At 42.5% G+C, this 576,716-nt stretch overlaps 2 protein-coding genes and 2 pseudogenes across 2 annotated transcripts; 2 read left to right on the top strand and 2 right to left on the bottom strand.

Moving 5' to 3' along the window:
* Positions 1-85,088: 85,088 nt before the first annotated feature.
* LOC138094955 (actin-related protein 3-like) lies at positions 85,089-89,907 on the bottom strand (annotated as a pseudogene).
* A 33,076-nt stretch (positions 89,908-122,983) lies between these two features.
* Positions 122,984-176,914, top strand: SH3GL3 (SH3 domain containing GRB2 like 3, endophilin A3). Its single transcript, XM_068991154.1, has 8 exons — positions 122,984-123,049; positions 127,089-127,161; positions 129,530-129,673; positions 134,693-134,826; positions 138,928-139,086; positions 145,784-145,887; positions 149,093-149,202; positions 176,712-176,914. Exons 1-8 carry the CDS (start codon positions 123,041-123,043, stop codon positions 176,912-176,914), a joined length of 936 nt encoding a protein of 311 aa, XP_068847255.1. The 5' UTR covers positions 122,984-123,040.
* Positions 176,915-195,712: 18,798 nt separating this feature from the next.
* Positions 195,713-196,314, bottom strand: LOC138094954 (6-phosphogluconolactonase pseudogene; annotated as a pseudogene).
* A 62,938-nt stretch (positions 196,315-259,252) lies between these two features.
* Positions 259,253-568,862, top strand: ADAMTSL3 (ADAMTS like 3). Its single transcript, XM_068990959.1, has 28 exons — positions 259,253-259,339; positions 259,841-259,960; positions 317,711-317,838; positions 340,096-340,141; positions 349,334-349,570; positions 357,956-358,082; positions 386,411-386,485; positions 396,961-397,118; positions 409,138-409,249; positions 412,957-413,095; positions 414,672-414,722; positions 415,768-415,972; positions 419,956-420,103; positions 422,527-422,611; positions 438,543-438,832; positions 453,686-453,815; positions 461,924-462,116; positions 462,210-462,389; positions 479,518-479,671; positions 491,832-492,903; positions 500,129-500,256; positions 502,651-502,779; positions 526,549-526,731; positions 537,705-537,888; positions 540,346-540,550; positions 548,238-548,338; positions 566,639-566,853; positions 567,859-568,862. The coding sequence occupies exons 1-28, from the start codon at positions 259,253-259,255 to the stop codon at positions 567,963-567,965; spliced, it is 4,989 nt and encodes a 1,662-aa protein (XP_068847060.1). The 3' UTR covers positions 567,966-568,862.
* Positions 568,863-576,716: the final 7,854 nt, after the last annotated feature.

Raw genomic sequence — 576,716 nt, 5'->3', positions numbered from 1 at the left:
AGTTCCCAGACCAGGGATCCAACTTGTGTCCCCTGCATTGGAAGGCAGATTCTTAACCCCTGGACTACCAGGGAAGTCCCAAGACAGGTATTTTTATTTCCAGTTCACAGCTGAGCAAATTGAAGCTGAGGCAAATTAAATAGCTTTTGCAGCATCCCTCAGCTAGTAAGAGGCACAGCCTGGATTTGAACCCTGGTCTTCTGGCTCTCATTGCCAGCCTCCTGGCCTCTGTTATCTCTGGCAGAGCGACATAAAAACCACAGGAAGAATGAGGGAGGAGGCGGGAGGAGGAGATCTCACTAAATCACATTTCTGGGCGGTGGGACGCCAAGGAGGATCACTCTGTTTATTTGCTCTCAGTAAAGAAAAAATTCTGAATGTTCAGCACAACTGGACTTAACATTAAGACCTCTTTCATTAAATTGCACCATTTCCTATAAACAGTAATTTGTCCTCAAACGTTCCCAGGGTGGAATAGACACAGAACAGACACATACTGAGTCCCTCTTCGATGTGAAGACTCTCGGGGACAGTTTACAATTAACAATTCCTGTTAAGAATGCACAGGCTTTCCTTGGAGGACTTTGAAATTTGTAGGCAAGATCATAAACAAACAGCTGCCTTTTAAGAACAGTGAGAGGCCAGAAGAGAGGAAGAAATTCCCTCCAAAGAACACCACTGGGACAGCCCTTGAGAGGTGGACTAGCACGTGAGCGGGGCCTGAGAATCATTCAGCCTGAAAAGGTGGGGAAGTAGTGGTTCAGGTGACTTGAGGAGGAGAAAGCAAAGGACATTTGTTATGGAACCATGACTGTCAGTGGAGCTGGACTGAAGGAAGACAATGACTGGGTTCTCCAGCACATCTGACTGCCGTGCCTAGCTCTCGGGCTAGAGCTGTCCCTACACACCCCTCTGTTTATGCAATCTACCTTCTCCCAAGAAGCTACCGGAGGGAATTATATACCTGGCAGTTTGAGAACAAAGGTAAACGAAGGGCAGACACAGCCTGAGGTCACAGAGTGAGCTGGTAATAACATCACAGATTTCTAAAGGGACGGGTAGTCTGGTTGCAGCTGCAAACGCCTACAGGGAGGAGGTAGGCACTTGCTTGGGTTCCAGCATTCTCCCTTTAACATGCTTTTCCTGATGATAGCAGCAGATTTGGTGCACTAGTGAGTCCTTCCACACAACCTGATCTGATTTGATTCTCAGTCAACCCAAACCTACAAGGGGCTGCCTCCCAGGGACCCAAGATCACCTCCAAACAGCTAATGCCTTGGACAAACACACTTCCTACCCAGGGTTGCTAGGTCCTAAAACCGTTGCTGATTTTGGCTCTCTTTAGAAGATCGAGACATTTCTGGACTCAATTTGAGGGCACTATTACAGATAGGAATTTAAAGAACCATGCACTTGCAGGAGGTGACTATGTATGTATCTACTAGGCAGTGTGCTTTTTTAAAACAAATTATTTATTTATTTTTGGCTGTGCTGGGTCTTCATTGCTGGACGGGCTTTTCCCTAGCTGTGTTGAGCGGAGGCTCCTCTTCATTGAAGTGAGAGGTCTTCTCATCGCAGTGGCTTCTCTTGCTGCAGAGCACGGGCTCTAGGGCACAGGCTTCAGTAGTTGCAGCACATGGGCTCAGTAGTTCCGGCTCGTGGGCTCTAAAGCACAGGGTCAATAGTTGTGTCCATGGTCTTAGTTATTGCACAGCATGTGGGATCCGTCTGGCCCAGGGGTCGAACCTGTGACTTCCGCATTGGCAGGCAGATTCTTTACCACTGAGCCACGAGGGGAGCCCTGCATTTTGTTTTAAAAACAGAAACTAATATAGAACTCAGAGTTCAGTAAAGTGGTCTGTGATAAAAAGTTAACAAGTCTACGTTTGAACAGAATCAGAAACCAGATGCCAAGAACTTGTGTCTATTCTCCTAATAGAAAATAAGCTTCCTGGGAGCATGGTGGTGTCTATCTGGTTCCCTGCTGAATCTCCAGTGCCTACAACAGTTCTGCTTAGTTACTGCTTGAATTACTGAATAAGTCTGGGTGGTAGAAATGACCACATGGCCTCTTTTCCCCTCCTCACTCCTGAGGCTGGCCAGAAGTGTTCAGTTATAATAGATTGCAACGCATCCCATTATCCTCTCTGCTCCTGTTTTAAGTCAGTGGTTCGTGGGCTTTTCCATGAGAAAACTGGAGTCTTAGCAACATAAAAAAGCATGTACACACACAGATCCTCACTTACTCACTCACCCTCAGAAATGTTGCAGAGACTGGCAACACTCAAGTCACTCTGTTCATAGGTTTACATCAGATTCTAGTGCTCAGTGGGGAAAACCTGGTGGGGATTCCTGTTCACACTGGCTGCAGTGAGAGTGCCTGACTCCCACAGTGACAAAAGCTGACCAAATACCCAATAGCCAGCAGTTCTGTGCCCAACTCCTGGGCATACAGGCTCTAATTCATGCCTCATGCCAGCCAATTGCTCAAACTGATCTTGCCAGGCACAAGAATTTCTCTGCTCCCTATTTAAAAATAGTCCCCCAAATATACTTCTCATTAGATTTATTTTTATTTCACGTCATTCTGCAATTTGAGCTAGCACACACAGCACGGAATAATTAAACGTGAAGTCAGACCGTGCCTGAAAAGTTAGCCCCGTTGCTCTGAGTCATCACCCCCTCAATTCAGCTAACAGACCTTCCTCAGATGCAGGGTCCATGGGGAGGGCTGAGGCAGGAAGACAGGACTGGAGAGGCGGGGGTCAGCTTGGAGTTTCCCAATCAAACCTTTTCCCTCCCCCACCGCCCTCTCCTCTTGTTGGGACTCTCTTAAAGCAGTCACGTCTTCTATGAAAGGCAAGGCCTGTCTGGACACGAAGCTGCCACGGAAGGTCCTCCAGGCAAAGCTTCCCATAGACGGTTTGGCCAAATTCATAAATTAAGTTGAAAATTTGATCCTGCTTGCTGCCAAGCGGGGCTAATTAATTTCTGTAGAGACTGATGAACAGGAAGCACACTATTCACATTATTTCATCAACAATTAATTCACTAAGCTCAGATTCATTAGCTTCCTGGCATCCACCATCCCAAACAGTGTTGGAAGGTGTTTGTGGTGGGAACCCGGCTATTTTAAGCCTCCTGGAGAACACCTGAGGCTTAGCTGCCTCCTGGCAGGTGACTTCACCCTCCCCTGGAGAGGACTCATTAGGGATTGTTTTGCAGCCCCGGGAGGCAGGCCTGGGTGGTGCTCCATTCCTTCCTGGGATGTTCTGGAACTTTGTGGCCTCCCTGGCAGGGATAAGCCATGCTCTGGGCTTCATATTAATCGCTGCTTCACTAATGAGCTTCACAGATGCCCTAGGGTGCTCCCAGGGACCGGAAGCTGGAGGGGAAGGAGCTCCAGCTCAGGCGGATTCAGGGCTTCAGGTTAGTCTCTTTAACTCCACTTGTCCTTCCTTCTCAGATTCTCTCCAGACCAGAAGCACTGTGTTCTAGAGCCAATGTTCCCCAAGTCAGAGCCATTCATCAATCAGCAGGCACTGGAGGCAATTATGGGTGCAGTTGGGGAAGGCTTCCTGGAGGAAAGAAAGAAAGTGAAAGTCGCTAAGTCGTGTCTGACCCCATGGACTATACAGTCCACGGAATTCTCCAGGCCAGAATACTGGAGTGGGTATCCTTTTCCTTCTCCAGGGGATCTTCCCAACCCAGGGATCGAACCCAGGTTTCCTGCTTTGCGGGCAGATTCTTTACCAGCTGATCCACACAAGGGAAGCCCAAAATACTTCACATGAATGTAAGTTCCACAAAAACAGAGACCCTGTCTATTTTGTTCCCAGATATACTCAGCTTTATACCCAACTTCTAGCACAGGTCCTGACACATAGTAGCTGCTTAACAATTGTGAGAGACGGGAAGAAAGGAAGGGAAGGAGAGAGGAAAGGAAGAGGGACAGAAAGGGAAAGGTAATGATCTAAGCTGAAAACTGAGATGACTCTGAGCTACTCACAGGTAGGAGAAATGGGTGAGATGGCAGTCAAAGGCACGTTGTACAGTTGTACAGGCTGTGCACTGCACATTTTGGGGCACAGTTCAGATCTGTGTACTCAGATCTAGAATTATGCAGTATGCAGCCTGCATTGCTACAGACAGCAGTCCTAGCAACAGAGGGATAGAGTGTTTTGGGTCGACGGTGCAACATGTGCAAAGACTTGGAAGTAAACAAGGAAGACGAGGCGTGTTGAGTAACTAAAGAAAGTCACATTAGCTAGAAATCTCCTTCAAGGTGGACACTGTATTTTCTGCTTCTCAGTGTCTTCCATAGCGTATCTCACACAACAGTGGCAGGTGAGGAATGGTCCCTGAATTTAAGTAACCCTCGCCTTTCCTGTTAGTATAGGTAGAGGGCACCCAGGACTCCATACTGACGTCAAGCCCTGTGGCCTTGCCCAGTGCCATAAGCAAGCTGCTCTCTCTTTCGGGGACCCCAGAGGTGAGACACTTCCAGGCATTGTGCTATGGCCCTAGCAGGAGACAGAGGTCTTCCAGTGGTTCCAACTGTCCCCATTTTCTTCTTAGAACTGGGAAACTTTTAGGTAATTGCTTGAGTTTATTTTCATTGTACTATCTCAGAATGTTAGAGCCATAAAGAACTGTAGAAATTGTTTTGTCCAGTCCCCACTTTACTCTTGAGGAGACTGTGACTGGGAGAGTGAAATAAAACCACGCAGGGCCACCCAGTTACTTGGCAAAGGGGCCAGGGCTTCACCCTTGTCCTCTGGAAGTTCCTGCATTTCAAAAGCCAGCATTCCTCCCCCTCAGTGCCTGCCTGACAGCAGGTGAGGTGTGCTCAGTGGTCCCGGCCAGCTTTGAGTCTAAGCCAAAGTGATGAGCCCTAAGTGGTGCTGTGTGGCTCCGTCCTTGCCGTGGGGCTCCCTAGAACCTTATCCTGCAAGCTTCTGGACCTCAGAGAGTGTATGGAATGCAGATTGGCCAGATGGGCATTGTGGGAAAAAATATGAAAATGTTTGGGGAGGGCCACTTCCAACAACCCCAACCCTCCCAAGGAACCTGCAAGGTGTCTGCATTGGATAGGAACTTTGCCTGCAACCCTGGTTAGGTGACAGTGGGCATCCTCATTCAGGCTGAGGAGGAGTCATAAGAAGCCCTGCAAGGACATACTCCCACAAGCCAGCCACAGGCGTGCACACAGGAAGATGATCAGATCAGTTCACCTGGCCAGGCTCCACCCTTGTGACAAGCAACAGCTGAGGAGAATTCTGGCTCTCCTTTTTAGCAGTGGTCATATACATGATGGGGCTTCTCAGGTGACTCAGCGGTAAAGAATCCACCTGCCAATGCAGGAGACATGGGTTCGATCCCCTGTCCCGGAAGATCCCCTAGAGAAAGAAATGGTAACCCACTCCAATATTCTTGCCTAGGAAATCTCATGGACAGAGGAGCCTGGTGGGCTATCGTCCATAGGGTTGCAAAAGAGTTGGATGCTACTTAGGTCCTGAACAAAAACAACAACATACACATGACATCCTCTCTGTTCGTGAATTTCCCTTTCAGTCTCTCATAGTACACTATGGCTAATCAGGCATGGGCCCACAGGGCAGGCAAGTCAGAGTACTTAAAGCCACCCTCTTTAGAAGGCTTGACTTGCTGGGACCCTGTGTCCTTGGGAGAAAGCACTCCCATGTCATCCCAGGGAAAAGAGCCCCAGAAGTGCATCACTACTTCCCCATTCCCCCTGGGTGCGCTTAGAAGCAGGACTTTACTGAGGCTCCAGTACTGGAACATTTTGCAAAAAAAAAAAAAGTTCACTATTGCTCTCTCACCACTACAAACAGGAACAGAGGTTGTGTTTCAAAGTTGAAATTCTTCACTTAAGGAAGGTTGAATAGGGTTTCCCCAGTGGCCTAGTGGTCGGGAGTCTCTCTGCCAGTGCAGGGGCCATGGGTTTGATCCCTGGTCCAGGAAGATCCCACACGCCGAGGCATGACTAAGCCGGTATGCCACAACTACTGAAGCCCACACGCTCTAGAGCCTTTGCTTCACAAGAGAAGTCTCTGCAATGAGAAACCTGTGCACCGCAATTAGAGAGTAGCACCCTCCCCCCGACACTGCCACAGCTAGAGAAAGCCTGTGTGCCGAAACAGACCCAGCTCAGTGAAAAACAAATAAATTAATTTTTTTAAAAAAAGTTGAACAAGCCAAAAATGGGACACTTAGCTTTTAGGGTAACAAGGCCCTTCTTTACCAACTCATAAAAATGGGTGAAGTCTGCATTCATGCTAAAAGCTGTGCCAGGGTGCCAAGCAAATGCCAGCAAACTTTAAGAAATTTCTGTCTGACCGAGAAAGTAGCAAAACCTTGTGGGAGGAGTAGAAGAGATCCTGGACACCATGAACGTCTTCTAGTTGGAAGGGGTAAAAGTTGGAGGGAAGGAGAAGAGACCCAGGGCTAGGGCTTGAGGTTTAGAAGCGGCACGAAGCCAGAGGCTTGGAAGAGTGGGAGGAGATAGGGGGAGGGTACGTTTGAAAGAGCAGATGTCCAGCCAGCAGCCCCCAGAGGCACATCAGGCAAATGTGAAGGCTGCTGTGCTGGAAGGTCCGGTGCAAAGGCGGCGTCATTCAGCCCCGGCCCCTGGAGGCCCAGAGGTCTTCTGGGAGCAGGGCCCAGGGTTACAGTCCAAGGAGAGGGTTGGCAGGAGAGGAAAGCTGTTTATGCACCAATCCAGGGCCCTGCATGGAGAATCCAGATGCCAGGATCTCTGCTCTCTCTCCATTTACTTAGGTCCCTGGGCCACTGAATGTTTCCCAGTTACAAGATCAAAGAGAAAACCAAATCAAATAGCAGCATTAAAACCAAGCCAGGCAGGAGGAGGATCGAGAAACTTTGAACCTCCGGTTTTGATTTTTGACTTGTGGGCGATGAGGAAACAGATCTGAAGAAAAGTCTGGTTGTACAAGGATGAAATACCCAAAGAGGAGGAGATGCCATAAAATAAGGATAATGATATAATAATAGTAGCAGCAACTAACATTTATTGAACAGCCACTAAATGCCAGATGCAAACTTCTAAATGCTTTAATCCTTACCAAAAAATTCAGGCTTATTATTATATATATATATATATCATTATTATTACTACCCCCCCCATTTTAATAAATATGGAAACGGAGGCTCCGAGAGATTCAGGAACTTACACAAGGTATGAGAGCAAGATCACACTTCTGAGAAATATTTACTGCAAAAAAAAATACATTTTATGCAGTATCCGCTTTATGCTCTCTATAAAATTCAGGAATGCTTTCAAGACACAAAACCTGAGTTAAGATGAAAGAAAAAAATAGGAAGGAAGCCGGATGACATAATGATAAAATGATGTGAATCTGACATGTTATGGTGGAATTTGAAGCCTTAGAAGCCATAAAGAGCAGAATTTATACTGGAGAAAATGAACGTGGAATCCGTTTCTTTATCTGTTGAGGGCATGGAGGGGAGGAGGGGTGACAGGGAATGGTGTTTAGGTTGAGAATCATGAGATGTCCAGGCCCAGGACTCGGTTCTTTCATTGGAAACATTGACGCATTTTCATCCGTCTGGAAAGATCTGGATTTGATCCCACCCAAGGAAAGAGGATCAAACCAGATGACTTCTTTGTTTGCTTTCCAGCTCTTCCATTCTGTGAGTTTTTCTTCTATCGACAAGCATAAATGGGTCCTACCAAAAGTTAGGTTTTTTGATAGTGACTTGGGGTGGGGGTGGTGAGGCTCTTAGATCTATTTACTTTTCTCCTATTAAAAAAATTCCAGTTTCTTCTCTGGGGCCCACACCTCCCCCACTCTGAGCGTCTGAACTTTGGGTGGGTCTCCTTCCTTGCTTCCAGCTCTTGGAGATGGCACTGGTAGCCTTCTGCTCCCTTTTCACAGTGGGATTTCAAGCTGAGCTTTAGCAGCTGCCTTCTGACCCCAAGGGGAGATACTGTGTGAGAACAACATCAACACTCTGGAAGAACAGAGCTGTGTGGAGTACTAGTAATATCGGTTGGCCCCTGCATTAAGTTGTGCCTGACACTTAGCACTACGCCAGGACTATCCAGTAACATCAGCCAATAAATTCTCTTTTTGCTTAAGCCAACTTGAGCGGGGCTTTCTATCACTTGTAACCAAAAGATTTCCAACTGATTCGATTGAGCAGAATAAATCAATAATAAGAGTCTAAAGGCAAGCTTACTTCTCTGAGGAACTGTGGCTGCTGGATGTAGCATTAATATTAATATTAGCTCATGAAAACATTCTATCTTAAGATACTTTTCAAGAACATCCAACAGAAGGAAAATCAATGAGCTATCCATAAAGGTCATATACATAAACACGACTTCATTCATGTGTGATTTTGGCATTTTAAGTGCCCTGAGGGCTCCCTTCATAACCTTTGACCCTCAGGGTCTCAAAAACCAAATGAAATAAGAAATGGAACAAATTGAAGGTGACATGACTTGTTTCTCTACCCTGATGCCAAGTCTACCCAGTTTGAAGACAAATCTGTTGTTTTCCAAATCGGTAGAAATGCTCCATCTCCCATTAGACATTCTATGGGCTTGTGTTAGAAAGAAAGGTAAAAAGAAGACAGTCTCGTTTGTCCATCTAACACCCTCCCCTGACTCTGTTCCCATGTTCTGGACATATTGCCTCCTTCCATTCTCTTAAGTTTGCTATGATTTTTCCTGCTTTTTCCTTCACATATGTTTTCCTTCATAGCACCTACTGTTGTTGGCCATAAAATGCTTCTTGATATTCATTGAATGTCAGATTCTTTCTCAGTGAAGGTCTGCACGCAGTGGCTGCATAGGTTTTAGCCTCTATACAAAGGGCAGCCAAACAAGAAAGCAGTACTTTTTGAATAAGTGAAGGACTATTGTATGAATGACTGCTTGTTGTATTTTGGGGGTTAAAAGAGGTGAAGGAGTGAGTTTTTTCATGCATTACTTTTGATTGACGCTTTTTTCTTTCTCTAAGGCTTTTTCTTTAATAAAAGGTTGATTTTGTCAACCGATTTAGAGCTTTGATTTCATCAGAGGAGGGGAGAGGAGGTGAGGATGCTCAGAACCCAAGGGACGGAGGAAGGTGGGACTTGGTGCTGCCTAGAAACTGGTTCTGTGGGTTGATTCCACTTCTGAAAGGGAATCTAAACAGCTGGTGCCAGGAGTCAACACAGCTGGTGGGTGGTTCAAATTCTGATTTAGAGTAAAAGGACATTAATACATCTATCCTGCTCAGAATTTCCCAATTGGTCATTATCTGGAGACCTCGGAGAGCTACGAAGGGAGTGGAATGTGAAGCAAACATACACCAGCTTTCTTTAAAAAAAAAAAAAAAAAAAAACACGAATGATGCCTCATCCAGTGGGGGAATATTATGTATCCATTAAAATAGTTTATGTGAAACATGATTATGCTATAGCATGAAGTCTAAAAACAAAAATAAGAAAACAGAAAAGGAAGCAGGACTCAGTGTTGCAGCTACAGAACAATAACGACTGGGCTGATAAATACACCCAGCCTGGCAAGGCCTGGCTTGCCTCCCCAGCAGCATCTCTTATCAACCCTCCTCCCAGAGGCCCCTGCCCTCTGCCCTCCAGCTATCCTGAACCCACATTTCACTCATGCCTTCCTCCCATCACCATCCCTCCCCTTGCCTGGACACCTCCCTTTGACTCTCCAGGTCTCAAATGTCTCTTCCTCTGGAAACCCTTTCCTAAACCCAGAGTCTGACTGAGGAAGAGTGCCGAGGTCAAGCCCCTCCAGTGTATACTTCTGGGTCATCACACTCACAGGGTCTCTCTCCATAGGCTGTGAGTTCTGTGAGGATGAATGGGCCATTCTTGTCCCATGCTTAGCACTCAGCACAGTGCCAGGCACAGGGTCTCAAGAACTATGTTGACTATAAACCTTAAGGAAATAGGCCAAAATGTTGCCAGTGGTTGCCTCTAAAGTAAGGCAACTCATGCTCATTTGTTTTCTTTCTTTCTACTCTTTTTTTTTTTTTTTACAGTTTTCTATAATAAGCGTGGGGCTTCCCAGATGGCGCTAGTGGTAAAGAACCCCGCCTGCCAGTGCAGGAGACGCAAGAAACAAGGGTTCGATCCCTGGGTTTGGAAAATCCCCTGGAGGAGGGCATGGCAACCCACTCCAGTATTCTTGCCTGGAGAATCCCATGGACAGAGGAGCCTGGTGGGATACAGTCCATAAAGTTGCAAAGAGTCGGACACGAATGAAGCTACTTAGCACACATACCCACACACATAATAGGCATGGCTTACATTTATGATAGGAAAACAATAGTAACCTTTTCTGTTGTTGTTGCCTGGCATGTGGGGTCTAGTTCCCCAACCAAGGATCTAACCTGGGGCCCCTGCATTGGGAGCACTGAGTCTTAACCACTGGACCACCAGGGACGTCCCAATAGCACGCCTTTAACTGTAAAATATCTCAAGAAGGCCTGAACTGCAGCAATACCAACACTGTTTTCTGTTTTCATAGGAGAACGGTGGAACTTCATCTACATTTTTTTGGTCTTTAAGGCAAAACATACAAATCCAGGAGGAGTGTCCTGTGGCCAGCAGTCTATGCAGGGCTCACTTCTGACATTCTCCCAGCCAAGCTTCCTATCCTGGCCACCTCACCCTGCCTGGGACAGGCTTTTTTGACTCTGTTTCCAGCAACAGAACAGGCATTAGTCTTAGCAACACCTTGCTGAATGCCTTGATACCAGTTTTAGGAATAAAATGAACTTTGATTGATGCAAAGTACGATATGTTTTGTGCCAGTCTTCTAGAAATTTGGGAAGGCATGCCAGGGAAAGTTTCCCTCTGCCTTAGAAACAATAGCACAATTGGTAGGTGTGTGAAGGTAAAGTTATACTCTAATCTAGAGGTAAGATTTGAAGCACCCTCAGGACTTCACTGGCAGTCTGATCTAGTGGTTAAGACTCTGTGCTTTCGATACAGGAGGCAAAGTTTCATTTCTGGTCAGGGAACTGAGATCCACATATTGTGTAGTGCAGCCAAAAGAGAAAAAGAGCAATCTTAATCTTCTAGCAATGATTAATTACAAAAACAAGCAAAAAAAAAGAAAAAGGAAAATGATAAAGAGAATGCTCATTTGCACACGCTAGCAAGTTCACAAGGGCCAGGCTGTCCCATTCATGCCCTGGAAACCCCCAAGAACATGGCAGAGCCTCCCTCGGGGTCTGTTTTTGGGGACTTTGGATACAATTCTAATGAGCACAGTCTGGGCCTGTAAAGAATCTCAGATCATCACGTCCTAGGGGTGTTTTCCACAGGGGCACACTGCCTGCCACTGCAAAGTCACCCAGTACTTGGCTATAATAGCACAAAATAAAGGACAAGACACCAGCACTAGAAGCAGCCTTTAAAGAGCATCTAGTGACATCCACCCCTCCTTTTACAGAGAAAGAAGCACAATCAGAGAGGTTAACAAGTCTGCTCCAAGTCACACAGCAATGAAAGTAACCCTGTGATATAAAATTAACAAAGAGGATGCTCCCAGCCTCCTGGCTCCCCGAGCAAAGGTAGCTGTAATTTAGGGTCAGCATGACCAAATGAGATCGAGGCAGGCAGGGGAGTGAGGGGAGTGAGCCTTATATTTCAGGGTGCTTCCTAACAAAAATTCTTTTTATAATTTTTAATTGGTTCTGAAGAGTGATTATCCTCAGTTATCTGAAATACTGATTTCTAGGCTATGTCCCAGTATTGCCAGACAGATAAAGAACTCCTTAAATGGTTACTTACTTTTTTCTCTCTATTATTGCTAAATGAATTCAGTACCCCCACCCCCACCCCCACAACACACACTGAGATTTCCAGGGGATTCCACTGGGCAGACTGGGTACTTTATGAGGGCAGGGTCCAACTTGCCCATTGTTGTACAGTGCCTGCAGCTGCGCTTTTTCTGGATGATTGAATAAATGAATGAACAAATGAGTGAATATTCAAGATTCAGTAGTCAAGCTGTCCTATTTAACTTTTGATGTAGCACACCCATGTCTTGAGGCCAATTCTTAAAATCCATATTGTAGATGCATTTGGTATGACAGGAAATAATTAAAACACACCATAAGCATTGAGGGAATGCTTGTCAACGCTCATTTCTATAACCGACAAACAATGTGGAAACTGCATTTTCCCCTGTAAACCAGGGTGTGCTGACATGTGGGGAAAAAAAAAACTCACCTTCAACACAATATGTAAAACCTAGTTGGGAAGAAAGAAATCACAGAAAGTAGTGACTCTCTGTATTTTTGATTCAAGATTTACACACATGTAGTTTTATATTTGGGCTTCCCTGGTGGCTCAGAGGTTAAAGCGTCTGCCTGGAATGTGGGAGACCTGGGTTTGATCCCTGGGTCGGGAGGATCCCCTGGAGAAGGAAATGGCAACCCACTCCAGTACTCTTGCCTGGAGAATCCCATGGAGGGAGGAGCCTGGTAGGCTACAGTCCATGGGGTCGCAAAGAGTCGGACACGACTGAGCAATAACGAAGGAAGGAAGTTTTGTATTTGGGCTTCCCTGGTGGCTCAGACAATAAAGAATCTGCCTGCTAATGCAGGAGACTGGGGTTTGCTCCCTGGGTGGGGAAGATTCCCTGGAAAAAGGAGTTTGGTGGGCTAGGTCCATGGGGTCTCAAAGAGTCGGACATAACTGAGCAACTAAGTACACACACAGTTTCGTATTTTTTTTTTTTTTGCAAACTTACCTTTTCTTCCCTGGGTAGCTGTCAAAAACATTTTCCCATTCAGTTCTCTTATTTAGCACCTCCTAAAAATAAAACCTATTATTTCTTTTAATGAGCAAAATTTGGGGATCCCCTCCTTCTACTCATCTTCATATTCTCTGAAACTACAAATTAAATCAGGATGCACCTCAGGTCTAGACTCTCGCAGGTGTCATTTGAATCACAGATTTAAGCTGTTTACATCCCACATCATTTTATTTATCCTTCAACATCAGGGCTCTGTTTAATTAAAAAATTCTCTTTGGTCCTCCTGCCGAGATTGTGCCATCTCCGTGCGAGGCACAGAGGTGGTTTTGCTCGAAATTCCATCTCTGCCTCTGTCTGCTCTGACAGAACACTTCTGGCCGCCCAAATCCTGAGCTTGCTTTCCTTGAGTATCGGGAGTCTTGAAAACCACAGGCGATTGCCAACGACGTCTCCCTTTTACAAGCTGTTCTCCAAAGGCTAACGCTGATCTTCCCCAGACGCTAAATCATAACCTTCGTGTTTTTCGTATTTCACATTCTAGCCGCAATTTCAACATCCCATCCCCGTGACATTAGGGAATGATAAATCAGCGGGCGGGACAGCTCCCCTGTACAGACTGGTACGGGCGGACCGGCTCTGCCAACGCCCTCACTCCGGCCAGATGTCGGAGCCCCGCGGGGTTAACCCTTTCCCATAGCTCAGCTCCGCCTGGCCAACCGGAAACTTCCCCAGGCAGCTGTATTTAACAACTAACACAGGTTTTGTTTCTCCTCTTTTTAAACGTTCCTCCTTTTTGTCTTTTCCCTCCTTTCCTTGCCTTGCCAAGCCCAATAGAGACAAATAAAAATGCTATCGAACCACGTCTGATGTAAATGTTTATTTTTTCTTAAATCAGTCTGTATTAAAACCACTTTGCCCTGTCCTCTTCAATGATTAGTATTAGAGGAAAATAAGGGTGGAAAGACTTTTTTTAAAAGTGAAGAAATACTTAATCCTAATGTTTTGTTGCTGTTGTTATCTTTTAAAAGTAGCTTTATTGAAGCATAATTTACATTCCATTTTCAAAATGGAATTCATCCATTTTGCCAGGACCATGCAGTGGTTGGGTTTCCCCCGTGGCTCAGGGGTAAAAAACCCGCTTGCAGTGCAGGAGAGTGGCAGAAGCCATGGGTTTGATCCCTGGGTCGGGAAGATCCCCTGGAGAAGGAATTGGCAACCCACTCCAGTATTCTTGCCTGGAGAATCCCATGGACAGAGGAGCCTGGTGACTAAGCAACATGCAGTGGTTTGGGGTATATTTATAGAATTGTACAACTGTAGCTGTAATCTAATTTTAGAACATTTCTATTTCACCCCCCCCCCCCAAAAAAAAACCTGTTAGTGCCCATTTGCAGTTACTTCTGTACTGACCCCTGCCAGACCCAGGTAACTGTTAATTTACCTTCTGTCTCTATAGATTGCCTTTCCTAGGTATTTCTTGCAAGTGGAATTATACAATAGGTGGTCTTTTTTGTGTGGCTTCTTTCACTTAGCCTAATGCTTTTGAAATTCAGAGCTAATGGCTTTTATAAGAAGGCGGAGCCATTTGAAATGGTCAGACTGTCCCAGGTACTATAGAATCTAATATGCACACGCTAAGTGTGCACTCAGAGTACATGCTGTGTAGACGTGTTGCATGAAATAAGGTGAGAGATTCACTCCTCTGTTTAGCTTTAAGTTCTAAGGTATGGTGGTTGGTGGGGGGTGGGGGGTGGTACTGTCAGTCATGGGCCACGTGCAAAGACAGAGCATTTCAATTAGTAGTTGGTATTGGTTTTGTTTTAGAGAGAGTAAAATCCAAACCATTCAATTCACCTGTTATTTAAATAACAGATCAAGGCCAGATAACTTTATTAAGAACTGGAGCTTTAAAACTCTCCCCTTTTCATATCATCTAATAAGATTAAGAAGAGGTGGCAAGAATACACAGAAGAACTATACAAAAAAGATATTCATGATCTAGATAACCATGATGGCGTGATCACTCACCTAGAGGCAGATATCCTGGAATGCGAAGTCAAGTGGGTCTCAGGAAGCATCACTATGAACAAAGCTAGTGGAGTTGATGGAATTCCAGTTAAGCTATTTCAAATCCTAAAAGATGATGTTAAAGTGTTGCACTCTATGCCAGCAAATTTGGAAAACTCTGCAGTGGCCACAGGACTGGAAAAGGTCAATTTTCATTCTGGTCCCAAAGAAAGGCAACTCCAAATGTTCAAACTACTGCGCAGTTGCACTCATCTCACATGCTAGCAAAGTAATGCTCAAAATTCTCCAAGCTGGGCTTCAACAGTACATGAACTGTGAACTTCCAGATGTTCAAGTTGGATTTAGAAAAGGCAGAGGAACCAGAGATCAAATTGCCAACATCTGCTGGATGATCGAAAAAGCAAGAGAGTTCCAGAAAAACATCTATTTCTGCTTTATTGACTATGCCAAAGCCTTTGACTGTGTGGATCACAACAAATTCTGGAAAATTCTTAGAAATGGGAATACCAGAACACCATACCTGCCTCCTGAGAAATCTGAATGCAGGTCAAGAAGCAACAGTTAGAGATGGACATGGAACAACAGACTGGTTCCAAATCAGGAAAGGAGTACCTCAAGGCTGTATATTGTCACCCTGCTTATTTAACTTATATGCAAAGTACATCATGAGAAATGCCAGGCTGGATGAAGCACAAGCTGGAATCAAGATTGCTGGGAGAAATATCAATAACCTCAGATATGCAAATGACACCATCCTTATGGCAGAAAGCGAAGAAGAGCTAAAGAGCCTCTTGATGAAAGTGAAAGAGGAGAGTGAAAAAGTTGGCTTAAACCTCAACATTCAGAAAACGAAGATCATGGCATCTGGTCCCATCACTTCATGACAAATAGATGGGGAAACAATGGAAACAGTGACAGACTTTATTTTCCTGGGCTCCAAAATCCCTGCAGATGGTGACTGCAACCATGAAATTAAAAGACGCTTGCTCCTTGGAAGAAATGCTATGACCAACCTAGATAGTATATTAAAAAGCAGAGATATTACTTTGCTGACAGAGGTCTGTCTAGTGAAAGCTATGGCTTTTCTAGTAGCCATGTATGGATGTGAGAGTTTATAAAGGAAGGTGAGTGCCGAAGAATTGATGCTTTTGAACTGTGATGTTGGAGAAGACTCTTGAGAGTCCCTTGGACTGCAAGGAGATTGAACCCGTCAACTCTAAAGGAAATCAGTCCTGAATATTCATTGGAATGCTGAAGCTGAAACTCCAATACTTTGGCCAACTGATGCGAAGAACTGACTCATTGGAAGAGACCCTGATGCTGGGAAAGATTGAAGGTGGAGAAGGGGACGACAGAGGATGAGATGGTTGGATGGCTTCACCGACTCAGTGGACATGTATCTGAGTAAGCTCCAGGAGTTGGTGATGTACATGGAAGCCTGGCATGCCACAGTCCATGGGATCACAAAGAGCCGAACATGACTGAGTGACTTAATTGAACTGAATAAGATTATATATATTACGGCACTTTGCATAGTGAAATGATATACTCGCAGGGAAAGTATTTTTTATGCTAACTAATATATATCGTTTAAGGAGTAAGAAAGAGGAAGTAACACAGAAGAGGAGGTCGAAGCCAAGCAAAATGAAGAGAGGAGTGAAAAAGAGGTTGAGGTTATTTGTGGGGCCATGAAAGGGGGTAACCTGTCTCTACCTGACCCAGTTATATTCTCGGCAGTTAGTGATGACTTTGCAGCTTTTTGACTGCTCTTTCAAATTTTCATCATTGAATATTTGCAACAGCTGCCCTGACAAGGAACCCTTTGCCCACCTAACAGTTATGGCCAGCGTGTTGATTCACAGCCGTGGCTGCACATCAGAAGACCCTTTGGAGCTTTTAAAAAATTGTTTGTTTATTTGGCTGCTCTGTGTCTTCGTTGCTGTGTGTGGGCTTTCTCTAGTATCAGAGAGCTGGGGCTACTCTCTTGTTGCAGTGTGTGGGCTTTTCACTGGGGTGACTTCTCCTGTTGTGGAGCACGGGCTCCAGGGCACACAGGCTTCAGTAGTTGCGGTACATGGGCTTAGTTGCTCTGCATGTGGGATCTTCCTGTATCAGAGATCCAACCCGTGTCCCTGACATTGGTAGGAAGATCTTTACCACTGGACCAACAGGAAAGTTCCTCTGGGGAGCTTTTAAACTCTACTCATGCCCAGGTTGGATCCTAAATCAATTACATCAAAGTCTCTGGAGGTAGGGCCTGGGCGTATTTTTGAAAAGCTTCTCCAGGTGATTCAGTTTAGGGCCAGGCTAGAGAATCAGTGGGCTACACAGAGCAGTGCCTGTCAAATTTATATGCTTATAAATTATGTATGAGCTTTGTTATACTGAAGACTCTGATTCAACGGATCTGAAAAGGTGGCCTGAGACCTTTAGAACAAGCTCACAGGTAATACTGATGCTGCTGCTCCTCAGCCGCACACTGACTGGTGAAGAGCTAGAGAAAAATCCAAGATTTTTTGCATGCACGGGATGTTCCATCATCTGTCTCTGTTCTGGACTAGCAGCGTTAGCATTACCTGAGAACTGACTAGAAATGCAAATCCTTGGGCCTTACCTTAGATTCATTAAATCAGAAATTCTGGGGGCAGAACCTAGCAACAAATTGTTTTAATATGCTTTACAAAGGCCTGTATACTCAAAGCTATGGTTTTACCAGTAGTCATGTATGGACCATAAAGAAGGGTGAGTGCCAAAGAGTTAATGCTTTCGAATTGAGGTGCTGGAGAAGACTCTTAAGAATCCCTTGGGCAGCAAGGAGATCATGGGAAGGACTGATACTGAAGCTGAAGCTCCAGTATGTTGGCCACCTGATATAAAGAGCTGACTCTTTGGAAAAGACCCTGATGCTGGGAAAGATTGAGGGCAGGAGGAGAAGGGGACAACAGAGGATGAGATGGTTGGATGGCATCACCGACTTGATGGACATGAGTTTGAGTAAGCTCCAGGAGCTGGTGAGGGACAGGGAAGCGGGCATGCTGTAGTCCATGGGGTCAGAAAGAATCAGACACGACTTAGTGACTAAGCAACAGTGATAATCATTTTATAATTCTGTGTTAGTAAATCAACCATTGTATACGTATATTCCCTCCCTCTTGGACCTCTTGGACCTCTCTCTCATTCTACCCTCTATTCCACCCCTCTAGGTCATCACATACCACTGATCTGCGCTTCTTGTGCTTTACAGCAACTTCTCACTAGCTAGCTATTTCACACATGGTAGTGCATATATGTCTATCCCAGTCTCCCAGGTCTTCCCACTCTCCCCTTCTCCCCACCCCTGCCCCGTGTCCACACGCCCAATTTCTTCACCTGCTTCTCTGTTCTTGCCTTGGAAATAGGTTCATCTGTACCATTTTGTCTAGATTCAAGAGCAGTAATTTTAGATCAAGCATAATAACATGTGCCATCTATATTTTATTTCAGGACTGGGGGCACATGTAAAGTTAATTATGATGGTCTCTAGTAGAAACCTTGTGAATTAGAAGCACTACTTTGTTTAGTTTCAAAGTATGCACAAATGTGGAAGGCTCCAGGTGGTGGCTTCACGGCGGGAGGAGGGACCTGGGAGCCTGGCAAGTGTCCTAGCTCTGCCACTGACCAGGTTTCAGGGCCCCCTGGCCTTCCCAGGAGGCTCAGTGGTAAAGAATCCACCTGTCAAGCAGGAGATGTGGCTTCTATCCCTGGTTTGGGAAGATTCCCCTGGAGGGGGAAATGGCAACCCACTCCAGTATTCTTGCCTGGAGAATTCCATGGACAGAGGAGCCGGGCGGGCCCCAGTCCATGGGGTCACAAAGAGTCGGACATGACTGAATGACTAAGCACAGCACTCATAAGCACAGCACTCATACATAGGGCTCCCTGTCACTCGTGCTTATCTGCAAAGGAAGATGCAGTCTCAGATTATTAGCTCTAGAGATCTGTTCTAGCTCTAGTTGTTAAACTGTAAGTTAGGACTCCAGATGCTCTTTAAACTGAAGGGAAAGCCTGACTTCAGAGATGTTTTCTCCATTAAAAAAAAAAAAAAAACCTTTCCATTTTACAGAAAGGGTTAAGTATCTAATATGCCCTAAAGCATCAAGGGCTTGTCTCGGCATCCCTTCCTCCTTACCCCTGATGAATTGCCTGACACTTCCCTGATCTTGCAGCTCTTTTCTTTAGAAAATAACATTTGGTTCCTGTCATGGCAGAAGCCTGGGCTTTGCTGATTTAAGGCAATAAAGGAATGTGACAGAAAATTTAAATGCTCTCATATCTATAAAAGTATGAAATACAAATGTTAATATAAAACACTCTACATTGCCTCGTTATGTACAATAGAGTTATCTCTAATTGTGAGCGGTTCAGTTACTATTTGTTCATACCTAATTCTCTTAAGGAAGTGCATAACTTGGATGGAGTTACAGTTTTCTACACTTTTAGGCCGTATTAACTCAACTGTCACCTTGAGGTTCAGTTGTTCAGTCACTCAGTCCTGTCTGACTCTTTGCGACCCTGTAGTCTGCAGCACTCCAGGCTCCTCTGTCCTTGGGATTCTCCAGGGTTCTTTTTATCAGTAGTTCAATAGGTTTAGCAGGCAATGACCAGAGTCCCCTGTCTGTCTTCAATTGCTTTCTTTGCTAAACTAGGAATTTCACATCTTCCTTCCTTCATGAATTCAGTGAATATTCATGGGATGACTTCTGCATGGTAGACTCTGTGCCAGAACCTGGAGTCATTGGCCCGTCCCTGGTCAGGAAACTAGATCCCACAACTAAAGACCCTGCATGCCACAGTGAAGACTGAACATCTTACGTACCAAAACTAAGACCCTGCGTAGCCAAATAAAATTACAAACAAAAACAGTGAAAGTTCAGCCTAGTAACTGAATTTTTGACAGATCCCATTAACTCTTATACTTTCCCTAGTAGGTTTCTCTCCCATCCCAAAGGCAGCTATTCCAAATGTCTCCCAATTCCTACTCAAACTCCGTCCTACTTTCTTATCAGATATTTTCCATCACCTTCCTAGGGCAAACAGAGGCCATGAATGCAATTCTTTTGGCTTTCCTTTCCTCTGCAGACATACTCAGTCACCATAACTTCACTCATTCTCATCTAGAGCTACCCATTTATTTTTTCTGCCCTTGTTTAAGCCCCAGCTCAAATATCACTTCCTGTTTAATACCATAAGAATAATGGGAAGGGGGTTCATGTTTGGGAACACATGTACACCCGTGGTGGATTCATGTCAATGTATGGCAAAACCAATACAGTATTGTAAAGTAAAATAAAGTAAAAAAAAAAAAAAAAAAAGAATAATCACAATACCATCACTAACAGGTAAAAATCTGGTCCTGGGCTGAGCATTGAACAGGATTTATCTCAGTTTCATCCTCACAGAAAACTATGAGGAGGGCATCATGTCCATTTGGTAGACAAGAAATGAAAACTTAGGTTCAGTAACTTGCCTTGCTTTGTGTGCATGCTCAGTCTTGTCCAGCTCTTTGCAACGCCGTGGACTGTAGCCCACTGGCCCAAATTCTGTCCCCGGAATTTTCCCAGCAAGGATACTAGAGTGGGTTGCCATTTCCTACTCCAGGGAATCTTCCCAACCCAGGAATTGAACCCACGTCTCCTGCATTGGCAGGTGGATTATTTACTACCGAGCCACCCGGGAAGCCCAGGTTAAGTAATTTACCCAGCATTAGACGAGGGTGGAGATGGGTTTCAAGCCTGGATCTGCCTGGAACTCAGAGTCCTGCTTCCAAGCAGGGGATGCAGTCTCCGGGGGCTCCCCCAGCCCTGTCATTTGTCTCCACCCTGTGCACACACATCCTCTCCCCACACCTGCTAATGCCGTCTGTCTCCTGTCTGTTTTCCCCACTGAACTGGGAGCACCCAGGGGGGAGAGACTCTATCGGATTCATAATATCCTCCCCATTCTGCCATTCCTGTTGCATGGAGGCCACCAGTGGAGTTTTACTGACTGAAGGGATGAGGTCTGACCCAGCAGAAAGCAGGGCTGTACCAGAGACTGGTCTCCAGCAGAGTGGTTAGTCTGCTATGAGGTGAGCAGTGGCAGGTATGGGGTTTGCTGTGCTGTGCTGTGCTTAGTCGTTCAGTCATTTCCAGATCTTTGCGACCCCATGAGTGGAGTGGGTTGTCATGCCCTCCTCCAGGGAATCTTCCCAACGCAGGGATCAAACCCAGGTCTCCCTCACTGCAGGTGGATTCTTTACTGAGCCGACAGGGAAGCCCAGTATGGGGTTTACCTCCCTGCATTATTTACCGTTTATTCAACAAATGTTTCTTGTGTGTCTTCTGTGTGTCAGGCACTGTTTTAGTTGCTGGAAACACAGTGGGTGAGCCAAGCAGACAAAAAAATTCCCACCCTCAGGAAGCTGATATTCTAGCAGCGCAGGCAAATGAGTTTGCCAGGCACTTTGCCCACATTTCCAGTCCCCACTTCTTTCCCAACCCTAGGTTGGGGTGCTTATTAGGTGATTCCTTGTCAGACATTCTCAGATCTCCTAAGAGTTACATCTCCTGTACTTACTGCTCAGGCTAAACAGCTGTGTGCACTCAGTCGCTCAGTCTTGTCCAACTCTCGTGACCCCATGGACTGTAGCCCACCAGGCTCCTCTGTCCATGGGATTTTCCAGGCAAGAATACTGGAGTGGGTTGCCATTCCCTTCTCCAGAGGATCTTCCTGCCCCAAGGATCGAACCCTTGTCTCCTGTGTCTCCTGCATTGGCAGGCAGATTCTTTACCACTGAGCCACTGTGGAAGCCCAAACAGCTGAAGAACCACAGATAAGGGCAAGTACTGAACAGACAGTCTATAGGCTCAAATGTCCCCTCCCTGCAAAACCTCTACAGGTATCGTCCTCCACAGGGTTCTTTTGTAGTCTGGATACATCATGATCCATTTCCCATTTTTCTGTGACTATTAAGTTGTGAGCTGAGTTCCTTGGGAGGGCGAGAAAGAGTGCTTTAAAAAAAAAAAATTTGTTTGGCTGTGCCGGGTCTTAGTTGCAGCATGCAGGGTCTAGTTCCCTGACCAGAGATTGAACCCCAGACCCCTGGATTGGGAGCACGAAGTCTTAGCCACTGGACCAGCAGGGAAGTCCCAAGAGTGCTTTTGGAGTCATGTCCTATTGGGTCAGGGGGCCTTCGCTTCCCCTCTTCTGGGTGGAGAGCACCTTGGGTGCTGGAGCTCACCCATCTCCTCCTCACCCCAAGCCGGGGATGGGAAATGCTCCTGACCTCTGGGCCTTTCCAGGACTGGATGAGGTGGGAAACTGCTTCCGGATCTGGAAGCAGCTGCTACAGTGATTCCATCAGGCCATCCATCGGTCCCCAGTCTGACTAGGGGTTCTCGCACGCCTGTTTCAGAAGAGATCACAGACAAGGCATGAAGCCTGTGCAGGGTGTATGCCACCTTAAGCCCTAGGAGAGAAAGAAAGGCTCTTTGCTCTGCCACACGCCTCAGTGCACCATGCTGCCTGGTGCCCAGGAGCCTCCTCCACTCTGCTGGGGGTGGGGAAGGGAGAGGCTCAAGCGCTGGCCTCTGCCCTTGGGTGCTGATCACCCCTACCTGAGCCACCTGGGGCCTGGAGGGAGAGCCGGAGATGCTACCACCTTTCTCAGGAGCCCCCAGCCTCTGCAGGACGATTTCAGAGCCCCGAGCCCTGGATCTGCTACTGATGGCACATTCCAGGCAGAGCCACTTGCCCAAAGTGTGCAACCCAGCCCTCGGCCCTGGTCCTGCAGTCCCCTCCTTCTCCCTCCGGCCCATCCTTGTCTCCAAAAGGAAGTTTCTATGCTGGGTGTGTCCCGATCGCTGATTCCAGAGTTACAGAAAATGACCCATCCAGGGTGAGGGTTGGGAGTGAGTCCTGGTCACAGACACATGCCCAGGGTCCTCCACGTGTCACCAGACAGGCGCCCGCCCTGCCCTCTGGGCTAATGAGGGCCACCTCTGGGTGGAATCTTCTCCCATTGCACGTGGTTCCCAGGTTCTCCTAGGCATCCATGGAAGGGCCCCAGAAACCTAGTACCAAGGGGTACAGCAAGGCGCTGGTCTAGCAGCGGCCTGACTGTGCCAACTCCAGCCTCTGGAGTCTGTGTTCCCTGTGCCCTCCTCTGAGGGCCCCTCAGGCAGGGTGTCTGGGCCAGGACACTGCCTTTCCCAGACTAAGCCTGGGACGGGCGCTCCCCAGCACCGTCAGCATGAGGTCATCCTCCCATTAGGGATTTCCTGTCACTTCAGTTCTCCCTGGAGACCGTCACCACCCTCCGCCCAGCCCAGGGCTCCCAACTCACCTTGGGGGCATTCATTACAGGCAGTGCCAGCCCTGCCCTCCAGGCTTCATCTGCACTGCAGATGCGGGACAGGTCTCACCGCGATGGAGAAAGTGAAGCCCTGTGGGTGAGCCCATTCATTGGTGGGTGTTCTCTGCACCGGACAAGCCTGCTTTCCTGAGCATTGACCCTTCTGTGTCCCATCTGGGGTTCACCCTTTGGTGCTTGGCAGAGGTCTCCGGGGAGACTAAGACCTGTTGGCAACAAGGTGCCTTGGGGGCCACAGTAAGCACACAGCTTCCTTGAAGTGAGGAAACTGCACGAAGCAAACTCTGGACAGCGTCAGAAGACGCAATTATCAGGTGAATCTTAGGCTAAGAATGTGGGGATTCACCACAACCTCTGTCTCTCCCTAGTCAGATGGTGGTGGCACAAACCCCTCCCTGCTAGGATGTGGTTGAGGGCAGGGAGGGAGAACCTGGCTGTGTGCTCACACTGATTTCCAGCACGCTGTGCACACAGTAGGAACACAGCAAACCTCTGTCCACTGTTAAAGCTATGATTTTTCCTAGGGCTTATTTGCTCTATCAGTTCTGGCTAAGGGAGGAGGCAGGGGTCTTGAGGTGGTGGGTAGGGAACTGAGGAGGGTGGGATGAACTGAGAGACTGGGATTGACGTATATACACTATTAATGTGCACATTGTGCTCAGCTGTGTCCGACTGTTTGTGACCCCATGGACTGTAGCCTCCCAGGCTTCTCTGTCTGTGGGATTCTCCAATCAAGAATACTGGAGTAGGAAGCCGTACCCTCCTCCAGGGATCTTCCCAACCCAGGTATTGAACCTGCATCTCCTGTGTCCCCTGTATTGTGGGCAGATTCTTTACCCACTGAACCACCTGGAAAGCCCATACAGTATCGATACTTTATATAAAACAGGTAAATAATGAGAACCTACTGTTATTGCACAGGAAACTCTACTTAATATTCTGTGATGACCTATATGGGAAAAGAATCTAACAAAGAGTGGATATATGTATATATATAATTGATTCCCTTTGCTATACAGTAGAAGCTATTAATAACACAACATTGTAAAGCAACTATATGCCATTGAAATTTTTTTTTAAATAGTGTAGGGAATATCTAATGGCTACAACATCTTTGATACAGAAAGACTGATAAAATTTAAAAATTATTTTTTCCTAATTAAAAAAAAAGAAACAGCAGGCTGTTTGGGACTGGATCAGGACTCTGAGGGGTACATTAAAGGGAGGGCTGAAGGCAGGAGTAGACGGAGTGTTTTCAAGAGGTGGGGGTGGTGGTGGAGGTGGAGGAGGAGGGATTCTGGGGGATAATTAGGGCCCAAGTTCAAAACGGGAACAGAATGGGAGAGGGGGACTTCTCACTCTGGCGGGGGCTCAGTAGGTGGGGACACCAGGCACCTGTGCTGCACTGGGGCTTGCTGTTATAGAGTTCCAGGCTCTAGCGTCTTGGGGTGTGTGTCCTGGTTGGGCTGGCCCCTTTGGTCACAGTGTCACAGTCACAGGCGCCCCCAAGTGGCTTCAGAGCAGCACACCTGAAGGAGGGGATGGAGTTCAGGAGAGCATCTGTGGTACGCCCCCCGCCTCCTCTAAGAAATTAGAGCATCTGTGGTACGCCCCCCGCCTCCTCTAAGAAATTACGTGCCGAGGCTTTGAGGGCGCCAGGAAGATGGCTCAAGATGGGTCAAGAGACACTGAAACCAGATGAGTTTTTGAGAATGTGTCCCCATTTGTATCTACAGACTTGAGAAATCTGAGAAAGCTGGAATATTTAAGAATATAATATTTTATTCCCCCGTATTTCTCGCTTGTCCTCCCCTCGGAGGCAAAGAATCTGTGCAGGAGACCTGGGTTCAGTCCCTGGGTGGCTCAGAGGGTAAAGTGTCTGCCTGCAGTGCGGGAGACCGGGGTTCAATCCCTGTGTCAGGAAGATCCCCTGGCGAAGGAAATGGCAACCCACTCCAGTACTCTCGCCTGGAAAATTCCATGGACAGAGGAGCCTGGTAGGGTCCATGGGGTCGTGAAGAGTCGGACACGACTGAGTGACTTCACTTTCACTTTCTGATTACAAATCAGTATTTGTTTACAAAGAAAATTTGGACAATACTTGGATTTCCTTGGTGATCCAGTGGTGAAGACTCTGCACTTCCAATGCAAGGGGCAAGGTTTCAATCCCTGGTAGGGGGACTAAGATCCTGCATGAAGTGAGACATGAACAAAAAAATAAATAAATATATAAATAAAATGGTTAGTACTTTAAACAAAAGAAAACTGGACAATAATATACAGAAACCACAGAAGGAAGACAAAAATGACTCAAAAGCTCATCCCCAGAGGTAACTACTGTTTATAATTGTATATTATACATACTGTTTTTAACTTACTTTATCAACTTAAAACTGTATCATGAATCTCTTCATATCTGTAGGTCTGCTCAAAATTATTTAACCAGTTCTTCTGTTGGACATTAAGGTGGCTTACAACTGTTAGCCACAAAATAAAGCTGTGATGAATAGCCCTATAAGCAAATTTTGTACATATACACAGTGAGTTTCTTAGGATAAATTCCTAGGAAAATAATGACTGGTCGAATAATGGGCACATTTTTAAGGCTTTAATACACATTGCCAAATTGTCTTTCAGAAAGGCGGTTTCAATTTAGACTCCTGCCTACAAAGTATTGGAATATCTATTTCCCCACAATCTCACCAAAATATGGTATTATCAATCTTTAAAAATCTTTGTCGGTTTGAAACTAGAAAGAGATAATGTTTAGTTGTTTAAATTACCATTTCTTTGATTTTTAATAAGAACTAATAATACATCTTTTCACTTTTTAACTTCCTATGTAAATAGCCTGTTTGTGTCATCTGTTTATTTTGTTGAATTTTTATTATGTATCAGATATTAGGGTTTTCTGCTTGATGTGTTCAGCTTTCTTTCGTTAATTTTCAGGAGCTCTTGAAATAGTATTATTAGCCCCTTGCTCATCATGCTTTGAAGACTTCATTCCTATAGCTTTAAGCTTTTTTCCTTATAGTAATTTTAAATATTTATTTAGTCAGAATTGTCAGCTTTGTTATATCAGGAAAGGTTTTCTCCTTATCAACAATATAAAAATATAATTGTCTATTCTCATTCATTTTTTATTTTCTCACTACATTTCAATCTTAATTCTTTAATCCCTCTTGTATTTATTCTGGTGTCTAACATAGTTAAAAACCTAACTTTTTTTTTTTTCAAAAGTTTGGCCAATTTTCCCAACATCTTTGATCGTACAGTCTGTCTTGCCCCCAAAGATTTAACACATGATTGTTTTGATTAATCCTCTTTTAATTTTCCTATTTATTAGCCATTTGCATTTCTCTTTTGGTGAATGGTCTGTGCATGTGCTTTGTCTATTTTTCTATTACTGCCTTCATCTCTTATGGATTAGAAAGGATATTTTATATATCGAATCACAAATTCCTTTTAGCTATTATGTTGCAAATGTTTCCCCCAGTTTGAACTCTAAGAATTAATTTTCTGGCATAGAGGCTTTACATTTTCTCTAGTCATATTAATCATTTAATTTATGATTTCTGATTTGGTTCTTGGGTTTGGATAAGCCTTTCCCTTGCCAAGATGGCACAATCTGTCACCTAGAGTTTACTTAGCTTTGTTTCTTCTTTCCTTCCTTCCTTCCACCATCCACTCTAATTTATTTGTAGTTTATTTTAATCCATTATATTGGGCAACAATCTAATTTTGTCTTTTCTCAAAAGAGTTACCTAACAGTCCCACTCTTGTTTATTGAATGGTCTTTTACTCTCTTATTTGAAATGTCACTTTTATCATAAATTTTTGCATGCAGCAGGTCTTACTCCTTGCTAACATCCTGTCGCTGCCCTGCTTTTAATTCTGAGAATGCCATCCTACAAAACCCTTGTCCTGCATCATTCTAGCCTTCCCCGCTTACTGCTTCTCCTCTCTGGATGCAGAGAGCTGCTGGGGAAATTATTTAATTCTGCTGGTTGCCGTTACTCGAAATCCACAGTTTTCCATCTTAGCTGGACCCTCAACTTTGCCTTATAGGCATGTCAACTCCCTTGCCCAGTCTTGTAATAGCCATTACCAAAGCTCCATCTGCTTTATCCTTTACCCCATCACCAGCAGATAACCTCAGATTCTATCTGAAAGTGTGTGTTAGTTGCTCAGTAGTGTCCAACTCTTTGTGACCCCATGAACTGTAGCCCGCCAGGCTCCTCTGTCCGTGGAATTCTCCAAGCAAGAATATTGGAACGGGTAGCCATTGGAGTGGGTACTCCTCCAGGGTATCTTACCGACCCAGGAATTGAACCTGGGTCTGCTGCATTGCAGGCAGATTCTCTACCGTCTGAGCCACCAGGGAAGCCTCTATATGAAAACATATGTTCTATCGGATCTTTCTCAATTCCGACTCACCCACTAGCTCTTCCTCCTTGAGGAACCAATCACTGTTGGTATTTACTGAGTGCTTATTCTGTGCTGGGCACTCTTTTAGCCACTTCACATGTGGTTCATCCTCACAACTGTATGAGGTGGGTCTTCTTATTATCCTCAGATAACAGGAAAAGAAAGATGCCAAGTTATGTAATTTGCTTCAGGTCATGCTACAGCAATGACTGACAAGTAGGATTCAAATCCTAGTTATGCCTTGATTGTTCAAGCTCTTGACCATGATCCCTTTTCATCTTCACATGTGTTAATGGATGGGGAGGGTGGACTACCTTGGTTTTAATCTTCCTTCTCTGGTGTGTTAGTAACATCATTCATTTCTTCATTGATTCAGCTCCTCCACAAATACTCAAACTCCTTCACTGTGCCAGCCACTCTGCTGAGGATACAGCAGGAGGTAAAACCAGACACAATCACCATTCTCTTGAGGCTGACAGTCTATTGGAAAAAGAAATTCACCAAAGCATGACACCCACACTTAAACACACAAACACATCCCATGTAGGTGTTTCAAAAGAAAGGAACATAGTTCTTTGAGAGTGGACAGGAAAGGCTTGAGGAGCAGGGGGTGAGGGTGTTAGGAGAGTGCCTTCCTGAAAAAGTGAACAGTGAGCTAATAAGCTCAGAGCAAAGGATGAAGAGGAGTAGATTATGCAAAGGGCAGGGACGGGCAGGATCCAGGCAGAGGGCTGTATATGTCAAATGGTTCTCTACATGTTTAGTGAAATGTTGTGAGAGGTTGCTAGGCAGACACTCATAGACACAGGGCCTTGCTAGGATCTCCACCCAGGCTCAGCCCATGGCTGCCCCAGGCCATGTCCCTGAGTAATGACCTTGGACCTGGAAGGTATGAAAGGAAGGAGGTGAGCTCTCCTTCTAGTTGCTGTGTTGTGACTGCAGCTCTTCTGGCAGTAACTTGTGCCCAGATCTGATGCCAAATGATAGCATTTGTCCACAGACTCTCCTGCCTTTTCACAGTGTTAACACCTTTTATTGAAAGAGCCGTTATGGTTCTCTATGGCAGGGTCCCCAGCCTCCAGGCTCGAATGCCTGATGATCTGAGGTGGAGCTGATGTAATAATAATAGGAATAAAGTGCACAATAAATGCACTGTGCTTGAATCATCCCGAAACCATCCTCTTGCCCCTGGTCCATGAAATACTTGTCTTCCACGAAACCTGTCCCGGGTGCCAAAAAGGCTGAGGATTCCTGCTATGGGACGAGGGCTATCAGTTTACAAGGCAAATGTGGGCGTCCCTTGTTTTCAGGTGCAAGGACTTGTGTCACTGAGGGACACTACTCATTGCCTGTCCCACTCCTTGCTCTTCTTGGGAGTGGAGTTCAGTGTCTGCTGAGTCACTCAGTCCTGTCCAACTCTTTGTGACCCCTGTGACCCCTGCCAAGCTCCGCTGATCATGACATTTCCCAGACAAGCATACTGGAGTGGGTTGCCATTTCCTTCTCCAGGGGATCTTTCTGACCCAGGGATCGAACCCACGTCTCCTGTGTTCCCTGCACTTGCAGGTGAATTCTCAACCACTGGACCACCAGGGAAGTCCCATGAATTCCTTTTTGTAAGAGAAACAAGCTGTGTCTTCTCTGTCCTTGCTGTGGAGGAAACATGACCTGGTGTTTCTGGAACCATAATAAGCATACTTAGGTTCAAATTCAGGTTTAGGAGTCAGCTCATCCTCTCAGCCAGAGAGGATAAAAGAGCCAAGACAGAGGGGAAATATCCATGTGGCAATCATGTCTTTATTTATTTTAAAAAGAGTTATCTTGGACCCCAGAGATTACATTTTTTAAAATCCATCGCAGGGCTCTGGCATGGACCCTGTTGTATAAAATACACAGGGTGGGGATGTTGCTGGAGAAGTGGAAGTCCTCTGAAGGGATGTAGGGGAAAGGTAGACCATAGGCCTTCTGAGACCTTAGTCATCATTAGTGGCTGGGATGCTGATGTGTCTGAGAAACAGCAGGGCTGCTGCTGCCAAACAAAACCAAATTTATCAGCAAATGGGGCATTGCTATGACAGTTTCCAATACAGGACACATTAAGTACTGAATATCACAGGCCATAGCCAAGCCTCTTCCTCCTTTTATATGGTCCCCAGATCCCATTCAGTTCCTTATGCAGTATGTATTTACTTCAAGAGGAGCATTCCTGATTCCCATAGAGTCTAGGTTTCCATTTTAGCTTGAATTTAGAGTTAAACATGTAATTTGTTTGCTCAGCAGTAGTCTTTGATACAGATGTTTATCTTGTCTGGAAAGTGTTTGGAGGTATGAAGCAGCCTCAGAAGTCAGCTGGGCCTGTCTCTCTTCCAGAAAAGGAATCCCCTCTGTATAAGTTCAAGGTCAAGAAAGAGAAAGCCCAACTCAAAATAGCTCAAACAATAAAGGGATTTATTGGTTTTTGTAACTTGTAGAGCAGAAGGAGGGCTGGCTTCACCCAGTAGCTTAGTGAAGAAATTATGGGTGGTGTTTCTTGCCATCTCTGTGCTCTGACTTCGTCCTCTTAGGAAGCGTTAAGTGTTAGTTGCTTAGTCGTGTCCTACTCTTTGTAACCTCTGTAGCCCACCAGGCTCCTCTGTCCATGGAATTTTCCAGGTAAGAATACTGGAACGGGTTGCCATTTCCTTCTCCAGAGGATCTTCCCGACCCAGGGATCAAACCTGTGTCTCCTGCATTGGCAGGCAGGTTCTTTACCAGCTGAGCCACCAGGGAAACCGCATCATAAAGGATACACTACAACTAGTTAGTCCACCTCCAGCTTCCCCTTGCCAGCAGCATCCAGTCAGGGCACACCTGAAACCTTCTGTTCTCTCCCACCGTACAGCTTACTCACTTCTCTGCCTGCCTTTGAATCTCTGCCAAAATGCATGTGATAGTAGTTGATTCCCTTAGCTGAGCAGATTCAGCATAAGTAGCCTTTGCTTTCTTCACTTGTTTGGGCTTCGTTTACTTCCACTGAGTAGATGCTCAGTAATTACTGCGGGAGAAAGAAAAGAATGAAATATAGTTAGGAAATCTAAGTAGATATAATTTTCCCCCAGATTTATTGAGATATAATCGACACGTCATTGTGTAAGTTTAAGGTGCACAATGTGGTATACGTAAATAGATATAATATTTATTTGCCAATTGCACTTCAATAAAACTGGAAAAAACCCACATTAAAAGAAGAATGGAGATGCAGATATAGAGAACAGACTGTGGACACAGAGGAGGATGGAGAGGTGGGATGAATTGAGACAGTAGCATTGATATATATATACTCCCATGTGTAAAATCGATAGCTGGTGGTAAGTTGTTATTCAGCACAGGGAGCTCAGCTCAGTGCCCTGTGATGACGAAGAGGGATGGGATGGCAGGTGGTTGGGTGAGAGGAGGGCTCCAAAGGGAGGGGATATAAGTATACATAATATGGCTGATTCACATCGATTCACATTGTTGTATGGCAGAAACCAATGCAACGTTGTAAAGCAATTATCCTCCAATTTAAAACAAATAAAAAATAAAATAAAGGAGACAAAAAAGAAATAAAGAAGGAACTAGGTAATCTCTGTTCCTTTGCTTAGACGGACTACTGGCTTTTAGGCATTAGATACAGTTTTGGCTTTTGTTTCAGGGTAGCCACTTCTTTAAAGTGTTAAGAAGTGCTTTTCATCAGTATTTATTTAATTTTTTCCTTGAAATGTAGTTCCTTGACTTCTGTAGAAATTGACAGAGTAAAATAAAAGCACATGGTCTTCCTTTCCCGTCTATCATCAAATATCCATTACGATAGGCAAATAGAAAAACAAATCTCCCTCAGCTTCAGGAACGTAGGGTAAAATTAAACATGTGTCAGAATCTAGGAGGAGTAGATACTACATACAGCTCTGTGGGGCTGGATTAACAGCTAATTCCTCCATGCCTTTGATTGTAAAACAATGCCAGGTGAGACCCAGCCTTGGCTGCTCTCCACACCAACAGCCCCTAACTTATTGCTTTGCCAGCAGGACTCACCTGGCCTGTCTAGAGGTGTCTTGCCCTCTGACACATAAATGACTACACCCACCAGAGACTGGGGAGGGGAGCCAGGGAAGACTTTGTCATTGGGAGAGGATGCCAGAGCTGAGAAAAAGGAGACCGCTAAAATCTGTCCGTCAGGCTTCCTCCTGGCCTCATGCACAGGCAGGACTTAAAATCCAGAATCGTGTTCTGCTTCCCCCTCCATATCCTCTGAAACAACAGCCACAGTCACCAGAGGGAGCTTCTTCCGGGCGTGCTGGGTGTGGGCTCTTTGAATTGCCTGGAGAACTGGGATGGAGATCACCTCCCCACCCCAATTCCTATTAGGTGCAGAACAAAGGTCAGGAAACCTGCCCTCAGCCCCAGGTGTGAAAGGGAGATGGAGCCTCCCAGGCATGCTGGCCACTGTCCACCTGGAGACACTGTTTGTTAAAGGGTGGAACACCGGAAAACAGAGCTTTGTGTAAGAAAAACAAAAACAAAAAGCAAAAAAACCCTCTAGCATTAAAAGACACATGTGACAGTGAAACTGAGGAAAAGACAGACCCTTTTCCATTCACTCTTTCCTAATTAATTGCTTTGTCTGCCTGGTGCACGGGCTTCTCTTTGCGGCGGCTTCTCTTGTTTCGGAGCGCAGGCTCTAGAATGCATGGACTCCAGTAGTTGCGGTGCGCTGGGTGTGGTTATGGCACCTGGGCATAGTTGCTCTGAGGCATGTGGGTTCTTCCTGGACCAGGGAATGATCCCATGTCCCCTGCACTGCCAGGCAGATTCTTAACCACTGGATGATCAGGGAAGTCTCTCCATTCAACCTTTTATCTTAGCTCCTGGAACTGGGTTTGACACATAACTCATCACTTCATAAATATGTTTTGAAGACTGAGGGTAACACAAAAGCAGTTTACAAAGAACTTGCTCTGTATTTTTAATAAATAGCAGTCCTTTCATCTCTTAAGACTGATCAGGCCATGGAAAGAGAAGAATGCAGTGTCCAACTCACCTGAAACATGGTGTTTTGATTCACTAGTTCTGGGGTGGGGCCTGGGAGTCTGCATTTCTAACAATGGTCCAAGCAAGCCAGTGCTGCTGGGGTACATCAGAGCAGTAAGAAACTAACAAGGACTTCCCCAGTGGTCCAGTGGTTAAGAATCTGGATCTTCCAATGCAGGGGATGAAGATTCAATCCCTGGTCAGGGCATTAAGATGCCGTAGGGCTACTGAGCCCGTGTGCCACAGTAAAGAGCCCTCGTGATACGACTAAGACCCCATGCAACCAAATTAATTAATTTAAAAAAAAGAACAGTTTGGGAAGTAGCTCCACGCAGGAAGCGTGAACTCTGTTGCCATCTCTCCGCATCACGATGGACAGCTCACTTCGCATGAGACACAGAAAATGCAAATGATGGTCCAGTGTAGAAACCAGTTACTCTAGAAGTTAGAGAAGATACAGAAAACAATGTATAGTTCCATTCAAATAAAAAGGAAATGATATTCTTGGGCCAGCCTTGCTATGAAGGAACAAAAGCTTTTCATCACGCTTTGATTAAAGGTAAGGCACTTCCTTAATCTGGACCCGTGGACTAAACAGCTGGTCAGATCCCAGTTTGGAAAATTATTGCCAAATGTCGCTGACTCTCCCTTACCAGGCTGGTTCTACACTTTGGTTGGAATTCTGTGCTTCGGACAAATGGATGCTGAGGCGATTACTTAGCTTCACTTGACACTGCAGGCCCTGGGACTTGTGCGTGATTATGGCTAAAACCACCGGTAATGAACACTTCCAAATTATGACTCATTCCGCTGAGCTGACTCTTCACAATGTCTGCTCAGCCTGTTACAGTCCTGATCACCCCTCTTGTCATCTGACTTGCAGACGGATGCCTGATCTCCTTTGATATACTGTACATGACATCCCAACAAACCCTTCTCTTTAATCAAAGGCATCAGACATATGCCACCGTCAGAAGTTGGGTGGGGTGAACACAGAGCAGATGTGTTCCTGCAGGTCAGATGGAATGAGTGGATTTGCAACATACACTTGGCATAATCTTTAAATTAACCCTGGGATCTAATTTTAAAATAAAGCTCCACTTTTTTTTTTTTTTTTTTGCACAAGGCAGAGACATTGTAGCCAGCAGCTTTTAACGGCAGTGAGAAAGCAGAAGTCCTGAGATAACTTTTCATAAATCCCTTTAGGAGGACAGCATCACATATGAAAATTCTTGGGCCACAGAATCTCACCTTTTAAAATATCTAAAGAAAAAACTCAGTCATGTTCAAACACCACAGAGGATATGTATCTATTAATTTTATTTATTTAAAAATTAATTAAAAAAATATTTTTTTGGCCACACCACATGGCATGTGGGATCTTAGTTCCCCTACCAGGGATTGAACCCACGTGCCTTGCATTTCTACATTGGAAGAGTGGAGTCTTAACCACTGGACCATCCAGGAAGTATCTGTATCTGTGAAATTTAAATCAGCCTTGCAAATAAAGACAAATACATTACTGACCATGCATATTAATTTTTAAAATAATGTATATTTATTATTTATTTATTTTTGGTCTTCATTGCTGCATGTGGGCTTTCTCTAGTTGCAGCAAGCAGGGGCTGCTCTCTCATTGTGGTGCACGGGCTTCTCACTGCAGTGGCTTCTCTTGATGTGGAGCATGGGCTCTAAGGTGCTCAGGCTCAGTAGGTATGGTGCACAGGCTTAGCTGCTCCGAGGCATGTGGGATCTTCCTGGCCCAGGGATTGAACCCAAGTCCCTTGCATTCACGGACTGATTCTTAACAACTGAACCACCAAGGAAGTCCTACACATTAATTTTTAAAAATCATAATGCCAGATGTATGCCTAAAGTGGGATGAAAAGAAGTATTGTTTTTTTCTAACAATTCTGTAGCTTTTTTTTTTTTCTTTCAAAAAAGGAGCAGGTACTCAGCAAAGGGTCTGTACTGATGATTGTGCTCAAGAAGTGCTAGGATGAGATGCAGATGGTGAGCCAGAGGCTGGACTAATTATTTGGCAAGGGCCCCTTTTTTGGTTGTTTTATTTTATTATTGAAGTGTAATTGCATTACAATATTGTGATAGTTTCTGCTGCACAGCAAAGTGAATCAGCTATATGTACACACTTATCCCCTCCCTCTTAAGGCGCCCTCCCACCACCACCCGCCCCTCCCCCCGCCCCTCCCCCCACCCCCCCACGGCCCCACCCTACCCCTCTAGATCATCACAGATCACAGAGCATCAAGCTGAGCTCCCTGTGTTATACAGCAGCCTCCCACTAGCTATCTTTTTTGCACATGGTACTGTGTATGTCAATGCTACCCTCCCAATTCATCTCACCTTCCCCTTCCCCACTGTGTCCACATGTGGCAGGCTCCCTTGTAAACCTGTGATGTCTGAGGTTCTGTGTCTGAGATAGCCACCCGTTTCCTTCACTGCAGCTTGAGGCTGCTGGGTGTGGTCAAGGAAGGGCCACACTGGATGTGGCTGTTTGGGTCTGGTTCCCTCCCACCTCACCCCACCCACCCTGTAACCAGCCTGCTCATGATACCCAGCGCTGCCCGCTGAACCTGCGCATAGCAGACTCCTCTCCTGCCCTGCACCGCCTCTTCTCCCAGCTCCCCTTCCCTGGCTGATGACACCCGCCCCTTTCAGCCCTTCCCTTTTGGCCATCCATATCACTTCACAAAGAATCGGACACCACCAGGTGACTGAAAAACACCAATAAAAGACAGTCACTTCCAGAAAGGGAGAGAGCAATCAAACTGCTCTCCAAGAATTCTCTCCTTTACCTACAAACGAGCTCCTCGTTTCCATCATTCTCACTCTGGGGAAACAAGGGGAGAAATAGAAAGACTATATTCTTTGTTTATGTAGATTTGAATCCTAGCTCTGCCACTACTATCGGCTGACCTTAGACACCAGTCTGTACTTAGTTACAAAGCAGGGAAATGCTGGCTATAGTTAGGGAAGTGTTCAGTCAAAACTCAGCAAGTCCTAGTACTCAAAGGCAGAGGAGAGGATAGATATCCTCTGCCCAAAAGGTGAACCCAGACCCTGTTGGGAATAAAGCTAACGTAAAATGCGTATCTCAGAGATCTTTGTGGCCTTTCCTGAAGAGCAGAAGGACCAAACCCCTTACGGTCGGGGTCAGAAGGAAGACTGTTACACTCTTGGAGGATACAGTAAGTCCCCTACATATGACCCTCCAAGTTGTGAACGTTCAAAGATGTGAATGTGCGCTGGTATGTAAGTTTGTTGATGTGCATGCATCCTCTACGCGTGGTTGTGCTTGTGTGTACACTACTGTACAGGACTATATGGAGGACAGTATGTCAAGCCCCAGCTGTCCAGAAGCATTCTCTGCCCCAAAGGTGAACCCAGCCTGCTGCTGCTTCTGTCCTGTACCAGCATCATGAGATTTTATCCAGTCAGCATTTCCACAGGACCAAAATCGCCAGCAAATGAACACAAACTCTTAATGCTCAATTATTTGTTTGTAGACAAGATGACACTCGAAGCCACAGAATAGAGTGAGAGACCCAACCATACTCATGCAAAGGCACCGTACGTTTTCCAGAAGACCATGGTCAATAGTGGGAAATGCCTGCTGGCAGGAAGCTTTTAAATTGCTGAGACCATTATGTACAGCAGACATGATTTGAGCCAACATCTCTTAGAGTCAACATATGAATGGATAATGGACTCTGTGAAAAGAAGGATCAATGAGGTACTGCAATCTGTAATCAGAGAGAGATGGACAGATGCCTGGGGAGACAGTCGGATGTTGGGATTACATCTCACCCAGGTTTTTATGAAAGCCTGGAATTGGGAGTAAACAGACTGGCTATAAAGTTCAGCAGCTTTAAAATGTTTCAATCTTTTGTAAGATTTCAGTTTAAGGTAGTAGTTCTTTCTTTAAATTAATTTTGTTGGACTGTAGTTGCTTTCTAATGTTCTGGCAGTTTCTGCTGTACAGCAAAGTGAATAAGCTGTATGTTTACATATATCCCCTCTTTTTTGGATATTCTTCCCATTTAGGTCTCCACAGAGCACTGAGTAGAGTTACTTGTGCTATATAGTAGATTCTCATTCGTTCTCTATTTTATACGTAGTATCAGCAGTGTATATATGTCAATTCCAATCTCCTAATTTATCACCTTCCCTTTTCCCCTTTGGTTTCCATATTTGTTCTCTACATCTGTGTCTCTGTTTCTGCTTTGCAAATAGGATCATCTATACCATTTTTCTAGATTCCACATATATGTGTTAACATATGATATTCGTTTTTCTCTTTCTCACTAAGGCAGTGGTTCTTACCCAGAGGCAATTTTGCCCCTGGGAGGACATCTGGCACTATCTAGAGAGATTTTGTCACCATTGGTGGGAGAAGCTCTGGTCAAAGCCAGGGATGCTGCTAAACTTTCATAAAGGAGAGAATCTCTTCCACTCTCCATCACAACAAAGAATTATCCCGTCTAACATGTCCAGTGGTGTTAAGGTTGAGAAACCCTGGCATAACAGACAAACAGCATGAAAGATTTTTAGAAGGGGTGATAATCCACAACTCCTTGAAATAGATTGTGTACCCTAGAGTGTGAAGTTGGACCTTCCTGAGGAGTAAATAGGATGTGTCCTCTATAGCATACATCCTAAGGAAGAGGGAGAGAAGCTGTATTCTTGTTGTAAAACTAGGCTTCAAGACAAAGCAGAAAGAAAAGACATGAGAAGGCAAGCAGTCCCTATAATCAGTTACATAGTTTATCTTGGTCATGCTCTTTGTTGCTAGCTGGCTTTCATAAAATCAATCACTTTTGAGAATCTTGCATATACAGTAATTGAGAAAAAAGTTATTAATGAGACATAAAGAATGTTGTCATCAGCCCATGTGGGCTGCTACAGATCTCTTGGATCCAGGTTCAAAGACAGAAGGGAATACCGTAAGAGCCGGGCTATTGCACTATCCAGATTCCAACACAAGTTGCATAGCATTACAGTGTTGGAAAGCCTCATTTTCTTTGGTGTTTGGATCAGGAGCCCAGCTCGGACTTGTGACAAGCTCACATTTCCACCAACAAATGCCGGGGTGTCTGCCCAGTATCACTTCTAGCTTTTTTACTATACCTTCTGCAGCACATGAAAGAAACTCATCTATGTTCATGAGTCATAAAATAAACTAGGTTTGGGAACAGGGCAGAATTTTGTCTCATTTCAAACATATCTTAGGTTTTTAGATGTCCATGAATAAACTGATTTAACTACTTACCATTTAAAAATTTTTTAATTTTTATGAATTTTTATTGGACTATAGTTGCTCTACACTGTTATGTTAGTTTCTGCTGTATAGCAAAGTGAATCGGCTATACATATGTGCTAACTCACTTCAGTCATGTCTGACTCTTTGAGCCTCCGTTGACTGTGTGCCTGTCAGGATCCTGTGTCCCTGAGATTCTCCAGGCAAAGATACTGGAGTGGAGTGCCATACCCTCCTCCAAGGGATCTTCCTGACCCAGGGATTGAACCCGCATCTCTGCGTCTGTTGCACTGAAGGAGGATTCTTTACCCCTGAGCCAACTGAGAAGCCACCCCCTGCCCCTCTGCCTCTGGCCTCTTTTTTGGATTTCCTTCCCGTTTAGGTCACCACAGAGCATTGAGTAAAGTTCCCTGTCTTATACAGTTGGTTTTTTTTAGTGATCTATTTCATACACAGTGTTCAGTTCAGTTCAGTTGCTCAGTCTTCTGACTCTTTGCAACCCCATGGACTGCAGCACACCAGGCTTCCCTGTCCACCACCAACTCCCGGAGCTTGCTCAAACTCATATCCATTGAATCAGTGATGCCATCCAACCATCTCATCCTCTGTCATCCTCTTCTTCTCCCACCTTCAGTCTTTCTCAGCATCAGGGTCTTTTCCAAGGAGTCAGTTCTTCGCATCAGGTGGCCAAAGTATTGGAGTTTCAGCTTCAGCATCAGTCCTTCCAATGAATGTTCAGGATTGATTTCCTTTAGGATGGACTGGTTGGATCTCCTTGCTGTCCAAGGGACTTTCAAGACTCTTTTCCAACACCACCATTCAAAAGCATCAGTTCTTTGGTGCTCAGCTTTCTTTATAGTTGAACTCTCACATCCATACCTGACTACTGGAAAAGCCATAGCTTTGAATAGACAGACCTTTGTCAGCAAAGTAATGTCTCTGCTTTTTAACATACTGTCTAGGTTGGTCATAACTTTTCTTTCAAAGAGTAAGCGTCTTTTTATTTCATGGCTGCAGTCACCATCTGCAGTGATTTTGGAGCCCCTCCAAATAAAATCTGTCTGTTTCCATTGTTTCCCCATCTATTTGCCATGAAATGATGGGACCAGATAACATGATCTTAGTTTTCTAAATGTTGAGCTTTAAGCCAACTTTTTCACTCTCCTCTTTCACTTTCATCAAGAGGCTCTTTAGTGCTTTCTGCCATAAGGGTGGTGTCATCTGCATATCTGAGGTTATTGATATTTCTCCCAGCAATCTTGATTCCAGCTTGTGCTTCTTCCAGCCGAGCGTTTCCCATGATGTACTCTGCATATAAGTTAAATAAGCAGGGTGACAATATACAGCCTTGACGGACTCCTTTTCCTATTTGGAACCAGTCTGTTGTTCCATGTCCAGTTCTAACTGTTGCTTCCTGACCTGCATACAGATTTCTCAGGAGGCAGGTCAGGTGGTTTGGTATTCCCATTTCTTTAAGAATTTTCCTCAGTTTGTTGTGATCCACACAGTAAAAGGCTTTGGCATAGTCAATAAAGCAGAAGTAGATGTTTTCTGGAACTCTCTTGCTTTCTCGATGATCCAGCGGATGTTGGCAATTTGATCTCTGGGTCCTCTGACTTTTCTAAATACAGCTTGAACATCTGGAAGTTCACGGTTCATGTACTGTTGAAGCTTGGCTTGGAGAATTTTGAGCATTACTTTGTTATTATGTGAGATGAGTGCAATTGTGTGGTAGTTTGAGCATTCTTTGGCATTGCCTTTCTTTGGAATTGGAACGAAAACTGACCGTTTCCAGTCCTGTGGCCACTGCTGAGTTTTCCAAATGTGCTGGCATATTGAGTGCAGCACTTTCACAGCATCATCTTTTAGGATTTGAAATAGCTCAACTGGAATTCCATCACCTCCACTAGCTTGGTTTGTAGTGATGCTTCCTAAGGCCCGCTTGACTTCAAATTCCAGGATGTCTGGCTCTAGGTGAGTGATCACACCATCGTGATTATCTGGGTCATGAAGATCTTTTCTCGTACATTCTTCTGTGTATTCTTGCCACCTCTTCTTAATATCTTCTGCTTCTGTTAGGTCCACATCATTTCTGTCCTTTATTGAGTCCATCTTTGCATGAAATGTTCCCCTTTTATCTCTAATTTTCTTGAAGAGATCTCTAGTCTTTCCCATTCTATTGTTTTCCTCTATTTCTTTGCATTGATCTCTGAGGAAGGCTTTCCTATCTCTCCTTGCTATTTTTTAGAACTCGGCATTCAAATGGGTATACCTTTCCTTTCCTCCTTTGCCTTTCGCCTTTCTTCTTTTCACAGCTATTTGTAAGGCCTCCTCAGACAGCCATTTTGCCTTTTTGCATTTCTTTTTCTTGGGGATGGGCTTGATCACTGCCTCCCATACAATGTCACAAACCTCTGTTCATAGTTCTTCAGGCACTCTGTCTATCAGATCTAATCCCTTGAGTCTATTTGTCATTTTCACTGTACAATCGTAAGGGATTTGATTTTGGTCATACCTGAGTGGTCTAGTAGTTTTCCGTACTTTCTTCAATTTAAGTCTGAATTTGGCAATAAAGAGTTCATGATTTGAGCCACAGTCAGCTCCCAGTCTTGTTTTTGCTGACTGTATAGAGCTTCTCCATTTTTGGTTGCATTGAATATAATCAGTCTGATTTTGATGTTGACCATCTGGTGATGTCTTGTAGTCTTCTCTTGTGTTGTTGGAAGAGGGTGTTTGCTATGACCAGTGCATTCTCTTGGCAAAACTCTATTAGCCTTTGCCTTGCTTCATTCTGTACTCCATGGCCAAATTTGCCTGTCACTACAGGTGTTTCTTGACTTTCTACTTTTGCATTCCAGTCCCCTATAATGAAAAGGACATCTTTTTTTGGGTGTTAGTTCTAGAAGGTCTTGTAGGTCTTCATAGAACTGTTCAGCTTTAGCTTCTTCAGCATTACTGGTTGGGGCATAGACTTAGATTACCGTGATATTGAATGCTTTGCCTTGGAAATGAACAGAGATCATTCTGTCATTTTTGAGATTGCATCCAAGTACTGCATTTCAGACTCTTTTGTTGACTATGATGGCTACTCCATTTCTTCTAAGGGATTCTTGCCCACAGTAGTAGATATAATGGTCATCTGAGTTAAATTCTCCCCTTCCAGTCCATTTTAGTTCGCTGATTCCTAAAATGTCAACATTCACTCTTGCCATCTCCTATTTGACCACTTCCAATTTGCCTTGATTCATGGACCTAACATTCCAGGTTTCTATGCAGTATTGCTCTTTACAGCATCGGACCTTGCTTCTATCACCGGTCCCATTCACAACTGGGTGTTGTTTTTGCTTTGGCTCCGTCTCGTCATTCCTTCTGGCGTTGTTTCTCCATTGATCTCCAGCAGCATATTGGCACCTACCGACCTGGGGAGTTCATCTTTCAGTGTCCTATCTTTTTGCCTTCTCATACTGTTCATGGGGTTCTCAAGACAAGAATACTAAAGTGGTTTGCCATTCTCTTCTCCAGTGGACCACATTTTGTCAGAACTCTCCACCATGACCCGCCCCTCTTGGGTGGTAACAGTGCATATTTGTCAATCCCGGTGTCCATATTCACCCCATTTTCCCCCTTGGCATGCACACATTTGTTCTTTCTGGTTTTGTCTTTATTTCTGCTTTGTAAATAAGATCATCTATACCAATTTTTTCAGATTCCACATATATGTGTTAATTTGCAGTATTTGTTTTCTCTTTTTGACTTTCTTCACTGTGTGTGACAGTCTCTAGGTCCACCCACATCTCTACAAATGGCCCAGTTCATTGCTTTTTATGACTGAGTAATCATCTATTGTATATATCTATGTACCACATCTTCTTTATTCATTCCTCTTTTGATGGACATTTAGTTTGTGTCCATGTCCTGGCCACTGTAAATACTGCTCCAGCGGGTCTTCTCGACCCAGGGATCGAACCCAGGTCTCCTGCATTGCAGGCAGAGGCTTTAATCTCTGAGCCAGTAGGGCAGACCCCCAGTGAACACTAGGGTGCGTGTATCTTTTGGAATTATGGTTTTCTCTGGGTGTACGTCCAGGGGTGGGATTGTTGGGTCATATTTTTAGTTTTTTAAGGAACCTCCATACTGTTCTCCTGCCTACTATTTAAAAGGGGATTTATCTTCACTTTTCTGCTAAGTTCTGAAGAATTGTCTTTGCATCTTTCCAAGTCTATTCTCATACCTGATTTGAATTGGATAGCTCTTGAAGTCTTGTTGTATTAGCTCTCCCTGCTTCTGTAATTTCTGTTGAGTTCCTTCTCCATCCTTGGCTCTCATCCAGTGACTACAGGTTGGGTATTTAATAGGATGTCCCTTGATTTGGGTCAATGGTGTTTCCACTGATTAAATTTAAATTTTTAATGTTTGGCAAACATGCCCCAGGTGTGATGTTGTGTTATTGTCTGTGTATCGCCTTAGGAGGGACATAATGTGAGTTTGCCATAATATTGGTGATGTTAACTTTGATCACTTGGTTAAGACAGTATCCACCAAGTTTCTTCTCTGTAAAGTTCTATTTTACCCTTTGTAATTATGGGAGATATTTGAGGTTATATAAATATCCCTTTATATATTAAACTTTCACCCACTAGTTCTAGCATTCACTGATAATTTTAAAACAATTATTCTTCCAATTGTTATTTCTTCTATGCATAAGGAAGAGCTGTCAGCACATATTTATTTATATCAGAGTGCACATGTAGATTTTGTATTTTATTCTATGGGTTAGAAGTCATCCAATTTGATGCTCAAATGTTTTCTCATGATTATTTAACTTGATTCCCAAGTTATTTGAGGTTTAGCAAGTGGGGATCTTGTCAGGTAGGCTTCTGTGTCCTTTAAATATGTTCCCACTGTTTTTAAAAAACATATCCATATTTTCTGGTGGGATGAGATGTTTCATCTCATGGTATATTGTACCATATATTGTATATTGTACCATACCTTGCTCCATTCCTGGAATCAGCTCTTTTCCAAGAAGCCATTATCCTATTATAGAAGAATAATTTGAAATCACATGTGGGTCCTGGGAGTGTTCGTTGCTACTGGAATCATTGCTTCTAGGCCCTCCAGCTCTCAGGGCTGGGAAAAATATCAATCTCTAAATCAAAAATTTTATAAGGCATTCATGCTGATCTTTTTATTCAGTCCAACACTACAGGGTTTATTCTAGTCTTCCTGTTGCCAGGTCTTTCTTCAGATAGATGTATTGTGATTATTTTTCTCCCACCAGGTGGTTCTCCATTTCATCTACTTAATGATGTCTTTTTAAAATTTTTATTTATTTATTAGGCTGTACTGGGTCTTAGTTGTGGCACGTGGGATCTAGTTCTCTGGCCTCTGCCCAGAGAGTGAACTCAGACCCCCTGCGCTGGGAGCAAGGAGTCTTAGCCACTGGGCCACCAGGGAAGTCCCTCAGTGGTGTCTTTTGATAAGCAGAATATTTTTATTTTGATGTCATCCAGTTTGTCAAAAATTTCTTTGTGTTGTGTGTCTTTTACAAAAAATATTTGCCTATTCTCCTGGTTTTTCATCCTAGAAAATTTGTAGTCTTAACTTTCATGTTTAAATCAATGATCCATCTCATATTAATTTTTTGTGTGGTGTGTGATTGGAGTCAAGATTCGTTTTTTCCCACATGTTCATCTGATTGTTTCAGCTCCTACTTACTGAAAAAAATTTATTTTCCTCCACTGAATAGCCTTGGTGCCTTGGTTGAAAATCAGTTGTCTTTATATGTGTGGGCCTATTTCTGGACTCTGTTCTCTGCCAGTAACCTATTTAACTGTTCCTACATTAATGCTGCATTCTCCTGATTACTGTGGGCTTATAGTACATTTTTAAGAATAAATGTATTTATTGTTGGATTCATTGGCTCTTCATTGCTGTGCATGGGCTTTTTCTAGTTGCGGTGTGTGGACTTTTCATTGTGGTAGCTTCTCTTGTTGTGGAGCATGGGCTTCTAGGGCACACAGTCTTCAGTAACCCTGCAGCAGGTGGAATCTTCCCCAGCCAGGGATCAAACCTGTGTCCCCTGCATTGGCAGGCAGATTCTTAACCACTGGACCACCAGGGAAGTCCTATAGTACATTTTGAAATCAAGTTGTGTGTATCCTTAAGCTTTGTTATTTTTTTAAGATTCCTGTGACTACTCTAGGTCCTTTGCATTGCCACTTATAGTTCACTCATCTATTTCAACAAAAAATGTCCTTTGGAAATTCAATTGGAATTAATCTACAGATTAATTTTGGGGAGAAATAAACTCTTAACAACAATGTGTCTTTTAATGTATAAACTTTGGTTTGGACTTTGACCCTTTGAATTTCTCTCTCATGAAGTCTGTGTGCATGTATGTATATATATGTATATATATTGGTCAACTCTACTCAAAAGGAATTTCTTTACTCTTCTTCCATTGAGCTGAAAACTTTACCTGCGAGCACTTAACTTCCTGGCTCAGAAGCGGGGAGGTTATGTATTAAAGATAAGTTGATTTTGGGAAGAGTTAGTGGTAAGAATGAATAGGAGGGATGTCCCTGGTGGTCCAGTGGTTAAGACTCGTGCTCCCAATGCAGGGAGCATGGGTTTGATTCCTGGTCAGGGAACTAATATCTCATATACTGTGGTGTGGCCAAAAATGGGAATAGGAGAGAGAGGCATGGACTCTTCTCTCTGTACTTGTAGGGAGCATAGGCTATGGCTTTCCTGTATGAAGGTCCAGTGTGGGAAAGGGGTGGTTAGAAATGGGAAGGGGAGCATCTAGAGCTAAGATTAGGGAATTCTGGGAGAGAGATCAATTGTATACATTTGGCTAATAACTGGTATCTGAAGAAGCTGAGAGAAAAAATAGCCATCTTAGGCAGATACATCCCATGTAAATATATCTTCCCCAAAAGAACATATGTCCCATTCAGGGCTCAGCTGAGTCTTTGGGTCTGAAAGATAAACAGACTTTCACTTCTCAGGTCTGGTCACTGGGGTGAATATTTCACTGTAGCAGAAAATATGACAACGATAACATAATATAAAAATGGTATACGGGACTTTCCTGATGGTCCAGTGACTAAGACTCCACGCTCCCAGTGCTGGGGGCGGGAGGGTCAAGTTCTATCCCTGTTCAGGGAACTAGATCCTATATGTTGCAACTAAGAGTTCACATGCTGCAAATAAAGATCTTGCATGCGTGGCGTGCTCAGTCGCTGTTGTGTCCGACTCTTTGCAACCCGCATGGACTGTAGCCCACCAGGCTCCTCTGTCCATGGGATTCTCCAGGCAAGAACACTGGAGTGGGTTGTCATTTCCTCTTCCAGGGGATCTTCCCGATCCTCGGATTGAACTGCATCCCTTGCACTGGCAGGTGGATTCTTTACCCGCTGAGCCACCTGGATGCCTCAACAAAGATCAAAGATGCCGTGTGCTACAACTAAGACCCAGAGCAGCCAAATAAAAAAAAATAAAAAGCTACTATTTATTGGGCACCTGTTCTGTGCTAGGCCCAATACTGCCGTTTTCCATAGGTTTCATTTTTTCAACAACCTCTGGGGATAGATAACAGTTAGTTGTAGTTGACAGATGAAGAAGTTAAGGATTTGAATAGTGAAGTGTACTGGGGCCACGTAGGTAGAAGTAGAAGAGGCCTTTCAGTAACTCCCACACCTCCTCGTCTCTGCACATAGCACTGATCTACACTCACGTTAAATCTCACAGCCGTGATGCCCCTGAGGCCTCATCACACTGAGGGAAGCCCTGCTGACGTCTAATCTACCTGCTTGGCAACTTCTTTTCTCCATAAATCTGGACAAAGGCCAGGGTGAGCTTCTCTGTCAGATTCTGTCTCCGCTGTGCCTTCATTAGTCCAACGGAGATGGAACACTGTGGCCATCAGGACTGGAAATTAGGCTTGGGAAATCCCTGGTGGTGTTGAGGCCATTATCACTCAGCCTGGGTTGGCTTCTGAGCTTTTAAGTGCATTAGAGCACTCTGCATTGACTCGATGGGCTGCTCCATGCTGGTTGACTTGTCAAATTACCTCTCATTTGTACAGCTCACCTGATGTTGCTGAAGCACTTTCCTGGCATCGGGAGCTGCTGGTCCATCCTGAGGGATCTGGGGACTGAGCCTTGTTTTACAGAAGGGGAAGCTGAGACCTGGCTGTATTGAGTAAGTACGTATTCAGTCTCCCTCAAATGCTTCATGTTTGTAACTGGAGTGATTGTTTTTTTCATGTGGCTGAATCTCACATTTCAGTATAGATAGCTTAATGAGTCTCCGAGTGAGGCTATGTTTGGGGGATCAAAGTGAAGCAGAGAGGGGATGATTCTTTCATTATAGCATATGGGTCCTGTTTGTTGTTTTTGTTGTTAGTCACTAAGTTGTGTCCAACTCTTTTGTGACCCCATGGACCACCAGGCTCCTCTGTCCATGGGATTTCTCAGGCAAGAATACTGGAGTGGGTTGCCATTTCCTTCTCCAGGGGATCTTCCTGACCCAGGGATCAAACCCAAGTCTCCTGCATCTCCGGTACTGCAGGCAGATTCTTTACCACTAAGCCACTGGGGAAACCCTTAGATGTTTGCTACCTCTCATAGCATCTACTACATGCTAGGTTTGGAACTAGACAGACACTTAGCATGGAATCTGAAGGGGATATACAACCAGGCACAAAGCAGAGTCTCCAGAAATGGTTCAGGCCAAAAGAACCCCAACAGCTAGCAGTTGGGGCTGGGCATCAGTCCCCCAAAGTTCTAGGAGAGACACACTAAAGATGGGAGTCCAAGCAGCCCCCTCAGTGAACTGGACCTCATATTGGAGGTGGAGCCAAAGCTGGTGGGAATTCCTTGTGTTGAGCCAGTCTGCCAGGAGCAGTGACCTTATTTTAAGTCCCTATCCATTGGAGGCTTTGCAGTTGGCACAGTGGTAAATGATCTCACTGCCACTGCAGGAGACGCAGGAGATTCGGGTTTGATTGCTGAGTCAAGAAGATCTCCTGGAGAAGGAAATAGCAACTCACTCCAGTTTTCTTGCCTGGAAAAACCTATGGGCAAGAGGAGCCTGGTGGGCTATGGTCCATGGGGTCACAAGAGTCAGACACAACTGAATGACTGAACAACAACATCCATTTTGGGAAGGGAGCCTGACAACTTCCTACCTAAGTCTGTCATTCTGAGATACAGGAGTCAGACTGAGCTTTTCAGTAGGGACAGTAGGAATGAGGAGCTTGGAAGGGCCAAGGTCAGGGGATGAGACCAGGGCTCATGGGTAAAACTTTCTAGGTCTACAAAGTTGGGAAAAATGGTGTTTCTGACTGCTGTCCTAGAATCCAGATGACCTTTCCAGCTAGTTGTATCTCTTTACCACTCTCTGAAGCCAGGAATCTCTACTGCAGTGAAGTTCTAAAAATGTAGAAATATAAAAATAATTGTGGGGAGTTCTGCAAAGGCTGTTTCTTCAGTACGGGCCCTTCGGTTGGCCTGGTAGGAGGAGGCAGCTCTGAATGAGGAGTATCTGTAATCTATATTTTGAATAAGTCAAAAGGAGATTCAGAGGCAAATAGAGGATTGAGGCTGGCGGCTCTGACAGTAATGAATCCACCTGCAATGCAGGAGACCTAGGTTCGATCCCTGGGTTGGGAAGATCCCCTGGTGAAGGAAATGGCAATTCTACTATTCTTGCCTGGAGAATCCCATGGACAGAGGAGCCTGGCAGGCTACAGTCCATGCGGTCACAAAGAGTCAGACTTGACTGAGCGACTAACACTTTCAGGGGATGGTGGAGACAGTTTTACAAACACCAGGAAATCCATTGGCACTCGACCCTGTTCAGGGCCATATGCAGAAGGGAAGGAAGTCTCCAGCACATCAGCTTCTGTGTAGGATCCTCAAACAGACTCCCTCTAGCCTGTCACCCAGGTCCCTTGCCTAGACATTGGCCCAGTCTTAGGACCCAGATTTTGTGCTCTGAGATTCTGCTCATTGTTCCTCAAATTCTTAGCCCTGGTTCTTTTGGTCCAACTCCCTGGCTACCCCCAACTCCACCCCTTGTTCACCATCACCTGTCCTAGTTGCTCTCCTGGAACTTGACCACCTGCTGTCTGGGTCCGTTCCCAGCCCTCTTCCCACCACTCCATCCCAGTGAATGACTACACAACATGAAGTTGGACTGCTGCTTGTTACAAGTAAGACTTTGACATTGAGAAACTTCTAAAAGCCGGCCACCCAGGGAAGACAGGGCTTTTGTACCTAATTTTAAGGTCATCCAGTGGTTTGAATACCACACTTCCACTGCAGGAGGCACAGGTCTGATCCCTGCTTAAGGAGCTAAGATCCTGCATGCTGTGTGTAGCCAAAAAATAGAAAGAAAAAAAAAAAAAGTTAATTGATGGAACCTAGAAGCTGGAATTTTTTTATGTTTCTTTGACTTTCTCTTTTGGAGTGGACAGTGAAATTGTGGTACCTTGAGAGATAAATAATTTCAAAGAACTTGTAGATTTGATTTAATAATCTAGGACCCTGGGGGTCCTAGATAGGTCCTATCATCTAATGAGAAGTCCGCATATGTATGTTGACTCTATATCTCTCATGAAGAGCTCTCAGAACTCAAAGGTAGGGGCTGATCCAGCAAATATCTTAAATTTGTGAAACGTGTGTCTTTCTCTTCACTTCCTTCTCAGAACTTTCCACAGTGTCTAGAACTCTACTCAATTCATCATAATGGACTAAGGCCCACTAATGATTTCATTATAACTTAATTACCTCTTTAAAGACCCTATCTCTAAATACAGTCACATTTCTTAAAAAAAAAACAACAACATTTATTTGGCTGTGCTGGGTCTCAGTTGTGGCATGTGGGATCTAGTTCCCTGACCAGGGATTGAGCCCAGGCCCCCTGCATTGAGCCTTATCCACTGTTCCATGAGGGAAGTCCCTACAGTCACATTCTGATGTACTCGGGGTTAGGACTTCAGCATATGAATTTGGGGGACAGATTTTTACCACCTCTTCCCACACCCCAGCCTTTCTCTGGCACCCAGAAAGTTCAGTGGCTTCTACAAATGGTATCTTTTTATATTAGTCTATTCCTACTTGGATGATGTTGGTATGTAGAATTTTTAGGGTCTAGTTGTATTAGGTATTGAAGTTCATTGTTGGTGATGTGTTGCAAATATTTCCTATTTGTCTTTTTGTTTTCATCATTTAAAAAACCACATAATTAAGAAATGATTGCTTTCGGATATTGAGTGATAGTTGGAGCTTTCTCTTGTGATAGAGATGAATATAAATAAAATGGCAGAGAATGTTAAGGAGATTGGCATAGCTGGCATCTGAAAATACCAGATGGAGGACAGACATGGCTGAAGCAGGTATGCCTCTCTGGGGCCTCAATTCCCCCGAATTCTGCCCTGTTATGGGATAAATGCTCCCCCTTCATCCACCTGCCTGTCCTCTGGCCCATGCTAATAATAACCTTTGGAAAAAATAGGCTTAAGCTTTCCAGCACTTCTATTTTTCTCTACTCAGGAGCATAGTATAGGAAATCTGGGGTAAAAACCATGAGCAAGACTATAGTTAACTATGGTTTTTCCTGTGGTCATGTATGGATGTGAGAGTTGGACTATAAAGAAAGCTAAGTGCCAAAGAATTGATGCTTTTGAAACGTGGTGTTGGAGAAGACTCTTGAGAGTCCCTTGGACTGCAAGGAGATCCAACCAGTCCATCCTAAAGGAGATCAGTTTTGGGTGTTCTTTGGAAGGACTGATGTTGAAGCTGAAACTCCAATACTTTGGCTACCTGATGCGAAGAGCTGACTCATCGGAAAAGACCCTGATGCTGGGAAAGATTGAGGGCAGGAGGAGAAGGGGGACACAGAGGATGAGATGGCTGGATGGCATCACCGACTTGATGGACATGGGTTTGGGTGGACTCTGGGAGTTGGTGATGGATAGGGAGGCCTGGTGTGCTGCAGTTCATGGGGTCGCAAAGAGTCAGACACAACTGAGCGACTGAACTGAACTGAATTGACATGTCAATTTTTCTAGTTTTCTATCCAAGAAAGTGTGGCCCAGAATACAGATGGTCTGATGTTTGTGGGGGGAGTGGAGGGGACAAAACTGGAAAATCATTAGTTGCCCTCCTGCTCCCTACCTGGGACTGTTAGATCTGTGCACAACCGGAGGAGATGCATTATTCTCTGAAGGAGGGTCATCTTGAGGGGAATATTGATTTTGACCACAGCTATCCCTGTCTCAAAAGTCATTTCATGTTTGAAAGAAGTGATATAGTTGATAAATGAAGATAAAAATATCTCTACTCGATATGACTTAGCAATCATCATATTCTGTCTTTTAAAAAAATAACCAGCTGGAGTTTCTATTACTGTTGCTGCTTCTAAAATGACCCTTTATGGGAGGGTTCTGGGCATTTATCCCAAGAGGCTGCCTTGTTTCTAAAACTCTTCTTAAGTGCAATGTCCTTTGAATAAAGTCCACACCCTTTGAGGCTAAAGCAGAATTTCAGAAACCCCCCCAAAGCCTTAGAAGACAGGTAGGAAGTCAGTTTTGCAATTCTGTAGTGACAGAAGTTGACTGATGCTCAAGCTAATGAAGCTTAAGTCTCAGAGTCTCTAGCTTGTTAGGGTCTCTTCTCGGGGTCAGCAGGTTCCCCTCCAGGACTAAGTGGAGAAAGCAGCCACCCCAGCCTACCTCTGCTAGGCCGCATGCTTGAGCTGCATGTCCGTCCTCTACGTGTGTCCTGTCCCGCCTTCCTTCTGTGCTAGGAAGCCACTCCCCATGCCCCCCACTCAACACCAGTAACACCCCAGGCCCTCACTCCAAGCTATTGAAGAGACCAGGAGTGCAACTGGTTGTTATTGTTTAGTCACTAGTGTCTGACTCTTCTGTGACCCCGTGGACTCTAGCGTGCCAGGCTCCTCTTTCCATGGGATTTCCCATCAAGAATACGGGAGTGGGTTACCACGCCCTCCTCCAGAGGATCTTCTAGACTCAGGGACCAAACTCGCATTTCCTATATTGGCAGGCAAATTCAGGGGCATTTACAAAAGGCTCTGAAGTTGAAGGCAGCTATTCTGAATTATCAACACTAAAAAAACAGATTTCCATTAAGCATGCTAGAAGAAATACTGAATTACTTTTCTAGTCTGTCGATAGAGAACAATGTCACAAAATCAGTATCATATGAACAAGCACTCAAAGTGTATGAAGCCCAGAAAGGGTAGGAAAAATGTATCATAGCGTTGTGTCAAGCAATTAATGAATGATAGTGATTTAAGTAATTTTCCTGAATTGTGCCGGTTACCACTTTATTGCCTCTCAGTTCCTACCCAGCCTCCTGTGCTCTTCTTTGTCATACTAGGGGGACCATGTAAACACTGCTCCTCCATTTGCTGGTATCGTATCAAGCGTTGCTCCAGAAGGGTGCTGGAGGGCTGCTGGAGGACAAAGATGCTTCTCGTTTCCTGCTTCTGGATTTTCCTGCCTCTCTTCTTGCTTCTGGGGCTTATCCTCATGCAAGTTTCAGGGCCACCCCAGTGGGTGGTTCCAGTGGTTTCTGCTAGCACTGCAGCCAGCTTCTGGCAAGGCTCCCAGGCACCCAGCAGGAGAAATACCAACAAGCCTCGCTGGTGCCCTGATGGGCAACTTTCCAGTACATTTCCCTGCAGAAGCTTTTCAGGAAGTTCCACTCGCGTCGTCAGGAAGTGTAGTCCACAACCCGGCACATGGTTTATTGCTTGTCAGACCTGGCCGAGACACCTCAGTGAACTGCTCCACCATCCAGTGGGCCACACCCATACACCCTCTCCATGAAAGTCTGAATCTCAGCCCTGGTGGGGGTGGGACAGTGGGGAACTCTTCCAAATATTTTGTCTTTGTTTTTGGTATTAAGTAAAAAAAAAAAAAAAAAAAAATCATTGCCAAGATTGATGTCAAGGATCTTACCCCTGTTTTCTTCTAGTTTTATTATTTTAGATCTTACATTCAAGTCTTAAATCCATTTGAGCTGATTTTTGTGTATGGTGTAAGATAGAGAGAGGTCCAATTTCATTCTTTTGCATGTGGATATCCAGTTTTCCCAGAACAATTTATTGAAGAGACTGCCCTTTCTCCATTCTGTATTCTTCACTCTTGTTTCATAGATTAATTGATCACAGAGGTGTGGGTTTATTTCTGGCTCTCTATTCTGTTTCATTGATCTGTGTGTCTGTTTCCCCCCCCAATACCATATGCTTTTGATTATTATAGTTTTGCAATATAGTTTAAAATCAAGAGGTGTGATGCCTCCTAATTTGTTTTTCTTTCTAAAGATTACATTGGCTATTTCTGGTCTTTTGTGGGTTCATACAAATTTCAGGATTGTTTTTACTGTTTCTGTGAAAAATGCCATTGGGATAGTGATTGCACTGAGTCAAGTCTATAGAACATTTTGGGCACTTTGGGTTGTATGGACATTTAAACAATGTTAATTATCTACACTGAGAATTAAAAGATATTGTTGAAAGAATTTGAAAGACAAATAATTTGGGAAAATACTCTGCTCTTGGATTGGAAGAATTCATAGTGTGTGTGTGTACACACATATAACTATTATTTATTAAAAAAAAGAAAATTCTGTCATTTGTGATAACATGGATGAACTTAGAGGGCATTTTGCTGAGTGAAATTAGACAGAGAAAGACAAATACTTCATGGCACTACTTGTATGTGGACTCTGGAAGAAAGTTTAACTCATGGAAATAGAGCAGAAATGTGGTTGCAGAGGGTTGGGAGGAATAGGGAAAGGTTCGTAAAAGGGTATAAACTTTCATTTATAATATGAATAAGGTTTGAGGATTTATGTATATATGTCCCAATCACTATAGGTGATAACACTGTATTGTATAAATGAAATATGCTAAGAAAATAGAACCTAAATATTCTCATTAAAAGGATAAATATGTGAGGTGAAGGATAGATATGTTAATTAACTCAGTGGAGGGATCCTTTCACTATATATATATATTATATATATATTATATATATATATATAATATATATATATTGGAGAAGGCAATGGCACCCCACTCCAGTACTCTTGCCTGGAAAATCCCGTGGACAGAGGAGCCTGGTGGGCTACAGTCCACGGGGCTGCTAAGAGTCGGACATGACTGAGCGACTTCACTTTCACTTTTCACTTTCATGCATTGGAGAAGGAAATGGCAACCTACTCCAGTGTTCTTGCCTGGAGAATCCCATGGACAGAGGAGCCTGGTGGGCTACAGTCCACGGGGCTGCTAAGAGTCGGACACGACTGAGCGACTTCACTTTCACTTTTCACTTTCATGCATTCGAGAAGGAAATGGCAACCTACTCCAGTGTTCTTGCCTGGAGAATCCCAGGGACAGGGGAGCCTGGTGGGCTGCTGTCTCTGGGGTTGCACAGAGTCGGACACGACTGAAGCAACTTAGCAGCAGCAGCAGCATATATATATATATATATATATATGTATGTATAAAATCATCACATAGTACACTTTAAATATCTTAAAATATCTTATGATGGAAAAGGGGAAACAGGACAGGAGAAATAGAAAACAGATATCAAGATGGTAGCTATAAATGCAACCATATTGATGATTAATTAAATGTAATGTTTTAAATACTCCAATTTAAAGTCAGAGATTATCACATTGAATTAAAAAAAAAACTATATGCCATCTACAGGAAACCTGCTTTAAAATAAAGATATACATGGGTGAAACCTAAAGGATGAAAACCTATCCTATGCACACATTCATTAAGCACCCCCAAAGCCTGCCTAGTTGCTGTCGTAGCACATGCACAAGACCAGCTCTGTTTTGTCCATAAATTTGCCATTCCTCTCTAATTGTACCACACAATGAAGCTGTACACTTGTAGTATCTCCTCTGGGAGGCCTGGATGGGAAGTGACTTCTATGTTGCAAAATAAGGTCTAATCCCAGTCCTCAGCTAACACATCCATTGCTACACAGGGCGTCCTTCCAGTAGCTCTAACTCAGATATCACTGTTGCTTCTACATAAACCCTTTTCCCCTCCAAGCAGCATTACCATTCATTCTGGGGATATTTTACCCCTGAAAACCACTGTTCAGCTGCCAAGGCAGGAACCTCTTGGCTAAGTTTTATGAAATTCAAATGGGCACAGCAGGCACTGCACCACACTTCCATCATCCCAGACATCTATGGCCTTTCAGCTGGAAGGAAGGACGGAGCCACCAGTAAAGCAAGTCAGTCTGACTGGTCAGCTGCGAGGCCGTCTCTGTGTTGTGGTCTCTTAAAACCCCTCTGTCAGACTCTGAAGAAATCCACACATCTGCTGGTGATTAGGGGAGCAAAGAGGTGGTCTAATCCCCTCTCCATCCAGAGCACACGTACACCTAATTCTAAAGAATGTCCAACGAATTCCTTTTAAAAATGTAGCTTGATTCTTACTGAAGTGATATGTGCACACAATTTTACAAGTCAAATAATACCCCACAACTTACAGGAAAGGAAGCGCTCCTTCTCCCCAGCCTGCCTGCACCCTACTTTTTGCTCCCCATCTCCACCACTCAGAATGCATGCTTTTGAACCATTTAGCCTTTTCTTCTCTTTCTCCCTTTTTGAACATTGCTATTTCTACATAATGTGTATATATTACTAGTTATAATTTTTTAAATTTTAGAAGTAATTTATTGACTTCCTACTACTGAAATACTGTTATGACTTCAATCCTCTGGCCCCTGGCATCTATTGATACCCATGTATTGGGTTGGCTGAAAAGTTTGTTTGGGTTTTTCATTGGAATGAATTTTCTGCCCAACCCAATACTTTGTGACTCTATGAATTTGACTATTCTCAGTACCTCATATAAATGGAATCAAACAGTATTTGTCTGCACCTAATGTGTATTGAAATGCATTATATATGTATTTAATATTTATTTGGGTGGGATGAGTCTTGGCTGCAGCACATAGGATCTTTTGTGAAGTGCATGGACTTGGTTGCTCCACGGCATATAGGATCTTAGTTCCCTAACCAGGGATTGAACCAGTGTCCCCTGCATTGCAAGACAGATTCTTAACCATTGGACCACTAGGGAAATCCCTGGGATGCACTTTTAAGGTTAATTTACTATATGTCCCACAAACATTGCACCTCTGTTTTCCCCCTAAACCACCATATACCCTTTCCCCATCTTCCTAATTTATAGTGTTTTGGTCAAATTGATATTTTGCATTGTCATTATTTTGATTATGCAAATATTGTTCACAGCTATACCGTGTATTGTATTATGATTTTATTTCCCTTGTTATATAATTTAAAATAGTTGCTTTACTTTTTATTTACTTAGTTTCATAGCAGTTACTTATCATTGATTCAGCCCCAAACATTCTCAAAGAACCTGAACAATCCTCTTGTAGATGTGTGTTAAGTCACTTCAGGCATATCTGACTCTTTGCGACCCTGTGGACTGTAGCCCATCAGGCTCCTCTGTCCATGGGATTCTCCAGGCAAGAATACTAGAGTGGGTTGCCCTGCCCTTCTCCAGGGGATCTTCCCGACCCAGGGGTTGGATCTGTTGCTTCTCTTACATCTCCTGCATTGGCATGCAGGTTTTTTTTTTTTACCACTAGTGCCATCTAAGAAGCCAAAATAATCCTCTTACAGGGGTCAAACACACCAACTCATCTATCAGTTCCATGCTTTCCCCTTATAGGCAGCCCTCCTGAAGCCCACATGTCAGAACTGAGTGGGGGTGGGGTAGGGAAGAAGGCCCTTACCGAGTTCACTTCTCCACTGTCACCCAGCGTTTCTCTGGTCCAGCCCTTCTGGAGAATAAGTCTCCTGTCTTCCACAAAGAGAGGCAGGGTCATTCCCATGGCTTTGCAGCCTGCACTTAGATCTGGGGGCCCAACTCCTCCTTATTAGAGCTTTAAACCAGCTCTCCTTTCTGCCTTGCACTGCCAAACCCATCCTATTCTTTCTCTTTGAAGGTGTCTGTGCCTTGATTTCTGAAACTTTCCAGGCTTCTTCACTGGGAATCATTTTTTTCTTTTTTTTAACCAGTTTCATTTCCTCTGCAGGCAGTCGGATTTTTGCTCTCAGAGCTCAGTGAAGGCAGCACCATTTATTCAACTGTTTTCAATTTTCCCAAATTTGGTTGACATCTCTAGTCTGTCATCTCTTCTCTGACTCTCTTTCTAATTCTCTTAGTGTCCTTCTGTGGGAATCAGGGAAGAGGTGGAGATAAACATGTGTTATGTCTGCTTTGTTTAGCTGAAAAACCTCCTTCAATCAATTCTTAACTTCTGTTCTAGTGATAGAATCAATCTGTTTGCAGTCAAAACGGGTGGCAGGGGTGAGTCTACCCAGGTTCATGCCCTGTACCATTTAGGAGTAGTCAGCCATAGAGGTTTTTAAAAAACTTTTATTGGGGTATAGTTCTTTACAATGTTGTGTTAGTTTTCTTCTGTGCATCAAAGTGAATCAGCCATGCATATACAGATGTCCTCGTTTTTGAATTTCCTTCCCATTTAGGTCACCACAGAGCACTGAGTGTTCTCCGTGCCATACAATAGGTTCTCATAGGTTATCTGTTTTATACACAGTACTGTATATATGTCAGTCCCACTCTCAGCAGGCTATAGAGTTTTAAGGGACCTTTATGGACAATCATGTTTGTCTTCTCAGTACATCTCCCATGCTTGACCCCAGTCTGTGATAACCACTCAGTGCATGAGCCAAAACAGTTCCCTTTGGAATGCTTCCTTGCCATTTCCTACTCCCCACTCCCAGTGTTTTTTATATTCCTCATATTCTCCCTAAAATGGTTGCTTTTGCTCTTGGCCTTGGGTGTGCATTGTCAATCTATCAGTCCTTAGCAGTGAATTTCTCTCTTTTGTTCATTGTTGGAGAGAGGGTGGAGGGAGTCTCACATCCTGCTGGTTGGATGGAAAAAGACCATTATGGTCATCTGGTCTCCAGGTGGATTATCTAAAATACATCAGCTATCTGTGCTGTTGGCATATCTCCTGTATTTTATCATTCTGAAGAGTATCTGCCTTCTCCCCAGACTTGGGTTATGTTAGGAGCATCCTTTGGAATTATCTTAGCCTTGCAAGCCATGGGCTCTAGGAAAAGAATGGTGGAGGGAAAACCCACAAATGTATTTTAAATATGTTGGATGTATTAATTAGCATTTGCGATTTCCCAATCCTTTTATTTATTTATATTAGGTTTTAAAACAAATTGCAATATATTACCTTTAAAAACAAAGTGCAATATATTAGCTTTGAAAACAAAGTGCAATGGAGCTCAATACATTTGTGTTACAGCTCTTGCCTCTTTTCATTCTGTCTGGGCAGGCCTCAGTAATTTGGCATAAACCCTCTATATGCTATGTAATTTGATTAAATAATTCCCTATGGTGTGCCAAGTTCTGTAAAAATCCATTTTTAAACGGTAAAGTGGAACTAAGACACTTTAAAGAGATAAATCTGATACCTTGGGTAAAGATTCTGGGGATTTGTTAAATATGTACCATAAGCATGAAAATAAAGTTAAAGTATTCTTAGAAGGAGTGGTTAAAAATAATTATTGATATGATTAAAAGTAGAGGAAGCAGAAAGATATCAAAAGTTACCTAAAATATCTCCAAAATAATAGACAGGGGCATCGTGAACAGTTGTGCGGGTTGTATCCTGAACAAGATGTTCAGCTGAGGAAGTGAACCTGCATTCCACTCCCCAGGTTAGGTGCCCCTGGGAACGCATGAACGCTGTAGGGTTTATGGGAGCAGAGACTAGTTTATCTTATGTGAACTGAATGGATCCCACAACTATGAACTTTGGGGAAGTGTATCATTAAGGGGCTTCCCAGGTGGCGCTAGTGGTAAAGAACCTGCCTGCCCGTGTGGGAGACAAAAGAGACGGGAGTTCAATCCCTGGGACAGGAAGATCCCCTGGAGGAGGAAATGGCAGCCCACTCCAGTATTCTTGCCTGGAAAATTTGATGGACAGATGAGCCTCACGTTCACAAAGTGAACAAAGGGTCACAAAGTGTCAGATGTGACTGAAGTGACTTAGCATAGCACACAACAATGGATGTTTTAGCTTTTAGGAAAATCAGGCTTCTCCAGGGCCTTCCAGCAGGTTGGGACCCAGATTGTGTGACACCTGGTAAATTCCTCGCTAGACACTTTATCTGTGTATTGTGGACAGGAAGACCAGGCCTGGGCCTCCAGCTCTCTGACTGCACAGCTGAAGCACCCAGTTAAAAGAGTTTAAAAGGTTCTAGGTATTTCGAGAAACTTGAGCATTTCTGGCCATTCAATTAAATCATTTGCAAAAGCCTGAATGTCTAAACTTCGAAAGCCATTTAAAATTAGGCCCTATGTATGCCTGGAAGTCAGGAAATAAGACAAAAGTCAAGGGGTCAATACTGTGTAAAAGGTGAACTCAGATCTCAAGGGAGGGGTCTACCAGCATCCTCAGGGAGTGGGGCAGTGGCTCAGGTTGTTTTCCTGAAACTGAAGACCTTGGAAACCTGCTGGGGCCAGGTCTGGAACATCTGGCCTCTGTCTGTGGGGAGGGGATCCACACCCCCGCCCCCTTGCCCTGGAGGTGTGTGTCAGGACCAGACTTGTGGGGTGTGAGCTGCAGAGAGGCCAAGAGGAGATGGGGCTCCTTCTCCTCACTGTCAGAGGGGAGCCTGGTGGGAAAACATGGACTCCCAGGACCACATTCAAGTTGGGGGAAGGGGGCAGGAGGGATCTATTGCCAGATGGACTCAATTTTCTACATAAAAATCAGGTGAGGTCGTTCCCCAAGCATCAGTGGGGAGAGAGGAAAAGCAGAATGGAAAACAGAGAGGAGACGGGCCGTTTTTGAAGTTTTTAGCCTTACAATGCATTTGCATGGGGGTGGCTGAGATTAGGTAATTGGTGATTTGTTTTGTTTTTAAGCAGAAGTGATGGATCTGCAGAAGGGGGGAATTCAGGGCATTTGTTCATTGTCATTGATTTAAGCATTATGATTTAATTTGTTTTTTTAAATGGCTGCTCTTTGTAGTCAAAATCCTTCCAAGTTATGAACTTTAGGTAATTTTTTGGTGCAGCTAGAGGAATGCACATGTTTCACGGGTACAGCTTACTATATTTTCGCCAGGGGAGCCCTGTCCTGTGCCCTGCACCCAGCCTGAGAAATGGAACATTAGCAGCCCCTAGAAGCCTCACTGGGACCCCTTCCAGTCCTGACTGCCCCTCCCATGGGTCAGTAGTTTCCTGATTTTTAACAGCTTAGGTCAGATTTGTTTAAAACAAAATGAATTTAAAAGTCCATCCAATTATGACCTGCAGACCCTCAGGTGAGATCTTAAGTCACTCATTTACTTCTCAGATTTTGTGAGGTGATAGAGTTCATCAGGTTCTTTTTTTTTTTAAATAGGTGTTTTTCTTTCTTTTATTTTTGGAGTGCCAGGTCTTCCTTGGGGCTTCCCTGGTGGGTCAGTGGTAAAGAATCTGCCTGCAGTGCAGGAGATGTGAGTTTGATCCCCGGGTCAGGAAGATCTTCTGGAGGAGGGCATGGCAACCCACTCCAATATTCTTGCCTGAAGATTTCCATGGACAGGAGCCCGGCGGGCTGGGCTCCTGTCCATAGGGGCCGCAAAGAGTTAGACACTCCTGAAGTGATTCAGCACTCACACATGCAGGTCTTCCTTGCTGTGTGTGGGCTTTCTCCAGATGCAGGAAGCGGGGGCTACTCTCTAGTTGTGGAGCATGGACTCCACCGAGTACAGGCTCAGTAGCTGTGGCACACAGACTTAGCTATCCCATGACATGTGGGATCATCTCGGATTAGGTCTTCTCGAACCTGAGTCCCCTGCATTGGCAGGTAGATTCTTAACCACGGACCCCCAGGGAAGCTCCCTAGTGTACTTTAGAGCAAGGACTGTTCATACACATCAAAGTCCTGATTCTCTCCAGGCAGTGGGTAGACTTCCGAGGCCAGAGTTTGGGAGGTGGGTCAGTTACCTCTTACTGGGGCCGCTTTATCTCTCTGAGCTCGGTCTCATCATTAAATGAGGAACTGTACATATCTCTCAGGCTTGCTGTCAGAGTGCACAGTGGCATGTCCCATACACACCATGGCTTCTTTCCCTTCGCATGTCCAGGGGCCTCTGATGGTCCAGGTCACAGAAAGTAGCTGCAAGCAACCAGTTGCATATTTCAGGGGCAAAGACACGTTTTACTGTCGGACAAGATCTGGCAAAATCAGGTTCGGAATCCCACACCCACTGGGGCGAAGGTGATGACAAACAATACCAGCCTCTGATGTTTACCAGAAGAGTAGCTGTGCCACAGGAGAGAAAATGTTGCTCCCATTGGCAAGGGAAAGACAAACCTGGAACTCAGCCCATCCAGATCATTTAAATACAAAGAATCCTGTTTATAGTGCATTTCCAGTGCTCATAGAATGAGCATGTGTTAAATAAGAAAAGCTACATCCTGGGGTTTCTCTAAGACTGTTGAGGACTTGTCACTTACAGCCTTGCTACTCAAAGAGTGGTCCCTGGCCCAGCAGCACATCTATGGGGTCTCACAGAGTCGGACACGACTGAAGCGACTTAGCGGCAGCAGCAGCAGCAGCAGCAGCAGGGGCTTGTCAGAAATGTGGAATCTTAGCCCTTGGGGAAGACCTGCATTCTACCCAGGCTTTAATCAGAGCCTACATTCTACCCAGATACCCAGGGGATTTGTGTACACATTAAAGATTGAGTGAGTGTGTGAAAGTCACTCATTGTGTCCAACTCTTTGCGACCCCATGGACTGCAGCCCACCAGGCTCCTCTCTGTCCATGGAATTCTCCAGGCAAGAATACTGGAGTAGGTAGCCATTCCCTTCTCCAGGGGATCTTCCTGACCCAAGGATCAAAGCCAGATCTCCTGCATTATAGGTGGATTCTTTACTGTCTGAGCCACCAGAGAAAGCCAAAGATTGAGAAGCACTGCTTTATGGAGCTGCAGAATCATGTTTGACCATGTTTTAAGTTCTGCTGTTTTGCTTTGAGGTTCCTCGCTACCCACTATGGACAGTCATCGTAACAGCAACAAACCAACATTTAAATACACACCAGCACAGACACTGTGTAAACTTGTAGGGTTACAAAAGGCACGTTCAGAACAAGTGGGAGATTCTTGGTACTGGCACACAGACAGAAATATAGATCAATGGAACAAAATAGAAAGCCCAGAGAGATATCCACGCACCTATGGACACCTTTTCTTTGACAAAGGAGGCAAAAATATACAATGGAGAAAAGACAATCTCTTGTTAAGTGGTGCTGGGGAAACTGGTCAATCACGTGTAAAAGAATGAAACTAGGACACTTTCTAATACTATACACAAAAATAAACTCAAAATGGATTAAAGATCTAAATGTAAGGCCAGAAACTATAAAACTCACTCTTAGAGGAAAACATAGGCAGAACACTCTCTGACATAAATCGCAGCAAGATCTTCTGTGACCCACCTCCCAGTGTAAAGAAAATAAAAACAAAAATAAACAAATGAGATCGAATTTAACTTAAAAGCTTTTGCACAATGAAGGAAACTATAAGCAAGGTGAAAAGGCAGCCTTCAGAATGGGAGAAAATACTAGCAAAGAAAAAAACTGACAAAGAATTAATCTCCAAAATACACCAGCAGCTCATGCAGTTCAATACCAGAAAAACAAACAACCCAATCAAAAAGTGGGCCAAAGAACTAAGCAGACATTTCTCCAAAGAAGACATATAGATGGCTAATAAACGCATGAAAAGATGCTCAACATCACTCATTATTAGAGAAATGCAAATCAAAACCACAATAAGGTATCATCTCATGTCAGTCAGAATGGCCACTATCAAAAAGTCTACAAACACTAAATGCTGGATAGGGTGTGGAGAAAAGGGAACCCTCTTACACTGTTGGTAGGAATGCAAACTGGTATGGCTACTATGGAGAACAGGGTGAAGATTCCTTAAAAGTCTGGAAATGGAACTGCCATATGATACAGCAATCCCACTGCTGGGCATACATGCCGAGGAAACCAGAATTGAAAGAGACACGTGTACCCCAGTGTTCATTGCAGCACTGTTTACAATAGCTAGGGCATGGAAGAAACCTAGATGTCCCTTGGCAGATGAATGGGTAAGGAAGTTGCGGTACATATACAGTATGGAATATTCAGTTCAGTTCAGTCGTTCAGTCATGTCCTACTTTTGGTGACCCCATGGACCGCAGCATGCCAGGCTTCCCTGTCCATTACCAACCCTTGGAGCTTGCTCAAACTCATGTCCATTGAGTCAGTGATGCCATCTAACCATCTCATTCTCTATCATCCCCTTCTCCTCCTGCTTTCAATTTTTCACAGCATCAGAGTCTTTTCCAAGGAGTCAGTTCTTTGCATCAGGTGGCCAAAGTATTTGGGAGAAGGCAAAGGTGGGATGATTTGAGAGAATAGCATTGAAACATGTATATTACCATATGTGAAATAGATGACCAGTGCAAGTTCGATGCACGAAGCAGGGCACTCATACCTGGTGCTCTGGGACAACCCAGAGGGATGGGGTAAAGAGGGAGGTGGGAGGGGAGTTCAGGATGGGGGGACACATGGGCACCCGTGGCTGATTCATGTTGATGTATGGCAAAAATCACCACAATACTGTAAAGTTATTATCCTCCAATTAAAATAAATTTTAAAAAAAGAACTAGTGGGAGATTCTTGAAATACCAAATGCTAAGCACCTTTCTGCAACATTTGTAAATGCACCAAATACTACACTTAAAGGAAACCACAATTTCTTCTCACAAAGCAGTGGAAAGAGAATATGAAGTCAATCTGGGGATTGATTTCTCCTCTGAAATAAGGGGGCTTATAGGAAAATGGGGGCTTTCCAGGTGGCTCCGATGTTAAAGAATATGCCTGCAGTGCAGGAAACCAGGGCTCTTTCCCTGGGTCTGGAAGATCTCCTGGAGAAGGGAATGGCAACCCACTCCAGTACTCTTGTCTAGAGAATTCCTGGGGCAGAGGAGACTGGTGGGCTATAGCCCACGGGGTTGCAAAGAGTCAGACATGACTGAGCGACTAACACACACACACATATAGGAAAATGGGTGGAAAACACACTTTTTAGCAGCCTGACAAGCATTCTTTTCTTAAAATCAAACATCTGTGTCTTTGGGGGTCTTTTTAGAATGATCCTGTGATCTATAATTCCATAATTATTACCTCTAAGTCCTGAGAATTGGTGTCTTAATGTCCTTCAGTGCTTCATTTAGCAGATATTATAAAAGGAATCTGACATTTTTCCCCTGGGGGAATGGGGACACACTTAGAGCATTAGTCCCAGTAGGTGCCTGGAGCAGACGGGCAGAGGAGACGTGCAAGCTTGGACTGCTGGGGTCCAGGGTCAGAGTCTCTGGCCAGAGAGGGTCACAGACTTCTCTGCAACTCCATGAGCAGTGACCGGAAGAGGAAGGAACCATGTGTAGTCATGATACTAATGAGGCTGTCTTGTGCACTTAACAAAGCTCTTCCCCGAGTCCTGTCACACCTGTGAGGTCACTGTTGTCAACCTCATGGTCCACGGAAGGACCTGGGGAACTTGCAGGTTCAAGGACAAAGCCACAGACAGATAGGAGTTCTCTGTCCCCCATGGCAGGGCTGCTGTGGACCCGCCCAGATGGGCCCATGGGAGAAGCTGGTTTCCTATGCTCCCTCCCTCCGCTGACCCTCCTGGCAGGATTCCTGGCTCTTAGTTCAGTCTCTGACCGCGGAACTGACGCCCACCAGACCGTGGGAGTCAGTGCTGGCAGGACCCTTGTTCACATCACCTTGGACATGCAACGCGAACATGACCCCTCACATCTCCTTGGTTTTCTAACTGCATCTGCCTGGACCACAGCTCCTCCCTGATCGCTTCACCTCAGCACACAAGTGAGAGTGGTAGTTGTTCAGTCCTGTCTGACTCTCTGCAACCCTGTGGACTGAAGCCCGCCAGGCTCCTCTGTCCATGGGATTCTCCAGGCAAGAATACTGGAGTGGGCTGCCATCCCCTTCTCCAGGGGATCTTCCTGACCCAGGGCTCAAACCCAAGTCTCCTGCATTGCAGGGAAATTCTTTCCTGTCTGAGCCACCAGGGAAGCCTCAACCACAACTTCTTACTAAATAGAATAAATTGCTTTGAGTCTTCATAGTCATGTATTCACCAAATGAATTATGTTTGTGGAGGGGCTCTAGGCCTCTACATTGTCTTCTGGTGTTGGGAGCATGGCAGGAAATAGAGTAGAATACTCTTAGCCTTCTGCTTCATACAACACAGTAGCCACTAGTCACATGTGGCTATTTAAATCTTAATTCATTAAAGCCAAAGCAGAAATTGAGAGCCACTGTGGCCACTTCTTAAGTGACTCATAGCCACAGTTGGCTAGTGGTTCTCAGATTTGGACAGCACAGGTAGAGAACATTTCCATCATCATGGAAAATTCTATTAGAACTTCTGTTCTGTCCTACTGCCATAGAACTTAAAAAAATTTTTTTTTAATTTAAATAACTTTTTGTAAAATTAAGATTTATTTGGCTCATGGAATCTTCTGTTGCGGCGCATGGACTCTCTAGTTGTGGCACGTGGGCTTATGAGTTGCTCTGAGGCATGTGGGATCTTAGTTCCCCAAAGAGGGTTCGAGCCTGTGTCACCCGCAGAGCAAAGGCAGGTTCCTAACCACTGGACCACAAGGGAAGTCCCTGCTGAAGAGCTTTTATCATTCTGGTGGTGGAGTTGGATAATACAAAATTAAAGATTAGATATTATGAAAGTATCAGGCATCTAGAATAAAGAGCTACGGAAGAAGAAATAGAGGGAGGAAAGGGGGATAGAGAGTGATGGAACTGGGATGCTGGGGGCTGCTTAGCAACCACCGGCTCTGCTGACTACTTCCTTTCTTGAAATTCCTCCTTTGATACCATGACCACCACCCTCTATTTATTATTCTGCTTCCTCTCTGGATAATGTCTTAGCGACAGAGCAGCCCTTCTTGAGATTCTTACACAATGAGAACTGTGAGGCAACCCTTGATTGGCCAAAGTCCCAGAAGCGACCCAAAATCTCAAGGTTTCCAAACTCCAGCAACATTTTTTGCACTCAGCACCATTCAGATGAGCTGCTGTGACAAGACTAGAGGTGTTAGTGTGCTCTTAAAAAACTGAAATGTAAGTAAATGACCTACAACTAACCACCATCAGATAAACTTACAGTTCCTAAATGTTCATCTCGCCCACTTTTCAGAAGCACCACAAGGTGGCAGCAGTAGTTTACAAAAGCCACCAGGGCACCACTCACTAATTGCTCATCTCCGGCATTTATTTCAAAATAAATCTTGTGGGGTAAAATGTGAAAATGAAAACTGCACTATGCAATTAACAAAGACTAATTAGAATTTCACCATGACCTAGAATGCTTAACTGAATGTTTTTAGAGCATAGAATAACGGAGTCATGTATTGTGTATAACCATGAAATGGATTAAGTCACCAGTTAAGTATATTTACTGTCACTGTTGATCGTAGCCCTTCATCCAGTCCTCATTTTGAAACACTCAAGAATGCTTCAGTGTTTTTCCTTTCCATTTTAAAATGGAAAGATTTCTCTGGCCTTTTCTTGAACTGATCAATTGATTTTCCATCAGCTTCATGTAAAACAATAAGTGAAGAAAATCTATACGTTTGTTCCCAGTTGTGGTCTTGCAAGTTCAAGGCAAATTGCCACGGTGAACATCTGGGATTCATCATATCTGCTCTGTTACCTCATTGATGGGCACATGTCTTTCCCACATGTGCACAGTGAAAGGCCTACGGAGTTACAAGGAAAGCAAAATCATAGCCATGCTCTCAACTTTCTGCTTCAAGCAGGTATATGAAAATATTAAACTGGGAGAAGGAATGCTTCTGGGTCAAGTTTATCTAAATACTTGGCACATTGTACAAATGCTATTTCATGGGCCAGAGCTCCACCCTTTCATGCACGAGCAACCCACAGTGCCTCCCCAGAACAGAGTCTGGGTGAAAGCTTTTTATTTTTTTTCAGGGAAAAAAAGAGAGTAAAGTTGGAAATTGAGAGGCCATGGTTAAACTAACACTTTAGGTTTATTCAAGGCTGATGTGTTTGAACTCAGCTCTCCAAAGACAGCCAAGAACTGCAGTTTGAAGCTTATATGATGCCACAGGATTCATGTCATGGAATTCAAGAAAAACGGTAGCCATAGATCTATGTCTCTTTGACACACCCTGACTTTATATAATACTGCTCTCTAATGACCATGGGCAGTGAGAGCAATTATAACTATGCTCCAGAAATGGCAATTTGCACTTAGAACTGTTCAAGTCTTTGTTGCACTAACTTTACATCTGGGGATCCGTTCTAAGGAACTATTCCTAAATACAGAAATACGTTCTAATATGGAAAAAGACGTTTCATGTAGCATTATTTAAGTGATGAAAAATTTGGGGGAAAATCCTTTAAATGAGTAGTAATAGAAAACGATCAAATATAATTTGACATGTCTACATAATTGGTTATTAAGTTGTCATGAGAATATGTGTGTGAAGACTAGACAGTGTAGAAATGCTCACATAATTAAGAGAATAAAGAAGAAAATAAAGTAGTATGCATAGTCACGATCCTGCTGTGTTTAAATTTTGCATAGAAAAAGGCTGTGAAAGAAAAACATGCCAAAATATTAAGAGCAGTTGCTTCAGTGGTGATTCCCAAGGTAAAATTTCCTTCTTTTTTTAAAGATATTTTTTATGTGAACCAATATTAAAGTCTTTACTGAATTAGTTATAATATTGTTTCTGTTTTGGTCTTTTGGTCACAAGTCATGTAGGATCTCAACTCCCCAGCTAGGGATCAAACCCATACCCCTTGCACTAGGAGGCGAAACCTTAGCCACTGGACTGCCAGGGACGTCCCTGCTTTTTTACTGTTTGATAGCTTCAAATTGTAGGTGTTACTGTGTCACGGAAAATCTATACTTGTGAAAACTTTTATTTTGAATTTAAAATAATTTCATTATTCTTTTATCTTAGAATTTCTGTTTAAGTTGTCTTCTTCTCTCCATCTTTCCTCCCTTACTTAAAAATCAACACGCTGCATCCTAGTCTCAAACTGGTTCATTTTCTATTTCAGACAAAGGAAAGTGGACTCACTCTGGTCTCTGGTGGAAGCTTCTCAGCTGGCTGGGGCTAGAGCATGAGCTGTTTTAAGTGGACAGAGGTGATGAGATGACCCTAGTCCAGGTGCCCTGGCCACAGCTCATTCTAGCCATGCTATGGCTTCCCTAAATGTTTAATTATTGATGCTGATAGAGAATATAAGGTCAAATATTTTATAGAACAATGGTAACCACTAGTGGGTAAAAATTGAGTATATAACTTCCAAAAATAAAGAAGGAAAAGCAGAGAAAAGCTTTGAAACAAATAGATACTAGTGATAAAAGGAGCTTTTTTTTTAAAAAAAAGTTATTTATTTGGCTGTGCCGGGTCTTAGCTGTGGCATGTGGGATAGAGTTCTCTGACCAGAGATTGAACCCGGGCTCTCTGCATTGGGAGTGCAGAGTCCTAGCCACTGGGCCACTAGAGAAGTCCCAAGGGAGCTATTTGAAGGGAGGCAGGGACAGATAGCATGCATGATGGGATAATATTTGGAGACGCTAATCAGCAAGCTTCCTTTCCTGCCAGTCCCCTGCCCAAGGCTCTTCTGCTCCTGCCCACACAGACAGCTGTGTCATTCATGACCGGGCCAGGCGTGAGGACTGCCTAATTGACAAGCTGGCCTGCCCACAAGACGAGAGAGATGTGAATGGGCAGCAGCATTGTCCTCTGTGGACCAGGGAAGGGAAAGGGGAAGACGGAGCAAGTACTATAAGGAAAGGAACACAGGAGAACACCCAAACCTCTGGCAATGGGCCGTCTGTCCAGAGTGCCATGACGGCATCCCTCTTTGTCATGGACCTTAAGGTCATCAACAGCCCAAGATCCTTCAAATTAGGGTGATGCTTGTTTGTGCCTCAAGACTCTCCCATTGGTTTCATTCCATGCAGACAGCTCTGTCAAACAGCCCCAGACATCTGTATTCTCTTCCTCTAAGCAGATTGAGGAGCTATGGGCCTTTGGGCCCTGGAGGGTTGATGGTGATGTAAAAGGCAAACCTTGAATTGGCCATCGTGACTCCAGTTAGTGGGACTTTGAAATCTCCCTCTGAGCTAGAAACTTCAGAAGAACACATGCTTCCGCTACCCATGAACTTAGAACTATACCCTAGAAACCGAGAATACACATTATTTCTAACCTCTGTGGTACATTTATAAGATGTAACATAATAGACTATGTTGAAAGAAAAGAACTTAAAGACAATAGTACCACAAGTCTCAAATTTCATACACCATGAATAAGAAAAATCAAACCACCTAGAAAAGGTTTTCAAAAATTGTCCTGAATAAAATTTGGATCGAAGGGTAATTTCCTCTTTGTAACTGCAATTACAAATTTATTTAGAACACAAGCAAGAAGAGCTATATTATATAATGAAAACAAAGTGTGAAACCAAAGCCATATCGAGGAGGAAAATTCATAGCTTTACATTTGCCGACTATAAAACCAGAAAGTATAACAAATAAATAAAGCACCTTCAACTGAAGGAACGAAGGAATCCCCAGATAAACATTAGTGGGCATTCGCGTTTTGTTTGTAGGCAATTGTTTTTGGCTGCCTAGCTTCTGAAGCTTCTTCTCCCATCAGGGCAATCCACCATGATGTTGGTCTTAGACATGGAGAGCTGAGGCAGAACATCTAGACTTAGTTGATGGCTGCTCCCTGGAACTGGAACTTTGAACTTGGAATGAGTGCCTAAAAGAAATAGAAGCAGCTTAGTGGTCGTTCTGGTAGCTGCAGCCTGGACATGTGGTACAACCAGCACATCCCAACAAGCTGGGGATCTGACTACTCAGATTCCTAGTTTCTGCTCATCCCCCCACCTGGTTCCCTACAACCTCTGAACATCTGGGCTGCACGATATCCTTCTCCGGTACATTCTTCTTCCGGTCTAGGGTCAGTTTCTACTGTGAATAACTTCAATCCCCTGAACAAGACAGATGGAAGGAATGTATAATAAAGACATAAACTAACGAGAGAAAAAAACCCATAGCAATGATGAATAAACTCAAGTTTATATTGGTTGTTTTAAACAACCAAAAAAACTGGCAAATTTCTGAGACTTATCACAGAAAAAAACAAGAAAAGTCACAAATGCTTGTACGAAGGAAAAATGTATATGAATGATTCTGAAGTTATGAAATGATGAGACTATGATGACAGTTCTACACTTGATAAAATTAAGAGATAAATTACCGAAATTAACTGAACTGGAATGTGCTATCATCCAAGGGAAAAAGGTTAAAAAGTTTTATTAATAAAAAATTCAAACCCCTTTCCTCCTTCCCAAGGGCGAAGACTTAAGGAGACTTAAGGAAAAATTAAGGAGACTGACTTAAGGAGAAATTCCTTCAAACCTGTTCTATTTAAATTACTTCTGGACACAGAGCAGGAAAGGCAGGTGAGCCTCTTCCAGGTGGCCCTGGCCCCTAGCTGCCCTTGCCTTAGTAGCAGTTCCCCTGGAGCAGAGCCTCCTGTTGAGTGGAGGTCAGCCTGTCGCATGAACGGGTCATCTTGCTATACTCTTTGGACCTAGCTGTTACAACCCTCACACCTTCCAGTTACCTCTCTGTGGCTGGTGTCAGCTGTATGTAGGTCATTCGAGCACTTGCACAAGTCATGCTGATTAACCCTCTGGATGGCTGCCTTTATCTCCTTCACTAGGTTCCTTCATTACCTCCCCTATCCGAGGAAGAATGCGCCAGTCCCACCCTCCAAAGGGAAAGTGAGGGAACGTAGGCACAGGGAGATGTAGATACTAGCCTCACTAGGACCTCAGGAATAAGGGAGTTGGGAGCTAATGTCAAAGGAGAGGCTGGGTGACTTTTATCCTGCAGAAATGCAGGTAACCAGGAGTGGACGCCAAGGAACAGGTGTAAACCGGGGCTCTGAGAGTCCCTTGGACTGCAAGGAGATCCAACCAGTCCATCCTAAAGAAAATCAGTCCTGAATATTGACTGGAAGGACTGATGCTGAAACTGAAACTCCAATACTGCCTGGCCGCCTGACGCGAAGAACTGACTCCTTGGAAAAGCCCCTGATGCTGGGAAAGCTTGAAGGCAGGAGGAGAAGGGGATGACAGAGGATGAGATGGTTGGATGGCATCACCAACTTCATGGACATGAGTTTGAGCAAGTTCCGGGAGTTGGTGAAGGACAGGGAAGCCTGGTGTGCTGGGGTCACAGAGTCGGACACGACTAAGCAACTGAACTGAACTGAACTGAACTTGGTCATCCCAGATAGGATCTGTTGAAGGTGCAGAGAGAGGAGCTTCTTCCTTTTAGGTGGAGACTGGAGGAGGAATATGCTTGTTTCTTTTAGTGTTAGGTGCTGCTAAAAGTGGTTTCTAGGTCTTGGGAGCCCTAGGGACCTTTGGGGGTTTCCCTGGTGGCTCAGATGGTAAAGAATCTGCCTGCAATGTGGGAGACCTGGGTTCTACCCCTGGATTGGGAAGATCCCCTGGAGGAGGGCATGACAACCCACTCCAGTATTCTTGCCTGGAGAATTCCCATAGATGGTGGAGCCTGGCAGGCTACAGTCCATGGAGCCACAAAGGGTCAGACATGACTGCGTAACTAATTCAGGGACCTTTGGAGGCCAACTTCTAGCTCAGATGCTGGCTTGTTGGGTGCAGCTCTGACTCGAAGGTCAATGGCATGCTTCAGATCCCTGGCTAGGCCTCCATGCAAAAGGGTGCCTTGTAGCTGACATGGTAAGACTTAGGAGGGAGCTGGTCTCCTCCTGGGGTGAGTTCCCCTGGATACAGAGAGCTTCCTTTAAGGCTCCTTGGAGACAGTTGCTCTTAATATAGTTGACAGTGGGCTAAGTGCTGTATGGAGGCAGCACCGCATTTAATAAATTACCCAGTAACTTTTGGGCTCCTAGAGTGCCGGATTGCACCCAGTGGGGCTGAGAGGAAACAGATGCGCCGCCCACACACCAATTCCTCCTATTACAGATTCTGTGTTCTGTTATCTTTCTCTCCCCTTAAGTGTATTACTGTTTCTGGGGTTTTAAGGCAAGAATGCTGCAGTGGTTTGCCATTCCCTTCTCCAGTGGACCACTTGGACGGCAAGGAGATCAAACCAGTCAATCCTAAAGGAAATCAATCCTGAATAATCATTGGAAGGACGGATACTTTGGCCGCCTGATAGGAAGAGCCGACTCATTAGGAAAGACCCTGATACTGGGAACGATTGAAGGCAGGAGGAGAAGGGGACCACAAAGGACGAGTTGGTTGGATGGCATCACCAACTTAATGGACATGAGTATGAGCAGGCTCCGGGAGATGGTGAAGGACAGGGAAGCCTGATGTGCTGCAGGCGGACACAACTGAGCGACTGAACAACACGCCGTTATTAGGGGGCTCCTGCATTGCAGACAGATTCTTTACCATCTGAGCCACCAGGGAAGCCTGTATTATGAGGGCGTCCGTTTTTAAAAACAGAAACCTACCAAAAATGCCCCTGAGGGCGGCGATATTTCCCAGAAGCATAGAGAGGTGATTCCTCTGTCCCATCCAAGGCAGTCCTACGGCCAGATGCATCCGGTCCCACGCCCTGCAGACAGCCCCGTATGGCTCTGCTCTCGGGACCCGGGGACATGCCCACGCCGCCCAGCTTCGGAGGCCCATTTTCTCCGCAGCTCCAGTCCTCCAGGGTATCCACGCAACAATGAAGCGTGGGCGGCCCCAGCGGCCTCATTTGCATATCTCCGCGGCTTGGCCAATGGGCTGCGCATGGGCTTTGGAACGCAGTGTTGCCATCGGCGTGCGCGCGTGTGTGCGCGTGTGACAGCGGCTGTGGCCGTGGCCGTGGCCGTGGGAGGCCGGCCCGGCGGAGCCCAGCCGCGCGGGGACCGGCCCCGGCGCCCGCTCCCCCAGCGCATCGCGGCCGCGTGGCCCGGCCGAGTCCGGGGACCAGCAGCCCCGGCCGCCGCGCCGTCGCGATGTCGGTGGCGGGGCTGAAAAAGCAGTTCCACAAAGCCAGCCAGGTAGGGACGCACGGAGGAGGGAGGGAGGAGGGCTAGGGGAGCAGCGGTCCCCTCGAGGCTCCGGGGCCTCTGAGGCTCCCGCGCCCTTAGGGTCCTCTTTGAGGGTTCGATTTCTTCCCGCCTAAGAGGGCGCGGGGGTGGAGTGAGGGGCCGCCGGCTCTCCTCCGCTTCTTGGCGCCTCCTTCTTGCTAGCCCCCAGACCCCCTGCTCCATCCCCAGCCACTGAAATTCCGAGAGGTTCTCGGGAGGGGAGGTGGCGGGCCGCAGGGGCTCGGGCGAGCAGAGACTGGGCGTCCCGAGGCCTGGAGGCTCTGCTCCGTGCCTCTATTCCCGGACCGGCGCGGGGAGGAGGACCACAGAGAGTGCAGGGCCGGCAGGGCCTCCCTCGAGTCCCCCACCTTTTGGTTGGGAAGACCCCCCCCTCCCCCGGGGCACGTCCTGCCACCCCTGGGCAGCCGCGCGGGCGTCGGCGGATCCGGGGATGCTGTGTACTTGGCGCTCCCGGCCTGGACATGGACCCCGCCTGCCTGACTGCCCGCAGCTCCTGGCTGGGCTGTCTACTGCCGTCCTTCCTCCCGCATAGTCTTCCCGGTGTCGGCCCGGGCCTGGGCAACCAGGCTCCCGTTCTCTAAGAGCTGCTAGTTTTGTGGGAAGACACTGAGACAGACACGTAAACATATAGTGTTGGACACACCTCCACGCACAGTGGATGGCAGATAATAAGATAGGGGCATCAGGGAGAGCTTCCGGGAGGAAGAGTCGCATCATTTGAAAATTAAATATGAGAAGGAATTGTGGTGGAGGGTGTGGGTGGAAAGGATAGGCGTTCTGAACGGAGGAAACAGGAAGACAGGCAAGCTGGCATGTGATTGGTGTGTGTGTGTGTGTGTCTGGATGTTTGTTGACAAGCAAATTCGTATTCTAAGATTTCAGTCTCCCAGCCATGGCAGAACTCACATTGTAAAATCAACCCTATATCAGCACTGCTGGGTCTGATGGACAGATTTCATTCAGAATTCACATTTCTGATGAGGTCTTATCTTGCCTCTTTCACACATTGGTCCCTGAAAAGCAGCTGGAATTAGAAGATTCTTTTCTGTCTGTCTCATGTTGAAAAGCGCTGCCTGTTCTCGCACTCACATCCCTTCCATGAAGAAACTGGGTGGTGTGCAGTTTCCAGCTGGGGATGCTGGGTGGTTGGTGATACTATTAGGGTGATGAGGAATCCTGGATGAGGGGTTAATTAGGTGATCAGGGAGATGATGGGGTCACTGCAGGCGGGCTTTGGACACTTTGAAAAATCCATGAGATACTCAGATGACTCTGGCCTGGGGGCCAGTGGGTGAGATCCAGATTGGAGCTATGGACTTCTGGGGATTTCCAGCCTCAGTGGAGATTTTAAAATATAAGTGCAAATGGAAGTCAAAAAGTGCACAGTGAGTTATACTCATAGACTGTAGGGAGCACCCACATTTAGGGACAATGTTTAGGCCCGGACTTGATAAGCAGTGACCACTCAATAAATATTTATTGGATAAGTGAAAGCATGGGGGTGGAGAAACACAAGAAGGGAAGAACTAGTAGAATGGAGGAGAGCAGAGTATCATGGGAACCTAAGAAGTGGGTGCATTTAAAGGTGGGAGCAGGGACTTCCCTGGTGGTATGACTCTGCACTTCCAGAATAGGGGGTGTGGGTTTGATCCCTGGTAGGGGAACTAAGATCCCACATGCGATGCAGCCAGAAAGTAAAAATAAAATAAAATAAAAGGTGGGAGCAGTTAGCAAGTCTGCCTTGAGCTCAGTACTGAAGGGTGGGCAGCCCAGAGGCCTATTGCCTCTGTGTTCAGGGCAGTGTCAGCTTAATCACTAGCTAGCTAGGCTTGCTACAGGAGCTTTCTTAGCTCAGTCGCTCAGTCGTGTCTGCCTCTTTGTGACCCCATGGACTGCAGCTTGCTAGGCTTCCCTGTCCTTCACCACCTCCCAGAGTTTGCTCAAATTCACATCCATTGAGTTTGTGATGCCATCCAACCATCTCATCCTCTGCAGGGTACTAACCTCTTTTGAAAGATATTCTTTTACTGAGAATAGACTTCATGGGAGCAAACCTTAGCGATGAACAGGACACAGCCCTAAGAGGATTGAAATTGGTTTCTGACCACTAACCGGAGTGAGTGGTTGAAATCCCAGGAAGTTATTGACATTGGTAAATAATATGCTAAAGATGATGTCGTTTAGTTTAACTACTCATCATCAGTCCATTAAAAAAGGAAGTGAGCGGAGGGTCTAATTTAGTCTTTTTGCATGAACCGAAATCTTTCTGTGACTTTATCTGAAAACAAAGACATCACAGATTCTCTCTGGGCTTTGCAAATCACATTTTGTGGTCAAAGTGCCTAATAGATACGTTTTTATCTGTTCTGAAAGTCTTTCTAAGAAATATTGCAGTGGGACAGATTTGGTGGAGAAATTAGACCAGGCTTAATATAATAAGAGGGAGCATGATCATAAAAAGTGCCAGATGTTCTTCGCAGGCAACATTTTAACAGCAGGTTTTAATTCACATAGAACTTTCCCAGGGCTGGGGAAAGGGAGGCTGGGATGATGTCAATGGTTTAATAATTCCCAGGGATCCAGACCTGGCTGTGCCACTGACCAGATCTGTGACCTGGGAAACATGATTTAACCCATCTGTATAGTGAATTAGACGACTTAGAAGCTGTATGTGTGCATGCTCAGTCATGTCTGACTCTTTGCAACCCCTTGGACTGTAGCCCCCCAGGCTCCTCTGTCCATGGGATTTCCTGGGCAAGAATACTGGAGTGGGTTGCCATTTCCTCCTCCAGGGGATCTTCCTGACCCAGGGATCAAACCCAGGTCTCCTGCATTGGCAGGCTGATTCTTTACCACTGAGCCACCAGGGAAGCCCTTAGAAGCTGTGTTCCTGTTCTAAAATTTCTTGTGATGATCACACAACTCTGTAAATATGCTAAAAAACCCACTGAATTATAGACTTTAAGTTGTGAATTGTATAGTATATAAATTATATCTCAAGAAAGTATATAACTAACCATATCTCTATCTTTATATCTAATATATCTCAGTTCTGAAATTGTTAAGTAATTTGCTTAAAGTATTTCAGAGAAAGATAAAGATTATAAAGTGGGCCTTTTATAAATAAGGGAACCCAGACCTTGACAAATTGAGATGATTTTTCTCAATGATAGAAAAGGTGAAATAACTTATAACTTCCTGGTTAAGTGCTCTGGCTTTCTTGATACCTTACCTATCTCTGCAGGAAAAAAAAAAAAAAAAAAGCCCCCTTACTTTACAGAGAATGAGGAACTCTGAATCCCAGGGATTAGGCATCACTTTGGCAGCATGGAGACTAAAAGGAAAGAGGAAGAAATCAACTACAATGAGAAGAGTCCAAGTTGAGCTGATAACAAAATTTAATTAATCCTTTCCTTCAGCATTTGGGATTGTAACCTAAGGGTCCCACGATCATAATTAAAAACTTTTTTCTCTGGAACAGGTTTTTTTAGTAGAGAGGTTTACTCTTCTACTGGTAGGGATGCAGTTTGAGTTATTAGAGATAAATACAAATAGCTTGGGCTTCCCCGGTGGCTCAGATGGTAAAAAAATCTGCCTGCAATGCAGGAGACCTGGGTTTGATTCCTGGGTGGGGAAGAGTCCCTGAAGAAGGGAACGGCAACCCACTCTAGTATTCTTGCCTGGAGAATTACATGGACAGAGGAGCCTTGTGGGCTACAGTCCATGGGGTCGCAAAGAGTCAGACTGAGTGACTAACACACATACACAAATAGCTTAGAAAGGTCATGTGGTTTCTTGTTAAGTGGTGTGCCTGACCAATAAAAATGTAACTCATAATAATTATATGTCGCCACTCATTGATTTGTATTAATTATGTTCACGTCATAGTAATTTTCTTGACAGCATTTTATTTTGGCTGCAGGATGCTTAGGCCACATCTGTGCTTACTGTGACATGGACATTGTTCTAATAGCTGTATTTGTTCCCTTTCTGCACTTCTAGGAGCTGGTTCCCCATCCCATGAAAGCTTGATTTTATTCTTTCCTCTTGTTCTTCTTGCCCCAAACTAACCAGCTAGTCAGGACACAAGAGGGGTGATGACTCTTCATGTTAAATTTTCTTGTTTTTACTAGCAATGTTCTATCACGTGACCCAGAAATACAATAGGGTGTGGGGAGCTCCTAACAAAGCTATTTTTTTTTGATAATTTCCCCCTCTTTCCCTTTTGATGCCTGAATCAGAAAAATGATGAGTGGTCCTAAGGGGCCAAGACATTCTCTCTGTAAAGACTAAGTGCACAGGCTGGCCATTTATGGGTAAACACTATAGAGGAGGATATCTTTGTAAATTATGAGAATCTCTAGGGAGGCGGTGAATGTCTCTTGTTTCATTTTCTCATTAGGGAGAAAGATAAAAATGCACTTTGCAAAGTCCATAATGATTCTTTGTTTTTTATGTAGGTGCATCAGAAAATGTGTTAAGCTGAAACTTGCTTGCTCCTTTCCACATAGACTGCTTGATAAATTAATCCTTGGGTCTATGTGTTAACCATATATTTTTAACTTGGGATGCTAGAGTAGATGTTGAAACTAAATTGGTTTTAATTTTTTAATCTCTGAAGAACATAGTATAATTCAAGCATTTCTTACCACTGATGCCTTTTCTCTAAAGTAAAAGTAATTTAGGCTATCTCTTAGAATTTGATTAAAAATGCATTTAAAAGCAGATTTGTGTGTGTGTGTGTATGGATATACTATTTGTTTCAGATTAATTTTTCAACTTTATTAAAAAAATGACTATAAATTATATTTCCCAAAATTAAGTGGGGGATGTGTGTGTATCTTATGTATTTGGAGATTGCTATTGGTTGGTGATGGACAGGGAGGCCTGGCGTGCTGCGATTCATGGGGTCGAAAAGAGTTGGACACGACTGAGCGACTGAACTGAACTGAACTGAACTGATTGTTGGCATACTTTACCCAGAAAATGAAACTGCCAATAAACAGAACCGATACACGACTTTATTTGACTAAATAATAGGTGAATGTATTCTGGAGATTCTACACCAGCCAAGTGAGGATAGCTAGATTTTGGTCTCCTGTGTTGCAGGCAGATTCTTTACCAACTGAACTATAAGGAAAGCCCTTACTTTTTGCTAGAAACCTGGGAAAGTGTTAAATTGGGGGAAAGAATCTGGAGGAATCCAGTTGGTATTGGGAAGACATTGCTGCAGTTCTATTTGAGTTCTTCTGTGAGATGCCTTTATCATGAGCTCTTCCCTTGCAATTCCCAGGCTCATCCCCACTTGTTTTCACCACAGCACCAGCAGCAGTGACCTTCCTGAGCCCAGTGTCCTTCCTTCTGACTTTGTCTTTCATTGGGTGGAAGTGTCTTTCCCACCGGCATTTGGTTAAGTCCTTTTCAAGCACTGACATCTCCAGGTGCTTTGCCAGATCAAATCATCCATCAGTGGTAGAAGCTGCTGCTGTTTCAGGCCGGATAGCGTGGGTACTCTCTACCAATGCACCTGATATCTGAGTTGTATGTCCTCATCTGAATCTGTGTTCCTCCTTGCTCTTGGGCAGAGACTGCCTTGTCTGGGTGTTGTGACCTCCAGGTTGCTGAGTCTGAGGGTCACTTCCCAGCTGACACTCTGCGGCTTTTGACCCAGTGTACCGTTCTCTGCTTACAGCCCCTTCTATGCTGGTCTGGTTTTCCTCTGGCCTCAGTGGCTGTTCCTTCAGATCTCCTTTAATGGCTCCTTCCTGTCCCCTTGAACTCTAAATCCTGGAGTGCCCCAGGGCTCTGGCTTGGAATAGCTCCTCTTTTTCTCAACCTTGAACTCTGCCAAGGTGTTTTATCCAGCCTCACAGATTTATAAACAATCTGTACATTGATTACTCTCTAAATTATGTTTCTGGCCTAGACACTCCTCCTGTTCACAGACCCATAACAAACTTCTAAGTCTAACTGCTTACAGCACCTCACTTCTTGGATATTTAAAAGGCTGTCAGACTTAAGATGTTCAAACCTGAACTCTTAATTTTCTCCACCCCAACCTGTTTTTCTATTGGTGGTTCGTATTTAAGTCAGTTTTACCAACATGTGTTCAACTGGTCAAGCAAAATAAGACAAAAACAAGATTCATCTTTGATTGCTTTCTTCCTCTCATCCCTAATTCATCAGAGAGTGCTAATAACTATTGGTTTTATTTTCAAAATACATCCCTCTTCCATTTATCTCTCTCTGGCTCTGCTTCTACTATCCTCCTGACTGTCACCTCTTGCCCACATGGTTCCTAGAGCCTCCTCACCAATTTCTAGAACTTTGGAAGCTAGCAGCTTCCTACCAGCTACAATCCATTGACCCACAGTGACCTGAATGCTCTTCTGAAAATGTATCTCAGACCATGTCATTCTGTGAATGTAATGTAGACTGCTTACAAGTCTTCAGTGCTTCAGTGGCACCCAGCTGTGTTTAGAATAAAACCCAAGCTTCCTCCTCTGGCCTGTGAAGCCTCACACAACCTGGCCTCTCCCTTCCTTCTCCTGCTGCCATTGAGCCACACCGGCCTCTCTTGGCTCCTTTAATGTGCTGAGGTCTTCTTTTCTTTGGGCCTTTGCCAGAGCTGTTCCCTCAGCCTAGCATGCCTTTCCTCTAGATCTTTGCAAAGTGTTTCCTTACTGTTGTTTAGATCATAGCACAGATTAAAGGCCACTTTGTCAGAAATGTCTTCCTGACCATGCAATTCAAATGTCGTATGCCCTCTCTATCACGTTGCGTAACTTTTAAAAAATATTTTAAAAATAATGTATTTATTTGTGTTTGGCTGTGCTGGGTCTTTGTTGCTGTGCATGGGCTTTTCTCTAGTTGAGGCGAGCCGGGGCTGCTCTCCAGCTGCGGTGCGTGAGCTTCTCACTGAAGTGGCTTCTCCTGTGGACCACGGGCTCTAGGGCACTCAGGCTTCAGTAGCTGCAGCCCCCAGGCTCTAAAGCACAGGCTCAGTCGCTGTGGCGCGGGGCTCAGCTGCTCCAAGGCATGTGGGATCCTCCCAGACCAGGGATAGAATCCGTGTCCCCTGCCTTGGTAGGGAGGATTCTTTGCCATTGAGCCACCAGGGAAGCCCATGTTGCTTAACTTTAAAAGAAAAAACTGTATCATAAATATTTTGATGACTATATTCAGTACAGATGGTTTCCTTTCTAATCCCATGTATTTTTACTTTAAAAATATATTTAAACTTGGGGGATAATTGCTTTACAGTGTTATGTTGGTTTCTGTATGACGTGAATCAGCTAATGGTTTGTCATGGATTTTTGTTTCTATACGAAATATTGGTCTTTAGTTTTTGCACTGTGTCTAATTTCAGTATCAGGTAATACTGCTTTAATAAAATGAATTGGGAGATGCTTACTCTTCTGTTTTCTGGAAGAAATTACACAAAACTTATGTTAATTCTTTTTTAGACATTTAGTAGAAGTTTCCAGTAAAACCATTTGGGCTTGGAGATTTCTCATTTGAGAATTTCATTAGTTTGTGATTTTTTAAGGAATCAATCCATTGCATTTAGGGTTATCAGATTTATGTGTGGAGAATTATATGTAGTATTCTTCTCTTAATCATTATCAGTTCCCTTATTATATGTGTATAGAGTTGATTTTTGATACTGATAATTCCATACCTTCAGCCTTTTTCTCTATCAGTCTTACTAGAGGTTTGTCAGTTATATTGATTTTTTCAGAGAACCAGGTTATTTCATTTTCTCCATTGTTTTGCTTTTTCAATTTCATTGATTTCTGCTCTTGTTTTATTATTTCCTTCCTGTTACTTGCTCGGGTTTACTTTGTTCTTTTTATAGATTCTTAAGGGAAGCAGATCATTGATTGGAGACCTTTTTCTTAACGTATGCAGTGAGTGCTATGTATTTTCCTCTCAGCACTGCTTTAGTTGCATTTCACTAATTTTGATGTATGAACATATATATATGTATATGTGTGTGCATTGTATCTTCTTGTTGGATTGATCCTCTTATCATTCTGTTATGCCCTTCTTTTTCTCTTCTTACAGGCTCTGCTTTAAATCTGTTTTGGAGTCCCTTTTCTTTTTTGTGTGTTTATGTTTTATTATAGATTTTGTTTTCCTGAGGTTTGTATATGTGGTGTGAAAATCACTCAGTTGTGTCTGATTCTTTGCAACCCCATGGATTATACAGTCCATGGAATGTAGTCCATGGGATTCTCTAGGCAAGAATACTGGAGTGGGTAGCTGTTCCCTTCTCCAGGGGATCTTCCCAACCGAAGATTGAACCCAGGTCTCCCACATTGCAGGCGGATTCTTTACCAACTGAAATTTATATATAACAGCAGTTATATATAACAGAGGTTATTGATAACCTCTTAAGCTTGAATGTATTTTAACAATCATGCATTTCTACTCCCTCTCACTTCACATTTAGTAATTTGACTTCATATTTATATCTTTTTAACATTTACCTACTTATTGTGGATATTTTGTCATTGTTCATTTGTTCAGTTGTGTCCAACTCTTTGCAACCCCATGGACTACAGCACACCAGGTTCCCCTGTCCTTCACTATCTCCCAGAGTTTGCTCAAACTCATGTCCATTGAGTTGGCTCTTTGCATTAGGTGGCCAAAGTATTGGAGCTTCAGCTTCAGCATGAGTCCTTCCAATGAATATTCAGGGTTGATTTCCTTTAGGATGGACTGGTTTGATCTCCTTGCAGTCCAAAGGACTCTCCCAAGAGTCTTCTCCAGCACCACAGTTCAAAAGCATCAGTTCTTCAGTGCTCAGCCTTCTTTATGGTCCAACTCTCACATATGTACATGACTACTGGAAAAACCATAGCTTTGACTATATGGACCTTAGTTGGCAATATGAGATCTTTGCTTTTTAATACACTGTCATAGCTTTTCTTCCAAGGAGCAAGTATCTTTTAATTTCATGGCAGAAGTCACCATTTGTAGTGATTTGGGGGCCTAAGAAAATAAAGTCTGTCACTGTTTCCATTACTCCTCGGGTAGAATCTCTGCAATTGTAACTACCCTCCCGTTCGTGGATGTCTAGCTGGGGGTGTGATCTTGACTACACCATGTCTCTGCCCCTCCGACTCCTCCCTCTGTGGTTCCTTCTTTACATCTTTCATTGTGGAAAACCTTTTTTTGCTAGTCTTTGGGTCATTCTTATCCATAGTTGATCTGTAAATAGTTATAATTTTGGTGTACGCAAGGTAGGTGGGCTCAGGGTCATCCTACTCCACCATCTTGGCCATGGCCTCATGATGGCAGGATTTTTAAAATAGAACCTCGGGCCTTTCAGAATTATTTTATGAGACTCTAGATCGTATTTAAATTGTCTGTTTTTATTGGCTTTCTTTTCCGCTGCTCTGGCAGGGGAAGGTGGTGGCATTGCCTTGTTACTTCCAAGTGGGGGTTAGTGTCCAGGCTTCTCATTTAGACTATTGACATTTGGGGCTCGTGCCTCCTTACTGCTGTGTGGGAGGGCATTCTGGTGCCTCACTAAGCTTCTGCTGGCACCCCTCTGGCTGAGGTGGATAGATGTGCCTTGTTGCTGTTTCCCACATGGCTATGGGAGGGGTGGCCTCCTTACTGCTGGGTGGTGGTAGAAGTCCTGACTTCCTACAAGGCCTGTTCTGGCCTCCTCACCCAGAAGAAGGGTGAGTGGGCTCCTTAGTACTGCTATGGGAGTGGAGGTCCAGGCTCCCCGACATGGTCTCAACTGACACTGAAGGGGTGGGAGGAGCCGGCTGGAGCTTATCGCCTGGCAGGGACTCCCTACTTGGCTTTCTCTGGCACCACCCAGGGAAAGAGAGAATTGGGGGGTGCTGGGTCATCTTGTAATAATGTGGCAAAGACGCAAGTTCCTGCATTCCACTCATCCTTTACAGTGTCAGTGGGGATGGGGTCCCAGTTCTTTCTATGGTGTTTGGAGTAAAGCTGGAGTAGAGTGTGTGCAGGCTCAGTTGCTCAGTTGTGTCCAACTCTTTGCGCCCCTTTGGTCTGTAGCCTGCCAGGCTCCTCTGTCCATGGGATTTCCCTGGCAAGAATATTGGAGTGGATTTTCATTTCTTTCTCCAGAGCATCTTCCCGACCCAGGGATCAAATCCGCGTTTCCTGTGTCTCCTGTATTGCAGAAGGATTCTTTAACTGCTGAGCCATCGGGGATGTGGGTATTATATAGTAATTTCTAATAGTTTAGATATTGTCTAATAATTTCTGTGTTGCTAGACTGCCCCTTGCCTGGTCCTTTGACAAGAGAGAGCAGGCCTTTATTGAGTTTATTTGCCTGTTTTCCTGTGTCTGTTGGTATTTCTAGACTGCCACTTCTTCAGCTCCAAGTCTTGGATTATGAAGGAAAAAGAAAATGGAAGCTCACTACTGTGTCATTTCTTGGGCCCTGGGGTGCCTACTCAGTGTACCTCCTTTTCTCCACCTGCTTGGGCCTTCCTGGGTTTGTGTTATATATAATGCCAAGCATTTTGGTTATAATTAGTGAGAGGAATAGAGAAAATGTATCTATTCCATCTTCCCTGAAGCAGAAGTCCTTTGAGTTATCCAAATCAAATCCCTTCTGAGAGGGTCTGACTTTCTGGTTGTTTCTTGCCCAGTTTGTCCCTTGTGGAATCCTAAGTCTTTTGAACACCACTGGAACCATCCGCTAATATTGAATGAACATTCGGCAGGTTTTGAGGATCGGAACCTGGATAACCTGCTTCTGTTGAACTCCAGCCTATTGTTTGCCTGGATGCTCTTGATTTGGGGGAGAGGGGGAGAAATGTTCAAAATCCAGATTTTTAAAAAATGAAATTTCCTAGTTTTGAAATATTGGCAATTCATGTAAATTTTAAAAGAGCTGTGCAGGGCCAGAAGAAGCATGTGTGATGAGTTAACATGGTGCACCGCCAAACGGTCGACTAGCACACATGGTTTATCTGCAGGTTAACTTTTCCTCAAGCTTGAATAGTAGAAGGATAATTCCTGGTCACTTGTGGTGTGGCCAGGAACTTGCTTAGGAGATGAATATGGTCTCTGTAGAGACAGCTCTTGGCTTTTTGTCCTGGACGTTTCCTGGAAACCTTGTTGGAAGGCAGATTGGATGGAACCAAGCTGAGTGTTTGCCCATGTGCATTGTGTTAGACTCTTTGATGGAACTTGGCTGGCTTGATGTGGGAACTGTGGAATGATCAGGCTTGAGGGCAGAGAGCTGTCGAGTCCTGATACGAATTCGTCAGTGCTGAGCAGACAGAGCAGCAGAAGGCAGGCTGTGAAGAAAGTGGGCAGCCTCACGTGACTGTGAGAACGCTGGCAAGAAATGAGGGAGAGTGAGCACTTTGCTTTTAGTGACCTACTTGGGACTAATCTGAGAAGAGGATGTAAGAATAGATGGTTTCTAGAATAGCCTAAGGCAGATAGGACCCCTTCCCTGATGTTCTCATTGAACCTTGGCATCTCAGAAGTCAAAGTTATGTATCTTAAGAAAGATTTTGATTAATTTTATTAATTGGGTTAGCCAAAAAGTTCATTTTTTTCTGTATGATGTCCCTGAACAAAGTTTTTGGCCAACCCAATAACTTGTTAAATTTGTTTAACAAAATTAACCAATATCCTTGAATTTTATTTATCTTGGATCCCTGCTATTCAAATTGACATCTTAGATCAAGCACTTTTTCCAAGAAAAGACAGAGTTTTCGTCTAAACCTTGTGGTCATATCTCTTCAAGGGCTGAGTTCTCCGTATGATGGAATGATATTCCGGACCAGATGCAGTGTTGGCAGTTAGGTAGAAATGTAGAAATTTCAGAGTGAAACAACCTATACAATAGCCTGATTTGGCCATAAATAGCAAAGACTTGGGGCTTCCCTGGTGGCTCAGCAGTAAAGAATCTGCTTGCAGTGCAGGAGACCTGGGTTTGATCCCTGGGTTGGGAAGATCCCCTGGAAAAGGAAACGACAGCCCACTCCAGTGTTCTTGCCTAGAGAATCCCATGGACAAGAGGAGCCTGGTGGGCTATAGCCCATGGGGTTGCAAAGAGTCAGACCCGACTGAAGACTGAGCGGTGACAGCAGTGAAGACCTAGACATTTGGAAGCTCGGGGCCAACAATTCACTTTTATTTCTCTTGATTTTCAGCCGTGGGTTTCTTTCCTGGGAAATAGTGGATGGAGGCTCAGATTTGTTTTGAAGGAGTAGAAGTGGGTATGGTGCTTTCCCGGTGGCACAGATGGTAAAGAATCTGCCTGCAATGCAGGACTTACAGGAGGCACAGGAGATGCAGGTTCTATCCCTGGATGGGGAAGATCTCCCAGAGGAGGATATAGCAATCCACTCCAGTATTCTTTTTTTATATATATCTTTGAAAAGTGTCTGGAGAAGGTAACGGCAACCCACTCCAATACTCTTGCCTGGAAAATCCCATGGACGGAGGAGCCTGGTAGGCTGCAGTCCATGGGGTCACGAAGAGTCGGACTGAACTGACTTAGCAGCAGTAGCAGTTGAAAAGTGTCTTTATTTTTATTTATTTATTTCTAATTGAAGGATAATTGCTTTACACTATTGCATTGGTTTCTACCATACATCAATATGAATCAGCCATAGGTATACATATAGCCTCCACTCTTTTTTTTTTAATTAATTAATTAATTTTCAGTATTCTTGCCTAAAAATTTCCATGGACAGAGGAGCCTGGTGGACTGCAATCCAGGGGTTCGCAAAGAGGCAGACGCGAGTGAGCATGCACACTCAGGATGCACACATGTGGCAAAATTCTGATGTGGAAGCCAGCCTGGACCCACCAAACTGAACTGCCTGCATTTTGGGTGTATGATTTATACATCGATAAATTTTGGCTTCAGTCTGTCACTCTCAGTTCCTCCCTTAATTTCAGCCTGGCATCTATGGTTCTTTTCAAATCTATTTGCAAGCGATGTGCAAAGTCCTTGAATATGGTTGAACCTCCAGAGAGGAAAATCTTGTAGAGATGACGTCTGACATCAGCAGGACAATTGTCAATGCCTTCATTTACAACTTCTGAGATAGGTTGAGTAAAGCCTGAATTAGCACACTCTAGATGAAAAGAAAATTCAGGTCCTAAGACTCCCTCGGTAACCAACACCTGGACTTCTCTGGTGGTCTAGCAGTTAAGAATCTGCCTACCAATGCAGGGGACATGGGTTTGATCCCCGGTCCCAGAAGATTCCATAAGCTGTGGGGAAGCCAAGCCTGAGTGCCACAGGCCATCCACCAGCCCATACGCCTGGTGCCCATGCTCTGCAACAAGAGAAGCCACCATGATGAGAAGCCTGCACACCACAACTAGAGTGTAGCCCCTGCTCTCTGCAACTAGAGAAAAGAACCTGTTCAGCAATGAAGATCCAGTGTAGCCAATAAATAAATAAAACACAAATTTAAAAATTGCTGTATAATGAGATATCCAAAAGGTTAAACAAAACAAAAGCAACACCAATGGAAAATTCTTTCTTTGAGATAGAATTGATTCTAGTATACTGTTTAATGCACTTTGATCCATCTGTTTATACTTACCAAGTTCTTTTACTAAATCTGGGCAGGCATACTATAGTGTTCTTTGAAGTTTCCCAGGATTGCTATGAGGGATTCCTCTGTCTCCATCTCCCAGCAATTGCTGAATAACATATGTTCTATTTCATCCTGTGTTTGGAATGTGTGCTTAATATAGCTGACAATCACATGCCCTTCAGTCACAGGGATGACCTGAGTGATACTGATTCCTCTGTCTGGTATTGTACCAAAAGACAGACTGTTCTCCTGCTTGTCTTGAGGTCTAGTATGCAGCTTAGGCGAGAATGGCCTGCCAAGAAATGTACAAGCCTAGAACATTATTTCAGCAGTGTATTCCCTGTTGTCTGGAGTATTCGGTGGAGATTCAATCAAAAAAAATGGTCTTCAGGTTCTGCTCTTAAAGATCATTTGATCCATAAAGCTTTCCATCAAGTACCAGTCTTCAACTATGCCATGGCAGATTGGCCACTTTTAAAATATTTATTTTTATGCATTTATTTACTTGGCCATACCAGATCTTAGTTGTGGCACTTGAGATCTTTAGTTGTGGCCTTTGGGATTTTTTTTAGTTGCAGCATGTGGGGTCTAGTTCCCAGACCAGGGATTGAACTTGGGCCCCCTGCATTGGGAGTGCAGAGTCTTAGCCACTATACCACCAGGGAAGTCCTGATTGGCGACCTTTTTTTTTTTTTTTTTTTTAACATATGAAGGTTTTCCTGTTGCTTCATCAGCAACAAAGAACTCTGGGCCACCAACACATTTCATCCGCCGCCTCTGAGCTTGCTCATCCATTTTTGCTGACTTCTTAATAGCAATGCCCTGTGCCACAGTCTACCACGCAGGCTGGCAGCCATCCACAGTCTTCCTCATCACCTGCTGCTGCCACTGCCACTGTCTATTTGGTGCTGGTCGGGGCCAGGGCTGGGCAGGGGGAGATAGAAGCTATCTTGACCATCCGCAGCCGGCTGCTATCTTTGTCATGGAGTAAAGGTTAGAGACAGGAAGCAGAAGTGAAGGCAGGCTTGGTCAGTGGCTACCTCTTATACAACCAGGCAGGCAGGCTCTCATGGAAGTCTATAGAAATGCCTATTGAGACTGAATGACTGTTGATGCTTGCATTCTTTTCTCATGAATTCAGGCTCGGTGCTCGCAACTTTTATAGAAAATGGAGACTCCCAAGTGGTACAGTGGCAAAGGATCCACCTGCCAGTGCAAGAGATGCAAGTGGGACCCCTGAGTCTGGAAGATCCTCTGGAGGAGGAAGCAGCACCCACTCCAGTACTCTTGCCTGGGAAATCCCGTGGACAGAGGAGCCTGGTAGGCTGCAGTCCGTGGGATCACTAAGAGTCAGACACGACTGAGCGACTTCACTTTCACTTTTCACTTTCATGCACTGGAGAAGGAAATGGCAGCCCACTCCAGTGTTCTTGCCTGGAGAATCCCGGGGACTGAGCACAGGGTCCCAATAGGTGAATAACTGGGGTGTTGCACCAAATTAAAATATTCTGTTTTTGTATTTTATGTTCGTCTCTGGCATCTACCTTATTTTGAGCTTTGACTTCCATAAATTAGGAGTCTGAACTTTTTTCATCCAGGAAATGTTGTCTTCATATCCAGGAAGAATGTTTCCCAGTCAATCAACTCATCATTCTATGAGTATAATAATAATGCTAATTAGCTTTTTTTTTTTTGTAGAGGTGCTGAGTACTGTGCAAAGTATTTTTAGAGGCAGCATCTCATTTCATCTCTTTGATAACCTCTATCAAGAAGGTACTAGCCTATAATGGAAAAGAATCTAAAAAAGAATCTAAAAAAGAATGTATATATATACACACACACACTCACACAAATATATCTGAATACCTTTGCTATATACCTGAAGCTAACACAACATTATAAATGAACTATATTTCAATTAAAAAATGATTATTGACAAAAAATAATGTACTCATCATATTCCTTCTTTTACAAGAGAGGGAATTAGGCTTGGCAAGGTTAAGTGAAACTTGCTCAAGGTCATACAGCTGGCAAGTGGTCTTGTAAGGACTCAAGGACAGGCCTCTGCGATTCCAAGACAAATGCAGTCCAGTATTTGTCACCATTGCATGAGATAAATCTGTTCCTACCCTCCACCCTCTTCCTCAGGATTTTCAATCTTTGCATAAATTCAGGGTGTTATCATTCATTTGAACCATGTGCCACTTGTTTAGCCTCTATTGAATAGAAGTTCTCAGTCAGAAGTTGGTAAATTGGCCCATGAGTCAAAGACAGCCCATCGTCTATTTTTTTGCATAACCTGTGAGCTAAGAATGATTTTCACATTTTTAATGACACATGATAATGACATATGATTAAAATTTCAGTGTCTGTAAATAAAAGTTTTATTGGCATATACACCCCAGCTCATTTCCATGCTCCTATGTCTATGGCACAAAGCAGAATCAAATAGTAGTGACAAGGGACAACATTGAGTGCAAAGCCTGAAATATTACTCTCTGGTCCTTTACAGAAAATGTTTGCCAACCTCTGTTCTGAGCTGTACGTCTAGGGAATTTGCATATGCTGGTGTGAGCATTCCTGAAGTCCTGGCCAGAACGCTGAAAACGTTTTGTCTGCATCTGCAATTGGCTTGTGTGTTTTTGGAGGCTTTCCAGTCACTTAACAAGTCTGATTCATCCTGGTGACCTGGATACATTCTTACTTTGTAATTCAGGAGACTCGAGTACCCCGAGGTCACCGGCTGTCACACACCTACGGACTCCTCTAGCCAGAGTTTACACTGCTGACGAGGAATGACCTAGATGTTTTTACTAGGGTTGGGTAGAGGTTGTTAGGTGTTTTGCCATGCGTCTCTCACTGTGATTCCTCACCAGGGAAGCAGCACCGATTCCCCTCACTGGGTTCCCTCCTCTCCATGATTGCTCCCTTCTTGTTTTAATTATTCCGACTTCATTTTGCCTTCTCCTTTGCTTCATTTTGAAAGAGTCCCAGTTGCTTTTCTTGCCAGTTCTCTACTTACTTTTCCCAGGGCTCAAAAATGATTCTTGAGGATGATGTCATTTCCATGTTTATCTTTCCTCTCTAGCATGACATGGATTAAATATGTATATTTTAATTGGTGAGCCATGTTCTCAGGGTGTTGATCATTCTAAGGACCATGGCCAGTTTCAGCCTCAGTTAACCTGAGTCAATTTGCACAATAACCATGGAATGTTTTGGCTTCTACCGCAGCAGGAGTGCCTCATATAAGTTGTATAGGCTTTTCGGAAACTGCATAATTTCATGCAGAAATTATGCGAACCAGATGGTACCCTTTCGAGTTGCCAGACACGCATATTTTAAAGAAATATGGTGTATCTATTCTCCTTGGTAGATTTAGGTGGAGGTTCTTTGGGAATGGAAATCAGCTGAAATTGTCATAATTGAAAAATTCTTGGAAGCTTGTTATCAAAATAAGGACTGTAATATCAGAAGACTGGCATAGATTGTTAAAGAACAAATATTATTGGATTTATTTAATTTACTTCTCCAAGGATGAAAAGCACTATAGACAGCATGACATGTTCTTTCTTTGATAAGGCTATTGATTTGCTCACTGAGGTCTCGAGGGTATTTGGGGCAGTGAGAAAAGGTGGGTGTGAGGCAGGGGTAATGCATGGGTCCATAGGAGGAACAGAGAGGGAGGGCCAAGCCATTTAACCGAAAGCTATTGGGATGGGGTCATGTCTCTCTGAGAAGGCAAGACCCAGGACAATTTGCAGGTTAAGGAAGAGGCAGAGCCTTGGGTGAAGGCTCCCCTGGTGGCTCAGAAGGTAAAGAATTTGCCTGCAGTGGAGGAGACCCAGGTTTGATCCCTGGGTCAGAAAGATCCCCTGGAGAAGGAAATGGCTATCCACTCCAATATTCTTGCCTGGAGAATTCCATGGATGGAGGAGCCTAGCAGGCTACAGTCCATGGGATCACAAACAGTTGGACATGTCTGAGTGTGCGTGCATACAGGGTTAACTACCGTTACCTCCATTTCTCCATCCCTTTCTCCACTTTCATCCAGTTTGCGTTTCCAGGGTATTTCCTGCTTCTTGTGTTGAGGGTGAACCTCTCCCTAGTCCCCAGTAGTAGCTGACAGCCTAGGTGCAACTTGAGGTGTTTGCAAACAGTATCTTTCTTCCTATTTAACTAGAAACACAAGCATCCTTTCATATTGAATGGTCCAGTAACCCTGGGGCACAGCAGTTTTAGACTTCAATCTGCCTCTGCTTTGTGATCTTGGGAGAATCACTTAACCCATCTGGGCCTCCACTTTGATGGAAAATGAAGAGGCTGAACCAGTGTGTCCTTTCCAGGTGAAATCAAGAAGGGGAATTAAGCCTGTTGGACAGTTTGTGCCTGTTGTCAGTAGGGGCTTCCCAGGTGGCACAGTGGTAAAGAATTTCCCTGCCGACACAGGAGACCTGAGTTTGATCCCTGGGTCTGGAAGATCTCTTGGAGAAGGAAATAACAACCCATTCCAGTATTCTTGTCTGGGAAATCCTATGGACAGAGGTGTCACAAAGTCCATGGTGTCACAAAGAATTGGACTCAGTTAAGCACAATCATTTGATGTTCTAACTACCTGCTCTTTGTTGCAAAACTTTTATTTAATCTGGGTCCTCCCCTCCCCTCCTTTGAGCAGTTCTCTTAGGCTTATTTGAAATGCTGCCTCTCAGGCTTAAGTCCTAAAAATTCCCACGGAATAAAACATAACTCTTCACTTTTAGGTTGTGAATATTTTTTAAGTCCACAGTAGCCAAGTCAGACAGAAGTGTGGGTAACCTGGAGACTCCATACTTGTGCCTGGTATCTGAAGTCTGGGCAGTCTTGTGGGATGGAGCCTTGAAACCTGTGGAGTCTGATGCGAGCTTTGGGTAATCAGTGTCAGAAATGAATTGTAAGACACTCAGTTGGTATTGGAGAATTAGGGAATTGGTTGTTGGTTGGAAATGAAAACCCACACATCTGGTGTCAGGGTGTTTTGAGTAAAAATGGATCCTTGTCTCTGATACTTTTGTAAGAAGATACACAGGCTGGAACATTGTGAATCTGGGTTGACATTGAAAGAACTGGCATTACAGGGGAGAGAAAGAGAACTCCTTCCCAGGAAGCTTGGTGCCCTTCCTGAGCTCACAGGGTTAGGTCATTTTTTTTTTTTTTTAAATTGAGTGAATTGACAACAGGGACTCTGAAATGGAGAAAGTTTGATGGAGGCAAGTGGAAATGACCTTGGATAATTAAACAGCAATGAGGTTCTTTACCAAACATCAATGACTGAAGATTTTCAACTTGTCAGTATTGTGTGAAGCATTTCTGTGGGCTAGAACCTTCTCTGGATTTAATTTTAGCATTTCTTCAAGAGTCTTAAGCTGTTTCTTGAGCATGCATTCTTGCAATAGGGCAGACTTTTGTGAAGTGGTGTGGGTAAGATTTCAGGATCTGAACATCTCTTCTCTTTGGAATGTGTTGAAGCTTAAAGTGTAAGCGAATTCAGAGCCAGAGAGATACACGTGGTGCATGCACTGTTGCGGTATGGAAGTTGGTTTCAAAAGGAGGTTGGTATTTGAAATGTGCTCTGAAGAGTGGGGGAATAAATGACATTTTAGGGTGTGTCTTCTGAGTCACAAGCAACCCTGCTTGAAAATTTCAAGCAAGACCTTTGGATGACACAGGGCTTGGCTTGTCTACTTCATATTTGCTGAGCTTCCATAACGTTTGGAAGAAGTTAGCCTGCTTGGGAATATGTTGAATTAAGGAATATTAGCCAACCAATGAAAGAGGAGAAAAGCTGGTTAAAGCTAGACAAATCTTCCATTCTTAGAGGCCCTTACTTCCTGATGTGATGCATTGCAAGGTCATGGCAGCACCCATAGGGCTTCCCAGGTGGCTCAGTAAAAATCTGCCTGCCAATGCATAGACGCTGGTTTGATCCCTGGGTTGGGAAGATCCCTTGGAGGAGGCAATGGCAACTTACTCCAGTATTCTTGCCTGGGAAATCCCATGGACAGAGGAGCCTGGCGGGCTATAGCCCTTGGGTTCGCAAAGAGTCGGACAAGATTTAGCATGCATGGCTGAGCACACATGCATGGCATCACCCAAAGGTGAAATCTTGCAGATTCATTTGTAAATCTAGTAATATTGGTGTTGAAAATGAAAAGCACTCATTTCACTTGCTCTTTGAATAGTTTTATAAATGTAACCAATGAAATCCCACACACAATACCATTTATACATTCTGTTAATTTCTCTTAAATACTTTATAGTTACAGGTTCAATAGGTATGATTCTTATAAGGCTTAAAAAGTAGATGAAGTATGTGCATATAGAAATGCCTACAAAGTTATTACTGTCATTATACCTTATTACAATCATTATATTCAATACAGGGGCTTATTTCTTTATCCCATACCCCCCAGATAAGGGACTGTGGTCACCTGTAGTCCCCTGCAAAACATTAGTACCCAAAATGTAGCAAAGCTCCATGGAACTGGTTAGAGTTTGGGACCTGGACTCAGAATGTGGGTCCTTCCTCCAGAATCATGCAATGTGAGCTCGCGTCTGTTCCGCGGCCCCCTCACTGGTATCAAGTGGTCAACAGGACTTCCCTACTCCATTCCTTTCACTGGGATCCTCTCCAATTTATAGGTCAGTTTTTCAGCAGACTGGCACCTTTTCCTGAAAGAACACATCCTGCAAAATATCAAGGACTTGCTAGGTTCCTGGATTCTGGTTCCATTTTCCAGGACTTTATCCAGATCTTTATCCATTTGGTGCCCAGGCCCTGTTGTTTTGTGTTTGTTCTTTTTCAGTCCCTTAGTCATGTCTGACTCTATGCGACCCCATGGACTGCAGCATGCCAGGCTTCCCTGCCTTCACGAGCTCCCAGGTTTGCTCAAACTCATGTCCATTGAGTCGATGATGCCATCCAACCATCTCATCCTCTGTTGTCCCCTTGTCCTCCTGCTTTCAACCTTTCCCAGCATCAGGGTCTTTTCCAGTGAGTTGTTTCTTCGCATCAGGTGGCCAAAGTATTGGAGCTTCATAATGGTTTTTAATTTGTTTGCTTCTTAAAACCCTACATAGTGATGGGATTTCATATACCTGACTCAGGTCCCAGTGCAACTAGTTAAAACACTAGCAATCATTTACTCAAGCTTCCCTGGTGGCTCATTGGTAAAGAACTCACCAGCCAAGGCAGGAGACACGGGGTTCAATCCTGGGTTGGGAAGATCCCCTGGAGAAGGAACTGGCAACCCACTCCAGTATTCTTGCCTGGAGAATCCCATGAACAGAGGAGGCTGGGGGTCAGTCCATGGGGTCACAAAGAGTCAGACATGACTGAACTTGCGTGCAGTCATTTACTAGCGGTTATAATCAGTACAGTTCTCATTGTTTACCATTCTGTGGTCATTTTATTGACTATTAATCATGGAGTCTCCAGGCCAAAAGGAGAGTCTAGCACTCCAGCTAGGCACTCAGTAAATGTTTGTTTAGTGAATGACGCATGTTTCCTTGAGTAGATTTGGGTCTCCTTGAGGACTGGAATTGTCTTACTGTTTTGCTGGGACTTAGCACAGAGGGGGAACAGGATCCTGGTAGTCACTCATTACATACGTATGAATGAATGAATGGGGCAGACATTGCTGATTGTGATTACGGAGTACCTTAAAGCAGTTGGACAGAGCTTTAATTCTTGAAAGGTTCTATACTGAACCCAAACCTGGAGCATCTCATGAGATTCTCTCCCTGCTTCTTCTGTTTGAGTCTCTCCACCAGCAAAAAGATGATGACTTGCTGAAGGCTTGGATGATATAGAGCACTTTTTATCAAGAAGCTTTTTAAAAATTGTTATGTAGCTGGTTTTTTTAGACATAATGTTATTGCATACTTAGAAGACTACAGTACAGCCTAAACATAACTTTTTTATGTGCTGGAAAACAAAAATTTCTGTGATTTTATTGTGTTCATCACTTTATTGTGATGGTCTGGAATCAAACCCACAATATCTCCAAGGTATGCTGGTATAAACCAAACTATGAAGGATATATCTTAAGGAAATTTCAGTTTTAGATTTGTAAAGAACATCATAAAAGTACTTTTTGCTCCAATATTTTTGTCTCCTGTTGACTTACACATTTTTTTTTAAAAATTCACTTTGCTTATCATGGTCCTGTTTAATGGGAAGGAAAAGGTGGAATTCAGAATGGGGTTATTGATATCACAAGGAGAACAGACATTTAAAGGTCGATTTATTATTTTCTTGTTAGGATGTAAGATCTTAGTTAAATATGAGAACCTATCTTGCATTTAAGACTTATTAGCCTCCTTTCAGACAGTTTGTAGGAAAGGAAAGAAATTTGATGATTCATTAGAAAAATAGGTACTTTATAAATCATGTTAACTGCAGTAGTTTCATTTTCAGACAAGTTATATAGAGATCAGATTTCTCTCCAGGAATAATACAAACTTCTGATCTGAAGAATGACTTAAAGTCATCTGAAGATGTGGCTTTGGTTTTAGACTGTGATAACTGCGTGTCTAAATTACAGCCTTCTCTCTGAGGGTCTAGTTTTGTCGTTGTTTAGCTGCTCAGCTGTGTCTGACACTTTTGTGACCCCATGGACTGTAACCCACCAGGCTTCTCTGTCCATGGGATTTCCAGACAAGAATACTGGGTGGGTTGCCATTTCCTCCTATAGGGGATCTTCCTGACCCAGGGATCGAACCCTAGTTTCCTGCTTGGCAGATAGGTTCTTTATTGCTGAGCCACCAGGGAAGCCCCAAGGGTCTAGTTAGTGTTCGGGAATTACCTTCTCCTGGGGATGATGCATTTTCTTCACAGGTGTGGTGAAACTAGAAAGCTGACTTGCAGATCAAAGGTGTGAATCATTTACAGGGCTTGGTAATCACAACAGAAAGCTTTTTGCACCTTTCTTGGGCTGCTTCAGAGCTCCAGCAGTTCTGGTACTCAGTGTAAGTGATGTCTGTAGCAATTGTCCCATTTCACGGCTGCTGCACTTAACTGCTGCTACTTCCGGATTCAGTTTCGTATTGCGCCCAGTTCTCAGCACACCTGTCTCCCATTACTGCTCAGGAATAGGGCTTCACATCGTACATGGTGTTTGTGTTTTATTGATTTCTAAGAACCTCTTTATGTAGTTTACATCCTCACCAACACTTGGTATTGCCAATACTTTAGTATGTATGTAGGGACAACACATTGGTGTTTTACTTTATGTTTTCTTGGAGACCAAGAGGCTGAACATTTTTATTTATTCATTGGCCACTTGAATTTCCCTTTTAGTAACGTGCCTGTTCAGGTACTTTGTCCATTTAAAAGTAGTTTTCTTTTTCTTATTTATGGCGGTTTTAAAATACATGCTGGGTACTGGCCTTTGCTGTTACATGTTGTGCGCATGTGTTCTCCTACTCTCTGGCTTGTCTTTTCACTCTCTAATGACTGGATGGTGTCCTTGGACAAAACGAAATTGTTGTTTTAATGTAATAGAATTTATTTATTTACTTACGATATTTTTATTAGTCCTTCTTATCATAGCTTCTGATTTTGAAATCATACTTAGAAAGGCTTCCAACTGAGATTACACCAATTTCACCTACCTATGGTGGCTTTATTTATATGGTTTCATTTTTAAAATATTTATCTATTTATTTGGCTGTGCCAGGTCTTGGTTGTGGCATGTAGGCCCCTGCATTGGCAACATGGAATCTTAGCCACTGGACCTTGAAGAAAGTCCCCCATTTTTAAAATACTTAAACTGTGAATTCACCAGAAAATTTTTTTTGAAGCTATAAGGAATCTGCCTGCAGTGTGAGAGACCTGGGTTCGATCCCTGGTTTGGGAAGATCCCCTGGAGGAGGGCATGGCAAAGCACTCTGGTATTCTTGCCTGGAGAATCCCCATGGACAGAGGAGCCTGGGGGGCTACATTCCACGGGATCTCAAAGAGTTGGACACAACTGAGCGATTAAGCATGGCACAGCACATAGTTATAGCAATGCTTTTTTCCCCTCAATGTCATTAATGTGGTTAACTGTTGCTGTTTAGTTGCTCAGTTGTGTTCAACTCTTTGTGACGCTATGGACTGTAGCCTGCCAGACTCCTCTGTCCATGGGATTTCCCAGGCAAGAATACTGGAGTGGGGTGCCATTTCTTATCTATAATGTGGGTAGTGAGTTTACTAAATAATGTGGCCTCTTCCTATTGATCTTAAATGCCACCTGAATTGTCAAACCAGATCCTACATATTGGCTCTGTTTCTATACCTTCTATTCTGATTGTTGCTCTCTCTATGGATTTGGGCATTTTCTGTTTTTTTTTTTCTTTTTGCATTTTTATTTTCGAGATGAGTTTTAGGATCTATTTATCAGTTTTATCAAGCTCTTGCCATTAAAGAGTTGTTGGGAGTGTGTTAGATAATTACCTGTGGAGAAACAGCTTGTTTGGGATTTTTGAATCCTCCCACTTAAGAATTTACCATGTTTTGCCATTTACTTTTGAATTCTTTTATGTCCCTCAGTAAAAATTTTGTAGGCTTTATTTCAATATAGGTCTAACAAATTATTCTTAAGTACTCGAAGTACTTAATGTTTTTTGTTGCTGGGATGAATTGGCTCTTTTCTTCTGTGTGTTTTTTAGTGTGTGACTTTTCAAACCCCTCTCCTTCAGAGATCAAAGGCTTCTAGGAGTGGCTGAGAAGCTGGGGAGCATCATAGCTCTGTTCTTCCTTGTTTACTGTCATAGGTTCTATTTATATAAACAATTCTTCTGCTTAAAAACATGCAATTTTCCTAGCTGGTTATTATCAAGATTTGAAAATTCATTTTTGTGTGTACTTATTTTTAGCTAATGACCTTTACTGATATCTTTCATTGGTTTTAATTTCTTTTTGGTTATTCATCTTGGATCTTTCCAAGGAATCACTTGTTCATTTGAAACATATTTATTGAGTACATACTATGTACCAGACACTTTTCTAGGTGCTTGGGATGTGTTTGTATAAAAACCCAACAAGTATATTACATGGTAGGTTCAAAAGTCATAAGACCTTGGGAAAAAAAGAAAATGTAGAACAAAGGGAAGATGGATTGGGAGTTCCCTGATGGTCCAATGGTTAAGAATCTGCCTTGCAATGCAGAGGCCCTGGGTTTGATCAGTAGTCAGAGAACTAAGATCCCATATACTGGGGAGTACCTACTGAGCTCAAGCGCCCCAACTGGAGAGTCTATGCATCTAAACCAAAGATCCTGCATGACCCAGTGAAGACCCTGCCATCAAAACTAAGGTCCAATGTGGCTAAATAAATAAATAAATAAATAACTTTTTAAAGAAGGGGGGATGGGTTGGGGCAATACAGGTAGGCATGGGGGCAATTGCAGTTTTAAATAGGATGGTCTGTGTACATCTCATTGTGAAGGTGACATTTAAGCAAATACTTGGAGGTGAGGAAGGTGGCTGTGCAGATATCTGCTGGAAACGTGTGCTCAGCAGAGCTGTCTATGGAGCAGGCCATTTAGCTCAAGCCTTGTCTTAGGTGAAGAATACAGGATAACATAGGTTGGCCTGCTTCGGAGTTGAAGATTGGGGCGGCACGCCCTGCATGTACTAAGAATAGAACCCAAGGATATTGTTATTGGAGTAAAGTCCCTCCCATGTACACTGCCGAAGGCTGGGGGACAGCGAGGACTATCATGATGATATTCATGTTTTGCTTCCAAATGATCATTGTGGATTCTGGCTTTATTTTATTTTTTAAATATTTATATATTTTTGGCTGCACTGCATCCTCACTGCTACCAGAGGACTTTCTCTAGTTGCTGTGAGCCCGGGCTCCCCTTGATGTGGAACATGGGCCCTAGAGCATGGGCTTGGTAGTTTTGGTGCATGGGCTTAGTTGGTCTGTGGCATCTGGGATCTTCCTGGGCCAGGGATGCAACCCATGCCCTCTGCCCTGGCAGGTGAATTATTGCCTATTGTACCACCAGGGAAGTCCGGATTCTAGTTTTAAATTAGTTTATACTTTCTCTGTCTCATTTCTTCCTAGCTATTCACCCAGGAGATCGGGACTTCTCGGTAATTTGTTGCTCAAATGTGGGAGAAATGAAGAATTTTGCTTTTAAGTTAAGACTTCATATTTCAAATCTGGTTTTATTGCTGTGAGAAGTGTCAGTTCCTGTTAATAGGTTGGTCAGTGTTGGATCTTCTTTAACTTAAGAACTATACTTATACTCTTTTCTTAAAAAAGGATTTCTCGATGTGGACCATTTTTAAAGTCTTTATTGAACTTGTTATAATATTGCTTCTGTTTTATGTTTTGGCTTTTGGCTGCGAGGCATGTAGGATCTTAGCTCCCTGACTAGGGATTGAAACCCCAACCCCTGCATTGGAAGGTGGAATCTTAATCACTGGACTGCCAGGGAAGTCCCTCTATTTACAGTCTTAAGAAGACAGTTTAAACTTTTGGAGATGAAAGAGCAAAGTTCGTTAAAGAATATGCTACTTTTATAATGCTTCTGTAATTATCCTGAAATATGAATAATTCAGGGATTTAACCCTAGAATAAGTAGAAACTATCTTTTGAGAATTGATGCTTTCAAACTGTGGTGCTGGAGAAGACTCTTGAGAGTCCCTTGGAATGCAAGGAGATCAAACCAGTCAGTCCTAAAGGAAATCAACCCTGAATATTCATTGGAAGGACTGATGCTGAAGCTGAAGCTCCAATACTTTGTTCACCTGATGTGAAGAGACAAGTCATTGGAAAAGCCCCTGATGCTGGGAAAGATTGAGTGCAGGAGGAGAAGAGGGCAACAGAGGACGAGATGGTTGGATGGCATCACTGACTCAATGGACCTGAGTTTGAACAAACTCTGACAGAGAGTGAAGGACAGGAAAGCCTAATGTGCTGGGTCGCGAAGAGTCGGACATGACTTAGTGACTGAACAGCAACAATCCTTTGCTGTCTCAGTGAGTTCACAATCATTTGGGGGGAGATTCTTCCCTGGGCCTCACCTCCAACCCCCAGCCTCACAAAACCTATTTAAAATTGTACCTTTGGAAAAAATTTAACCAACAGCTGTTCAAAAATAGTTGGTATGGAGGTTCATGTTTCTTTTATTTGGTCCTTTCACTCTGGGCCCACACACTTTCACCACCCTTAATGGAGCACTCCCAGTGCTAGGTTAGCAGTGAATGCATTAATGTATGGTTTGCTCATCAACGCTTGTGTTGAAGGAGAAACAGAAGAGAGTGTCATGGAGGGCTTAAGTATTTTTTTTTTCTTATTTGGTAATACAAAGTGCTTTTTGTTATTAATGCATGTGCAATCAGACAACCTCATCCAGAATGCACAGTGGTTCTATAATACGGCTCTGCCTGGTGCAAAATACCTCATTTTGTATAAAAATGCAGAGTTGCTTCATGTAGATAGAACAGAAAGAATCTTTGCTTTATTCACATATGAATAAAATGTCTTTGTTCATGGAAAAGAAAAGTGCCTCTTATTGTTTAGAAGCTGTGTGCATTTTAAATTAAGCTGATAACACACTATATTATATCTTTCAGGGAAAAAAATATCGTTTTGCTTTAGACAAGTCTGGGCCCTGATGCCTTATCTGGTGGCCTAAGTGATTTTTTGCAGTTTTGTTATTATGTAAAAGACATCATGTCTGCCTCAATTGTCTGTGAATTGCTTTCGCAAATTTTTATAATTTTAACCTAAACATTTTTTTCCTTGGCATATAGTATTTATATTCTCTTGTACCACATAGGGTTTGAAACAGTTTACAAGAAATTTTAGAAGTAAAATGTGAAAAAGAGTAATTGTGACCAGGGAAAATATAAATACATTGTTGTAAAGTCAAGGCTTGTGGAGGTCTGTGGGTGTATGCACGTGTGCCAAGTCACTTCAGTCGTGTCCAGCTCTTTGTGACCCTATGAATTGTAGTGCGCCAGGCTCCTTTGTCCATGGGGGTTCCTCAGGCAAGAATACTGGAGTGGGTGGGTTGCTATGCCCTTCTCCAGGGGATCTTCCTGACCCAGGGATCAAACCCAATTCTCATGTCTTCTGTACTGGCAGGTGGGTTCTTTAATGCTAGCATCAGCTGGGAAGCCCCCATGTGAATATATGTTCATGTAAATACACATGTGAGAAGGTCCATGGAGTTGCTATTATTGATCCTCACATTTGTTGTTGAGCTTCCTGGCAGCCAAAGTGAAAAGAGCAGAGCAGCCAGTTAATGCTTTCTCTGGGGCTCTGGGAAGGGTCACTTAGAGCATGTTCACCAGAACGCAGCAGTATGGGAGTGAGGCTTGCCCTCTGTCTCCCTGATGCTTCTCTGGTGACTCAGATGGTACAGAATCTGTCCACAGTGTGGGAGACCCAGCTTTGATTCCTGGGTTGGGAAGATCCCTTGGAGATGGGAATGGCTACTGTCTCCAGTATTTTTGCTGGAGAATTCCATGGACTGAGGAGCCTGGTGGGCTACAGTCCATGGGGTCACAAAGAGTCAGACACGACTGAGCCACTTTCACTTTCTTTCAAAAGAAAATTGGCCAATCAGAAGAGCAGATTGCATGAGGGGGTACCGCGGGCCCTGGCATCCCAGTGTCTGAGCCTTAGGCCTTGCTCTTTATAGAAGGCATGTCCTCTGCAGAGCCACCTGTGGAACAAGTAGATACAGGGCTGGCAGAAGTGTCTGGTGTCCAGTCCCTCTGACTCTCCAGTTCCGCATGTGAACTTCTGGCCTCTTTTGAAGTGGTCACTGGTCCTTAGCAAAGTGAGAAAAATATAAAGACAAATAAGGGAATGAAGCAAATTTCTAGCAAATCTGAATTTACCTGATTTCAAAGATTATCTTCTTTCTAGGGAGCTCAGCTCAGTGCTCTGTGATGACCTAGATGGGTGGGATGGGGCTGAGGGGAGGGAGGTTCAAGAAGGGGGGGAACATATATATAGATGTAGCTGATTCACTTTGTTGTACAGCAGAAACTAACGCAACATTATAAAGCAACTCTGCCGCTGCTGCTGCTAAGTCGCTTCAGTCGTGTCCGACTCTGTGTGACCCCATAGACCGCAGCCCACCAGGCTCCACCTTCCCTGGGATTCTCCAGGCAAGAACACTGGCATGGGTTGCCATTTCCTTCTCCAGTGCGTGAAAGTGACAAGTGAAAGTGAAGCCTACCAGGTTCCTCCGTCCATGGGATTTTCCAGGCAAGGGTACTAGAGTGGGGTGCCATTGCCTTCTCCGATTTAAAAAAATGTTTAGATGTGCAAATATATATGTATAATTTTAGTATTGAAAGGACTTTATTCAAATGGAACAGCAATAAAAAAGAAGTGTACTTTCCTAATAAAATGAAAACTCAAAAACATTTTGTTATATGATAACAATAATAAATTAATAATATCACTATTACATTTAATATAACACACTAATTTATTGTATTTAATGATAATAGGATGATTATTATTATATATCTATTGTCTTAGTTTAATACAAAGTATTTTATAATATGATTGGATAATGGAAAGTGTGTGTGTGCTCAGTTGTGTCTGACTCTTTGTGACCCCAAGGACTGGAGGAGCCAGGCTCCTCCATCCCCCAGGATTTTCCTGGCAAGAAAACTGGAGTGGGTAGCCATTTCCAATTAATGATAAAAATTATGTTTTACATTTTTATTATTATTACTACTACTGCCATTATTGGTATTTACTACTGTAAAATACCAAAGTCCAGAGACTCCTCTTCTCTTGGCCTATGAGCATCCCCACCAGCTGCTTAATCTCCAAGGTCCCAGTGAAACATGCCAGTTTGCTCCCCCAGTGTTCTGAGAGTGTGCCCTTCCCCTGCCCAACTCACCTTGGCTTCTGAGAAGCCATGCTCGACCTTCTCCTTCCTTTCTGGGATCTCCTAGCACCCCCACCCCACAGGGCAGTAGGCTGTCGTGGTGCCCTAGTGGTGGACAGCTGTGAGCTCACAGGGGTCTAGGCTCAGAGGGGAGTTGGGGAAAATGCTGGACCTAAGGGAGCCAGGCCCTTGGATGCCTAGTCGCTCGGCATGAGGGGCTTTCCCACAGTGTAGGTAAGACAGACTCGCTGTGGTGAGGTTCCCCACGGGGAAGCATGTGGTACAGGGGCCTACAGACCTGGGTCCCAAGGAGAGGTGTGGGATGGCTCTGATGGGTCCTCCCAAGGGGGGTAAACGTCACTGGTCTCTTCAGGGCATTTGGCCCATCCTTGCTTCTCTCCATTAATGAGAATGAAAAAAAACCTCTTCAGGAGCTCTCATTGCCAGCATTTTGGTGGGACTGTGGGTGAGGTAACCTTTCTGTAACCCAGATACATTCACACTAGCTACATAACGTAAGAGGTAGAGATACATAGTTCAGTTGATTAAAAATACACCTCCAGTAAAAGATGTTTAATAATCTTCATCTTCTTAAACTCTACCTTTATTTAGTAGTGATCTAATCCTTGGCTTCTCTGAGGTCCCAATAGTTTCATTTCAAATTGAGAGAGTGGCACTGGCATCTACACACTTCAGGGATAGAATGGAGAGCTAGTGGGAAGCCCTGTGTAGCACAGGAAGCTTAGCTCGGTGCGCTGTGATTATCTAGAGGGGGGCGATGGGGCTGGGGTCGGAGGGAGACCCAGGAAAGGGGATCTACGTATCCCTGTGGCTGGTTCACTTCATTGTACAACAGAAACTTAATATTGTAAAGCAATTATACTCTAATTAAAAATTTTAAAAGACTGCTGCTAGAGTCAGGAGTATCTAGAGGTACTTATGTTCCAAAAATTTGCTTTTGAGCAGCAGCCACAGTGTGGAGGAATGAGCTCTGCCTATACCAGCGTCTGAAGAGCTGGTCCCGAGAAGATGCTCACCTAAGACTTTTCCTCCAGCTCAGTCTTAGAAAGCTCTCCTGTCTTTCTGTGAAACCAAAGGTGCCAAACAGTGTAGTCAGACACCAGCATCATCTCCTGACCTTCCCCTCTGTTCCTCTCTTTCTTCCTCCCCTTCCTTCCCTCCTTCAAGTCCATCCCCCGTCTTTCTCTTTCTCTCTCTCTCTCACACACACACATACACAGAATCACAATGTGACCAGCACTTTGTTCCCCCACCTTGGCCTGGCTGTCACCTCACTCCTTCTCTCCCCTCATCGGCTCCCTCCAGATAAGGTATTACTCTGCAGAGAACCCTCAGAGAATCCTCATTAACTCGATAAAGGAGCAACCGACAACATTTTTCCTGCTTCTCACATATTAAAAGGTGGTGCCAGTGGTATAGAGTTCTCCTGCCAATACAGGATGTATGCAAGAGACGCGAGCTCAATCCCTGGTGGGGAAGATCCCCTAGAGTAGGAAATGGCAACCCACTCAAGTATTCCGGGAGAATACCATGGAGAGATGAGCCTGGCGGGCTACTGTCCATGGGGTCACAAAGAGTTGGAAACGACTGAAGTGACTTAGCACACATAGAAAAAGGATAGCTTTATTGCTTTGCCAGGCAAATGGGGACACAGCAGGATCCTGCCTTGAAAAACTATGTGTCCACTTGGAGAGGATAGTGAGAAGTCTTATAGTAATTTTTCAAAGAAGACATCGTCAGCTGGTGGACATTCTTCTGATGGGTGGATGGTGAGATAAGAAGGAGTCAGCATCCTCAATCTTCAGGTCCAGCTGGTCTGGGGTCTACCTGCTTGTGGGGCAGTATACCATCATTAGTCATTAACTTCTTCCTTAACCCCCTGCTGGGGGTTTCAGTATCTGCAGAACACCTCAAAGATACTGTTGTGTGTATCCCTTGATGGGGAACCAGGACCTTGCCCCAAGGCTGCTTGTTTCTCCCTGGTCTCGCATTCCCTCCCTTCCCTAATTAACAAATACTCGAATCTGCCCATTGAAACTCATGGAAGCTCATGGAAGCTGAATGAAGGTTGTTTCCTGTAATCAAAGAAATGGACATGGAAAGGCTTTTGCCCAGGAGCCCCATAGGCCTTGCTTGGTATCAATTAAGTTAAGGATTTTGAGATGGGGGCATTATCTTGAATTTCCTGGTTGGGTCTGATGTAATCACAGAGTCCTTAATAAGACAGAGGCAGGACAGAGGAGAAGGCAAAGTGAAGGTGGAAGCAAAAGATTGGAGGGTTGCGAGGAAGGGGTCAGGGGCGAAGGATGCAGGCGAATATGACCTCTAAAAGCCCAAAGAGGCAAAGAAACGCTTTCTCCCCCAAGCCTCTGAAAGAAACCAGCCATGCCGGCAACTGATATTAGCCTGGAAACACCAACTGTAGACTTCTGTGTTTTATTTTTTCAAGATTTTTTATTTTCCCCGATGTGGGCCATTTTAAAAGTCTTTATTGAATTTTTTACAATATTGCTTCTGTTTTATGTTTTTTTTTTTTTTTTTGGCCAAGAGACTTGTGGGATCTTAGATCTGTGATCAGGGATCGAACTCTCATTCCCTGCCTTGGAACACAAAGTCTTAAACACTAGACCACCAGGAAAGTCTCAGTCTGTGTTGTGTTAAACCCCTAAGGTTTTGGTAATTTTTTACAGCGGCTGTCGGCAAGAAAAGCACCGGGTGAGGGCTTTCTACTCTTGAGCTCGGAGGGAAGCAGCTGCAGTGCCAAAGCATGAGCTGTGGGTAATTGTCATTAGCGTTTCAAAGATCTGTCACCCGGCCCAAATAAACTGTTTGCACACTTCCCTTAGTTGCTTGTGCCTGATTTTGGTCCCCAGCTTTGATCACCTATATGACAAATGGAATTGGAATGAATTCCAAAGCTGACATGCAGAGTGCCTGACATACTTCACAGAGATGACATGGGTGGTTTGGAAAGCATTTTGCTTAAATGTTCCCGGCTGTAAAAAGCAAGTTGTGGTTTTGTCTTGGGGTAAAGGTGGAGTAGGGTGTAGGCAGGAGAGTGAGATGGGAGAATTGTGCGTGGGGGGGGCGGGCAATTCCTAGGCAGGGTTTCTCAAATCTGTGTGAACACCAGACCCCTTTTTATAAGGGACTCCATGTGTCGAGTTAAATTTAGTTTATTATATTGTTACTTAAATATGGATGAACTTGAAACTGTTAACTTATGCTTATAGTTTTAAGCATGAACTCCAAACTTAATTCAACTTAAATGCAAATAAAACTGCTAATCCAGTAAAATTCAAATGAACACCACTGAGTTAATGTCATAGATAAGGTTCCTTTGCTTAATTTCAGTTGGTGTTCTCATGAATCCGCACATAGCCTTTCCCGTCTCCAGGGGATCTTCCCGACCCAGGAATTGAACCGGGGTCTCCTGTATTGCAGATGGATTCTTTACCAACTAAGCTATCAGGGAATCCCATGGATAAGGTTCTCTTGCTTAATTTCAGTTGCTGTTCTCATGAATCCACACACATTTGTAAAGGTCTGTTTCAACTGAACTGTTTAATTCATTACAAAAATATTATGTTCAAAGAAGCATTTGCATCATAGGAGTGAGTTGATTTATCAAGAATAATTTTCAGACTCAAATGCAAATATTTTATTGATTTCATTTAGGGAAAAATCAAAAGCAGACAGAGGTAAGCCATAGTATTTGATAATGTACGCTTGAGGGTAAAAGTTAAAAGTGAGAGTGAAAGAGTTAGTCACTCAGTCATGTCTGACTCTTTGCAACCCCATGGACTGTAGCCCTCTAGGCTTCTCCATCCATGGAATTCTCCAAGCGAGAATCCTGGAGTGGATTGCCATTTCCTTCTCCAGGGCATCTTCCCGACCCAGGAATCAAACACAGGTCTCCCGCATTGCAGGCAGATTCTTTACTGTCTGAGCCACCAGGGAAGCCCAAAAGTCAGAATAGTGATAACCTATGAGGTAGGGGAGAGGGTTGAGTTGGAAAGGGCTATGTGTGAGCTTCTGGTTTATGGGCTGAGTTCAATTTCATGACCTGGATATCGTTTGCTCAGTCTTTTTGGTATATATTCACTAATTTGTAAGGGTATAAAACATACAGATTGTTGGTTTATTTGTAGACTGAATACTGGTGTAATCCCATCAAGAGCAAGCATCCCAGACACTACCTGTCCCCATGTAGCTTCTCAGAGTTAAATACCCCTCTCTCTCCCTAAAAGCAATTGCTATCCTGCCTTTCTTAGCCCATTGCATATTGCTTTTATTTATAATTGTACAACCCAAACATCCCTAAGTACAATGGGTTACTTTTGCCTGTTTTTTTTTTAACTTATAAATACAAGGTGTGATATATATTCCCTTCTGTGTTTGACTTCTTTTCAACTCAACGCTTATTTTGTAAGAGCCATCCATGTTGTTTCATGTAGCTGTAGTTTGTTCATTTTTATTGGGGTATAAAATACCTGATTTATTTATCCATTTTCCTGTTGGTAGGCTTCTGAGTTATTTCAGTTTGGGGCTAGTACTGATACTGCTGCTAGGAATGGCTGGGTCCTGTGGTGCCCATCATTAGATAATGGCAAACTGTTTTCCCAAATGATTTTCCATGGTGCTTTCATTTTTATTTTGTTGATTTTGAATGAGGCTAGGCACCTTTTTCTGTTTATTGGCCCTTGGGTTTCCTTTTTGTGAAGGTTGTACTCAACTATTTTGCCAATTTTTCTATCAGATTTTATGTGTTTTTCTTACTGATTTACAGGATATATGTTCGTTCTGCATTTACTTTTGTCAGTTGTACATCAATATATTTTTTTTTATTATTGTGAACATCATCTCCACTGTCCTAATAGTGTCCATTGGTGAATGGAATTTCTTAACTTTAGTGTAGTCAAATTTATCTATTTTTTCCCTCTTTGATATTCCTTTCATGTATTTTGTTTAAGACATTTTTCCCAGTTCCAAATTATGAAGCAGTTCTTTACTTCATCCTCTAAAGCGTGATAGTTTTTGTTTTCACATTAGCTGACGTGTGCTAAAAACTGTGGAGTGTCTGAAACTTTCCTCTGCTTGCAAGCTAATAAGCTAGCTTGTTCCATTTCATGAATGCTGCAAAAGATACAAGGATTCTGGGTCAGAGACAAATGACTTTGCATGTGTGTGTGCTAAGTCACTAAGTCGTGTACGACTTTTTGCGACCTATGGACTGTAGCCCTCCAGGGATTCTCCATGGGATTCTCTGGGCATGAATAATGCCATGCCTTCTCCAGGGCATCTTCCTGACCCAGGGATTGACTCAAGTTTCTCAGTCTCCTGCTTTGGCAGGCAGGTCCTTTAACGACTAGTGCCCTCTGGGAAGCCCTGACAAATGAGTTTATTACTCACAAAAATAGTAGTAGCCAGAGTAGCAGAATTTTCTAGTGCTAGTTTCCAAGACCGAATTCCCGTAAGACATGTGAAGAGGGTCACATAACTCCTGCACACAAAGTAGATTGTGTTGCGGGAGAGGAATCCTGAGCCTAGGGAACCTGAACGTTTTGTTATGGGCAGTAAGCCTGCCTTACCTTTGCTCCAAAGGGAGACACCCTCTTTTATTTCTGTCTTACAAGCAGAGGCTTTGCTCCCTTTCCCCAGACTGTCTTTTCAAGGATGTTTGCACAGCGACGAGTCTTGGAAGATATGATGTTTCTCTCCAGGAAAAAAGATGGGTGTGTTTGTGTGCCTGTGTGCCAAGTTGCTTCATGTGTGCACACAACACATCTGTCCTTTTCCCTGGAGAGAAACATCGTATCTTCTAAGACTGGTCGCTGTGTGGGCATCCTTGAGAAGATAGCCTGGGACAAAGGGAGTAAAGCCTCTGCTTGCAAGACATGCAGAGACATGAGAGATCTGGCGAGAATTATCTCACGCCGGTGTAACCTACCTGGTATTAATTTGTCTGTGAAGGGAGGTCAGCTTTGTCATTTTCCATGCTAACGATTAATTCCACGCAGTTATCCAAATATCACGTCCTGGACAAGTGCAAGACTGTCCAGGGTCAGGTCCTGGTGAGTTAGACGGGTTCCTGCAGCTTGAGCCTGAATGGACAGGACTACATAGGATGGTGGCTTGTTGGAGAGGGGCCACAAGAGGGAGAGGGATCAGAACAAGATTCTTTTTCATCAGATCTTAGGATGTATTTGTGTCCACAAAGAGAAAACCCCAAACATTTAAAATAGGCCTATGCTTCTCTTAACCTATTAAATATTCAGTATAAAATTGAATTTAGAATCTGTGAGTTATGTGGATCGCAGGCCCAGAATTATCTGCGAGTCCAGCCAGCCTCCTTCATGAGATTTCAGTTTCCTCTGACTGATGTGTACTCTTCCATTTCCAGGCTGGAGAGCAGTCTCCTTGGCAGAACAAATGGTAACCAAAGGTAGAGACTTCAGCCATGGGAAGTGATATTTTGTGAGCAGAGAATGTAAAATCTATAACAAAAGAAAACAAACTACAGAGCAAAAGAAATTTTGTATCATAACTCAGGGTCCATTTAGGTTACAGAAACCACGTGAAGTGTTTCAATTAAGGGACATTTCTTCCATGTCCTAGCTATTGTAAATAGTGTGGCAATGAACACCGGGGTACCTGCATCTTTTTCAGTTATGGTTTCCTTCAGGGTATACGTGGAATCTAGAAAGATGGTCCTGATGAACCTCTTTGCAGGGCAGCAGTGGAGACGCAGACTTAGATAACAGACTTGTGAACACAGAGGGGAAGGAGCAGGCGGGAAGAATTGAGAGAGTAGCAGGGAAGCATATACACCACCACATGTAAAATTAGATAGCCAGGGGGAATTTCCTGTATGACACAGGGAGCTCAAATCCAATGCTCTGTGATAACCTAGAGAGGTGGAATGGGGTAGGAGGTGGGAGGAGGCTCAAGAGGGAGGGGACATATATATGTACCTATGGCGGATTCATGTTCTTATATGGTAGAAACCAACACAATATTGTAAAGCAATTACACTTCAATTAAAATAAGTAATTATTAACAACAAAAAAGAGGGGTTTCTGACTGTGCCAGGTTTGGAAGATTGAAAGAACACAAGGGGATGCTGAAGTCATCCAGACATGAGTAACTTCAGGAAGTGGAAGCGGCTGCTACATCTAGATGCTGGGGGACAAAAGGAAGAGCTGTGATCTCAAAACCTAGGGTTTCAGAGGAGGGCTGCCGTGGCTGGGGGCTGCCCTGAGGGAGTGATGAGAGCTGGGACTTGAATCCCCTGGGGCACATCCCACAGCTGGTACTCAAGAGCCAAGACTAGGAAATGGAGCTTGTGCTGCTGCTCAGTGGATGCTAACAGAGCCTGAAAGCAGAAACAGAGCCTTTTCCCGCCTCCTCCCTCGTTCCACCATCAGAACCTCATAGAAGCCAGCGGCATGCAAGCCTGACGAATGTAGATTGCACAGTCCCAGTCTTGGCATCACCTAGTAGATGCAGGAGGGTGGGGCTGCGGCTGAGAGTCAATAGGGAAATAACCAGCACAGATTCCCAGCAGCAAACTGTTCAGATTGGAACATCCTCCAACAGTTCAAGAATTATAGTGCTCATTTTATTGCCAGTCCTGGGTCCATGTGGAGTGGTGATCAGCTCTTTGGCCTCTCTCTCTGATGTCCCAGCCCCTCAGCAGGGACTGTGTCCAAGCTGAGGCTAGTGGAGGCCAGTGTTGCTGACTATGGAAGGAGGCTCTGGGCCTGTGTTTGCTCTTTGTTATGCATCTGATTATTTTCCTAAGTCAAACTGAATTAGTTTGGGATGTATATGCACTTCCCAGGTCAAAGCCGAAAGTCACAACTTCGGAGATTGTAACGTGGTCTCCTCTCTTATCGCCTGGGAAGTTGGGGCTGTCTGGGCAAGCAGGCAAGGGAGGAGGGAAATGACGAGCTCCTTGTGGGGCGTGACTTGAATGGAGACGTGAATCTGGGTCTCAGGGGAGTGATTTGGGGATAAAGATAATAATTTGGGTGCTTGATGGTAAGTGAAGATTTTGAGAGTGTATGTAATTTCCCAGGAGAGAATGCAAGAGTTGAGGGGAGAGTTGAAACCAGACCTTGTAGGACCCTCAGCATTTTCAAAGTGAGAGGAGTCTGTGGAGACGAGAGAGAGACCATCTTGATAGAAAACTCTTTTTTTTTTTTTGATGTGGACCAATTTTTAAGTCTTTATTGAATTTGTTACAATATTGCTTCTGTTTTAAAAAACAATATGGCTTCTGTTTTGGTTTTGGGGCTGCAATATGTGTAGGCTCTTAGCTCCCTGATCAGGGATGGAACCCCCATCGCCTGCATCGGAAGGTGGAATCTTAGCCACTAGACTGCCAGAGGAGTCTCAGAAAGCTCTTCCTTTGACCTGATTATTTGCTTGAACCTTTCATCCTGGGTATTACTTATTTGCGCTGTAATAGAAGATACCTTCAACAACCGTGATGTCAGTTGGAAGCTCTGATCCCAAAGTGTTGATTTTTGGAGATAGTCTCCTCTAATGACGTCTTGTACAAACATGATGTGGGCAGACAGTCCACACTCCTGCCCCTTTGCTGCTGGACTGGCCTTTTCTGTCCCCATTTCTGCAAGTTTCTGGGAATTGCATACGCTTTATGGTCACACTAATGTTGCTGCCTTAAATTGGTTCTGGAATTGAGTTTGATCCATTGACTTTCTTTTTTGCTTTGTCATTATAGCTGCTTTTTAAAAAGCAAAATTACTAAATTTTCTGAGTCAATAGCTTCGTTTGGCAAAGAAGAGGCAAAATGCATGCAGGCTCTGAAATCTGCATTGAGATCACAGAAAGGTCTTTTTCCTGATTAAAGTGTCCAGTGAAACCTCCTGTGTGACTGTAGGAAAAAGCCTATATGGGTAAGAGCAAGTAGAACTGAAAAAAATATTACTACTCTGGATAAAATAAATAAGCTTCAAAGGTATATTGTACAGTACAGGGAATATAGCTACTTATTTTACAGTAACATTAAGTAGAGTATAAATCTTATAAAAATTTTGAATTATTGTGTCGCGCACAAAAATTTGTACTGCTGCTGCTGCTGCTAAGTCGCTTCAGTCATATCCGACTCTGTGCAGCCCCATAGATGGCAGCCCACCAGGCTCCCCCGTCCCTGGGATTCTCCAGGCAAGAACACTGGAGTGGGTTGCCATTTCTTTATCCAACGCATGAGAGTGAAAAGTAAAAGTGAAGTCGCTACAGTCCTGTCCGACTCTTAGCGACCCCATGGACTGCAGCCCACCAGGCTCCTCCACCTGTGGGATTTTCCAGGCAAGAGTACTGGAGTGGGGTGCCATTTCCTTCTCCAATGCATGAGAGTGAAAAGTAAAAGTAAAGTCGCTCAGTCCTGTCCGACTCTTAGTGACCCCATGGACTGCAGCCCACCAGGCTCCTCCACCCATGGGATTCTCCAGGCAAGAACACTGGAGTGGGTTGCCATTTCCTTCTCTAATGCGTGAAAGTGAAAAGTGAAAGTGAAGTTGCTCAGTCGTGTCCGACTCTAGTTGTTGTTAAATCAAGGCTGTGTGAGTCTCTCAGTCGTGTCCCACTCTTTGCGAATCTCTGGACTGTACCCCACCCCCAGGCTCCTCTGTCCATGGAATTCTCTGGGCAAGAATACTAGAGTGGGTTGCCATGCCCTTCTCTAGGGGATCTTCCCATTCCAGGGGTCAAACTCATTTCTCCTGTGTCTCCTGCACTGCAGTTAGATTCTTTACCTGCTGAGCCACCGGGAATTGAAATCAACCATATTTAAAAAATAAACAAAAGAACAAAAAAGAAAAAAAAATTTTTTTTAACTCAAATAGTTATCTTCCCCTCATCCACAAACCATAGAGATGGTCCACATTTTGAGAATAGAAGATGTACCCAAATCTGAATTTATATGACCAATAGATATAAGTGTGATCTTTACATCATTAGCATCATTTTATTTTACTAAAGGGTTCTTTGATGATGCCTTTAAGTAAACAAGCTGCTAAAGTGAGTTAAGAACATGTTTTGAATTGTGAAAAAACAGATTTACACATTTTTTCAGGGACACACGCCAGAGAGGAAGTATGGTTGTAAAGTGTAGAGCAAGGTCATGAAAGCTTTCATGGGAAGGAGAAGAATGTACCATTCCTTTTTACGCCTTCTTTCCCCCTTATCAGCATCTCAAAATAGACCAGCTGTACATTGTACTGTTACAGTTTCATGGCTGCAATATCAGTGACGTCTCACTTGATTTGAGTCCTTTAGCCTTGAGCTCAAATGACCCTGTGGAAACAAGCGAGGACTTTAAAAACGTCCTCAGAAGAGTTTGGAAAGGCAGGGCTGTGTGGGAGGGTTTATGGAGGAAGCACGCGGTGGGTGCCCTGGAGGAGAATGGAGGCTCTGCGAAGAAGAGACAGAGGAGGGCCAGAATCGCATCTCCCAGGAAGCTGCCGAGACTGGCTTTTCTTACATGAGGCCGCCATGTTGAAGGGGACGTGGGTGGTGCACCCAAACCGTTCCAAGCAGCACTGAGGCTTTCTTACCTCAGGTTTTCAACTGTGTTAGAGGTCATCTTGTGGGCTTCCCAGGTAAAGAATCTGCCTGCAATGCAGGAGACATGGGAGATGTGGGTTCAGTCCCTGAGTCTGGAAGATCCCCTGGAGGAGGAGATGGCAACCCACTCCAGTATTCTTTCCTGGAGAATCCCATGGACAGAGGAGCCCTGTGGGCTGCAGTCCATGGGGTCCCAAAGACTCAGACATGACGGAGCACACGTGCAGGATTTGCAGGAGGGGTTCATGTCAGTAGTTTCTTTGCTCCCTGGGGCCAAGCTTGGGGAGCTTTTATGACATCTGGCCCTCAGCTCCAGATACAGACCCAAGTTTAACTTAAGCGTCTGGTGTGGCCTCAAGTACTTGCAGGGTTATTTTGTTTTGTTTTGATTTTGCTGTTATCTTTTGTATCTCTCAGTGGTATCACATTTCCGATATCAACTGAATGTGAAATTAGTGAGGATTCTCCTCCCTGAAGCCCATGTGTTGGGAAAAACCAACTATCCCAGTGGTCACCAAAACCTTCTGGTGAATGGAGAAGGTCATATTTGGTATACAGAATGTTAAATTTAACCCAACAGCTAGGGCCAGAGGATATGACAGAGGCCGTAGAAAGGGATTAAACTATGTAAGGTGATTTCTGTATGTTCTTAGTTGCCTGACCAGGGATTGAACCCCGGGCCCTTGACAGTGAAATCACTGAGTCCTAACCATTGGACTACCAGGGAATTCTCTAGTCTGGCTCCTCTTGGAGTATTGGGGAGTGCGTGAGGTCAGCATGAGAGGAAGTGACAGTGGAGTGTGTGCACAGTTAGGGAGATGTGAGCCTAAACCTTTGTGGTCCTGGAGATTTTTTTTTGCAAGTTGGTGTTGGTGAATCAGCATTTTCTTCTGAAAGCTTCAGTACTTACAAGTTGCTGCTCTATTGGCTTAAAAATAAATCTAGATACTATATTCTTTGTTGTTTTCTCATGAGCAATGTGTCTTCCGATTTCCAAAGAGAAGTCATATAGGTTCATGCCTTTCACTTGTAACTCTGTGGGAGGAATTTTTTTTCTAAGTTTCTGAGATTTCATTCCACATATCTCTTGTAAAGTGACCCAGACAAAATCAGAAGTTACTAGTTTTTTTCTTATCTTGAAGTTACTAAAGCAACAGGTTTGCTTTCCTTCAATTAATCATCATGCTTTTCTTTTCTGTTATTGCCATGTAGCAACTGTATGATGAGAATTTTTTTAACCTTCTTAATTTCACTGACTGGAATCTTCTTATCTTCATTGGTGACCACATGGTTAGACATAGTATAGTTATTTCCTTGCTATCATTCAGGATCAATTTTTTCTGGACTTTTACTGGAGAAAAGTGTCATTAATAGAAAGGGCTTCCCATGTGGTACTAATGGTAAAGAACCCACCTGCCAGTGCAGGAAACGTAAAAGACATGAGAGTTCGATCCCTGGGTTGGGAAGATCCTCTGGAGGAGGAAATGGCAACCCACTCCAGTATTCTTGCCTGAGAAATCCCACGGACAGAGGAGCCTGGCAGGCTACATACAGTCTATGGGGTCGCAAAGATTCAGACACAACTGAGCAACTGAGCAGAGCAGAGAGTCACTAATAGAATTTCAAACAATGTTCTTAATGTTTCCACGGATTGCCTCCGTGTCCTTCAGTGCATTGACGGGGAGTGGGAGGGGGAGCAGTTATTGGCTAGGAGGCCTACTGTTTGGCTCGTACTCTTCTAGTGTTACGGATGCTGTCATGCGGAGGACAGACAAGATCCTGCTCTCAGGGATCTCACAGGCCACTGCACGGGGCTGGCTGACAGTGCAGGGGGATAAGTGCTGCGTTAACACTTACTGTGTGAAGGGGACCACAGGAGCGGCATCCAGCTAGGTCATCCTTGTGACACTTGAGCTGAGCCTTGAAGCCTCGTTAGGGGTTAGCTAGATGGGAAGAGCCTTCCGAGGCATTGGGAATAGCATGTACAAAGGCTGGAAAGGGCAGGATACTCCAAGGGACTCAGGATCGGAAAGGGAGGAGTGTGCAGTGTTGATCAAGAGTGGCAGGACAGTGACTGGAGCAGTCAGATCACGGAGGGCGTGGTCCTCTGTGTTAAGGAGATGGGTTTAAAAAAAAATTGTTAAGGACTTTTTTTTTATTATTCTTTTAAAAAATAATTTTATTTATATATTTTTGACTGTGCTGGGTCTTTGCTGCATGGGCTTTTTTTTTTTTTCTTTAATTGCTGCCAACAGAGTCTGCTTTCTACTGTGGTGCGCGGGCTTCTCATTGTGGTGGCTTCTCTTGTGTAGCTCAGGTTCAAGGGCTCAGGCTTTGACACTCTGGCTCAGTAACTGCAGCTCCCGAGGCTCAAGAGCTCAGGCTCAGTAGTTGTGATTCATGGGCTCAGTTGCTCCGTGTCATGTGGGATCTTCCTGGATCAGGGATCGAACCTGTGTCTCCTGCGCTGGCAGGCAGATTTTTTACCGCCGAGCCACCAGGGAGGCTGAGGTGGGATTTATTTTAAAGGCAATGGGAAGCCACTGAATCAGTGTGGGGAATGACATTATTCAGTTGCCATTTCGGATAGCTGACTGGCAGCAGTGTGGAGGAGGGGTTGAAAGAGCCCAGCTGGGAGGTTCTCAGAGTAGTGGCCTGAACGGAGGACGTGTTCAAAGAAGTGGAGAGAAGGCAACGAAATCAAGAGATGTTTGGGATGTAGGATAGGAGTTAGTGGCTGATGAGTTGGGAGTAGGAAGGGGAGGAGTGTGTGTACGATGAGAAAAAAAAAAAAAACTTTAGTGGTAATAAAGGAGCATCCAGGGATGAAAGAGAAGAGACTTAGGTTCCACAGGCCAAGAAAAGAGGAACTCTGAGGAAGAGGTTGGTCAATAGAGTTAGAATACCCAGAGAGCCCATCTTAGTGAAGAGTGAAAATTTATTTTGGAAGTTTAGAAACCAGAAGGTCATTGGTGATAGCAGGTTGAATAGAACCATTCAAGGTGTATCAATACTAAGGTCTATCAAGTAGGAAAGAGTTTGGCTGCAAGTTATTATAGCTGTGACTTCCCTGATGGCACAGTGGTAGAGTCTGCCTGCCAGTGCAGGAGATGCAGGAGACATGGGTTTGATTCCTGGGTTGGGCAGATCCCCTGGAGGAGAGCATGGCAACTCACTCCAGTATTCTTGCCTGGAGAATCCCATGGACAGAGGAGCCTGGGAAGGGTACAGTCTATAGGGTCGCAGAGTCAGACACAACTGAAGTGACTTAGCACACATGCACCCATGTATATCTAGTATATAATATATATCAGTTCAGTTCAGTTCAGTTCAGTCACTCAGTCATATCTGACTCTTTGTGACCCCATGAATTGCAGCACTCCAGACCTCCCTGTCCATCACCAACTCCCGGAGTTCACTCAGATTCACGTTCATTGAGTCAGTGATGCCAGCTAGCCATCTCATCCTCTGTCGTCCCCTTCTCCTCCTGCCCCCAATCCCTCCCAGCATCAGAGTCTTTTCCAATGAGTCAACTCTGCGCATGAGGTGGCCAAAGTACTGGAGTTTCAGCTTTAGCATCATTCCTTCCAAAGAAATCCCAGGGCTGATCTCCTTCAGATTGGACTGGTTGGATGCCCTTGCAGTCCAAGGGACTCTCAAGAGTCTTCTCCAACACCACAGTTCAAAAGCATCAATTCTTTGACACTCAGCCTTCTTCACAGTCCAACTCTCACATCCATACCTGACCACAGGAAAAACCATAACCTTGACTAGACGAACCTTAGTTGGCAAAGTAATGTCTCTGCTTTTGAATATGCTATCTAGGTTGGTCATAACTTTTCTTCCAAGGAGTAAGTGTCTTTTAATTTCATGGCTGCAGTCAACATCTGCAGTGATTTTGGAGCCCAAAAATATAAAGTCTGACACTATTTCCCCATCTATTTCCCATGGGACCGGATGCCATGATCTTCGTTTTCTGAATGTTGAGCTTTAAGGCAACTTTTTCGCTCTCCTCTTTCACTTTCATCAAGAGGCTCTTCAGTTCCTCTTCACTTTCTGCCATAAAGGTGGGGTCATCTGCATATCTGAGGTTATTGATATTTCTCCCAGCAATCTTGATTCCAGCTTGTGTTTCTTCCAGCCCAGCGTTTCTCATGATGTACTCTGCATATAAGTTAAATAAGCAGGGTGACAATATACAGCCTTGACGTACTCCTTTTCCTATTTGGAACCAGTCTGTTGTTCCGTGTCCAGTTCTAACTATATATTATATATATTCACATATATAATGTTGAATATATATATATGTATATATACCCTTATGTCTCTACATTTTGCAGATAAGGAATTGGAGGCACAGAGAGCTTCCATAATTTGCCCAGTTCTTCTCTAATCAGCAGTCTGTTAGGGGTTTGAACCAAAAATGGAGTAAATTCAGACCCTGCCGTCAGGTACAGATGTGGGAATGGGGACGGGCTGGACAGTCGTCGTCGGTCCTTGTAGCTTTCTATACGGCTCTTTTATCAAGTCTCTGGATGATAAAAGAGACTTTCTTCTATCTGTGCTCATTTTATTCAGACTTGGAATCTCTGTATTAATTTTTATCTTGGGAGCGGTTTTCTGCCATGTCTATATTGGTCCGTTTCCTCAGCTTGCTGATCCCATCTGCTTCCTGTCTTCTAGGAATTTCTCACCATTTCTGATCTGCTGCTAGCACCCTTTTTGTTGTTCAGCACTGTTATGTATGTGTCATATGCCTCTCTTTATATATGTATATATATAAAGTTTATTTAAAGGTATTTGGTACAGTGAAGAGATGTGTGTGTTCAAGCCACCATCTTGATTCAATATCTGCAACATTTTCTGTAGGTCTTTTATCTATCTCCTTTCTCCTGTTGACATTTGTCAGTTTCTTTATCCTGCTGCTGTAACGATTAAACTGAAAGCAGCATTTAGGGCACAGTGGATGCAATACCACGTAATAGCCTACAGGCTTTTTGTTCTTTTGAATCTAGGTGATTTGATTCTGTATGGTTTAGTCACAGTTCTAAGAAGCAGACCCTTCCAGATGTAAATAGTCAGACAACGAACTTTTTTTCTGTTATTGAGACAAGGGAGGAAGAAGTGGACCAGTATTGTTTATTAAGCTTCCTTGTGGAAAAATAAATCATGAAAATATGATAATTGCAAATATTGAAAGCATTGAAAGCAGGGCTCATGGGAGAGTGAGTTAAACATTTTTTTTTAATTGAAATAAAATATACATACAGGGAAGTGACAGCTCACACATATGTAGCTTGATGTATTTGAACAACATGAGCACATCCACAAAACCAATTCACAGTGTAGAACGTGACCGGCTCCTTGAAATGCTCCCTGGTAACCCTGAAAAGATAACCCATTAAAGATAACCCTGAAAAGATAACCCATTAAAGATAACCATTACATTTATTTCTATCATTATGGGTTAGTTTTTTCTGTTTTTAAATTTTATGTGAATTGAATAAAACTACCCCTTTCCCCCATCTTTCCTGCCAACAATGGTCAGCTCATTCTCTACGTCTGCAGCAGTCTTTTTCATATTGATATTATACCCTGCAGCTTCACTGTATTTATTATCTTAGTCTTAGGCAGTTAGTCTTAGGCCTTTAAGCCTTCAGGGTTTGAACCAAAAACCCAGGGTGTTTACTGAGGTTCCTTGTTTTTGGGCATCTTGAACTCTATAATTTTGTCTCTTGATCACTGTGATGATGCAGAAATCTCCACTTTGATCTTTAGCCTTCTAGCAGCCACTTTTTGCTGGTAGCCAAGCATCTTGCCTTGTGCATATATAGCTTAAGAATTGTCAAAAGCCTTGATAGAAAAATTGCACACAGCCTATTGGGTTTACTTCTTTATATGTCCTTTTTTCTTTTCCTGGAATTTTGGCCTCTTCTAGCCTGATTTCCTGGAGAAGGCAATGGCACCCCACTCCAGTGCTCTTGCCTGGAAAATCCCATGGGTGGAGGAGCCTGGTGGGCTGCAGTCCATGGCGTCGCTAAGAGTCGGACACGACTGAACGACTTCACTTTGACTTTTCACTTTCATGCATTGGAGAAGGAAATGGCAACCTACTCCAGTATTTTTGCCTAGAGAATCCCAGGGATGGGGGAGCCCGATGGGCTGCCGTCTATGGGGTGACACAGAGTCGGACACGACTGAAGCGACTTAGCAGCAGTAGCAGCAGCCTGATTTCCTAGGTTACAGTGCACTTCAGTTTCCCTCTTCCCAGCCCAGCAAGGCTGCTGCAGGTTCTAGGCTGAGGCTTTCTGTTTAGCTTTTATATCATGTGTGGCAAGGCAAGAATTTCCCCAAAGGGAAAAAGCAGCTGTGAATGTATTGCTCTTCTCAGCGCATTTCCCTTCTTCATGATTTTGGGCCTCTGAGATCCTGATTGCCTTGGTTGCTCTCTGCTGCCTCTGAGATCCTGATTGCCTTGGTTGCTCTCTGCTGCCTTCAGAGACTTTTAAAAATCATCTTGTATTTTGAAATATTTTTAGACTTACAGAAAAGTTGCAAAACTAGCACAGAGAACTCACAAGTGCCCTGTGCTCATCTCCTAATGTTAACAACTCATAAATAACCTTCATGATTTAGATTTACACTGGAGTATTGCCTTGTTTTCCAAGCTGATAACAGCAGGACATGACTGCTGACTGGTTGAATGAAAAAAAAAAAGGAGCCAGTAGAGAAGGTGAAATTTTTGGTTTAGGACTTCTCAAAGCACATACTACTCAGCTGAGACATCTCCCATGACCAGATATGGGTGGGAAATGCTCTATCTTACATGCACCCCCTTGGATATCAGCGATGCCCATTTCCACTTTAAAGTCTCTGAAAAGTCTCTTTTAGTAGAGGTCTGCTTAGTTTTGTTTATTGCCATGTTTCCAAGGACGTGGTGAAGGAGCTGTTCTTTTGTACGATTCTTACTCGTATCCTGTGCAGCAGGTGTTTTGTGGCACATGTGTTGGAAAACACCGTTCCAAAGCACACTTTGAAATCCTGATGTATAAAATCTGCTTCTTTACATTTTCTCCTAGGTTCTGGCTTTCTTGCTGTCTAATTTATTGCTTCGTAAAAGGGAAGAAGTTGGAGAAGCCAAGAGTTCTTTGAAAACAGATTTTATTTTTTTGCACAAGCAGAAGTCCAAGGCTGTGTTAACGTTTACCACTAAAACCGCAACGCATCTAGATGAAAAGCAAAACCTTCATGTCTCCCAAATAAGTGTCTTTTGCATCAGTGCTCTGTGGTAGTCTTTGAAAACGGTTTTTATTTTCCCATTACTGATTAAATTGGAGCCCACCGAGAAGAAATTGTCAGAAATGGTCATCTCTGATTATAGCAACAGGCCATCCTGGGACAGGTCTGATGGGCAACATGACCCTTTTTCTCATGAGGGGAAGATCACAGGAGAGATATTTCCTTGGCTATGTGTATTTTGGATTCGTTACTTAGGTCAGATGCAGTGTTTGTGATGGAGAAGCTGGATAGGTGAGGGCTTACTAGTGTTTAAGGCTGAAGAGGGTAGATAGAGTTTTAGATTAAAATTTGGACACTCTTCCACTGTCTGCCTCTTCATTGTGTGTGTGTCCCTTATCTCCTAATGAATCTCCTTGTCCCACTTCTGGTCAGTTCTGGGAATTTCTTGGCACCTTCTCATCCATTTAATTTGCTTTCCTCCGTCTGGGTTTGAAGAACAAATTGTGCTTCTCTCTGTTCCGCATCTCGTTGTGTTACGGCCATTTGCTTCTGCTTCTCAGTGTAAGTGGTTGCAATGTATTTAAGGAGGTCTGTTTATTTCTGGCTGCACGGGGTCTTCGTCGCTGCACGGGCTTTTCTCCAGTTGCGGCGAGTGGGGGCTGCTCTCCAGTGCAGTGCTTGGGCTTCTCCCTGTGGTGGCTTCTCTCGCTGCGGAGCACAGGCTTCAGGAGTTCAGCGTGTGGGCTCAGTGGCTGTGGTGCCCGGGCTCTGGAGCACAGGCTCAGTAGTTGTGATGCATGAGATCTGCGGTATATGGGATCTTCCAGGACCAGGGATCGAACCCATGTCCCCTGCATTGGCAGGCAGATTCTTCACCACAGAGCCACCAGCTGCTGCTGTTAGGGAAGACCTGAAATTGTATTTAGATTGATTGATCTTTGTACGTTTAGCATATTGACCTAGTTGGTAGACTTTCAGATATTTCTTGAATTAGACTGAATGACATGTATCAGTTTGAAACATGGAGGTGATTTTTTTTTTTAATGAGTTTAACAGATTGATTTCAAAACACTGATTTTGCTGCATCTCACAGGTTTTGATGTATCTTCATTATAACATTTTTTTTTTGGAAAACTCCTCTTGAGACTTCCTTTTAAACTCGTTATTTAGGACTGAATTTTAAAACTTTATACCTGCATATTTATTTATATTGGATTGATTTCTAATTTAACTGAATTATGGTTAAAAATGTGTTCTGTGTGGTATTGACTGATTTGTGACCTAGTAAATGATCACTGTTTCTAATGTTCTATCTGTACTTCCAAAGACTATATATTATCTGTTTATTAGTTGGAGGGATATATATATTTGTGCATATTTTATCAAGGATATTAATTTGATCATTAAAACTATCTGTATCCCTTCCAAGTTATTTTCTTTTAATCATGTTTGACCTGCCAGTTTTCTGAGAGAGTTGTGCTAAAATCTCCTTAATGATTGTAGATTTGTTATTTCAGTTATTTCTCTCAGTTTTTGCTTTATTTTTTTTTCTAAGTTATGCTGTTAGACAGATTATATTATACCAGAATTTTCATGAATTGCTCCATTTGTTGTTAGATCAGGTCTCTCCTTATTAATTTTGTTTTCATTCTTCAGTCGCTAAGTTGTGTCTGACTCTCTGAGACCCCATGGACTACATACAGCAGGCCAGGCTCCCCTGTCCTTCCTTATCTCGGGAGTTTGCGCAGATTTATGTCCATTGAGTTGATGATGCTATTTAACCATCTCATCCTCTGTTTCCCCTTTTCCTCCTGCCCTCAATATTTCCCAGCATCAGGGTCTTTTCCAATGAGTTGGCTCTTCACATCAGGTGGCCAAAGCATTGGAGCTTCAGTTTCAGCATCAGTCCTTACCATGAATATTCAGGGTTGATTTCCTTTAGGATTGACTAGTTTGATCTCCTTGCAGTTCAAGGGACTCTCAAGTTTTCTCTAGCACCACAATTTGAAAGCATCAATTCTCTAGTGCTCAGCCTTCTTTATAGCCCAACTCTCATATTCATACATGACTACTGGAAAAACCATAGCTTAGACTATATGGACCTTTGTTGGCAAAAGGATGTCTTTGCTTTTTAATACGCTCTCTAGATTTGTTATAGCTTTTCTTCCAAGGAGCAAGTGTCTTTTAATTTCATGGCTGCAGATGCTAAAGAATCTGCCTGCAATACAGGAGATCTGGGTTCAATCCCTGGGTTGGGAAGACCCCCTGGAGAAGGAAATGGCAACCCACTCTAGTATTCTTGCCTGGAAAATCCCATGGACAGAGGAGCCTGTTGGGCTACAAAGAGTCGGACATGACCTAGCAACTAAACAACACGAAGAAAATTTGTCTATTAGTATTTTCATTCTCCTGTGCGTTGCATTTTAGGTATGTCTCTTAAAAGCTCTATGTAGCTGGATTTTTAAAATCAACTCTATTCATTATCCTTTCATGTGTTGAACTTAGTTGCATAGATAATGATTACTGACCTTTTTGGACTTGTGATTACTATCTTAATTTTGTAGTTTCCACTTGTCACCTTTTATGTTCTCCTGAATATCCTTTATCCTTGTTTTCTTTTGGATAGGAAATCGTTGGTTTTCCACTGATGTGCTGGTATGGTTATAACTCGTAGTATTATATGTATATTAATTGTTTTAAGCTTTTAGTAGTTACCCCTGATTACATAAAGCAGATACTTCTCATACCTTATTAAGTCAGTTATGCCATTCATTCTCCATCTCCTCCTTAACACAGATGAACCTTAGTGTGTTCAAAATAACGTGGTCCAGTGGTTAAGACTCCACACTCCCAATGCAGGGGGCCTGGGTCGATCCCTGGTCAGGGAACTAGATCCCACATGCCACAAGTAAAGATCCCACTTGCCGCAGCAGAGATAAAAGATCTTATTTATGTTTCTACTAGAGAAACTGCCTGTGTTTCACATATGCTGCTGCTGCTGCTAAGCTGCTTTAGTCGCGTCCGACTCTTCGCGACCCCGTGGACTGCAGCCCAGCAGGCTCTTCCACCTATGGGATTTTCCAGGCAAGAGTACTGGAGTGGGTTGCCATTGCCTTCTCCGGTGTTTTACATGTAGTAGGTGCATAATAGGTGTCTGTTGAACGAGTGAGGGGTGTGTTTTTTCCCATATTCTTAGCTGTGGTTACCCCCTCCAATGATTTTCTTAAAGTACTTCGTCCAAAAAGTCCAACAATTTGGAATTGAATTTTTTTTTTTGGTAATAATTTGAGTCAAATACTGTGATAACAAATGATTGTACAAACAAGTTACTTGTGTTTATTTCTACAGCTGTTTAGTGAAAAAATCAGTGGTGTTGAAGGAACAAAACTAGATGACGAATTTCTTGACATGGAAAGGGTAAGAAAACATTTTCATGTGAATCATCTCGTAAATTTGACTTTTACTGTGGTATGAGATATACTGGTATCGTAAAGGATATTAGAGTGGGGATCTAGGAGGTATGAATTAAAGTGTAGATTATGGAATCCAAAAGGCAGTTCTTTCATTACTTCCAAGTTCAAATAAAGACCCTGGCTTTGAGAGATGGACTATGGCTAACTGGTGCCCTCTACTGGACAGTCAGAATGCTCAAAAGATGGCCCATCTTGGTGAACAGTTTCAGCCGAAGTCGTTGTGATTAAGTATCTTGGAGAGTCAAACTGTATTATTGGGAGGAGACTCTTCAAATACGTAAACATTGATCTAATGTGTGGAGGACTCTGTTTCCATGTGTTACAGCAGCTGCATAGCAATTTTTATCTTGGTTCTGCCACTGGAATCAGTTGCGCCTACTTGGATAAGCTGTTTCAAACTTTCGTGACCTGTGATACAGGATGATAATGTGTGCTCTGCTTGCCTCACATGGATGTTTTAAGAATTATGCCAAAAAAAAAAATTATATGTGTGAAAACATCTAAAAAATCCAGTGAGTGTACTATAGAAATGATTGTTATCATGTTCCAAAGGAAGACTATGGACTCTGTGTCTCTGAACAAGCTTCCTGGTCCCCTGTGTGAAGTCCTTTGCTGTTGTTGTTTAGTCAAAGTCATTTTTAACTCTTTTGCGACCCCATGGGCTATATCCTGCCAGGCCCCTCTGTCCATGGGATTTTCCAGGCAGGTGCCATTTCCTTCTCCAGGGGATCTTCCTGAACCAGGAATGGGACCTGTGTCTCCCGCATTGGCAGGCCTGTTCTTTATCACTAAGTCACAAGGGAAGCCCGTGAAATAGTTTAGGTGGAGGCAAAAGTGGGACCATCACTACTTATCAGTCTCCTCAATTCCCTTCCCTTTTGTCTTGGGACCTTTAAACATAACCCTGTGTTAACAACCAGACTCCCCCAGTGAGAGAGGGCTGAGAGAAATCAAAGCTTTCTCTGCTTTCCAAGGAAAGGCTTCCTTGGGGGTAAGATGGAGGCTGTAGCAGGTAGCAGGGCTTTCAGCAGATGCTGGGGAAGGGAGCCCAGCCCCAGATTGTGCCATGCAGGGTGTGTGGGGGGCTACCCTCTACAGGATGCCCTGGACCTGGTCTCACTGTCCTCCGGGGAGTTTCTTGTTTTCTGGGTGAGCACAGTTAATTTTCTAGAAATGTTAATGCTTTAACAGAAAGCTTATTTTGTTTTGCTTTTGGAAACAGTTTTGGAAGAATGAGAAACACAGAACATTTAAACATCACTGGCATACCTAAAATTACTTTAAAATTTCTTTACAAATAAAGATATATTTTATGCAACGTTATTACTAACAAAGTGATTCAGTTGAAAGGTTAAATTTAAAAGCACATTTCAGGAATTTTAGTTTCAGTTGATGGACTGAAACCTCTCTTCATTACTTCTTTTTCCTCTCCAAACCCAAGTGAGTGACACAACAAATATAAAAATAAAATTATTATCTGTTTTGCTACAGCATCAAAAAGCATGGAAATATCTAATAGGTGACAAGAAGCTTTAAGGACTTTCTACAACAGGTGAATTAGATGATATTAGACTCACCTGAAACATAACATAGAAATGACAAAGTTAATGTTGGTTCAGTGGTAAAGAACCCGCCTGCCAATGCAGGAGACATGAGAAATGTGGGTTCGATCCCTGGCTTAGAAAAATTCCCTGGAGGAGGGCATGGCAACCCACTCCAGTATTCTTGCCTAGAGAATCCCGCGGACAGAGGCGCCTGGCGTGGTGTAGTCCCTGGGGTTACAAAGAGTCAGATGTGACTTAGCGATGGAACAACATTATGCATCATATAACATGGCAGCTAAATATAGAAGGCAAAAGCCATCAGAAATACATAGAGAACTGACAAAAATGCATAGCTTTCCCATAAAATAACAGATTAAATTAACAATAATAAATAGGATCGTAGGGAATTTGCATAAAATATGACATAAATTTGATTGTAAGTAAATATAGTCTTCATTTCTCAAATTGAGAATTTATATTCACTTCAAATTCCTTCAAAACAGTTTCAGTAATCAATTATTTACTGGACTGTAGGAAAAAAAAACAAATTTCCTAAGTAAAATCTTAGAACACAAGAATTACAAGGAAGGTATAGTTTCCAAATTCTGGATGTTTGGAAATGGAAGAACATGCAAAAATAATTCTTATCTCAAGAGGAAATGGAAAGTAAAATTAAAGATCACTTAGTCATGAGAACTCTGTGTGTCAAAACCTGTGATATATAGCTGTCTTAAATGCATTTAACAGAAAGTAAATGTTGGAAGAGAATGAATAAATCATTCAAACCAAAAGGTAGGAAAATAACAGCAAACAAATCACTCTAGGTGAAAGGAAGAAATCAATACAGATAAATGAGAGATTAATCAAATACACAATAATAACAGCAAAAAGGTAGAATCAATCAATAAAACCAAAAAAAAAGATAATTCTGGCAGTCTCAACTACTGGACCATCAGGGAAATCCCTTCATTGCATTTTCTTAATCTGAACACATATACCCACCCTACCCCCAGTATTTTCTCTTATTCTAGAAGCAAGGTTTTTGTTTTTAATTTTTTTTGTTTTTATGCAATGAGTTATTTTTTCAGTGTTTATATTGATTGACTGCATTTGCCAACATGGTTAGTGGCATCCTCTTTCATTTGTAAAGGATTCATTCCCTGTATTCATTCCTGGGCTGTCTTGGAAGCACTGCCAGTATGTGCAGAGCAAGGCCTGTTGAGTTTTGGGCTGTTTGTTTCTTGGTGTTTTCCCCCAAAAGAAATAGAAGAGTCTAAGTAGAAAGTATTCTCGCCTCTACCTCCTCTCACCCTCACCCTTCAGAGGTGATTCTTAGATACCTGGTGACTTTTCATGTCCCAGGAGAACTGTGTACATGAAATGACCACTCCAAGTTGTGCTTTAATTAATATTGAATTTATACAAAGTTATAAATCTCAAACCCAGGTCTTAAGCCTTAAGCTAAGCATATGGATCTTATTCATACAGTTAGTAATTTCAGTACTGGGCTTTCCTTGTGGCTCAGTGGTAAAGAATCTGTCAGCCACTGTAGGAGACATGGGTTTGATCCCTGGGTCGGGAAGATCCCCTGGAGAAGGAAATGGCAACCCACTCCAGTATTCTTGCCTGGGAAATCCCATGGACAGAGGAGCCTGGTGGGCTACAGTCCACAGGGTTGCGAAGAGTTGGACACTACTTAGCAACTAAACAAAAACAACTTCAGTATAGAAAACTGGCGATCATTTTTAGTGAACTTCACTTTAGGTTCCATTAAGTCATACATTAACAGATGAAATACACATTTATCACCAACTCATTATGTCATTAGGCAAAGTCCCTTGGAGTTTTCAAACTACAATACAAATGCATTGCTTAGGATTCCCTCAAACTTAACATCAAACCTAAAACAAATATTTATTCTCATTATTTTGATGATTTTTAAATTGTTCTCATGAGTGGAGTATCCTTTTACTTTAAAACGTTCTCTTTTTGACTACTGATGGTATAAAATAAAGCTATTGAAATGTGCATAGTTAACTTTACTGTATATGCTCATATTTATCTTCTGGTCAACCAACAGCTAGAGTGTCCAGAATTGGTTGGCTTGGTTTTGAGAGACCTTCAAGTATATCCAATAATCTAGTGGAGCATAATAAGTTTTGCAAGTTTCCTAAATTACATTAATATTCATTTTAATGCTGAAAAAGAAGTTAGTGTTCTCCACTGTCATTGGGAGGAGCAATTATTGAAAGGATGTCCCAGAATCTAAAAGTTAAGAAAATATTCTGTCTACCCAAAATGTTGAAAGGCTCATTGGAGTTAAAATCATTATAACAGTGTTGTTATAAATACTAACTTAATTAAATTTATTCTTCTGTTTGTTTTTCTGTTGAATTTGTCATTTACTAATATTTTTATGTTTCTTTCTTTTCTAAAAAGAAAATAGACATTACGAATAAAGCTGTTGCAGAAATTCTTTCAAAAGCCACAGAATATCTTCAGCCAAATCCAGGTAAAGTTAGAAAATGTCTTGAAATATTCAATTGTTCACTCACAGATTCTAATAACCGAGTTTTACTGAGCATCACAGATTCTAATAACCAATATCTACTGAGCGTATGGTTGACATGATCTAGAAACAATGTCCTCTATGTCCAAATAATGAAATTAAGTAGTTTAAAGTTGAGTGACTAAAGGTAGTTGCAGTGTTTCTTAGCTGATGGCAAACAGGGCAGAGGCTTCTGTGAACTATGGAGACGTTATTTGGATGGAGCCTTGATCTTAGAGCAACAGCCTGCTGCATGCGTGCGTGTGTGCTCTGTTGGGTCCGATCCTTTGCGGCCCCACGAACTGTGGCCCACCAGGCTCCTGTGGCCTGGGATTTCCCAGGCAAGAACTCTGGAGTGGGTTGCCATTTCCTTCTCCAGGGGATCTTCCCCACCCAGGGACTGAACATGCGTCTCCTGAATCGGCAGATGGATTCTCTACCACTGGTGCCACCTGGGAAGCCCTAAGGCCCTTTTCTAAGGAAGAGAGGCTTTGGAAACCCACTGAATATTTTGTCAATACTTCCTTATTCAGTTGTCTCTTCTGTTTTTTTCTTTTTAATTCTGCCGTCCTGTTCTGACAGTGTCAGTGACTTTGAAACTGCTTTCACTTCATGACTCAAACACTGATGAAGTGAATCGGATAAACCTCAGAAACAGGAGAATATCCGCTGTTCCTGCAGCTTCTTGACAGGAGGTCTTCCGTTCCTAGGCACTGAAGCAGGATTCCCTTGATGAAGTTTTCCTAAGTTCTAAATTATAGAGACCAACAGAGGGCGTCCAAGCTTTGAATTCTGTGGATTTCCAAATCTGCTTTTACTTTGTATGAGTTTATTATTTTACATAATTACTGTGATTCCCTTGGCTGTAGGAATCAGCACACATCCAAACATCTGAAAATCTAGGAAATAAATCTAAAAACATACATTGGATAAAATATTCTACATTTTAACAGGATCCTTGGGTGTTTTGCAGGCACATTAAAGTTCTTGCCTGGAGAATCCCAGGAGAGGAGCCTGGTGGGCTGCTGTCTATGGGGTCGCACAGAGTCAGACATGACTGAAGCGACTTAGCAGTAGCAGCAGTAGCCTAGAATACATGAAAATAAATATGTAATTATTAAAATAAGAGAAAATAAAAGTTTATCCTGTTACTGCCTAAAATTATCTCAAACATCACATGGCCTGCAGAATAAAATCCCAGATCCTTAGCTTGGAGTTCAGTTCATAGTACAATTTTCCCCTAAGGATTTCCTGATTTGTTCTGTATTAATTTCTTCTTCAGTCAAAGCAGCCTACCCTTTATCTGTTGGTTATAAACCATAAGCATTCCTTTTCTGCATCTTACTCTATTTCTGAACTTTTGAGATGGAGGCATCTTTCCATCTTTATTCAGCATATTGTTACATTTTCTTTTCTGTATACCACATAAGACTTTATTTGTATAATGACATCTTAGATTTTTTGCCTTCCAAGAACTATGTGTGAACTCCCTGAGGGCAGAGTGTGTCTTAGGTGTCTCTCTTTTTTAAGATTATTATTTGCCCACCTTGAGCAGCATGGGGGATCTTAGTTCCCTGATCAGGGATTGGACCCATGCCTCCCGCAGTGGAAGCACAGTCTTAACCACTGGTTCACCAGGGCGTCCCTGTCTTCGGTCTCTCTAAGGTCCTAGTAGTTAGCATGGTGTGTCGCACAGAGCTGGGATTAGTCAACCCTCATGGCCTAGGTCAGAGAAAGGATCTAGTGGCCGCCCACCATTTCCCTTGGGTCCAGAAGTGGAGCTGTATCCAAGGGGCCATCAGCACAGACTCCTGTTCACCATGGGAGTGTCTGTTGCCTACTGGTTCTGCTTCCTAATTGGGAGTGTGCCGCGCAGTGCCCTTGCACCATAACACTGAAGACCATCAGTCTGGATACACTCTTGGGGGTGGGGGTGGGTGTTAACCACCAATTGGTTTGAAACACCCACCTCAGCCATTCTATTCTTAGTTTGCAGTCGGTCCCTAGGAAAATATGTCTTCCCCAGTGTCCGCGTCTTGACTCAATGAGTTAACTATGGGTAGGGTAATGATAGCCTCGGTTACTATAATGTTATTTGGGAGTCAACAGTCTGTGCCCTAATTTCTCTTTTTCATCATGGCCCTTAGCACCTATCCTAGTTAATAATCTAGGAAGCCTTGTGAGAAACTGGGTCACACAGGGCCCTTCCTGTCTCTGGTCTCTGACACTGAGTCTAGGGCGACCTTGATTTCACGGCTGCATTTGTTAAATGCTGTGTACCTGTCACTCTGCTGTGCCACTTTAAGGAATTACAAATGATAATGTTTTTAAGCATACAGAGCTAAGCTAGGAATGCTGAACACTGTGTCGAAGATCCGAGGCCAGGTGAAAACCACGGGGTACCCGCAGACGGAGGGCCTGCTGGGCGACTGCATGCTGAAATATGGCAAGGAGCTCGGGGAAGGCTCCACTTTTGGTGAGTATTACCACGTCACTGGGAGAGCTGAGCACGCAGCCTTCGTCGAGTTTTGGTAATGCACAAAACCTTCATTTTAACAACCCTTATTAATTTTTCCTATTATCAAGAAATGCATGTTCAGGGCTTCCTTGGCAGTCCAGTGGTTAAGACTGCACTTCCAACACAGAGGCGCGGTTCTATCCCTGGTCAGGGAACTAAGATCCTGTATGCCACATGGCATGGTCAAAAATTAAATTAATTAAAATTTAAAAAATAATACATGTTCATCATAAGACATTTAGAAAACAGGCAAGTAAAATAAAAGAAGATGCCAGCATCACCCATAGTTACCTCCCCAGTGATGGGCCCAGTTATACTCTTTGTTGTTCTTTTTTTTTTTAATTTAAATGTATTTATTTTAATTGGAGGCTAATTACTTTACAATATTGTATTGGTTTTGCCATACATCAACATGAATCTGCCACGGATGTACACATGTTCCCCATCCTGAACCCCCCTCCCACCTCCCTCCCCATACCATCCCTCTGGGTCATCCCAGTGCACCAGCCCCAAGCATCCTGTATCCTGCATCTAACCTGGACTGGGGATTCGTTACATATATGATATTATACATGTTTCAATGCCATTCTCCCTAATCATCCCACCCTTGCCCTCTCCCACAGAGTCCAACAGACTGTTCTATACATCTGTGTCTCTTGTTCTCTCGCATACAGGATTATCGTTACCATCTTTCTAAATTCCACATATATGCATTAGTATACTGTATTGGTGTTTTTCTTTCTGGCTTACTTCACTCTGTATAATAGGCTCCAGTTTCATCCACTTCATTAGAACTGACTCAAATGTATTCTTTTTAATGGCTGAGTAATACTCCATTGTTTATATGTACCACATTCATCTGCTGATGGACATCTAGGTTGCTTCCATGTCCTGGCTATTATAAACAGTGCTGTGATGAACATTGGGTACACGTGTCTCTTTCAATTCTGATTTCCTCAGTGTGTATGCCCAGCAGTGGGATTGCTGGGTCATAAGGCAGTTCTATTTCCAGTTTTTTAAGGAATCTCTACGCTGTTCTCCATAGTGACTGTACTAGTTTGCATTCCCATCAGCAGTGTAAGAGGGTTCCCTTTTCTCCACACCCTCTCCAGCATGTATTGCTTGTAGACTTTTGGATTGCAGCCATTCTGACTGGCGTGAAATGGTACCTCATTGTGGTTTTGATTTGCATTTCTCCGATAATGAGTGATGTTGAGCATCTTTTCATGTGTTTGTTGGCCATCTGTATGTCTTCTTTGGAGAAATGTCTGTTTAGTTCTTTGGCCCATTTTTTGATTGGGTTACTTATTTTTCTGGAATTGAGTTGCAGGAGTTGCTTGTATGTTTTTGAGATCAGTTGTTTGTCAGTTGCCTCATTTGCCAGAGTTGTTTGTTCTTTATATTAATGCTGTTGGTTTATTCTTGTATTTGTTCATATACAGTTTTAAAAATATTAAAGTGGGGTTATAGCATATATACCCTAATTCCCTTTTGTAATCTGCTTATTCCCACTGACTATAACACGGTCCCTGTTGTTAAACAATCTTCCGCAGTACTTTCCACTGTTTTTCTGGGGGGGATAGTTGCTTTACAGTGTTATGTTAGTTTCTGTCGTACACAGCGTGACTCACCATGTGTATGCACGCATCCCCTCCCCGCCCTCCCCTCCCCGACCCCTCCCCTGTAGGGCGTCACAGAGCACCAGGCTGAGCTCCCTGTGCCCTGGCAGCTCCCCACCCGCCATCGGTTTTACACGTGGTTGCGTGTCTGTCAGTGCCGCTCTCCTGATTCACCCCACTCTCCCCTCCTCCCCACACATGCGCACATGCCCATTCTCTGTGTCTGCGTCTCTACTCCTGCCCTGCAGGAATGGGTCGTCTGGACCATTTTTCTAGATTCCACATATATGCCTTAATATATTTGTTTTTCTCTTTCTGACTGACTTCATTCTGTATGACAGACTCTTAGCCCATCCACATCACTAAAAACGATTCAGTTTCATTCCTTTTCATGGCTGAGTCATATTCCACACAGGCCTTTTTTTTTAAAAAAGACTGCATAATATTCCATATATCCATAGTTTGTTCAATGAATCCCATTTACTGGATATTTAGATTTTTTAATGTAAAAATAATTTACACAGCACTTATGATAACCACTTTCCTAGATAAAGCTTTGGAAATATCCAAGATTATGTTCTTAGATGAAATTCCTAGTAATTAAGTTGTTGAGTCAAGAGGATGCTTAGTTTTCAGGTTTTTGAAGCATAATTTCAAATGACCCTCCAGAAGGGTTATACCATATTGACACTCCTGCCAGGAGGGTATGAGAATGTTTTCCAGCACAGTTATACTAACTCTGAGAGTTATCCTGTTAGTTTCCTTTTAAATAACTGATCATCTGATTTCTAGCAAATAGAACTGGTATCTGGGCACTGTTTTAACTTCATTTTTTGGATTGTGTGTGAGGCAGATTTTTTAGTTATGTTTTTCATCATCTTTGTGAGTTTTATATTTGTGTCTTTTGCTTATTTTTATATTAAGGTGTTCATTTTTTTTCTTACTGTTCCGTGAACTTTTTCTTTGCTGTAAATATTTATTTGGCTGCACCGGCTCTTAGTTTCAGCGTGTAGGATCTTCCATCTTCGTTGTGGCATGTGGAACCTTTAGTTGTGGCCTGTGATCTAGTTCCCTGACCAGGGACCGAACCCCGGGCCCCCTGCATTGGGAGCACAGAGTCATAGCCAGTACACCACCCGGGAGGTCCCTGTGAGCCTTTTGCAGTGGTCAGAATATTTGCTCTTTGTCTGTCACATATGTTGGATGAAGTTTCGCCCCAGGTATGCCTGTACCTTCTGCTCTTGTAGACAGAGATCATTTTAATGGAGAAAGATTTTTGCTTTTTATTTAGTGGGGCTCACTGATCTTCTTTTATGGTTTATGGCTTTGGTATCCTGTTTAGAAAAACATTTCCACCCCTCCCCCTGCACTAATAAACTGTACAAATGTTTATTTATACTTAATTTTCATACCTATATTTTCTTTCCTTACCTTTAAATTTCTAAGCTCTTGAGTTTAATGGACAAATACTGTGCAATAGGGTTTTAATTGTGTGTTCTCACAAATGCATAGCTAGTTGCCCTAATACTTTTTTGAAAAGTTCAACCTTTCTCAGCTATAGCTTTTCTGTTATAAAATTTCATATATACTATTTTAAATTTGTTTCTGATCTTTCTCTTCTCTTTTCTGGATCTGTACTCTGCTTTGATCAAGTACCATGTTAAGTATCATCATTTTAAAATATATTTAACTAAATTTCCCCCAGAAATTATAAAAATTTCACAGACATACTCACCTATTTTATTTTTCCAGATGAAATTTAGAGTTCTTTTAAGTTCCTTCTACTAAAAACAAAAAAAATATTAATTTTCTCTTATTTTTTGCCACGTTGTGTAGCTTGCAGGATCCCCAACCAGGGATTGAACTTGGGGCCCATGGTAGTGAAGGCAAGTCCTAACTACTGGACCGCTAGGGAATTCCACAGAAAAGCATATATAATTTGATTGAGATTACTTTAAATTGATAAATTGTGGGTGAATTGAATTGTTAAGTCTTCCCGGAGAATTTGGCATGTTTGCTCCTCTTGTAGTGGTAACAAGGCAAGATATGGCAATTGAGAATTCAAATATTAGGCCATAGTAACTCATTTAGGAAACTGGGGGGAAAGTCTTTTGAAAACTTGAAAAAAAAAAAGACCCTCAAATGTTAGTCTCAGAGGGTATCAGTGTCCTTTGGAGCAGTATAATCTGAATTTTATTTTATTTCCTGGGTGACTGGGACCAAGACGGCCTATTCCTTGTTCTGAAGGCTCATCAGTGAAAAGAACAGGAGAGGCCGCCAGGCAGGCCCTGACATCCATGGATAGCCCTGCAGTGCATCTGGCCAGGTGACAGGGCAGGGGCTTCGATGCAAAGAGAGTTGGTCAGCTTGGTCACTACAACCCTCCTTGTGCTCAGCTGCCAGAATGTGTGCATGCATGCTCAGTCGCTTCACTTATGTCTGACTCTGTGTGACCCTATAGACTGCAGCCTGCCAGGCTTCTCTGTCCATGGGATTTCCCAGACAAGAGTACTGGAGTGGGTTGCCATTTCCTCCTCCAGGGGATCTTCCTCACCCAGGGATCAAACCCGAGTCTCCTGCATTGCCTTCATTGCCAGGAAGATTCTTTACCATGAGCCACCTAGAATCACCACCTCCCTGCCCCCGCCCCGAATGCCTACTTGCGTACTATTGCAGGTTAGCTGGTGCCAAATATCAGGGTTCAATCCAGCTGAAGCTGCCTGTGGCTGCTCAAGCCTGGTGTGGCTGGCCTGCACTTCACTGCAGGAGCAGATTCTGCCCACCCTGTGTGTGTGACTCTGCCAGGCTTTCTTTGATCAGAAAGGGCTGGGAGCCTTAGAACCATCTCAAGAATACAGGGAGTATTCAATACAAGGCCTCAAGAAGACCTAGAAGCCAGAAGCTGAGATGAGGATTTGTTCACTTATTTCTATTGTCATCTTTATTGGTTAATACTTAGCCCCCATGAATGAATCCTTTTCACTGTTTACAAAGAGGGATTTTGTTCTAGTTTCTAAGGAACCTTTGGTGCCAGGTCACAAAACCACCAGTTTAAAATCAAGGAGCTTTATCCCCCTCTAGTGGCAGATACGGCAAGTGCCTCAGTCTGTCGGAGCTTTGGTTTTAATTCTCTGCAGTGAAAAGCGCAGAAGCAGTGAGGAAAATGTGTAAAATAGAAAGACTTTCTCATTTTAACATTTTATTTTCTCTGGGTCAAGATTCAGAGGTCCCAGACTGAGGACCTTATTTCACATCATTGATCATCACAAACTTTGGGGAAGAAGTTAAATAAATATCACTGTTCACTTAGATTTGAAGTCTGCTAAAGAGCCTTTTTTGTTTGTATTCTCTGTTGAAGGCAGTGCATTGATAGAAGTTGGTGAATCCATGAAGCTAATGGCTGAGGTGAAAGACTCTCTTGATATTAATGTAAAGCAAACTTTTATTGATCCACTTCAATTACTACAAGACAAAGATTTAAAAGAGATCGGGGTAAGTTTTCTAGGCTATAAATCTGCCTGTTGCTACTTAATATGATGTTTAGACTGTTTAAAATCATTAGAACATTTCCATAGCAACTCAGTGAAAACATCATCTTACTGTGGGTGGTAAAATAATAACTCAGTTATGGTAACCTGGCTTACCAGGAAGGAGTTCCAGGACAGTCAGACCTTTATTCTGTGTCTTATTGAAGCCAGCTAGAAGCCAAGCTCAAGATACCTATTTCTACAGCCGTTTTCACATAACAAAATGATTCCAGAACTTTGTACTGGTTTTTTGATCATCAAAATCATGCGGTATTAGTTGCATCTTTTTTTTTTTTTAATGCCACCATCTATTATTTATTGTTTTAACTTTTATGTTAAATTAGAGGATAATGACAATGTTGTGATGGTTTCTTCCGTCCATCAGCATGAACCGGCCATAGGTATACACATGTCCCCTGTCTCTTGAACCTCTATCCCACCTCCCTCCCCATCCCAGCCCTCTAAGTTATCACAAAGCACTGGCTGGCTTTGGTTCCCTATGTCATACAGCAAATGCCCACTGGTTATCTCTTTTTACATACGGTAATGTATGTGTTTCAGTGTTACTCTCGCAAATCTTTTTTATTTTAGTTTTAAAACATGTTTTATTTTATACTGAAGTATAGCCAATGTTGTGATAGTTTCAAGTAGAACGGAAAGGGACTCCGCCATATGTATGCATGTATCCATTCTCGCCCAAACTCCCCTCCCATCCAGGCTGCATCTTTCGATTCATTGCACTAGGGATCATTATTTTCCATTACTTCTCATGGAAATCAGTATCTAGGAATCAGCATTTTGTGTTTAGTGTTGGTGTGAGTCTCTTAGTCGTGTCTGACTCTTTGCGACCCCATGGAATGTAACCCTCCAGGCTCCTCTGTCCATGGTATTCTCCAGGCAAGAATACTGGGGTGGGTTGCCATTCCCTTCTCCAGAGATCTTCCCAACCCAGGGACTGAACCCAAGTCTTCTACACTGCAGGCAGATTCTTTACCATCTGAGCCACCAGGGAAGCCCAATTTTGTGTTTGGAAAATGTTAAAAATGGCCCTCCAGAGCATATCTAGGAGCTTTCAGGGACCTGTAAATAATCACACATCACTTGCTTGGTGGTGTTTTGGCAGATGCCCAAAAGCAGCCTTGAGACTTCCACCCCACCAGGGACTTCTATTCTGGAGGGACAGCCTGCACTGAGACCTTCTTTGGGCACCCTCTTGAGGAGCTGCCCAGAAGTCTAACACCTGGGGCCTTGAAGAGTGATCTGAGTGCAGCCGGGGACCAGCTTGGAAGTCATCTGAACTTTGGGGAGATTCCCCCTTTTTCTTTTTCAGGCCCAGTGATTCTCCTGGTGTGGTCCCAGGGCGAGCAATAGCATCATCATCTCATGTTAGAAATGCAGATTCCTGGGCTGTATCCCAGAGCTTCCCAGGGGAGAGTCTGGGGTGCCCGTGTAGACGTTTAGAATTTGCATTGAAACCAAGGGCTATGGAGGGGAACTTGGCAAGGTTGAACGAAAAATGAAAGCATCCATTCAGGAACTCCTAGAACATTCTGCTACCCCATGCCCAGCACCTCGCTTAGAGCCTTACTCCCACTGTCCTCCTTTTTCCTCTTCCATATCAGGGCAATTGCTGTCTATTCTTTTGGAGAAGGCAATGGCAACCCACTCCAGTACTATTGCCTGGAAAATCCCATGGACAGAGGAGCCTGGTAGGCTGCAGTCCATGAGGTCGCTAAGAGTCGGACATGACTGAGCAACTTCACTTTAACTTTTCACTTTTATGCATTGAAGAAGGAAATGGCAACCCACTCCAGTGTTCTTGCCTGGAGAATCCCGGGGACAGGGGAGCCTGGTGGGCTGCCGTCTATGGGGTCGCAGAGAGCTGGACACGACTGAAGTGACTTCGCAGCAGCAGTAGTTGCTCCCTCAGGCCAGTCCTTCACTGGGCCCCAGAATCCTTCATCCTCACCTCTTCAGGGCCTTTGCCACATCCTTCATCCTCTCTCTAGAACCTCCCTTCTTCCCCCTTCTCTCTATTGACTTCTGGTTAATGTTTAAACACATCAGCACAGCAGCCCTTGACTCCCAGCCTCACATCTCGGCCCCTGCGGTCCACGCTCCACATCGCAGCCAGAGCGGTCTTCCTAAGGGACAAGCCCTCCAGGAGCTGCCCACGGGGAGTAAAGACCTAGCAGCTTAGTCCCCAATTCCCAGTCCTTCCTCCTCTCTGTTGATTGACTGGTTGGGCTTGATAGCGCCTTCCCACTTGAGCTCTTTGCCCAGCCTCACTGAATTATGTACAGTCCCCATGGCACTGGGCGCTCTCTCTGTTCTTTCTCGTTCTCCTTTTCCCCACTTCTCCCGGCTGAGCCATCTCACCTCACGGGTCTCAGCTCCGATGTTCTGCCCTGTGGGAAGCTCTTGTTCTCTGCTGGACTTAATCACAGCTCCTTGTGCTATGAGTATCACGGCTTCTCTGTTTCTTGTTTGGGAGAAAGTGCTTTGGAGTAAGGAGTCAGGTTTTGTTCACTTTCGTAGTCACGATGACTAGCACAGCCTTTGTGCTCACAGATTATTATTGAACAGATGATTCTAGAGAAGAGGCATTATGAGCTGTGGGGATACCAAGGTATCTTTCCCAAATGCAGAACCTTTAAACCAAACACCTCCTTTGTGGAAATACATAATATACCCTTTCTTTTTATGCTGCTGTCCTTGAAGAAAGACAGAAACTTCACCGGACGACATTGCTCTTCCACCCCACCTGGTTCAGTAGGGTGGCTGGATATGAATGTGGATCCTAAATAGAAAGTGGGATAAATGTTCAAAATACACATAGCCTTAGATGTTTTTCCCTATGAAAAGGATAATTTTTAAGTGGTACCACTTGTTACTCAGCTCTGGTTTGATGGAGAATCTGTATACATTTAAACCTAATACTATAGATGATCAAGACTTGTGTCCAATATTCATTAGGCTTTTCATAGTCTCAACTATGCTTTATGTATCTTGGACCTCCTGAGTGGAAGCCCATTCATTTAACATATGCCTGACATATCTATAAAAGGTCTTGTTGGAGTCAAAGAGCTTTTACAGACATTTCATCACCCATAAGTAGCCAGGTTAAGCCCGGTTGTCCCCATTTACAACCATAGTTGTGGAGGTATGGAGGGGTTTAGAGACTTGCCCAGAGTCATGGAACATGTAAGAGAGATGGTTCTGACTTTTTGTCTCATACTTTTTTCACCCAACCATTGTGGAAGTTAGAACCAGTGCTTCCCACTAAAAAGAATAGTCAAGCTACCCACATGCTTCAGTGGGAGAGTCTGTTTTGACTTACACTTTCAATATCAAATATCTGTCTTCCAGGGGTTATAATTGTAAACTCCCTTGACCTGTATAGTGATCCCTTCTATAGCATTTCTGACACGAGAGCCCTCAGCTTAAACAGACTGTAAGGGGGAACTTACTGCACAGAAGGCACTGGATTGCACGAATGGACACCTCTAAATTGTCCTACTTCGTTAAAGAGATCGTACTTTCGCTCCTCTGTGTGCCTTACATTCATCAATAGCGTTTATTCGACTTATTTTGTAGTTATTTGGGAAATTTATGGAAGATCCCTAAGTATTCAAGAGGATACTAGAAATTTGTGTTTCATAATCTACTTCTTAGTGAGGCGTTGCCAAAAGAAACGTACATTTTTGGGAGTATGGTTAATGTGGTTGGAAATTACCTGGAAATTAATGGAACTTAATTGAAGGGTTCTATAGAGAACCTTGGAAAATTAATCTAAAACCTGATACTGCATCTTTATGTTCCATATAGACAATCATTTAGTCTATCTTCCATCCATCCATCTACCCATTCAATCATTCCACAAATATTCCTTGTTGACCAGCAGTGAGAGGAGCTGCTAATAGATGCTGAGTGCATGCCAGAGAAGTAGAAGGTGGGGTCCTGCCCCCTAGAATTTATGCTGAGAAAAAGCAATGACTATTTTCGTAATGCCAACAATTTGTTTGTGTTGTGTAACAGTTCTTTGAAGGACTCCTTTGTCTCTTAGCACCACCTGAAAAAGCTGGAAGGCCGCCGCCTGGATTACGATTATAAAAAGAAGCGAGTAGGTAAGATACCAGATGAAGAAGTCAGACAAGCAGTAGAAAAATTTGAAGAGTCAAAGGAGTTGGCTGAAAGAAGCATGTTTAATTTTTTAGAAAATGATGTAAGTATTTACACCAAACAGGAGACTTTAATGTGAATGAAAACGTTGACTGTATGACGAGGGTCGTCAGCATGTTGAGGAGCTTGGGAGCCTTAGTTGTTACAAATTTCTGGAATTTTCCGTAACCATTATCTCCTGCCTCAGAAATAGCTTCGGGCATCCAGCAAGTCCTGACTCAAATCTCAGATCTGGAGAGGGTCCTGTTTATCCTGGGATTACCTCAGAGATGCGCTTAGGTCAGCCCTGGGGAGGCGGGATTGTCTTGGGTGAAGTGCGTGATAGAGCTGCCCTTGTGATATTTGAGGCTATACTATTGGTGGTTTTGCAGGTGAATGGAAAGCCCAAGAATATGGTAATTTGTGGTCTTGCTAAAACTGTGCTCTGTGAGGCAGATGTTTGAGGAGGAGCAGCTTCCTTGGCTCATGGGAAGCCTCACTCATCATCCAGCTCTCCAATGCCTTTGCTTGTCACAGTGAACCTTCAGGATATGAAAACATGGCCAGCTGTACCCTTGTAGTACCTGTGAACTTGGCGATTGTGAAGGTCTTGACACAGATCCCTCAGAAATGCTAACATTCTCTTGTACCGTGATTCTTGCCACCGGCTCTTATTTTATTTGTGCAAGTAAAGTTAGATTTTGTGTGCGCGCTCAGTCGTTTCCAGCTCTTTGCCATCCATGACTGTAGCCCACCAGGCTCCTCCGTCCATGGGGTTTCCCAGGCAAGAATATTGGAGTGGGTGGCCATTCCCTTCTCCACGGGCTCTTCCTGACCCCGAGATCGAACCCGCGTCTCCTGTGTCTCCTGCATTGCAGGCACATGCTTTTCCACCTGGGAAGACCAGGTGGGAATGAAACTAAACAGGATGGTAACCCCCAAGCGGACACCATGAAGGTTGAAAGCCACTCTTCTTTGCCTTGGCAATGAGAGGTCATTTGGCATTTTTCAAGAATGCTTGGCCACCTGCCTCTGGAGTTCCTGCCCTAAGCCTGGCCTTGGTGAAGCCATGAGCCACCTCAGCCCAGCATTACTTTGGTCCTATTTGTTGAACTTTCCAACCTGTTGGAACAAGTCAGAGGATTTATATATCTGCAAAACTATGTTCTACTTACAATAATTTATTAAAAGGTACATTGAGGTCTTGCATCTTTTGAGTCAAGTCAAACCAAGTCTCCTGAGCACCTTTTATCTGCCATGGTGATGTCAAGGAAAGATTATGTTCAATGTTAACAAGACATCAATCCTGGAGGAAACAATTTGAAATTCCCATGTCCGTTAGACCCCAGTGCTGAGAAGCACATTCTGTTTCTCCTTTTAAATATTTTATCAGATTTTTTTCTTTTTTACACTTTATGAAAAATGAGAAGTGGTATAACAGTTTTCCCTTGTTGTTTGCTTTCCCTTAAAAATACAAAGTTCCTTGAAATTATCCCCAAACCATAGGCCATTTGGTTTAGTTTTGTCTTGGGTTGCCATATTGATTCAAAAATGAAGTATTTAGAGAGTGTTTTGAGAGGCATCAGATGCATGTATTCCTTATTGGGCTGCAGTAAAGATCGCCCCTCCGGCCCTGTGCCCTTTAGAGATGGATTTAAACTCTGAGGCAAACATGCTATCTAACCCATGTGCTTTGTCGTAACCTTCATTCATAATCTGTGATAAGCTATTACAAAGTACTCCATTAGGGAGACCTGAATCAATTTCTCTCTCCTTGGTGGTTGACCCAAGAGACCTCAGTTTTCCTTCTAGTATCAATCAAAATCAGAAATAATCCCTTCCTTATAAAAGCTCAGTCATTTGTCCATTTGTTGACAGGGACAGTATTCTGCTTGTCTCAAATGAGTTAACCCCTTCCCATGCTATCCTGGGAGAAGGCTAGTTTGTAACTCAGGGCTCACAGAGGCATGAATTTCAGGGTTCCCCCTAAAGTTTCCTTTAGCAGGTAAAGGTGGGGTGGTTTCATTCAGCTCTGAGGAGCAGGGTCTGCTCCCTCATTTTAGGACCTGGGCTCACATCTCCATGGAAATCGACTATTGAGATGGGAAGAGATCAAAATAAAGAAAGGGTGAAGGCCTTTGCAGGCTTCCTGGGTACGAGATTCCTTCTCTTTCTCTTCCCACCTTTCCTTGTGCTGTTTTTAACCACAGTGGTCCTTACCCATCTGTGCTGTGGTTGCTGATTCTCGAGATAATGACAGTGCTAAGGAGACCGGTGGTGGTGGTGATGATGACAGTGACGAGAGCTACCATTTACGGAGTGACTCATGAGAGGGAGGCTGCTCTTAACTTTGCCCCTCTCAGGTTTACAGTCGAGAAGACTCACAAGTTATTATGGAAGCTCCGGAAGACTGCCTTCATCCTCTTCTTGTGGCAACCGCAAGAAAGGGACCCAGAAAGGGACAGCCTTGTCTTTTTCCACAACAGTGTCTGGTCACATCCAGGTGGTCTGGCAGTCTTTTTGAGGAGGAAAGGTCTGGAAAATGTTCTCCAGTTCCCCTTGATTCTCTGGCCAACAGGCCATTTGTAGGGGTTTCCAGGTGAGGTTGCCTATCTGTCTTCTCCATCTACATTCTCCCTACTGGGAAGTAGGGGGGCAGGCATACAAGGACGACAAACGAGCCCCCTGCCTGGAGGACAGGACCGTCTGGAAAATCATGTGGGTGGCTTGGGCCTGTGCCCACGTTGGGCTCCAGCTGCCTCCCCCAGGCCTGGTCTAGCCTGTAGAGCCACCCTCGGGGAGTGGGTGGGCCGAGCAGAAAAGTCGCTTCACAAACCCACTCTCTTCAAGAAAACAGACCTCGTGGGCCAAGACCCTCTTGCCTTTCCAGTACAGGGTCCTTTCGCCCTGATCGCATCAATCAAACAGGCCTCCTCCTCCTCTGGTGTAGAAAGAAGGAAGGGGTGGTGAGAAGGACCTGAGTGGTTCACACCAACACTCCTAAGGGAAAGCGGCCTCTGTTTTCCTGCCTATTTGGGGTAGAGTTGGGAATGCGAGAAGAGTCCCCTTTGGCCCCCCACTGTTGTCCCTGAGGGACTTGTCAGTAAGAGTGGGACTTGAGACATCGAGCATTACTTCATCTCTGGCTGGGGGCCGAGTAACTTCCTTATTCTACACGCAGGCGCAAGCAGGAGGCATTTGGGGCCTTAAGCTTTCCAGGAGCCCAGAGGGGCAGGTCTAGGATGGTTCCTTCGCTGGGTCAGGCTGGGACTGCCAGTGCCCTCAGAGGCACCCGGAGCAGCGCCCCCTAGGAGAGGGGCCCTTGTACCCCCAGCAGTGGGCTCTGAGGTGGGGGTACAGGGTATTCAGAAGTTGGTTCCCAGCCTGCATTGCCTTTTTTTTTTCCCAATTATTGTAATGTTTTTGGCTGCGCCGGGTCTTAGTTATGGTGCTCAGAATGTTTAGTGGAGGCACGTGAACTCTTAGTCGTGGCACGTGGGGTCTAGTTCCCCGGCGAGGGATGGCACCCAGGCCCCTGCATTGGGAGTGGGGAGTCTTAGCCACTGGACCACCAGGGAAGTCCCCCCACTGCTGCTGAATCACCTGGAGACCCGTTAACATGCTCTTCTTCTGTCTTTGCAGAGAAGCTTATTCCTCATGACTTGACATAACGGAATGTAGGTCTTTGACTTTGGCAAGAGCCAGAAATACCACACAAAGATGCCATTTCCCCAGCTCCATGAAGGCAGGCATCTGCAGGATTCTGTATGCTCTCTTGATACAAACGCCCAGCCTGGGAACCCTCCCCTGTCTATGGGCTTCCAGGACAAGTGGACTGACTAGAGTCCAGATTCCTGGGTGCTTTTCATTGATCTAGAGTGGAGTTTCCCAAAATTTATTCCACAGGATGTAGTTTGTGTTTTGTCAATAATGTCTCCACAGTCAAATAAGTTTGGGAAACCCTGGGTTAACCAAAACTAAACAGGTTTTCTTTATCACAAGGCTGTTCAGATTATATGAATATATGAAAAATTAATCTCTAAGAGAGTCCTAAGAGAGAATACACACGGCAGTTTCTCAAAGTTATTTGATCATAGAACTCTTCCACACCACTATTATTACTATTGAATGAATGAGTGTGTGCTCAGTCGTGTCCCACTTTTTGCAACCCTTGGACTGTAGCCTGCCAGGCTCCTCTATCCATGGGATTTTCCAGGCAAGAATACTGAAGTGGGTTGCCATTTCCTCCTCCAGGGGATCTTCCTGACCCAGGAATCGAACCTGAGTCGCTCAAGTCTCCTGTGTCTCCTGTATGGCAGGCGATTTCTTTACCTGCTGAGCCATTAGGGAATTTATAACTATTATTTTATAGACATATCAAGGGACTTGTGATATGTGGAAGAAGACATCTAGGAAGTATTGCATTAGTAGAAAGACACATCCAACCAAGAGTGAAAGACCTGTTATGTGGTTTTGGTTTTGCTTCTGCTTAGTCACATGCCCCTAGAAAATGACTTTTGGGACCTCCCTGGTGGTCCAATGGTTAAGACTTTACCTTCCAATGCAGATGGTGCGGGTTCAATCCCTGGTCAGGGAACTAGGAGCCTACATGCCTTGTGGCTACAAAAAAAAAAAAAAAAAAAAAACACCCATAAAACCAAAGCAATATTTTAACAAATTCAATAAAGATTTTAAACATGGTTCACATTAAAAAAAAAATACACTCTTTTTAAGAGTTGGGCTTCTCTGGTGGCTCAGTGGTAAAGAATCCACCTGTCAATGCAGGAGACATGGGTTCAACCCCTGATCCGTGAAGATCTCACATGTCGTGGAGCAGCTGAGCCCATGCTCCACAACAAGAGAAACCACCACAATGAGAAGGCTATGCATTGCAACTAGAGAGTAGCCCTTACTTGCCACAACTAGAGAAGAGCCTGTGCAGCAATGAAGACCCAGCATAGCCAAAAGTAAATAAATAAAAATTTTAAAATATGTATGTATCTATATAAATTAACCTTACTAAAGACCGAGGAGTGTGGTGCAGTTGTTAACCAGCCACAGCTCTTGCACTGTGAGGAGCCTGAAGCAGATTCTGCTGTGATCCTGTTAGGCCATGGTGCTGGACTTATTTAAAAGCGTGTGTAAAAGCCAGAGACGTGAACCTTAAATCCTTAGAATTTCGCAGGGGCCAGGCTGTCTTTGTTTTGTTTATTGGGTTTTTGGAAATTTCAGGCTTAGGCTGGTTGCTTTTCCAGCCACAGAGTGTGGTTATGTAAATGTGATATGATGGGATTTCATTGTGCAGATGCGGATCACAGAATGACCCAAATGGAAGTCCATGTAGATCTTAAACACAGTGAGCCTGTGTTTAAGATGGTGTGCGTGGGCAAGGAGAATTAAAGTGTAGACAGATAAAGCACAGTCAATGATTGAAAATGAAAATAGCTTGGGTCTTTGAAGGCAAAGGAGCCCATGATTGGTTTTGCAGGGTTATTGTGTAGGAGGGACTAAGCAGGCAGACTTCCCCCTAAGTTACTTAGAAATGAAGTAAGGAGATGAGGTATGCACTCTGGGGAAGTTTAGGAAAGAGCGGGATTGATTTTGGTTTGTGCTTTGTCTGGTTCTGGAGTTCACGGCATTCACTCTTGGAACCCCTTCCCTCCCCATCACCTCCACCCAGTGATCCCTCCTCTGAGACGTGTGGAAATCAGCTCCATTCATCCCTCTTTTTTGTTGCAGCCCCCCAGACATATAGGGAAGCTGGGGGCAGAGCTCTGATACCCCACTGGAGATATCTCTTCCTAAAATTTTGCATCCCCACGTCTTTGGGGCTCTCTATATAACATAACTTTTTGATTTTTTTTTTAATCCCTGTAATTTGGTCTCAAATTTCATGAATGTCTTGGTTCATGGGAAAGAGAGATACCAGAGTCTTCCTAGTTCATTCCTTTGGGTTGTTTATTTCCGGGAAATTATTTTGTGCTGATGGCAATAAATACATATAGGGGGCTGGCATATCTTTGCCCTGGGGCACGACCTGCTCCCTGGCTTCTTTTCTTGTCTGAAAACAGCTTGTGTGCTGCTCAGTTGCTTGTTGTGTCTGACTCTTTGTGACCCCATGGACTATAGCCCACCAGACTCCTCTGTCCATGGGGATTCTCCAGGCAAGAATACTGGAGTGGGTTGCCATTTCCTCCTCCAGAAGATCTTCCTAACCCAGGGGTTGAACCTGCATCTCCTGTGTCTCCTGCATTGATAGGCGGATTCTTTACCACTGCGCCACTTGGGAAGCCTGAAAACAGCTTAATTTACTTACTTTCTTGATGTGACTTAGTTCAAAATTGCCAATAGAGACACTTCACTAAGGAAGCAAATTCATTTACTAAATGTTGGCTTGAGTTGTCATTGGAAAAGCTTTATCTCTACTTTTTCAGATCCATGAGCTTTATAGCATACACATCTCCCGAGAATATCATCTAATTGGAAAAACAGACTTTTTTTTATTGAGTTAAAGCAACTTCATAATCAAAACTAGATTTGAACATGTTTCTCTAGCATGTCTAGCTCTCTACCATGACCTGTGTGATTATTACTTTGTGATGAAATGAAACAAAATCGACCAGAGCCCAGGCAGACAGGGTTGGTGGTGGTGGTGGGGTGGGGGTCTTCCCTGAAAAGCCGGGTCTGGGTCACTAGTCTCCTCTGTCTGAACATGACCCAGGCGCTGGCCTCCACGGAGTCATTTTCCACTTGTGCCGCAGGTAGAACAAGTCAGCCAGCTGGCCGTGTTTGTCGAGGCCGCTTTAGATTATCACAGACAGTCCACAGAGATTCTGCAGGAGCTGCAGAGCAAGCTGCAGATGAGGTAAGTGCCTCCCCATTGACTGCCAGACGAGGGCCGCAGAGTTGAAGTCAGAAGTCCATCTCGCTCTCTTTCTCCCCAGTTCCCCCTTCCCACTGCCCCTTCCTGGGTTGCATTTTCTTCCACTGGTTTTCATGGTTGGGTGTGGATTGTGCTGAGATAATAAGCGTATGACTTTGTCCAATAGGACAGAACCTGGAAAGGAGGTCTGGCAGCTTTTCTCCTTTCTCGTTTTGCTCAAGTCCCTTATTTCATGACCTGTGTTTAGGGCAACCCAGGTTGCACACTTACCTTGGAGTTCAGCCCTTTCAGAGCGGTCCTGTCTTCATTGCTGACATGATGAGAGTTGAGCTGAAGGTGGGATGGTATAGGGCCACTCCCCAACATCTAGGGATGTGGGGAGGAGTGAGATGGTCTTCAGACAATGTGTATTATTAATAGTTTCAGGTGTATAGCAAAGTGAGTCAGTTATACATATACATACATCCCTGGGTTGGGAAGATCCCCCGGAGAAAGGAATGGCTACCCACTCCAGTATTGCCTGGAGAATCCCATGGACAGAGGAGCCTGGCAGGTTACAGTCCATGGGGTTGCAAAGAGTTGGGTACAACTGAGCCACTAACACTTTTCACTCATTTTTTTAGACTATTTTCTTGTGTGGGCCATTACAGAGCATTGAGTAGAGTCCTGTGCTATACAGCAGGTTCTTGTGTGCGTGCTCACTCAGTCAAATCTGACTCTTTGTGACCCCGTGGAGTGTAGCCTGCCAGGCTCCTCTGTCCATGGGATTTTCTCAGCAAGGATACTGGAGTTGGCTGCCATTTCCTACTCCAAGGGATCTTCCTGACCTAGGGGTCAAACTGCATCTCCTGCATTGGCAGGCGGATTCTTTACCACTGACCCACTGGGGAAGCCCACCAGATAGTATGTAATTATCTCGAACAAGATGTATTTTTACTTCCCCAGCAGAAATATCAGGGCATGTTTATAATATTGACTCTGATACTGAATGAGCCAAAAATGCCCCCAAATGGTCAAAGAAAGATTGCCATGTTCCTTATGACTTTACTGATGAGCGTGTTGTCTGGTTTTCTGAAAATCAGTGATGTCATGCTTAGTAACCCTATTAATTGAAATACTGGGTTGAAATACTACCCCCTTTTTTGATCAAATTTGAGAACAGATAATTGTTTTACATGGGATTATCATAATGAGTAAATTTGGAGGGATTTTGGCTTAAATCAATGCAGCAATTATAAAAGGAAGACACAAGATGTGTCCAGTCTCTGAATCATCCACTTTCGAAGGCAGGTAGTTCATCTCCTGCTCACATGTGTGTCTTTTCCTAATTCTATCTTTATAAGAGGAAAAAGAGAAGGAAGTGAACATTGTTGAGTGCCCAGTTCATCCCTGGTACTTGCTAGATGCCTCAGAGACTTTATGAGAGAAAATACTTTACAGATACAGACATACCTTGGAGATACTGAGAATTTGGTTCCAGACTATCACAATAAAGTGAATGTTTCAGTAAAGTGAGTCACATGAATATTCTGGCTTTCCAGTGCATATAAAAGTTATGTTTATGCTAAACTGTAGTCTTTTAAGTGTGAAATAGCATTATGTCTAAGGAAAAAAAAAACAACCCACTCTGTATTGGGTTGGCCAAAATGTTTGTTTTGGGGTTTTTCTGTAACACCTTATGGAAGACACCCAAATGAATGTTTTGTCTAACCCAATATATACTCTAATTTTAAAATATTTATTGTTAAAAATGCTAACCATCACCTGAGCCTTCAGCAAGTCCTAATCTTTTCTGCTGGTGAAGCATCTTGCCTTCATGTTGATGGCTGTTCAATAATCAGGGTGGTTGTTGCTGAAGGTTGGGGCGGCTGTGATAATTTCATAAAGTAAGACAACGAAGTTTGCAGCATCAGTTGACTCTGCCTTTTACAGACGAATTCCCTGTAGCAGGTAGTGCTGTTGGATAGCATTTTACCCGCAGTAGAACCTCTTTCATAATTGAAGTCAACCCTCTCAAACTCTGCTGCTGCTTTGTCAACTAAGTCATGTCATATTCTAAATCTCTGTTGCCATTCCAACAATCTTCACAGCATCTTCACCCGGAATAGATTCCATCTCAAGAAGCCACTTTCTTTTCTCATCTATAGGAAGCATCTCCTCATCCATTCAAGTTTTATCAGAGAATTGCAGCAATTCAGTCACGTCTTCAGGCTCCACTTCTAGTTCTCTTAATCTTTCCACCACATCTGCAGTGACCTCCTTCACCGAAGTCTTGAACCCCCCAAAGTCATCCGTGAGCTGCATCCACACCCCTACAACTCTCCCCATAGCAGCAATAAGGCTGTTTGGCTTTCTTATCATTTGTGTGTTCACTGGAGGGGCACTTTTCATTTCCTTAAAGAATTTTTCCTTTGCATCCACAACTTGGCTGTGTGGTACAAGAAGCCTAGGTTTTGACTTCTCCTGGCTTTTAATGTGCCTTCCTTACTAAGCTTAATCATTTCTAGCTTTTGATTTAAAGTGAGTGATATGAGACTTTCACTTGAAGACTTAGAGGCCATTATAGGGTTATCAATTGGCCTAATTTCAATATTGTTGTGTCTCAGGGAATAGGGAGGCCCAAGGAGAAGGAGAGAGATGGGGGAACAGCTGGAGGTGGTAGGTAGAACAGTCAGAACACATAGTTATCAATTAAGCTTGCCAGCTCACATGCCACTGTTTCTGGGGCCCATGTTAATTACAACAGTAAACATCAAAGATCCCTAATCACAGATCACCACAAAAGATAGGATAACTAAGAAAAAGTTTGAAATATTTGGGGAATTATCAAATGGGATACAGAGATGCAAAGTGAGAAAATGCTCTTGGAAAAATGGCACCCAGAGACTTGCTGTACAAGAGTTGCCACAAACCTTCAGTTGTTTCTTTCTTTCTTTTTTTTTTTTTTAAAGCAGATATCTGCAAAGTGCAATAAAATGAGGTATGTCTGCATATAGCCAAAAAACTACATTTGGGATATCAAAGCCATCACTTTGGGCTACTCAAGGGTCAATGTGTAAAAACCAACCCCTTCATGACCATCACCTTAGGACCTAAATGTGTAGGTCCACAAGGCAGAACAAATGTAGGTTTGGAGGCTTTGAATTTTTCATCAGATGTCTGACTCATCTTAAAATGTGTATCACAGGATATCGGCTGCATCCAATGTCCCCAAGCGAGAATACAAGCCACGGCCCATAAAAAGGAGTCCCAGCGAGCTCAATGGGGTGTCCACCGCCTCCTCAGCAAAGACAACAGGTGAGCTGACCGTTCTGTGGGTACCGCACGCCCTTCTGCAAGGCTCTCCTGAAAGTGCTTGCTCATTGCTCATTGCTGTATTCTGTGTGGCTACACTGAGGTCCTGAATTTCTCTCTTAGGTTATTTGGTAAATTCCTTTTCCTCCTTAGTAATGCACCCTTTCCTGCTTCCTTGTATTGAGCACTTACATCAAGGATGAATTCCACCACGTTCAGTTCAGTTCAGTTGCTCAGTCTTGTCCGACTCCATGAACTGCAGCACGCCAGGCCTCCCTGTCCATCACCAGCTCCCGGAGTTTACCCAAACTCATGTCCATTGAGTCAGTGATGCCATCCAACCATCTCATCCTCTGTTGACCCCCTCTCCTCCTGCCCTCAGTCTTTCCCAGTCTTTTCAAATGACTCAGCTCTTTGCATCAGGTGGCCAAAGTATTGGAGTTTCAGCTTCAACATCAGTCCTTCCAATGAACACCCAGGACTGATCTCCTTTAGGATGAACTGATTGGATCTCCTTGCAGTCCAAGGGACTCTCAAGAGTCTTCTGCAACACCACAGTTCAAAAGCATCAATTCTTTGGCGCTCAGCTTTCTTTATAGTCAAGCTCTCACATCCATACATGACCACAGGAAAAACCATAGCCTTGACTAGACGGACCTTTGTTGGCAAAGTAATGTCTCTGTTTTTGAATATGCTACCTAGGTTGGTCATAACTTTTCTTCCAAGGAGTAAGCGTCTTTTAATTTCATGGCTACAGTTACCATCTGTAGTGATTTTGGAGCCCCCAAAAATAAAGTCTGACACTGTTTCCACTGTTTCCCCATCTATTTCCCATGAAGTGATGGGACCAGATGCCATGATCTTCGTTTTCTGAATGTTGAGCTTTAAGCCAACTTTTTCACTCTCCTCTTTCACTTTCATCAAGAGGCTCTTTAGGTCTTCTTCACTTTCTGCCATAAGGGTGGTGTCATCTGCATATCTGAGGTTATTGATATTTCTCCTGGCAATCTTGATTCCAGCTTGTGCTTCTTCCAGCCCAGCATTTCTCATGGTGTACTCTGCATATAAGTTAAATAAGCAGGGTGACAATATACAGCCTTGACGTACTCCTTTTCCTATTTGGAACCAGTCTGTTGTTCCATGTCCAGTTCGAACGTTGCTTCCTGACCTGCAGGTTTCTCAAGAGGCAAGTCAGGTGGTCTGGTATTCCCATCTCTTGAAGAATTTTCCACAGTTTCTTGTGATCCACACAGTCAAAGGCTTTGGCATAGTCAAGAAAGCAGAAATAGATATTTTTCTGGAACTCTCTTGCTTTTTTCACGATCCAGCGGATGTTGGCAATTTGATCTCTGGTTCCTCTGCCTTTTCAAAAACCAGCTTGAACATCTGGAAGTTCACGGTTCATGTATTGCTGAAGCCTGGCTTGGAGAATTTTGAGCATTTCTTTACTAGCGTGTGAGATGAGTGCAATTGTGCAGTAGTTTGAGCATTCTTTGGCATTGCCTTTCTTTGGGATTGGAATGAAAACTGACTTTTTCCAGTCCTGTGGCCATTGCTGAGTTTTCCAAATTTGCTGGCATATTGAGTGCAGCATTTTCACAGCATCATCTTTCAGGATTTGAAATAGCTTAACTGGAATTCCATCACCTCCACTAGCTTTGTTCGTAGTGATGCTTCCTAAGGCCCACTTGACTTCACATTCCAGGATGTCTGGCCCACGGTTAGTGATCACACAGTCGGCCATGAAGATCATTTTTTGTACAGTTCTTTTGTGTATTCTTGCCACCTCTTCTTAATATCTTCTGCTTCTGTTAGGTCCATACCATTTCTGTCCTTTATTGAGTCCATCTTTGCATGAAATGTTCCCTTTGTATCTCTAATTTACTTGAAGAGATCTCTAGCCTTTCCCGTTCTATTGTTTTCCTCTATTTCTTTGCATTGATTGCTGAAGAAGGCTTTCTTTTTTCTCCTTGCTATTCTTTGGAACTCTGCATTCAAATGGGTATGTTTTTCCTTTTCTCCTTTGCTTTTTGCTTTTCTTCTGTTCACAGCTATTTGTAAGGGCTTCTCAGACAGCCATTTTGCTTTTTAGCATTTCTTTTTCTTGGGGATGGTCTTGATCCCTGTCTCCTGTACAATGTCATGAACCTCTGTCCATAGTTCATCAGGCACTGTCTATCATATCTATATCTACTGCCTTCTTGTGTGTCAAACCTTGGCCATAGAACCATCATGGTGCATTACCCTCTATATTTAAATTTTTAACTCTTGTAAAAATATTTTCCTAATTTAAGAAAAAATTTGAATCAGCATTGGCTGAGCACCTGCTATGTGGTAGGCACCGTCATATGTGTTGCATCATTATTTTTTAATTAGACAATTGGCACAAATATATGCCTAAAGAAAATGGTTGAACTGAGAAAAATAACATTCAAGTGGCGTAAGTCATACTTTAGCTCCTTGTGATCACTCACTCTACCCCAGGCCCCTTCCTAGATGTTGCCAGTGTTAAAAATTTGGTATGAACACTGTCATATCTATTGATGTGCATAGATATACTGTATACTTACTGCTTTAAACCCTTCACTGTTTTTCAAATACAAGATCTTATACTAGAGGTATTGTGCTACGCTTAGCTTTTGTAAATGTACCATTGTTTCTTGGAGTTATTCCCACATCATGCATATGGATCTATCCCACTATTCAAAAAAAATTTTATTGCAGTATAGTCGATTTAAAATGTGTTAGTTTTAGGTGTACAGCAAAGTGAATCAGTTATACATATGCATGCATTCACTCTTTTTTAGATTCTTTTCCCTTATAGGTCATTACAGATTGTTGAGTTGAGTTCCCTGTGCTCTACAATAGGTCCTTGTTAGTTATCTATTTTATATGTAGTAGTGTGTATATGTCAATGCCAATCTCCCAGTTGAGCCCTCCTTGCCCTTCTTCCCTGGTAACCACAAGTTTGTTTTCTAGATCTGTGATTCTACTTCTATTTTGTAAATAAGTTCATTTCTACCATATTTTTATTACTTATATCACATGTATATATATGTCTGACTGTCTTTCTCTGTCTGACTTACTTCACTGAGTATGACAATCTAGGTCCATCCATGTTGCTGCAAATGCCATTATTTTGTTCTTTTTATGGCTGAATCATATTCCATGTTGTATATGTTATCCTATTATTTTTTAATGGCTTCATAGTTTTCCATTATAGATACCATTTCCCCTATTAATAGACATTAAGGTTGCTTCCAGTTATTTTCTAAAAGGAATGTCCTTTATCTGTCTCTACATGCTGATGGGCAAGTCCTTCTTGGAAATGAAATTGCTGAGTTAGAGTGAATGCATTTAAGAGACCATTGATACTGCCAAATTACCTGCTGAAACAGGTACACTACTATTAATATAGCAATACCTGCTTCCCCTTGCCTGTGTCATTAGACTTCAGTTTTTGCCAAGTACTAATGGATAAACAATTCTTTGCTGTGTGTGCAACTTCTCATTTGAGATTCCATGTCAGTTTGCCTGGGGTGCTGTGTCTGTTACTGCTGCCCACTTCCCATGGTTTTGAGGGATTACAGATGCTTTGCTGAGTGAGGTGCAGTGGTTTCTGGTTTTCTGGCTGGCTGCCTCCCTCATGGCACTGTTTCAGGTCCCTGCACTCAGTACTCCTCCTGGAGGCAGATGCCTGGTCTCCCAGGTACTTGGTACAAGGCCAGGGTGGGAGGAGTCATCAGGCCACTCTTTTCCCAGAATGCCAACTAGTCCTCCAGCTCCCAAATCTACTTACTCTGAGGTTGGGGCACCCTCCAAACCCACTTTTGTTGCATCTCTTTTTGGGGACCATTTTGAGCTTCATTTTCTCCAGCTGCTTGATTTCTATCTTTCAGATATTCCTTATAGTTTTCATAATTTATGGTCCTTCTTGTTTTCCAACATTATTTGGAATTTAAGACATACCTATTTTATTTTTTAATTTTTAAAACTGATTTTATTGAAGTATAGTTGCTTTTCAATGTTGTATTAGTTTCTATGGTATAGCAAAGTGAATCAGCCATACATATACATATAACCCCTCCCTTTTGAACTTTCTTCCTGTTCAGGTCACCACAGTGAATTAGAGTTCCTTTTGCTATACAGTATGTTCTCATTAGTTGTCTATTTTATACATAGTATCAATAGTGTATATGTATCAATTCCTGTCTCCTAATTCTTCCAACCCCACTTCTTCCCCCTTGGAAGACATACCTATTTTATAATCCTTAGTGATTGCTGGGATTCCCTGGTGGCTCAGTGGTAAAGAACCACCTGCCAATGCAGGAGACATGGGTTTGATCCCTGGGTTTGGAAGACCCCCCGGAGAAGGAAATGACAACCCACTACAGTATTATTGCCTGGAGAATCCCCATGGACTGAAGAGCCTAGAGGGCCACAGTCCATGGGGTCACAAAGCGTGAGACATGACTTAGTGACTGAGCATGCACACACTTGTCCAAAGAAATGATGGATTCTGCGGGACCCCCTATTGAGTCAGTGAAAGAAGATTAGACCCTGGTTCTACTCCCTGGAAGGGGTGAGAAGCCTAGCTCTTGTCCTTTATCCTGCAGGTCCCCAGATTTGTCTTCTCAGACGTCTTTCATAGCTTCCACATCTTCACATCTGAAGTAGCCTTTGGAAAGCCGCTTCCTTGGACAATTGTGCTTACTGCTGCTTAGGTGTCTTGAGGGTTCTTCAAGGTTCAATAGATGCAGGTGTTTTCAGGTTAGAGCAGCACTTCCTTTTCCCAATTCAAGGCATCCAAAAGTGTAATAGCTTCTGATCTGGGTCTCCCAAGCACTCCCACATGCCAGTAATCACATCCAAGTTTCTTTCTTAGATAGCTCTTAAGACTGCCTTACTTCTTTCCTTTCTTGCCTAACCTTTCCTTTCTTTTTCTAAATATTTCTATATTTGGCTCTCTTGGGTCTTAGCTGTGGCACGTGGAATCTTCTTTGCATCATGCAGGCTCTTCACTGTAGCCCATAGACTCTCTAGTCGAGGCGTGTGGGCTTAGTTATCCTGCAGCATGTGGGATCTTAGTTCCCTGACCAGGGAGTGAACCTGTGTCCTCTGTGTTGCAAGGCAGATTCTTAACCACTGGACCACGAGGGAAGTCCCAGCTAACCTTTCCTAACTTATGGAGGCTACCTTGAGGCCATCTGGAATAGCAGATGAGTGGGAAGGCAATACCTTTAGATAAATCTTTGCTGTGGAATGAGGTCCATTCATTCAGTTTACAGAAGTCTCTGAGAATGACTTGGAGCACAACCTGCCCATCGTCCGTTCTTTGGTGGTACAGAAGCTTTTCTAATGCCCCGGGACCCAATCTCTGATTCTTGTCTCTTCCCTTTTAGCTTGCAAACCGGGCAATTCTTCCCTTTCTTACAATAAGTAGCTAGATGTACCAAGGAGCAGTTACCATCCAGTCACATTCTATTTTCCCCAATTTCTTCCTTTAGGCTCCTGATATGTGGCATGCTTTGAAAGTTATCACAGGCAAAAGTTTTACCAAATATTTGTCCACACCCTAACTAGGATCACCGACTTTCATGCCATTTTTATCTGTTTCTTCTTCATTACGGCTTGGCCACTAATTTTAGCTTTTATCATGACAACATCCCACTTCTGGTACCAGTTTTTGCATGAGTTAGGGTAAGAATAGTTACTGTTGTACAGAGACTCAAGAAAGCAATGGTTCAAATGAGATAGAAATTAAGAATGGAAGTCCAGGTCTAGAGGTTTCCTTTTAGGGAAGTAAGCCAAAGATGGTTGACGTTACTCCCACTCCCATCCCCCTGGGATGGACCTAGACACAGGACCACAACTAGCTGCAGAGGTTGGGGGAGTGGGTTTAGCTGGAGAGCCACATCCCACCACTATATCACTGTGAAGAGGAGAGAGAGTGTTGGTGGCCAGCTTGCAATTTCTACCACACACATCTATCTACTACACATATGTTGTGGAAGAGCACATCAGACCCTACACAATTCATTTCCATTAGAACGTGGTACCACATGCAGGGTGATATGGGAACGTGCATTAAGGATAACCTAGGAGTTGGCAAGCTTTTTTTGTAGAGGGACAGGTCATAAAAGGTTTACGCTTTGTCAGTTATTTGGTCTTGGTTGCAACCTCTCAACTCTGTCCTGATGTGAAAGCAGCCCCAGACCGTATGGAAATGGATGAGCATGGCTGTATTCCATTCAAATGTCACTTGGCCCACAGGCCAGAGTTTGCCACCCTGGGGTGACTCGTTGGGAAATCAACTCAACAATATCAATCAAAATTAATAAAAATGTTTGCCTACTCTCAGTGGCTTCATTCCTGGAAATGTACCCTAGAGAAATAATTTAACCAAAAGCATATTCCTGTACCTATTACAGCACTATACAGAGGAAGAACAAGTTATAATTGGGAACAGACTAATGACCAATATTTATTTATATATATTTGTCAACATTAGGATAATGGTTAAGTAGATGATGGTATATCAAGTGGGATATTGTGCAGCTTTTCAAACTCACTGACATGGAAATTATGTCAAAACATTCGAATGTTTGTGGTTTGATATGAAGTTGAAAAGAAAGACATAGAGTTATCAGTGTACTATGATTCAGTTCAGTTCAGTTCAGTTGCTCAGTCATGTTCGACTCTTTGTGACCCCATGAATCACAGCACACCAGGCCTCCCTGTCCATCACCAACTCCTGGAGTTCACTCAGACTCACGTCCATCGAGTCAGTGATGCCATCCAGCCATCTCATCCTCTGTCGTCCCCTTTTCCTCCTGCCCCCAATCCCTCCCAGCATCAGAGTCTTTTCCAATGAGTCAACTCTTCTCATGAGGTGGCAAAAGTACTGGAGCTTCAGCTTTAGCATCATTCCTTCCAAAGAAATCCCAGGGTTGATCTTCAGAATGGATTGGTTGGATCTCCTTGCAGTCCAGGGGACTCTCAAGAGTCTTCTCCAACACCACAGTTCAAAAGCATCAATTCTTCAGTGCTCAGCCTTTTCACAGTCCAACTCTCACATCCATACATGACCACAGGAAAAACCATAGCCTTGACTAGATGGACCTTAGTCAGCAAAGTAATGTCTCTGCTTTTGAATATACTATCTAGGTTGGTCATAATTTTCTTCCAAGGAGTAAGCGTCTTTTAATTTCATGGCTGCAGTCACCATCTGCAGTGATTTTGGAGCCCCCCAAAATAAAGTCTGACACTGTTTCCACTGTTTCCCCATCTGTTTCCCATGAAGTGATGGGACCAGATGCCATGATCTTCGTTTTCTAAATGTTGAGCTTTAAGCCAACTTTTTCACTGTCCTCTTTCACTTTCATCAAGAGGCTTTTTAGTTCTTCTACACTTTCTGCCATAAGGGTGGTGTCATCTGCATATCTGAGGTTATTGATATTTCTCCCGGCAATCTTGATTCCAGCTTGTGTTTCTTCCAGTCCAGTGTTTCTCATGATGTACTCTGCATAGAAGTTAAATAAGCAGGGTGACAATATACAGCCTTGACGTACTCCTTTTCCTATTTGGAACCAGTCTGTTGTTCCATGTCCAGTTCGAACTGTTGCTTCCTGACCTGCATACAGATCCTTGTAAATCAATATGTGCATGTAGGCCAGGCTAAATGGTAGGATTCTGGGCAATATTTTCCTTTTTAAAGATATATTCTTTAAATTGTATTTCAATAAGCGTATTTGAATAAACAAGCATGTATTTAATAATGGGAAAGTCGACTTTTGAAGAATAGGTATACTTCCTTCTTTATAGAAAACTGTGTACCCATTGTATTCCATATTCTCCCCAGCCCCAGGAAGCTTAGTGCCAGATGCAAAGTTCAAGCACAGCAATCATTATAAAATGGCCCGAGCTGGTCCATGTGCACCTCCTCCCCTTTAATGAGGGTGACCCTGCATCCTAGTTTGCTTGGGACAGTCCCAGCATATGTCTGTTGCTCCAGTATAATTTTTGAAAAAATGTCTTTGTTTAGTTTTGGCTTCACTGGGTCTTTGTTGCTATGTGCAGGCTTTCTCTAGTTGCAGTCGGGGGGCTACTCTAGCTGTGGTGTGTGGGCTTCTCATTGCGGTGGCTTCTCTTATTGCAGGGCACAGACTGGGCACATGGACTTCAGCAGGTGTGCTGTGCAGGCTTAGTTACCTAGCAGCATGTGAGATCTTCAGGACCAGGGACGGAACCTGTGTCCCCTGCATTGGCAGGTGGATTCTTAACCACTGGACCAACAGGGGAGTCCCTCTCATATAATTTTTAATAGTCCCCTCCCACCTTTACTCACAAGTTCTACTGTTTGTATGAAAATACATTGTTTCCTTACTTTTTATGGCTTTACTTTTCTCTTTCTGTTCTGTGGAACCTCTCTTCTGAATACATATGTTATTGTGAGCCATTTCAAAATTTCTGTTAGAAAGAAGCTGGTTATAAATATAACTAAAAACGTTGAAAGCAAGTCCAACCCCAGCCTGCCTTCCTCCCTGTATTGTATCTGAATGAATTAGAACCAGCAGACCCTAGGACCCCAGAAGGGCTTCCCAGGTGGCTCAGTGGTAAAGAATTCATCTACCAATGCAGGAGACACTGGAGATGCAGGTTTGATCCCTGGGTCGGGAAGATCCCCTGGAGAAGGGAATGGCGACCCACTCCAGTATTCTTGGCTGGGAAATCCCATGGACAGAGGCTACAGTCTGTGGGGTCACAAAGAGTTGGACACAACTGAGTATAGTTGTTTTACAATGTTATGTTAGTTTCTGTTGTACAGCAAAGTGGATCAACCATACATTTACAAATGTCCCCCCTACTTTTTTTTAGATTTCCTTCCCATTTAGGTCACCACAGAACATTAGGTCGAGTTCCCAGTGCCATACAGTATGTTCTCATTAATTATCTATTTTATACATAGTAGTGTGTATATGTGGAGAAGGAAATGGCAACCCACTCCAGTGTTCTTGCCTGGAGAATCCCAGGGACGAGGGAGCCTCAGGGGCTGCCATCTATGGGGTCGCACAGAGTCGGACATGACTGAAGTGACTTAGCAGCAGCAGCAGTGTGTATGTGTCAGCCCCAATCTCCCAATTCATCCCACTCCTGCCTTCCTCCCTTGGTGTCTGTACATTGTTCTCTATGTGTCTCTATTTCTGCTTTGCAAATAGGTTCATCTGTAACATTTTTCTAAATTCCACATATATGCATTAATATACAATATCTGTTCTTCTCTTTTTCTGACTTCACTCTGTATGACATTCTCTGGGTCCATCCGTGTCTCTGCAAATGGCACAGTTTAGTTCCTTTTTATGGCCAAGTGATATTCCATTGTCTATACATACCCCAGCTTCTTTATCCATTCATCTGTTCATGGACATCCAGGTTGCTTCCATGTCCTGGCTGTTGTAAATAGTGCTTCAGTGAACAATGGGGTGCATGTGTCTTTTGGGATTATGGTTCTTTCTGGGTGTATGCCCATGAGTGTGGTTGCTGAGTCATATGGTAGTTCTACATCTTACAGATTTTTCATTTTATCTTGTTAAGAAATAATACTGGGGAATGTCAGCAAATGTTCAAGAGCATCAGGAAAGATTTCTTTCCAAGATTCTTGATCGGAGGGAGTCGGGCCAGCAAGTGGTTGCAGAGGGAGTCTGTTGTATGCATCTGACTTGGAAGAAGAAAGCAGTGATAGGACAGTCCGTTCCTTGGCTTCCTCATCCAGACTGTGCACGTAGTATTGTGTCCCCTCCTTCTTGGCCAGTAGCTCAGTCCCCAGGCAGATTAAGTTGTTAGCTGGGTGATGGTCAGCCAGAGATCACAGATGTGTAGAAGACGGCTTTCAGGAAGGCTCAGGGTCCACAACTGGAGCCTCCATTCCAGCACATCACATGCCGTGCCGCCGCGTACCATCTGCCTCCGCTTTAGTCCCCAACCCCTGCCCTGGGCTCCTCGTTGATTCGTGGGTAGAATTTGCGAGTGTGAAGGGGTCCCGTACTGTTTGTTTCTAAGGCACAGTTTCAAAAGAAAATGGCATTTTATAGCCGGTATTAATGGGAAATTACTTTCCATTAGGATTCTGAATGATTTGCACATAATGTTTATAAAGTGAAGGAAAAATGTCAAGCATTTCACTAACAATTTAAAGCAAAGCTCCTAGGACTCTGCCAGAAATGAATTCCAAGAACATTTTCTTCATCATTTCTTCTTTCTAAAGAAAAAAAAAAAAGAGGTGGGGGGAGATGAAAGGACGTGGATCAATTAGGCTGAATCCATGGTGGGACTGAGATGGAATCTTTGATAATATGGTTTCTAGGTACTTAAGAGAATGAATAAAGTGAGCCAAAAAGGGAGAGGGGGGTGGTGGTGGAAATCACATCTTGAAATGATGGATTGCAGACAAAATCCAAGTTTAGGCTCTGGCGAGGAGAAACCACTGCCTGTCCAAGCCCCTGAGTGTGGGGTCATGAGGCTTCATCGGAGTATGCTGCCTCTTTGTCCCCAAAGAGAAAGGGAGGCCAAGAAAAGTCTTCGTGCTAAAATGTGTGCCTGGGTCGTTCCCAGAAAACCCTTGGTTTTCAGGAAAATAGTAAAGGAACTTGTGACCTATGCTTAGGCATCTTCCCTACCTTGGGTAAGTTGTCACTTGCTGAATTCTAAATGTAAAGACTAGAGAACAGAGGCTATTGTACATTTTTTAATCAACTCACTTATTTATGAAGCCCTTCTTTTTTCTAATTTTATTTATGTTTTTATTTTTGGGTGTGCTGGGTCTTCATTGCTGCAAGCGGGCTTTCTTTAGTGGCGGTACGTGGACTTCTCATTGCGATGGCTTCTCTGGTTGTGGAGCATGGGCTCTCGGTGTGCGGGCTGCAGCAGTTGCGGCCCCTGGGCTCTAGAGCACAGGCTCAGTAGTCATGGTGCATGGGCTTAGTTGCCCGGCGGGCATGTGGCGTCTTCCTGGATCAGTGATTGAACCTGTGTCCCCTGCATTGGCAGGTGGGTACTTATCCACTGCGCCACCAGGGAAGTCCCTATGGAGGTTTTCTTTTGCACTGCTCTTCTTAAAGAGGGCTCCACTTTGTCTAATCACAACTAAGGGTTAATATGGACCAAACTGAGACTGGCGTTAAGAATGTGGAAGGCAGAGATGGGTGAACAAGTGTTGGTTTCAAACGTGCTCCAGGCATTTCAGAGCGAGGTGAAATAAATCTTTCAAATGATGTATATTAAGACATTCTAACTCCCTTTGGGTATAAAGAGACTTTTTATAAATTCCTTGACACTTCTTAGGGAGCTCGGATGTAATGTCTAGGGCTTAAGTCCTTCCCCTCAATGGAGTAAAATCTCTAGGATTACATTAGAAAATAAACATTTATTCAGAAGTAAAGTGTGAAGTGTGAAACTTAAAGAAGACGAGCACTCTGCAAGTAGAAATGGATGTATTTTTAACCTGAATTTCCAAAGAGGAAATTAAAATTTCACACAGCAGTGACAACGGTGATTGCTCGGTCAGCAGGTCCTTTTTTACTCTTTCTCTCCTGTCCTTCCCGCTCTTTCCTTGTTTTTTTTTTTTCCCTTGCCATCAGCCTGTCTGCAATCTCCATGTCTGTATATTATCAGTAGTGGTTCAGAGTCAGAGTTATAGACAAAGAGATATAAGCAAAAAATGGGAGTCTCATGTTGGAATTCAGAATTCTGGCGCTTATTTGCTGTGTGACTTTGGGAGGTTTCTTAACATCTCTGGACTGATTTATACTTTTTCCTAAATGAAGTGATTGGACTCAATACATTCCAGGTTTCTTTTCCAGCTCTAAATTCTGTGGCTTAGCATTCTTAAAAATTTACAAAGTGCACAGACAGAACGTTTTTCTATTCTCTGTATTTTAAAAAATACTATTAAAAAGTAAAGTGTGAGCTCTGATTATTATTCTTGATCAATAGGCGTTGATGTGAGAAAGGGGGAAGGGTCCTTTTTTATTCTTTTTGTCTCAAGAAAGTTTCCGAGGGAAAAGTTTTCTTGCCGCAGGGGATGGTTTCCTGTAACTCTGCTAAATAGTCTGTAAAAAGAGTTTTTGAAAAGCCTGTTTGACATAATTTCCAATTTAGTTGTCAAAATTTTAATACTCCTTGGCTGAAATGGTTCTATCATCTCAGATGCATATTTTAAAATCTCAGCATATATTCTACAATGATATGCTTGGTCTTTAAGCTCAAACTTAAAATAATGTTATCTTAATATTCATGTATGTACTTATGTTTAAAAAAAAAAAAGTCAAGTGAAGTCAGTCTCCAAGGATGACAAACAGGGCGGCCATGCAGCACAGTTCCAGAGGACCTTGTGTTTGAATCCACATGGGTGACACCCCCTCTGGAGTTGAGTGGGTGTGGCCTCAGGTGCAAATCCTGATGCCAGATTGTGGGAAGGTCTTCCCAGGTGGCTCAGTGGTAAAGGATTTGCCTGCCAATACAGGAGACATGGGTTCGATCCCTGGGTCAGGAAGATCCTCTGGAGGAGGGAATGGCAACCCACTCCAGTATTCTTGCCTGGGAAAAAGAGGAGCCTGATGGGCTACAGTCCATGGGGTCACAAAGAGTCGGATGCCACTGAGCAACTAAACAACAACAACGAGAAAACAGTGAGGCCAGTGATGTCTGACTGCAGACCTCCAACTCCGGAGCACCGCGGCAGAGGAGTCTGTAGCGGATAGAGTACTCACCCTGTCCAAACTGCAGCCGCTTGTTGCCCGAGAATGTGGACCGAGGATAGCCAGCCCTTAGGATTTTTCCAAGAGAAGCCAGAAATCACATATTTATGTGCAATCTCCTGATTTTTAAATACTGGCAACTAATCCACAATGTACAAAGCATGGAGCTGGCCAAGCAAAACACCGTCTGCAAACTGATCCCCCTGCCAGTGGCCAGGAAGCCACCTCTGATTAAGGCTGCTGTTCATCTTCTCCTTTCACTTAACTCAGAGTGGCAAAGGCAACCCACACACCCTGGACCCGGTTGTAGCAGAGGGCTCACCTCCCAGGAAACTTTGCTAAATAATGGGCCACAGCTTCCGAGAAGTCTGTGCGAGTTATCTTGGTACACAAGGGAAAGCTTTGTTAGTGAATGGAGGAGGACACAAACATCACTAATTAAATCCATCTCCTATAATCTGTGAGTGGTAGAGGATCGGTATTAAGGTAAAAACAAATTAAAGGTGCTTATTTTGATAGATTATAATAATTAAGCTTGAGTTCCACTGACAAGTTATTTTAACAAATCACATCTCCTATGGATAAATACAGAGTTCTTATTTCTAGATTGTTCATAAACCTTTACTAGACAGTACTCACTAGTTTACGACTTTCTGTCTTAGCTCGAGCTGCTATAACAAATACTAGATCAAGTGGCTTAAAACAACCAACATTTATTTCTCACAGTTTCAGAGTCTGGGAAGTTCAAGATCAAGGTGCTGGCAGACTCGTTGTCGGGTGAGGGACTCCTTCCTGGTTTGCAGATGGCTGTCTTCTCGTCGTCTGTCCCTGGTGGCACTAATGCCATTCATGAGGGCTCTACCCTCATGACCTTGTCATCCCCCAACATCCCCACCTGCTAATACCACCACTTTGGGGGTTAGGACTTCAACATCTGAATATTGGGGGCACACAGACATTCTGTCCATGGTGTTAGCCATAGATCTATACGTAAAATTTGCAGGTAAGGAAACCAGGGTCCAGACCTCACCCAGAGCTAGAACCCAGGGATCCAAACTGTCTATCTCATAGGGTCTTACCAAATGAACGAAAATTGTCCTTTACAGATGTTGAACAAAAATGAGTTTTGTAGTATTCGTCAGAGTTATATACCAGTGCTGTATCTGGGTCAGCTCAAGCAAAAGTGTTGGCTTCAAAAAAATGTTTGCTACCAGAGCTTAAGATTTTTGATCAAGAAAAAAATGACAACTTTTGAAGGGAGCTTGAACCAGATATGCTGGTTCTAATTCAAGAGAGATGGTGCCTGGCCCAGGGTACACACTCAGTGTTTGAGTCTGAAGCAGAAATAGACTTGAAAGTTCCAAGTTCTTTTTTGGCCCAACCCGTTAAGAGATGAACTCTCTAGTTAGATGGTATGGGTGTGGTGAGTCTCTGGGTGGCTGACCATACTCCTCCTAACTGGCTGCCCATTCTACCTGCTGTCAGGTACCTTCCTCTCTCCCCATGGGAAGCAGAAGTCATGTGCAGACACCCCTGCATTCCAGACTTGAGACCAGGAAGTGAGCAGAAAACAGGCTTACCCGGCCAGGACAGGTGTCACCTGCCTTTCAGAGGAAGGCCCAAGTCCTGGCTTTTACTCCATCCCTCTCAGTCAGAATTCTGTCATCAAAAAAATAGGAATTCTCACCTTACCTGCAGAGGGTTATTCTGAGGATTATATCAGATCCTGTAAATAAGAGGTACTGGGCATACATGGTACTTGCTACATAGTATAAGTGCCCAGGACACAGCAGTTGTTAACATTTCATAACTGGTTATCTGATTTCCCAGCCTACAGCAGACTGGAAGGAGCAGATTAGAAAGGCCTGGGGGACTGCTCCGGGAAGGCCCACTGTCGGCAGGAAAAAGTGACAGGTCGCAGCCTGATGACAAGGGAGGCAAGAGAAACACTATAAGGAGCAGGAACAAAATCTCTAAAAGGCACAGCAGTTTGGGGCATTTACTAAAAGACAAAGAACTTCCTCAGGTCAGTAGCTTCTGTAGACTCTGTACCTTGTACATTGATAGGCACGCATGTTGACAGCAGGTGTGTGAATTTTACTTCTCTCTCCATCCCCTTCCCCGCTCACCACAAAGTAGGAGTGAGGGTTGTCGCTTGCCTTTCGATTGTGATGCTCTGACCAGATGCTTCCAGGTAATGAAATCCCCAAAGTCAGGGCCACCAGAGGAGACAAGAGTGCAGTGGGTTCCTTGGGTGATCTGAAAATATGGCAAGTTCAAGGACAACGAAAGAGCTGTGACTTCTGGTGTCACGGAGAGAAGGATGTCCCTGCCCCTCTTACCACTTCTGCTTCCTCCATGATCTCCTTCAAAGTCAGGGTGAGAAATATATTTTCGACAACAGGCCCCCAGATCCTGGCTGGTGGCAGAGAGAGAGGGAGGGAGCACATGAGGTGGCCAGGCTGCAGAAACGCCAGCACGCCAGCTCCACCCTGTGGTCTAACCCACCACCCGGAATAGACGCCCATTTTTATTTGCTTGTTACACTAAGTCCGATACATATGAACCTTCAAGTTGGGAACTTTCCAAGATGTGAATGTTCGCATTTCCAATCAAAGCTATCGCAAGTTACTTCTCATGTCTGGCATACATTGTCACGTGCATGCATCCTCCACAAGTGGGTGTGCTTGTGTGCACTTTACCGTACAGTCCTGTGTAGAGGACAGTAGAGCGGTGTCTTTATTTCAAGCCCAGAATGTCCAGAAGCAAGCGTAAAAGCAGCAGTATATAGCCGATTAGTTAGTTGGTTAGCTAGGATAACTTTGTTGGACTTAAGAACAGACTGGACTTACAAATGCACTCTCGGAATGGAACTCGTTCGTATGTATAGGGACTTAATGGTATTTTTGATTGAAGCCTGAGCTGCTCACTTTGAAACTGCACAGAGAGTAAGGCCCTGAAGGGCATCCCTCCAGTGACTGACAGAGTGGGGTGAGATGTGGGCAGACCTTCTAGGATCAGAGAAGGATTAAGGTGGAGAGCACTCTTGAAGAGCATCCCAGGCCTGGGAGCTCCAGGAGCCTGCCCTGCTGAGGACCCATGGCTCTTTCCAACCCAGCTGATGGACCACCCTGTTGACTGCGGTTGGCTCGGAAACCGAGTGGGCATAAACTCACCATCCAACGATATTCAGACTGGGTGCATGCCATGGTGATCAAGAGCTCAGAATCTGGACCTAGATGGAGGTCAGATCTCAGCACTGCTGCTTAAATGCTTGGAACCCCAATTTCTCTCTCTATCACATTGGGGGGAATACCTCAGGCTTCCCAGGTGACTCAGCAGTAAAGAATTCGCCTGCCAGTGTGGGAGATGCAGGTTCAACCCCTGGGATGCGAAGATCCTCTGGAGGAGGAGATGGCAACCCACTCCAGTATTCTTGCCTGGGAAATCCATAGAGGAACCTGGTGGGCTATAGTCCGCGGGGTCACAAAGAGTCAGACACGACTGAGCTACTGAACAACAATGACAAATGGTGCCTCATCGAAGGGTTCCTCTGAGAACTAAGTCTGCTTGTAGGCATTTAGAATGTTTTCTTGGCACATGGTAAATATTGAAAACTGAGGGTTAGTCTTCTATCCCTCTAGCTGACCAGGACTGTGGTTTTCATTCTGGGACTGTGGCTACCAGAGTAAAATGTGCCTGGCAGTTCTATTCACGTGAGTAGCTTTTTGCAGCAGGGACTTGGGGAGATAAAAGCTGGAGTCAGAGAAGAGCCTCCAGAGAATCTTCCTTCTGTTAAAACAAGAGGGGACCAAATACTGTCAGAAGCCGGTCCACATTATTGCCCAGAAGGGAGTGAAATTTCTTTTAGAGAGAACACGATTTCCTGACCTGTTGCATGTTGCCGATGCAGTATTGACTGACCGACCACCTTCCTTAAAATTCTTGTGGTTGGGTCTCTTTTTTAACTCCCTAATGGTGTGGAACAGAGCTTGAATAATAAATATTCAATAGGGACACACCCTTCTCTCTGTTAAAATAATCTTTGTTTCAGTGCCTTAACAAGGAAGAGACTGTGTTTTCCCCACCTCTGCTCTCACATTACGTGAAGCCAGGCCTCAGGAGTGAGAGAAAATAAACACAGGCTCCCCGGCCAGGGCGGGAGAAGCAGCCTCCTCACTGGATGGCCCGGGGCTGGGGCTTCGGCTGCCAGGAGCTCACGTGCACAGATTCTCAGCAGGTTCAGGTGCCAAGTCCCATGCACGAGACAGCTTGCATATGGAGGTGGTGGTGGAAGGTCCAGGGGAAAGGGGAGTGGGTGTTCAGGAAAGATGCAGCCGCTGGGTGGGACCCCTCCTTTCTTCGGGGAAGATCTGGGTAGAGGTGCAGCTTATCCTCGGGCACTGAGCACTCAGGCTCCTTGCACACATCTGTGCCAAGCACGGCCAGTTTGAAAAGATCCCACTGAGCACGTGTCACCTCTTCTGCCTTCACTTCTAGCGTCCCATCTGTGGTGTCCTGCCCTGTCTTTAGTGCAGAGGGAAAGTTCACACACTGTCACGGATTGAGCACAAACTCGATTCCTCTTTAACCAAACTTGCTCGTGAGCCTCCCTTCAGACCGATGGCGGAAACAACTTAATCTTTTTTCCATTTCTACTGTTGGCCAAGAGAAAAAAAAAAATTAATCTTTTTTCCATTTCTTCTAATGGTGGAAAAAAACGTAATCTGGCCATTTCAAGGTAACTCGGTCTCTTCCAATAGAAAGCGCAGACTGTCCATTTATTGCTTGCTCGATTCAAGACAAACCTGGTCAGTTCAGCTAAAATTTCCTGCCAGAGCTATTGGTTTTTCCTCCAAGGCTGTCTCTTACCTCCTTCTGTACCCTCAAGATGTTGCCTGGGTGCAGGAGGTGTTTAGGGAACATCACAGTGATGGGTGGGGAAGCTTGTCAGGGTCTTAACTGCTTCCACAGAGGAGATTTATCACACCAGGTCTGGGTCCGGGTCAGGGGACCAAGGCTTTGCCCTTGGGTTATTGGACCTCTGTACTGGGAGCCTGTGCAACCACCCCCAGGCCATCTCTGGTCCAGATCCCCCCTCAGCACTTCTCACTTCCTGCCTGACCTTGAGGAGATGTATTCACAGTGCATGGGGAGCCCAGGTGACCCCCTCAGGCACCCTCCCTGTTTAAATACATGTGAGGGTGCTCAGTGGCTTCACTTGTGTCCGACTCTTTGCAACCCTATTGACTGTATCCTTCCAGGCTCCTCTGTCCATGGGGATTCTCCAGGCAAGAATTTCGGAGTGGGTTACCATTCCCTCCTCTAGGGGATCTTCTGGACTCAGGGATTGAACCCGCGTCTCCTGCATTGCAGGCAGATTCTTTACCGCTGAGTCACAGGGGAAGCCCCTGTTTAATTACACAACCCACCATTTCCACTGTGCTCAGCACCCCCAAGTCTAGAGCTCTTTGAAGCCTACCTTCTCCTACAGTTCCAGTGGGAAGTGGGGCCAAGACCCCCACCCCAGGGTGGGATCAGGAAGCATCTCAGCCTTTTCAAACTGCCCTCTTCTTCCACCTCTTCCCTGACTCCAGGAAGTGCTCTTGTCTCTTCTCTGGTGGCAAGAAACAGTCCCTCCCTCCCCACGCTTGTAAGACAAATCTCTGTGCTCCGAGTTCTTCAGCCTCTGGTTCCTTGGAACCCAGAAGTCTCGCTCCACCTCAGCTTCAAATCTCCTAAAAGCCTATCTGGCTCAGGCATGAAAGCCCGAAAGCCTCAGTGTCCACACCATCTCGCAACTGAAATGGCATTATTTTGGAACTTACCAGTTAAACATCACTCCCTCGTGTGGGTTCCACCCTCTCCCTAAAGTACAGGAGACCATGGCTCTCTGGATTGGGGTCCCCAGACGGCCAAGATGACCCAGCATGATGAAGGCATCAGATGATTCTTCCCAATATCATCCTCCTGCATGTACAGTTCAGATCAGTGGGCCGAGCTCCGCTGGGGGTGGACCTACCTGGTGCCTGCACTGTTGTTGAGAACTGTGTTCGGTGGATGGATGTTGGGGGTGGAGGGACAGTGCAGAGGCTGGGGAGAACCCAGCACTCACGCCTCACTGGAGTTGGGGAACTCTCGCCCAGGGGCTCTCCACTCCCGGGTCTTGGGAGAGACGCCACGTTTGGGGTTGATTTGCTGATGGAGTGTGATGTGAGTGCTGGTTGAGTTCCAGCTCTTAGGAGACAGAAGTGGGAAGTATGGCAGTGGTCCCTCACCTGGAGTAAATGAAGTGAGACGGGAGGGACGTGTCTCTCCCCCGATTGGTTCAGAGCATGTGTGCAGCGAGGGCACATGTATGCATGCATAGGCGGGGGCTGGGATAAATGCATGTCTGCCATTTAGTATTTATTTCAGTCATCACAGTTGGCTTACAAAGTGAATGGGAGGAAAAATAGATTGGCCAAGAAGTTCATTCGGGTCTTCCCATGCGATGTTATGGAAAAACCAGAACTGACTTTTTGGCCAACCCAACATACACACGTACACACATACACACACAGCCCTGTAATCAGTGTGATAGCCTATGAAGTTTCTTGGCAAGACTTAGCAGCGGCGTAGAGCATGTAGGAGGTGGCATCAGGAGAGGCGGCCACGGGCGGAGCCCTGGTGTCTTTCTGACTTCGCCACTAGCTCTGGGGCCAGGCTGTTGTGACCTCTCAGGGGCACGCACTGCCCCTTCTTCAAGAAGAGGGCTTGTGGAAGACCACTAAAGACCCTTCTAGCTCGGACGTTTTGTGTTCCAGGAAATGCCTCCCAAAACCATCATGGGGCTTGGCAGTTGACTCCCTCTGTGTCAAAAACTGGTCGTGGGAGAAATGACAAAAGAATACTGATCGTTTTAATAGACCACTGTGGAACAGTTATTCACTAGTGAAATTGACTTTGACTCAGCAGCCTGACTTGCTGCAGGGTTTCAGTGACCAGCTCCCACAGCCCCCCAGCCCACCTAGATCTGAGCTGTATTTCCAAAGGAAAATGGAAAGTCTGGCCTGGAAACACACAATTCCCTAATGCTTTGAAATCGGTGAAGGTTATTCTGTTCACATTCAAGATCATGAACTGGGCCCCCTATTTAAATTCTCCTGCTTCCTGGTGGCTCGGTGGTAAAGAATTCACTTGCCAATGCAAGAGAGACAGGATTGATCCCTGGTCCAGGGAGATCCCTTAGAGAAGGAAATGGCAACTTGCTCCAGTATTCTTGCCTGGGAAATCCTATAGACAGGAACCTGGCGGGCTACAGTTCATGGGGTTGCCAGGAGTCCGACATTACCAAGCGACTAAACAATCCCCAATTCCCGTCATTACAACAAACTTGGGGTGGGACAGTGTTCTGTCATGGAAGGAGCCATCTACATGCTGGAAGCATCAGGAAGATTCTAGAAATAATGAGGCAGGGAGCCCAGATTTTAAAATGCTGACCTACCTGGAAGTCACACCTGGGAAGTAGCTTCCCACCTGAAGTGGAAGAACAGCCTCCCCTCCCCCGCCATCACTCCCCACCCCCCGCCCTTTCCCCACTAGCTCCCAGACACTCCCAGCCTCTTGTCAAAGGAGTTGGAGTGAAAGAGGACCATGGGGCTGGTGGTTCACAACCTCTCTTGGAAATTGGAAACACCTGAGAAATTTTTTAAACTCCAGTGTCTGGGTCCCATTGCCAGAGCTTCTGATTTAGTTGTTCTGGGGTCAGTCCAGGTAGAGGGTGTTTATCATGCCTCCAGATTGAGAACCACTGCAGCAGGAAGGCAAGAGGGGACCATCTCAGTCCAACTGGGGAACTTCACTGACAGACGCTCCCTAAGCGAGGTGCCAGGGTGGGGCTTGGCTCTCACTCCCACGTGGGGTGGAAGGTTAGCAGTGGGCGTGATACTGAGGGATTGCTTCCCTGGTGGCTCAGATGCTAAAGCATCTGCCTGCAATGCAGGAGACCTGGGTTGGGAAGATCCCCTGGAGAAGGAAATGGCAACCCACTCCAGTACTCTTGCCTGGAAGATCCCATGGATGGTGGAGACTGGTAGGCTGCAGTCCATGGGGTAGCATTCCAAAGAATAGCAAGAAGAGATAAGAAAGCCTTCTTCAGCGATCAATGCAAAGAAATAGAGGAAAACAACAGAATGGGAAAGACTAGAGATCTCTTCAAGAAAATTAGAGATACAAAGGGAACATTTCATGCAAAGATGGGCTCGATAAAGGACAGAAATGGTATGGACCTAACACAAGCAGAAGATATTAAGAAGTGGTGGCAAGAATACACAGAACTGTACAAAAAAGATCTTCATGACCCAGATAATCACGATTGTGTGATTGCTCACCTAGAGCCAGACATCCTGGAATGTGAAGTCAAGTGGGCCTTAGAAAGCATCACTACAAACAAAGTTAGTGGAAGTGATGGAATTCCAGTTGAGCTATTTCAAATCTTGAAAGATGATGCCGTGAAAGTGCTGCACTCAATATGCCAGCAAATTTGGAAAACTCAGCAGTGGCCATAGGACTGGAAAAGGTCAGTTTTCATTCCAATCCCAAAGAAAGGCAATGTCAAAGAATGCTCCAACTACCACACAATTGCAGTCATCTCACACGCTAGTAAAGAAATGCTCAGAATTCTCCAACCCAGTCTTCAGCAATACATGAACCGTGAACTCCCGGATGTTCAAGCTGGTTTTAGAAAAGGCAGATGAACCAGAGATCAAATTGCCAATATCCTCTGGATCATCAAAAAAGCAAGAGAGTTCCAGAAAAGCATCTATTTCTGCTTTATTGACTATGCCAAAGCCTTTGACTGTGTGGATCACAATAAACTGTGGAAAATTCTGAAAGAGATGGGAATACCAGACCACCTGACCTGCCTCTTGAGAAATCTGTATGCAGGTCAAGAAGCAACAGTTAGAACTGGACATGGAACAACAGACTGGTTCCAAATAGGAAAAGGAGTCCGTCAAGGCTGTATATTGTCACCCTGCTTATTTAACTTATATGCAGAGTACATCATGAGAAACGCTGGGCTGGAAGAAGCACAAGCTGGAATCAAGATTGCCAGGAGAAATATCAATAACCTCAGATATGCAGATGACACCACCCTTATGGCAGAAAGTGTAGAAGAACTAAAAAACCTCTTGATGAAAGTGAAAGAGGAGAGTGAAAAAGTTGGCTTAAAGCTCAACATTCAGAAAACGAAGATCATGGCGTCTGGTCCCATCACTTCTTGGGGAAATAGATGGGGAAACAGTGGAAACAGTGTCAGACTTTATTTTTGGGGGGCTCCAAAATCACTGCAGATGGTGATTGCAGCCATTAAATTAAAAGATGCTTACTCCTTGGAAGGAAAGTTATGACCAACCTGGATAGCATATTGAAAAGCAGAGACATTACTTTGCCAACAAAGGTCCATCTAGTCAAGGCTATGGTTTTTCCAGTAGTCATGTATGGATGTGAGAGTTGGACTGTGAAGAAAGCTGAGCACCGAAGAATTGATGCTTTTGAACTGTGGTGTTGGAGAAGACTCTTGAGAGTCCCTTGGACTGCAAGGAGATCCAACCAATCCATTCTAAAGGAAATCAGTCCTGGGTGTTCTTTGGAAGGAATGATGCTAAAGCTGAAACTCCAGCACTTTGGCCACCTCATGCGAAGAGTTAACTTATTGGAAAAGACTCTGATGCTGGGAGGGATTGGGGGCAGGAGGAAAAGGGGATGACAGAGGATGAGATGGCTGGATGGCATCGCAGACTCGATGGATGTGGGTTTGGGTGAACTCTAGGAGTTGGTGGTGATGGACAGGGAGGTCTGGCGTGCTGAAATTCATTGGGTCACAGAGTCGGACACGACTCAGTGACTGAACTGAACTGATACTGAGGGTGGCACTGAGGGAGGCCCTCCCCCAGAGAACAGGTGCTGCTTGCTGAATTTTTGACCAGCCCCAAATTTATCTTCTCTCTTTACTTGGCTGGAAAAGACTTGTTGAGAAAGGAACACAGTCTCTAGTAGAACTTGTTTCAACTCTTACTTAAAGTCTAGATGGGGAGAGAAATAAGAATGTTTCATAATAATAGAAAGAGGAAATTGAAATGGAAAATGCAGGATGGCAGAGGAACTCTTGTTTCAGAGCAGACTCTAGAACACAGGCTCGCTGGTTGTGGTACACAGGTTTAGTTGCTCTGCTATGTGTGAGATTGTCTGGGACGAGGGATTCAATCCATGTCCCCGGCACTGGCAGGTGGATTCTTAACCACTGCAGGGTGAAGTCGCACATGCTGATGTTGAAGCTGTCGCAAGTGATGTAGAAGCTGCAGCAAGTTATCAGGAAGATCTAGCGAAGAGAGTTCATGAAGGTGGCTACGCTAAAGAAGAGATCTGCAGTGTAAATGAAACAGCTTTCTATCGGAAGAAGGTGCCATCTAGGACTTTGAAAACTAGAGAAGAAAAATCAGTGCCTGTCTTCAAAGTTTTAAAGGACAGGGTATCTCTCTTGTTAGGGGCTATTGCAGCAGGTGACTTTAAGTAGAAGCCAATGCTTATTTACCATTCTGAAGATCTTAAGGCATTTAAGAATTATGCTAAATCTACTCTGCCTGTGTGGGGCTTCCCTGGTGCCTCAGTGGTAAAGAATCTGCCTGCAAATGCAGGAGACATGGGTTTGATCCCTGGGTTGGAAAGATCCCCTGGAGAAGGAAATGGGGACCCACTCCAGTATCCTTGCCTGGAGAATCCCATGGACAGAGGAGCCTGGTGGGCTGCAGTCCATGGAGTTGTAAAGAGTCAGACATGAGTGAGCAGCTGAACAACATAGCTACCACATATAGTGATCCATCTAATGAATCTGGGCAAAGTAGATGGAAAACCTTCTGGAAGGGATTCTGCTTGCCATTAAGAATGTTTGTGATTCATGGGGTGAGGTCAAAATATCAACATTATCAGAAGTGGCTTTCATTCCCCATGCATGACTTTGTGGGGTTCAAGACTCCAGTGGAAGAAATACCTGCAGATGTAGTGGAAGGAGCAAGAGAATGAGTAGAATTCAAAGTGGAGCCTGAAGATGTGACTGAACTGCTGCAACCTCATGACGAAACTTGAACAGACGGGGAGCTGCTTCTGATAAATGAGCAAAGAAAGAGGTTTCTTGAGATGGAATCTACTGATGATGCTGTGAAGACTGTTGAAGTGACAACAAAGGATTTACAGTATTACATAAACCTAGTTGATAAAGCAACAGCAGGGTTTGAGAGGACTGACTCTAATTTTGAGAAAAGTTCTACTGTGGGTAAAATGCTATCCAACAGCATTGCCTGCTACAGAGAAATCATTTTGTGAAAGGAAGAGTCAATCCATGAGGCAGACTTCACTGTTGTCTTATTTTAAGAAGTTGCTGCAGCCACCCAGCCTTTGGCAACCCAACCTTTGGTGGTTGGGTGGCTGCGGCAACTGGCTAAGTCAGCAGCCATCAACACCAAGGCAAGACTCTCTGCCAGCAGAAATGATTGACTTGTTGAAGGCTCAAATGATGGTTAGCATTTTTCAGCAATAAAGTATTTTAAAATTAAGGTGTATACATTGTATTTTAGACACAATGCTATTACAGGATGGTGTAAACAGCTTTTATATGCATTGGGAAACCAAAAAATGTGTGACTTGCTTTATTGAGATGTTTGCTTTATTGCAATGGTTTGGAACCAAACCTGCAATATCTCCAAGGAATTCCTGTAGAAGAGTAATAGAGAGGAACTTGCTCTACTAATTGCTTTTAATTTTTGTTGTTCTTTAGTTGCTAAGTCGTATCAGACTCTTTGTAATCCCATGGTCTGTAGCATACCAGGCTCCCCTGTCCTCCACTATCTCCTGGAGTTTGCTCAAATTTATGTCCAGTGAGTCAGTGATGCTGTCTAACCATCTCATCTTCTGCTGCCCCTTCTTTTGCCTTCAATCTTTCCCAGCATCAGGGTCTTTTCCAATGAGTTGGATCTTTGTATCAGGTGGCCAAAGTGTTGGAGATTCAGCTTTAGCATCCGTCCTTCCCATGAATACTCAGGGTTGATTTCCTTTAGGATTGATTGGTTTGATCTCCTTGCAGTCCAAGGGACATTTACTTTAAAGCTACACTATTTAAAATGGTGTGGTACAGTTACTGAAATGCATCAGTGGGGGAAAGTAGAAAATGCTAAAATAGATCCAAGCGCACATAAGACAAAAGTAGTATTGAAATCAGTGGAGAATAATGGATTATTACTATTTAATAAATTGTATTCAGGTAGCTGCTTAAACATTATTAACAATATATAATATCTTTATTTGCAAAAATCTAAATGGATTGAAGGAAGGCATATTCACATTAAAAATTAATTTTAAAAAGTAACTGGGATAAATTTAGTTGAATATTTATATATAATTGTGGAAGGGAAACTATGAATGAAAAGTTTCATCACTTTGCTTATGTGGTTTAAAATTTATGCATGGATGACAAAATAAAACAGAAACCCCCATCCCTGCCCCACCCCCAGTACACACTCCAAAAACAAAATGAAAGGAAAAAAATACAGATAATAAGCTGGAAATAGTGTATATATCAAACATGACAGATACGGGGTTAATATTTATGATATAAAAGTCCATAATATATTCAGTTCAGTTCAATTCAGTCACTCAGTCATGTCCGACTCTTTGCAACCCCATGAATCGCAGCATGCCAGGCATCCCTGTCCATCGCTAACTCCTGGAGTTCATTCAGACTCACACCCATCGAGTCAGTGACGCCATCCAGCCATTTCATCCTCTGTCGTCCCCTTCTCCTCCTGCCCCCAATCCCTGCCAGCATCAGAGTCTTTACCAATGAGTCAACTCTTCACATGAGGTGGCCAAAGTACTGGAGTTTCAGCTTTAGCATCATTCCTTCCAAAGAAATCCCAGGGCTGATCTCCTTCAGAATGGACTGGTTGGATCTCCTTGTAGTCAGGCACCTAATACTTTTAAGACAAAGAAAATAGAAAAATACACTGGTAGTAAAATTTAAAAATCTTGGAAAAAGTTATGTCTATGAAGAGGAAATTTCCTTCTAGAAGTTTACCCTCAGGAATTAAATGTATGTTATTTGTAAATACACATATATTATGATATTTTTCAAAGAGTTATCAATGAATGCTAAGAGGAAACAAATGGGAAAATGAAAAGGAAGGAATGTAGAAGGGAAGAGAGAGAGAAAGAGGAAGGAAGGAAGGAAGGAAGGAAAGGAAGACCTTTAAATATCCTATGAGAGGATATCAGTTAAAGAAATTATGTTAGGGACTTCCCTGTGGTCCAGTGGTTAAGACTCTGAGCTCCCAATTCAGGGAGCAGGGGTTTGATCCTTGGTCAGGGAATTAATATCCCACATGCCACACCATGCAGCCAAAACAACAACAGTAAAGAAATTATGTTATCCTGATATAGTTGACAACTGTTCAGTAATTAAAAGTAACCTGGAAAATATTCATAGTAATATAATAGGAATATTCTTTTATGAAAATAATTATGTTAAATACATACACAAATATATTCATAAAGTTATCTGGAAGCTTCTATGCCATCACATTAATTTAACACTGGTAACCTCTTCATTGGGGCTTCCCAGGTGGCACCAGTGGTAAAGAACCCGCCTGTCAATGCAGGAGTTGTAAGAGATGTGGGTTTGATCCCTGGGTCCCGAAGATCCCCTGGAGGTGGGCGTGGCAACCCACTCCAGTATTCTTGCCTGGAGAATCCCGTGGACAGAGGAACCTGGGGGGCTACAGTCCATGGGATCACACAGAGTCAGACAGGACTGAAATGACTTAGCACACACACACGCACCTCTTCATTAGCAGTCAGTTTTGCATGTATTTACTCTCTCTTTTTGTCTTTCTCTTTTTACCGTGTTTAGTTTTGGTTTTGAAGTGAAACAATAGCTATGTTAAAAATGTTGTCCTGAGAACTACTGGCTTGGTGCAACAATCCCAAGGCTGAAGGCTGACCTGTGGAAGATTCTGCTCTTGTCTCTGTAGTCTCACACCCTGCCATGTTCCATGACCCTGGTTACCAGCTCTAGGAATACGGCCCTGACCATCCAGGCCTTTGCTGCTTCCTTCTTCTCTGAGTTATAGGTGATACACTACCTTGTCTTTGTTGTTTTGTTGTTGCTGTTGTTTTAGCCTTGGTTTTGTACCACTTTACTTTATTTTTTGGCCGCACTGTGTGGCATGCGGGGATCTTAGTTCCCTGATCAGGGATTGAACCTGCGTCCCTGGCATTGGAAGCTTGGAGTCTGAACCACTGGACCACCAGGGAAGTCCCTCATCTTTGTTCTTCAGGTGTTTCTCATGTGTTGTCCACTCTCCGAAAGAAACTATGAGCTCCCTGAGGGCAGGGGTTAGGCCTTGTAAAATTCTGCACCTCCCTTGGGCTGCGGGCAGAGCTGAACAGCTGCTTCAAGAACAGGGGCTGGGCCTGAATTTTTCTGGCTAGGAGAATTGATGAGGAAAGCCATGGGCTCAGGAGGTCAGCTAGGGGAGGAGGGAGAGCTGAGGGGGGCAGAGGCCCCAAGTGCAGGGCCCCCTGTGGGTGCTGAGCCAGCCTTGTCCTGGAAAGGCAGGCAGGGGCCTGCTGTTTCTGGTCTCCGCAACTCTCCACCTTTGCAGCGCCCCACAGATGCTCCGTCATGTTAACCATGTACTTTTTGTCTCCACATGATGCGGACAGGTTCTAACGTTCCCATGGACCAGCCCTGCTGTCGTGGTCTCTATGACTTTGAGCCTGAAAACCAAGGAGAACTAGGATTTAAAGAAGGGGACATCATTACGTTAACCAATCAAATAGATGAAAACTGGTATGAAGGAGTTCTGCATGGGGAATCTGGCTTCTTCCCCATTAACTACGTGGAAGTGATTGTGCCTTTACCTTAGTAAATGTGAAAACTCAGACTCTCTCGGACATACGTTTCATAACCGAAATGAATTCACACCAGTGTTCTCAGTGTGGTGGTTCTGTGGCATTCTTGCTCTTTGACCAGCTTAATGACTTTTGTATGTGTGGTTCTCTTTATAATGTATTTTGTATCAGTTTAATTTGTATAATGATTTTCTTGTCTTGGCTCCATGGAAATACAGTTTTCTTCTTTTGCTGATTGTCCTAAAGTCACTGGTTAAATAAAAGTATGTGCTTCTTGTTGCTAAAAATAAACAGCACCCACTACAGCTCTGTCAGGGACTGGCCCATCTTCCTCAAGCTGTGATGGAAGACAACACTTGAAGCTAAGAACTGCTAAATATTTTGTTTCCTGACGTGACTGATAGCTTCCGGTCTTTCCCCTTCATGTGTTTTAGCTGACCTGTGAATCACCCAATAAACATGACACACTGTGTTGGCAAAAGGCCTCGGTCATTCTTAATGTTGAATTGATTCCGAAGTACAGTCGTACAGCTGCGAATTCCTCCTGTGACCACCCTGACCTGGGGTGCAGGCTGGTGACTTGTTTGGCCTGTGGATGGTAGCAGGCTGGATACCAATGGAGACTTGAAAAGTCCTCAAGTCTTTCTGCCTGTACGCTGCACCTGTGCATCTCCACCAGGAGGACATGCCCAAGCTAGCTGACTGCAGGGAGACGCGTGGGCCAGCACTGAATGGCTCTAGCCAACCTCCAGACCGGTGCACAAAGGTAAGGAAGCAGACACTGACCCACCACAATTCTAAATATAAATAGCTACTCGATATTCTTCTGTTGTTGTTGTTTGCTTTCTTAATTTTTAAAAAAATCTGGACCATTTTTAAAGTCCTTATTGAATTTGCTACCATTGGTCCTGTTTTGTTTTGATTCTTTGGCTGCAAGGCATGTGGGTTTTTAGCTTCCTGACCTGGAATTGAACCTGCACTCCCCTATACCACGGAAAAGCAGCGGTGATATAGCTACTGTACTTCTCAAGGTACTGTACTGTAAGATTAAAAATGTTTAATTTTTTTAATGTAATATTTCTGTGAAAAGTATTATAAACCTATGACACTGCAGTACTATATAGCTATATATACTATATAACTATATAGTGTTAGTTGGGTACCTAGGCTAACTTTGTTGGACTGATGAGCAAACTGGACTTATGGATGCAGTCTTGGAATGGAACTCATTCGTATGTAGGGGACTTAGTGTAGAAAGTCTCTTGTTTAATAGACAGTACGCAACTCTAAGCCCCTTTGTGCCTCCCTTGGCCAGTCTCTGATGCTGAGTGATGATGTGGGGCATCTTTCCATGTGCTCATTGGGCATATGTGTAGCTTTTGTGAGTGCCTCTTCAAATCTTTTGACCATTTTCAATTGGTTATTATTGACCCGTGAGAATTTTTTCTACATTCTGTCTGTGTCTACATTTGTATTAGTATGTTATTATTAGAGTGCCTTAATGTCCTTTGGTCTCAGTCATAGGACCTCTGATAAGCTGTGTTGGACAACTTCGTTGGGCATCATTTCAAGTGGGACACAGAATGTAGAGTAAACTTTAGTATTGGTGGCTGGAGTGGGTTGATTAATGGCCTCCAAAAAGAAATGTCTGAGTCATCATCTCCAGTACCTGAAAATGTGAGTTTGGAAATAAGGTCTTTGCAGATGGAGTCAAGTTAAAGGTCTTAAAGTGAGATCATCCTGGATTTAGGGTGGGCCCTGAATCCAACGGGGCTTCCCCAGTGGCTCAGTGAGTAAAGAATCCACCTGCAATGTAGGAGACACAGGAGATATGGGCTCAATCCCTGGGTCGGGAAGATCTCCTGGAAGAGGAAATGGCAACCCATTCTAGTATTCTTGCCTGGAAAATCCCATGGACAGAGGAGCCTGGTGGGCTGCAGTCCTTGGGGTCGCAAGTCAGACATGGCTGAGTGACCAAACATACACACTGAACCCAGTGACTGGCATCCAGAGAGAAAGGAGAGGGGGTTTATCACAGAACCAGACACAGGGGAGCCGGCCCTAGGACCAGACACAGGGGAGCAGGCCCCAGGACCAGACACAGGGAAGCCGGCCCCAGGACCAGACACAGGGAGCAGGTCCCAGGACCAGACACGGGGGGCAGGCCACAGGGAGAGCAGTGAAGACAGAGAAAGACTGGAGTGGTGCTCCCGGAAGCCAAGGAAGAGGCGAGAAAGGATTCTCAGAGCCTTCAGGTGCTGCACGGACTTGCTGACACACTGACTTTGGACATCTGGCCTCCAGAAGAGTGAGACAGTTAGTTTCTGTTGTTGTGAGTCACCTGGCCACAGTCATTTGTTAGGACAGCCCTAGGAAACTGATGCAGCATTGTGTCAGTCACTCAATCGGGTCCCACTCTTTATGAGCCCATGGACTGTAGCTTGCCAGGCTGCTCTGCTCATGGGGTTCTCCAGGCAAGAATTCTGGAGTGGGTTGCCATGCCGTCCTGCATTGGCAGGGGGGTTCTTTACCGCTAGTGCCCCGTGGGAAGCCTATTCAACCCTTAGGTACATATTAATAACTGTCCATGTGAAGCCACAGGCATGGTAATAACTGAGCACCCATAACGGGAGGACACGAGGCTCTGTTGCTCTCAGCCGTCACCACCTCTGCCTCTTGACTCTCCCAGTGCATCTAGATGCAGCTCAGAAGATGATCGCTCTTCAAAGGCTCCTGTGACTCTTGAGATTCCAAGGATGGAAGGGTTGCGGCTCCTCAGAACCTTCACCAGAAGGGTCACCTTAAACTGATCATTGTGAAAACCACGGTCTGCAGTTTGCACACACTCCAGGAGGCAGCCCAGGGGTATACCACACAGGGAGATGCCCCTCCAGAGGGACCATCCCTGTGAGGTCACAGGCCAGATGTAGTAAAAGAATCAGGTGATGTTGGGACTAACCCTGGCAGTCCTGTGGTTGGGAATCCATGCTTCCATTGTAGGGGGCGTGGGTTTGATCCCTGGCCGGGGAACTAAGATCCTGCATGCTGTGCGGCACAGTCAAAAATAAATAAATAAAAAAGAAAAGAACAGGTGATGTTGACTCTCCCGCAAGATAACCGTAGTTGCCCCAGCTTCCTGGCAGCGTCCTAAGATGACATTCACAGCGCACAGCTCTCTTCCTCTGTCACAAGGGCCACTGTCAGAGAATGGCTACTGGTGTATCGCATCAACCCTGAGAGTCGCAGTTGGGGGGCAATTCCCTTCCTCAGCTTCCAGCATTCATAGAGAGCTTGATATAGTATCCATTTAGTGGTTTCAGTGGGGAATGGGTAGTTTGAATACAACATTTGAGTTCAAATCATCTTTGATCTGAAGTCTCTACCTGATCTGATGGTTCATGTCAATATCAGGGTTTTTAAAAAAATTATTTATTTTTAATTGAAGGATAACTGCTTTACAATATTGCTTTGTTTTCTGCTGTACATCAACATGAATTAGCCATAGGTATACCTAGGGACTTCCTTTTTTAAAGAAAAAATTCTTTTCCATTTTTCTTATTTATGCTTTGTAGAACACTAGTCATTTTGTTCTCAGTCTTCCTGACACCATACATGAATTTGGGGATACTTGTTTCACAGAGTTTTTTGGTTTCTTTCTTGGTTTTTAAAAAACAACAATAAAAATACACTTCTTTGGCACACATTTAATGAAACATCATTTAGCAATTTCATGGGAAAGGCTGAATAAGACCCACTCATGCTTTGATGGTAAACCAGAGTCCCAGGCTAGGATTGAATGTCAAACTTTGCCTTGGAGAATTCAGGGGTGGGTGTGTCTTTCAGATTGAAGTTCACAATGAAAGAGCAAAAGAACAGAGCTGAGGAAACATCCTTCTGGCCAGAGCCACTCAACGCTATGAGCAAGTGGTGAAGACAGAAATCAAAAGTGCCTCACAATGATGGCTCCTTGGTGGGTTTTTTTTTTTTTTTTTTTTTTTAGAAAAAGAAACGTGTGATATTTTCACTGTTTAGGAGAAATTATACATATAGGGACTTCCCTGGAGGCTCAGACGGTACAGTGTCTGCCTACAATGTGGGAGACCCAGGTTCGATCCCTGGGTCAGGAAGATCCTCTTGAGAAGGAAATGGCAATCCACTCCAGTACTCTAGCCTGAAAAATCCCGTGGACCGAGGAGCCTGGTGGGCTGCAGTCCACGGGGTCGCAAAGAGTCAGACACGACTGAGTGACTAAACTCTCAAACTTTCACATATATACTGCATGCACACTGGAGAACACACAGAAATTCCTTTTCTGATGGATGGATGTATGGATAGATGGTGGATGAGCTGGCTGTTTTCATCCACGCTATCAACTTCCATGGCTTCCAAGTATCAACCACTTGCTGATGAGTCATGAAGCCAAATCGCCAGCTCAGGTTGTCCTCCTGATTCTAGATCCAGAGGGATTTCCAGCTCAGAATGTTCCAAGTTAAGTCATCATCTCTCACTCTCTCTCTTTCCACCCAATACACTCCTCTTCCTCTTACACTCCCAGTCTCCACAAATGACACTGCCATCACCCGTGGCCCATGGCAGGAATCAGGGTATCAAACTTGACTGTCTCTCTCTACTCTTTTAAGTAATTCACCAAGTCTTAAAAATTCTTTAACAACTGTCTCAAATCTATTTTCTTCTGTTTTCACTACCATTTGTACCAGCTTAGGCCATCATGAGCTCTTGCTTGAATTATTGAAAATACAGCCAGACAAAACATTCTTTGACATAAATCATACCAATATCAGTCTCCCAAGGCAAAAGAAATAAAAACAAAAGTAAACAATGGGGCCTAATCAAACTTACAATCTTTTGCACAGCCAAGAAAACCATAAACAAAAAGAAAAGACAGTCTACAGACTAGGAGAAAACATTTGCAAATGATGGGACCGACAAGGACTTAATTTCCAAAATATACAAACAGCTCACACAAATCAACAACAACAAAAAACCAAACAATCCGATGGAAAATGATCTCTACAGAAGACACACAGATGGCCAACAGGCACATGAAAAGATGCTCAACATTGCTAATTATCAGAGAAATGCAAACCAAAACTACAATGAGGTACCACCTCACACCAGGCAGAATGAAAATTTGAAAGTGTTAGTAGCTTAGTCGTGTCTGACTCTGAGCTCCCATGGACTATAGCCCACCAGATTCCTCTGTCCATGGGATTTCCCAGGCAGGAATACTGCGGTGGTTAGCCATTTCCTTCTTCAGGGGATCTTCCTGATCCAGGGATCAAACCCTGTTCTGCATTGTAGGCAGATTCTTTTCCATCTGAGCCACCTCTACAAATAACAAATGCTAGACAGGGAGAAGGCAATGGCACCCCACTCCAGTACTCTTGCCTGGAAAATCCCATGGACAGAGGAGCCTGGTAGGCTGCAGTGCATGGGGTCGCAAAGAGTCGGACACGACTGAGCGACTTCACTTTCACTTTTCACTTTCATGCATTGGTGGAGGAAATGGCAACCCACTCCAGTGTTCTTGCCTGGAGAATCCCAGGGACGGGGGAGCCTGGTGGGCTACCGTCCATGGGGTCGCACAAAGTCGAACACAACTCAAGCGACTTAGCAGCAACAGCAGCAGCAGCAGCAGCAGACAGGGTGTGGGGAAAAAAAAGAAACCCTCCTACATTGTTAGTGGGAATGTAAGCTGGTGCAACCACTGTAGAAAACAGTATGGAGATTCTCAAAAAAACAAACAAAAAATAGAAAGTTTAGTTCATAGCTGAAATATCACTTCTCCTAAGACATCTTTAAAAGCCCCATGACTGAATTAGTTGCCATCCTATGCAAAACTTTTCTAGCTCCTTGTGCTTATATCTCTGAAGTCATTTATCACACTGTATCTCATTTGCTCCTCCAGGAAGAGCTGTATCTTATCATGCCACTGTATGCCTAGGACGTAGACATACCTGGCAAAAATTTAATATATATTGCAAAAAATATGAATATTGCATTTTGCTGCACTGAACTGAATTGTTCGTTAAGCCTAAAACTGACCAGATGTGAATGGTTGCATCTGAAGGAGTTTAGTTCTTCATACTCATCCATAGAAAAATTTTGCCCAAGCCTTGGTAAAGAAGGGATAAAAAATGCTTAATTGGCTATCTAAACTCTCCTGAAGTTAAGTGTGTTTTGCAAAATGTAATACATAGAAATGTTTTTATCGAACTTATATTTGAAAAAAGACTTTTCAAGTATTTCTTTGTGGTGTTTCCAACCCAAATATTGCCAAGCGGACAGAGTAAGGAACACGTAAGGAAGCAGACTAAACAGGCGGGTCTCATTTTGCAGTGTGGGGTGAGTGGCGTGCAGTGCAGTGCAGGAGAAAATTCTTTGGGGCACAACTTTTCTTGACAACTTGTAAGAAAACTGGTATCACATTTTTAAACAGTGAAGTGTCCAGAGTACTTTGCAGTCTGTTCTTTTTGCTCAAATGAATCAATTCTGGAATAAAAGCTTGGTCTGGAATTGTCAGAGATGACGTGCTAGGTGTGAACTTTTTTATTGAAGGATAATTGCTTTACAGTGTTGTCATGGTCTCTGCCATACATCAATGCGAATCAGTTATATATAAATATAAATATGTATATATACACACCTTGCCTGGAAAATCTCATGGACAGAGGAGCCTGGTGGGCTGCAGTCCACAGGGTTGCAAAGAGTCAGGCACAACTGAGCGACTAACACTTTCTTTCTTACATATATGTGTGTGTGTGTGTGTGTGTGTATGCATGCTAAGTTGCTTCAGTCGTGTCTGACTCTTTGCGACCCTATGGACTGTTGCCTGCCAGGCTCCTCTGTCCATGGAATTCTCTAGACAAGAATACTGGAGTGGGTTGCCATGCCTGCCTCCAGGGAATCTTCCCCACCTAGGGGTAGAACCCATGCCTCCTGTGTGTCCTGCATAGGCAGGTGGGTTTGTTGTTGATGTTGTTTTTACCACCAGCGCCACCTGGGAGTGATCATATATATATGTATCCCCTCCCTCTTGAGACTCCCACCCTCTAAGGTGGAGCGTTACAGAGCGCCAGGCTGGGTTCCCTGTGCTGTATAGCAGCTTCCTGCTGCCCCACCCACTACTTATCTATTTTACACATGTTATGTAAATTGGTACAGCCACTATGTAGGACAGTTCGAAGATTCCTTAACAAACTAGAAATAAAAGTACCATCAGTTCAGTTCAGTTCAGTCGCTCAGTTCGTGTACGACTCTTTGTGACCCCGTGAACCGCAGTAGGCCAGGCCTCCCTGTCCATCACCAACTCCTGGAGTCTACCCAAACCCATGTGCATCGAGTTGGTGATGCCATCCAACCATCTCATCCTCTGTCGTCCCCTTCTCCTCCTGCCCTCAATCTTTCCCAGCATCAGGGTCTTTTCAAATGAGTCAGCTCTTCGCATCGGGTGGCCAAAGTATTGGAGTTTCAGCTTCAACATCAGTCCTTCCAATGAATATTCAGGACTGATCTCCTTTAGGATGGATTGGTTGGATCTCCTTGCAGTCCAAGGGACTCTCAAGAGTCTTCTCCAACACCACAGTTCAAAAGCATCATTTCTTTGGTGCTCAGCTTTCTTTATAGTCCAACTCTCACATCCATACATGACCACTGGAGAAACCATAGCCTTGACTAGACGGACCTTTGTTGCAGTCCCACTACTGGACATATACCCTGAGAGAACCATAATAGAAAAAGACGCATGTACCCCAATGTTCATTGCAGGACTGTTCATGACAGGTGTGAGCTTTTCAGGAAGTTAAAGGTGACTTGTTAAAGGAATAGATGGTGCCTGCCTTTGTTTTCTTTTTCTTACAGTGTAGCCCTTTGATGAGTGACTGTTTTTCTGAAATGTAGCCTGTATTTCCATACATCCATAAACTTAATGTGATGAACAAGTGCATTTGCAGATAACCTGAGTTCACGAGCATGAACAAAGCCCTTGCAGTGACCCTCTGATCCTCTCAGGCCCTACCAGTGTGAACAAAACTGTACCAGACCTATGGTGTCTTTTACTTCTTTTGTGCCTTTTACAGGTTTTCTGTAGCACCTTTAGGCTGCCAGTATCCCCTTTTCTGAGTAGGGATTCTGTCCCTTTCTAACTCAGAGCTTCTAATTTAGTCTTGAAAACTAGATGAACAAACCTGTTAGAATGATGTGCAAAGAAAGAAGCCATAGTCTTGAATGAGGCCTGAGTATTTGCTTGTATGCAATAAGCTTATGGGCTTTCCCCTGGCTCAGTGGTAAAGAATCCACCTGCAATTCAGGAGAGGAGGGTTCGATCCCTGGGTCAGGAAGATCCCCTGGAGAAGGAAATGGCAACCCACTCCAGTATTCCTACCTGGGAAACCCCATGGACAGAGGAGCCTGGTGGGCTACAGTCCATAGGGTTGTGAAGACTGGGACATGACTGAGCATAAGACACACACTTACACATACAATCAGAGTATGAGATGCACGTAAAACAGTCAAGTCAGCCCCCTCCTAGCCCTAGAGGCCACATGAAGTTAGCCTTGGGTCTGAGGCCTGGAGAGTTTGCTGGCCCGGAGAAGGGTCACCAAAACCCACCTATTCCTTTGCAACACTTTGGGGGACTAAAGCTCTCCCCTGCCCAACCCCAAAGGTTTGGAGCTTTCTAGAAAGGTCTGTCCAACACCACCTCACTCTCCTGACAGAGATTCTGACTGGCTCAGACCTCCAGTGCTACAGAAGTATGAATGCCCAAGCCTCCTGCCTTGACATGATGGGTCTAGTACCTCTAAGAAGTCCTGAAATCATGGATCCGGCTCCCCAAGGGGCTCGCTGGGGATCTAGGTGCAGGACAAGAGCAGAAACCAAGAATGAGGGTGTGCCAAAGCGCACAGAGCCCCTCGCCAAGTAGGACCTTCACTTTTGTCACACCTCTTCCCAAGGGCTTTTTTTTTTTTTTTTTTTGCTTATGAGGCAGGAGACTTGAACACTTTTTATGAAGCAAATTTCTGTTCCAAAGACAGGCTCTGGACAGACAGAAAACTACCACCTCTAGCTGAGCTTGTTTTCCATGTGTGGTGGGGAACACCTGAGAAGCCAGGTGTGCGAGATGCTGTTGGGGCAGATGCTCTGTCCAAACCCTCGTCATGGGAACATACACCCACCTCCCATTTATGTGAGTGTGGCAGGCAGGGGCTTAAAGCCGGGACCTTCTCTGAAGCATCCATTTTGGCCTATGAGAGTGAGGCAGGAGAGAGATGGGCCCCAGGCTGAGCTGCTGGAGTTCCTCCCCGGTGGACAGATGCCCCAAAATAGCGGGAGTGAGAGAAGAGCTTGAGTCCTGCCCAGATAAAAGACCACATATTCCTCATTCTCAAGGTCTAGGAAATCTTCCCGACTACACATGCACAGAAAGGCTGCTCGAAGGTGAAAAAGGGAGGGGCCACCACGCCATAGCAGCTGATGTCAACCCACCCACAGACCTCTTCACTAGAATCCATCTTGGCTAAGAGAGTGGGTCAACCTGGGAGGATCCTGAGATGTACCATATACGGACTCAGAACCAGGCAAAGTGAGACGACTGGCCAAAGGAAACCCAGAACTGCTCCGTAAAAGTGACTCAAACTACCATGAGGGCATGACTCTTAGTCTCTGAGCCTGCCTGTGTGTCTATCCACACGTACCCTTGTGCACAGGCTCTCTCTGCTCTCCACCCATCCCTATTTGTGCCCCCTGCTCTCTTCCAGGTCTTTCCTATAAAAGCACTCCCCGGGCAAACTCGCACCTGGAAGATACCATGCTCACCTAATGTTTCCCCGGTGGATCTTCCGTGCCTTCTGCAGTCAACTCTAACTTCTCTAGGATTTGTCTCCAAGGGCTCCTGTTCGCCAAGCCTCCAGCACAGTCTTGAGTGTGCTTCCCAAGCCCATCTACAAGACCCGCAACCAGAAAGAGTGAGTCTGTCATCAGGAACAAACTCAGGCCAAAGCCCTGACGTGACGTCACTTCTCAGGGTAAAATCCACACATACCCCAAGAGCAGCATCACTGGTAGGAACTTCCTGGTCCTCTCTGTATGTTGTTGTTGTTTAGCCACTAAGTCGTGACCGACTCTTTGTGACCCCATGGACCGTAGCCTAGCAGGCACCTCTGCCCACGGGATTTCCCAGACAGGAATACAGGAATGGGTTTCCATTTCTTTCTCTACCTCTCTATATATCTCTGAAACAAATGTTGGATTGTTGTGTGTGTCTGGTTGTGGTCAGTAGGCGATGCTGGGAGACGGATAAGGGAGACTGGGAATGCAGGAGGATGGATTTTAGGGAGGAAATGGAACTTGGTTTCTTGGACCTCTCCAAATTGAAAGGCATTGCCTTTGTCTCCAGGTGGTGGGGGTTCTCATGTGGGGAGAGTCCAGGAGCTAGGCAGTGAGGGGTCTGAATCCCACCCACCCCCACCTCCCCTCCCCCACCCACCAGAGAGAGATTGGTTCTTCAGTCCCACCCAGAAGCCTGATCAGACAGACATAGCTTTTAGGGGGTTCATTCCCTTCTGTTCTTACCATTCCCCAATCTTCACCACCTCCATGTCTTCGGTAATGTCTTGTTTAAACACGGTGGCAGGTTTCAGGGGAGAGGCGAGTGGGTGGCAGGGGGAGTAGTTACAGGGACTGAAGGATGGCTCTGCATTTATACTTGGGTAGAGTGATGGAGGAGAGCTCTCTGGGGGTGATTAGATGGTGAATCTGGGGATAGGACCTGTGAGGTTCAGCCCACCCTCCCAGACTTGGGGAGTTTGCTATCCTAATGTAACAGGAAAGAGCATGCCTGACTCCATGTTGGATCTGTTTCTTTTAAGCTTTGCTTCCTGTTGCTTTTGGTACTCTCATCACTAAAAGGATGCTGTCTGTGGCTGTAAGCACACATAATGGCCTGCCTCAGGGAACCCTGCCCCTCTGCCTGATGTTAAACTAAAGTACCTTTGTTCAGCTCCCAGGGAGACACCCTGACACCTGAAGAAATTAATACATCTTCTCCTAGCTCCCCAGTGCTGGCCAAGCCAGGAGATATTCTGCAAGACCCATGGCCTTTTTATTTTACTTCCTCACCTCTTCCCTCTCTCTGTTCTATAAAAGAAACTGGCGTCCAGACCCCATAAGATGGTTCTCTAGTCCTCCATCTTCTCAGATGCCTGGCTTTCTGAATAAAGTCACTATTCCTTGCCTCAACACCTGGTCTCTTGATTATTGGCCTGCCGTGCAGCGAGCAGACAGAGCTTGGATGGGTAACACTAACTCACAGTGCCTTAACGGCACTCACAGGACTGACTACTCAACCCGCCAGGGTGAGCAGGAAGGGGAACTTCCATCAGGGAACTGGTGATGCTTCGCCTTTGCTTTGCACCGTTCCCTGATTGTTCTCCCAACTGTCCCTTGAGGGGGCTGGCCTGATGTTCCCCGGCACTTGTGGGAGAGAAAGGCTCATCCCTGGCCTCCTCCTTGGTGTGAGCAGTCCCTGGAGGCTGACTCCAGAGTCAAGAGTGTGCCAAGGAACATGAGACAGGAAGTCCCCGCTGAGCCATTAATACCTGAAAGCCCAGCAGCTCAAATGCTTCTAACAACCCCACCCTCCTCCACTGCAGCAGCCTTCTTGGTGCCTTCCTGAGTCAGAGCGAGTGCCGGCTGCCACTGCACAAGCATAAGCTCTTTTTGAATTCTCCGTTTCATTTGGAATATTCATGTGATTTTTGCAATAGGCTCTATTTTGGAATGTGAATGACGTGAGATGCGGTATTGTCTAATTGCTAAGAACATGTGGTGTCTAAACCTTTCTCTACATCAGTCTCCTAGTTTGTGAAGTGGAATAAACATGATACTTACCCCACAGGCTGATGGGAAAGTGAAAGTCACTCAGTCTTTTACTCAGTCTTTGTGAACCCATGGACTATATAGTCCATGGAATTCTCTAGGCCAGAATACTGGAGTGGGTAGCCATTCCCTTCTTCAGGGGATCTTCCCAACCCAGGGATCAAACCCAGGTCTCCCACATTGCAGGCAGATTCTTTACCAGCTGAGCTACCAGGGAAGTCCAAGAATACTGGGGTGGGTAGCCTATCCCTTCTCCAGCAGATCTTCCTGACCCAGGAATTGAACGGGGAGCTCCTGCATTGCAGGTGGATTCTTTACCAGTTGAGCTACCAGGGGCTGGTGTAAGGACAGAGTTAATACCAGCGAAGTACCTGGAACAGAGTCTGGTATATTGTGTTTGGAATCATTATTCCTCAACCATACCTTGACAGGGGCATCCCAGGTGGCTCAGTGGTAAAGAATACGCCTACCGTGCAGGAGACATGGGTTTGATCCTTGGTTATGGAAGATTCCCTGGAGAAGAAAATGGCAACCCACTCCAGTATTCTTGCCTGGAGAATCCCCATGGACAGAGGAGCCTGGCAGGCTACAGTCCATGGGGTCACAAAGATTCGGACCTGACTCAGCAATTGATCATGCAGGCATGTTATGCTCAGCTCAGGCTTTGAGTTTACACCTTGACAGGAGAAGCACACACAGTCAGTCCTCATTACTTGCAGATTCCGTATCTGCGAACTTGCCTACTTGCTAAAATGTATTTGCAGTCCCCCAAATCAAGATTTGCAGCACATTCATGTTCTCTGATGAGGGGTGAAATTTTGAGTTAAGTGAAAGAGGAGAGTGAAAAAGTTGGCTTAAAGCTCAACATTCAGAAAACGAAGATCATGGCATCTGGTCCCATCACTTCATGGGAAATAGATGGGGAAACAGTAGAGACAGTGTCAGACTTTATTTTGGGGGGCTCCAAAATCACTACAGATGGTGACTGCAGCCATGAAATTAAAAGACGCTTACTCCTTGGAAGAAAAGTTATGACCAACCTAGATAGTATATTCAAAAGCAGAGACATTACTTTGCCGACTAAGGTCTGTCTAGTCAAGGCTATGGTTTTTCCTGTGGTCATGTATGGATGTGAGAGTTGGACTGTGAAGAAGGCTGAGTGCTGAAGAATTGACGCGTTTGAACTGTGGTGTTGGAGAAGACTCTTGAGGGTCCCTTGGACTGCAAGGAGAACCAACCAGTCCATTCTGAAGGAGATCAACCCTGGGATTTCTTTGGAAGGAATGATGCTAAAGCTGAAGCTCCAGTACTGTGGACACCTCATGCGAAGAGTTGACTCATTGGAAAAGACTCTGATGCTGGGAGAGATTGGAGGCAGGAGGAGAAGGGGACGACAGAGGATGAGATGGCTGGATGGCATCACCGACTCGATGGACGTGAGTCTGAGTGAACTCCAGGAGATGGTGATGGACAGGGAGGCCTGGCGTGCTGAAATTCATGGGGTCGCAAAGAGTCGGACACGACTGAGCAACTGAACTGAACTGAACTGATACACGTGTTCCTAGCTCAGGTTCATCCAGGCGCCATGTTCCACCTTGTTTCAGCTCTCATACTGTAAATAAGCATTCTCTGATGGCCTATTCAGTGCCACTTTTCACGTTTTATTCTTTTTTTTTTTCTTGGTGATTCTGTTTAAAATGGCCCTCAAGAGCAGTGCTGATTTGCTCTCTCATGCTCCAAAGCAGAGGAATCCTGTGATATGCCCTGTGCAGAAAACCCTTGTGTTAGAGATACCTGTGAGATAAACTTACTTGGGCACAAATTGTGGGTTCAGCATTAATGAATCAATAATATATGTTAAGTAAGATGTCTTTAGGCAAGGCTATGGTTTTTCCAATGGTCATGTATGGATGTGAGAGTTGGACTGTGAAGAAAGCTGAGCGCCAAAGAATTGATGCTTTTGAACTGTAGTGTTGAAGAAGACTCTTGAGAGTCCCTTGGACTGCAAGGAGATCCAACCAGTCCATTCTAAAGGAGATCAGTCCTGGGTGTTCTTTGGAAGGAATGATGCTAAAGCTGAAACTCCAGTACTCTGGCCACCTCATGTGAAGAGCTGACTCATTGGAAAAGACTTTGATGCTGGGAGGGATTGGGGGCAGGAAGAAAAGTGGACGACAGAGGATGAGATGGCTGGATGGCATCACCGGACGACAGAGGATGAGATGGCTGGATGGCATCACTGACTCGATGGACGTGAGTTTGAGTGAACTCCTTCCGGGAGTTGGTGATGGACAGGGAGGCCTGGCGTGCTGCAATTCATGGGGTCGCAAAGAGTCGGACATGACTGAGCAACTGAACTGAATTGAACTGAAGATATCTTTAGAGCTTCCTTGGTGGCTCCAGTGGTAAAGAATCCTCCTGCAGTGCAGGAGATGTGGGTTTCATCTCTGGGTGAGGAAGATCCCCTGGAGGAGGGAATGGCTACCCACTCTGGTATTCTTGCCTGGAGAATCCCATAGACAGAGGAGCCTGGAGGGCTATAGTCCGTGGGGACACAGAAGAGTCGGATATGACTTAGGGATTATACAACAAGAATAACAACAAATATGTCTTTAAGGGGAAACACACATAAATTAATGTTATGTATTGATCAGTTGACAAGAACGTAGCTCAGAGGCTCAGTCGTGTCTGACTCTTGGTGGCCCCATGGACTTCAGCCCACCAGGCTCCTCCATCCATGGAATTTTCCAGGCAAGAATACTGGAGTGGGTTGCCACTTCCTTCTCCAGGGGATCTTCCTGCCCCAGGGATAGAACCTGGGTCTCCCACATTGCAAGTGGACGCGTTACCATCTAAGCCACCAGGTAGCTTTTTAGCTCAGAGGCTGGCAGGAGTTGAATCCTGTGCTTTCCCCAGGAGCAATAGTTTGGTATTCCCAAATTCACTTTAAAGTTCTTTTGACTATGAGAACAAAACTCACATGGCAAATAAGGAGAATCAATTGTACATGGCTGCATTTTTTCTGGTTTAGCCCAGCCTCCCCTGCACTTAGTGACCAGTCTCTCCTCTGCCCCCTTCACACTGACTGCCCGCTGCTCACTTCCCAAAAGATTCCAGTCATTCTACCTGGAGTGGAGAGACAGAGACAGTCTTGGAGGTCCTCCTCTGGGCCAGAGGAAGTCCCACAGTAAGGAAGGGAAGATGAGGGAGGTAGACAGGCAGCACCAGCTCCCCTGGATAAAACTCTGCCACCACCTGTAAGGTACCAACCACAGAAAAGGCAGGAGACAACCTTCAGGGCTGAACAGTGGAGCCTTTAGAGAAAGGAGATGAGGGCTCCAGCCTTGACTTTGCAACTCATTGCCTACAAGTTATGTGTCCCTTGGGTCTCAGCTTCCCCATCCATGAAATGGGAAGAATGCTACTAACACCATGGGGCTCTTGTGAAGATGAGCTGCACATGAAGAGCTTGGCACATGGCTGGCACACACTAGGCACCCAAGGAAATGGGGACTGTGAAGACTTAGCCCTAGGCATAATGAGATTTTGAAAGCCATCCCGAGGCCCTTGTATTCACACCTCTGAGATTAGGTCAAGGCCTACTTCTCACCACCTCCACGAGGAAATTCACCCTACTCCGGGTCCCTGACACCGCCACCCCAAATCTCAGGCCCGGGCACCCCAGTGTTTGGGCAGCTGCGCAGCTCTGTTACCCAAGCTCGGCTCATAGCAAGAGGCACCAGGTCGCTGGTGGTCCCTGGTAGCCAAGGGTCCGAGTGGGGAGCGAGCTCACCGGAGTCCACTGGCTCAGGCCCAGAGTGTGCTCTGGGCGCCGCTGGAGGTGAAGGCGGGCAGGCCGGGAGGGGCCACTGGTCTCCGACTTTGGTCATGCCTGGCCGGGAGCGCCGGAGGCTCGCAGGCACGAGCCAGAGGTTCCGGGCAAACCTCCGTGTGGCCGCTGGGCCTGACTTAGCAGAGTCGGCGCCCGGGCCCGGGCGGGGCGGGCGGAGGTTCGGGGAGGTTGGGGTGGGGGTTGGCGATGGCATCCCCGCTCCCGGCTCCGGCTGAGGCGGGGCGTCCCGGCTGGCTCGCGGCTCAGCGGCCGCCTTTCCCTGCGCGCCTGCCGGCGGCGGCGGTGGCGGCGTCGGCAGTCCCGGCTCTTGGCACCACGCCTGGCGGCCGGCCCAGGGCGAGGAGTGGCTTCCAGGAAGCGGGCGGAGGAGCGTTCCAGCCGAGTCTCGCCGTCGCCGCAGCCCCGCGCACTCCGAGCCGCCCGGCTCCCGCCTCTCGCGCGCTCCCTTCGAGCCCGCGGCGTCCCCGGCAAGGGCGGAGGGCGCGGGGTCGACGCGAGGGCGGGCGGGCGCCCGGGCGCGCTGTGCACTTGCCGGGCGGTGCAGGTGGCGGCGCGCGCCCTCCGCTTCTGGGCCGGGGCCAGCGCCGCGCTCCGCACGCCCGGAGGGGGCGGGAGAGGCGGGGCGGCCCCCGTCCCAGCCCCATTTAACTTCTCGGCGGCGGCGGCGGCGGCGGCGACGACTGCGGCGCCGCGGGCTGGAGGCCGGCGTCGGGGAAGGTACGGGTCCCGGATCCCGCACGAGGTGTGGACCGGGCCGCTCCCGTCCGCCTTTCCCCAGCGCGCGCCGAGCCCGCGCCGCCCGGCTGCAAGTCCCGGACGCTTCTGCGGCGCCAGGTGGGTGCTCGGAGCTTGGCGCCCGGGGGCGGGAAGGCTCTTCCACCGCGGGTGTGAGGGAGAGCAAGACGGCGCAGTGGGGTTGAGGGGCTCCGAGCGGCAGGGCACGACTCGGTTCCCGGGAACTTCAGGACCCGGGCGCTCGGCGAGGCTCGGAGACCTCTGGCCGGGCAGGCTCCGTGGGTCCCAGTGGTTTAGGGGAGAGACATTCGGGGACGCTTGAGCGTGAGGGAACTCCACCGACTTGGGGAATCTTCGGATTGGGGGCTTTCTAGGTAGAAAACAGGCTGACAGCAGCTAGTGGGCTCGGGCGTCCGAAGCTCCGGCCGCTTGGCAAGCGGGTTGCGAGCGCCTAGAGCGCCAAGGGCTGCGCGACGCGCCCGCCGCGGCCAGTGGGCGTGCGGGACCCGGACGCAGCGGGGGCGCGGGGACCGCCGGGCGGCGGATACTCGGAGGAGGAGTGCGCGCTGGGGACCGCTGGTGCGAGCGAGCGAGGGGGGCGCACAGTCCCAGGGCCCCGCACTGGCCGCCTCCCTTCGGCCCAGAGTCGCCGCCTCAGGTCGGAAACAGCAGCACATTTGCGGATCGCATTAGGCCAGGCCCTTAATGCTTTCTCCAGATGGAGAGAAGCCACCGACCCGCCCCCGGACACCAGCTCGCCAAGGCGCCCGCGAGGCGAAGCGAGAGGCGAGGGTGACCTCGGCTTTTTGGCTTTTCCAGGCTTGACCCATCCTGATTTCCCTGCAAACCGTCAGGAGGACTCTGAGGAAAGCCCCCGCTGCCCTCCAGCCTCCCGCTGGCTTGCCCTCACCTATTGTGCTCGTGGGCTTCTCCAAGGCTGTACCCTCTGTACCCCTCCTCACTCAGCTCGCTGGCTGCAGGGCGGGGGCTCCGAGGACGATGAACGGTGTCTTCTGGTGGGGAACTAGCAGAAGACCCGCATGCCAGTCCTAGAATGGTCACTGTCTTGCGGTGTGATCTTAGGCAGGCTCCTTCCCGTCTCTGGGTTGGCTTAGTAGGGCTTACACTTATTTGTGCCTGAAGTAGCAGAAGCTGGCAGGTGCCCTAACCCTTGGCTCCACGCTGGCTTCCCTGAGTCGGATGCCAACAGCCACACCCTGCTGCTGACAAATGGGCTGGGAAGTGGTTGGTGCAGAGATGGCTTGGCTTTTGGAGGGCTGGAGGTATGGGCTGCACCGTGCAATCGGGTCTAGCTGCCCTCCGGACTTTGATATGAACTCCTCCTAAAGAGAGTCCCAGACAGCCTGTACTCTACAGTAGGTAGCTCCATCCAGGGCCAACACAAAGCTTTCCAAGACAGTATGTGGGGCTCAGGGTTACTCCCTCTGTTGATCTGGTAAGTCATGAGTGTTGCCACTGCTGGGTCTGGAGCTGAATGGAAACCAAATCTTTTCTCCTCTCTAGGCTACAAGTGAGACACCCCTGGGGAGACCCGACCCCATGGCTTCCCAGAAGAGCCCCTGGTGGCTGCTAATGTGGCTGGTCTTCATGCACTCTGCCCTCCTGCAGGTAATAAGATGGGGAAGAGGAATGGTGGGCATCCCTCAGTTTACTTAGGAGTATTATTCTAAATCACCTAAGTTGTAGTGTGGCTGATGTTAATCGTGTACCAAAGAGAATCTAATTTTGTTTCTTACCTCCAGCAAATGGTATTTCTTGTTGCCTTAGCTGTAAGAATAATCCAATCCCTTGGGTCCTCTCTGAGTCCTAATACCACAGTGGATACTATATACAAGGGGTGACTTGGGGCTGCAATGGATCCTGTCTGTTTCAGTCTGGAATGGCTGTCTGCATGTGCCCTGGAGAGGCATACGGCTGCTGGAGGCCAGGCCGTGATGAATGGGCAGAGCCCAGGTTCTGGCCTTAGTTCAGCCACTAAATAAGTATTCTGTGTGTATGTCCATCAACACATACTGTTTTGTAGTTCTTTTCACTCTTTCTTTCTCCCTGTCTTCCCTTTTTTCCCTTTCCCTCCCTCTTCCTTTCTTTATACACACAAATACTCTAATAACTGAGTCACCTGAGTCACAGCACATAGCCTGAGACCCCTGGCAGCACTGGTGGCTGCACCCTTTCAGCTTCCACTGGCACAACACTGCTTTTCTAAAATAAAGTCTGTAGTGGGCTGGCAGCAGGTCCCAGCCCCGGAAGGCCTCTGCCTACTTGGGCTGTGCATAGTCTCAGCTATAGCATCTCTTGGTGCTGGTTACAAAGTGGAATACTTCTTGAGAGGCAAGGTCAGGAGCTGGGATACTGCCTCTTCCAGAAACCAGCCAAGTCTCCCTGTGCAGAGCTGGACCAGGGTGGTGGAGACTGGTTTTCCTCCTCGTCCTCCCAAATGTGCTTTAGAATGGCTGTCTTGCCTGCTCCACTGGCCACGAAGATGACAGCACTAGCTGTGTTCAGCAGGGAAGTGTGAGGGTCCCGCGCTGCTGAGGTGGCTGGGGGAATTGCCAATGGGGGTGACTCCTGATCATGCAGGAGATTGGGGTCTGGGAAGGGTGAACAGGGGGCTGCCATCGGGATCTACACCCAGAATCAACAGATTGAAAACCAGAATGAAATCCCTTAGGAAGGCCAGTCTCAGCTTCTTGGCGCAGTTCTCAGCCGCTGCCTCCACAGGCAGCTTGGGGTCAGTGGTGATCACTTGGCTGGTGGGGCTGGGCTGCACGGCAAGCAGGTGGGTCCTGTAGAGGCCATCTGGGTTTTTGGATTGCTGGAGGGGAAGGGCACGAGGTGCTCATTGGAGAAGCCCAGTGTCTGGTGAGGAGGCTGGTGCACCTGGTGGGTGGGGCAGCAGTGGCCCATGGCTCACAGTCCCCGCACCCAGATGAGGATGCCAGCAACAGGCCAAGTGCAAAGCTGCCCACTGTACTACTGATTGTGCCAGCAACTGGCCCAGCCCAGCTCCTGCAGGCTCCGGAAGATGGAGTGGAGGCCACCAGTATGCCTGCCCTATGCAGCCTGTCTTTAGTCTCTCGTCTTTCCCACCAGTCTGGAGGGGGACTGCTCTAGCACTGTATCATCATATACTTTCTGGGCAGACGCCAACCAAGGAAGGAAGCTTGCCTTGCCTGAGAGGCAATTGGGAATAGCTGAGACTGTGGCACAGTTGATGGTACCTTCTCCATCTCTTAAGGGCAGCCTCTACTCAATTCCAGCCATCATTGCCAAATGAGAGTGCAAACTCAGGGTTGCTGGATCATATTGTTGCTCAAGATAGCTGGTTATCCAGACCTCCTATGTGATCTCCCAGTTTTTAAAGGGTTGCAAGCCAGACAAATATATTTGTAGACTGGATTCAGCCAAGCAGTTTGTTGATGATTTAGGCGCTAACTTGTGTCCGACTCTTTGCGACCCCATGGACTGTAGCGCGTCAGGCTCCTCTATTCATGGGATTTCTCAGGCAAGAATACTGGAGTGGGCTGTCATTCCCTTTTCCAGGGGATCGTCCCAGCCCAGGCATTGAACTCGGGCAGTCTGCTGCACTGCGTGTGGATTGTATGTGGATTCTTTACTGACTGAGCCACCAGGGAAGGTGCAGAGCAAGATTTCCTGGCTATCCAGTGGTTGGGGCTTCACCTTCCAATGCAGGGGGTGTGGGTCTGATCTCTGGTAGGGGAGCTAGGATCCCACATGCCCTGTGACTGAAAGACCAAAACATAAAACAGAAGCAGTTTTGTAACAGATTCAATGATGACTTTAAAAATGGTCCACATCAATTAAACCTTTAAAAAATAATAAAGTGCAGAGCACATCTAAGTATTTTGTCCTGAGAGCTGCTTTGAACCCATACTGCACCCTGTGTGAATTAGAACATGCTGGTCCATTCAGTATCTAGTGTGAATTGGAACAAGGAAGCCCCTCCCTGATCATGTAACTTGTCATCACATGGCTTAGTGGCCTCTGTACTCTCAGGGTCTGGCAAAGGCCCTGACGCTTAATAAGGCTCTAACATCTCTTAGATGGGCTTGTGCACATAAATAAAGAGATACACCCTGAGAGAGATTAATCAGACCTCTCTGCTTCGCATTTTACTCTCAGACTTAGTGTTTCTAAGGCCCCTTTCAGCTCCAGTGTCCCATGATTTCTGTGACTCATACAGAACTGGTTAGTGAGGTACAGCTTCTCCCCCATTATTCACGTTATTGATGCTACCCCATCCACATTTTAATAGATTGCTTTTATTAGGACAGATGTAAATCTTTTCAGGGTAACCTTAGGATTTCTGTGGTCAGCGAGGTGTAGGGTTGGGGCATGGTGGGTGGAGACTTTCTTTTCTATCTCATCAGATCTGAAACAGAGATTTGTTCCTGGTCAAATGGGGCTGAGGCTTCACGGCACGCGGTTTCGTTTTGTTTTCTTCCACCCTATAAAATTAAAATGAGCTTTGAGGCAGTCTGTTGACCTTTGGCCAAGGGCAGTGTCTCCCCAGCTTGAATCACTCACTGACCTCTTGTGGATTTTTCCATATCTGTGTGGCTTGGCAGTGTTGATTCCCTGTGTGGGGCAGTGTGGGCACAGGAGGTTGTAAGTGGAGATTTTCAGGCTAGTTGTCTTTATCATTTGCAGCATTGGCTGTTGGAATCCCAGCTGCACCACTTCAAGGCCTGTCATACAAACATCTCTGCATCTCAGTGTCCACATTTGTAGAGAGGGGGTGCCTACCTCACAGACTTTTCTGGAGGAGTCAATCCATTGTGAACGGGAAAAAAAAGCTGTCTGGCATGACTTCCCAGGTGGCTCAAAGGTAAAGAATCCACCTGCCAATATAGGATATGTGGGTCTGATCCCTGGGTGAGGAAGATCTCCTGGAGAAGGAGATGGCAACCCACTCCAGTATTCTTGCCTGGAGAATCCCATGGACAGAGAAGCCTGGCGGACTACAGTCCATTGGGTCACAAAGAATCAGACACGACTGACTGAGTGACTAAACAGCAACATGTAGTAAAGGCCCTTGATATATTAACCTTTTAAAACAAATGTTGTTGTCGTTCTGTTGCTGAGTCGTGTCTGACTCTGTGACCCCATGAAGTGCAGCATGCTAGGCTTCCCTGCCCTTCACTGTCTCCCAGAGTTTGCTCAAACTTGTGTCCATCGAGTCGGTGATGCCATCCAACCATCTCATCCTCTGTTGTCCCCTTCTCCTCCTGCCCTCAATCTTTCCCAGCATCAGGGTCTTTTCCAATGAGTTGGCTCTTCGCCTCGGGTGACCAAAGTATTGGAGCTTCAGCTTCAGCATTAGTCCTTCCAGTGGATATTCAGGGTTGATTTCCTTTAGGATTGACTGATTTGATGTCCTTCAAACAAGCTAAGTGTCTGTAATTTCTGCTGGGGAACTGTAGGGGGCACCCAAGAGGCATCAGCTGAGAAGGGAGAATGCTGCAGAGGCTGGGAGGTGGGACTTGATCTTCTCAGGGAAGGTTCTCTGCAGCTGTGGGTGGTCCCATCACAGGGCCTGGGTGAATGTTACAGTGAAGGCTAGATCAGTTTCTGCTCCTGAGGGTTGGATACTTGGTTATCTCCTTAGTGTCAGCCTGGATTTGTTTCAAAGCTGCCCCTCCTCTGAGGATTTGGTTGTTTGGGGGACCCTTGGCGTTGTCTTAAAAAAAAAAAATTGGGGGAGGGGCCCACACCACATGGCACGTAGAATCTTAGTTCCTTCACCAGGGATTGAACCCATGCCGCCTGCATTGGAAGCACAGAGTCTTAATTAATTGCTGGACAGCCAGGGAAGTCCTCTTGGGGTCGTCTTTAGTCTCTCTCAGATGGTAAAAGCATCTGCCTACAATGTGGGGGACCTGGGTTCGATCCCTAGGTTGGGAAGATCCCCTGGAGAAGGAAATGGCAACCCGCTCCAGTACTCTTGCCTGGAAAATCCCATGGACGGAGGAGCCTGGTAGGCTACAGTCCATGGGGTGGCAAAGAGTCGGCAGACACAACTGAGCGGCTTCGATTTCACTTTTCCTTATAAGTGCTGCCACCACCATGCTGAAACTGAAGCTCCAGTGCTTTGGCCACTTGATGTGAACAGCTGACTCACTGGAAAAGACCCCGATGCTAGGAAAGACTGAGGGCAGGAAGAGAAGGGTACAACAGAGGACGAGATGGTTGGATGGCATCACAGACTCAAAAGACATGAATCTGAGCAAATTCCAGGAGATAGTGAAGGACAGGGAAGCCTGGCGTGCTGCAGCTTATGGGGAAGCAAAGAATCAGACATGACTGAGCGACTGAACAGAACTGAATGAATCATTCTGGGTTTTTCTTTCTTGGCTGCATTGGGTCTTTGCTGCATGTGGGCTTTGCTGCAGTTGGCTGATGGAGAGTTAACAGCCCTGTGAGACTGAGATGCAAGGAGGAAGGGATGTGCCAATTCACTTAATAAAAACTAGGTTATCTTTATTGAATCAGCTAAAACTGAAGCCTTTATAATCACTGACCACAATAATCATGATAGATTGCAGAGCAAGCCATGAGGTCTGCAGCCTCGTGTTTTCCTAACTCGCTCTTGACCATTTCTGGAGGAGCTCGCTGTTCCCTTCAGTCAGGCAGCTGGAGAGGCCTCCCCTCTTCCTGTCATGCCCTGGCCCTGGATGCTTCCTGTTGCTCTGGGCCTTCTCCTCAGGGACCCAGATCTTCCCTGAGAAGACAGCTGCTGCTGTTCCAACCCTCTTCCAGCCTTCTTCATTGAGAAGTCTCAGCTCAGGCAGATATAAACACAAAGCCAGTCACGGGCTCCAGCTATGCTTGGCCAAATCCAATCTGTTTCCATGCCTCCGTGCACTCTTGGGCAAATTCACTTGCATTTATTTATTTATTTTTATTTATTTATTTTTAGATTTTTGGCTGTGCTGGGTCTCCGTTGCTGTACACAGGCTTTCTCTAGTTGTGGCGAGTGGGGGCTACTGTCTAGTTGTGGTGTGCGGGCTTCTCATTGCAGTGGCTTCTCTTGTGGAGTGCAGGCTTTCGGGTCCACGGGCTTCAGTTGTTGCTGCTCCCAGGCTCTAGAGAATAGGCTCAGTAGTTGTGGCACACGGATTTAGTTGCTCTACAGCATGTGGGATCTTCCTGGACTGGGGATCGAACCTGTGTCCCCGGCATTGGCAGGTGGATTCTCAACCACTGGATCACCAGAGAACCCTGCATTTATTAAACGTCCAGTCTGATTTAAAATTTCAATTCCCCACTTGATTTAAATCTCATCTCCCTTCTGTTTAGTCTAGCTTTAACACAGGGCTCCAGGTAACTGAAGTGGGGTTGTACTGAGATCCATTCTCCTCTCACCTCAACCAGTGGTGAGGACTGGTTTGGAGATCTTTCTTCCTTTTAGTTATTTTGGATCCAGCTCTCCTGAAGCTGGAAGCAAGGAGAGGGGATGGGGAGAAGGGCAAACAGCTCTTAACTTAACTGGATGCCACTGTGTGGTCCTTGTCATCATCTGTCCAGCTCTCATTGACTCTCTGCACCCCCTGGATGGCACGTGTGAGTTCTTCAAAGGGTTCTGCAGTGCCTGCCTTTTCTGAAGCAGGAGGCCCAGCTCCGGCTTGTCTCATACTGCTGGAATCCTCTTCCAGGCAGCCCAGTTGAGTGGATGCTGACAGAATGGTTTGAATCCAGATCCTTTGGTGTTGACCACTTGATCCATGGGCTTCCCTGGTGGTTCAGTGGTAAAGTATCTGCCTGCCAATGCAGGAGACACAGGAGACTCAGAGTTGATCACTGGATTGGGAAGATCCTCTCAAGAATGAAATGGGAACCCATTCCAGTATTCTTGTCTGGAGAATTCCATGACAGAAGTGCCTGGAGGGCTACAGTGTTCACATCCATGCTGTGCAGATGGTGGGGGTAGAGGCTGCTCCCGCACTGCCTCCTCCCTATCTGGACAGCTCCCTTCAGTTCTCCAGTCTGTCTCTGCCAGGACAGATCAGTGGATCCAGTCTAAGCTGATGCCCACCTGGAGAGTGGATTGACAGTCCCTCCTTGCAGGGATCCCCGATTCTATGAGTGATTCTTTTTTTTTCCTTCAGTGCATCTCAGTTCTCTGTCTTAGAGGGGGAGGAGTGGGGTGTTGGCTGGTGATCCTTCTTAAGGAACTCTAAGGGTGAGATCCACCTTATGTTGGTAGTTCTCTTTATTTTTTCTTACACTTTTTTTAAAGTTTTTTTTTTGATGTGGACCATTTTTTAAAAAGTCTTTATTGAATTTTTTTATAATATTGCTTCTGTTTTGGTTTTTTGGCCACAAGGCATGTGGGCCGTTAGCTTCCTGATGAGGGACTGACCCTGCACCCCCTGCAGTGGAAGGCAAATCTTAACCACTGGACCCCCAGGGAAAGCCTGGTAGTTCCCTTTAGGATATGGATACTTAGATCCTCTTTGTCGTCTGCTCTGCCTCCTAAATTCCAGTGTTTTGGCATTGAGAAAGGTCCCTGTGACTATTTTGATAGATACCAATTTTAATTGATAGAACCAATTTTAATCGGTTCTAGTCCTAGGGCTGGGGCTTCCCTGGTGCTGCAGTGGTAAAGAATCTGCCTGCCAATGCAAGAGACACAGGTTCGATCCCTGGGTGGTCGGGAAGATCCCCTGGAGGAGGGCATGGCAACCCACTCCAGTATTCTTGCCTGGAGAATTCCATGGACAGAGGAGCCTTGCGAGCTACAGCCCACAGGGTCGCAAAGAGTCAGACACGACTTGGCAACTAAACAACAGCAACAAAAAGTGAACATTTTTGATCACTTATTTGAATGCATGGGTTTCTGATTCTTTGCAACCGTATGGACTATAGCCCACCAGGCTCCTTTGTCCATGGGATTTCCCAGGCAAGAATACTGGAGTGGGTTGCTATTTCCTCCTCCAGGCGATATTCCTGACCCGAGGACTGAACCAGCGTCTCCTGCACTGGCAGGAGGATTCTTTACCATCTGAGCCATCATCTTGTTTCTGACTGTTTCTAAAAGCTACTTAGTTTCAGAGTTCTGCTGTTCGCCCTGTTCTCTGTCTGTCCACATGCTCTCCCCGGGCAGCCTCAATCACTGCTGGTTTTTCTCTCCAGAGGCTCCTGCCTGGGGTTATCAGCTGAGCAGCCAGGTCTCATAGTGATTCAGGCTTTCAAAGATAGGCTTTTAATATTCTCTTCAAATAGGATTACATCTACATTGAAAAGATAAAAAATGTGTATTTTTACATCAACTGTTAAATGTAAACATTGGAAATAAAACACAATTTTGATAACTTCCCTCCCCCTCCTCTCCCTTCCTCCTTTTCTCTCTTTCTCCCTTCCTTTCTCTCTCTTTCTTCCTCTTTCTCTTGTTCTCTCTTTTCCTTCCTTCCTCCTTTCCTCCATCCCTCCCTCCCTCTCTCGTTTTTTTTCTCTCTCTCCCTTTCTTTCTTCCTCCCTCCCTCCTTCTCGCTCTCTCTTTCTTCCTTTCTTCTTGGTGACCTCACTAAAATGGAAGAGGCCCAGTATCTCTGAGAGATTTCCGCCTGCCTCTTCCATGAGCTGCAGATTAATATATCCATGGACTGCTGCATGCTTCCACCAGGATATCCCTTGGAGGCCTCAGCTCTTCCTAAACAGAAGTCCTCCCCACCCACCCAGCTCTGTCTCAGTGCCCGGATTCTCCACGTTCTGCTCATTTGACCCAGACTCCTGCGATCTCTCTGGAGACCCTCTTCTCTGTTGCCCCTGCCCCGTACCCCTCAACTTCCCTTTTTCCATCTCAGAAATCGTTCTTCATTCGGTTTTGTCCTCTTGGTTTCTACTGACACTAAATTTGAAGAGTAAGATATTTGACAGCATGGAGTATGAAGTAAGGATGAACAAAGTTACTCTGTGGCTACACTAGCGAGGACCTTGCCGAGCATGCTAAATAAATAAATGATAAAGAGGGCTTGGCTCAATGGGCAGTACAGAAGCCTTGGGCGTTGATCAGGAGGTGATGGGAAAGACGCTATTAAAACTCCTTTGGAGAGACTTCCCTGCTGGTCCAGTGGCTAAGACTCCACACTCCCAATGCAGGGGGTCCAGATTCAACCCCTGGTTGGGGAACTGGATCTCCCATACCACCACGAAGAGTTCGCATGCTGCAACTAAATATCCCAGATCCCGAGTGCTGCAAATAAGACCCGGCACAGCCAAAGAACTAAATAAATAAATATTTAAAAAATTTTAGAATGATTCCATTGGACCACTAGGAGCACATTCAAGTCAGAGATGCTTGGTACATTGTTGGTACCAGTGCAGGTTGGTAATGATGAGAACTTTAACTGTTCCCAAGAGTACATGGGGTGGGAGATGGGAGTTAAGTGGGGAGAGGGGTCAGGGAGTTAGTCATTGACCAGAGGATGTGATTCTGGGCACCATTTCAGAGCCTGAAGGGATAGATCTTGAGTAGTGATTATGTGGGATTGATAGAGAACAAAGGAAGTATGGAAGATTCCTTTAGGTTTTGAGCTTGCTTTAGGAACACAGAGGGGTGAAAATTTCGCCCCAATCTCGGGAAATTGTCAGTTCTGTTTGAAGGAGTCATTCTGGGGCAAGCTGTAAATTGCAAAAGGTGAGGCACTGAATGAAGAAAATAGGTAATACTCTTTGAGAAGGGAACAGGGTCATTGGAGAGGTTTTAAGGAGCAAAGTGAATACTTCAGTGCATATGCATTCCAAAGGGCAGCCGTCAGGAGAAAGGGAGGGATTAAGGATCCAAGAGGAAAAAACCAATTATATGCAACAGTTTCATAACAGGAAAAAAAGAAAAAACAACCAGGCAGTGTTTCCCCTCCACATTGCTAATGGGTCTTAAAGCAGCAAAGCTAACATCTTATGGAAACCACATTTCAAGGTCTATGATTGTGATTGCTCTCAGTTTATTTTTACAAAGATGCTAATTTCCATAAATAGCATGGAAGCATAAAGCAATTTCCTCTCCAAGTATTTTATGCAATTACTTTCTGGAATTTGTCAGCACTGAACAGCTCCAGCCAATGTATGCTATAAATTATTGTGGTCAAATACTCAGAAATGCATTTGTTTGTTCCCTAAGCTTTCAGTTATAAATATAATAACATGTTATGTTGAAAAAAATTTTTTTAAAAAGGAAGAATAAGTATTTTATTAATAAAAACTCATTGTTAGTATTAAAGGACTCTGAATTCCCTTCACTCTCTCTTTTGAAATTTCCATTTTTTTCTTCTGATTTAAAAGCACTCAACATACTCATAAAAAAATGTGGAAAATACAGGAAAGGACAAAGATAAATAGAATCACCTTTCATTCTGACAGCTGTTGGGATTTTGTTGTATATATTTCCAATATTCTTAGTAGTAGCATATATATGTATCTTTTAAAAAGTGATTACACTGTATTTGGATAACTTTGTAAAGATTTAACAATATAAGGCATATTTCTATCTATTAGATATTTTTATATTTATTATCACATTATAATATTTAATGTCTTCATAATATTGCATCACTTGGTGTGCTATATTTTATTAACTGATTCTTTACTGCTGAACATTTAAGTTCATTAGTTTTTTTGAAGTTGCAAATAATGCTGCTATGAAAATATGTTTGCAGATCCTCTTTGCTCATATTTGTGATTATTTTCTTTGAATACATTTCTAGGAAAATGTATTTGTTGAAGCAAAATCTTGGGGTCAAAAACCTGGTGCAGTTGTAAGACCTTTGATTTATGCTATCAAATTGCTTTTCATGGAACTTCCCTGGTGGTTCAGTGGCTAAGACTGTAAGCTCCCAATACAGGGGCCCATGTTTGATCCCTGGTCAGGGAAATAGATCCCAAATGCCACAACTAAATATACCACGTGTCACAATGAAGACTACAGATAACTTGTGTCAGTCACAACTAAGACTCAGCACAGCCAAATGAATAAATAATTTTTTTAAATTGCCTTTCAGAAAGGATCTATAAAAATGTCATCTTACTTCGCAGTAGTTGGCAGTATAACATTTAAGGAAATCTTAGTAGTGAGAGATTCTTAAAAATACTTTAGGGCCATTTGTATTACTGCTTTTGTGTATGGTCTCTTTGGGGCATTAGAAATAGAATAAAAGATTTTATTTTCATATTTTTGCCCATTTTTCAACTAAGAATTTCTCATTAACCTGTGTGTGCCTTTTATAGATAAAGAATATTAGTCTTTTGTACCTAATATATTGCAAATGATTTCTCTGTTGTATCATTAATATTTTCATTTTATTTATGTTTTTTTGATGAACTGACATTTAAAATTTTCAAGTTACCTACTCTAGAAGTCTCTTTCTCTTTTTAAAGTATTTATTTATTTATTTCGCTGCGTTGAGACAGCTGTGGCACACAGATTCTTCCTTGCTGCTCATTGCCTCAAGTCATGTGGGGTCTTAGTTCCCCGACCAGGGATCAAACCTGTGTCCCTTGCATTGCAAGGCCAATTCTTAACCACTGGACCACCAGGGAAGTCCCAGGGGGTTTCTTGAGAATCTCACAACTGTTGAATTTTGAAAATAAAAGGAAGATGTGACTCTAGAGAGAAGGAAAGAGCATCTTTAATTAGAGAAGGAGTCAGGCAACAATGTGGTATGGAAGCTGTTGACTAGTCTGGTTCATTCCCTGTCTCACACCTCATGTCCTTCTGCTGTTCTTCAGCAAACAGTCAATCCTAGGACAGAAATAAGTGAATGCAGTGCAGTAAGCAACTGGGGACAGGCTTTGGGTACAGAATGAGTACTCTCGGAGATGAACTAGAAAACACACATGATTAAAAATAAATGGTAACAAAGGACACCTAACAAGTGTGCAGTTACTGTTTCTCAATAAGAACAGAAAAAATTCAACAACACAGTCAAATAAAACTTTTCTCACTCTTTTTCTTCAGGTCTTTGTAAATCTTGGTGCTGCAGTTTTTGGCACTGATTAGAGTATTAGGGAAGAGAACTTGGGGCCAGTCTGATTTTTAACCCTTGTTTGTGTCTCACTTTTCTGCCATGATACGTACATGATTTCTTCCTTATCCTGAAGTCCATATTTTCATCTGGACATAATGTAGATAATTTTTAACCTTCATAAGCATGTACATGTGTTTCCAGAAAAGTTTTTTTATTTTAGTGTGCTGTTCAAATCTGTAATGTTTTTATTTTTGCCATTTTTTTGCTAAACTCACTTCTTCTGTCATCTTAAAATGTTTACTTGTATTTATTTTTTAAAATTGGAGTATAATTGCTTTACAATGTTGTGATAGAAAAAAATGTTTTTTTTTTAAACTCTTGTATTACTTCTTGAACTTTTTAAAAGCAAGATCAGATTCTTTATAATTTATTTGGAGTAATTTATCTAGTGAGACATTTTCATTGATTGCATTTTTCTTGTATTTGTTTCTATTTTTTAAACTTTGTATGCATGAATCTTGTGAGGGTTCTGCTCCAACAGGGATTCTCTTTTAATGAGCCTCTGTCCCACATAGTCTGTCATCTTTCTCAGCAGACTAGCAGGCTAAGAAGAGCATGTTCTTCTCTTGGTGATGAAAGAGACACATGAAAGCAAGGCCAAGACTACAAGCGTTTTCCTTATGCATTCTGTTTATGTCATTTCTGTAAAATCCCACTGGCCAAAGCAACTCATGTAGAAGACCGTCAGAGGGAAGGACAGAGCAGGTTATATGGCCAAGCCCAAAATTATTGGAGTGGGCTAGATAAAGAAGATTGGTGTATATATACACTATGGAATACAATGGAATATTACTCAGCCACAAGAAGGATGACGTAATGCCATTTTGAGAGATGTGGATGGACCTAGAGAGTTTCATACAGAGTGAAGTAGGTCAGAAAGAGAAAAACAAATATTGTATAATACTGCTTATATGTGAAATCTAGAAAAATGGTACAGATTAACTTATTTGCAAAGCATAAATAGAGACACAGACATAGAGAACACACAGATGGGGAACACACAGAGAGAGCATCGAGACTGTATGGGCACCAGAAGGGGAGCTGGGGGAGGGATGAATGGGGAGGTTGGGATTGACATATATACACTACTACGTATAAGGTGAGGTGAGGTGAGGTCGCTCAGTCGTGTCCGACTCTGCAACCCCATGGACTGTAGCCCACCAGGCTCCTCTGTCCATGGGATTCTCCAGGCAAGAATACTGGAGTGGGTTGCCGTTTCCTTCTCCAGGGGATCTTCCTGACCCAGGAATCAAACCTGGGTCTCCTGCATTGCCGGCAGACGCTTTACTGTCTGGGCCACCAGGGAAGCCCCTAAACAAACTCATTCTCACTTCCAAAAGGCACCATAGATAACTAATGAGAACCTACTGTATACCACTGGAAACTCTATTTAATGCTCTGTGGTGACCTAAACGGAAAAGAAATCCGAAAAAGAGGGGATATGTACATACGTATAGCTGATTCACTTTGCTGTGCAGCAGGAACAACATTGTAAAACAACTATACTCCAATAAAAATTAATTTAGAAAGATAAAAAACAAAGCTACCTAAATTATAAGCCTCCCCCCAAAAAATCCCAACAAAATTATTGGAGTGGGCAAGTATGCTCCTCCCTTAGAGATTGTCTGTATGTGTGGAATGAGGGGTGGGAGTGAATATTTTTGAATAATCTATTCTATTCTGGCAAAGCCAGGTTTTGCCTTGAGGTAATATAGTACCAGAGAGCAAGCTTCAGTAGCTACACTGACACCACCGTCACAAACTAATATTCCTGAATTGGGAAGAGTTTCAGTAATGAGGAGCTGTGGCCAGGGCTCACCTCATGACATGAAGCTAGTGGCTTTCTGTCATGAGGTGGGTGTGCCTATTAGAGTGGGAGGTTATGACACCTTCCTTCCTGTCTTGTCACTGTTGCTCAGTGGCTAAGTTGTGTCTGGCTTCTTGAGCCCCGTGGACCACAGCACACCAGGCTCCTCTGTCCTCCACTATCTCCTGGAGTTTGCTCAAATTCGTGTCCATTGAGTTGGTGATGCTATCTAACCATTCCATGCTCCGTTGCCCCCTTCTCCTGCCTTCAGTCTTCCCTAGCATCAGGGTCTTCTCCAGTGAGTCAGCTCTTTGCATCAGGTGGCCAAAGTATTGGAGCTTCAGCATCAATCCTTCCAATGAATACTCAGGACTGATTTCCTTTAAGGTTGACTAGTTTGATCTCCTTGCAGTCCAAGGGACTGTCAAGAGTCTTCTTCAGCACCACATTTCAAAAGCATCAGTTCTTCAGTGCTCAGCCTTCTCTGTCTCACTCATCATTTTAACTCTAGCCCTAGACTTTAGTCTGTAGCAAGTAGAAATTTAAAAATTGATTCCTCTTAATCCCCTAGTTCAGTGTTGCTTCAGCTTTTTAATTGTAGCCCACAGGAGGAAGTACATTTTATTTTAAAAACTTTTTATTTTTGAAAGATTTTTAAAAATTGGAAGATAGTTGCTTTACAGTGTTGTGTTGATTTCTGCTGTACAGCAAAGTGAATCAGCCATATGTATACATATATCTCCTCTTTTTTTGAATTTCCTTCCCATTTAGGTCACCACAGAGCACTGAGTAGAGTTCCGTTTTCTATACAGTGGTTCTCATTAGTTATCTATTTTATACATGGTAGTGTATCTGTGTTGGAGAAGGCAATGGCACCCCACTCCAGTACTCTTGCCTGGAAAATCCCATGGACAGAGGAGCCTGGTAGGCTGCAGTCCATGGGGTCACTAGGAGTCAGACACGACTGAGTTACTTCACTTTCACTTTTCACTTTCATGCATTGGAGAAGGAAATGGCAACCCACTCCAGTGTTCTTGCCTGGAGAGTCCCAGGGATGGGGGAGCCTGGTGGGCTGCCGTCTCTGGGATCGCACAGAGTCAGACACGACTGAAGCAACTTAGCAGCAGCAGCAGCAGTGTATCTGTCAGTCCCAGTCTCCCACTCCATCCCACCTCCTCTTCCTCCTTGGTGTCCATACATTTGTTCTCTATGTCTGTCAAAGTGCCTTTAACATCATGACTCACGTCATGTATATAACTATGCATTCATATTTCTGGAACAAAAGTTTCAGAAAACAATGCTAATTCTTTCCACGAGTGGTTCACTATGGTATTTGTCTTTTTTATCCATTCCATTCCAAGTGATTCTATGAAAAAATGGCTGGCTAAGACCCAATGAATTTCATCGCCCATTAATGGGCCGTGTTTACAGTTTGAAAAAAACAAACAGTGCCTTAGTTCACAGCCCCCATTCTAGGGTTACTTTTGTGCATGTTGATCTCCTCGTCTGATATTTGGCTGGAAGGAGGGGGTTGAAAAATGAGGCACCTAGCACAGCTTTTAAATTCTGGTTGGCCGTCACCTAGTGTAGCCTGCTTTCCTGGGGTGCTGTGTCCCCTCACTGAACCAATTATTGCCAGTGGTTTCCATTTAAAGCTACAGTTTCCAACACAAGTGGTTATTAAGGTTCTTCCGAGCTATCTAGATGATCATATTCTTCTCCTTCTCTGACCTTCTACCATGATGAATCATATTAATAGGTTTTCTAATACTGAATCCTCCTTGTGTTCCCGGCATTAACTGTACTTGGCCATGACATACTGCCTTTTTAATATTCAGCTGGATTTGGTTTGCAAATATTTTGTTGAAAAGTACTACATCTGTGTTCATAAGTAATGTTGGTTGGTGCTATATTTCCCAGGTTTTTAATATCAAAATTTTTGTTAACTTTGTAAAATGGATTGGAACATTTTCCATCATTTTTCCCTTTTCTGGAACAGTTTATATAGCACAGGAATAACCTATTCTTGGAAGGTTTGAAAGCAAAATAAATGGTAGTTTTACCTTGATAGTAATTGGGACCCAAGACCTTTTCGGGGAAGTAGTTCTTTGACAACTTTTTAAACATTTTTCTGTGATTATTGGATTATTCAGGTTTTCTCCTGCTTCTTTAATCAATTTTGGTAATTAACCTTTTTCTAGAAGTCTTCCATATAAACAAATTGAAAAACTTTTTGGACTTCCCTGATGGTCTAGGGGCTAAGACTGTGCTTCCATTGAAGGGGGCTTGGGATCAATCCCTGGTCAGGGAACTAGGTCCTTCATGCCACAGCTAAAATTTTGCATGCTGCAACTAAAAATCCTGCGTGCTGCAAACTAAGACCTAGCACAGCCAAATAAATAAATAAATACATATATATATATTTTAAGTTAGAAATTTTATAGGACAGAGGAAAAGGAAGTATTATGTCATTTTCAAACAAATTTGTAAATTATTTTGCTTTAATTTCTGATCTTTTCTTCCCCCAAGAGTATGCAGCCTGTAAAGTTTTAAGTTTTTAAATGCCCAGTTTCGAAGTGCTCCATTTTATGAATGTGGCAAGCATATTTAACAATTCATTTTTTCTAAACTTCTGTGAATACTGGACAGTGAATTTTATTCTCTGCATTAAGTAGTGTTGTTCTCCTGTATCCCTTTTCTTTCTTGATCGGTTCTTTCTGTCTCCTCACTCTCCACACTAATTCCTGTTTAGTTCTAGAGGGGAATGGTCTGTATCTTTATTTTTTTCCCCTTTGCTTTTACTGATCTTTGTCTTCAGGAACTCACCAATTTCTTGTCTAGCTGTTTTTGTTCACAGAGCTCATTCTTTCCTGAAGAGGAATAATGGGTCCAGGTGTCGGCTGAGATTGAAACCTGCTTTCCTATTTTCTGATCTTGCCTCTTGGTTGCTTTTTAGTTTATTAGGATAAATAATGAAATCTTCAACATGTTTATTCACAAGTATTTTTCTTAATTACCAAGTTGTGCCTGTTCATACTCCCACTCCTGACTTAGAAGGCCCTTCTCACTGTGTGTGTGTGTGTGTGTGTGTGTGTGTGTGTGTGTTCGTCTGACTCTTTGCAACCCCATGGACTGTAGCCCACCAGGCTCCTCTCTCCATGGGATTTCCCAGGGAAGACTAATGGAATGGATTGTCATTCCCTTCTCCAGGGGATCTTCCCCCTTCAGGGATCGAACCTAAGTCTCCTACACTGCAGGTGGATAATCTTTAATACCTGAGCTACCAAAGAAGCCCCCTCACTGTATAGCCATCAGCATTTGATATTCCTAAACAATGTTGTCAGTTTAGTAGCAGTCCAGACATTTTAAACTCTGTCACCATTAACATATATACACTGCTGCTGCTAAGTTGCGTCAGTTGTGTCCGACTCTGTGCAACTCCATAGATGGTGGCCCACCAGGCTCCTCTGTCCCTGGGATTCTCTAGGCAAGAACACTGGAGTGGGTTGCCATTTCCTTCTCCAATGCATGAAAGTGAAACTACCATGTGTGAAATAGATAGCTAGTGGCAAGCTGTTGTATAGCACAGGGAACTCAGCTGGGTGCTCTATGTTAACCCAGAGGGGTGAGGTGGGGGTGGGTGGGAAGGAGATCCAAGACAGAGGTGATGTGTGTATACATATAGCTGATTCACTTCATTGTACAGCAGAAACTCACTCAACATTGTAAAGCAATTATGCTCCAATAAAATAAATCTAGACTGTCACCCTTAAATCTAGACAGAAATGGCCACCTTGGTTATGAGAGCAGGGAATTCTGAGTGGTGGTATGCTCATTTAAAGGTACATGTTAAGCTATGTTATACAGTGAATAAGAAATTAGTCTATAAGGAGGTCAAACCAGTCAGTTCTAAAGGAAATCAACCCTGAATAGTCATTGGAAGAACTATTGCTGAAGGTGAAGCTCCAATACTTTGGCCACCTGCTTTGAAGAGCTGACTCATTAGAAAGGACTCTGATGCTGCAAAAGATTGAGGGCAGGAGGAGAAGAGGGTGGCAGAGGATGAGATGGTTAGATAGCATCACCGACTCAATGGACATGAATTTGAGCATACTCCAGGAGATAGTGGAGGACAGAGGAGCCTGGTGTGCTGCAGTCCATGGGGTCACAAAGAGTCGGACACAACTTAAGGACTGAACAACAATGACTATAAGTTATGAAAAGAGAGACCCCTACATATTACAGTCCCCCAAATAAGGTGCCAGTCAGGGAGGGGGATAAAACTATAAGCAAGACTTGGTGCTCAGTGAAATCTGGGGGGCAAGACTCTAGGAGAGTTTGGAAAGGAGAAAGCCCTGGGGTACAGGCAGGGACTGTGAAGACCCTTTTCCTGCTTGGTTTGGTTCTCTGGGGATGCCTAGGGGATGACTGTTCCCTTGCTGGGATGGAAGGTGGAAGCCAGTGATGGGGAGGAGCCAGACTGGATGCATGGGGGCATGACCATCCTTCTGGAGAAAGGGTTGTTCATTTGCTGGCGATTATTGTAGTCACCCTTCACTGATGCTGAAATGGAAGAGAAGCAGGAATTATTGGAATGGGCAGAGGGAAGCGGGTCCAACGCCCTGAAGCTGTTAAAGTGAAATTCCTTTCAGTGCAAACACTTCATACTGAGAACGTGGAGCTTCCTTTCCATGCAGTGGTGGTTGGTAGGACACCAGCGTATTAATGGAATATGCTTACTCCCTACCTCTGTGGCTCTCTGAGGGTGGCAGGCCCTCCCAGGACCCCAGCCAGTCCTTTGCTTCCCTCCTCAGGACAGGCTTGGTGGCCTGACATCTTGGAGGAAACCTAGGGGCTCCAGACTGACCTGCAGGCCCTCCACCTGGTCCCTGGGAGGTCCGGCATGTGGCAGGCATCTGTGGTCATAGCTCTGGGAGGAGGGGCACCGGGGCTGCTCACTCTGTAAACACTTTCTGGGATGTGTTAGCAGCTCCCCTCATCAGAGCCGGGAAGGCATTTGGTGCACTGAGCAGGGAAGGAACTCGTGGAGTGGCCAGGGGCTGTGGTCTGATGGGCTCTGTGCAGCCCCTGATGCAGGGAGGCCATTTGCCTGGGTGATGCCCACTCTGCATCTGGCTGATTCCTTGTGGATCCTTAGGAGGTTCTTAGCAACCAGACACTTTAAAAATAATTTTTTTCGTTTTGGGGGGCTGCACTTTTCGGCATTTGGGCTCTTAGTTCCCTAACCAGGGATCGAACTCCCCTACAGTGGAAGCTCCAAGTCTTAACCACTTGACTTGCAGGGAATTTCCTCAGACTCTTTCTTATTTTTTGCTGCTGGTTTTCTAATTTGTTTTTATTCATGAAAATTTTTATTGCAATATAGTTTCTTTGCAATGTTGTGTTAGTGTCTGCTGTACAGCAAAATGAATCAGTGATACTTTTACCTATATCCACTTTTTTTTTAGGTTACACTTAGGTCACCACAGAGCGTTGAGTAGAGGTCCGTGCTGTACTGCAGGTTCTCATTAATTATCTATTTTATACATAGTAGTGTATATATATGTCAATCCCAGTCTCCCATTTCATCCCCCTTGATATCCATAAGTTTGTTCTCTATATTCGTGACTCTGTTTCTGCTTTGCAATTAAGGTCATTTATACCGTTTTTCTAGATTCCACATATATGCATTAATATACAATATTTGTTTTCTCTTTCTGACTTACTTCACTTTGTATGACAGGCTCTAGGTCCATCCACATCCCTGCAAATAGCACTGTGTCGTTCCTTTTTATGGCTGAGTAATATTCCATTGCATATAGGTACCACATCTTCTTTACCAATTCCTCTGTTGATGGACATTTAGGAGCAACCAGACACTCTGAAAGACAACTGAAAGACCGGGGACGAGAGTTGGAAAACAGCCCAATCCATGCTAGGGAGTGAACTGGCCTTACTTTATTTTGTAGTTAATTGATTAAAGTGTCTAATAGATAGGCACATACACATATATGTACACAGACGTATTATATGCTGATATAACCCTTCATCTTTCTACAGTGGGACTTTGGTGAATCCCTCAAGTGTGACAGGCCACACGTCTCTGTTCTTTTTGACCTCACTGCTGATTTGTTCCTGAATTGTCAGTTGATCTTCTTTGATGCCCACCCCAGGACACGAGGTGTATCAAGGGAGCTTTGGCTCCCAAGGTTCTTCCTTGCCAGCACAGACAGATGTTGAGTTTTTTTCCACTTCAGCAGTTACCAAAGGAAGCTTGTCTTTCAAAAGACATGTGGAGGAACCTCCCTGGTGGTCCAGTGGCTAAAACTGTGCTCCCGCTGCAGGGGGCCTGGGTTTGATCCCTAGTCATGGAACTAGATCCTGCATGTTGCAACTAAAGATCCTGCAAGCTGCAACTAAGACCCAGCACAGCCACATAAATAAATAAATATTAAAAAACAGACCCATGGCACACAGGACATGTGCACGTGCTAAGCTGATTCAATCATGTACAACTATTTGTAACCCCATAGTCCACAACCTGCTAGGTTCCTCTGTCCATGAAATTCTCTAGGCAAGAATACTGAAGTGCATTGCTGTGTCCTCCTCCAGGGGATCTCTCCGACCCAGGGGTCCAACCCACGTCTCCTACATTGGCAGGCAGGTTCTCTACCACTAGTGCCACCTGGGAAGCTTTTTTAAACTGTCATGTGGAAATACTTACTGAGCTCAGAGCTTTGTTTGTAATTTAAGATTGTGAGGTTAACACATAATTCTGAGATTCAATGAAAGAATCCATTGACTGACAATCCCTGAGGTCAAGATAGAAAGTCATCTTAATGAAAAACTAGTATAAGACTCGAAGAAGGCAATGGCACCCCACTCCAGGACTCTTGCCTGGAAAATCCCATGGACAGAGGAGCCTGGTAGGCTGCAGTCCATGGGGTCACTAGGAGTAGGACACGACTGAGCGACTTCCCTTACACTTTTCACTTTCATGCATTGGAGAAGGAAATGGCAACCCACTCCAGTATTCTTGCCTGGAGGATCCCAGGGACGGGGGAGCCTGGTGGGCTGCCGTCTATGGGGTTTCACAGAGTTGGATACGACTGAAGCGACTTAGCAGCAGCAGTATAAGACTAGTTCAGTTCAATTCAGTCGCTCAGTCGTGTCTGACTCTGCGACCCCATGAATCGCAGCACGCCAGGCCTCCCTATTGACAGTAAAAGTGCAAATGGAGCCCTAATATGTGTTCAGTATTCATAATTCATAGATTCTTTCTTCTTTATTCATTAATAGTAGGGTGAATTTTGCTTCCCAGGTGGCGCTAGTGGTAAAGAACACACCTGCTGATGCAAAAGACAAAAGATACATGGGTTCAATCCCTGGGTCGGGAATATCCCCTGGAGGAGGACACAGCAACCCACTCCAGTATTCTTGCCTGGAGAATCCCAAGGACAGAGGAGCCTGGTGGGCTACGATCCATAGGGTCACAAACAGCTGGACACTACTGAAATGACTTAGTATACACACACAAGGTGAATTTATGTAAAGGAATTTACTTCATTTCAGTTCAGTTCAGTCGCTCAGTCGTGTCTGACTCTTTGTGACCCCATGAATCGCAGCACGCCAGGCCTCCCTGTCCATCACCAACTCCCAGAGTTCACTCAGATTCACGTTCATTGAGTCAGTGATGCCAGCTAGCCATCTCATCCTTGGTCGTCCCCTTCTCCTCCTGCCCCCAATCCTTCCCAGCAATAGGGTCTTTTCCAATGAGTCAACTCTTCGCATGAGGTGGCCAAAGTATTGGAGTTTCAGCTTCAACATCAGTCCTTCCAAAGAACACCCAGGACTGATCTCCTTTAGGATGGACTGGTTGGATCTCCTTGCAGTCCAAGGGACTCTCAAGAGTCTTCTCCAATACCACAGTTCAAAAGCATCAATTCTTCGGTGCTCAGCTTTCTTTATAGTCCAACTCTCACATCCATACATGACCACTGGAAAAACAATAGTCTTGACTAGATGGACCTTTGTTGGCAAAGTAATATCTCTGCTTTTGAATATGCTATCTAGGTTGGTCATAACTTTTCTTCCAAGGAGTGAGCGTCTTTTAATTTCATGGCTGCAATCACCATCTGCAGTGATTTTGGTGCCCCCAAAAGATAAAGTCTGCCACTGTTTCCACTGTTTCCCCATCTATTTCTCATGAAGTGATGGGACCAGATGCCATGATCTTCATTTTCTGAATGTTGAGCTTTAAGCCAACTTTTTCACTCTCCTCTTTCACTTTCATCAAGAGGTTTTTTAGTTCCTCTTAGCTTTCTGCCATAAGGGTGGTGTCATCTGCATATCTGAGGTTATTGATATTTCTCCTGGCAATCTTGATTCCAGCTTGTGCTTCTTCCAGCCCAGTGTTTCTCATGATGTACTCTGCATATAAGTTAAATAAGCAGGGTGACAATATACAGCCTTGACGGACTCCTTTTCCTATTTGGAACCAGTCTGTTGTTCCATGTCCAGTTCTAACTGTTGCTTCCTGACCTGCATACAGGTATTGCTGAAACCTGGCTTGGAGAATTTTGAGCATTTCTTTACTAGCGTGTGAGATGACTGCAATTGTGTGGTAGTTGGAGCATTCTTTGGCATTTCCTTTCTTTGGGATTGGAATGAAAACTGACCTTGTCCAATCCTGTGGTCACTGCTGAATTTTCCAATTTGCTGGCATATTGAGTGTAGCACTTTCACAGCATCGTCTTTCAGGATTTGAAATAGCTCCACTGGAATTCCATCACCTCCACTAGCTTTGTTCATAGTGATGCTTTCTAAGGCCCACTTGACTTCACATTCCAGGATTTCTGGCTCTAGGTGAGTGATCACACCATCGTGATTATCTGGGTCATGAAGATCTTTTTTGTACAGTTCTTCTGTGTGTTCTTGCCACCTCTTCTTAATATCTTCTGCTTCTGTTAGGCCCATACCATTTCTGTCCTTTATCAAGCCCATCTTTGCATGAAATGTTCCCTTGGTATCTCTAATTTTCTTGAAGAGATCTGTAGTCTTTCCCATTCTGTTGTTTTCCTCTATTTCTTTGCATTGATCACTGAGGAAGTCTTTTTTTTATTTTTTAATCTCTCCTTGCTATTCTTTGGAACTCTGCATTCAGATGGGAATATCTTTCCTTTTCTCCTTTGCTTTTTGCTTCTCTTCTTTTCATAGCTATGTAAGGCCTCTTCAGACAGCCATTTTGCTTTTTTGGATTTCTTTTCCATGGGGATGTTCTTAATCCCTGTCTCCTGTACAATGTCACAAACCTCTGTCCATAGCTCATCAGGCACTCTGTCTATCAGATCTAGTCCCTTAAATCTATTTCTTACTTCCACTGTATAATCATAAGGGATTTGATTTAGGTCATACCTGAATGGTCTAGTGGTTTTCCCTACTTTCTTCAATTTTGGTATGTTAGAATTCCTTTTATGGGCTATGTGGTTCACAAATGCTTTTCTCCTGGTCTGTAGTTTGATTTTGTTTTTTGGCTGTACTGGGTCTTTGTTGCAGTTCATGGTGTTCCCTCATTGTGATGTGAGGGCTCCTGAGCCCAATGGCTAGTAGTTGCTGCTTGCAGGCTTGGTATTCCCATGACATATGGGATCTTAGTTCCCTCACCAGATATCAAACCCCCATCCCCTACATTACAAGGAGGATTTGTAACCACTGGACCACCAGGGTAGTCCCTAGGTTTTTTAACCCCTTCTTATAGTCATTTGCAGAACAAAAATTTTAAATTCTGCAAGGCACCCCACTCCAGTACTCTTGCCTGGAAAATCTCATGGATGGAGGAGCCTGGTAGGCTGCAGTCCATGGGGTTGCTAAGTCGGACATGACTGAGCAACTTCACTTTCGCTTTTCACTTTCATGCATTGGAGAATGAAATGGCAACCCACTCCAGTGTTCTTGCCTGGAGAATCCCAGGGACGGGGGAGCCTGGTGGGCTGCTGTCTATGGGGTTGCACAGAGTCGGACACGACTGAAGCATATGCATGCATAAAGCCCAGCTTATCATTTTTTCATTTGTGGATGCTGGTGTTGGGTGTCATGGCTAAGAACTCTATGCTAGGTCCTGAAAATTTTCTCCTATAGTTTCTTCTGAAAGTTTTATAGTTTTACAGTTAAGTTTGTGATCCATTTTGAATTTTTTTTTTTTGTATAAGTTGAAAGGTTCAGGTCAAGACTCACTTTTGCCTGTGGATGTCCTGTTGTTTCAGGATTAGAGTGAGACTGTCCTTCTTCCACTGAATTACTTTTGTTCCTCTGTCAAAAATTAACCAGTATTTCTGTGGGTCTATTTCTAGACTCTATTATTTAAGAAACAAATTTAAAATATTTAATTTGTTTTGCTGCACTGGTCTCACTGTGGCCCACAGGTTTTCTCTGGTTGGGGCAAGCAGGGACTACTTTCTAGTTGCAGTGTGTGGGCTTCTCATAGTGGAGGCTTCTCTTGTTGTGGAGTACAGACTTTAGGTGGATCGGTTCAGTAGTTGTGACTCATGTGCTTTAAAGTAAGGGTTCAGAGTTGTCTTATATGGATTTAGTTGCCCCTTGGCATGTTAGTTAGTCTAGGATCTTAGTTCCTGGACCAAGTGTTGAACCTATATCCCCTGCATTCAGTTCAGTCACTCAGTTGTGTCCAACTCTTTGTGACCCCATGGACTGCACCATGCCAGGCTTCCCTGTCCATCACCAGCTCCTGGAGCTTGCTCAAACTCATGTCCATCCAGTTGGTGATGCCATCCAACCATCTCATCCTCTGTCATCCCCTTCTCCTCCTGCCCTCAATCTTTCCTAGCATCAGGGTATTTTCCAATGAGTCAGTTCTTCGCATTAGGTGGCCAAAGTATTGGAGTTTCAGCTTCAGCATCAGTCCTTCCAATGAATAGTCCGGACTGATTTCCTTTAGGACTGACTGGTTTGATCTCCTTGCAGTCCAAGGGGCTCTCAAGCATTCTTCTCCAACACCACAGTTCAAAAGCATAAATTCTTCAACACTCAGCTTTCTTTATAGTCCAATGCTCATATTTGTACATGACTACTGGGAAAACCATAGTTTTTACTAGATTTACCTTTGTTGGCAAAGTAATGTCTTTGCTTTTTAATATGCTGTCTAGGTTGGTCATAGCTTTCCTTCCAAGGAGTAAGTGTCTTTTAATTTCATGGCTGAAGTCATCATCTGCAATGACTTTGGAGCCCAAGAAAATAAAGTCTGTCACTGTTTCCATTGTTTTCCCATCTATTTACCATGAAGTGATGGGACTAGATGCCATGATCTTAGTTTCCAGAATGCTGAGTTTTAAGCCAACTTTTTCATTTTCCTCTTTCACTTTCATCAAGAGACTCTTTAGTTCTTCTTCACTTTCTGCCATAAGGGTGGTGTCATCTGTGTATCTGAGGTTATTGATATTTTTCCCAGCAATCTTGGTTCCAGCTTGTGCTTCAGTCTGCCTGGCATTTCACATGATGTACTCTGCATATAAGTTAAATAAGCAGGGTGACAGTATATAGCCTTGATGTGCTCCTTCCGCGATTTGTAACCAGTCTGTTGTTCCATATCCAGTTCTAACTGTTACTTCTTGACCTGCATACAGATTTCTCAGGAGGCAGGTCAGGTGGTTTGGTATTCTCATCTCTTTCAGAATTTTCCTCAGTTTGTTGTGATCCACACAGTCAGAGGCTTTGGCATAGTCAATAAAGCAGAAATAGATGTTTTTCTGGAACTCTCTTGCTTTTTCGATGATCCAACGGATGTTGGCAATTTGATCTCTGGTTCCTTTGCCTTTTCTAAATCTAGCTTGAACACCTGGAATTTCATGGTTCAGGTCCTGTTGAAGCCTGGCTTGGAGGATTTTGAGCATTACTTTACTAGCGTGTGAGATGAGGGCAACTGTATGGTAGTTTGAGCCTTCTTTGGGATTGCCTTTCTTTGGGATTGGAATGAGAACTGACCTTTTCCAGTCCTGTGGCCACTGCTGAGTTTTCCAAATTTGCTGGCATGTTGAGTACAGCACTTTCACAGCACCATCTTTTAGGATTTGAAATAGCTCAACTGGAATTCGATCACTTCCACTAGCTTTGTTCATAGTGATGCTTCCTAAGGCCCTCTTGACTTCACACTCCAGGATGTCTGGCTCTAGGTGGGTGATCACACCATCATGGTTATTTGGGTCATGAAGATCTTTTTTGTACAGCTCTTCTGTGTATTCTTGCCACCTCTTCTTAATAGCTTCTGCTTCTGTTAGGTCCTTACCATTTCTGTCCTTTATTGAGCCCATCTTTGCATGAAATGTTCCCTTGGTAGCTCTAATTTCCCTGCATTGGCAGGCAGCCTTTAACCATTGGGCCATGAGGGAAGTTCCCAGACTCTTTCTTTTGTTCTATTGTTTTATGTGTTTATTCCTCCTCTGGTACCATGCCATCTTTATTATTTTATCTATATGGTAAGTATGGTAAAATTAAACTCTTCTTTATCAAAATTATTTTTGCTATTTTTCTGCATTTTCATATAAACTATTGAATAAGCTTGACTATATTATACAGAAAATCTTGCTGGAATTTTGATAGGAATTGTGTTAAACCTATTGGTTGGTTTGGGGAGGATTAACATGTTTACTAAGCTGAATCTTCCAATGAACATGAGCACAGTGTGTTTCTTTAGTATTTAGATCTATTGGCTTCTTTCATTAGCATTTTGTAAAATTCTGAACAATGTCTTTTGTCTGTGTGCCTAAATATTTCATTTTTTGGAGTGATTGTAAATGGTGTTGGGCTTTTCATTTTATTATTCATATGTTGTTTGCTAAAACACAGAAATGCAGTAGAACTCTGGGTGTTGCTTTGGGCTTCCCTGATAGTTCAGTTTGTTAAAGAATCTGCCTGCAATGCAGGAGACCAAGGTTTTATTCCTGGGTCAGGAAGATCAGCTGGAGAAGGGATAGGCTACCCACTCAAGTATTCTTGGGCTTCCCTTGTGGCTCAGCTGGTAAAGAATCTGGCTGCATTTTAGGGGACCTGGGTTCCATTCTTGGTTTGGGAAGAGCCCCTGGAAAAGGGAAAGGCTACCCACTCCAGTATTCTGGCCTAGAGAATTCCATGGACTGTATAGTCCATGAGATTGCAAAGAGTCGGACACAAATGAGCAACTTTTACTTTCTTGCACTTTGTAACCTGCAGCCATTCTAAAGTGAAAGTGGAAGTCACTCAGTCATGTTCAACTTCGTGACCCCATGGACTATACAGTCCATGGAATTCTCCAGGCCAGAATACTGGCATGGGTAGCCATTCCCTTCTCCAGGGGATCTTCCCAACCCGGAGATCAAACCCAGGTCTCCCACATTGCGGACAGATTATTTACCAGATGAGCCACAATATTAGTTTTAGGAGTTTTTTGGTAGGTTCCTTGGGATTTTCAATGTAGACAATGTGGCCTAAAATTAAGGCCCAGTATTATGTGCTGCCTTGATATCTGGTGAACCCACGAGAGCCTTGAGTGTGTATCTGACAGTTCCCCTCCCCACTTTTCCCATCGATATGGTCTCCTAGGCATACAACCTTCCTTATCTAAGTATCAAGGCAAAGTTCCTGCTTATAGTGGAGTAGTGGGTTTCTGTTCCCTGCAGCCTGCAGAATTCCTCAAACAAGCCAGTCATATCCTCCTGAGAGAGCCAGAGGTCACCTCACACTCTGATACTACAAAGCCTGTCCCTTGTCCCTGCTTGTTTATTTTGTCCTGGGTGAGACCACGATGGGGTCCTGTATGGCATGTGGTGATCTTCCCAGGTGATACTAGTGATAAAGAACCTGCCTGCCAGTGCAGGAGTCGTAAGAGACAGGGGTTAGATCCCTGGGTAGGGAAGATCGCCTGGAGGAGGGCATGGCAACCCACTCCAATATTTCTTGCCTGGAGAATTCCATGGACAGAGGAGCCTGGTGGGTTATAGTCCATAGTGTAGCAAAGAGTCAGACACAACTGAAGTGACTTAGCATGCAAGCACGCATGCATGGGATGTTGTATCGGCTCTTCCCTTGGACTCTGAGTATATAAGATTAATAAGCTGTTGTCTGTCTCATCTGTCTAATGCCATGTGTCATGTATTTGGCCATTCCTTTAACAATAAGGTGGGAATCCCTTCGTCATGAATAAGGTGACTAGGAAGTGATTAAACAGACAATCACATCATCTATAAATAAAGTTTTATTTCTTCCATTTCAATCTGTATGCCTTTGTTTTCTTTTCTTGCCTTATTACACTTGCTATCACTTCCAGTTATAGTCAGAGAGTGGACATTCTACCTTATTCCTGATATGAGGGAGGAAACATTTAGTCTTACATCAGTAAGTATGACATTGTCTGTAGATTATTGCTCTTTATTAAGCTGAGCAAGTTCTCTATTTCTGGTTTGCTAAGAATTTTTATCATGAATAAGTGCTTAATTTTGTCAAATGCCTTTTTCTTTATCAAGTGATAAGATCTTGTGACTCATCTTTTTTACCCTCTTGATTTGATACATTATACTGTTTGATTTTCAAATAAAAACAGCATTGCATTTTTAGGATAAACCACAGTTGGTCATGGTGTATCATTCGTTGTATGCTGATGAATTCCATTTGTTCATATTTCGTTTGAGGATTTTTGCATCTCACTTCATGAGACTTAGTCACCTGTCCTTTCCTTTTTTTGTACTGTCTTTGTCTGATTTTGATATCAAGGTAATACTGTCTTCATAAAATGAGTTGTGGAGTGTTTCCTCCTCTTCTCTTTTATGGAACAGATTGTGTAGGATTGGTGTTAATTCTTTAAATGTGTGGTACAATTCTCCAGTGAAAGAAACCATGTGATCCTGGAGCTTTCATATTGGACAAGCTTTAAACTATGAACTTAATTTCCTTAATAGTTATGGCACTCTTTAGATTATCTTTTTTATGTTGGGTGAATTTTGGTTGTTTCTGTTTTTCAAGGAATCAGCCTATTTCATCAAAATTGTTGAATTTATGCATGTGGAGTTGTTTGTTTTCCATAATTATCCTTCTAATAACTGCGGTATCTGTAGTGATACCCTGTTTCATTCCTGATATTGGTAGTTTCTTCAGTTCAGTTCAGTTCAGTTCAGTCGCTCAGTCGTGTCCGACTCTTTGCGACCCCATGAATCGCAGCATGCCTGTCCATCACCAACTCCTGGAGTTTACCCAAACTCATGTCCATCGAGTCGGTGATGCCATGCAGCCATCTCATCCTCTGTCATCCCCTTCTCCTCCTGCCCCCAATCCCTCCCAGCATCAGAGTCTTTTCCAATGAGTCAACACTTCACATGAGGTGGCCAAAGTACTGGAGTTTCAGCTTCAGCATCAGTCCTTCCAAAGAACACCCAGGACTGATCTCCTTTAGGATGGACTGGTTGGATCTCTTTGCAGTCCAAGGGACTCTCAAGAGTCTTCTCCAACACCACAGTTCAAAAGCATCAATTCTTCGGTGCTCAGCTTTCTTTACAGTCCAACTCTCACATCCATACATGACCACTGGAAAAACAATAGCCTTGACTAGATGGACCTTTGTTGGCAAAGTAATGTCTCTGCTTTTGAATATGCTATCTAGGTTGGTCATAACTTTCCTTCCAAGGAGTGAGCGTCTTTTAATTTCATGGCTGCAATCACCATCTGCAGTGATTTTGGTGCCCCCCAAAGATAAAGTCTGCCACTGTTTCTACTGTTTCCCCATCTATTTCCCATGAAGTGATGGGACCAGATGCCATGATCTTCATTTTCTGAATGTTGAGCTTTAAGCCAACTTTTTCACTCTCCTCTTTCACTTTCATCAAGAGGCCTTTTAGTTCTTCTTCACTTTTTGCCATAAGGGTGGTGTCATCTGCATATCTGAGATTATTGATATTTCTCCCGGCAATCTCGATTCCAGCTTGTGCTTCCTCCAGGCCAGTGTTTCTCATGATGTACTCTGCATATAAGTTAAATAAGCAGGGTGACAATATACAGCCTTGACGGACTCCTTTTCCTATTTGGAACCAGTCTGTTGTTCCATGTCCAGTTCTAACTGTTGCTTCCTGACCTGCATACAGGTTTCTCAAGAGGCAGGTCAGGTGGTCTGGGATTCCCATCTCTCTCAGAATTTTCCACAGTTTATTGTGATGCACACAGTCAAAGGCTTTGGCATAGTCAATAAAGCAGAAAAACATGTTTTTCTGGAACTCTCTTGCTTTTTCCATGATCCAGCGAATCGAACCCAGGTCTCCCACCTTGCAAGGCGGATGCTTTACCAGCTGAGCCACAAGGGAAGCCCACTGGTCGTTTGTATCATATCTTTATTCTTCATCAGTCTTGATTTTTTTCTCTGTCAATTTATTGTTTTGTTGATGCATATTGTTGACCTTTTCAAATTGTCAGGTTTTTCTTTCATTGATTTCTTCTGCTGCTTTTCTGTTTTCTGTTTCTGTGGCTTGTGCTCTTTATTATTTTCTTTCTTCTGGTTGCCTTGGATTTTTTCCTCTTTGTTTTTTATTTTCTTGGAGTGGAATTAGATCATTAATTTGAGATCTTTTCTTTCTTTTTAATGTAAGCATTTAGTGCTATAAATTTTTCTTTCTGTAAGTTGTTTTGCCATATTCCACAAAATTTGATACGTTTTAATTTAATTCATTTTTTGAATTTTTCTGTTTCCTTTGAGGAGTTCTCTCTGACCCATGAATTATTTAGAAATATGTTATTTAGTTTCTATTTGGAGAATTTCCTGTTACCTTTTTGTTACTGATCTCTAGCTCAATTCCATTATGCCTAGAGAACACACTGTATGATTCCAATTATTTTAAATTTGTTGAGGTTTGTTTCATGTCCAAAAATATGGTCTATTTTAGTGAATGTTCCATGGGCACTTGAAAAGAATGTATATTCTGCTATTGTTGGGTAAAGTGTTCTTTAAAGGTCGATTAAATTGTGCTGATTGACAGTGTTGTCTAGTTCTTTTGTAGCACTGTTGACTTTCTATCTAGTTATCAATCAATTGCTGACATGGGGTGTTCCAACTCTGATTCTAAATTTGCATATTTTTCCTTTCAATTTTATCAGTGTTTGCTTTAAGTATTTTAGAGCTCTATTGTTTGGTGCATACACATTTAGTGTGCCTATATTTCCTTGGTGGAATGTTCCTCTGTGGAAATTTTCTTTGCTTTAAAGTTTATGTCTTTTGTATTTCTGTGTTGTCTGTTGTGATCTCTCCATTTTCATTTCTAATACTATCAGCAGTTGTACGCCAATAAAATGGACAACGTGGAAGAAATGGACAAATTCTTAGAAAAGTACAATTTGCCAAAACTGAACCAGGAAGAAATAGAAAATCTTAACAGACCCATCACAAGCACGGAAATTGAAACTGTAATCAGAAATCTTCCAGCAAACAAAAGCCCAGGTCCAGACGGCTTCACAGCTGAATTCTACCAAAAATTTAGAGAAGAGCTAACACCTATCCTACTCAAACTATTCCAGAAAATTGCAGAGGAAGGTAAACTTCCAAACTCATTCTATGAGGCCACCATCATCCTAATACCAAAACCTGACAAAGATGTCACAAAAAAAGAAAACTACAGGCCAATATCACTGATGAACATAGATGCAAAAATCCTCAACAAAATTCTAGCAATCAGAATCCAACAACACATTAAAAAGATCATACACCATGACCAAGTGGGCTTTATCCCAGGGATGCAAGGATTCTTCAATATCCGCAAATCAATCAATGTAATTCACCACATTAACAAATTGAAAAATAAAAACCATATGATTATCTCAATAGATGCAGAGAAGGCCTTTGACAAAATTCAACATCCATTTATGATAAAAACTCTCCAGAAAGCAGGAATAGAAGGAACATACCTCAACATAATAAAAGCTATATATGACAAACCCACAGCAAACATTATCCTCAATGGTGAAAAATTGAAAGCATTTCCCCTAAAGTCAGGAACAAGACAAGGGTGTCCACTTTCACCGCTACTATTCAACATAGTTCTGGAAGTTTTGGCCACAGCAATCAGAGCAGAAAAAGAAATAAAAGGAATCCAAATTGGAAAAGAAGAAGTAAAACTCTCACTGTTTGCAGACGACATGATCCTCTACATGGAAAACCCTAAAGACTCCACCAGAAAATTACTAGAGCTCATCAATGAATATAGTAAAGTTGCAGGATATAAAATCAACACACAGAAATCCCTTGCATTCCTATACACTAATAATGAGAAAGTAGAAAAAGAAATTAAGGAAACAATTCCATTCACCATTGCAACGAAAAGAATAAAATACTTAGGAATATATCTACCCAAAGAAACTAAAGACCTATATATAGAAAACTATAAAACACTGATGAAAGAAATCAAAGAGGACACTAATAGATGGAGAAATATACCATGTTCATGGATTGGAAGAATCAATATAGTGAAAATGAGTATACTACCCAAAGCAATTTACAAATTCAATGCAATCCCTATCAAGCTACCAGCCATATTTTTCACAGAACTAGAACAAATAATTTCAAGATTTGTATGGAAATACAAAAAACCTCGAATTGCCAAAGCAATCTTGAGAAAGAAGAATGGAACTGGAGGAATCAACTTGCCTGACTTCAGGCTCTACTACAAAGCCACAGTCATCAAAACAGTATGGTACTGGCACAAAGACAGACATATAGATCAATGGAACAAAATAGAAAGCCCAGAGATAAATCCACACACATATGGACACCTTATCTTTGACAAAGGAGGCAAGAATATACAATGGAGTAAAGACAATCTCTTTAACAAGTGGTGCTGGGAAAACTGGTCAACCACTTGTAAAAGAATGAAACTAGATCACTTTCTAACATCACACACAAAAATAAACTCAAAATGGATTAAAGATCTAAATGTAAGACCAGAAACTATAAAACTCCTAGAGGAGAACATAGGCAAAACACTCTCCGACATAAATCACAGCAGGATCCTCTATGATCCACCTCCCAGAATTCTGGAAATAAAAGCAAAAATAAACAAATGGGATCTAATTAAAATTAAAAGCTTCTGCACAACAAAGGAAAATATTCGCAAGGCGAAAAGACAGCCTTCTGAATGGGAGAAAATAATAGCAAATGAAGCAACTGACAAACAACTAATCTCAAAAATATACAAGCAACTCATGCAGCTCAATTCCAGAAAAATAAACGACCCAATCAAAAAATGGGCCAAAGAACTAAATAGACATTTCTCCAAAGAAGACATACGGATGGCTAACAAACACATCAAAAGATGCTCAACATCACTCATTATCAGAGAAATGCAAATCAAAACCACAATGAGGTACCACTTCACACCAGTCAGAATGGCTGCGATCCAAAAATCTGCAAGCAATAAATGCTGGAGAGGGTGTGGAGAAAAGGGAACCCTCCTACACTGTTGGTGGGAATGCAAACCAGTACAGCCACTATGGAGAACAGTGTGGAGATTCCTTAAAAAATTGCAAATAGAACTACCTTATGACCCAGCAATCCCACTGCTGGGCATACACACCGAGGAAACCAGAACTGAAAGAGACACCCCAATGTTCATCACAGCACTGTTTATAGTAGCCAGGACATGGAAACAACCTAGATGTCCATCAGCAGATGAATGGATAAGAAAGCTGTGGTACATGTACACAATGGAGTATTACTCAGCCATTAAAAAGAATTCATTTGAATCAGTTCTGATGAGATGGATGAAACTGGAGCCGATTATACAGAGTGAAGTAAGCCAGAAAGAAAAACACCAATACAGTATACTAACACACATATATGGAATTTAGAAAGATAGCAATGACGACCCTGTATGCAAGACAGGAAAAAAGACACAGCGGTGTATAATGGACTTTTGGACTCAGAGGGAGAGGGAGAGGGTGGGATGATTTTGGAGAATGGCATTCTATCATGTATACTATCATGTAAGAATTGAATCGCCAGTCTATGTCTGACGCAGAATACAGCATGCTTGGGGCTGGTGCATGGGGATGACCCACAGAGATGTTATGGGGAGGGAGGTGGGAGGGGGGTTCATGTTTGGGAACACATGTAAGAATTAAAGAATTTAAAATTAAATTAAAAAAATTTAATAAAAAAAAAGAAAAAAAAATAAATGATAAAAAAAGTTTATGTCTTTTAATGTAGCCACTCCTTTAAAGAAATAACTATTAAATATGCTATTAGCATAATCTATTTTTCTTTTACTTTAATATTTTTTATGTTCAGCCTGTCTATATAATTATATCTGCAGTGGTTTCTTATAGCGAGCATATAATTGAGTTGTGTGTACTTTTTTTTAATCCACTCAGCCAGTCTCTATCTGGTATACAGTGTATTTCAACCATTTAAAGTAACTATTGCTATGTTTTAATTATATGTTATATAAATATATATTATTGCTGTTATAACTGTATGTTATATTTGTAGGGTTTATTTATTTTTTATTTAAAAGTGTTTATTTATTTATTTGATTGAACCAGGTATTGGTTGCAGCATGGGGGATCTTTTGTGTGTGTGTGTGTGTGTGTTTGTGTGTGTGTGTGTGGCATGCAGAATCTTTAGTGTGGCATGTGGACTCTTGGTTGTGACCTGTGGGATATAGTTTCCTGACCAGGGATCAAACCCAGGGCCCCTGCATTGGGAGTACCAAGTCTTAGCTACTGGACCACCAGGGAAGTCCCTATTTTAGGGTTTTAGCTTGCCATTTTATGTTTTATTTCTCTGTCTCTTATTCCTGTGGTTCCCTTTTATTGCCTTCCTGTGGTCTTCTTGAAAATGTTTTAGAATTACATGTTGATTTATCTGTAAAGGTGTTGAATCTTTCTCTTTCCCTTAACCCTCTTATGGTGGTGCTATCTTATCACAGACACTGTGTGAAGTGTCAAAACTTTACCTTAATTCAGGTTTTACCTTTTCCTATTTTTAATATCATAATTATCTTAATTGTGTTCTTTTCATACATTGAGCACCACATCAGATGATATAATTTTTTGTTTCAACTATCAAATGTAGTTTTAAATAAAGCTCATGAAGGACTTTCCTGGTGGTTCAGTGGTTGAGTTTGCCTGCCTGTGCAGGGGTCATGGGTTTGATCTCTGGTGTGGGAAGATCCCATATGCCCTAGGGCAACTAGGCCCCTGTGCCACAGTTATTGAGCCTGCACTCTAGAGCCTGTGGTCCACAATGAGAAGCCTGCTCATTGCAATGAAGAGTAGTCTCTGCTGTCTGCAAGTAGAGAAAGCTTGTGCACAACAATGAAGACCCAGTGCAGCCAAAAATAGTAAATAAAACATTTTTTTAATAAGTTCATGAAGACAAGGGCATTCTTTACCCTATTTTTACCCATTACATTGTTCTTTCTTCCTTCTTGGAGTTTCAGATCCTCTGTAATAATTTACTGTCTTTCAAATATCTTTTAAAAATAAATTTAAAAAGAATTTAATTAATTTTAATTTTAAAATTAATTTAAATTTAAAAGAATAATTTTAAAAAGAATAAAATAAAAATAATTTTGGCTGCACTGGGTCTTCATTGTTGATTATGGACTTTCTCTAATTGTGACGAGCAGGGCTACTCTTTGTTATGGCACATGGACTTCTCATTGCATTGGCTTCTCTTGTTGCAGAGCACAGGCTCTAGGGTGCTCAGGCTTCAGTGGTTGCAGCACATGGGCTCAGTAGTTGCGATGCATGGCATATGGGCTCTCGAGTGCAGGCTCAGTAGTTGTGATGTGCGGGCTTAGCTGCTGCATGGCATATGGGATGTTCCTGGATCAGGGATCGAACCTGTGTTCCCTGCATTGGCAGGTGGATTCTTATCCACTGCACCACCAAAGAAGTCCTGCCTTTTTTTTAGAGTACTTATTTTATCATTTCTTTAAAGGTAGGTCTTCTGGTGACAATTCTTTGTCTTCCTTCTTCTGAGAATGTCTGGATTTCCCCTTTATTCCTGAAGGGTATTTTTGCTGGGCATAGAGTTCTGGTCCAAATGTTTTTATTTTGTTTTAATTTCAGCACTTGAAATGTCTGCTACTTCTTTCTGGCTTCTTCGGTTTAAGATGAGAAATCCACTATCCATTTTAATTGCTGTTCCCCTATAGGCAGTGTTTATTTGTCCGTTGATTTCAGATGTTTGATTATGGTATTTTGTGTGTATGTGTGTGTGTTTCTTTGATGTTATTCTTTTTAAGGATTCAACCTCTTGAATCTTTGGTTTTATGGTTTTCCCCAAATTGGTAGAATTTCAGCCATTATTTCTTCAAATGTATTTTTTAACCCTATGCTATTTCTTTTTTCCTTTTTATACTCTGATAACATAAATTTTATATCTTTTATTATACGATGGGTCCTTGATGCTCTGTTAATTTTATCTTCAAAATATTTTCTCTCTGTTGTTTAGATTAAATAGTTTCCCTTACTCTTTTTCATTTTTACTGATCTCTCATCTTAGTATTCTAAAAAACTACATCCAGTTTATTTTCTGTAATTTCTGTTCGTCTCTCCTTTCAATGCATTAAGATTGTTTCCTGTTTTTTTTATTAATGCCAGCTTCCCTTTCATTTAAAACTATTGTCTTATCAACTCATCTTTTTTATCTTGTTTCTCAAAGTCCAAGATCACTTTTGTTTTCTTAAGTATTCACAGCAAATGCTACCTAAAGTTTAGATTCCTAGAGTAAACTTTGCTTCCAAAATATTACCTCTTGCATGTTCTGTTACTGTTGTTTAATGCTGCAGATGCTTGTAGTTTCCAAGTTGGTTTTAATCTGTTCACATGTCCTTGCACGGGTGTTTGCAATGGCCCCATCACCTTTTGATTATTCCCAAAACTAGTGGGCAGATTTTTCCTGGCATCAGTCAGGACAGGCTAGATCCTCTGCAGTAACCTTCAAAAAAATCTCAGCAGCATAATACACAGAGGGCTTCTTCTCACCCATTTGTATATCTATCACATTTCTTCTCAGTGCTGTTGCCATCTAAAACATTGCTGGTTGCCACTTCTGTGGAGAATAGGAAATGTGACAAGTTGAGCACTGGTTCTCTGAATTTTCTGGATAGAAGTGACGCATACCACTCACATTTTGTTAGGCGTTTTTTGCTTTGTTAGCCAAAGCAAGTGACATGGCCATGCCTAACTTCAAAGGGTTGGGGTCATGCACTCGTACCATGGGCCCAAGAGGAGAACTGGAAATATGTAGTGGACAGTAGTGATGGCTACCACAGGCTCCTTGATGGTTTGTTTGTATACCCTAGAAATCTGTCTTTAAGATGGTCAGGAATGGATCTGGGATTAGTTAAGCAAGTACCTACCAGCCATACCTACCTACCTGGCCAAATCAGTAATTATGGCTGCCATCTGATTGGTTGGTACCTGTGCTTTAACAATCATTAAATACTTCAAATATAATTCTTGGGACTTGCCTGGTGGCCCAGTAGTTGGAATGGAGAAGACTTCACCTTCCAATGCAGCGGGTGTTGGTTGAGGAGCTAAGATCCCATTTGTCTTGCAGCAGCAAAATAAAACAGAAACAATATTGTAACAAATTCAATAAAGACTTTAAAAATGGTCAACATCAAAAGAATCTTAAAAAAATATCATTTTTGATCATATAGGTTTTTTTTAAATTGCAACTTGATTCATCTAGCATCCTAAAGGACTCATTGTAGGAGCTGGGGTCATAGCTCTGTCTGCATACTTATTTTAATGTGGCTCCTCTCCCAACCGCCTTTGACTGCTGTTGGTCCCTGGTAAGAGAGTGACTTCAAGTGAAGCTCTTTCTGTGCTTTGTCATGGTCTCCAGCTGTACCACTTTCTTAAGAATGAATATTTAAAAATCTGCCCTTGGTGACGTTTTCTTTATTGGATCCTACCTATACTTGACCTAACACCAAAAAAAAAAAAAAATCCTTAAGGGACTTCCCTGGTGGTCCAGGGGTTAAAAATCCACTTTGCAATGCAGGGGATGTGGGTTTGATCCCTGGTTGGGGAACTAAGATCTCACATTCCATAGAGCAACTAAGATTGCATGCCACAACTACTGAGCCAACACACCACAACTACAGAGTCTGTGTGCCACAACCAAAGATCGCACGATGCAGCCAAGATCTCACATGCCACAACTAAGGCTATTGCAGCCGGATAAATAAATAAATGCTGCATTTCCTTAAGATTTTTATCATACGGTTGACACTATTTGAAAATAGTTATTCAAAACTATTGATATTCCCGTGTTCTGTTTTCCTATGGTCATCTGGGACAGTTTCTGGGTAGGGGGACTTGGTTACCATAGTTACATGAATGCTGACATCGTGACTGTGTCACTTTGTGTTTGGACTCCTTGTAACAGGCTTCTCTGTATCCTCTGTGGCATGGTATGTGGTAGACCAGTTGTATTTGAAAACTCAAGGACAGGATAAAGAGTGCCTCAGAGATCATGGATCCCCAGACAGACCTACCCAAGGTTCAGAACCAGTGAGAGTCAGAGCTAAGATAAACTCACTTCTCTAATTCACTCGATGTCTTTCTCAATGTATAGCATAATACAAGTGGCTAGTGACTGAGTAGAGGGACTCTACCTGTCACAGTCTTAGGCACTTCCTCCTTTACTAATTTTACTTCTTTTCTCACTCTTTCTTCTCTTCCATCCCTTTTCACCCTTCTTTCCTAATATATGTTAGGTCAGCCAAAGGAGCCTACCAGTAATGTTTATCCTTGCTGTTGGCACTGAGCACTGAATAGATGACTGACTATTGGAAGAAGGAAGCATTTAGTGTCTAGTTGAAGAACATTGGTGTTAAAGGGTAGAGAGATTTGTAGGTGAAAGGGTAGGTGATTGTTTATTGTACAAGGAAGTGTAATAGTGACGTAGTCTAAATAACACTAATTGGTCTTTCCCTTGGCTTGGCGTGGATCATGCTGTTTTCCGTAAATTTTCCATCAGAGAGCAGATGTCATCTAGTGACTTTCCTACAAATGTTTGCTTTCTTAGAAGTGAGCTCTGTTTATTTCTCTGGTTACAAAAATGTGTTGTTTATAACTTGTAAAGAAATGTGAATCTATTCTGATTTGCTTCCCAAGCACATTTCTCACTAGGTCATTACCCAGCCCAATGTCAGCTGGACCAAACTGCCTTTATTATAATACTGGTTGAGGAAGACATCCCAGGCAGCCTTCCTAAGCTTGCACAGTCTTTATTAGAGGTATAGAAGTTTATGAGAATTCACTTGGAAATATTTGAATTTTGGCCACAAATTCAGGTTAAAGTATTGGCTCAATAAAACAGGTCATTCCTTTGAGTCAAGATGTAACTAGCATTGGTGGGGAGAATGAAAGGAAGTAGGTACATCATTGCTTGTTGTGTGTAGGGAAATTGGTTCCAGAACCTCCTGCACATATCAAAATCCAAGGATGCTCAATTATGTGCATGTAACTTAAGCACATCCTCTGTAGACTTTAAATCATCTCTAGATTACTCATACTACTTAATACAATGTAAGTTCTCTGGAAATAGCTATCTATACAATGTAAATGCTGTGGAAGTAGTCGATGGTGCGTGACAAACTCAAGTTTTGTTTCAGAACTTCTGGGAAAAATTTGTCCTAAATATTTTCTTTTCTTTTTAAAAAACATTTTAAATTTGAAGTATAGTTGATTTATAATGTTGTGTTTGCTTATTTGCTTTTTGAAAATTTTGGCTGCAACCTGCAGTATGCAGGATACTAGTTCTCTGACTAGGAATTGAACCCGCAACCCCTGCATTGGAAGGCGGAGTGTTAACCACTGAACCACCAGGGAAATCCCCTTCCTGAATATTTTCTGTCCGCAGATGTGGAACCTGTGGATGCAGAGGGCAAACTTCACTGGGTCAGCATTTCTTGGTGACTGAGGCAGGCATCACTGAGTTCTGCCCTTGGATGTGGCTACTGTCTCCTTCAAATGGTGGTGTGTTTGGCTGTGTCTCCATGCCGTAGTCATATAGAACTGTTGTTGCCTCCCGCTTTCCCCTGCTTATTCTCCCCTCCTCTCAAGCCTTTCTCCACTTGCCCCTCTGTTTCTAGTCCTATCTCTGTGAAGATTCAAGACGTTGGCAAAGTCTTTCCCAGTGCTCTCACCACCGTTCATCTCCCCTCTCATCGTGTTTGACTTTGAGTTCATTCTCTGTATGTCTTTCTCCTCCGTTGGACTTCACCTTTGACCCTGCTCTCTCACTCCTTGAGGTCTTTGTCTGCTTTAGCTTTGGACCCCTCCCAGTGTAGCACAGATCCCTGGACATGTGAGAACTCGTTTGACGACCTCCTCTCTGCCTTGGAAGAAGTTCATACTGAGTTGGGGAGACCAGTATTGGGTTGACCAAATGGTCATTTGGCTTCTTCTGTAGGATGTGATGGAAAAACCTGAATTAACTTTTTGGCCAACCCAGTAAGCAGCATGAGAGACACAGAGTGGTTCCTATTGTAGCTTTGCTGGGTCTCTGATCCAGGTATGCCCCAGATCCTTCTAGTAATGAACCCTCTGCTTTTCCCATACCCTCAGTCTCGAAGTTCAGGAGTGCCCCATTCCCCAGACCATTCTGGGTCTTTCCCACACTTGCCCATGTTTTAAAAACCTGGGCCTCTTGTACTTTACAGCCTTTGCCCTGAGATATCTTCAAGGTGGCCTTTGACAACCTGACACCATTAATCTGACTTTTTGTCTTTGTTTTCTCATTGTGCTTTTAGGAAAAGCTGTTAAGATGTCTCCTTCACTGTTTTCAGTACTTTATGTCCCTGGCTGCACATTTTGTGCTGATTCTCTAAGTCAGGCTTTCCTGGTAGATTCAAAACCCAAAGCAAAGATTAGCTGTTTACAACTCACAGAGAACAGCATTATTTTATATTTGAGGAGTCCTTGCTTATTTCTCATAAGCAAGGTCTATTTTTGTAGATTTATACTTAGTTTGCTAAATTTATTATTATGTAATCATTAAGAGTTAGATTGGATTAAATAGTAATACAGGGCTTCCCAGGTGGTGCTAATAGTAAAGAATCCACCTGCCAATGCAGGAGACGTGAGAGACCTGGGTTCGATCCCTGGGTCAGGAAGATCTGCTGGAGTAGGAAACGGCACCCTGCTCCAGTATTCTTGCCTGGAGAATTCCATGGACAGAGGGGCCTGGGGGGTTATGGTCTACAGGTCACAAAGAGTCGGACACTACTGAGCACACACACACAAATAGTAATACAGTACCTATGCATGTACATCCTCCCAGCTTAGGCAATGAAACACTATCAGTACAAAGAAGTAGGTACATTTTCCTCTTTTATCCCCAAATGTAATAACTACTCTGAATTTAGAGTTTAAAATTCCCTTACTTTTCTTTATACTTTTACTGCATATTCCTAAATAAAATATGTAGTGTTGTTTTATTTATTTTTATTTTTAAAATATTTATTTTATTTATTTGGCTGTGCAAGTTCTTAGTTGAGCCATGATCTTCCATCTTTGTTGTGGCATGTTGAATCTTTCAGTTGCAGTGTGCGAGATCTTTAGTTGTGACATGAGAACTCTTAGCTGCGGCATGTAGGACCTAGTTCTCTGACCAGGGATCAAACTTAGGCCCTCTGCACTGGGAGTGCAGAATTTTAGCCACTGGACCACCAGGGAAGTTCCTGGACTGTGGTTTTCTACTTTTAAAACTTTATGTAAATGAAATTATACTGTGAATAGTCTGCAACTTCATATTTTTTTTGCTCAACATTATGTTAGTGAGATTCATCCATGTTGTTAAGTGTAGCTTTCACTCATTTATTTTTGCTGCTGAGTAATGGTCCATTGTATGAAGACATCAGAACACGTATTTTTTTACCCCCCTGTCGCACATCTAATTAAAGTGTTTCCAATTTTGTTTTTATGGACAATTTTATTACATGTTCTTTTACATGTTAATTCCTTTAGGGTCTGTGCCTAGGGAAGAAATTGCTGAGAGAAATAATACGCCATCTTCAACTTTACTAGCTATTATTGCACAAATTATTATCTGAGGTCATGGAAACCAATTTATAGTCTGACCAAAAATCTAGGAATCCTTCTTGTACCGTATCATCTCCAATGATATTCAGTGTTTTCCAGCTTTTTCATTTTTGCCAGGTTTGTGTTTGTTACATTATCTCTTTGATGTTTATAATTTGTATTTTCCTGATGGCTAGTTAAATACCCATTTTTAAATGCTTACTGGCCATGTGGGTTTTTACTTCTGTAAACTGCTTGTCATACCTTTTGCCCATGAGTTTCTTTTTTGTCTTCTCACTTGTAGACATTGTTTATATATGCTGGATACTAATCCTCTGTTGGTAGAGATTTTGGTCTTTTTTTTTCAATGATGGATCCCAAGTTCCTCAAGCAGTCTCTGGTAGATGTTCAAGAGTATTTATTGAATGAATGGATAGCTGTCTATTCATCTTATCATTTATAGTTGGCCTTGTATGTCTTTTTAAAGAAATCCCTTCTTACCTTGATACCACACAGATATCTTCTTATATTTTCTTCTAAATGTTTAACCTCATATATTTTTTTGCCCAAGGAAGGTATTTTATATCCTGTATGGCTCTGTGAAGAAGAAATAAATGAGTTTTCAATAGGCTTTGACATTCACTAACTGTGATACTCAACAGCTCTCTCTACCTCAAGAACCTCAATTTTGAGACTTTGCTCGTGGTCCAGTGGTTAAGACTCTGCAGGCTTGGGTTTAATCCTTGGTCAGGGAACTAGATCCTGTATGCTACAACTAAGACCCAGTGCAGCCAAAAAAAAAAAAAAAAGCAAAGGAACTTCAATATATCCCCTTATTTAAAGAAGTGGTGGTGATATGAACTGCCTTGCAGGGTTGATGTGAGATTAATTTAGATAAACTGTCAAGCATGTAATACATGCCTGGCACATAATAAGCCATTCAATACTGTGGCTGTTTCTTCCTTGTCTTGTCTCCTAACTGAGGGCAGCAAAGTTCTAGGAATATGAAACCGTCTCCCCATGCGAGCGACTTCCCTGTGGACAAGGAGAAACCCATGATGGGCCCTTTCCAGGTTCTTTCTGGCAGCTAGCTTATCCTCCCTCTGCCTTTCTCCTGGTCTGACCTCATCTCCACAGCCTGGGTTTCTGCACTACGCCAAGTAGCAAACGCCTCTCTTTTATAGCTTGTCACAAATCCCTAAGTAGATGCAGGCAAGCCTTTGAGCAGCTACACCATTTTTTCTTCTGAATGCTTAAAGACACTTTTCATCAGAACAGAACTGCTTTTCAAACGAGTATATAGGCTGCCTTCCTCACAAGGAAGGTGTGTGATCCATTTGCATTTCAGTTAATCCTAAACACAACCAACGACATCAGTCCGTTCTTTACTGTTGGTGTTGACTTGCTGTGGAGGGGGCACCAGCAGATTTGTAGTAATGGTCAGCCATCAACTAAATATAAGTATTAGATGCAGTCACACTGAATTATTATCATTTTTTAAGTTTATTTTAAAAAATTATTCATTTATTTATTATCTTTGGCTGCACTAGCTCTTTGTTGCTGCACACAGGCTGCTCTAGTTGTGGTGAGCTGGGGCTGCTCTTCACTGTGGTGAGTGGGCATCTGATTGTGGTGGCTTCTCTGCTTGGCAGCTCATGGGCTCTAGAGCTCCACTCAGCCACCCAGTGGCTTGTGGAATCTTCCTGAACCAGGGATCAAACCTGTGTCCCCTCTATTGGCAGGAAGATTCTTTACCACTGGAACACTAGAGAGGGCTTCCCAGGTGGCACTAGTGGTAAAGAAACCGCCTGGCAATGCAGGAGACGCGAGCTCAAGCCTTGGGTCGGGAAGATCCCCTGGAGGATGGCATGGCAACCCACTCCAGTATTCTTGCCTGGAGAATGCCACGGACAGAGGAGGCTGGTCGGATATAATCCATAGCAAAGAGTCAGACATGACTGAAGTGATTTAGCATGCACCAGGAAAGTTCTATTAATTTTTGAATGCTTATTTTTGTTTATTTATTTGGCTGTGCCAGTCTTAGTTCTGGCACTCGGGATCTTTAGTTGCGGCATGTGGGCTCTAGTTCCCTGACCAAGGATTGAACCCAGGCCCCCCGCATTGGGAGCACAGAGTCTTAGCTACTGGACCACCAGGGAAGTCCCTGGAGTTGAATCTTTACAAAGACTGGAGTAAGTGAAGCTCTATCTTTCTTCCCTTTACTGTACTGATAAGCTACTTATGATTTAAATGTGTTTTGAGTAATGTTTCAACATGTCCCTCAATATTAGTTTTTAGATTGGGAGGTTAAGCAACCATATAATTAGTGTATTTTAAAATTAGCAAAATTTGCCTGAAATGCTCTCATAATAGTTTCTTTAGAATTTAAACTCCTTGAGGGTAGAACTACATCTGTCTCCTTTACCACTGTCATCCTTAGTACCATGGCCTGGCATGGAGCAGGTGCTCAAAAATACAAAATGAATGAGTGAATGAATGTGCTAAGACCAAGAGCACTTCATAACCATATTATGGTTTTAGCTGTCTAAGCTTTTAAACACGAATTTGTTCTGAGATTTTATTTCAGTTCAGTTCAGTTCAGTCGCTCAGTCGTGTCCGACTCTTTGCAACCCCATGAATCGCAGCACGCCAGGCCTCCCTGTCCGTCACCATCTCCCGGAGTTCACTCAGACTCACGTCCATCGAGTCCGTGATGCCATCCAGCCATCTCATCCTCTGTCGTCCCCTTCTCCTCCTGCCCCCAATCTCTCCCAGCATCAAAGTCTTTTCCAATGAGTCAACTCTTCGCATGAGGTGTCTGAAGTACTGGAGTTTCAGCTTTAGCATCATGCCTTCCAAAGAAATCCCAGGGTTGATTTCCTTCAGAATGGACTGGTTGGATCTCCTTGCAGTCCAAGGGACTCTCAAGTGTCTTCTCCAACACCACAGCTCAAAAGCATCAATTCTTCGGCGCTCAGCCTTCTTCACAGTCCAACTCTCACATCCATTCGTGACCACAGGAAAAACCATAGCCTTGACTAGACAGACCTTAGTCGGCAAAGTAATGTCTCTGCTTTTGAATATGCTATCTAGGTTGGTCATAACTTTCCTTCCAAGGAGTGAGCATCTTTTAATTTCATGGCTGCAGTCACCATCTGTAGTGATTTTGGAGCCCCCCAAAAATAAAGTCTGACACTGTCTCTACTGTTTCCCCATCTATTTGCCATGAAGTGATGGGACCAGATGCCATGATCTTCGTTTTCTGAATGTTGAGCTTTAAGCCAACTTTTTCACTCTCCTCTTTCACTTTCATCAAGAGGTTTTTTAGTTCTTCTTCACTTTCTGCCATAAGGGTGGTATCATCTGCATATCTGAGGTTATTGATATTTCTCCTGGCAATCTTGATTCCAGCTTGTGTTTCTTCCAGTCCAGTGTTTCTCATGATGTACTCTGCATAGAAGTTAAATAAGCAGGGTGACAATATACAGCCTTTACATACTCCTTTTCCTATTTGGAACCAGTCTGTTGTTCCATGTCCAGTTCTAACTGTTGCTTCCTGACCTGCATACAGGTTTCTCAAGAGGCAGGTCAGGTGGTCTTGTATTCCCATCTCTCTCAGAATTTTCCACAGTTTCTTGTGATCCACACAGTCAAAGGCTTTGGCATAGTCAATAAAGCAGAAATAGATGTTTTTCTGGAACTCTCTTGCCTTTTCCATGATCCAGCGGATGTTGGCAATTTGATCTCTGGTTCCTCTGGCTTTTCTAAAACCAGCTTGAACATCAGGGAGTTCACGGTTCACGTATTGCTGAAGTCTGGCTTAGAGAATTTTGAGCATTACTTTACTAGCATGTGAGATGAGTGCAATTGTGCGGTAGTTTGAGCATTCTTTGGCATTGCCTTTCTTTGGGATTGGAATGAAAACGGACCTTTTCCAGTCCTGTGGCCACTGCTGAGTTTTCCAAATTTGCTGGCATATTGAGTGCAGCACTTTCACAGCATCATCTTTCAGGATTCGAAATAGCTCAACTGGAATTCCATCACCTCCACTAGCTTTGTTCGTAGTGATGCTTTCTAAGGCCCACTTGACTTCACATTCCAAGATGTCTGGCTCTAGATTAGTGATCACATCATCATGATAATTTTTGTGTGCATTTAGAAAGTTAAGATTGTGGTTTGTTCTTCATTTGCATTTAAACATTTGAAAGTCCAACTTGCTAAAATGTGTTTCAAACCTGATGCTTGCTGGCCCAGTAGTATATTCTTTAAAATCTTTGCCAGTCTGGTAAGTGTTTTAACTTTCTTTCTTATGGCTACTGATATCATACCTTTCTTGGTTGTTGGCCTTTCTTCTTTTGTGAGTTTCCTATTCATGTCTTTTGCCCATTTTAAAAATTAATCTGTTCCTCATCTTGTTACTTGTTTTTAAGGGCTATTTTTATACACTGGCATTAACAATCGTTTGTTATATGTGTTTCAAGTATTTTCATGTTTGATTTTTCACTTTTCAAATTTAATATTAGCTGTATAAATATTTGTATGGTTTCTGCCTTTGATGTTGTACTTCTAAAGATTTTCCCCACATCAAGATCTGATATGCATATAAATATATTTCATTCTTTAGTTGCTATATCAGAGTAATTCAGGATCATGTAGTCTTGTAGTCATCTGATGCCAGCTGCCCCTCTGGCCATGGGTAGGTTCTGGGGCTGGCAGGCAGGCTGGTCCTGATGCAGGCTTAATGGTGGCTCTGAGCTTTTCTCCCTCTGGGAAGAGAATAGGGCTTGGGGGCAGAGAAGTTCTCTCTCTCTCTTTTTTTTTCTCTTTTGAATTTTTGTTTTTTTTTTTGATGTGGACCATTTAAAAAGTATTGAATTTGCTACCATATTGCTTCCGTTTTATGTTTTGGTGTTTTGACTGTAAGGCATATGGCACTTCACTCCCAGACCGGGGATTGAACCTGCACCTCCTGCATTGGAGGGTGAGGTCTTAACCACTGGACTGCTGGGCAAGTCCTGAGAGAGTTTTTCTGTTGGTGTCTTGATAGGAGACTGCTACCTGGCCAGCTGGTTCTCTGAGGTCCCTCAGGGACATTGACTGTGCCTCCTCCTTGGCATGGTGGGATGGTGGCCATTTTGTTCTACCATATCTGAGCACCAATATTTATACACAAAAGAGTTTAAAAGCCGCAGCATCAAAGGGGACTCAGCACCCAGAAAAAGGAACAACAAGCAGCCCACTCAGAACAGACATCTCTATTACAGAACTCTTATATGGGGCTTCCCTCTTGTATAGAAATAGAACTGCCCTGGGGGAAACAGAAGGAAACTGGAAAACCACAGACTTAAGAGTATGTAAGGAGATTCCACTACAGCCCCAAATGGTTTTCCCCAACGAAAAACAAATGAAATTTTTAAAGTAAAAAATCTAGGGGATGAACTGAAGGATGTCCAAGTGGAGGAAATACCATCTGCAACAGTGGAAAACCACAGAGTGTAAATCATGAGGGAAAAGCTGAGGGGCTTGGAGAACAGATTTTGGAGACGTGGTATTCAAACCATGGAAGTAGAAGGAGAAAAAGCCGTGGATGGAAAAGAGGCTACAGTGAAACTGCTATTGGTGGAATGTTTCCTTGAATGAAGAGAAGGGAAGGAAGAAAAGACTCGAGTCTGAAAGGACTCGCTGGACCATCAGGACTGATATAAAAAGACACAAAGGAAAATATACACATATTCTGGTAAAATTTATGATTTCGAAGGGTGATGGTTAAAAGTTGCCACCTTATATTATTCAAAATGTCCAGTTTTCAATAAAAATTTGACACACAAAGAAACAGGAAAGTGTGGCTCACACACAGGAACAGAACACAGTTAGTAGAAATGTTTTAGGAAGCCAAGTGTTAAACTTTTTTCTTTTTCTTTTTTTTGGCCATGCTTCGTGGCTTGTGGGATCTTAGTTTCCCCCGCCAAGGATCAAACCTGGGTCCTCAGCCATGAAAGTGCAGAGTCCTAACCAATATGCCACCAGGGAATTCCCTAGAATTCTTAAACTATTTTTTTTTGGATGATTAAATTTTATGTTTGCTTCCCGTTTTATTAATATATAATTAACGTGTATGTGTGTGTGTGTGTATGTGCTCAAGAGCTCAGTCATGTCCAACTCCCTGCGACCCTGTGGACCATAGCCCACCAGGCTCCTCTGTGCATGGGATTTCCCAGGCAAGAATACTGGGGTAGGTTGTCATTTCCTTCTCCACGGGATCTTTTCAACCCAGGGATCCAACCCTCATCTCCAGCATCTCCTGCATTGCAGGCAGATTCTTTACCACTTGAGTCACGAGGGAAGTCCCATAATTAACATACAATGCTGTATACATTTAAGGTGTATGGCATAAAGATCTGACTTACATGTTAGGTTGGCCAAAAAGCTTATTCGGGGTTTTCCATAAGATGTAATGGAAAACCCCAAATGAATTTTTTGGTCAACCCAATATATCATAAAATGATTATCACAATAGGTTTAGTGAACATCAGTCATCTCCTATAGATACAACATTAAAGAAATAGAAATTTTTTTTCCTTGTGATGAGAACTTTTAGGATTTACTCTAACTTTCATATATAATGTACAGCAGTGTTAATTGTATTTAACATCTTGTATATTACATCCCTAGTAATTTATCTTATAGCTGAAAATTTTAACTGTCTCATCCAATGCTACCACATCTCTGACCTCTTTTTCTTTGAGTTTGTTTGTTTCTTAGTTTTCCAAGTACAATTGACCTATGGTACCATGTTAGTTCCTAGTGTACAACATAATATTTAAATATTTCTAAACATTTCAAGGTGATAACTGTGATTAAGTCTAGTTGTTGTCTGTCACTACAAATACTTTAAATTAGAAATATTGTAATTATAACATTTATAATTATATTGTAATTATATTATAAATATGTTCAAAACTTTCAGATGAAAGATAAAGTAACTTACAATCGGTAAACAATCAGACAGATATCAGACTTTTTTTTTCACAGTTCTTGATCTTACAAAATTCCACCACTTTCTGGAATATATTGAGTGTGTATATACACACACATTCAGGCACACACACACATATATATTAACATTTACATTTTTTATCCATATGAAATTGATTTTGATGCATTGATTGAAGAAGGGATCTGAGTTTGCCCATTTTCCTCCTAATTTACCTATTGTCTCAAAGAACTTATTGACTAATCTACCACTTTTCCATTGATATAAAAGGGTATGTTTATAAAATAAATAAAAGGCTATGTTCATCCTGTGTTAAGTATAAACATTCATATTCTTATTCTTACAGGTTTGACTTAAAGCTTATTTTCTTATTATATTACTATTAATTTATCATAAATCATTTGATTATAATTATTTTGCATATAATTTTAATTTTTATAACATTTATTTTGATGATCATTTTGCATACGCAGATAATATTCGTTATATAACATGGTACTTAAGGGGAGATGGCCATATACTGAGTGTAATACCCAGCTTGCCCAGCCATACATGAGGTGGCAGCCGTGATAGTGTAATGAACACCTGTGTACCCACCATGGCGCTTGTGAAATGGATGCTATCAATCCCCCTGCAGCCTCTTGCATGTTCCTTCCCTTCTGCATCCTCCTCTCTGCTCAGACATCACTACAACAAGGTGAATTTTATTTTAGCCACTTGAGTGTCTATCCCCAAATAATGCGCTATGGGAGGTTAGCCTTTTCTGAGTTTTATATGAATGAAATCATACTGTTGTCTATTCTTCTCAGTGTTATGGTTTAAAATGTCATCTCTCTCGATATGTGGAGCTGAGATCATTCATTTTCATTGCTCCATTGTGTCCCAGGGTATAAATAGACCAAAATTTATTGATGCATTCTGCTGTTGATGGTCTCTTTTTATATGATGGTAGATTTATTTTGCTTATATCTACTTGAGTTTTATATTCATTTCATGAGTGAGATTGATATGTTTGGTTTTGTTATCAAGTGTATAATCTCGTAAAAATGAATTATTGGGTGTTCCTTGTTTTCTGTTCTTTGAAAGAGGTTTTTTTTTTTTTAAGATTGAAATTCTTTACACTTTGAATGTTTTGTAGCGCTCACCTTAAAACCATTTGGCTCTTTCGTTTTATTCATGGGAAGAATATTAAATACTGATTCTGTTTCTGTAATAGTTAAAGGACCATTGAGGTTTTTCTGTTTCATTTCTTTATTTTTAGCTGCACTGCATGTGTGATCATAGTTCCCTAAACAGGGATTGAACCTGCATCCCCTGTGGTGGAAGTGCAGAGTCTTAACCACTGGACCACCAGGGGAGTCCCTTTCTGTTTGTTTGGTTTTATTTTAGCTGCACTGCATGTGTGATCATAGTTCCCTAAACAGGGATTGAACCTGCATCCCCTGTGGTGGAAGTGCAGAGTCTTAACCACTGGACCACCAGGGGAGTCCCTTTCTGTTTGTTTGGTTTTATTTTAGTCAGTTTCGCTTATTTAGAGTTTTTTCCTAAAGCTTTAAAATTTTGAATATACCAGTATTTCAAATATACTGGCATAATTGTTTTCTTTTTAAAATTAATTAATTAATTTTAATTGGAGGATAATTACTTTACAATACTGTGGTGGTTTTTGCCATACATTGACATGAATCAGCCACAGGTGCATGTGTCCCCCTAAGTTCTGAGATATATTAATTTGTAATGACTCATATTCTTCTCTGTATCCTATCGTTCTTGCCTTCTCCCTCCTGGAGTATTACAGGAGCCTACCTTCTGTCTCACTCCCCTCCAATTCATTCTCCATAAGGATAGTTTCACTTTTCTACAAAATATCCCTTGGCTGCTTCCTAGGAATAGACACTGACTTTTCGACCTGCCTCACCAGACCCACGTCTGAGTCTGCCCCTCTGACCTCTCCCCTCTGCTCTCTCTCCACGTGCACACACTGCTCATCCAGCTTGCTCTGTCGTTCATTATGCCCATTACCTCCGCTGCCTCGGCCACGTCCCTCTCATGTGCCCCTGCAGCATCCTGTCCCTCCCGCTTCTGGATGACCCTCTCACCTGACTCTGAATGATCTACTTGCTGATCTCGTCTCAGTCCTCTCCCAGCCCTAGACAGTGAGCTCCCTGAGGACGTGGACTGTCTCCCCTTCAGTCTCTGATGACTAGCTCAACACTCCCATTGAGGTGATACTCAGTACACTCTTATATTACTGCTGACATCAAAAACTTCTTTTGGGAACTTTTTTTTTGGTCAAAGAAAATTCATGTTTGTTAGAAGACGTTTAAGAAGTCATTTGAAATGTAGAGGGATTGTAACAGATATTGTGCAAGTTAGATTAAAATAGAAAGTTACACTGAGAAATTTCGATAGTCATCAGTGGATTTCATACTTCTTTTTTAAAATTAAATTTTAAATTGGAGTATAGTTGATTTACGATGTTGCATTAATTTCTGCTGTATGGCAAAGTGATTCAGCCATACATATACACATATCCACTGTTTTGGGAACTTTGTGATGACATGAATCATCGTGGCATTCATCGGTACAGCTTCTTACAAATTAAGTGATTAACTGAGTAATTGCAATTACACTACCAGTCTTCCCTGGTGGCTCAGCAGTAAAGAATTCACTGGCAATACAGGAGATGTGGGTTTGATCCCTGGGTTGGGAAGACCCCCTGGAGAAGGAAATGGCAACCCACTCCAGTATTCATGCCTGGGAAATCCCATGGACAGAGGAGCCTGGTGAACTACAGTCCATGGGGTCGAAAAGAATTGGACTTGATTTAGTGACTAAACGACAAACAACAAGAACAAGACAAGAGCTAGAGACATGAAAGAACACGGCAGGGCCCATGGAGTTTATGGGGAGGTGGGCTGGACCCCTGGATTCCCCACCACAAATCTGGACTCCTTTCTAAATGTGAATATCCATCACCACTTTTAACAGGTGTCCAGCATCTCCAAGTTTGGCTTATGAGTGTGACTTTCCATGTGTCTGGTACTGTTCGTAAAACTAATCCTATGTTTATTCAGGATTTAAACCTCAGTGACATTTTCATGTCAAACAAATGTGGAACGATGGGGTTGTGTTTTTAAGCCTGCAAAAGAAAATTACTATCATTCCATACATCATTAAAAAATTAAAATTATACCTTAAAAATATACCAACTCAAATCCCCAAACCTGTGTCTCAGCCAATGTCCTGCTTGGAACAAACACTATAGTTTGCCTTTCTCCTTTTAAAAAAGAACAGAAGATAATCTGTTTGTTACAATTTCTTCTGATGTATGCCTCCAGTATAGCTTTGTTAACCATTGAATTGTTGGGATTAATGTTAGCATCTTAATTTCATAAAAGCATGACTTTGGGTTTTCAAGAAGTCTTTACCATTTGATGCTAAACCCCCAGTATTTTTGGATAGTTTATGGGAATTCGAGTGATGCCATTTTCTGCACAGGGAGCAGAGACATCCTGACTATAAATCACCATCTTCCTTTCGCCTTGCTTGTTTAAGAATTCTGAAAGGCAGGAGCATCCAAAAGGCAAATCTGGCAGCTCTGCTGACGTGTTAGCACTGAAGACTTCCTGCCCTGCTGAGCTTAGAAAAACAAACTGGCTTAGGATGAATATAAATGTTTTGGGGAGTATATGCAAACAGCACATTTCTGTCTTTTTCTTCTCTTGGAAGCCTGCGTTTTGAAAGCCTGTAGGATTTCAGCTGCATAGACGAGCTGTTTCCTGAAAGAAAGAAAGCCACGAGGATGAGAAAGACCTTGAATAAACATGACTGTGTCCCCGATGTGTTTCTGGACTCTGTCAGGTTGGCTGATGTCTTGTTGCCAAATGGGGAAGCACTGGTAACATTTTTCCCTTTCCTCCATTTCTTTCTCTTTCCTCCTTTTCTTCCTTCTTTCTTTCTCCATCTCTCTCTTCCTTCTTCCTCTCTCCCTCCCTCCCTCCTTCCTTCCATTTTTCTCTCTTTCTCCCTCCCTTCCTCTCTCCCTCCTTCCCTGTCTCCTGTGCTCTCTCTCTCTTCCACTCCCTCCCTCTTTTGCTTCCTTCCTTCTGTTCCTCCCTTTCTCTCCCTCTCTCTCTCCCTTCCTCCCTCCTTCCTTCCATTTTTCTCTCTTTCTCCCTCCCTTTCTCTCTCCCTCCTTCCCTGTCTCCTGCGCTCTCTCTCTTCCACTCCCTCCCTCTTTCCCTTCCTCCCTTCTGTCCCTGCCTTTCTCTCCCTCTCTCTCCCCTGCCCCCGCTCCCTCCTTCCTTTTCCTCTCTCACTGATGGGCTTATACAAGTTCATGTCTTGGGACACACACTGATTTGCATTATGCTTAGAGTTGGATTCTGACGTTGGCAACAAAGACACTGTGCCCATGTAATCAATCTGTTGCCCAGTAACGGTGTTTTCTGCCTATTTAGGCCTGCACTTGTGCTCTTGGGGCCTGGGCAGGGTGGGCTGTGGCTCGCTGGGCGCAGGAGACATTGGAACAGCCAGAGAGGAGGGCTGAGGCCTGGCCTGGCTGGAGTCGGAGAGCTGTGGAGGCAGACAGGCACTTGGGGCCAAGGAGCAAAGCGTCACAGCGCTGCTGTAGGTAGAAGCAAATGACTCCAGAGCCTGGCAGATCCCAGGTTCCTAGAGAGAGTCAACGCTGCGATGCCTGGAAGGAAAAGGGCAGGCTCCAACTCGTGTGTTTGGAAAAGTGGAAAATAAGAAGTGTTTCCCTAAGAAACGCTCCCCTACCTTGCCCCCCTTATCCTGACCACTCTATTTAAAACTGCAGGGACTTCCCTGGTGGTCCAGTGGGTCCAGTGGTTGAGACTTCGCCTTTAAATGCAGGGGAGGGCGGGTTTGATCCCTGTTTGGGGGGCTAAGATCCCACGTGCCCTGACACCATAGAGCCAAAACATAAAAACCAGGAGCAATACCATATTAATAACAAATCAATCCAATAAAAACTTTAAAATGATCCACATGAAAAGAAAAACCTTAAATAAAACAAAGAGCCATTGCAATTCATACCCCTCCGGCACGTCCAACTTCTTTTTCCCGTATGATATTATGCCATGCCATGCCGTGCCATGCGTGTGTGGTCAGTCACATCCAATTCTCGGTGACCCCATGGACTGTAGCCCACCAGGTTTTTCTGTCCGTGGGATTTCCCAGGCAAGAATACTGGAGTAGCTTTCCCTTCTCTTCTCCAGGGGCTCTTCCCAACCGAAGGATCAAACCCACATCTCTTGTATCTTTTGCATTGGCAGGTGGATTCCTCACCACCATGCCACTTGGGAAGCCATGTGACATTGTACAGCTTATATATTATGTTCATTTTCGGTTTCCCCTAATTAGAATATGAACTTCTTGAGAAAAGTGATTTCTGTCTGCTACAGCCTCAGGGCCTAGTAGGTGCTCAACAAACAGTATGTTGACCCTGGACATACCATCAAGAAGTATCTGGACAGCAATGTTTTGGGGAGTCCCCTCCTCCTGCCATTTAGGGTAAAGTAAAATAGTGATTTGTACTCTATTTAAAAAGCAAAGATGCCTTTTCTCTGCCAGGGAGGTAATCATGAGTGTCAATGGGGAAGGGGCTGAGGGAAAAATATATATTTCACTTTGAGATCAAAGGGTAGATTCCACTTCCCAGACTGGATCCGCCCGAGACTGGACCTCCCTCAGCCTTGTACCCCTGATAGGGTGGACGCGATGATGCTGGGGAGGGAGGTAGAGAGATTCTCCCGGGAAACACCTCCCTTCTCCATGGCACTTTCCCTTCTGGATTATTCTCACACACAGCACTTCTCAGCAACCACAGTTTTGCTCACTTTCCTCGAATAAATGATCACTTCTCTGTGCGGATGATCACCGGTATGACTGGACCAGGAAGAGGGGAGGGATTAGGAGAAGGAAATAGTTGGGTAGGAAGTTTACAACTGATGAAGATTTGTGATGATCATCCATCTAGATTTTTCTTTACCTGTGGAGTGCTGTTCAGGGAATACAATTTTCCAATTCTTTCCCCTGAGGTGTTTTACAGTTATTTCCATGTGACATTTTGGTGATTGAGGCTCTTTCCAATGGGTGAGCTTACTTCAAGTCCTTGAAAAAGGGGCTCCTAAGTACGGTTTTGTGGGAGGGGTGGGCTCCGGGGAAAGAGGATCTATATTGTGTATATTGGCACAGGCAGGCTTTCTTTCCTCTCCCCGTTTAGAGTAATAGTCTAGTTTTTAAATAACCCCTTGTGAAGTGCCAGCGTGGTCTTCAGCCAGAGCATTCTCGTCTTTCTGTGGCAGAAAGAACATTCAAATATCAGTCATGTCGGGCTCTCTGTGGGGTGGGAAGGGCAACCTATGTTGGTTTTTCTAGGAAAGACAATTAATTATTGACTTTCTTGTATGCACCAAGTCTATTGCTGAGGACTGAAGAGGGTTCACATATATAAAGAAGTATTGTGATTTCATGTTCAGGTTTTCTCCTTTCAAGGAACTATTAATACAAGGTGAAGTCTGTTCCAGCAAGATCTTTTCACAGATTACTTTTGGCCTTGCTTGCCAGGGCTGATTAAAGATGTGTGTGTGTGTGTGTATGTGAGTGTGTGTGCGTGTGTGTGTGTGTATGTGAGTGTGTGTGTATGTGAGTGTGTGTGTGAGTGTGTATGTATGTGAGTGTGAGTGTGTGTGTGTGAGTGTGTGTGTATGTGTGTGTGAGTGTGTGTATGTGAGTGTGTGTGTGAGTGTGTGTGTATGTGAGTGTGTGTATGTGAGTGTGAGTGTGTGTATGTGTGTGTGAGTGTGTGTGTGAGTGTGTGTATGTGAGTGTGAATGTGTATGTGTGTATGTGAGTGTGTGTGTGAGTGTGTGTGAATGTGTGTGTATGTGTGAGTGTGTGTGAGTGTGTGTGTGCGAGTGTGTGTATGTGAGTGTGTGTATGTGAGTGTGAGTGTGTGTATGTATGTGAGTGTGTGTGTATGTGAGTGTGTGTGTGTGTATGTGAGTGTGAGTGTGTGTGTGTGTGTGTAGGGGGAGGAGATGGGAGGAGAGAGAAAGAGAAATTTGAGACTATGTGTTTAGTGGGGCTTCCTTGGTGGCTCACTGGTAAAGAATCTGCCTGCCAATGCAGGAATCTGGAAGATCCCCTGGAGAAAGGGATGGCAACCCACTCCAGTACCCTTGCCTGGAAAATCCCATGGACAGAAGAGCCTGGTGAGCTGCAGTCCATGGGGTCGCATAAGAGTGGGACACAGCTCAGCAACTAAACACCGCTACACCATGTGTTTAGTGGCAGGTGGAAGAGTGCTGCTGTGAGTGACGTTGATAAGATCCACATTCCAGTTAGCGAAAGAGTCTTAATAGGATAAGTTTAAACTCAAGGAAAGACCTTCTCCGAGGAACAGCTTATTCCGAATATGCACACCCACGAGGCATCACCCTCCTCTCAGCACTAGGAGGGACCCAGAAGGGTCTGCCACTCATGTTTCTTTGGAAAATGTGACTCAGAGTGAAGGTGAAGTTTGCAACGACTTGGTGTTGGTGTTTCTGTAACATGGTATGGAAAACCTCAAACAAACTTTTTGACCAATCCAATATTTTAGCTGAGATGTACTTGTACTCAGGCATTTATTCAAGTGATAGGCCCTTCAACCCAGTAAGATAGAGAGAATGTATTCTCTCAGTCATGTCCGACTTCTTATGACCCTATGGACTGAGGGCTGCCAGGGTCCTCTGTCCATGTGATTTCCCAGTCAAGAATACTGGGGTGGGTGGCCATTTTCCTCCTCCCAGGGATCTTCCTGAACCAGGGATTGAACGTGCATCTGCTGTGCCTTCTGCATTGCATGTAGGTTCTTTACCCACTGAGTCATTGGGGAAGCCCAGTGGATTCGTCTCTTGATGGTAAATAGAGAAGAGGAACCTTAAATTCCTAGTATCATTTTTTGTAAAGACTCAAATAATTGTGAAAACTCATATTCTTTCAGCTAATCCTGTCAACCTTGGCAAAGTAAATATATTTCGTATTTAATTATGAAGTGAAACATCTTGGGATGATGACATCCTACTTGAAAAACCAAAATGATCCAGAAAGTTTCTTTTTGAGCCTTCATTTCAGGTTCCGGAAACAAAATGCACATCGTGCATCTTGGAACAAAAATGCACTTGGTATCCTGAATTTAAATAATGTTGGTTAACTTGATTATTCCCTCATGGACCTTGGAAGGTAGAAACTGTAAAATCCCGTGTGTAATCAGGATGGGAGGAATAACACCCAGAGACCCTCCAGGGAATGTATTCCTTGCAGGCTGACCCAGAGTCCGGGGATTCTGTTTAAAACATACACTTTAAGACTCAACAAATATTATCATTTAAGGGGACTCATTGGAAAAGACCCTGATGCTGGGAAGGATTGAAGGCAGGAGGAGAAGGGGATGGCAGAGGATGAGATGGCTGGATGGCATCACTTACTCGATGGACATGAGTTTGAGCAAGCTCCAGGAGTTGGTGATGTACAGGGAAGCCTGGCGTGCTGCATCCATGGAATTGCAAAGAATTGGACATGACTGAGCTGAACTGAGCTGAACTCCTTTCCCTGGCGGTCCAGTGGTTAAGACTCTGTGCTCTGGATTCAGGGGGTAGAAGTTCGATCCCTGGTCAGGGAACTAAGATTCAACATACCACACAGTGCAGCCAAAAAAAGGGAAAAAAAAAAAAAAAGACCTTTCACCTGTAGGAGTGGTCTGCACCTTCCATCCTGGAGCTAACTCTTCCCTGTAGACCTTAGCTGACGTTAATTGAGACTGACTTCTTATGCATTCAAATTCCTGATGGTGACATTAATTGGCCTCTTTTAAACCCTGGTGTCATAGGAAATTGCAGTGCCATAGTAGCTTAGGGGACTTCCCTGGCAGTCCAGTGGTCAAGTCTTTGTCTCTTAATGCAGAGGGGGTATGGGTTTGATGGGGTGCTAAGCTCCCGTTTGCCTCATGACAAAAAAACAAAAACAAAAAACCCCAATAAAACAAAAACAATAATGTAACAAATTCAATGAAGACTTTAAAAAATGGTTAACATAAAAAAAAAATCTAAAAAAATAGTGACTCAGGGTTATGCCTTCGTATCCTTTGGCTTTTGTCCTGACCTGTAAAGCCCAGCTGGAGTCTCAGTTCTTGGAACTAGTGTCTTACTTCCATGTGTTGTCTGTGTTGCTACAGAATCTGCAGTCTGTTTGTTGACTCTCTAGTGACCAAGTTGAGGATTCTGAAATGAGGAGACTCAAAGCTGGTGAAGTCCCTGCCAGCCTGGAGAAGAGCCTTATTCTCAGTCTTGTCCCAGCAAAGTGTTTGTGGCTGAAACAAGGAGGCAGAGCTCATGTTCAAATTCAGGCTGACACGAAGTGGGGAGAGAGTGATGCAACCTTTGATAAATGGAGTCAGGGTCCAAAGAGAGCCTTGGCAGGCTGGGGTGATGGGTCAGATCCAAAGAGAGCCTGGATGATCAGGGATAGTACAGTCCAGCTCTCCACTACAGACATGACTTCACAGTGACAGGTAGGAAAGAGCCTTGAAAGGTGAAAGTGAAAAGTCAGTGTTAGTCACTCAGTTGTGTCTGACTCTTTGCAACCCCATGGTCTATAGCCTGCCAGACTTCTTTGTTCATGGGATTCTCCAGGCAAGAATATTGAAGTGGGTAGCCATTCCCTTCTCCAGGGGATCTTCATAACCCAAGAGTCAAACCTGGGTCTCCTGCATTGCAGGCAGATTCTTTACTGTCTGAGCCACCGGGAAGCCTAGGAAAGAACCTTACTGACCTTTATTGACCACAGTTCTGTAGAGGTCAGTGGTATGGTGCTTGGCTGTGTTCATGCTCTGGAGAGAGATAGACATCCAGCTATAGTGCTCAGACCAAGCTTGGGAGAAGGGTTTAAAATGACTTGTTGAAATTCAGTGGGAATCCCACTGTATAATGTCAACGGTGACCACTTGACTTTTGAGGCATATTGAGTTCCCATTCTTTTGTATAGAAACACCTACTTCTCCACTTGTCTCTCCTTCCATCATATCAGGTAAACCTTTTGCCAAGTCTTGAGAGACATTCTCTATCCTACCCAGGGTGTTGATGGAGGCTTCTTGTTGTTCAGCAGCTCAGTTATGTCCGACTCTTTGAGACTGTATGGACTACAGCACACCAGGCTTCCCGGTCCTTGGCCATCTCCCAGAGTTTGTTCAAACTGATGTCCGTTGAGTCAATGATGCCATCTAGCCATCTTATCCTCTGTCGCCCCCTTCTCCTCCCCTCAATCTTTCCCAACATTGGGATCTTTTACAGTGAGCTGGCTCTTCGCATCAGGTGGCCAAAGTTATTGGAGCTTCAGCTTCAGTGTCAGTCCTTCCAAGGAATAGTCAGGATTGATTTCCTTTAGGATTGACTGGTTTGATCTCCTTGCTGTTCAAGGGACTCTCAAGGGTCTTACCCAACACCATAATCCGAAAGCATCAATTATTCGGCTCTTAGCCTTCTTTATGGTCCAACTGTCACATCCATACATGACTACTGGAAAAACCATAGCTCTGATTATATGGATGGAGTCTAGGACATGCAAACCTTGTCCTTGAATTGCCATCCCTTACTCTCTCCTGCCAAAGTCAAAGCCTTTGGCTGGAGGGGGAGGTGAGTAAGCTGCATTCTTGGGTCCCTGAAGGGGCCGTCTGGATTCCTCCTGACCCCCAGCCCACGTGACTCAGCAGTTTTGGACAGTGGCTGGTGGGATGCTGCATTTTGGCAGCTTCTCTCCTTGGTCCTGGATCTGTGTCATGGGAAGCTTGCACATATCCTGGTCCAGCCTCTCTTCCCCCACCCCACCTCCCCGTCCTCCCTTCAGTTGTTGCTGCCTAAGGGGCCTGACCTCCTCAGTCACCCTGTCCTGTGAGGCGCCACCTGCCACCAAGTCTCCCCAACATTTAGGAAGTTGGTTCCCTATCCGGTGAGAATGGCAGTGTGTGTTTGTTGCTGTCCAGGCTGCTTGCTTTCTGAAGTCATAAGAGAACTTAGCCATTTCTCCTTAAGGAAAAATCTGGTTTTCCTAAGACTGCCCCCATGGAGGGAGCTGGGGGGATGGGATGGGGGTGAACTTTCACTTGGCAGCTGGCCTACAGTCCATGGAGTCGCAAAGAGCTGGACATAACTTAGTGGCTGCACAAGAGCAACAGCAAAAGTTTCTTCCAGTTATATAGATCTGTGACTCAAATGTTGGTCCCTGCCTAGATTCTGCTGTGTTTAGACTTCAGAATTCAACTTAGTATATGTGCATTTGCTAGAGGGGAGGGGAAGACAGGGGAAGGCTGTAGGGGAGGATGACAGAAAGTGGAAAGGTGCCTCATTCCACCCTTGGGGAGCAATGGGCCACTTCAGAATAGTTTGCTGGATTTCTTTTATTTTTTGTTTTAACCTGTATCTCCTCTTCTATGGATTTCCTTCCCATTCAGGTCACCCCAGAGCACTGAATGGAGTTTCCTGAGCTGTACTGTAGGTTCTCATTAGTTGCCTAGTATAAATGCATTTTGCATGCTCAGTTGCTTCAGTTGTGTCTGACTCTGTGTGACCCCATGGACTGTAGCCGACCAGGCTCCTCTGCCAATGGCATTCTCCAGGCAAGAATACTGGACTAGTGGGTTGCCATTTCCACCTCCAGGGGAATCTTCCCGACCCAGGGGTCAAACCTACATCTTCTGCGTCATAGGCAGAGTATTTACCGCTGAGCCACCAGGGAAGTGGTATCAATCTCAGTCTCACAGTTTCTCCCAACCCTAGTTTGCTAGATTCTGACAAACCCCTGTTTCCTTCTGAGGGAGTAAGCTCCTTGTCATAAAGGTATTCGCTTACAGGCTGCAGGGCATCGGGCAGAATTGCTGAGGGGGACAGGCTGGATTGGATGACTGAGAAGGTCCCTTCCAGCACTGAGCTTTCATTATCCTGGGATGCTACAGGTCAGCACTTCAGACTTCACACAAGCATGGCGGCCCACGCTGAGCACCACAGATGGAGAGGACTTGGACTGCACCAGGCTGCAGCATCAGCTCCCACAGGACTGAAAATTGACTTGGGAGGAAGGATTTTGATCAAGAGAGGTGAATGTAAAATCAGTCCATCAGTGACACGGGGTGTGATGTGAGCCTAGAGAGAATCTGGTCTAGCTCAGGGGCTGAAAAGAAAAAGTGAAAGTGTTAGTTACTCAGTCATGTCCGACTCTTTGAGACCTCATGGACTGTAGCCCGCCAGGCTCCTCTGTCCATGGGATTCTCCAGGCAAGAATACTGGAGTGGGTAGCCATTCCCTTCTCCAGGGGATCTTCTCGACCCTGGGATCAAACCTGGGTCTCCTGCACTGCAGGCAGATTTTTTACTGTCTGAGCCATCAGGGAAGCCCTAGTCCAGGAACTGGTAGCCTTTAATTCCCACACAATGGGTTTGGCGAGAAATTTAGCCCCCTATTGCATGCCTCAGGTAGTGGCCATCAGTCTTAGACTCTCACTGACTCACACCAGACATCTCCATGGGGAACGCAGACATGACGGAGACACAGCCCTCACTCAGCCTTCTGGAACTGCCTCCACAATGCTGCACTGAGATGCCTTTGGGGAGAGGCAGAAGCCTGGAATAGGAATACAGTTAACAAAACGTAAGGCAAACATATCATTTTACCCAATCCAATTTCCAAAAAAAAAAAAAAGGCTCATTGGAGCTTAAGAAATGTTTGTAGTTGTTGTTAATAGCATAGAAGAAGCACAGCAGGCAAATACTCTGATCACAGAGGCTTAGGACAGTCCCCCTTGCTGCAGAAAGCAGCCACTTGGGAGTAAATGTGGCAGCATGTTTTTTTTCAGTGGTGGGGCAGCTTCAGAGGAGCCCAGGAAGGAGAGCCAGCTTGGAGGTGAGACAGCTGAAGGGAGCTGGGGTGGGGAGGGTTGAAGAAGATGATGGGGATAAACGGATGATGATTTTGGAACCAGGCATCCCCGGGACCTAGTATGTGCATGCGTGTTAACACTTTAGTCGTGTCCGACTCTTTGCGACCCCATGGACTGCAGCACACCAGGCTTCCCTGTCTTTCACTGTCTCCTGGAGTTTATTCAGACTTACACCCAATGAGTCGGTGATGCCATCCAACCATCTCATCCTCTGTCTCCTCCTTTCTCCTTTGGCCTTCAGTCTTTCCCAGCACCAGGGTCTTTTTGCAGTGAGTCGGCTCTTTGCATCAGGTGGCCAAAGTGTTGGAGCTTCAGCTTCATCGTCAGTCCTTCCAATGAATATTCAAGGTTGATTTCCTTTAGGATTGAGTGGTTTGATCTCCTTGCCATCCAAGAGAATCTCAAAAACCTTCTCTTAACACCCCACTTCTTATATAGAGTTAAACAACACTCTCCCAACTTTATTTGCATATCCCTCTGTTTATTTACTTTGTAGCACTTAGAGCTTTAATTTTCATATTTAGAAATTTGTTTGCTTTTTTAAAAAAATCTATCTCTTCCACTAGAGTATAACCTCCATGAAAAGAGATACCTTATCTTTTTTGTATGTCATTGTATCCAAAGCACTCAGAACAGTTTCAGGCATATAGTAGGTGCTCAATAAATATGTGTTGGCTGTATGGTCAACTAAAGATAAGCATCATACAGGATTGTAGTTTTTTAGTCGCTAAATTATGTCCAACTCTTTTGAGACCCCCATGGACCGTAGCCCGCGAGGCTCTTCTGTCCTTAGGATTGTCCCTCCTCTTGTCCCAGGCAAGAATACTGGAAGGGGTTGCCATTTCCTTCTCCAGGAGATCTCCTCAACCCAGGGATCCAACCCTCATTTCCTTCGTCCTCTGCACCTCAGGGGGATTCTGTACTGCTAAGGCGTCTGAGAAGCCCGTTATACAGGGAGGCTTTGTGTATTTAGGGAGCTAGTTTCGGGTGATCATCTTAGGCTGCTCCCAGCCCCCAGCCTTTGGTGAAATGACCTAACTTTGTCTTTGCACATGATTGCTAACAGGTTTCACCACTGGCTCCTGCTCTGTGCTGTTTGGCAAGCATCTTAACTCTCAGAGCCTTAGTTCACTCATTTCTAAATTTAGGAGTTCAACCTAGATGACTTCTAAGGCCTCTTCAGGCATTTAAAACTATGATTCTATGATCTCTGAAGCCAATAGAGGCAGGTAACATTTATTGATCTTTGCTGAGCATTTTGGTTATCAGCTTCCATGAATTATCTTAAGATAGAATCCATTATTTTCTAGTAGTTATATAAAATTTGGCCCTGAGGTTTACCTAGATGTGTTTTTATTTTGATGAGAAAAACAATACTTTTACAAATACTCAAGCTTCCTAGGAAATACAGAAATGAATTTTACCATCAAATTCACCTTTGATTTTCATATGCAAGTTTTTATTCCCATCTCAGTTTTTTAAAATTATTTTTCCAGATATGATCCAGAAATCTGTATGCATATTTCCTCAGTGAATTCTTAACCAGATGAACGTCAATATTTGGAAATTACTACACAGATTGTTGGAGATTGGAGGGGAACAAAAGGAGGAGGAAAATATATTTGTTTGAGTTTCTACACGATAAGGAACATAAGCTAGATGAGAAGTCTACTGCTAGTAATTCATCTAGTCCGCAAAAGTGATTTTTTAAAGACTTATTTTTAATTGGGGGTATAGTTGTTTTACAATATAGTGCTTATACTGTATAGTGCAGTGGATCAGCTGTGTGTGTGTTAGTGGCTCAGCTGTGTCCGACTCGCTGAGACCCCATGGACTATAGCCCCACAGGCGCCTCTGTCCATGGACTTCTCCAGGCAAGAATACTGGAGTGTGTGGCCGTTCCCTCTCCAAGGGATCTTTCTGACCCATGTATCCAGCCTGGGTCTCCTGCATTGCAGGCAGACTTGTCTGAGTGCTTCATTACCATTTGAGCCACTAGGGGAGCTCAAATCAGCTATACATATATATATATCCTCTCCTTTTTGGATTTCCTTCCCATTTAGGTCACCACAGAGCATTGAGTAGAATTCCCTGTGCTATGCAGTAGGTTCTCATTAGGTATCTATTTTATGCATGGTATCAATAATGCGTATATGTCAATCCCAATCTCCAATTCATCCCACCCTCCTTTCCCTGCTTGGTGTCCAAAAGTTTGTTCTCTGTGTCTGTGTCTATTTCTGTTTTACAAATAAGGTCATCTGTACCATTTTTCTAGATTCCATAGATATGCATTAATGTACTGTATTTGCTTTTCTCTTTCTGAGTTCACTCTGTAAGACTGTCTCTAGGTCCATTCACGTCTCTGGATGGCACAGTTTTGTTCCTGTTTATAGCTGAGTAATACTCCATTGTGTATATGTACCATATCTTCTTTGTCCATTCCTCTGTCGATGGACATCTAGGTTGCTTCCATGTCCTGGCTACTGTAAATAGTGCTGCCATGAATACTGGGGAGCATGTATCTTTTTGAATTATGGTGGGGTTGCTGGGTTATATGGAAGATTTACCCATAGGTTTTAAGGAATCTCCATAATGGATCTATCAGTTTACATTCCCACCAACAGTGCAAGAGGGTTCCCTTTTCTCCACACCCTCTCCAGCTTTTATTTGTAGAAGTCTAATAAATACAATTTAAAGTCAGAACAGTGGCTCACAAAGCAGAAGGTAATCAGCTATAGTTAAGTGTCTTCTCTTTTTTCCACACTAATGAATACTGAGGGGTGACAAGCTTTAATACAAGGAAGACTTTTTACTTTTTCTGATATTTCACATAGAGCTCCGTGGAACACTGCTAACACGTGTTGGGGTCTTCTTTTCTTTGTAGGGGCTGTGGCTTTAGCGTCCCTTCCTTTTCCTCCCAGGGCCACTTTAGGAACCATGTCCAGCAGACATATTCTGTACCCTAAACAGATAACTAACGAGAAGCTACTGTATAGCTCAGGGAATTCTGCTCAGTGTTCTATGGTGATTTAAATAAGAAGGAACTCAGAACAAGAGAGGATATATGCACTGCTGTTACAGGATGGAAAAGATAAGTGTGTTTCTTACTCCTTCACCAAACAATCACAACAGAAAAAAGTAGGTTGTTTCCCTGTCTTGGCTATTGTAAATAGGCACTTCCCCTTTCTTGGTGAAACCTTTCGTGGTTGGATTCTTATGGACTCACCCTTTTCAGAGACTGCCTATTCGGAGTCCTTTGTTATTGCTGTGTAATTGTTAAGTTGTGTCTGACCCTTTTGCAACTTCATGGACTATAGACTGCCAGGCTCCTCTGTCTATGGGATTTTCCAGGCAGGAATAATGGAGTTGGTTGCCATTTCCTTCTCCAAGGAATTTTCCTGAGCCAGGGATCTAGCCTGCATCTCCTGCATTGGCAGGCAGATTCTTTACCACTGAGCCACCAGGGAAGCCCACTGGGGGTCCTTACTGAGGCCTTATTTGTAACCAAGCAATCTTGCCTTTCAGACCACAGCAGAGAAGTCTCCTGGGGCCTACTTCCTTCCTGAGTTTGCACTTTCCCCTCAGGGGAGTTTTCTGGAGGACACCACCGGGGAGCAGTTCCTCACGTATCGCTATGACGACCAGGTAAGAGCCTCACTGGAGAGCCTATTTTTGGCTCTGCCATTTGCCAGTTGCAGGAAGCAGTTTCTCAAAAATAGCTTCAAAATCTTTCTATTTCCTCCTCAGCACAACTAGTACAATAGACCCGTGACATCAGGAAGAACCCTGAAACCCCGGGCTGCCCATGCTTTCGAGTAGCTTCCTGCTCAGGGTGTGGCTCCTGCTCTGGTTGTGGCATTGGCTTGAGAGACACGGTCTCTGATTTTCATTGGAAATATTTAAATATTAAGATAAATATTTAAATTTGTTCAATTTAGCTATTGCCAAATTCATCATGTGATTCTGAAATTATCTAAAAGTTCTGTTTTCTGATTAAGCTTTGCTTTCATTGCCCTCTGAGCTCTTATTTAATTTTTTTTGACCAGTACCAAAACTTACCTTTTTCAAGCCCATTTTCCAGAAAGGAAAACAGATGCCTGCCTCTGTGTGAGTGTGCTTGTGTGCACATGGGTGTGTGTTTAAATCATTGCACAAAACCCCACTGGAGAGCAAGACTTGAGCTTGGCTGAGATGCAGAGAGCAAAACTGCACCCTCGGTACTATGCCTTCTCATTCTCGATTTACTCTGATGCCTTGTTGTTATTGTTTAGTTGCTAAGTCAGGTCCGACTCTTTTGTGGCCCCTCGGACTGTAGTCCCCCAGGCTCCTCTGTCCATGGGGATTTCCCAGGCAAGAACGCTGGAGTGGGTTGCCATTTCCTTCTCCAGGGCATCTTTCCAACCCAGGGATTGAACCCCCATCTCCAGCACTGGCAGGTGGATTATTTACTACTGATCCACCTGGGAAGTCATTTTCATAATATAGACCTCAGTTAACGCTTTGGGCCTGGTTGCTAAGAGGGGCTAAACCATCAAGTTGCTTTCTGCCCTTTCTCCTGGATGGATTTTTAGAGGCTCTATGATTTGTTGTTGTTCAGTCACTAAATCGTGACTTACTCTTTGCAACCCCATGGACTGCAGCACACCTGGCTTCCCTGTCTTTCACTGTCTCCTGGAGTTTGCTGAAACTTACGTTCTGAGTCAGTGATGCCATCCAACCATCTCATCCTCTGTCGCCCTCTTCTTCTCCTGTCCCCAACCTTTCCCAACATCAGAGTCTTTCCTAGTGAGTCAGCTCTTCGTGTCAGGTGGCCAGAGTGTTGGAGCTTCAGCTATGATTTATGTCTCCTTTTAATCGAGAAATTAATGATTTAATAGGTTTTCATAGGAAAGCTTCAGAGAAACTAACTGAGGAGCCAGTAAAGGATAGAAGAGGATGTCTAGAAAATCACGAGCTTTGTGTTTTTTAATTAAAGAGTGGTTAATGCTTTCTCCAGCTTCTACAGATAAATTATATTTAATATCATAACAATATAAAAGCTATCTGAAGAGGAAAGTAAGCCCCTTCAGTCTTTCCAAAAAAGCCTAAGGCAGACCTTAAAAGCATGTGGCACACAGTGGAAATTCTGTCCTAGGACATAGTGTTCTGGAGGGCCCAGTGGATAGCCTGTGAAAACATTCTGTGTTGTTCCCACTGTGTTTCTTTTCACTGAAGGAACAAAGTCAAACTATAACAAGCCAATAATAGCACCTACCCTTTGCTATTAAAGGCAAAAAAAAAAAAAAAAAAAAGGCATTTTTTACCAAACTAGGTGTATCTGTTGAATGAATCTCAAGAATGTAATCAACTAGAGAATTGTTAACCTGTCGGCCCAAGCCTGGATCCTCTTTCCTCTTCATGCTGAGTTTGCAAACTGCACTGTAATATCAGAGAAAAGTTAGATAAAATATTCCTCAGTTTGAAAATTTCCCCCTTCGTGCAACATACCATCAAATGTGATGAAAAGTTAAGAACATGGACTTAGGAGTCACACTGCTTTGGGTTTGAATTTCAGTTCTGATATTTTACTTGCTGTGTGACTTTGGACAAGTTACTTCACTTCTCTGTGCCTTAGTTTTGTCATCTGTGAGATATATGATGGTATTGGTCAACCTCATGGAAATGTTTTAAGAATTAAAGGAGATAATTCAGGTAATTCCTATGTCTGTCTGCACAGGTTCTGATGCATAAAAGTACTTCATGTAGCTATTGTTATTGCTAGTAATATTATTTGTGAAGATTCAATTAGGAGAATCTTAGACACTCTCATGGAAAAGAAAAGGAAGATGCATACTCTCCATTCATATCAAGGGTCTGCACACAATATGTTAAATTCATTGTTTATTTAAGTATAACATACGTATAGTAAATGACATCCATATCTGAAGTGCAAAAGTTGACCAGTTTTTAAATATCTTTATGCAAGAACAGAATGGGAAAGACTAGAGATCACTTCAAGAAAATTAGAGATACCAAGGGAACATTTCATGCAAAGATGGGCTCGATAAAGGACAGAAATGGTATGGGCCTAACAGAAGCAGAAGATATTAAGAAGAGATGGCAAGAATACACAGAAGAACTGTACAAAAAAGATCTTCACAACCTGGATAATCACGATGGTGTGATCACTCACCTAGAGCCAGACATCCTGGAATGTGAAGTCAAGTGGGCCTTAGGAAGCATCACTATGAACAAAGCTAGTGGAGGTGATGGAATTCCAGTTGAGCTGTTTCAAATCCTGAAAGATGATGCTGTGAAAGTGCTGCACTCAATTTGCCAGCACATTTGGAAAACTCAGCAGTGGCCACAGGACTGGAAAAGGTCAGTTTTCATTCCAATCCCAAAGAAAGGCAATGCCAAAGAATGCTCAAACTACTGCACAATTGCACTCATCTCACACGCTAGTAAAGAAATGCTCAAAATTCTCCAAGCCAGGCTCTAGCAATACATGAACTGTGAACTTCCTGATGTTCAAGCTGGTTTTAGAAAAGGCAGAGGAACCAGAGATCAAATTGCCAACATCTGCTGGATCATGGAAAAAGCAAGAGAGTTCCAGAAAAACATGTTTTTCTGCTTTATTGACTATGCCAAAGCCTTTGACTGTGTGGATCACAAGAAACTGTGGAAAATTCTGAGAGAGATGGGAATACCAGACCACCTGACCTGCCTCTTAAGAAATCTGTATGTAGGCCAGGAAGCAACAGTTAGAACTGGACATGGAACAACAGATTGGTTCCAAATAGGAAAAGGAGTACGTCAAGGCTGTATATTGTCACCCTGCTTATTTAACTTATATGCAGAGTACATCATGAGAAACTCTGGACTGGAAGAAACACAAGCTGGAATCAAGATTGCCAGGAGAAATATCAATAACCTCAGATGTGCAGATGACACCACCCTTATGGCAAAAAGTGAAGAAGAACTAAAGAGCCTCTTGATGAAAGTAAAAGAGGAGAGTGAAAAAGTTGGCTTAAAGCTCAACATTCAGAAAACGAAGATCATGGCATCTGGTCCCATCACTTCATGGGAAATAGATGGGGAAACAGTAGAAACAGTGGCAGACTTTATTTTGGGGGGGGCTCCAAAATCACTGCAGATGGTGACTGCAGCCATGAAATTAAAAGACGCTTACTCCTTGGAAGAAAAGTTATGAGCAACCTAGACAGCATATTCAAAAGCAGAGACATTACTTTGCCAACAAAGGTCCATCTAGTCAAGGCTATGGTTTTTCCTGTGGTCATGTATGGATGTGAGAGTTGGACTGTGAAGAAGGCTGAGCACCAAAGAATTGATGCTTTTGAACTGTGGTGTTGGAGAAGACTCTTGAGAGTCCCTGGGACTGCAAGGAGATCCAACCAGTCCATTCTGAAGGAGATCAACCCTGGGATTTCTTTGGAAGGAATGATGCTAAAGTTGAAGCTCCAGTACTTTTGCCACCTCATGCGCAGAGTTGACTCATTGGAAAAGACTTTGATGCTGGGAGGGATTGGGGGCAGGAGAAGAAGGGATGACCGAGGATGAGATGGCTGGATGGCATCACCGACTCGATGGACGTGAGTCTGAGTGAACTCCGGGAGTTGGTGATGGACAGGGAGGCCTGGCGTGCTGCGATTCATGGGGTCACAAAGAGTCGGACAAGACTGAGCGACTGAGCTGAAATGAACTGAACTGGTGCCTGTGTAACTACCACCCAGATCCAGCAATTAAACATTCCACCACCCCAGGAAGCTCCATGGACCCCTTCCGTATCTCTCACCCAGGAAGTAATCACTAGTCTGACTTCTATCACTGTTATAGGTTCATTTTGGTTTTTATTTTTTCTGTTTTTTTTTTTAATTGGGATATAATTGCCTTACAATGTTGTGTTAGTTTATGGTGTACAGCAGTGAATCATCATATGTATACATGTGCATGCATGCTCAGTTGCTTCAGTCGTGTCCGACTCTTTGCGACCCCATGGACAATAGCCCACCAGACTCCTCTGTCCATGGCATTCTCCAGGCCAGAATACTGGAGTGGGTTGCCATGCCCTCCTCCAGGGGAGCTTCCTGACCCAGGGATTGAACCTGAGTCTCCTGCGTCTCTGGCATTGCAGGTGGATTCTTGACCGCTGAGCCACCAGGGAAGCGCTACATATACGTATACTCCCTCTTTTTTGGATTTCCTTCCCATTTAGGTCACTACGGAGCACTGAGTACAGTTCCCTGTGCTAAACAGTAGGTTCTCATTAGTTATCTATTTTATATGTAGTATCAATAGTATATGTATGTCAATCCCAATCTACCAGTTTATTTCACACTCCTCTTTTTCCCACTTAATGTCCATTTGTTTATTCTCCATGTCGCTGTCTCTATTCTTGCCCTGCAAAGAGGTTTATCTGTACCATCTTCCTAGATATATATGTTAATATAGAATATTTGTCTTTCTCTTTCTGACTTATAACTTCACTCCGTATAAGCGACTCTAGGTCCATCCACATCTTTACAAATGACCCGGTTTTGATGGGATCATACAGCACACACTCATCTGTGTCCAACTTCTTTCCCACATTATGGTATCTGAGAGATACAGCCAGGTTGCTGGATCCGATGTCTGTACCTTGTGTTCTCTGCAACCAACTGTCTCATCTCAGAGCAGGTGGCAGCATATTGTGTGGCAGGCAGCATCGCTCCTACACAGAAATCCCCAGGTTGCCTCTCAGAGGTTTTCAGGGCAGCCATCCCACTGTCCCAGCAGCCTGAAGCTAGAGTGACAAAGTGCTTATGCTGTGGAGGCTGCTGTCTGGTTCCTGAAGTTGTGGGTCAGGACTGGGTTCACCAGGAACTTCCACCTATCAAATACTCATTTGATAAAATGGGAAGTGGGCAGACAGTGTGAATACTTGTTGTCTTTGATGACCCTGTAGAACTTTTTAAAGTGTACTCGATTCTGGTGTATTTTCATGATGACCTTCAGGTTACTCTTCCAATATCCCCTGGATTAGATGTCTGGAAAACTAAGAGCCCCGAGGCTAGTAAAGCCCAGCTGTGATGTAGGCTGTGTTTAATGAGTCACCTAAAAGGCGCACTATGGGTTATAAGGGGACTGGGGCAGCTTCTAGTGAAGTAGGCCATCCTGAAGCCAACTGGTAGCCATGCATTTTGGTGCAGGCAGGACTAGTCAGGCAGCCTTTGTCTTGCTTCTGCCACTGATTGGCTTGTAATTTAACAAAGTCATTCAGCATCTTTGGACCTCAGAGTCCTCATTTTTTTAAAAAAGGAGTATTTTTGGCTGTGCTGGGTGTTTGTTGCTGTGCGGGCTTTTCTTTAGTTGCCATGAGCAGGGGCTGCTCTCTAGGTGCGGTACACAGCTTTCTCATTGTGGTGGCTTCTTGCTGCAGAGCACTGGGCTCTAGGGCTCTGGCCCAGCAGCTGTGGCGCGCGGGCTTAGCTGCCCTGTGGCATGTGGGATCTTCCTGAACCAGGGAAGGAACCCATGTCTCCTGCACTGGCAGGCGGATTCTTTACTATTGAGCCACTAGGAAAGCCCCCTCATTTGTTTTGAAAAACAAAGTGACTGTATTTCATGTTCCAGACTCCTTCCTGTCCTAAATAGTCTACTTTTCGAAACTACAGAAATATTCTACATTGCAGAGTGTTAATTGGATGATGGTGATGAGCAAGGCAGTCATGCCAGCAATGCAATGAACTATTACTTAGAGAGTCGTAGGATTTTGTAGCTGGTGGAGCCTTTTCTCAAATGCCACATTTCAAGAGTCAAGGAAACAGATGCTCTGAACATGCAAATGACTTACTCAAGGACACACAGATGTTTATGTGAAAAAAACTGAAACTTATATTCTAAACTTTAGGCTCTCCCACTCTGAGGTACACCCAGCTGCTTCTCTTGGAAGACTCATGTCAAAATTATCTCTTTTCCTAAAAATCCAAATTCCACTGTTACAGTGGGCTTCCCTGGTGGCTCAATCAGTAAAGAATTCACCTGCAATGAAGAAGACCTGAGTTTGATCCCTGGGTTGGGAAGATCCCCTGGAGAAAAAAATGACAACCTACTGCAGTATTCTTGCCTGGGAAATCCCATGGACAAAGGAGCCTGGTGGCCTAGAGTCCGTGTAGTTGTAAGAGTTGGACACCACTTAGCAGCTAAATCACCACCACTATACAGTGAATAGGGCTTTGGAGACCTTAGCAGATCCAAGGGAATAATTTCAAATTAATGAGCTGCCTCATGAGCTGATTCTTAACTCCTTGAGAATTTGGAATTAACTATTTGTTGTTCAGTTGCTGAGTCGTGTCTGACTCTTTGTAACCTCACGGACTGCAGCACGTCAGGCTTCCCTGTCCTTCACTGTCTCCTAGAGTTTGCTCAGACTGATGTCCATCAAGTCGGTGATGCCACCCCACCCATCTCATCCTCTCTCGCTCCCTTCTCCTCCTGCCCTCAATTTCCCCCAGAACCAGGGTCTTTTCCAGTGCGTTGGCTCTTGGCATCAGGTGGCCAAAGTATTGGAGCTTAATTAACCTAGGGTAAGTTTTAATGTAAGCTTATGGACATTTGGGAGAGAACCACCTGGATTTTGTGTTGCAGAGGCCCTTTTATATTTTGTTGGTTTTGTGGCTTCAAGGCATGTGGGATCTTAGCTTCCCACCAGGGATAGAACCTGAACCCCCTGCATTGGAAGCATGGAGTCCTAACCACCGGACAGCCAGAGAAGTCCCCTGCAGAGATCCTTTTATACTGTTTATACCCATCATCTCTTCTTCCCTGTCACCATCTGTCACTGACCGATCTGGTATTTATTTTGTCTCTTTCTGCCCACATTTAAGTGGATTCAAGATTTTTTTTCAAGTTAAAATCACTGTCACCTATGCTGTCATCTGCCACTGCTTTCAGTGACTACTTGATTTCCTAATTCTTATTTTCTGCTGCTGCTTTTTCCTCCTCCTTTAGCTCTTAACGTCAGACTTCTATCATCTCCTTCCTCCATACCCCCTCTTACCTTAGACAGCATTATTTTCAAAAATTCCATTCCCTTTCCTGAAGTCAAATTCAGAGTTTGATCATTCTACATCTGTAAAACTCTATGATTGTAAAATTCTCTGTTTGTCAAAAATCAGAATAACGTCATCTTTGGAGTCAAGTTAACTCTTTGCCTACTTGTATGATTTCTTGTCGCAAAATGCTACTTCAGTTTGTATTTTCTCTACTGTTTCCATCAGCAGAGAGGATGTGTGGCCCTGGAATTATAGATTGACAGAGTTGGAAGGAAGTTTAGGGATTCTGTTTTTTCAGGTGAGGAAGTGGAGCTTTGGAGAGGAACAGTGTCTTACCCAAGATCACACAGTAAAGAAGTAGCAAAGCCAAGTGTCTGTTTTTTGCCCTGCAGCTCAGTTAAGACATTTTTTACTTCTAATCTGTGGGAAGAAAAAGTATGAGAGCAATGTTTGAATGAATTTTTAATATGCATCGTAACAATAACATGTTAATAATGAACTCTTTGTGGAGTCTTCTTTCTAAACTTCTAAATGTCTTTTTTCTTCAATGATTATGAACAAACTGGATTTTCATTTTGCTTGTTTGAGTATTGATTTATGTATTCTTTCTAAGGACAAGAAATCTGTTTGCTGCAAGTCCATCTTTCTCAAAGTAACTTCTTCTGAACTTTTCATGAATATCTTGGCCGGGAGCTTCATTGTGGTTAAACTGTTGGCAGGCCTCAGAAATATCACTTGATGTTCCCAAGTTATTCCTATAATAGTTTTTAACTTGGGAAGTAAATACCAGCTTCTGAAGTTTCTCATGAAGGGAGATGGACACGACCCTTGTACCTATAGGACATTGCCAGTGTCTCTGGGGATCTAAATGGGAAGCTCACATGTTCTCTGCATAGGAGAGTTTTCTTTGTTGTTTCTGGCCTGTGTGTATAATGTTTTTAAGCAGCGAGCCATTTGAGTTTGAATAGTTCATTCCTTTGTTAGTGAGTAATCTTGGTCAAATGTAGTTAGGCTCCTTCAGTATTCCAAAGAATTAGACCACGAGCTTGCTTTCTCATTAGATCAATGCTAGAAGACAGGAACACATTAATTGGAATGACTTGTACTTGATTCCTAATTCAGGCACATTGCAGATACATGAATACTGCACATGTAGCCATACATGCTGCTCTGATTCACTTTGGTATATGTGCACTCTGAATTTCATTATCGTGGAGTTTTTTGCACATCAGCTCATTCTCAAGCATTAAAGAGAAAGATTGGTTAATGAAGAGTCAGTTGAGCTTTTGAACCATGCAGACATTTTCCTCGTCTAATGCTGTCTTCTTTGACTCATTTTTGGGGTACTGGGTAATTTTTCAAATTACGTTCATCAGGTGAGTTAAATGGTAGATACAAGACGTTGAAGTTCCAAACAGTTTCCAGTGCAGCCCTTGCTGCCTGTGCCCAGATTTCTCTTCTCTCTGAGGTCTGACCTGTCCCTGCCCAGGATGTACTAGGTCTTCAAGCACTTTGAGACTAGGTTACTTCTAATTGCTCTACTGTGTCACCCTCAGTCCTTGGATGTCCACTGCCTCTTGGACTACCAAAATATCATAAGTAGCCATATAAGATTAATAATAAAACAAGGTAGTGTGTGATGAATACAAAATAAATTATAAAGGCAACAACATAGTGGAATGGGAAAACACACTGGAAGTCAGGAGATCTGAATTCTATCCAAATTCTGATACTCATCAGACCTATGACCTTGAACAAGTCGCTTAAATCAGTAGCCTACAAAGTACTGCCTACAGGTCAAAACCTGCCCCACTCTTAAGTTTTTGTAAATAAAACTCTATTGGCACACTCACACAAAAGCCATTGGGCCTCTCTTCTTTGCTACAAATATAAGTTTCTTTTAAATGAATGTCAGGGTTCACAATCTACTGTGGTCTCTTCTGCTTCAGGCATAACAATGTGAGTCGATTTTAGTGGTGTCTGCTGTCTTGGACCAAGGCAGGGCCAGGAAGCTGGCCTTTCGGGCTTGCTATGAGGATGGGGAGTAAGTGGCAGGTAGAAGACTGGATGCGGCAGGATGGAAGCATGTTATCTCTTTCTCTTGTCAAGGAGGAAGCACAGAGATGGAGAGAGCTATAAGGCAAAGGTGAGTGGATTCACTGGCTGGGTGAGAGAGCCATGTCAGGCCAGAAAAGACTTTGCTGACTCTATGCAAGCTGAAGTTGGAAGGGCTAGATGTCCAGGCAATAGTGGAATTTATACCCTATCATGAGGGATTTTAAGCATTATGTTTTGATTGGCTGATTTGGAGTTTGGAAATGTTGTTTTTGGTTGGGCAAGTCCTGGCCTACAGCACAAAAGTACAGGCATGGCTTGCAAAGAGGTTCTTGGGGGGCTAAGGCTCTGGGAGGTTTGGGTCATTCCGCGGATGCTTTTGCCTGCTCGTGCTTGAGGCTGTATCACTCTGGACAGTATTTCTTGGATGTGGACTTTGGGTAGCAGAGGCCTCTTGAGGGCTGTTCAGGTGGTACGCGGGTGGTTCTGGCACCGTGGATGCCCGAAATCAGCTGGAAAAGTACCTTGAAAGTGTCCGCAGAGACTTCCCTGGTGGTCCAGCGGCTAAGACTCCATGTTGTCAACGCAGGGGACATGGGGTACTGGTTAGGGAACTAAGATCCCACATGCCACAACTAAGACCCAGCACAGCCAAATAAAGAATTCATAAATATCTTTAAAAGTGTCTCTAGTGTTATTTTCTATCTAACCTTTTATGATACTTTTAATATAAAAGTATCTCATGTCCACTTTCGTAGGGTGACCAACTGTCCCAGTTTTCTTGGGGCTGAAATCATCCAGGTAAACTGGGACAGGTGGTCACTCAGCTTTCCAACCTGGACATTTCTGTTGGGCTGAAGTTAGCAGTTGAGATCAGTGGACCTGAGGTTAAGGTGCTGCTGGCTACTGTGCTTGGTGGGTCATTCCAAGAGCCAGTGGGGAACAAGAGTGTAGCTGTTAGGGGTGTCCCATCTGGACATTCTCTTGGCATTGTCTTCCAATAAATTTCCAGGCCTGGGTTTTTTGAGAGAGTAACATGGAAGCATATACCATGTGTAAAATAGATAACCATTGGGAATTCACTGTATGACTCGGGGAACTCAAACCAGGGTTCTATAACAACCTATATGGGTGGGAATGGGTGGGAGGTGGGAGGGAAGTTAAAGGTGGAGGGGACACATGTATACCTATGGCTGACTCATGTTGATGTATGGCAGAGGGCAGTACCAGATTGTGAAGCAATTTTCCTTTGATTAAAAATAAATAAGTTTGGGAAAAAAAGCCAAAACCTAAAAAAAAAATTTATTTATTTAGCTGTGTCAAGTCTTAGTTGTGTCTCTCAGGCTCAGTAGTTGCTGCACATGGGCTTAGTTGCCCTGTGGCACAAAACGGATTTTAGTTCCTTGACTAGGGATCCAACCCCCGTCCTCTGCATTGGCAGGTGGATTCTTAACCCCTGGACCACCAGGGAAGTCTAGGCCTGGATTTATTAATGAAGCTTTTGTGTGTCCATTCATGTGGCTCTTCTCCATCTGTGACTTTATACAAATTGTCCCAGTTGCTTAGAACATCCTCCTCTGCTTCCTCCCCTCTCCCAAAATCCTTGTTCATCGATGTCGGTTTGATCTCTGGGTTGGGAAGATCTCCTTGAGTAGGAAATGGCACTCATTCCAGTATTCTTGCCTGGAGAATCCCATGGACAGAGGAGCCTGGCAGGCTACCGTCCACGGGGCCACAAAGAGTGGGTGAGCAAACACACACACAGTGTCAAAGAAATCAAGATGTAGTCAGTATTAAGTATTCTGGTTTCACAGAAGATTGAATTATGAAAATAAATTTCAGAAACTTAGTAACAGAGGAAGAGGACAGGGTATAAAATTGATGAGAAGAAGATGGTAGCTATGTTATACAGATCTCAGAGAGCTAACCTATTAATATATACTCACAAATGGCAGAAGAGATTGAGTGGAAGGGAAGAAGTTAAATAAATGCTATAAGTCACTTTTGATTTACTAAAAGATTTTGTGAAGAAAATCCACAGATATTGCTAATATATGTGTTAATTATATTGCATTCTGATTTTTTTAAAAAAAGTGAGAAGCAGCATCTTAGAATTTAGGAAATGCAGATGTAGAAAAATTAGCATATTGAGATGAATGTAGCCCAAGTTCTCTGAATCTAAATAAATCAAATAAACATTAAGACAGGATGTTTTTAAGACAAAAAGTATAAACTCTTGGACATTTAAAAATATTCTCCTAAAGCAATTATTGGCCAAAGAGGACATGAGAAATATAATTACACACTTTGTAGGAAATAACCAAAAAGAGAATACTGTATCAAAAAATCATAATTAACTACAATTTATACTGAGAGGTAAACTTATAGTCTCAAATACTTTCAGTAAATGTACACATTTACTATATTCAACATGTGGTATAGAACAGTCAGTTAACTATTTAGAGAAAGTTAATTTAAAGTCTTTTCCATATGCCAAAATAAATTCCATATGGATTGAAGAGTTAAATAAAAATTAAACCATAAAAATATAATAAGACTGTAAAAGTAAATGTTTCTCAAATTTCTAGTGGAGAAACTTAGAATGAATGGAAAATAGAGTGTATTGGTAGGTTTGACTATTAGGAAGGCTTAAAAATGAGTATTTACTGAAAATCATTCAAATGAAAAGTTAAAGGAAAATAACATATACAAATTATGGTAAAATACTGTGTAAAATACTTTGTAAGAAAAAGTAAAGAAAATAGTAAAGGAAAATAATTTATTCCTCTAAAAGGAAAGCAAAAAACCTGTTAACTCATGTGGAAAAACCCCATTTTACTTGTAATCAATAAAATGTAAATCCAAGCAATGACCACATAGCATCCCCCCAACTTTACTTTAAAAAAGGAACAATATGAAAACCGCGTGCTGGCCGTTGTGACACAAAAAGTCAGGCCATGTGATGCTGCTGCTGCTGCTGCTAAGTCACTTCAGTCGTGTCCGACTCTGTGTGACCCCAGAGACGGCAGCCCACCAGGCTCCCCCTTCCTGGGATTCTCCAGGCAAGAACACTGGAGTGGGCTGCCATTGCCTTCTCCATATGTGATGCTAGTGAATAATAATACGTGCAATGCTTTTGATAAGCAGTTTTGTCATCTTTATTCGGAGCCTTAAAAATATGTTTACTTTTAGCCAACTTATGTCTTTTCTGGGAATTAGTCAAGGGAATATTTTAAGGTTTTTTTTTTTAAGTTTTATGCAAAATTACATTGATCTCATCATTATTCATAATATGTGACAACCAGGAACAATTTGAATATTAAACCATAAGGAAATGGTTGGATAAATTATGGGATTTCTAACATGGACTATTACAAAATTTTTATTATATGTGCACTTTCAAAATAACATGGGAAACATTAACATTATATCCATAGATTGTAAGATTGGGTCACAAAATCATAGAAGTCTCCAATTTTTTTCATATGTTGACAGAAAGAAAAACACCAAGAAATACCCCAAGCTGTTAACAGTGGTTATCTTTGGACTGCAGAATTATGGATGTTTAAAATTTTCTTTTAAGTATATTCTCTAGGCTTTCTACAGATGACTGTACAATACTTTGATCATTAAGACATGATAAATATTCTTTCTAAATAGTGAGGAAGGGTCACTCAGGGGGAGTGGCTAACAATACTGGGATACTTTGAAGGGTGGGGCAGTTTTAATAAATGGAAAAGATTAGGGAATGAATATACTCAAGACTCACACTGAATAAGTGACCACCAAGTTCTATGCCTCGTGGATCATTTCTTTTCTTGTCTTTCTTTGAAGAACTTCACTAATAAGGCACCTTTACTTTTGTCTTTTATGGAGAAACTTTATTTTCTTATGGAAACCTTTTCCTTTTTTCTGCTTTATAGAGCACAGATGTCTGCAGGATTCAGCCTTGGGAGATGTTTATGTGCAGGTGTTCAATTTCCCCTACATAAACCCACACACATACTGTAACGTGAACATGAATATTTATTTATTGATACAAATGCTAATCAATAAAGTGTTAGTTTGAAACAGTAATTTGCATTACACCTTAAAGTTGTTCATGTTAAATCATTTAATAGAATAATTTTGTGATGAAAAGGGTATTAAAAATTGAGGTTGGATATGTTTGACCTTGGGAAGAGGACCTTCTGGAAATGTTCCCTTGCAATAATGCTCAAAATCTGAGAACTTGCACTCTGGTTTGGGAAAGATTTCCTTGAAAGTAAAACCCATCACTTTGGGTGACCCATCAACTTGAAAACAATCAGCAACATAAATACAAAAGGGAACAGGGGCACCGTTTGGCTGTCAGATGTCCCTCCCTCCACCCCTCAGCTGAGCCATAACATGCTTAGATTAATCTTTCAGATTATGTCAGCAATGGAAACTCACCATAAAAAATTCAAAAATACTGTACTTCTCTGGATCTCACATTGAAAAAGACCACCCAGGACTAGGCTTTTTGCATTAATTTCAGAGGGACAGAATTGTCAAAGATCAGGCAATCTAGAGGTGTGGTAGCTGACCTGTAGGTCCTAAATCTTTTCTTTACAAGATGGATAACACCATGGATATTCAGTTGGCCGAAAAGTTTGTCTGGGTTTTTCTGTAACATTTTGTGGAAAAACCTGAATGAACTCTTTGGCCAACCCAATAAAACTGACATTAAAAATCTGATGTTTAAAAATGATATGGAACATTTTAGAAGGTGCTAGGTCACTTATGGGTACTGATTACCCAGAGAAGGCGCTAGTGATAAGACCAGGAGCATTGGTCACCTCTCTTGTCTTAAATGTGCTGTGTTCAGTTGCTCAGTTGTGTCCGACTCTTTGCAACCCTATGGACTGTAGCCTGCCAGGCTCCTCTGTCCATGGGATTCTCCAGGCAAGAATACTGGAGTGGGCTGGCATTTCCTTCTCCAGAGGATCTTCCCAACCCAGAAATAGAACCTGCATCTCTTGCATCTCCTGTGTTGGCAGGTAGATTCTTTACGACTGAGTCACCTGGGAAGGAGGTTCCAAACTGATGCCCAACTGATTGTCCAGGTGGGAACTCCAGGAATAAAGCTGGCAGAGCTGAATCTGAAATGCCATCCACAGCCTGGAGTGTTGAACAGAGAGGACTGGGGCTGGGTCACTCTGTGTGGCAAAGGGGCAAGAATTGGGGCAGAATGTGGGGTGGAGATTGGGGTTTGAGAGACCATAGCTCAGTTTCACAACAAAGCCAAAACCATCCTTGAGGACTCAAAGGCTTAGTGCTTGGGAGCAGTTAGCTTTTTATTTATTTATTTTTAAAATTTGTATTATTGAAGTATAAATGTTTTACAATGTTGTGTTAGTTTCTGCTGTACAACAAAGTGAAATCAGCGATGTATATACATATATTCCCTCTCTATTGAGCCTCCCTCCCACCCCCCATCCCACCCCTCTACTGCTACTGCTAAGTCGCTTCAGTCGTGTCCGACTCTGTGCAACCCCATAGATGGCAGCCCACCAGGCTCCCCCGTCCCTGGGATTCTCTAGGCAAGAACACTGGAGTGGGTTGCCATTTCCTTCTCCAATGCATGAAAGTGAAAAGTGAAAGTGAAGTCACTCAGTCGTATCCGACTCTTAGCGACCCATGGACTGCAGCCCACCAGGCTCCTCCACCCACGGGATTCTCCAGGCAAGAGCACTGGAGTGGGGCACCATTGCCTTGGAGCTGAGCTCCCTGTGTTATGCCGCAGGTTCCAATCGCTATTTATTTTACACATGGTAGTGTATCTATGTCATGTTCCCTGAAATGATGCTGAACATCACGAAGTTGTCAAGCTTATTTTCTAGGTCCCTAATTTAAAGACTTCAATGTATGCTTTCCATTTTAAAAGAGTTAAGCTAAAAATGCGACTCTGGAGGGCATCCTTCTTTATCTGGAAAATTACTCATTTCCGTAACAGTGTCAGACAAATGAGTCATCTCTGTATATTTCATCTATCTAACAGATGCTTCCTTTATCAGATCAGAACATACGTGTAAAAGTGGAAATTAAAGAAACGTGTTGGGATCCATGTTCTTCCTTCAAAATGGATTTTCTAAGAAAACTCTATTCTGTTTGAAAAATGGGCAATAATATATACCAAGGTTGTAGCTTTTATCCTCAATAGTAAGTATAAATTACAGGAAATGCTGTAGAACTATATTAGAAGCTATGTAAACAATGTTCAGCTCTCTTTTAACCAGTTGATCATATTCCAGAAAGCTGTTATTTTTTTTCCATTGGCATTTCATGGAGTTTATTGAATTTTCCTCATTTGTGCTAGGTTATCTTCCTACTTCTTAAATCAGATTGGATTTTCATCAGATCATCATGCATTCCTGTTTATCTTTCTTTGTGTGAAAGGGGTATGTTTCTTTAGAAACAGCCAGCTTAGGATACAGTGTTTCTCTGGATGCAATTGCTGTCAAACTGCAGTGAGCCCAGGTAATGGATATTGTCATACACGACATTTGGTTCATTAGAGTCTGTCAAAATGGGTTGGGTAAGTTATGGCCCTTGGAAAGAGCACAATACTGCATTGTGTTGGAGAAACACACGTTTAAGGCATTCCTGAACTGGCATTTATTATGACCTGCCACAGTATTTCCATTGTCAGCATTTCATTAAATTTGACCGTCTGGGTGTAATCACAAGAATGTAATGGGAAAGGTAATGTGAAATGTCTCCTTAAACCCTGCTAAACAAAAATGAACTACATCTTTTACTCAGTCCAGCAAATTGATCACCTATGATACAGCAGCTCTTGGTGATAGAACGAGTAACAAGACAGTTTCTGTTTTCAACTAGCTTGCAGCCCAGCAGGACAGACGAACGGTCAAAACTGATCCTGATGCGATGCTGGGCTGAAGGTGTTGATGGAAAGCAGAGAATTAGAGGGGAATATTTTCTTCCTGGGGGTGAGGAACTTGGGTGTCTACACATTAGGTACTGACCTTGATGGGAAGAAACTGTGAGTCACAGCTTCTCAGTGTGATTGGAATTCTGGGCTGGTGCTAAGTTCATTGTCCTTTGGTGTTTTTGTGGGCTGCACACATATGCATGGGATTTAATGTCATTTTAACTCACCAGAGAAAGTTTGTGGGTCTAAAGGTTTGGAAAATAACTCGCTCTGCAATAAGCTACATTTTAGCTCAAATCTTTCAAATGATTATGCCATACTTGCTCTGCTTTGTCTGAAGGAAGCTGTCTCCCTGTCTGGAGACAATGGTGTTGAGTAAATTTACAGGGGGATGACTTTATTTAAAAAAAAAATCTCCTCTAGTTTGTTGACAGCACTCATGCTTCATAAAACAGGGTGCATGATCCTGAATTTCATATGAATAAAATTTATTAATTTTTATGTCTACTTTGAATGCTTTAGATCATTTATTTGGCTTACTGCCCAGTAAAAGCAGGAAAGTGACTCGGACATCAACCACAAAACGGCCCAGGGACCCCTTCTCACTGGATAGACATCTGGAATGGTATATGAGGAACAGACATTGCAGACATACATTTAATTAAAGGTTGGTGTTCCGACCGGAGGAAAGTGTGGTGAGCCTCCTAGCATAAAGGGAATGGTGTCTCTGAGACAAACGTTGTTAATATTTTTTGTTTTATAATAATGCTTTACAGCTTGAAAGAGTGTAACTATAAAATATAGACTATGAACTCAAAACAATATTAAGTCCAAATAGTAATTTTTAATGGCAGCAATTTATGATGCATCTGTGTGGGTTCTTTCAAGTGAAAAAAGTCTTCAACACATATTTTACAGTTTTCAGGAAAAAAAAAAAGAATTCTCCTTTGAGTTTTTGTGATCTGATTGATTATAGCAATAGTAAGGATTTATTGGGGCTTCCCAGGTGGCTCAGTGATAAAGAACACCAATGCAGGAGAAGCAGTTTCGATCCCTGGGTCGGGAAGATCCCCTGGAGGAGAAAATGATTGGTAACCCACTCCAGTATTCTTGCCTGGGAAATCTCCTGGACAGAGGAGCCTGGTCGGCTGCCATTCACAGGGTTCCAAAGAGTTGGACATGACTTAGTGACTGAGCAGGAGCACACAAAGAATTATTGAGTCACCTATTATGCTAATTTGGATTTGTAGACATTATTCTGTAATTAATGACATTGGCAAGAATCATAACCTAAAAAATAGCATTCTGTTAATTAAATTATTTTTCATCCTCAAGCTGTCTCTAAGTTGGTGTGGGCAAAACAAGATCAGAGCTAGGAAAGCTGGGGATGGGAGTCCAGGTTCCCTGGGCATGGAGATGCTCATATAGTAGTTCCTTGATCAAATTACTACAACTCTTGAGCATCACAACACCTGTGTGCCTGTTTTGTGACAAGTTGCCTCTGCTCACTTATATGTGCCAGCTCAGGTATAGGTGTAGCCATTTCTGGGAGGAACAGATGCTCAGTAAATAGACTCATGATTTATAGATATGAACACACCAAGGTACAAAGGAGTTAGAACATTTCTCTTCTAAACTATGTAAGCACAAATCGTTGCTGGAGCTAAGGAGAAAAGATTCTCCTTTTCAGATCCCAGAGAGCATCAAGGGCAGCCTGGATAATTCTTATCTCACCTAGTGAATGATGGCTGCAGGTGGTAGAAATATCTTTTCTCCAACTTCTCCTCTGCTGGTAGGGAGGGAAAAGAGATGCCACGTTTGATAATGAAACTCTGATATGAAGTCCTCCAGCTTTTCTTTGAATGTCTCCAGAAAGTGGGGAGCCTTTACTCCCCTGGTTTTCTAATGTGTATTTTCTGAGCTTCACCCATAATTATGTATATCTAGTGGAGAGTAAAACTGTATCAGTTCTGATGAGATGGATGAAACTGGAGCCGATTATACAGAGTGAAGTAAGCCAGAAAGAAAAACACCAATACAGTATACTAACACATATATATGGAATTTAGAAAGATGGCAATGACGACCCTGTATGCAAGACAGGAAAAAAGACACAGCTGTGTATAACGGACTTTTGGACTCAGAGGGAGAGGGAGAGGGTGGGATGATTTTGGAGAATGGCATTCTATCATGTATACTATCATGTAAGAATTGAATCGCCAGTCTATGTCTGACGCAGGATACAGCATGCTTGGGGTTGGTGCATGGGGATGACCCAGAGAGATGTTATGGGGAGGGAGGTGGGAGGGGGGTTCATGTTAGGGAACACATGTAAGAATTAAAGATTAAAAAAAAAAAACAAAGTGTTAAAAAAAATAAAATAAAATTGTCTTACTTAAAAAAAAACAAAAAAACAAACAAAAAAAAAACTGTATCAGGCAGCCTCACTATGCAAATATTGCAGAATAAGAGTTTTTAATTAAAAAATAAATATATCTAATTTTAAACAAGGCAGCCTATAAAGAGATACAAAATCTAATATGAAATAACCCAGCAGTAGGTGACAAAGAAAAGACAAGTATAGGGGCATATGTTATAGCCAAAATAAGGCTAAAATAAAATATGTTATAGCCAGGAATAAGACTAAAATAGAAATGCACACCAGGACATGCATACTACAGGATAAGAGGGGGTACATATTTAAATCTGAGCTTTCTAGAAGCCAGTTTGGAGGCATAAACCCAGCCAACTTAGAAGGGTAAACCCAATCAGTTACCTAATTTGTGGGGACCATAAGATAATAACCTAAGTGTTTCTCAGAAGCAAAAATATATTCCTTACTTTAAGATGGAAAAAGCTACTGATTTTATTTTAAAAAGCAGGCTTTAGTCCACAAAGATGGAGATGTTTGGTTTTGAAAATGAAACAGTCCAGTGCTGGGATTCCTTAACCTGCTTACCAGATTCATATGAATGATGATGTTCCAGAAGCTTCTCCCATTAAAAATCTTTTTATAAGATTTATAAAGACACTTCTGGGGTCAATGAAAAATTTTTCATAAACTAAAACATATGTATGATTTTTGCATCTCAGTAGCCTAAATGCTTGTTTGTAGGTATTTTGCTATTGAGCAATGTCTATCAAAGTGAAAAGTGTGAGTCCCTCAGTCATGTCTGACTCTTTGAGACCTTATAAACTGTAGCCCATCAGGCTCCTCCGTCCATGGGATTTCCCAGGCAAAAGTACTGGAGTGGGTTGCCATTTCCTTCTCCAGGGGATCTTCCCTACCTAGGGATTGAACCGGGGTCTTCTGCATCACAGGCAGATTCTTTACAGTCTGAGCCACCAGGAAGCCCAGCATTTGTCAAACCAGCTACCAAAGAACTCTCAGTAAATTAACTGGGTTTGAGATATTCACAATCTGCTGGCAATAAGAAGGAATCCGCACCTTTAAGACATGCAGTAGAATTTGAAGGAGTCTTTGCCTAGACAGAAGTTACCAATAAGGTTTGCAAGTGCCTCAGTTCCTTTGGGGCATGCTCAGTCACTAAGTCATGTCCGACTTTTTGCGACCCCATGGACTGTAGCCCGACAGGTTCTTCTGTCCATGGGATTATCCAAAGAAGAATACTGGAGTGGGTTGGCATTTCCTTCTCCAGAGGATCTTCCTGACCCAGGGATCAAACCCTTGTCTTCTGCTTGGCAGGTGAATTCTTTACCACTGTGCCACCTGGAAAGCCCACAGTCTCTTTTACTTTGATCTAATTACTGGGCAGAAGGGATATGGGGAAGCTATGCATATTGTGCAAACAAGGGAGAATATTCCCTTTTGACTTGATCTACAATAGGCATCATAAGGACAGGAAGAAAAAAATTGACTACCCTTTATACTGCTAAGGCACAAATGAGCAGTATTCTCAAAAATTTCCCTCAGATTTATCTGACATGTCATATTCTGTAATAATCTAGAGTCCACAATAGGGGAAAGCAGTCCTTCCATTCTTTAGCAATCCTGCTGGGATTATATTGGATTTTCTATTAGTCCTGGCATTGAGGTCCTCCCAGTGATTATCTGTACCTAAGATGTAGAATAGCTAATGATCAGATAGATAGTTATATTTTAAAAATTAGACCCCATATAAAAGCAGTACTGAAAGAAAGGTTTTGGTCTCAAAAGCAGGGAAGATTTAAAATGAAAATAACATATGCTCAACTCAAAAAGTGTAAAAGGTGATGTCAACATAACACAAAGGAAGTAAAGATAAGAAAAAAAATAATAAAATAGAAGAGTAACATCCAAAAAACAATATACTTCATCAATATAGCTAAAAACACTTCCTTTAAGAAAACCAGTAGAATACACTGACTTTTGACAAGTCTGACTAAGAAACACCCTCTTCCAACAACACAAGAGAAGACTACACATGGACATCACCTGATGGTCAACACCAAAATCAGACTGATTATATTCTTTGCAGCCATAAATGGAGAAGCTCTATACTGTCAGCAAAAACAAGACCAGGAGCTGACTGTGGCTCAGACCATGAACTCCTTATTGCCAAATTCAGACTTAAATTGAAGAAAGTGGAGAAAACCACTAAACCATTCAGGTATGACCTAAATCAAATCCCTTATGATTATGCAGTGGAAGTGAGAAATAGATTTAAGGGACTAGACCTAATAGACAAGAGTGCCTGATGAACTATGGATGGAGGTTCGTGACATTGTACAGGAGACAGGGATCAAGACCATCTCCAAGAAAAAGACATGCAAAAGAGCAAAATGGCTGTCTGAGGAGGGCTTACAAATAGCTGTGGAAAGAAGAGAAGCAAAAGGCAAAGGAGGAAAGGAAAGATATACCCATTCGAATGCAAAGTTCCAAAAAATATCAAAGAGAGATAAGAAAGCCTTCCTCAGTGATCAATGCAAAGAAATAGAGGAAAACAACAGAACGGGAAAGACTAGAGATCTCTTTAAGAAAATTAGAGATACCAAGGGAACATTTCATGCAAAGATGGGCTCAATAAAGGACAGAAATGGTAGGGACCTTACAGAAGAAGAAGATATTAAGAAGAGGTGGCAAGAATACACAGAAGAACTGTATAAAAAAGATCTCCATGACCCAGATAATCATGATGGTGTGATCACTCACCTAGAGCCAGACATCCTGGAATGTGAAGTCAAGTGGGCCTTAGGAAGCATCACTACGAACAAAGCTAGTGGAGCTGATGGAATTCCAGTTGAGCTATTTCAAATCCTGAAAGATGATGCTGTGAAAGTGTTACACTCATTATGACAGCAAATATGGAAAACTCAGCAGTGGCCACAGGACTGGAAAAGGTCAGTTTTCATTCCAATCCCAAAGAAAGGCAATGCCAAAGAATGCTCAAACTACCGCACTATTGCACTCATCTCACATGCTAGTAAAGTAATGCTCAAAATTCTCCAAGCCAGGCTTCAGCAATACATGAACCGTGAACTTCCTGATGTTCAGGCTGGTTTTAAAAAAGGCAGAGGAACCAGAGGTAAAATTGCCAACATCTGCTGGATCATGGAAAAAGCAAGAGAGTTCCAGAAAAGTATCTATTTCTGCTTTATTGACTATGCCAAAGCCTTTGACTGTGTGGATTACAATAAACTGTGCAAAATTCTAAAAGAGATGGGAATACCAGACTACCTGACCTGCCTCTTGAGAAACCTGTATACAGGTCAGGGAGCAACAGTTAGAACTGGACATGGAACAACAGACTGGTTCCAGATCAGGAAAGGAGTACGTCAAAGCTGTATATTGTCACCCTGCTTATTTAACTTATATGCAGAGTACATCATGAGAAATGCTGGGCTGGAAGAAGCACAAGCTGGAATCAAGACTGCCAGGAGAAATATCAATAACCTCAGATATGCAGATGACACCACCCTTATGGCAGAAAGTGAAGAAGAACTAAAAAGCCTCTTGATGAAAGTGAAAGAGAGTGAAAAAGTTGGCTTAAAGCTCAACATTCAGAAAACTAAGATCATGTCATCCAGTCCCATCATTTCATGGCAGATAGATGGGGAAGCAGTGGAAACAGTGGCTGACTTTATTTTTCTGGGCTCCAAAATCACTGCAGATGGTGATTGCAGCCATGAAATTAAAAGACACTTACTCCTTGGAAGGAAAGTTATGACCAACCTAGACAGCATATTCAAAAGCAGAGACATTACTTTGTCAACAAAGGTCCGTCTAGTCAAGGCTATTATTTTTTCAGTAGTCATGTATGGATGTGAGGGCTGGACTATAAAAAAAGCTGAGCACTGAAGAATTGATGCTTTTGAACTGTGGTGTTGGGGAAGAGTCTTGAGAGTCCCTTGGACTGCAAGGAGATCCAACCAGTCCATTCTAAAGGAAATCAGTCCTGAATATTCATTGGAAGGACTGATGTTAAAGCTGAAACTCCAATATTTTGGCCACCTGATGCAAAGAGCTCACTCACTTGAAAAGAGCCAATGTTGGGAAAGATTGAGGGCAGGAGGAGAAGGGGATGACAGACGATGATGTTTGGGTGGCGTCATCGACTCGATGGACATGGGTTTGGGTGGACTCCGGGAGTGGAGACGGACAGGGAGGCCTGTTGTGCTGCGGTTCATGGGGTTGCAAAGAGTCAGACATGACTGAGTGACTGAACTGAACTGATTAAGGAATAAAGAAGACAGAAATAATCAGAAACAGAGTGACAGCTATAGAAAGGATTATGAATCACGAGCAGTTACAGTGTGTAATTTTATAATAAAATGGAAAAATTGAATACAGTGGATAATTGTAAAATAAAACTTAAACTCCTAAAATAAAAAAAGGAAGCATAAATAGAGCAATATCCATTGGAAAAGTTGAAGCAGCCAGTTTCTGTTAATTAGAAAATCATCAATGTATTTTTCTATATGAATTCTAACAATCATTTAAGGGGACATGTATGTCCTATGTAACATAAACTATTCTATAGTGTAGAAAGAGATGGAAAGCTTTTTAAAAGACTAGTATAATACTGACATATCAAAGAAAGCATAGAGAAGAAAATTATACTTCAATTTCATGAACCAAAGTCTAAAATCCTAAATATTATTCAATGAAATCCAGGAAGTTTTTTTTTTTTTAAGTTAATAGGTCATGACCAAATGTGGTTTTCCTAGGAATGAAAAAATAGTTTATACTTCAGTCATTATTAGATGAAAAATTTAGTCATTAAAAAAAACTTTAGAATTGTCTCAAAATTTGTCATGAAGGCATGTGGTGTATTAATGTGTTTATATGTTTATTCTATCAGTCCGACTTTCCACAACCCCATGGACTGTAACTTGCCAGGCTCCTCTGTTCATGGGATTTCCCAGGCAAGAATACTGGAGTGAGTTACCATTCTTTTCTCCAGGGGATCTTCCTGACCCAGGGATCAAACCTGGGACTCCTGCATTGCAGGTAGATTCTTTACCCTCTGAACCACCAGGGAAGCTCTATTTAACATGGAACCAGTCAGTTCAGTTCAGTCGCTCAGTCATGTCTGACTCTTTGCAGCCCCGTGGACTGCCGCATGCCAGTCCTCCCTGTCCATCACCAACTCCCAGAGTTTACTCAAACTCATCTCCATTGAGTCAGTGATGCCATCTAACCATCTCATCCTCTGTTATCCCCTTCTCCTCCCGCCTTCAATCTTTACCAGCATCAGGGTCTTTTCCAGTGAGTTAGTTCTTTACAACAGGTGGCCAAAGTATTGGAGTTTCAGCTTCACCCAGGACTGATCTCCTTTAGGATGGACTGGTTGGATCTCCTTGCAGTCCAAGGGACTCTGAAGAGTCTTCTCCAACACCACAGTTCAAAAGCATCAATTCTTCAGTGCTCAGCTTTCTTTATGGTCCAACTCTCACATCCATACATGACCACTGGAAAAACCATAGCTTTAACTAGACGGACCTTTGGCAAAGTAATGTCTTTGCTTTTTAATATGCTGTCTAGGTTGGTCATAGCTTTTCTTCCAAGGAGCAAACGTCTTTTAATTTCATGGCTGCAGTCACCATCTGCACTGATTTTGGAGACCCCCAAAATGAAGTCTGTCACTGTTTCCACTGTTTCCCTGTATATTTGCCATGAAGTGATGGGACTGGATGCCATCTTAGTTTTCTGAATGCTTTCTGAATGTTGAGTTTTAAGCCTACATTTTCACTCTCCTCTGTCACTTTCATCAAAAGACACTTTAGTTCTTCTTTGATTTCTGCCATAAGGGTGGTGTCATCTGCATATCTGAGGTTATTGATATTTCTCCTGGCAATCTTGATTCCAGCTGTGCTTCATCCAGCCCAGCATTTCTCATGACATACTCTGCATATAAGTTAAATAAGCAGGGTGACAGTATACAGCCTTGATGTACTCGTTTCCCTGTTTGGAACCAGTCTGTTGTTCCATGTCCAGTTCTAACTTGCTTCCTGACCTGCGTACAGATTTCTCAAGAGGCAGGTCAGGTGGTCTGGTATTCTCATCTCTTTCAGAATTTTCTTGTAATCCTCACAGTCAAAGGCTTTGGCATAGTCAATAAAGCAGAAATAGATGTTTTTCTGGAACTCTCTTGCTTTTTCAATGATCCATCAGATGTTGGCAAGTTGACCTCTTGTTCCTCTGCCTTTTCTAAAACCAGCTTGAACATTTGTAAGTTCACGGTTTGTGTACGGTTGAAGCCTGGCTTCGAGAATTTTGAGCAGTACTTTACTAGCATGTGAGATGAGTGCAATTGTGTGGTAGTTTGGCATTGCCTTTCTTTGGGATTGGAATGAAAACTGACCTTTTCCAGTCCTGTGACCACTGCTGAATTTTCCAAATTTGCTGGTATGTTGAGTGTAGCACTTTCAGAGCATCATCTTTCAGGATTTGAAATAGCTCAACTGGAATTCCACCACCTCCACTAGCTTTGTTCATACTGATGCTTCCTAAGGCCCACTTGACTTCACATTCCAGGATGTCTGGCTCTAGGTGAGTGATCATACCATCGTGATTATCTGGGTCTTGAAGATCATTTTTGTACAGTTCTTCTGTGTATTCTTGCCACCTCTTTTTAATATCTTCTGCTTCTGTTAGGTCCCTACTATTTCTGTCCTTTATTGAGCCCATCTTTGCATGAAATGTTCCCTTGGTATCTCTAATTTTCTTGAAGAGATCTCTAGTCTTTCCCATCCTATTGTTTTCCTCTATTTCTTTGCATTGATCACTGAGGAAGGCTTTCTTATCTCTCCTTGATATTTTTTGGAACTCTGCATTCAAATGAGTATATCTTTCCTTTCCTCCTTTGCCTTTTGCTTCTCTTCTTTCCACAGCTATTTGTAAGGCCTCCTCAGACAGCCATTTTGGCTTTTCACATTTCTTTTTCTTGGGCATGGTCTTGATCACCTCCTCTTGTATAATGTCATGAACCTCCATCCATATTTCTTCAGACACTCTCTCTATCAGATCTAGTCCCTTAAATCTATTTCTCACTTTCACTGTATAATCATAAGGGATTTGATTTAGGTCATACCTGAATGGTCTAGTGGTTTTCCGTACTTGCTTCTATTTCAGCCTGAATTTGGCAATAAGGAGTTCATGATCTGAGCCACAGTCAGCTCCTGGTCTTGTTTTTGCTGACCGTATAGAGCTTCTCCATTTTGGCTGCAAAGAATATAATCAATCTGATTTCAGTGTTGACCATCTGGTGATGTCCATGTGTAGTCTTCTCTTGTGTTGTTGGAAGAGGGTATTTGCTATGACCGACCAGTGCATTCTCTTGGCAAAACTCATTAGCCTTTGCCTTGCTTCAGTCTGTTCTCCAAGACCAAATTTGCCTGTTACTCTAGGTGTTTCTTGACTTTCTACATTTGCATTCCAGTCCCCTATAAGGAAAAAGACATCTATTTTAGGTGTTAGTTCTAGAAGGTCTTATAGGTCTTCATAGAACCGTTCAGCTTCAGCTTCTTCAGCATTACTGGTTGGGGCATAGGCTTGAATTCCTGTGATATGAATGGTTTCCCTTGGAAATGAACAGAGGTCATTCTGTCCTTTCTGAGATTACGTTCAACTAGTGCATTTCGGACTCTTTTGTTGACCATGATGGCTACTCCATTTCTTCTAAGGTATTCTTGTCCACAGCAGTAGATATAATGGTCATCTGAGTTAAATTCATCCGTTCCAGTCCATTTTAGTTCGCTGATTCCTAAAGTGTCAATGTTCACTGTTGCCATCTTCTGTTTGCCCACTTCCAATTTGCCTTGATTCATGGACCTAACATACCAGGTTCCTATGCAGTATTGCTCTTTACAGCTTACAGCATTGTACTTTTCTGCTATCACCAGTCACATCCACAACTTTGTGTTGTTTTTGCTTTGGCTCTGTCTCTTCATTCTTTCTGGAGTTATTTTTCCACTGATCTCCAGTAACATATTGGGCACCTACCTACCTGGGGAGTCCATCTTTCAGTGTCCTACTTTTTGCCTTTTCATACTGTTCATGGGTTTTTCAAGGCAAGAATACTGAAGTGGCTTGTCATTCCCTTCTCCAGTGGACCACGTTTTGTCAGAACTCTCCACCATGACCCATCCGTCTTGGGAGCCCTACACAGCATGGCTTATAGTTTTATTGAGTTAGACAAGGCATCTTGCTGGGTCTTCTCCTTTGCCCTTGGACATGGGGTATCTCCTTATAGCCACTCCAGTTTCAGAATACCAATCAATTTTTTTCAATTCAATAATACCATAAGGAAAATTTCTTTGAAAATATTGTTAATTAATATCCTATTAGTGTTAAAACATCTTATTGAAATAAGGGAGGAATAATAGAACCATATAAAAATTCTATGTGTTAAATGAGAATACATAACTAATGCCATAAGAAAAGTGTTTGAAAGACTATAAAGGATGAGACAAAACTGTAATTATTTGAAGAAATTATAATCTAAACATTTAAGAGAATCAACTCAAGAACTATTGAAAGTGAAAGATGAAATCAGTAAGGTTATATAAATTGAGATATATTCAACATAGTTACTCTAATAGATGTATATTCAACCATATGCTTTCCAAACAGAAAGCGTATCTTAAAAAAAAGAAACCCAGGCATAAGTCAAAAATATTTCCATATACTAGCTCACAAAGAAAACTCAGTAAATCACCCATATTAGAATATGTACTACATTTTTATCACAATGCAATAAAATGGAATATGTAAAAAAAGTAGAAATGAAATAAGTCCAGTCATATGCAAAATGAAAGAGCCCTCTTTGCTAAGCCAATAATTACCGGATCTAAGGTAAAATAAAATCCATGATTGTGGGTTATATGTAAAATAATGAAAATGAAAAATAAAAAGAATGCCTTATGTTAAAATATACAGCCTGAGCTATAATTAAAGGAAATTTCATAAGGAAGCATGAATAGAAAGGAACTGGACAAACATTCAATTCCTGACAATGGGAAAGCAAAATATACGTAAGGAGTTTAGAAAAAAAAGTTAATCTAAGTGAAAGCAGAGTTTTGTTCATTAGAATAGTTAAAAGCACTTGAAAGGCTAAATTTAAACATAGTTATTTGGAAAAAAGTAGCAATAACATAAATAAAACTCTGATAAGTCTTAGCAAAAGAAAAAAAGAAACAAAGGAGAAATAACACAAAATTAAGAAAAAATGGATAACATAAAAATAAGAAAGTCATTCTTGGCTAGAAGGATTTTCCTTAGTTTGTAATCGTGTATGTTTCTCCTGTCTAGAAGCTTGTAGGATTAGTTCTAAATCTTTGTACTTCAGATAATTGGTCTGGATGTGTTTATGTGTGTGGTTCTTTTCCATGATTTTGCCTGAAATGAACCCCTTCAATCTTTGTGTGGCAATCTGTCTTCATCTCAGAAAAGTTTCCTTCTATACAGTTAAAAACACAAGCCATGTATTAGAACATTATTCTTTGATCTCCACATGTATTATTTACTCTCTTCTTGTTTGAATTTCCTTATCCTTTTCATCAGCATTCTGGGAGATGCCTTAATATTTGCCTGCTGATTATGAGATTTTTATTTATATATTTTCTGTTCTGTTTGTTGCTGTTTGTACTTAGCTTTTAACTCTCCTATGGTATTGTAACTGTCCTTACATTCTAACTACCTATATCATCTCCCTTTGGGTAAGAGTTGGTTCCCTTATCATTCCATTTTTATCTCTTCTACCCTTGTGTCCATTTGCCTTCAATTTAAATGAGTGAAATCAGGAATCTAACATCACCCTCTTTTGATTTTAGTACTTTTTAAAAAAAGTGTGCTTTCCTTTGCCTTTTGAATGATATACTCATTCATTTCCCTAAAGAAAAGCATATACATTTGTAATGAATTTGATGTTTACAACTATCTAATTTCTCTGCCTCTTATGGTTGGGGGCAGGGGAAACTAATTAAAATGTAGATATGAGTTACTAGAGTCTAATTAACACTAGTCTGAAAACATAACACAATTTTATAAATAATCATTGTGTGAGGAGATTATTAAAAGGTTATTAAAAGTGCTGTATTTCAGTCATGTAATAATTAATATATATAATAATAATGGATCTGGGACTTCCCTGGTGGTCCAGTGGTTAAGAATCTACCTTCCAATGCAGGGGACGTGGGTTCAATCCCTTGCTGGGGAGCTAAGATCCCACATACCTTGGGGACAAAAAAAAATTTTTTTGTCTCAAAAAATTGAGATCGGATAAGTAACTAGACCAAAGCCAAAGGCTCTTGGGTGACAGTACATCAACTAATGTCTATTTCACTTTTAAGCCCTTGCTTCTGACTATTATCCAGTAACCAGGGTCATTTTATGAAGGGCATTGTATAATGTGAATGATATTTACAAGGGTGTTTACATGAAGCTAGCTTCAGGTGAAGACAGTACACTTCAGGTTTAAAGTAGTTTATCATTTTTCTAATAAGTGAAGTAAAATAGGAATTTTCCTTACTTAACATCCAACGGAATAAATAATTTTCAATAATGTCAAACAAAGCTCTGTTATGGAATTTTCTGAGGGATAATTAAAGGGCTGGAACTTTCTCATACTTTTTCTGTGTTTGGACACCAAGAAAATGTCCAAAATGCCACTTGCAGAAGTGACAGTCTAGATTGGGTTTCAAAGGATGCTGCCTGGATAATGTGGTCCTGGTGTCATTTGGAAGTGAAGTTCTTTAAGGAAGTATTGGGCTGCCCTCTTGCTGCAAGCATCTGAAACTTTTGTCCGCTAAGAGCTGGTTCTGGTCATTCTGCTTCCCTGATTCTCCCCTTGCATCCTTTTCCTGTTTTGCTTTCCTCTGCTGTTCATCTTTCGCTTCCTCTTCCCTCGTTTGGAAAGAGTGTTGAAACAACATTTCATTATTTGGCACTTCAAACCAGTAGTAGTGTCCCCACATTGGACTCTTTCTGCCCTGGCAGGAGAAATGGTCTCAGTAAAATTTTCCATTTCCCACTGGTTATATTTCCTGTCAGGTACCCAGCCAGATCTGTCCACACATGGATGGGGAGGCTGGATGCTGTGAAAGAAGGCTTTTCCCTTCCCAGAGCAGTGGTGGCAGTGACCTTGGCAGGAGGACTTTCTCCAGTGTTAGCTTTTAAGATTTCTTCTGGCGAATAAGAAGATTCCTCCTTCCTTTTCAGAACATGCTCATATATCACAAAATTCAAGCCTTGGCTCTAACTGCTCAAAATGGGCTTTTGTTTATTTTTTGTCTACTTCCTAAGGGTTATTATGATCCTGTTTTGTTTTAAGGCAAACCCATGGCTCCCAAACATCCATTGTTCTCCATGAGAAGGAAACAAAAGGGATAGTTATGCTTGGGTGTTTCAAGGATGGAGAAGTGGCTCCTGTTTCAGACTCTGGGTCACTCTAGATGGATAAGGGCAGCTTGTGGTGGGGTGATCATCAGATCTGGTGGACGCAGACTCCCTGGCACCAGACTGGTTCAGTCTCTGGGTGGGGAAGATCCCCTGCAGGAGAGCACAGCAACCCACTCCAGTATTCTTTCCTGGAGAATCTTATGGACAGAGGAATCTTCAGGGGATCCCATGACTGGCGAGCTACAGTCCATGGGGTCATAAAGAGTAGCACATGACTGAAGCAACTTAGCAAGCATGCATCAGTGTGTCACCATAAGGGGAATGGTGTAAGCAAATCTGTGCACAGCCAGTGTGATGATGAGTGATGGCCAGAAAAACTGACCTGTAGTGGCTGGTACATAGAGAAAGGTGATGTGGGAATGCTGGTAGGAGGGGAGAAGGTGGAGGGTCTTGATGGACAAGCTGAAGACTTTGGGTTTTGTCTTATGGCTAGTAGGAATATACTGAATAGTTGAGCAGTAAGTGGGTGTGACAAACGTGAAATGATATTTTTAATTCTTTTTTCATTGGTGTATAATGGCTTTATTGGAGAAGGCAATGGCACCCCACTCCAGTACTTTTGCCTGGAAAATCCCATGGATGGAGGAGCCTGGTGGACTGCAGTCCATGGGGTCACTAGAGTTGGGCATGACTGAGCGACTTCCCTTTCACTTTTCACTTCCATGCATTGGAGAAGGAAATGGCAACCCACTCCAGTGTTCTTGCCTGGAGAATCCCAGGGATGGGGGAGCCTGGTGGGCTGCCGTCTCTGGGATCGCACAGAGTCGGACATGACTGAAGCGACTTAGCAGCAGCAGCAATGGCTTTATGATGCGTTAATTTCTGCTGTACAGTGAAGTGAATCAGCTACATGTATACATGTATCCCCTCCCCCTTAGACCTCCCCCTCCCCGCCAAGTCATCACAGAACACTGACTGAGTTCCCTATGCTATAGAGCAGCTTCCCACTAGCTCTCTGTTTTACACATGGTGGTGCATATGTGTTAATCCTACTCTCCCAACTCATCCCGCTTCCTCTTCCCCTTCTGTGTCCATAAGTCCATTCTCTTTATCTGATCCCTATTCCTGCCCTGCAGATAGGTTCATCAGTACCATTTTTCTTGATTCCACATATATTCACTAATATATAATACAACTACCATATGACCCAGCAATCCCACTACTGGTATATACCTGTGGGGTGTGTGTGTGTGTGTGTGTGTGAGAGAGACAGTGAGAGTGTGCGTGTGTTCAGTCACTCAGCCATGTCTGACTCTTTGAGACCGCATGGACTGTAGCCCACCAGGCTCTTCTGTCCGTGGAATTTCCCAGGCAAGAATACTGGAGTTGGCTGCCATTTCCTACTCCAGGGGATCTTCCCAACCTAGGGATTGAACATGTATCTTTTGTATATCCTGCATTAGCAGGCAGATCCTTTACCACTGCACCATACCCTGAGAGAACCATAATTCAAAAATACATGTGCACCCAAATGTTCAGTTCAGTTCAGACACTCAGTCCTGTCCCACTCTTTGTGACCCCATGGACTGCAGCACACCAGGCTTCCCTGGTCATCACCAACTCCCGGAGTTGCTCAAACTCATGTGCATTGAGTTGGTGATGCCATCCAACCACCTCATCCTCTGTCGTCCCCCTCTCCTGCCTTCAATCTTTCCCAGCATCTTTTCCAATGAATCAGTTCTTCACATCAGGTCGCCAAAGTATTGGAGCTTCAACATCAGTCCTTCCAGTGAATATTCAGCACTGAATTCCTTTAGGATGGACTGGTTTGATCTCCTTGCAGTCCGAGGGAGGCTCAAGAGTCTTCTCCAACACCAGAGGTCAAAAGCATCAGTTGTTCGGTGCTCAGATTTATGGTCTAACTCTCGTATCCATACATGACTACTGGGAAAACCATAGCTTTGATTAGATGGACCTTGGCTGGCAAAGTAATGTCTCTGCTTTTTAAAATGCCGTCTAGGTTTGTCATAGCTTTTCTTCCAGGGAACAATCATCTGTTAATTTCATGGCTGCAGTTACCATCTGCAGTGATTTTGAAGCCCAAGAAAATAAAGTGTCACTGTTTCCATTGTTTCCCCATCTATTTGCCATGAAGTAATGGGACAGGATGCCGTGATCTTTGTGTTTTGAATGTTGAGTTTTAAGCCAGCTTTTTCACTCTCCTCTTTACTTTCATCAAGAGGCTCTTTAGTTCCTCTCCCTTTTCTACCATCAGGGTGGTGTCATCTGCATATCTGAGGTTATTGATATTTCTCCTTGCAGTCCAGCTTGTGCTTCATCCAGCCCAGCATTTTGCATGATGTACGCTGCATATAAGTTAAATAAGCAGGGTAATAGTATACAACCTTGATGTACTCCTTTCCCAATTTTGTACCAGTCTGTTGTTCCCCAGTGTTCACTGCAGCACTATTTACAATAGCCAGGACATGGAAACAACCTAAATGTCCATTGACAGAGAAATGGATAAAGAATGGGTAAAGAAGACATATACAATGGAATATGGCTCAGCCATAAAAAGAAATGAAATTGGATTATTTCTTGAAACGTGGTTGGACCTAGAGTCTACCATATAGAGTGAAGTAAGTCAGAAAATAAGTCAGAAAGTGAAACGATATTTTAAAGGGACATATCTGGCTTAGCTGTTTAGAATGAATAGTGGAGAAGGGAAAAGATGGGAAGAGGGCAGTTGACTAACCATTCATGAAAGTGGGCTTTGTGCTTAGTGAGGAAGAGTCCTGAGTTGCAAGCAGATACTCTCACCCAAGACCTCTGTCACTCGATTGACTGTGTAGTTTTTCCTCTTGGCCCTTTGTTTCACCATCTGTAAACATGATAAGCCTGAGGGGCCCTTTCCAGCTCTAACAGTTTGTGATTCCACATTAAAGTTATCCCTACTCATGTTCCTTCATTGTGTCCTTGGGAAAGATGTGAAAGGCTTGTTTAATGTAAAACCAGACTTCTGGAGTCTTCAGTTTGGATGTTCAGATATTAATTGGGTCCTCCACTTTCAGGACCTTCCACATCCCCATATTTCTACATGACTTTTGAAGCCAATGGATTATGGATTCAAGCTGAACCAGCATCAGGTATCAGCTATTACAAGCCTGAGGGTTTTGTTTCATTATCAATTACAACATAGCCGCTAAGTCAACCCAGCTCCACAGAAGACAGAATTAATTTTCCTTAAGCTTCTGCTTAAATAGTAATGAAAAGAGGATTAACACTGGCAAAAATGAGCCAGTTTGGGCCCACACTTGCTGAGGTCTTGGGTAGTATATATATATATATATTTCTCTCTTGTGGGTTCTATGGAATAGCTTGGTGTCATGACCAGAATCAATAGCTACTTTGTTGTTGTTCAGTTGCTAAGTCGTGTCTGACTCTTTGCAACTCCATGGACTGTGATGTGCCATCTCCTCTGTCCTCCACTATCTCCCAGTGTGTGTGTGTGTGTGTGTGTGTGTGCACACGCACTCTCAGTTATTCAGTCTGTTGGAATTTGCTCAGTCATGTCCATTGAGTTAGGAGTGCCATCCAACCATCTCATCCTCTGTCACCCCCTTCTCGTCCTGCCCTCAATCTTTCCCAGCATCAGGGTTTTTCCGATGAGCTGGCTCTTCACATCAGGTGGCCAAAGTATTGGAGCTTCAGTATCAGCTCTTCCAATGAGTATTCAGGGTTGATTTCCTTTAGGATTGACTAGTTTGATCTCCTTGCAGTCTAAGAGACTCTCAAGAGTCTTCTCTGCTCCACAACTCAAAAGCTTCAATTCTTTGGCTACTTTAGGGAAGAACAAATTTCAGTCAATAAACAAAAGAGATAAATTCACTGCTCAGGGCTCTGGCCCACTTCTCTTTCAAAATGGTTCCTGGAGAAATTTTTCTGTACTAGAGAAATTTTAATTCCTTGATTTATTACCTCAAAACATGACTTTCTGCCCAAATACATTAGATTGAAAGTGTCATCTCTATGCATTTACTAAATAAATTATTGATTCATGCATTCATTTAGTAAATACTTTCATTAAGTTCCTCTTGTAGGTCAGGTCCATGCTAAGTGCTGGAGCTGGAGATGCACTGGCAGATGAAACCAGATCAAATACCAAACTTTATGGCGGTTACAGCCTAGTTGATGAGACAGACATTAATCAGTGAATCAAACGGTTTGCTCTATAATTATAGGCTGAAGTCAGGTAATGTTCCTCTGAGAAAGTGACAACCGAGCTGTAAGCTGAAGGGCTCAGTTAACTAGAGGATTTCCCAGGTGGTGCTAGTGGTGAAAGAACCTACCTACCAGCCCAGGAGACCCAAGAGATGCAGGTTCGATCCCTGGGTTGGACGATCCTCTGAAGGAGATGGCAATCCACTCCAGTATTATTGCCTGGAGAATCCCATGGACAGAGGAGCCTGGCAAACTACCATTCACAGGGTCATAAACAGTCAGACATGACTGAAGTGGCTTGGCACTCATGCAAGTTAACTTGGATTGTAGCTTTGAATTACTGATGAATGTAATTTCAAGATCTTTGAGGATTTTGGCATTTTATATTATTATAGGGAAAAAGAAAAGACATATACTGACTTAACTAAATGCTGGGGGTCATCCAGTGGATTAGAAGCACAGTCAAATTTAAAAGTGGCCTTGAAATTAAGTCTCAGATAGATGACAGGGAGATGGACGTGATTGCTCCTGGAGACTTGTTGGCTGTTGTGAGTTAATACCTGGAAGCTCCTGGTCCAGGAATATCAAGCTCAAAAGGAAACAGATGAAACAAAAACCTGTGGATATTTGTGCTCTTCTCTGAAGTGGGTTTTCCTCAGCACGTATGGGTCCTTTTTAAGAAGGTGAGCAGCTGTGCTGGGAAGTTCACTTGATGTGGTGTGGAGACTGGTATGGATAGGAAACACATCTGGAAACATCATTCTTTGATGCAGTGTCCCTAGTGAAAGTAGAGGAGACACTATGGAGCTGATATTCTCTCTTTGGGATTGCTTTTAGCTTTAAACATTTTTTTATTATTTTATTATTGGAGTATAATTGCTTTACAAGGTTGTGTTAGTGTCTGTTGTACAACAAAGTGAATCAATTGAAGTATACATATATCCCCTCTATCTGGAGTCTCCCTCCCGCCCCCTCCCTTCCACTTTTAGTCTTGATTCACTACCTATTCCTCATTCATCATCCAAGCCTAAATGTAAGAAATTTGCCTGTAGTGTCCAGGTAAGAAATAGGAATCTGTCCAGTCAACAAGAATCTACCCCATAACTTTGTGGGACAATCACCAGCCTATGAGAGATTTCTCCCTGTACAATGGGTAAAAGTCAATAATAACATGAGAAATCAGAAAAAAACTGCCTCAGAACACAAAATTATATTTCAAAGCAGGAATATTTAGAAGGTAATTTATTGCAGGAAACAAATACAGTTTAAACAACATTTGATTAAGCTGTTGATAAAATTGAAGAAAACACTTGAGTGTATGGAAACACAAAATGAGATGAAAAGGGAGCTTCAGAGTTAAGGAAAGAATATAAACAGATGATGCAATAACAGGATTTAGGTAGCATGAGAAGCAACGGAGAGCAAAACTGACATTGTGGAAAACGGAACCAATTACAGAGAATATAAAGAAATTAAAATGCTGAAAACCAAGTGCCTAATTTTATTAATACTTACTCTCATTCCTATTATTTTGGTTCACTTTTTTATCATGTTCATGTTTTTTTGAACAGCCAAAATCTGGGCCATGTTTCTTTATTCTTGTTACTTTGCTTTATAGATCATATTTTACCTGAGCTCATCGTCTTTGATGACTTTGAAAGTTGAAGTTCTATTATTAAAAATTCCCACTGGATATTTTTAAAGTTAATTAAACTCATGATCAAATAAAATATTTAACATAAGATTTATAAGATTTATTTAACCTAAGATTGTATTTTAAATCCATATGTGTGTGTATACATACATACACATGCAAACTTTCTTTTCCAAAAAAGTTTTTGGTTTTGCTTTCAATTTTGTGGCCATATTTTCAACAATTATTTATACCACTGACATCTAATAGAACTTCTTCTAATGACAAATTTTCTATATATACATTGTCTAATGTGATGGCCAGTAGCCACATGTGTATATAGCAAGCACTTGAAATGAGGCTGGTGTAAACATAAGGTCATATTAAAGAAGCAGATAAAAATCAACAGAAATGATAACAGATCTCTCAGTTCAGTTCAGTTCAGTCACTCAGTTGTGTCTGACTCTTTGCGACCCCATGAACCGCAGCACCCCAGGCCTCCCTGTCCATCAGCAACTCCCCGAGTTCACCCAAACTCATGTCCATGGGTCAGTGATGCCATCCAACCATCTCATCCTCTGTCATCCCCTTCTCCTCCTGCCCTCAATCTTTCCCAGCATCAGGGGCTTTTCAAATGAGTCAGTTCCTCACATCAAGTGGCCAAAGTATTAGAATCTCAGTTTCAACATCAGTCTTCCAATGAACACCCAGGACTGATCTCCTTTAGGATGGACTGGTTGGATCTCCTAGCAGTCCAAGGGACTCTCAAGAGTCTTCTCCAACACCGCAGTTCAAAAGCATCAATTCTTCAGCGCTCAGCTTTCTTTATAGTCCAATTCTCACATCCATACACGACTACTGGAAAAACCATAGCCTTGACTAGATGGACCTTTGTTGACAAAGTAATGTCTCTGCTTTTTAATATGCTGTCTAGGTTGGTCATAACTTTCCTTCCAAGGAGTAAGTGTCTTTTAATTTCATGGCTGCAATCACCATCTGCAGTGATTTTGGAGCCCCCCAAAATAAAGTCATCTAGATGTTACCATATTTCTTTGGTAACTCTGCATACGACTGTCTAGAATTTATGTGAAGATTTCCTCCTTCTCCACAAGTTTGATCCCTGGGTTGGGAAGGTCCCCTGGAGTAGGAAATGGCAACTGACTCCAGTATTCTTGCCTGGAGAATTCTATGGACAGAGGATCCTGGTGGGCTACAGTCCATGGGATCGCCAAGAGTTGGACATGACAGAGCACAGCACAGCAGCAGCAGTTCACTCTTTAGGCTTCCTAAATTCCTGCACACCATAAAGATTCAGCTCAAGTGATACCTTCCCAGAAAACACTCCTGGCCTCCCAGGCTGAGGAGTAGTTATCCTTCCTTGTTCTTTTTTTTCTTTTTTATAAAGTAATTTACTTGACAGTGCCAGCTCTTAGGTGCGACAAGAGGCATCTTTAGTTGCGACCTGTGGGATCTAGTTCCCTGACCAGGGATTGAACCTGGGCCCCTGGCACTGGGGTCACAGGGTCTTAACCACTAGACCACCAGGGAAGTTCCCAATCCTTCCTTTAAAAGCTTTCATGTATTTGTTTATTTACTTTTGACTGTGCTGGATCTTTGTTGCTGCTGGGGCTTTTCTCTAGTTGCGGCGAGCAGGGGCTGCTCTCTCTTTGCAGCACACAGTCTTCTCTTTGTGGTGCTTTCTCCTGTTGTGGAGCTTGGGCTTCGTTGGTCCATGGCACGTGGAGTCTTCCCGGCCCAGGTATTGAGCCTGTGGATTTTTTACCATTGGACCACCAGAGACCACAAGTTCTAGTGAAGGAACTGGGATTTTGCTGTCATCTCGTCCAGTCTCAGGGTCACCAGTCTCAGATATGCACAATGTCTCAATTTTCTTTCTTTACCTGGGGTGACCGTGGTGGCCCAGAGCATGCAGATATTCAGCTGATCCTAGAAGGAGAGGCATGAGATAAAAACAATATGCTGGCTTCTTTCATTACTTACTTTCATGGCTGTCAAATAATATTTCTTGTGGGAGTTTATTTCAAGCCTGTGCCCCTCCAATGTGGTCTGGGTAATATTCTTGATGAGTTGTTGGCACAAAACCTGTGTTTTTCTATGTGCAATGGCTAACCATGGATGGAAGTAAATCACTGAGAGAAGTCAAAAAGGAATTTTTTAAAAACTCGATATCATTAAACATGAAAGTCTATGCTTATTTTTTTCCTTGGAAAGAACGGTCTACTGTGGATTGTCAAATTTGAAGGCTTTGAATATGGTTTGAGGTATGTTGAAATTAAGAGCTTCTTACGATGATTCTGCGGTTCTTAATGTAGGGCAAGAAAGTATATAATCTTCATGAACCTGCTTTAAAATGGTGAGAAGTGTTATACATATGCAGGGTATTATTTTGTTCCAGTGTGGGGAGTGAAAGTAAGCATTTTGCATTGTTAAGACTTAGCTGAAGGTTGAGGGCATTAATGATGCTTACTTGTTAAGTTTGTTTAGAATTTTTTTTCACTTTAACCAACATAAGTCATTATCAGAGTAAAGCATCTGGGTCATATGGACATGCATCCTTCTTGAATGGGTTTCTAATTCTTGCCACTGTTGACTTTTGGGTCAGACAATTCTTTGCTGGGAGCAGGGGAGATGGCGCTGTCCTGTACAGTGGAGGGTGTTTAGCAGCATCCCTGGCCTTTGTCCATTAGATGCTAGTCAAAACATTCTTGTTCTAGTTGCAACAACCAAAAATTGTCTCCATTGCCAAATGCCCCAGAGGACAAAACTAATCAATTAAGAAGTATCCTTCTGATACCAACCGATATTGACCAGGGTTCTTGGCCTTCCCCAATCAATAGAAATTGACTAGAAACCAGAAAAGAAATTCAAGCAAGAATTTGTTGGGGCTCCTGTAGCTGTAGGAAATAGCAAAAACAATTAACGTGTTCACTTGCTCCCTCCCCAGAAAGCTGGTTCCTTTTATGCAGTGAGGGTAGGGATATGTCCACCGTTGGGCTGGAGGGGTGGCTTAGGAGGTCTGCCCACCCCTTAGGTGATGCTGTGTGCAGGGGGCATGCTCAGTACCCTGCTTTTGCTCGAAGCTCTTCAGAAACGGCAGTAGGGGTTTTTTGGTCTTGTTGCAGCTTATGGTCCTTAATTTGCCACAGCTGTGCATACACCCAGTTATTTTTAATCTGTTATAGTTTCTTTGCACTTTGTTACTTGAAGAGACGTTCGCTCAGGTACAAGCACTGCAGCACTGCAGCAAAAGGGTCACAGGTCCCAGCCTGTCTCATTTCTAGAATATATGTTGAGATGTTTGAGGCTGGAAGCCTTGGACTGTGTGCCTTGTTCACGCAGCCTCTAGATGCCCTGAGGCAGTTTCCATAAATATTGCTCACAGGAATGCCAGCCTCCAATGAAGGCTTCTTGGCAAGCATTCATTAGGGAGATCCTGAATTGCCTTGGGTTTTGAAGCCACAGTGGAATGACTTCTTTGAATGCAGGTTGGATTTATTTGTTTATCAGAATAATTAACACTAAAATTATATTTTGTTATTTTAAACTCCGACTGTATAGAAAACTACAAATCACCCTATATTCCATTTTCTAGAAATAACTTGACTTTTAACATCTTCTTTATTCTTTCTAGAATAAATAATAATGCTCATACTTTGTAAATAGCATTTCTAGACATTTTCAAACACATGTAAATAGGAGTTTGAATAGGATAAATAAATCTACATAATTCTGTAACAGTGCCATCACATGATGCATGCCATTTATATATATTTTTTTATGTTTAAAGATTTTTTTTAATTTTTATTTTTACTTTATTTTACTTTACAATACTGTTTTGGTTTTGCCATACATTGACATGAATCCAACATTTTGTGAATTTAATAGATGATAAGGAAATGTGAAATTGAAGGATTTGCCAAACTTGGGGTGAAAGTTCCTTCACAGAATAATAATAAGTTATTTCCTCAAAGATATCTCTTAGAATATGACAAAAGACTATGAAAAACATTGGGAGGGTGGATTATTATGTTTTAAAATTTCATGTTTAATTTTTAGTCAATATTACTTGACTTCTTGCAAGTCTCCTCCACTCGCTTTCCAGTTTTTATTGTATATATACTAATGTATACCAGTCAATCCTAAAGGGAATCAACCCTGAATATTCATTGGAAGGATTGATGCTAAAGCTGAAGCTTCAACACTTTGGCCACCTGATGCAAAGAGCTAACTCACTGGAAAAGACCCTGATGCTGGGAAAGATTGAGGACAAGAGGAGAAGGGGATGACAGAGGATGAGATGTTTGGATGGCATCACTGACTCAATGGACTTGAGTTTGAGCAAACTCAGGGAGGTAGTGAGGGACAGAGAGGCCTGGTGTGCTGTAGTTCTTGGGGTCACAAAGAATCGGACACAATTGGGCAACTGAATAAAAACAACAATACTAACATATATATAAGGTTGCATCTGCTACTCCCAAACTTCCAGTCCTTCCCTCCTCCACATTTCCCCCATGGCAACCCTGAGTCTGTCCTCTACGTCTGTGAGTCTGTTTCTGTTTCATAGATGGGTTCATTTGTGCCACAGTTTGGATTCCATATGTAAGTGATACCATATGTTATTTGTCTTTCTTTTTCTGACTTCACCTAGTATGTTAATCTCTAGTTGTATCTGTGTTGCTGCAAATGGCATTATTTCAGACTGTTTTTGTGGCCAAGTAATATTCCATGGCATATATGTACCACATCTTCTTTATCCTTTCATCTGTCGATGGACACCTAGGTTGTTTCTATGTTTTGGCTGTTGTGAAGAGTGCTGCTATGAGCATATGGGGGCATGTATCTTTTTGAATTATAGTTTTGTCCGAGTATATGCCTGAGAGTAGGATTGCTGGATCATATGGTAATTCTACATTTAGCAAAACATATATTCTTGATTCATCAAAGTCAAGTATTAATTAGCCCTTTTATCCTCTTCCTAGGTAATACATGGGTCTTAGGATACTTTAATGTCATTTATCAAGCTTCTGATTCATATGACATTGTTATCAGATATGTTAATGCCATAGAGATATTTTAAATGCCATAAGCCACAATAATTGCCATTTTATATAGTTGCTCTTTATTTAGAATGACCCACATTCTTCTTTACCATTTTAATTTTTGCTATACATTTCTTTCCATATCTCCAAGTTTCCTTTATCCTAAAAACACCTTTAAAGATATATCTATTTATGTCTGCATTGGGTCTTAGTTGCGGCATGTGGGATCTTTGTTGCGGGCTTCTCGGTAGTTGAGGCTGGCAGGCTCAGTAGTTGCAGCGCAAGGGCTTAGTGGCCCCTCAGCATGTGGGATCTTAGTTCCTCCACCAGGGATCAAACCTGCATCCCCAGCTTGAAAGGTGGATTCTTAACTGCCAGGGAAGTCCTCTAAACACACCTTTTCATACTTCCTTCAGGACTGATCTGCCAGTGGTGAATTCTCTCTGTTTTTGTTTGTCTGAAAATGTCTTGATTTCATTTATGGAGGATAGTTTGGCTTTTCTAGTTGTTCTCCGTGGGATAGCTGGTCCCCTAGCCCGCCATTGCCCTCCATCAGGCTTTTATATTCGGTTTGCTTTTCCTCTCTGTTCAGTCTTACCTGTTGTTGTGCTGTATGTGCTTCAGGATGACTTCCCAAAATATTATCTATTTCTTCCCCTTCCAGAATCTTTTTTAAAAATTTCATTTCTATTTATTTGTTTTTTTTTTTAATTTTAAAATCTTTAATTCTTACATGTGTTCCCAAACATGAACCCCCCTCCCACCTCCCTCCCCATAACATCTCTGTGGGTCATCCCCATGCACCAGCCCCAAGCATGCTGTATCCTGCGTCAGACATAGACTGGCGATTCAATTCTTACATGATAGTATACATGTTAGAATGCCATTCTCCCAAATCATCCCACCCTCTCCCTCTCCCTCTGAGTCCAAAAGTCTGTTATACACCGCTGTGTCTTTTTTCCTGTCTTGCATACCGGGTCGTCATTGCCATCTTTCTAAATTCCATATATATGTGTTAGTATACTGTATTGGTGTTTTTCTTTCTGGCTTACTTCACTCTGTATAATCGGCTCCAGTTTCATCCATCTCATCAGAACTGATTCAAATGAATTCTTTTTAACGGCTGAGTAATACTCCATTGTGTACATGTACCAAAGCTTTCTTATCCATTCATCTGCTGATGGACATCTAGGTTGTTTCCATGTCCTGGCTATTATAAACAGTGCTGCGATGAACATTGGGGTACATGTGTCTCTTTCAATTCTGGTTTCCTCGGTGTGTATGCCCAGCAGTGGGATTGCTGGGTCATAAGGTAGTTCTATTTGCAATTTTTTAAGGAATCTCCACACTGTTCTCCATAGTGGCTGTACTGGTTTGCATTCCCACCAACAGTGTAGGAGGGTTCCCTTTTCTCCACACCCTCTCCAGCATTTATTGCTTGCAGATTTTTGGATCGCAGCCATTCTGACTGGTGTGCAGGATCCTCTATGATCCACCTCCCAGAATTCTGGAAATAAAAGCAAAAATAAACAAATGGGATCTAATTAAAATTAAAAGCTTCTGCACAACAAAGGAAAATATAAGCAAGGTGAAAAGACAGCCTTCTGAATGGGAGAAAATAATAGCAAATGAAGCAACTGACAAACAACTAATCTCAAAAATATACAAGCAACTTATGCAGCTCAATTCCAGAAAAATAAACGACCCAATCAAAAAATGGGCCAAAGAACTAAATAGACATTTCTCCAAAGAAGACATACGGATGGCTAACAAACACATGAAAAGATGCTCAACATCACTCATTATCAGAGAAATGCAAATCAAAACCACAATGAGGTATTTATTTGTTTTTAACACCGAAAACATTTTGTATTAGGATATAGCCAATTAACAATATTGTGACAGTTTCAGGTGAACAGCAAAGGGACTCAGCCATACATAGACATGTATCCACTCTCCCCCAACTTACCAAAGTATTATCAATAATATCTATCAAATCTTTCTTCATATAAAGTAGCTTTGTATTTAGGAATTTCTGTTTGGTTTTTTTTTTTGGTAATAATTTTTTTCCCTTTATTTTAATTTACAATACTATATTGGTTTTGCCATACATTGACATGAATCAACCACGGGTGTACAGGCGTTCCCAAACATGAACCTTCTTTTTAACCAAAAAATACAGTCAAAACTAAATCAAACCCTATTGTATGGGGTCACTTATATTTATGTCTCTTGCTACAGTTGGAGGTTATGATTGTTTTCTAACTTGTGTAGTAGCCAGGAACATTGCACTCATGGCAAAAACAGCCTAGATGTTCCCATCCTTAGCACGGGATTGTGTAGGGGTGCTGTGGAGAGGTGGTCTGTGTAATTCCTGGTATGGGCTCTCTGGGGACCATGATGTCCTGTGTTAGTGATAGCACAGGTGAATTCCAGAATATGATATGTCTGTACTTTGGGAATTTTTATTTGAGCTTCTTAAATACACTAATACATTATATTAGTGAAGTACTCCAGGGACAAAGTCCAGGGATTTAAGGAGAGTAGAGTTTAGACATTAAGCACCATGGAATAACTTCTTAAACTCTACTTCTTGAACTTGAGCGCATTGCTGGACTTCGTCTCCAATGAAGACAACAAAGCATTCTTCTTTTGTTTTAAGCTGTGCTCAGTTATGTCCAACTCTTTGAAGTCCCATGACTGTGGCCCACCAGACTCCTCTATCAACGGGATTTTCCAGGCAAGAATACTGGCGTGGGTTGCCATTTCCACCTCCAAGGGGGAATTCCCAGTTGCAACCCTGGGGACAAGGCACATAGTGTGAATCCTTGTAGTGGCTGAATGGGGACAAATTAGAGGGCACATGCCCCTTACAAACTCTGTGGCCATGCTTTGTTTGAATTATTGCCATGTTGGGATGTGAGTCCTGTACTGATTTTCTCTTTCCTTTTCCTGAGAAGTCAGAAATGTAGATTTTTATGTGAAGTCTCCATATTTTTAAACATTATAAATAATTCCTTTTTTGGTGGTAAGCTACACAATTATGGTTAGATGAATCAGACCCACAGGCCAGATTCCTCCTGGGACCCCAATTTGCTCTCTTTATCTTAGCTGTAATCTAGGTACTGCTTGAATGCAGTACCTAAGGCCACTGAGCATCTCACCTCAAGGATGGCCTTGGTGATGCTTTTGAAGCTGAATGAGATGAGCATCTCCCACAAGTCATTTCATCTGGAAGCCCAAGAGTCATCCTAGGGTCTCCTTTCTCCCTGCATCTGGTCAACTACCAGGTCCCGCTGGTTCTAGCTCTTCATGTCTATAAGCACAGATCTTAAAGTTTTCCTGGACTTCCCTGATGGTCCAGTGGTTAAGAATCTGCCTGCCAATGCAGGAGACACAGGTTTGATCCCCTTCACTGTTCTAGCCCCCTAAAACTTCATGTCTGAAAGAATAGATCTTAAAAGTATTCCTGGACTTCCCTGATGGTCCAGTGGTTAAGAATCCACCTGCCAATGCAGGGGACATGGGTTCGATTCCTGGTCTAGGAAGATTTCAGGTGCAGTGGTGCAGCTAAACCTGTGTGCCACAAGTACTGAAGCTCATGTTCCCTGGAGCCTGTGCTCTACAACAAGAGAAAAGCCTGCACACCAAAATGAAGAGTAATGCCTTCTCTCTGCAACTAGAGAAAGCCCACACGCAGCAGTGAAGACCCAGTGGAGCCAAAAATAACTAAATTAATTAAGAAAGAAGTTTTTCTCTCATAGAAAAAAAATTATAACTATGTATGGTTATGATGTTAACTAGACTTATTATGGTGATCATTTCTCAGTGAGTGCAAATAGCAAATCATTGGAAAGATTGAAGGCAGGACGAGAAGGGGATGACAGAGGATGAGATGGTTGGATGGCATCACCAACTCAATGGACATGAGTTTGGGTAAACTCCGGGAGTTGGTGATGGACAAGGAGGCCTGGCGTGCTGTGGTTCATGGGGTCACAAAGAGTCAGACACGACTGAGTGACTGAACTGATGTTGTACTATGCTAAATTTGAAGCTCCAATACTTGGTCTGCCTAATACAAAGAGCTGACTCATTGGAAAAGACCCTGGTGCTGAGAAAGATCGAAGGCAAAAGGAGATGGGGCGGCAGAGGATGAGATGGTTAGACGGCATCACTGACTCAATGAACTTGAACTTAAGCAAGCTGCAGCAAGCAAGTGGAGGACAGGGAAGCCTGGCATGCTGCAGTCCATGGGATCACAGAGTCAGACACAACTGAGCAACTGAACAATGACAACAATGTTGTACACCTGAAACTAACGTAATGTAACGTTAACACGTCAATTCTGTCTCAATGAAAAACTCCAAATGAACAACAAAGCCCCTCACGTCTATGCCCTCCTCTTTCAGACACTGGCAGTGTCTAGCCTGGGCTCTTGTTTCCTGTCTGCCCTATGAAGTGGCCCTTCCAGCTCTGCACTTAAGTGAGGCTCTCCTCCTTCAGTCCTTCCCCACACTCCTGCCAGAGTAATTTTTCCAAAATACAATTTACCGAAGTCACTCCTCTGCTTAAAAATATTCCAGTGAGTCAATAAATTACAGGGCTGGAAAGCTTCCCGTGGTCCTCCAGATCCACTCTTCACTGCTCCCCACCCTGTGCTGCATACCCCGCCCACCCCGGGAGGCTGACCTGTGCGGACTGCATCAGTGGTCTCCCCAGACCCTCTGGCTCCCGGTTGGGTTTGGCCAGTAGTGAGCACTGCAGAGGAGTGGCTTGAGGGAGGAGAGAAGTGTGTTTGTTTGCCCAGCTCTCACTTTATGAGGTTGCTGTGGGCTGTAATTCTTTTTTTTTTTCCCGAGATTTTTTTTTTTTATGATGAGGACCATTTTTAAAGCCTTTATTGAATTTGTTACAGTATTGCTTCTGTTTTATGTTTTGGTTTTTGGGCTGTGAGGCATGTGGTATCTTAGTTCCCTCACCAGGAATTGAACCTGCATCCCCCTGCACGGGAAGGTGAAGTCTCAATCAGTGGACTGCCAGGGAAGTCCTTTGTAATTCTTGAGCAAAGGCCTTAGTTTCTATCCACCAGCCCCTTTACATGTAGCCCCTGCCTGCCTTTACCCCGTCTTGCAAGCACGGCCCAGGCAGATAATGTGGACTGTCTTACCGGGCACTGTACCAGCCCTGAGGTTTCCCTGTACCTTGTCTCATCTGAGTAGAGTGTGTGTAAGCTTTTCTTTTATTGATTGGAGTACAGCTGATATATAATGTTGTGTTAATTTATGCTGTATGCAAAGTGTGTTTTTAAAATGCTCCTCAAGGGACTTCCCTGGTGGTCCACTGGCTAAAACTCCATGTTGCCGATGCAGGGGACCCGGGTTTAATCCCTGGTCATGCAGGAGACACTTGTTCAATCCTTGGGTCAGGAAGATCCCTTGGAGAAGGGAATGGCAACCTGCTCTCGTAGTCTTGCCTGGGAAATCCCATGGACAGAGGAGCCTGGCAGGCTACAGTCTATGGGGTCACAAAGAGTTGGACACAGCTTAGGAACTAAACAACAAAACAACAGGGAACTAGATCCTACATGCTGCAACTAAGACCAGGCAGCCAAATAAATCAGTTTTAAAAATAAAATATGTATAAAAAATAAATCGCTCCTCAAATTATCCCCATCTGAATCTGCCCTCTTTCCCACTGGGACCTAGTTCTCCCACCTAACATGCTGGACTAAGTTGCTGTATATGAAAGGCCTGCCTCACTCTCAGAAGTCTGGAAGGGTTTAGTTAGTTTTCCTTCATCCTGACACAGAGAAGCTGTGGTTGCCATGATTTGGGACCTCTTCATGGCATTTGTTGGAGATTTTTTTCTTTTACTAGAATAATTGTTGTTGTTCAGTCGCTCAGTCGTGTCCTACTCTTTGTGACCCCATGGGTTACAGCATGCCAGGCTTCTCTGTCCTTCACTGTCTCAAGAGTTTGCTCAAACTCATGTCCATTGAGTCAGTGATGCCATCCAACCTTCTCATCCTCTGTCACCCACTTCTCCTCTTGCCCTCCATCTCTCCCAACATCAGGCTCTTTTCCACTGAGTGAGGTCTTCGCATCAGTGGCCAGTGTATTGGAGCTTCAGCTTCAGCATAGTTCCTTCCAAGGAATATTCAGGGTTGATTTCCTTTAGGATTGACTGGAACAATAGGCTGCATCAACCTCTATACCAGGAAGTTGAGAGTGACAGTGACTGGAGTACATAACCAGGTCAGTCTATGCCTGGCTAACTAGGGAAGGAGACTCGGTGAGGTGAGGAATTCTAGACCTGGGGCCAGCCTCCTAGGTAGTGATAGGATGGCAGGAAAAATCAAGAAGCAAGAGGCTTGCTCAGAAGCTCTCCCAAACTATACTGACCTCAGCTTTAGGGAAAGAGGGCTGGTTGGTCCTAGATCTTCACGCACTGGTCACCTGCAAATAGAGCTGCTCCAAGAGGAGTGTCTTGGTGTTTTTGGGGGGGGTTTGCAAAAGTAAACAGGACTTGATGAATGTGTTTGGGCAATCATGGGAAATATGGTGTGCTTGGAATATGGGATGTGGTATGAGTCTGATCTGCAGGAACTAGAGCTGAAGGATGAGACAGAGCAGGTCATGGAGAGTCTGGAGGTACAGAACAGGTGTCCCGAGGGATCAGTGAAGGGTTTTCAGTTTTCAGAAGGTAGGTGGGCTTCCCTAGTGGTGCAGTGGTAAAGAATCCACCTACCAATGCAGGAGACATCAGTTCGATCCCTGAATTGGGACGATCCCCTGGAGAAGGAGATGGAAACCCATTCCAGTATTCTTGCCTGGGAAATCCCATGGACAGAGGAGCCTGGAGAGCTAGTCTATGGGGTAGTAAAGAGTCGGACACAACTTGGCAACTGAAGAGCAATGACAAAATAATAGATAACACATTGGTTAGGAAAGTGAAAGTGGAAGTGAAGTCGCTCAGTTGTGCCCAACTCTTTGCGACCACATGGACTGTAGCCCACCAGGCTCCTCCATCCATGGGATTTTCCAGGCAAGAGTACTGGAGTGGGGTGCCATTTGGTTAGGAAAGGGGGGACTGACCACTGGAGTGGAGCAGTGCAGCGTAGAATGAACCGAGAAGACAGAGGCATATGCCTAGCATACAGCTTTCAATATGTTGGTATTTTAGGTATTCTAGCTGAACTGAATTATTGAATCACTGTGACAGCTTGAGTGACATTTACCCTAAATTCATATTAAGAAATTGTTGTTAAAGATCTTAAGGTAGTATTGACCTGGAAAACTGTATTTACTGTTAACAAAAATCTGAGCCGTTTGTCATCTCCTAAAATAACCTTTGTGGTAACACTGGAATGAACATTTACTTGATGTCTGGGCACTTGTATCCCAGTGGAACCTATTTTATTTTGAGTTGTTTTTAATATGGAGTTGTTAATGTAGCATTTGCAAGAAGCGACCTTATATGTGAAGTCTGTGTTTAATTACTAATGTTTTTGTAAGACTAGTTGAACTGTACTATTCATTATAAGTCACAGATTTAAGAACTTGTCAGGGAAATATTTTATGATTTGATTTATGCATGGGGATGCAAGGGAGGCAAGAAGTCCTCAAGCCTTTATGAGATTGTAAGCACACTTATTCCTACAATATTCTTGGCTTTAACTGGTCCTATTATATAATGAGTAAACAATATACTTTTTAAAAATTTTCTTCCAGAATACTCCCTAGGTAAAACTTTAGTTAGGAAAACAGGATTTCCTAAAAGATCTTGAAGCTTGATAGTTTTAACCAAACAGCACAACATGTTGCATCTCTGGATGTGTTTTCACAGGTTGCCCTTTAGTGTTTTTATTCCCCGTTAAGAAAAAGAACTTTTATTGGGTGTTTTATTGCATAAAGTATACATGTTCATTGTATAAAACTGGAAGATATAAATAAGCAAAAGGAAGAAAATAGAAAGTGTTGTAATTCCATTATAATTAGAAAATAGATTTGAGCCAAAAATAAGAACACACTTGCAATCCAACTACATCGGAGAAGTTGATGGGGACATTCGAGGGTTAGCTCAGTGCTCCCAGCAGAATTAGTGTATTCCCTGGAGAAGGAAATGGCAACCCACTGCAGTATTCTTGCCTGGGGAATTCCATGGACAGAGGAGCCTGGCAGGTTATATTCCATGGGGCTGCAAAGACTCAGACACGACTGAGTGACTGAACAACAAACTGGAAAGTAACCAAGGTGGAAATTGTTTCCGTTTCAGCATCTACTTGGTCTGGTCCCTTGTGTCTATGGCTCTCAGTGACTGAGGGCTGATTCTGATTTCACCTGCTACTCACTGTCTTGAGGACCTGATCCTCATCCTCACTGAAACTTGAACATTGCAAGCCCTTTGTATATGTGTGTATGAGAGAATTAACAAATGCATCTTGGCTGTGAACATTGGTCAAGAATATTCCTAAGAAATGCTACAAATGAACTTTAAAACAGAAAGAGACTCACAGACTTAGAGAACAAACTTATGGTTGGTGGGGGAAGGAATGGGGGGAAAGGATTGCTAGGGCGTTTGGGATGGACATGTACACACTGCTGTATTTAAAATGGATAACCAGCAAGGACCTACTCTATAGCACAGGGAAGTCTGCTCAGTGTTATGTGGCAGCCTGGATGGGAGGGGAGTTCAGGGGAGAACGGATACATGTATATGTATTGCTGAGTGCCTTTGCTGTCCACCTTAAACTATCACAACATTGTTAATTAGCTATACTCCAGTACAAAATAAAAAGTTAAAGAAGGCAGGCTTTCCTCATGGAATAATTTAGATAAAATCAAATATTTTGGAAAAATGTAAGTGGAGCTCTGCTTGCAACATTTTGTTGTTGTTCAGTCGCTAAGTTGTGTCTGACTCCTTGTGACCCCGTGGACTGCAGCACACCAGGATTCCCTGTCCTTCACTATCTCCTGCAGTTTGCTCAGATTCATGACCATCAGGTCAGTGATGCCATCTAACCATCTCACCCTCTTCTTTTGCTTTCAATTTTTCCCAGCATCAGGACCTTTTCCAGTGAGTCAGTTCTTCAGAATCAGGTGGCCGAAGTATGGGAGCTTCAGCTTAAGCATCAGTCCTTCCAATGAATATTCAGGGTTGATTTCCTTTAGGTTGGCTGGTCTGATCTTCTTGCAGTCCAAGGGATTCTCAAGAGTCTTCTCCAGCACCACAATTTGAAAGCATCAATTCTTTGACACTCAGTCTTTTTTATGGTCCAACTCTCACATCCGTACAGGACTACTAGAAAAACCATAGCTTTGACTATATGGATCTTTGTCTGCAAAGTGATGTCTCTGTTTTTTTAATAGGCTTACAACATAGAGAGGGGGAGGAAAGCAAGAAGACTTCATTGAGATATGGAAGGAATGTTGTGGTCAAGTGAATCGCAGCAGCAGATCTGTTTGATCCAAGATGTGAAATGCCAACTGGGAGTGGTGATAAGTTGCTGCTTCTTTTGATTGGATTCCTGGTCCAGAAGGGCAGGCAAGGAGCATCTGGGAATAGAAGCAGGCTTCATCTGGGTCAGGCAGGAAGGAGTTCTGCGCAGGCTCCCCCACATTTTGAGCATATGGTTCTGGAAGCTGCAGTTGTACATCTATAAAATGAGGATTGGTAATGTCCACCTCAGGGGTTTGTTGAGAATGTTAGAAGCAATATAGGAAAGGTATTGGCAAGGATGGGCCTCCCTGGTGACTCAGTGGTAAGGAATCCACGTGCCAGTGTGGGAGACATGGGTTCAGTCCCTGACCTGGGAAGATCCCCTGGAAAAGAAAATGGAAACCCACCCTAGTATTCTTGCCTGGAGAATCCCATGGACAGAGGAGCCTGTTGGGCTACAGTCCATGGGGTTGCAAAGAGGTGGACACAACTTAGCAATTAAAATGGCAACACCAACTATGACAAGGATGCTCACTCTGTACAAACATGGTAGCTGCTTTGTGCAGGACCAGATTCTTCAGCTTTTTCTTTGTGCACATTTCAGAGTCTGGCCCAGAACAGGGTCGCTGAGTGACATGATGTTGGTTGACTCAGACTTAGGGGTAAAGTCTAGGGATAGGGTTCATGTGTGGATATGAGAGTTGGTCCATAAAGAAGGCTGAATGCCAAAGAATTGATGTTGCAGATTCTGTTGCTGGAGAAGAAGACTCTTGAGAGACCCTTGAACTGCAAGAAGATCAGACCAACCAACCTAAAGGAAATCAACCCTGAATATTCATTGGAAGGACTGATGCTGAAGCTGAAACTCCAGTACTTTGGCTACCTGATGCGAAGAGCTGACTCATTTGAAAAGACCCTGATGCTGGGAAAGATTGTAGGCAAGAGGAGAAGAGGGTGGCAGAGGATGAGATGGTTAGCATATAGCATCATTGACTCAATGGACATGAACTTGACCAAGCTCTGGGAGACAGTGAAGGACAGGGAAGCCTGGCATGCTGCATTCCATGGGGTCTCAAAGAGTCAGACACGACTTAGTGACTGAACAACAACAACAACAAAAGGATTCAGATAACAACTTACCTTATAAAATGTTAATAACAAGGAATTTAATTAATCACTTAATCATTTTTCAGACAGCTCATGGGGATGTCTGAGAAGAAGGAATGGGGAATAGTGGTACCCAACTTACAAACAGAAGTTGCCTCTTCAGGGTGACCCTCAGGTCAAATAATATCAGTCAAACATACTTTACTGTCACTAGATTTCAGAGCTGGAGCTGACCAAAGTGGGGCTGCTAAATACCTCTTCTCTCAGAAGACTCACCACCAACATGCAGCCCAAGAATACAGACCCCACCCCAGCATCTCTGATACAGTTCCTCCTGATGGCTGGCTTTTTCCCTCCCCACCAATCTTCCTGCCTCCTAATGCTTGATGATGGCGATTGGTTTTTGTTTCACATTTTTATTGTAATGTAAAACTGTGTTCACAGATCCCAAGTTTGATTAGTTGGCTGCTTACTTGGCATTAGGGTCTGCTTACTATTGTAAAAAAGCAGAAATGTGCATGTGGAATTCTGTAAGATGAGGGAGCTGTGTCTAGCATGTGTATCAGAGACTTGGGTGGAGCATGGAAACTGCAAAGCTGAGCGAAGTGACTTGTCGAAGGGGTGACAGGATCAGGGTTCAAACAGATATCAGCAGGCTGGTATTCTGGGCCAAAACCAACAAAAGGAAATTCAGTAGCGATTAATGTTAAGTCTTGCCTAAGTTAAGATGGGAGAGAGCTGGCTCTCCTGTCATTGTTTGGAGAAAAAACGACATTCTTTTGAAGAACAATAGCTAGCTTATACTTATTGAGACATTCTGGCTTCCCTGGTGGTTCAGAGAGTAAAGAATCTGTCTGCAATGCGGGAGACCCAAGTTCAGTCCCTGGGTCCGGAAGATCCCCTGGAAAAGGGAATGGCTACCCACTCCACTATTATTGCCTGGAGAATCCCATGGACAGAGGAGCCTGGCAGGCTACAGTCCTTGGGGTCACAAAGAATAGGACACAACTGAGTGACATTGAGTGAGAGAGAGATTGAGACAGTCACTTATTACCTTTACTGAGATGCTGTGTGATACAGTCTATATAGATGATATTTTATTTAAATACTGTTGGAGTAAAGTTATTTCTATTTTTCGATGAGTTTTAGAAAGGCTAAGAAGGCTATGACTCAACCAGAGTCATACAACTTTTAACCATTATGCAAAACTGCCTCCATAATGAGATCCAAGAAATGATGTGACTGGAAAAGGTAAGAAGAAAGGGGAAAGAAAGGAAGGGAGGGAAGGAGGAAGGAAGGGAGGAAGGGAAAGGGAGGGAATAAAGGGAGATGGAAACTTAGATTTCATCAAAAGAAACCTGGAGAATAGGGACACTGTGTGGTCTGTATTGTTCTCAGATAGCAATGTTATATTATGGATGCTACATTTTATTTATTTTATTTTATTAAATTTAAATTTATTTATTTTAATTGGAGGCTAATTACTTTACAATATTGTATTCTGCCACACATCAACATGAATCTGCCACAGGCGTACACGTGTTCCCCATCCTGAACCCCCCTCCCATCTCCCTCCCCGTACCATCCCTCTGGCGCAGAGAGGAAACATTCTCGAGACAGCTGGGACAATTGAGGGTATCAGCTGGTTTGAGAAATCTCAAGAAGAGTTCTTCTGTAGCAGAGGATGGAGACTCACCATCCACTGCTCTTGAAGGCTGAAAGTTCCAGGGAAGCAAGTTCTCTTTCACTATAAGGAAGAATACACACAAATATAAATGTTCAGAAATGACCCTGTGGCACTTTGTTCAGCTCCAAAAGAGGTTGTGTTTTTCTAAATGTTTGTGTTATCATCATTATCATCATGCTGTTGGCATCAAATGGAAGAGATGAAAAGTGGGTATAAAATGGGATGTCATTGCTACTCTTAGGAAAAGTAGATGAGATGGGCAGGAAGATTGGCTGGTAGGAAATAGCAGTGGCATTTCAAAGGAGAGTCTGACTGTCTTCATGGCCAGAGAGAGGAGACAAACTCGAGGACCCCTTTGAGATGTCATTTTCTGTTTTCTTAGGGGGAAAAAAAATGTCTTATTGATTCAATCAGAGAGACCAAAGACCTGCCTTTATAACTTGCCTATTTTAGTTATTTTAAAATCAAGATACTTTTTTTGGTAAGTGTAGGTGGAGAAGTTATGGAAAGAAACTCTAAACTGAACAGATGGGACAGTGGGAATAAAAACAAATTAAAACAATATTGCAGTGAAATCTCGACTTTCACTTTAAAATATATATGATGATGTTTTTCAACTTTTCACATTCAACCTATCAGTATATCAAGTGACAAAATGAAAAATCAATTTCAGCTGTGTATATTTTAAATGTTTACCTAAAATGATTTGAACTCACCGACCTAAAAGCCCAGATGAATGTATTAAACTGCTTATTGTATTTTTTATGAATTAAAACTTTATTTTATATTACATTATAGACAGGACACAGTTCTGTGTGGTGACATTTGGTGTAGAAAATTGAACTGAACAGTGGTCTAATTAGAACAGTAAATAATATGGGTTTAATTAGCCCTTATCCCTGATGACAGACTTGATCAGTTGCCAGATATTTATTCTTTCCTTTCACTTGATTTTTGCTGAAATATTGCCTCTAGTAGGGCTGCTTACTGTGCTATAAATAGGTGACTTGGTAAGAAGCCAGGAAACCAACTGACTGGTGAGACGTGGGTAAAAATTATTGGAAAACCTCCTCCTTGCTAGGAGTCATTATTTCTTCATTTCACATTTGAAGGTCCTTTCTGCAGATCCCGCTCTTAATTTTTTATTTATTTTTTTGGTTGGATGAGGTAACTTGCCCTAAAGGCTTAAGGAAATCTGTGTAATATCTAGTGGAGTCTCTTGCTACAGTTTATTAGATGTCAGGGTTTCCTGCATAAACTCTCCTGGTCTCTAACATAGGACTCACCTATGAAGTCCTGTCTGATTTCAGCTTTTCTGTATGTCAACAAGATGTGGTTTTGTTTGTTTGCTTGCTTGTTTTCGATTAAAATATTAAAGTGTTGGCTTTACAAAAGAACTTTACAAAATGCAGAGACACAAATAAAAAAGAAGTAAAATTGCTCAGCATCCTTCCGCTTAGAGGTGGCGGCTGCTAACATTTTAATTAATTTCTGACTCTTTTTCTCTGGGCACTCCTCCCATAAAAGATCTGACACAAACATGACAAAACATTCAATTTGATGAAGCCAGGTGGTACTAGAATGGGTGTTTGTTTTCTCCAAACTTCTATGGATGTTCAATGATTGCCTTTAACCTCCAATTTTTAAAAAGAAATGTCAAATCCATAGAAGTTCGGAGAAAACTAACATCCATTCTAGTACCACCTTCATCAAATCGAATGTTTTGTCATGTTTGTGTCAGATCTTTTATGGGGGAGGGAAGAAAATAAAATGTTCCTCTGGCACTCCTTTTTCGGCACTCCAACAGCCTTCACTCCTCGTCCTGCTGCCTCCATCCTTAGAGGCATCTTGGTGGTTTTCTTCCAGCCCATATGCTTGTGCTTTTATTGCTGCATTTTCGTGTGGATATTCACATTTGTTGGTGGTGTTTAGTCACTAAATCATGTCTGACTCTTTGCAACCACATGGACTGTAGCCTGCCAGGCTCTGTCTATGGGATTTGCCAGGCAAGACTGTTGGAGTAAGTTGCCATTTCCTACTCCAGGGGATATTTCTAAGCCAGGGATCGAACCTGCGTCTCTTATGTCTCCTGGATTCGCAGGCGAATTCTTTACCACTGAGCCACCTAGGAAACCTGGATATTCACATACTTACCCTTTATCTATAGGTGAGATACAAAATACTATGTGTGTTTCCATTTTAATGTAATTAAATCTGTTAGTCTTTTCCTTTAGGATTTCTACCTTGGTTGATATATCTAGGACAATCTTTGTTACATCAAGTCTGTGTGACTTTTAGTCTATAACTTTTTACTATTTTATGGTTTCAACATTTAAAATATTGATTTCTGGAATATATCTGAATTAATCTTGGTGTATCTTGTGAAGAAGTTATCTATGGTTTTCTTTTAAACCATTCATCTCACTGGCTTGTGGTTCTAGACTAAGTTCTTATACTTGGGTCTGTTTCTGGGCTTTTTAAGAAAACTTAATAGATATGAATGCTTATTGCTATGACAGTTCTATACTCTTTTAACTGAGGCAGTTTCCTTCTAATTTCCCATCTTTTACAGTTTTCTCTTGGCTCTTGTAGACATTTACTCCACTGGTTGAACTTTAGAATCATTTGTTAAGGTCCAGAAAACCTCCTTTTGGGATTTTGATTGGAGTTGTTATAAATTTATAGATGAATTTGGAGAGAATTAACATTTTGCAGTATTGAGTCCAGCTATTTAGGACTATGGTATGTTTCTCCATTTCTTTGAGTCTGCTTTAGTCCTCTTTGTAAAGTTTTGTGATTTTATTTAAGTAATACACATCATTTCTTTTCATTTCTATGTGTATGTATGCTCAGTCACTCAGTTGTATCTGACTCTTTGCAACTCCATGGGCTGTAGCCCACCTGGTGCCCGTATCCATGGGATTTCCCAGGCAAGAATACTGGAGTGGGTTGCCGTTTCCTTCTCCAGGGTATCTTCCTGAAGGATTGAACCCATGTCTCTTACATCTCCTGCACTGGCAGATGGATTGTTTACCATTGAGCCTATATCCATCTATATATTAAAAAAATTTTAAACTCTCCCAGTTCTCTTTTCTCTAACGTATCTTGATATAAGGGCTTCCCTGGTGGCTCAGATAGTAAAGAATCTGCCTGAAATGCAGAAGACCTGGGTTCGATCCCTGGGTCAGAGAGATTTCCTAGAGGAGGAAATAGCAACTCATTTCAGTATTCTTGCCTGGAGAATCCCATGGACAGAGAAGCCTGGTGGGCTACAGTCCATGGGGTTGTAAAGAGTCGGACATGACTGAACAACTAACACAAACACACACACACACACACACACACACACACACACTATTGATATAAATCAATGGTGGCAAGTCCAGAATACAAATTAAACCAACTGTATTCATAATTGAACTTTCTCTATTTTCTTGGACCCTGAAGCTTTATCTATTTTGTCTTCTTGGGATGGACCCTCTCTCAGGGGGTTCCACAAAACCCCATGCACAAAGGTTTCCTTGAAGTTTGCACCAGTCTATATGACAGACAGAGGTGAGAATGCCTTAGGTACAAGCTGCTGCTGCTGCTGCTAAGTCGCTTCAGTCGTGTCCGACTCTGTGTGACCCCATGGACGGCAGCCCACAGGCTCCCCCGTCCCTGGGATTTTCCAGGCAAGAACACTGGAGTGGGTTGCCATTTCCTTCTCCAACACATGAAAGTGAAGTCGCTCAGTCGTGTCCGACTCTTTGCGACCCCATGCACCGCAGCCTACCAGGCTCCTCCATCCATGGGATTTTCCAGGCAAGAGTACTGGAGTGGGGTGCCATTGCCTTCTCCAAGGTACAAGCTAGGACCCTGCTATGTAAGCTATAAAAAATTAATAATAATAAATATTATTTTTAATATTTAGCCAATGTGTTTAAATGTTGAAATGATAAAATATCACATTTAAATCTGAGCTAGGAAGCCATCTGGATAAAACCCTCATAAGTGGAAAGGTATTCATGTGCCTCTAGTTTCCATATAAATCTATCTTATGTGTGGGACTCCCCTGGTGGCCCAGTGGCTAAGACTCTGTGTTTCCAATGCAGTGAGCCCCAGTTCAATCCCTGGTCAGGGAACTAGATCCTGCATGCCACAACTAAGAGTCGACATGCCCCAGTAAAGATCAAAGATCCCGTGTACCAGCAATTAAGACCCAGTGCAGACAAACAAATAAATAAATATATTTTTTAAAACCCTAACTATTGTGTGTGTTTGATGTAACCATGCTGAAGCAAAGCACTTTCGGGCAACTTTAGTGTTTGTGAATAGCTTAGACTAAGAGTCTGGGAAAACTAGGAAAGCCTTTGGGATATCTCTAGCATTTTGTCGATAATCTATTGTGCTTTCCACTTTCCAGACCTCAAGAAACACTCGTTCAGATGAAGAGAAAGATAGCAACTGGGACGCCTGGGGAGACTGGAGTGACTGCTCGAGGACTTGTGGGGGAGGAGCCTCATATTCTCTGCGGAGATGTTTGACTGGCAGGTAAGTGGCAGCTTTATCTGCTCTTCTCCATGGGACGTCAGCCCCTTTGGATGGGCGGTGTTGGGAAGACAACTTGGCTTCATGGCTTTCGGAAGTACTGTGCTGGTGGTATAACAGCTGCAATGTCTAAATATTTAGTGGCTTCCCTGGTGGCTCAGATGGTAAAGAATCTGCCTGCAATGCAGGAGACCTGGGTTCGATCCCTGGGTCAGGAAGATGCCCTGGAATAGGAAATGGCAACCCGCTCCAGTATTCCTGCCTGAAGAATTCCATGGACAGAGGAGCCTGGCGGGCTACCATCTGTGGAGTCCCAAAGAGTTGGAAGTGACTGACGCTTTCACTTTCAATAGGAAAAGAGTGGGGTTTATTTGTGTTTGTCTTTTACTTTTTAAAAGTGGTGTGTACTTCCCCAATCACCAACAACTGAATATAAAAGCCAAACCCCATATATTAGAGCATTTTATATTTCCTTGGCATCATCCCTCATGCCCTGCCCCCATACAAAATATATCCTGTGATAAATGCCAAGGCAATAATTAGGAAGAATAGAGGAGATGAGACTACTTAACCTCAAAATTTTGATCAAGGTTCCATTTGAATCACTGGTATAAATGGTCCTTATTCAAATCAAGGATCAGTTCAACACCATAAATTCCACTTATCCACTGGCAAAAGAGATAAAGGCAAAATTAAAAAATAAAAATGGTATGTACTTGTATTTGTTAAAAAGAATTAGAGGAATATATTAAGGACCATGAATGGACATGTTCATCTTGTTGTCATACAACCAAAATGCTTCCATGCTTGTTACTGTATTCAAAAAGTGCTTTGATTCTGCCTAGAATATGATTTTTTCCAAGTGGTCTATCTCAGTGTGAATTTGTGTCTTCTCTCTCCTAACTGTGGTTGGCTGCTACTGGAAGGGCTTCAAGTTAGGAAGGGCAGCTCTTCAGCTTTTTCTGCCTTCTCTGTACATACTCAGAAAAAGAGATTTTGGCAAGAGTAGAGGAGGAGGAGGAGAGTGCTTCCATGACTTTGTGTGTGTGTGTGCTCAGTTGCTTGGTCGTGTCTGACTCTTCGTGACCCCATGGACTGTAGCCTGCCAGGCTCCTCTGTCCATGGGATTTCCCAGGCAAGAACACTGGAGTGGGTTGCCATTTCCTTCTCCTAGGACATAAAAATTGGAGTTCAAATCTATGGTAAACACCTCAGGTGATAGTTTGTATCCTTGAAGGGCTATACCCTAGGAGAAAGGGAAATCTAATCCTAAATAAACTAGATATTACAAAGACTGAAACCCAGTCTTAATTAATTCAACCCTAACTTGAATAATGAAATTTGTTGCTGTTTCAACTGCCTCCAAGAAGCTTAGAAAACATCCTAGAGGAAGATGACACCAACCAGAGAGTATACAAATTTTTATAGATTATGCCAATAATTCAATAAAACATTACCAGTCTTACCATGAGACAAGAACAAGAGGAAAATCAGATGATAGAAATAGGTACTAGAGTTAGAAATAGGTCCTAGGACCTGTGTATTAAAAAAAAAAAAAACCTTGTAGAACTGGAATCCATAAAATGGAATTATATGGGAATTTGAGAATAGAAGCAAATGGTAACTAAAATCATAAAGTAAATAGATGGACATAACAGCAGATTAGAAACAGCAGAAGAGAGTGTAGATTTGTAGAAATATCCAGGCTAAATTACACAGGGGAAATGAACGAACATAGAACAAGGATGAAAAGGTATGGATATAAGATGAAAAGGTCTAAACCACGTATAATTGGAGTCCTAAAAGGAAAAGTGAGATAGAGAATAGGATGTAAGCATTGTTTGAAGAGATGTGTGTGTGTGTGTGTGTGTGCACATGCTCATCATTCAGTCTTGTCTGACTCATTGTGACCCCATGACTCTGGACTGTAGGCTTCTTGGTCTATGGAATTTTCCAGGCAAGAATACTGGAGTTGCCATTTCCTCCTCCAGGGGATCTTCCTGACCCTGGGATTGAACCTGCATCTCCTGCAGGCTTCTCTTTTGTGTAAGTGAATAGCATATTCGTGTACCATCCTTTAATTCAGTATTATTCATATGTATATTGAAATTTCTGGCTTGTGTATAACCTCTATGAATTTTTAGCTATGATGTAGAGATGTTAACCTATTAATATGCTTTGTTGGTTATTTCACTAGGTAGTTATAAGAGAGAGAGAGTTCAATATATGTGCTTGGATGACCTTCTCTATTTAAAATCTTTCATTCTTTCATTTTGCTGAACTTTACCTCTGGTAATTTCAAAATTATACATGCTTAGTTTCTCAGTCGTGTCTGATTCTTTGTGACACATTGGATTGTAGCCCACCAGGCTCCTCTGTCCATAGGATTTTTCAAGCAAGAATACTTGAGTGGGGTGCCATTTCATTCTCCAGGGGATCTTCCTGACCCAGAGATTCACCCCAAGTCTCTTGTGTCTCCTGCATTGCAGGCAAATTCTTTACTTGCTGAGCCATTTTGTTTTTATATTTCTGATGATTAAATTTAAGATGTTTCAAAATCATACTTTAACAGTTGCTTTATAACTATCAATGCCAATAATAAAATACCAGTCTCTTCTTATTTGTAAGTCAATGCATGTTCTCTGCTTTTCTTTTTCATTTCCACTCAGTGGGATTTTGTTATTATAACTTGGGATCTTATACTCAATTTATTGGCAGCATTTATCCCCTTTTTATCTTTTCTTTCATAATCATATTTCAAACCATCATCGAAACTTAATTGAGTTTGTGTACATATATTATTTCAGTGTTCATTGTCAGTACTTTCAGTTCTTCTTTCTGAATCATCACTTTGTTGGCAGGGCTATGTTTTGAGTTGTGCTTGTGGAATTTTAATGCACATATGAATCACCTAGGGATCTTGTTAAAATATAAACTTTGATTCAGTAGGTCTGGAGTGGGGCCCAGGAGTTTTCATTTCTAATGAATTCCCAGGTGATGTCAATGCTGCTTGTCTGTGGACCACACTTCAAGCAGTAAGACTTTATAGCTTTCTTAATTTCAGGAAAAAGTTGTGGGTCTTATACTTTATGAATCCTTCTATATCTGAAAATGTTTTTCTCTTGACTTCACACATAAACAGTGAATGGCTTATTTGGGTATGAAATTCCTGAGACACAAATTTTCCCTCTTAAGCCTCAGAAGTTTTTTATCCACAAGTTTGGCATACAGTGTTGCTCATAGACCTCTCAGGCTGGCTATTTTTGGGGGGCTCTTCTTTGGTAGATAACGTATTTTTTCTGCCTTGCTGCCTATGGAAGGCTTTTTCTCTCAAGAGTTTTACAATGTTGTTTCTATATATTAGTCTCTTTTTATTTTTTCTTGGCACATGGTGGCCATTTTTATTGTACAGATTTAGATCCTTTTTCATTATAGGAAAAATTTTCTTCTATTATATCATTTACTGCTGGTTTTTGCCTTTTTGTTCTGTCCTCTTTTTCATGAATGCTAGTTATTTCTGTTCATCTACTTTTACTCCAGCCACTTTCATCTATTTATTTTCCTGTGTGTTTGAGAATGATTTTCAAGATCCTTGCCACTGGCATTTTTTTCTAATTTATTTTCTAATGATGTTTGAAAATACTGCTATGGTGTATTTGTTACCTTACATTCTTTCCTTCATTTTAAACCTGGTCCTTCTTTGTGTATCTATTGTCTTAATCATCTACATCTTGTCATGTATTCTTTTGTGTCTCTTTTAGTGTGATATATGGCTAATTCTTACTTATTCTTCATGGTCATCTTCATCTAGGAAATCTATCTTGACGTCTGAGTCTAACTTTGATGTTCCTCTCTTATGCTTCTCATTACTGGCAGGTAAGACTCCTTTTAGAGAAGGGACATTGACTTTACCACTCTAAGGTCTAACATCTAACATGTGATTAGGACTCAAACATTGTTACTTGAATGGGTAAACGGTGAATGTGTGCTCACCTATCACTTCACATCTTTCGTCAATGCTCTTCTTTCTGCCTGAAGCATCTTTTTTCTCCTTTTGGTTGTTAACACATAGTTGACCTTGGAAACTCCTTTGAATCTCCATTTCTTCCTTAAAGCATTTGTTGGCAGTTTCTACCATTTTCTAGGTTAGATGCAGTACTTCTGTGCTTCTATAGGATCTTGTGAATATAGTTTTATCAGAATGTTTATTTTATTGTGTTTTAAAAATTTTTTTAAATAATTGAAACAAAATTTTAGGTGGTATAGATGTATTTTTCCCCTCTGTGCTGTGTCCCACATTACCACTGGTATGTAGTGGAAATTTAGTATATTTTATTCCATTAATGAATAGATGAATGAATTAATAAATCCCGGACTGATTTTAAACAGCCTTCTTGACTATAGTATGGCTCTAGGGGATAGGTAAGAATGGGTAATTTTGTGAAGAATATTGAAAACTATGTTAGAGATTATACAATTTTAACCAAAAGGTATTTTTAAGTTTTAATTTTTATTTATAATTTTAAAAAAGTTGTATATGTATGTATTATTCAGATATTAGACTAACTGTTTTTCTCTCTTTGTCCATTTGCCCTACTTTCTGGGAGATTTACCTGAACTTACATTCCAAATCTCTCAGTAGTTTTGTTTTTCCTCTTTCTCTGAGATATTTTTTGTTCCTTAATTTATAATTTTTTAAAGCAGTCTGTCCCTGGTTTTCAGATGCAACATCTTCTCTTTTGTCTCTCAGCATATAAATAGAGTTTGGGGAGGGGGTGTGGTTTTCTTTCCCTTGCATTGTCTCAGTTCTTTTTGAATTACTGTTTTCTGTCTTGTTTATGTCATGATATTTCATAATAAAGACTTTTCTAAGATTTCTGGTGATCCTTGTTGGTTCTTGTTCATATTTAAGGAAAAGAGGTATGAGCTTAATTTTAAAGAGATGTGGCTGGTCTATCTCATTGCCTGATGATATTTTTTAGGTATTTTTATTTGTGCTGCTGTGATTTCTCAGTCAAGGATCTTCTGATTTCAATATTCTAGGAGACAAGTGGGGCATAAAGCTGGGCCCAAGTTGATTTATAGATTTATTTCACTCAAAATTCTTACAAAGTTTTATTTTTGTAAATTAAATAAGATTATTCTAAAATTTATGTCAAAAGGTATAAGCCACAGCATACTTAAAACAATTTTGAAAAAAAATAAGAGTAAAAGGAATCAGTCCACCTAATATAAGACTTACATAGCCAAAATGTAGTATTACTACCTAGATCAATGGAAGAAAATATTTACAAACCATTGTAGCTGATAAAGAACCAGGATTTATATTAAGAACAAAATAGTCAACAATTAAAAAAAACAACAACAAAGAATCCAATTAGAAAATGAACAAAAGAGCTGAACAGTTATTTCACTAAAGAGGATACACACGTGGTAAACTGGTACATGAAAATGGGCTTAATATCTCTAGCTGTTAGGGAAACGCAAATTAAAGTCACAATCAGACATTATTACATATGTATCAGAATAGCTTTTTTAAAAAAATAAAACATTTGACAACATGAAATGCTGGTAAGAATTCAGATAAACTGGATTACTCCTATACTGGGAGTGAGAAGATAAAACAGAATGGCCACAGGCAGTTTCTTAAAAAATTAAACATGTAACTACTGTACAACCCAGCAGTTGTACACCTAGGCATTTATCCCAGAGAAATGAAGACTTGTTTTCACATGGAAACCTGAATGTTTTCAGCAGCTTTACTCATAATATCAAAAAAAAAAACAACACAAAAAATGGAAACAACCCACATGCCCTTCAGTGGGTGAATAGGTAAACAAACTATAATATATCAATACCATGGAATACTACACAGCAGTAAAAAGAATTGAACCACTGATAGATGCAATGACCTGGATGACCATACAGTTAGTTATGTATTGTGTTTTTCATACACCATGAATATTTACCATTTCAAAGTCCCAAGGCTATGAGTATTTTGATAACTAAGAATATACTACACCAACTCAATCTGGAAGGTAAAAAATGACTTTCTTAGCAACAAAAATTTCAGAAAGTACGAAAATGGCAACAGGTCTCTAGATATTGGCAAAATTATGATTAAAACACTGCAGTATTCACTAAAATGCATAAAGAGAATAATGGTTATATAGTCTGAACTTGTATAAAGATGGGCATAGAATGCTTCTCTCTACTTCTTTCCCTGCCCCTGCTTTCCCACCATCCAATTAACTTACTTTTCTTGGAGAGTTTACTCAAGTTTAATAATTCCGCTGCCCAAATACAACCATTACCATGAATTAACAGAAAAGATACTTAAAAGGTGTTACTTTAACTCTACTTTCAACATAGGTTGTATACTTTTATACATCTAGAAAACCTAGATGTTTCAAAAAAGGACTTGTTTGTCCACTGTATACACAGTAGTATTGAATAAACTACACACATGTAACAATGGTTATATCCAAGTGTCTTCTATGAAGGAATATTCTAGCCTAGAACCCTTCATTTCTCCCAATTCCTCCTATTTGCCATCTATCCAACAGTGGGTGGAGTATACTCACATGTTTCACTTAGATGTGATTTACAATTTCCTTTTCAGAAGACAGCCTTTCAGTTAATTATAACACAAAGTATACAAAACATATTAATTTATTAACTCCACTTTAATCATGCATTGGGCTTCCCTTGTGGCTCAGCTGGTAAAGAATCTGCCTGCAATGTGGGAGACCTGGGTTTGATCCCTGGGTTGGGAAGATCCCCTGGAGAAGGAAAATGCTACCCACTCCAGTATTCTGGCTTGGAGAATTCCATGGATAGTCCATGGGGTCACAAAGAGTCGGACATGGCTGAACAACTTCACTCTATCATATATTGGCAACCTCTTTAATATCTAGAGACTAGCTATTGTAAAACTGGGACCCATCTGTCCAGTACATACATAATATATACAGTAAAGGTAAATGAGATACATGTGACACATACAGCAATTCCCTCCTACCTTCTTCAACCCAATGGACAAACACAGAGTGTACTGTTTAGAGACGAGGTTTAACAATCCCATTTACAAAAACAGTACTTCCCATCAGTTTTTAAAAGCTATTTATAAGAAGCATTATTCTACTACTTCTACTTTCAACACATCAAACAATTCTAAATATCTAAAAGACTAGATATTGTCTTGTATTAGATACTTGTAAAAGTGGACTAGATACTTGTCCACTGTGTACACAGCACTGCAAAATAAACCTTCACTCATCTAAGTCTTGAACGAGACAAGAAATAATAATTATTTGGGGGCTTCCCCAGTAGTTCATCAGGTAAGGAATCCACCTGCCATGCAGGAGACATAGGAGATGTGGGTTTGATTCCTGGGTCAGGAAGATCCTCTGGAGGGGAAAGTGGCAACCCACTCCAGTTCTCTTGCCTGAAAAATCCCATGGACAGAGGAGCCTGGTGGGCTATAGTCCAAAGAGTCACAAAGAGTTGGACACGACTGAGGATGAGCACAAGAGAAGACACGAAACAGTGCTTATCATCTAGGGTACCTTCTAAACATGACCAGTTTGGCTTGAACGATTCCCTCCCTCACTTCCTCTCTCCACCACCAATCAAGTGGACAAGTACAGGCATGTGTAATGCTTAGAGTGACTGAACAAATTCATATCCAAAAGTCATTTACAGAAGACAAGCTGGCCTATGAATTTCCACACAATGTGTACTCCACACAATGTGTACAAAATGTGCTAATTTTACTTAAAATGTGTTAATTTTTTTACTGACTACTTTGTCATTCACTGGCAGCCTCATTCACCCCAAGCCTTCAACCAGTGCACAAATACAATGCAGTGTTCAAAGAGGTGGTTTGGCCACCCGCCTCAAACAATAATATTTCACAGGAATTTTAATAAAAAGATGTTTACAAAAGTAGAGGCTTTGTTATTGTTTAGTTGCTCAGTAGTGTCCGACTCTTTGTGACTCCATGGACTGCAGCATGCCAGGCTTCCCTGTCCTTCACCACCTCCTGGAGTTTGCTCAAACTCATGTCCATTCAGTCGGTGATGCCATCCAACCATCTCATCCTCAGTCATCCCCTTCTCCTCCTGCCTTCAATCTGGAAACTAGATGTTGCAAAATTAGGACTCATTTGTCCATTATATACACCACCAAACAAAATGCATATAACATACAGAAAATGGTTTGGTCCGAATATGTCCAGATATGAACACACTGGCATATTACCTTTTGCAGTTCTTTCTCTCCCACCTCCTCCAAACCACAGAACAAATACAGACAACAGTATACTTGCTCATGGAGGTGGTTTAACATTCAATACTCCCAAAGACAATAGTTCCTATGAATTTGAGCAAAAAGATATTTACAAAATGATATTTTATGATTTCTACATTTAACCTATGTCAGGCACTTCTAAACATCTAGATGGACTAGATGTTTCAAATAAGGACCTCATTTGTCCGCTATATACAGAGCAGTCTTGAATAAACTGTGCATATGAAACAGTTATAATCTGAAAATATCTTCAAAATACAGGCATTCTAGCCTAAGACCAACCTCCTTCCCATCTCTCTCCACTCCACCAACCCAGAAGCCAATAAAGCTCAATTTTTCAGAAGACAATCTTCCCTGGAAATTTTCACACAAAATGTACAAAATGTATTAATTTACTAACACTATTTCTGTCCTACACTAGCAATCTCTTTAACATCTAGAAAGACTATATGTTGTAAATTAGAACTCATTTGTCCCTTATATACACTATATACACAGCAAAGTGAAATAAAATTCACAAACATAAAAAACACAGTGCTTAGTCTTGCCCCGAGCTCTTTGCATTTCCTCCTTCCCCTGCCACCCCAACCTTCAACCAGTACATAGATACAATGAATGCAATGTTCAAAGAGGTTGGTTTGGCCACAACCACCCCCGCCCCAACAATATTTCAAAGGAATTTTAACATAAAGATGTTCACAAAATGTCTTTTTACTACTTCTAGTTTTAACATATATCAGGACTTCAGAACATTTAGAAAGACTGCTGCTGCTGCTGCTGCTTCAGTCGTATCCGACTCTGTGCGACCCCAGAGACTGCAGCCCACCAGGCTCCCCCGTCCCTGGATTCTCCAGGCAAGAACACTGGAGTGGGTTGCCATTTCCTTCTCCAATGCATGAAAGTGAAAAGTGAAAGTGAAGTTGCTCAGTTGTATCTGACTCCCAGCGACCCCATGGACTGTAGCCTACCAGGCTCCTCCGTCCATGGGATTTACCAGGCAAGAGTACTGGAGTGGGTTGCCATTGCCTTCTCTGTTAGAAAGACTAGATATTGCCAAAAAGTACTTATTGTCAACTATATTTATACAGTAGTGAGGAATAAAATGTACACACAAAACAATGGTTATAATATGGAAATGTTTTCTAAGGATGGCCAATCTGCTCTAGAACCTGCTTTACTTCCTCAGTGTCACCCATTCCATGTCCTCTAACCCACTGGACAAATGTGGACCTTGGGGGCTACTGAGGTCGCTTCTAGAGGTGGTCAAACAACTTCATTTAGAAATATCATTTCCAGAAGACATGTCTTTTCTATGGTTTAAAAAAGAAAAAAGGGCATTTACAAGATAGGTTATTTTATAACTTGACTTTATCATACTTCAGCAACCTCTTTGCATCTAGAAGGCCTAGATACAGTTTTCTTTTGAAAGGTTGAGGGGAAAGTTGAGAGCAGCTTTTTCATATTATAGACACAGGCTTTCTATAAATGGACAGTAAATCTTCCCAAAGGGCGATGGGCAGTAACTATTGGCTGCATGGGGTAAGTTATTCCATCATTTCTGTTAGTATCTTTCGACATCAAGGTCTTGGTAGAATCACCACCAACTGCAGAACCTTTAATTTCTACCCGTCACCCACCGCGGCTCCGCTCACCATCTGTGTGGTTAAAGCCTTTGTCAGCCCCCACGCGGTGAGCGGTCACCTCAGGTACCCAGTCCGTGCGGGTACCTGGCAGAGGCTTGGCCTAAGTCCTGCAGCCTTGGGCCAAGAAACCGGGTGGTTGGTCAGCGAGATCCGGGCTCTGGGCGGCCGCCGCCATTAGGCTGCAGAGGTGAGGGTGAGGGTCAGGTTTTCTGCGGCTTCCAGTGGGTGGCGGTGGTGAGAGCTCTGGGGCCCCGCAAGACACAGCCTAACCTGTCCGACTGAGTGCGGCTCAAGTTCACCTACCCACCGGGGGTTCCGGCACAGGGGCCCCCGGTTCACCCGCCCTCAGGAGGTCCCGTCCTGGGGGCCCCTAATACACCTGCCCACCGGAGGCCAGAGGACCTGGAGGGCGCCGGGGTGAAGGCCGCCATCTGCTTCTCACCGCGCTCCCTGCCGGAACTGTATGTAATATTCTTGAAATGCAAAGACTATAGACATGTAGAACACATCCGTAATTGCCTGGTATTAAAGAAGAGGTGAGGTGGGTGGAAAGAAGTTACAAACTATAGAAGACAATTTGAGGGATCCTTGTGATTCCTCGATACAAGAAGTGCTCTGTATTGACTGTCAACCTTACGGCAATTTAAAAAGTGGTGGAGAAAGGATGAATATTCCATACGTGGGGTTCAAATATGATTATTAATATCCGAAGGGAAAATATCGGAAAATGTCAATCCATTAAAGAATAAATTCCAGGTAGATTAAAATTGCTTATGAAAAGTGAATCTTGAAAACGTTTAGAAGAATAATATATAGAATATCTGTATGATCTCTGGGTGAGCTTTGTGTCCTTAACTAAGACACAAAGGGCATAAGTTACAAAGGAAAATATTCATAAATTCAAGCAGACTAAGCAAACACCTTTGTATCATAAAAATATATACTATAGGGACTTACCCTGGTGGTCCAGTGGTTAAGACACTGCACTTCCACTGCAGGGGGGGTCAGGGTTTGATCCTTGGTGAGGGAACTAGGATCCTGCATGCATGCCCTGTGTTGTGGCCAAAAAAAGAAAAAAGAAAGAAAAGCATAGAGTGGAAGAAAATCTTGATAATGAATATAACCAACAAGGAATTAGTGTATGAGATATTGAAATACAATAAAACAAAAGCAAACTAGTAGAAGAATGGGCAAAGGATATGAACAGGAAATTCACAGAAGGGGAACTTTCATAGTCTAAAACATGAAAATATTAACCTAACAACAAAAATGCAAAAAAATACAAAGTGAGATATTCCATATTCTTCAAACTGGGAAACTTTTCAGTTTAAAAATGCCAAGTATTGGCCTTGATATGTAAAAACAAGAATTTTTCTGTACTACTGATGGGAATGAAAATTGGTATTCCCACTTTAAAGGACAGTGTGTCATTATCTGGTACTAGTGAAGCTGTAAATGCCCACAACGGAACAGATCCACTAGAGTATGTATCCTACGAAACTAGTGCAAATGTACACTTTGTTGTTGTTGCTGAGTCACTCAGTTGTATCCGACTCTTTGTGACTCTTTGGATTGTAGCCTGTCAGGCTCCTCTGTCCATGGGATTTCCCAGGCAAGAATACTGGACAGGGTTTCCATTTCCTTTGGGGATCTTCCCGACCCAGGGATAGAACCCATGTCTCCTGTATTGCAGCTGTATTCTTTACTGCTGAGCCACCAGGGAAGCCTGCAAATGTAGTACCCTAGGTGACAGTATAAGATTGGTCATTGCAGAACCAACATAAACCTTCATAGACTTTTAAGAAAATCAATCAATACATAAAAAAGGATTGATGAATTTGAGTTGTATTTATAAATTGGATTACTCGAGTCATAAAAATGGATGGGTTAGAATTGCATCTATCAACATGGATATTTTCAGAAACATAGTGTTGAGACAAAAATATCAAGCTGTGGAAGGTTATGTAAACTATGATGCCATTTACTTGGTTACTTCTCACCAAGGGGCAGGAGGCAGGGGAATAGGATTGAGTAGGTTTGGCAGGGGGCTTCCACTAAATTTGTAATGACACGTTTCTTAAATCTGAAGAAAACTTTTAAGAAATGATGAAGCTTACTGGTGTAGGCATGAGTTTGCATCCTTCTGACATTTATTTGGACCTAAAATATTTCACAAATAATTGTAGAGACCCCAAAACAGTTCTATCCTAAATATTGCTATTGTATTTCAAGTCACCATTCTTGAATTAGTTTTTTTTTTTTTTTAGGACTTATGCAGTATTTTTTAGTCTGTTTATGTACACATCTTAACCTATATTTTAAAATTTACATTTGGTCCTGAGATTCTCCAAATTTTTTCTTGCTCCCTGAAGAGTCGGACACGACTGAGCAACTGAACTGAACTGAACTGAGCTCATCCAATTTGAATACATATTTGAAAGTAGGGAAGATTCTTTACCAAATATAAGAAAAAAAAAAAAGTTAAATGAGAGTGTAGTGTGTTCTAGGATGTTTACAGGAAGACAAGTGTGTGATGAGGGGATCTATGTTCTCAGCTTAGTTCCTGATACAAGGCCAGGCCTGTGATATACTCACTCTTTCCATGACTCTGATAAAAAAAAAACAGGGGCAGTAACATTATTTCTCTCCATAAAAATTAAATTAGATTATTTCAGAGGAAAGGCAGCAGGGTCATGAATAATTCTGTCATTCCTGCTCTGCACCTTTTAGGCAGCCCCAAACCTTATGTACCTACTCGCATATTGAGACGTTTCACTGTAATTTTGGAAGTACGCTGAGATTATTAAGAAAGAAATCTACTTCCCCTGGAAAGCTTATCAGGTCTCCTTATCCTTGAACAGCCTTAGAGACTCATTAAATCTTCATAAATATTGAGCTTTTGTGGTCAACTTTTCTTGGAAGAGGTATGCGGAGGTGGTTACATAAAAACCAACAGAAAGCTATCCCAAAGTTTTAGAAAGCATTTCAGTGCCTTCTCTTTTTGTCAGTGTCCTTTAAATTCATGATTTAGGAAAGGACATGAGTGTGGCTATTTTGCTTATGTATTTCTTTGTGGATAAGTTATTTCAGAATTTGATTACATTTAAATACACATAGTTCTTTTGCACTGTGGACCATATGCCAGCCAGAATGTCTCTTTTGCTTGCAGAAATTTGCAATTTGATATTCTAGTCAAGTGCCAACCATGGGAAAGACAGGTTTAAGTTAACTACTGTTTTAAAAAATTAATATATTTCTATTCTTCAAAACACATGCTTGTTAGTTTTTAAGACACTAGTATTTGAGTCAATATATCAGCAAATGAATGCAATAAATTATAATGCTATAAACTCCAGGGAAATTTTATTAATGTTTTTACTGTATCCTCTTGTGGAATCAACATATGTTTTTTATATATTCATAAAATTTATGGCTTCAAAAATCTTCAATTTCAGGGTGTTATGAATGTTGTAATGGATAGAAAATACATAATTGTGAAATGATGTTCTTAAATTTTTATATACTCCTGATAACCATTAGCTCTTACAAATAATAATTAGAATGAAATTAAAAACTTGGAAGTCATATTTCTGCAGCTCAGCTGCTTTGAGCCAAAGGAATTATTTCCAGAATAAGCTGGCAGGTTCCTGCTTGGGGAATTAGAACTTCAGTGTCCTTAGCTTTAAAATAACTTGCATTTTACTTTATTCCTCTTCATAAAGTGGCCATTCATTTTCATGCTAAATTGTAACCAAAGCATGCCACATCTAGAGGCCAGTCAGTGTGGGTTCAGCATGTGTTCAGTTGGACAAAGTGAAGTAGGATGTGAAAAATGTCCACCAGATGCTTGAGTTTAAAAACCCTTACTACTGAGTTATTGTGGGAACCAAGAGATAACCTTCCTGTATCCTTATATCCACATCCTAGTACATGATAGGTTCACCATAAAAAGTCATTGGAGAAGGAATGTGTCTAAAATGGTAGTTTATATTTTGAGAATTCATGAAATAAAATGCTCTTTTTTCATATCACTTTGCTTCAGTTGTAGTGGGATTTTTAGTAGAGATACACTTACATTTTAGGTTTAGATTTTCAGGCCCAACATTCAAGATTCCAGTTAGTGCCTCACAATTAGGATATAGCAGATGGCACTGGGGTATAGACCCGAACCATATGGTTATAACCAGTAGTTATGAGACATAACCATAGCTGCCACCAGCAAATAAGTGCTTTCCTTTCAGTGTTAAGTTTTTCAAAATTAGTTTTTTTTTTCATTTAAATCACTAAAATGAAACAATTACTAAAAATGCATCTGAAAAATTATTTCTTAAGTTCTAATACACTTTTAAAAAAAAGTCACTCTTTGTAAGTTTCCACAGTTTTTCTGTTCCCGTATTAAAATCAATTCAAATACAATCTTAAACCATGGTTTATAATTTCCTCCATAATTTTGAAATTAGAATCAAAAGCATTCTAGGGTTATAAGTCAGCATGATAGAAGAAGATTTTGGTTATCACTTTACAAATAGCTGTAAAAAGAAGAGAAGCGAAAAGCAAAGGAGAAAAGGAAAGATATACCCAATTTGAATGCAGGATTCCAAAGAATAGCAAAGAGAGATAAGAAAGCCTTCCTCAGCCATCAATGCAAAGAAATAGAGGAAAACAACAGAATGGGAAAGACTAGAGATCTCTTCAAGAAAATTAGAGATACCAAGGGAACATTTCATGCAAAGATGGGCTTGATAAAGGACAGAAATGGTATGGACCTAACAGAAGCAGAAGATATTAAGAAGAGGTGGCAAGAATACACAGAAGAACTGTACAAAAAAGATCTCCATCACCCAGATAATCATGATGGTGTGATCACTCACCTAGAGCCAGACATCCTGGAATGTGAAGTCAAGTTGGCCTTAGGAAGCATCACTACGAACAAAGCTAGTAGAGGTGATGGAATTCTAGTTGAGCTGTTTCAAATCCTAAAAGATGATACTGTGAAAGTGCTGCACTCAATATGCCAGCACATTTGGAAAACTCAGCAGTGGCCACAGGACTGGAAAAGGTCAGTTTTCATTCCAATCCCATCGAAAGGCAACACGAAAGAATGCTCAAACTACCGCACAATTGCACTCATCTCACACGCTAGTAAAGTACTGCTCAAAATTCTCCAAGCCAGGCTCTAGCAATACGTGAACTATGAACTTCCAGGTGTTCAGGCTGGTTTTAGAAAAGGCAGAGGAACCAGAGATCAAATTGTCAACATCCACTGGATCACGGAAAAAGCAAGAGAGTTGCAGAAAAACATCTTTTTCTGCTTTATTGACTATGCCAAAGCCTTTGACTGTGTGGATCACAATAAACTGTAATCTAAATAAACTGTGACTGTGTGGAAAATTCTGAAAGAGAAGGGAATACCAGACCACCTGACCTGCCTCTTGAGAAACCTATATGCGGGTCAGGAAGCAACAGTTAGAACTGGACATGGAACAACAGACTGGTTCCAAATAGGAAAAGGAGTACGTCAAAGCTGTATATTGTCACCCTGCTTATTTAACTTACATGCAGAGTACATCATGAGAAATGCTGGGTTGGATGAAGCACAAGCTGGAATCAAGATTGCCTGAAGAAATATCAATAACCTCAGATATGCAGATGACACCACCCTTATGGCAGAAAGTGAAGAACTAAAGAGCTTCTTGATGAAAGTGAAAAAGGAGAGTGAAAATGTTGGCTTAAAGCTCAACATTCAGAAAACTAAGATCGTGTCATCCAGTCCCATCACTTCATGGCCAATAGATGGGGAAACAGTGGAAACAGTGGCTGACTTTATTTTTCTGGGCTCCAAAATCACTGCAGATGGTGATTGCAGCCATGAAATTAAAAGACATTTACTCTTTAGAAGGAAAGTTATGACCAACCTAGAAGACAGTATATTAAAAAGCAGAGGTGATACTTTGTCAACAAAGGTCCATCTAGTCAAGGCTATGGTTTTTCCAGTAGTCATGTATAGATGTGAAGGCTGGACTATAAAGAAAGCTGAGTGCTGAAGAATTGGTGCTTTTGCACTGTGGTGTTGGAGAAGGCTCTTGAGAGTCCCTTGGACTGCAAGGAGATCCAACCAGTCCATCCTAAAGGATATCAGTCCTGGGTGTTCATTGGAAGGACAGATGTTGAAGTTGAAACTCCAATACTTTGGCCACCTGATGCAGAGAGCTGACTCATTTGAAAAGCCCCTGATGCTGGGAAAGATTGAGGGCAGGAGGAGAAGGGGATGACAGAGGATGAGATGGTTAGATGGCATTACTGTCTCAACGGACATGAGTTTGGGTAGACTCCGGGAGTTGGTGATGGACAAGGAGGCCTGGCGTGCTGCGGTTCATGGGGTCGCAAAGAGTCAGACACAACTGAGTGACTGAACTGAACTCCCTAATCTGTTAGCTCTTTCCTCGGTTGGGGCCTTTCCGGAAAAAAAAAAAAAAAAAAAAAAAAACAGAATACTTCAAATTACCCTTTCACTTTTTTCTATAATTTATTTTCTTCCTTTATCCACACATCATAAACACAATGAAATGAGTCATGTAAGTAGATGACCTTGTCCACTGGCCTGGCTGTTGTTTCCCAGGAGAATGGAGCCGTATCCTTTTGACCAAGAAAGAGAGTTCTCCACCCTCATAAATTTTCCCTGCCAGACCCCCAGTTTGGTGCTTCTGGAATGTTTAAAATTTAATGTATCCTGGTTAGGAGTTTAATAAATTTTAATTTATACCTTTGATGAGTCACAAAGATGGAAATATATAGTGTTAGAAAATACTAAGACTGGATCAGCCTATTGTGATAATATAGAAAGACGTTCTCAGTGAATAGTCAAGAGAACTATATACCTGGATTCTTGTCTCTATAGGTCCCATATATAGCTTATTATTAAACTCATCACATCAATTTAGAGCTGTATCTTTACTTTTTAGCTCAATAACAATTTGCATTCATTTCTGTATCACCAGTACTCAGCCCTATGCCTAATACATATATTGTACTCAAATAGTTTTGATTAAATGAATGAATGTATAACTGATAAAATATAACCTAATTCATTGTTTGAAAATTGGAACAGACATTAAAACTCTTAGGAGTGCTACTCAGCAAAAGGCTGAGTTAGTTTAATTTGTTGCCTCCATATACCTCAGTTCAGTTCAGTTCAGTCATTCAGTTGTGTCTGACTCTTTGCGACCCCATGAACTGCAGCACGCCAGGCCTCCCTGTCCATCACCAACTCCCTGAGTCTACCCAACTCGTCTATTGAGTCAGTGATGCCATCTAACCATCTCATCCTCTGTCATCCCTTTCTCCTCCGGCCTTCAATCTTTCCCAATATTAGGCTCTTTTCAAATGTGTCAGCTCTTTGCATCAGGTGGCCAAAATATTGGAGTTTCAGCTTCAACATCAGTCCTTCCAATGAATACCCAGGACTGATCTCCTTTAGGATGGACTGGTTAGATCTCCTTGCAGTCCAAGGGACTCTCAAGAGTCTTCTCCAACACCACAGTTCAAAAGCATCAATTCTTCGACGCTCAGCTTTCTTTATAGTCCAGCTCTCACATCTATACATGACTACTGGAAAAACCATAGTCTTGACTAGATGGACCTTTGTTGACAAAGTAATGTCTCTGCTTTTTAATATGCTATCTAGGTTGGTCATAACTTTCCTTCCAAGGAGTAAGCGTCTTTTAACTTCATGACTGCAATCACCATCTGCAGTGATTTTGGAGCCCCCGCAAATAGTCTTGACACTGTTTCCACTGTTTCCCCATCTATTTGCCATAAAGTGATGGGACTGGATGGCACGATCTTAGTTTTCTGAATGTTGAGCTTTAAGCCAACTTTTTACTCTCCTCTTTCACTTTCATCAAGAAGCTCTTTAGTTCTTCTTCACTTTCTGCCATAAGGGTGGTGTCATCTGCATATCTGAGGTTATTGATATTTCTTCCAGCAATCTTGATTCGAACTTGTGCTTCATCTAGCCCAGTGTTTCTCATGATGTACTCTGCATATAAGTTAAATAACCAAGGTGACAATATACAGCTTTGACGTACTCCTTTCCCAATTTGAAACCAGTCTGTTGTTCCATGTCCAGTTCTAACTGTTGCTTCCTGACCTGCATACAGGTTTCTCAAGAGGCAGGTTAGGTGGTCTGGTATTCCCATCTCTTTCAGAATTTTCAACAGTTTATTGTGATGCACACAGTCAAAGGCTTTGGCATAGTCAATAAAGCAGAAATAGATTTTTCTGGAACTCTCTTGCTTTTTTGATGATCCAGCGGATGTTGGCAATTTGATCTCTGGTTCCTCTGCCTGTTCTAAAACCATCATATACCTCAAAGACAATGGAATCTTATCATTATTGAATTCTGTCTTTGGCTCTTAGATTGGTAATTCTCAACCAGTAGGAGGTCTGTAACTCTAATGCTATGGGTTTAGTTTTATAACATTCATCTTCAAAATGTATAAGGGAATGTACACATGTATACATTTTTAAATATAAATTAAGACCAAAAAGATAAAAAGAGGTAGCCAAATGAAAATTGAGTACCTCGTCTGTATTTCAGTTCAGAAATGTAACTATCATTTAGGTAATGCTTTTGGAGGCCGCTGTAGTGCTCTTCATTTCACTCCAAAATGTCTTTGTCCCGTATGTTTTCTAACTCCTGTTAGGGATTGGATCTTTCAGAAAACAGATATGAAGAGACTAGGATACAAGCTGCAGTTAAAACAGAAAGTTAGGTGAGGATGGTTTGAGAAGTAGATGGAGAAGGGTGAGTTCATGAAGGATTGCAAAGAAAGAAAAAGTGTATCAGAGTTGTTCCCTGGTGACCTTGTGGTTTGGATTCCAGGCTTTCATGTTCACTGCCGTGGCCCAGGTTCAATCCCTGCTCGGGGAACTGAGATCCCACAAGCTGCACAGTACTTAAGAATTACAAATATTCTTGGAACAAGAGAGTAATCAAAATTATATTCTGAGAATAATATACAACACTGAAAATAAAGACCCTGAGTATTCCAGTCAAAAAGGCCAAACATTTTTAGTCAAAATAGATGAAAATAAACACATGACTATTAATAGGTACACCCTAACTGTGGTTTTTGCTTAAAATGTTAATGAAACAAAACACTATATGCTTCCACAAAAAAAAAAAAAAATACATGTACAATAGAATAAAACTCAGACTTGTCTTCTGCACGTCTAAATGTCAAAGGTCAATAAAGCATGTCTACAGTTTTGAGGGGAAAGGATCATGAAAAAGGTAATAGATGTTGCAGTGTTACCTTTCCTCTGTGAAACACAAAGGTCAGTAATGTGGGAGACATTTACCCTTCTTGAAGAAACAACCAAGTCAAATAATACTTAGCCAACCAAGAGTTAAAAATGCATGCATGAAGAGTCATAAGATGAAACAACTGGTATTTGTTACCCATTTTTAGATATGTATCCTAAATTTGGACAAAAATGGAAGCACAAAAATATTTAGCAGAAAATTATTATATAAAATAAGAAGACTCAGCTATCTTGCTCATGAGTATTTACCCAAGAGAACTGAAGTTGTGTTCACACAAAACCTGTGTGTGAATGTTTACAACATTTGTGTTTATAATTGCTAAAAGCTGGAAACAACCCAAATATCCAGCTGGTGAATAGGTAAATTGTGTGATACACACAGTGGAATACTTTTCAGCAGTTAAGGAGTGAACTACGGGTACACATATTAACACGGATGGATATAGTCAAAAGATATACTGTGTGATTCCATTTACAGGATAAGGTAAAGTTAATGGGGGCAGAAAACAAGTCAATGGCTGCCAGGAGCTGAGGGTGGAGAGAAGTTGGCTACAGGGGGGCAACCTGAGGGCATTTATGGGATGATGGATCTGTTCCACATGTTGATTGTGGCAGTGCTTACACAACTGTATGGGTTTGTTAAATCTCATGGAATTGTGAGCCACCCCAAAAGTGAATTTTACTGTACATAAATTTTAAAAGTAGGGAAAAACAAGAGACAGCGCAAGTGCCTACAAAAGTTAATGTGTGTGTGTATTGTGTGTGTGTGTGTGTTGCTCAGTCATGCCTGACTCTGTGATCCCATGGACTGTAGCCTGCCAGGCTCCTCTGTCCATGGGATTCTCCAGGCAAGAATACTGGAGTGAACTGCCATTTCCTACTCCAGGGGATCTTCCCCACCCAGGGATGGAACCCGGGTCTCCTACATTGCAGGCAGCTTCTTTACTGTCTGAGCCATCAGGGAAGCCCAGTGTCTGTACAACAGTGTGAATATACTTACAGTTTTGCATAGTATACTTAAAATTGGTTAGGATTGTAGATTTTATGTGGTGTATATTTTACCACAATTTTTGAAAATTCAAATGCAAAACAATAAGACAAGTAATGTATTTATAATGGTTTATTATGTAGTCATTAAACAATTTTTCCAGGGAATTATTAATAAAATAGGAATATGGTTATAATATCAAGTTAACTGAATACACAGTTGAATTGGCTATAAATAAATCTATAAATAAATTATAGCAGAAACACTGGAAGATGAAATGCTAAAATATTAAGGGTAAAGGTCTTGATGATGGGATTTTTTAAAAATGATATATTTTCCTCCTTTATACTTCTTGGCACATTATTAGTTTTCACTTATTCTTTTTATAGTTGATAAAAATAGAATCGTCAGAAAGGGTATGCAGTGAATTATATATTGCTGACATAGACTGGTTCAGTCATTTCATATAGGCTCATATTTAAATCACACCAGCAAAGAAAATAAAATGATCTCTTTGGACTCAATTTGTAGCAGTTCTGTTCTTCCCAGATTAACTATTCTAAAACAAATGACATAGTGACAGTTGACTTTTAATTCAAGATTGGGAGTTAAGCCTGTGTTTAGCTTTTCTGGCTCCAAATTTGCCATTGAATGGCCAAGGAAACATAAAGGGTAAAAACATAACTCCATGGAGAAGTTGGAAAAGTTTACAGGTGAGTTATCTGAAGGAGTTAATGTATATAGAAAATGTAGAGCAGCAAGCCCGACACTGAGGAGGGGACCTGCCAGATGGAATTCCAGACATCCGGAAGGAAAGTCTGCCTGAAAAATGAGTGCAGGGTCCCAGAGCAAGTGGCTGGAGGGGAGGGGGGGAGTGTGTGTGGTGGTCATCCTGGATTCTCAAACCTATATGTATATGGGGATATGACTTCAGACCCTACAATATCGGTAGTCTAAGGAAGTTGCCCCAACACTATTTTGTAGCGTTTCTTTAGTAAGACCAGTGGCTGAAGTAAAATATAAGCATTGCCACAAGCTAATTCCTGGCAGAGACAGTTGTATTTCTTAAGACTATTTTCACAGTTAATGTGAATGTTGTAACATATGAAAATATGATTGAATATTCCTGTTCAATGCATTAGGAAACTTTTTGTTTTTTAGGAATTATGCTTTTAAAAATTTTTTGCTTTTTAAACTTTATTGAGGTATAGTTGATTTACAATGTAACTTCTGCCCTTCAGCATGGTGACTCAGTTATGCATATTTAATTCTTTTTTATATTCTTTTCCATATGGTTTATCATAGATATTGAATATAATTCCCTGTGCTGTAGTCCAACCTTGTTCTTTATCCATCCTATATATACTAGCTTGCATCTGCTAATCCCAAGCTCCCAGTCCACTCTTGCCAACTGCCCTACCTTGGCAAACATTAAGTCCGTTCTCCTTGTCTGTGAGTCAGTTTCTGTTTCATAGATATGCTCATTTGTGTCATATTTTAGATTTCACATATAAGTGAGATGGTTGTTTTGATTAGAGAGGGAGGTTATAGAGCGCCCAGTTAACTTGGTGACCTCAGCAAGTAAGGAAGAGAAATTCTCCCACAGAGGGGTGCTACACAAAATGCTTCTGCCAGTACCTTTCCTTTCCTTTTCACAGGGGGAGAGAAAACATATGCACACATTATACACATGCGTGCACACACACACACACTATACACAGTACTATAATACTATTAATTTCAGTGGTTATATGAACCCTAGGGTTAAAACTGTGCTTAAGTAATACTATTACATGAATTCAGCTAAAGAATTCACTATTGTGACAGTTCTATGAGACTTTTTGGCCTCCTGATTCCTAAAAGTTATTTCTTAGAATTTAAACTTTGAATTTTTGAGTCAGTGTTCATGAATAAGTTTTACAAGTGCCTCTTTTTTCCTTTTTTTCCCCTTGCTTGCAACTTCCATGAAATCCATATTTTTTTCCCCTGCAGGAATTGTGAAGGGCAGAATATTCGATACAAGACATGCAGCAATCATGTAAGTTCTGTCATAAAAATATATAATCCCATAAAATATGTTCATGTTTTAAGTAATAACATTATGTATTGTAAAGCTAATGGCCTCTTGGTACTCCTTGTGGAAAATTTGAATATTTGTTTAATTGATGACAGGTTTTGTGTATCTCATACCTTCCATTTATACTACCTTTTTTAGGTCACTTTATGGTCTAATTTGGTAAGCATTTAATAATTTCTGATTTCATAGAAACAATACATAATACTTATAAATGCCTTCCAAGTTCAAAGTGCTCTATGTGTGGGATTTCACCTGACCCTCACAACCATCTCTGAGATGCTGGCATATGAGGTGTGGTTAGTTTTTTCAAATGAGGGGCCTGGAGTTGAGGGAGGTGAAATTATTTTCCAGAGACCACGTGGGAAGAGTACAGACTTGATCTTCTCTAGTGCTGTTTCTCGTGCTCCAAAACACCTGTCCTGCCCCCTGCAAAATGTATTAAGGAGTACTGAAGGTCGTGACTCAAGAAAATCACACCTGGGAAGGTTTTATAAACCTTACTCTCATCCTACAGTGATCAAAATGAACAAAAAATAAAATTCCAATACAAATGTGCAATGCAAAATAAATGTCAGAAAACACAAATCCTATTTTATACCCACATTGAAATGACAGGAGTTCAAAGGAAATTCTGAAACCCTGGAGATCTAAATCCATTTATTCTAAATATTTCACTTACTGGGGGACTGTCCTCTCTCCTCCTCCTCTGTCCTGGGCCAGTATGAGACTGCAGTCCTGAATAAGCATTTCTGTTCTACTGACTGGAACTTCTCTTCCATGGGCAGCTCTGGACTTGGGGAGTAGAGAACACACAGTTTTAGCAAGACCTTTTGTCTGTGGAATTCAAGCCATGTTTCAGTCTGTTTTAATAAGTGACGAAGCAGAAATGTTTCTTTCTCAAACATGGGTGGGAAAAATTCTTATTTATTGAGCAGAGGATGAGATGGTTGGACAGCATCACCAACTCAATGGACATGAGTTTGAGCAAACTCCAGGAGATATTGAAGGACAGAGGAGACTGGCGTGCTGCAGTCCATGGGGTCGCAGAGAGTCAGACATGACTTAGCGACTGAATGACATCAACAAATTTTTAGGGCATTCAAAATACAATGACACCCAGCCCTCAGGTAGATATATTTGTGTTCACTATGTCCTAAAAGGGATTTTGGGAGTCAAAGCAAATAGGTTTCGTGTGTCCTTAAGACAAGATGAGCTTGGAGAATCGAGCAACACACGTGTGCTTAGGTACACAATTAAGTGAGCTGGAATCCAGGAGGAGATGAAGGAGGGAGAAAAGCTGACCTTAGCATAGATGCAGGCTGGAATTTAGGTATAAGCAGAGTCTAGCATGTGGATGCATGAGCAGCCTGGGGGACTTACACACACGACTTTTAGATCTGCTGCCTTTTGCCTGGGTACATTATATTTTTTAATTGCTGTTGTAATGCATTACAACACACTTGCTTACAGCAACACAAATTTATCTTATAGTTCTGAAGGTCGGAGGTCTGATAACGGCCTCACTGGGCTAAAATTAATATGTGTCGGCAGATCTGCATTCCTTCTGGAGTCTCCAGGGAAGGATCTGTTTCTTTGTCTTTTCCAGCTTCTAGAGGCTGCCCTTATTCCTTGGCTTGTGGACCCCTTTTCCGTCTTCAAAGCCAGCAACACTACATCTCTCTGTCCATTATTATGTAGTCACATTGGCCTTTGGTGACAACTGAACAAGTTTTGCCTACCCAGATAATCTAGGATAATCTCCCCACCTCAGAGTCCTTAACTGTAGTCAAAGGATGCTTTGAGCAAAGCCCCTTTTGCCATATAAGGTAGCCTAATCACAGGTCCTAGGGATTATGTTTTGACTATCTTTGGGGAAGGTGCATTATTCTGATGAACACCATGGAACTGCTTGTCTTCTCAAACAAATTGGTATGGCAAATTCCTTGCAGTCATTCCAGAATAAATTTCACAACAGTATACTCTCAAGCAGTACTCTGTGAAGCTATCTGGGGGATTCATTTGAAATGCCCAGATCAAGATAAAAAGGTGATAAAGATCTAGGATTATTGGGCCATACAATATAGAGATATATAGAGAGATAAAACATAATCTCTAAAATTGGTGTGTATTGGTTACAATGGTCAAACTCAAACTTTGGTTTGAGTGAAGGTCTGATGCCTTTCAGGCTCTGAGGGTCTTGAGAGTACCTTGATACATAACTGATGCCCCCCTCAGAGGAATCTGCAGAAATCTTTACCACCTCTAGGCTGGTAAGAAGGAGATGCTTAGGAGGTGGGAGCTAGTGGATAGGACAGCCATGTAAATGTCACCCTCTTCTGTTTCTCAGAGTTGAAGTCCTACGAGGGTTGTTAGAGAGATTTCAATAGAATAGGACATTAGTTTCTGCACTTGTCGTTACAAATGCAGAGTTTCCAACAACATTCTTTACAGGGAGGAAGGGCACCCTGTGGCAGGTCTCTCATATCGGTGGTGTTCAGGGTGCCTCTCCCTCTCCATGTGCCAAGTATCTGTAGCCACGATACTCAAGCCCTGCTGCAGACCACATGGATAAAGGCATCCCTAGCTGCAGGGCTGATGATCTGTAGAAGATCTGTTCCTCTTCAGAAGTGATTATAGAAACCTTGCAAGGGTGTCCAATGCAGTAAGTCTATGTGCATGCATGCATGCTGAGTCGCTTCAGTCGTGTCTAACTCTTTCCTGACCCCATGGACTGTAGCCCGCTAGGCTCCTCTGTCCATGGGATTCTCTAGGCAAGAATACTGGAGTGGATTGCCATGCCCTCCTCCAGGGGATCTTCCTGACCCAGGGATCGAACCTGTGTCTGTCATGTCTCCTGCTTGGGCACGTGGGTTCTTTACCACTAGAACCATTCTGGATGTAACCAGAATGAACTCAGGGTACAAATATGGTCACATCTTGATTTCTTTTTTTACATGTAATTACTTGAGATGCCTCCTGTTTTATTAATTAGGGATTTAGAATAACCTTGTTGAAATCTCCAAGGAGTCCAGAGAGCAGGAGTGGGGACTGTTCTGCAGCCCTCATCAAGTGGAGGGAGAACTGAGTTATGAGTCCTGCTGTTACTTCTCAACGCTTCCAATGTCCTCACTGAAATAGGCCACACTCGTTCAGTAGTCAGTGGCTCCCCTGTCCCTGGGGATGGGACACATCACTCACTCCTCTGAAGGAAGCTGCCTTCAGTGATTCCCAGGTCAGGCACTCTTTTATAAGGGAAACTTGCTTTGTGATCCAAAGATGCCTGCACCTACAGTGCTGGGGACCTGAGAGCTCTATGTGATGGGACTGCAAGATCTCCCATTCCATCCAAGGGATGTCACTCAGTGGCCACGAAGGGGAGTGTGCTGAATTGAGAAGCAGAAGCCACTGCCGGTGAGCCCTGGAGACCTGACATTCGGTCCTGTTCCCAAGGTTGCTAATACTTTTCTGTTCCTGGTTATTTGAAGGCTCAGGCTCTCAGCTTTAGGACCATGTAATTTTTCACATGTGTATCAGCTTTCTAACTCCCAATCAAGATCAATAATAATAGCAACAATAATGGCTCAGACTCATTAAGTACTACTAAAAATCCTAGGCATTGTTCTGAGTGCCTTTTCATGAATAAGTAAATTTAATCCTCATACTCCCTACAAAGTTGAAAGTGATTAGGGGAGATGAGACTTTGGACTGGAAGGCCTGTGAGGTGAAGGGAACAGAGCATGCCTGTGTGCAGTCCTATGGCTTCGGATAATGGCTGTCCTCAGACATGATCCTCCGATCAGCACTCAGCGTGGACTCTTGCCGCCAGGGCTGGGCCACTGAGGCCTCAGGGAAGAATTATCCTTATCAGGGGTATATGGAGAAGTGGAGAAGTTCCAAGAGCAGTCATGCATGTTAGCAAGGAGGCCTTACACCTGAATTCACTCACTCATATGTTTTTATACCAGGCTTTATGGGATTAAAGGTACAGCTAGAAGAGAGCAAAGGGAACATATTTTTAAAAATGAGTATATCATAATTGGGAAAGAGTGTTTTTGTAGCCTGAACCCATTTTTATACAAACACAGACTGAGGCATGTGTAATTCTGCACAGTGGGTTCCCTGGGCTCCCTGACAGTTTTCCAGAAGAGGTAACATTTCATGTGACCCTTGAAAGATCCTTTATACTCTGGATCCTATATTCATAGGCTAATTTCTGAGAGTTTTTTCTTAGAGCTGTTTTTTTTTTTTTTCCCATTACTCCTACATTAGGCAAGGACCTCTTCCTCTCATATCTGTCTCAGAACTCCAGCCCATCTTGTTATCATCCTGGCCCTCCTAAAATGCCATGTATTGTGTCCCTTTTTTGTGTCACTCCCCACCATATGTCTTTATTGCTTTCAATTCCCCTCACTTGCATTTCAGGCCCTCCAGCAGTTGGTGAGATTTATATCTTATTCACCCTGGCTGGACAAGGCTGTGCCTCATAGATACTGAACTTATTTCTACTGTTTGCCTTTTGCTTACGTTGTCTCTCATATCTTGTCCTATTCACATCATATCACCCTTTAGGTCCCTTCTGAACTGTTACTTCTTCATGATGCATCATTTGCTTATTCTAGCTGATAATGGCCACCTATGGTAATTTATTTTTATGTTGGGAAATTTGGCATTTGGTATGTAAGAGGATCGTGAAATTTAGCTCATACTACAATATGGATAGGAAGATAAGATAAAATGTTCATATTTGCTTATACAAAAATCGTATTTCTCCTGAATCGCTACTCACTGGTTATCTAGGGGAATATATCTAATCCAAATTAAAGTTTGGTCCAGTCCCATTATATAAATCATCTCTTAGGAAATGGTCTCTGTCACATAAAAATACTCAGTTTATCAGATAGTCTGTGTCTCGACTTCTCTCCCTAAGTCGTCCATGCTAGTTGATGTGTTCTCATGGCTTTAGGAAGGAAGGGAGACCTCTGTCTTTAGAATGGTCCTTGAATGGGTGCTGTTTGTTGTCTGCTGTATCTCATTCCCACTCCACCTCCCTCTCTCCCCTTCCTCCCATCTCTTGCCCTCCTTATCTCCCTCTTCATCTCTCCTCCTCCTTCTCCTTTTCCATTTCTGTGCCTCCCAGGCCAGCTACTCCTTCCTGACTGAGTCAAATCTTCCTGATTAGGATTTATTCTCTCCTTACCAGACTGATTCTTTCCTAATCAAGTCTATTTATTCAATTTTAAATTTAATTTTTGGATAACAATTTTATTTCTTTCATTACAAAGTCCAGCTGTAAGTCTACAAACAGCAATAGATAACCTACTGTTTCAATGAATTCCATGTACATGGATTCTACATCTCCAATAAGATAACAAGCTCACTAGGTAGTTTATGGATGATATTATTCTTTTGTGTTCCTCACAGCATGTCACCTGGGCAAAACCCATAAAGTATATTTAATAAATAAGTGTTGTCTTGAACTTAACTGATGTGAAGAAATACTTCTTGGGCAAAGGGAAGCAGAAGCATGTTTGGCATCCAAGCTTCCTAAACATCAACTAAACTTTAGACACAAGGATCCCTAGATTGTCTCGAGCCAGGGCATGGAACCCAGCTGAAGCAGACTAGACAGGCTTAATGTTGACACTGGAAGAGCACCATGTGAATGAAAGCAATAATATAAGTAGTCACTGTCCCCCAGAATGACTAGAAAGCAGTATCATGGGATGGAATGCTCATTACTTTGGGACTCAGTCTTGGCTCTGTCATATTCTAGTTGTCTGTCTTTGAGCTAGCGACCGAAGACCTTCTGGATCTGTTTCCTCCCTTTATGAAAACGAGGCTAATGAAATCCTGACATACCCCATGTGAAGGGTGGTTATGACGAGAGAATGTCAGTGATATTTCCTGGTAAACAAGAAAACACTGTCCAGATATATGGCTGTCTTAATCAGGGGTCATCATTTGTAAGGAATAGAAGCCTACTCAGATTAGCTTAAAGAAATGGAATTCACTGAATGGGTGGGTGGATGTTTAGTGGAATTTAGGCATAAGCACATCTCAAGGACCCAGGAATCAGAAAGTGAAGCCTGGGTTACTTACTCCTTCAGTTGAAACCCATGGTTTGTGATCTGACCTTCTTTCATGTCTAATTATTTTTTCTTTGCTGTGGGAACTGGCTCACTTTACTTCAACATGCATCACATAAAAAAATGACTAGCCTAGCCCAGACTAATGTGAGTTCTCAGCTTCAGTTCTTCTGTTGCAATTCCAAATTCCTGGGAAAGGTTGACCCAGCATGGACTAGTTGTTTGCCTCTGACAGCCTTGGCAAAGGAGGCTGGGTCACACAGACCAACCTGGCCACCCCTTCAGCAAGGGCTCAGGTTCGGCTAGCTTCCTAGTTGCTTTTTGTTAATTAGCTGATTTTATAAAGCTTCACTGGTTTGGGGGGTTTAAGACATTCAAGAGTCAGCTAGCACTTGCAGTTCCTGGAGCACGCTTAGGATGGTAAGTGGGCCTGATGCAGGGGAAGTTATTTTTACCTTGCTCTCTAAAATTCTCTGGTTTGGATTTCAAAGAGTCAGATATAGAGAAAATAGGCCATGGTTGAGGAAAGAAGAGTTGAGATAATTTTATTACTGATGATCTTCTCTATGGCTAGATGGAAGACAAAGCCCTTATTCCAAGAGAAAAATGTCATCTGGTCTTAATCTTCTTCAACTTGATTCTTTCATATCTGTGACCTTGGTTAAGGGTTAATCTTGCTAAAACAAAAAAATGTAGACACAATGGATTCACAACAAAGTAATACAACTAATGCCAGGGGAAAGTTTATTAATTATATTTTATGTATTCCCTAACTATATTCAAAAAAGGCTTCCCTGATATCTCAGTTGGTAAAGAATCTGCCTGCAATGCAAGAGACCCTGGTTCGATCTCTGGTTTGGGAAGATCCCCTGGAGGAGGAAAAAGCTACCTAATCCAGCATTCTGGCCTGGAGAATTCCATGGACAGTACTATATTCAAAAAGGATTTGAGGCATTTTATAAGGGTCTAAAGCATAAACAAGTAAAATATAAAAATCAAGTAGTGAAAAGAGGATAAATAGAAGAAATTATATTTTAAAATTCTGGCTGATAATCTGTTAATAACTATTTGCAGAAAAATAAAGTTAGAATTCTACCTTACCCCATAGATCAAAATAAATTCCAAATGCAATTAAGAGTTAAGCATAATTGCTAAACTATTAAAGAACTAGAAAAATACATTTAAGTGTTTATCTTTTTCATGGCAGAGTGGGAAAGGCATATCTCATTAGTAAAGAAAGAAACCTTGGAAGGAAATATGAATATGACTGACTACATAAAAATTTAAAACTTCTTGACTTCACAAAGCACCAGAAACAAAATTAAATGAGAAAAATATTTTCAGTACAAACAACAAAGAGTTGATAGCTTCACTATGAAATTTAATAGCTTTATCTGTTAAAATAATAAAAACACAAACATTCCAGAGATAAATGAAGGACAAAAACCAAATTTTTGAAGAATTAATGCAAGAAGCAAATATACATGAAAAGATACTAAACCTAAATAATGAAAGAAATGCAGATTAAAACATTGAAATTAAAAAAAAATTGAAATTCTATTTAACACTTATGATTCGAAAAAAATTTGGAAAATTATATCCAAACCAAGAAGAGATACTGAGAAAAGGGACCTTATGTATCCTGATGATAATAAGAAGACCTTTCTGGAGGGCAATGAAGCAATAGTTTGAAATGCTCATGAAACATACCCTTTTTCTCAGAAATTTTATTTCCAGAAGTTTGTCCTTGGGAAATAATAAAATTTGGTCAAAGACTTATGTATGAGAATCTTTGTTATTTATTCTTTTTTTGAATAGAAACTATTCCCAGAGTTTTTACAATGAACATTTATTTCTTTTGCAATACAAAAAAAAAATCACCTCTCTGAATCTATTTTATTTAATTAAAAAGTGAATTCATTCCCATTAATTGGGAAGTCTGTGCTCAGTTTTGAAGAGTAAAGTAGCGTTTTTGTCATTCAGCATCTTGCTTTGGAAATGTCTGATGAGACCGGTTAGTAATTAAATAAGATCCGTCAGTCATCAAAACTTGTACAAACACTTTTTACCTTTAGTATGAGAACTCCTTGGGGCTTCCCTGATAGCTCAGTTGGTAAAGAATCTGCCTGCAATGAAGGAGACCCCAGTTCGATTCCCGGGTCGGGAAGATCTGCTGGAGAAGGGATAGGCTCCCCACTCCAGTATTCTTGGGCTTCCCTTGTGGCTCAGCTGGTAAACAATCTGGCTGCAATGCAGGAGACCAGAGTTTGATCCCTGGGTTGGGAAGATCCCCTGGAGAAGGGAGAGGCTACCCACTCCAGCATTCTGGCCTGGAGAATTCCAAGGACTAGGGTCGCAAACAGTTGGCCACGACTTTCACATGAGAGCTCCTCGGGGCTGTTTATTAGCTTTTTATTGTAGACAGATTTGAAAAAACCATGTTGTCTCTTTCCATTCTAGAGCCAGTCAATGGCAGGCACTGGGTACCAATAAAGTGATGACCGGGGGCCTGAGAGCAAGAGAGGAAAGGCATGAACTAGATGACAAAAATAGTGAAACAAATGCAAGTTCCCACATTAGTGCAGCAATCTGGGGCCAGGTAAAATAATGGCTAATAATCATTTATGTTGAAATGGCTCCTGAAGGCATGGATGATGATTAATATTTCCTATGGAAGGCCTTAGGTCACTGGGAAAACTCCAAAAACATTGCATTTCCCTTGTTTCAAAAACAAAGAGGTTATGTAATATGTTTGAAAATTTATATTCAGTATGTTTAAAATAGAGCAGAATTAGGCATTTACATAGGGTAAGCTTTAATTATCTGAAAAAAACTACCTGAGTGGAAAAATAATCAGAATAAATTAGGTGATTCCCTCCATGATCAGAAAATTCCGCAGTAGAATTCCACACTGAAGATTCTGAAGTTTTGTCTTTTTTTTTAAAAGGAAGGAATGAAGTGACTTCCGGAGAGGAGGTGGGGGTCTGCTCTCATGGGACTCTTGCTCAGCCTTGCGCTGGCCCAGCTGACGTCGCGATGTGCCTGTGGCCCTTTTTCTCTGCTTTAGGACTGCCCTCCAGATGCAGAGGACTTCCGAGCCCAGCAGTGTTCAGCCTACAATGATGTTCAGTACCAGGGACGTTATTATGAATGGCTTCCACAGTACAACGACCCTGCCGCCCCCTGCGCGCTCAGATGTCAGGCCCGGGGACAAAACTTGGTGGTGGAGCTGGCACCCAAAGTCCTGGATGGGACACGGTGCACTACTGACTCCTTGGACATGTGTATCAGTGGCATCTGCCAGGTAAGCCACACCTGCTTCCCGGGCCCCTGTCTCCAGCCGGTGCTGCAACCACTGTCAGTAAAGATAACCTTTCTCTTCTGTACTTCAGTTCATGCAGATGAAATATTGCCTTTGAGGATTTTAATGTAAAACGTATCTTAAGGAGTGTTATTCACCTGTAGATTATATTTTACTTATTCAAAATAGTGTAAATTTTGCCCATATAGAGTCAAAAGACAATAATATATGACTTGTGGATTTTTCTAGATCAGTGGTTCTCCAACTTGAAAGTACATCAGAATCACCTGAGGGACTTGTTAAAACACAGTGTTCTGAACCCCATTCCAGAACTTTTGACCCAAAAGGTCTAGGGTAAGGCCTCAAAATTTGCTTTCTAACAAGTTTCCAGGAGGTGCTGATGCAGCTAGCCCAGAGACCCCACTTTGAGAACTACTGATTTATTGGTATTGATAGGTTCTCTGAATTTTCTTGTTAAAAGTAATTCATTGCTTGAGGCCTGTGGGAGCAGTGACTTATTTACTAAGTAATTAGCATGAGTGTACTCCAGCAGACTTTTTAGAGTGATCTTTGCAGAGTTGTGATGAATGTGACTGAAGTATAACCCCCTGTGGCTTGTAATAGGGGTGAGGACTCAGAAGACTATGACAGGTTGCTGAGACAGTGTGGGGATTGTTGGGAAGGGATAGAATTCTACTCCATTCCTTTGATCACTGGAAAAAATTGTCAACATAGGGAATGCTTACTATTCCATCTACCCTATCGTGTTCATAACAAAAACAGCAGTAATAGTCGCAAATGTCCCTAACCATCTACCAAGTATCAGACCCTGCCAGCTATCTCTGACTTCTTATACTTGGAGGAACCGTGGTCTTGCTTACCAGATGAGCTTCTCCTTCCTACATCCCTCCGTCTGGAAAACAATCTTCAGTTGCTCACCACAACACCTTGGAGTCATTCTTTCCTTAAAAACATTTTGCTGGAGTACAGTTCTTTACAGTGTTGTGTTACTCTCTAGACAGTAGATTCTCATTAGTTATCTATTTTATACATAATAGTGTATATGGGTCAGTATCAATCTCCCAGTTCATCCCACCCCCTTTTTCCCACTTGGTGTCTGTACATTTGTTTTCTACGTCTGTGTCTCTATTTCTTTTTTGCAGATAGGCTCATCTGTACCTTTTAAAATAATCATTCTTGAGTTTTCTCTTTCAATCTACACATGTAATCTATTGCTGAGTCAATTCTACCTTCAGACAGCATAGTTAGATCTTGTTTTTTGAGCTACCGTGACATTATCTTTTTAACTTGTACATTTCAACTCACTGCCATACCCCAGTACCTCCACAATATCTGTCCCCATCAAAGGTCCTTAATTAAAGACTGGTTGAATAAATGAGTCTTATCTACTTGCAGATGCAAAGGTTGTTCATATCTCTTGGTCTCTTTTATTTCTCTCTCAGCCTCCAATCTTGAATTTTCTAGTTCAAGTTTGATGTCCATTCTGGGAGATTCCACAAATTCCTCCAATACACCATGGGAATTTCTTCAGTCCCCACCCCTTCTCAAATGAACTAGTATTGTTCTTCCCAGATCCACTAGTTATTTAAACTGCTATCTATTAATTTCTGTTTATGACACCACAATTCTCAGTGTCACCTTCCTGAATTCATGTTGTGGTTACCAAGTGTATTTGCTTACATGTCCTCTATCCTGATACTTCAATCAAATTTCTCACATTTCACTTTTTTTCCCTCTCTACTTTCACCTTTTTACTCCAAAACTAGACTAGCCAGTCTCCCTTGGGGGCCTCACCAATCTCTCTTCCTTTCTCTTCTACTCATAAACGATCTTACTTGATGTTTGCTGCTGCTTCTAAGTCACCTCAGTCGTGTCCAACTCTGTGTGACCCCATAGGCGGCAGCCCACCAGGCTCCCCCATCCCTGGGACTCTCCAGGTAAGAACACTGGAATGGGTTGCCATTTACTGTTGACTAATCTTCCCAAAGGTCAGAGTTTATGACTTTATTCTTTTATTATATATGCTGTCAGTGATTTCCCTTTATAACCACCAGTTAACTTTTGGGCTCTTCCATGAAATAATAATAATAGCTATTTTTGTTCAGTGGAATTATGCCTTTTTGTTTTACACGTTTTTGACAATGAATTGTTATGAAAAACAATTTAGTCTGGGCTAAAGAGGAGCAATGCAATCCAGTCAATGTTTGGACACTGAGGCTTTGAAGACTTGAGTAGAAGTTGCATAAACCAAGATGAGGAAGAGAATCCCAGGCAGAAGAATAGAGTTTGTAAAGAGATGTGACAGTAGGTGTGTTTAAGCATCTTTGACTCATTTTGTAGAGCTGAGGTGAAAAAATACCCGTGGGACAAGGCTAGAAGTTGAGACTGCAGCTATAAGTGGAAACCAATCATGAACTGATTCTCAAAGTTGTGAAAGGAGCCAGTGAAGAATTTTTTTAAGAAATAGCTCGGTTGGGATTGTCTCTAGGAAGGTCAGTGCCATGGGCAGAGGGTCAAGTGGCAATGTGGCAGATATCTGGGGAAGATGGGGTCAGAGCAGATAACAGGTTAAGTTGGGATAACAAGAGGACTTCCCAGGTGGCTCAGTGGTAAAGAATCCACCTGCCAGTGGAGGAGACCGAGGTTTGATCCCTGGGTCAGGAAGATCCCCTGGAGGAGGAAATGGCAACCCACTTCAGTATTCTTGCCTGTGAAATGCCATGGACAGAGGAGCCTGGCAGGCTACAGTCCATGGGGTCACAAAGAGTCAGACATGACTGAGCGACTGAGCAGGTGCACAGGATAAAGGTGGTTTTCAGTGCTGAATTAGTCCCTCTAGAATGTGTGCTTCCTGGGACTTCCCTGGCAGTTCAGGGGTTAAGACTCCATGCTTCCAATGCAGAGGGTGGGGCGCAGGTTTGATCCTTGGTTGGGGAACTAGGATCAGATGGAAAAAAAAAATTAAAGTAGAATGTGTGCTTCCTATCATGTTTTTGTGAGTCTTATGGGCAAGCGGATTATTTTGGGCAGGTGGTACCTTGCTGAAAGCTGAGTGCTCTTCTGGTAAGGCCATTCAGGTCAAAAGAATTGTGTACACTTCTTCAGATGTGACTTACATGCTTCTCAGTTGAATTCAGTATTTTTCCTTCCACGGGATGATGTTCACATAAATTCCCTTTCCTGGACAGTGTGGCTGTGGCTGTCCACAGTTATCGGGATGGGAGAAATTAAACTGTGTGGTTCTCTCTTATTACTTCGGGATCAATGAACTGAGCCCTGATGTTCACTTAGCAGAGACTACAAATAATTTTTGCAAGTGTGTTTAGAGTTTGCTTATTTACATGACTGTGTCACTGTGCTCCTAAGAACAACCTACCATGAGTCTGAGCACAGCATCTAACATTAGACAACTATACTCACTCAATGAAATTTGCTTCTGCTTTGGGGGCCTGGTTTTTACCAGAAATAGGACCTGTTTGGAACCAGATCTGCGGTAAATGAAGAAATCACTTTGTGTTTCTAGTGAAAAGAACAGCATCCAACACCTACTGGATGCTTATGCGGGGTCAGGCACTGTCTAAGCCCTTGGCTGTGTTAGCTCATCAGACACCCTGAAGCTGGGATAGTCATTATCCTCACTCTGTTCATAAGCAAACTGGAATTTGAAGAGGCTAAGTGATTTGCCCTGATGATACAGCTAGAAAATGGTAGAGCTGGAATTTGAACCCAAGAAACCGAATTCCAAAATCTGTGTTTTTAACCTTTGCGCTATATTGATGATATTTGTACTTTTTGTGTTGCTGCAAGTATCACTGAAGTTTGTAACTGGAAACAAGATGAGATTCTAGTAGACGACAGTCAGCACAATAGATGAGTGATGCTTAAACAGTTTAGGATAGAGGTTGAAACTCAAATATTTATACCCCACTCAGGGAGGAAGACTGCTTAGGTGTAGTCATAGTGAGTAATGAGAGCTGTCATGAGCTGGAGAATATATACCTGCTTGTTGATGTGCTCAAGGGATCAACCATATATAAACATCAGTTTTTGTCAACAGGAGCCAGAAATCTAGATTTTAATGTGAAGTGTTCAATTTCAAGCAACACCATGATGTTAATGACCTTGCTCTATCCATCAATAGTTAAGTAGAACTCCAATATAATACAGACTAGGTTTTCCTTCAGTAATAAACAACCCCCCAAAAGCTCCATGGCTTAAAACAAAGATTACTTTTAACTCATGCTACTTGGCCAATGTGGGTCAGCAGGGGTCTCTGCCCTGAATGTCTCAGAGACCCAGACTGAAGGAGCCTTTATTTGCACACACGTTTTGCATAATAACTACAGTAGTGAGGAGGGGAACGTGTGACTCATGCCCTGACCCTTGAAGCTTCTAACCAAAGTAATGCAGACCTTAGACTCATATTTCGTTGGCCAAAGATAGTCAGTGACCACACTTATTTCTAAGGGAGTGGGGAAGTGCAGACCTCCATGGGCTGAAGGGAGAAACTAATTATTTATGAATATTCCTATTGACTGCCATAGCTCCATATACTCTGATTTTTCAGGCAGAAATGTTAGAATTTTTGTAATGTAGAATTCAGTTTTCAGAGATCTCAAACAGAAGTTGACTCAAAAAATTATTTGCTTCATGAAGGATTAAATTTGACTGATCTGGGAAATTCAGAAACTGATCTGGAAATTTGCTCCATCTGGAGTGAAGACCCTGATTTAAACACTGACTTCTATGAACAGTGTAAGAAATCATAGGCCAGAACTATGAAATAATCCTTCGCTGAAGTGACGATTTATATATGAGTATTTATTCCCCAAAGCACTGCTCATATATCTTAAATTTTTATTTATATTATCCCCTGTCTTGTGTAACTTGTCTCATCAACTGCACTGCAAAATAGGAATCCCATCTTATTAATTTAGACTCTGTAATGCCTGGCTCTATACAAATTGGCTGTGTGGATGTTAATACATTTTATTGATATGTTTGTCAGTTAGTGATCTTTAAATCATTACAGCTAGAGATCTTGACTTCAGAAGTCACTGAACTTGAAAATGCTTCAGGCAATTCTTAAAAAGCTGCTCATTGTTGATTATGATGAGATCTGAAAGCCAATATTCAGTAGTCCCTCAATTTCAAGGGCAGTTTTGGCTTATCTCCTATGAATCACAAGACAATCAGATCTTTTCAGATATTTCTGTGATGTTTTCACATGCTTTTTTTGGCTGCAAGATTTGGATGAACTATAGCTTTAAAAATTATGAAATAAATACCAGTGCTCAGGGAGGTATTTGATTGCCCAAGATCTTGCAAGGCTGTAAACACTCTTCAAGATAAGCCCATCCTAGCTCCTAAACCCACACCCTTCCTGGATGACCAGATAAAGAGTGATTCTCATTCTCATGAAATGTGAAGTGCTCAGGGACTCACGTGTGTGAGGACAGAGCTTGGCCCAGGAACAGTATTTCTATAATTTAATAGTAGAATTACTCCCCTTGGAGAAAGTTGCTTGAACACAAGTTACTCATTGATTGAATCTTAAAAATGCAAGTATGGTTCCAAAATCAATCACTCTTAAGTTATTCCACATGTATTTAGTAAATATTAATATAATAGCCTGTGTAACTGGGTTTGTTGTTGTCCATCTGCTGATACTAAAGGTGAGGAAGGTAGAGCATAGTGATAAGATTCTGGTGTCAAGAGGACCTGGATATTCAAACAATATACTAGTTGTGTAATGTTGGAAAGTCATATAAAACCTCAGAAACAGTCAGATGCCTAATTTGTAAATAGAGATAAAAGGTATCAAAAGGTGGCCATGAAAATTAAATGAAATAATGTGTATTACATGCTTGGCATAGCACCAGCATTCAATAAAAATCAACTATCATTATTACTATTTCACTATTATCTTTATAAAAATTCATATAATCAGAATGAAAGGGTCTCAGAGGATTCAGCTGCTCATCCAATAATTTAATCCCCTCTCCAGTTTTCCTGTCCCAAATTCTCCTACCTAGCCTGTGATTGAATATTTATTGTTGGATAACTGACTCTAAATACATTCTCATATTGAACTAAATTACACCTAAACCTGTAGCTTTCACCGTTTGAAAATACACAGAACAAATGTAAAGCCTTTCTTCACGACATCCCTCTGTGAATTTGAAAATATCTCTAATCATAGGCTTTTCCTCAAACTTCCTTGGAACTTTTCCCATCTCCCCCTGAAACTTTCATTTGCTCTTGTTCCTTCCCTTCAGCAGCAGCACTTTGGAAAGAATAGTCTATAGATGTGGTTTCGACTTCCTCCAGTTTTATATTCCCATCAACACCTTGGATACAGACTCTGATCCAGCAGTTCCCCCAAGCTGAAGCGTAGGGGCTCAACCCGGGAGTCCAGGCAAAATGAAAAACAGAGAGGTGATTCAAGGGACTCTCTTTTGTTGAGCCCTTCAAGTATTCTAGTCACTGTACTAGGAGTTTTACATGTATTTTCTCATTTCATTCCTAGTATAGACCCTGTGTGAAGTATGTCCCAAATGTCCCTATTTCACTCTTGAGGAAAATGAGTCTCCTAGAGTAGTTTGCATTGTTGTATATCCTGCATCTTGAGAAGGGTGGTAGGGCTGGGTAGTTGTAATCACACTGTTTGCCTCCAAGGTCTCTGCACTTAACCACCAGGCATATAAATACAAATAACACTGAATGTGTGCAGAGAGTTGGAAATAAACCAGCTCATTAGTTAGTGTATGTCATGTAAAAGTCATATTTAATAAAATAAAAAGAACTATAAGATGTAGCCCTTTTTCTCATATAAGGAAGCTCACAGTTCAGCAGATACACACACACTGCTCACAAAAGCTTCCCTCATAGCTCAGTGGGTAAAGAATCCGCCTGCGATGCAGGAGACCCTGGTTTGATTCCTGGGTCGGTAAGATCTGCCGGAGAAGGGATAGGCTCCCCGCTCCAGTATTCTTGGGCTTCCCTTGTGGCTCAGCTGGCAAAGAATCAACCTGCAATGTGGGAGACCTGGATTCGATCCCTGGGTTGGGAAGATCCCCTGGAGAAGGGAAAGGCTACCCACTCTAGTATTTTGGCCTGGAGAATTCCATGGACTATTAAGTCCATGGGGTCACAAAGAGTTGGACACGACTGAGCGACTTTCACTTCACTTCACTTCACTTCACTCACAAAAAAGTAATAATTCACAAGAGACTGAAGGATGCAGTATAAACATATTCTGAGATATCTCTCTTGTTAATTCCTTATATTTTAAAAATTATTTATAAAAGTTTTTAGAAGAATTATATACACACATATATATATACAAGTAAAGATATGTAGGTATACATATAGATAATGATACAGAAGGAGATAGAAAGATCCAGATACAGGACATTGAGAGAGATGGATTTATCAATATGAATAAGATATAGGTATGTGTGTTAGTCGCTTAGTTGTGTCTGACTCTTTGCGACCCCATGGACTGTAGCCCACCAAGCTCCTCTGTCCATGGGATTCTCCAGGCAAGAATCTTGGAGTAGGTTGCCATTCTCTTCTCCAGGGGATCTTCCCAACCCAGGGATTGAACCCAGGTTTCCTGCATTGCAGGCAGATTCTTTATGATCTGAAGACCAGGGATGTAGGTATAGATTGAGATTAAAACAGAAAAAAATTAAACTATGGATCAGAAGGATATATATCAACCTCAAAATAGTAGTCATCTGGGGGAAGAAGTGAGAGAACAGGACTAGGGTAGGGATAGAAAGAGAGGGAAGGGGTTAGGGGAAGAGGAGAGGGGAAGTATTTGTAATGTTCCTTTCATTTTATGTACATAAAATAGCTGAATAGAAGTATAAATAAAAAACTAAGGGTGAGAATGTCAAGGGGCAGCCTCCATTCATCTTTAATTCTTTGGTCTTTGGATAAGAATCTTATATATAAATGACATGGTGTTGTAAAGCTTTATATCATTATTTCTGAGATTTTTTGTTTGTTTGTTTTGACCATTTTTAAATTCTGTATTGAATTTGTTACAGTATTGCTTCTGTTTTATGTTTGGGGATTTTTTTTTTTTTCTTGGCCATGAGGCATGTGGGATCTTAGCTCCCTAACCAGGAATCAAACTCACACATCCTGGGCATTGGGAGGCAAATCCAAGTCCTAACCCCAGGACCCCTAGGGAAATCCCTTTATTTATTATTATATATTTTAAAATCTATGTTCTCATCAAAGAGAGCCAACTCGTACATTTAAGAAGGATAACACCATCAGTATGATTTCTGAAATACATAAGGTCTGATATGCCCATATCTCTACCCACTCCTGACCGCCATCTTCTGTCTGCAGGCAGTGGGCTGCGACCGGCAACTGGGGAGCAACGCTAAGGAGGACAACTGTGGTGTCTGTGCTGGTGACGGTGCCACCTGCAGGCTGGTGCGAGGACAGTCAAAGTCACATGTGTCTCCTGAAAAAAGTAAGTTTTAACATTACCATACAACAGCATGTGCTTTAGACCGTCTGATAGTAAAATAACATTTTCCCATTGCTAAAGTTTTTAGGTAGTAAGAACTTTTGACTGGTGTTCTAAAAGACACATTTCTCCCCAAAAGTGTAATAGATCAAATTTTTATTCCCATTACCTCTTCTTAGATTACCTGTTTCTTTGAACTTTTGCCAATACAGAGTACAACTATTATTTTTAATTTGCTGATTTTTTTAAGGTAAACTAGGAGTCATTATTTCTTTTTCCCCCTTTTGATTGCTAACAAGGTAAAAATATCATCCTGTATTTATTGAAATATTGTCCTGTATTAATTGTCCATTTATACTTTTTTATCTTTCAATTAGCTGCTGAAGTCATTTACTCTTTTCCCTATTTGGATGGTGATCTTTTCCTCACTTGTATCATGAATATATACTATTTGTTGTAACTGTTTTTAATATTCTCAGTTTGTCATTTGACTTTCAGTATTGTTTGTAGAATCGGTAGTTTCTAAATTATAGATACACAGAATTCTCCACCTTTTAAGTTTGGTAATAGCTGCTTAATTTTTTTTTTTAAATTAAGGGTCAGTCAACTTTTTCTGTAAAAGGTTAGAGAAGAAATATTTAAGGGCTTTTTAGCCTATATAGTTTCTGTCTTAGCTACTCAGCACTGCTGCTGCAGATGAAAAGCAGCCACAGGCAACCAGTGAACCAATGGGAAGAACTGTGTTCCAATAAAGTTTTATTTACAAAACTAGCCTGCAGGCTAAATTTGACCCTCAGGGTATAGTTTGCCTACCGCCTGGGTTAAAGAGAAAAAATTATACATTTATGCCTTCTGCCAGTGCTTTTTTGTATGTGTGTTCCTACTTTAAAATCTTATTCCTTTGAGTTTATTTGGATTTAACTTATGAAACAGAAAGTGAAAGTGAAAGTCACTCAGTCCTGTCTGACTCTTTGCAACCCCATGGACTGGTCAATGGGATTCTCCAGGCCAGAATACTAGAGTTGGTAGCTGTTCCCTTCTCCAGGGGATCTTCCTGACTCAGGAATCAAACCAGGGTCTCCTGCATTGCCGAGAGATTCTTTACCAACTGAGCTATCAGGGAAGCCAAAAGTTTATTTATTTTTTTGGCCGCACTGATTGGCTTGTGGGATCATAGTTCCCCACCAGGGATTGAACCTGTGCTCCTTGCATTGGGAGCACAGAGTCCTAACCACTGGACTCCTAGGGAAGTCTATGAAATGGGGATTTTACTCATTCTTCCAAAATGGGGAGAACCTTAGAGGAGGAGTAGAGGGTGGACAGGGTTTTCCAGGCAGAGGAAACACAAAGTTCATGGTGTGACACTAGAGTGAAGCCTGGACTTTCTTGAGTAACCTAGGGTTGCACATCGGTTAGGGTGGGAGGAAAGACACAGTGGCATTCAGAAGGAATCATAAAGGCCTTCATTGTTGTGAATCACGTTTTAGGTTAAGTGAAGTCATTACAGCAATTTAGGCAGTGGAGGGACTTGATTAGATTTGCATTTTAATGAAGTGATTCTGGCAACTTGTGAAGGTGAGCCTGGAAGCAAGGAGTCCAACTAGGATGCCACAGTTATCTTCGTCGGGGTTGGAGTGAGGTGGGAGAGGTAAAGGAGCAGAGAGGGCAGAGAGATTTAGGAGAGAGAGTCAGCAGAGTTTGCTAATTCATAGAGTGAAAACTGTAAAAGAGAAGAGGAAGCTAGAATGATGCAGATTTCCCAGCCTGAGCAGCTGGGTGGATTTCTTTTCTGTCCATCTGCGGAAGGAATGCATGGAGAGGAGATGCATACCAAAAATAAGGGTTCACCTCCTTGGGTTTTCTTCTTTCCAGAAATGTGGCCCCATAAGTATTCAATGCTTTGTTACTTTTCTGATACCTTTAAACAGATGTTAATTATATTTTGTTTGGGGTGAAAGAGTTGATCTGAAATGTGACAGTCCATTGTTAATGGTCTTTAGTTATGCATTTTTTAATACATGTTTTTTTTTTAACTTTTTATGGCTGCATCGGGTCTTAGTTGCAGCTGATGGGATCTTCCATCTTCATTGTGACACATGGGATCTTTAGCTGCAGCTTTCGAACTCTTAGACCAGGGATCAAACCTGGGCCCCCTACATTGGGAGCATGAAGTCTTAGCCACTGGACCACCAGGGAATTCCCTTTAGTTATAAATTAACTGAGTTTATCCAAAGAGAGTATATACAATTATTAGGAAGGCATGAGAATTTAGCCAGGGAAAACATTTGAGGGGATTCAAGTGAAAAGATAATGAGTAGGTAAACTCAGAACTTAGCAGAAGCAGTATGGGAGCTGAAGGAATAAGTAATTCCAAAGAAGGAGGTAATAGTCGGCCATGTGAAATGCTGTTTCGAGGTCAACTGGAATAAAAGTCCAAAAATTTCTCATTGGCAATTTGAAGCCAAATCTGTGACCTTAGCAAGAGTGGTTTCAATGAATTTCTGGCTAAAACCAAAGCCTGATTGCAGTGGGTTTAGAAGTAAATAGAAGATGAGTGAATGAATGGAGGGAAGGATTTTGCAAGGACTAAAGGAGAGGGTACACAATCATATGTTAAGAACTGAGTAACTACTCTAGGTCCCCTTGGAGAACATGGTGAGAAATTAACTGTGTTCCAAAACAGTTTTTTTTTTTCTTTTCTTTTTACACTCTGTTCCTTAGGAGGTAGAATCAGCTGCTTGAGAGTGAAGGCTCTCAAACAGATTCACCAATGGGGATAATAATTATGCTCAGCTCTTAGGGTCATTGTGAGGATCAAATTAAACTACGTATGAAAAGGTGTCTGACACATAGTTAACATTGGCTGAAGGATAAAGGGAGATGACCCTACTCTCTAGCCACCTTTTCTTCATTGGAAGCTATGATCTCTACATCACTTCCTTCTTCTTTAGGATAAAGCATTGGCAAAGGGATTAACAGTAGAAAAAACAATTTCGGTACAACAAAATATCCGTGCAAGCTTTAGGAATAATTGTGGCAGAAGGGTGCTTAGTGACTTGAGAAAAAGGTTTAAAACATTTAATACTTTGGAATAATTTCTGCAAAGGAAGAGCAGCTGGAGCTCAGACACACATCCCTAAAGGGAGCTAGTAGAGCTGGGGGCATGCTGCTGGCAAGTCCAAGCTCTGTCTGCCTGCTCTAGGGCTGAGGCTAAAGTTAGCAAAGATGCCTGCCTGCCTGTGTGAAAACCTGGTGCTTCTCATCCTTGCTTTTCATTATGGCCCCTTCATGTCTGTTACTGCTCTGAATCTGGCCAACTGAAGCTGTTTTTGGCTGAGATTTTCCATGGGCCATATGGAAGCACTTCCCTATAATGATGCTTTGTGTGAAAGAAATGTGGGAAATGAAGCCACGTCTCTCCCTGAGTGTGCATCCCCAGGCCTGCAGAGTCCACCAGGCTCCTTGGGCCTCACCTTGCCAAGCCGTCATTCCTATCTTCCCCAAGTCTCACGCTGAAGGAGGCCAGGGCAGGGAGATGCTGTTGGCAGAGCCCTGCTAGCAAGAAAGTGCATGAGGCTGCTCCTGGGCCCTGTTTCCATCCTGCAGGGAGGCAGATTCAAGGTGGAAGAGCCTGGAGCCAAAACCTTCACTGTGAGAAATATCAGAAATTAATCCACATACAACATGCACATTTCCTGTTCAGAGGGAGGAGGAGAGAGGCTGAACTCACAACTGGCATCCACAGCTTTGGCTGTTGGAACAGAGAGCTGGAGGCCACTCAGCTTTTTAAGGAGAGAAGAGTCTAAAAACAGCAACAAAAAAGCATACACCCCTGATTGGAGCATTTGGATTTGGTACTGGAGGACTCACTTGTATTTCCAGATTTTGCCATTGTTTTCACCTTGTCCATAGAAGGACCATGCACCCCTGAGACAAATAAATAAATAAGCTCACCTTGTCTGATCTGTTTATAGAGTTGACCCTTAAGCAATATGGGTTTGAACTGCATGGTTTTCCATTTTCTTCAGCAGTAAATACTACATGAATAAATGACCTGTAGTTGGTTGGACCCACCCATGTGGAACCACAGATAACAGAGAAAGTGTATATGGAGAGCTGACAATCAGTTATACTCAGATTTTGTGGGGTTATTTTTGGCTGTGATGCATGGCATTTGGGATCTTAGTTCCCCAACCAGAGATTGACCCAGCCCCCTGAGTTGAGAGTGCAGTCTTAACCACTCTGAAAAGTCCCTATGCTATGCTTGGATTGTTGACTGGAGGGGGTTGTTGCTCCTAATTGCCGCCATCCCCACCCCCTGCATTGTCCAAGGGTCAGCTGTACATTTTTCCCTGGTGACAGCTAAGCTTATTGATGCAGTGACACCTGAGGCTGACCTGCAACCCCATACCTTCTTACCAAGCATCCTTGGGTCTCCGAGAAAATACAGAATCCTGGGCTAGGCGAACTGTGGGGCTGCCTCACAGGGCAGTTCTTACAATGTTTTCTCTTCATACACTTTTTTTTTCTCTTCATATGCTCTTCATTTCTGTTTTGACTGTTATTTCCAAAAACCATCTGTATACTTAACTTATTCCATGACAAAGAAGACTGTTATTGACTATAACAGGCTTGCTGAGGTGGTAAACAGATTGTTCTCCCTTCCTTCTGCCTTTTTACCTCGTCTCTTTCTGCCTCCCTGCCTGCGTCTTTGTAGGGTGAGATTCTGATTGATAGTGCTGTATGCCAGAACTGTGTCTGGCAAAAGAATATTCAAACCAAGCACCCTGTTCATTTTATTTATTTTTTACATTAAAAAAAATATTCTTGGCCCCACTGCACAGCTCGTGGAGATCTTAGTTCCCCAACCAGGAATAGAATCCTTGCCCCCTGCATTGGCAGGCAGATTCTTAGTCACTGGACCACCAGGGAATTCCCAGACTCCATTCATTTTCATGGGATATTTAATTCACAAGAGAGAGCATGGCATGGAAGGAGATCTTAAGATTGAAAATGTAGGGCCCTTGCTTTCACCCTTGCCTTGCTCTTCCACATGTTTTTGGGCATCTTCTATGTCCTCTGCAAAAAAAAAAAAAAAAAAAAACGAGGACAATGACATGTAGGTTCTGTTAAGAAGGAATGTTATGGAGGCTGTTTTTCACAGAGTAGCCACACTGGCCAGGAACTCCTGGCTTAATACCTCTTTGTAAATTGCCTTCATATTTACACTTACTTTAAAATCCATGCCCCTTCTCATGACTTTCAAAGTCTTATGTATCTGGCTTTTATGTCATGTCATGTGTGCTGTCTTGTCCTCATTCACTAGTTTGTAGTCATCTCGATTTTCTGGAAGATTTTTTACTTCCCAGGGACCTTTTCCTCCATGGCTTTTGCACTGACCAATCGCCTGAGCCTAGAACACACTTCTCCTAGCTCTTGACTTGGCTGTCTCTTTCTCAACCTTGAGCCTAAGCGTCACCTCCTCAGAGATATTTTCCTTGACCAATCTACCTAAAGTCAGCCCTTCTGTTTTCTATTTCCTTCTTAGTCTTTATTGCAAAAAGTAATTGTTTCATTTACAGTTGACTCTTAAATAACATGGGTTTGAACTGCACAGGTTCACTTATAGGCAAATTTTTGTCAATGGTACATACTATAGTACCGACATGATCCTCAGCTGGGTGAATCCCCGAATGTGGAAACTTAGATACAGATACAGAGAGATAACTATAAATTATACCCAGATTTTCAACTGCATGTAGGGTCAGTGCCCTTCACCCCTGTGTTGTTCAAGAGAGAGCTATATTTGTTTGCTTAATTTGTCTCTCCTGCTGGTCATATGTTGCAAAAGTGGACTCTGTATCTATCATCTTCATCATTTCATTCCTGGAGCTTGTAGGGTACCGAGCATGTCAGAGGAGCTCAATACTGTTGCACGAATGAATACAGGTTCTTCACTGGAAATAGCTCTACTTCCCATTATGTTTTCGGTGAGACTAAATATTGTGCAACAGAATTTTGGGACTGGAATTTTTGGACTGGGGTAATAACCTCTTCTTGGCCACTGTCTGTGATCTTAGGCAAGATCACAGGAACTTGCACTTTTTCATCTGTGTCCTGAATCTGTTAGCACAGATCATGTCTAAGACATCTTTTAGTTCTGAAAATCTATTAAATATATTTGTACTTTATTCCTTATTTTAAAAAGCACAGACCTTGAGGTGGAATGGAGGTCAGAGAAGTTAGTCCTAGGATCTCATAGGAAGACTTTTCCAAAGCTCTAATGAAAAGGTTCCACAGAAATGGTTTGTCTTCCTAAAGAGCCCAGGAAATTTTACATGTTTATATTGGTTTACATGGGCTTCTCAACTTGAAATTCCCTGTCTTTGGTGATAAGGATGGCTTCTACCCCTCAGTACAGGGAGATACCTTCCCCTGGAAGCTTTATCCCTGCTTTCGTCCAGTGGAGGGACACAGTGTCCTCACAATGGCTGTTTCTTAGTACCTTTAAATCAAAATAATCAGTTCAGTTCAGTTCAGTACTCAGTCGTTTCTGACTCTTTGTGACCCCATGGACTGCAGCATGCCAGGCCTCCCTGTCCATCACCAACTCCCGGAGTTTACTCAAACTCATCTCCATTGAGTCCGTGATGCTATCCAACCATCTCATCCTCTGTCATCCCCTTCTTCTTCCGCTGTCAATCTTTCTTAGCATGAGAGTCTTTTCAAATGAGTCAGTTCTTCGCATCAGGTGGCCAAAGTATTGGAGTTTCTGCTTCAACATCAGTCCTTCCAATGAACACCCAGGACTGATCTCCTTTAGGGTGGACTGATTGGATCTCCTTGCAGTCCAAGGGACTCTCAAGAGTCTTCTCCAATACCACAGTTCAAAAACATCAATTCTTTGGTGCTCAGCTTTCTTTATACTCCAACTCTCACATCCATACATGACTACTGGGAAAACCATAGCCTTAACTAGATGGACCTTTGTTGGAAAGTAATGTCTCTGCTTTTTAATATGCTGTCTAGGCTGGTCATATCCTTCCAAGGAGTGAAAGTGAAGTTGCTCAGTCATGTCCGACTCTTTGCGACTCCATGGACTATAGCCTGCCAGGTTCCACCATCCATGGGATTTTCCAGGCAAGAATACTGGAGTGGGTTGCCATTCCTTCTCCAGGAGATCTTCCCCACCCAGGGATTGAACTCGGGTTTCCTGCACTGTAGGCAAACGCTTTACCCTCTGAGCCACCATGACTGCAGTCACCATCTGCAGTGATTTTGGAGCCCCCCCAAAATAAAGTCTGCCACTGTTTCCACTGTCTCCATCTATTTGCCATGAAGTGATGGGACCGGATGCCATGATCTTCGTTTTCTGAATGTTGAGCTTTAAGCCAACTTTTTCACTCTCCTCTTTCACTTTCATCAAGAGGCTCTTTAGTTCTTCTTCACTTTTTGCCATAAGGGTGGTGTCATCTGCATATCTGAGGTTATTGATATTTCTCCTGGCAATCTTGATTCCAGCTTGTGCTTCCTCCAGCCCAGTATTTCTCAAGATGTACTCTGCATATAAGTTAAATAAGCAGGGTGACAATATACAGCCTTGACATACTCCTTTTCCTATTTGGAACCAGTCTGTAGTTCCATGTCCAGTTCTAACTGTTGCTTCCTGATCTGCATACAGATTTCTCAGGAGGCAGGTCAGGTGGTCTGGTATTCCTATTTCTTTCAGAATTTTCCACAGTTTCTTGTGATCCACACAGTCAAAGGCTTTGGCATAGTCAATAAAGCAGAAATAGATATTTTTCTGGAACTCTCTTGCTTTTTTGATGATCCAGCGGATGTTGGCAATTTGATCTCTGGTTCCTCTGCCTTTTTAAACCCAGCTTGAACATCTGGAAGTTCATGGTTCACGTATTGTTGAAGCCTGGCTTGGAGAATTTTGAGCATTTCTTTACTAGCATGTGAGATGAGTGCAATTGGGTGGTAGTTTGAGCATTCTTTGGCATTGCCTTTCTTTGGGATTGGAATGAAAACTGACCTTTTCCAGTTCTGTGGCCACTGCTGAGTTTTCCAAATTTGCTAACATATTGAGTGTAGCACTTTCACAGCATCATCTTTTAGGATTTGAAATAGCTCCACTGGAATTCCATCACCTCCACTAGCTTTGTTCATAGTGATGCTTCCTAAGGCCCACTTGACTTCACATTCTAGGATGTCTGGCTCTAGGTGAGTGATCACACCATCATGATTATCTGGATCATGAAGATCCCTTTTGTACAGTTCTGTGTATTCTTGCCACCTCTTCTTAATATCTTCTGCTTCTGTTAGTTTCATACCATTTCTGTCCTTTTGTGCCCATCTTTGCATGAAATGTTCCCTTGCTGTCTCTAATTTTCTTGGAGAGATCTCTAGTCTTTCCCATTCTATTGTTTTCCTCTATTTCTTTGCATTGATCACTGAAGAAGGCTTTCTTATCTCTCCTTGCTATTCTTTGGAACTCTGCATTCAAATGGGTATATCTTTCCTTTTCTCCTTTGCTTTTCACTTCTCGTCTTTTTACATCTATTTGTAAGGCTTTCTCAGATAGCCATTTTGCTTTTTTGCATTTCATTTTCTGTCGGATGGTCTTGATCCCTGTCTCCTGTACAATGTCATGAACCTCTGTCCATAGTTCATCAGGCACTCTGTCTATCAGATCTAGTCCCTTAAATCTATTTCTCACTTCCACTGTATAATCATAAGGGATTTGATTTAGGTCATACCTGAATGGTCTAGCAGTTTTCCCTACTTTCTTCAGTTTCAGTCTGAATTTGGCAATAAGGAGTTCATGATCTGAGCCACAGTCAGCTCCCCATCTTGTTTTTGCTGGCTGTATAGAGCTTCTCCATCTTTGGCTGCAAAGAATATAATCAGTCTGATATCAGTGTTGACCATCTGGTGATGTCCATGTGTAGAGTCTTCTCTTGTGTTGTTGAAAGACGGTGTTTGCTATAACTAGTGCGTTCTCTTGGCAAAAATCTATTAGCCTTTGCCTTGCTTCATTCTGTACTCCAAGGCCAAATTTGCCTGTTACTCCAGGTGTTTCTTGACTTCCTACTTTTGCATTACAGGCCTCTATGATGAAAAGGACATCTTTTTTGGGAGTTAGTTCTAAAAGGTCTTCATAGAACCATTCGACTTCAGCTTCTTCAGCGTTACTGGTCAGGGCATAGACTTGGATTCCTGTGATATAGAATAGTTTGCCTTGGAAACGAACAGATATCATTCTGTTGTTTTTGAGTTTGCATCTAAGTACTGCGTTTCAGCCTGTTTTGTTGACTGTGATGGCTACTTCATTCCTTCTAAGGGATTCTTGTCCACAGTAGTAAATATAATGGTCATCTGAGTTAAATTCACCCATTGAAGTCCATTTTAGTTTGCTGGTTCCTAAAATGTTGACATTCACTCCTGCCATCTCCTGTTTGCCCACTTCCAATTTGCCTTGATTCATAGACCTAACATTCCAGGTTTCTATGCAATATTGCTCTTTACACCATCAGACCTTGCTTCTATCACCAGTCCCATCCACAACTGGGTGTTGTTTTTGCTTTGACTCCATCTTTTCATTCTTTCTGGAGTTATTTCTCATCTGATCTCCAGTAGCATATTGGGCACCCACTGACCTGGGGAGTCCATCTTTCAGTGTCCTATCTTTTTGCCTTTTCATGCTGTTCATGGGGTTCTCAAGGCAAGAATACTGTAGTGGTTTGCCATTCCCTTCTCCAGTGGACCATGTTTTGTCAGAACTCTCCACCATGACCCATCTGTCTTGGGTGGCCCTACACGGCATGGCTCATAGTTTCATTGAGCTAGACAAGGCTGTGGTCCATGTGTTCAGATTGGTTAGTTTTCTGTGATTGTGGTTTTCAGCCTGTCTACCCTCTGATGGAGAAGAATAAGAGGCTTATGGAAGCTTCCTGATGGGAGAGACTGACTGAGAGGGAAACTGGGTTTTGTTCTGATGGGCAGGGCCATGCTCAGTAAATCTGTAATCCAATTTTTGTTGATGGGTGGAGCTGTGTTCCCTCCCTGCTGTTTACCTGGGGCCAAACTCTGGTGGAGGTAATGTGGATAATGGTGACCTCCTTCAAAAGATCCCATGCATGTACTACTACATTCAGTGCCCCCAACTCTGCAGCAGGCCACCACCAACTCACGCCTCTGCTGGAGACTTCTGGACACTCACAGGCAAGTCTGGGTCAGTCTCCCATGGGGCCACTGCTCCCTTCTCCTGGGTCCGGGTGCACGAGGTACTGTTTGAGGCATCCAAGAGTCTTTTCCCCAGTCCTGTGTAAGTTCTCGCAGCTCTGTGGTGGGGTTAATGGCGACCTCCTCCAAGAGGGTTTATGCCATACCCAAATCTGCTGCACCTAGAGCCCCTGTCCCTGTGGCAGTCCACTGCTGACCTGTACCTCCACAGAAGATGCTCAGACACAGTTCTATCTCAGTCTCTGTGGAGTCCCTGCGTCCTGGTGTGCACAAGGTTGGTTTGAGCCCTCTTAGCATCTCTGGCGGGAATGGGATTTGCTTCTAAACACGAATTCGCCCCTCCTACCATCTTGCTGGGGCTTCTCCTTTGCCCTTGGACATGGGGTATCTCCTCACAGTTGCTCCAGCACCTACCGTCTTACTGGGGTTTCTCTGACCTTGGACGTGGGGTATCTTTTCAAGGCCGGTCCAGCGAAGCACAGCCGCTGCCGGCTGTATGCCAGTAATCGGTATGCCAAAATAGTCGGTATGCGGGTATCCCATTACAGAGTCAGAGGCAAGTGGCTATTTAGTCCTTACCAGGCTCTGGATTTCTTAGCTGCAGTGTAAAGGGCAGAGAAGAAGGGTTATACTCTGATTCTGGGAAACATCGGACACAACAATGTTGTCAGGTGCTGTATGTAAAATAGAACCCTCTCTTGTTTAGTAGCTAAGTTGTGTCTGACTCTTTCGAGACCCCATGGACTGTAGCCCACCAGGCTTCTCTGTCCATGGGATTTTCCATGCAAGGATACTAGAGTGGGGTGCCATTTCCTCCTCCAGAGGATCTTCCCAACCCAGGGATCAAACCTGTGTCTCCTGCATTGGAAGGCAGGTTCTTCACTGCTGAGCCACCAGGGAAGGCCTCAGTTCCCTCTGCCACTTGCTATTCAAAACTAGTCCTGGAAACCAGCACAGTAGCATGTACTGTTAGACACTCTGCCTGGTACATATTCTTTTGGGGTAAAGGCATTTTAAGCCATTAGAGATCTACACCTCCAGACTGGGAGCAGATGTTTCTACATAGAGACCAAGGCTAATAGCTAAGGACACTCATTTGCAGATGCAGCAATAAACACCACACATGCTGTAGCACATGAGCAGCTCAGGGCAGGGATGTAATTACAGCAGAGGTGTAGAAATTGGGTTTCAGCTTGCAGCAGTTTCTCTCACCAAATCCAATCCCTGCCGAGTCCCCTGTCTGCTTCTAAAGGATGGTTGTTAATTTCTGATTTTTATTTTGCCCAACTTTGTTTCTTGGCACATTTCATTTGTCCCACCTCTGTGTCAAAAGGAAGTATACAATCAGCCCTGCATTTTCAGAATCCATGTAGCCACACACTGGCTTTCTCTTCTTTTATCTACCAGTCCTCCACCACACACACAAAGGCACAGATAAATCAAACTTGACTATCCTACGGACTTCCCGTGGTCCAGTGGTTAGGACTCCATGCTTCTGATGCAGGAAGTGCAGGTTCTATTCCTGGTCAGGAGACTAAGATCCCACATACCATGGTGCAAGACCAAGAAGTAAAAACAAGACAGAACAAAACTTGACTACCCTAATTTGGAAAGCTGTCAACCCCTGTTCTATACAATGTTGTTTTAGGTTAAATGATGCCAATTGGTTATATGTGTGTAAGAGTATTAATAAACACCATTTTTGTGTTTGTATGTTTTTCAATTTACAAAATGCTTTCACATTCATTATCTCATTTTATTTTATTTTTTATTATTTTTTTAATTTTTACTTTATTTTACTTTACAATACTGTATTGGTTTTGGCATACATTGACATGAATCCACCACGGGGGTATACAAGCTCCCAATCCTGAATCCCCCTCCCACCTCCCACCCCATATCATCTCTCTGGATCATCCCCATGCACCAGCCCCAAGCATCCTGTATCCTGTATCGAACATAGACTGGCACTTCATTTCTTACATGATAGTATACATGATAGAATGCCATTCTCCAAAATCATCCCACCCTCTCCCTCTCCCTCTAAGTCCAAAAGTCCGTTATACACCGCTGTGTCTTTTTTCCTGTCTTGCATACAGGGTCGTCATTGCTATCTTTCTAAATTCCATATATATGTGTTAGTATACTGTATTGGTGTTTTTCTTTCTGGCTTACTTCACTCTGTATAATCGGCTCCAGTTTCATCCATCTCATCAGAACTGATTCAAATGTATTCTTTTTAATGGCTGAGTAATACTCCATTGTGTATATGTACCACAGCTTTCTTATCCATTCATCTGCTGATGGACATCTAGGTTGTTTCCATGTCCTGGCTATTATAAACAGTGCTGCGATGAACATTGGGGTACATGGGTCTCTTTCAATTCTGGTTTCCTCGGTGTGTATGCCCAGCAGTGGGATTGCTGGGTCATAAGGCAGCTCTATTTGCAATTTTTTAAGGAATCTCCACACTGTTCTCCATAGTGGCTGTACTAGTTTGCATTCCCACCAACAGTGTAGGAGGGTTCCCTTTTCTCCACGCCCTCTCCAGCATTTATTCCTTGTAGACTTTTGGATCGCAGCCATTCTGCCTGGTGTGAAATGGTACCTCCTTGTGGTCTTGATTTGCATTTCTCTGATAATGAGTGATGTTGAGCATCTTTTCATGTGTTTGTTAGCCATCCATATGTCTTCTTTGGAGAAATGTCTATTTAGTTCTTTGGCCCATTTTTTGATTGGGTCGTTTATTTTTCTGGAATTGAGCTGCAGGAGTTGCTTGTATATTTTTGAGATTAGTTGTTTTGTCAGTTGTTTCAGTTGCTATTGTTTTCTCCCATTCAGAAGGCTGTCTTTTCACCTTACTTATAGTTTCCTTTGTTGTGCAGAAGCTTTTAATTTTAATTAGATCCCGTTTGTTTATTTTTGCATTTATTTCCAGTATTCTGGGAGGTGGATCATAGAGGAACCTGCTGTGATTTATGTCGGAGAGTGTTTTGCCTATGTTCTCCTCTAGGAGTTTTATAGTTTCTGGTCTTACATTTAGATCTTTAATCCATTTTGAGTTTATTTTTGTGTATGGTGTTAGAAAGTGATCTAGTTTCATTCTTTTACAAGTGGTTGACCAGTTTTCCCAGCACCACTTGTTAAAGAGATTGTCTTTACTCCATTGTACATTTTTGCCTCCTTTGTCGAAGATAAGGTGTCCATAGGTGCATGGATTTATCTCTGGGCTTTCTATTTTGTTCCATTGATCTATATGTCTGTCTTTGTGCCAGTACCATACTGTCTTCATGACTGTGGCTTTGTAGTAGAGCTTGAAGTCAGGCAAGTTGATTCCTCCAGTTCCATTCTTCTTTCTCAAGATTGCTTTGGCTATTCGAGGTTTTTTGTATTTCCATACAAATTGTGAAATTATTTGTTCTAGCTCTGTGAAAAATACCGCTGGTAGCTTGATAGGGATTGCATTGAATCTGTAGATTGCTTTGGGTAGTATACTCATTTTCACTATATTGATTCTTCCAATCCATTATCTCATTTTAAAGGAAGATTTAAAAAAATAAATTTTAAAAAATGAAAAAAAGGAAGATAAATATTATTTTCAGTTTTTTCATATAAATATTATTAGCATTAGCATTTATTCGATACTTTTCTTCTTTAAAAAACCTCCTCTATTCTTTGGGAATGGAGAGAAGATGGAGGGTGGTGTGTGTGTGTGTGTGTGTGTGTGTGTGTGTGTGTGTGTGTGTGTTTGAGCCTAAAAGAGCAGAAGAATAAAAAATGCAGGGTCAAAAAATAACATGAATTATGCATGACCGAAAGTTTTATTCAGTAAAATACCCAACCAAGTTAAAAAAAAACACACAACAGAGATGGAAAAGTGAGAATGAGATTGTCACAGTGAGGGTAATAGAAGAGTTCACCTCTTTTCTCGTGTTACGTTGGAATGTATGTATTTAGGTGGGTGCAGTTCTAACTTGACTTTATAGTGCAAATAAATGATGTGGTATAAACTGCAGTCCTCCTGGGCTGAAACTGATATTTATTGATTAGTTAATATTGTGTGGACAGTTTATTTCCTGTACATTTTGCTACTTAGCAAAGCGGTGATCTCTGTGGCAGGAAATGAAACATAGAAAAAAATATGATGGAACAGCTGGACTTGAGCGTTTATGTGTGGGAGGGAAGTCAGTGGAAGCAAACTTAATATATCGTTAGGTCAGCCCAGTGATTGCAAAATCAAACAAGTGAGGTCCATAAAATCAAAGTGTAATGACTGTACTTGTGCTGGGAGAGTGGGAGTTTATACAGTGACAACTGGGTCTCAACAGTAGAAGGGTTAAGAGTGCAGTGTTTGGTTCTGACCCCGGCCCTGCTGCTTGGAAAGTCTGTGATCTTGGACAAGTCACTTTAACTTGCACAAGTTCAGTTTTCTTAATTGTAGGAATGGCTTTTTGTTAGAACAAAGGAGGCAGTTTTCTCAAGTCACTCAGGATTGTGCCTAGGGGCATCGTATGTGTTCAGCCTGGTTTTAATGACTCGCGTTTACCCACCCCAACTGCTGGTTAGGTTTTCTTCTACATCCTTTGCATGTATTTTGTTATCAAATCCTCTCAACAACTCCTTGAAACAAGTATTACTATTCTCATTTTACACATGTAACTGAGGCACAGAGAAGGTAGGAAACTTGCCCAAAGTCACACAGTGGTTGTAAGAGGTGAAGCTGGCATTCCAGCCCAGGTTGCCTGACTCTGTGGTCTGTGATCTTAGCCGTGATTCCATATTTCCTCTCCCAGTAGTTTGTAGAATTAAAAAAAAAAAAAATGCAGAGTGTGTTGAGAAGAAGCCCTGAAAGATGACATAGTGAGTAGCAGTATCAAGGATATGTCACCCCAAATTTCAATGGAAATGTTTTGAAGTAGTTCCAAACAGTGAAGGTGTTCAACAGGAACCAGTTCCCAATACCACCACCAAATCTAGATTTCCCAGTCGTGGACCTGCTGTTATGAACATTGTTTAGATGGGGTAGAGAAGAAACCTTCTGCTGTCTGCCATGTTCTCAACCATTGGATTCTATACCATTAGAGAGTATAATATTTTAAAGAGGCCCCAAAATAAGACCTGATTGGTGGCCTCATAAGCAAACTTGTGAGAGGAGGTTTTAAGTGGTGTCTACTTCACCTGTCCTGAAACACAAGATACAGCTTGCTCCTGTTAGCTCCAAACTGAGGAGGATTTACCTGGAGGCCATTTGTCTGGGGTTTAAGTATCCCAGTGTGTGTAACAGGGGAGACGAGAAAGTGTGTTAGCAGTGTTAATATCAAAGCTAGTAGAATCTTGCATGCATGCATGCTCAGTCACTAAGATCTGACTCTTTTGTGACCCTATAGACTGTAGCTCACCAGGCTCCTCTGTCCATGGAATTTGCCAGGCAAGAATATTGGACTGGGTAGGCATTTCCTCCTCTAGGGAATCTTCCCAACCCAGGATGGAACCCATGTCCCCTGCTTGGGAGACATTTTCTTTACCACCAGCACCACCTGGAAAGCCCCAAAAATAAACATTAAAAAATGTACAAGGAAAACAATAGCCCTATAGGTCTATAAGAATAAATTGAAGCAAATAAAACTGTTATGAAGACTTGAACACACTTAGTAGGAACTAAGTCATGTTACATTAACAGGTATTATTGAGCACTGCATTTTGAGAGAACATACTGTCTTTTCAAACATTTATGGGCCATTTACAAAAACTGATTCTGTGCTAGACTCCAAAGAAGATTGTAAAAACCCCCAAAGCTCAGTAAAACAGAAACCGTTAGTAGAGACCTCACCCTGCAGCTGCGCCCATCCATTCTTTGCTCCCTCCCATTACAGAGGAACAAGTGTCCATCTTCCTTTCCAAGGCTAATTAATCCCTCCATCTGCGTCCTGGATTCCAGCCCCCTCTGCTTCCTCAGAGATCTCACCCCACCTATCGTCTCTCTCCTTTATCCTCTCTCTCTGTCTCCTTTTCCCATCAGGGTTAAATGTGACCAGATCTCTTCCATCTTAAATGGAAGTATAATTTGCAAAATATATGTGTGTGTGTATATGTGTGTATATTTATGTGTGTATGGATAAGATATATATATCTTCCCTGGTGGCTCAACAGTAAAGAATCCATCTGCCAATGCAGGAGATGCAGGTACAACCCCTAGGTTGAGAAAACCCCCTGGGAAAGGAAATGGCAACCCACTCCAGTATGGAGTTGTAAAAGAGTTGCACATGACTTAGCAACTCAACAACATATATATTTTACATAATTATATACATAATATATGTGTATATGTATATAGATTTTTTAAACTCTCCACATCTCCAGCTGCCACCCTAATCTTTCACTTAGCTTTATTGACAACTTTTGGAAAAACTGTTTACATTTCCTGTGTCTCTGTTTTTGTCATTTATTCCTCAGATGGCAGCCTCCTGTGCTTACTGCCCAGTTGATACTGTCTTTATGAATCCCATTAGCAAGCTTTTTACTGCTTCATCCAAAAGGCACTTGAAGCCCCAGTGGAGGACCATTTAGTGCTGCTGGCCCCTCCCTCTTTAAAATTCTCTTTCTCATCAGGGTTCTCCCTCTATTTCTGGTCAGACCTAGAATTGTGCCTTTCTGCAGAATGGTGGAGAAATCCTGAAAAGTTGTGACTGTAGAACCACCCTACGTCCTGTCCTAAAGACCTGGAGTTTTCCCTTACCCTGGTTCCATGCTGTCGGAAACACAGCTCACAGATGCTCCATAGTAGCATCACACAGAGGCTGCTGGATGGACACATTCTTGGGCTCCACCCTAAGCTTGTGGGACAGAACTTCTGTGGGAGGAGCAGGAATCTGTGTTTTAATAAGTTCTCAAGGTAATTCTGGGAGGTGCTACTCTGTAAAAGTACCACAAGGACATGAAATGTATCAAATATTAATATACTATGGAGAGTTATAGAAACAGACGGGAATTGCAGTTTAGGAGAGACAGCATTTAAAACTGTACAGTGGAGATAAGTTTTCTGTAATCTCAGTTCAGTTCAGTTCAGTTCAGCTCAGTTGCTCAGTCAAGTCCCGAATCTTTGCGACCCCATGAACTGCAGCACGCCAGGCCTCCCTGTCCATCAACTGCAGCATGCCAGGCCTCCCTGTCCATCACCAACTCCCAGAGTTCACTCAGACTCACGTCCATCAAGTCGGTGATGCCATCCAGCCATCTCATCCTTGGTCGTCCCCTTCTCCTCCTGCCCCCAATCCCTCCCAGAATTAGAGTCTTTTCCAATGAGTCAACTCTTTGCATGAGGTGGCCAAAGTACTGGAGTTTCAGCTTTAGCATCATTCCTTCCAAAGAAATCCCAGGGTTGATCTCCTTCAGAATGGACTGGTTGGATCTCCTTGCAGTCCAAGGGACTCTCAAGAGTCTTCTCCAACACCACAATTCAAAAGCATCAATTCTTCGGCGTTCAGCCTTCTTCACAGTCCAACTCTCATATCCATACGTGACCACAGGAAAAACCATAGCCTTGACTAGGTGGACTTTAGTCGGCAAAGTAATGTCTCTGCTTTTGAATATACTATCTAGGTTGGTCATAACTTTTCTTCCAAGGAGTAAGTGTCTTTTAATTTCATGGCTGCAATCACCATCTGCCGTGATTTTGGAGCCCCAAAAAATAAAGTCTGACACTGTTTCTACTGTTTCCCGATCTATTTCCCATGAAGTGATGGGACTGGATGCCATAATCTTCGTTTTCTGAATGTTGAGCTTTAAGCCAACTTTTTCGCTCTCCTCTTTCACTCTCATCAAGAGGCTTTTTAGCTCCTCTTCACTTTCTGCTGTAAGAGTGGTATTATCTGCATATCTGAGGTTATTGATATTTCTCCTGGCAATCTTGATTCCAGCTTGTGTTTCTTCCAGTCCAGTGTTTCTCATGATGTACTCTGCATAAAAGTTAAATAAGCAGGGTGACAATATACAGCCTTGACGTACTCCTTTTCCTATTTGGAACCAGTCTGTTGTTCCATGTCCAGTTCTAACTGTTGCTTCCTGGCCTGCATACAGATTTCTCAAGAGGCAGGTCAGGTGGTCTGGTATTCCCATCTCTTTCAGAATTTTCCACAGTTTATTGTGATCCACACAGTCAAAGGCTTTGGCATAGTCACTAAAGCAGAAATAGATGTTTTTCTGGAACTCTCTTGCTTTTCCCATGTTCCAGCGGATGTTGGCAATTTGATCTCTGGTTCCTCTGCTTTTTCTAAAATCAGCTTGAACATCAGGGAGTTCATGGTTCACGCATTGCTGAAGTCTGGCTTAGACAATTTTGAGCATTACTTTACTGGCATGTGAGAAGAGTGCAATTGTGCGGTAGTTTGAGCATTCTTTGGCATTGCCTTTCTTTGGAATTGGAATGAAAACGGACCTTTTCCAGTCCTGTGGCCACTGCTGAGTTTTCCAAATGTGCTGGCATATTGAGTGCAGCACTTTCACAGCATCATCTTTCAGGATTTGAAATAGCTCCACTGGAATTCCATCACCTCCACTAGCTTTGTTCGTAGTGATGCTTTCTGAGGCCCACTTGACTTCACATTCCAAGATGTCTGGCTCTAGATCAGTGATCACATCATCATGATTATCTGGGTCATGAAGATCTGTTTTGTACAGTTCTTCCATGTGTTCTTGCCACCTCTTTTTAATATCTTCTGCTTCTGTTAGGTCCCTATCATTTCTGTCCTTTATCGAGCCCATCTTTGCATGAAATGTTCCCTTGGTAGCTCTAATTTTCTTGAAGAGATCTCTAGTCTTTCCCATTCTGTTCTTTTCCTCTATTTCTTTGCACTGATCGCTGAGGAAGGCTTTCTTATCTCTCCTTGCTATTCTTTGGAACTCTGCATTCAGATGCTTATATCTTTCCTTTTCTCCTTTGCTTTTCACCTCTCTTCTTTTCACAGCTATTTGTAAGGCCTCCCCAGAGAGCCATTTTGCTTTTTTGCATTTCTTTTCCATGGGGATGGTCTTGATCCCTGTCTCCTGTACAATGTCACGAACCTCTGTCCATACTTCATCAGGCACTCTATCAGATCTAGTCCCTTAAATCTATTTCTCACTTCCACTGTATAATCATAAGGGATTTGATTTAGGTCATACCTGAGTGGTCTAGCGGTTTTCCCTACTTTCTTCAATTTAAGTCTGAATTTGGTCATAAGGAGTTCATGATCTGAGCCACAGTCAGCTCCCGGTCTTGTTTTTGTTGACTGTATAGAGCTTCTCCATCTTTGGCTACAAAGAATATAATCAATCTGATTTCGGTATTGACCATCTGGTGATTTCCATGTGTAGAGTCTTCTCTTGTGTTGTTGGAAGAGGGTGTTTGCTATGACCAGTGCATTTTCTTGGCAAAACTCTATTAGTCTTTGCCCTGCTTCATTCTGCATTCCAAGGCCAAATTTGCCTGTTACTCCAGGTGTTTCTTGACTTCCTGCTTTTGCATTCCAGTCCCCTGTAATGAAAAGGACATCTTTTTTTGGTGTTAGTTCTAAAAGGTCTTGTAGGTCTTCATAAAACCATTCAACTTCAGTTTCTTCAGCGTTACTGGTTGGGGCATAGACTTGGATAACTGTGATATTGAATGGTTTGCCTTGGAGATGAACAGAGATCATTTATCGTTTTTGAGATTGCATCCAAGTACTGCATTTCAGACTCTTGTTGACCATGATGGCTACTCCATGTCTTCTGAGGGATTCCTGCCTGCAATAGTAGATATAATGGTCATCTGAGTTAAATTCACCCATTCCAGTCCATTTTAGTTCGCTGATTCCTAGAATGTTGATGTTCACCCTTGCCATCTCTTGTTTGACCACTTCCAATTTGCCTTGATTCATCGACCTGACATTCCAGGTTCCTATGCAATATTGCTCTTTACAGTGTTGGATCTTGCTTCTATCACCAGTCACATCCACAACTGGGTATTGTTTTTGCTTTGGCTCCATCCCTTCATTCTTTCTGGAGTTATTTCTCCACTGATCCCCAGTAGCATATTGGGCACCTAATGACCTGGAGAGTTCCACTTTTGGTATCCTCCTTTTCATACTGTTCATGGGGTTCTCAAGGCAAGAATACTGAAGTGGCTTGCTATTCCCTTCTCCAGTGGACCACAGGATGTTAAATCCTTAGGTGAGGACTCTTACAGATTGCTGCCTTCCTAGCCTTGCCCAGCTGCCCTGCAATATGCGTTTTATGACAACGTAGTATTGTAAGCAACTGAGGGTTCACTTCCCTCTACACAGCCATGTATTTCCCCCAAGTGTGAACCACCTGACTAAAATAAAGTGCCAGGGTTTCTAGTCTGAGAGGTTTTACTTGAGTGTTCAATTGTTGGTGAATAGCAGTTGGAATGTGCGCACACACACACACACATACACACACAGGATAAATGCTCCTCAAAGACACCACAGTTTAAGTTCACAAAGATTTTCTAAGAGAGTTACTTAGCCCAGTTGATCTACCCAAAGAGGATTTCTTAGGAAAGATTTCATATTTATTATTTTCAAAACAATTTTCGTTACATAGATGTCTCTCTTGTTGTTGTTATTGTTTAGTCTCTCAGTCATATTGACTCTTGACAACCCCATGGACTATAGCCCACCAGGCTCTTCTGGCCATGGGATTTTCTTAAACAAGAGTACTGGAGTGGGTTGACATTTTCTTCTCCAGGGGTTCTTCCTGACCCAGAGATTGAACCCGGGTCTTCTGCATCGGCGGGTGGATTCTTTTCCACTGAACCACCAAGGAAGCCCTGGCCAGTGTAGCTATTCTGTGAAAAAGTGTAAATAACATTCCTTCTCAACAGATGTGTCTCTTATTCAGACCATTGACTTTTTCATAGTATTGACTTTGTAATGTGTTCATCCCATTTGTCTTGTAGAATTTCCCATCCTCTGGGTTTATCTGATTGCCACTTTATTTGTGGATCTCTCTCAATATTTCCTATAAACAGAGCACTGAAATCCAAGGCTTGATTGGAACTGGACTGGACATCTGTCTAGGTAGGAACACGTCAACCATGGTACAAAGTGCTTTATATCGTATCACATCAGGAAGTCTGTGACATAGCAGTGTTGAGTTTGATCAGTGGTCTAAGGTGGGGATTCAGATCACTATCTTATGCAGATCCGTTTCCTTGTAAGAAACCTACAGAATGTTATCTCAAGGTGTTAAATATTCTGTTTTGCAGTAGTTTCTCACATGGGGTTTAGCATCTATTGCTGACCCTTGCTTGAAATAGTGCTTATTCTGGGGTTTGGTTACAAACGGCAATTTTCTAATTCTTTCCTTACCTCTATATTTACTTTCTGATATTCTTCTGTAAAGAAGCTCCCCAGTCTTTTTTGTTTTTCATTTCTCACTCTGTATTCAGAGATTTTTGTTTTATGTTTTGTCATATTATAGACACTATTCATGTGGGGCTGCATATTGTCCAAAATGTGGCCAGTGGGAGCAGTTCCAGCTGAACCCTTTTGACATAATTCCTTTGGAGTTTAAACACTGCTTTGTGTTCTGAGACAACAACAGGGTGTTCTAGGCTTACTTTGAATTTTTTTTGCTTCTCCAGACCTAGAATTGCCTGTGTGTGTGTTTTTTTTTTTTTTTTCCATGAAGTCTTGATTCTTTTTAGTGGGGAATGGTATTTAGAGCCCAAAACATAGGCAATATTTACTGTCACTGGGGAATCTTTGCTTCCAAGCCCTTTTCACTGCAGAGAACTTTGAAGCTATAGAAGAAAGAAAAATGAAGACCATGTATCTGTGGACCTATTTAAAGCTTATTTTATGATTTCCTTGTTTTTATCATTTTAAAATAGAGGTATTTCTCACGGAAGTCACCAAATAAAAAGTTAAATTGTACTGTATATTCATCAACAAAATATAATTGACTCTTCTACCTTAAATAATGACACCATGAAGTATACAGGTTTTTGGTTATTGTCCTTTGGATTTTGGCCAGCCTCAGCTTATTAAGAATTGTTATTCTTCTGACTCCATTTGAAAATCTTTGTCACTCTCTATTACTGGAGATGCCATCATAAAATCTGAAGCCACTGGAACATTTCCTAAATAATTTTTAAAAATCATAAGAAAAAATACATTTTTTATTATATAAAATTGGAAAATACAGAACAAAGCATAAAAAGCACATTATGTATGATGTTGGCTGTGGGTATGTCCTATACACCCTTTGTTATTTTGAGATATGTTCTTTCTATGCCTAATTTGTTGCGTTCTTATTCTTATCATTATTGAATTTTGTCAAATGGTTTTTCTTATCTATTGAGATGATAATAGGATTTTTCTTTTATTCTATTAACATGATGTATTATATTGATTGATTCATATTTGATGAACTGTCCCATCTCCTTACATCCCAGTAGTAAAGCCCACTTGATCATGGTATATGATCATTTTAAAGTGCTACTGAAGTTGATTTGCCAGTATTTTATTGAGACTTGTTGCATTTATATTCATTAGGAATATTGATCTCTAATAATTTTTTTCTTCTTGAATTTTAAGTCATTATATTATCTACAACTAAGGTTTTAAATTTTTTTATTTCCAATATATATTCCTCTAATTTATTTTCTACTTACACTGACAAAGATAAGAGTGGGGGAAAATTATGATAATTTTTGTTGTGTTCCTAACCATGGTGGAAATAATTCTAATATTTCACCATTAAATCTGCTCATGGCTTCTGATTCTTTATTAAACTGAGGGTATTTTTTTCTGTCCTTGGTTTTAAAAGGAATCTTATTGTAATGCATGCTGAGTTTTGTCAGATACCTTTTTATATTCATTAAAATGTTCATAATATTTAACTCACTTGATTTGTTAATATAACCAATTATATTAATACTTTTTCTGATGCTGAATCAATCATTCATTTTTATAATATACTATATTTAGTCATGATGTGTGATCAATAAGATAGAGTTCTGAAATTTATTTGCTTTGTTGTATTTATTATTTTTACATCCATAGTGATAATTAATTTTAGTTCACATATTTATTTATGTGATCTCTGTGTTTGGTTTGGGTATCAGTTATTTTAGCTGGTATTCACTAACTGGGAAGCTTTCAGTTTCCTATTATCTGCAACTTGCTTGTTTGCTTAAGGTTTTGCGAAACATTTTGGCCCTGGTCCTTTATTTTCTTTTTTTTCCCTCTGTAAATAATGTTTTTAGCTTTTTAAAAAATTGTATTTTAAAAGTAACTCATTGGTGCATTTTTATTATAGAAAACTCAAAAAATATAGAACTGTTTCCATTCAGGCACCCCCAGAATTCTTTTCTTTCCTGGGAGGAAACCACTGTCAATGGTTTGATGAGAAAGAATGGAGAGTTATTATTTAGTGGGCTCAGACTTCCAGTTTTGCAAAATGAGAAAAGTTCTAGAGATAGATTGTGATAATATGTCTTACCCCATCCCCTGCCAAAAGCCATCCTACTTTCTGTCTCTATGAACTTAACATACCTCATATAAATGGAATCATACATATCCCTTTGTGACTGGTGTATTTCCCTTAGCATAGTGTCTTTGTGGTTTATCTATGTGTCATAGCGTGTGTCAGAATTGTCTTACTTTTTAAAAAAATACTTAAATTTTTTTTTTCATTTTGGCCACCCCAGACCTTTGTTGCAGCATGAGGGCTTTCTCTAGGTGCAGTATGTGGTATGTGGGTTTCTCTTGTTGTAGCGCATCAACCCTAGAGCACATGGACTCAGTAGTTGCAGTGTGCTGACTTAATTGACTTGAGGCATGTGGGATCTTAGTTCCTCCACCAGGGACTGAATCTGCATCCCCTGCATTGTAAGGCACATTCTTAACCACTGGACCACAAGAGAAGTCCTAGAATTGCCTTACTTTTTAAGGTTGAAAAATATCCCATTGTATATATTTACCACGTGATAGCTTTCCACTCATCAGTGAATGGACACTTAGGTTGATTTCATCTTTGGCTGAAACAATGCTGCTGTGAATGTGCATGTGCAAATATCTGTATGAGTCCCTGATTTCAGTTCTTTGGGGTATACCCAGAAGTAGAATTGCTGAACCATATTGTAACTCTATATTAAATGTTTTGAGTAACTGTTTTCCATAGTGATTGAAAATTTATTTTATATTTCCATCAGCTGTTCACAAGGGTTCTAATATCTTCACATCCTGACCAACACTTGTTATTTTGTTTGTTTGTTTTAATAATGGCCATCCTAGTGAGTGTGACAGAGAAGGCAATGGCACCCCACGGACGGAGGAGCCTGGTAGGCTACAGTCCATGGGGTCACGAAGAGTTGGACACAACTGAGCGACTTCACTTTCACTTTTCACTTTCATGCATTGGAGAAGGAAATGGCAATCCACTCCAGTGTTCTTGCCTGGAGAATCCCAGGGACGGGGGAGCCTGGTGGGCTGCCATCTATGGAGTCGCACAGAGTCGGACATGACTGAAGTGACTTAGCAGCAGCATTGAGTGTGAAGTGATATCTCTTTGTGGGTTTGATTTGCATTTCCCTAATGATTAGTGATGTTGAGCCTGTTTCTTTGTGCTTATTGACATTTGCATATCCTTTTTGGAAAAATGTCTATTCAAGTCCTTTGCCCACTTTTTGAATTGGGGTGATTTTTGTTGTCATTGTTGTTGGGTTGTAGAAACTCTGTATCTGTTCTGAATATTAACCCCTTATTTGGTACATGGTTTACAGATATTTTCCCCCACTGCATGCCTTGCCTTTTCACTCTATTGATAGTACCCTTTGATGTGGAAAAGTTTAATTTTGATGGAGTCCAGTTTATGTTTTTCATCTGTTACCTATGGTTTTGACATCATATTCAAGAAATAGTTGGCCATGTAATTATTTTTTTAACTTGCTTTTTTTCTTTTCTTTTCTTTTTTTTCCTGGAAAAGGAGATTCAAAGATGCTTAATTTGACTATTATGTTGTGTACAGTTGTGAAAGTGAATAAAGGACAATTAGGCTCATCAACATGACTTGATTTCAAATAAACAGCATTGTTCAAAGAAAAGCAAATCACATAAAAATATGTGATTCTTATTCTTATTCTTACTACATACGTATGTAGTTTCTTTCTAATTTAACCAAGGTCCCAAACAAGCAAAATTAAGCAATATGCTGCTTGAGGATACATTCACAAGTGATCCAACTACCAGGAAAACAAAGGATTGTACTTATCTAAGATAACACTGGGTAAAAACATATATTAACTTGCTTTTTTCATGAATCAGTATATATGCTAGCAGTCTTTCCACATCAAGTAATGCGGCCTCCCGTTGTTACTTTTATCAGTTGCAGAATATTCCTTCAGGGCTTCCTAGGTGATGCTAATGGTAAAGAATTCACCTGTCAATGCAGGAGATGCAAGAGACACAGGCTCAGTCTCTAGGTTGGAAAGATTCTTAGCCTGGACGTATCACTGTTTATCTAACTCCTCCCAAAATAGTGAGCATTTAAATAGTGTTCTTTTTTTTACATGTATGTGTGTCAAAAACAAATATAAAATCAGGAAAGGATATTTATCACAGTGCTAGAAGTGATCTCTGGGCAGTTGGATTGGAAATAGCTTTATTTTGTCTGGAATGCTTTTTGAATTTTCTAATTTTAATAGTAAAAAGTATTTTTATTTGATAAAACTTATAAACAAGTCAATAAACATAGTGACATCTTTTGATTCAAGAACTTCACCCAGAGGCTATCAAAAACTCTTTTCTGTAAGTTAAACAAACAAAACACAACATCTGCTTGAAGTAATTCATATTGTTGATGATGTACTAATATCATTTAGTCATAGACTTGATTATCAAATAGGAGACTTGAGGATAGAATTTCATATGCTGCTGCTAAGTCGCTTCAGTCGTGTCCGATTCTGTGCGAACCCATAGACGGCAGCCCATGAGGCTCCCCTGTCCCTGGGATTCTCCAGGCAAGAACACTGGAGTGGGTTGCCATTTCCTTCTCCAGTGCATGAAAGTGAAAAGTGAAAGTGAAGTCGCTCAATCGTGTCCGACTCTTAGAGATCCCATGGACTGTGGCCCACCAGGCTCCTCCGTCCATGGTATTTTCCAGGCAAGGGTGCTGGAGTGGGGTGCCATTGCCTTCTCCAAGAATTTCATATACCCTTGGATTATTATGTGGTCATAAAAATTAATTTCAGAATGTGTAACAGCATGAAAAAAAAATCTTTTTTTTTTTCAAGGGCCAGAGGCCCCTGATTTCCATTCAATAATTATCTTGGCCAGGTATTGTCAAAACATTTTGGCAGAGAACCATGTAGTAAGTATATTAGTCTTTGTGAGCCATATTGTCTTTGTTACAGTTACTCACCTCTGCCTTTGTAGGGCAAAAGCAACCTCAAATGAATGAATATGACCTTAGGGCCCTAGTTTGTGGACTCACTCAAGTTGATTAGTGCATTTATTTTAATTTTTCTTTAATGTTTTTAAAAAATAGATTGGCCAAAGAATTCCTTTAGTTTTTTTAAAGTAAAAGAAACATTTCTCATTTTCACCAGGAAGTTTATTGAATAATGTATTCACCATTTTTTCCCACTACTTTCTTCCATTTTTCAGGCAACTTCATAATACCATATTCTCAAAACTTCTAATCTTTTTGAGCAGAGAACTGTTCTAGGTGCTTTTTACAGTCTTCCAGGGAATTTTTTACAGTCTTCCGTGGCTACACAAAAATTTACCAGTTTTGTAAGTTATTTTTTTAAATGCACACTGATATGACAGCTGTCTTAATACAGTCTAAAAATTTTCCCTGAAGCTAGTATCGTAAAGACCAAATTGAAGGGACATCCGAAGCAGCAGTGTCTGGTGAATATGGCGGATGAGTCAGAACTTCCCAGCCAAGATGTAACAGTTTTTGCCTTAGTCATCAAAGAAACATGCACTCTTGCATTATCCTGATGGAAGATTATGGGTTTTCTGTTGAATAATTCAGGACACTTTTCATCGAGTGTTGTCTTCAGTTGGTCTAATGGGAGCATTACTTGTTGGAATTAATCATTTGGTTTTTTGAAAGAAGCTCATTATAGAGGACTCCCTTCCCATTCCACCATATCACCCGATATCACCTTCTTTGGATGAAGATCGGCCTTTGGTGTTGTTGATGGATTCTTTTCCCTTGCCCCATGATCTCTTCTGTCCCACATTATTGTACAGCATCCCCTATTTATTGCCTGTCACAATTTGTTTTTAAAAATGGGACTTTTTGTTACATTTAAGAAGAGAATCACATGCGGAGTCAAGAAGATTCTTTTTTGCTTAACTTATGTGGAACCCAAACATCAAAATGATTAACATAACTAAGCTGGTGCAAATGATTTTCAACACTTGATTTGGATATTTGAGTATGTTGGTTATCTCTGCGTGGTATAACATAGGTTGTTCTCAGTAACTCTATTTGATTGCTATCAACTTTAACTGATCTACTGGATCATGGAACATTGTCCAGCTAGAAATCTGAGCACGAAACTTCACAAACCACTTTTGACACATCCAGTTAATCACAGTACCTTCTCCATACACTGCACAAATCTTTTTTTGCTTCTCAGTTGTGTTTTTACCTTTCTTGAAATAATATATAAAGCATGATATGCTGAAAATGTTGCTTTTTTTCTTCCATCTTTATTATTAACATGGCTACACAAAAATTTACCAGTTTTGTAAGTTATTTTTTAAATCCACACTGATATGACAGCTGTCTTAATACAGTCTAAAAAAATTGTTTTTAATGAAGTTAAAGACAACTGAGCACTACTAGAGCCATCTTACATAAAAAACGAATGTTTTGGCCAACCCGATATTTATATGGAGTTATGTCCATATATTAACATGCCTTAGACACAATAGCCATTTTCTGAAGATTTCCTGACTGAAGATGGAAATGAAATACAATTAAGAACACTTCATACATGCCCTTAGTTTTGATTGAGTTGCTTATTTCAATGGGCCTTTAGTACAGAAGTGTTAATACATTTGTCTTGTGTTCTTTCCTAGGGGAAGAAAATGTAATTGCTGTTCCTTTGGGAAGTCGAAGTGTGAGAATTACAGTGAAAGGACCTGCACATCTCTGTAAGCAAGGTTTAATCTTAACATTTTTCTTCTTTTCTGAAAGCTTATTTAGTAAAGAAAACGTATGTATGTATATATATATATATACACACTTCTTTGTATTAATGAATAGGTCAACATCTTAATGGTTTTGCTTATCACCTTGAAATAGTCTAGGTCTTCCCAGGTGGACCAGTGGCAAAGAATCCGCCTGCCAATGCAGGAGCCTCAGGAGACGTGAATTTGATCCTTGGGTCAGGAATATCCCCTGGAGAAGGGAATGGCAATCCACTCCAGTATTCTTGCCAGAGAAATCCCATGGACAGAGGAGCCTGGTGGGCTACAGTCCATGGGGTCGCAAAAGAGTCAGACACAACCGAGCACGCCCACTGAAATAGTCTATATCTCTAGGGAATGATCTGTGACCCTGATTTTTTTGGTTCTCATATCCTAGTGGGAAGTATACCAGTTTGGGATTAATCCTCTCACAGGAGAAGAAATCAAGTTATATGTGAAATGAACTATTTTTTATGTGGAGAGTAAACTTAGATTCAAGAGTCTTCTGGAGATCTCAACAGTTTGGAATGAAAAATGGCAAAGCAAAATTTAAAACACAGAGCTGCATCAGTGAATAAAGCTGACAAGTACAAGCTCTGTTGACAGCACATCATAGCCTAGATCTAGGGGGCACTGAAAGTAAACACTGGTTTTCCAGAATCCTAAGAGTTTGAAACAATAAAGGGTTGGTATTGTATGTTTCTTTGTTCAAAGTCACATGGCATCTCCTCTGTCTTAGCTTTTCTGGTCTCTCGGTGGTGGTTTAGTTGATAAGTTGTGTCCAACTCTTGCGACCCCATGGACTGTAGCCCACCAGGCTCCTCTGTCCATGGGATTCTCCGGGAAGGAATACTGGAGTGGGTTGCCATTTCCTTCTCCAGGGGATTTTCCCAACCTAGGAATCAAACCTGTGTCTCCTGCATTGCAGGCAGATGATTTACCAACTGAGCTATGAGGGAAGCCCTTTTTGGTCTCTTAAGACCCAAAGAAACTGGTAATACCAAAGTTTGTGTATTTCTCTCCCAGGGTTTCCTGTGGTCATGCGAAGCACTTTCTTAGTCTTTTTCTGGGGAAGTTGAGTCTCTGCCAAGACTGGGTCCCTGGCCTTGAAGAAGCTCACTGTGTTCAGCTCTATCTTTCTGTAAAAAGTACAAAACACTAAGTAGTTATAAATATAGCTATTTTAAAACTACACAAATCAAGGTCCACTGGATTAAAATGCTGCATATTTTGCCTTTTTGTTTCTCCTGAGCCACCATCTTAGATTTTCAAGTTGTATGAATTTCTCAGCGTTGTGCATTTTCTGTAGCTTTCAAGTGTGTATGTGCATGTGTGTGTGTGTGTTTATATATTTTAGATTCAGTACTGATATTCTAAACAGTAATGTCATTTGAGGAATGTTTATGTCAAAATGTGTTTGTCACCAAGGATATAGATTAAAAATCTTAAAAAAAAAATTTCATAGTACATTAGGGCCTAAATTAGGGAAGGAAGAAAATATGTTTAGGACAGTGAGAGTGAGCCATTATTGGAAAGTCTTTTTTTTTAACCCTACTTTATTGTATGAATTATGACTAAAAGAGTGTGACTGGTTTAAAATATTAAAATGTTTACAACCATATAATGGTCAGTTCACTCAAGGCCTTCTCTAGAATAATGCATCAAAACATTTTTTAAGGCTTCTTCTTAAAATGGCTTAAAGCCCACCAGAGCTCTTTCTTTTTAAAAATTTATTTATTTGGCTGTGCCAGGTCTTAGTTGTGGCACGTAGGATCTTTAGTTGTGGCATGTGAGATCTAGTTCCCTGACCAGGGATGGAACCCGGGCCTCTGCACTGGGAGCACAGAGTCTTAGCCACTGGGCCACCAGGGGAGTCCTAGCCCACCACTCGATGAGAATAAATCTTCATCCTTGTAAATGCCAACTTGATGTTTGAAAACAGGTGAAAATCATTTAGATCTGTGACTGATTTGAATGATCACATTGTAAAATAACATTTTGGTTCAAAACTATGAAGTACTGAATATTCAGTTCAGTTCACTCACTCAGTCGTGTCCGACTCTTTGTGACCCCATGAATAGCAGCACTCCAGGCCTCCCTGTCCATCACCAACTCCCGAAGTCCACTCAAACTCATGTCCATCGAGTCGGTGATGCCATCCAGCCATCTCATCCTCTGTCATCCCCTTTTCCTCCTGCCCCCAATCCCTCCCAGCGTCAGAGTCTTTTCCAATGAGTCAACTCTTCGCATGAGGTGGCCAGAGTACTGGAGTTTCAGCTTTAGCATCAGTCCTTCCAAAGAACACCCAGGACTGATCTCCTTTAGGATGGACTGGTTGGGTCTCCTTGTAGTCCAAGGGACTCTCAAGAGTCTTCTCCAACACCACAGTTCAAAAGCATCAATTCTTCGGCACTCAGCTTTCTTCACAGTCCAACTTTCATATCCATACATGACCACTGGAAAAACCATAGCCTTGACTAGATGGACCTTTGTTGGCAAGGTAATGTCTCTGCTTTTGAATATGCTATCTAGGTTGGTCATAACTTTCCTTCCAAGGAATAAATGTCTTTTAATTTCATGGCTGCAATCACCATCGACAGTGATTTTGGACCCCCCCCAAGAGAAAGTCTGACATTGTTTCCACTGTTTCCCCATCTATTTGCCATGAAGTGATGGGACCAGATGCCATGATCTTAGTTTTCTGAATGTTGAGCTTTAAGCCAACTTTTTCACTCTCCTCTTTCATTTTTATCAAGAGGCTTTTTAGTTCCTCTTCACTTTCTGCCATATGGGTGGTGTCATCTGCATATCTGAGGTTATTGATATTTCTCCTGGCAATCTTGATTCCAGCTTGTGCTTCTTCCAGCCAAGCGTTTCTCATGATGTACTCTGCATAGAAGTTAAATAAGCAGGGTGACAATATACAGCCTTGACGTACTCCTTTTCCTAGTTGGAACCAGTCTGTTGTTCCATGTCCAGTTCTAACTTGCTTCCTGACCTGCATATAGGTTTCTCAAGAGGCAGGACAGATGGTCTGGTATTCCCATCTCTTTCAGAATTTTCCACAGTTTATTGTGATCCACACAGTCAAAGGCTTTGGCATAGTCAATAAAGCAGAAAAAGATGTTTTTCTGGAACTCTCTTGCTTTTTTGATGATCCAGCGGATGTTGGCAATTTGTTCTGCCTTTCCTGAAACCAGCTTGAACATCTGGAAGTTCACGGTTTGCATATTGCTGAAGCCTAGCTTGGATATTCATAGCAGTATAATTCATAATAGCCAAGATGTGAAAACAGCTCAAATGTCCATTAACAGATGAATGGGTAAATAAAATGTGGCATATGTAGAATATTATTTGACTGTAACAAAGAATGAAGTCCCTGACATGTGCTACAATAGATGTCTCTGTGCTCAGTCATGTCCGCATCTTTGTGACCCTGTGGACTGTAGCCTGCCAGGCTCCTCTGTGCATGGGATTCTCCAGGCAAGAATACTGGAGTGGGCTACCATTTCCTACTTACTCCAGGGGATCTTCCCTACTTAAAAATGGAACCCAAGTCTCATATCTCCTACATTGGCAGGGATTTTCTTTATGACTAGCGCCACGGAAAGCCTGCTAACAATAGATAAGATCTTTGAAAACATTGTGCTAAGTGAAAGAAATGAGTCACAAAAAGGTCACATGTTATTAATATATGATTGTCTTTATATAAAGTGTCCAGTGTAAGCAAATCTAAGGAGACAGAAAGCTGGTTAGCACTTGCGTAAAGCAAGGGTGAGTTGGGTTGGTGGCAGGTCTGGGGACTGTTAATGGATATGGGGTTTCTTTGGAGGAGTGGTGACAAAAATGTTCTAAACTTAGATTGTGGTGATGGTTTCACAATTCTGTGAATATGCTGAAACCACAAAACTATATTTTAAATGAGTGAATTTTATGGCATGTGAATTTTACAACATATCAAAAAGATATTTTAGAAAATAAAAATATGCAATGACTGGGCCTGATTTTTTCATGATACTAAAGACAGTTATTTAAAATTCGTCTCTAAAGAGAGCTTAAGAAGCTCAAAAAGCAGAATAAGTAGGCAGTAAACAGGTTTAGTAAAGATGAATACTTTGAGGTAAAATACTCATTTACATACATACCTGTTCTGTCATATTAAATATAACTTTAATACTCAAGACTGGCACTGTCCCAAGAACAGAGCTCAAAAATATTCCCATTTCTCCAAAAGTGATAAGATCTCTTGCTTGGAGTATTTTTCCATCTGAACATTCTCAAAACTGGCTCAGAAGTGTTTCTGAAAATTGCTTTTCTCTGCCAGTGAAGAGAATGAACTGGCTTCATTTACAAAGGAATTAGTTAGCATTTCTTAACATCTTAATATAGATGTGGCTTTATTTTCTTGATTTGTATAAGAGTTTTCTTAATTTTATTCCAAAGATATAGTCCTGAAATTAAGCTGACTTTGCAGTAATAAATCATGCTTTTTAAGATCTGTATTAAGTGCCACCCTCAAAAAGGCACATCATTAAAAACTGAGGATACTCAGTAACATAATGTTAGTCTCTTTGCTGTGGAATTTAATTATATAATACCCATCTTGCATATTGCCTCAAGGTGATTAGAGCCTGAATTTCCAGTCCTTTTGCAAGCATGGCCTCAGTATTATATCAAGCACACAGCTCCAAATTTCCCTAAAATTTCAAAAATGGAATTAATAAGAGGGTTATTGCAAAAGGGATTTTATTGAAGCAAAACTTCAACATGAAATATGTTGACTGGCAATAAACTGGAGAAGGCAAGATATGCCATAAACTGAAAACTTCCATTATTGATTGTAAGAATTGTTTTTTCTTTGTCATCTAAATGCTGGCTGATGACCATATACAGTAAGTTCCTTACATACAAACGAGGTCCATCCTAAGAGTGTTTTGTAAGTCCAACAAAGTTACCCTAGGTACCCAGCTAACACAATTCACTACATTGTACCAGCTACATCACTGCTATTTTATGCTTTCTTCTGGACATCCTGGGCTTGAAATAAAGATGCTGTACTACTCTGCTTGCACACAGCATGATCACTGGTAGAGGATGCACACATGTGACAATGTACACCAGACATGTGAACTAACTTACTGATTGGACATGCGAGCACACATTCTGATCTCTGAAAGTTTGCAACTTGAAGGTTTATATTTAGGGGACTCACTGTATAGAGATGTATAAATATAAGCATGAGCATAATGACTCATCAAAGGAAATGGATGCTGAGTAAAGTGTGCATACGCTATAAAATACAACTTGAAGCATAAGTTTGATGTATTTATAACCAAGGAAGCCATGCTAAATGCTCATTACATACTTACCTAACAATACTTTGTGGCCTTCTTAAAATTTGAGACCTCTTGGGATAATTAGCATGACCCTGCCTCTTTTGAAAGAAGCCTGGACTGATACTTCTCAGGGCAGGCCTTTCAGCTAGAAGTAGTTAGGAGCAGTCATCATCTTTCTAGTTATTTCTTTTAAAAATAACTAATATGGATCAAAATAGGTAAAGGGACTATTGTAGACTTGAGTTGTGAAGATTTGGGGATAAAAGAGCGTCTTGGTTTCTATCCTCTTTTTTTTCTCCTGGTATGTAATTTTATTTATTCTTCCGACAACACTAACTTCATTCTTCAGAGTAAGCAGCAGAAGATAAGGGGATTTCCAATATATTTCTTTGTTAAGCCAGCTAACAAATGCCAAAGCTTGTTTGTATCTTTCTTTAAGATTTCATGTAAGTGATATCATAGGATATTTCTCTTTCATCTATTTGACTATGCGTTAGCATCTCTTCCTTGACTCTTCTCTGCAACCCCAGTCATTTAAGCCTGAAGAGGAGAAAAAAGGAAGCAGCAGCAGCAGGAAAAGAGGCTGTTATCCTCTGCCTTTTGCAGTGTGGGAGCATTTATACATTTCCTGGGGTCTTTACCCAGCACTAGCTGTCCTACTATAGGAACACAGAGGGTCCTTGAGAGTTCTGAGGATTGAAGGGCTATGAGTACAGTTCTCATGAGCTGTGGATTGCACATCACAGTGTAAGCCTGCAGCATATTCACCGGGTGTTGGACCTTAATTTGAAAAAAATAGCACTGGCTAACAAACCCATGAAAAGATGCTCAACATCACTCATTACCAGACAAAAGCAAATCAAAACCACAATGAGGTACCATTTCACGCCAGTCAGAATGGCTGCGATCCCAAAGTCTACAAGCAATAAATGCTGGAGAGGGTGTGGAGAAAAGGGAACCCTCTTACACTGTTGGTGGGAATGCAAACTAGTACAGCCACTATGGAGAACAGTGTGGAGATTCCTTGAAAAACTGGAAATAGAACTGCCATACGACCCAGCAATCCCACTACTGGGCATACACACCAAGGAAACCAGAATTGAAAGAGACACGTGTACCCCAGTGTTCATCGCAGCACTGTTTATAATAGCCAGGACATGGAAGCAACCTAGATGTCCACTGGCAGACGAATGGATAAGAAAGCTGTGGTACATATACACAATGGAGTGTTACTCAGCCATTAAAAAGAATAAATTTGAGTCAGTTCTAATGAGGTGGATGAAACTGGAGCTTATTATACAGAGTGAAGTAAGCCAGAAAGAAAAGCACCAATACAGTATACTAACACATGTATATGAAATTTAGAAAGATGGTAATGATAACCCTGTATGCGAGACAGCAAAAGAGACACAGATGTATAGAACAGTCTTTTGGACTCTGTGGGAGAGGGAGAGGGTGGGATGATTTGGGAGAATGGCATTGAAACATGTGTAATATCATATATGAAATGAATCGCCAGTCCAGGTTTGATGCATGATACAGGATGTTTGAGGCTGGTGCACTGGGATGACCCAGAGGGATGGTACAGGGAGGGAGGTGGGAAGGAGGTTCAGGATGGGGAACACGTGTACACCTGTGGCAGATTCATGTTAATGTATGGCAAAACCAATACAATATTGTAAAGTAATTAACCTCCAATTAAAATAAATAAATTTATATCTGAAAAAAAGAGAAAGAAAAAATAGCATTGAAACCTGTACGGTACCGTATGTAGGATGGATGACAAATGTGGGTTTGATACATGAAGCAGGGCACCCAGGGCACTCTGGGACAGCCTGGAGGGATAGGGTGGGGAGAAGGTGGGGGGGGGGTGATTCAGGATGGGGGAGACATATTTATGGCTGATTCATGTTGCTATGTGGCAAAAACCATCACAATATTGTAATTATCCTCCAATTTAAATAAATAAATAATTTTAAAATAACAACTTAAAAAACATATCCATAAATCAACACATTGTCTGAATTGTTGATTTTCAAAAACCCCTTTTCTGCCAATTACTTTTAAGAGGGATAGGCACTAAGGAGAAGCAAGTTTATGCCCCATAAAAATGATGACTCCTGAAGAACAACACTGGCCTCTGCTTCACTGTGAATTCATCACAGTGGCCTTGTTAATCTGAAGTGTCAGCAGTGCTGGGATCCACAAACCATCAAAAGGTGGCTTCATCAGAGTGCTTCTCTTAGCTTTATTGACCACCCATTTCTGAACCAAGTCGTGCAGTTGAGGTCCGGGTACCTGCTTTTGACCTCCTGTGTATGCAGCCAAGGTTTGTGACCCAGAGAGTGGGAAACCTTTTGAAAGAATTGGAATAAAGATATTTTATGAGAAGTGGAGGAGAGGAGTAGTTTGGGTAATTCATATGCACTTGAAAACTGGTTTTCTACCTTGTATTCTCACATCTTCATCACTAAAGATCTTGGACAACATTGAAGTTAATAGAATGGACTCAGAATCAAAAACCAAAACCTCAGGGACTTCCCTGTTGGTCTGGTGGTTAAGACTCAGCATTACCAATGCAGGGACCATGGGTTCAGTCCCTGGTTGGGGAACTCAGGTCCCATATGCTGTATGGCATGGCCTAAAAATAAATGAAAACAAAAGAACAACAAAATGTCATGAAAAAAAAATTAAAATTAAAGGAGCCAGAAAATGCAGTAGATACTTGCATGCATGTGTGCTAAGTCACTTCAGTTGTGTCCAACTCTGTGACTCTATGCTCCTCTGTCCATCAGGTTCTCCAGACAGGAATACTGGAGTGGGTTGCCATGCTCTCCTCTAGGGGATCATCCCGACCCAAGGATCAGATCGAACCTAAGTCACTTTTATCTCCTGCATTGGCAGGCGGGTTCTTTACCACTAGCACCACGTGGGAAGCCCAAGTAGATAATTAAATAAACACTAAAAACAATGAAAACCAAATGAACAGATGGGTCAAAAGATAGGTGTCATGTTGGTCTTCCCTTCCCCCAGATCGCCTTTCCAGATTCTGACCTCCCCCCGGCACCGCCCCCCCTGCCGCCACCCCCACCACCACCACCACCGCCGCAGCCATAACTCTGCAACCAGATGGAGCTTGGCAAGCTATGATGCAGAAGGTCAGCTCAGTGGTAAAACGATCACTGCCCCAACACAGCCGCCGAATCCATCGGACACTACTTGAATTTAATCAAGTCACTTCAGGCTCAATCTCCATCTAGAAACTTGGTGTTTTGTATGCCTTCTTCTTTGCAGTGATGAATTTTGCCCCACTTTATTTCATGTTTTGATATTACCTGAATGCTCATGATTTTTTCCTCCTTTAATTTCAAGGTCTAATTCATCCAGTGTAGGGCTCTCTTACCATCTCTAGTTTCCCATCTCATTTTTACTGACAACTCGCTTTATAGCATTCAGTTTTATATCTTCACTGGAACTAGGAAATGAATTTAATCTCACACTTTCCAAAAATCTACTGCAGTCATGGAGATCAGGGCCAAAGTGGTTGGGGTTTTGTGTGTCTGAGAGTAGCCAGAATTATTCTTTGACCACTAATGACTCCTGCAGATCAAGGAGCCTGTGTCCAGTCTTTGAATTTTCCCAGAAAAGTTCCCAGCCTGCCTGTCAGGGATAATCAGGGATGTCTCCTAATGCCTGTTAAATAGTCTGTCCAGGGCACTTGAATTCCTGCAGTTGCTCCAGTGGCAGAGAGAAATCGGCAAAAAAAAAAAAAAAAAAAAAACCTGCCAAAGCACAGCAGCATGTGGGTTGCAGCCTCTTAAAACCAGATCATTTTGTTGCTTTTTATTAGATTGAATGGAGTTGTAGTTCTGTTGTGTCCTTTGTTCGAGATGGTTAAAGAACCAGTGAGTCAAGTGTAGATTTCAGAGAAGAGGACCTGGGAGATTGTCTGCTCTGACTCCTCGTTTTAGAAATAGGCCATAAAAAGCCAAGGCAGTGAGTTAGGAGTAGAGCTGGAGCCAGAAATGCAGGTGAATCAGCTCCACTACGTATGGGAACATTTATAAAATGAAAGGAAAAAAAAAAAAGGAAACGGAAAGAAAGAAATTATTTAAATAAAGGAGGAGTGTTATTTTGGTTAAACCATCAGCAGTGTTCTTTTAGAGATCGGAAAGAACTAGTGTTCCTTTAAAACACAATGTGAGGGACGTCCTTGTTGATCCAGGGGTTGAGATTCTGTGTTTCCAGTGCAGAGAGCATGGGTTCCGTCCCTGGCCGTGGAACTAAGATCTTGCATGCCTTGTGACAGGGGAAAAAAATAAATAAATCTTGAAAAAAAGCCACTGTGACTGAAGAGGTGACACATGAGAGAGATCTTTGTGTTGATATTACAGTTCTGTGTTTTGGTTGTGGTGATGTGTGACGAAATAGCACAGGACTATAGGCACACATTGTACTGATGTCTGTTTCCTAGTTTGTATATTGTATTATCGTTGGATAAGATGTAACCATTCCATTGGGTAAAACTGAATGAAAGGTATACAGGACCTCTTCACTACTTTTGCAACTTCCTGTGAATCTATAATTATTTCAAAATAAAAAAATAATCTCAAAGCAAATTCAAATTTTATTGTAGTTTAGTAAATTCTAGGTGTATGATCTGAAGGGGTGAGAAAATTAGTAACATACCTTTAAGTAATAACTACATCATGAAAAAATATACAGAAAAGTTTTCTTCTTGCTCTTATGACTCCAAACGGTTGAGTAGACCTTACTGGAGCTAGCAATCTTGTTTGCTCCTCTTTATAGACAGCTAAAAAGATCTCCTGGAGGAGGGCATGGCAACCCTCTTCAGTATTCTTGCCTAGAGAATCCCATGGACACAGTCCATAGAGCTGCACAGAGTCAGACACTACTGAAGCAACTTAGCACGCACACACAAAAAGCTTATATATTTATTTCCCTAATTTGAATCAGTGTTTGTAAACTGAGTGGATGTACTGATGTTGTATTGATATCAGATGCAATTACATGTACTAAAATATCTTTTGAAATGAAATGCTTTTAAGATACTTTCATTAAAACTTTATTTTTAAATTTTAGTTATTGAATCAAAAACACTTCAAGGAAGCAAAGGAGAGCACAGCTTTAGCAGCCCTGGAGTTTTTGTTGTAGAAAACACAACAGTGGAATTTCAGAAGGGCTCAGAGAGGCAGACCTTTAAGATTCCAGGACCTCTGATGGCTGATTTCATCTTCAAGGTAGGATGAGTCTCTTCATAAAATGTCATGCATCAGGGGCCCAGCATGTCTTGAATTTGGAAAAGAACAAGTTGGTTTGGTCGGCAGCCAGTGACTGTTATCATACAGGGCATGTGTCATTACTATTTCCACCTTGACAGTCAGTTCTTAAAACTCATTCAGCTCTCTCAAGGTTCTGTTCCTCAACCGCAATAGTTAAGAAACAAACTTCATTCTTATAGGGGAATGATTGTTTTGAATTTGTAGTCTCTGGTTGCTGTGTTCAGTTTTAAACCTCTCGATGGAGTTCAGGGAGAATGGTCCGTGGTTAAATGCTCCATGTCTTAAACCACAACTCTTCTGTTGCTCTCCTTGCAAAGCAGAGCAGAGAAGACAGAGGCCCCTCCCTTGCCTTCCTTTCCTGTTTCCTCAGTAACGTCTCATCATGAGCACTTGTCTGGACACCTGTCACAAGGTCCCCTCATAAGAACTCTTCTTTCCTGTGACCAGGGCTCTGTGTCCCCTCTCTTGGGTAAATCAGGAGCATCTTCTTTCACTCAGAGGACATGAAATGCAGTGGCCAATGTTTTTCCAAGGTGACACAACCTGAAATTCTTCTGATACAACTGAAAATACCTAAGACAAGCAGAAAGAGGTGTTTCAGTGGATGGTTTTGTCCTATCTATCCCTTTTGGGAAACTTATTCAAAATGGAAAGGGAAGAAAGACAAGAGCTCCAATTGCCAGGAATATATTTACCTGTGAGAAGACCCAGTGCCTTCTAAAGAACTGTTCTATGTTAACTTGTCAAAGTTTCATCAAAGCATTGGTTGTGCCAGCAGAGAAAGACATTTGGAGTTAGAGGAGAGTTGCAAACTGCTGTCCTGTTTGCCAAGTCAGCCTCCAGAGTGACCAGCCAAGTGTCAGCCTGGGTGGATTTGTTGTTTTGAAACTTTGGGTTTTAAATTGTCAACCTTTAAAAAAATCAAGAGATTATTTTAACATTAAAATACCAGTGTTCTTTTTTTTCCCTGCTTCACTTTAAAAATGGGAAGGTCTGACCACCAGCTTGCGTTCTGCCATGGTGATAGTTGGCTGCAGCTGTGCAACAGCTGCTTTCTCCACAGGGCACACGTCCTCACTTGCCATGGTGCACACTGGGCCCTCCTGTGATCCTGACATTGAAGGTATAGACATTTGTAGACGTTTAAGTTGCCATTCCTGGACTTCACTTGCCGTTCCTAGACATTGAAGTGACTTTTGTGTCAGACCCTTGAAGCATCAACCCAACGTTGTTCCTTGACAGCAGTATTGGGAAAGTCTTCTGGGGAAGCCCTAACTGTCATCTCTCTTTCCTTCTATTCTCTCTAACCCATTGTTGTTCATAAATTCTGGGCTTGGGTTGCTTCTCTTAAGGTTTTCCCATTTGATGCTAAAGTAGTAAAACCCACACACACAAACACAAACATACCCTCTTAAAAAATTCTCTTTTCATTCCTACTCAGAAGATCTGTATTCCTCTCAAGTCAACTTAGAGACGTCTGACCGAGTAGGAAACAGAACAGTAATGGGATGAGAAAAATAGCCACAAAGGTTAAAATTTTACGGTATGTTTGGTGAAGGTTTTAACATGGAAAATGTGTTGTTTATTGACCTCATGCATAAACACACATAAAGACATAAACTATTTACTTTGAGTGTGTCTGTACCCATACACATGTACATATATGAATATGTGTATGTCTGTGTGTATATACATTTTTTTAAGATTTGAGAGGATGTATTCCAAACTGAAAACACTGAGAAAATAGTGGCTATTTTAGAGGGTATCAGTGTTTTGGGGGAGTGATCTTAGTTTTACCTATAATATCCTAAAATTTAATTCTTAGAAATACAGTCATATATTATATGTGTAGTTAAAATTGGGCTTCCCCTGGTTGCCTCAGTGGTTAAAAAAAAAATCCACCTGCCAATGCAGGAGACATGGGTTCAATCCCTGGGTTGGGAAGATCCCCTGGAGAGGGAAATGGCAACCCTTTCCAATATTCTTGCCTGGGAAATCCCATGGACAGAGGGGCCTGGAGGGCATGGGATCACAAAAAAAGTCGGACACAACTTAGCAACTGAAAAACAACACTCAAAAATTACTTTACACCTTTATGTCCAAATTCTATATTCACCTCTTAATAGGATGCATTTTAGCATGTTTCCACTGTATGAATTTGTACTCAGTCTTCTATTTTCCTGTCTCTTGAGTTCTAGTTTTCTCAGATTAAATAAACAATTCTGGGTTTTAACTTCAATTTCTGGAAAGCTTTTGATCTCTCTTGACTAGAAAGGTTTTTTAAAAAAAATATATTGTTTATCAAAGAGGGTGTTACATACAACTGTCTGACTCATACGTAAATAAAGCCTCACTTCCATGCCCAAACCATTTTCTTTCATGAATGCAGTATACTTGGTGGGAGAGAATTTGGCAAATCAGAGATGCTGTGATGAAGCAAGAATAATTCTGATGGTTTTCCCTGACTTACAAGCTTGTCCAAATTCTGTGGGTTTCTAGGAAATATCCTTTTCCATGGGTTACTTTTTTTTTGGTCAGAGCACTGTAGTACTACCCAGCCTGTGTTGTTACTAAGATTGGAAACTCGGTTTCCATTCATCTCTCCTTGGCCTATGAGGCAATCAGGTAATGGCTCTCCTTTGAGTGGGAAGTTAAGAATGTGTGTGAGGTCCCTGATGATGGTCAGCCTTGTATTTCACTGTATCTCTTTCCATTCCAGTCAACTAAGAACAACAGCTAATCTTTTAAAAAAAAATATAGGAAGAACTGGCTTCAATCCGAGAGAAAGTGAAGACCAGCTCTACCCCACAGTTCCATTCAGTTCAGATCAGTTGCTCAGTCACGTCTGAATCTTTGCGACCCCATGTGCTGTACGCCAGGCTTCCCTGTTCGTCACTAATTCCCAGAGTCTGCTCAAACTCATGTACATCGAGTCGATGATGCCATCCAACCACCTCAGCTTATGTCATCCCCTTCTCCTGCCTTCAGTCTTTCCCAGCATCAGGATCTTTTCCAATGAGTCAGTTCTTTGCATCAGTGGCCAAAGTATTGGAGTTTCAGCTTCAGCATCAAGTCCTTCCAGTGAATATTCAGGACTGATTTCCTTTAGGATTGACTGGTTTGATCTTGCAGTCCAAGGGACTTTCAAGAGTCTTCTCCAACACCACAGTTCAAAAGCATCAATTCTTCGGCACTCAGCTTTCTTCATGGTCCAGCTCTTACATCCATACATGCATAATGGATAAATCATGGATACATGGACCTTTCTTGGCAAAGTAATGTCTCTGCTTTTTATATGCTGTCTAGGTTGCTTTTCTTCCAAGGAGCAAGCATCTTTTAATTTCATGGCTACAGTTACCATCTGCAGTGATTTTGGAACCCAAGAAAAAGTTTGTCACTGTTTCCACTGTTTCTCCATCTGTTTGCCATGAAGTGCAGAGACATGATCTTAGTTTTTTGAATGTTGAGTTATAAGCCAACTTTTTCACTCTCCTCTTTCACTTTCATCAAGAAACTCTTCAGTTCCTCTTCACTTTCTGCCATAAGGGTGATGTCATCTGCATATGTGAGGTTATTGATATTTCTCCCAGCAATCTTGATTCCAGCTTGTGCTTCATCCAGCCCAGCATTTCGCATGATGTACTTTGCATGTAAGTTGAATAAACAGGGTGACAATATACAGCCTTGATGTACCCCTTTCCCAATTGGGAACCAGTCTGTTGTTCTATGTCTGGTTCTAACTGTTGCTTCTTGACCTGCATGCAGATTTCTCAGGAGGCAGGTAAGGTGGTCTGGTAGTCCCATCTCTTTAAGAGTTTTCCACAGTTTGTTGTGATCCACACAGTCAAAGACTTTGGTGTAGTCAATAAAGCAGATGTTTTCTGGAACTCTGTTGCTTTTTTCCTATGATCCAATGGATGTTGGCAATTTGATCTCTGATTCTTCTGCCTTTTCTAATCCAGCTTGAACATCTGGAAGTTCTTGGTTCATGTACTGGTTCTCCAAGTCTGGCTTAGAGAATTTTGAGCATTACTTTGCTAGCATGTGAGATGAGTACAATTGTGTGGTACTTTGAACATTCTTTGGCATTGCCTTTCTTTGGGATTAGAATGAAAACTGACCTTTTCCAGTCCTGTGGTCACTGCTGAGTTTTCCAAATTTGCTGATATATTGAGTGTAGCACTTTCACTGCATCATCTTTTTGGATTTGAAAGAGCTCAGCTATAATTATATCACCTCCATCAGCTCTACCCCACAGAGTGCTGTTAATAATTTCACTCAGTCCTGGGTGCACTGAAATACAAAGGCACCCTCTGCATACAGTTCCTAGATTAGACCTCATTTCATGGACATCTCCTCTATCTCCAGGAGGTAGTGAAGGACAAGGAAGCCTGTTGCACTGCTTCCATGGGGTCGCAAAGTGTCGGACTCACCTTAGCAACAACAGCAACAACAACATGGACTTTTAATAAATGGAAAGTTGAAAACAACTATATTCTGACGTGATGAGTGAAATATGAAGGCATCTATGGGATGCTGGATTCTTTTGGGGCAATTGTGCTGATTCTGAAATCTGGCAACTCACTGCACCAATGAGATGGAATTTCTTTTTTTATACTTTTTCAGAAGCTGTATTTTCATGATTGGACCTTTCTTGAAAAAGTGCACTTTTTCTTCTTCCCAGTGGATTTCTCACTAAGCATCCTTGTTTTCCTGAATGATCCATTTCTAGTGGATGACTCTTGTCACTCTGTTACTGAGTCACAGTATTTTGCATGTGAGCCCCTGAGAGATTCTTATTTTGCTTCTGCAATATGTGCATGTGGCCCCCATGTAGCAGTAGAGAGTCTGGAGCCTGTGGTTGACGCTGTGTGCTTTATTGGTTGGACCCTGAGGCGCTATCCTTTCAGTAAGAATTTACTGAGTATCTGTAAGTAGATGTTTGTGAATATCTGCTTTCAGTATATGTGTATGAGAATAATCTAGTAAAATAAACGTAAGTGGCTTTGAGAAAGGTATCTATTTCCATGGTTAACTATTTTAATAAAGATTGCTGGTGGCTTTTCCCGTCTTTAAATATGTCCCTCTTCAAGGAAAAAAAAATTTTCCTCATAGTCTGAAATCTTCCTTTTTATGTTAGTTGTCTATCTTCTTTCTTCTATTTGGATATTTTGTATTTCTGTAGAAAAATATTTTCTCATTTCTTCTCTTTTTAATGTCTTTTACTGTGGTAAAATGAAAAATGTTTTTATTTCACCATGTTTCACTGTACAGCTCAGTGGCACTAAGTACATTCATGTTGATTTTCGGCTGGGCAAGCCTGTCTCTGGTTTTGTTCAACCACAGCTCTGGATACTGTGTATGTTTTCTACCTACACAGTCTCTCTTTTCTTTCTGGGGAGCTATGGCAGCTCATCTAATTTACCCAGGGATGAGAGGGTTTGAAACTATCTGTTTTCCTCTCTCTCAAAGAAAAGATTTTAGCCTTGCAGTGTGGTATAGATGGTGGCTAAATCCCCATGTCCACATGTGTTTCAAAACACAGCAGAACAGTTTTCAGAGTCAGGGCATGTGTTCACTTCCTGAACCTACAGTAACAAAGCACAGTAAACTGGGTGGCTTGAACAATAGATGTTTATTGATGTCACAGTTTTGGAGGCTAGAAGTCCAAAATGAAGATGTGGGCAGGACTGTTTCCTTGAAAGGGATATGAAAGAGAATTTGTTCATGCCTCTCTCCTCACTTCTGAAATCTTCAGCTTTTCTACCTTTTCTTTACATCACTTTGCTTCTGTGCATGTCCACATCTGTGCCTAAATGTCTCACTTTATATAAGTGAGACAGGCTGGGACCTGGAACCTTTCACTGCAATGATTGCACCTGGAGACACCTCTCATGTGACAAAATACAAATAAATTATATGGGGCTAAAAATAACTGTGCATGCACGGTTGGGGCAGATTCTGGACAAAAGATCCAAAGAGACCGAAAAGCCCAATTGCCACTTTTGAAGAGCCTGGAGCAAAACTGGGTGTTGGGAACAAAGGCAGAGTACTGAGCATGCCCCCTGCACACGCCACTACCTAAGGGGTGTGCAGACCACCTAAGCCACCCCTGCAGTCTGACCTCCTGGACACACCCCTACCCTCACCCCATTAAGGATTGCGTCTCACTCCCTCAGGGAGCAGGGGAATCTGTTGTTTGTTCTCTCTCCCAGCGCTGCAGAAGGAACTAGCTGCAATAAAGTCTCGCCTAAATTTTTTATCTTACCTCTGATCAATTTCTATTGATCAAGGAGGCCAAGAACCCTGGTCGGTAACATAAGGACACCAGTCACACTGGGTTGGGCCCATCCTAATGACCTCATCTTAGCTTTACTAGACCTGCAAAAACCCTATTTCCAAATAAGATCATTTCTGAGGTTCTGTGAGTTTGAACTTCAACAAAACTTTTTGCGGGGGATAAAGTTCAGTGTCTAACAGAAAATAAAATTTACCTTTCTCATCATTCCTCTCAGTCAGAATTCCATCTCATTTTAAGTGTGTGCCGTGAATCACAGAGGTAGAAACGTTTGCAACTTATTATTTTCTTGAAAAGTGTGCAACTCATCTAATTTTTCAAATTTAACTTTTGAAATGTAATCATAGCCTTCCTTTATCAGTAAAACAAAACAAAACAGCAACAACGAAAAACTCATCTGTACCTATGTCTCTTTCATTCCTAAACGTGTTCTCTGGTTCCTTGTCTAATTTTTGTTTGTTCAAACCATCCAAAGGCTTGTCTCTGAGGTACCTAAGAACTAGATTTTAGTCTTGTTAACTGTCAGAGTTTATAAAGAATTCTATTCATGTAAATTTTAGTTTTTGTTTCTTTTCTCTTTACATGAGTTTTATCTTGGTATTGTATTTTTAATTTCTAGAGTTAAATTCTTAATTCATTTTCAACTGTTGTTCTCCATTAAATTTATTTACGGCTATCAGTCCCCGTACAGAAGTTCTTAATTTTGTTGGGCTATAGGTTGTTAATTTTAAACTTTATATGTAAGCTATTTGTATCCTGGCTAGAAAATCTTTTCTTTATTCTGGATCATAAAAATATTCTTGTTTATTTTTGTCTAGAAACATTACTATTTTACCTTTCACACTGAGAGCTATATACTAGAATTGATACTTGTATATGAAATAGAATCAGTATCTTTTCCCCCATGACTATCCAGTTGAACCAAAATCATTAGGTGGAAAAGACAATCCTTTCCCCATCTATTTTACATTCCAAATTATATATGTGTGGCTTGATTTTTACATTCTCTTCTGACCTATTCATCTATATGCAGCAATACCATTGTGACTTAATTACTGTAACAGTAGAACAAGTCAATATCTGCCAGTGTAATTTCTTAAGCTTTGTTCTTGAATACTATCTTTGATATTCTTACCTCCTTCCCTTTCCGTGTCAACTTTGAAATATGCTTCTAAACTTTTATTCTGCTGATTTTGATTTGAATTGCTTTCAAATCTGTTGGTCAATTTTGAGAAAATTCACCTTCCAATATCGTCTTCCAGTCCATAAATATGATATAGTCATCCCTTTATTTAGTTATTTTGAAATTCTTCTCAATAATGGTTATAATTTTCAGTGTTGTATATGTTTTGCATATCTTTTATTAATTTCCAAATATTTGATTATTATTTTGATACTGTTGTAAATGTTTTAAGTTTTTTTCTACTTGTTTTCTGCTGGAGAATGAAAATCTAATTGGTTTCTATATATTGACATTATATTCTCACTGCATTCACATGTTAATACTAATAGTTTGTTAATTCTTTTGGATTATGTACATACACAATTATGACACTCACAAATAATGAGTTTGGTTTCTTCTTTTCCAGTTGTTGTATACTTTAAAGAAATTTTCTTGCATTGTTGTTATTGTTAACTCACTAAGTCATGTCCTACTCTTTGAGACCCCATGACTATATGCAGCATGCCAGGCTTCCCTGTCTTTCCCTATTTCCTGGAGTTTGCTGAGATTCATGTCCACTGAGTCAGTGATGCTATCTAACCACCTTATCCTCTGCCACCCTCTTTTCCTCCTGCCCTCAGTTTTTCCCATCATCAGGTTCTTTTCCAATGAGTTGGCTCTTCACATCAGGTGGCAAGTATTGGAGCTTTCTTGCATTACTTAGGACATTTAGTACAATGTTCAATAGAAGTAGTGATTATGTTTTTTTCTTTCTTTCTTTTTAATATAGTGAACTACATTGATTTGGGGATGTTAAACTGATCTTACCTTCCTATAATAAACTATAAAATACATTGAAAAATACTTCCTCTATTCTGTAACAGTTTGTGTGAGTTTGTTGTTATCTAATTAGTCAGATGTTTGATTTCCTTATGTGTCAGTTTTGTTTCAAGGAACTTGTCTTTTTCAACTAGCTTTTTGAAAGTTATTGACATAGTTTTTTTTTTATAGTATTGTCTTATTTCTTCCATTATGTAGAGAATCTGTGGTGAGTCTCATTCCTAACATTGATTATTTGTCCCTACTCTTTTTTTTTTTAATCATTCATGTTGGAGTGCTTTCAGTTTTATTAAACTTTTCAGAGAAACACTGTTTGGCTTTATAAGCCACTAATATGTAATTTAATTCTCATATCATTAATGTCTGCCTTTGTCTTTATTATTACCATCTCTGTACTTTCTCCGGATCCAATATGCTTTTCTTTTTCTAACTTTTTGAAATGGATGGTTAGATCAGTGATTTTTCATCCAATTTTTCCGTAACATACAAGTTTAACTCTATAAATTTCCCTCAAAGCATGCCTTAAATTTCATTCCACAAAGCTTAATATGAAATCTTTTCCTTCATCATTCAGTTAAATTGTATTATAATTTTCATAGTGATATATTATTTGACTTGTATATTTACAAGTGTAGTGTCCAAGTATGTCAGAATTTTCAAGAAATCACATCATTTTATACCTTAGTTCTACTGTAGTCAGAGAACATTATATCATTTCAATGTTTTGAAATTTGTGAAAATAATTTGTGGCAAATTTTGGAAGAGTATGATATGTAGTCTTCTGTTGTTGGGCACAGCATTCTACATATATCAATTCAGTATAGTTCAGTCGCTCAGTCATGTCCGACTCTTTGCAACCCCATGAATCGCAGCACGCCAGGCCTCCCTGTCCATCACCAACTCCTGGAGTTCACTCAGACTCACGTCCATCAAGTCAGTGATGCCATCCAGCCATCTCATCCTCTGTTATCCCCTTCTCCTCATGCCCCCAATCCCTCCCAGCATCAGAGTCTTTTCCAATGAGTCAACTCTTCGTATGAGGTGGCCAAAGTACTGGAGCTTCAGCTTTAGCATCATTCCTTCCAAAGAAATCCTAGGGTTGATCTCCTTCAGAATGGACTGGTTGGATCTCCTTGTAGTCCAAGGGACTCTCAAGAGTCTTCTCCAACACCACAGTTCAAAAGCACAGTTCTTCGGTGCTCAGCCTTCTTCACAGTCCAACTCTCACATCCATACATGACCACAGGAAAAACCATAGCCTTGACTAGACGGACCTTAGTCAGCAAAGTAATGTCTCTGCTTTTGAATATGCTATCTAGGTTGGTCATAACTTTTCTTCCAAGGAGTAAGCATCTTTTAATAGATATATCAATTAGGTCATATTTATTAATGGTTTTATTCAAAATTATAACCTTACTGAGTTTTATCTCCTTATTCTGTTACCACAAGAGACCTGATAAAACTACCACTATGACTGTGGAGGTGTCTGTATTTTTTCTATTCTTGTCAACTTGTGAATTACATATTTTGAAGCTTGGTGGTTAGGTATACTAACTTTTAGAATCATTAGCTCTTGTAGTGACTTGACCTCTTTGTCATTGTGAAACTCTTTCTTGAAGATACCTCTCCACTGTCTTCTGGCTTCCATTTATTCTGTTGAGACATCAGTTGTCAGACTTATTTTTGTCCCTTAGAAGGTAGTGTATCTTATTTGTCTGTTTTCAACCATTTTCTCTTGGTTTTTCATCAATTTGACTATTGATGGAATTAGTAACTTTCTTCTGCTTGAGCTTCATGGTGCTTTGTGAATCTAAAAAACTCTTAACTTCTTAGACTCCTTAGAAGTCTTTTCTGACTCTGTAACCTCATCCCATCCCTGTAATTCTGCCTTCTTCCACACACATCTCCAGTCTGGAATTTTCATTTGATGATTTTACAACTTTTTGCCGTTTTATAAGTAAGTACATCACACTTTTCTTTTTCAGTCAATTCTTATTTATATTTAGTAGTAAGCTTTACTGATCATTTCATCATTACTGTTTCCTGCGTCTCATTGCTTTCTTGTGCATTTGTGTTAGTTGTTTTCCAGTATACCCTTAAGTAGTTTCTTTTTCTAGTCTTTGAGGGGTCAAGTTTCTGTCATTTTGTTTCTGAGGAAAACTTTATTTCACTGATTACTGATTTTTAATTTGATCTTAGATTGTTTATAAGTTGACAACTGATCATTGCTTGGTAGTGAATAATTTGGTTGTAGAATTCTAGATTAAAAACTATTGTCCCTCATCGTCTTAAAGGTGTTTGTTTTCTTGTATCCGTTATTGCCTATGAGAAATCTGATGCCATTCTGATTCTCACTCCTTTGTAGGGAATCATCTTTTTTCTGATAACTTTTAGAATTTCTCTTTGTCTTTGTTGTTCCATTTTTTAATGATGCCTGCTCAGAACTTTATGAATATTTTTAGACTGAGTACTTCTGTCTTTCCCACATTGCACAGCTCATGGGCTCTTAGTTCCCTGACCTGGGATCAAACCTGCACCCCTCACAGTGGAAGCACAGAGTCTTAACCACTAGACCATCAGGGAAGTCCCTCTCTTCTTTCTCTTTAACTCCATGTAATAGTGGCATTTCTGGTTCTGTTCCCCACAAGCTTAATCTTTGTTTTCCCTCTATTTTTCTCTTTGTGTTGCATTCCGGGACTTTTCCTCAATTCACTCATTTGTTCAATCAGTAGAGAAGAAAAGAAAGATGGGAGGGGACTAGCTGAAATAAAATAAGCTGAAAGTAAACTTATCTTTGTCTGTAACTGCCTTCTCATGCTCAGCAACGCACCTTCTCTTTGTTAACTAGATGCAGCAAGGCTCATAGGCAAACACTGTGGATTTGTGTACGTTTCGAGTTTCTGTAATTGTGCTTTCAGAAGGCTCTGCTAAAAGATGCTTAGAGATGTTGTTATTAAAAACGTAAGATTCCTAATTATGTGCCATGTTGTAAGCAAACCCAGATTACATCTCAGTTCCTGTTCTCATAGAAATTAAAATCATATGTATCAGGAAGAAAAAATGTTAAACAGACTAAAAACTCTAAAAAAAATTGGTACAGATGAACTTATTTGCAAAGAAGGAATACATGAACGTAGAGAACAAACTTAAGCAGGGAAGAGGAGGTGGGATGAATTGGAAGACTGGGATTGACATATATACACTACTATGTATAAAATAGATAACTAATAGGAACTTACTGTATAGCACAGGGAACTCTACTCAATGCTCTGTGATGACCTAAATGGGAAAGAAATCCAAAACAGCGGATATATGTATACAAATGGCTGATTCACTTTGCTATACAACAGAAACTAACAGCATTGTAAAGCAACTATATGCCAATAAATTTTTTTTTTTTAAGTCTGCCTACATTTTTGTGAACTCATTCACAAGCATGGAATTACCTGGGAAAATGACTCCAGGGAGAATGGTTGAAGATCTTCTGAAATCCTGTTTATGACAAATTTAATTGAAATGCTATCACATCTTAACATTCTGGGAATCTTTGTGTATAAGAATGTGTTGTGATAGACACATTTATCTACCTAGGTGACTTGTATTCACCTCATGTTGAAAGATGTGGAAGGCGCTGTTTCATTGCATGCAGATATGTTATCACAGTTCTCTCTGTCTAGACCAGGTACACTGTGGCTAAGGACAGTGTGGTCCAGTTCTTCTTCTACCAGCCGATCAGCCATCAGTGGAGACAAACTGACTTCTTTCCCTGCACTGTGACATGTGGAGGAGGTGAGGCACAGGCTTTGTTCCTAAATATTTAGAGCTCAGAGTTAAAAATAACATGTTTGTGTTTTTGAAGCTGACTTTTAAGTTAGTGTGCTAATTAGAGACATGTAACCACGCAGCATCTTACTCCATGGCCTGGGACCCAGTGGGGTTAATGAACATGCATCTGCCTTATTCTTGAAAACAGGTGAAAACTGGATTTAGAGAACACCCTTTCCTTTGAGCAAAGAACTGGAAACATGTTTGCATGTCTCTCATGGACCCCAAAATAAGAGCAAAGAGATAGGGAGGCTTTCAAATTTTATGTCTTTTAAAATTCTAATCCTAAAGAATTCTTTTTGATTCTAATTATCTATGAGAAAAACAGCAAATATCTCTTTAGTTTTAATTTATTTTCTAGCTTTCACACACAGTTAAATATGTGTTTTCATTTGGACACCGAAGTTAAAAGAGATGCCTTCCATTCTGGAAGGGACATGTACAATGGGATTCAGCTTAGTTCAGTTGGCTCAGTTCTTGGGAGGAGAATAGGTTTTCTCATATCTGGACGCCCAAGGAAAGCCACAATCAGCCTGCTGGTCAGGATTCCAACCTTCATGGGAATCGCCTGGCTGTGAGTCCATCACCAAAGATGGTGTTTTCTGTGAGGACAGAAGGAACATGTTAGGCTCTTTTTGGAGTTTCCCCCAACATCCTGCCATTTTCTGTATACCAGTAGAATTTTAGTACATTTGTTCTTAATGTAGGAAAGCAGTCTGTCTTATTTCTTTCTCTTTTAGTTATCTGTGTACTGTGACAAAATTAAGGAGGAAAATTAATTGTCTCTCCCCCCAAATTATAAACACCTGCATACTCTTTGTCTCCTTCTAGAAATATGTTTCCATTTAGAACAAAGAAATTTTTCTTTGACTCGAGTAGCTATAATTTCATTCTGTTATTATTTTGGAGAAAATACACACACATAAAACCCACAAGGAAAGCATTACCAAAATCTAATTATATTAGTAATCGAATCTACATGGTTTATGTAAATGGCATTTCAGAGTTTGGGATAATGAGGAAGACTAGTATGCTGGCCTCCGAGTACTTGGGTGGACTTCCCCGGTCTTGTCTGCAGTCATCTGTGTGGGACACGTGAGGTTAGTTCAGGGAAAGTACTCGGATTGGCACTGCCATCTGATGTTGCAGACTTTCTGGCAGATATTGGCGCCCAAGTCGTATTTTATTGACGCCATTTGGATTTTCGTTCCTGTGGTTTTTGACCTTGCTTTTTATAATGCATACCAGTCTGTCCTTCTACACTCAGCTTACATTTAAGCCACAACTTGTAGGAAGCTGTCTAGTGTTTTATAAAATCAGATTGCTCTCAGCCATTGGGCCTTTAAATGTATTTTTGGAACTTTATACCGGTTGACTAAGGCTGAGAACTTTATTTTGGACTTTTTTTTTCTTCTGAAGAGGTCATTCTGGTTTTGAAAAATTACCTTTTTTAAAAAACTTAACACGACACTTATATAGTGACTGGAAGCTTGGAATCAGATCTTTCAGGAAATAGAAGCATCATTTTGTGAGTTGTTTTTTGAATTTACAGCTCTCATCCATATGGAATGTTCACTTTCCTCAGAGACTGTACAAACTTATTGAATAGAATCAGGAATAAGTCTTCATTCCTTCTTCTTTGAAGGATTATGAGGCAGGGGTAGATGTAGATGGGAGGGTTTTGTTCCCCTGTATAGAAAATGCTATTTCCCCAGTTAGAAAGTTCATTGTTGTCAGAGGTAACCTAGGTACCCCAGGGCAGGAAATGAGTAAAGTGTACTAGCAATGGGATATTATACAGAAGAATGAAACAACAGCTCAGTACAAGGGTGCTTCTCAAAAATGTAACGTTGAGTGAGAAAAGTAGTAAACAGAAGATGATTTAAGACACAGGATCATTTATTTAGTCAAAGCAGATACACATGAAACAACATTACAAAAGACGGATGTATATTTAACACATTAACAATAAATAGATGTCTCTAGGGGATTGTAATGGAAGGAGGGGAAATATAAGGAAACAAGAGCCTTGCACAGTGCCATGACATCAGTAAAGAGATATGACACTGAATAACTAGCCTTCTGTACATGAGCTCCAAAAATTTTCAAAGGAGTCTATTATAACTTTCTAATCATAAGTGTTAAAAACAGGCACTTCCCTGGTGGTCCAGTGGTTAGGACTTTGCCTTCCAGAGCAGGAGTTGAAGGTTTGATCCCTGGTTGAGGAACTAAGATCCCACATGCCTTGTCACCAAAAAGAAAAAGAAAAAACCCAAAACATAATTACATGTGTACACCTGTGGCGGATTCATGTTGATGTATGGCAAAACCAATACAGTATTGTAAAGTAAAATTAAAAAAAAAACAGTACTATAGCAAATTCAATAAAGAATTTAAAAATAAAATGGTCCATATCAAAACAAAAATCTTAAAAAGTAAGTACTAAGTATAACACAAATCAGTTATTATGCAAGTTATAATGCAAGTAGTCATTCTCAGTCTTAGTCAAACATTTCAGTCATTTTAGAAGAACCCGAGAGTCTTTTTTAAAGAGTCTTTTTTTTCTTTTTTTCTTGCTGCTCAGTTCAGTTCAGTTCAGTTCAGTCGCTCAGTCATGTCTGACTCTTTGTTTGCAACTCCATGGACTGCAGCACGCCAGGCCTCCCTGTCCATCACCAACTCCCAGAGTTTACTCAGACTCATGTCCATTGAGTCAGTGATGCCATCCAACCATCTCATCCTCTGTCGTCCCCTTCTCCTCCCGCCTTCAATCTTTCCCAGCATCAGGGTCTTTTCAAATGAGTCAGTTCTTTGCATCAGGTGGCCAAAATATAGGAGTTTCAGCTTCAGCATCAGTCCTTCCAATGAGTATTCAGGACTTATTTCCTTTAGGATTGACTGGTTGGATCTCCTTTCTGTCTCGTCTCTGACTCTCAAGGGTCTTCTCCAGCACCACTGTTCAAAAGGATCAATTCTTTGGTGCTCAGCTTTCTTTATAGTCCAACTCTCACATCCATACATGACTACTGGAAAAACAATAGCTTTGACTAAACAGACCTTTGTTGGCAAAGTAATGTCTTTGCTTTTTAATATGCTGCCTAGGTTGGTCATAAATTTTCTGCTGCTGTACCATATCACCCAGCCTTTGTTTAAAGATTTACATTTTTAACAAAGCTTTGACACTCATGATCTTATTCGCTCCCCACAGTAACTGTAAACCTAAAGGAGCTTGGGAAACTGGAAGCAGCAGTCAGTCCAATTGCTAGCTCTTCATAAGTGCTTTTGCTAAAGCACCTTACACCCTCTTCCGATTAAGCAGTGGGCATCTGCTGCTTCGACCTTCTAGGTAGCCTGGGAATAAAGGAATGGCCATATTTCTTCAGTTGCAATGTGACCATAGGAACAGATAGGACCCACTCCTCCCACTTTGACCTGTGGGAATGGTGATTTCTTGACTGTAATGCTTCTGATTTCATTGGACCAGGAGGGGACCTGGGTGCCGGTATGTATTGAAGGCTTCCACACAATTCTGTTTGTTATACAACCAGGGTTGAGAACCACTGAGTTGAGTTTCTTCAAGAAGAAAGAAAAAAATGTGTGGCAAGCGATCACATTGCCAAGTAAATCCCAAATGAATGCAATACTCAGACACTCCTGTTCTGCCCCTTTAGGGTATCAGCTCAATTCTGCTGAATGCGTGGATATCCGCTTGAAGAGGGTGGTTCCTGACCATTATTGCCATTACTACCCTGAAAATGTGAAACCAAAACCCAAACTGAAGGAATGCAGCATGGATCCTTGCCCATCAAGGTTTGTATCACTGCCCTTTGGTACATGTATACAATGGAGTATTACTCTGCTATTAAAAGTAACGCAGTTGAGTCTGTTCTGATGAGGTCTGTGAACCTGGAACCTGTTATACAGACTGAAGTAAGTCAGAAGGAGAAAGACAGATATCCTATATTAACACATATATATGAAATCTAGAAAGATGGTACTGATGAACCTATTTGTGGGGCAACAATGGAGACAGACATAGAGAACAGACTTTGTAGATGCAATGAGGAAAGGAGAGGGTGGGATGAGTTAAGAAATTGACATGAAAACATACATTACCATATGTAAAACAGACAGCTGGTGGGAATTTGCTGTATGACACAGGGAGCCTGTATGACACAGGCTGATTCATGTTGATGGATGGCAGAAACCATCACAATTTTGTAAAGCAATTATTCTCTAATTAAAAATTTTAAAAAAGAAATCAACAACAGCTGGGACTGATCCATCCTTATCAAGCAACACAGTTCTATTGCATGACCTTGAACGTACCCTGGTGGCAGGTACCTGCAAACCCATTTATAACCATGGTCAGGAGGCATTAGGCTCATCTGCTCACTCATCTGGTTCGTGCTTGTGGGCTCTGTGTCCATATGATGTGACCTTTCACTTTTTGTCATGAACCTCTCTGAGCATGTCTTGTGTATACAACATGAAAGGTCTCTTCATTTAAGTGCGTCTAGTCCACCTACCAGCTGTGAATATCGATAATTCACCATTTTAGCTTTTTAAACTGAGTTACCGATGACCACATTTCGACTTTTGAAGTGTTCACCTTAAACTCAGTATAAATAATGCATAGTGCAGGAAGTGCAGAGTTTGACTGCCAGAGCAGAAAAGCTATGCATAAACCATCCTGCTGCATAATTTAGTACCTGGTGACTTGGATTGCCAGAAGTTGGCAATCCAACTTCTGGATTGGGGAAGTTGGATTGGGGAAGTTTCTTGGCTTTGCTACAGGATCCTAAAATAACAGCACACTATCAAGTCCCAGAATCCCCCAGCTCTCTGCCAGCTGGCTGAGGCAGTGTGCAAGTGGAAAGGGAAGCGTTCTCAGGGGGTTTCATTTCCTATCACAAAGCTGTGCATTTCCTGTAATCCCAGGTGTACATAATCACAAATAGAGGCCTTTTCAAAAGACAGATTCTGTTAAACAAAGTGGTTTTCTAAAGATCCTGCTAATAAGACAGTGTGTTGATATCATGGATATATTTTATCACAATAATTTAAGAGGATAAAAGGGAATAAATAGATTTATCTAAATTAAGAGATGATGAACATATACTGCTTTAATAAGTATATACTGCTAGCTTCACTTTCATATAGAATTGGGTAAGTTGTATATCAGAGATGTTCCTAAAAATTAAGGAGACGGTAGCAGAAGTGTGCAAGTGGAAAGGGAATTTGGGGGGAAATAGTTTAGAACAGTTGGCATATTTAAGTGTCAGTATAATTTGAAAGAGCTCTATCTTTTGTCATGTGACATCTGTACTAGTCAAATGAGTAAATGTATTGAGTAGTAATTATATTCTCATGATTTCATTTCTAGCGATGGATTTAAAGAGATCATGCCCTATGACCACTTCCAGCCTCTCCCTCGGTGAGTTACATGTTTCCTTTTCCTTTCTGTAATATGCTCTAAGCAGTTTTCAAGGAGCTTTAGTATCTGTGAAAGGTGAAAGTGAAGTCACTCAGTCGTGTCCAGCTCTTTGCGACCCCATGGGCTGTAGCCTACCAGGCTCCTCAATCTATGGGGTTTTCCAGGCAAGAATACTGGAGTGTGTTGGTATTTCCTTCTCCAGGGGATCTTCCCAACCCAAGGATGGAACCTGGGTCTCCCACACCGCAAGTAGACTCTTTACTGTCTGAGCCACCGCCGAAGCCCATAGTATCTGTAGCAGTAGTCTTAAATGTATGAGACTAGACCGTTTACAGAGAGCTAAGGGAACAAAGAACAAATTACATAATAAGATCTTTCTAAGAATTAGATGGAATAGGCTGCCTCAAAGGTAATATTTTCTGTCCCTGGAAATGTCAAGCATGCATTCATACCTAGGTATTGTAGAGGGGAACTTCCCTGGCGGCTCAATCAGTAAAGAATCTGCCTGCAATGTGGAAGACCTGGGTTTGATCCCTGGGTTGGGAAGATCCCCTGGAGGAGGGCATGGCAACCCACTCCAGTATTCTTGCCTGGAGAATCCCCATGGACAGAGGAGCCTGACAGTCTACAGTCCATGGGGTCGCAAAGAGTCAGACATGACTGAGTGACTAAGCACAGCACGTTACAGAGGGAGCTAACACATTCCAGTTGATTAGATATTTGCATTCCCTTTTATACCTAGACATGTTAGGATGATTCTTTCTGACTCGGAGTTTGTATGTTTCCCTGGTAATACTCTCCATTGGTCTTTTATACTTTAGAGTCAGATTGAAGATGCTGTCACACAACGGCCCTGTTGTTTTAATACACTGGGGCAGCTGTGTTACTCCCATCTGACAATAACCTTCAGGACCAAGGAGTTAAGACAACACAGTGTGTATAGTAGTAAAGATTAAAGTCTTATGGCTGTACTTATTGCAATCAACTTTGCCAACTTGAAGCAAGCAACAAATGAATAATGTGTTTTCACTTCTTTGCTTTTGAGCTGGGAACATAACCCTTGGACTGCATGTTCAGTGTCTTGTGGAGGCGGGATTCAGAGACGGACCTTTGTGTGTGTGGAAGAGTCCATGCATGGAGAGATACTTCAAGTGGAAGAATGGAAGTGCATGTATGCACCCAAACCCAAGGTGATGCAAACCTGCAATCTGTTTGACTGTCCCAAGTGGATTGCCATGGAGTGGTCTCAGGTAAGATTGGAGAACATGCCACTTTTAATTCAGTCTCAGACTTTAATGATCATTTGCCCAGTGGCCAATACTGTACTGGGCAACATGGTGGATGCAGAAGTTGTATGTGAACATGGTTCCTACTCCTTAAGAGCTGAGAAGACAGTTGAAGGATGATATGAGGGAGAATGTTGGAGGCATCAGAGCAGGTAAGAATGATTGAGAACCATGGTACATCTGAAAGGAACAGGGATTGAAACAGAGTTATATGGAAAGTCTTTGTTGCCCTTGTAGTGCTTAACCCATGTTTCAGATCCACAGACTTGAACCACACAGGAGCCTAGAGAAAGCATCACTGTGTGGTGTAGCTAGGCCAGGATGGTGGGGTAAAGCAGAAATAACACAGAATGACTGGAGGTTGGAAAAGCCCTAATTTACCTGGATTAAAGAGATATTATTAAGATGTTATTAAGAATTGGAAGGTTAAGACAGAGATGCTAAAACTGACACTGGAAGTGTGTTCTCTTTTAGAATATTTATTTTATTTGGCTACACCAGATCTTACTTGAGGCATGTGGGATCTTCGATCTTTCCTGTGGCATGTGGGCTCTTTTTAGTTGTGTCATAAGGAATCTTTAGTTGTGGCATATGGGATCTTTTTCCCTGACCAGGGATTGAAACTAGGCCTCCTGCATTGGGAGGGCTGAGTTCTAGCCACTGGACCATCAAGGAAGTCCCTAGAAATGTATTCTTGATCTGGTGGTTACTATGAAGCTTCACTGTTTTTGTGGAAGAGAGTAAATGTGTTATATTTTAAGTAAATGAGGTAAGATAGACTGATGCTGGGAAAGCCCAGAGGCAGGCAGCCTGTTTGAAAACCACTGAGATATTGTTGTTCAGTCACTAAGTCGTTTCTGACTCTTTGGGCCCCTGTGCACTGCAGCATCCCAGGCTCCCCTGTCCTTCACTATCTCCCGGTGTTTGCTGCTGCTGCTGCTGCTAAGTCGCTTCAGTCATGTCTGACTCTGTGCGACCCCATAGATGGCAGCCCACCAAGGCTCCCCCGTCCCTGGGATTCTCCAGGCAAGAATAGTGAAGTGAGTTGACATTTCCTTCTCCAATGCATGAAAGTGAAAAGTGAAAGTGAAGTCGCTCAGTCATGTCCGACTCCTAGCGACCCCAGGGACTGCAGCCTACCAGGCTCCTCTGTCCATGGGATTTTCCAGGCAAGAGTACTGGAGTGGGGTGTCATTGCCTTCTCCGCTCCCGGTGTTTACTCAGACTCAAGTCCGTTGAGTTGGTGATGCTGTCTAACCATTTCATACCCTGTCGTCCCCTTTTCCTCTTGCCTTCAGTCTTTCCCAGCATCAGGGTCTTTTCCAATGAATCAATTCTTTTACTCAGGTGGCCAAGAGCTTCAGCTTCAACATAAGTCCTTCCAATGAATATTCAGGGTTGATTTCCTTTAGGATTGACTTGGCTTGATATCCTTGCTGTCCAGGGGACTCTCTAGAGTCTTCTCTAGCACCACTGTTCGAAAGCATCAGTTTTTCGGTACTCAGCCTAACTCTCACATCCATACATGACTACTAGGAAAACCATAGCTTTGACTAGAAGGACCTTTGTCAGCAAAGTAATGTTTCTGCTTTCTAATACAATGTCTAGGTTTGTTAAAGCTTTCCTTCCAAGGAGTGAGCATCTTTTAATTTCATGGCTGCTGTCACCATCCTTGGTGATTTTGGAGCCCAAGAAAATAAAATTTCTCACTACCCCCACTTTTTCCCCTTCTATTTGCCATGAAGTGATGGGACTGGATGCCATGCTCTTAGTGTTTTAAATGTTGAGTTCCACACCAACTTCTTCACTCTCCTTTTTCATCCTTGTCAAGAGGCTTTTTAGTTCCTCCTCACTTTATGTCATTAGGGTGGTATCATCTGTGTGTCTGAGGTTGTTGATATTTCTCCTGGCAATCTTGATTCCAGCCTGTGATTCATACAGCCTCAGCATTTGAAGTGATGTACTCTGCATAGAAGTTAAGGAAGCAGGGTGACAATATACAACCTTGACATACTCCTTTCCCAATTTTGAACCAGTCCATTGTTCCATGTCTGGTTCTAACTGTTGCTTTTTGACCTTCATGCAGGTTTCTTAGGAGGCAGGTAAGGTGGTCTGATATTCCCATCTCTTTAAGAATTTCTTGAAGATGAGTCTATGCTGCAAAAGGCCTCCATATCCTCTGAAACTCTTCTCTGACGTTTCAGGAAACATCTATGGGCTTAGGAAAGAATCATCAAGCTTTATGAAGCGGTGGTGAAGTCATTATTTTGACAGCAGGAGGCTCAGGGATGGAATTCCACTTGGCCTCTTAGGAACTACTTGACTTTGAGGAAGGTCCTTAGTTGGAGTTGTTGATTGGCTCATCTGTTAAATAGGAAGGAAGCTGTTGACCTGCCAGTGTATCAGAACCCTTAGTGAGCTCACGTCTGCAGAGCACTGTCTGTTCTGTGCCCAAGGTTTCTTGACTTCTCCCAGGGGTGGATCCAGGATTGGTGGGGCCTGAAGTTTAAACAATATGGAGGTGACTTTTTAAAACTTTTACTTTGTTCAAATATAGTTGATTTACAATGTTGTGTTAATTTCTGCTGCACAGCAAAGTGATCAAGTTTTACATATATATACATTCTTTTTCATATTCTTTTCCAGTATGATTTATCACAGGACATTGAATATAGCTTCCTGTGCTATACAGTAGGACCTTGTTGTTTATTCATCCTATATGCAACAATTTACATCTGCTAATCTCAGACTTCCAGTCCATCCCTCCCCTACCAAGGAGGTGACTTTTTAAGAAAAAAGAATATAAAACACAAATATTGAGTGTCTAAATAAATGTTTATTTAGAATAATGAAATTGTAAGAAATTACACGTATTTTAAAGCTGACGACCCTAATGTGACTCTGGACTTGAGTTAAGAATAATGTATCAGTATTGGTTTATCAGTTGTAACAAAGGTACCACACTAATGCAAGATATTAATATTGGGGGATGGCAACCCAGTCCAGTACTCTTGCTGGAGAATCCCATGAAGGGAGGAGCCTTGTAGGGTACAGTCCATGGGGTCGCAAAGAGTCAGACATGACTGAGCAACTTCACTTTCACTTTCACTGTGTGTAAGAGAGAGGGGGCATATGGGAACTCTTATACTAACTGGTCAGTTTTTCTTTTTTTAAATTATTTTATTTTTATTGCACTATAATCACTGCTCAATTTTTCTGTAAACCTTAAGTAGTCCTAAAAACTAGTCTTGATTAAAAAAAGAAACACACATACATACATATATACTTACCAACATAATGTACATAAACTGCAAAGATATCCTGGATATTCATGACTTGAGAAAATTCCATTCATAGGCAAAAGTACCTTCTAAATCATAAACAAATTATTCAAGAAAAGAAATGCTGACAACACAAAATTCACAAAATTTAGAGAAAATAACATAATGTTTTCATTCATTTTAACTGCCTTATTACACCTGTAGTATTTTTCCTTACATTTTTGGCTGAATACTCTTAGAGAGCCTTTTCAAATGATATTTTTGCAAGATAAGTTTCTATACACAGAATAGAAAGGTAATCTTGTAGCATGATTGAGCAAAATTTGATATCTTTTTAATTAACTATTTCAAAAGGTTTCTTTTGTCTTCACAGATTGTTTTGGATGATGTGTGAATTTTTAATCAAGTTTGAGAAAAACCTATATTAAGTTTTTCCATATTTGTATAGAAAGATTTTAGGGCATTTCAATATTTCTTGTGCTGTGACCTCACCTGAAATACTTTTCAAAGTGAAAATTGGAAGTAATCTTGCAAGGGAGGGGCCCTGAAGCATAAAAATCATGGGAAATAAGCCTCCACCCCCTTCCTTATGTAATGTTTATTTGGTGATCTTTTGTGTTTAATATTCGTGTAGAATTTCACTGGCTTCTCTTTTCATCTCTGAAGTGCACTGTGACTTGTGGCCGAGGGTTACGTTATCGAGTTGTGCTGTGCATCAACCACCGTGGGCAGCACGTTGGCGGCTGTAACCCACAACTGAAGTTACACATCAAAGAAGAATGTATCATTCCCATCCCCTGTTATAAACCAAAAGGTAAATTTCTGGTGTATTTTAAAGTGAAATCAGGTGGTGCTTTCCAGCTCTCTTACTAATACTGCAGCATTTGCATTTAAACATACTAACTTTCTTACAAAAACTGTTCACTGACAGATTGACCTGTCCACCTAGATAAAGAAGTTAAACCTATGTCATTAATTGGTCTTGAAGAGAAACTTAGATCTTGTTGATTCAGTGCACTAAGTCCCCTACATATGAACGAGTTCCATTCTGAGAGCTGGTTCATAAATCCAGTTTGTTTATAAGTCCAACAAAGTTAGCCTAGGTACCCAACTAACACAGTTAGTTATATAGTAGTGTACTGTAATAGGTTTATCATGCTTTTCACACAAACAATACATTAAAAAAAAAGGAAACACTTTTTTTTAAATTGGAGGCTAATTACTTTACAATATTGTATTGGTTTTGCCATGCATTGACATGAATCTGCCACGGGTTTACATGTGTTCCCCATCCTGAACCCCCCTCCCACCTTCCTCCCCATCCCATCCAGTCAGCAAGACAGTATGGTACTGGCACAAATGAAACACTTTTAATCTTACAGTAAGTACCTTAAGAAGTACAGTAGTGTAGAACATGGGCTGACATCAATTGAACAGGCAAGAAGAGTTACTGACTGGAGGAGGGAGGGGGCGTGGGAGATGGTCGAGCTAAAGAATTGTTGGCCATAGGATACGGAAGACGGGCTGCCTGATGTTTATGGCACAAGTTCTGGTTCCTTGCTAAACCAGATGCACATTCACATCTTTGGAAGTTCACATCTTGAAGGGTCGTATGTAGGAGACTTACTGTATAGGTACAGTGGCTCCTGTCTGTGTAGGCTTATATTAACATTTCTTAGTGGACATAACACATGGACCACAGCCTTGTCTAACTCAATGAAACTATGAGCCTTGCCGTGTAGGGCCACCCAAGATGGACGGGTCACGGTGGAGAGTTCTGACAAAATGTGGTCCACTGGAGAAGGGAATGGCAAACCACTTCAGTATTCTTGCCTTGAGAACCCCATGAATAGTATGAAAAGGCAAAAAGATAGGACACTGAAAGATGAACTCCCCAGGTCAGTGGGTGCCCAATATGCTACTGGAGATCAGATGAGAAATAACTCCAGAAAGAAGTGGACATAAAATTACGTGATGCAGTGCCTGCTTTGAAGAAAAAGGAGGAGGAAGATGAAGAGAGAGAGGAATAGGAAGATTCCTACCTGCCTTCCACCAGAGTGGGAGGAACAGTGTCCTCTTCATCGTACGTCCTATCGTCTACCATGAACAAAGAAAACTTTCTAGACTGAAAGTCTAGATTTATAGACTAAATCTCCAGTCTAGATTTATAGATGGACTCAGAAATTTTTGTGTGGCTCCATTTGTTCTGCATGAATTAGCAGACGTGGGTAGCATCCATGGGTGAGCAAACCTTGGCACCACCTCTGGGGTATGTATGTGTTCCCCTCTAGACAGGATTATTTCCATACACGCACTTTAGTAAGGTATTACCAATCCTTGTGACAAGTATTTCCTTTTGGAAATGGAAAAAGAATTACTCCCAAGTGTCAGTGCCAAGGAACAGTCCTTATTAGCCCATCAGAGAGGATGGTAAGATTCTTCTTCATGATTTCTGGGTGCATTCTTCATACAAATAGCCTCATAAGTAACCAATTCTTCGTTTCTTTCATGATGTCTGTCTTCTGGAAAAATCACTGGTTTCCATGCAAGGTACAAATACAGATTATATAACTTATTCAGGGAAGTATTTTCTCCTTCTTTTCTGCAGTCAGTGGTACTTTTATAGCCACTTTCTTAGCGTCTGTGATTTCTCCAAAGCAGTCCAAAATTATTTCCCTTCTCGCTTCATAATTAGATGCTTTCTTCACATCTTAGGAAGCATCAAAGGACAGAGAAGGGCACCAGCTTGCTCCTGCAGGCCAATTGTAATTGGTAATCATCTCTCTTAACAACTACAACATTTTAAAGTTTGAGTAAACCATAGTACAGACTTTCCTCCTTGCAGTTTTCTAAGCCTTCTATGTTATTTGCTTGCCTCTATTAATGTCTTCACTCAGTGGGCAAAAACTGTGTGGCAAAAGAAAGCAAACTGATCTGGTTGAAATCAGAGCTTTAATATGCGAACAATAGAGATTGGTACTGATTTATAAAAGGTGTTTTTATGCTAACTTGGAGAATGTATTCAACTGTGTCATGGGATTGTTTGGTTGCATTCTGATAATGTGTTAATTTAAAAAATACATGACAGAAATTTTTGGTTCCGTCTAGAAGCCACTTCATGCACTGTTCATTTGAAAAAAAAAATTTGATGAAATCTCCAATAAATTACAATCACATGTCCAACTCTTGAATGATTAACAGTAATTAAGCTTGTTGTTTATGTTCCTTTTTCCTTAGAAAAAAGCCCAGTGGAAGCTAAATCACCTTGGCTGAAGCAAGCTCAAGAACTAGAAGAAACCAGAATAGCAACAGAAGAACCAACGTGAGTCCAGGACCTTTTATGGGAGTATTCAGGGCCTAGCCAGTTAACATGATATATGTCATTTTTGTACTCATTGGAGGACAATGATATGTTTCAAATCCAAATGACCTGGATTTGCAGACTCTAGAGAGCCTGAACTGGCTAGAATTCTCCTATTGCACAATTCAGCAGTCTTACTTTGGCAGCATCTACGAGAAGCACAGGAAAGAACAGTGCCTTTTAACTCAAAGCAGACTCAGTATTCTGTTACAGTTACCAGATTGGGGGTAATATCTAAATCTAGATTAACCCAAATGATTTGACCAAAGACCAGTTTAACAGTGTTAACCAAATAAACTGATCATTCCATGGATAAGACATGGTCAATGTTTATCAAACCAGTTAAGCTGAAATGTAACACAATGCCCTGAGTGATTATCAGGAGAACTCCCAGAGCTGCTGTGGTATGGGGCACGGAAGAACATGGCACCAGGAGTCTTGGAGCCTAGAACCACCACTTGTAACCATGTGACCTTAGACAAGTCTTTCATTTTTCTGTGTTTCATTTTCCTTACTTATAAAATGAGAAGGCCAGGCTTACTCTCTAGAGAGATCAAAAATCCAATGACTTCTGTCCCCATGGGATTTGGCAAGCTTGGGCTGTCATGGTACCCATGGAGATAGAGTATCAAGAGCATGTCAAGAAACATTCTGGAGGTGAAGGTATGGGGACCTAAAGAGAGCAAGGAATCAAAGACGTTGAATCTCTCCCAGGAATCTAGAAGCAAAACAGCATCAGTGATACTTGAGGAATTGGACAGCACAGCTGATTCCGCATCAGGTATGTGAGGCCTGCCGTGCTGACAGGCTGTCACAGGGAGAACAATCCACAGGAGGTCAGAGGAAAGCGGATCTCAGAGGCTGGGTGGCCAGTCTCTCTCTTCAACACCTTCGGCAAGGGCACAGTTCACTGCATTGAGAGCTCTTTCTTGGATTGAACAACCTGAGTTATTTGCAGTATTTTTTTCCTTTTGAGCCAAAATATAACCTCCTTCCAATTTCTGCTTTCTGAAACAGAAAAAAAATACATCTATGCCTCATCCCACGTGACAAGTTTTCACAAATTTGCAGAAAACTGAATCCCTAGAGTACTATCTTTCCCAAGTTCATTTTCAGCGGTTTTTGTGTATTGTTTTTAAATCCCTTACCAACCCCGTTGCTCCTCTCAGAACAGGCCCTCATCTGTCAATATCCCTTTTCACTGTGCTACAAGCCAGCAGTGAGCCCCATGGGCACATGGATTCCTTTTCGTTGAGAAGGCACCTTGCTTCCACTGGCCAAGGGGGCCAAGAGAACTGGCACATCACACTTATGACATGTGCACAACATCTGGGTGTGAACCCAGAAGACATTGTGAGCACCGTGAGGTGAGTGGCCCCGGAGTAATGACTGAAGAGGGGAGTGTTTGGCTCATGATGGAAGTGTGGAGGTTTAGAGGAAAAAGTGCAGTCAAAAGTCAACCTTGGGAACTGCCCTAGTGGTCCAGTGACTAAGACTCCAAGCTCCCAATGCAGGAGGCCCAGGTCTGATTCCTAGTCAGGGAACTAGAGCCCACATACCACAACTGAGAGTTTGCATGCTGACATTAAAAAGATCCTACATGTCACAAGTAAGATTGAAGATGAAGATTGAAGATCCCCTATGCTGCAACAAGGAGCCAGTGCAGCCAAATCAATAAATATTTTTTTAAAGTGCATCATGTGTTCAAAAAAAAAAAATGTGGATCATGAAAGAGTAGGAGTCATCAACAGAGGGAGGAACAGATCCAAGGAAGGCTCACTGTTAGAAGGAGCAAGGGGGCAAAGCCTTAAAGGAGAGGTGCAGCAGGTAGTATTCAGACTCCACAGGAAACCAAGGAACAGCTTCGGGGACTGAGGAAAAGCTGTTTTGTTTGGCAAAGTCTTCCTCAGTTAATTTAATTTTTTAAATTAATTAATTTATTTTACTTTACAATATTGTATTGGTTTTGCCATACATTGACATGAATCCACCATGGGTGTACATGTGTTTCCCCATCCTGAACCCCCCTCCCACCTCCCTCCCTATCCCATCACTCTGGGTCATCCCAGTGCACCAGCCCCGAGCACCCTGTATCATGCATCAAACCTGGACTGGCGATTCGTTTCACATATGATAATTTACATGTTTCAATGCCATTCTCCCATATCATCCCACCCTCTCCCTCTCCCATAGAGTCCAAAAGACTGTTCTATACATCTGTGTCTCTTTTGCTGTCTCACATATAGGGTTATTGTTACCATCTTTCTAAATTCCAAATATATGCGTTAGTATGCTATATTGGTGTTTTTCTTTCTGGCTTACTGTATAATAGGCTCCAGTTTCATCCACCTCATTAGAACTGATTCAAATGTATTCTTTTTAATGGCTGAGTAACACTCCATTGTGTATATGTACCACAGCTTTCTTATCCATTCGTCTCCCAGTGGACATCTAGGTTGCTTCCATGTCCTGGCTATTATAAACAATGCTGCAATGAACATTGGGGTACACGTGTCTCTTTCAATTCTGGTTTCCTTGGTGTGTATGCCCAGCAGTGGGATTGCTGGGTCATAAGGCAGTTCTATTTCTAGTTTTTTAAGGAATCTCCACACTGTTCTCCATAGTGGCTGTACTAGTTTGCATTCCCACCAACAGTGTAAGAGGGTTCCCTTTTCTCCACACCCTCTCCAGCATTTATTGCTTGTAGACTTTTGTATAGCAGCCATTTTGACTGGCGTGAAATGGTACCTCATTGTGGTTTTGCTTTGCATTTCTCTGATAATGAGTGATGTTGAGCATCTTTTCATGTGTTTGTTAGCCATCTGTATGTCTTCTTGGGAGAAATGTCTGTTTAGTTCTTTGGCTCATTTTTTGACTGGGTCATTTATTTTTCGGGATTTGAGCTGCAGGAGTTGCTTGTATATTTTTGAGATTAATTATTTGTCCGGTGCTTCATTTGCTATTATTTTCTCCCATTCTGAAGGCTGTCTTTTCACCTTGCTTATAACCAGGGCCTGCATCAGACAGTCCCTGGCAGAGCAAACTCAGTTAATTTTAGCGCAGTCGTGTTCAAAGGGTAGAGAAGTAAAACACTGCAGATCTTTAAGGAATGAATTCTGAATCACAAGGAAATGGGACAATGGGTATTTGACTACTCAAGAAGAAAGACTGGTAGTCAAGTTGATGAAAAGGAAGGGTTATAAGTATGTATTTGATTTTTGTTGTTGCTTTTCATTTGAAGTTAGGGCAACCTTAAACATATTAAAAAGGTCATAGGGATTTTAGACAGTTACCATCTCTAGACTTCTCAGTTGTACAAGGAGGGTGTTAGGCTAAATGCTACTGGAAGCTTCTCCCAGCTCTGATCTCCTATGGTTCTGTAAGGGATGGAATCTAGAGAAGAAAAGGAACTTGGACACCTGCAAGGGAGTCTGTAGCTGTCACGCAAGGATGGTCAGGGAGCTCTCAGTCTTGAATGATACATCTTGCCAGGGTCTCTTCTCAGAACACAGTTAGATGTTATCTAGTATTTGCTCTCTACATCTGTGTCTCTATTTCTGCTTTGTAAATAAGATCACCTATACCATTTTCTAGCTTCCACATGTATGTGTTAATAGATGATATTTCTTTTTCTCTTTCTGAGTTCAGTGTTTATGACATTCTCTAGGTCCACATTTCCCATGCCTCTACAGATGATCCAATCTTGTTCCTTTTTATGGCTGAGTAATATTCCATGGGGCTTCCCTGGTGGCTCAGATGCCAAAGAATCCACCTACAATGCAGAAGATCTGGGTTCAATCCCTGGGTTGGGAAGATCCCCTGGAAAAAGCAGTGGCAACCCACTCCAAAATTCTTGCCTGGAGAACCCTCATAGGCAGAGGAGCCTACTGGGCTACAGTCTATGGGTTTACCAAGAGTCGGACATGACTGAGCAACTAAACACAGCACAGCAATATTCCATGTGTGGCTCATTCATTTTGCTATACAGTAGCCACTAACACAACATTGTAAAGCAACTATACTCCAATAAAAATTAATTTAAAAAAACACAATTAGATTGCCATTGCTAATCCTTCTGCATGTTCTCTCTTGGTTAAAGGCTTTGGTATCAGTTCCCTAGACTGGAAGCTTGCAGTCATTCTTGCCTCTTGCTCATGTTTCCCCTGTCTATAATTAACTCGAGTTGTGAAGTCATATCTACTAAACTCTCCATTGCAGCTCTCCTTCTCTCCATCCCTACTGCCACCTTTGTTCAGGTCTCGAAGTCACTTACCAGGACACCTACCACAGCCTTCTGATTTGCTCCCCATTTGATGATCTCAGCTGATAAAGAATCTGCCTGCAATGTGGGAGACCTGGGTTCAATCCCTGGGTTGGGAAAATCCCCTGGAGAAGGGAACGGCTACCCACTCCAGTATTCTTGCCTGGAGAATTCCTTGCCTGTACAGTCCATGGGGTTGCCAAGAGTCAGACATCACTGAGCGACTTTCACTTTCACTTTTGATCTCCTCAGATCCACCCAGTCTGGCTAAGGCAGAAGTCTAATCTTTTCTTACAGTGTTCATCATATCCCAATGTTTCCCCATTTCCCGAAGACTTACGCTTGTTCACCAGCCAGCAAGTCATAGTGAGGCAGGTATCACCCTTCCTGACTACCAGCTTCATCTCTGACCACAACCGCTCCCCCCCCACCCCCCCACCCCCCCGCAGCTTAGACTGGAATGAGGTGCTCCAGCATTCGCTGCTCTTGGCTGTTCCTTGACTGTAACGAGGTGCCTCCTTCACTTTAACTACGTTCTCCTTTCTGCTGGGAATGGCACCCACCTGGATTTTGAAAAAGCTTTTTTTTGGTTATAGAAAATATCAAGCCTGTATGAAAAACGAGAGAACAGTATGACAGCCCCACCCATGAGTCTGACTCTCAACTGCAACAGTTATCAACTCAGGGTCACTCTTGTTTCATCCACACCACTGCCTCCACCCACAGTGGGGCATTTTTTGAGGCACACCCAGACAGCATTCATAAATACTTAAGTGTGTATCTTTAAAAGAGAAAGATCTGTTTTTGATCATCAGAATACCACTGTAAAAAAAGTTTTTTGGCCATGCCACATGGCATGTGGGATCTTAGTTCTCTGACCAGGGATGGAACCTGTGCCCTCTGTATTCTAAGCTTGGAGTCTTAACCACTGGACCACCAAGGAAGTTCCCACAATACCACTTTTTAAAGTGTGGTCCTCAGATTGCTTTTTTAGAAGCACTTGTAATGCTATTTAAAATGCAGATTTCTGGACCTCACCAAATCAGGCATTCTGGGAGCATTTTTTTTTTCTTTTGGCTCTGCCAGTTCTTTTTAAAATTGTGGTAAAATAGACATAACCTAAAATGGAGCATCTTAACCCTTTTTAAGTGTTCAGTTCACTGGTGTTAAGTACATTGACACTACTGTGCAACTCTCACCACCATCCGTCTCCGGGAGTTTTCATCATCCCCACCACAAATTCTGTACCCAGGAAGCACTGACTCCCCATCCCCAGTCCCTTTCCCTGCAGCCCGTGGTCATCTCTGTTCTACTTCCAGCTCTATGGATTTGTCAGCAGCATGTTTTAGCAAACACCCTGGGTGACTGGAGAGGGGGGCTGTGCATCCAAATTTGGGAACTATCAGATCAGATAATCTCTAGGGTCCCTCTTGGTGGTGGTGGTTTTGGTTGTTCAGTCATAGCTGACTATTTGTGGACCACTGCCTGTCAGACTCCTCTGTCAATGGGATTTCCCAGGCAAGAATACTGAGTGGGTAGCCATTCCCTTCTCTGGGGGATCTTCCTGACCCAAGGATTGAACTCATGTCTCCTGCCCTGGCAGGCAGGTTCTTTACCGACTGAGCCACCAAGGAAACCAGGCTCTTTCTTAAGCTTTACCTAACTGGGAAAGGGCCATATCGTGTACGCTGCAGCAGGGTCTGGCCCCATGTTCATCCTCAAGCCTGCAGGTGCTGTCGGCCCCACCTGACCTTGGTGGTGGCTCTTCCTGTTCACATTCACTGAGCAAAGCTGATCCGCCCTCTCCTGTGGGACTGCTGCTTCCTCCCCAGCACCTGTTCCTGGGCCTGAATGGCTGCCTCTCCGCACCATCCCTCTCCCTCTCTCTGTGGTCTCTCTGCAGGTTTCCATTATAATTCACGCTGCCTGGCAGTTGCTGCCCTGTTCCCGCTGTCTAGTGTGAAGTTTATGGTTTCCTCCCACCACTCTGACTCTAGTCATTCCCTTGATTTCCAAACAAAACCACAACATATCTCAGCTTCCTCTTCATCCTTTTATTCCCCCTGTCTTTTGTGGTTTGGGGATGCTTGCCTGTTGACAGTGAGCAAGAAGATGAACATAGCTGTGTTTTGTATCCCTGAAGAATGCCTGCCAAAGCCGCCTGGGGAAGATAAATATTTCTGTCTCTGTGGTTTACCGTGGCTCAAGCTCTGACTTTACATAGAGAACGGATGTTCAAAAGGCTTTTCTTTTTAATTAGGAAAATAAAAATTACAGCTTATAAAGCAAAGCCAGGGGAATTGCAGTTTTAACCGTGTTAGCTTTCAGCTGTGGAATGTGTTGACAGTTGATATGGTTCATCATTGCTTTAAACGTTCTTCCCTGGAGGCTTCCTAGTTTCTATGGGATTCACAGAGCTTCCTTAGTCACACTGCCCTCCCTCCCGTGTAGCATGTATGAGAACCAAGGAAATGAGACAGGTTCAGAACACTTCGCGTATTTTCCACCGCCATTTTAGCGTCTCTATTTGTGTTTGCTCAAATTGAATCAGGTTATATTTTAGACATTCTGTTTTTCTCACAATGGTAGTAACAACTAATAGTGAGGACTTTGTGCCAGACTGTGTCCTCAGTGTTGTATGGATTAATTCTGATCCAATTCTCACAATGACCCCATAAGGAGGCATTATTATTAGCTTCATTTTAGGGATGAAGAAACAAATGTTTAGATTAAGGAATTATCTCCAACATTTCAGATCTACTAAGTGGTGGATGGTGATGCTCTGGCCTGTGATTTAAGGAAGAGCTCCAATTTTATGTTAGGAGAACTGAATTCAAGGCTGTCCCATCCTTGGGTTGGTCTCATAGGGCAGACAGAGAAGGTAGCGATTAGATTGCTGTGTTGTGAGGCTTAAAGCTCAGGGATGGCTTCCTGGGAGAGCTGGTACACGAAGTGATGCCTTAAGATGTACATGGGTATCAGAACAGCACGCCGGGCATTGAGGTTGTATGTAGACCAACTGATCCATGGGAGCCACCACACCTGCACACTGAGGTACTGAGTGAGGAGAGGGTGCTGGAGGCTAAGGAGGTGGTAATGACAGCCCGGAAAGTGGGCAAGTCTTGGAGGCCTTCCATAGCTCATAAAGGATTTGGACTTCACCTGGAGGCAGTGAGAGTCATTTAGGGATTTTTAACAAGTGATGTAATCACAACAATTACATTTTTAGAAAGATCTTTCTGACCTTCTGCAATTTGTATCTAATTATTCACTATAATAAATAAAACTGTAGCAAATCTCAAATTTCCCCTCTCTGCATCTCTAATTGTCTCCTTAGGACACATTTGCTGGGGTGGAATTTGGGGGCCAGAAGATGGACACATTGCTGCTGCTGCTACTGCTGCTAAGTCGCTTCAGTCGTGTCCAACTCTGTGCGACCCCAGAGACGGCAGCCCACCAGGCTCCCCCGTCCCCGGGATTCTCCAGGCAAGAACGCTAGAGTGGGTTGCCATTTCCTTCTCCAATGGAGGAAAGTAAAAAGTGAAAGTGAAGTTGCTCAGTCGTATCCGACTCTTAGCAACCCCATGGACTGCAGCCCCCCAGGCTTCTCCGGCCGTGGGATTTTCCAGGCAAGAGTACTGGAGTAGGGTGCCATTGCCTTCTCTGAGATGGACACATTGAAGGCATTTAACTCCTACCATCAAATTTCCTCTTTAAAATTTAAACAAAAGATACTGCAGTGTTCAGGCAGTGCTGAATCTTATTTCTGTTTTTATCCCATGGTAATTTTAAAAATTAAATTCTCATTAAATGGGAGTGTATCTTTGTGCATTTTTTTTCTGGGAGATTATATAGATGGCATAAATCTTTCAGACCCTCTGCATTTAAGAGTCCCTTTCTTATACCCTCAAATGAGCAGATGTATGAACTCTTGTTTAACTGTCTTCTTTATGCCTAAACTGTCCTTTATACTTGTGTTGTGAACCTTTTTTTTTTTTTTTAACTTAAACATAAGATTTTTCTCCATATACTTACAATTAGAGAATTTTTTAAAAATCAGTCCAGGTATTATTTTCTTTTCAAATTTTGGTAAAGAGAATTTTGGGGACATGGATTGAAATCTTTCTTGGGTGCATGAAAGTTTTCTTCTGTTGTATTTGTGCCTCTTTTCTATTGTTTTTCTTATTTATTCTAAAGGTTCGTCAACTCTGTGTATTGAATCTCTTCGCTATTTTTAACATGTGATACTTCCCTCACCTTTTTGTGTTTTTTTTCCTCTATGTTTTGGATGCACATCTGCCCTTCAAACAACCGTTTACTGTCCTTACCATGAATGTATTTCCTACTAATTCATTTGGATTTTCTTCTGTCATAGAGCAAACTTTGCATTATTTTTGTATTTATTCAGCCTTTTCTCAACCAAGCCAGAGATTTTTTCCGGCCATGTTTTGAGTGTTCTGTTTGTTTTTGTCCTGCCTTGGTCTTCGTTTCTGTGAACAGGGCCTTCCTAGTTGCAGCGTGCAGGCTTCTCACTGCGGAGGACCCTCTGGTTGCGGAGCATGGGCTCTAGGGTGCAAGCGTCGGCAGTTGTGGCACACGGGCTTAGTTGCTCTATAGCATGTGGTTTCTTCCCAAACCGGAAATTGAACCCTAGTCCCCTACATTGGCACATGGATTCTTAACCACTGGACCACCATGGAAGTTCATGTTTTGACTTTCTTAATCTCTTCATTTATCTTTTGTTTTATAGAACATTTCCTTGAATTTTATTGTCATAAACTTTTAAGGAGATGCTGTAGCATTTCCTTCTGTTTCTGATAATATATTTTCCCAAAATATGCTTTCCTTTCACAGATATATGTTACATTCTTCTTTAATAGCAAAAAAATATTTTAGTGGATATTGGTGTTTGTTTATTCATTTTTGAAATCAGAAAAATAAATGCCCCAAAATAGTATTGTCAGATTTTCCTGGGCTCCTTTGATTGTCATCTTGGATGATCTCAAATTGCATCTCTCACCTATGATACTGCTGAGGCAGGGTAAAATAATGCCAGTAGCTACTATGTTATCTTTGATAAATTATCCTCAGTTTCCTCATCTGTACAATGGGAATAATAATAATACTTCCTGATGGGGTTGTTGCTATGAGTAAATGATAAAACATATGTGAAGTACATGGAACAATGTCTCACACAAATAACAATGTAATTAATGTTAGTTGTCATTTTTGTTGTAATTATTGAACTTTTCACTCTGACATCTCATTTAATCCCAACCTAACCCCATTAGGTTGGTACTATTACTGTTGCTATATAACAGGAAATTATTGCCTTTGTATTTGAATAGCATTTTGACTGGACATAATATTCTTGGGACCCCAACTCTCTCTCTCAAAACTTTTGTTCATCTTTTTCTGGTTTTGAATGTTGCTGAGTCTGAAGTCCACCTGACTTTATTCTTATAAGGGACTTGATTTTTGTACCTAGATGCTTATGGAATTCTTTTTTTCATCCTCAAAGTCTTATTTTTTAAGTATATTCATTTACATAAACTTAGTGCTTTAAGACTGGAGAAGGCAATGGCAACCCACTCCAGTACTCTTACCTGGGAAATCCCATGGACGGAGGAGTCTGGTAGGCTATAGTCCATGGGGTCACAAAGAGTCGGACATGACTGAGTGACTTCACTTTCACTTTTCACTTTCCTGCACTGGAGAAGGAAATGGCAACCCACTCTGGTATTCTTGCCTGGAGAGTCCCCGGGATGGGAGCCTGGTGGGCTGCCGTCTCTGGGGTCGCACAGAGTAGGACACGGCTGATGTGACTTAGCAGCAGCAGCAGCAACAGTGCTTTAAGACAGCACAAATGTATTATCTTACAGTTTGGTGGGTCAGAAACCAAATAGATTTAGCTGATTTCTATAGGTCCCACTAGGCTAAAATCACGGCATCTGTCAGCCTGATCTCTTCTCTGGAGGCCCAGGGTGGAAGCCACTTCCAGGCTCATTCAGGCAGTTGGCAGAGTGCAGATCCACGCAGTTGCAGAGCTGGGATCTGCATTTCCTCGCTGGCTCTTGGCCGGGGGCTGTTCCCGCTTCTGGAGGCCTCCTGCCTTCCTTGGCTCCTGGCCCTTCCGTCCCGGAGCCACAGCGGGTTGGGTGCCTCTCGTGCTCTCCCTCTCGCCTCGTGCTCTGCTGCATCTCTCTAACTCCAGCCAGAGGATTCTTTCTGTTTTTAAGGACTTGTGTGAGTAGCCCCACTGGGAAAACCGCCCTATCCTGAGGTCCATAAACTTAATCACATCTGCAGAATCCCTTTTGCCATGTAACAGCATATTCATATACTCTAGGGGTTAGGGTGTGGGCATCTTTAGGGAGGGCATTCTGCTGAAAGCTCGGAGTTTTTACGTTAATCATTTTGTATCACTTTTTCCTGGAAGACAGTGTAACCTTTCCAGGCTGTATTTTAGGCACATTTTTTGCATATTTTATTTATGAACTTTTTTTTCTGTTTCATGTGTTGAAACCTCTACTTGAAGAATCCAACTATCTTCAATATTGGATTCTCTCTCATTTTATCTCTAAAAACTGCATTAAAATCAATTTTAGAGAGATATAATTTACATACAAAATCTGTGTCTGTCTAAAGTGATGAGTTTAAACAGGTGGACACGAAACACAGAACCCCAGCCCCATTCTTGATACAGAACATCTCCATCACCCAGAAGCTTCCTTTGCAGCCCAGCCCTCCATTCACCCCTCTAACTGCTTTAAAACTTCTCTTTCTGTCTCTCAACACTGCATTCACTTCCAAGTCTTGCTTCTATATTATTAATTTGACCTTCAGCCGTGTTTCTTTTATTTTTTTCTCTTGGTTCTGAATTGTTAGTTTCTAATAATGTTTCACAGTTTGTTTCTTCAGCTCTGTAGTTTTCCATTTTATTCTGTGGTTTTATCATCTCCTGCCTAGGCTCTCTTATAAGTGAATTGTTCTTTTTTTTTATGTTTTGGGTTTTTGGCCTCAAGGCATGTGGCATTCCCTGACCAGGGATTGATCCTGCACCCTTTCATTGGAATACTAAGTCTTTTAATCACTGGACCGTTAGAGAGGTCCCTTGAATTGCTCTTTAAAAAAAAAATCTTTTCTGTTGTGGAGTTGGACACAACTGAGCATGCATGCATGCATTGTGCAAAGACAGGGAACATGCTCTGTTTCTCTGGTTGTTTTGCCCAGACATCACTTTTCAAATGCTTGTGTGCAGCTGTATGACTTTCTTTTCTTTAAAGAAAAAATTACTGTGTATGTGTTTGTGTGTGTGTGTGTGTGTGTGTGTGTGTATAGAGGGGGGGACAAAGACAAAGCAAGATTCAGAACTGCATGAACATGATAATGTCTTTTGTTTAAATAAAAAATAATGCATAGAAGAAAATCATACAGGATGATGCATACATTTTTGAGTTACCATGACTCCCCATCTCGCCTCCCCCAGATAACTCATGGATAATTTGGACAGTTCTGATATTTGTTTTTAAGAGGACACTTATAAGGATCTTTGAAAACCAACTTGATAGAATTCCCTGGTGGTCCGGTAGAACTCCAGACTTTCACTGTTGAAGGCTGGGGTTCGATCCCTGGTTGGGGAACGAAGATCCCACAAGCTAAGAAAAAAAGAAGATAACCAACTTGAAACATTTAGGACACCTGAAAAACGTCAAGTGTAACCATCATTTGCCCTGTTGGGAGTTAAGAGGGGTCTTCTCACTTACTCCACCTTCTCTCAGGATTCTGAATCTATGAGACGTAAGAGTCCAATCTGAATGAAAAAAAACTACTTCCCATTAAAACATAATCCCCAATTTTAGTTTATATTGTGAAGGAGAAAAGAGAAAAAATTAATGACCATAAAAGTATAGTATGCATATGGTTAGAAAGTTCAAGCCTTTAAAAGGTGCAAAATGAGAATGAACAAAGACAAATATCAGATATTAACATATATATATGGAATCTATAAAATGATATAGATGATCCTATTTGCAAAAGAAAAATAGAGACACAGATGTAGAGAACAACTGTATGGACACCAAAGCAGAAAGAATGGGGTGGGATGAATTGGGAGATTGGGATTGATGTATATACACTATTGATACTATATATAAAATAGAAAACTCATGAGAGCCTACTGTATAGCACAGGGAACTCTACTCAGTGCTCTGTGGTGACCTAACTGGGAAGGAAATTAAAAAAAAAAAATGAGGGGATACATGTATACGTATAGCTGGTTCACTGTGCTATACAGTAGAAACTAACACAACATTGTAAAGCAACTATCCTCCTATAAAAATTAATTTAAAAAAAAGCAACAAAATATAGTAAAAGCCTCCTTCTATAAACTCCAGTTCCCAGCTCTTGCAGTTACTTCCTGAAAAGAGAAATTATATATAAATCATCATAGATAACATAGAGGCTATAAATTTATACTGTTAGAAACAGATGTTAAACAACAAAGTGGTTCAAAATTGGGAAAGGAGTACAAGGCTGTATATTGTCACCCTGCTTATTTAACTTATATGCAGAGTACCTCATGAGAAATGCAGGGCTGGATGAATCATGAGCTGGAATCAAGAGTGCAGGGAGAAATATTAACAACCTCAGATATGCAGATGATACCACTCTAATGACAAAAAGTAAAGAGGAATTATAGAGCCTCTTGATGAAAGAGAGGGGAGTAAAAAAGCTGGCTTAAAATTCAACATTCAAAACACTAAGATCATGGCATCCAATCCCATTACTTCATGACAAATAGATGGGGAAAAGTGGGAAAAGTGACAGATTTTATTTTCTTGAGCTCCAAAATCACTATGGACGGTAACTGCAGCCATGAAATTATGACACTTGCTCCTTGAAAGAAAAGCTATGACAGACATTGTGTTAAAAAGCAGAGATCACTTTGCCAACAAAGGTCTGTATAGTCAAAACTATGGTTTTTCAAGTAGTCATGTACGGATGTGAGAGTTGGACCATAAAGAAGGCTGAGCATTGAAGAATTCATGCTTCTGAACTGTGGTGCTGGAGAGGACTCTTGAAAGTCCCTTGGACTGCAAGGAGATCAAACCAGTTAATCCTAAAGGAAAACAACCCTGAATATTCATTGGAAGAACTGATGCTAAAGCTTCAATACTTTGGTCACCTGATGCAAAGAGCCAACTTATTGGAAAAGATCCTGATGCTGGGAAAGATTGAGGGAAAGAGGAGAAGTGGGTGACAGAGGATGAGATGATTGGATGACATCACTGACTCCATGGAAATGAGTTTGAGCAAAGTCAGGGAGTTAGTGAAGGACAGGGAAGCCTGGCGTACTGCAGTTCATGGGGTTGCAAAGAGTGGGACATGACTTAGCAACTGAACAACAACAATATGTAATATATACACTATATAGGCATGTCTGTGTCCTTTTGTGTAGTTAGACAAAAGATCATAGCATATGATACTTATAGCATAAGACCACACACTTATTTCATTTAACAGCCTCCAAAAGGAGAATATTCCTTATCAATTCACATAGATTCACCTCCTTCTTTTCAATGACATCATCCTATTATTGAATACATTGTATGGATGTGTCTTCTTAATCAGTCTCCTTTCCAGTTTTCCCATGGGAAAACAGCAAGCACAGAAAAGAATAAAGATGCAAATATTTTATTGCTTCAGTACTACTCCATCCTAAGGAGCTGAGTCATGGAAAATGAGAATTAGAAAATAGTTTCCAAGTAACAATTTCCAACAAAACAAAATGAAAAAAGGGAGGTGTTATTGATATTTCTTTATTGTTCATGGAGAGCAATAATGTTTCAATTCTGCTGTGCTCTTGTGTATAACTGTGGTGAAGCCTCATGTAGAGAGAGATGCTTAGGTGATTCTTTACAACCAGCCTATTCTGAGATTTTAAACATTAAGCCTTGGAACTGTATTTGAAGCAAACAGCTCAGCAGCATTTTTTCTGAAGTTATTTAGTACAACATTTTCCTATGAATAGAGGTCTATTTTCACTTAAATTTAGGAAATCATACACGTCGTATCCACTCCCCTTGAGTATGTATGGTATGTGTTCATATATCATAGTTTTGGGGGAAATCTTTTGGTAAATAAACCTATTGAACATTATTGAAAACAGTGTTTTCCAGACTTACTCAATCACTGCTCTCTTTCCAGCTTATCACTTATTAATATCTCATGATGCAATTGTTGCTTCAGATTGTCTTAAAATTATATGTCCCAATGGAGTCTGTGTCTTAAATTCAATGCAGGAATCAGTAAACATTTTCTATAAAGAGCCAAATAATAAATACCTTAGGTTTTGCCAGCCAAACAGTCTATATTGCAAATCCTCAGACCTGGCACATAACACAAATGCAGCCATAAACAAGGCTGAACAAGTGACCATGACTGTATTCCAATAAATCTTTAGTTATGGACACACATTGAATTTTATGTCATTTTTACATGACACAAAGTATTATCCTTCCTTTTTCTCCCCATCTATTTAAAACTATGAAAATCATTCTTAGCAGGTAGGCTGTGCAGAAATAGGTGGACGGGATTTGACCTGTAGGCCAAAGGAGGACACCCTGTGATTTAGTGGATAAAGATTCAGGATAAGAAATACATGCTTTGTTCAGTCAGATTGGGCAACAGCTGTGATAGTTTCAAGAAAATTCAGAAGTTTTGTGTGTTGTTATATATTAAAATGTTGATGTTGTTTAGTTGGCTCAGTCATGTCCAACTCTTTGGGACCCAATAAACTGTAGCCCGCCAGGCTCCTCTGTTCATGGAATTCTCTAGGCAAGAATACTGGAGTGGGTTGCCATTTCCTTCTCCAGGGGCTCTTCCTGGACCAGGAATCAAACCTGTGTCTCCCACAATGACAGGCAGATTATTTGCCACTGAGCCACCAGGGAAGCCCATGTATTAAATAAAAAAGAATATTAAAGCTTCATCTACTTCATCTACTCTGCAGAAGGAGAAGGAAATGGCAACCCACTCCAGAATTCTTGCCTGGAGAATCCCATGGACAGAGGAGCCTGGTGGTCTACAGTCCATGGGGTTGCAAGAGTTGGACACAACTTAGTGACTAAACCACCACCACCACTCTGCAGAAAGCGTGCTATCCTACAGTTTTGCTGCTAAATATCAAGACATTTAAATAAAACTGCCTGTTAAGACAGGGTAAGCACCAAAATGATTTCTTGAATAAATACTGGTGAACATCTCCATGTTATAAAAGAACTCAGAGTAGAAATTATCTCTACACGATTTATTATGACCAAATCTTACAGAAAACCTTTTAACGATGATATGCAAAGGTCAGAGCACAGAATTTGAGTTAAATAAAATAGGTGCAAAAGTTCAGTGGATCTCTGGTAAAAGCTTCTTTCTGTTGCTGATGAGGTTGGAATGTTTGTCCATGACACATTTTCAGGCACCAACAAAAGGACAGCCTCTGAAACATATTGAGTCTCCTCTGAATGAAGTTACTTTTTTCCTTCATGTGTCACTCCCCCTTTGTGATCTCTTTGGACTGATGGCCCGTGTCCTCCCCTGCTCCGATCCCTGGGGCTCCCCGGTTGCCTGCAGGTTCGTTCCGGAGCCGTGGTCCACCTGCAGTGCCACATGTGGGCCAGGTGTTCAGGTGCGAGAGGTGAAGTGCCGCGTGCTCCTGACCTTCACGCAAACTGAGACCGAGCTGCCAGAGGAAGAGTGTGAGGGCCCCCGGCTGCCCACAGAGCGGCCCTGCCTCCTGCAGCCCTGTGATGAGAGCCCCGCTGCCCGAGAGCTGGCCGCCTCCCTGCAGGAGCAGGACAGTGAGACGACCTACGACTGGGAATACGCTGGCTTCACCCCCTGCACCGCCACCTGTTTGGGAGGTATTTGAACTTTTACTTAAGGGACAGCTGTGTCTGGCATTGCTGATGGTTTGAGAAATAGCAATACTAAATCGGTAAACCCTCATCTACAAACTAGCAGAAGTCCAAAGGAGGAGAAGTCATTTGAATAATTGAAAACTGTGCCTTTTCTTTCTTTTCATCATCATTATTTTAGAAAGATTAAGGACAGTGGGACTAGATCCTGTGTTCCTGTGTTCCTAAGCATCTGCCTAACTGAGATGGTTACCGAGGTCACCAATTAATAGAGAATAAATAGGAAAATGCAAGAAATGATTAGTTGAGGTAGTGTTGTGCATAAGTCAGAATTACAGAATGAATCAGCCTGGAACTCCCATATTGATGCTCTCTTGGTCAGAAGTTATCCTCAGAAAATAATTTAGGTTCATACTTGCACATTGAGCCAGAAACCAGTATGGAGCAAACTGATCACCATGATTTATGTGTGTGTACATGTGTGTACACATAGCCAGGGGCCCTGATAGGACTAGGAAGTGATCATATTGTCAGGTGGCCCCCTCAGGGTGGAAATTAGCCCCAAGGTGCTTCAAGCATTCCAGGATCCAAAAGGGAGTGAATGAGCAGAGGGAAGTCCAGACAGTCATTCTCTCTCTGCTGGAAGTAAAAGGACAGAAATAATCAGTGGGAAACCAAGATCCTCTAGTGACGTGAAGGGGACTCCTCTCTCAGGAATCCAGGCCCCTGACATCCTCTCACTGACTCCTGACTGTGCCTTCCAGTCAGCTGTCGTGGCTGAAGCTGGGGGCTAGAAGTGCTCTAATCAGACTTCCTGGTGATCCAGTTGTTAAGACCATGCACTTCCACTGCAAGGGGCATGGGTTTGATCCCAGGTCAGGGAACTATGATCCTACATGCCATGTGGCATGGTCAAAGAAAAAAGGGAAAAAAAAAAAAGAAGTGCTCTGACTTCAGTGCTAACCAGTGGTACGAAAGCTAAGGAAGCTGCTGCCTTAGGAGGCAGTTGGCTCAACAGCCTGTGCCACTCCTCCTGGCAGCCCTGCACCCTTTACTAAGCACTCCCCATTAAGTCTTAAGAACTCGTGTACCAGTCATTGTGCCCTGGCCTCTTCCCTAGGCAGGTGAAGTGCATTCTCCGTTCTTGCCATCCAGTCGCTGTTGACTTGAGGTATCTGTCTTTCTCTTTCCTGTGTAGTTCAACCTGTAAATCCACCTATCCTGGACACCAGCCCATCAGTAAACCCAGGTGAAATGGTGTGTGCTTTACCCCTAGGCCTCAGTTAGCTACTGTCTTTCATATGGTGGTACCCCTGTGCAATTAGGAAAAGAACTGTTATCTGCCTCCGGATTCTCTCTCTCTCTTGCTTGCTTTTCTCCCTGCTTCCTAGAAGCCCACCTCAACTAGCCAGGAGTTTTAGCCTGCTTCACCCAACACTAAATGTCGGCTGTGTCTCTTCCCTCCCAGGAATTGAAGTCTCACTTTCCTGCTCACTTTCATGTCTGCTTTGGCCCAAACCTCTGGGTTCAGGGTCCTGGACATGTCTTCTGTCATATCTCGGGAGCCTTAAGACTGATATGCCCTTCATAATCTGGGAACTGGTACTTTCCAGATGAGTCAGGGGAAGCCCTCCAGAGATAGTCATGCTTGCTTGCATGCCTGCTCAGTCAGTTGTGTCTGACTCTTTGTGACCACATGGACTGTAGCCTGCCAGGTTCCTCAGTCTATGGGATTTCCCAGATAAGAATACTGGAATGGGTTGCCATGCCCTTCTCCAGGGGATCTTTCAGACCCAGGGATTGAACCTGAGTCTCTTATGTCTCCTGCCTTGGCCGGCAGGGAAATGGCAATCCACCTCAGTATTCTTGCCTAAAGAATTCCATGGACAGAGGAGCCAGGTGGGCTGCTGTTCATGGGGTCTCAAAGAGTCAGACATGACTGAATGACTACACTTTCTTCACCACTAGCACCACCTGGGAAGCCCCCAGCTATTGCTTGCATACTTCTAAATCTACTGTATTAATCTCAGGCTTTTGAATACTGCCATTGATAGAATTAGCCTTGCATCTAGAACTCTGTCATCCTTGACTTCAGTTTTTTCCTGACCGAGAAGTCCATCCAGATGGGAAAGCATGGCATGTTGGGTCCTTGGAACTTAACAGACCACATAGAGTTGCCCAAGGAAAACTGACCAGATGAATTCTAATTCAGTTGAGAGAGTCTAATTGACCTCATTTTTGGAGCCTGATGCCAAAATGTTCGTATCTGCTGTGTTCCCAGTGCCCACCAAGATGGCCCTGGGTTCCACCTCCAGGAGGCGTGGACCCCCTGGCATGATTTTCTGCTTTTTTGGTAACAACTTTATTAAGATATAATTCACATACCACAATTAATATATCTGAAGTATACAACGTGGTGTTTTTTGGTATATTCACAACGTTGTGTACACATCGTCACAATCTTCTTTTAGCACTGATATATTTGGCTGCATTGGGTCTCACTTGTGCCATGTGTGATCTTTCATGCAGAACGCAGACTCTTCTGATTGCAGCACACAGGCTTAGTTGCCCAATCGGGGGTTGAACTCGTTTCCCTTGCATTGCAAGATGGATTCTTAACCACTGGACCACCAGGGAAGACCCCATCAGAACAATTTTAGAACACTTTGACCCCAAAAGAACCCTGTACCCTTAAGAGATCACCCTCCCCATTTCCTCTCAAACCACCATTTTCCTGCTACCAGCAACCTCTCACAACTACTAATCTACTTTTTATTTCTTCTGGACGTTTCATATAAATGGAATCACACAATAAGCAATCTTTGTGACCACCTTCTTTCATTAGTGTGCTCTCAAGGTTCATCCATGTTGCAACATAAGTCAGCACTTCGTTTCTTTTTAGGTTTGAATACTATTCCATTGTATGGATATGTCCATATTTATCCATTCATCAGTTAGAATTTAGTTTATTCGCATGTCTTGGATACTATGCCTAAAACTGCTCTGAACATTCATGTACACATTGTGTGGATATACATCTTCATTTCCCTTGGATATACAGTTAGGAATAGTAAAATGATCTCTGCATCTGTTTAAGGCATACAAGTTTCGTGAAACTTGACCAGTTCAATTTATCCTTTTTGGCACTGTGGGCCTTCGGCCAGCTGTGAGGAGAGAAAGGCCTTGCACATGTTAGAAGTGCATTTCAGTACTCACACGGTGTCCATTTGTTTCTGACATCCTCTTGTATAACTGGAACACATTTTGCAAATTTTAACAGGGCTCAGCTTGCTAATCTTTCAACTCTCAGTTAAACAGAATTTAGCCTTGTGAGGCTATCCTGTGTTGTGTAATTCAGGATAACATCATTAGATGAACCTTGCATGCCCATGAACCCAAATGGTATGGCTAGGGAAGCTGAGAGTCAGAGTGTATCACACAGTCCAAAATAGAGACTGGACGACTTCTTTATTGAAGGGTTGAACTGTAAGTGCTTATAGTAAGATTCTTCACTTTGCAAAAAGCAATGGTTTAATTTCTTGGGTTCAGGCTTAAATTTTCTTAATGTTTTTAATTTCTTGAGTTCAAGCTTAAAATTTCATTTTAAATGTGTAACTCAATTTTGTTGAATACTTGGAATGCTTGGAGGGTTATATAATCCTCTAAATGCAGGAAACTGAACACCTGCTCTGTGCTAGACTCTATGCTCTCCACTCGGTTCCAGGCTCAGTACCATGATATAGAATGAAGGCACGGTCCTTGTCCTGAGGGAGCACAGCTCTCAGTTATGTTGGCTTTACTGTCCCTACTGCATTACTTACAGGCAGTGACACTTGCCTCTCTGTAATCCATTTTAATGTGGTTTTAGAGGCTCAGCCTCTGCAAGCCCACTTATGTGTGGTTTTGAATGTGGATTTTAACCCTCATCCTGAATAACAGGGAGGTTAAGTCTGCAATGACTGGAAACCACAGGAAAATAAAATTTCCACAGGCATGCAGTTATTTATTCAGCATTCCTGTTTCTGGTAGAAAAATAAGATAGGCAAGTGATAAATTTTAAAAAAGATAAACCTCTGATTCCCATCCTGATATTGTATATTTGTATAGTCTTAACTTGCCTTTACAACATACAGGAAATAAAAGTAGATCAATTTGTTGTAATCATTGATGTTTAAGAATCTTTTACAAGTCTGCTTTCATACTGGAGTGGCAACAATTCTTTCTCAATTCCCCAAAGTACAAAGAATGCTGACATACTCAATTTCCAGTCTCTAGAGTGTATGGAAGTATATGGTATACAGCATTATGTTATGTGTGTATGTACATCCTGAAAGTTATGCTTACCTTTCAAATACCCACTGATAAGGTTTTGTAATTTATACACTATCAACATGGGCTTCCCAGGTGGCACTAGTGGTAAAGAATCCACCCGCAGTGCAGGAGACATAAGAGATGCAGGTTCGATCCCTTGGTGGGGAAGATCCCCTGGAGGGGAAATGGCAACCCACTCCAGTAATCTTGCCTGGAGATTCCCATGGACAGAGGAGCCTGGAAGGCTATAGTCCATGGGGTCGCAAAGAGTCGGATACGATGACTGAACATACACACATGCACACGATAAACATTCCTCACTGACATTTTCTCTTGTGTCTTATGTTATTTGTTGCATTTATGACCTTTCATCTCTCCCTTAGTGTTTTCTAAAATCACCGGCTAGTAGCATAGACATGAACTTTGGCCTCATTTTGAACCATAGTTCTGCCCCTCCCTTTGGCTAGTTGTTTAAATTTGCAGAGGTTTATTTTTGTAAAATGAGAAGAGCCACACCTACATTATTAGGATTAATGAAAGGATTAAATATGATTCTTAAGCAAGATTATGTTGGAGAAGTGTTTAATCACTGTGCCTGACACATGTGTGTTATAAATGTTGGTGGGATAATAGAAGAGTTTATAATATAAGTTTATAATATAGTTTATAATATAAGAAGTTATTCATCTTAGAATATTGTTTTTTCCTTTTAAAAGAAAATGGACTAAATTGCTGAACCCCTTAATGCATCTAACTGTGCCAAGTGTATTCTTTGAATTCCTCAAGTAAATCATCATCTGCAGTTAATGATGATTTTCTCTTTCAATAGTTGTTTATCATGTTTAGGTTTTATCTCTTATTGCATTGCCCAAAATTGCAAGAACAATAGTAAATAAGGTAGATGATGCCAACTTTGCCTTGGTCTTGACAGTAGCAGGAATCTCTTATTGTTTCATTTGAAAACAACATCCTACAAATATTTATTGTGTGTTTTTTTGTGCAAGGTGCTGACCTAATAATACAGACAAATAGTTCCCACCTCTGCAACTCAGATCTAAAGGGGGAAATGTGTTCATCGCATAATCACACACACATATGTTTAAACTTACAGCTGGTTATTGCAGCTACAAAAAAGTATATATGGTTGGGACTTGCCTGGCAGTCCAGTGGTTAAGAATCTGCACTTCCATCACAGGGGGCAGAGGTTCGATCACTGGTCAAGGAACTAAGATCCCACATGCCGTGTGGTGTGACCAAAAAATAACTAGAAACAAATTTTAAAAAGAAGCATATGATGCCATGAAAGTACATAATAGGAGGAATTTGACCTAACTTGGGAGATCAGGGAAAGATTCCCTAAGAACAATTACATTTTAACTTTTAAGTCTGAAAGATGAGATATTAATTAAGCAAAAGTTTGAGACAGTGGTACAAAGAGAATTTCCAGCAGGAAAAGGATCATGTGGAAGGGCGCTAGGTGGCAAGAGGGCACATGGGAGATTCCAGGAGCTGAAGAAGTTGGGCACAGCTAGTGTACTGAGAAAGATGGGGTTCAATGTGAGATGATGCTGTAAAGGAAATCAGGGGCCAGACAGTGAAGGTCTTACGGGCCATGTTCATTTGGGTCTTTATCCTAAGAACAATGAGAAACCGTCCAAGTCATTAAAATGGAAATTAATGATCAAATGTTTATTTCAGAAGGGTTAGTCCAGTTGTATTGTAAAAAAAGGATTAAAAGGGATAACAAGAGATGTCAGGGAGCCCACAGAGAGGAAGATGGCGAGAAGGCTTGGTTTGTTAGGGGAGGGCTGTGTGTGTGCTGTCACTTCATGACAGAGAGTCCAGGTGCATTTAAAAGGCAATGAGAGGGGACTTCCCTGGTGGTCCAGTGGCTAAGACTCCACACTTCCAGTGCAGGGAGCCCTGGTCAGGGAACTAGTTCCTGCATGCTGCAACTGAAGATCTTGCAAAGACCCAGCACAGCCAAGTCAATAATTTTCTTTTTAAAAAGGCAATGAGAAAGTTCCAGAATGAAAGGGAAAGGCAAAGTGTCAACAAACTTCCTGTGATGGAAAGGAGTGAAATCTAAAGCCTACTATGGAATTCAATCTTAACTAGTTAGAGATGCTGGCTGGGCCAGTAGGTTTATCTGCTGGATCATAGGAAGTTCCTATCTGTTCTGGTTGAGCGTGTGTGAATATTTGTGTGTGAATGATTTGATTCGTGAATGCCCAAGATTTGAAGTCATAATGTAGTATTTTTTTTTATTATACTCTTGACTACAGTGTGCTACTATTGGGTAGGCCAAAGGTTCATTCCGATTTTTCTGTAAAATGTTATGGAAAAAACCTCAAATGAACTTTTTGGCTAACCCCATATTTAACTAAGGATTTTGCATTTAGATATGAATGATACTGATGCAAGTTGGTAGCCTCCACTGAGCATGGTGGAGTACAAGGATGCCTTCCTGCAAATGGGAAGGGGGTCTGAAAGCTGAATTGGCCCACCATGGGCTCATTTGGGCATACTCCCCATGGAGATGTGTTTCCGACATGGTACATTAGCAGTCACCATTTTGTCCTCTTCAAATCCCTTCAAATCTTAACAGGCCTTGAGCTGGAGTTTCTTTCAGCTACTCTTAATATAATTGATCACTTCCTCTCAGGCTCCACTGATGTTTATGATGCCCTTCATGAGGCCAAATGGCTTTTAACAATCCTTAATTTTTACCAGCTGTCTCCTCAACTGGCCCCTAAAAAGAACTCACCTATTTGGAGTACTATAAAACTTTTAACACCAAAATGGCATTCCTCTAGGTCCATACGATATAATGCTTCTCCTTTTTTTCATTACCTGGGAGTATATAGTAGTATTTATTCTATCATACTGGTTAATCAGCAGAGAGGAAAACATAACTAACTATCCTTTTCAGTATGGCCCTAGGCTTGTATCTGTCATGTAAACTATCTGTCATGTAACACTATATTAAGTAGATCTGCTCTTTTTGCTTTTATAGATTTTTGTCATCAGGTTTATACTAGTTTTTTTTAATGAATTAGAGTTTTCCTTACATTTCTTTTTTAAAATTTATTATTATTATTATTACTTTACAATATTGTATTGGTTTTGCCACACATCAACATGAATCCGCCACGGGTGTACACGTGTTCTCAATCCTGAACCTCCCTCCCACCTCCCCCCCTACACCATCCCTCCAGGTCATCCCAGTGCACCAGCCCCAAGCATCCTGCACCCTGCATCAAACCTAGACTGGCAATTCGTTTCTTATATTATACATGTTTCAATGCCATTCTCCCAAATGATCCCACCCTATCCCCTCTCCCACAGAGTCCAAAAGACCGTTCTATACATCTGTGTCTCTTTTGCTGTCTCACATACAGGGTTATCGTTACCATCTTTCTAAATTCCATATATATGTGTTAGTATACTGTATTGGTGTTTTTCTTTCTGGCTTACTTCACTGTGTATAATCGGCTCCAGTTTCATCCACCTCATTAGAACTGATTCAAATGTATTCTTTTTAATGGCTGAGTAATACTCCATTGTGTATATGTACCACAGCTTTCTTATCCATTCATCTGCTGATGGACATCTAGGTTGCATACATTTCAATAATCTTAAATAGTTCCTATCATAGATGACATCTCTTTAAAAAGTCTGGAAGAATTTGTTTCTACAACTATATAAATTCAGTTCTTATTTTTCCCTTTAGGGACAGGATTGGGAGGGGAATTGTTGCAGGATCTGTAAGATCATTTTCAAGTCCCCTCCGCACTTACTGTCATATACAAACTCTTAATTTTAAAGTGATTTAGGCCATACCTGAATGGTCTAGCAGTTTTCCCTACTTTCTTCAATTTAAATCTGAATTTGGCAATAAGGAGTTCATGATCTGAGCCACAGTCAGTTCCCCATCTTGTTTTTGCTGACTGTATAGAGCTTCTCCATTTTTGGCTGCAAAGAATATAATCAGTCTGATTTTGGTGTTGGCCATCTGGTGATATCTATGTGTAGAGTCTTCTCTTGTGTTGTTGGAAGACAGTGTTTGCTATGACCAGTGCATTCTCTTTGCAAAACTCTTATTAGCCTTTGCCCTGCTTCATTCTGTACTCCAAGGCCAAATTTGCCTGTTACTCCAGGTGTTTCTTGACTTCCTACTTTTGCATTCCAGTCCCCTATAATGAAAAGGACATCATTTTGGGGAGTTAGTTCTAAAAGGTCTTATAGGTCTTCATAGAACCAATCCACTTCAGCTTCTTCAGCATTACTGGTCGGGGCATAGACTTGGATTACCATGATATTGAATGATTTGCCTTGGAAATGAACAGAGATCATTCTGTCATTTTTGAGACTGCATCCAAGTACTGCATTTCGGAATCTTCTGTTGACTATGATGGCTATTCCATTCCTTCTAAGGGATTCTTGTCCACAGTAGTAGATATAATGGTCATCTGAGTTAAATTCACCCATTCCAGTCCATTTTAGTTCGCTGATTCCTAAAATGTCAATGTACACTCTTGCCATCTCTTGTTTGCCTTCATTCATGGACCTAACATTCCAGGTTCCTCTGCAATATTGCTCTTTACAGCATCAGACCTTGCTTCCATCACCAGTCACACCCGCAACTGGGTATTGTTTTTGCTTTGACTCCGTCTCTTCATTCTTCCTGGAGTTATTTCTCCACTGATCTCTAATAGCATATTGGGCACCTTCCGGCCTGGGGAGTTTATCTTTCAATGTCCTATCTTTTTGCCTTTTCATACTGTTCATGGGGTTCTCAAGGTAAATATACTGAAGTGGTTTGCCATTCCCTTCTCCAGTGGACCACATTTTGTCAGAACTCTCCACCAAGACCTGTCTGTCTTGGATGGCCCTACATGGCATGGCTTAGTTTCATTGAGTTAGACAAGATTATGTCCCATGTGATTAGATTGGTTTTCTCTGATTGTGGTTTCAGTCTGTCTAGCCTCTGATTCCCTCTCTCAGCACCTGTCGTACTGGGGTTTCTCTTACTTTGGATGTGGGGTGTCTCTTCACGGCTGCTCCAGCAAAGTGTAGCCACTGCTCCTTACCTTGCACATGGGGTATCTCCTCAGGGCCACTGCTACTGACCTTGGATGTAGAGTATCTCCTCTCAGCCGCTTGCCTCTCCAGTGCTGTGAGCCACATACAGTGGAAGTAAGAAATAGATTTAAGGGACTAGATGTGATAGAGTGCCTGATGAACTATGGGCAGAGGTTCATGACATTGTACAGGAGACAGAGATCTAGACCATCCCAAAGAAAAAGAAATGCAAAATAGCAAAAAGGCTGTCTGAGGAGGCCTTACGAATAGTTGTGAAAAGAAGAGAAATGAAAAGCAAAGGAGAAAAAGAAAGAGATACCCATTTGAATGCAGAATTCCAAAGAATGGCAAGGAGAGATAAGAAAGCCTTCCTCAGTGATCAGTGCAAAGAAATAGAGGAAAACAATAGAATGGGAAAGACTAGAGATCTCTTTAAGAAAATTACAGATACCAAGGGAATATTTCATGCAAAGATGGGCTCAATAAGGGACAGAAATGGTATGGACCTAACAGAAGCAGAAGATATTAAAAAGAGATGGCAAGAATACACAGAACTGTACAAAAAAGATCTTCACGACCCAGATAATCACGATGGTCTGATCATTCACCTAGAGCCAGACATCCTGGAATGTGAAGTCAAGTGGGCCTTAGGAAGCATCACTACAAATAAAACTAGTAAAAGTGATGGAATTCCAGTTGAGCTATTTCAAATCCTGAAAGATGATGCTGTGAAAGTGCTGCACTCAATATGTCAGCAAATTTGGAAAACTCAGCAGTGGCCACAGGACTGGAAAAGGTCAGTTTTCATTCCAATCCCTAAGAAAGACAATGCCAAAGAATGCTCAAGCTACTGCACAGTTGCACTCATCTCACATGCTAGTAAAGTAATGCTGAAAATTCTCCAAGCCAGGCTGCAGCAATATGTGAACTGTGAACTTCCAGATGTTCAAGCTGGTTTTAGAAAAGGCAGAGGAACCAGTGATCAAATTGCCAGTATCTGCTGGATCATCAAAAAAGCAAGAGAGTTCCAGAAAAACATCTATTTCTTCTTTATTGACTATGCCAAATCCTTTGACTGTGTAGATCACAATAAACTGTTGAAAATTCTGAAAGAGATGGGAATACCAGACTACCTGATCTGCCACTTGAGAAACCTGTATGCAGGTCAGGAAGCAACAGTTAGAACTGGACATGGAACAACAGACTGGTTCCAAACAGGGAAAGAAGTACATCAAGGCTGTATACTGCCACCCTGCCTATTTAACTTATATGCAGAGTATGTCATGAGAAATGCTGGGCGGGATGAGGTACAGCTGGAATCAAGATTGCTGGGAGAAATATCAATAACCTCAGATATGCAGATGACACCACCCTTATAGCAGAAAGTGAAGAAGACCTAAAGAGCCTCTTGATGAAAGTGAAAAAGGAGAGTGAAAAAGCTGGCTTAAACCTCAACATTCAGAAAACGAAGATCATGTCATCTGGTCCCATCACTTCATGGGAAATAGGTGGGGAAACAGTGGAAACAGTTGTTGACTTTATTTTGGGGGGCTCCAAAATCACTGCAGATGGTGATTGCAGCCATGAAGTTAAAAGACGCTTACTCCTTAGAAGAAAAGTTATGACCTACCTAGACAGTGCATTAAAAAGCAGAGACATTACTTTGCCAACAGTTTCATCTCATCAAGGCTCTGGTTTTTCCAGTAGTCATGTATGGATGTGAGGGTTGGACTATAAAGAAAGCCGAGTGCCAAAGAATTGATGCTTTTGAAATGTGGTGTTGGCGAAGGCTCTTGAGAGTCCCTTGGACTGCAAGGAGATCCAACCAGTCCATCCTAAAGGAGGTCAGTCCTGAATATTCATTGGAAGGACTGATGTTAAAGCTGAGACTCCAATACTTTGGCCACCTGATGTGGAGATCTGATTTATTTGAAAAGACCCTGATTCTGGGAAAGGTTGAAGGCAGAAGGAGAAGGGGACGACAGAAGATGAGATGGTTGGATGGCATCACCGACTCAATGAATATGAGTTTGAGCAGACTCTGGGAATTGGTGATGGACCAGGAGGCCTGGAATGCTGTGGTCCATGGGGTCACGAAGAGTTGGACATGACTGAGTGACTGAACTGAACTGAACTGAATTTTAAAGTGAGTTTCATAATTTAGATTTTCTTGGGAAAAGTCATCCATTTCATGATAATATTAATAGTGTCATCAAGCATTGTTCATCTAATATCCAGTTGCTTTAAGCCCTCCTCTGCTCCTTTTTCTTGTCAAATAATATTTACCAATTACTGTTTTTAAGCTAGGAGTTTTGTGTGTGTATTCTCAGTCACTCAGTCATGTCTGATTCTTTGTGGCCCCATGGACTGCAGCCCACCAGTCTTCTCTGTCCATGGGGTTCTCCAGGGAGGAATACTGGAGCAGGTTGCCCTTTCCTTCTCCAGGTGCACTTTCCCACCCAGGCGTGAACCCAGCTCTCTTGCACCTCCTGCATTGGCAGATGGATTCTTTACGACTAGTGCCACTTATCAGGAATGATTATTTTTAAGTTCTGATGTTCAGATTGGGGGGTTTAATTATTTATTTTTCATTTATTGATGAACTCTATTATGGTCAAGGAATATTGCCTATATGATTTCTAGGTTATGGAATTTAATACAGTTTTCTTTATAGACTTATGTAGGATCAATTTTTGTTAATGTTCCTCTGCTTAAAAAAGCATATTGCATCTGTTTCTGAGAGCCAAGGCCATTTGGTTATTATATCAAATAATTTTCTTATTCAAATCATTTTCCAACTTTTAAAAAGTAATTTATTATATTAAGTACTGGGTAACACCTTAAAGGTTCTGACTGTAGATTTTGTTGTTGTTGTTGTTCTGAGTATTTCTTACTCTGTGTGTGTGTGTGTGTGTGTGTGTATGTGTATGTGTATGTGTGTGTGATATGTTCCTTGGCATGTTGAATTAGTCAAGAGTTATTTGCAAGAAACCCAACTTGAACTAACCTTAAACCAACAAAAGAGAATGTATTAGCTCATTTATTGGCTCTGCTTCCCCTCTTAGCGTCTGTGTTTTTACCCTTTAATTATGAATTCATTTCTTGATGTAGGCTTTAGATATTTTTTGCCAAAAAATAAAATAACCTTTGTATTATGACATTGCAGAAGTCAACTGTGAAGTGAAGAATGTTGCCTCGTGCTACCAAAGGATTTATTAGAGAAATTGAATTGAAATTTCAACACTTGATTTATCTTATATCTTCTAAGTGCATATTTGTGATTACTGTCCAAATTTTGTTAAAAATGAGATGAAGTAAACTTATCTTTATAACTTTTTTCTTTTGAGGATAAAGGTTTGCTCAAACCTCTTGAAGTGAAAAGTGGTGAAGTCATGTCATAGGTTCAGTGTGAGGGATGGGAGATAGATAGTCTCATGGCCATCTTTGGAAAATACATTCCACCTCAATAAGTATCCTAAATCTCTCATTAAACTTTTATATTCTTTTGAGTAAACTTGGTTTAATTTGTCACAACTATTGTGAAATTCCATGAAAATGGTTAAAATGAGGTAACTTTGGTGCTTTCAGATCCACCCACTCATGTTCCAAAATAGTCTCCAAGTGTATTTTGTAAATAATTCTGGTTATAAATTAGAATATATGTGAAAGATAACTGCATTTTTCTCAGATTAAAAAGAAATGAAACTTGCTAGAAAATGAACATCTGTGTCCCTGTAAAATCACTGAGTTCAACATTTGTAGGGAGGAACCTGAGTTATAATGTTGTAGCAGTGTCTTTTCATGTTTCAGGTTAGTGTTTATTAAAAAAAAATTCATTGGAAGATGCATGGAGATTTAAGACTGCATCCTACTATGCCCAGGAGCATAAGATTACAACTGAAGAAAGCAAAGAAAATTTAAGGAAAAGAACTCAACATCTCGAATATACATTTTACATATACTTTTGGTCCATACTGTACTCTGCGAAATATTGTAAAATGGTTGAATCGAAACATGGCATTTGGAAAAAGAACCACAATGTGGAACACACATTCTTGCATGAAACTGAATACATTTGCATATTTCAAATAGCATAGTTGATTGCTATTACAATTTTTATTTGATTTTTTCTGTCAAAATTTAATTTATATTTTGCTCAGTTCTGATTTCCCAATAATCTTTTTTTCTTTTTTTTTAATTTGTCTCAACAAACAAAATAATGGTTGAGACTGGGCCTTGGAGTCAGACAGACCTGTCTAGCCTCAAAGGAAAAATGTGCCTGTGAAAGTTTGTATTTGAACAGGGAAGCTGGTTGGCTGTATTGCATTTTGGAACCTTTTGGGAACAAAAGGGCTTCCCAGGTGGCATTAGTGGTAAAGAATCTGCCTGCTAATACAGGAGATGTAGGAGATAAGGGTTCGATCCCTGGGTCAGTAAGATCCCTTGGAGGAGGAAATGGCAACCCACTTCAGTATTCTTGCCTGGGAAATCCTGTGGACAGAGGAGCCTGGCAGGTTACAGTCCATGGATTCACAGAGTCAGACATGACTGAGCACAAACTGAAATTCTGTCCCCATGTAACACTTACTCGCCCGCATCTTGCCCCTGGCATCTACCAAAGTACCCTCTGACTCTATGAATTTGACCATGCTATAAGTTAACCTTAAAAGTGCATCCCAATATACATTTGTTGTTCAGTCCCTCTGTCATGTCTGACTCTGCAACCCCATGGACTGCAGCACACCAGGCTTCCCTGTCCTTCACCATCTCCTGGAGCTTGCTCAAACTCATGTCCATTGAGTCAGTGATGCCATCCAACCATCTTGTCCTCTGTTGTCTCCTCCTCCTGCCTTCAATCTTTCCCAGCATCAGGGTCTTTTCTAATGAGTTGGCTCTTCACATCAGGTGGCCAAAGTATTGGAGCTTCAGCTTCAACATCAGTCCTTCCAATGAATGTTCAGGGTTTATTTCCTCTAGGACTGACTGGTTTGATCTCCTTTCAGTCCAATATACATTAGGTGCGGACAAATACTGTTTGATTCCACTCATGTGAGAAAGTGTTATTCTTTAGGAGCTGATATGAAATTCCTCTTAGGGAAATTATTGTAAATGTTTGGAAGGAACATGCGGATGATTCATTTGCAGGAATTCCTGGCCTTGAGTGTGTTTGAAATGTAGATCAGTGTGGCGATGGATGGGGTCTCAGGGGTGGTCCTTGATGTCTCAAAGTGACCATTTGGGAGTTTACAAAGCAACTGAGGAAATAATAGAGCCTGGGAGACTTTGGGAAAGGCACAGTCATTTGCTCCATGTGGACCCTGAAATGCATCCTGCAGGCAAGCAATACAGTCAAAAGGGCAGTGGCTTAAGAATGAGGGGTTCAAAGACCCTGTTTTCTTTTTTCCCCACAATGAGTCATTCTAAGTCGTTTGCGTATTTTTTTTTTCTCTTTCCAACCTCCAGGCCATCAAGAAGCCATTGCAGTGTGCTTACACCTGCAGACCCAGCAGACGGTCAATGACACCTTGTGTGATATGGTCCACCGCCCTCCAGCGATGAGCCAGGCTTGTAACACAGAGCCCTGCCCACCCAGGTATGTGCGGTCTTCTGCTCCCCGCAGAGAATCATGCGTGTGTATTGAGGCTGAGGGGGAGTCACCCACGGAGATCAGAGTTTTCCCTTCTCTGTTCAAGCTATGTGCCACCCAGATTCTCACTAAGATACAGAATACTGTCAGGTTAAGCAGAAATCCCCTTTACCCGGCCTTTTGTGTCATACATGAGTGAATGTGAACTGGCTGCTGCTGGCAACACCATGAGCTCAGCAGTTTTGTTGTCTCATGTCTGTCCCTTCAGGGGTACTTCTTTGCCTGAAGCCACATCAGGGAACACAGGCTCTGAGGTCAAGTTAGCACAGGTACACAGAAGATGCTCAGTCCATATTTGTGGACTAACTGAGTGATGTCCTCCTTGTTACCTAGAAATCACACCCGTGTGTTCTCACCCTTCCCACTGACCTGCCAGAGAGCTCAGATTGTGGGGTGTACTGTTAAGAGTCCCCAAAGAGTGGGCAATGTTGGCTTATTTTTGGTCTCCTTGGCCTGAAAGGTTGACCTTAAAAATTAATCTGCTTCCTCTCTTAAGTCCTTATAAGATGCTGGGGATTTTTATCAGAAGGAAGCATAGATTTTCCTCATATTTCTCTGTCCCTGGCTATTGTTAGCTCCAGAGGATTATAACTCAGCATCACTAGTTTCTCACAAGACATTCCAAAATCCAGCCCCCAGTTTTTTCTCTTTTCTATCCTTTACCTGTATAATCTTGACCCCTCTTCTGTGATATATTTAAAGCCAAAATTGAAAGCTCATTCCCAGTCACCTCCTCTCTTCCTCATTGCCAGATTCTCTTTCTGCCTCTTAGTAATTATATCACCCATTTAATTAGGTACCTGCATTCACTAAAGGTAAGTTTAATTATGTCTGGGATCATAAGCAATTGAGGACATTTATTATGTCTGTTACATCCAGGAGTAAAGATAGATTTTTATGGTTATTCAGGAAATAATTTGTGCTTCTGGAAGTTTCTTGATCTTTCTGATTTTGATTCCATGAGATGTGTCGGCTGTGAGGAAGAAAGTCCTGTCTTGGTGGTCTCAGGGTGCTGGTGGTGAGGATCCAGTGAGTGAGGGCATCCTGGAGATCCATGTTTCTCTGTCCTGCAGATGGGTCCTTTCTTTGTGGGTCTTGGTCTCTAACCTGCTCAGTCTTGAAGGAGGCCAGCTTCATCCTTAGGGAGACCACATCTACAGGGAACCAGGCATAGCATTTTATATCCATTACTATATTTCTGACTTAGATTGTCAGCTAAGGAAATAAGGGAAACTCCTTCTTTAAATATATATATCTATATATATATATATCTTTATTTGGTTGTGTAGGGTCTTTGTTGGGGCACTTGGGATCTTTCACTGTGGCACATGGACTCTTTAGTTGTGGTGCAAGGCCCCAGTGGTTGCTGTGTGAGCTTAGTTGCTTGAGGCATGTGGAATCTTAGTTCTCTGACCAGGGATCAAACCTGCATCCCCTGCATTGCAAGGAGGATTCTTAACCACTGGACCACTAGGGAAGTCCCCAGGGAACTTCTTGACTTACGTTAGAGCCATTGTACTATACTCAACTGAGACAAGTCAGTAAAGACCTACACAGTTACTTTGGTGAGTAAGGCCCAGAAACAGCATAGGGAAATCTTCCCTAGACCTCCCACTTCCACCCCCAGGTCTACTGAATTCCAGAGTCATCTGCACCAGAATACTAGTAGAAAATGGCAGAAGACACAACACAGTAGGAGTATTAGAAGGTTTGATCTAACTGGGAGTCAGGATGCTCACTTTATCAGCAAGTCTATCCGGAGGGCTCCAAGAACATCAAGTATATGGGAAATGATGCTGAGATTCCGTCCATTTGGAACATCCCCTTTATCTCAGGGGAAATAGCACTCATGTTAAGAACTAAAAACCTTAAGAATCCAAATTACTCATCTTAGGTTTCTCAGTTTTGTGTTAATCTAATATCAGAAGCAATGATTTAGATATTTTTGGAGAAGCTAGTTTCTGTTCTCCTCCCCCGACCCCCACCACATCCCTCGGGTGAGGCTCTGTGAGATGGAAACTACCCGTCTGACCAGGGTGAAGGACAAGGGGAAATGCAGGAGGTGAGAAGCATAGTTTAATATCTCAACCTGTTGTCCCAAGAAATTGGAATCATGCTCTACAAGGTTTTTAATCTGGTTCCTTCAACTTGAGTCTTGGCATGGGGTAGGAGGAAGAGTTAAACAAACATAAATAAATATATTACTTAAATTATCATACATGCTATAAAGAAACAGAAAAAGTCTCAAGAACAAGAGTTGCATAAGGACCTAATGTAGATTGGTTTGGACTGAGGATTGGGTGCAGGCATTCAGAGGAGGCCTCCCTGAGGGTTCTATGTAAGCTGATATGTAAAAGAGGAGTGAAAATTGGCCAGGGGAAGCATAGAGGAAGGTGTGTTCTAGGCAGAAGGAACACTATATACAGAGGTCCCAAGGAAAGGAAGAAATTGGTGTGTTCAAGAAACTAGACAGAAAGGAAGCCCGGAGATGAGAGACCAGACCGGAGACAAGACCAGACATAGTAGGACCATTGCAGGCATTTGGACTTGATCCTGAGAGTTGTTGGGAAGCCATTGGAGCATTTGATAAATCAAATTTACATTTAGGGACTTCCCTGGTGGTCCAATGATTAAGACTCTGAGCTGCCAATGCAGGGGATGTGTGTTTGATCCCTGGTTGGGGAACCAAGATTCCCAATATGCTGCACTGCATGGCCAAAAAAAAAAAAAAGTACACTTAAAAGAGACTGCTCAAACCCTGAGATGGGGAGAACAAAGGTAGAGATATTGAAATCAATTATAAATTTTTAATTAATTACCTTAACCGAAATAGCTAGCCTGCCATAATTCATCTGAGTGTCGCCCATTTAAAGCCCGCCTGCATGTGAACCTGAAAGCATCCTTGAATTGAGTCCAAATTAGATATGTCCCCGACCATTTATCATAAAATTTGAGTCCTGCCTCTAGTGTTTCCTGCTGTGATCCATATGTCCACCTATGACTGTGAAACTGTATTCTAAATTGGAGAATGGCCGTGTGAACTCCCACAAAAAACCCTCCAGTGACTTCCTTTTCCCTGTGGAAAAGCCACAGTCTTTACTTTGCCATATGTATGAGTTCCCTTGGGCTTCCATAACAAAGTTCTATAAGCTGAGTGGCTTAAACAACAGAAGTTCACTGTCTCACATATGGGGAGTCTAGAAACCCTTAATCAAGGTTGGTTCCTTCTGACAGTTCTGAGGGAAAACCTGTTCTGTGCACCTCTCCTAACTTCTGGTAGCTTGAGCGTCCTTAGCTTGTGGATGGGAGAAGGCAATGGCAACCCACTCTGGTACTCTTGCCTGGAAAATCCCATGGACATGGACGGAGGAGCCTGGTAGGCTACAGTCCCTGGGGTCACGAAGAGTTGGATGTGACTGAGCAACTTCACTCTCACTTTTCACTTTCACGCACTGGAGAAGGAAATGGCAACCCACTCCAGTGTTCTTGCCTGGAGAATCCCAGGGACGGAGGAGCCTGGCTGGCTGCCATCTATGGGGTCACACAGAGTCGGACACGACTGATGCGACTTAGCAGCAGCAGCAGCAGCTTGTGGATGGCATTCCCTGTGAGTTTTCTTTTTATAATATTTAGTTATTTATTTGGCTGTACCAGTTCTTAGTTGTGGCATGTGGGATCTAGCTCCTTGACCAGGGATGGAACCCGGGCCCTCTGCATTGGGAGTGCGGAGTCTTAGCCAAACTCCTGGACCACCAGGGAAATCCCCTGTGTGTTTTCATAGCATCTTCCTTCTGTAGGTCTCTGCATTGAAATTTCCCCTTTTATAAGGTCACTGCTCCTATTGAATTAGAGTCCAACATCTGATGACCTCAGCCTAAGTCTATCATCTGCAAAGATGCTATTTCCAAATAAGTTCACATTTATGAGTTTTCGTGGTTAGGACTTCAGCTTCATTTTGAAGAAAACAGTTCAACCCACGAGAGCAGATAAAGTCCTTGGTGACCCTGGTTTTAGGTTCTTGAACCACATTCCCTGTCATCACTTCTCTCACCTTATCACAGCCCATGTGCACACGCACACACACACACACACACATGCTCACTCACACACACTCAGAGGAACCTGAACTTGCCCAGCAGCCACACTGGATTATTCACTTTGACCCATGCTCCTGCTCATTCATGTCTCTGGGTCTTGGCCCTCTGCCTGGAGCCCTTATCCATGAAATGAGCTGGTACTCTCCCATAAAAGTGATCAGCGGCTCTCTGCTCCCTGGTATATGAAGTCAACAGTGTGAGATGGGATCCTAACCTTGGACACATGATAGGGATGTGTCTTAACAGTGCAGAGAGAAGTGGGAATGGATATGGAGCATGGAGTAGAGGCCAATTCTGCCTCGATCAGGACACTTCAGACATGTTCCTTGGCTCTTAGGGCCCAGTTTCTTCATCTGAATGTTGATGAAAGGTGTTAGACTTTATCATCACCAAGGTCCTTTTCAGCTCTAGTCTTTCATTGTTGAGCCATGCTTCAGGTTGCGTTTCTCACTCACATCTGCAGTACTCTGCCTAGTATTTTTGCAATTATCCTCATGTCTACTCATCAGTCCTTTGAAATGCTCAGGGTTTGTTTTAGTTATAAGACTACCAGCCTCTGCTTGACCTGCCTAGGAGGCCAAGGCAGGGCTGAGCTTGGTTTGCAGTGCCATCCTTCCTTTGCTCACCAAATTGGGGCAAGATCCGACTTCAGATCTAGAAACTGTCCCTTTATGCTACTGAAGGGAGCAAGCTGGTTTATTCATGCACTAGCCCACGAGCAGGTTCCTCATCACTCAGCCTTGGCCAGGGATCTTGCACATAATCTGCCTCAGCAGTCTTGCCCACAGAGCTTTCAAGCTGGGAATAATACAGCACACAATATATCTTGGCCACTTCGCAAAATTAAGGGTCTGTTTTTATGCGAAGAGAAATACTATTCCTCATTTCAAAGTTGCAAGTTTAATAAAGTTTTTGAAGGTTGAGAGTTATTTTGGAAAAAACCCAGCAGAGACAAAGGGTTGATGCCAAAATAAAGGTAAGTTTACAAAAATGTTTTAGGTTCTAGAAACCAGTGGTGTAGGAATAACAGGAACAGGGTGTTGCACAATACTTTCCATACAAATATTTACTGACTCCAAGGGCAATAGCAGTAAAATATCACCCCAGGGTGAAACTTACCAGTGAGATTGGGTTGGACAGTCAGGAGATCTTTATTTACCCAGAGGCAAATGTGTTTGATGTATTAGCCTGAACTCTCAAAGGTGGGGCGTTGTATGTTTATTTGCTCTTCTGGGGTTACTCCCTTTGGTCTGTCCTTTAACTGCTGAGTGTCTGCTATTTATGGAGTTTGCTTTTTCCAGGAGAGAGAAATGGACAGGGTTACATAATGGTTCCACTAGTCCAAGAAGAGCCTTCTTCTTCTGTGACAGGACTCAACATGGCTAGACAGGGAGGTGGGGAGACAAAAGCCAAGAGTAAAATGTTTCTGTACTAACTTGTTACCCAGGTCTTGAATTAAAACAAAAAATGCTGTGTTCATTGTCTCTTAATAAGAAATTGTTACCTGTTTCTTGAATAAGAATGGTTCCCCTTCCAGTCCCTTATGTCACCAATCAATTCTTGTAGTTATATACTTTCTTGAAAGACTGACCATCCCAAAGTGGCTCCTAATAAATTACATAGTTAAGCTGAGTTGTTGTAATAGTGCAACAAAAGCCTTCTAATTTTTAGCTGTGTGGTCTGATTGTCGTCTGAGTATCTACTATTGGTGATTTTCCTCACCCCTAAATCTACCGGAACTTTATATATTAGTAGCCTAATTAATAGGTTAGCGAATATACTTCCAATTCAGATCATGTTTTAATTTCACATTCTGCTCCAAATACAGATCAGTGATAGCTACAGTATAAAAAAGGGAAACATCACACCCAGGAAACGGTGAAAATAACTACATAGGCTGGGAAAGGAATAGAAGAGGGAAGTGGTGAGTGGAACTGGACCTATGGTTCTTCTGGTCTTTAGCCCCATAGCATTTGGGGTTAGTGAGAGTTCAGATCCTCTGGGTAACAGGGACTGAGCATCTTTCTTTTAATTCATGGAAAAGGACCCATATTCTTTACTTCTTTGTGAAGAAAAGCTGCTGCTGACCACAACCAGAAGCCTTTGTTTAGCTGAAGCTCCTCACCTGTGAAGATAAAGGACAGAAACAATAGAGCCCTAGGAGCAGCTCCAGGCCTGGCTTACCTGTTGGCTCAGTGGTTGGGGTGTCAGTGTCTTCATAGTGCTTCTATGCCACGTTATCCACATGGACCTGGTTCTAGCCTGGGTACCCCAGAGGGCTCGGTGGAAGCAAACCAAACTGTAGACGGAAAGGGTTAAGAGACAGAGAAAAGGATTAAAGGAGGTGGAGGGAGAGAAAACTTCCTGTTGATCCTGCAAAATGACATTCCAAAGCATATGAAAACAATCTAATGCTAATGAAGATAGTTCACAGATTTGCCAAATGAAAGATGAATTCATTACAGAAGAAATTAAAATATAAGAACAACTTGGAAAATAATATAAGTATTCTTGGAATCTTTGGAGTTTGGAGAAGGATACAAATGTTCAGTTCACAGTGTGTGTTGCTGTGGTTGTTCAGTCACTAAATCGTGTCTGACGCTTTGCAATCCCATAGACTGCAGCACACCAGGCTCCCTTGACCTTCACTATCTCCTGGAGATTGCTCAAATTCATGTCCATTGAGTTGGTGATACTATCTAACCATTTCATCCTCTGTCACCCTCTTCTTTGCCTTCAATCTTTCCCAGCATCAGGGTCTTTTCCAATGAGTAGACTCTTCACATCAAGTGATCAAAGTATTGGAGCCTCAGCTTCAACATCAGTCCTTCCAAATGAATGTTCATACTGTGTATTATTTTAACCCTTTGATTAATATGCTTGTTACTTAGAATTTCTCTTTCTCTCTTTTTAAAATTAAGACTATATAATCACAGATTATAATCAAATGTTTTCTTTACATTTTAATCCTCTTTTTTACCTTGGAACATTTTAAGTAACATAAGAATTCATTTGTTTCTTCGAAACTTTTAGGAACTTAATCACAAAATTAGCACAATCTAGTCCTTTTCTTCAAAAGAACTTTTTGTAGTTGCCTAATACCTTATCTATTTCATCAAAATTTTCAAATATATTATTAAATTCTCTATATTCTTATTAAAGTTTGTCTTTTTGATAAGCCAGGAGCTTAGAAAAATATTTTACAGCTGGGGTAAGATTCATGGTTACTAATAATTAAATATCTACAAGTTTTAAAATAATCATTATATACAGTTTTTCACCCATCAGATGGGCAGAGCCTTTTTCAAATGATACGGTCCAGCGGTCATATGGCTGTAGAAGCCAGGCTCTCTCTACTTCTGGCGAAAGTGTGACTTGAGAGAATCATTTTTGAAGGCAACTTGGAAATATATACCCAAAGCAACTGCCCTGGTTTTTCATTTTTGCAGATGTTTCATGAGAAAACCTGATTTTTCCGAGATCTTATTGGAAAGGAATCACATGTATATATATGTGCTGTAAATCCAATCCTAACATAAAAGAATTTTCTTAGGGATATTCCAAATAATGAATCCAGGTGCCCTAAAAATTTCCTGAAGTGTGCTTTTAAGCATTTAAAATTTCTTTTGACACCTTGTATAAATCATCCTTGCTTTGGGGCTCTATTCAAAACAAAACCAAGATTTTATTAATGATGTATGGTGGTAGGCTAGGATGGAGAGAAATCTGCTTTTCTTTCACTCCAGACTTTCCTAGACAGGTGAAATCTTTAAGCACTTTTCTGACATGTCTTGCCTTTAAACATTGTATTTCTCCACTCTAATTGCATTTATTGATGCTGTGGATATGGAGGGTGGAGGGTGGAAGTCCAGAGAGCAGCGTGCAGTTGTCCATGCTCTGGATGTCCCACTGAGTCCACTGAACAGTGAATTTTGCCTACTTGTTGTTTTGGTACAGGTGGCACATGGGCTCTTGGGGACCCTGCTCAGCTACCTGTGGTGTTGGCATCCAGACTCGAGAAGTGTACTGCCTGCACCCTGGGGAGTCCCCCTCCCCACCTGAGGAATGCAGAGATGAGAAACCCCATGCCTTACAAGCATGCAACCAGTTTGACTGCCCTCCTAGCTGGCATATTGAAGAGTGGCAGCAGGTATGGCTGCCAGGCTTATGATCATAAGAACCCTGTGTTTCACTAAACCGAAGAGGGCTGAGCCCGTGGACTCACTTCCTTGTGTCCTCCCAGTGTTCCAGGACCTGCGGAGGGGGGACGCAGAATCGCAGGGTCACCTGTCGGCAGCTCTTAACGGATGGCAGCTTCTTGAATCTCTCCGAGGAACTGTGCCAAGGACCCAAGGCCTCATCCCGTAAGTCCTGTGCCAGGACAGACTGTCCTCCACACTGGACTGTGGGAGACTGGTCCAAGGTAAGGGCCATCCCAACTTTACAGCCCCTTCTTTTCTGCTCCTCCTCCCTTTCAGCCTTTCGGTATGTCCTCCCTCAGATGGGAGCTGGGGCTGCTTTGAAGTGAGTGGAATGTCCAGGACGCAGAATTTCAGGACACATTTACTCTCCGGGTTGTGTGAGTGCCCTGCTCCAGACCCACCCATAATGATTCATTTTCAGTGTTTACTCAATATTACTTAATCTGTACTCATCATATTTCTCCTACACCAAATCCCATGACTTCTGTCTTTTGAGAGAACCAAAGTCATTGTATCCCAGGATTAACTCAAAACCAGTTTCATTCTTCTCTGCCTTATGTCTCCTTATATAGAATTTTATTAAACCCTGTCATTTCAACTTTCTGAAAATGTTTCATGCCTTTACTTCCTCTGTATTCCGTTGATGCCACTGCTGAATTGACTGTTTATCCTCTCTAGCTCACACTAATTGCAATAAGCAGAATTCCAAACTAACATTTTAGTGCATATTTAGGACTTAATATCGGAGAAGGCAATGGCAGCCCACTCCAGTACTCTTGCCTGGAAAATCCCATGGATGAAGGAGCCTGGTAGGCTGCAGTCCATGGGGCTGCTAAGAGTCAGGCACGACAGAGCAACTTCACTTTCACTTTTCACTTTCATGCATTGGAGAAGGAAATGGCAACCCACTCCAGTGTTCTTGCCTGGAGAATCCCAGGGCCAGGGGAGCCTGGTGGGCTGCCGTCTATGGGGTCGCACAGAGTTGGACATGACTGAAGCGACTTAGCAGCAGCAGTAACAGGAGGACTTAATATAGTCTAGTAGCAATACCCATTTTTCAAGAGGGAGAAATTAAACCCAAATAGCTAAAATAGGCTGTGAAGTAGGAATAGAATCCTTGCCTTTTGGCTTTATTGCAAGGGTTCTCTTTTATGTATTACACTGCCCACCTTATTCCTTGCCTCTGTACTATCTTCCCCCTCTCCAAACTATCTTAACACCTCATAGTATTCCCACCGCTCCGTCTATCAAGTCAACTCCTAAAGGTCTTGTTGCCTGAAAAATCAACCTTCAATTCCTTGTGGGGCTTTCCTTGAACGGATGGGACTCACATCCCAGCCCCCTTTCTTGTTATTCCAGATCTTCCAGTCTTGCTTATTCTTTTTAAAATTTTTATTGGAGTATAGTTGCTTTACAATGTTGTGTTGATTTCTGCTACACCGCGATGTGAATCAGCCATACGTGTACACATATCCCCTCTGTTTTTTTGGTTTTCCTTCCCATGTAGGTCACCACGGAGCACTGAGTAGAGTTCCCTATGCTATGCAGTAAGTTCTCATTAGTTGTCTGTTTTATACATAATAGTGTGTATATGCCAACCCCAACCTCACAGGGATCTCTTTGGAAGCTGGAATCTTGGAAGAGATGATGATCTCAAGTCCCACACAGACCTAAGGAATCAGAATCTGCATTTGAATGAGACTCCCCAGGTGCTGTCATGCACAGTACCCTTTGGGAAGCATTTCCTCACCTACCCCTTCTCCTTGGGAGAGTTCTTGAACCCTTCAGTGTGTCCACAGTAGGGATTGTTCTGGGCAGTAATGTCTTTGGGCACATGCTGCCCTAACCCAAGAGGAAGAGACAGAAAAAAGGAAAGACGAGGTATGAGCAGTGGTGGCGTGGAAAGCAGGTCCCTGTATCTGGATGTGCCCTCCTCATCTCTTCTTTTCTCCAAGAAAGCAGAGGCCTTCACAGTTCCATCTTGTTTATTGGAACAAACTCTTCCCACAGGCCTTTTAGAAAGGAGAGACAGGGGGTGACACCCTCACTGTCCTCTACTGTTCCTTCTCTCTGTGAATGATGGAATTTGCAGGTGCTGCTTGTCTTTCACCAAATGAACATCCATCACTCTATTGACTTAGACTTGCTTTGTGTCTTTGCTCTTGTTGATACCCTCAAACCCCAGGCCCAGCTCTGAGCTTCCCTCCTCTTTGAAGTCTTCTAGTCTCTAAAATCATACAGCATTTCTCAGCTCTAACTCATAATGACCCAGCTTTTTTTTTTTATTGCATTTTATTGGGAAGCTACTTCCTGAGCACCCATATGGTGTTCTCATCTGGCTGATAGTGGCCTTGCAGTCAGTGGCCATGAGATCACTGACAGGTCCTTGGGCCCTGCAGACCTCTGAGCAGGTAAACATTCTTCCTCAAGTGTCTTTGCAAAGACAGGAGACATGTTGAAGTGTGTTGGAGTCGTGATCTGTAGAAAAAGTCAGGCTAGCTAACAGGACAGGAAAAATCATTCACTGGGAGGGATTTTGTTGGGAGGAAGAAAAGGAGACAAAGGAGGTTATCCACGTGAGCTGGGTTGGACCAGAGGCAGATCAGTTTCCTAGGCGGCCATCATGAGGCAAGAGCAACCTTGTGCACACTCCAAGAGGTCAGCCCAAGCCCAATCAAGACATCTGCCTGCACCCAGCCAAGGCCACATCTCCAGGAAACCTGTGTCTGGAGGAGGAGCAGGTGTGCCCATGTCACAGCTGGGCAGAGCTGGTGTTCAGACTTGGGTCCAGTCAGGCACATGTGTTGCCCTGCAGTTTGTATTTTCCTGTATGGTTCAGCTTTTCTGTTGATATTTAATTTTTTCTCTCATTTCTGAGTTACCTTGTTTCAGCAGAGATCCTGATGCCAAATTGCCACCCTCCCTAAAGCTTTCTGCCAGACTCATCCCTCTGCCATGGGATGGCTCATTCCGGGCAGCCATCCATTTCATGGTTCTGGATGTGTCCCTTCCCTGTTGGAACCAGCCACTACCCCTGGTCCCAGAAAGACCAAAAAGCCACGCCAGAATTTCCATTTTACATCACGCCAAGCCTCTCAGGCTGCAGCTGTAATTCACTCACTCTGTTCATGGCATGTTTGGGCTTTGTTCATTCATTGTATCATTCCTTTTCCCTGATTTCCTTAGATCTGAACCAAGTTTTATGTGGAAAGGAGCCTCAACTCTTATGCTGCTTTTGTAGCTATAAGAAAGGAACATTGACTCTTCTATGGGGCAGTCATTCCACAGGTTGTCTTGTGGCCCATCCTGCTGCCTGAAATCCAGTAGCCTTTCCTCATTCTTTGTTCTCTGTGCTTCGATGGAGCATTTGGCCATTTCATCCACTTTCATCATTCTCCTTCAGGATATTCCTTGGTGTTTTTAATTTTTCTTATTTACCTGACTGCATGTTTTGTATTGGTGTGTCTTCTTCCAAATCTTCAAAAAGCTCAATGTTTGACCCTTTGATTTTTATCACTACATTTACCCTCCAGAGATGACTCTGTGGTGTGACTTCTTCTCTGACTTCTGTAGGTGATTTTCTGTTTCTGGGCACAGTTTCTGATTTTCTCTTTGATACCTTATCCTTAGCTCTTCAAGTAGGATAGATCCTCAAGCAAAGGGACACCCTCATCTCATCCAGCTTCCCCACCTACTTCCTGTCTCTGTCCGTGTAGCACTATCTTTTCAACACCTGTGATCATCTCTCAGTTCACCTCCTGTGTTCAACTACCTATACCTGCCAACTCTTTCAATTCTTGAAATCTGTCCATATGCTAAATAAAAAGGAAGTGGTCTCTATACATGAAACATTTTACAAAGTACAGCTCAAGATATGCCCAGGATACATGAATTTCCAAACATGGCTTTCCAGTTTTCAATAGATGTTTTCTTTATGACTTATGAAAGGAGTACTCCAACACATGTTAGAGCCAGTTCATACTGGCTTTTGAGAACTAATTGTGATCTCATCCTACTGTGTAGTCAGTGATATTCCAATAACAGTTTGACATCAGCCATGATGGGAGTATTTACACCACAGAAATTGGCAAATGTTATAAGCAAGGCCCTTTTCTCCATGAACCCTGTTGTAAAATATGTACTAGCACACAATTGCATGAAAGTGTTTTCCAGACACACACACACACACACACACACGTGTACTATCTTATCAATAAGACAGTTTCAGCTTACTGATAAGCAGGTATGTAGGATGGAAATGCCCTTATTTGTGGACTTAAAGACACTTGTAGAAGCTTCTTCTGACTTGAATATGCCTGTTGCCACAGCCCTACATCCTCACAGTCATTTACTGAGCACTGCTATGATTGATTGTGGGCTTCCCTGATAGCTCAGTTGGTAAAGAGTCAGACATGACTGAGCAACTTTCATGATTGAATGCCCCAGGTACCAGGAATCTGAGACAACCCAGAATATAGGCTTCAAAGACAGACGGATGAAAAAGATATGTAAGACGAATAAAGATATCCCATCTACTGAACTATGTGAAAATCTAAGTCTCCCTGGGTCCCAGGAAAGTGTTGTAGAAGATGTAGATTAAGAGTTGGATGTTAAATGATGAGTGCCAGATGTGTGGAAATGAGACAGCAGGGTGTCCTAGGCAGAGACAAGAGTATATACACAGGTATAGGCTGTGAGCTTATCAATCTTATGTGGCTTAAGATAGAATGCATTAAAGAAATGGGGGAAGGTGAGAGGTGAAGGAGAGGTGGCAGCCAGATTGTGAAGGACTTTGGATTTATCCCTAACAGTCACTGAGGGCATTGTAGGAGGTGTCTGAATGGAGAAATAAAAGGCAGAGTTTTTAGACAATAGTTCTGAACAATGTGTTAGAAGAAGAAGGAACCTAGAGTTTGAGGGACCTTGTCTGATGAAAATGGAAATAAAAAGAATGAGAGATAATGAGCAGTTGGGATCAATAAACATGGGTGGTTTTGAGTGAGATTTAGCAGAACTAACTGGCAAATTTGCTAATTGAATTGATAAAAATGAGCAAAAAAAAAAAAGAGGAGTGTCCTAGATTTCTATCTTGAGTAATTAATGGACAAAGATGATACTAACAATTAGAGAAGGAAATACATGCTTGGAAGGTGACTTGAAAGGGACAGAAAATGAGTTGATTTTTTAAATGGGTGTAGTTTGAAGATCTATAAAGGTATCAATAAAGAATTGTAGCTCATGCAAGATCTACAGTAAAGCTATAGTTTTGGGAATCATCAGCATTTAAGTGGTAACTGAAAATGGAAAAATGAATGCCTTGGTATCAAAGAATATATTGTTAATAGCAGTTCCTTTAAAAATGCTTAGGAGGCTTCCAGTGAAGAAAAATCATGATAGCAGCATCAGTTCAGTTAGTTCAGTTCAGTCGCTCAGTCGTGTCCGACTCTTTGAGACCCCATGAATCGCAGCACGCCAGGCCTCCCTGTCCATCACCAACTCCCTGAGTTCACTCAGACTCATGTCCATTGAGTCAGTGATGCCATCCAGCCATCTCATCCTCTGTCGTCCCCTTCTCCTCCTGCCCCCAATCCCTCCCAGCATCAGAGTCTTTTGCAATGAGTCAACTCTTCGCATGAGGTGGCCAAAGTACTGGAGTTTCAGCTTTAGCATCATTCCTTCCAAAGAAATCCCAGGGCTGATCTCCATCAGAATGGACTGGTTGGATCTCCTTGCAGTCCAAGGGACTCTCAAGAGTCTTCTCCAACACCACAGTGCAAAAGCATCAATTCTTCGGCGCTCAGCCTTCTTCACAGTCCAACTCTCACATCCATACATGACCACAGGAAAAACCATAGCCTTGACTAGACGGACCTTAGTTGGCAAAGTAATATCTCTGCTTTTGAATATACTATCTAGGTTGGTCATAACTTTTCTTCCAAGGAGTAAGCGTCTTTTAATTTCATAGCTGCAGTCACCATCTGCGGTGATTTTGGAGCCCCCAAAAATAAAGTCTGACACTGTTTCCACTGTTTCCCCATCTATTTCCCATGAAGTGATGGGACCGGATGCCATGATCTTCGTTTTCTGAATGTTGAGCTTTAGGCCAACTTTTTCACTCTCCACTTTCACTTTCATCAAGAGACTTTTTAGTTTCTCTTCACTTTCTGCCATAAGGGTGGTGTCATCTGCATATCTGAGGTTATTGATATTTCTCCCAGCAATCTTAATTCAGCTTGTGTTTCTTCTAGTCCAGCATTTCTCATGATGTACTCTGCATAGAAGTTAAATAAGCAGGGTGACAATATACAGCCTTGACATACTCCTTTTCCTATTTGGAACCAGTCTGTTGTTCCATGTCCAGTTCTAACTGCTGCTTCCTGACCTGCATACAGATTTCTCAAGAGACAGGTCAGGTGGTCTGGTATTCCCATCTCTTGAAGAATTTTCCACAGTTTATTGTGATCCACACAGTCAAAGGCTTTGGCATAGTCAATAAAGCAGAAATAGATGTTTTTCTGGAACTCTCTTGCTTTTTCCATGATCCAGCAGATGTTGGCAATTTGATCTCTATTTCCTCTTCCTTTTCTAAAACCAGCTTGAACATCAGGAAGTTCGCGGTTCACAAATTGCTGAAGCCTGGCTTGGAGAATTTTGAGCATTACTTTACTAGCATGTGAGATGAGTGCAACTGTGCAGTAGTTTGAGCATTCTTTGGCGTTGCCTTTCTTTGGGATTGGAATGAAAACTGACCTTTTCCAGTCCTGTGGCCACTGCTGAGTTTTCCAAATGTGCTGGCATGTTGAGTGCAGCACTTTCACAGCATCATCTTTCAGGATTTGAAACAGCTCAACTGGAATTCCATCACCTCCACTAGCTTTGTTCATAGTGATACTTCCTAAGGCCACTTGACTTCACATTCCAGGATGTCTGGTTCTAGGTGAGTGATCACACCATCATGATTATCTGGGTCATGAAGATCCTTTTTGTACAGTTCTTCTGTGTATTCTTGCCACCTCTTCTTAATATCTTCTGCTTCTGTTAGGTCCATACCATTTCTGTCCTTTATCGAGCCCATCTTTGCATGAAATGTTCCCTTGGTATCTCTAATTTTCTTGAAGAGATCTCTAGTCGTTCCCATTCTGTTGTTTTCCTCTATTTCTTTGCACTGATCACTGAAAAAGGCTTTCTTATCTCTTCCTGCTCTTCTCTGGAACTCTGCATTCAGATGCTTATATCTTTCCTTTTCTCCTTTGCTTTTCACCTCTCTTCTTTTCATAGCTATTTGTAAGGCCTCCCCAGCGAGCCATTTTGCTTTTTTGCATTTCTGAAAATGGGGATGGTCTTGATCCCTTTCTCCTGTACAATATCATGAACCTCATTCCATAGTTCATCAGGCACTCTGTCTATCAGATCTAGGCCCTTAAATCTATTTCTCACTTCCACTGTATAATCATAAGGGATTTGATTTAGGTCATACCTGAATGGTCTAGCGGTTTTCCCTACTTTCTTCAATTTGAGTCTGAATTTGGTGATAAGGAGTTCATGATCTGAGCCACAGTCAGCTCCCGGTCTTGTTTTTGCTGACTGTATAGAGCTTCTCCATCTTTGGCTGCAAAGAATATAATCAATCTGATTTTGGTGTTTACCATCTGGTGATGTCCATGTGTAGAGTCTTCTCTTGTGTTGTTGGAAGAGGGTGTGTGCTATGACCAGTGCATTTTCTTGGCAAAACTCTATTAGTCTTTGCCCTGCTTCATTCTGCATTCCAAGGCCAAATTTGCCTGTTACTCCAGGTGTTTCTTGACTTCCTACTTTTGCATTCCAGTCCCCTATAATGAAAAGGACATCTTTTGGGGGTGTTAGTTCCAAAAGGTCTTGTAGGTCTTCATAAAACCATTCAACTTCAGCTTCTTCAGCATTACTGGTTGGGGCATAGACTTGGATGGAGATGAAAAGAAATCATTCCGTCGTTTTTGAGATTGCATCCAAGTACTGCATTTCAGACTCTTTTGTTGACCAAGATGGGTACTCCATTTCTTCTGAGGGATTCCTGCCCACAGTAGTAGATAGCAGCATAGTTGTTCAATATTCCAAAATCTCTCATTAAAAAAAAAAAAAACAAAACAGAAAACAGGGCAATTGGAATTGCCAAAAGAAAGAAAAAGATAACAGATAGTAACTCTAATGGAAGTGATATAAGGGGTGGGGTGGGGCGGGGGGTGGCAAACCATATGTAATAGCAAGTATAGCAGTTGGAGTTGTTTTTTTTTTTTAATAGAGAAGAAACAAGGATAAGACCCATGGAACAGAGAAATATCACCATAATAAAGTAGTCCTATTCCAGAATAGAAGAACCTTTAACATGTCAATCTCAGATAATCAGTGAAACTAAGAGAAGACTCAAGGCTCCTGTGTGTGGTTTAGAGCAAGAAAAATCATGCAAACTCATTCAGGGCCTTAAGAAGATTGGAGAGCACTGGAGGAATTTGCATCCTTAAGACTGTAGAAATGTGCAACAAAACCTGCCAGAATGTTAAGCCAAGCTGAAAAAGAACAAAGGGGCAAAGGAAAGATGTTCAGTTCCTTCAGCTCCTTGGGAGTAAAAGAGTCTAGAAGAGCCAATTTCAAAACTGTGGCCAAACCCTTGAATACTTCATTTCAGCACCAGAGGAGGGAGTCCTTTACAGTGAAATAACTCCCTTGAACACCCCCTTACACTATTGCAAAAGTACAGAGAAAAATCTGTTTCATTTAAACAAGACCAACTGCAAACCCCATAGAAGGATACCCCAAGAAAAAAGTATCAATAACGTAGCAACATCATGAAAATTTGACTTTGAGGTGGATGAAAATACAACTTACTATTATAAAATCAGCTAAAAGAAGCTAAGACATCTATAGAAACAAATAAAAAGTAGAAAAATTCTGAAATGAGCTGAATAAATAACAGGGGGATGTGAAAAATTAGCTGACAAGGTTCAGGAAAGAATTAGAAAACTAAGGGGGATAAAGTCAGAAACATAGACTAAACTAGAAGGAACACAAGAATGACCAGATGCAGAAAGTGTAATAAGAGAAACAAAATAAAGGAGAGAATTGAAAATAACTGAAGAAAAACAAAAAGGATTTAAGCAAAAATCATGGCTGTAAAAAACAGAGAAAGAAAATCATTGTCCTGAGAAAAGAAAACCAAAACAACAGAACAAAACTATAAACAGAAAATTCAAATCACTATATTGAAAGAGCATACCACATACATGGAAAAATCAACCCAGAATGGCCCATATCAAGACATACTCTACTAAAACCACTGGACTTTAAAGGTAAAGAATAATGTGTAAGTGTATCTCAACAAAAGGACAAAGTCACTTATTAGGGAAAGGAAATCAGGTTAGCACCACACTTCTCAACGATGCCACATCACAGTAGAAAACAGTGGAGCAATATATTTAGAAAAAGAAAATGTGAGCCAAGGATTTTATATCCTGCCCAACAGACCTTCTAATTTTAAGGTCACAGACAAATAGTTACAAAGTTGCATGTGCTCTTCCAGAGGAATCTACCATATTTCTTTTGAATGATCACAAAGCTTTGGCATAAAGTTGCTGTTTTGTAACTTATAATTAATGCCACTGATTCTGTCATCTCCACTCTCTCCGCTGTGGACATGTGCAAGTGGCATGCTAACCTTGAACTTAGCGGACACAAGATCACGTAAGATCTCTATCCAGAAAAGGGATTTGCAGCTGATCCTCCAATTCATAGTGGGGATAAAAAGTCAAATATTGATCTTTAGAAATGGCTTGTGAATGGTGACTGGCAATTATTTAACTACTGTTTTTATATTATTGGAAAACTCCTAGATGATTATTTGACTTGTTTTAAAAAAAAAATACAGCAAATCCCCTACATACAAACCTTCAAGTTGCAAACTTTAAAAGATGAGAATGTGTATTTGCATGTCTAGTCATGTAAGTTAGTTCACGGGTCTGATGTACGTTGTCGCATACATGCCTCCTCTACAACTGGTTGTGCTTGTGTGTAGAGTCCTGTACAGCCCTGTGTAGAATACAGTTGTGCAGTGCCTTTATTTCAAGCCCAGGATGTCTGGAAGCAAGCATAAAAAGCAGCAGTGATATAGGTGGCACTACTGAACTTTTTCAAGGTACTGTACTGTAAGATTAAAAATGTTTACTTTTTTAATGTATTATTTGTGTGAAAAGTATTATAAACCTATTGCTATTGCAGACAGTACTGTATAGCTGTTGTGTTAGCTGGGTACCTACGGTAACCTTGTTGGACTTAGGAACAAATTGGACTTACAAATGTGCTGTTGGAACCGAACCCTTTCCTATGTAAGGAATTTAATGTACATCATAAGTTGCTAAATGGTAATTTTTATCTTGTTCAAAAGCTTACAAAAAGCTTCCCTTGGCACTGAAAACATATTAATAATTAGGGCTTTCTGTTGAAGAGAACAATAAAAGCACTTAAAAAATTCCATTCCCCTTTTTTGAAACCCAACAAAAAACCCCACAAAGATAATGAAAGAGAGAGAACACTCTGTCTTCAATGAACAATGAAACAGCCACAAGCCCAAACTATAAATTATGAAACACACCTGCCAAAGACCATAAAATTTGAACCAAAATGAAAGAGAGAAGGCTGAGGGCTGACAAATATTTCTTCAGGCACAAGCAGGAGATAGATTTCCCAAGGAGTAAATGTGAGAGTCCTAAAAGGCCTTCTCAGCAGTTCTTGATTATAGACACTAGATGGGGGACCATGTGCCACCCCTGAAAATACCATGAATGTCCCTCCAGAGCTGTAGGGCAGATGGAGCTGCAGGAGAGAACATGTGTGGAGGCCCTGTAGCCCAGGAAGGCTGCAGAGATGGAGTGGCATGAAGGATACTTGCTGGGTGATTATAGTTACTTAAGAGACTGTTCCCTGAGTCACCCTAGCCCTTCAAATGCCAAAGTTTGAAGAGAGATGTGGGAAGAGGAAATAAAAATTTGATGGCAGACTGTGGAAGACAAGAAACTGATGGAAATGCCCAAGATCATCCCCTGACCCATGTTATTCACATTGGTGAATGGCCAGCTACATTCAAAGCTCCAGCGTAAAAACTAAGCATCAAAACTTAAAGGGGGGAAGTGAAGGATCAGAAAGAAGTCAGGGCATGGGGAAAGGAACAGGGAGCAAGAGTCACATGAACAACAGCATCACAATGATACTAGCCTGAGAAAAGTGTCAAAAAACAGTCTCTGTACTCCCAAGGAAATTATAGTCATGATATCTTGGCCTGGGGCAGGGGGTGGGAGGATGGGGGAGGGAAGTGGAGGGAGTGGAGGGAAGAGTGGCTCTAAAATGAGGTTTGAGGGAGGTGGGAGGGGGGTTCATGTTTGGGAACGCATGTACACCTGTGGTGGATTCATGTCAATGTGTGGAAAAACCAATACAGTATTGTAAAGTAAAATAAAGTTAAAAAATAAATAAATAAATAAAAATAAAAAGCAAGAAGGATCCTAAAAAAAAAAAAAGAAAGAAAAAATAAAATAAAATAAAATAAAATGAGGTTTGAGTTCAAAAAGAGGTTATAAGTCAACAGAAGGAGATGAAAAGACAACTTGGAATAGTCAGGGGAAAAAACTGAAAAGAAAAATTTTATATAGCAGACATTAAAATTATTTTACAAGCAACAAAAAATTAATAACTGAAAACAGAGAGCTATGATATATAAGCTGGAATGACTCATATAAGATGATATAGAAAAGAGTTAAGATGTAAAATTGGTTTTTAGAGGCAGTGATGGATATGGAAGTCAGAGGAGATTAAACGTGAGTGTAATGGGTATTTGTGAGAAGAACAAGTGGGACAAAAAATATTCAGAGATAATAAGGAGAATTAGCTTCCTCTAATAAAAGCTTTAACCTTCAAATTGGACTGGCATACTACATGCCAAGAAAATATTACCCACTAAGACACAGCCAGCAAATAAGGTGCTGAACTTCATGGGTTAAAAAAAACCAAGAGCAAAAGGCCTCTGAGCATAAAAGTCAAACAAACAACAAAAACTCCTGCCTGGCCTCACACATCTTCACAGTAGCCTTAGATGCCAGCAGACAGTGAAACTTGCTACAGTTCAAAAGGGAAGAATAGGGACTTCCCTGGCCATTCAATGGTTAAGACTCTGTGCTTCCAGTGCAGAGGACACTGGTTCAATCCTTGGTCAGGGAACTAAGGTCCCCGCATGCTGTGTGGCCAAAAGATTAAATAAATAATTTTTTTTTTAAAAAAGCAACTATGACCCAAGTATTTTCCTTTTCATTTTGTTTTTCTCCATGTGGAAAGGCAACAGAGAGGCAGTCAGATCATCCATGCATAAATCTGTCTTATGGTATGGGATCAAGACTTTCAGGGCCAAGAAGACACACCAAGATGACTCCCAGTAAAAAATCCAAAAAGACACAGATCCTGGTGAAAAAAGACAGAAGATGCATAATAAATTCATTTAAGGGTAGAATTAAGGCTAGCATCGGCATCTCAGAACAGAACATAAATATCAGAAAATCTTGACATTAGCTAAATAGTTTAACAAAATCAAAGAGGACACTAATAGATGGAGAAATATACTATGTTCATGGATTTGAAGAATTAATATAGTGAAAATGAGTATATTACCCAAAGCAATCTACAGATTCAATGCAATCCCTATCAAGCTACCAGTGGTATTTTTCACAGAGCTAGAACAAATAATTTCACAATTTGTATGGAAATACAAAAAACCTCGAATAGCCAAAGCAATCTTGAGAAAGAAGAATGGAACTGGAGGAATCAACCTGCCTGACTTCAGGCTCTACTACAAAGCCACAGTCATCAAGACAGTATGGTACTGGCACAAAGACAGAAATATAGATCAATGGAACAAAATAGAAAGCCCAGAGATAAATCCACGCACCTATGGACACCTTATCTTCGACAAACGAGGCAAGAATATACAATGGATTAAAGACAATCTCTTTAACAAGTGGTGCTGGGAAAACTGGTCAACCACTTGTAAAAGAATGAAACTAGATCACTTTGTAACACCACACACAAAAATAAACTCAAAATGGATTAAAGATCTAAATGTAAGACCAGAAACTATAAAACTCCTAGAGGAGAACATAGGCAAAACACTCTCCGACATAAAACACAGCAGGATCCTCTATGATCCACCTCCCAGATTATTGGAAATAAAAGCAAAAATAAACAAATGGGATCTAATTAAAATTAAAAGCTTCTGCACAACAAAGGAAAATATACGCAAGGTGAAAAGACAGCCTTCTGAATGGGAGAAAATAATAGCAAATGAAGCAACTGACAAACAACTAATCTCAAAAATATACAAGCAACTTATGCAACTCAATTCCAGAAAACTAAACTACCCAATCAAAAAATGGGCCAAAGAACTAAATAGACATTTCTCCAAAGAAGACATACGGATGGCTAACAAACACATGAAAAGATGCTCAACATCACTCATTATCAGAGAAATGCAAATCAAAACCACAATGAGGTACCACTTCACACCAGTCAGAATGGCTGCGATCCAAAAATCTGCAAGCAATAAATGCTGGAGAGGGTGTGGAGAAAAGGGAACCCTCCTACACTGTTGGTGGGAATGCAAACTAGTACAGCCACTATGGAGAACAGTGTGGAGATTCCTTAAAAAATTGCAAATAGAACTACCTTATGACCCAGCAATCCCACTGCTGGGCCTACACACCGAGGAAACCAGAATTGAAAGAGACACATGTACCCCAATGTTCATCGCAGCACTGTTTATAATAGCCAGGACATGGAAACAACCTAGATGTCCATCAGCAGATGAATGGATAAGAAAGCTGTGGTACATATACACAATGGAGTATTACTCAGCCATTAAAAAGAATTCATTTGAATCAGTTCTGATGAGATGGATGAAACTGGAGCCGATTATACAGAGTGAAGTAAGCCAGAAAGAAAAACACCAATACAGTATACTAACACATATATATGGAATTTAGAAAGATAGCAATGACGACCCTGTATGCAAGACAGGAAAAAAGACACAGCGGTGTATAACGGACTTTTGGACTCAGAGGGAGAGGGAGAGGGTGGGATGATTTTGGAGAATGGCATTCTATCATGTATACTATCATGTAAGAATTGAATCGCCAGTCTATGTCTGACGCAGGATACAGCATGCTTGGGGCTGGTGCATGGGGATGACCCACTGAGATGTTATGGGGAGGGAGGTGGGAGGGGGTTTCATGTTTGGGAACACATGTAAGAATTAAAGATTTTAAAATTAAATTTAAAAAATTAATTAAAAAAAAAGCTTCTGCACAACAAAGGAAACTATAAGCAAGGTGAAAAGGCAGCCTTCAGAACAGGAGAAAATAATAGCAACTGAAGCAACTGACAAACAACTAATCTCAAAAATATACAAGCAACTTAAGCAGCTCAAGTCCAGAAAAATTAATGACCCAGTCAAAAAATGGGCCAAAGAACTAAATAGACATTTCTCCAAAGAAGACATACGGATGGCTAACAAACACATGAAAAGATGCTCAACATCACTCATTATCAGAGAAATGCAAATCAAAACCACAATGGGGTACCATTTCACACCAGTCAGAATGGCAGCGATCCCAAAGTCTACAAGAAATAAATGCTGGAGAGGGTGTGGAGAAAAGGGAACCCTCTTACACTGTTGGTGGGAATGCAAACTAGTACAGCCACTATGGAGAACAGTGTGGAGATTCCTTAAAAAACTGGGAATAGCCTTATGACCCAGCAATCCCACTGCTGGGCATACACACCAAGGAAACCAGAATTGAAAGAGACACATGTACCCCAATGTTCATCACAGCACTGTTTATAATAGCCAGGACATGGAAGCAACCTAGATGTCCATCAGTAGATGAATGAATAAGAAAGCTGTGGTACATATACACAATGGAGTGTTACTCAGCCATTTAAAAGAATACATTTGAGTCAGTTCTAATGAGGTGGATGAAACTGGAGCCTATTATACAGAGTGAAGCAAGCCAGAAAGAAAAACACCAATACAGTATACTAACACATATATATGGAATTTAGAAACATGGTAATGATAACCCTCTATGTGAGACAGCAAAAGAGACACAGATGTGTAGAACGGACTTTTAGACTCTGTGGGAGAGGGAGAGGGTGTGATGATTTGGGAGAATGACATTGAAACATGTATACTATCAGGTAAGAAACGAATCGCCAGTCCATGTTCAATACAGGATACAGGATGCTTGGGGCTGGTGCACAGGGCTGATCCAGAGAGATAATATAGGGTCAGAGGTGGGAGGGGGGTTCAGGATTGGGAACTCATGTACACCTGTGGCTGATTCATGTCAATGTAGGGCAAAACCAATACAGTATTGTAAAGCAAAATAAAGTAAAAAAAAAAAGAATCGAATGTTTGGAGAGAAGAGATATGGAAATGTGAATGTGCCTGTCCCTCTTCTTAGCAGTGAGTCAATAGATATTCTCGGATGTCAGAATATATCAGTAACAATATCAGGCTGATCAGAAAGTTCATTTGGGCCAACCCAATAACCACCTGTATCTCTTATTGGTTTCTTTCATCTTCTTTAACTGCAGAGAGTTCTTTTAGGAATTATTTACTTGAACTCTTTTCATCTTATTTCATTTTTTCCTAATATGCCTAATAAAACTGTAGCAAAATGTTAAATTAAAATTACATGTACATATGTAATTATGATTATCAGCTATCATTTTTATACACACAATGATTATCACGTATCAATGTTATTTTATGTATAGCAGCTTGGGTGTTTTTTAAAAGACCTTTCCTTTTATGTTTTTCTAGTTTTTCAATTCTTGGTCATGGGTATATGCCATTTTTAATGTTGAACTTTTTATTGAACTATAATTGGCATTTCCATTTCAGGTGTGCAACATGGAAGTTCATTGTTTATATCCATTACAAAAAGATCACCACAATAAGTCTAGTCCCCATACAAAATTGATACCACGTATCTGTATTATATCATTTTTTAAAAACCAATGTCATCTTACTATATAAATAAATAGATAACGAACAAATGAGACGTCAACTACAAGGCCCCAGAATCCTATGGCAATTAATTACTAAAAATTAGTTACTATCTCAGAAAGAAGAAAGGAAGTAATCGAAATGTCCATCAACAGATGAATGGATAAACAAAATGTGGTATATACATATATCATTGCACCGTAAGAAAGGAATGAAATTCTAATACTTGCTATGACATGGATGAGCCTCGAAGAATTATGCCAAGTGATAGAAGCCAGAGATAAAAGGCCATGTAGTGTATGGTGGTTTCCACCTTTCGGCTATTGTAAATGATGCTTACTGTGAACATTGGTATACAAACATCTGAGTTTCCGCTTTCGATTTTTTTGGGATATTTTTCGAGAAGTGGAATTACTGGATCATATGTTAATTCTTTGTGTAACTTTTTGAGGACCCGACAAACTTTTCCATAGAGGCTGTACCATTTTATATTTGCATCAGCAGTGCATCAACATTCCAGTTTATCCACATCTATTTTTTTTTAATAATAGCCATCTTAATGGGTTTGAAATGGGAAATGGTATCTCATTGGGCTTTTAGTATTTATTTAAAACATACATGTTATCCTGTCTCTGAAATTTTTTTGCTTCATATTATAACAAAACTATGTCAGTTATAAACATTCATTTAAAATATTCAGTCACAAGGTTAAAAACCTTGTAACTATGTGAGATTCTGGCTGTTAACTTATTGCAGTAATCATTTTGCAATTTATATGTATATAAATCATTATGTTGTATACCTTAAACTAATACAATGTTATGTATCAATTATATCTCAGTAAAATTGGAAAAAAACAGTGGGCCTCATACCTTACAAAACAGCTGAGGCACAAGCCCAAGAATACTGGAGTGGGTAGCCTATCCCTTCTCTAGCGGATCTTCCCGACCCAGAAATTGAACTGGCATCTCCTGCATTGCAGGTGGATTCTTTACCAACTGAGCTATCAGGGAATCCCACCTTGCAAATAGATTTTTTAAAAAAAGAAAGAAGAAAGGAAAGGAAGGAGGGGAAAGAGAAAAGGCAGAGGAGAGGGCAGGGGAATGGTGGAGAGAGAGAAAGTCTCCATATTCTGAAAGATGTTCAGGCCTGGGAACCGCCTACTTATTGGCGCACCTGTACATCCTGTTTCACTGTGGGAGACGTGGCTATTGCTGGGGACGTGTCTGCTCTCGCTCCGCTTGACTCTGTCACCACCGTTCTCATTACAGTGTTCTGTCAGTTGTGGTGTTGGAACCCAGCGGAGACAGCAGATGTGCCAGAAGCTGACAGCCAAAGGCCGTCGGGTCCCCCTCAGTGACACTCTGTGCCGGCATCTTTCTGGACCCCCTCTGGTGAGATCTTGCCAGATGCCTTTGTGCAAGAGTAAGTATGGAAAGTCCACACTTTGTGGAATCTGCTCATTCTATTCTCCTCCTCCAGTGGCTTCATTTTCCATAGAGCAACTCATTTCTAATCTGTAGGTACAGCAAATCAGGCAGAACTCAGCGTTGTTATCAGTGGCAAATGGCATAATATTGATGACCAAGTTACAACTCTAAGAAAAGTCAGCTTGAAGAAATGTCCACCCTCTTAACAAATGCACCCCTAGGCTTCCTCACTAGGGTTTACACTTCCTTGTGTTCTCCGCTTCATCATGATTTCCCCCACTTACAACTCAGTAGTGTTCCTAGTAGAAGTTAAGCTGAAATACTTTCCTTTTTTTAACTTTTTATTTTGTATTGGTGTATAGCTGATTAACAATGTTGTGATAGTTTCAGGTGGACAGTAAAGGGACTCAGCCATACATACATATACATGTATCCATTCTCCCCCAAACTCCCTTCCCATCCAGGATGCCACATAACATTGAGCAGAGTTCCCTGTGCTACACAGTAGGACATTGTTGGTTATCCACTTTAAATATAGCAGTGTGTTCCTGTCTATCCCAAACTCCCTAACTACTCCATCCTTCCCCCTGGCAACCATAAGTTAAGTGAAGTACTTTCTGATTCACTTCACTAATGATATGTGGGGATTCATCCTATTCAAAGTAGATGAGCTAAGTATTTTTAAATATTCAAGTATCTCTTCTTTTGGATACTCTAATAATCTAAAACCAGCAAGGATGAAAATGTGAAATAGCTTTGGTTTTAAAGGTGACAGTTTAGATACTTCTTCAGTTTATTATAAATAATAAGCAGAGTATAAAGAGTTAATATTATGGTTTCATTATATCCAAAAGCTAAAATGCATGTGGCAGTCATCTCTATCTTCAGTGTACATGAATTAGTATAGGTACATGCATATGCATGTTTCCTGTAGGAAGGTGATAAAAAATGAGCGGAGGGCTGCCCCCATGGTAGCTGAAAATAGGGCAGCAGTGTGGTCATGAGAAATGGGGTAGGGCAGCAGTCCTCAACCTTTTTGGCAACAAGGACCAGTCTCATGGAAGATAGTTTTTCCACAGCCAATGAGGAATGATGGTTTGGGGATGATTTAAGCCCATTACATTCGTTGAGCACTTTATTTCTATTATTACTACCTTGTAATATATAATGAAACAATTATACAGCTCACCATAATGCAGATTCAGTGGGAGCCCAGAGCTTGTTTTCCTGCAGCTAGATGGTCCCATCTGGGGGTGATGAGAGAGTAATGGGGAGCAGCTGAAGTACACATGGAGCTTTGCTCACTCACCTGTGTGACCCAGTTCCTAACAGGCCAACAACTGGTACTGCTCTGTGGCCGGGTGTTGGGGACCCTGGGATAGGGTCCCTTTCCTGATTGTTTCTCACTGTCTTTAAGTATTCACATAAAAAGAAACACTAACTGCCTCAGGTACCCTCCTGAAATTATGGTAAGAAAAAAATCAGAAGGTAGCTATTATTTTTAATGCTTCTTAGGAAAAGAAATATAGGTACACACACACACACTACTAAGCTTACCAAAAACTTTCCTGAAGAAACTTACAAAACAAAGTAACAATAATGACTTTTTTTTAAAAGTCATAGCGTTATAGCATTTACTGAGCACTTACTCTGTGAACCTCCCTGCAGGCATTATTGCAAAAACAATGGCATCCTCTTCTCACCACCACCAGGAATGAGCCAGGGATGAGCCAGGGATGAGCTTGGCACTCACATCCTCCCCCTGCTGCCTCTGCACCATATTCTCTCTGTCATCTCACAGCACGCACGTGGACCCCACCTTCAGATGCTTTGACCCGCAGGATCCTTTCTACCTTTCTCTAGGACCACTACAGGTCCATTCTTTCTTTCTGACATTTGCCAACATCCAGGACAAACTGCACCCATGACTTTCTCATACCCTAATGTCCCTAATCCCCAACGTGATCAATTTCCCTGACCACCATCACATCTTGGCATAGGGACACCATGGTGTTGGGGTATGGCTTATTAACAATGTTGTGATAGTTTCAAGTAGACAGCATAGGGACTCAGTCATACATATACATGTATCCATTCTCCCCCAAACTCCCGTCCCATCTAGGCCACTGCAGAACATTGAGCAGAGTTCCCTTTGCTATACAGTAGGTTCTTGTTGGTTATCCACTTTAAATACAACAGAATGTACACAATGGAGTATTACTCAGCCGTTAAAAAGAATTCATTTGAATCAGTTCTGATGAGATGGATGAAACTGGAGCCGATTATACAGAGTGAAGTAAGCCAGAAAGAAAAACACCAATACAGTATACTAACACATATATATGGAATTTAGAAAGATGGCAATGACGACCCTGTATGCAAGACAGGAAAAAAGACACAGCTGTGTATAATGGACTTTTGGACTCAGAGGGAGAGAGAGAGGGTGGGATGATTTGGGAGAATGGCATTCTATCATGTATACTATCATGTAAGAGTTGAATCGCCAGTCTATGTCTGACGCAGGATACAGCATGCTTGGGGCTGGTGCATGGGGATGACCCACAGAGATGTTATGGGGAGGGAGGTGGGAGGGGGTTTCATGTTTGGGAACACATGTAAGAATTAAAGATTTTAAATAAATAAATAAATAAATACAACAGAATGTACATGTCCATCACAAACACCCTAACTCCCCCCATCCTCATTCCTCATTCCTTGGTACTCAAATAGCTTTCTGCTCTTCCTCCTGCCCCCATCTCACCGTCTGCCTATTTAGTTAATGCTTCATTGTGACCTTCCTGCACGTTTTTGTCCCGGGACTTCCTGCTCTTGCATTAGAAACCACTCCTCTTGACTGGCATGTCGTCATCACGCACTTAACCAATGCTGTAGTCAGATCTCTGTGCCCTTCCTTAACCCACTGCCTCAATGACCCTACTCATTCAACCCTGATGGGTGATCACCTACTTTTAGGTGGTTTTTGTTGGCTTGTTTTTTTAGTTCCCTGACCTGAGCTACTGGGATTTGCTAAAGAAAATAATGTCACCATCCTGATTAGACATACTTCATATTCATGCTATTTGATTTACCTGGGCAATAATATGTGGATTTTTTTTCCTGTTCCTAAGAATTCCCAAGAAATTCATCATAGCAGTTATTTCCTAATCACTGTACTGACTACCAAGTTCTCATGTCTCCATGGATGAACTCACTTTTATTCCACTAAAAATGTCAAGGCTTGTGGCATAGCAGAGTGACCTTCTAACTGTCCCCTCTCCTTCACATCACATCCACCTGCTTTGCTCATCATACTGGAAATATATGATCTTCTTTTTAGGCCTGATCCCTCAGTGATGGAAGGGGTCTGAAGACAAGAAAAATCAAGCCTGACTATGCTGTGATCTTTATTCCATTTCAAGGCTCCATTTTTAGAAATGTGTCCTAATCAGTGCCTTGAGTTTAAGTGAAAACTATCCTCTTTGGAAGAGTGAGTCTTCTTGCTCTTCATTTTGACCCTTTGATGTGCAATGGGGTGAAGACTGGGGGGTGGGGGTGGACAAGATGTTTTGAGCACTCCCTGGAGGCCAGTGGTGCACCATACAGTCCTTCCAGTTAGAGGCCCCTTCCTGCTTCTCCCCAGACCTTCCCTGCATTTTCCCACCTCCAACTTTTCCTCCCATAAATTCTTCCCTTCACCGTATCTAGTGACTGTCACTCTTCCCATTCTTGAAGGACCAGAACAAATCCTACCTTCCTCTATAATATTTCTCAATTTCTTTAATCTCCAAAAGGTATTATGACATTGTGGTTAAGCCAACTAAAGTCTAATCTCATTTCTTTCAGTATCTCATCATGTAACATTGATACAGACTCAATCTCTGTGAGGCTCATCACAGAGCCTTTTTCATCAATAAAATGGGAATGGTAATTATACCTACCCCATAGAATTGTTCTGAGAATTAATGCCTAGAAAGTGCTTAGAAGCAGTGCCAGGAACATACTGTAGGCTCAAAAATATTAGTTATTTTTCATGTCATTACCACCTTCCTTTAATTCCTGTCATGGCTTTAAGATGGGGTAAAATGTAACAGTAACTAATATTGTATCTTCTGGATCATTAGGATATGAGTTTATATGGGGTAGTTAGGCAATAGCTCTGGACATTTTTTTCATATATAGGCCCCCAAAGCATGTATAATGAGTTGTACTCAAAGACATGTTTTTCAAATGTGTCAGGCTTAGATCAGCCTCAGATTGTTATTAAAAGTCTCAGATTGCTATTAAATGTCTACCTGTCTTGGCTGCTAATAAGGCATCTGAAGAAAGTAATGTTTGAGTTTAGATTTTTTTTTTTTCAGTGATGGCTCCTGGTTTAAGGGTTCCTGAATTTTGGTAAAGAATTCTTATTTTTAATCCAAGTATTGACATCAAAATGGTTGAGGGCAGGGAGGCACCCAGACATGTCCTGTATGATTGAAATGTCGAGAACAAACGAACAAATAAACAAACAAACAAACATGTTGTCAATCAGCCATGTCCAACTCTTTGTGACCCCATGGACTGTAACCTACCAGGCTCCTCCGTCCATGGGATTTTTCCAGGCAAGAGTACTGGAGTGGATTGCCATTTCCTTCTCCAGCGGATCTTCCCGACGACCCAGGATCGCACCCAGGTCTCCTGCATTGCAGGCAGACGCTTTACCCTCTAAGCCACCAGGGAAGCCCCAAAATGTCAATAAAAATATGCCTTATCCCCTTCCCAGGTTAAGTTGAATCCTCTCACTTCTCTGCAGCTCCTGGTGGTCCTCCTTGTACCAGCCTGTTCAGCTCTCAGACTCTCATCTTCCCTTCTTCTGCTCTTCCTCTAAGCCTTCTCAGCTTCCAGGAACACCCAGCCCTGCCTGCCTGACAGAGCTGCAGCCCTTGGAAACCCAGCCAGCCACTAGGCTGCCTCACCAGCACCTTTCTTGGGCTGGTTGTTACCTCCTGCAGCATCCAACAGCATACATTCATTTTATCTTTTGCTTGTCATTTGTTTGTTATTCATTCAATAAACAGTAAGAGTTTACTATGTACCAGGCACTATGCAGTGCCCTAAGGACAGAGATGATCTCTCTGCCTGGGCATATATTGTTTTCAGTGTCAGATGGCAGTATTTCATTATCAGTTCTTTCAACAATCATTCTTCAGATGCTACTGTGTTTTAGATGTTATGATACAAAATGAAAAGAATCCATTGTCTGGTCTCTAAGAACTCATAATCCAGTAGGAGAGAGACATACATAAAGAAGAATAAAGTGCCAGTGATGTCATAATGGGATGTAGAAGTGCTCGATCCCTCTAGGGGATGTGAAGGAGAGCTTCATAAAGGAGGAAGCTTTGAGCGGAATTCTGAAAGATGTGTCCCATCATTAGACCCACATGGGATACAGGACAGTCTGAGAAAAAAGAGAGCAGTGTCGACAGAGGTGAGGGATGTCAAATGGAGTGGGGCATTTCTGGAAACTGCACACAAACCATTACCCTGTGACCTTTTTTTCCCCTTTAATATGCTGTGGGCTGTAGAACAGGGACTTGGGAATGACCAGCATGATGTCTTCATGGCCTCATCCCAGGAGTACTAGTGCCTCTTTCTGAACGGGGAAATGACTTAAGATTGGATATGGTCTTTGAATATCAGGTGCTGGGGCTTAGGGCATGAAAAATAGTCAACCTCCCTTCTCATCCCCTGCCACAAGCAAATACCCCTTTATTTATCAGAGTTCTTATCCTGCCCCTCCCCCAAGAGCTACCAATACCCTGTTGTTTTAGAAGCCTCATACGCACAAATGTCAAGACTCAGAAGGTTCTACTGCTTTTTCTTTTTAAGAAAGAATTAAAAATGCACTCTTGCTGTGCCCCGCTTCCTCCCTTATAACTCCTGCTTGTTTTTGTGTGAATCCCTGATCCCCAGATGAAATGGATAATACTGTGTGTAGACCGCTGCATAACTGTCATGATGCAGACTCCGGGTTGTTCTGTATAAAATGCAAAACAAATGTTTTTATTGACAAAAAAAATTCAGTAGAATTAGAACAGAGGCTGAAAAATGGGTAATGGTGAAATAATGCTTGAGAAGTGGGCTGGAGAGCATCTTGAAACCCATGCTGAGGAGTTTAGATTTTATTAAAGAAGGAAATGACATAGTCAGATTTTATTTTGTTTTATTTACTTGGACGGCTATATAGATATATTTTTCAATTAATTTTTATTGGAGTATAGTTGTTTTACTATGTTGTGTTAGTTTCAGCTGTACAGAAAAGTGAATCAACCATTCATATACATATATACCCCTCTTTTTAAAATTTCCTTCCCGTTTAGGTCACCACAGAGTATTGACTAGAGTTCCCTGTGCTATACACACTAGGTTCTCATTAGTTATCTATTTTATATAAGGTAGTGTATGCATGTCAATTCCAATCTCCCAATTCATCCCAACCAACCACTTCCCCCTTGGTGTCTGTACATTTGTTCTCTACCTTTGTGTCTATTTCTGCTTTACAAATAAGTTCATCTGCATCATTTTTCTAGATTCCACATATAAGTGATATTATATGATTTTTGTTTTTCTCTTTCTGGTTTACTTCACTCTGTATGAGTCTCTAGGTCCATCTCCATCTCTGCAAATGGCACAGTTTCATTCCTTTTTATGGCAGAGTAATATTCAACTGTATATATGTACCACATCTTCTTTATTCATTCCTGTGTTGATGGACATTTAAATTGCTTCCATGTCCTGGCTATTGTGAATAGTGGTGTGCACATAGACATATTGGGAAAATATGAATGTGCGAGTCTAGTCAAGGGGATATGACAATATCTAGGTGAGAGAATATAAGGACAGAAGTGGTGAGGATGAATTCCAACATTTCAGGTGTCCCATCTAAGTATCCGTTGCCTGGCTAGAATTGGAAGCTCAGAGGAGAAGGGTATGTTTGTGTTTAACAAGTAACTCTGGGACCAAGTAGGTGGTGAAGAGGGAGAGGGAGCTGTTGTTTGTTACCTTTGCTGATTTCTGTGGTATAGATTCTCCCATTATGTGGCTTCCTGCTACTAATGTGACATCACTACCTGCAGAGTTGGGAACGGACACCAACAATCCCATGGACCTGTGAGTCAATGAGAGGAAGGGCCAGCAGACCAATGGACAGGGAGGAATCGAGGCGACTCCAGTTTCTGCCTTAAAGAATTGCAGGCTGGACTCTGAGGGCCAGGGCTTCAGGGAATAAGACAACTTAGAGGCTGCTTTGCAGCTGAAGCCCATCTGGGAGTAGCAGGAGTCATGTGCTGGTGAGACAAGTGTAAACACCCAGCACAGATGGCTTGGGGCAGAAACCTGGTGTGGCGCCAAGGCTCAGAGTCATGGCAGGGATACAACTGGAATCATGGCAGGACACGAGCATGTAAACAGCCTTGGGAACTGGGCAGGGAAGGCTGGCATAGAGGCCAGAAAGAGGACCTTCAGAAGGAAGAGCTTTTCCTTTTCTAGAAAAGCTGAACGATGTGGTGCTTCTCATGTCCAGTGCATGGGAGAGATGAGGGATGGCTTGGTGTCCCCACACTGCCCACGGCCCCCCAGTAGGATGCCATGGGTTCCTGTCCACACCATCTCCTCAGACTTGTTTGGTTCGGCAGTTTGGGGGCACATACAAATGCAGAAGGAGGCAGTCACCCCAAACCAGACAGATTCCTACCCAAGAACTGTGTCAGAGGATGCCAGGCTCCAGGCACTGCTCTGAAGGGACTGACAGGAGTCACAGAGGGAAACTGGCCCAAGTCCTAGCAGATCCTGGGTCCCAGAGCACTTCCCAGGCACACCTGGTCACTGAACTGCTCTATACCTTGTGTGAGAAGTGGCTAACCAGGCCTGGTTGGGAATGGATCTGCCTTCCAGCAGATGGGCATGCAGCCAGAGGAAGGGACTGGGCTACTCGTGTGGCTCACCCAGCCATGGGCCAGTCCTTTCCCAAGGCTAAACACCACCTGTCACCTGCAGACTCCCCAGCCTGCTTTTGAAGGCATCATGGCCCCATCTGTTAATACTTTAAACCCCAAGCTTAGCTGGGGACATCTGGCTACCAGTTCTAAAGGTACTTAGAACCCATCTCTATGGTAACTAGAACCCATCTTCACACAGGATGCTGTGTGGGATCATACCAGCCTCAGATCATCTCCAGCCTGAACCCTGAGGTAGGCATATGCTTCCTTCCCCGTATGGGCTTTGACCCCTTCCCAGTAAAAGCAGGAATATTCAAGCTATGGCCTCATCTGTAGCAGCCTTAAGAGAGTCTCTCTCCACCCCTCCCTCAGTTGCACAAGTTCAAAATTCTGACGTTGACCCAGCTTAAACTCTGATTTAAAGAGCAAATTTCAAAGCCATCCATGTTCACCATCTGTCTTTCCCATAATCCATCATGGAGTATGGATTATGGGAAACAATGACCAGACAGGGTGTTAAACTGAATTCTTTTAAATAGTAATAAAAAGATGCCTGTATAGGTATCAGTATATATAAACACATGTATGCAGGTATTATGGCTAGGTATGTGTATACACATATATTACACACCCTGCATTGTGACAATAGGCCACTTTTAAATATTCATAAAAAGCAACCAGCTAATTAAAATTAGTGAGTGTTAGTCACTCAGTTGTGTCCAACTTTTTGTGACCCCATGGACTGTAGCCCGCCAGGGTCTTCTGTCCATGGGATTCTCAGGCAAGAATACTGGAGTGGTTTGCCATTCCCTTCTCCAGGGGATCCGCCTGACCCAGGGATCAAAACCAGGCTTTCTTCATTGCAGGCAGATTCTTTCCCCTCTGAGTTACCCATGCTAATAAAAAAGGAAATAAGCAAGACTAATATAGAGTTATGTCTTGAATTGTACATTTCCGTCATATGCAGGCACAAATTTGGCTCTAAACTTGATAACATAAGCACTGTCTTGGAAAAGGCAACCTGGTCAATGACACAGTTCAGTGTTCATTGGGTAGGAAATGAATTAATTACTGAGAGGAAATACAAGGATTCCTGATGGTAAGACCACAAAGCATCCTCCTGCTTCCTCCTACAGAGGACACTGCATGTTGTAAAGATTTTGGCAGGGTTCTCACAGAAAACACAGTGGCTGTTTCTTATTTTCCCTTCCCTGTTCACCAGTAGCAGCCCATCAAATTATCTTTGAGTTAACCCAGTGAGACAGTCTGGGGTGGTGGTTCTCAGTCTTTGCTCTACATTTGAGTCTCCTGGGGAGGTTTTACAAATTTTGATGCCCAGGCTTCTGTTCCCCATAAGTCAGAATATCTGGAGAGTGGGACCCAGGGTAGTAAAATTAAAAAATACTAACAATGGGTGCTCCTAATTGACAGCAAAGTTTGAGAACCACTGCCTCTAGTCAGAGTTGATACTGAAACTCTACATACCAGTATGTCTGTGTTATTGTTGTTCAGTTGCTAAGTCCTGTCTGACTCTTTGCGAGTCTATACGATTTGGGAAAGTAGAGAAATACTTCCAGGTGGTTAGTCAATAGCCTTGGCCTGAACCCCAGGACTGTCTCCCAGCTGCTTGGACCCTTCTGCTGGGAGTGGTCCAACACACTGTCGGGAGAGGAGACACTCGGAGCAGCAGTGTTACAACAAGACCTGGTACAGGGCTATAGCCGCCATCTGTTACAATGGATCGAGCCCTTGTGCAGACTGCTATTATGAGTGGCATCTCTGGGACTTCCCTGGTGGTCTAGTGGCAATACCCCATGCTCCCAATGCAGGGGGCCTGGGTTCCATCCCTGGTCAGGGCACTAGATCCCACATACCACAACTGAAGATCCCACATACATCAACTAAGACCCAGTGCAGCCAAATAAATAAATGTTTAGTTGCCAAATCCTGTCTGACTCTTTGCGACCCAATGGACTGTAGCCCACCAGGCTCCTCTGTTCATGGGATTTCCCAGGCAAGAATACTGAAGTGGGTTGCCATGTCCTTCTCCAGGGGATCTTTCCAACCCAAGGATCTCCTGCAAGGATCAACCCATGTCTCCTGCATTGCACGCAGATTCTTTACAGCTAGAGCCATCGGCGAAGCCCAGTGTTTGCAAGTGAATGTGTTAGTACCTCAGTCATGTCCGATTCTTTGTGACCAAGGGGCTTGCTAAAAAAAAAAAAAAGATGGCATTTCTGCGTATAATAACAGGTGAACCACAAATTTAGCGGGAATCCTCCTCCTGCTTTTGACCACTATTGAACAGCAGTAAGTTTAAAATTCTGTGTTGCCAACCTAAAAATAAATCTCTATGTCTTAACTGACTGAGGGGATCTTGATGTCCTCTGTGAAGAATCTGTATCCCAACAGGTAAACATGTACACACGACAGGCCATCTGGCTCTACTTCAAGCTGATCCGAGGGGAGGGAGAGTTCACTGGCAGTACCTTGGACAAGGGGACTGGCCTAGAAATGGCATCTCAGTGGAATTTGCTTGCAGACTTATTACGCCTGTCCCTGATTTAGAACACACTCTACTGCGGAAGTTATGCATCTACCCCTGTTGTTTTTCTGAACCTACTGCCACCCCCATACCCAAGCAGGCAGCAGCCAGACCCTAACGGGATCATGAACCACCCAAGAGAAATCAAGAGTTATTCCAACAAGCACAATCTGGGTAGTGTCCAGGGCCTGAGAAGTCCGTCTTAAGTGGACTTCCCTCTGGTGATCTAACGATTAAGACTCCACACTTCCATTGGAGGGGGTGCAGGTTCGATCCCTGGTCAGGGAACTAAGATCCCACATGCTGTGCAGCAAGGCCAAAAAGTTTCAAAGACAAAAACAGAAATGAAGTCTCAATCTAGTTCTCCTCCCAGCATACCCCTACCAGTGTTACAGCCGTAACCATTGGAAGACCCATAACTGGGGTCCTCTGAGGCTCTTAGGCCCCTGTCTCATGACCTTCATTCCACAGTGTCATTGATGTGAGTCCAGTCTCTCTTCTGTTACTCCCTGGTGCTTCCTGCCCTCTAGCCCATGGACCTACCTACATCTTCAAAGAGGAATCAGATTCCCACCCACATCACATCCCCCTACCTACTTACTTCAGTATCACCCCAGGATGCATTGAGACCTTCCTTCCTGCAAGTGAGAGGCAGTGCAGGGGTGGGGGTGGGGCGGCAGTGCAGGGGGAGTGGGGGAGGGAGGAGAGCTGCTTCTCTTGGGGGATGGGATCTGGGGAGCATCCTCTCTGGCCTCCACCCATTACCTGTGGCTGGTGCCCAGGACAAGGAAGAGTCAGCCCACCTGTGATCCCTCGCTGCTTGCCCCATTGATGCTGGCTGGACCCGCCTTTGTCAGCTGACAGTAATGTCTAAGAGCTCATACATCCCACTACTGTGCCCTTGATAAAAATGCTCTGACTTCTCACATTCCTCCAGTGAAGGTGTTAATATCACCTGCATGTTATAGGTGAGAAAACTGAGGCTCAGAGCGAGTAGATCACTTATTCAGATGGTAGTGGTGAGATTCACTCTCACCATTCAGCTGGCTTCCAAGTGCCAGTTTGAGCTTTTCTTCTTCTTCCATCACTGGCTTCTTCAGGCCCGCATGCTAGTTTCACTGGCCTGCTTGGGTGATCTGCTGTGGTTCCCAGCTGCATCCTCCTTTTCAGATCCTTTAAATACATTCACTCACCTCCCCACGCTCACTGCCTCCTTCAGATTTTGGGTACCCTGGGCTGAGCCATATTAGATCCTCAAGAGCCTCCCAGATGGTGGAGGCCCCGCACATCAGATGTCCCCTTATTGATGGAAACATTTAACCATTTAACCTCATGCCTCTCCAAACCAAAAGCTCCTTTATAAAATAATTGACATGATTTCATGCAATTCATTCTTTGCTGCTAAAGTGAAATTTGTGAAATTTGTCCCCATTTATGGATATGTGTATATATATACATACATATATATCATAAATAACTATATATATATATATATATATATATATATCTTTTTTTTAAGTTCTCAAATGTTTTAGAAGAGAAAAGAATTTGCTGATTTCTGTCAGCCTTGGAAGAGTATGGACAAATGTTATTATAAAGATATTTGTGTTTTGCTTTCTTTATTTTTCCAACAGAAATGAAACCAGAGATGAAGGCCAGGGTCGGGGAGCAGGGTCCTCAGATCCTCGGTGTCCAGAGAGTCTACATCCAGACAAGGGAAGAGAAACGCATTAACCTGACCGTCGGGAGCAGAGCATACCTGCTTCCCAACACATCTGTGATTATTAAGTGCCCAGTGCGACGATTCCAGAAATCTCGGATACAGTGGGAGAAGGACGGCCATTGTCTGCAGAACTCCAAGCGACTTGGCTTCACAAAGTCAGGCTCACTGAAGATTCACAGCCTTGCGGCCCTTGACATTGGTGAGTACCGGTGCATCGCAGGCCCCGCACAGGAGACTGTGGTGCTTAAGCTCATTGGCACCGACAACCGGCTCATTGCACCCCCAGCCCTTGGAGGGCACACCAGGGAATATCCTGGGATGGACAACAATGAGGCCAATAATTTGGGAGCCACATGGCATAAGATGAGGCTGATGTGGAACAACAAAAACGAGCTTTATCTGCACAATGGCCAAATTAACAATCAGTCTCTCTTGAGAGCTCTGTTGGGCCACTGCAGCCCTTCTGCAGGAAACGCCAACTCCTGGGAGTTTGAAAACAAGCAGTTTGAAGCAGCAGTTAAACAGGGAGCCTATAGCATGGAGACCGCCCAGTTTGATGAGTTGATCAGGAACATGAGCCAGCTCATGGAAACGGGGGAGATCAGCGATGATCTGGCATCCCAGGTGATATATCAGCTGGTGGCCGAGTTAACCAAGACGCAGCCTGCACATGCGCACTGGAGGGGCATCCCTGGAGAGGCTCCTCCCATGGCTCAGCTAAGGGGGGAGACTGGAAGTGTGCCCCAAAGCTCGAACTCCAAAAACTCAGGCAAGCTGACATTCAAGCCAAAGGGACCTGTCCTCTTGAGGCAGAGCCAACCCACCTTGATTTCCTTTAATAAAACAGTAAATTCAAGGATTGGAAATACAGTCTACATTACAAGAAGGACGGAGGTCATCAACATACTGTGTGAGCTTGTCACCCGCAGTGAGGCCACCTATACGTGGACCAAGGATGGAGCACTGTTACAACCCTCAGAAAAGTAAGTACAATCAGAGTACAGTGTTTTCTCTGAGATGCCTTCTAAATGGATCTTCCAGCTTTCCTTAAAATATTGTCAAATTCCTTCTCCTAAGAATGTGCTTCCAACAGGATCCTTTGGAAAAGAAACTCCAAAATGTTAGGGCATGACATTAACATATGCACTGGAATTCTAAAAATGAAATTGTACCATCACAGTCATGACCATGAAGGTGTAGTACAAAACTGGATACCATAAGATTAAATGTAAGCATCTACAGACTCTCTCTTTTCAGGTCACATAATACTTAAAAATAAAATCAGGGACTTCCCTGGTGGTCCAGTGGTTCAGACTCTGTGCTTCTAACGCAGGGGGCATAGGTTTGATCCCTGGTCGGGGAACTTAATCCCACATGCTGCGTGGTGCAGCCAAAAAATTAAAAAAATTATCCCTCCGAAAAAGTGAAATCAATCGGGCCATTGAAAAAACATACTTGCAGTTCTCTTAGAATGTGCAGGAACTGCAAGAATCTTCTATATCTGGGAGATGTGGTGTCTCATTTGAACTCACACCAGCCCCATGAGTCTGGCAGGGCAGGAGTTGATACTTTCTCAATGAGATCATTGAGGAATAGACTCTCATGACTAATTCACGGCCAGTCAGAACCAGGGACCACGTCTTCTGGACCCCGCCAGGGATGTTAGAGGGTCACACAAATAATAGCTTTGGTAGAAAGATTACCTGAAGTCATTTTCTAATATTAGGCAATGATTTATGTCACAAAATCCAAAAGTAAGATGATAAGGATCAAAGTTTTTTGAGACGTTTGAAACAGTATTCAGTCACCTTATTTATTGTAATAGCTATCCATGTCAGTGCAAAAATGTCACATTTCATTCATTTTACATAAAATAACAGAATAACAGAACCATTCACTCATTTTGTGTTCTCTGCTGTCTCCAAATCTTGCTGTTAACACACACAGGGTTGTAGACGTCTTGCTTTCTTTCAATTTGCATTCAACAGCTCCTTATCCACCTCCATGGATTGTTAAGAGACATAGATGTTAAATTGTTTTGTAATCCATAAGGTACTTTAAAATTGCAAGTTTTATTTTTATCATCCTTTTTTTTCTGCATCACCTAATGTGTGAAACATTAAAAGAAATCTAGGTAAAATTCAATTTTTATAATAAATCATTGGACTGTCTTAGAATGGAAAGATAGAACAAGTCTAATTTTTAATTTTTTTGCCTAGAACTCTGAACATTAAGAGTGTAATGTAGTTTTTGAAGTGGAATAAACCTTCCAGATCAACTAACTTAGCAGTGATCAAATCTTTTGGTTTTAGGACTCCTTCAAACTTAAAAAAATGATGAGAAGCCAAAGAACTTTTGTTAATTTGAATTAACTTTATGTTAATATGTTAATATATCTCATGATGTTTATGCTGTTAGAAATTAAAACCATGAAACATTTTAAATAGCTGTTTGTTAATCAATTTAGAAGTAATAGTAGTAAGCCCAATTCATGTTCATGTAAATAACATAATTTTTGAAAAGCAGTATTTTAAAGATTAATGATAATGGCATTGTTTTACATCTCTGCAAATCTCTTTAATGTTTGGCTTAATAAAACATAGCTGGGTTTTCTCCTCAATACTCTACATTCAGTCTGTTGCCATATGTTGTTTTAATTGAAGTTTATGGAGAAAATTGGGCTTCATACATATATAGATAAGTTAGTTGGGAGGATAAGGAATACATTCATAATCTTTTAAGGTAATTATGGCTATTCTTCTTTAACGCTACACTAAAAATAGACAAGCAGTAGTTTCTTAAAGGTTAGGTGGAATGTGGAATCTAAAACCATGTTAAAGAGATTTTGGTAGTCTGTTACAATGAAATCTGTTGCTTTATCTTGTTCTTTGAATGGATCTTTTAACTAGACTAGATTTTATAACATCACACATTGGTCATTTGGAAAATGTTGGCTGACTGAGTTATACACATCTTCCAAATGTTAACACATTCCATTATACAATATCCAAAATACATGTATTCTTTAATATTACTATCCCAACTTTTCAGAAAAGTCTTTGAGCTTTGGGAAGCAGTCAGACTCACAGTGAGCATGACTGATTTTCTTGAATTCTAATTGTCACTTGAAAGCTTGAATTTTATCATCGGCAACAATTACTGTCAGTTGTTTTCCTTGCATTGGCCAGCTCATTTTTGTTCGTTAAAAAAATATATTTTCCAAATACCTAAATCCAAATACCCTGGCTTATCTGTCAGTCATTATTTCAAGTAAAGTAGTATGCCATGAAAAAGGAGCCAGTTCAGCTAGCAATTCAAACAGTCACGCCCACAGACTTTGGCAGACAGCAGAGATATGGTGTGTATTTCCTGTTTTGTTGTACAGAATGTTAGAAAACTTACACTCAGGGGTAGAGATTTAGTGAAATAATTTCTACTGCTTCATTAAGGACAGTCTTATGGGAAATTGGCATTTTGTTTTTACTGCAAGTGTGTGGTAGCCAGAATACAGTGACTACTGGTACACTTTGCTGCCACAGCTTTTATTCCATTCTGGTGCCAAGTTTTATCCACAACTGCTTTTATTATCAGTGCAAATGTCAACACTCACAGTGAGAAAGGCAAATAATAGTATAGTATCAATATTTACTATTATGAAAATAGTTTTGACCTCACGGATCCCTGAGATCCAAGGACCACCCTTTCAGGATTGCTCAACAATTTCCCTTTAGAAATTATAAGGAACATCAGCCAAACCCAAATTGAGGAACATTCTATTTATTATCAGTAGTCCTCAAAACTGTTCAAAGTCATCAAAAAAAAGGGAGGGGGTGGGGGAAGACAAAAAATTGCCACAGACCAGAAGAGACTACAGAGACACAATGTCTAAATACAATATGATGTCCTGAATGGGAGATTGTGCAGCAGGATAACAACATTAGTGGAAAAACTAATGAAATCTACATAAAGACTGAAGTTTCGTTAACAACAGTGATGGACCGATGCTGGTGCCTTAGTTTTGATGAAAGTATCATGTGCTGAGGATGTTCACATCAGGGAAAACCAAGAAAGAAGGAGATAAGAACCCTCTGTACTGTCTCCGTTGCTTTTCTGTAATGCCAACATCATTCCAAAATAAAGTTTATTTAGAAAAAAAAAAAGAAAGAAACTATAAGAAAACAGAGGCTGAGAAAATTGATCAGCTGATTTGTGGCCATAAAGTACTAGAGGGATATGGTAGAAGACCGTGGTTAGTTCAAGTCAGTGTTGAACTGAGTTGATTTGTGATTATCTGATTTGCTCAAGTGGAATTTGCATTAGTTTCTGTGGCTGAGGCTCCTGAAGATCCCATAAAGATTCTGCCATCCTAACTCAGACCTCTTTCTGCATATTTAAGGACCAGCATTTGACACTGAAGCAGTCCTACTTGGCTAGTAAGAGTTTTTGTTTTTAATATTTTAAGGGAATTTTTAAAAGATCTATTTTTATTTCCATTTTTTCTCTAATATACCTAATTAATTTTTTCAACTTATGTTTAAATTTCTTTATGCAAGAAAAGTTCTCCAGTTTAGATACATTTTTCTGACTCTCACAAATCTTTTCAACTGAAGTCATGCAGAAATGGAATGATGTTTCCAAGTGCCCCTCTCCAATAGGAGGCAACAGTGTAGGCGTGGAGTGTGTTTGGACAAGCCAGCTGAGTAAGAGATCACAGCTAGGAAGCAAAGGCTGTGGGTGGATTCCCTAGGGGTGACGTCTGTGAAGAGATTAACTTCATTATCACTTCAAGTAAAGAATAAGATTTTGTGGTGGAGGTCAAGATCAGATTCCTTAAAGGACTCTACCTTCTGGTTCTCCAGCCCAGGGACTGGTCCAGCCTGGATCCTGGGTGACATCACCTGGCAAGAAGGTTCATGTGTGCTCAGCTATTTCTTGGTGACTTCTTGCTGTACTGTAAAACTGAGGCCCTAAAACAAAGGAATCCTTTGAGAATTGCTAAATCATACAAACATACATATGAAATAATTTAAAAAAAGATTTTCATGTATAAACATTTGTCACATAGAGTTGTTAGTTTTACTTTTTTTCTTAATCAACTGTTTCTTAACAGCAATTTAACAGTGAGAGCCTAGCCCTGGTCATAGCTACCTCTGCCTTATTCCTGTTTTTGTTCTGGGCAATTCAGCTGTTTTGCTTTCTTCCCACCTTTGTATACTTCATTTGTGGGTTGCACGGGAGCTTGCATTCTCTAGTACATTCATTCTCTACCATTACTCTGTTCTACTCTAGTCATTCATACACTGAGTCATTAAATGCTTTCGAAAACTGCTATATAAAAGGTACTGTGCTAGGCATTGAAATTGCACAGCTGTGAATAAGATCTTGTCCCTACTTTTGAAAAGATCACAATCTCATGAGAATGAAAAGATATTTCATCAAATAAATATATGAACCAAACCAGAAGGAGCCCAGAGGGGGAAGAAGATAACTCTAGGAGTATTGGAGAAAGCTTTACAAGGGAAATTACATTTGCTCCAGGACTCAGTGGGTAAGTCAGTGTTGCCAGAAGTGGGGAAGGGCATTCCAAATAGAGTGAACAACATACGCAAAAGCTCAGGGTGATGAAAGACCATGGAATGTTCTGGAAACTGTTAGAGGTTCTTTATAGCTACAGCAGAGGGTAAGCAAGCAATGTAAAGTGACAGGAAATGAAGTGGCCCAGTTCAGTTCATGAAGAAACATAGAGTATTTAGCAGTTGGTCAAAACAGTCAGTCATGCTTAAAATCTTGCATGCTAGACTTCAGCATTAGGCAAACCAAGAACTTCCAGATGTCCAAGCTGGGTTTAGAAAAGGAAGAGGAACTAGAGATAAAATTGCCAACATTCACTGGATTATAGAGAAGACAAGGGAATTTCAGAAAAACATCTATCTCTGTTTCATCGACTACGATAAAGCCTTTGACTGTGTAGATCATGACAAACTGTGGAAAACTCTTAGAGAGATGAGAATACCAGACCATCTTCCCTGTCTCCTGAGAAACCTGTATGAGGGTCAAGAAGCAACAGTTAAAACCCTGTATGGAACAACTGATTGGTTCAAGATCAAGAAAGGAGTACGACAGCACTGTCTGCTGTCACCCTGTTTGTTTAACCTATACACCAATCACATCTTGAGAAATGCTAGGCTGGAGCAGTTACAAGCCGGAAGGTGGGAGAAACATCAACAGTCCCAGATATGAGGATGATACCACTCTAATGGCAGAAAGTGAAGAGGAACTAAAGAGCCTCTTGATGAGGGTGAAGGAGAAGAGTGAAAGAGCCGGCTTTAGACTAGATAGTAAAAAAAACTAAGATCATGGCTTCTGGCCCCATTGCTGCCTGGCAAATAGAAAGGAAAAGATGGAAGTAGTGACAGATTTCCTCTTCTCGGGCTCCAAAATCACTGCGGACGGTGACTGCAGCCATGAAATCAGAAGACGATTGCTTTTTGGCAGGAAAGTGATGACAGACCTAGACAGTGTGTTGAAAAGCAGAGACATTGTTACTCTGCTGACAAAGGTCTGTATAGTCAAGGCTTTGGTCTTCCTTGTGGTCACGTATGGTTGTGAAAGCTGGACTGTAAAGAAGGCAGAAGTAAAGAAGGCAGAACACCAAAGAATTTATGCCTTTGAACTGTGGTGCTGGAGAAGACTTCTGAAAGTCCCTTGAATAGCAAAGAGATCAAACCAGTCAATCTTAAGGGATATCAACCTGAATATTCACTGGAAGGACTGATGCTGGAAAAGATGGAGGGCAGAAGCAGAAGAAGGCATTAGAGGATGCGATGGCTGGACGGGATCACCAATGCAATGAACATGAACTTGGGCAATCTCTGGGAGATGGTGCGGGACAGGGAGGCCTGGCATGCTGCAGTCCACGGGGTCACAAAGAGTTGGACATGACTGGGCACTGAACAATAACAACAACAGAACAGTCCATATTGCTAAGATCTGTAAAGTGGGAAGAAGGCAGGTAAAAAAATAGTATATGGACTGCTGATCCAGATTATCTATTAGCAACTTCAAATCAATAAGAAAAAATTAAAATTAAAGTAAAACAAGTATTCTTTCCCATCCCCTGAATCAGTATCTCACCTGTGAGGATACTGGATACTCTTGACCAGCTCTGATTTTCTAAGTGGTATTTACATGCAGGTGTTTGTGAATATCAATAATTGAGAAACCATAAGAGGTTCACACAGTGTAGCCCTGATTCTTAACAGCATGCTCAAAACCCAATATAATGCAGCAGTAGCTTTGTTACTTCCACTGAGCTTTTCATACCATGAGAAAATAACCATTTCCAAGGAGCAGTAACTAAAGGTCCACTCACTTCCAGCGTGAAAATCTGAACTGAAAAATTCACATCTGTAGTCTGTTAGAAAGGCTCAGGGCAGAAAATGAGGGCTTAACCTCCAGCAAACTAATACTTACTAGTTTGTCTTTTTTTAAATGTGGTAAATTAAGCATTGAGTCCATCCGGAAGAGTCTGTTCTCATGCAGAGTGAGAGAGGAAGTCTGGATCTCTGAGCATAGTCCACCTCTACCATCTCAATGAGTTGCAACCAAGAAGAGTGACTTTTCCACACTCCAGTTTATATGTTGCTGTTTAGTCGCTAAGTTGTATCTGACTCTGTGCGACCCCATAGACTGTATAGCCTGCCACGTTCATCTATCTATGAGGTTTCCCAGGCAAGAATACTGGAGTGGGTTGCCATGCCCTCCTCCAGCTCCAGTGTACACGCTGCTGCTGCTAAGTCACTTCAGTCGTGTCCGACTCTGTGCAACGTCATAAACGGCAGCCCACCAAGCTCTCCCGTCCCTGGGATTCTCCAGGCAAGAACACTGGAGTGGGTTGCCATTTCCTTCTCCGGTGCATGAAAGTGAAAAGTGAAAGTGAAGTCGCTTAGTTGTGTCTGACTCGTAGCGACCCCATGGACTGCACCCCACCAGGTTCCTCTGTCCATGGGATTTTCCAGGCAAGAGTACTGGAGTGGGGTGCCATTGCCCTCTCCCATAGTGGTCTGCTTATAGGCAGGAAGCTCGACAAGATTATCTTCTGGATCCTTGCCAGCCTAAAGTCAATGTCTTCATTCTCTATGGGTCGCTGTGGTTCTCAAGTAGTTCAATGTGTCACATGAACACATCCTCTTTCTAACTGTTCTACAGAGTCATTTTGGATGGAATGGGGAAAATGCAGATTCGGAAACCTACAAAGAAAGACCAAGGAATATATGGATGTGCTGTAGCTAATCATCTCGGTTCAGATGTGGAAAGTTCTTCTGTGCTATATGCAGGTAATGCCCATTATGCAGCCTGGAGTGTTTTGGTGTGGTCTGGTTTTTTAACATTAAACTCTGGAGCAGCAGTTTCCATGCTTCACACAGCAGAATCACCGGGGAAGGAGATGTTAAAACACAGATCTCCAGACTCCATTCCCAGGGGTTCTGACATAGCAGGCTTGGAGTGGAGTCTGAGTATGTGCACTTTTTTTTGGCCTTGAGGCATGTAGAATCTTTGATCCCAACCTGGGATCAAACCCATGACCCCTGCACTGGAAGCAAGGAGTCTTAACCACTGGAACACCAGGGAAGTCCCAAAATGTGCCTTTTTAACATGTTCCCAGGTTATGCTGACACTGCTGGCCTAAGGACCACGCTTTGAAAACAGCTGCTCTAGAGTTCACTTTCTAAGAATTGGAAATTAACAAGATGGGGTTTAATTGGTGATGTTAATAGTGCTGACATTTCATTTTTAAAATGCCACCATCCAACAAAAGAGATAATTACCCTTTAAAGTTCGATGTATACCTCCCAATGGCACTCCTCTGCCCAATCCTTAAAAACACTTTCAGGAAATTGTCATTGTAAATTAGTGTAAATTGTCCCAGGAGGTAGACAAATTCATTTTAATACTAAAGTGTGCTTTTTGATGAAGGAACATTTTTAGCTGGCAAAGTTGTAAGAAATGCTTCCTTGTGGCAAGCTCATGTTCTGGGATCAAATATCAAATAAGAAAGTTACCCTCCAACTCTCTGCTCTGTGGTTTGGTATCTATGGCTCAAATAATTAAGATAAGATAAGGAGAAAGACAATTATCTGGGATTGGAATCCAGCATTTAGACAGCCACGCATTGATGTAGGCAGTCCATCACATCTATAACCTGAGGAGGTGGGACCAATTGATTTTCAAAGCTCCTTGGATCTACATGGCTTGGTGCCCCCTCCCTCTCCTGGCTGCATTCCCATGGTAGGGCCTTCACACCTTGATTCCTGTGCCTTGATCCTCCTGGATGATTCTCCTCTGTGAACATCTGCTCCTTTCCAGAAAACCTCAGTTTTGAGGTTCTGGATTGTTGGGAGGAACAGAAGTCTCTCTTGCAGCTCCCAGGTTTCCTTGTAAGTCCATCCCAGGATAGCCCAGATTCGTGGGAGAGCTGGTGCAAGGTCCGTAAGGGCCAGAGGACACATGACAACAACAGTCCTTTCTCAGCCCCAAAGTCCCTGTATTTTCAACTCCCAGCATACTGTTTCAGTGCCCCAGGCACTCCAGGAACAGATGGAACATTTGGTCACCTGAACATGATCATTCCTAAATTCTCTTCTGCAGAAGACATGGTTACCAAACAGCTAAATGTTGTTACTCTTTCACTTGCTATGCATTAGTGATTTTAAAAAAAGTAAAGAAATATGTGAGAACTTCCCTGGTGGCCCATCGGTTAAGAATCTGCCTTCCAATGCAGGGGATGTGGGTTGAATCCCTGGTTGGGGAACCAGGATCTCATAGCAGTGGCTCTATGGTAGAGAAATGTGGCCTTCCTTGACCCACACATGCTCCTGAGAGACCCCTGGGCAACCAGCACCTTTCTATACCTCATCACCCATCACCCTGTAATTGGTAGACCCCTACATACTCCTGAGAGACCCCCGGGCAACTAGCACCTTTCTCTACCTCATCACCCATCACCTTGTAATGGTAGTGGTGTCTCCCACCAGTCTCTGAATTGATTGAGGACAAGAATGTTTGTGTTCCAACTTGGTATTTCCGTTGTCCAGCCCAGGCACAGAGTATATTTCCTGAATGACTTCATAAATGAATCTGGTAAAAGTACATGGTTCTTAAAATCCAGTAAAGTAAAAGTCTGAATGAGTTCCTGATTCTTTATGACCTTGTTTTTATTATTTTTTTCCATGCAAGTTTTGTGCAGGTTTCATTCACATTTTCCTTCCAGAAAGAGAGTCAGATGGTCCCAGGACCTGGTGTGTTTTGGTCCTGCCTTTACTCATCCAAGGATGCACCATAGAGATGTCACTCCTGCCCTGCCATGCCTTTCTCTGAATGAATTTCTGACTTCCTTCTTTTTCAAATAATCAAAGAGGATTTTATCCTCTAATTTATCCCCTAATTTTATCCTTTAATTTATCCCCAGTTTTGGTTATAAAGCCAAAATATCCTCACAGTCTGTACATGGTGGTTGCAATGCCTCTTTGTAGATATCTCATCTGTGCATCCGTCCATTGAGCACCTCCAGCCTGTGAGTGTGCAAGTCCCCATGGGGCACCACAGGGGATGTGGACTGAGCCAGGAGTCTGCACCTGTTCTCCAGGAGCTTGGCAGAGCTTACCAAGTGCAGTGCGGTCACTCAGAGCAAAAGCCTGAATCTAACAGTTTCCTGCTCCCTTTGAATTAAGAGGCTCCTGTCATCTTGTCTGTTGGAAGAAACATCACCAGACCAGAGCATGGCCATCTCTCCATTGTGATTGGCGGCTTCGTGGAGGCACCCCTGCAAACAAATGTGACCATACAGTGTCCTGTAAAAGGTGAGTGTGGCCATTTCTAGTGGGAGGGCACAGGCCAGCCCAGGGTGGCCAGGAGGCACCAGCTAGCATTTTGGTAGCTCAGACAGTCTTGTGGGCTTAAAAATCTGTTTTTTCAGCACTCAGACAGAAGATCTGTCTCGCAAGAGTGAGCATACACCAGCTCATAAGGCTCGTGTATAAAATAGAGTACGCTTTACTCATTCTCAGTGAGGGCTAGGAGGACATGAACACGACTTCCCTGTAGCCAGTGTGTTCATACTGGCCAGACCACAGCTCTCTGTCCCTGTGGCAGGTCTGCACAAAAGGCCAACTTCTAGCAGGTGATTGCCTAGAGAGTACAGAGTCAGAGTGAGGAGCTTTGTGGGAAATCATTAGCTGTGTCCTCCAGCTTGACCAAGGCTGTGCTGGAGAAGGCCAGGTCAGCAAGGGGGAATGTCAGGGTCCTCTGGCCTAGTTGGTCTGTCCTGGACTGTCCTTGGCTGAGCGTCACCATTCTATGCCTTGGTGGCTCTTTCTGCTCTGTTTACAACAGCCGATAAACCTTTCTAACTGATTTATCTTTTCTTTAGGAGAAACTACATTTTCATCCGATCTTATCTTAATCTAGGGCCATTCTGTCTCTTTTGTTTTGTTTTTGTTTTGTTTTTAATATAAATTTATTTATTTTAATTGGAGGTTAATTACTTTACAATATTGTATTGGTTTTGCCATACATCAACATGAATCCGCCACAGGTATACACATGTTCCCCATCCTGAACCCCCCTCCCTCCTCCCTCCCCATACCATCCCTCTAGGTTGTCCCAGTGCACCAGCCCAAGCATCCAGTATCATGCATCAAACCTGGACTGGCAATTCGTTTCATATATGATATTATACATGTTTCAATGCCATTCTCCCAAATCATCCCACCCTCTCCCTCTCCCTCTGAGTCCAAAAGACCGTTCTATACATCTGTGTCTCTTTTGCTGTCTCACATACAGGGTTATCACTACCATCTTTCTAAATTCCATATATATGCGTTAGTATACTGTATTGGTGTTTTTCTTTCTGGCTTACTCCACTCTGTATAATAGGCTCCAGTTTCATCCACCTCATTAGAACTGATTCAAATGTATTCTTTTTAATGGCTGAGTAATACTCCATTGTGTATATGTACCACAGCTTTCTTATCCATTCATCTGCTGATGGACATCTAGGTTGCTTCCATGTCCTGGCTATTATAAACAGTGCTGTGATGAACGTTGGGGTACATGTGTCTCTTTCAATTCTGGTTTCCTCGGTGTGTATGCCCAGCAGTGGGATTGCTGGGTCATAAGGCAGTTCTATTTCCAGTTTTTTAAGGAATCTCCACACTGTTCTTCATAGTGGCTGTACTAGTTTGCATTCCCACCAACAGTGTAGGAGGGTTCCCTTTTCTCCACACCCTCTCCAGCATTTATTGCTTGTAGACTTTGGGATCGCAGCCATTCTGACTGGAGTGAAATGGTACCTCATTGTGGTTTTGATTTGCTTTTCTCTGGTAATGAGTGATGTTGAGCATCTTTTCATGGGTTTGTTGGCCATCTGTATGTCTTCTTTGGAGAAATGTCTCTTTAGTTCTTTGGCCCATTTTTTGATTGGGTCGTTTATTTTTCTGGAATTGAGCTGCAGGAGTTGCTTATATATTTTTGAGATTAGTTGTTTGTCAGTTGTTTCAGTTGCTATTATTTTCTCCCATTCTGAAGGCTGTCTTTTCACCTTGCTTATAGTTTCCTTTTTTGTGCAGAAGCTTTTAAGTTTAATCAGGTCCCATTTGTTTATTTTTGCTTTTATTTTGGGAGGTGGGTCATAGAGGATCCTGCTGTGAATTATGTTGGAGAGTGTTTTGCCTATGTTCTCCTCTAGGAGTTTTATAGTTTCTGGTCTTACATTTAGATCTTTAATCCATTTTGAGTTTATTTTTGTGTGTGGTGTTAGAAAGTGTTCTAGTTTCATTCTTTCACAAGTGGTTGACCATTTTTCCCAGCACCACTTGTTAAAGAGATTGTCTTTAATCCATTGTATATTCTTGCCTCCTTTGTCAAAGATAAGGTGTCCATAGGTGCATGAATTTATCTCTAGGCTTTCTATTTTGTTCCATTGATCTGTATTTCTGTCTTTGTGCCAGTACCATACTGTCTTGATGACTGTGGCTTTGTAGTAGAGCCTAAAGTCAGGCAAGTTGATTCCTCCAGTTCCATTCTTCTTTCTCAAGATTGCTTTGGCTATTCGAGGTTTTTTTGTATTTCCATACAAATTGTGAAATTATTTGTTCTAGCTCTGTGAAAAATACCACTGGTAGCTTGATAGGGATTGCATTGAATCTATAGATTGCTTTGGGTAGTATACTCATTTTCGCTATATTGATTCTTCTTATCCATGAATATGGTATATTTCTCCATCTATTAGTGTCCTCTTTGATTTCCTTCACCAGTGTCTTATAGTTTTCCATATATAGGTCTTTAGTTTCTTTAGGTAGATATATTCCTAAGTATTTTATTCTTTTCATTGCAATGGTGAATGGAATTGTTTCCTTAATTTCTCTTTCTATTTTCTCATTATTAGTGTATAGGAATGCAAGGGATTTTTATGTGTTGATATTATATCCTGCAACTTTACTATATTCATTGATTAGCTCTAGTAATTTTCTTGTGGAGTCTTCAGGGTTTTCTATGTAGAGGGTCACGTCATCTGCAAACAGTGGGAGTTTTACTTCTTCTTTTCCAATTTGGATTCCTTTTATTTCTTTTTCTGCTCTGATTGCTGTGGCCAAAACTTCCAAAACTATGTTGAATAGTAGCAGTGAAAGTGGGCACCCTTGTCTTGTTTCTGACTTTAGGGGAAATGTTTTCAATTTTTCACCATTTAGGATAATGTTTGCTATGGGTTTGCCATATATAGCTTATTATGTTGAGGTATGTTCCTTCTATTCCTGCTTTCTGGAGAGTTTTTATCATAAATGGATTTTGAATTTTGTCAGAGGCTTTCTCTGCATCTATTGAGATAATCATATGGCTTTTATTTTTTGATTTGTTAATGTGGTGAATTACATTGATTGATTTGCGGATATTGAAGAATCCTTGCATCCCTGGGATAAAATCCATTTGTTCATAGTGTATGATCTTTTTAATGTGTTGTTGGATTCTGATTGCTAGAATTTGTTAAGGATTTTTGCATCTATGTTCATCAGTGATATTGGCCTGTAGTTTTCTTTTTTTGTGTGCCATCTTTGTCACGTTTTGGTATTAGGGTGATGGTGGCCTCATAGAATGACTTTGGAAGTTTACCTTCCTCATTCTATCTCTTTAAATCACAGATTCTTAAGACTTAACCTGATCCCGTGCATCCCCAAACTGAGATCAATATCATAAACTCCTCAAAATGAAGATCTAGTGTTTTAAGGTGACCTTGCATATGCCTATTATTGACTGTGCATTGATTAAATTCTCTAGAGAGAACTGTGTTTGCCTGGTTTCCACATTCTTTTGGGATACCTGTAGTTGCAGCCACTTAAGATGAATCTTGCCAAGGCCAGAGAGCCCAGGATAACCCGTGAAGCCCTTACTGCTGGTCCAGATACCACAGAAAAGGTGCATGTGATGGCAGGATTCTAGAGCACAGCCTTGCAGTTCTGAAGCTCTGCCTCCCTGTGATGGTCACTTACCTGTCATGTTTCTGGAACTGCACCTCCAGCTTCACCAGCAGTGGAAATTTGCTTACCCCTGAGGTATTATTTTTCACCCCTTGTAAGTCCCTGCAGTGTTTGAAGTCCCTACCCGGACTTTTGAAAAATCTCTCCAGCCTCCCAACTGACTCCACCCGCAAATATGTGAGTTTTCTGGCAAAACACACCCACCATTATAGAAGGGCCAGCATTCTCTGGCCGCAGCAAGGAGAAAAGCAGAATGGAACTGTGCAGTTTGCCAAGCCACAAATGTCTAAAATTTCTATGGCCCTACACCTGCAGAGGATTCTGCAAAATAAATCTGACTTCTATTAAGAGAAACCTCAACTTTTAACATTATTTCTAAACTTCTTATTTCCCTGTAATAGTTCACAATTAGGCTTGGAGCGGGGGGAGGGACGGGGGTTGGTGGGGGATGAACCTTTGGAAGGAGTGGGATGTGTTATTTGCGGTCACAGGTCAGGGACTGGATTCAGCGGAAACTGTCTTCAGGAGGGAAGCCTGCAGCTAACACCATTAAACTTGTCATGGTTTACTCTCCCGCCAGGCCCCAGCAGTGTGTGGGCCGTCTCTGACCACTCCAGACTCCTGCAGCCTCTTGGACCCTGTACAGTTCTCACTCCCTCAGGGCCTCTTCTGCCGCCTCCCTCCCACCTCCCCCGCCCCCGCCTCTGCCCCACTTTCAGCTCTTCCTAGGAAGGGGCCCATTTAGTCTGTCTTTACCTGGCAGCCACCCGTATAGACCAGACCCCAGGAACTCATCAGGAGTCCTTTCCTTTTCAAAATAAACACCTCATTTTGAGTTGTGTGCCATTTTAAATAAGCCTGAAGTTAACTTACTGTGTTTTCTTATGGGCAGAAGCCATAACTAACGTAGTTGTTCATGGAGATTCATCTTTTTAAATATAGATGGTGACCCTAGTGTATGACAACAGGTGAGTCACGTGTCTGTCCTACTCACCTCTCTAAAATGGGAAATAGACTGTATTGGTGGAAGAAGGGACCTTGGCTATTATCTAATTCAGTCTCTGATTTCATAGATGAGGGCATCATAACATTGACAAACTTGAATACTGCTTTCTGAAATTACATTTTATTTCATGTTGCAAATTGTGATTATTCCCGTCAATCTGTGGTATGTATACATTTTTATTTTTCAGTTGCCCTTAAAATGTTTATACTAATTAGAGTGGGTTTATCTATTCATAACTTTTGGACAGATTTATTGGTTCTTTCTTATAGTTTATGTTTTATTTAACCTATGTGGTATAGATATCAATAGTGATTCTCCCTAGTCACACTTGCATGATTTTCTAATAAATGATAGTAAATAATAGGACCTGAGAATCTGTATTTCTAAGGTTAAAAGCTGTAAGTTGCAAGTGTTATTTGTCTTATTTTTATTTTTTAAATTGATTTTATTGGGGGGTAGTTGCTTTACAGTGTTATGTTAGTTTCTACTGACAGCAAAGTGAATCAGTATACATATGTATATTTTCTCCTCTTTTTTTGAATTTCCTTCCCATTTAGGTCACCACAGAGCAATGAGTGGGGTTCCCTGAGCTATATAGTAGGTTTTCATTAGTTAGCTATGTCATATAGAGTGAAGTAAGTCAGAAAGAGAAAAACAAGTGTTATATATTATTGCATATAAGTGGAATCTAGAAAAATTGTATCGATTATCTTATTTGCAAAACAGAAATAGAGACACAGACATAGAGAACAAATGTATGGACACCAAGTATGGAAGGGGAGGTGGGATGAATTGGGAGATTGTGATTGTTTTATTCTTTAAAGAAAGAAAAAGTTTCCTGTAAAAATGAGGGAGGTTGGAGTTTAAACTGCACCCTTTCTGCCACCTTCTGGTAAGAAAGGGAAGCTCATCTGAGGACAATGGCCAATAAATATCGATAGCTACATATTTTTTCATCTGTTAATGCTTAGTAAGAACATTATTTATCCTATAATTTTCTGTGATGTCTGTGTTGGGTTGCTTGTTATTCTTATCCCTTAAACTCATTAGCAGTGCGGCTGATCTGAGCCTCTGCTCTAAACTGTTCTCGTGTGTTGGGCTCCTCTTCAGTCTCTAAGAAACTCTATTGGTCCACAGATTTGGAATGGGGTTAAGCTAGGAAGATGCTTTGGAAAACAGTTTGGCCGTTTCCCCAAAAGTTAAGCATATGACCCAACACTTCCACTCCTAAGTATATACCCAAGACAAATGAAAACACATGTTCACACAAAAACTCATACCCAAATGCTCATAGCAACTTTCTTTTTATTTATTTTTTTATTTTTTTTTTCTTTTTTTATTTTATTTTAACTTTCTTTTACTTTCTAATACTGTATTGGTTTTGCCATACATTGACATGAATCCACCACGGGTGTACATGCGTTCCCAAAGATGAACCCTCCTCCCACCTCCCTCCCCATAACATCTCTCTGGGTCATCCCTGTGCACCAGCCCCAAGAATGCTGTATCCTGCATCGGACATAGACTGGTGATTCGATTCTTACATGATAGTATACATGTTTCAATGCCACTCTCCCAAATCATCCCACCCTCTCCCTCTCCCTCTCCCTCTGAGTCCAAAAGTCCGCTATACACATCTGTGTCTCTTTTGCTGTCTTGCATACAGGGTCGTCTCATAACCCATTACTGGTCACTCCACTGCACTCCAGAGAGAAGCAACTTTCTTTTTAATAGCCAAACAGTCGAAGCAACTTAAGTATCCATCAACTAATGAATAGGTAATCAAAATGTAGTATATCCATACAATGAGATTTTATTTGGTCATAAAAAGGAATGAAATATTGACACATGGTAAGACATGGATCAATCTTTAAAAATCAGGGTTAAGTGAAAGAAGCCAGACATGAAAGATCATGTATTATATGATTACATTTCCATGAAATGTCTAGAGTGGGCAAGTCCATAGAGACAGGCTGGAGGCTGCCAGTGGCCAAAAGGAGAGGAAAATGCAAGAGAGTGGAGAGTAATGACTAATAGGCACGGGTATCTCTTTGTGGGTGGTGAAACTGTTCTGAAATGATATAGGACTGGTGGTTTCACAACTTTATGAATACTAAGAAAACACTGAATTGTAGGCTTTGAGAGGGTGAATTTTATAGTGTTTCAATTATATCTTATTAAAATCATAATCATAATACTCACATATAATAACATGTAAAGTTTTAAAACCCATGGCACAACCATATGTTTTATTTGTGAGCATATGAGCTATGGCAAAAATATACAAACTTTCATGGGAAGGACATGTATGTACCAATGTCAGGATTGTTGGTACTGCTAGAAGAGAAAAGAAGGATAAAGGTTTGGGAACAGAAATAGCTGTAATGCTTTGTTGTTTAAAGAAAAACTAACAAAATAGGGCAAACTGCCTTATAAAAAATATAAACTTTAGCGTGGTATAGATTTAAGCCCTACATCCCTGTCATTTTTCAGCTCCCTACTGATAGGAGGGGTTGTGGGAGATAAGTGGGTTCAGTTCAGTTCAGTCGCTCAGTCGTGTCTGACCCTTTGCAACCCCATGAACTGCAGCACGCCAGGCCTCCCTGTCCATCACCAACTCCTGGAGTCCACCCAGACCCATGTCCATTGAGTCGATGATGCCATCCAACCATCTCATCATCTGTCGTCCCCTTCTCCTCCTGCCCTCAACCTTTCCCAGCATCAGGATCTTTTCAAATGATAAGTGGGTTGAAGGTACAAAATTGAGTGCACACAGCATGTGTACAGCAGATGGCAGAAGCAAGGTTCTAACCAGGTAACATCAGGGGGCTGGGTACTCCATGAGTTGGGCAAAGAGAAGGAAAGCCTTTCATATATAAGAGATGGAGATCCATTTCAGAAGAAATAGATTATATAGTTTTAAAGGTACTCTCTTAATTGGGGGTGTTTTTAAAGTTAGAATGCTGTGAAATATACCTAGAGTTTTGTTGATGTGTAACTGAATTATTAGCTTTCTTTACTGGCTTTAATAATTCCAGGGGAGGATTTTGAGAACAGTTTTTGCTGTGCAGCAAGATGATATGCTTGAATTCCTGAGCACAGCCTCATCTCTCTGACAATTATTTTTCTCCATTAAGTGTTGGTTTATACTGTATGGTGTGGAACTCAATGGCGGTGATTTAACATCTTTAGGTTACAAATCCCTTTGGCTGCCCCCCTGCTCCCCACCCCCAACACACACAGAAAAGACTCTCTTTCCAGAAAAATACACTTAGCCACAACATTTTGCATATAGCTTTCAGAATACGTAGCCCTTAACCTGACCCTAACTTGAGTCCCTAACGTGTCAGCTTGAACAATGTGAGGTGGATATCATTGCTATCTTTGTATTGCTAATGAGTAAACATGCTCAGATGCGTGAGCTGAGATTTAGTCCCAAGTCTGTGTGAGTCTTGAGGAACTGGAGGGAGGACGAGGCTCTGGGCTTGAGGCAGCAGAATGGAGACCCAGGTGGTCTAACCAGAGAGGAGAGTGTCAAGGCTGAGGTCTGAGGCAGGCCTGAGGAGGCACCGCAGCTTGTGGACAAGGTGTCAGGGCCTCAGGCATGGGCAAAACCAGGGCCCAACCTCACTAGAGGACCGCCTTATGTGGGAGGGCTAGGTTCCAGGCAGAGTCCACCAAGAGGCTGGCCTGCAGTGTGCCAGCCAGCACTAGGCCAGAGGTCTGACCAAGTCTGCCCACCCTGTCCCCAGGAGGACGGAGGTCCCCCCTTGTCTGCAGTAGGAGGAAGGGAACATGGCAAGCGGCCTGGTAATGGCTCCCCACTGCCTCACCTAAGGCTGGTACACTTGGGTTATTGGTTTATTGGATGAAAAAGCTCACTTTAAACCAATTATCTATTCTTTGAGGATCTGCTAAAGCTCTATCCTGAATGCTCCTTGAAACATGATTTTCTTCTCATCTTTGATCTATCTCAGTTCCCCATTTGGAGGAAACATGAGTCTCTATATGATCAAGAAGTAGAAAGAAATGCTGGAGGACTGCTTGGTGGTCCAGTGGCTAAGACCCTGTGCTCCCAAGGCAGGGAGGCCAGGTTCAAGCCCTGGTCAGGGAACCAGATCCCACAGGCCACAACTAAGGGTTCCCATGTGACTAAAGATCCCATGTGCTGCAGCAGAGCCCAGTGCAGCCAAATTAAAAAAAAGAAAGAAAGAAAGAAATGCTGGAATACGGTATTAAGAGCTAGATGTGCAGAATGAAAAACAGAAAGGGCTGTTCAAGCACCTGGCAAATTTCATTCTTATTGCAAAAGAGCTGTGTGCCTGGGCTTCTGTATCTACAGAGTCCTGCCATCTCTTGAAGCATTCAGACTGCAGCTTTTGTGGGCCAGTCCTGTCATTAGCAACACTGCTTTCATCCCCAGATATCTACACTTGCTCTTGTCTTCGGTCCCACCAATATGTGTCTGTCCTGAAAACTTCAGACACCCAGCCCCATGGTAACCTTCAGCCCTTTACATGGTGAAAACAGCTGACCCACAGGCCTTTGAGCTTGTCATTTCACATTATACCTGTTTATTCTCTGCCCTGCAAATAACTACCTACCTCTCTTCTATGTACCATCAACAGACCAGTGGATAAACCACCTCTCTCCCCCAACATAACAGTGTAACTAAAAGACTGCCACATTTTTTCAGTTTTGTGGATTGGACTTCCTCATATTAAAAAAAAAAAATTTTTTTTTTAATTGGTTCTGCTATTTGCAAACCCTTGATTGGAATACTAGAAGAGGGCTTACAACCTGTGGCAGGTTCCTGCTCCCAAACTAGTGTATAACCTCTCCACAGTGATATCTTATATCAGATTTACCACAGCTTTCCCCCTGTGGTTTTTGCATTAGCACAGTTCTGATATGAAGACTCACTTCAGTTCAGTTCAGTCGCTCAGTCATGTCCAACTCTTTGCAACCCCATGAATCTCAGCACACCAGGCCTCCTTGTCCATCACCAACTCCTGGAGTTCACTCAAACTCATGTCCATTGAGTCAGTGATATCATCCAGCCTTCTCATCCTCTGTCATCCCCTTCTCCTCCTGCCCCCAATCCCTCCCAGCATCAGAGTCTTTTCCAATGAGTCAACTCTTTGCATGAAGTGGCCAAAGTATTGGAGTTTCAGCTTCACCATCATTCCTTCCAAAGAATACCCAGGACTGATCTCCTTTAGAATGGACTGGTTGGATCTCCTTGCTGTCCAAGGGACTCTCAAGAGTCTTCTCCAACACCACAGTTCAAAAGCATCAATTCTTCAGTGCTCAGCTTTCTTTACAATCCAACTCTCACACCCATACATGACCACTGGAAAAACCATAGCCTTGACTAGACGGATGTTTGTTGGCAAAGTAATGTCTCTGCTTTTGAATATGTTATCTAGGTTGGTCATAACTTTCCTTCCAAAGAGTAAGCGTCTTTTAATATCATGGCTGCAATCACCATCTGCAGTGATTTTGTAGCCCCCAAAAATAAAGTCTGACACTGTTTCCACTGTTTCCCCATCTATTTCCCATGAAGTGATGGGAGTGGATGCCATGATCTTCGTTTTCTGAATGTTGAGCTTTAAGTCAACTTTTTCACTCTCCTCTTTCACTTTCATCAAGAGGCTTTTTAGTTCCTCTTCACTTTCTGCCATAAGGGTGGTGTCATCTGCATATCTGAGGTTATTGATATTTCTCCTGGCAATCTTGATTCCAGCTTGTGTTTCTTCCAGCCCAGTGTTTCTCATGATGTACTCTGCATATAAGTTAAATAAGCAGGGTGACAATATACACCCTTGACGTACTCCTTTTCCTATTTGGAACCAGTCGGTTGTTCCATGTCCTGTTGCTTCCTGACCTGCATATAGGTTTCTCAAGAGGCAGGTCAGGTGGTCTGGTATTCCCATCTCTTTCAGAATTTTCCACAGTTTATTGTGATCCACACAGTCAAAGGCTTTGGCATAGCCAATAAAGCAGAAATAGATATTTTTCTGGAACTCTCTTGCTTTTTCGACCTAAGACTCCCTAGATGGAGGTGACTCAGCCCTGACGGAACTTGCTGGACTGCATGCTCGTCTTGGAGGCAGAGGCTTGGTTCCTCCACCCTGCTTTCCAATGTCAGGTCTCCTCTTGGTGAACATCTGAAGCTGGAGTTCTAACAAGTGGCTTCACTCCCATGGGTCTCTGAGTGGTGCCTGGGCTTGCCCTGCATTCTCCTGGCTATCAGAATGTGGTGGGAGTAGAAGCCTGGGTGTCTGGTGCAGAGCTCCCCAGACCTGTCTGAGATCTGCCAGGGAGTAGTGAGGGAGGTTTTCTTTAAAGGCAGTAAGACGGGCTAACCTGGTGGCCCAGTGATTAAGACTTGATGCTGCCAATGCAGGGAGTTCAATCCCTGGTTGGGGAACTAAGGTCTCATATGCCACATGGTGGGGCCAATAGATAAAAAATGTAGGCAGTAAGAGCCAAGGCCTCAAACCAATCATACCTACTTACCTGTAAGGAAGGCCTTACTTGCTATCTGCCCCATGGGTCTCGACTTCAGCTCTTTGATGCTGTGAGACCCCTGGATGTGGATGGAGAGCTCAAGATGGCTATGGAGGCTAGAGACATCACTCATGTAAGACACACAGAACCATCAGAAGCCCCTGAATGACTCATTTGTCCACATTTGCTCCTTGGCTCTAACTGTGCCTTCCTGGTAAGAGAGAGGGCTACACAGGACCCACACTGGGTGGGGGCTGAAGGAGAGGAAATTTCACTGGAATTCAACCTCCAGAAATTTTAAAAAGCATGAGGGCTTCTTGGTTCAGGCTGGAAAATAAGGCATTCAGACACTACTGATGGAAGAAAAACTGTCATTGTGGAGAGAACACCCCACATTCTGGTATGATAACAAGCCAAATACAATTTCAGTATCTCTAGTAACATCCCAATTTAGGAGCCCCTTTAATTTTTCTTATTTTTCATTCATTTATTTCCCATAGTTCTGTATTTGATAATTCAACACCCATGTGCTTATTTTCATGATTGGCAAGTAATATACAAAAGTCATTTTATTATCATGAATAGTGTCAGTTTGAGGCTTCCCTAATGGTTCAGACAGTAAAGAATCTTTGTGCAATGCAGGGGACCTGGGTTTGATCTCTGGGTCTGGAAGGTCCCCTGGAGGAGGGAATGGCTACCCACGCCAGTATTCTTTCCTGGAGAATCCCATGGACAGAGGAGCCTGATGGGCTACAGCCCATGGGGTCGCAAAAAGTCAGATGTGACTGAGCGACTGACAGATACAGTGTCAGTTAAGGCGGGGACGTCACCTCCCACCCCATGCCCCTCTGCCCTGAGAGAGTTTGATTTAATTTCTCTTCCATATGGCCTGAGAATAGGGTTTTTTAAGTCTCCCAAGACAATTCTGATGTGCAGCCAAGGTTAAGAACCAGTGCTTTAGCCAGTAAGTGGGGCCAAAGAGTCTTCTGGAACTTACCTCAAATGTTCTCAGAATGAGAGCCTCTCCCCCAGGGAACAGTGGGGAACAAGGAGTGAACTGGAGGCTGGGGTTAAAGGGCAGGGTGGGATCCATGCTCTGGGCTTGTTCTGGAGGTGGAATCAGGCATGTCAACACGTTCAGAGTTCTGCAAAGGAGAACTCAGCTTCAGGGTCAGAGAGGGTCATGAAGAGCAGCCTTAAGAGAGAGCTTTAAGAATTAGTAGAAATTTTCCAAGTGAAAAGAGGGAGAGAAGACACACAGAAAATCTTAGCGTTACACAGTTAGATGGAACAGTGAGGTTCTTGGGGCTGGAGAAGGAGCTGCTGTGAGCAGCGGTACCTGCACGTTGAAGGGCTTTTGTCTTTTCTCCTCCAAGAAGAGTCAAAGCTATGGAGCTGGGGAAACTGAATCTTACTCCCCATCACTTCTAAGGAGAAGGGAACCACTTCACAGAGGAAGTGGAGCAGCTCAGAGACACAGGAGAAGAGTCGATGGCTTGAGGGAGGAGGAAAGGGAACCTTGGGGAGTCAACCAAGCCTTGAGGTTTCATCCCGGGAGCTCCACTGACACCACCCACGTGAGGTTCTGTGGGGTTTGGTGGGGGCAGGAGGAAGATCAACCTGTAAGTCATGGTACATGACTGCCAAACAAGCCGTACAATTAATGTAGGGGCATAATCAAAGCTTTTTGTTTATGTCCCTTTTAAGGGACATATCAAAGCTACTTGTTCATTTACATCCCAGTGTTATACTGATGGATTACCAAAATTAGGGTATACCAGGAAGGGCCTCCGAATGTCCCAAGATTGTCCCTGTTTGAGCTGTTGAGGGATTCCCTGTGCCAGGGTCAGTGGTTTTCACCACTGGTTAACTCCAGTGTGTTATCATTATCCTTGATTTGCACCAGCTTTGACTTTGACTCTTATTCTTCAGGGAACACTGGAGGATTTTTGGTTTTGAGATAATAGATAGCATAACTCTCACAGGCCCTTTCCAGACTATAAATGGGACCCTGACAGACACTGTCCAGCAGTGAACTGAGGTACGACGTAGTGCTCACAAGATGTGACTGTCGGAGCTAAAGAGAACGGCTTGGTCCCATGCAGAGCGGGTGTTCAGGACTGTTGAGAGGTCAGGGATGAGCACACTAGGAAGAGGACTTGCTGGCACCCTTCCTCTGTGGCAGAAAAAGGTCCTTTTAATTATTTAGTTATTTGGCTGCATTGGCTTTCAGTTGCAGCACCCGGGACCTTTCCTTGCGGCGCCTGGAGTGTCTGGTTGTGGCACCCGGGCTCCAGAGCAAGTGGGCTCAGTAGCTGTGGTGCTCGGACTTTGTTGCCTCGAGGCTTGTGGGATCTTAGTTCCCCAACCACGGACCAAACCCAAGTTCCCTGCATTGCAAGGTGGATTCTTAACCATCGGACCACCAGGGAAGTCCCAAGAATCACCTTTTCAAAACTTTTGAGGATATGACACTAAGCAGCACAATGTTGTAAAGCAATTGTCTTTCAAAAATTTTTTTAAAAAAGAAGAAAAGCATCAAACTGGGATGAAAAAATAAACACAATTTGAAAAAGAAACCTTTGAGGAAGCACTCTTGATGATGAAACTGGGGGTTGATCTGATGACCCAGGTTGTCTCTAAAGTCCTCAGATCAAAGTACTTGGGAACCTGATTACACCAGTCTGTGGACATCATTTTACTAGAAAAGAGGAAGTACTTCCTCTATTTGAGAGAATTCTTTGAATAGTAAAAGCCATAGCCTTGTATGTGGAGGAAGTTCTGGATATGGCTTCCCAGGTGGCTCAGTGGTAAAGAATCCACCTGCCAATGCAGGAGACGCAGGTTTGATCCCTGGGTCAGAAAGATATCCTGGAGGAGGGTATGGAAACCCAGTCCAGTATTCCTGCCTGGGTCAGTATTCCTGCCTGGAGAATCCCATGGACAGAGGAGCCTGGCAGGCTACAGCTGATGGGGTCACAAGAGTCGGATATGACTGAGCAACTGAGTGCACACACACACTCTGGATATGGCATCATTGATGGATGGTCCTTTATAACCAAAAACCATAGTTATACTGCATTTACTGCCAAAAGAACAAAGGGTCTACAACTAACTCAGAAGAAGAAAATGCTTTGCAGAATGTCCTCCACTGTGGAGACCCTACAGTGGAGAAGGGTGTCTACCCTTTGTGCTAGCAGCTTTGAGATACTCTATTCGACAGTGGAAGTGTGGACTCTTGTTTGTCTTCTTTATTAGTAATGACTCCGTTTGTGCTTTGCCTACACTGTATTTGATTCACCTCTAATCTTATCAACCAGCAGCATCATTTCTTCACATCCCCTGAAGGTCAGTAATGGTAGCTTAAACTTTCAATTTTCATATGTGGGAAAAAATGCAGAATATTTTCTGAGTGTTGAGTAGCTGGAGGAAACAAACCAATGAACAAAACATACAAGTATAATGTATGTGATCCATTGACAGAAAAATCTAACATTTTAGAGCAGTCTGAAGAGGCCAAAGGATTTTATAGTGTAGAATATTTCATGGGCCTTTCAAGGATGAAGGAAATGTGTTTTTAAACAGTGACTATTTTAAAGGCACCCCAGAGGTGCAGACGTTTTACAACACGTGTTTCACAGCCCCTCCAGATCTGAACTTTTCTCCCCCATAACATTTGCCTTCCAAAAATGATTTCAGCATTGTGGAAAGAGAACATTGAATATTTCAGAGCTGTAAGTCTTGAGGGAAATAGCCTGTCTTTGAGGTTAGATAAATAAGTTTAAACTATTTCTGATATTTTATAGCTTTATCAACAGAGCAAACATTTGTAGGTTTGAAAAACCATAAGGAATTCTGCCCGAGTTTCCCCCAGCCTCTGCAGTTCTTGGAAAACATCCCCATGTGTGGTGGTGATGCTCTAGGTGTTGAGATGCTCCTTCCCTCAGTGCTAGAGACCTTTATCTCCCCTTCGACATCTACAAACTTGCCAACTCTGGCTTTATTTTCTGAAATCCCTTATCTGTGTAGAACATCACAGTCTGTGTAAACTCAGTGTCCTATACCCCTTGCCATACTGAGGTTTAGGTTTAAAGTGGAATTATCTCTACGTGTGGACATGGGGGGAGAGGAAGGAGAGGATTAATGGAGAGAGAAGCATGGAAACATATACAGTACCAGATGTAAAACAGATAGCCAGTAGGAATTTGCTGTGTGACTCAGGAAACTCAAACCAGGGCTCTGTGACAACCTAGAGGGGTGGAATGGAGGTTCAAGAGGGAGGAGACATAGGTATACCTATGGCTGATTCATGTTGATGTATGGCAGAAACCAAGACAATGTTGTAAAGCGATTATCCTTCAATTAACAACAAATAAAGGGGAATTATCTATGATTCCTATCATTTGCTGGGTTTGGAGATTCCAAAGCCTTCTGGAACTGACTTCCGATCATTCTTGGGGAGCTTGCACTGCCCTGAAACCTCTGCTTCTCACTCACTCTGACACAGACCTGTTGTGGTCTCTCTTTTGCCCTCCATCAGCCAAGAATGCACAACTCACTTCCTTGACTAGTTTCTGTTCATAGTAAGACATCCATGAATACCAAGCATTTGGCAAATATTTCAAGAAAAGCCAAAGATTCAGGGGTCATGGCAAAGGCATATCACCTCTCAGCCCTACTCCTCCCTGTTCTTGCTCACCCACAGCCTTCCTGTCCTCACCCCTAACCTCCTGGGATTGCCGTGGGAACTTGAAGTTCTCTCCCTCTTATACAGCCCCTGCCTACACACTCATGCAGCTAAACCTTCCAAGGTGTTCTAAAGGAAAAGCATCACCCTCTTTAGAAGACAGCCAGAGTTATATACTGCAGAGAAGAACAATTTCTTTTTTTTTTCCCTTAGAGTGTAGTTGCTTTACAATGTTGTGTTAGTTTCTGCTGTAGACCAAAATGAATCAGCCATATATGCACATACACCCCTCCCTCTTGGACTGCCCCTCTTACCTCTAAAGGGAGTCTCTTGCAGACAGCATGTGGATGGCTCTTCATTTTTCATCCATTCAACCACTCTGTGTCTCTGTGTTGGCTTCTGTACAGTAGCTAAAGCAACCACATGTCTCAGTTTTGAAGGAGCAGCCTCATGCAGATGAATTTGTCATTCAGCTCAGCTCCCGATTGTCTCTCTAACATTTGTGCTTGTCAAAGCAGCCTACAGTATTTAAAAAACAAACAAACAACTTTTAATTTTGTACTGGAGTATAGCCAATTAACAATGTTGTGATAGTTTTAGGTTAACAGTGAAGGGACTTAGCTGTGCATATACGTGTGTCTTTTCTCCCCCAAACTCCCCTCCCCTCCTCAGCCTGCTGAATTTTTAACACCTTTGCATAACTAAGGACGTGCCAAGACCTGTCTGTGTCCCACAGGGAGATTCTCATCACCTAGATTCAGGCGGGCTGGAAGCGCGACCCTCAGGATCAGGTTTTCGCTACATACCCAGACATGCACTGTCCTGTGGGACTGGAAATGTGGTCCCTGATGCCTACCAGGGTCAGAAGATTTGGAGGTGTCCCCTGAGTGGCAACTGCAGAAATTAGGGCTCCAAATGAGCATGTCAGCTGCTTTTCTGGGTGATGCTGGTGAGATGGAGTGAGGTGGAGGGCAAGAGCCAAGAGGCCACTACAGCTGACAGCCTACCTTCCCTAAAAGCAGCTACACAGGCCACTAAATGTGAGCCAGACCTGAAGCTAGCTCTCAGACCAAAGCTCCAGGACAAGCAAGGAGACCTCCTCCTCAGAAAGGCTGAGGGTGTGTTCCAGGGCACTGCCTGGGCAGTGCTCAGGAGGTGGTAGCCTGCCAAGAACCATCTCTCTGATTGCCACAGTCCCATGGGACCCAGGAATGCAATCCCCCCACCCCTACACCTCCCTATCCTCCCGCTGCTTCATCCCACCCCTGTCCCTGCTCCCCACCTCCCACCCCTGGCCACCAGAGCCACCAGATCAAGGTGCATCCCCTGGGTGGCAGCTACAAAAACCACGGTAAGATCCAAATGAAGACGAAAACAGACTCACGGACTAAGAGAACCTTTGGTTACCCAAGGGGTATGGTGGAGGGGGATAGACTGGGAGTTGGGGGTCAACATATATACAGTGCTATGTTTAAGACAGATAGCCAACAAGGACCTCCTGTACAGCACAGGGAACTCTGCTCAGTATTCTATAACAACCTAAATGGGAAAAGAATTTGAAAAAGAATAGATACATGTATAGGTATAACTGAATCACTTTGCTGTACACCTGAAACTAACACAACATTGATATATATATATATATATATATACACACACACACCAGGGCACCAACAGTAACGTCTTCCCTGGTGGCTCAGTCAGTAAAGAGTCTGCCTGCAATATGGGAGACCCAGGTTCAATCCCTGAGTCGGGAAGATCCCCTGGAGAAGAAAATGGCAACCCACTCCAGTATTCTTGCCTGGAGAATTCCGTGGACAGAAGAGCCTGGTGAGCTACAGTCCGTGGGGTCACAAAGAGTTGGACACGACTGAGTGACAAACACTTTCACTTTCACCCACAGTAAAGCTTGCTTCCAGGGAGCACCGGCACCACGGAGCATGGCAGAGGGTGAGCTTGAAGACAGCTCCCAGCCTCAGTCGTCTCTGGAAGGGATCACTGTCAGTCCCCAGATGCAGGTTTTGTTAGAAACCTGTCCCGTGGACATAGTCAGGATGCTTAGCTAATGGGCTTCCTTCCAGGAAGAAGAAGCACCTGGGTCTCTGGCCTCTCGGTGTGCCCTGGGGGAATTTAAGAACTCTTTCTCCACTGGTCAGAATCTTGTGGGACCCACAAATATAAGCCCCACTAGCCACCAGAGCCACATGATGTGGAGGTGTCCCCTGACCACAGTCACATAGAAATCAGAGTGCCAGATACGAGTATGAGCTCTCTTCCAGGTGACTCCATTTATTACAGCTTCCCGTGTCCTCCAGAGTCAGGTGATCCAGAGGTGTCCCCTAGATGGCACCCGCAGAAGTCAGGGCCAACTTGAGTGTAAGCTCTCTTCTGGGAGATTCTGGAGCTCCGGAGCACGGCAAAGGGGGAGTATGACGGTGTCACCTGCCGGGCCTTGTCCCTGGAGTGTTCCAGCAGGCTCCCGCGAGTGTGTGTTAAATTAGATGCCTGCCCCTCAGGCCTCAACATGTTTACAGCAACTTATCATATTCTCTATTCCTGCCTTCAAAATAGATTCATCTATACCATTTTCCTAGATCCTACATATATATGTTAATATATGATATTTGATATTTATTTTTCTTTTTCTGACTTACTTTACTCTGTATGACAGACTCTAGATTCGTCCACTACAAATGACCCAATTATATTCCTTTTTATGACTGACATATAAACATGGGGTAGGGAGAATGGAAAAGTGGGATAAACTGGGAGATTAGGATTGCCATACGTACACTACCATGCATAAAATAGAGAGCTAGTGGGAAGCTGCTATATAACACAGGGAGCTCAGCTTAGTGCTCCGTGATGACCTAGAGGAATGGGATGAGGGGTGGGATGGGGGCGCGGGTTGGGAGGGAGGGGATATATGTATACATGTAGCTGATTCACTTTGCTATACAGCAGAAACTAACACAACATTGTTAAGCAGTGTACCCCCATTTTTTAAAAAAAGTAATAAAATGCTGTTATTTAAAAAGAAAAAGTTTATCAAATTCTCTGTGCAGGTCCGCTCTTCCTCTTATTTTCCCCGTTTCAGTTAATGGTACCCCCCGCTATCTGCATGTCCTCCTTAAATCCTTTTTCTCCTTCACTCCCCTGTATCAAATCAGTCACCAAGTCCTATTTGGTTTTCTTCTTGAGTATTTACCAAGTTGATCTATTCTCTCTAGTTCCCCTACTCCCACCCTTTTGTGTCTCACCTCAATTGATTCAGTGACCACCTAACTGGTCCTGCTGACCCTTGCCTGACTCTTCCCCATTTGCACCACACCCAGGACAATGCTTCTAAAGCACCAATCTGATATATTACCAGTGCTTCAAATAATTAAGCCATTTTCTATTTCCTTTAGGATAAATTCCACCAAACTCCTTACTATGGATAATATTAATAAATTTTCATTTTACGGGGACCTGCATACCTATTTAGTCATCTCTCCTTACTCCCACTCCATGTACTTTAAACTTCAGTCATAAAAAAACTCAATTTATGATTCCCCCAATGCATTATATTTTCCTTCATGTCTATGCCTTTTTGTACACTGTTCCCTCTATGTAAAACAATTTTCCCCCAATTCCCACCCCCTTCTCCTCATGTATTAGCTTAGCTGTTCCTGCATGTTAAAATCTTAGCCCTCTCTCCAGTCTGCATTAAATACAGTTTTTATGTGCCAGTGGCATCCAGTGTTTATCAGAAGCCCTTATGTCAAGTTATTGCAATCATCTGTTGCCCCACAAAGCCCCCTTCTAAAATTAAGTTTCTTGAGGAGACCTAGTGCACATCATATCCTTAGTTCCAGCATAGAGTCTCACACAGAGTAGGGATTTTGCAAACATTTTTGAATGAATGGAACAATGGTAATGATTTATTTCATTTCAAAGTATAAGATATATAGTCAAAGCAAACACTCTCAGACATAAATCACAGCAGGATCCTCTATGATCCACCTCCCAGAATTCTGGAAATAAAAGCAAAAATAAACAAATGGGATCTAATTAAAATTAAAAGCTTCTGCACAACAAAGGAAACTATAAGCAAGGTGAAAAGACAGCCTTCTGAATGGGAGAAAATAATAGCAAATGAAGCAACTGACAAACAACTAATCTCAAAAATATACAAGCAACTTATGCAGCTCAATTCCAGAAAAATAAACGACCCAATCAAAAAATGGGCCAAAGAACTAAATAGACATTTCTCCAAAGAAGACATACGGATGGCTAACAAACACATGAAAAGATGCTCAACATCACTCATTATCAGAGAAATGCAAATCAAAACCACAATGAGGTACCACTTCACTCCAGTCAGAATGGCTGCGATCCAAAAATCTGCAAGCAATAAATGCTGGAGAGGGTGTGGAGAAAAGGGAACCCTCCTACACTGTTGGTGGGAATGCAAGCTAGTACAGCCACTATGGAGAACAGTGTGGAGATTCCTTTAAAAATTGCAAATAGAACTACCTTATGACCCAGCAATCCCACTGCTGGGCATACACACCGAGGAAACCAGAATTGAAAGAGACGCATGTACCCCAATGTTCATTGCAGCACTGTTTATAATAGCCAGGACATGGAAACAACCTAGATGTCCATCAGCAAACGAATGGATAAGAAAGCTTTGGTACATATACACAATGGAGTATTACTCAGCCGTTAAAAAGAATTCATTTGAATCAGTTCTGATGAGATGGATGAAACTGGAGCCGATTATACAGAGTGAAGTAAGCCAGAAAGAAAAACACCAATACAGTATACTAACACATATATATGGAATTTAGAAAGATGGCAATGACGACCCTGTATGCAAGACAGCAAAAAAGACACAGCTGTGTGTAACGGACTTTTGGACTCAGAGGGAGAGGGAGAGGGTGGGATGATTTGGGAGAATGGCATTCTAACATGTATACTATCATGTAAGAATCGAATCGCCAGTCTATGTCTGATGCAGGATACAGCATGCTTGGGGCTGGTGCACGGGGATGACCCACTGAGATGTTATGGGGAGGGAGGTGGGAGGGGGGTTGATGTTTGGGAATGCATGTAAGAATTAAAGATTTTAAAATTAAAAAAAAGAAAAAGGAAAAAAAAAAAGACCAAACAGCCAAATAAATAATTTTTTTTAAAAGATAATGTAGTACAAAAACAGCAGTGGTGGGCAAGTTGGAGCTAAATAATATTGACAATGTACTTATAAAGATTGATGCAGATTTTAAGAAAGAATTCATAAAATAAGACATACATGAAAAACTGTAATTCAACTTATTGTATAGCACAAGGAACTATAGCCAGTATCTTGTAATAACTTTTAATGAAGTATGATCTGTAAAAATAGGGAATACCCAAAACTAATATTGTAAATCAGCTGCAATTTTAAAAAGGATAATGTGAAACTAAATTCTAAATTATTTAACAATGTGAGACTAGCAAATAAACTTGTATTTTGATTTAAAAAAAAAGCTGTACTCAAAAGAAAATTAATAGGTTTAAATATTTTAAGTTTTTTAAAAGCCGATTCTCTGGTGGCTCAGTCAGTAAAGGATCCACCTGCAATGCAGGAGACCTGGGTTCGATTCCCGGGTTGGGAAGATCCCCTGGAGAAGGGAATGGCAACCCACTCTAGTATTCTTGCCTGGAGAATTCCATGGACAGAGGAGCCTGGTGGGCTACAGTCCATGGGGTCGCAAAGAGTCAGACACGACTTAGTGACTAACGCTTTCCCCTTTTCACAAATACTAACTCAAAGTTTTAGAAATTTCCATGTGAGTTAGAGTTACAAGGAAATTTCTTTGATTTGACAGCTATCAGAAAGCAAAAGCAAACCACCTGCTTAAGGATAAGACATTAATAATGCTCCCTTTAGAGTTGGAAGCAAGAGAAATGTGCCTGCTCTAACCTATTATTCAGCATTGTTCTAGAGACTTTAGTTAATACAATGCAATAGTTAATAGAAAAATACGTAGGGCTTCCCTGGTGGCTTAGATGGTAAAGAATCTGCCTGCAACGCAGGAGACATGGGTTCGATCCCTGGGTCCAGAAGATTCCCTGGAGAAGGGAATGGCTACCCACTCCAGTATTCTTGCCTAAAGAATTCTGTGGACAGAGGAGCGTGGCAGGCTACAGTCCATGAGGTTGCAAAGAATCAGACATGACTGAGTGAGTAACACTTTCACTTTCATAAATATAAATATAGGAAAAAATGATAAAACTGTCATTACATAGAGGTGATATGATTACTATTAAAAAAAGAAAATTACTTGATAACTATTCAAAATAATAAACTTTAGTAAATGATTAGATACCAGATAAATATGCCAGTGTTTATTGCTTTCCTAATTGTCAGCAATAAACAACTATAAAATATATTTTTAAAGAGCCTGCTTACTATGGAAGTAAAAAATATGCCTAGTAATCTATCAAGAAATATACAGGACCTACCTACACTCTGGTTAACAAGTAAGTTCTGGAGGAAAGTGCATGGGTGTGAATTTCAGATCCAGGGTTTGCTGGCTGGTGTCCTTAGGGAAGTTTAACCTCTCCTTGTGTTTATATTTGAAAAGAAACAACAACAAAAGATAAGTACACCTGTGATTAGCACTTCTCTGAATATTTAGGTTCTGGGCTGGTTTTGCCTTGACCAGCTTCCTTAGCTGTAAGACAAAGCTAACAATGGCTGCTTCCCCAGAGTTGGAAGAAGACTGAGAATCTAAGGGTTCATGGAGCATGTGTTTTGCCTTTTGTGAGATGCATAGCAGACTTCATAATTAGAGCAGTGACATCTCTTTTTTGTCAGAAAGCTTTGCGGTGTCTGCCAGTCTCTCTAGGCAGAGCACTGCAGGAAGATGAGACATCCTCAAAACCAATAACTTTTCTGGATCTCAGACATCATCCAAGGTCACCCCACCTCTTAAGAATCAAATGAGGGACTTCCCTAGTGGTCCAGTGGTTAGGACTCTGTGCTTCCCATGCAGGGGGCCTGGGCTCAATCCCTGGTCAGAGAACTAAGATACCACATGCCACACAGTGCCACCAAAAATAAATAAATAAATAAATAAAAGACACCAATTTAGAAAAATGCAAATGGACTTATTTTTTTAAAAGGAACCTAATGCGATCCCTCTGAGCTTCATACCCCACAGCCCAGCAAACTGCTGAGACTTTGAGACTTCTCCAGATGTGGGAAGAAATTCTTTCAATCCCTCATGTTTCCCTCTGTATCCCAAGATGTCACATACAATCTGTTCACCCTACACTGACCCAAATGTAAAATGCAACCCTTCTTTGTGTTCCCTGATATTATCCTCTTTCACAAAAGTGGGGATGAGCAAAATCTATTTCCCTAAAGATTTTGTATTCTTCCTGAAGGAGGAATGTCACATTTCATGTGCACAGTGGGCCACTTAATGGTCCACATTTGATATTTTTGTTTCCAAAAGCCTTCTTTGCGACAACTCACTGCTAGGAATTTCTGTTTCTGTGCCTCCACATTGATTTGGCTTCATCAGCTCCTCTCTTCCAACCAGTCTTGCATTATCTTTACTCAACTTCAGACTACTCTCCCTTTCCATTGCAGAGCAAGCCCACCCTCTTTGGCTTCTGTTCTTTGACTCAGATGTAAACTACCCCCCTGCTCAGCTGACCAAAGCCCTTTGCTTCAGCAGCATCCCTCACCCGCGATAGAGGAGTGGTAGAAATAGAAAGAGCCATCTTTCCTATTATGTGTGATCAAACCCATTTGCTGGCTTGTGGTCAGAATGCTAAATGGTATTTGTCATATGATTCTGTGGCTCTGTTCTTAAAGGAATTTGCCTTTGTCATATCTGTTTTTATTCCAAAGGTGTCCCTCAGCCTAATGTAACTTGGTTGAAGAAAGGAGGATCTCTGAGTGACAATATTTCCTTGCTTTTCAATGGATCCCTGTTGTTGCAGAACCTTTCCCTTGAAAATGAAGGAACCTACGTCTGCACAGCCACCAATGCTCTTGGAAAGGCAATGGCAACATCCGTCCTCCACTTGCTGGGTAAGTACCAAGTCCTTGTTGTCTTCAAGTGCTTCCTGTAATATGTGCGAAGTAGGACTCGGTTTTGTGGATTCTGGAGTCAAGGAGTAAACAAGTGGACGTTACATGATTTTAACTATTGCTGTCACTGTCCACTTACAAACAGGCACTAAATCTAATACTCTGTCTTTCCTGTTCTTCTCTCAGAAGGCTATGACTGCCTTGCTGCTGCTTCTCTGCCTAAGAACCTACAATGAGATATAAACTTTCTGCCCAGAATCAAGATCCTTCATACTCTGCCTCTATGTGTGTGCTTGTGTGCCAAATTGCTTCAGTTCTGTCTGACTCTTTGTGACCCCATGGATTGTAGCCCACCAGCCTCCTCTGACTGTAGGATTCTCCAGGCAAGCATACTGAAGTAGGTTGTCATGTCCTCCTCCAGGGGATCTTCCCAACCCAGGGATCAAACCCACATCTCGTTCATCCCCTGCATTGGCAAGCAGGTTCTTTTTTGCTAGTGTCACCTGGGAAGCCCATTCTGGCACTACATCTCCTTAATTTATAACCCTGGCCTCTGTACTAAGCTAGCACTAAACTCTGTTTTAGGCAGCGCACTTTCCCGCACTATGATTCAACACCACACACACACACACAGAGCTTCCCACCTTGTGATCCAACACCACACACACACACCATGCAGCTTACTCTGGAAATCTGGCTTCCATTCATACTGCTCTCCCAGGAAGAAGTGGCCTTCACAGCCTTAGTCATGTTGCCCCAGTACCTCCCATTGATAGCTTACAGTGAAGAGTGCCAGATTCATGATCTCCGAAGGAGAGAATTTTGCTTCGGGACCAAAGACACAGTTTCAGTCACTCAGAACTTCATATGGCCGAAGTGTTATTACAGTGAAAAAGGGCCAGAGAAAGCTTCTGACATAGACATCAGAAGGGGATGGAGAGTGCCCCCACTCACCAGTTCAGGTGTGGCTTTATATACTTTTTCAATTGATTACTAGCAATAGATTAAGAGAATATCTCAAGGTTTTAAAGGTCTTTCTAGACCCACTCCAACAACATATATCTTAAAATAACAGGAATAGTCAGAAGGTTTTTCTTAAGAAGGAGAAATATGTCCTCAAGCAAGATACATTGTTGTTATATAATCATTAGTTCAGTTCAGTTCAGTTCAGTTCAGTTCAGTCGCTCAGTCGCTCCAACTCTTTGCAACCCCGTGAACCGCAGCGTGCCAGGCCTCCCTGTCCATCACCAACTCCCAGAGTCCACCCAAACCCATGTCTGTCAAGTCGATGATGCCATCCAACCATCTCATCCTCTGTTGTCCTCTTCTCCTCCTGCCCTCAATCTTTCCCAGCATCAGGGTCTTTTCCAATGAGTCAGCTCTTCACATCAAGTGGCCAAAGTATTGGCGTTTCAGCTTCAACATCAGTCCTTCCAATGAACACCCAGGACTGATCTCCTTTAGGATGGACTGGTTGGATCTCCTTGCAGTCCAGGGGACTCTCAAGAGTCTTCTCCAACACTACAGTTCAAAAGCATCAATTCTTTGGCGCTCAGATTTCTTTATAGTCCAACTCTCACATCCATACATGGAAAAACCATAGCCTTGACTAGATGGACCTTTGTTGGCAAAGTAATGTTAGCTCTGGGCTTAAAGAAAGTTAGTCTTAGGGGAAATAGATTGTTGTAGCAACTCAAAGCTTAAGAAAAAATATCTTAAGTGACTAAGACAAGGAATGTAGAAAAAAGTTTGTCTCTTTCTCCTCCTCGAGGGTCCTGGTCCTCTTATTGACCTACCTAAGAATTAGCTCTTTCACTGTCCTTTAAACCACCTGAATTCGTATCTCCTATGTGAATCCTTCTCTGATTGCTTTGGACCTCTCCTTTCTCACCGCTTGGTCCCTGACTGAGTCCTGGCAAACATTAGTCTCCAGTTGTTTCCTCCACTAAACTGTGGGTCCCTTCATGCTAGAGACCATGTCTAATGTTTCTTTTGTGCCCTAAGAATATAATATAGTATGAGGCACCCAGCAGGTGCTCAATAATTACTAATCAGTGGAGTCAGTATTATAGATTGGGAAAGGTCATTGCAGTGAGCCCCTGGAACAGGATGGCACTTGGATGCTTCTGCTGCTGTCTTTAGGGATAATATCTGGAGCTCAGCAAACTCTTGACACCAGAATGAGCATCAAGTTGCGATGGTTTGAAGACTCAGTAAATAATGCTCCTCTTTCTCCCCAGAGTTTGGAAGCAATTGAGAGTTGATCACAGAAGTCAGCTAGACTGACATGAGATATCATTCATTACTCCCCCTTTGTATCTCCAGCACCTCAGACAGGTGTAAGTGTTAAATAAATGTCACATAAATGGATAATATTGGATCAGTGGCAGAACCGGTATGAGATTATAGAATCCACTGCTGAACTAAGGGGATGATGGAAAGAGCTGTCTCCATGGCTTTTCTTGTTGGCAATTAGAGGAACCCAGAGACATAAATGGGTTTCCCTGATGGTTCAGCAGTAAAAAAAAAAATCCACCTGCAATTCGGGAGACCCAGGTTTAATCCCTGGATCAGAAAGATCACCTGGAGGAGGCAACGGCAACCCACTCCAGTGTTGTCGCCTGGGAATCCCGTGGACAGAACAGTCTGGCGGGCTACCGTCCCTAAGGTTGCAAAGAGTTGGACACAGCCGAGCACACATGCAGTCACAGAGACATAAATAGATGGGGAGTTGGAATAGTCACGCGTGAAGCCCTCTCATGTTCATTACCTCTTTTGATGTTTACAATAGCACAATGTTGAGGCCAGTAATCTTATATCCAGTTGTATAAATGAGGAAACCTGAGACTCATAAAAGTGTGTGCTAGATCCCAAATATATATTTGTCTCTTTCAGTGTTCCTCATATCACCCCCCGGACTCTCAGTGCTGGCCAGAAAGACCTTGGTATGCCTCTTGTTGTTGTTCAGTCTCTGAGTCATGTCTGACTCATTGTGACCCCATGGACTGCAGCACGCCAGGCCCAAAGACCTCTGTGGTCCTCTAGGATCTTAATATGGAAGATTTTCAACAGATGGGGTAGGCTTAGCCTGTCTAATGCTAGTGCCTTCCCTCAGGTCCCTGAGAATTCAGTTCCAGCCTTACCCCTCCCTTCCCCCCTCCACTCAGGGGTCTGCATGGTGTCTCAGTTCTGCCCCACACATCTCTTCAGACGTCTCTGCAGTCGGGCAGCTCATGACTGTAGTCACATGACTGACAAATCAAGAATGACGTCACACAATATACAGCATTCCTCCACCATTGTCTGCTCTTACACTTATGCTGCACAACTTTCCTAAAAGCATGCACCTGTCACCATGTGAGGTCCCCTCTAAAGCATCACCCCTTGTCCTGTTCCCGAAGCTGTCTGGTGGGGAGGAGCCTGTCAGCCCCAGTTGCTTCCTCCAGTTCCTACTGGAATTCTGGTGAATGTATTTTTTCCTACCTTGTTAGTTAGGCTGTAAACCCTGAAGACATGTAGAGATGCTATGTGTTAGTGTAGCTAAGAACCTGTTCAACTTGTCCCTTCCATGTGGAATCTTAAAAAAAAATTCACTCCTGAGGAAGCCCAGGGAGCTCATATCCCAAATGAGCATCATTATTTGTGGTAACACAGGTATTGGTTTCTAGTTGCAAAATGATCGCTAACTTGGTAAATGTCTATAGAGGCAAGATTTGCTAAGGATTGTTGAATCAATTCTTTCATTGGTCTTCTTTCACAAGTATGTTTTCCCACACATATTAACTTTGTTATGTTTCAGTGCTTAGTCACAAGAACCTAATCAAGGTATGTCTTGCAAAACTCTTTAAGAGGCCAAGAGAGAGGGGCAGAGTTAAGAAAATCAAAATGTTTACGAGAATGAGGTTTAACTCTGTGGCTGAGGACTTGCAAAGCATGAAGATAATGGGACCCTTCATTCTCAAAATAGTGACATATTATCTACAGCTACAGATCCATTCTAAAGGAGATCGGTCCTGGGTGTTCTTTGGAAGGAATGATGCTAAAGCTGAAACTCTAGTACTTTGGCCACCTCATGCGAAGAGTTGACTCATTGGAAAAGACTGTGATGCTGGGAGGGATTGGGGGCAGGAGGAGAAGGGGACGACAGAGGATGAGATGGCTGGATGGCATCACCGACTCGATGGATGTGAATCTGAGTGAACTCTGGGAGTTGGTGATGGATAGGGAAGCCTGGCGTGCTGCGATTCATGGGGTCGCAAAGAGTCAGACACAACTGAGCAGCTGAACTGAACTGAGCAGATTCTTTATTGAGAATAAAGATCCTTGGTACTTAGGATAAAAAAGCAAATCAGAAATGCCTGTATCACAGGGAACCCATACTGCTGATCTCAGCTCCTTGTAGCTTAAAATGAATGAATTGCAGAAGGACACACAGAAGTTGCTGTCTGACCTCATGTTTTATTATGTCTACTCTATAGGAACAGTAAGGCTACGTGATCTCAATCTTTTAAATCTTTAGCCAGTGTCTTTCATTTTCAGGTTATGTCATGTAGAATGTAACTCTGCAAATAGAGATTCTAGAGATGTGGATGCAGGGAGAGCATAGAAGGAGAAAATCGTGTTGAGTCGCCATTCAACAAGCCAGCTCATGTTATTTATGAGATGATTATCTAGGGGTATTTACGTGATACCATTTTCTCTTCTTTTAGACATAATGCTACCATCCTTACAAGCACCTTCATCCATTCATTCAACATTAGTCTGTTTGCACTACCATAACAACGTAGCACAGACCAGCATGGAGGGGGTGGCTTACAAACAACAGGCATTTCATTTATTTCTTGCAGTTCTGAAGGCAGGGAAATCCAAGATCAAGGTAGGGCCAGATCTGATGTCTGATGAGGGCCAGCTTCCTGGTTCACAGACAGTCATCTTTTCTCTGTGTCCTCTTATGGCCAAAGCAATAAAGGGGCTCCCTGGGGCTTCTTTCATTAGGGCACTAATCTCACTCATGAGGGCTCCACCTATGAGACCTGATTACTCCCCAAAGCCCCCACCTCCTGGGTGTTAGGATGTGACACAAATTTTAGAGAGACACAAACATTCAGACACAAACAGCCATGTTCAACAAGTACTTGCCCAGTGCTTGCTTGCTTTTGCCAGAGCTGGGAATACGTAGACGACCTAGCCCTTGAGAGGCTCATAGTCTAGAGAAGGAGATGCTCGTGTGAACAGATATTTTGAAGCAGACTGACAAACGCAGTAATAGTTGTTTGTTGTTCAGCCGCTAAGTCATGTCTGACACTTTGCGACCCTGTGGACTGCAACATGCCACACTTGGCTGTCCTTCACTGTCTCCTGGAGTTTGCTCAAAGTCACGTCCATTGAGTCGGTGATGCTATCTAACCATCTCATCCCTCATCCTCTGCCACCTCCTTTGCCGTTTGCCTTCAGTCTTTCCCAGCATCAGGGTCTTTCCCAGTGAGTCAGCTCCAACGGACACAGTAGCTCTGAGGAGGGGTCCCTAATGCTCTCTGGAGAAGCCAACCAGGTTTCCACATAAGTCAGAATGTTGCTCTGGGAGGAGGAAGAAGAATGTTTCAGGCAGAGAAATCAGGATGTGCAAAGGCAGAGAGAAGTTCCATGTGGAATGGAACATGAAAATCAAATGAATGCCTTCAAATCAGTTAATTAAAAGATTGGATACTCATGAGGCTGAAATTGCTGGTAAAGGTGACATCTTTGGAATATGTAAAACTTTGATTTATTGAAACTACCTACATTGTTCTACCGCCTCCTGCACACACACATGCACCACACACACACAAACACACACACGTGTACATTGTGGAATATGCCAAACCTTCAGTGGCTATCATTTCAAAGAAATTCATTTGTCACCTTAACAAATACTGGCTGAGCACCTAAGTATGTAATGGGTCTAGTCTCAAGGATTTGGCATTCCCGTCGGAGAGATGGATAATAAACCAGTAAACAAATAGTGTACAGGATATTTCTCTGTGGAAAGTGCTATGAAGAAAAGGAAATAGGGTGGTGAGCCCCGTGGTGATTGCGCATCACCACTTTAGCCTTCTGAGGAGGTGATACGTGAGTCCAGACCTAAAGGATAGGGTGGAGCCATCCATCCCAAGAGGTGAGGAAAGAGCATTTCTGGCAGAGGGAACAGTAAGTGTGAGGACTCTAAAGTGAGCACAGGCTGTGCACGGTCAAGGAACAGAAAGAAGATTTGTGTGGTGAGGGTTCGGTGGGGTAGAAGGAGAAGGTGTGTGAGATGAAGCTGGAGATCTTCTGAGGACCAAATCATTCAAGGCTTTGAAGGTCAAAGTAAAGACTGGAGTTTTATTCCCAAAACATGAGAAGCCACTGAGGAGTTCTATATGGGAGGAAATAATGATCTACAAATTTGTGTCAAAAATCATTCATCATAAAATGAAAAAAAAAAATTGGACCTCATCAAAAATGTGCTAATCAAAGACACTATTAAGAATAGGAACACATAAGCCTCAGACTGGGAGAAAGATTGGCAGTCCTGTGTCTGATAAAGAACTTATATCCAGAATATATGAGGAACAATGAACTCTCCCCTCCCCGAGAAAGACAATGGCAAAAGACTTGAAGTTCACAAAAAAGACTGACAGATGGAATCAGGAAAATGAACATTGAAAGCGCAATGAGATGCAGTATCGCGCCTACCAGAAGAGTGAAAACCTACTGATGCCGTAAACTTTCTGGCATCAAAAGAAATCCCCAATGCACTGCAGATAGATGGATAAAGTGGGACAGCCACATTGGAAAACTATGTGGCAGTTTCTAATAAAGTTATGCACATACCTACCCTTGACCCAACAATTCCAAACACAGGTATTTACTCAAGAAAAATGAAAACATGTTCACAAAAAAAGAAAAACATACAAGCATGTTCTTTGCAGTTTTTACTTCATAATGACTATTAATAGGAGAATGGATAAACTATGGTATATTCATACAATGGAGTAGTATTCAGCAATAAAAAAGAATGAGCTACTGATATACACAATATGTGTGAATCTCAAAAATATGTGTGAATCTTCTTTTAAGCAAAAGAAGACAGACAGAAAAGAGCACCTATTGTATGAAGTCCAAGAACAGATAGTACTGATGTATGCTGACAGAAATAAAGAAGTAGTTGCCTAGGAGGAGGGGCAGTACAGTTCAGTTCAGTTGCTCAGTTGTGTCCAACTCTTTGTGACCCCATGGGCCACAGCACGCCAGGCTTCCCTGTCCATCACTAACTCCCAGAGTTTACTCAAACTCATGTCCATCGAGTCGGTGATGCCATCCAACCATCTCATCCTCTATCGTCCCCTTCTCCTCCCGCCTTCAATCTTTCCCAGCCTCAGGGTCTTTTCCAGTGAGTCAGTTCTTCACATCATGTGGCCAAAGTATTGGAGTTTTAGCTTCAGCATCAGTCCTTCCAATGAACACACAGGACTGATCTCCCTTAGGATGGACTGGTTGGATCTCCTTGCAGTCCAAGGGAGTCTCAGGAGTCTTCTCCAACACCACAGTTCAAAAGCATCAATTCTTTGGCGCTCAGCCTTCTTCACAGTCCAACTCTCACATCCATGCATGACCACTGGAAAAACCATAGCCTTGACTAGATGGACCTTTGTTGGCAAAGTAATATCTCTGCTTTTCAATATGCTATCTAGGATGGTCATAACTTCCCTTCCAAGGAGTAAGTGTCTTTTAATTTCATGGCTGCAGTCACCAACTGCACCAGTTTTGGAGCCCCCAAAAATGAAGTCTGGCACTGTTTCCCCATATATTTGACATGAAGTGATGGGACCAGATGCCATGATCTTTGTTTTCTGAATGTTGAGCTTTTAGCCAACTTTTTCACTCTCCTCTTTCACTTTCATCAAGAGACACTTTAGTTCTTCTTTGATTTCTGCCATAAGGGTGGGTATCATTTGCATATCTGAGGTTATTGATATTTCTCCCAACAATCTTGATTCCAGCTTGTGCTTATTCCAGCCCAGATTTTGTGTGATGTGTTCTGCATATAAGTTAAATAAGCAGGGTGACATTATACAGCCTTGATGTACTCCTTTCTCGATTTGGAACCAGTCTGTTGTTCCATGTCCAGTTCTAACAGTTGCTTCCTGACCTGCATACAGATTTCTCAGGAGGCAGGCAAGGTGGTCTGGTATACCCATCTCTTGAAGAATTTTCCACAGTTTATTGTGATCCACACAGCCAAAGGCTTTGGCGCAGTCAATAAGCAGCAGTAAATGGTTTTCTGGAACACTGTTGCTTTTTCAGTGATCCAGTGAATGTTGGCAATTTGATCTCTGGTTCCTCTGCCTTTTCTAAATCCAGCTTGAACATCTGGAAGTTCACAGTTCACATACTATTGAAGCATGGCTTGGAGAATTTTGAGCCTTACTTTGCTAGCATGTGAGATAAGTACAATCGTGCAGTAGTTGGAACAATCTTGGCATTGCCTTTCTTTGGAATTGGAAGGAAAACTGACCTTTTCCAGTCCTGTGACCACTGCTGAGTTTTCCAAATTTGCTTGCATATTGAGTGCAGCACTTTCACAGCATCATCTTTTAGGATTTGAAATAACTGGAATTCCATCACCTCCACTAACTTTGTTCGTACTAATGCTTCCTAAGACCCACTTGACTTCACATTCCAGGATGTCTGGCTCTAGGTGAGTGATCACATCATTATGGTAAGCTGGGTCATGATGACCTTTTTTGTACAGTTCTTTTGTATATTCTTGCCACCTCTTCTTGATATCTTCTGCTTCTGTTAGGTCCATACCATTTCTGTCCTTTATTGTGCCCATCTTTGCATGAAATGTTCCCTTGGTATCTCTTAATTTTCTTGAAGAGATCTCTAGTCTTTTCCACTCTATTATTTTCCTCTGTTTCTTTGCATTAGTCACTGAAGAAGGCTTTCTTCTCTCTCCTTGCTATTCTTTGGAACTCTGCACTCAGATGGGTATATCTTTCCTTTTCTCCTTTGTCTTTAGCTTCTCCTCTTTTCTCAGCTATTTGTAAGGCCTCCTCAGACAACCATTTTGCATTTTTGCATTTCTTTTTGTTGGGGATGGTCTTGCTCACTGCCTCTTGTACAATGTCATAAACCTCAGTCCATAGTTCTTCAGGCACTCTATCAGATCTAATCCCTTGAATCTATTTGTCATTTCCACTGTATAATCATAAGGGGTTTGATTTAGGTCTTCCATTCACAAAGTAGTGGTTTTCCCTGCCTTCTTCAATTTAAGTCTGAATTTGGCAATAATGAGGTCATGATCTGAGCCACAGTCAGCTCCCAGTCTTGTTTTTGCTGACTGTATGGAGCTTCTCCATCTTTGGCTGCAAAGAATGGAATCACTCTGATTTTGGTGTTGACCATCTGGTAATGTCCATGTGCAGAGTCTTCTCTTGTGTTGTTGGAAGATGGTATTTGCTATGACCAGTGTGTTCTTTTGGCAAAACTCTGTTAGCTTTTAACCTGCTTCATAGATGAGAGGACACTTTGTGAGTGATGAAATGTATATACCTTGCTCTGGATCATGGTTACCTAAGTACATACAATTGTGAAAACTCATAGAACTGCATGTTTGACATATGAGCATTTTTTCTTATATGAATTATAACTCAATAAGAAGAGGTGTATTTTTTAAAAGAAATGCATGTATGTCTTGCCTTGAACTGTCTTGCCTTTATGAAATCTGACATAGAGTTAGTTATGGCGTCAGACACACTGAGTTCCAGTCCAGCTGCAGGACCTCGGAGAAGTCACATAGCTTCTTTCCATTTCTACCTCTGCAAGTAAAAATAATCTAAATCACAAGATGGCTATGAGAATTAAATGGAAAATTGATGTTAAAGTGTTTAACTCAGTACCTATCACCTGGAAACTTCTCAATAAACTTAGCTATTTCTAAAAAATGTTTTAAATAAACTGTAGGGCACCTAAAAATGTGTACTGGTCTGCTTTGCAAATGATATGCAACTTAGGACAAAATTCCAAAATGAAAAGGAAGGACTGGAAAACAGTTAAGCTAAAGGCATAGGTGTACTCAGTGGAGCAGCCGGTGGACACAGCTGGCAGCAATTTCTTACTTGTGATTATTTCAAGATAATCTGGTACTTTCTGTGATCATACACAAATCTGTCATCGTCATGTCCAACTTTATCTTTTCATCCAGTGTCAAAAGGGAAAGGAAAGGCTGCTTGGAATGAGGACTAAAAGGAAAACAAACCATGATTATTAGAGGTGGTCAGCTTCAATTTTTTAAAGGAAACTCCTGTTTTCACAGAGGGCTCTATGGCAAATTATTTATTCAGCTTCAGGACTCATCTGAAGTTTAAATTAAGAATTAGTGGAGAAGTAAGAATGGAATTGAAATGTATCTTGAACCTGTCTGCTTAATCCCTGCTCCCTGCTAAATCATCTTTCATCTCTCTCAGTCTGATCCACTTTTGAGAAAGAGAATGCATTAGGGCATCCCCGGAGAGACCCTCCTCTCTTGTCCTCTTGGCTCTGCTTGGAGAGTCTTGAGAAGCCGGCCCACTGCACAGTTTCTCCTCCTTCTCTGGGACTTTTCTGGCAGACCTAGCTGGCCTGAGACAACCCCTTTCCCAGGCTGTATGTCTTGCCTTGAACTGTCAAGGGGCCTTTGTGAAATGTGAGGTAGTATTTTGAAAGAGTTAGATTTGGCATCAGACACGCTGGGTTCCAGTCCAGCTATAGGACCAAGGGCTCCATCTTGGCTGTAATAACCCCCGCAGTTATGACAATGAGCTAGTCAAGGGAAAATGAGATAAAGGACCCCTTTACCCCACCTGATGGCAGATTCTCTGTGTGCTGCTCAGAGAGCCCGACGGGCAGCTAACCAGAAAGCAGCTCGTGGTGGTCTGTGGCCATCAGTGACATTCCTTTTCTTTCTGCAGAGACTTTCTGGGAGCTTGGCAACTGGACTCATTGTTCTGCCACGTGCGGCCACTTGGGAGCCCAAGTTCAGAGACCCCAGTGCCTGATGGCCAACGGGCAGGAAGTGAGCGAGGCCTTCTGTGACCAGCTCCGCAAGCCACAGGCTGCGCTCCAGCCCTGTAACATCCGGGACTGCCCCCCAAGGTGTGTGCAGTCACTTCTCTGCTTCCTACCAGTGTTTGACTTGTTTTAAAATGCATAGTAATTTGGACTGAATATCTCAGCCACTAAGATTTGTTTTATGTGGACTATACTAGGTGCTCAGCAAAGTAGTTTCTATGGATCACTTCAGTGTCACCTATCAAGTCAATATCGTTCATTTTCTTTTTTAAAAAATTTATTTTATTTTCTTTCTTTCTTTCTTTTTTGGTTATGCTACACCACGTAACCAACCAGGGATTGAACAAAGTCCCGTGCACCAGAAGCTCAGAGTCTTAACCGCTGGGCCTCTAGGGATGTCTGCAGCGTTGTTCATACTCTATTACACACTTGGAAAGACTCGCCTAGGCCACACATTTGTGAGGGCCAGAATTCAAACTGGGTTAGTCTGATTTCAGAGCTTCTGGTCTTAATTGCCATTCTCACCTGCTCCCTGCACTCACAATGGACCTTATGAGCATGGGGAAGCTGACTTCATGGGTTCACCTCAGAGATATGGCAGTAGGCCAGCATCACAAGAGGCACTCATGAAAAGCACCATTCCTTACCCCCACGGGTGGTGGTGTTATTCAGTCGCCTGTCGTGTCTGACTCTTTGTGGCCCCATAGACCGCAGCACGCCAGGCCTCCCTGCCCCTCACCATCTCTCGGAGTTTGCCCAAGTTCATATTCATTGCATTGATGATGCTATCTAGCCATCTCATCCTCTAATGCCCTCTTCTTCTTCTGCCCTACATCTTTCCCAGCATCAGGGACTTTTCCAGTGAGTCATCTGTTCTCATCAGGTGACCAAAATGCTGGAGCTTCAGCTTCAGCATTAGTCCCTCCAGTGAATATTCAGGTTGATCTCCTTTAAGATTGACTGGTTTGATATCCTTGCTGTCCAAAGGACTTTCAGGAGTCTTCTCCAGCACCGCAGTTCAAAGGCATCCTCACTTCTTTGGTGTTCTGCCTTCTTTGTGGTCCAGCTCTCACAGCTGTACATGCCCACTTGGAAGACCACAGTCTTGACTATACGGACCTTTGTTGGCAGAGTAATAATGTCTCTGCTTTGCAACAGACTGTCTAGGTTTCTCATCACTTTCCTGGCAAGAAGCAATTATCTTCTGATTTCATGGCTACAGTCACCATCCACAGTGATTTTGGAGCCCAAGAAGAGGAAATCTGTCACTACTTCCACCTTTTCCCTTTCTATTTGCCATGCAGTAATGCAGCCAGATGCCATGGTCTTAGGGTTTTTTTGCTATGTAGTCTTAAGCTGGCTCTTTTGCTCTGCTCCTTCACCCTCATCAAGAGGCTCTTTAGTTCGTCTTCACTTTCTGCCATTAGAGTGGTATCATCTGCATCTCCAGGGGTAAAGCCATTAATAACCTTTCGATATCATAGATGACACAAATCAATAGTTTTAAATGTATCCAAAATCAAACTCCACCAAATCTGATCTGCCCCTAGTTCATGTTTCAGATCACAATGACTACATCGAAAGCTACCCACCCCCCTTTCCTCTCACTTCCACCCATTCCTGTCGGTTTCCCACTGTTCGCAATGTCTTTGTCATTGCTCACAAGGGCCACGACAGGAGCCTCCTGAGTTTTGTCTCCTCTCTAGAGTGCCTCGTCCACTCTATAAGCAGAAACATCTTTTATTTATTTTTTATTGGAGAATAGTTGCTTTATGATGTCTTTCTACTGTACAGCAGAGTTAATCAGTCACATGTACACATACATCCCCTCTTCTTTGGATTTCTTTCCCATTTAGGTCACCACAGAACGCTAAGTAGAGTTCCCTGTGTGATACAGTAGGTTTTCATTAGTTATCTGTTTTATACAGAGTAGTGTATATATGTCAATCCCAGTCTCCCAGTTCATCTTCCCAGATGGCAATAATGGTAAAGAATCTGCCTCCCAATGCAGGAGCTGCAGGAGACTGGTTCGATCCCTGGGTTGGGAATATCCTCTGGGGGAGGAGATAGCAACCTCTCCAGTATTCTTGCTTGGAAAATCCCATGGACAGAGGAGCCCAGTGGGCTACACCCCATGGGGTCGTAAGAATCAGACAAGTCTGAGCAACCAAACAACAACAAGGAGCACACAGGTGCTACCTCCTTTTTTCTTCCCTTTGGTTTCCATGAGTTGAAAATCACCTTTCCAAAATTTCCACCTAATTTTGCCCCAGCTCTGCTCTCTGAGGCCACACAGCTGATGGCTCTAACATCCCTGAGGACGACTTTGTCCCGCTCCGATGCTATTGTCTCTACATGGTGATTCTGTTGCTTCTGAGTGAAAGGAAATCTGAGAGTATGGCTGCGAGTTATTGTGCTGCTGCCCACTCCCAGAGACACGTGTCGGCCCTGAAACAGTCACAATGCTAGAATGGGCTTTCTCTTTGGAAGACAGTCCCCATAGGGTCTGACCTACTAAGCTCCTGTAGTTTTTGTTCTTAGGTGGCTCACAGGCGCGTGGTCAGAGTGCTCTGTGTCTTGTGGTGAAGGATTCCGCAGTCGGCAAGTGACATGTAAGCGCACAAGAGCCAATGGAACGGTGCAGGCATTACCGCCGAGAGTGTGCATCCTCAGAGACAGGCCTCTGGGGAGAAGACCGTGTTCCAGTCACCCCTGTGTTCAAGGGCTCGTTGAACAAGGGAACCAGGTAACGCTGACAAACCTAGTATTTAAAAACCATCCAGTCCCTGTGGTCAAACCCACACATCCAAAAAGGGGCTTCCCCTGGCAGTGCAGTGTTAGGACTTTGCCTTCCAATGCAAGGGATGTGGGTTCCATCCCTGGTCGGGGAGCTAAGATGCCACACGCCATGAGGCCAAAACATAAAATGAGCAATATCGTAACAGAGCCCCACCCGCCAGGGCCCTCCCCACAGCGGAGAGGAGAGCACCGACTCCTGCAGGACATTCAGGAAACTCATCTGCACAGGGCGCCGACCACACTGCACACCAGTGGTTCTCTTCCATCCTAGACCTCCTGGTCAATATTAACACAGGCTGCAGAGGTCAAAAGTTCCCCTCAGCCCTTCTGAAAGTGTTCAGTATTGTCAGTGTGGGAGAATAATGTACGCTTTCTGCACATCTGCCCTGGGGTGCAGCAGTTGTTGCTCTTGAGAATCATTGTGCTAATTCTTAGGTCATTAACTCCAAGTCCTACATGACTACACACTTCTCTAACTGGGGAGGATGCAAAACAGAGGGAGATACATCTTTCTGGAGAAATAAAGTTAATTAAAACTATGAAGAACCAAGGAGTTGGCAAAAACTATCCCCTCCACCACCAACATGAAAGGGGGGAGTGTGGGGGAAGGGGGCACATGCCCCAGGGGACAGTCCAGTCTGTGAAGTTTCACCCAGTGGCGGAGGAGGGGCAGCTGGGTCAGGGTGGCGCCTCTTCTGGTCCCCAGGCATCTCCAGACCATCCTCTGAGCTGGCCAGGGCTCCTGATGGCTGTGGAGGTGCTGGATTTGAATCCCAATTTCCATTTGACTGGGTCTCAGGGAGCTCGGCAGGGCTGCTTTTGTCTTGGTCAGTCATCCATGGGTTGTTTCTAGGCCTACTTTACTTGTGCGGGTTTTGCTGGGCAGTCCACAACAGCAATGTAATATGATAAACCTCCATATTCTCCCAGCCATGCCCCTCTTTTTCCTGCTGAGGCCAGAGGAAGGGGCTGGGGAGTGGACTGCCCGGCTTGGTAGGAGCGTCCGGTGGTGTTGGCCACACTCAGGGGTAGTGGGTTCCCTCTGGGGCCTTGCTGCTAATGTCACGGGTACCGTGGGTGTCTTGGGTGCCACAGGTGCCGCTGGTGTCTGGGTGCCACTCTTGTCCGAGGTGCTGCTGGCGTCTTGGGTGTCATGGGTGCCACTGATGTCACGGGTGCCGCTCTTGCAATGGGTGCTGCTCTTGCCGTGGGTGTCATGAGTGCTGCTGGTGTCACAGGTGTCACTCGTGCCACGGGTGTCGTGGGTGCCACTGATGTCATGGGAGCTGCTGGTGTGTCAGGTGCTGCTCTTGCCGCGAGTGTCTCGGCTGCCGCTGGTGTCTCGGGTATCGCGGGTGCCGCTGGTGTCACGGGTGTCGCGCTTGTCGCGGCTATCACTGATGTCTTGGATGCCGCTGATGTCTCGGATGCTGCTGGTGTGTCGGGTGCCACCTGTGCCGCAGATATCATTGGTGCCCCGGGTGTCAGGCATGCGATGGGTGTGGCAGGTGTCGGGGGTGCCATGGGTGGAGGGAGTGGCCCCATGGTCACACCAGGAAGATGGGGTAGGTGGGGGAATGGTAGGGTCAGTGATCTCGTCTGAATCGTGGATTGTCTCTGGTATCCAAATGGTCTCCCTCAGGAATATCCAGGATGGTATGATGGTGGGAATCTGAAGGCTTTGAGTCTGAGGTTCTTGGATGGTGAAGTCCTTCATGGCAAGGGAGGGCTTCACAAGGATGGACTGGGGCCCCACCCTGGGTCTCTTCAAGCTAAGACTTTCTGAGCTCTGGCTTTTGGCCCACCTAGAGCCCAGAAGCTTCTGCACTGTTACCTCTGAGTCCTCTTCACAGAGTGGCTGGAGTGGCTCCTTACCCACCTTGACCCATGGATGATGCCGAAGATAGGGTAAAGTAGCTCTGGTTGTCAGGTCAAGGGTCAGCATGCCTGCTATTGATGTTCTTATTTTAGGCAATGGCAAAGGCAATGGCAACCCACTCCAGTACCCTAGCCTGGAAAATCTCAAGGACAGAGGAGCCTGGTAGGCTGCAGTTCATGGGGTCGCAAAGACTCAGACACGACTGAGAGACTTCACTTTCACTTTTCACTTTCATGCATTGGAGAAGGAAATGGCAACCCACTCCAGCGTTCTTGCCTGGAGAATCCCAGGGATGGGGGAGCCTCGTGGGCTGCCATCTGTGGGGTCGCACAGAGTCGAACTTGACTGAAGCGACTTATCAGCACAGAAAGCTAGAAGTCCAAAATCAAGGTGTTCTTAGGGTTGGTTTCAGTTACTGGCTTGTAGGCAACCACCTTCTGATACTATTGTTCTTGCTGAGTCACTAAGTCATGTCCGGCTCTTTTGCAACCCTGTGGACAGGACTGTAGCCTAGCAGGCTCCTCTATCTCTGTCCTCACATAACCTCTTCTCTCAGTACACACAGAAAAGAGAGAGAGTTCTGAGTGTCTCTTCTACTTCTTACAAAGCCACTTCCTCTCAGACTAAGGCCCCACCCTTTGTCCTCATTTAACCTCTAACCTCCTTAGGACCCTATCTCTAAATATAGTCACATTGGTGGTTAGGACCTCACTGTATAAATTCTGAGGGATACAGTTTGGTCCATAAAATTCTGCATTTCCCCCCAAATTTATGTCCTTGTGTCCACAATACACTCACCCCATCTCAACATCCCCAGAATTCTTTTTTAAAAATTAATTTATTTTTTAATTGAAGGATAATTGCTTTCCAGAATTTTGTTATTTTCTGTCAAACCTCAGAATGAATCAGCCATAGGTATATATATGTCCCCTCCATTTTAAACCTCTGTCCCATCTCCCTCTCTATCCCACCCCTCTAGGTTGATACAGAATCCCTGTTTGCGTTCCCATTGGCTATCTATTTTACATATGGTAATATAAGTTTCCATGTTACTCTCTCCATGCATCTCACCCTCTCCTCCCCTTTCCCCATGTCCATAAGTCTGTTCTCTATGTTTGTTTCTCCACTGCAGCGCTGCAAATAAATTCTTCAGTACCATTTTTCTAGATTCCGTATATATGCTTAAGAATATGCTATTTATCTTTCTCTTTCTGACTTACTTCACTCTGTATAATAGGCTCTAGGTTTATCCGCCTCATTAGGATGGATGCAAATGTGTTCCTTTTAGGGCTGAGCAGCTATGGCTTTTCCAGTAGTCATGTATGGATGTGAGAGTTGGACTGTGAAGAAAGCCGAGTGCCGAAGAATTGATGCTTTTGAACTGTGGTGTTGGAGAAGACTCTTGAGAGTCCCTTGGACTGCAAGGAGATCCAACCAGTCCCTTCTAAAGGAGATCAGTCCTGGGTGTTCTTTGGGAGGACTGATGCTAAAGCTGAAACTCCAATACTTTGGCTACCTCATGCGAAGAGTTGACTCATTGGAAAAGACTCTGATGCTGGGAGGGGTTGCAGGCAGGAGGAGAAGGGGATGACAGAGGATGAGATGGCTGGATGGCATCACCAACTTGATGGACGTGAGTCTGAGTGAACTCTGGGAGTTGGTGATGGACAGGGAGGCCTGGCGTGCTGCTGTTCATGGGGTCGCAAAGAGTCAGACGCGACTGAGCAACTGAACTGAACTGAACTGAATATTCCATTGCGTATATGTACCGCAACTTCTTTATCTGTTCTAGTGTTGATGGACATCTAGGTTGCTTCAGTGTTCTAGCTGTTGTAAATAGCACTGCAGCGAACATTGGGGAACATGTGTCTTTTTCAATTTTGGTTTCCTCAGGGTATATGCCTAGAAGTGGGATTGCTGGGTCATATGCTGGTTTTATTCCTAGTTTTTAAGGAACTTCCATACCATCTTCCATACTGGCTGTATCAATTTGCATTCCCACCAACAGTGCAAGAGGGTTCCCTTTTCCACACATCCTCTTCAGCAATTGTTGTTTGCATACTTTTTGATAATGGCCATTCTGACCGGTGTGAGGTGATAATCTCATTGTAGTTTTGATTTGCATTTCTCTAATAACAATCAATATTGAACATCTTTTCATGTGTTTGTTAGCCATCTGTATGTCTTCTTTAGAGAAATGTCTTGTGTGGGTCTTTTGCCCCTTGTTTTGATTCGGTGGTTTGTTTTCCTGGTAGTGAGTTGTATGAGCTGCTTGTATATTTTGGAAATTAACCCTTTGTCAGTTGTTTCATCTGCTATTATTTTCTCCCATTCTGAGGGTTGTCTTTTCACCTTGCTTATAGTTTCCTTTGCTGTGCCAAACCTTTTACGTTTAATCAGACCCACTTGTTTACTTTTGTTTTTATTTCCATTACTCTAGGAGGTGGGTCATGGAGGTTGTTGCTTTGATTTATGTCATTGAGTGTTCTGCCTATGCTTTCCTCTAAGAGTTTTATAGTTTCTGACCTTACATTTAGGTCTTGAATCCATTTTGAGTTTATCTTTGTATATGGTGTTAGGAAATATTCTAATTTGGTTATTTTACATCAACATCCTCAGAATTCTTAAACCATTCAAACATCAATTCCAAGTACAAACCTCATTAAAATATCACTTCGTCAGGTACAGATGAAAAGTGACAGATAAAGTTAATCCTTGCCAAACCCATAAAGAAAAATACAACATATTGTTGAAACACACAACAGAAAATTTGGATAAGTAAAGGTACTCTGAGTGCTATGAAGGAGCCCATTCCCTGAAATGAACCAGAACACATGCTTCCAATTCAAATTGCCATAGAATTCTTTTCTCAGAACCTCATATGATTTTGACATTCATATGGGAGAGTGAGTGAGGACAAGAGATTTTTAGAAAAACAAATCGATAGGAGGGCAGACTTTCCTAACGTGATGTCGGAGTGTCCTGCAAAACTGCTGTAAGTAAAACAGTGCAGCATCAGTGCAGAACACACTGGAGTCGTGCAGTATAAGAAAAGCACAGAAACAGACCCGTTATAAATGAGTTTAAACCCAAAAGCAGTTAGTCAGAGAGGGAAGAAGAGTTTTTTACAAATGCACACTATAAAACTACAGAAAGTTTTTTTAAGGACATGAAAGAATGTGTTCATTGCTTCATTGTGTCCAGTTCTTTGTGACCCCATAGACTCTAGCCCGCTAGGCTCCTGTACCCGTGGCATCCTACAGGCATAAACACCAGAGTGGGTAGCCATTCTCTTCTCCAGGGAATCTTCCCGACCTGAGCATAGAACCCAGGTCTTCTGCATTGCAGGTAGATTCTTTACCATCTGAGCCACCAGGGAAGCCTAAGGACTGTTAAAGAAGATCTAAATAAAGGCATTTATTTATGGAAAAGACACTGTATATGTATGGATCAAAAAACTTAATATTATTCACGTGACAGTAAATTCATCTACAAATTCAACATAATCCCCATCAAAACCCCAGCTTCTTTGCAGAAATTGGCAAGCTGATCCTAAAATTCATATGGAAATATAAACGACCCAAGATAGCCAAAGCAATCTAGAGAAAGAACAAAGTTAGAGGGCTCAGACATGTCAGTTTCAACTCACTACAAGACAATCAAGACAGTGCAGTACTAACATGGGCTTCCTTGGTGGCTCAGCAGTAAAGAACCCACCTGCTAATGAAGGAGACGCGGGTTTGACCCCTGGATCTACTCACTCCAGTATTCTTGCCTGGGAAATCTCACGAACAGAGGAGTCTGGCAGGCTGCAGTCCACACTGTCCATGGGATCACAGAGTCAGATGTGACTTACTGACTGAACAGCAACAGGGTGCTAACCTAGCATAGACACATAGATTGATGAAATTGAATTGAAAGTCTAGAGACAAATCCATACATCTATGTCAGTTGATTTTCTACAAGAGTGACGATACCAATTCAATGAGGGAAGAACAATTTCTTCCTCACTGGTGAAGGACAACTGAATATGCAAATGCAAAAGAATGAACTTGGACTCCTAGCATATAAGGTATACAAAGCATTAACTCAAAATTTATCAGAGACCTAAATTTAAGAGCTAGAGCAATAAAGCTCTTGGAAGGAACACTGTAGCCATACATCTTCATGCTTTGGATTAGGAGATGGTTTCTTAGATATGACTCGAAAAACAAGCTACAACAATAAAAATAGATGAATGGGACTACATGAAAATTTAAAGCTTTGTTACTACAAGGGATGTAACCAAGAAAGTGGACAGCCCACAGAATGGGAGAAAATATTTAAAAATCATATACATGAAAGGGAACTTGTTTCTAGGCCTGTTTGTAAGTCCAACAAAGTTAGCCTAGGTACCCAACAAACACAATTGGCTATAGAGTACTGCACTGTAATAGGTTTATGATACTTTTCACACAAATAACACATAAAAAGCAAGCACAAAATAAAACATTCTTCATCTTACATTACAGGACCTTGAAAAACTATAGTAGTACAGTTACAGTAGCTGACATACAGGGGCACATCTGCATCTTTGACAGTTCTCAACTTGATGTTTCACGTGTAGGGGACTTACTGTAAACCGTGTACATTGAACAGTGACTTTTAGGCTATGTGAATTGTATCTCAATAATGTTATTGGAAAATTATAAAAAACAATTGTATAAGAGAGAAAGTGGTCAATTAATTTAAGAGGAATAAATAAAATGAGAACCCAAACTCACTGCATACAACAGAATAAATTCTGCCTTGATTAAAGTGCTCCAGTGTAGCCATTAAACTGGAATAGAACTACCATAATGGGAAAGACCTTTTCAAGCATAAAACAAAGGACAAGAAAAAATTGATATGGGTTACTAGTACAGAAAAATTTAAGAGCTGAATGTTAATTTTTTTCCTGTAATTCAGCTCACCCCTACACACAAACCTCCATTTTTGCTCTAAGCAGAAAAACCCAAACTTGGCTGTAGCTTATGCTTTTATGCCCAGTGATTTCTGAACCTTAACCTTGTCAATTAGGGATTGGCCCTGTGCTTTTCACTCCTTCTCCCCAGGGGTGGTCTCAGTTTCTGAGGAGGAAAAGAGGATGAAAGGAAACTTAGGAAGCTGTCTGGCTCTGAAGGAGGGCAATCTGATCCTTACAGCTGGGCTTCCCTCCTCGGGAAGGACCTATGCTGAAGCTGAAGCTCCAATACATTTGGGCCACTAATGGAAAGAGCTGATTCATTGGAAAAGACACTGATACTGGAAAAGACTGAGGGCAGGAGGAGAAGGGGGCAACCGAGGATGAGATGGTTGGATGGCATCACCAACTCAATGGACAAGAGTTTGAGCATACTCCAGGAGATGGTGATGGTGAAGTACAGGGAAGTCTGGCCTGCTGCAGTTCATGGGGTCACAAAGAATCAGAAACAGTTGAGCAACTGAACAGCAACTTTCCTTCAGCCAGCTCACCCCTGTAGCTGGTCTCTGGCAACACTGCCACAGCACATGGTTTTGGTGCCCCAGCACGCAGGAGCTCACAAGGTTGTTTTCTTTTAATTTTTTAAGATCAGTCTTTGTTTATTTTCACCATGCTTCACCGCATGCAGGATCTTAGTTCCCCACCCAGGGATCGAACCCGTGCCCCCTGCATTGGGAGCACAGAGTCCTAACCAGTAGACTGACAGGGAGGTTTACACAAGGTTGTTTACACTGCACTGTGCTTTTCTTTCAGTGTCTTGGACGTTGCCTGGGTCGCACTGTGAGGACGCAGCAGCATCACGTAATTTGTCAGCACCCCAACAGTTCTGAGTCCGGCTGTGATGACACAAAGAGGTACTGGCCCCACCCTGGGGCAGCACACAACCTCCCCACCTCAGATAAGCACTGTGATGTCTGAAAATGGCATCATCCCTCCCGTGCACCACCTCTCATAATGCACAGTTCCTACTCAATTATAACTTCCTATGGCGCCATCCTCAGTGGTGTATGTTATGCTGTTGCTGTTCCATCACTAAGGCGTGTCCGACTCTTTGCATGGACTGCAACATGCAGTCTGTAGGGAAGCCCTGTCCTTCAGCATCTCCCAGGGTTTGCTCCAATTCATGTCCATTGAGTTGGTGATTCTCTCTAACCACCTCATCACCTTGATATCCTTTAGGGTTGATTGGTTTGATCTCCTTGCTATCCAAGGGACTCAAAAGAGTCTTCTCTTGAAAGTATCACAATTAGAAAGCATCGGTGCTCAGCCTGCTTTACAGTCCAGTTCTCACATCAGTACATGACTACTGGAAAAACCATAGCTTTGACTGTATGGACTTTTGTTGGCAAGGTGATGTTTCCACTTCTGTCTAGGTTTGTCATAGCTTTCCTTCAAAGGAGAAAGCATCTTTTAATTTCATGGCTACAGTCATCATCCACAGTGGTTTGGGAGCCTGAGAAAAGAAAATCTGTCACTGCTTCCACTTTTTCCCCTTCTTTTGGCATGAAGAGACTGGACCCCATGATCTTATTAGGCTTTTGAATGTTGAGTTTCAAGCCAGCTCTTTCACTCTGCTCTCTCATCCTTATCAGGAGGCTCTTCAGTTCCTCTTCACTTTCTGCCATTAGGGTGAAGTGGTATCATCTGCATATCTGAGGTTGTTGATATGTCTCCCAGCAATGTTGATTCCAGCCTGTACTTCATCCAGCCCAGCATTTTGGATGATGGACTCTATGTAAAAGTTAAAGAAGCAGGGTGACAATATACATCCTTGACATCCTCCTTGCCCAATTTGGAACCAGTTGTTGTTCCATGTCCTGATCTGTTACTTCTTGACTCGCATACAGGCTTCTCAGGAGACAGGTAATGTGGTCTGGTATTCCCTTCTCTTTTTGCAATTTCCCACAGGTTGTTGTGATCCACAGGATCCACACAATCAAAGGCTTTAGCATAGTCAATGAAGCAAAGATGTAGAAGTGTTAGTCACTCGGTCATGTGCGACTCTTGTGACCCCATGGCCTGTAGCTTGCCAGGCTCCTCTGCCTGTGGGGTTTTCCAAGCAAGAATACTGGAGTGGGTTGCCATTGCCTTCTCCAGGGAATCTTCCTGACCCAGGGATCAAACCCAGGTCTCTTGCACTGCAGGCAGATTCTTTACCATCTGAGCTATCAGGAAAGCAAAAGTAGAAGTTTTTCTGGAATTCCCTTGGTTTCTGTATGTTGCAGCAAATGTTGGCAATTTGATCTCTGGTCCTCTGCCTCTTCGAAACCCAGCCTGTACATCTGGAAGTTTTCAGTTCACAGACTGCTAAAGATTAGCTTGAAGGATTTTGAACATATCCTTCCTAGCATGTGAAATGAGCACAGTTGTACAATAATTTAAACATTCTTTGGCATTGCCCTTCTTTGGGATTGGGTTGAAAACTGACCTTTTCCAGTCCTGTGGCCACTGCTGAGTTTTCCAAATCTGTCCGTTGTCTTTAATTTACACATTAAATCTGGGTCCTAGTGTTTTCAATTATTCTAAATTTATTCCTCTGTTTAAAAACTGTTTGACTAGGATGTTGGGACAGTGGGTTGGCAGAGAATAAAGTAAACTTTTATCTTGTTAAGGGGCTTACACAAGAAGAATGCTTCTGTCTTGTATAAAAGTCTGAACTGGTAGATGGTTTAGCAGGTAGAAGAGCTCCGCTCCCTGAGATCACTCAGAGACACAGACGCCTTCCATCTGGCAGCTCCACCACCCTAGAGGAACGTGCTCCAGGCAGAGAAAGTGAGAAGAGAGCCTAGAGGGCCACCAATGAAATCTGGAGTTCTATCACCCTCTTCTTGGTGTAACTTTGAACTTTCTGAGCTCCTAATCTTCACAATGGGGTATTATTGTCTGTGTCAGATTATGGTTGGGAAGTGTTTTTTAATTGAAGTGTAGTTGATTGACAAAGTGTGTGTTAATTTCTGCTCTACAGCCAAGTGATTTAGTTATACATATTTACACATTCTTTTTAAATATTCTTCTCTGTTATAGTTTATCATAGGATACTGAATGTAGTTCTCTGTGCTACACATTGGGAATTCGTGTATTCATCCTATATATAGACGCTTACGTCTGCTAACCCCAGCCTCCCGCTCAGTCCCTCCCCCAGCTCCCCTCCCTTGGCGACCAGCAGTCTGTTCTGTCAGTGATTCTGTTCCTGTTCATAGGTAGGTTCATTTGTGTCATTGCTTAGATCCACTCATAAGTGATAGCGCATGGCATTTGTCTTTCCTTTCTGACCTTTCACTGAGTATGATATCTAGCTGCGTCCATGTTGCTGCGTATGGCATTATTCCATCCTCGTTGTGGCTGAGTAGTATTCCATTGTACATGTCTACTACCTCTTCATCCATCCCTCTGTTGATGGACACAGGTCGTGTCCATGTCTGGCCGTGTGAATAGTGGTGCTATGAACATCGGGGTGCATGTATCTTTTAAAATTATAGTTTGTCCTGTATATACCCTGGAGTGAGGTTGCTGGATCATGTGGTAACTCTTGTTAGTTTTCTGAGGAACCTCTGTACTGTTTTCCACAGTGGCTGCACCTGTGTACATTCCCACCAGCAGGGTAGGAGGGTTCCCTTTTCTCCACACCCTCTCTAGCATTTATTTGAAGACTCTTTAATGATGATCATTCTGACTGGTGTGAGGTAGTTCCTCACTGTACTTTTGACTTGCATTTCTCTAGTAATTAGGGATGTTGAGTACCTTTTGGCCATCTGTATTTCTTTTTTTGGAGAAATGTCTATTTAGGTCTTCTGCCTATTTTTGGATAGGTTTTTTTATTGTTGTTGTTGAGTTGTATGAGGTCTTTGTGCATCTTGGAAATTAAGCCCTTCTTGGTTGCATCATTTGCAAATATTTTCTCCCACCCTGTAGACTGTCTTGTGCCTGGGAGGCTTTGATTAACTGGTTTAGTTGTGAAGCACCTAGCAGCCTGCGTCATAGCAGATGCTCGCTCTGTGGCTCTTCCTTCCTCCTCCACATCGTGAGTTGCTGGGGAAATGAGATGACCCTGACCAGTGGCTCAGGTTCCATTTTGAGCCTTCACTAAGTTTTGTCGATGTAGTGTCAGCTGCATTTCCTGTTCCCAGCACAATTCCAGCCAGAACCATTCTACTTGAATGGAAAATGTTCAGAACAGCCACCCTGATTCTCAACAGAAAACCTAGTTTCCAATTTTGTTCAGAAGATAGAGACCACACACTGATTGATATGTATCATCCCAGATGTCTTACTTTGCATGTTCAAAAATATATTTATATTACAAACACACGTAGTTTGTGGTTTCTTTATAATAAACAAGACATATTTTTTATGAAACATTTTTTTTTTCCCTGCTGATCAATATGTTACTGACTTTTCCCCTATCTGAGTACATAAGGGTCTCTTCATTCTTTTAAACTGCTATATTTACTGTTATTTCATTCTTGTCCATTGCTGATGGACATTTAATTGTTTCCATTTTTTGCTATTGCAAACAAATGCTGCAGTAAACATCCTGGAATATATATCTTTATGCATAAAGGGTAATACTCTTATAGGATAGATTTTAGATATGGACTTAAATCGACAGACATACTCATCTGAATACTGCTAAATTACCATCAGACTGTCTCTACTAACAGTATATGAGAGTCCTCCTTTTTCCCAACTCTATATAGATTTCCAATGTTTTAAAAATTTTGCCAATCTGATGGATGAAAATTTACATCTTAATGTAATTTGTACTTTTCTGTTTTGTATGACTTTTGGCTCTTTGTGTTTTTTCTCTAACCGATCCACTTCTTTCTTCTTTACCACCAATCTGTTTGGCCAAGCCATCCTACTAATCTCCCTCCATCCACCCATGATCCTTCTAACCCAGGCGCCATACTGCAGCCACAGTAATCATTCCAAAATGCAAATCTGATCTTACCGTCACCACACCCATCTGCCTGCTAGATTAACAACACTTTAGAGGCTTCACTTGCTCTTAGGACAAAGGTTGACCAAAATTGACTATGTGGCCTATAAAATATTCATGTTTGGGAACACATGTAAGAATTAAAGATTTTAAAATTTAATAAAAAAAAAAAAAATATTGCACAGTCAAGTCCCACCTCCCTGTGCAGCCTCATCCAGGATCTCACTCTGTCTCACTCTTTGTGTTCAGTCACACTGTCCTTCTTTCAGTTCCTTGAGTATGCCATTCACTTTCCAACTACTTTTTGGCAGCCAAAACAGGAAGCAAAAAAATATTCATGATAATAGAGAGGACAACAAGGCATGGAAAGATCTACCAAGAGGGTATCCAATTAAGTAGGGTTTTGGAGAAAGAGATATGGAAAAGAAATGAAAGGGGAGACATTTTTAAAAGAAATAATAGAAAAAAAAATTCCTTGACCCGAGGAGGGAAAAAAAGAGTCAAATTGCCTTTTATTTTCTCTATTGTTTCTGCTTCATCCAAGGTTGGCCATTCAGCTTTAATCCTAGTGCTTTTCTTTCATGCTGTTACTTTTCCCCAAATATCTGGTGGTTTATGGGAGCAAGACTAGGTTAGTTTAAAGAGCTTCTGTGGGTGGGTTTCTTTTGCAGTTTACTGGCCTCACTGTCCCCACAGACCTCTTCTGCTGAGTAGGTGGGCTCGCTGAAGTTAGGTGAGGCATTAAATCTCACTTTACAATGCAGTGGGTAGGCAACACCCAGTTGCCATAGTAGGGCCTCCATGGGATTTTCCAGGCAAAAGTACTGGAGTTGGGTGCCGTTGCCTCCTCTGTCAGTAATATTAGAGGGTGTTTAATCGGTAGGCTGCAGTCCGTGGGGTCGCTAAGAGTTGGATACAACTGAGCAACTTCACTTTCACTTTTCACTTTCATGCATTGGAGAAGGAAATGGCAACCCACTCCAGCGTTCTTGCCTGGAGAATCCCAGGGACAGGGGAGCCTGGTGGGCTGCCATCTATGGGGTCACACAGAGTTGGACGCAACTGAAGTGACTGAGCAGCAGCAGCAATAGGGAGTAACATTATTCGTGGCCATGGGTAGAGAATCTTTGGTGAGCGGGGTGTCTGCTAGCCTCTTTTATTGACCCTGGGAAGAGTTTGGGAGGTGGCTTCCATTGTGGAAAGAGTTTTAAAGGAAGTGAGAATTATCAGGGTAGAACTAGCTAACATATAGGTAAGAAGACAACACGGGGATCTGAGGAAATGACTGAGGACTGAGAGAGTTTGTTCCCCAGAGCAGTAATTTTTAACCTCAGCCATGAGTCAGAATTCCCTCGGAAGTTTATTTAAAATAAAGATTCTTGGGCTCTCAATTGGGACTTAATGAATTAGATCTTTGGAAGGGAATGGAAGCTGGCAATCTACATCTCTTTTGTCTTTTTTTTTAAAATTCTTTCTGAATCTACATCTTTTTTAAGCTGCCCACATACTTCTGATAATAAGGCAGACTTGAAATCTGTTGCCCTACAGAATCAGTAGTTCCATCTGGCTGATGATGAGGGGTTATTTGAGGCAGGAGCAGAGCTGGACTGAAGAGGAATGAGAAACTGAGAAAGACTAGAAACACGGTTACTTTGTGATTTCTGCTGCCATTTCTACTTTCATGTTTTACATAGAAAAACATGAGCTCCACTTGTGTGCTCAGTGTTGGTACACAGACTATGAGCCCCCAGCTCGGGCATCACCATCTGCAGTCCCATCCCTGGCCATGAGGCAGTGATGCTGTCTGCTGGAGCAATCTTGCATTTACTGGGTTCTCAAGTGACCAGCCTCTTGGGTTTCAGCATCTTCACTGGTGTCCAGCTCCATGTTCCTATATCATCTTCTATATTTAGGAAGCTGAATAGTCTCTTCTGACTTCCCACTGACCCTATCTTCTATTGAAGCAGAAAAAGTAGCTGTATTAATTAAGGTCCTGTGGGCTGGAAACAACAAAAATCAACTTGGAATGATTTATACAAAGATAGTGGGAGAGTTCTTAAGATAGGACAGCCATTCTTAGATACAACAATTTGGTATCTTTTAAAATGTATTCTCTGAATATTCTTGGAATGTTAGTTCAACTCTTTTTAGTAGAAACTTTGGTCTATCTCTGTCCTGTTGTCTAAAGGAACCCAACTTTCGGCCCCATAAGATTCATACCCACTGGGGAAAACAAAAACCCTCCAGTTAACAGGAAACCTTCATCCTTCTTCCTCTTATAAATCTTATAATCAGTTTGATGTGACAATATTGCTAAAGGAAACCTTTTGATGGAGTCTTTCCCCTACCTGCTAATCAAAGTATTGCTTCCAACTATGTGTAATACTCTTGCAATTTAGCAGGCACACACACTTTGTTTGAGAAGTTCAGGTTATCAGAATTTTCTCATCTTATCACATTTACAGTGGTGTTTCTCAACTCCTTATAGATTATATGCTTGGATAAGGAGGCTTTTATAGGAACACAAAAACATTCCAATCCAAAGGGACAGTGCTGTGAAACCTCAGGAGGGACTATTACTACGAAATGAATAGTCATTAGGGTCGTTTCTCTTCTCATCTCTGCAGAATGTTATTTTTTCTACTTCCCTGGCCCTCATGGCAGAGTATGGCCACTGCTACTCCAGCCTCATGTTTATGTGTCTTGTTCCAGCAACTTCCAAATTCCTGGGAGAAAGACAGTGACAACTAGCTCAGGTTAGGACCCTCTTCCAGTCATCTTTGGGGATGGGGAGATATTCTCATGTGATACAAATACATTAGTTCCAGGAGCTCTGCCCTAGAGAACAACAGATACCCCAAAATGGGTCCTCTGAGGTGGCTAACCCTCCAGGGTAAATATCTTTTCAGTAATCAGAGGGCATTCAACAGGCACATGAAAAGATGCTGAACATCACTAATCATCAGAGAAATGTATATCAAACCCACAATGAGACATCACCTCACACCTGTCAGAAGGTCTGTTGTCAAAAAGACACCAAATAATAAATGTTGGTGAGAATGAGAAAAAAGGACCCCTTGTACACTATTAGTGGGGATGTGAATTAGTACAGCCACTATGGAAAAGAATATGGAGATTCCTTAAAAACAACTGCCAGATGATCCAGCAATTCCAGTGCTGAGTATAAACCTGAAGAAAATGAAACACTAATTCAAAAATGTTATGTGGAAACCTGGATTGGAGAGGAGTTTGGGGTAAATGGATATACGTGTATGTATGGCTGAGTCCCTTTGCTGTTCACCTGAAACCATCACAACATTGAAAGAAAAATATATGCACCCCAGTTTTCATAACAGCATTATTTGTAATAGCCAGGATGTGGAAACAACCTAAGTAGCCATCAACAAATGAATGAATAAAGAGAAGTTGTGGTGTGTGTTTGTCTGTGTATATGAATGGTATACAATGAAATGGTATTCTACCATAAAAAAAGAAATTTTGCCATTTGCAACATCTTGGATAGACCTGGAGTGTACATATGCTTAGTAAAGCAAGTCAGACACAGAAAGAGAGATGCCATATGATATCACTTATATATGGAATCTAAGAAATGAAACACATGAATGTCGAAAACAGAAACAGTCTCATAGACACAGAAACAAGCTGCTGCTGCTGCTGCTGCTGCTGCTGCTGCTAAGTCGCTTCAGTGGAGTCCAACTCTCTGTGACCCCATAGACAGCAGCCCACCAGGCTCCCCCGTCCCTGGGATTCTCCAGGCAAGAACACTGGAGTGGGTTGCCATTTCCTTCTCCAATACATGAAAGTGAAAAGTGAAAGTGAAGTTGCTCAGTTGTGTCCATCTCTTAGCGATCCCATGGACTGCAGCCTACCAGGCTCCTGCGTCCATGAGATTTTCCAGGCAAGAGTACTGGAGTGGGTTGCCATTGCCTTCTCCGCAAAAACAAGCTAGTGGTTAGCAGACAGGGAAAGGGGTGAAGGAAGGGCAAGATAGGAGTAGGAGGTTTAAGAGGTGTCAGCTACTAGCTATAAAATAAACAAGATATGAGGGTATGATATACAGCAGAGGCTATATGCTGTGCTGTGCTTAGTTACTCGGTTGTGTCCAACTCTGCAACCCTATGGACTGTAGCCCACCAGACTCCTCTGTCCATGGGATTCTCCAGGCAAGAATACTGAAGTGAGTTGCAGTTCCCTTCTCCAGGGGATCTTCCCAACCCAGGGCTCAAACCCAGGTCTCCTGCTTTGCAGGCAGATTCTTCACTATATGAATCACCAGGGAAGCCCTTGTACATCTGAAACTGACATAATATTGCAAATCACTGACACTTCGTTAAAAAAAAATAAGTGCCTACTATGTAGGGTAGTTGTGAAGAATAAATGAGTCAGTCTGTGGGAAAGTATTTGGAAAGTTCTCTGGCACATGGTTATACACATAAATATACACACACAGTGGACCCTTTCTGACAACAACAAAAGCAGGGGTCCATTAACTTTCTGATCTGCTTTAAAGGGCAAGGCAACTAGAGGCAGATCCTTCTTCCCCAAAGGTCTCACTACCAAAATGGAATCACATGTGTCTTCTTCTCGAGAGCAGATCCATAGCTTTGGTAAGTGTTCCCTGGGGTCCATGATGCCCACAGAGCTGGTGCTGCTGTCAGCACAAGAGGAGCAGGTGGCCTGCCAGACCGTGAAGCTCCCCGAGGGTGGCAAGAAGCCACCGGCCTAGCTAGGAAGTGGGTTGGTCCAGTGTCCGAGTGACAGTGTGACCTCAGTGGAAGCGCAGGCACATCCCATAACGGACACAAGGGCTCACCTACAAGCTCATACTCATACCGGAATATATTTCAAGTGCTTATACAGACAGAACTTAGTTTGTTAACAAATGTATCACTGTCCTCTTCCTCACCTGAACCGACTACTCCAACTCCTCAGGAGAGTGGTTCCCCACCCCCCCAACCAAGTCATTTTTTAAAATTTATATTTTTATTGAAGGATAATTGCTTTACAGAATTTTGTTATTTTCTGCCTAGCGTCAACATGAATCAGCCATAGGTATACATATATCCCCTCCCTTTTGAACCTCCCTCCCATCTCCTGCCCTATCTCATCCCTCTAGTTTGATACAGAGCCCCTGTTTGAGTTTCCTGAGCCATACGGCCAATTCCTCTTGGCTATCTATTTTACATATCATAATGTAAGTTTCCATGTTACTCTCTCCATACATCTCACTCTCTCCTCCCCTTTCCCCATGTCCATAAGTCTATTCTCTATGTCTGTTTCTCCATTGCTGCCCTGTCAATAAATTCTTCAGTACCATTTTTCTAGATTCCGTGTATATGTGTTAGAATACAATATTTATCTTTCTCTTTCTGACTTACTTCACTCTGTATAATAGGTCTAGATTCATCCACCTCATCAGAACTGACTCATTCCTTTTATGGCTGAGTAATATTCCATTGTGTATATGTACCACAGCTTTCTCCATTCTTCTGTTGATGGACATCTAGGTTGCTTCTGTGTTCTAGCTATTGTAAATAGTGCTGCAGTGAACAGTGGGATACATGTGTCTTTTTCAATTTTGGTTTCCTCAGGGTATATTCCTAGAAGTTGGATTGCTGGGTCATATGGTGGTTTTATTCCTAGTGTTTTAAGGAATCTCCATACCGTCTTCCATAGTGGCTATATCGATTTACATTCCCACCAACAGTGCAGGAGTGTTGCCTTTTCTCCACATCCTCTTCAGCATTTATTGTTTGCAGACTTTTTGATAGTGGCCATTCTGACTGATGAGAAGTGATGTTTCATTGTAGCTTTGCTTTGTATTTCTCTAATAATGAGCCATGTTGAGCATCTTTTCATGTGTTTGTTTGCTATTATTTTCTCCCATTATGAGAGATGTCTTTTCACCTTGCTTATAGTTTCCTTTGCTGTGCAAAAGCTTTTAAGTTTAATCAGGTTCCACTTGTTTACTTTTGTTTTTATTTCTGTTACTCTAGGAGGTGGGTCATAGAGGATGTTGCTTTGATTTATGTCATTGAGTGTTCTGCCTATGTTTCCTTCTAAGAGTTTTATAGTTTCTGGTCTTACATTTAGGTCTTTAATCTATTTTGAGTTTATCTTTGTGTATGGTGTTAGGAATTGTTCTAGTTTCATTATTTTATGTGTAGCTGTCCAGTTTTCCCAGCACCATTTATTGAAGAGGCTGTCTTTGCCCCATTGTATATTCTTGCCTCCTTTGTCAAAAATAAGGTACCCATAGGTGCATGGGTTTATTTCTGGGCTTTCTATCTTGTTCCATTGGTCTATAATTCTGTTTTTGTGCCAGTACCATACTGTCTTGATGACTGTAGCCTTGTAGTATAATCTGAAGTCAGAAAGGTTGATTCCTCCAGCTCCATTCTTCTTTCTCAAGACTGCTTTGGCTATTTAGGGTCTTTTGTGTTTCCATATGAAATTTTTTGTTCTAGTTCTGTGAAAATTGCCATTGGTAATTTGATAGGGATCACATTGAATCTGTAGATTGTATTTGGTAGTATAGTCATTTTCACAATATTGATTCTTCCTACCCAGGAACATGGAATATCTCTCCATCTATTTATGTCATCTTTGATTTCTTTCATTGGTGTCTTATAATTTTCTGTGTACAGTTCTTTTGTCTCCTTAGATAAGTTTATTCCTAGATATTTTATTGTTTTTGTTGCAATGGTGAATGGGATTGATTCCTTAATTTCTCTTTCTGATTCTTCATTGTTAGTATATAGGAATGCAAGTGATTTCTGTATATTGATTTTGTATCCTGCAACTTTGCTAAATTCACTGATTAGCTCTAGTAATTTTTTGATACTATCTTTAGGGTTTTCTATGTACAGTATCATGTCATCTGCAAACATTGAGAGCTTTACTTCTTCTTTTCCAATCTGGATTCCTTTTATTTCTTTTTCTTCTCTGATTTCTGTAGCTAGGACTTCCAGAACTATGTTGAATAATAGTGGTGAAAGTGGACACCCTTGTCTTGCTCCTGATGTTAGGGGGAATGCTTTCAGTTTTTCAGCATTGAGAATAATGTTTGCTGTAGGCTTATCATATATGGCCTTTACTATGTTGAGGTAGGTTCCTTCTATGCCCATTTTTTTTTGAAGAGTTTTAGTCATAAATAGGTGCTGAATTTTGTCAAAGGCTTTGTCTGCATCTGTTGAGATGATATGGTTTTTATCTTTCAATTTGTAATATGGTGTATCACATTGATTGATCTGCTTATATTGAAGAATCCTTCCATTACTGGAATAAAACTAACTTGATCATGGTGTATCAGCTTTTTGATGTGTGGCTGAATTCTGTTTGCTAAAATTTTGTTCAGGATTTTTGCATCTATGATCATCAGTGATAATGGTCTGTAGTTTCCTTTTTTCCAGTTGCCTTTGTCTGAGTTTGGTATCAGGGCAATGGTGGCCTCATAGAAAGGGTTTGGAAGTATTCCTTCCTCTGCAATTTTTTGAAAGAGTTTTAGAAGGATAAGCATTAGCTCTTCTCTCAGTGTTTGATAGAATTCTCCTATGAAGCTATCTGGTCCTGGGCTTTTGTTTTTTGGGAGGTTTTTAATCATAGCTTCAATTTCAGTGCTTGTAATTGGGTTGCTCATAATTTCTGTTTCTTCCTGGTTCGGTCTTGGAAGATTGAACTTTTCTAAGAATCTGTCCATTTCTTCCAGGTTATCCATTTTATTGCCATATAGTTGTTCATAATAGTCTCTATAATCCTTTGTATTTTTGCATTGTCTGTTGTAACCTCTCCTTTTTCATTTCTAGTTTTGTTGATTCTTCTCTCTTTTTTTCTTGATGAATCTGGCTAAAGGCTGTCGATTTTATCTTCTCAAAAAACCATCTTTTAGTTTTATTAACCTTTACTATTGTTTCTTTTATTTCTTTTTCATTTATTTCTGCTCAGATCTTTATGATTTCTTTCCTTCTACTAATTTTGGGGGTTTTTTGTTCTTGTTTTTCCAGTTGTTTTAGGTGTAAAGTTAAGTTGTCTATTCGATGTTTCTCTTGTTTCTTGAGGTAGGATTTTATTGCTATAAACTTCCCTCTTAGAACTACTTTTACTGTATCCCACAGGTTATGAGTTGTCATGTTTTCATTGTCATTTGTTTCTAGAAATTTTTTTATTTCCCTTTTGATTTCTTCAGTAACCTGTGTTTTTAGAAACGTGTTGTTTAATCTCCATGTGTTTGTGTTTCTTACAAAATGTTTTCTTGTAACTGATATCTAGACTCATAGCATTGTGGTTGGAGAAGACGCTTGATACAATTTCAGTTTCCTTAAATTTACTGAGGTTTGATTTGTGACCCCAAATGTGGTCTATCCTGGAGAATATTCCATGTGCACTTGAGAGGAAGGTGTATCCTGCATTTGGATGGAATGTCTGAAGATATCAGTGAGATCCATCTCATCTAATGTATCATTTAAGACTTGTGTTTCCTTATTAATTTTCTGTTTTGATGATCTATCCTTTGGTGTGAATGGGGTGTTAAAGTTTCCTACTGTTATTATGTTACTGTCAATTTCTCCTTTTGTGTCTGTTAGTGTTTATCTTACGTACTGAGGTGCTCCTATGTTGGGTGCATAGATATTTACAATTGTTATGTCTTCCTCTTGGACTGATCCCTTGATCATTATGTAGTGTCCTTCCTTATCTCTTGTAATTCTCTTTATTTTAAGGTCTATTTTGTCCAATATGAGGATTGCTACTCCAGCTTTCTTGTGCTTGCCATTTACGTGGAATATATTTTTCCATCCTCTCACTTTCAGTCTATATGTGTCTTTAGGTCTGAAGTTTCTTTTAGACAGCATATATATGGGTCTTGTTTTTGTATCCATTCAACCAGTCTGTGTCTTTTGGTTGGAGCATTTAATCTGTTTACATTTAAAGTAGTTATTGATATATATGTTCCCATTGCCATTTTCTTAATTGTTTGGGGTTTATCTTGTAGATCTTTTTTCTTATCTTGTATGCCTTGACTATATAAGACCCTTTAACATTTGTTGTAAAGCTGGTTTGGTGGTAATGAATTCTCTTAACTTTTGCTTGTCTGAAAAGCATGTTATTTCTCTATCAATTTTGAATGAGATCCTTGTCAGGTACAGTAATCTTGGCTGTAGATTTTTTCCATTCAGTACTTTAAATATATCCTGCCATTCCCTTCTGGCCTGCAGAGTTTCTGCTGAAAGATCAGCTGTTAAGTGTATGAGGTTTCCCTTGTATGTTATTTGTTGCTTCTCCCTTGCTGCTTTTAATATTCTTTCTTTGTGTTTAGTCTGTTAGTTTGATTAGTATGTGTCTAGGCATGTTTCTCCTTGGGTTTATCCTGTATGGGACTCTTTGTGCCTCTTGGACTTGATTGACTATTTCCTTTTCCATTTTGGGGAAATTTTCAAATATAATCTCTTCAAAAATCTTCTTCAGTTCAGTTCAGTTCAGTTCAGTCACTCAGTCATGTCCGACTCTTTGCAACCCCATAAATTGCAGCACACCAGGCCTCCCTGTCCATCACCAACTCCCAGAGTTCAGCCAAACCCACGTCCATCAAGTCAGTGATGCCGTCCAGCCATCTCATCCTCTGTTGTTTCCTTTTCCTCCTGCCCGCAATCCCTCCCAGCATCAGAGTCTTTTCCAATGAGTCAACTCTTCGCATGAGGTGGCCAAAGTACTGGAGTTTCAGCTTTAGCATCAGTCCTTCCAAAGAACACCCAGAACTGATCTCCTTTAGAATGGACTGGTTGGATCTCCTTGCAGTCCAAGGGACTCTCAAGAGTCTTCTCCAACACCACAGTTCAAAAGCATCAATTCTTCTGCGCTCAGCTTTTTTCACAATCCAACTCTCACATCCATACATGACTACTGGAAAAACCATAGCCTTAACTAGACAGACCTTTGTTGGCAAAGTAATGTCTCTGCTTTTGAATATGCTATCTAGGTTGGTCATAACTTTCCTTCCAAGGAATAAGCGTCTTTTAATTTCATGGCTGCAAAAATCTTCTTATACCCTTTCTTTTTCTCTTCTTTTTCTGGGGCCCCTATAATTTGAATGTTGGTGCATTTGATATTGTCCCAGAAGTCTCTGAGACTATCCTCAGTTCTTTTTACTTTATTCTGCTCTTCAGAAGTTATTTCCACCATTTTATCTTCCAGCTCACTGATTCGTTCTGCTTCAGTAATCTACTGATTCCTTCCCTGGTGGCTCAGATGGTAAAGCGTCTGCCTACAATGCGGGAGGCCCAGGTTCAATCTCTGGGTTGGGAAGATCCTCTGGAGGAAATGGCAACCCACTCCAGTACTCTTGCCTGGAAAATCCCATGGACAGAGGAGCGTGGTAGGCTACAGTCCATGGAGTCACAAAGAGTCGGACATGACTAAGCAACTTCATTTCTTCAGAGTATTTTTAGTCTCAGTAATTGTGTTGTCTCTGTATGTTTATTCTTTAATTCTTCTAGATCTTTGTTAATTGATTCTTGCATTTTCTCCATGCTGTTTTCAAGGTTTTTGATCATCTTTACTAGCATTATTTTTGAATTATTTTTCAGGTAGTTTGCCTTTTTCATCTTCATTTATTTGGACTTCTGTGTTTCTAGTTTGTTCCTTCATTTGTGTAGTATTTCTCTGCCTTTTCATTATTTTTTAAACTTATTATGTTTGAGGTCTCCTTTTCCCAAGCTTCAAGGTTGAATTGTTTCTTCCTTTTGGTTTCTGCCCTCCTAAGGTGGGTCCAGTGGTTTGTGTAAGCTTCCTATAGGGTGAGATTTGTGCTGAGTTATTTGTTTGTTTGTTTGTTTTCCCTCTGATGGGCAAGGCTGAGTGAGGTGGTAATCCTGTCTGCTGATGACTGGGTTTGTATTTTTGTTTTGTTTGTTGTTTAGATGAGGTGAACAACTTCATCTGGTGGTTGGGTGATGCCAGGTCTTGTATTCAAGTAGTTTCCTTTGTGTGAGTTTTCACTCTTTGATTCCCCTAGGCTTAGTTCCCTGGTAGTCTAGGGTCTTGGAGTCAGTGCTCCCACTCCAAAGGCTCAGGGCTTGATCTCTGGTCAGGAAGGAAGATTCCACAAGTGGTTTGTTATGGCATTAAGTGAAATTAAAACAAATATCCAAAAACGAAAAACCAAAGATGTATCCCAGACAAACTGCAGTTACAAAATCAGGCAAATAATAATTTAAATAGTGGAATATACACATATACATATACACCCATGACCAAAATCAAAACCGTCCAACAAAAATAAAGTACAATAGATTGATCTGGCAAAGGAAACCAAAAATTATATCTACCAGTTAAGAACAAAACTAACTAAAGCACAAACTGAAAAACTAAACTAAAGCAAGGTGCCAATTGGAGAATAAAGCAATGAAAATAAAGCTAACAAAATGTTGAGAGGAAAGGAAAGAAAGAATAGATATGCAAAGTTAAACAGAGGTAGATGAAGAAGATTTATATACAGTAAAGATTAACTGCAAGGGGCAAAGAACAGTAGGAAAAGCAAAGGAATAAATGTAAAAAAAAAATAGGTTAAAAAATTAAAATTAAAAAAAGAGAAAAGAAGCAAAAGAGAAAGGAAAGCTCCACAGAACTGCAGAAGCCCAACATAGAGGCAGAAGTTTATAACAACTATAAAAAATGTGACTGAGGAAAAAAAAATAACCCTCAAAAGCTTAATTAGATTTCATAGTGCCAATAAAATCGACAACTACAACAGAGGGGGGAGGAAATGAAAAGAGAAAAAAATGCAAAAGAATCAACAGAACAAGTCAAAACATGAGTTTTTCTTGAGTCCCTGCTGTCAGAGTCCTTTCCCTCGCTAGGAGTCACAGTCCGCCTCACCTCCCTAGGTAGGATGCCCTCCAACACTGTGCTGATCTCTGGACCTGCTATGGGGGCAGCTCAGATTCTAGTCTGATCCTTCTCCTATGTGTTCTTGCCTCCAGTGTCCACAGCTGTCAGAACTAGTGCGTTTTCCTTTGTGAGAGCTCTCAGTGACCTTTTATATATTCCATAGACACAGAATCTGCCTAGTTGATTGTGTGAATTTAATCTGCAGCTTTTACAGCTGGTGGGAAGGTTTTGGGTCTTTTTCCTTAGCCACACTGCCCCTGGGTTTCAATTGTGGTTTTATTGCCACCTCTGCATGTCGGTTGTCCACTGGGGTTTGCTCCTGAGGCTGCCCTGGAGGACTTGGGTCTGCCCCAGTGAAGGCCAGGGTCTCAGGGGTTCTGGCAGCAGCAGGTACTCAGAGGAATTGGCAGCTAGGGCAGCAGGAAATATAGTACTCTAGAAGGGTATTGCAACCAGTATTGGCCAATACGCTCTAATATTCTTGCCTGGAGAAACCCCTCCTCCCTGACAGAGAAGCCTGGCAGACCATAGTTCACAGGGTCACAAAGAGTCGGACACGACTGAAGCGATCCTGTGTGCATAGACACAAGACTTTTTCTGGCTGTGGCAGCTCTGCCCCAGCAAGAGTTGAGCATGAAGGTGGTGCAGCAACTTGGCTTATGGGGACCCTGGTGGTGCCAGGTGTGCAGGGACATGGACTGCCTCTGCCACAGGAGTTATGGCCCTATCAGAATCTTTTTTCAAGCCTCTTGTAGCTGGTGATCAGAAGGCCTCTTTGGCCAGTCTTTCTCTGTTGCTCCACTGGTTCAGGCACTTAGACGGCTCCCTTGCCTGGGGTGCTTCTCTGTTGTTCAACAGGTCAGGCACATAGAGGACCCCCCCGCCCCCGCCAGCTGGGGTCCTACTGTGTAGATTAGCACATCAGACACTTAAAGGGGCACCCTGGCTGGGGTCCTACACTGTAGTTCAGTGTGTCAGGTATTTGACAGGCCAGTCTCTCTATTATTCAGCTGCTGATGCTGGTGTGTGGGGAGAGAGAGGCTGTGGTGACGGCTCCATCCTCCATGCGTGACTCAGCTGTATCGCCTTGCTTCCATGGTTGCCTGGCTTTCCTCCACAGCCATTTCCCACCACAATCTCCTCCCTCACCTCCCCTTACTCCGTGTCTCCGCAGTCAACAGCAGCCCTCACCCTGGGATTGCTCCACAATCCCTAAGCTCCAGCTTCCAGCCGCTGCGCCTTCTAAGGGACCTGCATCTCTGTCTGGGGTATGTATGGCTGTGGCAAGGACTATCTGATTCTCATTCCATTTAGGCTGCCACAGATCAGCTGTTTCACTCTCAACCTTAAACGTTTCTCCTCTGACTCAGACAGTTGCCCTGATGTGGGGATGGGACCCCTGCCCCCTGCTTCATTTCCCCCACCTGAAGGGCAGGTAAGGGCAGGTCCATTCTTACCAACTGTGAGGTCCGGAGTTAGAGTAGGCAAGGTCCAGAAAAAGAACGAGATTGGCACTCTACAGGAACAGATCACCTTTAATGAGGTGAGAAGGGGCAGGAGTCAGATTAGCGAGCTGCTGCACTCATCTAAGAAAAGTATATATAGGCATGTATGTAGAAAGCTACTGTCTTAAGGGGGCCTGTTTTCTTCAAGGTTGCTGGGAGTAGTTATCTCTTACACAGCTAGGGCAAGGAGTTCTGGAGATCGGCCAGAGGCTGGGCCGGCTTGGAGCTGGGTGTAATCAACCTGACGTCTATTTTTTCCTTTGGGTGAGAGAGTTCTTTGTTTTGCCTAGAATGGTGGGGAGGACCCGGAGGGGAGTTTTAACTCCAGGCTACCTTGAGCCAAGCAACTTTCCTTCACTAACACTCCAGGTTTTTTCCCTAGTTTCTTCATCCTACTGAGTTTTGCATGGTTCTATATATTCTTTTCTTATTGTCAGGTACTCCTGTCCACTCTCAGCTGGTATTCTGCAGGCACTTTTGTGTCTGAAGGTGTATTCCTGATGTATCCATGGAAATGTACTCCATGCCCACCTATTCCTCTGCCATCTTGTTCTCTCTGGAGAGTGGCCTTTTGGGGTGCAGGCCTTGAGTGGGTGTTGGAGGCTCATGGAAACATGTGCTTTGCTTGCCTTCATTAAGGTCTGGATTCCTCCACCTCTTTGCTTAGTCCGCTAGGAACAGTGCCAATCAGTGAATAAGGTCTTAACTGTCAGACCTTTCATACATTGAAAAGATGGTACAGTGAAAGAGTTGATCCCAGGCTTCTCCCATTTTCCATTGTTTTGTTTGTTTGTTTTTTATCACAGACCCATTGTTCGGAGGAACTGCTTGCTGGGAGCTTGTGACGCGTGTTGGCGTGCAGGCCCTTGGAAGCCCTGCACCACAGCCTGTGGCCGAGGCTTCCAGTCTCGGAAAGTTGACTGTGTCCACCCAGGGAGCTGCAAGCCAGTGACTAAGACACGCTGTGCACCAGGGAAGAAACCCGCTTCCTGGCAGCACTGCCTGGGGCCTTCCTGTGACAGTACGTACCCCTCACAGGTATCACAGCCACCCCCAAACCTTGTCCTAACCTGACCTCAGGGAGCCAACCTTGTCAGGGTCTCATCCACAGGGCCATTCTGAACGGGTGTGGGATCTTGGGATGTTGGGGGAGTAGCTGCTTTGATGTGGGTGTGGCTCGGTGTTCTTTAGAGAAAAACCAGTTGAAGGAGTAGGGTGGCCAGTGGCCTTCTAGCAGACACTGATCACCTCTCCACAGAATCCCTCCTGCCTGGAGTCTCAGCCCCTCTGCCAGGGCTTCCCTTGATGGGGTTGGGCAGGCATGCCAGTGTCCTGAAGTTCTATGTGAAATGGAATCATGTACGTATTTTTCTAGAAAGCAGGTCCATAGCTTTGGTAAGTCTTTCCCAGGGTCCATGACGCCCCCAAAGCTAGTGAGAGGAGCAGGTGGCCTGAGGGATCTGAAGTCCCCACAGGGCAGCGAGAAGCCACCTGGCCCAGCTAAGAAGTGGGTCCAGGGCACTTTGTTTTTAGTGTTATTAATTTATCCATTATTTTTGGCTGCACTTGCTGCTTCGTCTGGCTGCACTTGGGTCTTCATTGCTGCACAGGCTTTTTCTCTGTAGCTGTGGCAAGCAGGACCTACTCTCCAGTTGCAGTGCACAGACTTCTCATTGAAATATCTTCTCTTGTTGCGGAGCATGGACTCTAGGGTGCATGGGCTCAGTAGTGGCTCCCAGTCACTAGAGCATAGGCCCATGTGGTTCACAGGCTTAGTTACCCCATGGCATGTGGGATCTTCCCAGACCAGGGATTGAACCCCATATCTCCTGCATTTTCAGGCAGATTCTTATCCACTGAGCCACCAGGGAAGCCCTCAGGGAAATTCTGACTCTAGTGCAGAGCAAAGACCCTAACCCAGGCCTAGTTACTTTGCTTCACTCTGTGATCTCGGTTTCTGCTTTTCATAAAACTAGGTCTCTAATGAGCTCCATGTTAAATGGATATGTATATATATTTTTTTCAGGAGACTGCACAGACACAACTCACTACTGTACGTTTGTAAAGCATCTTCATTTGTGTTCACTAGACCGCTACAAACGAAGGTGCTGTCAGTCGTGTCAAGAAGGATAAAACTTTGTGGGGGTCATTATGCTGCTGTGAAGGTAAAACAAAAATGTAAAAGCTCTTTTGTCCCCCATGTAGCTTGATCCAAAACATGTGTAATAATACTTCTCTAAAAGTCTCTCAATTCTACGATCAAACCAAAGTTGATGCAAAATCACCACTGTTAACATTGGATGCTGTCATGTCCCCATGGCTGGTTTTTAATTCCAACTCTTTTAAGTGATATATTCCAGGACTAACATAAAATCCCGTAAGCAGCAGGCACGCCTTTGCACTTGGGACCTCAGGAGACCCCCACGGTCACCAGTGCACTGTCACTAGCTGCCTCTTCCTTGTTTGTAGACGAGCACAGAGTGGGACATCCTGAAGACCTGGCAAACACAGCAGCTGATGGCTTCTCTCAGTTCTAGGGTTGCGGCAGGTTGATAAGGCATCTACATTTTAGAAGCTCTGGCCACTAGTCGTTAAGATGTTGGCTCTGATGGCATTTCTATGGATTGTAACGTGTCATCTGTGAGAGAGAGTCACTCTGGACAGGCTTGTAACCCTGACTGACCCAGAGGTCCTGGGGGGAATGGCGCCTTGTCCTCACTCTTAAGAGAACCTGTGGAAGGAAACACAGAGTAAACGTGGCTGCTGTTTCACAACTGTGGAAGGAAATGTGTGAGCGAATGAGGGATCTTAGAATTCAAAGGAGAGGGAAAGTCCACCTTGTCTACTGATTTTGAAGTATATTCAAAGCGTCCTTTTAAGAGCTGTGAATGAGACTTTTCTAAGCACTATTCTCTTGCACACAAACAGAAAATCAAAGTCTTATAAGACCTAATTTATGCAGAAAGTAATATTCCTAAGGATTTTTATTTTGGAAAAACTGTAAGAAAGTAATGTAACTACGAAACATGATAGCTGACCAGAGTCATTTATAGTAAATAATTGTTTTAGTTTGAACTGATTTTTCAGTGAATCCAAAGTGAATAAGGGTTGAGCTGTAATGTACAGTTAGGATGAGGGGTTAGAGTTGGGGTTTGGTGAGTAAGTTTAGGGTTGGTTTTAGTTTCAGGGTTGGGTTAGTTGAGAATGGAAGTTAAGTTGGGGTTGAGGCTGGAGTTGACTTTATGGATTAGGATTAGGTCAGAGTTGGTTTGGGTGTGGGTTGGGGTCAGTGATGGTGTCGGGGTGAAGATGAAGTTTGGAGTGAATGTTATACGTTCTAAAGCTGGGCTCTTTCCTTCCATCTTACCAGTTATGGCATTAGTTGGCACCCAGCCCTAAATAGGTAGTCATACATCTTCCTTCGGGGTCACAGCTGCCTGCAGCCTGTGGCAGCAGAGTCTGCTGAGGCAGGTGTGCTGGCCCTAGTCCCTGCTCACACGTAAGTGAACAGTGGGCTCTGGCTTTGGGTGTGTCTAGACAAGCTTGCTGAGTCCCTGCCATGTCCTGAGCACCACAGCTCTTGTTGTCACTGCAGCCTACTGACACCAGGATGAGCGTTACTGTCCTAGAGGGTGTGGCAGTGGGGAGTGGGTATAGGGATGTGACGAGGACACGCCAGCCCCTGAGTTGTTCATCACCAGTCACACTTGATTGCTGGAGGTTTTTAAGTTAAAAGAGACAGCATTTGTATAATACTCTTTGTATATATTTTTATATGACTTATAGGTGCAATATTTTATTTTGTACAGTATGTAATAAAGATATGGGACATATATTTTTCTTAGTAACAAAATTTCCTATTAAATTTCTTCATCTTTGTAGTTAAAGTGGCTATTTTTCACGTGCTGGTGTACCATTTGTCTTTGATCTCATTCAAACGACATTGCTGTGTACTGTATTTTACTACTGTTTCTATCACATAAGAGTTCTCTGTCATGATTCTGACTAGTAATTCAAAAATAAATGTACTTTGATTATTCAGTGGCATCTTCATAAATGTAGGCGACTCACTTGCATTCTGGTTTTGGTTGGCCTGGGGTAATGTCACCTTGGTGGCATTTCTGTGGGTCCAGGTGGGCTGGACCCTGGTGGGCTCGGTGCTCTGGGCTGAACTTGGGAGTGTGGGTTCCAGGACTCAGAGCAGAACACACAGAGATCCACTCTCACTCCCTTGTCCCGGACGCTTACTTCCTGTGAATCACAGCTGAGAGGATGTCGGGGGGGGAGGAAGCTCCAAGTGTGCGAGCTGGAGCAGGAATGGAGGTGGGCGGTAGGGGGGCAAGCAGCAGCACAGAAGAACTAACACCCGTTTGGTTTTGGTGAGTAACCTCTCCCAATACCATCCAGCTCTTACACAATTGATGGGTTTGAACTGCTTGGGTCCCCTTACACACAGATTTCTATGACTGGTAAATGCTACACTATCCGAGCCAGATAAAAAACACATGGATGCGGAACAGTGGACACAGAGGAACTGAGTGTACCGGAGGGTCAACTGCAGGTTATACATGGATTTTCCGTGGCACGGAAGGCTGGTGCCTCAACCCCACACCACCCAACCCCAGCCCATTGTTTAAGGCTCAACTGTATAGTGCTTCAAGATTAGCAGTGAGTCTTTCTACAGGAAATTCATGTTGTGGGAATTGAAATTCCCCCTGGAGTTTCCAAGGTCACATGAGATAAGCAATGGAGTACAGCAGGTATTTCAACAGTGTACCGATACTTCCTTTTCTTTTTTTTTCTTCATTCCTTCCCTCCTTCCATCCCTTCTTGCCTCCTACTTTCCATCCTTCCATATATATATACAAGTAGATATATGTATTGTGCACACATATCTCCTGTATCTATGAATTCACACTGAATTAAGTCTTGCATACCAGTCCAGCACCATAAGGGTCATGATTATAGTAAAGGTATAGTATGATTATGCCTTTTTCTCTTTTTTTGCCAATTTCTTTCTCTGACAGGGAGGGAGCCTGGTTCTCAATTATCAGCAATGTATTTTCTTGGTGACTCTAGTATACACATCAAGTAGTCTCAGAACTGATGATGCATACACCCTGCGAAAGGAAAAAATATGACCAGTGTGGGTATAGCATTCTTCCTGCTGTTTCCTTAGTGCATGCAGTCAGAACCCTCTCCCAGGGTGACTCAGGTCACCCCCTTTCGTCTTGGCCCCTCAGTGTGGTTATGGCGTTCATCTGCTGTACAGTTACACTCCTTCATCACAGTCTACATGCCTGCTTGGGTTCTCCCCACCTCCTGGGTGGTGGTTATCATTTGACATGCAGTCAAGTTGGCTCTGTGGTTTACAGTTCTCGTGTGTGTGTGTGTGTGTGTGTGTGTGTGTGTGTGTGTGTGTACATGTGCACTCTTTCATGTCTGACTCTTTACAGACCCAGTGGATAGTAGCCCACCAAGCTCCTCTGTCCATGGAATTCTCCAGACAAGAATACTGGAGGGGGTAGCCATTTCCTTCTTCAGGATCTTCCCAACCCAGGGATTGAAACTTCATCTCATAAATCTCCTGCCTTCACAGGTGGATTCTTTAGCACTGGCACCACCTGGTAAGCCCCTACAGTTCTTATAGTTTTAACAAATACAGACAGTGGCTTGTCAACCACCACCACATTTTCTCACTTAACAGCTCCATTACCCCACAGATTCCTTTATCTTCCTCTTTGGTAATCAGTAATTTCTCCATCCCAACCAAACCCCTGGCAATTACTGATACATTTTCTGTCCCTACAATTTTCCAGAATTTCATGCAAGTGTGATCATACATTATGTGGCCTTTGAGGCCCAGCTTCTTTCACTGACCAAAACACCTTTAAGATTCATGCATAATATTGGGCAAATCAACAGTCTGTTCCTTGAATTGAGTCCGTTTGAGTATACTAGAGATGTGTGTCATTTTTCCTTATGACAGATGGGGGAAATGACACACATCTCTAGTATGACACACATCTCTTGTATGCTCAAACAGACGCAGCTTGAGACTCAATTGTACAAATGTTATACAATTACATGAGTAAAGTTTACAAATGTGTAAACTTTTGTATAAAATAAGTTTTCATTCTTCTTTGATAAATACCTGGGAGTGGATTTGCTGGCTTATATGATATGTGCATGTTTAGAAGAAATTGTCAAACTGTTTTCCACCAATGACATACAGATGTTCCAGCTGCTCACATCTTCATCAGTACTGGAAACTGTCATGTGTCTGTATTGTATATGCGTTGGCTTCCCCAGATGGCACCAGTGGTAAAGAACCTGCCTGCCAATGTAGGAGGCCTAAGAGATGCGGGTTCCATCCCTGGGGTGGGAAGATCCCCTGGAGGAGGGCATGGCAACCCACTCCAGTATTCTCGCCTGGAAAATCCCATGGGCAGAGGAGCCTGGCAGGCCATAGTCCATGGGGTCACAAAGACTTGGACATGACTGAGTGACTAAGAATGCATGCGGTTCAATGGTTACAACTTTGCAGTGCGAGTTTGATCCCTGGTCAGGGAATTAAGATCCCACATGCCATGAGGCCAAAACACCAAAACATAAAACAAATATTGTAACAAATCAAACCCCACCCATCAGGCCCCTCCCCACAGGAGAGAGGAGAGAGCCCAACTCCTGCAGAACATTCAGGAAACTTATCTGCACAGGGACCTGACCACACCAAACACTGTCTAGTTAAGGGCACCATCCTAAGCTTCCAGGTCATGATTACAAGGACCAAAAGTTCTTCTTGGGCCTTCTGTAAATGTTCAGTATTGTCAGTACAAGAGGATAATACCCTCTTTTTGCATTTCTGCCCTGCAGGGCAGCAATTCTTGCTCTTCAGAATGATTGTGCTAATTCTTCAGTCATTAACTCCAACTGCTACAAGGTGCACACTTCTCTAACTGGAGAGGATGCAAAACAGAGGGCGATACATCTTTCTGGAGAAATAAAGTTTATTAAAACTATGAAGAACCAGAGTGGGCAAAAACTATCCCCTCCACCACCAACATGAAAGGGGGGAGTGTGGGGGAAGGGGGACATGCCCCGGGGGACAGCCCAGTCTGCGAAGTTGCACCCAGTGGCGGAGGAGGGGCAGCTGGGTCAGGGTGGCGCCTCTTCTGGTCCCCAGGCCGCTCCAGACCATCCTTTGAGCTGGCCAGGAAGGTGCTGGATTTGAATCCCATAGTCCACTTGACTGGGTCCCAGGGAGCTCGGCAGGGCTGCTTTTGTCTTGGTCAGTCATCATGGGTTGTTTCTAGGCCTACTTTACTTGTGCGGGTTTTGCTGGGCAGCCCACAACAATGTTGTCTTATAAACCTCCATATTCCCCCAGCCACACCCCTCTTTTTCTTGCTGAGGCCAGAGGGAGGGGCTGGGGAGTGGGACTGCCCGGCTTGGTAGGAGCGTCCGGTGGTGTTGGCCACACTCAGGGTAGTGGGTTCCTTCTGGGGCTTTGCTGCTGGTGTCACAGGTGTTGCTTGTATCATGGGTGTCACTGGTGTTGGGGGCGCTGCAGGTGCCACGACGTCCGTGGGTGCCTTGGGTGCCATGGGTGTCAGGGGTGCCGTGACTGTCGCTGGTGCCTCGGATGCCATAGATGTTTCTGTTGGAGAGTGAGGCCCCAGAGTCACACGAGGAAGATGGGATGGGTGGGGGAGTGGTAGGATTGGTGATCTTGTCTTTTGAATTGTCGGTTGTATCCAGCATCCCAATGGTCTCCTCTGGAAATAGCCAGGCTGGTATGAAGGTGGACACTTCAGGGCTTGGAGGCTGGAATTTTGGTGCTGGAGTTCTCCATGGCAAGGGAGGGGTTCACAAGGATGGTATGGGACCCCACCCTGCGTCTATTCAAGCTCAGGCTTTCTGAGCTCTGGCTCTTGGCCCACCTTGAGCCCAGAGACATCCACACTAACACCAACAAGTCCTCTTCACAGAGTGGCTGGAGTGGCTCCTCCTGGTCTATCTTGACCCATGGATGCTGCCAAAGATGGGGTCAAGTAGCTCTCTTTGTCGGATTGAGGGTCAGCATGCTTGCTATTAATGTTCTTATTTCATATGATAGGTAGTCGGGCACATAATAAAGCCCTGTGAACACACTCTGCCTCAGCTCCCGGAAATTTCGTCCTTGGAAAGATGGGACCCGGTCACCATGACATACAGGATGACACCAAGGCTCCACACATCTATCTACAGCTACAGATTCAGTATCAGACTTGAGAATAAAGATCCTTGGTACTTAGAATAAAAAAGAAAAACAGAAATGCATGAATCACAGGGAACTCGTATTGCTGATCTCAGTTCCTTGTAGCTTAAAATGAATGAATTGCAGAAGGACACACAGAAGTTGCTGTCTGACCTCATGTTTTATTATGTCTACTCTAAATGGCAGCCCACTCCAATGTTCTTGCCTGGAGAATCCCAGGGACGGAGGAGCCTGTGGGCTGCCATCTATGGGGTCACACAGAGTCGGACACGACTGAAGTGACTTAGCAGCAGCAGCATAGGAACAGTAAAGGCTGCATCGTTTCAATCTTTTAAATCTTTAGCCAGTGTCTTTCATTTTCAGGTTATGTCATGTAGAATGTAACTCTGCAAATAGAGATTCTAGAGATGTGGATGCAGGGAGAGCATAGAAGGAGAAAATTGTGTTGAGTTGCCATTCAACAAGCCAGCTCATGTTATTTATGAGATGATTATCTAGGGGTATTTACGTGATACCATTTTCTCTTCTTTTAGATATAATGCTACCATCCTTACAAGCACCTTCGTTCATTCATTCAACATTCATCTTAGTCTGTTTGCACTACCATAACAACGTAGCACAGACCAGCATGGAGGGGGTGGCTTATAAACAACAGGCATTTCATTTATTTCTTGCAGTTCTGAAGGCAGGGAAATCCAAGATCAAGGTAGGGCCAGATCTGATGTCTGATGAGGGCCAGCTTCCTGGTTCACAGACAGTCATCTTTTCTCTGTGTCCTCTTATGGCCAAAGCAATAAAGGGGCTCCCTGGGGCTTCTTTCATTAGGGCACTAATCTCACTCATGAGGGCTCCGCCTATGAGACCTGATTACTCTCCAAAGCCCCCACCTCCTGGGTGTTAGGATGTGACACAAATTTTAGAGAGACACAAATATTCAGACACAAACACAGCCATGTTCAACAAGTACTTGCCCAGTGCTTGCTTGCTTTTGCCAGAGCTGGGAATACATAGACGACCTAGCCCTTGAGAGGCTCATAGTCTAGAGAAGGAGATGCTCGTGTGAACAGATATTTTGAAGCAGACTGACAAACGCAGTAATAGTTGTTTGTTGTTCAGCCGCTAAGTCATGTCTGACACTTTGCGACCCTGTGGACTGCAACATGCCACACTTGGCTGTCCTTCACTGTCTCCTGGAGTTTGCTCAAAGTCACATCCATTGAGTCGGTGATGCTATCTAACCATCTCATCCCTCATCCTCTGCCACCTCCTTTGCCGTTTGCCTTCAGTCTTTCCCAGCATCAGGCTCTTTCCCAGTGAGTCAGCTCCAACGGACACAGTAGCTCTGAGGAGGGGTCCCTAATGCTCTCTGGAGAAGCCAACCAGGTTTCCACATAAGTCAGAATGTTGCTCTGGGAGGAGGAAGAAGAATGTTCCAGGCAGAGAAATCAGGATGTGCAAAGGCAGAGAGAAGTTCCATGTGGAATGGAACATGAAAATCAAGTGAATGCCTTCAAATCAGTTAATTAAAAGATTGGATACTCATGAGGCTGAAATCGCTGGTAAAGGTGACATCTTTGGAATATGTAAAACTTTGATTTATTGAAACTACCTACATTGTTCTACCACCTCCTGCACACACACATGCACCACACACACATGTGTGTACATTGTGGAATATGCCAACCCTTCAGTTCAGTTCAGTTCAGTCACTCAGTCGTGTCCAACTCTTTGTGACCCCATGAATCGCAGCACGCCAGGCCTCCCTGTCCATCACCAACTCCCGGAGTTCACTCAAACTCACGTCCATCGAGTCAGTGATGCCATCCAGCCATCTCATCCTCTCTCGTCCCCTTCTCCTCCTGCCCCCAACCCCTCCCAGCATCAGGGTCTTTTCCAATGAGTCAACTCTTTGCATGAGGTGGCCAAAGTACTGGAGTTTCGGCTTCAGCATCAGTCCTTCCAGTGAACACCCAGGACTGATCTTCTTTAAGATGGACTGGTTGGATATCCTTGCGGTCCAAGGGACTCTCAAGAGTCTTCTCTAACACCACAGTTTAAAAGCGTCAATTCTTCGGCACTCAGTTTTCTTCACAGTCCAACTCTCACATCCATACACGACCACTGGAAAAACCATAGCATTGACAAGATGGACCTTTGTTGGCAAAGTAATGTCTCTGCTTTTCAATATGCTATCTAGGTTGGTCATAACTTTTCTTCCAAGGAGTAAGTGTCTTTTAATTTCATGGCTGCAGTCACCACCTGCAGTGATTTTGGAGCTCAAAAAATGAAGTCTGACACTGTTTCCACTGTTTCCCCATCTATTTCCCATGAAGTGATGGGACCAGATGCCATGATCTTTGTTTTCTGAATGTTGAGCTTTAAGCCAACTTTTTCACTCTCCTCTTTCACTTTCATCAAGAGGCATTTTAGTTCCTCTTCACTTTCTGCCATAAGGGTGGTGTCATCTGCATATCTGAAGTTATTGCTATTTCTCCCAGCAATCTTATTCCAGCTTGTGCTTCTTCCAGCCCAGCGTTTCTCATGATGTACTCTGCATAAAAGTTAAATAAGCAGGGTGACAATATGCAGCCTTGATGTACTCCTTTTCCTATTTGGAACCACTG

The sequence above is a fragment of the Capricornis sumatraensis genome, chromosome 19 (genome assembly GCF_032405125.1).
Source record: "Capricornis sumatraensis isolate serow.1 chromosome 19, serow.2, whole genome shotgun sequence".
NCBI lineage: Eukaryota > Metazoa > Chordata > Mammalia > Artiodactyla > Bovidae > Capricornis > Capricornis sumatraensis.
This window is presented reverse-complemented; position numbering and strand designations above follow the sequence as displayed.

What these genes read in the sequence shown, in the direction of transcription:
- SH3GL3 (XM_068991154.1), top strand. An exon ending in AAGATTTAAAAGAGATCGGG is followed by an intron (nt 134,827 to 138,927) that starts GTAAGTTTTCTA and finishes TTTGTCTCTTAG; the next exon opens with CACCACCTGAAAAAGCTGGA. An exon ending in TTAATTTTTTAGAAAATGAT is followed by an intron (nt 139,087 to 145,783) that starts GTAAGTATTTAC and finishes CTTGTGCCGCAG; the next exon opens with GTAGAACAAGTCAGCCAGCT.
- ADAMTSL3 (XM_068990959.1), top strand. Translation starts at nt 259,253, where the DNA reads ATGTCCAGCAGACATATTCTGTACCCTAAACAGATAACTAACGAGAAG. An exon ending in ATAGCAACAGAAGAACCAAC is followed by an intron (nt 422,612 to 438,542) that starts GTGAGTCCAGGA and finishes GGTTGCCTGCAG; the next exon opens with GTTCGTTCCGGAGCCGTGGT. An exon ending in CTGTTACAACCCTCAGAAAA is followed by an intron (nt 492,904 to 500,128) that starts GTAAGTACAATC and finishes ACTGTTCTACAG; the next exon opens with AGTCATTTTGGATGGAATGG.